The sequence below is a fragment of the Hylobates moloch genome, unplaced genomic scaffold (assembly GCF_009828535.3).
Source record: "Hylobates moloch isolate HMO894 unplaced genomic scaffold, HMol_V3 SCAFFOLD_3, whole genome shotgun sequence".
NCBI classification, from domain to species: Eukaryota; Metazoa; Chordata; class Mammalia; order Primates; family Hylobatidae; genus Hylobates; species Hylobates moloch.
Window position 1 is genome coordinate 73,384,522 of NW_026652278.1, and position 490,383 is coordinate 73,874,904.

At 52.6% G+C, this 490,383-nt stretch overlaps 1 protein-coding gene across 7 annotated transcripts; it reads left to right on the forward strand.

The window, feature by feature from the left end:
- The first annotated feature begins 234,092 nt into the window (after window positions 1-234,092).
- Window positions 234,093-480,258, forward strand: ZMIZ1 (zinc finger MIZ-type containing 1). 7 transcript variants are annotated; one of them, XM_032141309.2, is made up of 25 exons: window positions 234,093-234,440; window positions 283,969-284,078; window positions 304,783-304,878; window positions 327,167-327,247; window positions 366,819-366,927; window positions 373,777-373,890; window positions 381,660-381,765; window positions 442,723-442,867; window positions 453,734-453,848; window positions 454,915-455,132; window positions 456,112-456,310; window positions 457,341-457,613; window positions 460,323-460,505; window positions 461,470-461,547; window positions 462,264-462,438; window positions 462,911-463,052; window positions 464,590-464,800; window positions 465,962-466,067; window positions 467,763-467,923; window positions 468,927-468,994; window positions 469,297-469,365; window positions 469,864-470,108; window positions 471,193-471,359; window positions 474,705-474,965; window positions 476,397-480,258. In XM_032141309.2, exons 5-25 carry the CDS (start codon window positions 366,868-366,870, stop codon window positions 476,502-476,504), a joined length of 3,204 nt encoding a protein of 1,067 aa, XP_031997200.1. In that variant the 5' UTR covers window positions 234,093-234,440; window positions 283,969-284,078; window positions 304,783-304,878; window positions 327,167-327,247; window positions 366,819-366,867; the 3' UTR covers window positions 476,505-480,258. The 7 variants fall into 7 exon arrangements, with proteins under 7 accessions (XP_031997200.1, XP_031997162.1, XP_031997170.1 ...); XM_032141271.2 differs by having other exon boundaries at window positions 457,323-457,613; window positions 476,397-477,529; XM_032141279.2 differs by having other exon boundaries at window positions 327,170-327,247; window positions 457,323-457,613; window positions 476,397-477,529.
- The last annotated feature ends 10,125 nt before the right edge of the window (window positions 480,259-490,383 follow it).

Sequence of the window (490,383 nt, forward strand, 5' to 3'; positions counted from 1 at the left end):
GGGGGCCCAACCTGCACCAGGCCTATAAGGGGATCTGCCAGAAGAGGGAACAGCAGGACTGAGGCCTGAAGAATGAGTAGGAGATCACAAAGGGAAGGGATTGGGAGGCACTTCAGGCATCAGAAGCAGCAGGTTGAAAGGCCTGGAGGCTAGAGGGCACATGGGGGCAGTAAGAAATATTCAGGGAATTCCACAAGGCCAAAGCCAAGGGCCAGATGGAAGGTTGTGTTGAGATCAGGAGTCTGGACATTGCCCTGGAAACTGCAAGTGGGCAGTGTGCACACCAGGTCACAGAAGGAGTCACAGCCAGAATCAGACCTCACACACCTGTGTGCTTCGCAGCTGCTTCCCATCTTGTCTCCAGGACAGCTGCCATCCCCTCCTCCCCTCCCTATATCTGCATGCCATTCCCTTAAAGAGAAGTGGGATTCCTACACCCAGTGAATCTCAGTGGCCTGTGGCTTTTCTGTACAGTAGAATTAAGCAGCAGCGAAGCTATGTTGGATCTCGGCTGAACTTTTAAAAGAGCTTCCCCTCTTGGTGCACTTGCTCTGAGGAATGCCAACCACCACATATGAAGTCTAACTACCCCGAGACAGCCACACTGTGAGGAAGCCCAAGCTAGCAATGTAAAGAAGGCTCATGGAGAAAGTGATGCCAGACAGAGCTCCAGCTGTCCTAGACCAAGCACCAAACATGTAAGTGAAAGAGCCACTGCAGACATCCCAGCCCCGGCAAATCTCATAGCAGCCCCAGACACCTGGCTATAAACGATTTGCTGCAGCCATCTCCAGCTGAAGCCCCAGACATCATGGAGAAAAGACAAGGTATTCCTGCTGTGCCCTAGCAAAATTCCTGACCCAAAGGACCATGAGAATTTAAAAATGGTTGTGGTTTTATGCTTTAAATTTAGGACAGTTTGTTATGTAGCAGTGAATAACTGAAACACCAACCCAGTTATAATAGTGAGAATGTATTCAGCTACAAGTAAGAGAAAACTATTTGCAGCATAGAAACAAACAAATAGGGGGCATTTTTCTTGCACGTCAAAACCAGAAGAAGGTAGCTGGCAAAGGCTGCATGAAACCAAGGCCAGCATGTTTACATCTCCCTCAGCCTTGCCCTCAAGGTGACAAGATAGCTGCTGCAGCTCCAGATATCATGTTCTAACTCCAAGCAGGAAGGAGAGGAGGAAAGTTTTGCAACAGCCACTCTAAGCCCCCTTTATATTGCGAGAGCCAAAGCTTTCCCAGAATCATCACCAGCCGACGTAGGTCATCTTAGGTCTTTGTGAACTTAGGTTATATGGCCGGTCCCAGCTGCAAAGGAGACAGGCAGAGTGGGTAATGGGATGATCATAAGTGGCTTAGACCAGTTATGATCCATTTGCACTGCCACCCGAAACAAAATTGGGGTTCCCTTGAGCTAAAGAAACGGGAAAGAAATATTGGACAAGCAGCAGCTACCTTTGTCTTATCCATGAACTCTTCTTCTTTAACTGCTTTATTGAGGTTTAATTGGCTCCAATGAACTATATGTCATATTTTAAATGTAAAATTTGATAAACTTTGATGTAAGTTTAAGCCATGAAACCATCGCTGCCATCAAGAAAACAAACACATTCATCACCCCAAAGATTCTTCATTCCCTGTTTTCATTCCTCCCTCCTGCCCCTTGACCCTGTCCCCAGGAAACCAATGATGTGCTTTACATCACTGTAGATCAGTTCACATTTTCTACAGTTTCATATCAATGGAATCACACAGCATGTGCTTTTTTGTGTGCCTTCTTTTGCTTAGCATAATTTTTGGAGATTCACCCATGTCTTTGTATATATCAATCGTTCATTCCTTTTAATTGCAGAGTTGTATTTTATGGTATGGGTATACCATGACTTGTTTATTCATTTCCCTATTAATGGACATTTGCATTTTTTGGCTATTACAAATAAAGCTGCTATGAACATTATGTACAAGTCTTTGTATAGCCATGTTTCTTTCTTCTTGAGTAAATATCTACCAGTAGATTGGCTGGCTCGTATGATAGATATATGTTAAATTTTTTTTTAACTGTCAGACTGTTTTCCAAAGTGGTCGTTTCATTGTACATCCCTACCAGCTGTGTGTAAGAATTCCAGTTCCTCCACATCCTCACCAAAACTTGATGTGGTCATTACTCCCCAACTTCTTAATTCCCTTAAGGACTCTGGTCCAGGCAACCTTCTAATAAACCATCTGCGGCCCAGTAGTGAAAATCACTGAGGAAAGGAAAAAGAAATAGGTACATTTAAAAAACTTAACTTCCATATGGAAGGCACCTTCACATACATTATCTCATTTAACCCTAGCAACAACATGCAAGGATTATTCATTTTCTCCCACCTCAAAAATAAGGAAACCGTCTCAGAGAGACCAGTGTCACACTGCTATGCCATCTCTGGTCTGTACAAATACAAGGCCCTTGCTCATTCTCGTTTTCTTTTGGTGTTTGTTTGTTTTTTGAGACAGAGTCTCGCTCTGTTGCCCAGGCTGGAGTGCAATGGTGTGATCTCAGCTCACTGCAACCACTGCCTGCCGGGTTCAAGAGATTCTCCTGCCTCAGCTTCACGAGTAGCTGAGACTACAGGTGTGCGCCACCATGCCTGGCTAATTTTTGTATTTTTAGTAGAGATGGGGTTTCACCATGTAGGCCAGGATTGTCTCGATCTCCTGACCTTGTGATCCACCTGCCTTGGCCTCCCAAAGTGCTGGGATTACAGGCGTGAGCCACAGTGCCCAGTCTTCGTTCTCCTTTTCTTTCCGTGGCTTGGGCTCACTCTCTTTATCCCCAGAGATGACTTCCTTCTGGAAGACAAAAGGGAAATGGTTTTAGAATACAGCAGAGGATGGAGAACTGGGTTTGGGAGTAGGAGGCTCTCCCAAGATAGACATCAAAATCAGACCAGGGGAGGGTCAGGGACAACTTTTCAAAGCAGGTAAATCTTAAGCTAGTTTTTCAAAATGCAGGAAAAAATTGTGGAAAAGCAATTCCAAGAAGTAGAAACCACACAGAAAATCCACAGAGACATGGAGCATCGTAAGACGATGAGAGAACCTCAGGTGACTTGATGACTAGAGCAAAGGTGCTTGCAGGCAGGCCAGGAGGTGATGCTTGGAGAACCTGGAGATCATGGAGAAAGCCAAAGTGGTCCACCTTGCTCTTAAAAACAAAAGGAAGCCATTGAAGGTTTTAGGTAGTGGAGTGAAATGGCAGGCCTATGGTTCAGAACATTCCCAGGAAAGGATATTATGGAAGGGGCTCTCTTGGAGAAAGAAGACCATGGGGAGAGGGGAGGTTATTTCCAATTTCAAGGGGGTAAAAATGAAGTCCAGAACTAGGGTGCCCAAAAGGACATGTCAAGAGAGTGAGAATGGAGCTCTGGTCTGAGCTTCAGATAGAGTTTGGGGAGTCATCAGCATATGAGCTGTCACTTAAGACACGCATTTGTAGGTGAGGTCCTGGTATAGAATCAGACGTGTATTGAGTAAGCAGAAGAAGAGATGTGTTTTTTTAAAGGAAGTGGGAAGAAACAGAGAAATAGGAGGCACCATAGGAGAGCAGGTGTTACGGAAACAAGGCAGAGTGAATTTTAAGGAAAGAATAGTCAGCATCGGCAAATGTCACAGAAAGTCAGGAAAAGTAACTAGATGTGAGTGCCCATGACTTTGGCTGTGAGGAAGATCACAGATGACCTCAACTAGAGCAGTTTAATTGGAGTCATGAAGACAAAAGTAGATGCTGTGATTGAGGAGTAATTCTATGAAATTACTCTGGAAAACACTCAGGAAATACTCTAAGGTATGGACATCAGGAAAGCACTCCCAGGAAGCCTTGGAAAATAAAGCTACCAGTCATCTGCTAGAGGGGGCAACTTGGACTTGGAGGCCTTCAAGATAGAAGAGGCTGGAGAATGATTATGAGCTATTAGGAAAGATGAAGGGGAAACACTTGAAAAGAACAGGACACAGAGAGGATAAACATGGAGCAAGTTTCTGAGAGGCAGAGGGTGGGTTTGGAAAACAGAAAAACCACTAGCTAAACTAATCAAGAAAACAAGCACAAATATGCATAATTAGAAATGAGAATGGGGAAATTACCCCACATAGAGGAAATTAAAAGAATTGTAACAGATTACTGAGCTCAATGCTTTGAAAATAAATTTGAACACACGGACAAAATGGGTGATTTTCAAGAAAAAACATAAATGGTGAAAACTAGCCTCAGAAAAGATAGGAAATCTGAACAGTCCAATTACCAGAGAAGAAATTGAGAGTGTTGTCAAAAAGCCACTATCCATTAAAGCACCAGTTGTAGACAGCTTTACAGGTAAAAATCCATCGGAATTTCAAGAAGCAGATAACTCAATGCTATTTAAACTGCTCCTGAATATTGTAGAGAGAAGAGAACTTAAATCTAAGAATCCAGCAAAACAGTAAAAACAAAAGCCAAAAGGGTGAGACAAAAAACTATAGTATGACCTTTAAGACAATATAAATGCAAAAATTTTAAATAAAATATTAGCAAGCAGAACATACATTTTAAAAGGGTAATATGCTAATACCTTATGGGGTTTATTTAAATAATGCAAGGATGGTTTTTTTATGAAGGAATCAATATAACTCATGGTATTAAAATATCAATAAGAAAACCATACAATTCTCTATATATACTAAAAGATAAGTTGACAAAAATCCAACTTTGTTTCATGATTGAAGAACTTTTAACAAAATAGGATCATATGGATTGAAATATCACAACTCAAGCTAAAACCCAGGATCATTTCTAATGACAAATCACTAGAATCATTCCCATCAGTCAGGGACAAGTGAAGGGTGCCCAGTGTTGTCCCTTACATCATTGTGCAAGTCTTCTCCCTGCTGTATCTGTGTCATTTGCCATGTGATTTTGCAGTTTCTCTTCCTAAAGACAGAGTATTCCTCCAACCCCCCTAATGTTGAATTTGGCCATGTGGATTGTGGTGGAAAGCGGTATAAATGAGAGTGCCAATTTTGAGTATAAGATTTGAGAAGCATCCTCTGTTCCCACTTACCACTCTCACATTTCCATCCTTACCATGAAAAGTAGAGGCTAGAGTTTGCAAGATGGTCCGAGGGTGCTGAGGAATGCATGGAGCAGACCTGGACCCAACCTGCAGCTTGGAACCAAGCCCAGCCGAGGCCAACCTGCATCAGTCAACCCTCAGTCGACCTGCAGACACTTAAATGAGGATAAATGATTGCTTTGAACTCTGAACTTTGATGATTATTATGCAGCATTATTGCGGCAGTAATACCCATTGTAACAAATATTATTAAATGTTGTTTCCCACCTACTAACCAATGCAAGATGAGAAAACAAATGAGAAGTTTCAATATTGCAATGAGGATGCAAAATTATCATTTATTAATCATCTGATTGCATACTTCTAAAACACAGGAGGAAACCCCAGTTTTTAAAAACTGTTAAAACATTAAAAGAGTCCAGTAAGAATTAATTCATATAAAAATCACTAGCTTTCCTATATAAAACAATAACCAATTAGAAAATGAACGATCCCATTATCAGTAAAAATTTAAAAAGATAAAATACCTAGAAATATATTTAACACAAAATGTGCTTAATCGATAGGGAAAATTTTTTTCAAGCTCCACTGAAGGACATAAAATAAAACTTCAATAAATGGAAAAATATTCCCTGCTCTTGGATTGAAAGAGTCATATGGTAAAGATTCCAATTCTTTCTAAATTAATCTATATTAGTGTGATCCAAAAATACCAACAGGATTTTTAAACTAAACTTGTTGATCCTATATGTAACAAGAGCTGAGAAATTTCTGAAAAAAAAAAAAAGGAAACCAACTGTATTGGATAGTAAAACAGCATCATTTTACCAGCAAGAAAGCCACGCCTGTGAATAGACAGTTTAGAATGGACATTTGTCACATTTGTAGCCACCTAGTGTCTTTTGAATACTTCCTATGTTTGGAGTAGGAACAGAGCAGAGCTGAGGTCAGAGCGGAGGCCAGAATGCGTTTTGTCAGTCACCCTTGCAGCCAGCACACAGGTGTGTGACTTGTGCTCTGCCAACCAGGCTCCCCCATGTGAACCTCAGATCCAGGAAAGGGCAACAGGAGAAGCAGGACCTGCATATGATCTGAGTCTGATGAGGGAAGCAGTAGAGACATCAGGCTCTTGGTGGGGCATGCCATGGTATAGTTCCTGATGGCCATTGCCCAGAGCCAGCAGGGCCAGCTTCATACGTGTGCCCAGCAGTGGCAGCAGCAGTGGTGTCCTCCCCAGAGCAATCCCCAAGGGAGACTAATGCAGGCTTCTTGGCTGCACAGCCACCGTGTCTGATTCTCTGGCCTCCTGGAGACCCCGTGAGCCACCCAACAATCTAAAAAAATTCCTTTTCTGCTCCAACTGGCAGAGTAGCCTTCCTTGTTTGCAACTTCAAACCCTGACCGATACACTGACTAAATGAATAGACTATAAGATCCAGAAATAGATCATATACGTCTGGAGGAAATCTTAGTAAATATTTATCAAGCACCTACTATGTGCGGAGCACTATTCTGCATATTTGTAATTATCTCATTCAGCTTTACAGCAACCCTAATTTATTACTCTCAGTTTACAAATCTGGAAACCAAGGTACAGAAAGATTTCTGCAATTCACATATAATTAAGTTGATATTTTAGTTCATTAGGAGAAAGAAGCATCATTCAATAAATGATTTGAGGCTAGCTAGCCATCTGGGAAAATATGTGGGTCTCTACCTCACTCCTTACATGAAAATCAACTCCACAGAGATCAAATTGGAGATAAAAAAATAAACAATTAAAGAACTGAAAGGAAATGCAAGAGAATGTTTGGAAATAATTGGAGTAGACAAGGCTTTTCTAAGACACAAAATTCAAAAGCCATTAGAATATTGCTGATGTTGATTGTATCCACATGAAACATTGCACCCTGGCAAGGGAGAGGAGTGGAGACAAACCAGGAGGAAATAATCAGCACCTGGATGGCAATAGACCAATGTGTGTAAAGATCTTAGCAATCTCCCAGCGACTTGGGAGACTGATGGGGGAGGATCGCTGGAGGCCGGGAGATCAAGACCAGCCTGGACAACAAAGAGAGATCCACGCAAAAAAATTAAAAACTAGCTAGGTGTGGGCTGGGCCTGGTGGATCATGCCTGTAATCCCAGCACTTTGGGAGGCCGAGGCAGGCAGATCACGAGGTCAAGAGATCGAGACCATCCTGGCCAACAAGGTGAAACCCCATCTCTACTAAAACTACAAAAATTAGCTGGATGTGGTGTCATGTGCCTGTAGTCCCAGATACTCAGGAGGCTGAGGCAGAAGAATCTCTTTAACCCAGGAGGCGGAGGTTGCAGTGAGCTGAGATTGAGCCATTGCACTGTAGCCTGGCAACAGAGCGAGACTCCGTATAAAAAAAAAAAAAAAAAAAATTAGCTGGGTGTGGTGGAACATACCTGTAGTCCCAGCTACTCTGGAGGTTAAGGCAGGAGGATTGCTTGAGCTCAGAAGTTTGAGGCTGCAGTGAGCTACGATCATGCCACTGCACTCCAGCCTGGGCAACAGATAGAGACCCTTTCTCTTAAAAAGAAAACAAAAGAAAAGAAAAAATGTCTAAATCAACAAAAAAGAAAAATAACAATAATCCAATGTAAAGAAAGGAGAAAGACACTAACATTTCACAGGAAAAAATACATATAAATGACTTATAGTCTCTCATTCTTTTAACTATGAAGAGTAAAACAACAGTGTGATATAATGTTTCACCTCTGAATTTGATGAAGACTGGAATGCTCGATGGTGTGTATTGTTAAAGAAGTCACAGGGAAATAGTCATGCACACTATTAGGGAACAGCTACACAGGAACACAATTTTCCAATACATATTTTAAAACTCGCATATCTTTGACTTTGAAATTCTACTTCTAGAAATTTATTCTGTGTATACACTTTTGCATGGACAAAAATACGAGTGTGATTAAATGTCTGTGATATCACTATTTGTAACAGCAAAAGCCTGGAAACCCCTAAATGTTCTTCACTGGGAGACTGGTTAAACAGTTAAGGACATGCAATAATTAGAATGAGTGGAGTGGAGGAACCATCTCTGATATAAAATAGTTGTTGTTGTTTTTTTAATCTACGTATGGAACAATATCAGCCAAGCACTGCCCATTAGAGCTGTCTGCAATGATGAAAATGTTCTAGATCTTCACCGTCCAATACAGTAGGCACCACCCACAGGTGGCTGTTGGATGCTTGAAGGGTGGTAGTATGACTGAAGAACTAAATTTCTAATTTTAATTGTAGCCAAAATCAATTTAAATTTAAATAGCCACATGTGGGGCTGGGGACAGTGAGTCATGCCTGTAATCCCTGCACTTTGGGAGACTGAGGTGGGCGGATCATTTGAGGTCAGGCGTTCAATACCAGCCTGGCCAACGTGGTGAAACCCTGCCTCTACTAAAAATACAAAACTTAGCTGGGCCTGGTGGAGGGTGCCTGTAATCCCAGCTACTCTGAGGCAGAGGCAGGAGGTTGCAATAAGCCAAGATCGTGCCACTGCACTCCAGCCTGGGCAACAGAGCAAGACTCCAACTCAAAAAAATAAATTAATTAATAGCCACATGGGGTTATGGTGTTTGATCACTCGGGCTAGAAAGTACTCCTGTTTTTGCGTTTGTGCAAACAACATTTCTGAAAAAAATATAGAAGCTTGTAACAGCCATTCCCCTGCCAAGGAGACTGAAGTATCAGATGTCTCCAGGAAGAAGAAGAGTTATATGTTCACTTACACTTTTAATATTTTAATTGTTTACTGGGTGTGATGACATATTCAATATTAAACTAATTAATGAGAGTTCAAAAAAGAAAGAGAGGAAGTTCTTGAGTGAGCTTTGGGTTTTCCGCATGAAACAGGAGGCAGCGGCCTCTGAGGGTGAGCAGGGAGGGCTCAAGGCAGATCAGCCTCCTGCAGAGATGAGGTCTTTCGAGTCAGAGGCTGAGGGAAAAGGGGAGGGGCTGGGCAACCCCAAATGAAGGAGGCCTGGGGTGCAGGGAGCACACTGTTCAGGTGGAGGCCAGAATCTGGAGGGATGGAAGCCATACAGTTCAGTGTGATATTCACCAGCAGCCCGAGTATACAGACTAAGTCAAACAATTGGATTATCCCCAAAAGTCATAAGCTAGAATTAAGGAAGAAGGGATGGACTGGATTTGGAGATATGAAAAAGGCAGAATGAACAGGATCTGGTGGCCAGTGTGACGTGGGGACCGAGTGAGAGATCATCTTAGGATGGCTCTCGATTTCTGCCTGTGTGACTGAGTTGATACTGAGGCCACTCAGGAATTAAGGTTTATAAGAAGAGAAGGTTCAAGGGGAGAAGATCATAAGTTCAGTGTTGGCCATGTGGATTCAGCTGCAAATTTCTAGAAGCCTCCAGATATTTAGGTCTGGAGCTCAGCATGAAGGACTGGACTAGAGAGAGCCATTTGGGAGACAGCCAGAGATGGATGATAATTGAAGCCAAGAGAGCCGTGAGACATCGCCCAATGACTGGTGTGACAGGAACCTGTGAGAGTCAACACTAAGGCAAAGGGTGGGGAGAGAGGCCAGCAAGGGACCCCAAGAGTGAGCATGGAGGAAGGGCAGGGGGCAGAGCCAGGGGAGGAAGTGTCCAGAAACAGGAAACAACCTCTCAGGTTGTGTGCCACAGAAAGGTTGGGGAAGAGGGGCACCGAGAGACCCACTGCACTTGGCAATTAGGAGGTGACTCGGTGACCCCCATGAGAGCAATTTCGGAGAAGTACAAGAGGGAGCACATGGTTCCGGTAAGTTGAAGGGGGAATGGGAGGGAAGAGACGAGACTGTGAGAGCAGGCTCTTGTTATGCTGGACACTTGGCTATGACAGGAAGGAGAGAAAGGAAAAGTGTCTGGAAGGGAGGCCAAGTGGAGGGATATTTTTCACGTTTGTTTTGTTGCTTTCAGATGAGAGACTGGGGCAGGATTACAGACAGTGGTGAAGGGTCTCTAGAAAAATTAGTAACAGTTAATGAAGAGAGGTCCCTAAGGAGGCAGGGAAAGTTGGGATCCATGACGTTGGGGGAGGCTGAGACCTGCTCTGAGCCGGAGAGGAAGGGGGCTGACACACAGCCAACAGGGCAGGGAGGGAGGTGAGAAGTGGGTGGAGTGTTTTTGCTTGATGGCCTCAGCTTTCTCGGTGACATAGGACATGAGACCACAGGGATGAGGGGTGGGAAAAGGGTGGTCTTTATTAGAGTAGGGTGGGGTAGAGTCAAGTAGGGACAGCTGGCTTTGCCGAGGGCCCAGCTGACACTGGGGCCATGAGCAGATTTGGGTCCAGGTGTTCAGGCAAGATTCTGGCCATTGCTATCAGTTCACAGTAGCCTAGGGACAGCTGGGTTCATCCTGGCAGGAGGAGCTCCTCCAAGGGGGAGTGGAGCAGGGAGAGGAGTGGGGCTAATGGTGTGTGTTCAAGGCAGAAAGACACCTCAAGTCCACTCTCTACTGTGCAATTTTGAGCCAGTTACTCTATGCCTCTGGATACCATCTGCAAAATGGAATTGCCCACTTCATAGGTAAAGCACTTAGCCTAAAGCCTGGCACTCAGAATGTTCTCTTTAAAGGTTCACTATAGCACAATCAATAGTATGGGGTAAAGGCTGGGTTCAGTGGCTTATGCCTGTAATCCCAGCATTTTGGGAGCCCAAGGCAGGAGGATCGTTTGAGACCAGGAGTTCAAGACTAGCCTGGGCAACATGGCAAGACCCTGTCTCCAAAACAAAAAAAAAAAAAAAAAAAAGTATGGGGTAAAGATGTGGAGGGGACTAGGTGGAGGAGGTAACGTTCCATGGGGACTTGCTGAATCAGGCAGGAGAAAGCAATAGGCAGAGATCAGCAAACTCTGCCTGAGGCCCAAACAGTGCCTGCTTTTGTAAATAAAGTTTTATCAGACACGCTCATGCCCATTGTTCGTGTGATATCTATGGCTGCCTTTGTGTCAAAAGGGCAGAGTTGAGTAGTTGCAACAAAGAATGTGTGGCTTGCAAATTCTAAAGTAGTTACTGTCTGGCCCTTTAAGAAAAGGGTTGTGACCCTAGGCTAGGGGAAAGGAAGGATAGATGGAGAAAAATGAACACACAAATAGCAAGCAAAGCCAGAAGTTCAGGGTGAAAAGATCTGGAAACATGGAAGGTTGAAGTGGGAGACTGTAAGAGAGATTAAAAGTGGGAGTGGAGCCATGCAGAGAGCTGGCCATTGCTGGTGAGAAGGAGGGATGGCTATGGCAAGAGTGGGATGAAGGCTATTGGAAATAAGGAGATCTCTGATTTCCTAGGCTATCATGAGAAACTGATGGAATCACTAACTGGAATTACCCATGTGGATGTGGGTAAGATCAAGAACAGAGATGTTCAGTCACAGGCCATGGTGTCCAGGAAGTCACCAGAAAATACCTCCTCCAAAGTCATTTGTCCCTTATTTGCTGTCAAAACCTGTTTTGTTCAGTGACAGTGTGACCTATCCCTAGGATTGAATCATGATTTGTCTAGGCCAAGTAAGTCATCTTGTTTGGTTTTGGCTGATATTTACTTTCCCATCCTGCCTTGCAGCTAGAAAATGTCACATGATGCATTCTGGTCAATGAGACATCTCAGAAAGCCAGCTGGGGCTTCTGGGAAAGCTTTTGCTGTTCTGCTGAGAGACAGGATAGTTCCAGGTGCTGCCCCTTCCACTTTCTGCCTTGAGCACAGAGCTGATGCTTGGGGCCATGGCAGCCACTTTGTGACTATGAAGCAACAACTCTACGGGCTTGCAGGGCAGCATGCTGATGATGCTGGGACCGAGGGAAAGAGTCGGCTCCTCCATACCATTATTTTACCACTGCCTACCTCCAGGGGAAATGAGGAAATGACTTTATTGTGAAGAACAATTTGTTCTTTTATTCAAAAGCACTTTTACCTGAAAGAGGAAAGAAACAGAGTGAAGAGATAGCAGTTGAGGGCGGGATATGTCAGCCAGTAGGGTTGGGGAGCAGGCAGTGGGTTACTGTGAGCAGAGGGTGTATGCTCTGGGAGGAGGGTGGTTAAGAACAGACAGGAGGAGGCTTTGGGTGTTGGGCTGAGTTTAGGTACCTTTTGTAGGAAATTGGAAATGATCACTAAAATTTGTTTTAAATTGTAAAAATCGTAACCTAGATATAATCGATACTTGCGAAACATATCTTTTCTGAATGTCGATATTTACTTTTCTGCATTTTCTTTAAAAGAAAAAATGGCAATGGATTTTCATTATTGTAACGGTTTTTATCTTTTTCTAATTATAAAAGTGAGATATTGAGACAATTTAGAAAGCACAGATAAGTAAATAGGAGAAACGTTCTGGGTGTTTGATCGGAGAGCTGATATTTTGGAGAATGAAGTAGATAGAAGTAGAATGGGTTGACAGAGACTGGGGCAGGGAACAAGAAGACCCACTCTAAGTTGCCTTCCTGGGCCTCAGTTTTCCCATCTGTAAAATGAGCAGGTGGGAATACAACTAGCGAGGTAGCCATCCAGCCTGTCAGCACGGGAATGCCCAAGGTAAGCCACTCTCTATGATGTTAATGTACAGTCCTCTCTGCAGATGCCCGGGTTTGATGACAGCCGGGCTCACACAGGGTGGCTGTAGGATCCCTTATTTTACAGGATGAGTACTGGGTGTGTAGGGGATGAAGTGATGACCGTGGCCATTGTGCTGTCACGTCTGAGAGTCAGAACCTATCTCCAGTGCTCACTTCTACTGTTCCTAGCCAGGTCCTCTCTCCCCACTCTTGACCCTGCTCCCTTTCATTGCTCAGCAGCCTAACCCCCAAGCCCATGAAAGGCAGTGGACCCGAATGATAGCCAGGCCACAGGGCCAGGCACCACAGGAAACAAGACCAGGGCAGAGAATGAAAAGGTCCCTCAGCAGAGAGGGGTCTCTGCACACTGGCACCAGTGGTGGTGAGTTTATTACCACCTCATTTGGCTGCGTGTGTCTGATGACTGAAATGGCTGGCTTTCCCCACCAGGGCACCGCCAGGGACCAAAGAATACAAGAACTAGCTTGGAGTTTATGTGTCTAGTGTTAAAAATCAATAGCTTCCCTCTTTGGGAGGCACCCTCAGGGGCAAAATGGAACGAATCGCTTATTAGCTTCTGCCTGCACACTGGCAGATGATGAAGCAGCCAAGAAACTGGTCATACATCGTAATAAAGCACCCTTCACCTGCCGTCCATCCGTGGACCAGCCAGCACATACCCCTATCCCAGTGGCATTAACCCACACGGTGCTGGCGTCACTCACCCCTAATCACTGAGAGCAGGTCTGCAATGGTGGCTGCCTGGGGCTTTCCCAGAAGGGGAGAATTCAGAAATGCAAGCATGAGACTCCTGCCATCCTCTGAGGGTGGACAGTCGATTAAGGGCTCAGTCCAGCTGAGGGGGGACCATTGATTACCGTAAACAAGCTGCTGGAGATCGTCTACCACCATCCCCCTGCCCTGAGCACCCACTCCACACCACTCTGCTGCCCCATAAGACAATCCATTCTTATTCATAGAACCAAAGCTCAGTCTACACTGATAGGAATTTTTATTTATTATCATAAAGCCACTAAGCAGCTGTGTGAACTTCTGCAGGTGCATTCCCCTTTCTGGTCCCTAACGTCTCCCTCCATAAAGGAAAACTGGAGCTGGGATCTCAGGTGGAGACCATGCAGCCCAGGTGCAAGACTGTGGACAGCATGAACCAGACTCCACATTGGCCGTGGCAGGGGACATGTCTTCAGAATCTCAACTTGACAGACATACTTTTTTTCCAAGCATCTGAACACTTTCCATCTGGGAAGATCTCAAAGTATGTTAGGTGCAGGGTTTGAAATCCTTCCTACTGTCCAGGGAGTGAAGATTCCTTTCTCCAGTTTCCAGGACAGGAGAATGGGATTTAGAATTGGCCAGCAAGACACTCCCTCTCAGGAGTCTGAGCATGTAGGAGGTGACACAAAGACAGGGACATAGGTAGAGTTTTATCAAGGTGGCTGCAGCAGAGCTGTCCACAACCCAGAGACAATGTGGGGACCAGAGCCTGGTGGCTGGGCCGGGGGCAGCATTTCAAGCACACTTCCTGCAGCTTGAGGTGCCTGTGCTCCAGGCCGCCAGCGCTCCAGGCCGCCAGCTTGGGTCCCGTCTGTTTTCTAACCATCTAAGGGAGGCAGTGTGGCCTGAGGGTGGGGCTATAGCTTTGAAGCCTGATAGATTCAGGTATGAATTCTGTTTGTGCCACTTAAGGGCAAAGTGACCACTGGGTAAGTTACAAACCCTCATGACACACTCTTCTCTCCCCATAAAGTAGATCCAATGGTGACTGCTTTGTAAGCACTGTTGCTGGGCTCACACTGGATTGTGGGGTGAAGTTTCTAGCCTGGCACCCAGCAGGGTCTCCATAAGTGGAGGCTATGTTAATGATGAAGGAGGAGACTCTTTCACGAAGAGTTTCCAAGCAGCTGAACTCAGGGCAGATGCACCCAGCTGTAAAGAACCAACGCAGCTGTCCTGATGCACCACAGCTGCCATTGCCCTTGGGGAGGGCCCCACCGTGATGGGTGCTCTATGCCAGGAACTGACCTTCTAAGGAAGAACTGAGCCTTCTCTCCCTAATACTGCTTAAGTCAGAATCACCAAGTGTTTGATCTTATAAGAAGCTTAGACATGCAATGGGCTGCTGCCTGCACAAGAACAGAGGCCTGAGAGGAGTCAGGCATTGTCCACGGCCCTCGGCGAGTGAGCGGCAAGTAGGCAAGGGACCAACCCAGCTGACACTGATTCCCCCAGATGGAGCTCAGGGTCGGCTTCTGGTCCCAGGGTGTGCCAAGCTGGGGGAGCAGGCCTGCCAAGAGCCTGCTCCTCCGAGGTGTGTGCCAGCGCCAGGGCCAGATGCTCCATCCCAGGCCCTCTTCCACCAACAACGGCATCTGGTGTTCTCTGAGGCTGGCCCAGCTGCTACCCAGCAGGAGGCTCATTTTCCAACCCAGACCCTTCTTTCTGCTGCCACCCCCACCCCTGGGATCTCCTTGGGGTCACAGATTGTGGCCTTTCTTGGGTCCCTTTGGCCTCTGGCTACAGTGTCCACCCTTTCTGTCTCTGGTTCTGACTGTGATGTAATTGGGAGCTTGAAAAACCCTGATTGTTTGATAATTATAAGGCAGGGAAATTACAGAGCTTCAAAGGTTGCTCCCAATTGCTGTATTAATTGTCCCCTCGTTATCTCTCCATATAAAAGACCACTCGATAGAGACAAAAGCCAGCTAGCTTTTATTTCACAGCAGCCTGACAAGAGGATGAGGGGCTGCTGAGGGCTCCCATTTATTTCTTCCCAGACACAAACCTTTGCTGGGACCCGACCACCAGGGCCCCCACATGCCATACCCCTCACCCCAAGACAAGGACTAAGGCACAGCACCAGCCAGGCCCAGCTTCCCCAGACAGCAGCCCAGCCACAACCCTGCCCATCTCCTGACTCAGATTCACAGAGAGACAAAGCCTGCAGATTCTCATCTGCATGTTAGAAGTGCTTTTCTTTGAGTGCTGGCCTACATGTACATATGCAGGACACTGTGGGATAAGTGGCCAACATTTACTGAAGACTTTCCACATACCAGGTACCAACTACATGGACTGTTTTACATGCTTCTCTTTGCAACAATAGCTGTGCATGTTATGTTTATATCCATTTTGCAGGTGGGGCTCAGAGGGCTTAAGTAACCTGCCCAAGGTCACCAGCCCATGAAGTGCAAGGCCAGAAGCAAACCGTGGGCACCTGCAATGAGCTCCTCATCACTCCGCCCTACTACTCTCTGAGTATGTGTGCAGAGTGTGTGAATGTGAGTGTGTGAATGTGTTGGGGGTTGTGAACGCTAAAGATAAAATATAAGCAGTAGATACAACAGAAAAGAGGACTAAGCAAAAGATCTGAAATTAGCCAGGCATGGTGGCACGCGCCTGTAATCCCAGCTACTCCAGAGGCTGAGGCAGAAGAATCGCTTAGAACCGGGGAGGCAGAGGTTGCAGTGAGCCGAGATTATACCACTGTACTCCAGTCCAGCCTGGGCGACAGAACAAGACTGTAAAAAAAAAAAAAAAAAAAAAAAAGACGAATCAGGCTATTGTTAAATTGTATCTATACACATGATTTGTTTATTTTTAAAGAACATGGCTGTGCCTTGATTAAACCATAGAGGTAAATGAACTTATGTTTGAATGCTCAGTTGCTTTGAGCACATACTATGTGCCAGACCCTATGTTCTCTGCTGAGAGTGGCCTGGAGAGTGTCAACTGCAGGCTGGCAACCACGGGCTCCCTGCCCAGCAGGATCTCCCACCCAGCCGCAGACACAAGGAAGATGGAGCCACCTCTTCTCCTGCCATAATCTCCCCACATTTGAAGCCTCTGTCTCTGCTGGGAAGACCTAAGAAGGCTATGTCTACAGCTGCCTTAAAGCCATTAATTTTTAAAAGCCATTCCATGAGAGAACTCAAAAGTCACCTACCTGGCCAAGGTCTAGCCTTAATCGACAATTGATTATCTTTGAAACCAACAAGGCAATAAATCCTTAATTCATAATTTGGCTGTTGTTCTACAACTGTGGTCATATTTATTAATGAAAGAAGAGCCACGTGTGGAATCTTCTGTGGCCAGGCCTCATGGGGCCTATCTTTGACTTCACTACAGTCTCAGGAAAGAGATCCTGATCCCAGGTTACAGATTAGGAAATTGAGGCCCAAAAAGTGAATGTGATTTGCCCCAGACCACACAGCTCCTAAATGGCAAAACCAGAAGAGGAGTCAGGATTGCAAAGGCAAATAATCCAAAGGCAGCAAACACCAGTGCCTAGAGCCAGGTTCAGTCCAGCCACTCGGAACCATCACCAGGTCCTCTTGCCAGCCCCTGACCAGGGCACAGCCTTGGGAAATAAAGCCGAGGGTGATGGCTCACTGGCAGATATTCCAAACCTACAAGTGGACTGCAGTTGACAGCAGAGCCACAAGCAGCTGGTTTCCTGGAGCCTGCATCTTTTTCTCTCTCCCCAGGTCTGTTCCAAGGCAGCCTTTGAGGCTTAGCCTGTCTTGGCCAGTGGCCAAGGCTAATCAGGAGGTCTCAGGAGCATCAGAATGGGGAGGAAAGTAAGGGGCGGGCATCCAAGGCTTCAGTGGCAGACCCCTTTCTAAGTTTAGGGTAGGAAAATGGTTGCTCCTATTACTAGGCAACCTATTGTATTTTTACTTTGGTTTTCTGGAAACTAAAAGAGAAGAGCTACCCTCAGTTGTTAGAGTTATTCTGAGTACATATTTCATGATATAGTTTTGTGTTCCTATTCTCTCCTCACTCATGCTCCAGCTTAGTAGGTCGGAATTATTGTCTCCATTGTACAGATGAGGAAACTAAGGTTTAGAGAAGAGATATGACTTGACCTAATTATATCCAGCCTCAGTCTCTCTGGTGAGCAAGCCCCTTCACTAGACACCATGCACAATGCCCCTTCCTCAAGGCAACCGGCATGCCCTTCTAAAATCATGGGTCACACTGCCTAAGGCCCTCCACCGAATTTCCTTTCCACTTAGAACAAAGTCCAAACGTCTCAGCCTGGTCCCCAAGGCCCTCAGTGAGCTGCCTCCACCAACCTCTCCCTCTCCATCCTCTCCCACACCCTCTCCCTCCCCATGCTCCAGCCATACCGGCACTCTTTCTGACCCCTGAATCTACCAGTCTCTTCCTCAGCCCGGCCTCTCCCTGCTGCCTCCTCCTCTCGGAATGCTCTCCCTGTAGAGCTTTGCATGGCTGGCTTTTCTTCATCTTCCAAGTCTCAGCTTAAATGTCACCTCCTGAGGGAAGCTCCCTTGACCACCTCACCTAAACTGGTCCCCTGGTTGCTCCCAGTCCTATCACCCTGTTATATTTTCATCCTCACTTTGCTATCTCCTGGTCATTTCTTGTTATTTGTGTAATGTGATGTCCCTCCACTGGAGTGTAAGCTCTATGAGGGCAGATGGGTGAGACTTGTTCATCCGTTTGCCCAGCACCTGGTGGGAGATCAACAAAGTTTTGTTGAGTGAATGAATCAATAAAAGAGATAACTCAGCTGGGCACAGTGGCTCATGCCTGTAATCCCAGCACTTTGGGAGGCTGAGGCAGGTGGATCACTTGAGGCCAGGAGTTCAAGACCAGCCTGACCAACATGTGAAACCTGTCTCTACTAAAAACAAAAAAATTAGCTGGACACCACGGCAGGCACCTGTAATCCCAGCTACTCAGGAGGCTGAGGCAAACCCAGAAGGCAGAGATTGCAGTGAGCCTGAATCCATCTGGAACTCCACTGCACTCCAGCCTTGGCGACAGAGCAAAGTCCATCTCAAACAAACAAACAAACAAACAAAAAAGAATAACTCACTGGGACCCAAATAACTGGGTTATGGAACTCTCCACCCTTACACCAACGTGACTCTGAGTCAGAGAATATGCACCATCTAATTACACAAGGCATATGCCGGGGTCTATATCTCCAGGTTGGTAGCTTAGTCCACTCAGCTCTCATCCAAGCAGTGGGTGATGGAACAGGCTGGCACATTGGCTGGGAGACCAAGAACAGCTTGCTGCATTGTGCTTGGGCATGCTTTACTTTTAGGAGGCAGCACTAGCCAGTAATACTGGTCTGGCCCTGTACGGTGGACATTGGTGTAGCCAGGGGTCCCTAGTACTGGGTTTGTTAGCAGCTCTAGTGAGCAACAAAGACAGCTGCATCGAAAATGCATGAAGGAACCACACCCTTAGCAACTCCCAAAAATCACCGGGGAAGGGAAGTTTGCAAGGCTCTGAAATTCCTGAGACAGCAGATGGATTCGGAGCAGGCGAGCAGCAGGTGCTCATGCTAGTGTGAGAACCAGTGCCTGGTGACCGGGTCATTCAGGTCAGGCTTGACCCTGCCGCCCCCAGCCAGCCCTGGGGGAATGCTCCCTGGACACACAATGGGTGGGGTTGCCATGAGCTGTCAATGCTGAGATGGGAGCTCTGAAGCCCAAAGCAAGCCAAGCTGAGTTGCATGGGGCACCAGGGCGTGAGTGAGGAGCCCGGGCTGGGCCAGAGCCTGATGCCAGTTCCAGGTCCAGGGAAACAGCAAGTCAAGGTGAGAGCCAGTTCAGGAATCAGGGTCATGGACAAATCCAAATTCAGTCAGAAGTGGCCGAGGATACAAGGCCAGGTGATAGCTACCAGGTGGTTTGGGCATGTTCCCTGGTGGAGGAGGCCAGAGCTTCCTCAGAAGGCCCAGCCCCAGGGGCCATGGCCTCACCAGGCCTCCAATATGGGCATCTTGCAGGCCGATTGGGACAGCAGGCATGGGCGGAAGCCTGTTTGAACTTCCTCAGCCCTGTATCTGAAGAGGGAATTAAACCGTTCTGTTCTACTAGGGCGTTTCATTGACTTCTGGCAAAACATGATGTCCTGCTTCAAAGAGAAGGCAACACACTGGCTTAGGAGGCTCGTTGGACATCAAAGGGCTATTAGAGAACAGCATCCCGATGAGCTAATTGCAAATGCAGCCCAGGCAGATGGAGCACATTTGCCCAGGAACATATGGGCTCACACATCCAGGGAGAGGGTGCCGGGGACAAGATGTGTGCTGGGCTTTGGTGGACCCAACATGTTTGCAAAATAATTCAAGATGTTGCCTCAGCCTCGGCTCCACTGCCCTCCTCTCCCCTCCCCTTCTGCATTCCATCAAGCTGGGGGTGGAAGACGGAGAGCAGGATCCTGATGCTTCTGAAAAAGAAGAGCCCTGGAGATCAGGGACAAGGACTGGTCTCCCCTGCCCCAGACCACAAGTTTCATGAGAGCAGAAGTTATGCTTTGCTCCTTGCAGGACCCTCAGTGCTCAATATGTATTTGATGAATGAATGAGTGAATAGATGAATGAATATATCGTGGCTCTTTCTGACTTCAAAGCCTGCCACAGCTCCTTCCCACCATTGTAACCAGACACTCCTCCCAGAGCCGCAGGCACATATGAGTGGGAGAGAGGTTCTTCCTTATCCCCAGAGGCCGCTCCAGACTGTGTGCCCTGGACCAACAGCAGGAAGGGCGGGTACTAGTGGGCACCAGGATGGGCTGTCCCCAGCCTCACCCACCCATCATTCTCTGCCCTGAAACAGTTGCAGAAGCCTCCTCCAGCTCCAGGATTCCAACATGTGCCCTCTATTTTGCCACAGACCCCTCTACTCCCTATTGTGTGTCTTATCCTCCCTGCCTTGCTAATGACAAAACTCTGCTTGACCCCTTTAGGCATCTGGGTTTGTGGCCTAGATAATGCCGTGGGAGAGAGGAAACCAAGGTGCAGTGGGAGATGAGGCAGGCAGGTGAGTTCCATGTTCCAGCTGAACTAGCGGCTGGCCAGACCACATGGGCTCACTCCTCCCACTCCTCGGTGAAGACAAAGACTGGGTGTCTTCAGCCTTGTGCTACCAGGAGCACAGTCTTAGGGACAGCTCCCCGTGCATTTTACCATCATGTAAAATGCTAGCCATACCCATTGTTATGATTGCTGTCTGCGTTAAGGGCTTTCTGTCTACCAGGGGCTGCAGGGAACTTGGTTTGCAAACATTATTGCATTTAACCCTCACTGCTCCATGGATAAGCATCATTACAACAAGAAAGGTCAGGGTCAGAAGGGCGAAGCGGCCTGCCCAAGGTGCCTCAGACAGTAAATAGCACAGTCGAGATTGCCTGGGTGCAGCCTCTGCATCACCCCACAAAGGTGGGCTCACCAACAGTGTGTTCAGTTGAAGGGGGCTTGGTCTCAGCAGGAAACCAAGCCCTCTGACCATCTCCTTCCCTCAAGAATCTCCCCCAGATGGATCCACTGGAAAACAAATCCGTCCCTGGCCACTCCAGCCTCTGAATGCAGGGGATGGGGAGAAGTGAGTGTGTAAAGTTTGAATAAAATCCTCAGTCTGTGGGGCGGTTGGGAGTGCGGACTCTAGATGCAAGCACTCTCCCGGAGAGAAGCCTGGGAAAGATCCGCAACTACTGTGCCCCTCTGTGTTCTACCCTGTGAGGCAGGCATCATAAGAAAAGCAACAATCATAACTGCACTTTCCTCTTGAGGTTAGGACACAGGAGGAAAGTACTTTGAACAGTGCTGCACACAGTAAGAGCTTTGAACAGTGCTGCACACAGTAAGAGCTTTGCTCATAGAGTGGCTTTACTTTGCTCCCTCCCATTCACCCACAACTTGGCTTTTCAAGTCCTTTGAAACACAGTGGGGAGCAGGATGCTGCCTTCCCTGTCCTCTTCCCTGCTGGGGAGGGTTCAGCTCCCTGGCGCCTCTCTGCTCTGCTCCAAGAAGCCCAGCTGGCTGCACCAGTGGCCTCACAGCTGTGCCCCATCTTGTGACAAGGCCTGGCTCAGGGAGCGGGGCCAGCTTGGCCCTGTGGCCAGGGAGAAACTGGTTGGCTCCCAAGGAGTGCTCTGCTCTGAATGGGACCTGGCCAAATGGGGTAGTGCCCTCAGAATGCCCTCAGTCACCTAGCTGGCCTCTCAGGCAGGTGACCTGCATGCTGACCCCCAACCCCAGGCCCCTCCCACCCCACAGTACCCACCAAAGCCCGTGGAGGCTGTCAGTTAGCAAAGAGAGGGTGGAAAAGGGGTAGTGGGGGCCAGGAGCTCTTGGGTTCAAACAAAAGAGAAGGCCAGGGTTATAAGGGCTTTGAGTGACAGGCAGTCCAAGAACATCCCTGCACCCTTGGGGAAACTGAGACCCTGAGAAGGGAAGGATCCAAGTTAGCATAGCAGGTGAGCAGCAGCAAGGGTGAGTGTTCTTAGGAGGAAAGAAAATGGCTTCCATAGATCTTTGGGAAAGAGGACCAAGAAGTGTCCTCAGTGAGCCTCTAATCCTGGGTTTGCAAACTCAGGTGTTGACAAGGGTCAGGCAGGTAACTTTAGCAGGTGAAAAGCCAGGTAGGGACTTTGGTGGTCCAGGAGCACTTGGCCCATCTAAAGGAGATGCCCCTCCTCAGGTCCAGCCACTTCTTTCACAGTAGTTTGATTGAGGTGTAATTCACATGCCATAGAGCTCACTCATTTAGTGTCCAATTCAATGTTGCTTAGCACATTCACACAGTGGTATGACATTCACCACGATTCAATTTTAGAATTTTTTTTGTCACCCCAAAGGAAACCCCATGCCTATTAGCAGTCACTCTCCATCTCCTCACCACCCCTTCCTCTGCCTCTGGCCCTAAGCAATCACCAATCTATTTCTCTATAGATTTGCCTATTCTGGCCACTTCACATAAATGAAACTGTACAATACATGGTGACTGGCTTCTTTGACTTACTGTAATGTTTTCAAGGTCCATTCATGTAGTAGCATATATCAGAAATTCATTGCTTTTGTTACCAAATAATATTCCATTGTGTTGATATTCCACATTTTATACATTCATTCGCCATTTGATGGCTTTTGCATTGCTTCTACTTTTTTGGCTACGGCAAATAATGCTGCTATGCATAATGCTGCTGTGCATAAGGTTTTGTGTGGACATGTTTGCACTTCTCTTGCTTACATACCTAGGAATGGAATTGCTTGATCATATTTGAATTCTATATTGAATATTTTGAGGAATTCTGCTGCTTTCCAAACTGGCTGCACCATTTTACATTCTCATCAGCAATGAAGGAAGGCTTCAATCTCTATATCTTTGTCAACAAGGATGTCTGTCTGTCTTTGTTATTATAGCTATCCTAGTGGGTGTGAAATGCTCTTTGTGGTTTTGATTTGCATTTCCCTGATGATTAAAGATGTTGAGGATTTTTTCATGTTTTTATTGGCCGTGTGTGTATCTTCTTTGGAGAAACTTCCATTTAGATCCTTTGCCCATTTTTAACTGGGTTATCTTTTTATTATTGAGTTGTAAGACTTCTTTATATAGTCTAAAGAAAAGCTCCTTACCAAATATACGATTTGCAAATATTTTTTTCATTCTGTTTGTCTTCTTTTCACTGTCTTTTTTTTTTTTTTTCTGAGACGGAGTCTCGCTCTGTCGCCCAGGCTGGAGTGCAGTGGCGCAATCTCAGCTCACTGCAAGCTCCACCTTCCGGGTTCAAGCCATTCTCCTGCCTCAGCCTCCTGAGGAGCTGGGACTACAGGCGCCTGCCACCACGCCCAGCTAATTTTTTTTTTTTTTTTTTTTTGTATTTTTAGTAGAGACAGGGTTTCACTGTGTTAGCCAGGATTGTCTCAATCTCCTGACCTCGTGATCTGCCTGCCTCGGCCTCCCAAAGTGCTGGGATTACAGGCGTGAGCCACCGCTCCCGGCCTTTTCACTGTCTTGATGGTTATCATTTGCAGCATAAAATTTTGTAATTTTGTTAAACTTCCATTTGTTTTGTCACTTGTGCTTTTGGTGTCATATCTAAGAAACTTTGCCAAATATGAGATCATGAAGGTTTTACACCTATGTTTTCTCTAAGAGTTTGATAGTTCTAGCTCTTACATTTAGGTCTTTGATCAATTTTCAATAATTTTTTTTCTGAGACAGAGTTTTGCTTTTGTTGCCCAGGCTGGAGTGCAATGGCATGATCTCAGCCCACCACAACCTCTGCATCCTGGGTTCAAGAGATTCTCTTGCCTCAGCCTCCCAAGTAGCTGGGATTACAGGTATGCACCACCACACCCAGGTAATTTTGTATTTTTAGTATTTTCTCCATGTTGATCAGGCTGGTCTCAAACTCCCCACCTCAGGTGATTCACCCGCCTTGGCCCCCCAAAGTGCTGGGATTACAAGCGTGAGTCACTGTGCCCAGCCAATTTTGAATTAATGTTTATATGTGGTGGGAGGTGGAGGTACAAATTCATCCTTTTGCATGTGGTAATCAGTTGTCTCATCACCATTTGTTGAAATGACTACTCTTTCCCCATTTTGTTATCCTGGTCCCCTTGTTGAAAATGGCACCCATGACCATAAAGGTGAACATTTATTTCTGGACTCTTGGTCCTAATTCTATGCCAGTACTGCACTGTTTTGATTACTGTAGCTTTGTAGCAACTTTTGAAATCTGACTTTGTTCTCCTTCAAGATTGCTTTGGTTATTCTGAGTCTCTTGACTCTGAATTTTAGAATTCCGATGAATTGACTGATGAATTTTTAAATTAGCTTGTAAGTTTCCAGATTCAGCCACTTTTTGCCACATGAGAATATGAGACTATTTTTTTCCAAGTCTTCTGATTTTTAAAGAGAAGCCAACATTTTGGATTTTTTTTAAACATAAAATGTCCTGGTTTGAAAGCACTATTCGGGCCAAACAAAACAACCTTAGCAGGCCAAATCTCAGGGCCAGTAGTTTGCAACCCCAGCTCTAATCCAAAGCCCCAGGATTTACAAATGACAAACTAAGATCTAAAGAAGACAGGTTCATTTCCCAAGGAAGGTCACAGAGCAAATAAGTTGGGGAACTGGGCTAGGACCTGGAAGTCTGGTTGCAAGACAAGTGCTCCCAAGCTTCCCCTTCTCCAAGCAATGTTGAGCAGCATACACTAAACCCAGAGTGGAGACCCATCACGTGTGCCTAGTGAGGTTTAGAGCCTGAGCCCCTATCCATCCCTTCCAGCCCAGGGATGCTGGGCTCCCAAGATGCTGGTGGCTCCCTTGGTCTCAAGGCCGAGGCCCAAGTCTTAGCCTTGCCAGTGATCTCTAAATACACAGACTCCATCCTGTGTTTCACCAGCTCGTGGTCCAGAAACACAAGTTGTCCTCTCCAGTGATCTCCTGCCATCTAGGGAAGGAACTCTGAGTGGAAGAGTAAGTGGCCCTCTCCCTCCCGCCACCTCTTCTTGGGGCTTCCACAACCTCATTTTAGGAAGGAAGCAGAAAAATCAGTAGTGGCCCGGAAGCCTGCAGCCTCCACAAAGTAATTTGGAGCAGGTAGAGTAAGTGAAAAGAATTTATCAGATTGAGAACTAGGCGCGTCATGTGGCCAGAGCACTGGGGCTCAGGGACCACAGGCTGCAGCCCTGCTCTGCTCCTGCAATTAAGATGATAGCATCAAGACCGCAGTAATCCTCCAGATCATAAACTGTGTCACAAGGTGCCTCCTCAGCAGGGTGGATCCAGCAGGTAGCTGGTCATAATTTTTTTGAGGCTTCGTTTTTGACTTTTTTCTTTTTTTTTTTAGGACAGCAATGCCAGCTCTAATTTTACTGCAAGGTGGCAGATTTTCATTTCATACTCTCTGTAAAGATTGATTCACTGGAGTGTAAAAAAAGGAAAAAAGAAATATACACACACACACCACCTTGAGGTGTCTCACATTCTCCATTCCTGATCGGCTCTGAGAAATCGAATTTTACAACATAGTGATTTTCGCAAATTTTTCTTTAAATCGTCTTTTTTTTGAAGTCACTGGCATTAGGACTCATAGAATCCTAAAAAGGAATGGTGAAAGGAGCCCTGGAAGCTTGTTGCACCTAATCCCCCACCACCCCATGACTTGAGAGTTGAGGACTCTAAACGCCAGAGAACAAGGGACTTTCCTAATGTCCTATCGTGCGTGGCTGAGTGGGCTGAGAATGTAATTTTAACGGGCACACAGCATGTAAAATCTGCACGTCCCTTTAGATGTCATTGACTCCAGGGCATTTCATTTGATAACATGGGGCTGAGGCCCAAAGATGGGGCAAGACATAACCAGGTCCAAGGGGAGCAAGGTGGCAGCCCTCACTGTGACACAGGTCAGCAGATGTTGAGTCCACAGATTGCCTTGCTTGATTAGGGGGAGCCCACAGCCTTGGGAGAGTAGGGTGGGGAGAATGGGAAGAAGGGGAGGGCACTTTGGGGTGAGCAGGAAGGGCAGGCTGGGAAGCAGACAGACCAGAATATCCCATGGACCCTTCCTCTGCCCCCTTCCTTTGCCCTTTTCCCCAGACATACCCGCCAGGAAAAGGCCAGGATGTCTGTTCCACATCAGTGTGCACCCAGTCTCTACAGAGGAGGTGGCACATGTGAGCAGCTCTAGGGAACCCTGCATGTGGACACACAGAAGGTAGCAGGTGGCCCTGGGAGAGAAGAGATAGCCAAGAGGACCCGAGATTCCTGAAAGGTGTTGCCACAGCTCTGCCACACTTTATTCTGGAAATGGCAGAAAGATGTGGGCTCTATGACCACATAGTTGGGTACAACTTATTATCCAACAACCTATGACATTCCCAAGCTCTGCAGAATGTGGGTTCATGGTGACCCAGAAGAAAGTATCTCTGGAGTTCCCCAGGGTGCTGCTCTCTACCCTTTGCTATTGATAACTTTGATTACGTTCATAAATGGGCTTACAGGTCAATGTGAATCCATTCAGATGGACAGGAAAGCAAGTGGGAGGGATGACAGCTTCAGGATTCCAAACAGGGTGTCTACACACATTCATTAGGTGCCTACTATATGCAAGATCCTTCTGTCCTTCGGGACCACGAAGACCCTTTTCCCTGCAGAGAATGAAGAGAACATGCAGTGAGGCCACTGGGACAAGGCAGCCCCAGGTGCTGCAGCTGGAGCCCAAGTCATGACAGGGCGAGAGCAGCCTGATGGGAACCCAAGAGCACCATGCATCTGCCCAGGCCCCTCATGGGAGGGCCCAGTGCAGGGGGAAATGTACCGAGTGTGGGACTGACAGACTGCTGGCACTAAGCCAGTGACAGCGTCCCGTCCTGTGAGCACCCTGCTCTCTCAACAGAAGAGTGGAGCCAAAGCCAGGCAGCCACAGCCTAGGGAGTGAGAAGGAGCAGGTGGGCAGGCTGCCACCACCATCAGCTGCTGCCCCTCACTTTGAAGACGGAGCTAGAAAGCATGCAGGCCGCGTGACCCAATGAGACAAGGGCACCCAGGTGGTATCCCCATGGTGGCCAATCCTGGGAAGGGCGAGGGGCTCCCAGCTACACCCCCCAAAACTCCTCTTTAACCCTGTCAGTGCCCACCCTGTAGCATGCCAGTCCATCCCAACACCACCACTCACGCCAGCCTTCATCTCAGTCATCTTCCTCCAGGAAGCCTGCACGAACTCCAGCACTCTCCCCTCCCTGGCCGTGGGTAGCCCTGACTCATTTGGCACCGGTCTTTCCTGTGCTTAGTGGCCATGCCCAGAGGTCCTGTTCAAGCTTAGAGGGCCCTGCCCCATCTCTGGGCAGTATCCATCAGTCCCTTCCTTTAGCCCCTGAGTCAGCTCTTCTCCATCCACAGCCACCATATGGGGCAGCCTGGGCTCTCTGTGCCCAGATTGGGTGCCCTGTGATGTCTTTATTCCATAATAAACTGTATGCCAGGCCCTGAGTTAGGTGCCAGGGATGCCCCAGGGAAAAGGACGCAAGCCCCAACCTTAGAAACTGTCTGATAAGGACAGAAACCAGTAAATGAACAGGGACAATCCAGGGGCCATTCCCTGGGAAGGCAAATTCTGGGGCCTGTGTAACTGCCACATGGCAAAGGCACCTAACTTGCATGAAGGGCATCTGAGAAGGCTTCCTGGAGGAAGTGACATGTACACCAGGAATTAAAGGATTAGCGATAACTTGCCAGGTAAAGAGAGGGAGAGAGTGTGTTTTGCAAATATGCACCTATTTTTTGAATTCCTACTTTGCACCAGGTATTGGGGATCAGCAGCAAACAAGACAAACCCCACTGCGATGGAGTTCAAAGTTGGGTATAGACGCTGATGTGACATGAATAATTACAACATGAAATTACGACTGCCTAAAGAGGAAAGGTCCAGGACATTGAGAACATAAAAAAAGGACACATGGGCTGGAATGCAGATAGACAGGAGTCTCGGGGAAGGTGAATTGAGGCTGAAGTTTGAGGGAAAGAGAAGAGGTTTACCAGGCAAAGGTGCATACAAATGGAAGGAAGAGAATTTGGGGCAGAACAGTCTATGTCAATGCCCTGGGGCAGCAAGGAACTTAGTACTTTAATAGACCTGAAAAGAATGAATAAGACAGACTGTTTGGGGCACAGAGGCAATATTTCAGTTACCCTTCATCACTACGTGCAAGGATGTTAAAGGCAGAACATCCCTTAATAGAGTTTCCAGCAGAGGACTCACCAAGAACCCATGACAGCACCATAAGAGAAAGCCCAGTTACCCATCAACCTGAGAGAAGGGACAATGCCAGGTCCCAACTCCCTGCTGCGGGAGGCTGTACATCTTGCCCTGGATCCCCTCTCCCACTAGGCCTCCAGGTTATCACATTTCTTCCCTAACTGTCATCACAGGTAATGGCAGAACATTCTCCCCATTTTATGGATATGGAAATTGAGGCTCAGAGAGGTGCAGCCAGGCACCCAAGGTCATGTTTCCAGGAAGCAGGTATCCAGGTTCAAATCCAGACGACGTGACCCCAAGGGGGCCTCTTTGCTCTCCTCCCCCATGAACTCAACATGTACCCAGCACCACTTCCTCGCTTGTTGTAGGTGTGGGATTGGATGGCTCCGACCCAAGGCCCAGGCCCACAGCCTCTGGATCCCTGTCCAGTCCGGGGAGGTGTCCTGGCCCCTTGCCTCTCCAGCTGCACCCGGGAGCATGCTCACTGTGCCTTGGATTTTAATGTTAATTGCCCATAAAGTTTTTCATCTCAACAAATCACAGCTGTGACCTGGAGGGAAGGGGGCTGAGAAGAAAGGTTGTTAAAATGTGGAATTTGAAAATGGCCATCTACTTTAAAAACAATAGCATGTTTTTGCTACAGGCATCTCAAGGGCCTCTCATCTCCTCTGTCACCAGCCAGAGTGCGTGTTGCTTGTCAAGTGATTCCATCTTAATCGACAATTCAATTGGCCCAAATTACATTATGTATGTAAATTTCCATCTGCAAATCAGCCCGGCTTGGACATCACTCTCTCATCTGCGCACCGCTGCCCTGGTCTCCAGCTCCAAAGCCCACCCTCTGCAGGCCAAGGGAGAGGACCTGCAGGGACCAGGAGGTAGAGCCAAGGGCTAGACATCATGTGTCACAGAGTCACACTGTACCCAAGCAGCAGGGTGCTGGGGGATAAACCAGGCTCTGGGTCCAAGCTGGGTTTCAACCATCAATTTTCAAAGAGAACAAACTGAGGAAGCCCCTGCAGTGGAGCCTGGTCTATGATTTGAAGCACAGACAGTATCTGGTAACACTTAATGATGATGCTGTCTACTAGGGAGGTGGTTGTGTATAGCAGATTAGAAAGAGCATGGACACTGGAGCCAGACTCCCTGGGTTCAAATCCCACCTCTGCCACATATCTGCTGTGTGGCTTTGGGCAGATTGCTTAACCTCTCTCAGCCTCACTTCTCTTTTCTGTAAAATGGAGACAAGATGGCATCTTCCACATGGAGTAGTCATAAGGATTGGATGATTTGAGCTAGAACAGTGCCCAGCACCACGTAAGTGTTCACTGTCACCATCATCATCATTACTACTGCCACCATTTTGCCACACAGCATGCAAGAGCCCTTCCACTTGTTAAGTGCCATAGTGAATCTGCTCAACTTGATAGGGTGCAAGCTGGCAATGACCTGCTTTCTCCTCCCCACCAGGGTGGGGACAAGGGTGAGGCAAGGGAAGCACCCACCTTGGGCACATAATTTAAGAAAGCATCAAAAAATCTCAGTAATAAAAATAAATATTTTAATGCAATATTTTTCAAAAGCAAAATTTATGCAAAAAAACTCGCGATGCACAAAATATCAAAATGAAAACCCACTTGGCAGATGTGGTTCTTTTCCTGAGCTGAACAAACTCTTGACAGGTTCCATCCCTTTTCCCTATGACTCTTCTGTGATAAAAAGTCATCTGGTCACTCGAGTAAGCAAAACGAATCTTCTTTCAAAAATAAAAAATGTCCAGTCCAGGTAACAGCCCACTCTCACCCCACTTCCAGCCTGTTCCTGCCACCAGTTTGGCTGGGATGCCACTGCTTTGAGAAACAGGGGCAGCCCAGTTCTGCTCTCCTGACTTCTGCCCTCCTCCTGCAACGCATCCCTTTGGATTCTGACCCCTCACAGGGAGGCCCAGGGAGAGAGGGGATCCAGGACAGGACGTATAGCCTCCTGCAGCAGGGAGCTGGGAACTGGCACTGTCCCTTCTCTCAGGTTGTTGGATAACCAAGCTTTCTCTTGTGGCACTGTTATGGGTTCTTGGTGAGTCCTACACTGGACACTCTCATCTCAGTTCTGGCTGTTCACCTCCAGGTACTTCCGCAGTTCTGAGGCATCCGGGGGTCCTTTTGAGGCCGCATTGCCCCCTGCCCTGTTCTGTTGCGAGAGTTACACAGTCAGACTCTAAGACACAGGCCATCTCACCTGCACCCTTGCTGGCAGCCTCTGTGCCCCCCTCACTGTCCCCTCTGCTGCCTCAGCCCCTTCCAGCCCCGGCTGCTCTGCTTCAGACTTCCCAGGCATGGGGCAGACAATGGACATTGTGTTTGCCAAACCTAAAGACACCCTTGCCAAAACTTCCTTGCAAGCTTCTCCCACAAGGCAGGAGGTGAGAGGGGGACCAACGCCCAGCAGCCCCTGCTGCCCCAGAGGAAGCTTGTCTTGGCCTCTCTCTGATCCCTTTGTGGCAAAGAGCATTGAGCTAAGGGTCACAAAACCAGCAGCCACCACCTCCCTTAAAGCCCAGCCGAGCAAGTCTAGAGCCCCGTTTGGAATAGATGGTTCTTGGCCTCGCCTGCTTGGTTCTCAGCCTTGGGCAGTCAGCCAGAGCTGAGGCACAAACAGAGACGCCTGCATGCTCACCACAACCCGAAAGGCAACTCTCATTCTTCCAGGAACAGATGAGGCATCAGAGGACCCCAGAGACAAACCCCCACCGCCAGTGGTGTGGCAGTGCTGAGACACAGCCCCTCAGCCTCCTGCCTTCCCCCAGGCCAGGCTGATGTTGGTTAGAATAGACATGGCCCTAGTGCGAAGTGCAAGTGGTGGTGTGTGGGAGTTGACAACCTTCACAAAAAACACAGTCAAGACACATGCTTTTAGTAAGCACCTACTGCATGCCCAGGCCCCACTTGTTCCAACAGATGATGAAAGCCTGACCCCTGACCTCGGAGTGTGTGGAAACCAGCTGACAGATTGACCCACACACAGGCCACGAGGGGAGAGCAGTGTGAACAAGAGGCCCCTCCCTGACCTGTCCTGGATGAGGGAGAGCTGCCCAGAAACCTCCCCCAGAGAGCTCGTTCAGGACCTCAGTAAGTCCCCAGGCCTCCAGGCAGGGCCTCTTTTAGCAGCCGGGTTTTGATGAGGGGAGGGGGTCAATGAGATACAGGCTCCTCCTTAACCAAACACACTGTCTGTGCCATCCAGCAGCTTAGGGCCGGGCCAGGGCTCTGTGACCTTTGGCACATGTCTGGGTCTTTCTGGGCCACTGAGCCTCTACTGTCACATGTTTATCTGGAAAGAATGAAGAGAGTACCTCACATCACAGCACGGGGGGAGAATGAAATGACAGGGTGCATACCCAGGGTCAAGAACGGTATCTGGTGCACGTTCAAAAGCACCTTAATGGAGCAGAATCGGCCTCCTGCTGCAAGCCAGGGCCCTGCACCACCAGAGGATGGGGCCAAGGGACACTGAGCAGTCCTTCGGTGCCCCATCTGCGCTTCCCAGGAAAGAGAGGGAAAGTGGTCTCACGTGCTGACAGGTCAGACATTCACTCAAGAAACACCTGCCCAAGCATAAGTCCTTGAACCCAGTAGGTGCTCAGTAAATATGAAGCCACTAAGTCCCGCTGCATGGGAACAGGAGGAGCAGAGCTGGGCCAAAGGAGAGCGAATTCAAAAGTGGATAAAGGAGGACTTCCCAGAAGAGGTGCTGTCCAAGCCAGACCCTGAGGAGTGCATGGAATTAGCAGGACAATAAGACCAGGGGAAGAAGGAAGCGCCGACCCAGGGTGGGGGCACAGAAAGCTCACCCAGCCAGAGGCTCAATGCCTGGCTACCAGGGCAGCCATGGGTTCCCCAGCCACACAGGATCACAGGGCTCTGCTCCTCTTCTCTGCCCGCCCTCCCCATTTCACAGCGCACTCCTTGAGGGCAGGATTGGATCCAACCCAGGCACCAAGGTGGCCCCAGCACCCAGGCTCCCGCTGCCTCAAGACTGGTGCTCTGAAGCATTTATCTCAGTGCCCCTTGGTCTCTGGAGTCTGAGCTGCCAGGCTGTGTGCTATCTCTCCCTGGGGCTCTAACCCATTGCCTCATTCATTCAACACTATCCCGGAGCACCTTCCATGCACCAGGCACTTCTGCAGTGCTAGAGATACCAGGGCAGACAGGACAGTGTCCTGCCACATGGGGCTAGGAGTCTCCAGCAAGCTAATTGTGGTGACTCTGGGGCCTTGCCTGCTTTCCCAAACCCTTCCAGTGGGGAAGGGCCCCTCGGGCTTCAGCCTGGCAGTGGGGAGTTTTAAACTATAGAGAAGAAGAAAAGCTGATCTGCAATGGGAGTGCTGGGAGGAACAGAGATAGACTCAATCAGCTTTAAGTTCCCTTTCAGCCCTGCAATGCTCTGAATCCTCCACTCCTGAACACTTGGGAATTAAAGAGAGAGTTCCAACCTAACCAAAGCCCAAGAGACTCCAACTCTAAGGAGATGGGAGACCCTAAGCAAGTCCTTTTCTTTCTCTGCCAGCACAATGAGAGGCCTGGAAATTAGGGTTGTCAGGGCCCTCTCAGCAGACACCACCCAAGATCCTTGGCTTTCCCTGGGGGCGGGGGAACCCCACGATAACACCCACCTAACAGTGCCCACAGATAGTCCTGGGGCTGTGCTAGGAGTCCCTCCAGGCCCCATCGAGAACCAGGCAGGATCCTGGATGGGGAAAGAACAAGCCCTGGGCCTGGACCTCAGGGAGGAGGAGTGCACAGGGCCTCTGGGTCTGGCTGTGAGTAGCCACAGAGTTGATAATTCCAACCCAACCCTTTGCACCACGCCTGCAGGGGCCATCATTCTGGCCACCCTTCACCTGGCCTGTCTCGGATCATTCTGACCACCCTCTGCCCATCCTCTTTCAGATGCTACTCCTGCTTTGGCCACATCCCAAGAAATCACGCTTCAGGGGAAGCCTTCAACCACCTGCTAATGGGAGTGCCCCCAGCCCCCCCCCCCCCCCCCCCCCCCTACCTTCCTCTCTTAGCAGCTCTGGCTCTTCCAGAATCTCCTCTAGGGCCACTCCAGCCACTCTCTGTGCCCCAGTCCCTCCAGCTGCATAAAGTCCCCTTCTCTGCTCAAGTTAGGGGCATCTCCTGCTCTAACAGAGCCCTGCCTCCTGTGAGACGTTGCAGGAGATCTGCTGTAAGGCTGTCTGTCCCCTACTGACCACCTCGTTCCATGGGGAGCCCAGATTTCGCCTGGCTTAATTCTCAGGAAGAAAGCCCCTGAGGTACCTGAGCTTTAGTATCTACAGGGCACTGAGCATCCATCATCTCAACCAACCTGGCAAGTGGGCAGAACAGGCAAGCAAACAGATGAGTAAACTGAGGCACAGAGAGGGAAAGAGCTTTGGCCAAGCTCCCCCAGCAAGTGAGCAGTGCAGCTGACATTTGCTTCTGGTTCTCCAGAAATTCCAGGCAGGACTTTTTCCACAGTACTGCACAACCCTCAGTACAGCACTAAGCAGGGAGCAAGAAGAGTTGCCACCTCACCCAATGTCCCAAATATTTTGATTGGCTAACAGCATTTACTTTATTTATTTTTATGTTTTTAGACACAGAGTCTCGCTCTGTTGCTCAGGCAGGAGTGCAGTGCTGCAATCGTGGCTCACTGTAGCCTCAAACTCCTAGGCTCAAGCAATCCTTCCGCCTTAGCCTTCAGAGCAGCTGAGACTCCAGGTGAGTGCCAATGGTGTGCTTTTAATGTTGCATTTCAGTGCTGTTGGAGGGTCATGTGCTTTTCAGTTCTCCATGGGCCCCACACTCCCTATGGTCTCATGTCTTCCTCTTGTCCTCATTTCTGTTGTCTCCCTTGTTCCCGGAGGTAGCAGATTCTGTGACCCCACTGTGCCCTTGGGAGCTGGTCTGTGTGCTTAGCTCCTCTTCACTCCAGCACTGGCCACGTTTCCTTTCACCCCTGCCCTTGGGACACTTAGTACCTGTCCTTACCTGCAGCCCTGCATTCTTCCCCCTCTCCATGCTGCCCTTCCACAGGTGTGCCCCGCTCCACTTCCTTTGCCTAGAAAGTGCTTACTATTCATTCATCCAATGTACATGTTCCAAACAAGTTACCCCACATGCCAGGCACTACTCTAAATGATAGGGATTCAAGGGTAGCTAAGACAGGGGGCCTTCTCTAAAAAGACACTAGCACAAAAGCAGATAAACTCAGAACAACTTTGAAGTGCAGTGATGGAGACAAGCACAGAGGAATCCAGGTCTTGCTCAAATATCACCTACTCCAGCACAGCCTGGGCCCTGCCTGTGTGTTCCCATAACACCCTCAATGAGTCTCTAGTAAAGCTCTTATTATACTGCATTATAGATAGTTTTAAATTGGCATCAAAAGCAAACATACATTCCTTTCAATATTCCCGAGACTTAGATAGGTCCTGGTACCTGTCAGTAATGGGCGAATGAATAAATGAGTGAATGAATGTCATTATCAGCCCATTCCCTTGTGGATGTTTATATTTGCACATAGACTGGTGTATATCTGTGTTTCCATTAAGTTAACCCTCTTGGTGGGTACTTATTACCTGCCCACCCTGCGTAGGGCCTCCTGCCGTGTCCTTGGGCTGGTAGAGGAATGGACGTGGCTTCTGGCCCATGGCCAGCACAGGGCAGCCGGGCAGACAGGCTCATAAACACACAGCTGCGCCCAGCAGTGTGGGCTCCTGACCCTGTGTGGGTGTGAGCGTTTTCATTTGAATCATAGCATTTCACTCTTGCCCCTTGAATGATAATTGGAACCGTGCCTGGTGAATCCATCGGACCCAGTCCTCTCGGAGTCATTTCGATGATATGACAATCTGACCTGGAGCAGAAAAGAAATAAAGTGAAAAAAGGCAACATCTGTCTGTGGAGCTGGAAGTTTGAGAGTGGCCCGGGAAAGGAGTAAGGGCAGAAGAGAGAACACAGGCCTCGGCATCTGCTGGAGCCAAACGCTGCCTGGGACATGGAAAGGATGTGGAGGGTGACTGTGAAATTGAACTAAATTGAAAGAGAAGAGGTATCCACAGCAGGGTGACAAAGCCAGCAAAGAGGCAGTGCCTGGCAGTGGTCAGGCCAGCCTGCGCCCACACCTACTCCCTCTTCTCTCCTCCTGCTTTCTCCACTCTGACACCTCCCAGAGGTGCAGAGACTAAAGGTCTTGCTCCCCCGGCAGGCAGCACGTGGACGGGAAGTGGCATTTGGTGGTGTCCTGATCAGGGAGCGAACACCACCGCTTCCCCAAATTGGTTTTCCGACAGTAAATTATAATTGCTCTAAGTCTTCTAGAACTCAGGGACTGAGATTAATTATGGCTCTGTATCCTATGGCGCTCTGAACTTTAAGCACAGCATGGTGTGCAGGTTGTTAATAAGAAGGAGAATCTGGGAGGACTTTTCAGATGAGCAAACAAAAAGGGAAAACTGTTTGAATTGGATTCTGCATCTGTGAAGGGGGGCCCTTCAGGCTTAGGGGGGGATGCTTCTCATCTTTCCTATGTGGCCTGGGACTGCGTTTATGATGATCAGAAGCATAAAACGGCTTCCAGGGAGTGGGCGCCAGTGGCAGGCCTTCATCTACCCCACCCAGAATGGGTCCAACCACCATGATGGTGACCCTTTACAGGACTCACAAGTCTAGCAGTCATAAACTCAGACGTTAGCAAAGTTGAAAAGGCAAAGTAAGCAAGTGGGACTTGCAGGCCAGGGCTTCTGTAGAGAATGATGAGGCTGGGGATCTAGGAAGTCCATGCCTAAGTGTCAACCTCTACTCGGCTACAGCCAACCCCTGTGGGAACGTGGCCTGTTCTGTTGGGTCTTCAGGAGCAGAATTCCAATTTTTAATATAAAATCTCTTGATTTTCATGGTTGGAAGCTTATAATTTTTAACACACTCTTAAGGCCAAATATATCTATGCTGGAATTTGGTCCATGTGCCACCATTGTGAAATCTCTACATCAGAAACAGTTTCTTCCTGTAGGTGAGTGGTAGGAAGAAATTGTTTTCTCCCATCCTTCTGCCTCCTGGCTCCTTGTACATTGTGCGTTTATCTCTGCAACCCTTGCCACGGGCACCAATCTTTTCATCTGTCCCCCAGCTTGAAGCCACTGGATTGGCATGGACTATATAGCTCTGTACCCAAAGCAACTAAGAAAAGGTCCACTACAAATCAGGGGCTCAAATTATGTCTTTTGAATGAATAAACATCATGCACATTTATACCTCTCGTTCCCTGCTCGTTCTCTTCATTCTACATCAACTATCCTTGAGTCAAACTCTGACACATGGCTCCAGTCCAAGACAATGTCTCCCTGTTCTTTTTGCCATGTTTCCAGGTGTTGAAGCTGGAGTCAGGCCAAAGAAGATTAGAAGTAGATGGCATGTAGAGTTCATGGTAGTCACTGTTCAGACAGGGAACTGAATCCTGGAAGGAAGAAACAATTGGCATAAGGTGAGACCATGAGCCGATAGCCGAGCCATGTCTGGAGCTAGGACCGTGTGAGGTCGAAGCCCTTTAGCTCCACCCTGGGCCCAGACTCGCTCTGCCTTTCTCCCTCTCTCTGAGAGCATCACCCAGGCTCTCGGGGGCACATCCTCCCACCAGCCCCCATCCTGGGGATAGGGTTACAGCAGTACAAGTTCCTCAAATCCCAAGGCTTGAGAGTCACCATCACCTCATCATGCACTCAGCTCAAGGTGTACTGAGACAGCCATTCATTTAATAGAAAACAGGAATTACCATTTAGAAATTAAAATGAATTTATTTTATTAAAATATGTTCTGGCACTGGGATCCATTACTGCTCTGTCTCTACTGCTGGCCCTGATTGTAGGGTTGGCAGGGGACACCCTGAGAACATGCTGACCCTTACAACCCAGTGCCTGACTAAGGCATGATCATGACCTCACCCCTTCCCAGGGCCACTACCTGCTGTGGCCGTGGCATTCAGGTACAAGAAGGAGATTGGAGGAAACAGTACATTTGTGCTAGGGGTTGGCTGGCCTCCTCTCCTCCCTCCTTTTTCCAGCCAGAAGCTCAGAGAAGGAACCATCAAGTGGGAAATTGAGGCAAGAGCGTGTAGAAGTCAAGAATGTGGGCTTTGGAGTAAGACATGGATTTGTGCGTTTCTCTCTGCAACCCTTGCCACGGGCACCAATCTTTTCCTCTGTCCCCCAGTCAAGCTCCAGTGTTTGTCCATGTGTGACCTTGTACCAGCCCTTCTTTTTTTTTTTTTTTTTTTTTTTTTTTTGAGAGTCTTGCTCTGTCCCCCAGGCTGGAGGGCAGCGGCGCAATCTTAGCTCACTGCAAGCTCCACCTCCCAGGTTCTCGCCATTCTCCTGCCTCAGCCTCCCAAGTAGCTGGGATTACAGGCACCCGCCACCATCTGGCTAATTTTTTGTATTTTTAGTAAAGACGGGGTTTCACCATGTTAGCCAAGATGGTCTGGATCTCCTGACCTCATAATCTGCCCGCCTCGGCCTCCCAAACTGCTGGGATTACAGGGATGAGCCACCACGCCTGGCCTGTACCAGCCTTTCTATCTCTCTGCTTCAGTTTCCATCTCTACAAAATGGGGAGATGGGAGGAGAATACACACCACCATATTTCCAGGTAGGAGCACTCTAAACGCCCTGCACACTTTAGATTGTTTAATCCTCATAATAACCTTATGAGACAGGCACTCTTATTATAGGCTCTCTTTACAGATAGAGAAACCAAGGCACAGAGAGGTGAATTGACTTATACAAAGTAACACAGCCAGTAAATACTGACAGGGATTCAGACACAGCTACACATAACTCTAAAGCCCGTGTTCATTTTTTTAATTAAAAAAAAAATAAAGAACCACAAACATGCTTCAAAACTCACAAAAGTTCCTTAGTCTGAAAGAAAGAAACCAGAAAGTATCAAAGATATACAGAGAAAATCCTCTTTCTCAACATCAGCCTATACTTGCAACCAATCTCCTCTCTCAATAACTATTGTTCTCTCTTATTTCAACTTCCAGAGTTTCTTTAGGGGTATGGAAGTAAATATAAGTACAAATTCTTACCCTGCTTTTTTATATAAAAAGTCAGATATTATATACATTTTTCTGCATCTTGGTTTTTTTAAATTTTAGACACACATTGAAGTTACAAAAATAGTACAGAGCATTCCCATGTACCTTCGAAAATTTCCCCAATGACAGCATATTATATAATCATAGTACAATGAGCAGCACCAGGAAATTGACAATGGTACAATTAACTACAGACTTTGTTTGGATTTTACTTGCACTAACTTTGGGGGAATTTTGTGAATAGCTCTATGAAGTTCTATCACATGTACAGAATCATGTAGCTACTACCTAAATCAGGATTCAGAACTATTCCATCACCACAATGAAAATCCCATGTACCACTTCTTAATATATTGTCACATCCTATGTCAACCCTAACCCCTGGCCATCATGGGTCTGTTCTCCATCGCCACAACTTTGTCACTTCAGGAATGCAATATACAGGGAATCATGCAATATGTAACTTTAGGACTGGCTTTGTTCACTTAGCATAACACCCTTTAGATACATATCGCATATATCAATACTTCATTCCTTTTTATTGCTGAGTGGTGTTGCATTGTATAAATATAGCACAGTTTGTTTATCTATTTTCTGTTGGGAGGCCTTTGGGTTGTCTCCACTTTTAGCTGTTAAAAATAAAGGTGCTACGAACATTTGTGTACAGATTTTTCTATGGCCTTAAGTTTTTCTTTACTTTGAAGTGACCCAGGAGTGGAATAGCTGAGTCATATGGTCCTAGATGTTTAACTTTAAACGAAACTACCAAATTGTGTTCCAGAGTGGCCATCCCATTTTCCACTCCCACGAGAAAAGCATGGCAGCTCCTGTTGCTCTGCATCCCCCCCGGCACGGGGTATTGTCAGGATTTTTTTTTTAACTCACTCTGTGATGGTTAATATTGAGTGTTAATTTGACTGGATTGAAGGATGCAAAGTATTGTTCCTGAGTGTGTCTGTGAAGGTGTTGCCAAAGATTAATATTTGAGTCAGTGGACTGGGAGAGGCAGACCCACTCTCAATCTGAATGGGCACCGTCTAATCAGCTGCCAGCGCAGCCAGAATGAAGCAGGCAGAAAAAGTTGCAAAGAGCAGACTTGCTGAGTCTTCCGGCCCTCAACTTTCTCCCGTGCTGGATGCTTCCTGCCCTCAAACATCAGACTCCAAGTTCTTCAGATTTTGGACTCCTGGGCTTACACCAGTGGTTTGCCAGGTGCTTTCGGGCCTTTGGCCACAGACTGAAGGCTACACTGTCAGGTTTCCTACTTTTGAGGTTCTGGGACTCGAACTGGCTTCCTTGATCCTCAACTTGCAAATGGCATATTGTGGGACTTCAGCTTGTGATCGTGTGAGTCAATTCTGCTAATAAACTCCCCTTCATATATACAGCTATCCTGTTAGTTCTGTTCCTTTCAAGAACCCTAATACATGCAGTCATATCTCATCACGCACTACACTTTTTTAACTTAACAAAGCTTATTGGAGCTCTTTCTATATCAGACGAGAAAGCAACTCATTCTTTTTTTTCTGCAGCTGCATCAGAGTTCCTTGTATGAATACATGCCAATATTTCTGTAACTGATCCCCATTTGGTCAACATTTGGGTATTTTCAATAATTGCTGTTCAGATGTTTGATGCCTAATTCTCAACCATCACGTTCGACTGCTTTTGCAAATACCAAAGATGCTATGCATGGACATCTTGTCTCCCTTCAGCAAAGGATTTTATTAATGATTCATTTGACTGCAAGTGAAGGAAACCTAACTTGAACCAGCTTAGATTGAGACAGAAGTGATTAGATCATAGATTGTAGAGTTGGACAACAAAGCTATAGGAAAGATCAGAAGACTGAGAACTGGAGTCCCAAATGGCAATAGGCATCTCTCCACCTCCCTCATCTCTCCTCTCTTCGTGTGGGCCATTCTTCCTCAGTAAAGACTCACCCTCTCCCCAGGACAGCAAGCATGACATCTCCCAGCTCCCAAGTGTCATGTCTTACAGCTCAGTGCCCTGCAGAGGAGCTGCCTCTCTTTTCAAGTCCTAAGACAAAGGTGTCAGAGAAGGGTTCTGGCCCAGTTTGATGCTGGCCATCTTAAGTTTACGGTTAGGATTATGGTTAGGGTTCAAGTTAGGGTTACAGTTAGGGTTAGGGTTAAGAGTTCCTGAGATAACTGTCTGTGAAAATGGTGGAGGCAGGGGGAGTGGAGGGAGGTTAAGGGGATTTGGGAATGAACCCAAAGATGCAAAGAGTTCTCTCTTGAGCATATACCTCATCAGATTCATCCCCACATCACCCAGCACAATTAGCCACACTCAGCACACATTAGGCACTACAAGCATACAGCTAGTTCTGACCAGGATATGTGTCCATCAATCAGGCATTCTAGTAAATTGCCTCTTATTTCTTCGCATGCTGGGGGAACCCACCATTTCAAATAACCCTGTTAAATTCCTCTGTGAAGCAGGCTTTCTTTAGCTAAATGCTCACAGCAGGATTTGCTTAAAATGGGACATGCCTGTAGTCTCAGTTCCTGGGGGAAACCTTTGATTTGCCTGACAACCCACTGAGATAGGCAAGGATGCTACAAGGGCAAACGGTTAGTGGCTGTGAAAGCTTTCTGTGACCTATAAGTGGTATAGAAATCTGGGACCTCACCGTGACTATTATGATTATCCTTATTTCATCTCTTCTTTGAAGAGCTTTACACTGTAATTTTGGAAGTGGAATTGGAGACACCTCTCCAACAATTCAACCTCATACTACTCCACCAGGGCTCAGTCCTGGGTCTCAGAGCATCATTTCTCACTGGTCTATCACTTCTATTAAATGTAACATAAAGAGGTTTCCACAGCCAGAGGCCTTCTTGGATGGGAATAAAGGCAGGCACCAAGGCAGGGGCTTCTGAGGAATGGTTAACCATCACTAAACTACTCTCAGCATAGCCCTTTCTACCCCAAACCTAGTGCTTCCTGGAACACCTAACTCTATGAACAGCCCTGAGCTGGATGCTTGTTTCCCAGGAAGCTCACAGTTTGGGGGAGGCAGTACATCTAGCTGTCTGTGACTCCAGGCAGCAGAGGGACAGAGGATCCCCAGGGCAGGGGACTAGGAAGATGCTATGGAAAGGACCCCAGGTCTGACCTTGGCAGAAAGGTGATGAGCAATCTAATGATGCAGCCAACCCTGGCAATCTCAAGCCTTCCCCAGCTAACACCTGGTTTCTAGGCCTCTTGCAGCTGCACAAGGGTCCTCATCATTTTTCTCCAAAATTATTTTTCTTCTCTACATTTTTTCTCGCTTTCTTCAGATTCTCTCTCCTTAATTCCTGGTTCCTCTCCCTGCCTTCAAAGTCCACCTCTATCCCAACCACTCTCTCATACTCAAGTCTTCTGCAGAGACCCCTCCCCTCTGTCTTCACTTGCTCTGCTGGGCCACAATAAAATGTACTTAGCTCATAGAGCTTTTGTCATAAATCTGTCTCTCTGGAGGCTCAATCATTTTTATTGCTCTATTGTGAACATCCTGTCATTCTTCTCCATGTTTCAGACATCGGCAAGCTTGGAACTCACAGCATTTTTCCCGGATACTTCTCATTGGAGACCTGCCGATTGCTTTCTGCCTTTGCACTGTGAGGCCTCTCCAGACAATTATCTTAATCCCATCATGACTTTGGCAGTCACCCCAAACAAGCAGTTAGGGTCAAAATCCGTATTATTAACTGGGAGTCTCTTGGGACCTTAGCACTCCCATCCTTCCTTCCTCCTCATTCCCATTGCCAGCAGGTCTCCAGGAGCCCAAGAAACCATGGCTGAACAAAAAATGGTGTGGATGGCCACTCTGAAGCCCCTCACTTCAATAAGAGGCTGAGACTCTAATATGTCAGAGAAAATGCTGCACTGGAGTCAAGAGGCTTTACAATACTTATGGTACATAAAAACGTTGGAGAATAGGCAATAGTGATCAAAAGGAAATGAAACCTTTTGGGGGTGGGTTATACATGACAATTGTAAATACACATGGATTGTCTGAAGTCCATGAACTCAATGGAAAAAATGCAGGTCATTAGGGCCTTGAGGATGTGCCAACAAAAGGAGGAAAAGGAAAAGTGGGTCTGACTGTTTTTATTCTTGCCATCTCAGGACTGAAGTGGGCTGTGAACCCATTGGACACAAGGATTCCAATATAGGTTTGTCTATTCCTGTACCTCTCCCATTTCCCTGTTTTATAATAAACTATCAGATGAGAAAAACTACACGTAAATGCGGTTATTCAAATTTGGATGTGAACCAACTATGGTCTAATTAGTTCTACCTTAGAGAAACGTCCAGGGAAGAGTTTGGGAAAGGTTTGTGCTACGGACAAAGAAGGAAGTCAGAGAAAAGTATGTAAGAGTTCGTCAGGCCTAAATGAAATCTTTGCACTCCAGAGACCATGGTTTTACCCACTAACTTGGATTGAAATTAGCCTAGATTATAAGTCATGTGGTCACACATCCACAGTGTCCTGCCCATTCTACTGATTGGCATCACTGGCTAGGAGAACCTTGGTCCAGGATGCCAGTATCAGTGAGCTTAGTTGCAGAACTCTTGTATCAGTTTGATGCCTATTTGCCGACTTATTGCCAAAGAGGGTTGGACTCTCCTGGAGGGGGATTAGTTGGAGTAGAGCAGGGAGTAAATATGTACAATTCACTTATTCCTTCAAATAATTATTATGGAGAATCTACTATGTGCCACTCACTATTCTAGGAACGAAGGATATGAAAGTGAGCAAAACTAACACACATACAAAAAATCCCTGCTTTCGTGGTGTTTAGTTCCCAGGATATTTTCTTCTTTTTGTGTTTTTTGTTTTCTTTTTTTCTTTTTTTTTTTTATTTGAGATGGAGCCTCTCCCTGTCACCCAGGCTGGAGTGCCGTGGCACAATCTCGGCTCACTGCAGCCTCCGCCTCCCTCCTGGTTCAAGCAATTCTCCTGCCTCAGCTTCCCAAGTAGCTGGGACTACAGGTGCGCGCCACTGTGCCTGACTAATTTTTGTATTTTTAGTTGAGACAGGGTTTCACCATATTGGCCAGGTTGGTCTCAAACTCCTGACCTCGTGATCTACCTGCCTCGGCCTCCCAAAGTGCTGGGATTACAGGCATGAGCCACCGTGCCCGGCCAGTTCCCAGGATATTTTCTAAAATCAGATGACCCCCAAAGGTAAAATTGAAAGTTTGTTCTTCCTTATATCTGTTCCTCTCCCCTTGCACTCCTAGCTATAGAATCACTGATACAATACAACACCTAAGCCTTAAAATGTAATTCAAAGTAAAAGATAAATAGGTTTTAGCAAAAGTGGGGACACTGTTCAGTCAAATCCACTCACTATTTCTTTTTTTTTTTTTCTTTTGAGACGGAGTCTCACTCTGTTGCCCAGGGTGGAGTGCAGTGGCGCAATCTCAGCTCACTGCAACCTCCACCTCCCAGGTTAAAGCAATTCTCCCTGCCTCAGCCTCCCAAGTAGCTGGGACTACAGGCGCCTGCCACCACACGTGGCTAATTTTTTTAGTAGAGATGGGGTTTCACCATGTTGGCCAGCCTGGTCTTGAACTCCTAACCTCAGGTGATCCACCCTCCTTGGACTCCCAAAGTGCTGGGATTACAGGTGTGAGCCACCATGCCTGGCCCCACTCACTATTTCATAGTCAAGAACTAAACAGCAGTTTTTATGTTAGGTATAAACAAGATTAAATCAATTAGCACAATAACCATGCAAATATTTTCAGAAAAGAAAAGAACAAACCAAATTTTAAAAAATCCAGTCTGGAGAAAAATAAAATAAAATTCAAATAACAGAGAACATTTCCCCCATTATAATGAAGCCTAATAAAAAAGACAAATAAATGTATCAAAATAAGGGCCTAAAGACGAGATGATAAAGCAATAGAAAAACAACTACTACTTCCAGCCAAAATGAAAGCACAGGGACCAGATTTATCCTCCTACCTGAAATAACCAATAAAATAGATAAAATATATGAAACAATGGTTTTCAAGACATGGGACAGGTGACAAAGGACAGTCATTCGTAAAAGATGGGGAACAAATATGATGAGTCTTGCAATTGCCCCAGGATAGTACCTGGAGAGAGTTTCCAGACCTGGAAATAATTCCTGTCCTTACCAGTTGGAACTCACAAGTCTGACTTCTGAGTTAAATAGAGTACTTAAAAAGGATTCTGCTTTATTATTTGGGCAAAATTAGCTTAAGACTAAATGTTGCTCTGGTCATACCTAACAAAGCTTAGAAGCAAGACATGATAGGATTAAGTTTCAAAAACACTCAGCTGCATCACAGAACAAGGTTCAATAATATACATAGGAATACAAAACTATGTGGCACTCAATAAGATGAAGTTTAAAATGTCTAGAAACTGATCAAAAATTGTCAAAGAAGCCAGAAAAAGAAATCCATATTAAAGAGAAAATTTGATCAATCAGAACTGAACTAGAATGATACAGATAATAGAATTTGTATATAAGAACATGAAAGCAGTAATTATAACTGCATTCCATGTGTTCAAGAAACTGAAGTAAAAAGATATGGAGACTGGTGATATTTTTTAAAAAGACCAAAATCAGACTTCTAGAGATAAAAACTACAATGTCTAAGGTGAAAAGTACATTAGATGAGATAAACAGCAGATAAATCATCACAAGAAAAAGCTCCATAAACTTTAAAATATAGAAATAGAACTATTCAAACTTAAACATGAATAAATAATACTTAAAATGTATATAAAATATGACTAAGCCATGGGACCAACTCAAGCAACCTAGTAGGTGTGTAATTGGACTCTGATAAGGAATTAGAAGGGAGTATTTGAAGAGTCAATAATGGCCACAACATAGATACATTTGACAAAAACTATAATCACACAATTCAAGAAGTTCAACAAACTCCAAGCACAGAAAACATGAAGAAAAATACACTAAGCTGCATGATAATAAAATTGCTTAAAATCAGTGATAAAGAGAAATTCTAAAAGCAGCCAGATACGAGGCAAGAGTACATTATTTATAGAGAAATAAAGAAAATGACAAATTTCTTATATGAAACAATGTGAACCAAAAGAGATGGAGTAACAACTTTAAAGTACTGAAAAAAGGAACTGCCAATTTATGATTCTACACCTGCAAAATTATCCTTTGAAAGGAAGGCAAAGTAAAGACTTTTTCAGACAAACAAAAGCAGAAGGATTCATCACAATTTGATGTTTCTACAGGATATAGGGAGGAAAAAAAAACATTCAGGCAGAAGGAAAACAACACCACAAAGAAATTGTGATCTGCACAAAGAAATAAAGTGTACTAGAAATGATAAATAAATAACTAATATTTTTTCTAATAATAAAATACTTTCTTCTCATTATTTAAATCTATTTAGAAGACAATTGACTGTTTAAAACAGAACTAATCACAATGTATTACGTGATAAGTTATAGATGTGTACTACAAATCCTAAAAGCAAGAATAAAGAAAGACTGAAATAACTAAGTAGATAAAGAGGCATGGGTAATAAGGCAACAAGTGATAAAATAATAAAAATGTTCAATTAATTCAGAAGAAGGCAGATAAAAAGATTTTGAAAAAGAATAAAATAGGAGAAATCACTCATCAGATGCTGAGATGTGTTATCTCACTAAATTAAGATAGTGGGATGAGGAATTAAAAAATAGAGCCACGCATATACGTCCAGCTAATTTTTTTTTTTTTTTTTTTTTTTTTTTGAGATGGAGTCTCACTCTGTCGCCCAGGCTGGAGTCCAGTGGTGCGATCTCGGCTCACTGCAACCTCCGCCTCCCAGGTTCAAGCAGTTCTCCTGCCGCAGACTCCTGAGTAGCTGGGATTACAGGCACACATCACCATGCTCGGCTAATTTTTGTATTTTTAGTAGAGACGGGGTTTCACCATATTGGTCAGTCTGGTCTTGAACTCCGGACTTCATGATCTGCTTGCCTTGGCCCCCCAAAGTGCTGGGATTATAGGTGTGAGCCACCGCACCCAGCCTATGTCCAACTAATTTTTGACAAAACTGAAAGGGCAATGCAATAGGGGAGGAATAGCCTTTTGGACAAATGCAGCTGGAGCAACTGATATTTCTGGGCAAAATAAATAAATAAACTTTTAAAAATAAAACCGAACCTAAATCTCACATCCATTATAAAAATTAACTCAAAATAGAACACAGATTTACATATGAAATGTAAAACTGTAAACCTTTAGGGAAAAAAACACAGGAGGCAATCTTCAGCATGCAGAATTAAGTAATATGTTTTTAGACTTGACACCAAAAGCATGATCCATAGAAAATATTGATAAGTTGGATTTTACCAAAATTTCAAAACTTTTTATCTGTGAAAGACATTGTAATGACAATAAAAATACAAATTACACACTGGGAGAAAATATTTACAAATCGCACCCACAACAAAGAGCTTGTATCTAAAATATGTAAAGAACCCTCAAAGCCCAATATTTTTTAAAAATCTACTTAGAAAATAGACCCCCCCAAAAATGATCAGATATCTTATTGAAGAGGATACATGAATAGTTAATAGACACATGAAGAAATGTTTCACATCATTAGCCATTAGGGAAATGTAAATAAAAATCATGAGATATTACTACCTACCTACTAGAATGGCTATAATAAAAAATTAGTGATAACACTAAATGTTAGTGAGAATGTAGAGAAACTAAACAGTGCTTATATTGCTGATGGCAATGTAAAATGATACAGCCACCCTGGAAAAACAGTTTAGCCATTTCTTTCAAAACCAAATATGGGCTTACCATACAACACAGCAATTGCATTCTTGGGCAATTTCATCCCAGAGCGATGGCAACTTATCCCACAGAAACCAGTACACAAATGTTCATGGCAGCTTTATTTTTTTTATTTTCTTTTATTTTTTTTATTTTTTTATTTTTTTGAGACGGAGTCTCGCTCTTTCACCCAGGCTGGAGTGCAGTGGCGCGATCTCGGCTCACTGCAGGCTCCGCCCCCCAGGGTTCACGCCATTCTCCTGCCTCAGCCTCCCGCGTAGCTGGGACTACAGCTTTAATCATAATAGGTGAAACCTTTAAAACTCGAGTGTCATTCAGTAGGTGAGTGATCAACAAACTGTGGTACATCCATACCATGGAATATTACTCAGCAAATAAATAAATATAAAGAAATTTGTTAAAACTTTTAAGAGTAAGAAACTATGAATGCGAACAACAACTTGGATGAACTTCAGAAAAATTATATTGATGAAGAAAGCCAATCCCATGGGGATAGGTACTGTCTGACTCCATTTGTATGACATTTATAAAATATCATCATTGTAGAAATAGAGAACAGATTAATGGCTGTTGGGGGTTAAGGGTGAGGGGAAGGGCAGGGCATGGCTGTAGAGGAGTAACATAAGGGGAGCTCATGGTCATGATACAGTTATATGTTTTGATTGTGGCAGCAGTTACATGAAGCAACACATGTGATAAAATTGCATAGAGCTACACACACACACACACACACACACACACGAGTGCATGTATAAATGGTAAAATTTGAATGAATTCTAAATCATACCAAGGTCAATTTCCTGGTTTCAATATTATACTATTCAAGATTTTATATTGATATTCGAGATAGTAACATTGAGGGAGACTGAGTGGAGGATGCAGGGATCTCCTTGTAACTTCCTGTGAATCTGTTTATTTCAAAATAAAATTTAAAAGGAAAAAAAGAGGAAAGCAGAGGAAAGAACAGATGGCATGAATAGACGGTAAAGAGGAAGACAGCTGATTCAAACCCAACCACGTCAGTAATCACATTATGTGCAAAAGGTCTAAACTCTCCAGATAAAGAGAAATTGTCAGGCTCAATGAAAAAAAAGCAAGATCCAACTATATGCTACCTACAAGAAATCCACTTTACATATAAAGACATAAATAGGTTAAAAATAAAAGGATAAAAACAAACACTAATTGTAAGAAAGTTGAAGTGACTCTTAAAATCAGACAAAATAGATTTCAGAGCAAAGAATGCTACCAAAGAAAAGAGGATCCCGTCTTAATGATGAGTCAATTAATCAAAAGGACATAAAAATCCTAAACACTTATACACATAATAACAGAGCTTCAAATATGAAGCACAGACTGACAGACCTTCCAGAGAAATAAACAAATCTGCAATTATAGTCAGAAATTTTATACTGTCTCAATAGTTAGTAGAACAAGTACACGTAAAACTAAGAGAGAGAAGACACTGAAAATATTATCAACTAACTTGACCTAATGGCATTTAAAGAACACTCCACCAACAGCAGAATGCTCATTCTTTTCAAGTACATATAAAACACTTACCAATACAGACCCTATTCTGGACCAAAAAATGTCTCAATAAACTTTAAAGGATTTAAAGTATGTTTTATGGTTACAATGGAATTAAATAAGAAACAGGCTACAGAAATATCTAAAAATCCCCCAATATACTGAAATTAAATAATACATTTTGAAACGATCTATTGGTCTAAGAACAAAAGAAAATTAGTAAGATGAGAATAAAAACACAAACTTCCAGAAAATTGAAGAAACAACCCTTAAAATGACATTTCTAGAAAATAAAATATATATTATTATCTTTTATGAACATAAATGCAAAAATTTATAACAAAAATTTTAGCAAACTGAATCCAATAATATGCAAACGGGATAATGCATCACGATTAGTGAGGTTTATGCCAGGAATGCAAAGTTGGTTTAACATTTAAAAAGCAATCACCAGGTTAACAAACTGAAAAGAAAAAAGAAAAAAACAGTATCATCTCAATACAAACAGAAAAGATATTGACTAAGTGCAATATCCATACCTGATAAAAATCTATAGCAAATTATCAACAGGAGGGGACACCCTCAACCTGACAAAAAGCGTCAACAAAAAAACTTACTGCTAACACTATACTAAGTGGTGCAAGACTGAATGCTTCCCCTTAAAACCAGGAACAAGTTGAGATTTTCTGCTCTCATTGCTTTCTTTAAATATTGTCCTATAGGTTCTCGTCAATGCAATAAGGCAAAAAAAGAAAAGAAATAAAAGGCATCTAGATTGGAAAGGAAGAAGCAAAACTGTCATTAAGTGAAGATGACTTAACAGTCTATGTAGAAAATCTGGTAGAAAGAAAACCTACTAGAACGAATAAGTGAATTTGGTTACAAAATATAAGAGCAATGTTCAAAATTCAATATATTTCTATTTACTAACAACAAACAATAGAAAATAGAAGTTTAAAAATATTATTTGCAATAACAAAAAATATGAAATATTTAGAGAAAAAATCTGATGAATTGTGCAAAACATATATAAACTGAATGCTACAAACATTGCTGAGAGAAATTAAAGGAGACAAATAAACGCAGAAAGACACTTACCAAAGGAGATACATGAGGGGCTACTATGCACATGAAAAGATGCTCAGCACCATTAGAGAAACTCAAATTAAAACCACAATGAGATACGACTACACACCTATTCAAACATCCACAATGGAAAAGATTGACCATATCAAGTACTGGCAAGAATGTGAAGTAAAAAAATCTCAAACACTGCCAGTAGGAAGGTAAAATGGTACTTCCACTTTTAAAAACAGTTTGGAAGTTTCTTAGGAATGTTAAATATATATCCACTATATGACCTAGCTGTTCCACTCCTAGGTGTTTACCCAGGGGAAGTGAAATTTTATATCCATACAGATAATTATACATTAAAGTTTGCAGCAACTTTACTTGTAATAATCCAAAATTATAAACAATCCAAATGTCCACCAACAGGTGAATATATAATCAAATTGTGGTATATCCATATGATGGGATACTATTTAGCAATAAAGAGGGATGAGGCCAGGTGTGGTGGCTCACGCCTGTAATCCCAGCTCTTTAGGAGGCTGAGGCGGGTGAATCACCTGGGGTCGGGAGTTTGAGACCAGCCTGACCAATCTGGAGAAACTCATCTCCTAAAAATACAAAATAATTAGCTGGGCGTGGTGGCACATGCCTGTAATTCCAGCTACTCAGAAGGCTGAGGCAGGAGAATCACTTGAACCCAGGAGGTGGAGGTTGTGGTGAGCTGAGATAGCACCATTGCACTCCAGCCAACAAGAGCGAAACTCTGTCTCAAAAAAAAAAATGGGGGATGAATTATTGAAACACACAGTAACATGGATGAACCTCAAAATAATTATGCTCAGTGAAAGAAGCCAGACGCCCCTCCACCAACTATATGTATGTGATTCGGGAGTGGTGACAGGGGGAGAGAATAATTCCATTTCAATAAAACTCCAACCTATAGTAACAGAAATCAGATTCACAATTGCCTGAAGGGAGGGCTAGTGGAAGGCAGAAGCAAAAAAGGGGGATTATCAGGAAGCACAAGGAGACTTTGGGGAACACTGCCTATGTTAATTACATCAACTGATTTATTGTTTTTATGAGGTATTCATATGCCAAAGTTTATCAATTTGTCACTTTAAATCCATATAGCTGTTTGTATGTCAATTATATGTCTATAAAGCTATTTTTAAAAGCAAAGAGCAATAGGAAAAGGGAGCTCCAGAGCCAACAAAACAAAATGAGAGCCAACATAATATAATAATGTTAGTGAATCAATAAATAAGTCATAAAAAATTAAGAACAGAATAAACATAGATGAAAAATTAATTCCTTACGTCAAGGAAAGATTTGAAAATATTCCACCAAGTTGTACAACATCAGGGAGTCCCATTCATGTCATCTCAGCCCCTGATGTGAACAGAGCACACTGGGGTTACACAGCCCACAGCCCTCATGGCCCTATGCAACACCTCTGCTGCAGATGAGCACAGTGAAGGCACAGGAAAAACACAAGCACGTCAAAGAACATAGTGAGGTATTCACGGATTTGGTGGACAAAATTGACCTTCTGTTAAAATAACTGACCCTTTCATACTAGAAAGCATAATGGATGAAACAGAAATATAATAAAAGATAGAAATTTTAAATCCATGAGAAGAGAAATAATGGGATTTGCTGATTAAAAAAGCACACTGTTCCCAAGGGGCTTGGGACAGGGAGGCAGGGAGATGGTACAGAAAAATCAACATCAAGACATAACCTGGTAATACTGTTGAACTTTAAGAACAAGGAAATAACTCTTCAGGAGTCAAAGTAGAAAAGGAAGTGATCAGTAAACCAAGCTGGACTCAGAATCTTTGGTAACAATGAATAATTCCAGAAGACAGTGGAGGAATATATTCAAAATTCTGATGGAAAGAAAATGTATACCAATATTATTATACCCAGCCAAGATGTCATTCAAGAATAGAGGCCAATGAAAGATATCTCTAAATATGAAAAAATTGAAGGAATTATAGCACTCATGATCTCTTGTGGAAAAGCTATTAGTTGATGAAATTCAGCTAGTAGTGGTAGAAATTTAGTGGTAAAGACTCTGGTCCCCCCAGTGTGTGTTTCCTTCTTCAGTCACAGGAATTCTGATATTTTCCTGGGCTCATTCTCACCCACCTATAAGACCACCTTCCATAGCCTGCCTTGCAATTAGCTATGGTCAAGTAATGAAGTCTTAGCCAATGGTTTATAAGCAGACGTTATGTATGCCACTAGCAGGAAGTCTAATTAAAAGGAAGGAAGCTTTCATCCATCCTGTTCCCTACAAGGCAAATGGGATGGGCAGAGTTTTAGCACCATCCATCTTAAACCATGAGAACAAAGCCTGAACCAAATGTTGGTAGAGAAGTTAACTAAAAGGAACTAGACTGCCGGGTGATTTTGTGGATCTTCCAAACCTTCCCTAGACTGCTACCTCCAAACTTATTTTATGGGAAAAAGAAATAAGCTTTCATTTGGCCAAAGCCACCATTTGTTGTTGTTGTTAGACACGGTGGAATCAAACTCTGACCAATATATCAGTCAACTAACAGATACATCAAAACAAACTTTACGTGGGTCTAGTGAAGGAAGCTATGGATGAAAAGGACTAGTTTTAAGCAGAGTCTATTAAGTCTTTCCCTAAGATTTAAAAACAGACATAATTGTGCCTACAGAAGAGATAGAGATGTTATACAGTCTAAAATGTAAAAATAATAATGTAAGTAACAACATAAGCAATGAGAAGAGAGAGATGGGAGAATCTTAGAGGGAATCTGTTAGAAAATAATATCATCTTGTGCTGAAGAAATATTTATTTAAATAGAGCCATTCCTTCCATTTCACTTTAGTTTCTTTTTCTTCCTTTAAGTGAAAATAAAATTTAATTTTAAAACTTTTTATTAAGTAGCTCAGGTCATATAGCCCCACCTATATGTTCCTGTCTATATAGACTTCTATCAGGATATGCGTATGGGTTGATTCCTGGGGATCACATCTTGTGGGGATTATCTTTTTCTTAGTAGTCTTATTAATGTCTTGAATTCTTTATAATGAGCATGTGTTATGTTTTTTTTAACATCAATGGGTTTAAAGTGAATATTCTGCTTTATTCCTCTAATAAAATTACCCTGGGCATCCTTCAAAGTCACTAATTAATATTTCATAGCTGGGTGTACTTTTTATTTAAACATGCCCTTATACACGAACATTCAGATTTTTTAAACATCTTACCTCACTTTCTTATATCATGATTTCCTGATGTAAGATTTGCAAAATCTAGATTTCTAAAAACGGGCTTTCTGATTATAATTGTATATCAATTTTATCTATATAAAGCTGTTTTTAAACATATCCTTATACATGAACACTCAGGTTTTTTAAACACTTAAATGTTAATAGTGAAAAGATTTTGCCCTAATTACACATCTACCCAGCATGTATAAAAGTGCACACTTTCCCTCAATAGTAATGAATGCTACTGACACTTTTAGATTTTTGTCCATGTGGTTTAAAAACTGCTATTTTGTTGTTATTTTAATTTTAATTTCCTTGATTATTTGTTACAATGACCTTTTTTTTTTCTAAGTTATTGGTTATTTGAGGCTTTCCCTTGTCCATTTAGCGCCTAGGTTATTTGTCTTTTTCCTATCAATTTGTAAAAAGCTTCTTTTAGAGAAAGGCTATCAATTTTTTCTAATATATGTTATAAATCTCTGCTTCCAACATCTATCATATGTCTTTGGACTTTGTTTATGATATCTATTCCCAGCCATAAATGTTTAATTTGTATGTGGTGTATATTACTCCTTTCATAATAGTGAGGTCATTTTTCTAATGCTCAAAACAAAGAAGAAAAAAAAAGCAATGCCCCTGCTCCATTGCATTCCCCCCACCCCACCCTTAGTTGTTTTTTTGTTTTTTTGTTTTTTTTTTCTTGAGACAGGGTCTCACTCCATCACCCAGGCTGGAGTGCAGTGGCACCATCTTGGCTCGCTGCAACCTCCACCTCCTGAGTTCAAGCAATTCTCGTGCCTCAGCCTCCCAAGTAGCTAGGATTACAGTCATGTGCCACCATGCCTGGATAATTTTTTTGTATTTTTAGTAGAGACAGGGTTTCGCCATATTGGTCAAGCTGGTCTCGAACTGCTGGCCTCAAGTGGTCTGCCCACTTTGGCCTCCCAAAGTGCCAGGATTACAGGTATGAGCCACTGCACCTGGCCCCATCCTTAGCTTTTAATGTCCTCACTCCCCAGTGCTTAGTAAGCCCTTAGAGATGACCCCACACACAGCTGCGGTGAGGCTGTCCCATCCTCCTGGAGACACTGGATCCCTCTGAAGGGCAAACCGCTGATAGTTACTGTCTCCTACACATCAAGTTGCCTCTTGTCTCTGAGCTTTGCCCCAGCTATTCCCCACTGTTGGCCAAAGTCCACTTTAGCCTAAGGCTCTGTCCTCTAAGGAGGCTTCCCTGAATACTACCTACCTGCACACCGGGCTAGAGGACTTTCTTCTGGGATTCGTCATCTTCTGCCTGTTGGTGCCCAGCTAGTGTGCACCTGGAAGCCCCCTGATGCATTCATTGGTCACAGCCTGTGCCTTACCTGCTGTTATTTATTTTTAATATCACTCCTGACCAGAGCGCATCTCTACTACCCTCATTAGAATATTCTTTAGTTATCTGTCTCTAGTCACTGTGCCCTGGACCACCAGCTTCCTGAAGGCAGAGTTCTGTCTTGTTCTTCTCTGTGTGTCTAACTGCAGCACAGTGAGATGAAAGGATGGATGAAAGAGGAAAGTCCCCCGGAGGTTATGACACAGGTATGTCTGGATAGATTCAGTGAAGGGCAGAGCTGGGACAAGGTGGCTTCTGAAAATTAGTGACAAATATACTTGATGTCTTTAAAAATCCTTACTTTATCTTCCCAGCACCTCTATTTGCAAACACTTCACCACAAAAATAAACAAGACAAAAAACCAAAATAAGACACACACAGGTCATTGTTTCTCCTTTCTAGAATCATGTATGTTCTCAGCTATTCTTATTTTTCAAGTCACTCTCAATTTATCACATCTTTGGAGATCCTGAAGACCACCATGAAGGGACAATATAACCATTGCACAGAAGAGAAGACTAAGCCTGGGAGAGGCCCAAGAAGTGACCAGGACCCTGCGGTCTGGCATAATAAATCATAGGCTTGGGATCAGGAAACGACTCGAAGGCAGCTTCTTGTCCAACGCTGTGCCTTCAGACGGATAAGGTACCGGATCTCAAAAGACCATCCCATAATAGCTTCCCCATTTTCTGGTTTGATATTTCAAGTACCTTGGGATATGAGATGCCAGCAATCAGATATGCTCCAGTAATCAGAAGCAAATAGTTCTGCCTGGGAACTTTCAGCAGATTGCCAAATGCCTGCTAATCTGGCCACCTTAATATAAGTTGCCCTAAAATATTATTTTATGAATATACAGTACCCACCCAATAACAAATAGTATCTTTTTGTGAAATTAATTTCAATTTAGCTTTAACTAATACTAAATTGCTATGGAATTACATATTACATACACATTACTACAGAAAGAAGTTCATCGTGATTAATGTTATTACAGTGAACACCAAAGGAATTAATAATGATTTGCAGTTATTATAAAGTGGTACTGGTGTAGGAAAAAAGGTTAAGTCTAATTAAATTCTGGCAACCACTTTAGGGCTCTGCAGCAATGAGGATGCTGGGTTTTATGTTAATTAATTCTATATGAAAGGTTACTGAAGTGTTTTAATATTGTTCAAAGAGCCACATTTTTACTACCACTGTGTGTGGTTTGTTGTGGCTTTTTTTTTTTTCACAGTGACCTGCCAGCATGGGTAAGGTGTTAAATTCTTGGGAATTGATAGGTGTTGGGAAGCTGGGTGGTTTCTTATTCTAATGTCAGAGCCAGGCTTGGTGGTAAGGCCAGTGTTTCCCAGTTCCCTCCAATGGCCTGTGCTTGGAAAATGGATGACTTTTCTTTGGAAATGGATCTTGTGATTCCTGAGTTGCTTTCTGGATTAGACATGGCTCCACAATTATCCCTTCACATGGGTGGAGTGAGCAGCCTAGGCATCCCAGAAGGGGCCCACCTTGCCCAAAATAGGACCCAAGGAACACAGGACCTGATATTTCACTCCCTTGGGTAGCAGCCAGTGGGGCGGAGCTCAGGATTTGGAAGGATCTGAACATTCATGTTTCATGATGGCTCCGTAACTCATTTCCTTTGTAACTTGGAGCAAGTCATTTAAATTCTGAATCTGAATTTCCTCAGACTTCACAGTATTGTTTCCAGGATTAAGTCAGAAAATAGATAAGAAGGAGATGTGGGAAGCTCCACAAGCAAACAAATGAGTCCGGTAATTTTTGCCCCTCCCCTGGGTGATGTTCCACTCTTGACACGTCTCATTCCTACACCCAGTCTTACAAGCACCTCAAAGACAGGACAAGACTTGAAATTTCAGTATCGCTTCTATTTCATGCCACCCAGACACTTTTAATCTAATACTTTAGATAGTAATGTTCGGTGGAAGTTTTTTTATTTTTTTAATCAGATTTTTCCTATTACTCAATTGTTTAAGTTATCAAAGCACACAAGTTGGTATCTCTGGTTGTTTCATCTCTGCAAGCCAAGAGCATAGCTTAATGCTTGGCACACAGTAAAGGCTCAGTAAATTTTGATTGAAAGGAAGAATGGATGGATGGATGGATAAATGGACAAATGAATATATGGATGGATAGATAGATGAACAGATGGATAGATGGACATTGGATGTATGGATGAATGGATAGCTGAACAGATGGACAGATAGGCATTGAATGGATGGATGGATGGATGGATGGATGGATGGATGGATGGGCATCTGGCCCTGATTTTGCCTCTATGACCCAGTTCAGATGTAGCACTTATTATAACCCCATCAAGATCAAATCTGAATCCCAATCATAGCCTTGGTGATTATTCTGCCAGTCTTGTGGGCATTGGTGAGAGCAGGGGAGGCTTTGGCAAATCTGCCTTCAACATTTCCTCACACCCAAATGCCTCTTCATCACCCAGCTTCAACTTGCCACTTAACTGCTCATTTCTAATGTCATCAACCCTGGGAAGCCTTCCTGGACCACACACCCCAGGTCACAGTGGTCTTTCTCTCCTCTGAGCCCATAGAAATGGAATGTCTAGCCATGGGCTCTCAAACTTAGAAGGCATGAGAATCACCTGGAGGGTGATTCTTGGGCCCCACCCTCAGAGTTTTTGATTCCATAGGTATGGGAAGGGGCTTGAGATTTCCATTTTAACAAGTCCCCGTATGATGCTCTAGCTGCTGGTCTGGGGACTATACTTTTAGAACATAGAGCTTAGCTCACAGGTCCCTGCAGAACTTGTAGGAAGTAGTAACTTTTTTCTTAGAGGAAGGTTATTTACAGGAAGGACTTTGCTGAGCACTGATATGGCACCTCCTTTCCGCCTTGCAGCAATGCCCTGAAAAATGATAGCATTCCCCGCTTCAGTTTTCAGAAGAGGAAGCAGGCCCTCAGAGGGGGAACAGCTCAGTTAAGGTCACAAAGACCAGGTCTTCCCCCATTTATCCTGTGCTTATGGTCTCCTCAGAAAGGCAACTGCCACATGAAAACAGAGTGATTCTGCCAGGAGCAGTAGCTGATACAGTGAAACCCATGACCTGTGAACTCTGCACTGTCTCACAGTGGTGAGTGGGCAGTGGAAGGTGAGTGGATTAATTCAGGGTCAAGTGTGGAAAGGACCTGGGGAAAGAGAGTCTAACCCAGGTCACCCAACCAGCTACACCACCCCTTGGCAGGTCAATTAACCTCTCTGGGCCTCCGAGGTCATCTTGCCCAAAGCTGTCTCCCTTATTTCCACCTCTGACTTCTATGCACATGCAAGTCTGCTGTGGACAGCCATGGCCCGCCTACATGCCCGCCCACACGCTCGAGCAGCTGAGAGCCCTGTAGAGTGGGCTTTCCTGTGGGGTGTTATGCTCTCCATGCCACGCAGGACAGCAGGGAGGGGCACAGCCCACCTCTTTGGCCCCTTTCCATCCCTCAGCATCGGGGGCATTTAATTGTTCCTCCTGTGGCCTTTATAGGGCCAGGGAGGAAGTTAGCAGAAGCCTGAAATGCAGACAACTAGTTCCTGATTTAAAGGAAACCTATTGTGTGGGAGGTACTTAAAAAAAAAATCCCATGGCTTCTCCAGTGCACTCCACATTTCAGGGCTGTGTCATCAGCCCTGAATCCACTCTGACTCCATTAGCAGCCTGAGCACTGGTGCTGAGACACCTAGACTCTCTGGAACCTTGAGAGAGCATCCCTGGAGAGCTGACTCAGCCTTTTGTCCTCCAGGAGGTAGAGAAATTGGATTCCAAGGCTCAGAGGATGGCAGGTCTGCATCCAGAGGCAGAGAGAGATAAAGGACTGCTGCCCAAGGGGTGGGCAGCCCAGAGAGCCCTTCTAGAACAAAGGTGGACTCAGGAAAGGGATGGACAGAGGGAGGGAGGAGGAAGAATTGATTTATTGCCCACAGCTCTGTAGTAGGCACTGTGCCTGCCACATTATTAATCCTAACAACCAGTTTTCAAGGTAGATATTATTACCCCATGTTTTGTAGTTGTCATGACTGAGGCTCAGACCGTGCAGCGACCTAAGTAACTAGGTGGTCTGGGGCAAGCAATAGAGCATACGTTCAGATTCAGATGTGTCTAACCCATGCAGTGCCTCGGGACTGACCACCAGGAAGGAGCTATAAGGAAAGAAAGGCACCATGGTGAGCAGCCCTGAGCCATTGCCTGGTCTCACCGGGGTGGTACATGCCAGGTACCCAGCTGAGGCTTGCCAGACCCTGAGCCCAGGAACACCTGGTCCCTGCGAACAACATACGCAACAGAGTGGTGTTTGGGACAGTTTAGATGAGATATTTATTTATACGCATTTGTCTTTATGCAAATCTACAAGTCATATACTTAGAGTTGAGAAGGATTTGGAATTTAATGTCTTCTAGCTGGTGAGGGGCCATAATGACACAAAGAGGTGGTCTGTTCGTTCTTTCGCAAGTCCAGGGGCTCATTGTGGATGGAAGCGCTCACTCCACTGTTAGCAACACCTGGCTGTGAGCTCAAGACCCCATCATCTTTCACACGAGGAGGAAGGATGGAATCAGGGATCCCAGGAGCCACTTTTCACCTGCTACCTTCTGCAGATAGAGACTACATCTCTTCAGTCTCCTTCCTAAAATAATGAAAGCTCACGATATGGCTCCACATGCTGAGGGTGTGCTATACCGCAGCCAGTGTGCTATGCAGTGTACCTGCCACCATCTCATTTCATGCCTAGCGTGTCCTTCTGAGGCAAATATTATTCTTACAAACCAAGGCCAGCCAAAGACACACTGCTAGAAAGTGACGGAGATGGGCTTCAAAGACCTGTCTGCCCAAATCCAAACCCGCACCCTTGCCCTTGTATTCTCTGATCTCCCAAAGGACAACATTGCTGTCAACCTTCCCATTGTGCCTCTGCAGCCTGGCATCCAGTCCCTGCTCCCTGCCAGTCTATCTCCTTATATGCCACCACTACCCCCGGAGACAAGCACAAAGCAGGCCCTGGGCCTCCACCTGCTTACCTGCTGACAGCCCCACCCCATGGAATTAACCTCCTTTGGCCAGCGCATGGCCCTCCGGACTCCTGGTGGACTCTCAGCCCAGACTCCCTGATCCTGTACTTACGGAGCTCACAACCTACAGGGAGAGGCCGACACTAAACAGAGACATATCATCACAAACTGCCGCCTGTGCTACAAGAGCAGCTAGCAGGGAGGCCTGTTGTGACCCAAAGGTCAGGAAGGGCTGCTGTTTGTGCTGGCCTTTGAGGGTGAGGAGAGCTTCCCTAGGCAGAGGATGTGAAAGGGGGAAAGGGTGTCCCAGGTAGGGGACAGGCACACACAAAGGCCAGTGGTGGAAGACATCAAAGCTTTCAAAGGATAAAGGAAGCCAGGGTGGGTAGAGCTTGGAGTTCTGGGAGTGAGAAATGAGAAGAGGCTGCAGAGGTGAGCTGAGGATTTGGGGTTTCCTGAAACCGAAAGGAAGACACTGCCACCTTCCAGTAGGGGTGATGCAGTCGGGTTCATGCCTTTCAAAGGTCTCCATGGCTGCCGGGAGTGGAGGAGGAAGTGCTGCCTATCCACTACTGCACACAGCAAATCCACAAGGCAGCAAGGTTAGCCGAGGCTCAGAAGTGAGGACTCTGAGGCTCACGGGCATGGATGGGCCAGTCTTATCTTCAAACAAGCACAGATGCAAACAGGCCTGTCCTTTGAAAACTCCCTGCTCTCCAGGAAGCCTTGCTGACTCTCTCCAGCTCACCGGGCAGGCTCACCAGGCTGACTCTCAGCCTCCAGGCAGTTCCAGGTGTACACCTGTAGTCTCGTACTTGGTCCCATCTTCAACTAACCACAGCAAGCTGTGATATCTCTGCCACCTGACTGAGCATCTTGAAGCAAACATTCTCTTCCTTGGCTCCACGTCTCCCTCACTCCCATGCTGCTAAGAACAGAGCCTCACAGAGAGGGACCAGGCCAGAGCTGTCCTGCACTGTCTGCATTGTCAGTTCAGGAACCACTGGCCACAAGGGCGACTGGGCATTAGATACGTGGCTAGTGCAACTGAAGAACTGGCTTTTTAATGTTATTTTATTTCAATTAATTTAAATTTAAATAACTACAGGACTCAACACTCCATAAATAGAAAGGGGGGAAGGAAGGAAGTGGAAGGAAGTGGAAGGAAGGAAGTGGAAGGGAAGGGAAGGGAAGGGAAGGGAAGGATGTTGGCTGCAACTCCTACCCGACAACAGCAAGGACAGCTACAGGTTGGTGTCTGGCTGACATTTGAGCACAGCCCCAGGAGGGCCTAAGCCCAAGGAGTCGAGAGAACAGCAAGTGCTTAGAGGCTCAATGCTTAGAACCGCAGCCCCCAGGATGTCAGGCAGAATGGGCCCTTGGAGCCCAGCCCACCCTTCTTGTCCTGCAAATGAGAACTGAGCCCAGAGAAGGGCAGGACTGGGCCAGGGAGGCCCACAGGAGATGAGCCTCAGAGCACTGAGTCTCTGGGTCCTGCCTAGGTAAGTGGAGGAGGCCCCGTGTGAGACGGAGCTGAGAGAGGTGAGGAGCCCACAGTGCCAGATGTAGATGCTACATGCTCCTGCCCTGTCCCCACACCTCTCTCCCTCCCACCTTCCTCCGCCTCCATCTCCGCATTAGCAATATATTTCCAGGACACTCTAATGAAGTACATCTTGAGTCTCCTTTTCATGGCTAATGAGGAGACAACAAGAATTTGACTAATACCAGTACAATTACTGGAGCAGTGAAGCGAGGGCCTCTGATTAGACGTGATAATTTGCAAGGCTGGGCTCTTCACATTAAGTTTGCAAACAGTTTAAAAATCACTTCCTCTATTTATCCAGCTAATCCCTGTTTAATGACTCCAGACCTAAGGAAAGAAAGGGGAAATGTCTCTTTAAAAATTAATAAATAAATAAATTAAAACACTAACAACCCAAACCTTATTTGCAGAGACAAGAGAGGTGGCGGAAGTGCGGACGACTGTCATCTTTTCATGCAGACTCTGCCAGCATTGCACAGCTCGAAGGACTTTGCCATCCCTGAACCATGATCATTGCATTAGCTCCCGCCGCTGCCCCTGTCTGGCTGCTCCTTCTCCTAAGGGGGCTGCTTGTCCAGCACGGGGAGGCAAGATCAGCTCCCTGCCGATGGGGCTGATGGCCTAATTCGGGAACTGCCGGAGGTGGTCATTGGTCTCCCAATGCTGTTGAAAGAATGGACGCAGGTGAAATTCTATTGTAGCAGAGGATTCTTTATAATCTCAACACACAAAGTGTGGTCCCTGGGCTGGCAGTATGAGCATCGCCAGGGAGCTTGTCACGAATGCAGAAACTCAGGCCCCACCCAGACCTGCTAATGCGGAATCTGCATTTTCACAGGCTCCCTGGGTGATACGTCTGTGCGCTGAGGTTTGAGATGCACTCTGCTTTACATCCTATCATTTTCCTGTGTCCCGGGGTGACCTGCTGACACATAGTGGTGTTGATTTCCATACTATTGATTTCACAGATCCGTACTTGCTACAATGTATTCTTCAGAGCCTTGTAGCGGAGATTATGCAAAAGAAGAGAACGTTTGGGGAACTCTGGGTTAAACCGAATTAAAATTATTTGTTTATGGCAAGTTTTACAGCATCTTTATAATACCAATAAGCATTTTGATGTCTGTGAAGGGAAGTACAGTCTGAGAGGTTTTCCAAAACCTGAGGAGGTGTCCCTCTTGGTGTGTGGGGACCATCACAGACTACACGCAACCCACTGAGTACCAGTTTAGAAAGAGCTGCTATGGACAGTGGCCAGTTCCACCAGAGAAATGCAGCTCTCTGGCTGCATCGGTTTCCTCTACCACAAAGGTACATCCAGAAAAAAATGCTAAGGGCTCCAAGTGTCCGTCAAAAAAAAAAAAAATCCTCTCTCTCATTGCCTTCCTCCAGCACTCTTACCCTCAAGCAGAGAAACCTCCCCAAGAATCAAATATCTAGACCATCAAAAGAAAAAAGAAATGGATCTAAAGGTGGGAGGTTGGGGATATCACTCTCTTTCTCGTAATAATTAACGTTACAGGTAAGGACATACACACCATTTCTCTTCCACTTCTTGTCAAAGTAAACGAAATGGCCTAAGGGCGAAGAACTGCTAAGGGGTGGTATGTAAGGCTCAGGCTGTTACAGGAGCTATGTGCTTAGCATCAAATCTGCATGAGAGCCTAGAGGCAAGCGCATTTATTAGGCCCATTTTGCAGATGAAGACAACAAGCCCACCAAGGTTATACAGCTTATTCTAGTCAACCCAGCTAAGCAAGCAGTGCAACTAGATTCAAACACAGGCAGGCTGATTAGGCTCCACTCTGCTCCATGCAAGGTGTTGAGGGGATGAAATTAGATTTAAATCCTAATTAACAAACACAAGCACCCACATACTCAAATATATGACCCCAGTCCCTAAACGCACTGATGCCAAATCAAGTTTCCATATGTACACGAGTATACGTATGCATGTATATGACAACATAAAGTGAAATTTATTTTGCCTGCTGATATCATTTGGCTGTGTCCCCACCCAAATCTCATCTTTAATTGTAGTTCCCATAATCCATACTTGTTGTGGGAGGGACCTGGTGGGAGGTAATTGCATCATGAGGTCATGGAGAAGTTACCTCCATGCTGTTCTCATGACAGTGAGTGAGTTCTCACGAGATCTGATGGTTTTATAAGGGGCTTTTCCCCTTTTGCTTGGCACTTCTTCTTCCAGCCACCACGTGAAGAAGGACGTGCTTGCTTTCCTTTCCACCATGATTGTAAGTTTCCTGAGGCCTCCCCAGCCCTGCAGAACTGTAAGTCAATTAAATCTCTTTCCTTTATAAATTACCCACCCTTAGGTATGTCTTTATCAGCGGCATGAGAACAGACCAATACACCTGCAAAACTTGGAAATCACAGAATCAGGAAGAGTTCTTAACAATTACCAGCAAACAGCTCATTTCATCCTCACAATGCCCCTGAGAGTAAAACAACAGGAATTCTTACCTCTCACTTTACGGGAGGGAAAACCAAGGAAGGAAGTGATTTGTCCAAGATCTCATGCTCACCAAAGGTGGTCCGGCGTGGATGTCGTGTGGGTCTTAGGATCTCCTAGGGCCTGAGGCCTCATTCAGACCACTAGCAGAGGTGACTGGCCCTCCTCAGAAACTTCCCTGCCTTTATGGTCCAGGAGAACCTAAAGCCCACCCAGGATGGAGGGAACTTTAGAACCGTAACGCTGGAAAAATGCAAGAGTCACCAGTAAGAGACCATGGAGCAAAGGCTGTGGGTGTATGCGTTTGACCCTCAACTATCTCTCTCACATACACGCATAGCCCTTGTGTTTTACACAGCCCAGGGTGTTATCACAGCTGCTGACTGCCAGGATCCAGCACACAAGCCACCCTGCTCCGCCCTGCTGGCGGAGACCAGCCTTAGCCAACTATTACTACCAAAACAGGGGTCTGAGGCCCATGGGCAAGGGTTGAGCGGAGCCAAGAGGTGGTCATCTTGAAAGAAGGTAAGAGGAAGCTAATGATGGGAAGAGCACAAAGCAAGGATGTGGGGAAAGACCAGGTGCTGCCAGGTGTGGAGGTGCTGGGCAGGGCAAGCTGGGGCCTGGTAGGTGCTCACACTACTAGTGAGAGACCAGGAACCTCGCTCTGTTTGTCTGCAGGTGCACCATGTGACTGTGCCTTCTCTCTCCTCTGCCTCAGCGTGCCCATCTGCAAAACCAACCTGCTCAATCGTTTACTGATGATCTGTGAGAATGCCTGGCATGTGTGCCTGAAGCCCCTCTGCCCAGGCATTCAGGGAAGGGAAGGAGCACCTTGGGAAGCCCCCACTCACCCGTGGGAGAGCTCAAGTATCAGGCCTGGTGGGAAGGGATTCTTCCCCTTGGCAAGCTGCCCATGTGCTGCTGTGTGACCTAGATCGAGTCACTGCCCCTCTCTGGGTTTGGGAGCTTCATCTGGCTCCTGGAAACATAAGCCCAAGTGGCTGCATCTTCCCCAGGAGTGTGGCATATGAGGAGGAAGGATTTTAAGCCCAGATTGACCTGGGTTCAAATCCCCGACTTCATTGATTTCTCATTTCCTCAGTTTTCTACCCTGCAAAACGTGAATAGTAATACTGACCACATGGGTAGCAGGAAAGGCGCATATTAGACCATGGAAAGGAACTGGAATACAGCAGGGCCATCCAAAAGGAGGGAAGAACTTTGCACCTTTGGTTCCCACAAACAAATACAAAGAAAGCCCTGGCTGGGGAATCGGCATGGTATTTGTAGGTGCCTGGGTTTAAAAACTCAAATGCCAGAAATAACTGTGGCACAGCCCTTGCCAACAGAGAACCACAGAGATTGCTGCGTTGTCAGTGTGGAGGGATCTCCAGGTAATATTGTTCAATGGGAAAAAATAAAGTGCAGGGCAATGCATGTAGAAAGCTTCCTTTGGGGTAAGAAATAAAGAAGATCCAAATGTAGGTGTGTAGCTTCTCCTATCTGCCAATAGAAACTGGATGAATAAACAAAAAACAGGAGGGAAACATGTACTCACAGAGGCAGGGGGCATGGCTTGGAGGTAAGTACACCTTTTCATTCAGTAATCACTTTTGAGTCACATTCAAAATTAATCAAAAATAAAATGAAACAAAGCAAAGCTCAAACTGCCTTGCAGTAGTCAGGCAGTTTGGGGAACTGGAGTGAGCCAGTTGGCTTCTCTAATCCAGATGGACAGGCAGACAGACAGATAAACAGTTTAGAGGCCAAAGTCCCAAAGGGGCTGAGGAATGGGCCCACCAGGCAGCCAGAGCCACTCCCAACCCCACATCCCAGAAGGCAGCCCTGAACCCGCTCACCCAGACCCCTGCTGACGGAGCGCTCCACTCCCGGATTCTTCCTGGAATGAAGGCTTTCTCTAAGCTCATTGCAAAACATCCTGGCTGGAGCTGCAAACGGGACTCCAGAAGCACCCCCTGGAGACAGGCAACCCACTTCCTAAGGACACCTTGGCCTTGTGCAAGGCCTGCAGCAGGAGAGAGAACAGGCCAGGCTCTTGTTACTTCCAGCCAGCCTGGGCCCACAGCACATCTGGGTGCTGACTGGGTGCCACGCCTGGGCTAGGCGAGTCACTGGGTAAGGGCAATCAATGGTGGGTGTCAGGGAGTCTCCCCACACCTCGCTCCCTACCCACCCCTTTAGGCGCCCCCACTCAAGACCCTACTCTGAACAGCTTTGGGGGCTGTGCAGGGCATGTTGAGAGAGAGATGAGAAGGGAGCCCCCATGCTAAGGTCTCAGCAGCCCCCAGCCCACGTACCCAAGAATACAGGAAGCAGCAAGATGCACTGGTAGAGCCCAGGAGTGGTGGCAGGGCCCGAAGCTGCCACACAATAGTCACTTAGGCAGGTCCCTCCTCTCTGGATCTCACTTCCTCCATCTGTATTAGGGATTTTTTAGCACAGAACTCTATTTTCAAATGTCATCTTACTTAGAACTTGGCATGTAGGCAAAACCAGTGTTCACTCTTCTGGGGGAGGTGGGGTAGCAAGCCAAGCCTCACCCCAATGCCCACCCCTGGCCCCTACGCAGCCCCTGGACATTTCCTTGGACCCCTGGCTTTCCTCTAAATCCCCAGTTCTGCTTTTTGTTAGATTCCAAGTGCTCCCAAGGACCCCGGCTCTCACTTGTGCCCCACACACACCACACCCACCAACTCACTGCTTTGCCAGTGCCTTTCCAACCTTGGTCTTGCTGAGCTCCACACCTGAGTGCTCACTATCCACTGGACACTTCCCCTAGAAGGCTGCAGGCATCTCACACATGAGCTGCCCAAGCAGACAAACACTTCTCCCCTCACAAGGCAGCTCCTACCCTGGGGTTCCCATCTCTGGATGATGGGCCCCAGCCACTGTGGCATCCAAACCAGAAACTCTGCTCATCTCTTCCTCATAGCTGACCCCATCCAAATCTATGCTGTCATCAAATGCTTTCAAATCAGCCCTTCCTCTTCATCTCAGCTCTGTTGCTCTGGTTGGGGCTCACCATCATCACCACCATCTCCATCATCATCACCACCATCTTACCATTACATAGCCATCATCATCCCCACCACCACCATCATCATCATAACCATTCTCACCACCATCCCACCATCATTAAAACTATCACCATCACCATCATCATCACCACCATCATTATAATCATCACCACCATCTTACCATCACAACATAACCATCATCATCCCCCCCACCACCATCACCATCATCATTATAGCCATCCTCACCACCATCCCACCGTCATTATAACTATCATCATCACCATCATCATCACCACCATCACCATCACCACCACCATCTTACTATCACATAACCATCATCATTTCCACCACCACCATCAATATCATCATCATAACTATTTTCACCATCATCCCACCATCATAACTATCATCATCACCTTCACCATTATAATCAAGATCACCACCCTAATTATAATTATCACCACCACCATATCACCATCACATAACTGTCATCATCACCATCACTGCCATCATCACCACTATTACCACTGTCATTTCCACCACAAACATCAACATCATTATCACAATCATCTTTACCACCACCTCACTATCCTTATAACTACTATCGTCACCACCACTATTATTATCATCATTGCAATCATCATCACCACCACCGTTTTAGCATCACATATCCATTTTCATCATCACCATCTTCACCACCATCACTATCTTCATCCATATTATTATTATCCATGCCCCTTCCATCACTGTCTTCATCCATGTTATTATTATCCCTGCCTCTTCCTAGGTCTCCCATCTTCTGTACATGCCCTTGCTCATCAACCTTCTACCTGGCATAGTTGCTTTTCCTGAATCCCAGACACAGTCATGATCATTATGCTTTGTAACTTCCCTCTCCCCTCAGAGCAAAGGTTAAATACTTCAGCATTTGGCCATTTACAATTTGACTCCAACCTAGTGCTCTAACCTCATCTCCCACCAGGCTCCACCCTTATCCCAACAACACAGGTCTCAGCCCCACCGAACACCTTCATGAACATATCACATCTTTCCCCTGTCTCAGTACATGCTCTTCTCTCAGCCTGAAATTCCCATCCTCTTCTCTGACTTCTGAATCCTACTAATCCCTCAAGGCCAAGGTCCTCCAGGAAGAAAGGGTCAGTCTCCCCACCTGGGATCCCGAGCCTTTGCCCTAACCCCCACCCAAGTATCCAGTCACATGAACACTCCCAATAATCTCATGATTGCAATAACACCCCTCCCACCATTAGACAGAGAGCATGGTGGTCCATGAACAGCATTGCTCTTCTTGATACCAGCCTTGCCACTGTCCCATCCCAGGGCTGGTCTGGCACAGGGCAGGAGCCTAAAGAGAGTCTGATAAATTGTGATAGCTGGCAAGAACAGAGGCAGGGGAAATGAGGAAGGAATACTTTTTAACTGAGTAATACCAGCCTGTGTATCCTTCAACCAGAGCCCAGCCCACATCCAAATCAGCCATTCCCCTGTACCAAACTCAGAGGATAGAAGAAGCATAGTGCTCACTCTGTGAAAAAAAGAAGACCTATCTCTCCTGGTTCCTCCTCGAACACAGCCACTCTTACCTGGCCCTCCCAAGTTGTGCTGCAGGAGACAGCAGAGAAGTCACAGCACCCGGAAGCCTAAGCCACGGTGCTGCCTTCCAGCGCCTGAGCTCCCCACCTTTGGTGCCACGTTCAGACTATCCGGATGGTGGGTGAATCCGTTCACTCACTCACATTTACTGTGCCCCCACTAAGTGCCAGGCTCTGTACCAGGCAGAGGAATTCAGCAGAGGTTGACTTGAGCTCATTCTGCTTTTTGAGTTGGATTTGAGGCTGAAGATCAATGTCATCATTTTCTGCCTAGACCTCCCTTCCACTCTGCTCTAAGAATTCGCTGCACCCAGTACCTCCATGTTTCACTCCTCAGGAAAGGCATCCCTTCTTGATGAAACAGACCCTTGGAGCAGGCCACTGTCCTCAGCATTCTCAAGTCGGATGACCAGCATTTGCACCCCGGCTCTAGAAAACATCACCTTGCAGCATGACCTTGGGCAGGAGACATGCCCTCTGTGCTCCCTATTAAAGAAAGGTGGGATGTTCTTCCCCAAAAGCCAAAAGGGTAGCTTAGCTCCTACACTCCTACACCCAAGGGGTCCAGCTCCCTCCAGCCAGGACTACTACTGACTGCCACATCTTGGGGGGCCTACAGCCTGAACAGGGGTGGGCAAGAAAGAGCAACACATCCCTGTAGCCCTGCCTGCAGAGGTCTGACCAGCACTTGGGGAGGGAGGGGGCTCCAGCACAGAGGAGGAGGGGTGCTGTGACCTTCACCCACCCCACTCCCATTCCACTCTCATGATCTTAGCATGAAGTGCCAGCCAGCCCATCGCAACTTGATGTGGATGCTTCACTCAGCAGGGGCCTCCCCTTTATAAATAAAATAATTCTTCTCTCCAGAACTTCAGGGCCCAGACAGCAGCCAGGTAGCTGTCTTGAGACCTAAAGTCCAGCCGCTTCTAATCATGATACTGCCCTTCAGGGTCACTAAGGGTCCCAGTCTTTTTGGGGCCAAATATGAGGAAGAGACACCAAGTCAAGGGATTTGGGGACAGGTAGACAAAGGCCACCAGCACAGAAAACAGGAACTGGAAAGACAGGTAAATTGAACCTTAATCACAGCAAAATGGGAAAAGACCGGGACTGCCCTCATTTAAGGAGACGGAGCATGAAACCAGGCTGCCTGGAAATCTGAACTTAGTGTCAGCCTCATGGGGTCCTGATAGCACCTATTTGGCAGAGGAGAAACTGAGGCCTAGGAGGGGAGCTTGGTGAAGGCCCTTAGCTGGTGTAATCCAGGGAATGGCCCACTCCAGACAAACTCGGCTCTCAGGCCCACCTCTGAGAAGGCTCCACCAGGGCCAGAGCCTGCCTCTTCACTTCAAAGCATGAGGCTCCTCCTTGAGCCTCTTTGGAGGGCAGGATTAGGGCATGTCCATAACAGCAGGCCCAGGGACAGGGTAGGACTCTTTCCCCAGGAGGCAGGCCTAGAAGCCCAGCTCCCTGCTCTGAGCACACCCAGCAGGAGGGGTGGAAGGCCAGAGGCTACAGATGCCCCAAGTAGCTGCAGGGGCAAACTCTCAGACTGGGTCCCTATCCTATGCCCTCCCAGCCCCACTCTGACCCTGCTCCATCCCCTCCCCTCACTCGTCCCACCTCTGCTCACTCACTCTTCCATCCTCTTTTTTTTTTTTTTTTTTTTTTTTGAGACAAAGTCTCACCGTCACCCAGGCTGGAGTGCAGTGGCGCAATCTCGGCTCGCTGCAGCTTGTGCTTCCTGGGTTCAAGCAAGTCTCATGCCTCAGCCTCCTGAGTAGCTGGGATTACAGGTACGCACCACCATGCCTGGCTAATTTTTTGTATTTTTAGTAGAGACAGGGTTTCACCATGTTGGAAAGGCTAGTCTTGAACTCCTGACATCTAGTGATCAGCCCATCTCGGTCTCCCAACATGCTGGGATTACAGGCGTGAGCCACTGCATCCGGCCCATCTTTTCTTTTTTATCACTTCTTGATTTCCCCCAATTCTCCCTGTCCCCCTTCTCTCCCAGATTCTCCTCTGCTCTCTCAGTGTTTCTCACTCTGCTTCCCTCTCCCTGTTTCCCTGTGTGTCTAGCTGTCAGGCTCAATGCCCCTGTCTTTGTCTCTGTCTTCCTCTCTGAATCGTGCTTTCTCTGTATCTCTCTCTCTGCCTCCCTCTCTCTGTGCCTCTCTGTCTCTGTCTCTCTCATCTCTCTCATCCTACACCTCTGTCTCTGTCTGCATGGTGTGTGGTGTCAGGGCTCCCTCTCTGTGTACGTTGCTCAGGACTTTGTCTTTCCGTGTCTGTCTCTGTCTCTGTCTTAGCCCCCACATCGGGTGTGATGTGTTTGTGTGTGTCTATGTGTGTGTGTGTGTGTGTGTGTGTGTGTGTGTGTGTGTGTGTGTGTGTGTGTGTGTGTGTGTGTGTGTGTGTGTGTGTGTGTGTGTGTGTGCATGCATGTGTGTAGTTCGCCTTCCCCATCTTGCCCGTTTCTCCCTCCTACCTACAGTTCCTTCTCCCGTCTCTCAGCCCAGCCCACGCGCAGACCAGCCCTCCATGGTGCAGGAGGCCCGGACAGGCAGCCTGGGGAACGAGCTGCCCCACTTTGCCCTCCAGTGTGTGTTTTTGTTCACCCGCGGGTGTTTGTTTACCTCTCACTTGGTGTTGCCTATGCAGCTGAGAGCTCACTTTCATGCTTATTACCTCGTTTGCTCTTGACAGCGACTCTGTGAAGGAGCCAGAGTGGGGAAAGGCAGGAGCTATCACTTCTATCTGGATGCATGAAGAAAGAGAGGCTCAGAGAGCTCAAGAGACCATCTAAGGTCACACAGCTGTCAGGGCCATCTTCCCGACAGGAGCATCAGCAAGTATCGATTGGGGCATCTGTGCACTGTGTGTTCCAGCCTTACACAGTGCCTGGCACTGCTCAGCCACCCCCTTATGCGGCTACAATGAGCTGCCTGAACCCTGGACTTTTCTGGGCTTGCTCTGACCCAGATTTTTCCAGATCGGCCAAGCTGACTCCAGGAGGGGCAGCACCGCAGTCCTAGGCTGTGCCGGTAACCCAAGGCATGGTGATTCCTGGAAGTGAGTCTCTGGGGACCGTAGCCTGGCCCTGTGGAATGGCGAGCCGCAGGAGGTCCCAGGCGGTGCTAATGAGTGCCCCAAGCCCTCTGCACAAAGCAGCCCACAACGGAGTGCAACTGCAACGGGGATCCTTTGTCCTAGGCCTGGAGTGCAGCCAGCTGCCCTGCAGCCCGGGAGGGATCTGCACGGTCACTGGGGAGGTGGTGCTTCCAAGCACGGAGCTGCACCTGCTGGGTCGCTCCTCGGGCATCCCACAGCCACCTCCAACACCTCATGTCCCGCCCAAGCTCAGCATCTCCTTCTGCCACCCACTTCTGACCTGCTTTCCCTCCTGGATGCCTCTTGGGAAACAGAGACCACCACCACCCATCAGCACCCCTGCCAGCAACCTGGAGTCATCAGTGGCTTTCAAAAAACCTTCACCCCTAAGCCAGGTTCTGGACCAAGTGCCAGGAAAGCCACCTCCAATGGGCCTTACTTTCTGAGCATCTTGACATCAGTGAGCTTGCTCTCCTGCCTCTGTTCTCATGCTCACCAAGTGACCATCTAATTATAATTTGAACTTCCTTTTAGAATCGTCTCCCAGAAGAGAATCCGCTGAGTAGGGTGACGGGGCTATTCTACTCAACATAACTCTTGTCATTTTCTTTGTAAATGTACTGTTTGGTATTGTTTACTAAAAAATAAAATAGAGTATAATAAAATGTCCAAACTTGATGGAGAAATCTGAGGACATTCACTTAACAACAACAACAACAAAATACAATGATGGCCAAGAGAAAAACAAGTGTGTATGACTATATAGCCTTCAAACTCTGCGAAGGCTATGATGAAAGAAGGGGTATGTTCGTATTTGCAGCCTTAAGGCCCACGTGTGGACAGATTTAAATAGATGTATTACCTTTCTAAACAGCAGGTAGTGAGCTGCCTGTCACTGGAGGCATGTGAAACAAAACTGTGCAAATCTTGGCAGGAATGTTGCAGAGAGGTGTCATTCCTGAGCCTTCCCTCTTTTTTCCACTGTTAACACATTCACTCAATCACAAAGCTTAAATGACTCTTAAATATACCTGTCCCCTTCCCTCCACACAGCCACCACCCTGGGCCAACCCTGCATCCCCTCCTGCCTGTTGACAACAGCATTTCTGAGATGCACCCCAGCATCCAGCCTTGCTCCCTTCTCCTCACTGTTTCCTACACGCAAGCCAGAATGATGCTCAGGAAGCAGGAATAAATTCACTCTTCTCACCTAACACAAACCCTCACCAGGCTTCCACGGCCCCCGGGTAGAATCTCACCTCCACGGTGTGGCTACCAAGACCCATCTTCCCCCATCTTGACCCCCAGTCCAGGGTATCTTCACCACCCACACCCCCACACATGATGCCCAGCCGGGGGGGAATGCCTGCTACTGCCGCTTCTCCTTCCTCTGCTGCTCTCCTCCTCCTCCTTCTCCTCCTTCTTCTCCTTCTCCTTCTCCTTCTTTTTCTCCCTCCTCCTCTTCCTCTTTCTTCTCCTCCTCCTCTCCACTTTATCTCTCTCTGCCCACCCCTGCCCCAACTCTCTGGCCTTGCAGGCACCGCCCTTTTGGCCTGGGACACTATCTCCCTGCCGTGCTTGCCTGGCTGACTCTTATTTGTCCATCCCATTCAAGCTCCCACCTCCCTGTCAGAAAGCCCTCCCGGGCACCCCGTGCACATCCAGCCCAGGGAGGCTCCTGCCCACAGCCCATCTCATGCTGCATTATGCGTGGCTAGTGCCTTCCCCTGAACCAGAGGTCAGGGACTGTGACGGCTTCAACACAGCAGACCCCCTAGCCACGATGGATAGGATCAGGAAAGGCTGGTTGAAGGCAGAAAATAGGGAAGAAGGCTGCTTCATGCAGGAGGGGATACAAGCCGGGGTGCCGGCTGCCCTTGGGGTCCTGCCTGACCTAGCTTTCTAGGGCTCAGTTCTGGCCATGAGGAGGGAGAGGAGAGCGTAACAGACAAGGCTGGGGCCCCCCAGATACATTTCTGCTCTGTTATTTGCACTGCTGGCTTCCCAGAGAGCACAACCCCACCACGTGACAGAGGCCAGGCCAGGAGTGGAGCGAGCAGGGACCAGCAGCCGTGGGCCCCGCAGGCCTCAGTGCTCCTGTGGCTTTTCATGCTAGCTCAAGGCACAGTCCCCACACACCAAGCTGCTCCTCAGCATCAAGGCCTCCCTGCACCATTTGGAATTCACTGAAGCAGGAGCTGCATTGAGCACCCAATCTGGCTAACAACAGTGCAGAATTTTCAGGGTCTCACATGGATTCTCTATCTGGTTCCTGGGAACTGAGGACACAGAAATTGTTCTCCTTGCTCTCCTTGTGCTGTCAGAGGCAGCCATGCAGGACTGAGAGGAACGGAAAAGTGGGACAGGCAGGCCCCCAGACCATAGCTCCCCACCTGGGCCCCAGGCCCTGAGCCTTGCTGCGGGAGAAAAATAAAAGCCAGTCCTCCCTCCTCAGCCCCAGTGCACTCCACTACATCTACCTCCACTAGTTAATGCTTACAATGCGCCAGAACCCGTTTGAAGCATTTTATATACATCGTTTATTCAATCCGCACAGCAACCCTGAGTGGTGGGCACTAGTGTTGGCTTTGTTTGACAGAGGCGAAAGCTGAGGCATGGAGAGACTTGGAAACTGACCCAGAGTCCCATAGATATACATATAGGTCCAGGGTTCAAACACTGCTTCCGGAATATCCCCTGAGCACCATAGCCAGACATAAAGGCTGCAACCAATGTTGTCCTTCAAACTGGAGCAATGAGCTGCATTTGTGCCATAGCAGGGAACAGCTTTTTCTGCTGCTCCACTGTGGGATCATCACCTTCCCAGATGCTGGGAAACTGAGAAAAATATTTCAGACATGGGTGGTTGAAGTCAACAACAGCCCAGCCCAGTAGATGCCACGGAAACCTTTCGGGGGCCCTCGTTCTTTATGAGGAAGGATTAGAAGGAGACTGTCAGAGTGACAAGGGAAGAAGGCAGTGGGTCTGTGCCTAGTCTTAGCTCTGTCACTCAGGTTCACAGCCCACTGAGCCTCAGTTTCTTCCCTTGGAAAATGGAAGGATAAATCAGCCCCACAGTGGAAAAAGAGAGGATTGAGAGAGAAGGAGAAAGATTTTTTTTTAAGCATAAAAAGGACTTGGCCCAGGGCCTGACACACGTAGTAGGCCTTCAGTAATGCAGCTTAGGTCTGAATATAAAAGCTAAGCAAACATACCCCCCAAGGAGAGCTGGGGGCTTCAGAGCTGACAAGAGAAGCTGACAGGCCAGCCAGAGGGAAAGGGCAACTCGGGGACCATAGACAATGTGTACGCCTTGCAAGGGGAGGAGACAAGCCCTCGAGGGACAAAGGCCAGTGTGGCTGTGAGCCCACAGGTCCCCTCTTGGCTCTAAGCCACCTTCGAAGAGTCTTACGAGAGCCCATTCAGCCAGGCGGTTTTATCTTGTGGCAGCTGAGGGAAGGGGCTCCAGCTCCATTATCCTCCACCCCACTCTGGAGTCACAAAGAAAATACAATTTATCTGGATTGTAAATCAGGGGCTGGGGACCAGGGAAAGGAGCAGCCTGAATCACAATTCCCAAGGAACATTTTACAAAATCTGCAGAGAGAAAGTCATTTTCTGCCGCCATGGATGGCCAGCTTACAGAAGGAGGAGGCATCCAGAGCTGAAAGTGACTGTTGCAAATATAAAATGCCCCCCAATATTGAGCAAATGAGGAAACTGGGACCACAGAGTGGAGAAGGGCCTTGCCAGGGTCCCTCAGTGACATGGTGGCAGAGCTGGACCCAAGTCTGAGGCTCCAAGTTCAGTGCTGCTTCCTCTCACCTGTGCCAGGCAGAAATAAACTCAAGGGTGAGGACCCTACAGCATAGCTCAAGAAGCGAGACTGTGGACTGAGGGACTCCCAGTGCCCCCTTCCCTAAGCTAGGAGCCATGGGCCCAAGAAGAAGGGGAGGTATCCAGACAGTCCCCTGAGCCCCTGAGGAATCAAAGCCATCAACACCTTAAGATTTGCTGGGCTTTAGGAGACTGTGCTCAGTGGCAGAGAAATAAAGTGGACATCAAACCCCTGGTTCAAACCCTGCTTCCACCCCTACCATGAATAGGGATGAGCCTAGAGCTTACCAATCCAAGCCTCAGTTTCCACATCTGGTAAAGGGGGAGGAGGCTTTTTTGCCTTGGAAAGTTACTGGGAAGCTTCATGAGATAATTTGCACCAAAGTGCATCCATGCCTGGCACCTAGTGGATTCTCAGCCCATGCTTGGGGAATACAACAGATCCCCAGTCAATGGCTGTGAAATGCCAAGTAGAGACTGGAAAATTCTACTGAGTGCTTGAGCAGAGTGTGGTGTCTGGGCCTGGCATCTGCCAAGGCCTGACTGGGCTCTTTCTCCTGAAGGCCCACATGTGCCAGGGATGGATGTGACCACTCCAAGAAGAAAGAACAGGGCATTGGAGGGCAGTGAAACAGGAGGTAGGACACAGTCACCTGTCTAGCTCCACCACTCATCCAGTGTGCCCACCTGGGAGAGTTGCTTCCCCACTCTGGGATCACATTTCCCCTTTGCAAAATTAGATCTTTTTCTTTCATCCTTTTAAAGTGCCATTGATGCCCTCACATCACTGCTTCTTCCTGAGCCTCAGTTTCCTCCTCTGTGAGATGGGGATGGCATGGTCTTCCACTCGATGCAGTTCTGGTCCCAGCATGCTGTCGATTTGCTGGGGGACCATGGCACTGGCAGCATGTGTCTTATTAGAGGTCCCTTTCTTTCTAGATGCCATTCTTAAATATTTCCTCAAAGGTACAGGCAGATGTGAGTCAAGCAAGATGAGCCTGCAAAGGAACCGAGGCATCCTCAAGCCACTAGACCCCAGTCATTGAGAGACCATGGCTTTGCAGCCCTGCTCCCCGGGGGCTCCTGATTCCAGTGGGGCAGGCCGAGCACGACACGGTGTGACCAGTGCTGTGAGGACAGAGACGATGCATCATGGGGAGCACAAAGGGCGAGCAGACATTGCCTGTGAGTCCTGCCCGGGGGTCAGGAAGGCCCGCCCAAGACCCCACTGCCACCTCAAGGCCTTGGTGCCGGGCAGTCAATGCCAGCCCACACCTTTCCTGAATGCCAGACCTGTCCTCTCGCTCCCAGTGGGCATCTCCTTCCACCGGTGCATGGGCACCTCCAACCTGGCTCATTCTCTTACCATCTGATCCCAACCTGTCTCTCTACCTTCTCCACCTCAGTGGTGACTCTACCACCCACACATCCAGAAACTTGGCTTCCCCCTTGTCTTAAACCTCTCCTCACTGAACAGGCCCCTAATTGGGGTCCACCCATTTTCCTAAATTCTCTTTATCCCTCCTTCTTCATGCCCACCTAAACCCTCATTTAGGCCTCCTCATACACTGGCCTGTTTCCTCCCTAGACTGGGGATTCCTTGAGAGAGGGCACTTTCTCTCTCAGCAGCACATCCCAAAGCCCAGTATATTGGTGCCTGGTAGGTGCTGCTTAAATGTTTCTTAAATAGAATAGATTAGGAAGTCTTCATAATGGAGGAGACATCTGGAGGATGTCTGCAAGCCTGAGTAGAAGTTAATCCGGTGGACCCAGAGGAATGGAGTGTGGAAATGACACCCCTTCTTCATTCCACAGGGACAGAAACCAGTGGGTCAGAGCCTGGGAGGTGTGGCAGAATGAGAAAGTGGTGAGACCAGGGCAGGGCACGCTGGAGAGGCACTGGGGCCAGATCCTAAAGGGCCTTCAATGCCACACTAAAGAATGTGGTTTGAGGGAGGCTGACTTTATTTACTTTTCTTCCAGATTTGTCTTTTAGGCAAGCAACACTCTGACGGCACTTGAGGAAGACAAATCATGAGACCAGCCCAACACTTAGCTCCGAAAACCTTGCCCCGGCCTCTCATGAGATCAGATTTCCCTGCTTTGGGCCAAACTCTTTAAAGCACTTTGGCATCGGGTGAAAGATTGTCAAGGCCAAAGGGCTGGCAGGGGCATGTTGGACGGTGCCCAGGGTCATGCTGGTCCTCTGCTCAGCTCCTGCTCTTATGCTGTAACCTGGTGGCTCCTTTGGAGCAAGGATACGGAGCCGAGGTGGCCAACCTGGGTAAAGGGTGAGTTGGGGACCAAGGGGACCACCCTACAGAAGACATCTGTTGCTACAGCTGTGGGTTGGAGGCCACAGCAGTGGGAATGCTCTATTGTTGAGGATGTTTGAAACGTGCCCCTGCTGAAGCAGGCTTCACATGCTGGGACCCCACCTCCAGGATGTCATGGCAGCCCCCACCCATCCTGCTTCTTGGAGGATGGAACTCCTTCTGGATGCTCAGTAGCCAGGGATTCTCCATTGAATCACTTGGAATGGGAGCACATGCAAATTGTGACAAGACATCCGGGCCATGCTAGTGGCCTCAGCATCGCTTTTTCTCCTCCTTTCTCCTCCACTGCTGCAGCTGGACTTACCTGCAGCACACACACATAGCAGGGGCCTCCCCTGAGGTCTTGGGCCCACAGTTGCTGCACACTATATATAGTCTTTTATTTGAAAATTATTTAAGTTATTAATTAATGCATACTCCTACTCCTCCTTGAAGGTACAGTGACGGCACCATCTCTCCCAGGAATTCTCCCTGGATTCCCCCAGGCTGTGGGGTTGCCCCTTCTCTGTGCACTCTCCACCCCTGCTCCTGCTCCCCACTTCCCTCTATCAAAGCATCAGCCTCTGCTTTGAAAGAACAGAATGGCAGCACTGGCTGTGCCCTCACTAGACCGAGTTTCTTCAAAGTGTGCCTCATTCATGGGAGTGCCCTAAGCCTGGGACCAGCCAGGGGCTCAGTCATGTTCACAAGCCCAGCCGAAGGAGGGCGGGAAGGGTGGTCAGGAGAAGAGAAGCAAGCAGAGGGGTAGGGGGTGATTGCATCAACCAAGGCTTGCATGGAGAAGAGGGTCCAGGTTGGGGGTACTCACACTTGCTCACACATCAGAACACCCGGAGGTGCATCCAAGCTGAAAGAGCTGGGCCCACCACATGCTCCTGATTCAACAGGTCTGTGCTGGGGCCCAGGGACAGGCATCTCCAAAAGGTGCTGGGTGATGCTGATGCTGCTGGTCCTGGGACCACACCTTGAAACCCCATCTGGTCTGAATGATGGTGAAGCCAAGAGTAGGAAGAGGATGAAGAAACTAGATGAGAAGAGGGCTGGAGTCATGCTGTGCAGGGCATTCAATGGTGGCTCAGAGGAGTCACAGCCGCGAGGAGGGACAGTGTCCACAGGCTGGGAGACGGAGACACCGGCAGCCCCGGGTGTGAGCCCCCACCCTGCCCTGACTCTCTTCCCCACATCAGCCAGCTCCTTCCCAGGGCGCCGAAGTCCCCTCCTGTGTGAAAGGCACACAATCTCCGTGCCCAGCCCACCTCCTCAAGAGGCAGGTGTGCCTCGCAGGGAGAGTGGCCACGAGAGGGTTTTGCAGGCTGGAAGGCCCTCAGCAGATGTGTGAGAGTGATTATTATAATCTCCCCTCCCCCAGATGGCATGGTCCGGGTTGCCCCCTCCTCCGCCTGCCAGGCCCCTCTCAGCGGTCCCCGGGGACATGAAGGGCCCGGCTGCCTCCTGGGGGGCCCGAGCCCAACCTCAGCATGGGCCCAGCCTCTAGCCCACAGGGCCTCTCTTCAGGTGCAAGGACCCAAGTAGCCGTCAGCGGGCAGCTCCTCGGCGGGGCACCTCGGGCGGGCGGGAGGCAGTGGTGGGGGTGGCGCAGTGCAACCAGGGAACAAAGGCCGGCTGGGAGTTGGCAGGGCGCCATCAGGGTTCAATGCACAATGGCCCGGGGGGCTGGCGGCTTCGCTCCTGGCCGGCATTTGCATAATGTCTGGGGCAGGAACAGGTGCCCGGTCAATAGGCGATTGTGAGACTGTTCTGTCAAAAGAGAAGGGGCCTGTATTGAAGGCCAGGCTCGCCTATTGCAATGCAAATAGCATTCAAAGCAGACCAGCCCAGCCCGGACTCCCGGGAGCTCAAGCTTCATGAAAGCCACCGAGCCGGCCCGGCTGCTGCCTCTGCTGGTGCCCGCTTTGTCTGAGGCCAAAGGGTGGCATCAGCAGTGGGGGCTGGGAGCCATAGCAGGGAGTGAGCAGACTGGTCCACCCATCCAGGAGGGCTTCCTGGAAGAGGAGCTTTTGTTGTTGAACTTGGGCCAAAATATTAGAATGAAGCTCTGCGGCTTCTCTGAAGAGAGCCCCAGACTAAAGGGGTTACCCCAGCTGGGTGTGCCACAGCGAAATCTGCAAGGGCCTTGCCAAGTCGCTCCCCACTTCTCTTTGCATGGCTCCAAGCCCCAGGATTCTGGCTCCTTTCTCAGGGTACATAGTGAGTACTGCGTGCTCACAAAAGTCCAGTGCCGCTCTAGATGCTCCATGTGGATGAACTCATTCAATCCTCACAGCAACCCTGTGAAGTAGGGTGTATCTGTGTTCTCATTTAACAGATGAGGAAACAGAGGCACAGAGAGGTCAAAGGTTGCACAGCTAACATGAGGCAAAGCCAGGGAAAGAACCCAGGCAGGCTGGCTCCAGAAACCATACTCAGCCACCATGCCCGGGCTGCCAATGTGTTCTCTCGCTGCTTCACGAAAGAACTCAAGTCCAGAGGGCAGCAGCTCCTCCTAGCTGGACCAGAATCCAGCTTCCTGGCTTCCTGCCCTGCCTGGCTCCTACTTCGACAGCTGAGAGTACGTCAAAGAGGGAAAGTCTGACCTCCACTCAGGGATGGGCACATGGAGGTGGCACCGGGTGATAACACTGAGATTACATTTTTTTCCAACATTAAAGACAAGGAAACACCCTTTATCTCACAGAGCTATTCCAAATTGTAGGGACTTTTGCTTGGCAGGTTGTGTGGGTTCACTGGAAAAGCAAGGGCCTCCAAAGCTGGGTTCAGGTCCTTGCTCTTTCACTTACAAACCAGATGACCTCAGACAACTGACTTCTGTTCTCCAGCTCTCAGTTTCCTCATCTGTGAAATGGAGGGTTGTGATAATTTGCATTCCAGGGATGTGGGAAATACAGCTCCTTAAAGTGGTTCTCACTCAGTGGTATCTGTTCCCTTCCCCACACCAGACTCTCTTTGGAAGTGAGAGCCTCAAAAATATTCCACCCCACCCGGTTTCATGCTGAGATGAAGAAGCACAAGCATTTGTGTGGGTGTGAATTTATTAAGTCACTTGCTTGCATTCCATTGACTTTGCAAGATTCTTTTTTCTTTTTTTTTTAATTTCTTGAAAATTTTCAGGGAACTCCCCAGGGGAGGCCATTATCCACCACACAATGCTTGTGATGCCTGAATCGGATAAGAGGAAACTCCCCTCTGTACTGGGACAGGCTGAGGGACTCTCCAAGCTCTTCACCGGAAGCTGGAACCCTGGGCTCCTCTCACCCAAGCAGTCAGAAAACATCAGCGCTCACCCCCTCATCGGTGCACAAGAGCTGTCTTCTCCCAGCCACTCTGATAGATCAGCAGTGGCTGCCTGCAGGCTGTGCTGAGCAGGGTTCTGGAGTCACATCCCGGCACACCAGGAAAGAATGTCATGGTCCTCCACTGATGCCCGCTGGATGCAATGGAGGCAGTGACTTCCATTACACATTTGTCAGCCTCAATCTAGTGGTGGGGAAATCAAACCCAGAGAAGTGAAATGGTGTTCCCCAAATCACAGGGTGACAATCTCAAAGGTAGAAATAGCTATTATTTTTCAAAAAACAAAGTATTTCCTGAATGTTTTACAATGAACCTGTATTACTTTTGGAATTAAAAAAAGATAAGGTATTTTCAGTTAAAAAAGTTTTAAACACATCAAAATGACCGTACTATTACCATAAGGAAAAGGGAGGTAGAGGATGGTTGGGGCAAAGCTATGGTGTTCAAGGTGGGATTTATTCAGGGCAGGGATGGCTATGTTTTAAGCAGTGTCAATGCATGCACTTGTATAGTGCTTTACAATTTCCAAACTGCATCTCACCCCCTTATCCAGCTGGTCCTCCCCAAAGTGCTTTGGAGGCAGGAAACATAAGCATTATTTACTTCTACTTTGCACGTGAAAAAAAATAAGACTCAGAAAGTTGATGTGAGTTACCCAAGGTCACAGGGTAAATGAGTGGTTGAACTGAGCTGTGACCCCTGGTGACAGGCTCTGGGAAAAGTTAGGAGGAAGCCCGAGGGAGCTTACAGGGAGCCTCAAGACCTTCCATTCCATTCCATTCCTAGCCAGCAAGAGTCACAGCATTTGTGGAGGCAGCTGACCTAGAAGTCAATCCTGCCATAGCCTGTCTGCGGGGACCTGCTGGCGCTGGGAGTGTGGGCCACCCCCAGAGGTAGCCAGAGCATCCTCTGGTTCCCGGGCCCTCCCAACCCCCCTCTGCTGACCTCATCAGCTCCCTGCGACACAATGCACCCTTCTTCTCTTCGGCGCACCCCACCCCCAGCTCTTAATTAAACTAGCTGAAGGATACCCTTCACAACAGAAGCCTCAGCAGGGCCTTATTCCTGAGCTGACCATTGTCCTGCCTTGGCTACCAGGACCCACCCTCCAGGAGGCTCCCATGAAGCCCCAAGGCCCTGCATCTGATAGGTCTGACACCTGGACACAAACAGTGAAAACATCAGCAACCTAACAAGAAGAACCCAGAAATCATAAGCCGTGTATGGATTTTTTCATGAAAAATCAAATAAACCCATACTCATTGTGAGAAAAGGAAGCATGCTGTGGAAGAAAGATATGGAGTCCTAGCAAGAGTTTAACACCTGATTCTACCACTGACAAACCAGGTGGCCTTTGGTGAATTGCTGCCTGTGCGACTCTCAGTTTTCACAGTTATAAAATGGGAGTCATAGAAAAATGCACGTGAAGAAATGACAGGAAAATGCAAACCAAATGACCAGGAAATTGAGAAGGCTGGATGTAATTGGAGCCAAATGTATCACCCTTGGACCCCAGCAAGAGGAAACCTCCTTCTAACCCTTCCTGCTACAGCCTGTTAGAAGTCTGCCAGTGATCTTTGATATGTCCTTAGAAGAGGAAAACAGGTCATAAGGAAGTTTGCTGCTTCTATTCCAATGAATAAATTTCGGAGACGTATGCAGTGACCCCAGCTCTCTTGGTGAAGGAGCAGGCAGAGGTTTGCAGTGAGTTGGTGGGAGCTGGCTCTGATATAATCAAATCTTATGGTTGCATCCATTGTCCTAATTGGCCATATACTTGAAGTTAAAGGGACACAACGCTTGGCCACTGGAATCACAATTCTCACAGACCTGTAAGCACATATAGGGCAGTGTGACTAAAAGGCCCTACATCATAGGGCTATATTCAGAGCTCAGGCTCAGGAGACAAGCAGACCTGAGTTGAAATCCTGATATCCAAACTTTGAGAGCTTCAACCGTTACATAACTTTCCTGAGCCTCAGTTTCCCCCTATGTAATAACTTTCATCTACCTATTAGAATTATTGAAGATGAAATGAGCAAATGTCAGGAAAGGCAAGGTGGAAAATCAAGCACATTCATTGTTCCCAAACCACTCCCCACACTGCTTCCAGGAGTTCTTCCTAAAATGTAGCCTGACCATGTCCAGTCCCTACTTAAAATCCCAATGGCCTCTCATTGCAATGAAATCCAAACTCTTTAACACGATACTTCCCCTGTATTTCTCACCAACTACATTCTTACCAAGGCTCCCCCAAACTGTGCTCCAACTACACCCAGTCACAGGGTCCACACTTTCCTCTGGGCACCATCCCTACAGGTGCTCACCCTCCCGCCCTGTAAGCCCTTCCCCCATTCCTCATCTGCTCAGTTCCCAGCCTCTGGCCCCAGCTAAGAGAGCCAAGGAAGGCTTTGCCTTTTTGAAACGTTAATGATATTTTTTTGAATAGGCAGAACATTCACAATATTCAAAATCCAAAAGGTACAAAAAGGTATACAGTGAGGTGTCCCCTCCTCCCATGCCTCTCGGCCTCCCAGGTCTAGCTTTGCTCCCCAGAAGCAGCCATCGTTCACAGGTCTTCATCCTTCCAGAGGGAATCATATAGAAGCCTACACATGTGTATACATATATATTCATTTTCTCCACTTTTATACAAATAGTAGCATAATTTGAATTCCATCTCATTGCGTGCCTTGTCCTTTTCACTTAAAAATACATCTTAGAGCTCAATGCATGCATATTAGTGCATAGAGACACCTTCCATTACCTTTTTGTTTAATGACTGCCTAGTGTTCAATTGTGCAGATCCAGCATAAATTATTTAGCCAACCCCCTAGTGATATTTAAGCCATTCCCAATCTTTGGTGATACAGAGAATACTTCATGTAATAATCTTGCACCTGTACAGTAATCTTGTACATGTAGAAGTGAGATACATTTCTAGAGGCAGTATTTGCTGGGTAGAGAGGCTGGGGACACACGTAGTGCCAAGATATTGCCAGATCACCCTCCAGACAGGCTGGGTCCCATTGGTCCCCATAGTATTTACACCACTGCACACTTCATCCACCCTCCGGCAATATGTGTCTGTCCCACACACTTAGCAACATAATCTTGAGCAATCTGGGGTGGGGGGCAGCATCTCTGTGACATTTCCACGGACACTTCTGTCATCATGAGTGAGAGGGAGCCTTTTTTCACACATGATTAGTTTGAGAGGCATCTGAATTCCTTTTTTGTGAGCTATTTGTTCATATCCCTTGCCTGTATTCCTATTAGGTTGTTTATCTTTATTCTTAGTGATTTGTCGGGGCTCTTTATTTACCAGGGAAATCAATCTTTTGCTATGGCTCAAGTTGCAAATATTTTTGGTCGTTTGTGTAAGGCTTCCTAAAGAAAGTGATACTTGAAAGGAATTAGGTGCCTCTCCTCTGTTTCAGGCGACTGCTGAAAGAATTGATGGATAGGTGATTGGTTGATTGATTGATTGACTGATTGAAATGAATGAATGAATGAATGAGACTTGTCCTGCACAGCTTGTCAGTTAGCCAAATAGCCAAGTCAGAACTGAGCAAATTGAGCAAATTAATAGAACTGAAATCCCACCAGAGCTTAGTAGCCCAGGGACCTCCCAGAGCCTCCCTCTCCTTCTCCGCCCACCCCAGCCGCCTTCTCTGGACAGACCTTTCCAACAGCCAATGCTCCACCAGGACAGGAGAGCAGCTCCCGTTATGGAATTTCTCTCTCTTGTCGGCCTGTCAGAAACAGAGAATTTATTGCCTCATTCACTTCGAACAAAACCTGTTTCTGGAGACTTTTATGATGGAGGAGTAAGGAAAGGAGTGAAGTGAGGGAGGAAGTGGGGATGGAAGGGACGTGGCCCGGAATATGTAATCTCACAGAGAGAAGCACTTCGGCAAGAGGCCAGACGTGGGCTCCAGGCATCTCTGGTGTCTCTGGCAACCTTGCTCCCTGCTGGGCGGAGAGTCACTCACCAATGTTTGTGGGATAGAGATTGGGCTTTATCTTGCAGGAGATGAGGGCTTGGCCTCTCCCTAACAATCAAGCTCCTAGTGATCTAGACTGTCCCCTGGGTTCTGTCACACTGGTTTCCTCTCTGCTCAGCCAACAGCCAAACGTGGCTGCCTGAGAATCAGCACTAGCCACACACTTATTCTATGCCTGGCTCTGGGCTGTCACACCAAGTGTGTTAGTTCCAGCCAGTTTCCCGGTGCCCAGTGCAGTCAGGACAGTGAGTATCCCCATTTCATAGGGGATGACTGAGGAATGACACAAAAGACAAGCAACTTGCCCAAGATCACAGCCAGGCTTCAAACACAAGTAGTCTGATCCAAAACTCATCAGCTCAGCCACTGCACCCACTGCCCAGCAGACATCCAGCTGGGAGGAGGTTGTGGAGAGAAGAGCTAGGCCATGAGCACATGTGCCAGGACAAGCTCCCCGATCCAAGGCACTGGGAGAGGCCTCCCTGAAGGATGCTTAGGGATAGCTCTGGGAAGAGGCAGGGAGGGAGGTGAGCACAGAGCCTTCAAGACAGTAGGACAAGCAAGTCCAGCATAGGAAGCAGACATGGGCAGGTGTGGACAGGTATGGGCAGGCTTGGCATGAGCAGGTGAGGGCAGGTGTGGGCAGGCCAGCCATGGGCAGGTGAGGGTGGTGTGGGCAGGCCAGACATGGCAGGTGTGGGCAGGCACGGCAGGTGTAGGCAAGTGTGAGCAGGTGCGGGCAAGTGTGGGCAGGTGTGAGCAGGTGTGGGCAGGTCAAACATGTGAGGGCATGGGCAGGCATGGCAGGCATGGGCAGGTGCGGGCAGGCACGGCAGGTGTAGGCAAGTGTGAGCAGGTGTGGGCAAGTGTGGGCAGGTGTGAGCATGTGTGGGCAGGTCAAGCATGTGTGGGCATAGGCAGGCATGGCAGGCGTGGGCAGGTGTGAGCAGATGTGGGCAGGTGTGCGCAGGCCCAGCGCAGGCCCCACCTCCTCTCTCCCTTGAGTGATGCCCCATCCTCAAGGGTGGCCTCATTGACCCTCTCCATTAAGTCCCCACTTTCCTGCTTGTCCCTTCCTTGCATCTCCCATTCAGCATCTCTTGCTCCTTTCACTCATCACACCTCTCCTGCACCTTGTTGCATGCCAGGCATTGCACCAGCCACTGGGAATATGACCATTAATAAGGCCCATGAATAAATCGCAGCATCTTCTAAAGGAAAGAGCAGTTCTAAGTGCTGTAATAAAGTGTGTGTGAATGCAGAGAGGGAGCAATTAAAACTGTCTAGGAGAGGGAGGACAGGCGAGGTTCAAGAAGGCGCTTGTGAGATGCTGACACCCCAGCTGGGCCTGAAGAGCCGGCAGACAATGGCACAAGGGTGACTCCGGCATAACCCACTGCCCTCAGACAGAGCAGGCAGTGTCCCAGGAGCCCAGGACCTGACTGAGGAACACAGGTCGATTGGCCAGAGCACGAGGAGTCTGGAAGACCCAGGAAGGACTTGGGGCTCCTTCCTCACAAGTGGGAGCTTGTGATGGAGATGAGGGGTGTGACATGGTCAGGCAAGCATGCTAGAAAGACCGCCTTCTAACCCTGGACTCCCTAACTCACCCTACATTTCTTCAGAGCCCTTATTACCATCTGTATATTTGACTTCTTAGGTTGTATTGTATGAAATGACCATTCTTGTAGGTCAAAATGGGAGAATATTGGCAAGCCCATTCAGTTAAACTTACGGTGTTTTTTGTTTGTTTGTCTGTTTGTTTGTTTGTTTTGTTTTGTTTTGAGATGGAGTCTTGCTCTTTCACCCAGGCTGGAGTGCAGTGGCGCGATCTCAGCTCACTGAAACCTCCACCTCCCGGGTTCAAGCAATTCTCTGCCTCAGCCTTCCAAGTAGCTGGGTTTACAGGTGTCCGCCACCACGCCCGGCTAATTTTTGTATTTTTAGTAGAGACGGGGTTTCACCATCTTGGCCAAGCTGATCTTGAACTCCTGACCTCATGATCCACCAGCCTCAGCTTCCCAAAGTGCTGGGATTACAGGCATGAGCCACCACGCCTGGCCAAACCTATGGTTTTATTTGTGTATATTTTAGATTTATTTGTTATATGTACTTAGTTGTATCCTATATCCCTGGAGGCTAGAAGAGTGCCTGGCATAGAGTGCCTGCTCCCAGTAAGAATTTGCAGAGTAAGTACAGGAATGACCAAGGAGGGACTGGGGAGATGAAATTCCTGTTTAGTCTCCCCTCCTAAACATGGAAGCTCCCAGAGGACAGGGATCTTAAACTCAGCCAAAGACAGCAACAGACCTGCCTCCGTTCTTCTTACTTTCCTAGTGGCTCTGAAGTAACTGACTTTTGTAAGCTTTGGTTTCTTCACCAGTAAATAGGAGCAAGGGCAGATGCCCCCATTGTGTGTCATTAGGATCATATCAGAAGTCATGGAAAATGCTCCACATAGTACCAGACAGGCAGTAGGTACACCATCAATGCAATTTCCTTCTTTATATGCTAGACCCTATTTTGCCCTGTTCATACACAAAAACTCACAGCATCAAGACTTCTTTTTTAATGTGAACATTGACATACATTGAGTTTGACAAGAGAGAGACTCTACCCATGTCCAGTGAGGTGTGCTCGCATGAGAGCAGGGGACTCTGAGTACGCAGATGTGGGTCCCATCTGCCTCAGCCCCTCCCTGGATCTATAGCTCTCAGAAGGTCACTCAGCCTCTCTCCTGGACTTCTGCTCAGCAGAGAGCCGGAGGCGGGCCAGCCCATCTCTAGGTTCTTCCAGCTCACTTGCTTTGGGGAAGCATCCTTTGAAAAGTCCCTGGCCAGGTGCGGTGGCTCATGCCTATAATCCCAGCACTTTGGGAGGCCAAGGCAGGCAACTCGCTTGAGCCCAGGAGTTTGAGACCAGCCTGGGCAACATACTGAGACTCCGTCTCTACAAAAAATAAAAAGATTTGCTGGGTGTAGTGGTGTGCACCTGCAGTCCCAGCTACTAGAAAGGCTGAAGTAGGAGGATGGCTTGAACCCAGGAGTTCAAGGTTGCAGTGAACCATGATTGACCCACTGCACTCCTGCAACCTGGGTGACAGAGTAAGACTCTGTCTCTTTAAAAACAAAAGAAAAAGCTCTGTGCTCTCTAGAATCTCAGCTTCCATTTGATCCTAGGATTTGGGGGGCAATGTGCTCACTTGGAGGAAAAAGCAGGGCTGCGCCTGCACCCCAGCAAGCACCCCACCCCGCAGCCTTCCCAATCCACCATTGCCTAGTGGGTGGTCGGCAGGAGTAGTCTCCAGGAGTCTGAGTCCTGCTGGGCTGCCACAGAATCAGCTCATGGTGCATGCAGACAGAGCCGGCCTCCATCTCGGTGGCACCTCCACCCTTGTGTGCCCTGTAGGTCCCCGACATTGTGACTGGTTCTGATGCCATGTTTTGACACAGCCATGTGGATGTGGAGAGACTTTGACTCAGGCTAAAAACCAAACATTCTATTTTCAGCTCTTTTTTTATAGTTACCAAGGAAGGTGTTGAAACGACCACCACCAACTTCCTCTATCCATCACCTGTACAGCAGCAGTCACCAGGTCCCACTCTTAGGGTGGGAGTGGCAATGGTGTGAAAATCAAATGGGAAATGAAATTTTTTTAAAAAAGGAGGGAGGGTGCAGGGATGGCGGAGAGTCAAGGAGGGAGCAGGGACATCTGTCGGACACATTACCTGGACATAAAGATCAACAATTTTCATTTTGAGTTGGGTACTTGAATGCAGCCAAATCAAAATGTTCCCCCATCAAAACACCCACCTCTGTGCCTTCCGGGAGACTCACCCTCCAGATTGCAGGCAAGGCTGTCGACTAGTAACTCAGGCAGAAAGAAGAGAGGCTTCTTACTAATCCTAGGAGATGGTTATACTAGTATCACTCCCATTTTACAGATAGAAATTTGAGGCTCAGAGAGTAGCAGGAACCTGCTCAGGATGGCCCGCTGTGCTGGAGGTGGAGGAGATCCAAACCCAAGTTTTTGGATTCCTGGCCCAGGGCATTGCCAGCAGGGGCATCTTCTGGTGTCCCAGGGCACGGACAGCAGTGGCACGTGGGGAGAGCTGGGGAGCTGGCATCAGTGGAGACAAAGAATGCAGAGAGCCAGAGAGAGTGAAGGAGGCAGCCCCTTGATCTACTCAGAGGCAAATGTGCCCAGATCACCGCCTCCAACAAGCAGAGCCATTGGTGATGGTGGATAGCCCGCATCTGGCCAGGGGAGCATGCACTGCTGACCATAAAGGCAGCTGCAGAACCGGAAATCTACCCCAACCGCGCATGTTAAACGACCGGCCCATCCAGCTGTCCATTCGTCAAGGTAATCGTGCTCCTTCTGTCCATCAGACAGATTTATTAGGAGCAGCAGCAGGAGCCCATCGGAGCCCAGTCACAGCACACCCCACCCGCCCCCCCATCAATCCCAACACAGGGCGGGCGAGAGACAGAATATATGTAAGGTCATTTGGAGATGGAAAAAAATCATTCACAGCACTCCTGAAATAGCTGATCTCCGCTTTGCAGCAATTGCCACCTTCTTGGCCCTAAATCAAATTCTGCTATGAGAAGCAAACTCAATCTTCTCTCTCCCAAGTTTTGCTTTTTATGAGATTGGCAATAAATTGGGGTGTGGACAGAGAAAAGGCACCAAAGGTCACTGGAATCTGGACATGCCTGTGCAGCCCTGAGGGCACAGGAAGGCAAAGGCAATGAGAGGTGAGAAGAGCACCTGGGTGGGAACAGGGCTAGTGGTGACAGAAGTGTCAGGAGGGCCTGGCTCTCTCTAGGATGACAAGCACAGCGCTGAGTCAGTACTGAGTTTACACATAAACCCACCAGCAAACCAAACCGATTCCTGACTTCATGAATCTTTCATTCTAGTTAAAAAGAAGACACTCTTGCTGCCTTGCTATATGTAAACAATGAGAGCCCGCACACTCACGGTGGCTGTTTGTGATGATCGCAGCCTGGGGCACATTTAAACACTCCAGCGTGTCAGGAGAGCGCCTGAGACGAAGAGGCTTTTAAACTCCTCCCACAAAGGTTGCCGTTTCTCTAGGCTCCACCTTTCCAGCGTTTCTCTGTTCACCCAGTCGCAAGGCGTCTCAACCCAGGCACTAATGGCATTTGGGGCTAGATAATTCTTTGCAGTGGGGAGCTGTCCTGTGTAGGGTAGGATGTTTAGCAGTGGCCCTGGCCTCTATCCACTAAATGCTGGCAGCACCCACCAGTTGTGACAACGAAAAATGTCATGAGACATTGCCAAATGTCCTCTGAGGAGCAAAACTACCCCCACTGAGAACCACCTCTGCCAGGGGCTCAAACATCTGAGGGTGGCCCCTCTCTCTGCAACCCCAGGCCTCTCTGCTAAACTCCTACTCATCCCACAGGGCCATCCACCTGCCAGATATTGCCCCCTGGATGGCACCTCAAATGCAGTAAGCCCCTTCCATGGTCCCCCCAACACAACCCCCCCCCCCCCAGGGCACCTTCTCTGACCATGAAACTCGTCTTTGGCAATGGATTCTATCTCTGCCACTTCTTGCCTGGGCAACCCAAAACAAAATATATGCAGGTATCTCATCTGAAAAATAACAATAGCAGTAACAATCACCTCCTAGAGCTATAGCAGGAACAAAATCATATTATATAGAAAAAGGCATCTCTGAGATCATTTGTCTGTCATATGATGAGAGTTTAATAGATGTTTATATAAAAATCTTAAAATAATTAAGTAATCCACATAAAGGGGTGAAAGCATGGCCTTGAGACGTAAGCAAATGAAATACCGCGTTTCAGTACGAGAGACGTCACAGTCACTTGCTGACGTATAGATAATTCAGTAAAAGAATCAATGAATGGATGAGTGGGTGATCAGAAGCGGTCCCTGTTTCCAGGAAGTAGCGAAATTTGCCAGCAAGTGCCGAGCCCACGTGGCCCTCCTTGGCGTTTGTCCGCCATCCACCACAGGTGAGCTTGTGCATGGCAGGTGCTCAGTGAGGCCTTATTGGATAAACACCAACAGAGAATGCTAATTTTTCTCACATCTCTCTAAGAAGGGAGAAGGAGAAAAAGGAGGGAATGTATGTAGGAGTTAAGTGAGAACAGACTTCGAAAGGACCAGACTCCAGGAAATCCTCTATGTCTGCCTGACAGGGACATTGGAGTCGCCAGAGCTTCCGGGCACAGCAACACTGCTCTCCAGGGACAGTTGGATCTCCATGTTTTCCCACTGCCAAGGAACGAGATGGGTAGAATAGAAACTGGCCTATATAAAAACCAATTCTGAGATGTGTTCAGCTCCTTTTATGAAACAAGAATTGTGGTGTAACCAACATTGTCCAAAGTAGAAATCCGTAGCTGAGATTGGGACCCTGCAGAAAACAACACAGCCCTCCTTGAGGGCACAGCCCAGTAAGCACATTTACTATCATGTAATTTTCCTGGCTGTGTACTTGCTGGAATGGGGTTTAGCCACTGTGGTTTCAAGTCTCTCCCGATAGCCTTCCCTTTGCTGAGTAATTGTAGGCGAGTCTCTTCTCCTCTCTAGGCTATAGCGAGTTACCTTATCTTTAATATGAGTGGTTGGCCTAGATGATTTCAAAATCCTTCCCAGCAATAACATGCCATAGGTTGAATCATCAGCCTGAGGTTTAGTCCCAGGCAGTGGTGTGTGGGAGAGAGTATGCTCGTGTGTATGTGTGTGTGTGCGTGTGTGTGTGTGTGTGTGTGTGTGTATTTGCAGTGTCCTTTAAGTTGATTGATAATGTCGCATCTCAGATGCCAACAATAAATGCCGATGGTAGAGACTTCACTTCTAGCATCCACTGACTTCAAAACAGATAAGGACTCTGGGAAAAGCATGACTCCTCTAACATGCATAAATACGCCTGGCAAGCTTTGGAGCCCCCAAGGTCTTTTTTTTTTTTTCCTGGCAGGTATGCTAAACTTCTGCACATAATTGTGTGACAAATATTGCATACAGCTTTGCTTTACAAAAATCAGGTGTCTCATTTACCCAAGAAAGCTGCTGTGTCTCTAATAAACGAGGCCGCAAGACCAACACTTCTTTTCTGAATAATTATCTTCTGAAGGCTGCATGGACAGACAATGAGAAAATCAAATTAGTCTGAGACAGCAAAAAGGAAAGTGAAGCTAAATACACTCAAGTATGGCCACTAGAATTACAGGGAAGTCCTTCTGGGATGGTGGTCTCTTTGATGCTAGGTAAATAACAGGAAAATCTGAAAACGCATTGTTCTCCCCATCCTACTGTTTTTAGGTTTGCTGCTGCCTTATCACTACTGAGAGATTTATTAAATGTAAATCTTAAAAAAGGCTGACAAGACTTATATCTAAATATTCTCCTATTTCTGTCATTCTTGAGTTGTGTCTCTGTTCTACGCATTCCCACAGTAACCCATCTAAGAAAGAAAGAAAGAAATAAAATGCTGTCATTCCCTTTCTGAAGAATCCCCAGTGATCCTTAGCAGATTGAAGTCCAAATCCATGAGTGGGGCCGTCAAGGCTCTGCAGGGTCCCCGACTTGCCCCCTCTTTGCTGTCAATCTCCCTTGCACCTTTGCTCCCAGGATGTTGTCGTCTCATCTGAAGGCACACAGAAACTCTCAGCCACTCCCCCACCCCAAGCCTTTGTTCATGCTGGTTCCTTCAGCAGATTGGTCTTTCCGAGTCCTTTATTTGCCTAAGAAACTCCTACTCCTCTTTGAGACCTTGGTCAAATGTTGATTCCTCGGGAGAATTTTCCCAAATGTCCTCCTTCTCTTCATCAACAACTATTTGTTGTGGGTCCCCAGCCCCAGGTATTAATGGCATAGAAATCAGTGGTGAGGGAGACACACTGAGAGACTGGAAACCAGAAGATGTTACCAAGGAGGCACAAGTTCCCTGGGGAGCAGACCCTGAGCGCAGTGCATGGCACACAGAGGGCGTTCTTAAGCGTCGGTGGAATAAACGCTCCAGGGATGGATGAGTAATCCGCCTGGGACACTGGGAAGCCATGGGGCCCTCCCAGGAGCCATCAGAAGCAGCCACAGGTGGGGTCCTCTGGGATGCCACAAGGAATGCCACCCCAGCCCAGACAACTGGTCTGGCTGCTGACACTGCCAAGGCCCGGGGGAGGATGATGGGCCCTGAACTGAAGCTGAGCGGGTCAGGGGCTGGCCAAGTGGGTGGAGGCAGAAAGAGCCTGAAGGAGGCATGCTGAGCCTCACCTTTGGGAGACAAGAGGAGGCTCCCACACAGCCCCAGGAAGGGGGACCAGGAGGCCAGTCCGTATCTCCTAAATGACCAGCAAAAGATGGGTGGCTCGAAACACCCAGTGAGCAGTGGCTCTTTGGCCTGGTTTCCCTGCGGCAGCTCTGGGTGCTGCTTGCATGCAGAGAGCACTCAGCGTATACCAGGTGCACGGTCACGTGGGTTAGCAAGTAAATGAACAAACGCACAAATGAACCAGGCTGTCAGGATTGCAGCACTTGGCTTTTGGTGCCTCCCTCAGTTTCCTTTTAAAAGAAAAGTCTCCAAGGACAGTAAGATGAGGGACAGGTGAGATGGGGACACTAAGAGACACACCAGAGATCATCTTAGTTTTTCTCCCCTTAGGTTCATTAAGGAAAAAGACCCTCTCAGGGTCCTTTCTGACCCTCAGGAGTGGAGTCCCAGCTTAGAACCCCAAAGGTACTCCATAAAGGAGTGTTGCATGCTTGCAGGGGGCCTGCATTTCTGCGATTAAGAACATGACCTCTCCCACATCCCCCTCCAAGGTCACACTGTCTGCCTCACCGTGACCCCACTAGCAAGCCTCTGGTGTGTGCCTTGGTTCATGAAATGCTTCTTCTGCTGGGAAAATGCCATTTTTAGATAGACAGACATCAGCAAAATATAGCCATGACCTAAGCCCCCGCTCAGACTAGGGAGGCCCCACAAGCTCCATTTCCTAGCATTGGGGCATCTCATTCCCCTGTCCTATCCAAGCAGTTGGGGAAAGCTCTGCAGGGGAGTGTGCACACCAGTCAGGCAAAGGATGGATTCAGGCAGAGAAGAGGTGAGGCAGAGAAGAGAGTTCAGGAAGAGAAGAGGTGAGGGATTAGGACCAACCCAGACACCTGAAAGAGAGCAAATCTGGCCCTTCCCTCCTGATGGGCAAAGAGAGCCCCACAGTGGCCACAGGATCTGCAGGGAGTCCATGGCACAAGGAGAAGAGTTGGGAAAGAATAGAGAAGGCAGTGGGGGTAGACTGAGGATGACTGGGACCCAGGGCTGAGGAGGCCGACTGAATTCAACAGCCCCTGGGAGCCATGGAAGCTGCTGGAGCTGAGGAGGTGCATGGCACGAGCATCCAGTGGACTGCAAGGCAGAGCCCAGAGCAGAAAAGCAGCATGGAGTTCAGCTTGCACCCAAGGCTGGTGAACTCCGGCCTGCCTGGGTGAGTGCTGAGTGCTCCAGGGAGACATCCTATGGATGTGGGACTCCATTGCATCTTTGGGGAGAGATCAGGAAGAGCCCTGCCTGGTCACAGAAAAAATCTCGTCTACAATAAGCAAGCAAGCAATGCGGTGGGGAAGACATTTGCTTCGGATGCACACGGTCCAGACTGGATTCCTGGCATCACACCAGGCTCCCGACTGTGTGGAGGTAAGGGCAGGCTTGGGCCAAAGTCCCAGCATTGAGTCTAACAAAATGCCATGGCAGGGCCTTTATCAATGTTCGTGAAACAGAGAGCCTCCTGACCTCCCTGAGCCTTGGTCCCTTCTCTTGTAAAAACCACCCATGTCAGGATGATATTTGCAATGCACTTAGAACATGGTAGGAGCTCCACAAGTGGTTTTGTGACTACTTATCTTTCACGGATAAGGAAAGTGATCAGTAGAAAAACTGTGAGAGGGAATTAGCAACTGATCAAATGTCTAAAGCAGTTTTTAAATTTTTACATAACGTTACTTTCCAAAACTTGCCCATATCAGTAATGTCTTCTGGTGCATCCAGACCACCTGTGGTCAGTATTGAAATTGTCCTCGATAGAGGATTCAGCGGCGTTCCTGGAGTCACATGGCAGGTCAGAGGTGGACCAAACAACAGATGCCCTGCCTCCCAGTCCAAGACCTGCCCAAGACTTGACCATGTTGTCCCTGCTAAAGAGCACAGTGACCCAGTGCCTGGGGGGTGTCTTCTCTCAGGCCAGTCCTCCGGGGAGTAAGGGATCTGGGCAAGCAAGACTGGAGGCCTGACAAGAAGGTGTGTCCCAGGGGGACTTTGTGCAGAGCTCAAAAGGATGGACCAGCTTGGCGTTGGTTGAGGTTGCTTCCCATTTCTAAGACAGTACAGTGGCCTCTGGTGATGTAAGGACCCTGTGGGCAGTGATGCTGCATTCTCAGTAGCCTCTGGAGCCAGTCTGAAATCTGGAGTGGGAGTTGGGGGGCAGGTCAGGGTTGCACAGCTCAGCCAGACACATTGGGGTTGAGAGGCAGTTTCCAGGTTCAGCCAGCACCTGGAGTGATAAGAAGGGAAACTGAGGCAGGAACCCTGTCACACAGCTTGAGTCAATATAGCTGACCCCTGCTCTACAGATTCTGAGCCCAAACTGCCCAACAAGTTCCAAACCTGCCTGCTTGTGGGCAGAAGCTCCTGAGGCCTCCCCGCCCTGCTGGACCTGCCCAGACCCTGCATCTCCAGGAAAGGATGGCAGTGGCTGGGACAGGCCAGCACTTCAGAAAGCTTGCCTGCCAAAGGAGTCACAGCTCATGCCTCACAGGCTTCATGAAGACCCATGAGCTCACCAGGCTGGGGCTGGGATGGCTTGAAGTCAAATGCCATTGGTCTCTTTTGATAAAATTAGCAAACTGTAACCACTGGGGAAAACTGGGTAAAGGGACCACTCTGTGCTCTCTTTGCAAATTCCTGTGCATCTAAAATTATTTCAAAATGAAAAAATACAAAAACATGACATTGGTTTCAAAACTGACCTCCTCAGCTCCCGATGCCGCCGACCTGGCAATCCTTCAACAACCCTGCCCAGACCCAAGCAAAGCCCCTGATCCAGTGAGGACCTTTTGAAAAGAAACTGCCCCCAGACTTTGCTCCTCTCCCTCCTTCCACCGCCTCTGCTCTGAGTCAGATTTGCATTGCCTTTCACCTTGCATTTGACCCCTTCTTAGTTAGCCTCTGACCTCCACTGTTTCCCTCTACAGTCCACACCCTACCTCACCAGTGGAAGGCATCTCAACCTCAGCTCTGCTTCAAACCCTCCAGAGGGTCCCATTCCTTTTGGGATAAAATCCAGCTCCTCAGCAAGCTCTTCAAAGTCCACCCCAATGTGACCTCAATCCACACATCTGTCCAGTTTCATCTCATCACATGAGCCCCACCTCGATGGAACCACAGACTTAGGTACCAGCCCCAACAGACCACCAGACAGTCCTCAAAAATGCTACCCATTTGTCCAGCCTCTCCTCCTGTGCCGAAGCTATTCCATCCATCTGGTAGACCCTTCCCTAACCACCTCTGTTCATTAAAATTCACCTCTTCCTTCAGTACTTAGCTCAAATTTCTTCTCTACTTTGACCCTGCCCAGGGGAAGCATGCCTTCCCATGGCTCCCAGGTGAAGAACACTCTGACCTCCTTGTCCACTGGGGTGTGTGGCACACATTGGCTGGGCTCTCAACGTGGGGGTGCCCTGGGGATGAGGACCAGACTTGGTTCATCATTGGCCCATTAGAGACGCTGGATGGATATTTCTGGAATGCATTTGTTGTTGAGGGAAACTCATTCCTCAGTGAAGAGAATCAACATTTGGGTCCCAGAAGAACTGTGCAGTTGTTTTGAAAAGAAGGAGTGGAAACTACTGACCTTCAAAGCAAATTTGAGCTGAGGGTGTGTCTGAAACAAAACACACAAAGGGAGGTGGGGGCCAGGAGGGGACAGGAAGACCTTCCAGCTTTGGTGTCGCACCCAGGAGAACCTCTTCCCGGGCCAGGAGGAGGTGGAGCTCGGGTGGGGTGGGAGTGCCCCTCCTTCCCTCCCCTTGCGGTCCTGCGGGATGCTGCTGATGTTCCATCGCCTCCCTCTCGGGTGGGTGTGGGGCTGGCTTCCTCTGAGCAGGTTCCCCTGCAAAGGGAGCCCTGGGGTCCCTGGAAGAAGGCAGAATGTGAGTGAGGCTCGATCCAGCCAGACCAGCAAAATGGTGCCCGTGGCTGCGTGGCCGCATCTATCCTGTGGGAGAGGGAGGAGGGCTGGCGGGGCCAGGCCTGCTGTGCTCAGCAGGTATCTCGTCTGCTCTCTCCTCGGCCACGCCATGCAGCCTTGAGAGAGTCTGTTTGCAATTACCGCTTGTTTTGATTATTAGGTCAGAATATTCATCTCCAAGGGCTTATGATAAAAGGCCAGAGCAGGACGATATTTCTCGTTCCAGACTAAATCTCCCAGTCTTTGTGTGTGTGCATGTGTATTTTTCCCCTTTTCCTTGTTTAACCAATTTATTCAGTTTTTGACTCCAGAAGAGGGATGGCTGCAAGAGGCAACCCCAGAGGCCATGAAAGCAGTGATCCTGGACCACAGGAGGGGAAGGAGCCCCACCCAGTGAGAAAGCCAGCATGGGGCGGGCTTTTGACTCATCCGGAAGGCAGCTAGCTGCTGGAAACAGAGGCTGGTGTTGGGAGAGTCGTAGAAGCCCAGGCCTGGGAGGGACTCTGGATGTCAACCATCCAACCTCAGCACATATTTTGTTACCTCTGCAGCATCTCCACCAAGTAGTTAGGCAATCTCTGCTCCCATTCCTCCAGGGACGGGGAACTCACTACCTCCTCAGGCAACCAGGTTCACCGGGCATCAATTACAGAAAGGAGAATGCATCCTTTCTTGTAAGAGTGGTGAATCCTTGACCTCTAAGACTTCTCTAGGCAGAATACCCTGTTTCTTCAACACACTGAGTTGGATATGTACCCAAGCCTCATGATCATCCTGAGTAAATGCAACCCTCCCCACGGGGTCTGAACACCCAGAGAAGCAGGATTTCCACCTCCCTCCTTCCAAACAGCCTGCCTCTCTCTCCTCGGAGACGTTGCTGCTTTTTGTCAGATCCAGGTCTGGAGCTTCCAAAACTGAAGAAAACGTCCTCACAGGGTGCAGTGTGATGGCCGCCCCTTCCCCCTCTGGAGACCTCTTCATCTGTACTCACTGCCCAGGCTCCTGAAAATGAGTCCTTCAGGAGTCCTCAGGATGAAGAGGAAAGGGGGAAGAAAAGAGAAAGGGAAGTCACAGTGCTCTCAGCCCCAGAAGAGTGGTATGGCTTTCCTAGCCTCAAAGGCACGGCAGCCTGACTTCTAGAGGAGAGAAAGAGAGAGAGAGAGAGAGAGAGGAGACAGACAGACAGAAACAGAGAGACAAAGACAGATGGAAACAGACAGAGAGATCAGGGTCTTCTGTAGATTCCCTAAGCACTTGCGAAGATCGTTATCCACGTCGGTATCACAGCTACTTTGGGAAACAGACACCCATGTGATTTCTATGATGACCATTTTGCAACATTAAAGAAAAAGATGGAGCTGAAAAACACAGAGGCCACCAAGCTAATAAAGGTTGGCACCAGGAAATGAGGCAGAAAGGTTCTTTGGGGCAGAGCCTTGTTGGCAGGCTCATGGGCGGCCCACAGAGTGGCAAATTTGTTTTAGATGGCATGATAACATAAACAAAATTATTTCTTGTCCAAACCAGTTCTTTGGGATTGAAAGGGGATGCTAGCCACGTTCACTCAGGCCACGAGCACAGCCCAGGACCATCCTGGCTAACAGGGACATATGGCCCTGCTGCCACGGAGGCCTCCAGCTCCAGGTCCCCGAGCCAGTCTCTCCTGCTCTGCCATGCCCACCCCAGAGAGTGATCCAAAGGCACCACCCACCCAGAAGCAGCTCCGAGGACAGTGCAGAGACTTCCTTTCTGCTAGCGCCCACCTTCTTCCAGTATGCAGATTGCTCTGTCCAGTTGCCCCCCAGGCATCTCCTCCTGGATAGTCCATGGGCCCCATGAGTGAGCCTCCTCTAATACAGACCTGCAAGGTGCCAGTATCATGTGGGCATCTGCTGTGCCCCACAGTGTGTGTGAGGAGCCACAATAAAGGCCAGCTCTCAGCACAGACTTGCAGCCTAGAGCTCAGTCTGGTTCCTTGACCTCCCCGCAGCTCTGGCTGCATAGCTCTTCTCATGGTGTCTGCCAGACCCCTTGGAGAACTGGAGATGGAGATCCATCCCCATTCTCCTCTCCCCTTGCAGACTGATTTGGTGTTGGGCCTGCTCCTGACTTCTCTGAGTAGCCACTCCCTCCACCTCACCCTTCATTTGATCCAGGCCTCAGTTTCCACCCTGCCTTGGACTTGGTTTAATCATATTCGCCCATGTTCACCACAAGCTGAACACAGAACGATGTGTCCAAACAGAACCCCAACCCCTCCCAGAACTCATCCTCCATTTGGGATTCCTGATGTTGGTGAAAGGCACCACCAGGTATCTGCTCACTGGGTGAGTCCTGTTGGTTCCAGAACCGCAGCTTATGTCACTGCAATTTACTCGCCTGTCCTCCTGTTCCCCAGGAGAATGATCATACCCATATCTAGGGGTCACCCTTGCCATTCTTTGACACTGTCTCTTTCCCATGTGCTTTGCTTAGTGGGGGTGGCCCATGGGCCGTGTCAGCCATCGCTTGCTCAAGCCAAAGGCCGGATGAACAAATGACTATCACAAAGCCAGCAGGGGCCCAATCTGGAAACTTGGCTGCATTCAATTCCAGTTGTTCCAAAAGATTGGATTGATTTAATAGGAATGCTTCCTAACGCGTGAACAATTATTATTGTTTTAAATTAGCAAGAATAAAATTCTACCATCTTTCTCCCGGAAGCTACTTCCAGAGAGGCCAAGCTGTAAATTCACAGCACCCGTGAGGGGCTAGATAAACAGCCAACTGAGCGGCAAGGAAGCTCCGCAACCGAAAACATCTCCAATTCATAGTTTCCCTTACGGGAAGGGGAGGCTGCTGAAGAGCCGGGAGGAATTCTTTTTCCTTCTCATTTTAAAAGGGAATCTTCTCATTTGTTCCTGCCCTTCCTTCTGGCTTCATAAGAGACACCTGAGGTTGAGTGTGCTTGGCTGACAAAAAGGGACCCACAACATACGTTGAACTAAGTGAGGCAGCTAGTGGTTATCATCGCAAGAGCCCGCGGCACTGTGTCATTGTGTCATTGTATAGTTGTGTAGTGTGTGCCATCTCAGTCCCACCCTTCCCTTCCTTCATGACATCACTGCTGTGACTTTTTTCAAGCCACAAGACCAGGCTTCACTTCCCAGCCGATGAGGTGAGGCCCACTCCCAGCTCCACCCCATCCATTCTGTGATCCTGGCCAGCCCTGGCCCCTCTCTGGGCCTCAGTTTTCCCATCTGCCCCATGAGCCCTGGCTGTGAAGTTCTCAAATGATAGTGGCCCCTCTGTTTGTGAGACCATGTCATAGAGTCGCCCCCTAAATTCTTAGCGCTCACTGGAAGAAACAGACCACGTCCTGAGCAGCAGCCCCTGGCCAAGCTAGTAAAACACATCCCAGGACCCCAGGGCAGAAGAAGCAAGTGGGACCATCCATGTGATCCTGATGGGCGCTGGAGGTGTGGAGCATGCTGGAGTCAGGTCCTGCTGTGGCTCGGCATTTGGTCACTGCAGCAAATTCCATCCTCACCAAGCACCTTTGCCCACTCCGGGTGTGCCTGAGCTCCATCCATCATTTATTCATCTGTCAGATTGTATTGGCTCCTTTCCACATTCCAGCACCTGAGCCAGATACTGATGCAACAAGGATGAACAGGGCCCCGCTCTGGGTGTGAGGAGTAAGGGGGAGACACAGGAACATGAACAGGTCATGCGAATGCACTGTTACAAGTGGTAGCCAGAGGCAGCTTCAAGGTGCTGGCAGGTAGGAAGGGTTCCTAACTGAGTCTGGACAAAGAGATCTCAGGCATGGAGTCAGCTGACCTGAGGCTTAGGCGGAGGCTAGGAGCTCCCAGCTGGAGAAGGAGCACCAATTCTTGGCAGAAGGGCATGCACACACCCCTTCCCCCGGCTGCAGCTTCACTGGTCACTCCTGATCACATTTTTCCTCTGCAAACATTCCCAGCTCATGGACCCATCTCAGCGCCCTCACCTCCCCCACCATCCCAGCTCCCCTGCCCTGTCTTGCCCTTCCTCCCCAGTGGTCCTTTCTTGGGCTGGGGTAGTCGGGTTGCACATGTGTGTTTGAATATGCCGGCCAGCATTGCTTGTGGTCTCATAATTGAGTCTCCCCAGGAATGGAGAGATGTGGGAACTGAGCTCCTGGAGCTGATGGACCAGAGAGGGGTGGGGCAGGGAAAAGAAGGACGCTGAGAACCAGCCAACTGTTGTGCAGCCCCCAGGACTCTGGGAAACCAGCTGGGAACAAATCAAGGAAGAGTCCAGGCAAGGCCAGGGTGCCTAGGGCTGCTGAGTGTCCTGTTGGTGGGAGAGAGGTTGGGCCCCGCCAGCCCTTGGCCTCCTCCTCTCCCATTTACCCTGCCCTCAAGGCCAGGACCAAGGCCCACAAAGTCCTCACGCTGACCTGGCTGCCCCACCGTGGGGAGAAGTCCCCACTGCCCTGGACCAGTCCATGCTGCCTGAATCCTGCTGTCCTTGTCACCTGGCTCCAAGCTTACTGCAACAACAGCTGCTGCTGTCCTCACCCCTCCCCTAACCCTGTCAGGCACACCCTCTTCCATTTGCCCAGAAGGCCACAGAGGCCACATCATAATGTAGAACAGAATTTTCCTGAACACTGGGGAGTACTGGGAAGTGACGACAGCACAGGGCAGAATAGGACACAAAACGGATGGTTCTACGGGAGCGGGACACTGACGCCTGGCTCCTCTCTCAGGCGTGGCATGTGGCCCGGGCCTTGTCCCCACACCAAGGTGGTGCCTCTACCCCCTGTAGCCCCAACCCCTCCTTCTTCTTGAGCTTCTAGGTGAGAACCTCTAGCTTCTGCAGAGAGGGGAGAAGGCAGGGGGAAAGGAGGGAGGGGGAGAAAAGGGACCCTGGAAGCTCACACCCATGGATTTTATTTCACCAAATCTCCCCCCAGCAGCATGGGAGTACCTATGATCTCTACCTTACAGGTGAGGAGCTTGAGGCTCAAAGAGGAAGTGGTAGAGTCCGCTATCTCTCCAGCACTTCATTCCTGGGACACATATTATCCCAGGGCTTCTGGACTCCAAGCTGCCCCATCACGCCGCAGCCAAGGGGCAGAAGCCTGGGAGTGGGGGAACCTCTGAGATCTGGAACAGCAAGATCTGAGGTCCCGTGTCTCTACCCTTCCAGCTGGCTCCAGCAGGCCGTGACATCTCAGGGAGCTGCAGGCCATGGGCACAGTTAGCTCAGGGAGCTTAACAAATGTTTATAAAACCTTTCATACGCAGTTAATGATCCTTATTAGGACCTGGAAAAGCAGTCACTCCTGCCACGTCCCAGCTTTAAGGAGCGTTTTATTATTACACGCCGCTCCGCAAATTCACGAGAGAAGTCGTGGCCCATTTGTCAGCAGGGCCAACGCCCAGGGATGCTGACAAGAAGCCTCTGTCCTGGGATTGACTGGGCCAGATTTCCGGCTCCACTTGCCCTCCCTGCCACCCCCACATGCCCATCACCCTCAAGCTGCCAGTGCACCAGCTGCCTCCCCTGAAAAGTCCCACCTTGAGGCTGGTTGTGTCCCCAGAACCCGGTGCCTGGGGCCTGAGTCAGGCAAGGCCTGGGGCAAGGTACCTCCCTGTCCTGGGCAGGGAGGAGAAGCCTTACAAGAAATCCAGATGCCTAGGCCCCAGACCCAAGTCTAAATTATTGACCAGGTGCTCAGCTGGTCTGAAGACCTATATTTGGGAGCCGCAGTGCCTGAGACACAAGCCTCTGATGCCTGCATGCCAAGGCAGGCTCTGCCCACGACTGTGTGACTTTAGGCAAATCTCTCCAGTTTTCTTTGGTATCCCACCTGTAGAATGGGCAAATCATATCTACCTCCAAATGGTTTTTGTGAATATGATATCATTTTATGTGAGCAAAGGGTGTGTCGTGATGACACGGTCAAACCTGCCTCTGCTGTTGGAATGGTGGAATCCCAGCACTCGGAGCAGGAAACCACCGAGGTCTGGGTAAGAAGCAGGCAGTGGAACTAGACAGGGTAATTGTTGCACAACGTTGTGGCTGTATGAATTGCCACTCAATTGTACATTTAAAAATGGTTTACGTTATGTGAATTTTACCTGAAAACAAAAAGCCAAACCAATCAAGTTCCTTCCCACTTTAAAAATGACATGCCTACCAGGCTCTGAGCCTGGGTGTGGCTATTCCCTCTGCCCACTCACATTTTAGGGTTCATTGAAAATCATTTCCTCCAGGGCTCCCGCCAAGAGGTGTCCCTTAATGCGCTATGGTCCCCATCCCCGGGAGAGGGCAGCACCCTCACCAAACAATAGGCTGAGGGAGGGGGGTCCTATCTGCAGCTGTCCCTCATCTGGCACATAGTAAGTGCTCAATATTTGTTCATGGAATGGAAGATTTCACTTTAAATCAGCCCTAGTTTTAGGAACAAAAAGCAGGGCATCCCTGCCCCAGTTGCACAATTGGTAGAGGAACTGGGGGCCAGGCCTGTCCCACCCCTGGAAGACCCCCCTGCCTTCCTATTCCCTGTCAGCAGCTTCCCCTGGGTGGGAAGCACAGCCCAGACATTGAGCCTCTCCTTCCCAGCCATTAGCTAATCTGCCCCCGGCCAGCCAGCATGCCAGGGCCCCTGTCTGCCCTTCCTGTTTCCCCAGGACACTGCTGTTTACATGGTCAAGGGCTTATCACACACAGGCAGGCAAAGGCCCATACTAGGAAACCTTGTCCCCAGCATCTCCTGACACTCCAAGGTTTTGACTGCTTGAGACTTTCGCTTCTAGATGCTCCTGCTGGAAACCACTCACATGCAGGGCCTCAGTTTCCCCACCCCTAACATAAACAGATGAACAACCACTTATTGATTTAACACCACTGTGGAGTGACGTGGCTATGGGGTGGGCTTTGTATTCCAAATTCCTGGGTCTGAATTCCAGCTCTGGTCCTCACTGTGTGAAGCTGAGCCAGTGATTTCACTAAAACTGCCTCGTTTCCTCTTCATGAAATGGAAATGATTCCAGTACTCATTCTCCAGGTCTGTAGCACTTCGCTGTACCTAGCACTGTGCCCAGAGCATTTATAAGCACTTACAGCTGTGAGCTATGACTTTCAGAGGTCCTTCCCTTATCCTCACGACTCGGGTCCTTCACTTCTTCCCTTACAAAGTGGAGGAGAGGAGCAATTTTGTGCACTCACTGATGGGTGACTACAGCCCTTGGCCAACACTGGTCACCAGAACAGCCAGAATAGCCCTGGCTCTGGCATCTTTCAGCCTCTTTGAACTTGGATGCATCATGAAAACAAAAAAGGGAATTTACAGAGGAAGAAACAGAGATCTAGAGAAGACTGAAGCTTCCCTCACTTACCCAGTTATGCAGAAGTGGCCTGCAGGTGGAAAGAGAATCCACCCCTGGTGTAGGAGCAGGATCCAGGCTCTGCCTGTGTGGTCTTGGGCCAATCACTGCCCTCCCTTAGCCTCTGTCTCCCCAGCCATAAAATGGGCACATTAATCCCTACCCAGCCTAACCCCCAGAAGGCACACAGTGAACGTGAGAGAGGGGCTGTGAATGGCACCCTCAGGCAAGTGGGCAGGACAAGGCACCTACCAAGTACCAGGTATCAGCCTCACTCCAAAGACAGATGCCCAAAGTGATGTGGCTCCAGCTATGACCTCTCTGGGGACCCCAAGATGAATCACTTGATTGGCAGCTCCATTTGGCTGTCCATAAGGCATTTCAGAAACAGCCAGACCAAACCATAACTCTGCCTTTCCACCCAAACCTCCAACTCCTCCCCCGGTGAACACTACTCTCGCCGTTCACCCAGTGGCTCAAGGTCATGATCCTGTACATTATCCTCAAATGCTCTCTTGCCCTCCCTCCTACATCCATCCTTTCAGCAAGACCTATCAACTCTGCCCTGGAGACACACCCCAAAGCCACTTCTCTCTAAGCCCACTGCCCACAACCAGGGCCAAGCAGCAGCCACTGGATCTGGATTGTGCGAGAGGTGCCTAACTTCCTTTCCAACTGCAACTCTGGGGCCCCCACCTTCCATTACTTTGAAGAGTCATTGGATCTTATCACTTATCTGTTTTAAACCCTCTGAAGTATCCTTATCTGGCTGGAATAAAACATAAGCCCCCCTACCTGCCTTACAAAGCCACGCACAATCCAGCGGCTGGCTTGGCTCCACCCCTCCCTCTTCCCCCATTTAGGCATACAGCCCTCTTCCTTCCCTCCAGTGGGCCAAATTCTCTCCCTCCTGTGTCCTCTTCCCCTGGTCTCCATCATTCAGATCTCAAATTAAAGTGTACCCTCCTCAGAGAGGCCCAACTGCCCTACTAGGTTCTTTATCCGCAACTCAGTAAGGCATCAGACTCCTTCAGTGCTCTGCAGGGAGGTTGCTCCCATCTGCCATTGTGTGCCCACTTTGTTGCCTCTCTTGCTTCCCACAATACTGAGGGCAAGAAACTTATTCCTATGACTCCTTGCTGCATCCCAGCATAAGAAGAGCCTGGCACATAGAAGGTGCTCAGGAAATATTCGCTGACTGAATGAATGAGGGAATCAATGGGTGAATGCAATACAGCTTCAAAAAGCCTGCCTTGATACAAAGGTTTACCCAAAAGAGGCCTTTTAATCTGCAACTCCTCAGGAGCTAGGACGGGGTCTGACTCACATCTGGGTGCCCACCACAGAGCATAGGGCTTAGTACAGGGTTGGCACTTCGTAAAGGTCTGTCCATTATCTATGTAGGCAACTAACAAAGACCATGCCAGGCTTGGGAAATAGTGAGTAGGATGAGCTACCTGTGCTCTGGGAGCTTGCAACCCAAATGGAGAGACAAAAAGGATCACACAGCAAGCCAATGGCTTAATGGAGATAGATATAAAATGTGCAATGGGATCATAGAATAAGCAAAACACATCAAGTCATAAAGTGACATATACAGTGGAATACCATTTACATAAAAGTTTAAACCTGAACAACAACACTGTATGTTGTTTATGAACCAAAAATACATGGTTAAAAAATAAAAACATGCATAAGAAGAAAGGCACCATCTCTGCAGAAGGAGGAAGAGGATTAGAATTGTGGAGGCCACATATGGGGCCATAATCGATAGTATTTTATTTCTTGAAAAGAAAAATCTGAAATAGATATGGCACAATATTAGGATAAGATAGAGCTCAGTGGGTCATCCATAGTTGTTTGTTATGCTAGTAGTCTATGGGTTTGAAATACTCCAAGATCACCTTGTATTAATGCAATGTGACTACAGAAAAAGCACCCTATCTGTTGAATGAGTGCCTGAGGTGTGGGTGACTTAGTGGATGGATAGATGATGGTAAAAAGGACAGATGCATGCATGCCTGGGTGGATGGAAGGATGGATGGGTGGATAGATAGATGGATCCATAAAAGAATGGATGGATGAATGGCATATGGCTGGATGGGTGTTGGGTGGATGGATAGGTGAATGGATGGGTGGATTCACGAGTGGATGGATCAAATGGATGAGTGGTAGAAATGGTGCTAGCAATTCTCAAAGTTTACCCTACTCCTTCCACATTTGTTGAGTACTTAACCACATGTCAAGCTCTATGCTAGGCCCTGGCATAGTGCACCCAGGATTCGGACAAATCCCTTCCCCATAGGAGCTCAAAGCTGGGGCCAAGATTCAGGCCCAATGGGGAGACCATGTGAAGTGCTACAGTCACAGATGTGTATCCACAGTGAAATGAGGGACAAACTCCCATAGAGACTTCTCCATAGAGGAAGCAGAGGTTCTTCTGTGTTCTTGAGGGATGGCTTGTTCTTTGGGGAAGAAAGCAAGCCTGGTGTCCCAGACAGAGGGATACCTGAACTAGGAAGGGAGGAGTGGGGCCATGGAGAGTCTGGGGAAGGGCTACTAGCAAAGGAAGCACAGAGGAGGGAATGGAAAGATGAAGCCAGCAAGAGGAATTGAGGCCTGGATTGCCAAACTGGGAGGTGAGACTTCACTCTTAGGCCAGATAGGTTAAGTCTGACCAATTGTCAGAGTCATCTGATTGGACCATAAAGGGGTTAGGCCCAGGAATCTGAATGGATCCAAGTCTATGCTCACCCTCAGCCAGGCCCCCTACTCCACCCCCCTCTCATTACTGGCTCAGGATGGCTTGGCCCCTATGGGCAGGAGTCCCTTCCATGGTGCCTGCATGTGTTCACTCCATGCTGGGTTCAGCAGCCCCAAGTGCCTAAGTGTGGGTGCCAGGGCCTGGCAGGGTAAGGAGGTGGGAAGCCCATGTGTATGTCCGCACACTGACCCTGATGGCAGCACGTTTTATTGTTTTTATTTTATTTGTTTGTTTGTTTGTTTGTTTTTTATCTCACCAAACAATTCTCCAACAAGAATTTTATTACTCAGCACAGGCTCCCAGCTAACTAGGAGAGCATTTTTCTAATTACATTTCCCTTGAAATACACCCGGGTTTGAGTTAACACCTCTTCAGTCTGCCAAAACCTAAGTCATTTTAAAATTAGTTCTGGAGGTTTTGCAAAAAATCCCACCGGGATGCAGCATTCCTTTCCCACCAAGTTGTGTTCTGAAAACTCTCCCCAGACGCCAAGAGCTGCTTGCCTTGGAGACTACATGCAGAGGGCCCAGGGAATGGCCCACATCCTGGCCCCACAGGCTCTCCTCTTTCTCAGGTCTGTTGAACAGCCCTTGCAATGCTACAAGATCGATAGAATCATAAATGCATTTTGCCCTAAGCAGTCTTTCTGATACTCTTTAAAAACCATGTGGATGGGAGGGAAATGTGATCCATATGGTTTTGAATCATTAACACTTAAATCGTCAAAACAGAGAGTTTTTTTTCTAGGAGAAATTTCATATCCAAGGCACCGTTAGTGGCTCTTTAATAAACTGTTTAAAATTCTGTTGTTCCCCCTAAAACATGCAAGCACATGCCACATATGCAGCATACGTATGCATACCCCACTAACTCTGAGATGGCATCATTGGGAAACACAGCCCATTAAGCACATCTATCCCCAAGACAGGGATGGGCTAAAAGCCCTCTTGAGGCATCTTCTGAGCACTCGTGGTGAATGAAATCTACTCTGTTCAATTATTCAGGCTGAGGAGTTCCATAGAGCTTTGAGCTCATCTGGATAAGCCCCTTGATGGTACAGATGAGAAAGCTGAGGCCCAAAGAAGGTGCAGACTCTTGAAGGGTTGGTAGAAGTCACAGGAGAGTATTTCGGGGTGATGAAACCACATGGGCAAAGTGCCCACTGCCGTTACCTCAAGTGCCTAAATGGTACGGTGTGAGGTAGGGATCTGGGCAGGAGAGAGAGGCTAGTGACTGGTCAAAGAGCACATTCCAGGGCTCCCCATAGCCTGAGTAATTAAACTCCCTGCTTTAGCCTGCAGGGTTGTGGAGCGAGGACTATCATTTTCATGAAATGCAGATCAGATCCTAACTCTTGAAACAGTGACAGGGATGGCATGGAATAATAGGGTGATCAGTTAAAAGATCATTGCAGGACCTCTTAGGAGAAATAATGATTACATAGGCTTGAGGCAGAAAGGAGGAGCTAACCTGAAAGGTATTTTGGAGATAAAATTGATTGGACTAGGGGCCAAATAAGTGCAGCTAGTGATGGAGAAACAGCATCAGGATCGTATTCCTTTCCTATGGCTTCTGTTAAAAAATTACCACAAACATACCAGTTTAAAATATGTAAATTTATTCTCTTACAACTTTCAAGGTCAGAAGTCCAAAATGAGTCTTCCAAGCCTAAAATCAAGGTGTCAGCAGGGCTGGTTCTTTCTGGAGGCTCCAGAGGAGAAATGATTCCTTGTCCCTTCCAGCTTCTGGTGTCCATCAGCACTCCTGGGCTTGTGGCCACATCACCCCAACCTTTTGCTTCCACTGTTGCATCTCTTACTACTCACTCTAACCCTCCTGCCTCCCTCTTATAAGAACCTTGTGATGACATCAGGCTCTCCCAGATAATCTCCCCATCTCAAAATCCTAAACTGGATCACATCTGCAAAGTCCCAGGGATTCGGATGGCAATATCTGGGGCCTGCAGGCATTATTCTAGCTACAGCAAGAATGAAACCCATATTTCTGATTTTTGCAACCAAATGATGCTTTCACTCAAGGATGGAGGAGGTTGGCGGGAAAGATAATTAGCTTGATGTAGGAAACAGTAATTCCAATTAGAAGTCTGGGAGACATCCAGGAGGGGAGCCAGAGTAAGGACTGGTCCAAGAGGATCCAGAACACAGGAGGGAAGTGTAATTAGAGAGTGTGACTTTTAGGTCTTGGGTAACATCAACATAGCTGTAATCATAAGATAAAATGAAGCTTTATGTATTTCACATTTATTTCCCTGGCCAAAAAGGGCCAAGGCTAAAGAGAGAGAAGGAGGCATTGATCAAGACTGAGGCGCAAGAGAGTTGATCCAAGAAAGGGGAGTGGGAGAGTTGCCAGAGTGGGATTGGGGAGAAAGGGTACAACATCAGATACAGGATAGGGTCAAACGGGATAGGTCACTGGTGACCTCAAAGCCATTTGAGTAGAGTGGAAACAAGTGGCGGGATTTGCCAGGGTTTGCCACAAAATTTCTTGAAGTGCAGACAATGTGAGAGCTTTGTGTGCAGAGGGCAGGGATGGGCAGAGGCTGGTGCTGCAGAAGAGAGAGGGACTTACTGCTAGAGCCAGGTCTCAGAGGGGTCGGGACAACACAGGAGGAAGGGAAAGGGGGATATTGGTCCTTATCTTTTCCCAGGAGGAGAGAGAAGAGAAAAGGGAGCATCAATGATCAAGCGTTTGAAGATGGAAAGAAGAGAAGGTCACATAGATATAGTACAAAAACAGGAGACGAGCTCATCAGATGAGAATGGGACTGGGAACAGCTAGAGGTGATTGTCAGGCTGTGAGAGAGAAGAAAAGTCCCTGGAGTGGCTCCATGCAGAACCCATCTTCCCCTCCCACTACCTCCATGAACCCTCTGGCTGGTGGTCCCAGCTCTCACTCCTTTGTACTTTCCAAGGTATGAGGCTGAAAAAAATGGAGATTCCCTGCTGGCTGGAGCATGATCTCCTCTGCCTTCCTTCTTTGTTCTCCTGTGACAGGGCCCTTAGGTCGAAAAGAAGCAGATGATTAGACATGAGGTGAGCAGAGGAGGTGGGACCTAAGAGCAGTCACATGTGAACATGAACTTGAACTTGAATGAGAGCCCCTTCCCTCTGCCCTCACCCAGGAACCTCAACCTCAGCCTTCCTCACACTTGCCTTAACCAGATCTCAGTGCTCTGTGTGATCTTGCCCAACTCCCTCCCCATCTCTGGGCCTCCTGTTGAAATGAGAGACTTAGAGCAATGACTGCTAAGGGCCTTGCAGCCTCCTAAGCACAACCTTGGATGTGGAAGAGCTATCTGAGTTGCTGCAGGGAGCCCCAGCCTCTTTGGAGAAGGGCCCAGGACTCTGTCATTTCATAAACATGATGCAGGCCTGTTTGGTGCTGCATAGCTGTGGTTTTCTGTTTTCCCCAGCAGTAGCTACAAGGCCTGGGCTGCAGCTGAGACAGCCCAGCAGGGAGAGGAGGGCAGGAGAGAGAGTGCTTCTCTGTGCTGCCTCCTCTGCTTGGCTCAGAAAGTGTGCATAAGTGAGAAAAACATGCAGGCAAGTTAGGCAGACCCTTCCTCCACCTCCACCCACCCATCCCAAAGAAAGTGGTACTTTCTAGCTGCTTTTGTAAAATAAAAAACACATTCTCCTGGTTGCCTTTCCTCTGCTTTGGAGCACGCAACATGCATACCAACATGCAGCTCTAGTAAACTTAGCCTTGGGCAGGTTTAGAGGGAGGAAGAGCACCCCAGGGATGAGATGGGGGTGAATGTGGAAGCCCTCTGCAGAAGCACCAACAGACTGCCAGATGAGCCCATTATTTGTGTATACTTCAACCTGCCCAGACCCTCGCTGGGGCCTGGCACACAGTAGGCCCAGATAACCCTGTGTTTATTAAGCCACATAGGATGGAACCTGGAGAGAATACAAGGTCATCATTGGAGAGAAGAAATGGCCATGAAGGGTGTGGCAATATGACTGATGCCCCACTCAGAGCCCCTTGCCTGGACAGGTCTTGCAGGATGGGGCGGGCGGCCAACAGTACACACTACACCTTCTGAAGCCAAGGGGAGCCGTCTTGTCCAAGGATGCCTGAAATTTGCCCACCCCTCCAAAGGTCAGCCCCCTGCCCATGACTTATTGATGGTGGAGTGTAAGTTCCAGTGCTCTTGCTTCACAATGGGACAAATCTTCAGTGCAATTCCCCCACCTGAGCTCCCCGCGGGATGAGACGAAGGCTGCGCTTTGCACCTCTGCTTAGCTCTTTCCCCTCCCCTATCCTGCTTCTCTCACTGTCTCCGGAGAATTCCCCTCAGTGCACCACTTGTACAGGAATCCCTGCTTCAGCTCCTGTTTCTGGTGAATCTGACCTAAGACAGCAAGGAGAGCCTTCTAGGCAAGATGCAGCTTGGGAACAGCCTTTCCTACCTAAAGCTACAGGGGTTACCAAGCTGCTCCCCTGCAGCAGGGGAGAGCAGAGGCTGTTTTGCAGGGCCAGAGTTTATTGGTGCAGCTCTGCACACTCAGGAGGGCTAGTGTGCTGGACCACAGCAGTAGCAGACAAAACCAGAACACAGTCCAGCTCCTAGAAGCCTCAGAGGACACCCAAAGCTGCAAGACACCAAGCTCCATTCCAGCTCAAGCACTGCTGAGCAGTTTGGCCTGGTCGGTTGGGGACCAGCTCAGACAGGTGAGGCTTGCAGACAACCCAGGCCAGAGCATCACAAGGCGAGAAAACTGGGCTCCAGGACAAGGGCAGAAGGGCCCTGAGCCCCTCGTGGCCAAAGACCTTACCAATACCACAAAGCCCTTACCTGGGTGGCATCAGAGCTACAAAACAATACAAAAAAATTACAACGAAGGCAAGAGCAATTGTAACAGTAACTGTGATACATATAGCAGGTCAAATGCCAATTCTGGGTAAAGCCTGCTGCTAGCCTATGGCATACAATTGCTTTTATTTAATTCTTCCCCCTTAGTGCATAGGTATCATCTCCATTTTAGACAAAACGGCACACATGAGTAGCACATATGTGCTTCCATGCAATCAGGAAAGTGTATATGTCCACACGCAGTTGTTTCAATTGGCTGTTTAAAAATGAATACAAACCGGGCGTGGTGGCCCACGCCCATAATCCCAGCACTTTAGGAGGCTGAGGAGGGTGGAATACTTGAGCCCAGGAGGTCCAGACCAACCTAGCCAGCATGATGAAACCCTGTCTCTACTAAAAATACAAAATTAGCTGGGTGTAGTGGTGTGCACCTGTAATCTCAGCTACTCAGGAGGCTGAGGCAGGAGAATCACTTGAACCCAGGAGGTGGAGGTTGCAGTGAGCCAAGATTGCACTACTTCACTTCAGCCTGGGTGATGGAGTGAGACTCTGTCTCAAAAAAAAGAAAAAAAAAAAAAAAGAATGCAGACTGTGCATGTCCAAGGACCTGCTTATTAAGGATGCTGCCTTAGGTGACAGGCAAGAAAGCCCCACCGCCTTTCCAGGTCTGACTCTCCATGTCTGATTCAAATGCCTCGCCCTCCCCTGCCACCCCAGCAGCTGCTGCCCTGCAGCCCAGAGCAGGCAGAGTGAGCACCAGGATGTAACCACCCTCCTGCCAGGTCCATCAGATCTGCTCAGCTGCAGCCTCTCCCCTCTCTCAGGAGGGAGCTGAGCCGGATTCTAGAGCTGTACGAGGGAACAGCTGCATCAGAAACCAGGGCTGCTTGGCTATTTCCCAATTCCTATTTATGTTGGGAGAAACAAATTCCCCTGAGGCAGCGACCTCTGATGTGCTCCTGTGAGTACAACCTTGAGGATGTCAGGCTGCGGGTACTCAGATGTGTCTGAGAACACCAGACACCTTCAGATATTTCCAGAGCTGCCCACACCCTGTGTCTCCAGGCTGTGAGCTCAGCCCTCAACTCCTTATTCTGAAGGTCCCTTGAGAGATGCTGTTGGTCTCCTTGAAGCTTCTGGGACACCTGGCCTTAGCCCAAGGCTCCTGAGCTCAAAGCACCGAATTTGGGGTCCACAGACCAGGGTACATAGGGTCCTGGTCTCTATGGGAAGGAAGCTCCAAGTCTCTGCAGCTCTGGGGAACACCTGCACCAACCCCAAGGAAAAGTCTCAGTCTCCTCCTCAGTGCATGGGTCAGCATCACAGGTTAGGCTGTGTGACAAATAAGTCCCCACATTGCAGGGCCTTCCCAGGATGCTCTCTCCTCACTCAAATAAAGGCGTGCCCAGGCAGGCTGCCCTCCTTCATTGTGTGGCTTTGACCTCCAAGGCCACTGCAGAGCTGGGGAGAACAAGATGGAGGAGGTACACATCTCTTAGCTGCCTGGCCTCGGGGGCACATCCAGATTTTGTGGTTCTGAAACTTGCACAATTTGGGGGGCCCTTTCTTCTTTTTTTTTTTTTTTTAGACGGAGTCTCGCTCTGACGCCCAGGCTGGAGTGCAGTGGCACGATCTCGGCTCACTGCAAGCTCCGTCTCCCAGGTTCATGCCATTCTCCTGCCTCAGCCTCCCAAGTAGCTGGGACTACAGGTGCCTGCCACCACGCCCGGCTAATTTTTTGTATTATTAGTAGAGACGGGGCTTCACCGTGTTAGCCAGGATGGTCTCGATCTCCTGACCTCGTGATCCGCTCACCTCGGCCTCCCAGAGTGCTGAGATTACAGGCATGAGCCACCGCGCCTGGCCTGGGAGGCCCTTTCTATGAAAAGTTGGAGAAAATTCTAAATGTAAAATGCCCATAGCAGCTCACACACCACTGTACATAGAAATTATAAATACAAAATATCCATGGCCTCCCAAAGGGAGGGGCTAGGGGAAGTGGGCTCCCCGGAGCCCATGCCCCATTAGCTTCGGGGTAAAGGGCCCCTGCTGGGCCTGGAAGGGACGCATCCCCATTGCTCACAGTCCATTGGCCAGACCAGTCACCTGGGCCCAGTCTCAGCACAGGAGGCTGGGAAGTGTGAGGGAGCCCATGGCTCCTGTGAGCACTAACCACCTCCAGCACAGCACATTGTGCTCAGACAGCTGCGTGATGCAGGGCCACGGAGTGGAGGTGGACGCCCTATGCAAATGTGGAAGAGCAGCATGAGCCGTGCCTTGGCCAAAGCACCTCCCAAGGATAGCTTGACGAAGGGTGGGGCATGGCAGCTCTACCCAGCCCAGATGTCAGGAGAGTTGGCTCTAGTCCCAAAGCTGTTCTTTCTCAACAGTGAGGACCCCAGTGACTCATTCAACCCTCCTGCAGCTCACTGGCCCCATTGCCCATGTATGTAAACTGATCCTGCCCTTCCAAGGTGAAAACAAGATTGTCTACAAATGCTTTGCAGATGTAGCCCAGTGCTGTGCAGTAGTGAGCCACTTTGTGATTCTCTTTAACAAGGCAGTCTGTCATTCTTCCTTACGGTCACCCAAAATCCGGTAATACCATGTCCCAGATGCTCTGCCCATGGGCCTTAGGGCTGCCTCAGGTATGGAGGCAATGGTGAAAGCCCCAGGTTCCTCTTCTGCAGGCTATCTTTTCTTGCCCCATTTGCATCCCCAGCCCCCAGGAGACAGACAAGGACAAGCAGATCACTCTCAGATACTGCATGAACTTACCAGATCGTCTGGGAGGACTCTAGAATATTCACTCAAGTGCTCCCTATAGGTTAGCTTCTCTATCCATCGGTGCTGGAAATGCCTCCAACAGGCACTGGTGGGACAGTCAGAAAGTAGCTGCTCAGCTATTATTGGCTGCATCCCCACCCCATGCTGCCCTAATAGACTGTTTTTAAATAGTCACAGCCCCCAAACCTCTCACTCTAGAATGTCATACCACATCATATAAACAGATCAGAATCCATCCACATCTCACGCAAGTATCATTTACATCTAACTTCATAGGAGCTGGAGTGAGTTGAATTTAACAAGTTGACATGATGTTATGTTATGCACATATTCCATTAAACATTAATTTTGATTTTGCAGTCATTTTGTGGAGTTGATCATTTCATTCTCGGCTATCAAATATTCTTCAAAAGACTGTAATCCATAAGCCCTGGGCTTGAGGTGTCCATGGAAAAACCAGCCCCTGGACAATCCCCTTCCTGGTGTGAACAGCCAGGCTTTGCTGTCTTTTCAGAGGACGCAGCTGCCGTGGCGACCACCCGTCTGTGCCAGCCCCAGCACAGGATGCTCCTGCTTCTCAAGTTAGGGCTTAACCTCTTTCTTGCCCCACATGAGGAGCTGAGGGTCAAGTGAGGGGCCGGGGAACCATGGGAGATGCTAGATCCTGTGACCAGAGCAGAGAAGGCAGGAGGAAAGTTGTAGGCAGCAAAGGAACCACCCAGGAGCACAACGAGAACACTGCCTTGACCAAAGTCACAGGCTAGCAGTGGCATGGCCCTCAGTTCTCTGAGCCTCAAGTTCCCCATCTGCAAGTGAGCAGGCGAGGATGGGGAGGGGAGCCCTCTACAGTCTCCTCCTTACTCTACAGATCTAAAGAGCTTCGATGTTATAGTGGAATGTTTATTCTGGTATCTTCTGCTGCAGGACTAATAGGGTCAACACAAGTAAATGGGTATTTTTATCCTGGAAAAGGCATCATCATGTATGAGTTGCAGGTGTGCAAATGGATGGTGGGCATGGGTCTGTGCATTTGCTTGTGATGTGTGTGAATCCTGAAGCACAGGTGTACATGGACATTGTGTATCGTGCTGTGCCTATATTGTGTAAATATAGAAGTATTTGTTTGTGCCATATGTGCATTGTGCATGTGTATGTGTGTGAGTATGTATGTACACACACAGCGAGAGCCAGGTGAGAAGGGATGGCACTCGTGGATCCTGGCTGTTGCTGTTTACCTGCCGGGCCCTGCTTCCCCAGAACCCTTTATTTGCTTCTGGAAGGTGTTCCCATTGTAAGCCATCACACTGAGCTGCCATGCCAGGCACTCAGTGACTCTGTCATTAGGCACCAAACATGCATGAGTTATACCCTACAAATGTCTTTCCCTCCCTCTTCTTCTCTTGACTCCCACGTAAAACCTGTGAGGTGAGTATTATCTCTCCCATTTTGCAGATGAACCAACTGAGGCTCTGACAGAGACTGATATGTGAGAGCAGAAACTATGGGTGCAAGACCTTCCTGCTGCTCACAGGACAAGTTGAGTGGGTCCTTATGGACATGACTCTACTTTTGGACACAGCTTTCTCTGACTTCTTCCCTGGCCCATCGAGATCCAAGGTCAGGCAAGAGCCAAGGTCAGCCTGGGGTGCCAGGCAGGGCTGATGGGCAGCAGCTCCACTCTATAGCTGGTGGGGATGGCGTAGAGCCAACGCGTTGGGTAAGTCGGGCTGCCGAGTGCTGCAGACGTGTCGGGTCTCGCCTCAGCCCGCTGCTCCCTGGGATTAGCAGCTGCAGTCATGAAGCCAGGGAGCCATCTCCTCAGAGCAGCTGGGCAGGGCGGGACAGGGCGGGGGTGAGGGAGCCACTCATGGGTGGGAAGAGTTTCGAGTGGCCAGGTGCCAGGCCACCCGGGGTCATTGGTACCATCCCCGGGACCTGCCCAAGTTGGGGCACCACTGGTTGGCTGAGTCTGATACCACCAGCTGACCTGGCAGCACACCCATCACCTTGTTCCCTCCTCACAGCACTCCCATGCAGGGGCTTTTATGACTGCTTTGTGGATAAGAAAACTGAAGCCCATGGAAATGAAGTGACTAGTTCTAACATGCACCATGAGTTGGAATCAGCAGAAGACCCAAGCTCTAATTCCAACTACGTCCCAGCGGAGCCCTTAATAAGGTGGTTATTTGAGCATCTATGGTGTGCCAAGAACTGCACCAGGTACATTTCAGTAGGATCTCATTACAGACCCAACAACCCAATGAGGTAGAGAGCATCACTTCCATTTGGGAAAAAAAGGAAACAGCCTCAGGGAGGTTAATTTGCTTCCCCAAGGTCACAGAATTAGAAAGTGTCAGAGTTGAATCCAAACCCAGATATGACTGCCTCAGTGACCTTCCTAAAATACACATCTGACCAGGCGTGGCCTCTGCTTCCCACTGCTCCCTGGTGCCTCAAGGACCACAGGCTAAAACCCAAGAGCCTTCACCTGGCATTCAAGGCCCTCCTCACTCAGGCCCACCTTGCCCTTCCAGCCGATTCCCTCACACTGCTCCTTCTCCAGCCCCCACCCCCTGCGGACTTGAACATGCTACGTATTTGCAGAACTCTGGCCTGGCAGCACCTGGTCCATGTGCCAGGAATGCTCTTTACCCTCTTCTCTGCCCCTCAAATTCCCATGCCACACAGTGGAATCACAGAAAGTGTTCTAGAGAGGTGACACTTGAGTTAGAGTCAGTTAATCCTCTGGATTCATGAAACAACTTTCACATTCACTACAGCGTGATACTGCTGAGGAGATGCCGGTGTTTATTTGAATAGCTGGTCACCAGACTGAGAACACTTTCAGGGCAGGGATCATGAACTGTTTATCACTATATCCTAGCAACTGACACAAGGTCTGGCCCAGAGCAAGTACTCACCTAGATGATCATGGTGATGGATGGATGGATGGATGGACGGATGGATAGATGGCTTGATTGGAAGATAGATAAATTAATAGAGGGATGGATGAGCTTGGAAGAATGGAAGGAGAAGGAATGGATGAATTATTCATGTCAATAAGCACAAAACTATTCAGCACTGACAGAGTATATTGAATGCCCTCTCTACTCTAATCTCACCACATTCAGCCAGTGACTTGAGAAGTTTCTCCTGCTTGCATCCTCTACAACTTTTTGTTCTAGGTTGAAAAAGACCTGGCATGTCCCTCCAGACAAGGGACAGAAAATGTGTCAGATGGGGTGGGAAAAGGACCCCCACCCACAGTTGCTGAGCTCACATCCTGGAAACCCATGGCTGCACTCTAGGAAGAAGCAGGGCCTGCCCCATCCCCTGAGATGAGCTATGCAGGGAGGAGCCCACAGTTCCATCTTTCCATTAGCTAAGAACTCTTCCACGCCTGACCTCTCCCAGCCCCAAATTCTACTGCCCAAGATAATTGGAGCTGGGCCGGAGCCCAATGCTGCTTCAGCCCCAAAACCAAAACCACACTGGCTTGAGTAAGAGAGGCCTTCGGCTGAGCATCCAGGAGCGCCTGGGGCAAGAAACTTGACCAACATTTGGAGACAGCTGGAGGCAGCCGGGCCACCATCAGGGGGCAGGTTCTGAGAACCAGGGTTCTGAACATGGGGCAATGAGTATGAGTCCCTCTCCAGGAGCACACAGGCTCTTCCTGAGGAAGGGCAATGGTCCTGGCTTCTTGTTGGGTTCTGCCCCACCCCTCAGCTTCTCTACCCACCCTGCAGCCTCACATCTACAAGTGAGGCCCTGCCAAGTAAACAGCTGCAGCCCACGCTCCAAGGCTCCCCAAACCCCAGCACTACCCACAACAGCCAAAGCCACATCCCATCCGTCCCCCAGCATGGGCCCGAGGGAGGGGAAATGCTCATTAATCACAGGCAGACAGCTTCCGGGCAGCCTTGAAGACAGGCCGAGGAGACCGGAGCTGGGAGGAAGCTCCCCACAAGGTCTCAAGGGAGGTCAAGGCTCCCACTCTGACCCAACACAGAATTTATCATCAGCCAGTGGCTTGCCTTCCAGGGCCTGGGGGAGTCCTTGAGAGTCAGCCAGCCCTGGCTGTGGGCCTGGGCATCCGGAGAGAGGAGCTGATGTGTCCCTCTGCCATCACACCTGCAAACTGGGAGAAGAGCTCGGGCACTACCTGTATGCACCACCTAGAGTAAGTCTTCACACTGTGGGGAGCGTTCAGACTGATGCCTATGCCCTTGCCCTCCATCCCTAGACCCACAGAAGGGACAGTCAGCTGTGGTCTTTGGCCCAATCTGAGTCACTGGCAGATGGGTGTTATTGAGCTAGTGTGGTGTTTTTAAAAGTGATGCATTTGAATGTCCTTGGGTAGGATGTGCAGTCTTCAGCAAGACATACCCATCCCCACCCTCATTCCTATTCATGCCTTACCTGAAACCCACTCCTTCTTATACTTAAGTCACCTGCATGGTCTCTTGGGTCAGTCAGGATGGACTAGGTTTTGCTGCAGGAACAACCAGCCCTCAAATCTCAGCGGCTTAACAAAGCAAATGTCAATTTCTCATTCATGGTACAGGTCAGATCTAGGTTGGCAGGGTCTCTGTGACACGTGGGCTGCCAGAGGCTCCATCCCACTGCGTGCTTCCATAATCCTCAAGGCAGGGGAAGAAACATGGCAAGTAATACTCTGCCCCTGGAGCCTCCACTCGGCAGTAACCCTCTTTGATTCTGCTGCCCTTTCATTGGCCAGAGCAAATCACATGCCACATCCCTCAGAAGGGGCAGGGAATGGTGATCCCACCATGTGCCCAGAAGAAGAGAGAGCCAATTGGAATATTTGACCAGCCCTAATGACGACCACGCCCAGGGAGGCAACACCTTGCAGCCCCTGGTAGACTGAGTGAGGCTCAGCCCTGCAAACTGCAGACACACAGCGGCGGCCAGAGCAGTTTCAAACCCTCCCACGGACACTCCCTGAACACTGTGCCAGGCCCTGGGAGCAGACAGTGAGGAGCAGAGCCCACACCTCATGCTCTAGGAGGAAAACACATCACAACACACGACACCCTCAGCTGAGTTGTGTCCGAGGGGCTGTTAGATGATTAAGTCCTCTGGTGGGGCAGGGAAAGCCACCATCTCCGCCATGCTTTCCCCGACCCCCTCGGCAGAGCAGATAGCATTTAGGATGAGCTTGAAGGAAATATAGGTGTCTGTCAAGTGGGTGGGTTGGGGGATGGCGTTAGGAGAAGCTAGTCAGGGGTCTAGCGAAGAGGGGTCTGGGAAGGATGCGTGGTGTGGAGCGGCCCGTGTGGAGAAGGACAAGAGGAACAAGAAGGAGAGCTGGAAGGGAGGGCTGGGCTGAGCGAGAGGGAAGGGCCTAAGACGCCTGTGAAGGAGCCTGCTGCTGCTGGATTCTATCCGGGAGCAATCTTGTGAACTCCCCGAGGGAAAATTCCAGGCTTTAGAGAGAAAAGATGCCCCACTTCATGTGGTGAAAACTGGGTTCCAGAGAGCTTAGTAATTGCCCCAGTTAACACAGATGGATACTGGTAGAGCTGAGGTTTGAAGTGGAGTCTGTCTGATCTATGAGGACACCCACCAGAATTCAGGAACTGGATGCTTCATAGGTGCTTTATCTAATTTCCCCAAAACCACACACAGTATGCATCACTGTCCCTATTTCACACACGAGGACCCTGGCGACCAGAGAGGTCATCCAAGACCAAGTGGTTAACAAGCTGGAGGACCTTGGGCAAGGTCGGATTAAGGCCTGGGGTGCCTATCTCTCGTGTGAGTGGGCCTATGCAGCCCTAGGGGCCGGGGCTCTTGGAGAAGCCATGGCAGAGCGGAGAGGGCCAACAGCAATGGCGGGAGGGAGGGCTGACATCTGCCAGGAGCTGGGTTTCCAACCACCCTGCACAGACCAAGGCCTGCCTCCTGATCCTCACCCTGCCTATGGCCAGTGCCACCCGGTGCCAAAGGATATGGCCTCATCTTGGAGCAGCTGAGCCCTCTGTATCCCACAGGGATGCACCCCACTGTGACATCAGAAGCATTTAGGCCTTCAAAGCTGGAAACATGCCAGCTGACCCCTGACCTCACAGTGTGACCTTAGGTAAGTTCCTTATCCTCTCTGAGACCCATCAGGACACCTGGGGAAAAAGAGCCAAAGGTTTCCAGTGCCTCCTCTCCAAGGTCATGGCATTTCCTGGGTCAGCCAGCAGTGAGGGGCTGGGCTGAGCTGCCCATCCGGGAGACCCAGCAAGAGGCAACAGGAGGCAGCTGAGCAGGAGGTGGGCAGAGCACAGAGCACCTGGGGGACTGCAGCAGGCGTCAGGCCCCTCCATAGGCAAAGGGAAGGGGACAGACCAGTGCTTCTTAAAGCAAATCTCCACCAACTCTCTCCTAAGTACCAGGCATCTGCTGAGCCCTGGCAGCATCCCCACAAAACTGCGAGGAGGCAAATATCACAGACATCCGCTCTCCTGGTGAAGGAGCCGAGGCTCCCAGAGGATAGAAGTCATGTTCAAGTGGACATGCTAGGACTCGAATCCAGGTTTTCAAACTCCACAGTGCCACCACTTCCCCAGGGAGCAGGGGCAGGACCCCAAGGCCAGGCAGGAACCAGGAGGGGACTCAGGCATGAGGAACTGTCCAAACTCCTGCCTCTGGAATTAGAGAACAAGGCAGAGGCTTCGAATCTCAGAGCAGGTCCAAATCTCCATGTCCCAGCCAGGCCTGGGGCTCCTGAAATTCCTCATCCTGTCATCAGCTCAGGGCACAAGGGCTAGCCAGTGAGAAGAGGCTTCGCCCTAGCCAATGAGAAGAGGCTCATTCTCAAAGAGATCTTCTCTCCTCCCAGGAATCTCCACTCTTTGGACCACTGCGCACTCAGGGGGCACTCCCATGTCGCTTGCACACTGCCAGTGACAGAGGACTCACTCCGTCTGAATGCATTCCACTTGTAATCCTGGTTTTGAGAGAAACATAACCAGGGGTAGGGAGGATTATGCTTCATGGGGAAGTGTTGAGGTGGTCTCCAAAGCACCTGTCCTCTCCAGCCCTCTTCCCTCAGCTTCCAGATAACCAAGCACAATGCCCAGATTGGAAATCATTATCTACTAAAGATATATGCTCCAAGCAAGTGCTAGATCCCAGGGCTGGCTTGTGATTCCCATCTGCCTAACTGGAAAATCATCCACTCTTGAGCACTCTCACTTCCCCAGCATGGGCTGCTGTAGACTTCCACTCTCAGCTCCCTAAGAAGTTTGACTCAGCCTGTGACCTTGGGCCAATCGCTCCCATCCTCCAGGCCTCGGCATCCACATCTGTCAAATGGAGGAACAACCTCTAAAAGTGTTACCTTCCAACTGGCACAGATCCCTGGACTGTCATCTTCTCAATAGGTGGAGATAGACCAGGCCAGCTGGGCCCCTGGCTAAGGCAGGGATGGAAGCACAGATCCCAGGCCCATCCTGGTGCCCGTTTCATCAATGCCTGCTTTGTCTGGAGCTCACAGCAAGCAGGTGAGTTCATTTTCCATTAAGGACAATTATCTCTTCATTTGCATATGCTAAATGTGACATTTAAAGGAGCAGTTCTTCCCCACCCCAAACAGGATAAAAGTCCAATGACAGGCAGACAACCTGCGGTTTAGGGCAGAGGTGTAATTGGCTCTTATTAAGGGAAGATGCAGGGAGATACAGGTTTTGAAATGCAAATGACAGCATCACTTCTTCCACTGGGGCTGAACGAGGAATGACAGGGCCAGGCTGGGCACTCTTGCCTGCTCCATATCTGGGCAAAGAACAGGCCTCCTGAACCACAAAAAAGAGAGAGATAGAAGCTTAGACAGAGAGGGGAGGCACATTCTCTTGGGGATAATGGGACAGACCAGCATATCAGCCTCCCCAGCAGCCCTGTCCCCTGCCTTGGGCTGCCATCTTATGCCCACTGCCTCTCCTTGTCCTCTCTGAGTCAACCAGACTCCACTCCCTAAAATAGGGTCTCTTAGCATGTTCGACCCCAGCTCAGAAGCCCCCAGCCACAGTTTTAGCTGTAGCTACTGCCAAATTCCAGCCCCACCACAGAGCCAGAAGGCCCTAAGTACCCCACAGCACAGTAGGCCTTTGCTAGGCCCTGTGCCTGAGATGCTTCCCCTGCTCATCCACCTGACAAACTCACACTCTCACCTCTAACCAGCTCACACAGTGTCTCCTCTCTGAAACCTGCCCCAGTGGCCTCTTTATTCACAGGACTGGACTCCCTGCTGGGTCTGAGAGTCCGTGGAAGCAGGAAAAATTCTGACTCATCTCAATGCAAGTATCTGCTCAGAGCTGGTTCACCAAAGGAGCTCATAAGAATCAATGTGTGCATAAAAGGAAGTATGAGTGGACAGATGGATGGATGGAAAGATGGGAGAATGAATGGGTGGGTGGATGGATGGATGGATGGATGGATGGATGGATGGGAGGGTGGATGGATGGATGGATGGATGGATGAAGGGAGGATGAGTGGGTGGGTGGATGGATGGGTAGATGGATGGATGGGAAGATGGTGTAACCTCACTATAAGGCTCCACCCTGCACTTGCCTTGACAATTACGTACAGTACCTCCTATTCTACAGATGAGGAAAAACGAGACTGAGTGAGATAGGGACTCTATCCCCTACTCAAGCAGCAGCACCCAGAACACCGTTCCTGACTCCCCCACTGAAGCTAGATTGCTGTCACTTGGCACCAAAGCCCTCCACAATGATGGGAGCCTTCCACCTGGCCACCTTCATCACATGGTGGTCCTGGGTCCTGACATGGCACTGGTCTCCTAGGCCCCTTCAGATGCAGCCACTGAGTCTGAGGCTGATCTTAAGGATGCTGTTTCCTCTCTCACAGATCACTGACACCCACCTGAATACTCCGTAAGCAAAGAAAGTGAGGTCAGAGGCCTTTTTGCAGTCAGACACTGAAACCCAGGAGACGAAACACCTGTTCATAACCCTTCATTCCCCCAAACACCCAGAGCTGTCCCCTGCTTTAGGGAACCCAAGGGGAAGGAAGAAGCAGAGAGAGAACAAAGGGGACTCTGGACCCAGTCTGTTCCCCAAACAGTGACCCCAGCCCCCAGCCCTGCCTGCCTCTCTGGAATCACACCTCCTGCCATCTGCCACCTGTCTCCCTGCCGCCACAGCAGGTGCTTGGAGAGCAGAGAGAGCAGGGTTCACTCCCATTTTGTTATTCATGATCTTTGAGACCTTGGGTGAGTCTTTGAACCTGTCAGAGGCTCAGATTCCTCATTTGTGAGTGAGGATGACAGGCCTTTCTCACCTGCTTTCACATCCTATCCACAGGAAAGCTCTGAGCAGGAAGCAAGGGCCCAGCCATGCTTTGCTCCTTTCCTCTTTCCTCCCCTTGACCTCTAAGGAGAGAACTCAGAAGGCAAGAACCCCTGCATGAGTGTGCAAAGGGCAAGGACCAGGTCTGAGTCTCTCACTATCCGCCCCCCGCCCCATCCCCAGCACAGCCTTTACACAGAGAAGGAAGTCAGCAAAAATCATGGGGCACTTCCGCTCCCCAGACATCTGCCAGAGGCACATTCCATAAAAAGCAGGTGTTTAGGATTCTAAACTCTCAGCAGGACACATTAGGACAAATCCAGAGAGCAGAACAGGCATCCAAGAGAAAAATCTGGGCCTGATGGTGACCTACGAGCTCCCTTGCTGCCTAATAAGCCAGTGGAATCACTGAATAGAAGGGGCTTCTTATGGTTCCCTTGCTTGACCACACAGTAGAATCACCTAGGAGCTCCTACGAGTCCCAATGTCTGGTTGTTCCCCCATATCAATTAAATCACAACACCTCAGGGGAGGAGCTAGGCATCAGCATGTTTTAGGGTCCCCAGATGATTCCAATATGATGCAAACTTTTCGGCCACTGGGCTATAGGACAAGTTAGTGACTGTGGGCAGTCAGCCAAGTCTTGACCATGTTCAGAGTGCGCTCTTATCCCTCGCCCCATCTGGTCCTCATCTGTCCGCTCAGGGACCACATTATTACACCCACTGTACAGATGAGGAAAATGAAACCTAGGATGTTGCCATGTCTCCTAAGACAATCAGAGATGGAGCTGCAACTGTTGGGGAAGAGAGCCCAATCTCTGGACCCTCAAAGTTGGGCTCTTCCTACACTGACACAGCCACAGTAGGCCCTTGGAGATCATCACAAAGAGACCAGGACCCTAACTTCCCAGCCTTTCCTGGGAGGAGGCTCTGATGGTGGTGGGGAGAGCAGAGAAGGAGGGTGCCTGAGGAAGACAGGGAGTGGGGGCTGCAGGCTGGATATAGGCCAGCACGCTGGGCCAACTCGCGCCTGGTCCTCCATAGGCTCTGGCTCCAACCCAGAAACTTCTCCCCCTCCGACTTCATCCTGTGGTGTGTGAGGGTCTGTTCTAGGGTGGTGAGGCCCAGACATTACCTCTTTATCTGAGTCTTTCCTGACATCCTTCTGATAACAAAGAAGGTGGCTCAATAGGGAGGTTTACCAGGGATTTAAGATTCTTCCTCTAGGTCTGTGTTGGAAACACCAACGTCCACATAAAGCCCAAGGCACCATTAGTGGGGAAATCAGGGGGGCCCACAGCAGCTCTGGGGGCTGGCTTAGCTCCCACCATCCCTTGCAATCTTTGAAGACTGCCAGCAGCCATGTGTCCAGCCCCCAACCATCCATTTCAGGGGAATGAGAAAAGGCGAGGAGACCAGCCAAGTTACATAGCACAGGATGATACACTGCTTTGCAGTCACTCAGACTGGAATTCAAATCCCAGCTCTGCGGTGCCCTTTTGCTGCGTGACCTTGGATGAGTTGCTTTAACCCCTCCAAGCCTTGGAGCTCTCATAGATAAAATGGTGGTAATAACGATCCTCATCTCCAGATAGTTGTGGGACTGGGATTAAATAACATCCGTGCTGGCTGTGGGACCCTGGATATGTTATTTTGCTTTCCTATGCCTCAGCTAACCCATCTATAAAATGGGAACAATAACACATATTCATAGAGGCAGAGAGAATGAAATTGATGAAATGAGTCAATCTACATAAAGTGCTTAGAACAATGTCTGGCGTACCTCAAGGACTCCATCACTGCTCCCTGTTACAGCGTTCCTAGCATGAGGCCTGGCACACAGTTGTGCCTTCTGAAGCGCCTGCTTCCTCCCTCCCCTTCCAGGCACTTTTGGGATGTGGCCGAGTGCAGTCAGCTGCCTTCCTCTGATGCCTGGTGCTGGCTCTTGGCCAACTCCTTAAAAAATTGGAAGCAGTGCCTACTTTCTCTTCTCCCTTTTCATAAAGAGATCGCAGAACAGAGGCACTGACCTTGGGCAACCTTGCACCGCAATGTTTTCCAAAAGACAAAACACTACAAATCACTGTGGGAGAGCGCAGCACACCACCTGCACCCCACCTCCCTTCCACGTCCCAGCCCCACCTGTGCAGGGCTGCTCTTTTCCTCTCTGTTTTTCCAATTTGGAAGATGCCCCCAGGCAGAGGGAGCAGCTATACCTGTGCAGGGCACGAGGGCCTCAATGTTATGGGATAATGAAGAATCGTGGAGACTTTTTCCCCAAACTCAAACAGCACTTGTTAAGCACAGGCCTGTACCAGATCCCCGGCTGCCCACACTGGCCAGCATTTCCTCCCACCCTATTAAAGCCTTGAGGGGTATGGTTCCCAGCATTTCCAGAGGGGAAGCCGAGGGCCAGAGACCTCGACGACTTACAGCTGACCATGGAGAAGAGGAATAGTCAGAACTTGAACCTGCGACTCGGGACCCTGCATCTCTCATTCTTTTTGCATTAAGACTCACTCTTTGAATACCTGGTAGAACTCCCTGCAGAGGTGTCAGGCTCTTCGAGCTGGGCCAAAACCAGTGGAAGTCACTGAGAAGTTGATGTCATGTCACAGGAAGCACGATGTACACTTACCAGGGACTGACCAGGAAGTTTCTGGGGTACAGGGGAGTCTCCAAGACCTGGTAAAGAAAAGACCAAGGACCTTTCCACCTGGGAGCCTGGAGCACTGTGAAATTGGCTCATGCGACAAACATTCCTTGAGCACCTTCTCAGCTCCAGCCCAGGCTCTGGGATGCAGAATGGATGGGACAGGAAATGCCCTCTCATCTTGGAGCTTACATTCTATTTGGGGTAGTGGGGAGGACAACAAAACAACGTAGTGCTCTGAAGAAAGTAAAACAGGGTAATGGGATGGAGAGTGAATGCAGGAGGTGGTGGGGGGACAATATTAGACCTTGATTGAGCATGGTGAAAGGGAGCTAACCACACAGAGACCCAGGGGCAGAGAATTCCAGCAGCAGAAACACCCTGCAAAGGAAGGGAGATGGGAACTGGCAGGTAAAGTCGGGGAGGAGAAAGGAGGGCAGGGACACCAAGGCACAGTGGGGCCTGGAAGGAATGGGAGGACGGGAGGCCAAAGGTGGCCAGGGCCAGGTCGCAGAAGCCCTAGCTGCTGGCCACAGGATGCAGGGCCCCAGGGGAGTGCCATGATCTGATTTTGTTTGTAAACCTCCTCCCACAGGCAAGTGGAGAAGGGAGCTCCGAGCATAGGCAGGAATGTAGGAAGCCCAATTAGGAGGCCAGCCGGTCATCTGGTGGACCGAAGACAAGGATACAGACAGGAATGGCGACAGTGGAAGTAGTGTGACATGGAGACATTGTGGATCTAGAGAGTCAGTAGATTTGGTTGTTAGCAGGAGGCCAGGAGTGACACAGGACGATGGTGAGGACATTCACAGAGACTGACTCAGGGAGAAATCAAGTGTTGGGTTTAAGCCATGAGCACTTGCGTGGAATACCTACTGAGGGTCTGCCCAGCCATCTCCGGGAGTAAATGCCCTCCCTGGGTCTGGAAGATGTGGGGCCTAATGCCAGCTCCAGACAAGGACGAGGTAGGGGAGGAAGTCCCCTAGTTCTGAGACCTCTTGGAGCATGTAAGTGACAAGGATTCTCTGTGGGGCAGGGCCTGTGGTGCCTTTACACAGCTCCTTCCACTGAATTTATCCCAGCAAAAGAAACCGCGGGGCTAGGCAGGCAATGCCTTATGGCTGAGCCTGCTGCAGGGGAGCAGGGTTGGGGTGCTCCACAGTGAACCAGGACGGGTTCTCCTGGCTCCCCTTTGTCTGTGTCACCTCAGGCCAGTGGCTCCCCATCCCAGGTGACCAAACACTTAGCCCAGCCTCACACCACAGACAGCCCAGAAGTCGGTCCAGCTCCACCAAAGCACTTCCTGGAGTCAGAAGCATGGCTTTCTTCCAGCCCTGGACAGAAGGGAAAGAAAGGGCACCCAGGGCAGCCGACCACCCCCTCCCTCCCCTCCTGCAGCCAGAGAAGTTGGTGCTCCCTGCTCAGGACATCCTCCCAACCCCTAACCTCACCTGTAGAGAGACAAGCGGCACTTGGATTGCAGGAACACCATGGAAGCTGGAGAATGTCAGGGCCTGGTGGAATTTGAAGTCAGACAAGGAAGGCTTCAGATCCCACTCTGCTATCTACTGGGTGACCACAGGAAAGCCGCTTTTATATTGATTTATCTGAGAATCTTTTTCCTCATCCGTCAAGTAGGGATAGCAGCTACCTATCTCATAGGTGATTATGTAGAGTAAACACCCCGGCTCACTCCAACTTCTCCTTCAGGTCTCAGGCGTCACATCTCAGAGGTATTTTTCAGGCCCCCTGGGCCAGGCTGGGCTCCCTGCTAGGTCACCCACCCTGGAATGTATCACACTGTAAAGGGCGGGTCACCATCGTGTCCCCGGTACCAGGCACAGTGTCAGACAGTGACAATGCTCAGTAAACTGCTGAGTGAGTGAGAAGCTGCCTCCTCCATCCTCGCCAGTCTCCACCTCTCTAGAGAGGTGTTCTGCAGTGTCTGGTCACCCTGCAACCACCAGGCAAGGAACCAGGGCTGGGCTGCCGCTGAGCAAGAACGCCTGCTCTGGACCTAACCTGCAGCTGGTTATTTAGGGACTCATGTAATTCCACGGTTGGCTGGAGAGCTGGCCCCCAGGGTCAGAGCTGGGAGGATATTTGGGAAACCCTCCCATACCCCAAAAAGTGGATCCCCAGTCAGCCCCAAGGCCCAGAGGCAGCGCCGACCGGATGGAAGTCTGAGAACTGGATCCAGCCTGCCCACTATACAGATGGAAAGACTGCAGCTGAGGAGGGCGGGACTTCCCTGAGCTCACACGGCAGGTACCACAGCCAGGCTTCCTGTGCATACGTGCAGGGAAAATTAGAGCAGGAAGCTCTGGGGATCGGGCTCCTTGCAGCAACTTGCAGCCTGACAGGCTGCCCAGGCCAGAGAACCAGCCCCGAGGCCTCCTCCTGCCCCAGCTCCCGTGGGCAGGCGCCCTGCTGCCCTTCGGAAGCAGCCTGCGCCAAGCAGGCAGATGGCCGGCGGGCCCCCTCTCCGAGCCCTCGGGCCCAGATGGCCATCCCCGGCATTAGGTGGGGCATCACAGCAGCAACAACAGGAAGCCTGCCGCCCGCCAAGGCCCATTGGAGACGGAGGAGCAGGAGCTCCGGCCGTCTGGCCACCCTGCCCTGCCTCCCAGGGCCTGGCCATTGCTCTAGCTGAGCAACCCAGAAAGGCAGCATGCACAGAGCCAGGGGTCACTTGCAATGGTGCAGACCTCTCCTGGGGAATACCGTTGAAAGGTGGCTCCACTCGGTGGGGACACAGCCCAGAACAGATGACTCCTTCCTGGGACAGTGCCCCCCCGCCCCTTCACTGCCTGCTGGTCAGTGACCGAGGGAATTGAGCCTCACATGCTGCCAGAGACTTCAACCCTTTCAGCCCCTTGCATCTCCAAAGAACTCCCTGGGGGTCAAGAACAATTATAACAGTAATAATAATAGCTAATGTTCCTTAAGGACCTGCATACTATTTTAAGATCTTTACAGGTACAACCTCAATCCCTGAGGCAAGGCTATTATTATCTCCACTTTACCGATGAGAAAATAGAGGCTCTGAGAAGAAAAGTAAACTTGCCCAAGTCACACAGCTAGGAAATGGCAGGGCCAGGATTCAAACCCAGGCAGCCTGTCTCCAGAGCCCACCTTCCTAAGCACCACACATTTCTGGCTGGGCCCCCGCTGGTGAGTCCCACACAGCACAGTGCCGTGGGGCAGAGAGACACCCTACCTTGGGTTTCTGGGGGTGACTTGTCAGGTAATGAGCTGCCCATCACAGGCACTCACTTGCCTGGGCTGGTGCCTCCTGCAGTGGGCAAGGAGAAGCTCAGGTAAGCACTAAGAAGCAGATGGAAGGAGCTATGCCATTGAGGACAGGCGTGTGTGTCTCTGGGAGAAGGCATGGGAGACCTAGAAAGGCAAACACACACACAGCCTCACGCAAGGACACACTCACACGGTTGAACCCTTGATGCTCACATGTGAACACAGACACGAGTGAGCATGTGTGCACATGCACGTGGACACACAGACATACTCAGGCTGTTCTGGGGAGAAGTAGGACTCTACTGTGACAGCAGGACCAGCCTGAGAGCCCTTAACCTGCAGGAAGAGGTGCCCAATCTTGATGTTTGCCCCCAGAAAAGCATGCAGCAGCCCCTTCCCCTCTCTGAGACTCGATGTCCCCTCCTGTGCAAGGAAGGGGTTGTCTGAGGTCATCTCCAAGGTCTTGGGCTCTGTGCCGTCTGGCCAGTCACCTGCGACTCTGTTCCCAGAGCCTGGCAGGGAGCTGTGACTCAGCAGCAAGAAGCTGCGCAGGAGCCTGCCCGCAGCCCCCTCCCCTGCCGGCACACACAAAGGGCATCTTGTTACTGCAGCCCGCCAGCGGGAGGGCAGGAGAGGGCTGTGGAGGTGAGAGGCCAGGAAGGAGCCTGTGTCAGCAGCACTGGGGGCAGGGCAGGGAGGTGGCCCAGACAGGGCTGCTGGCCGGCCACAGGGGCCCCAAGCTGGTGGGCAGGGCCCTTGGGGCAGGCAACCGCAGGTGGGTGGCTGCAGGGAAAGGCTGGCCCTGGGGTCCTGCATGGAACCCTGTTTATTAAATTCCCTTTTCATTTGTAAGTTACAGTCTGAATGAGCTCTCCTGGCAGCAGCTACACCCCTGGAACTTCCCAGCAATGTGGGGCAAAACCCATAGCCCAGGGCTCCCACTCAGAGCCTGTGAGTCTCGACTCTGCGTGATCCAGATACGGGTGCCCTTTGGATGAGATTATGGCCAGGTCAGTTTTGCCCATCTGTAAAATGGGGTTGCTGAGCTGAGGAGAGCTCGCTGTAACATATTCCCTGGCAAGATAGAAGTCACCTGGCTGGGACGTCCCAGACACAGGTTAGGACATCCTGGTGTCACACTTGCTGCTCCTGCTGTGGGACCCTGGGCAAACCACTTGCCCTCTCTGGCCTCAGTTTCCCAGTTTATAAAATGGAGGTAGTGGGAGGTGAGAGGGAACTAGATAGAATATTCTTCCTGGAAATTGCTTGGGAATCATTTTTCCATGTGTCCTACATAGAAAAAGACATGAGACACTCACTCAGGTCCATGCAAGTGAGGGGGTCAATCTAGAGTATGTATGCACATGTGTACATGTGTGAACATGCGAGCAGACAAGCAGGTGTGTCCCCATTCGAGTGTGTCCAGCCCTCAGGCCATGCAGGCCCTTTCCTGAGTAGAACAGGGCCCAGGGCAAAGTATTTCCAAGGCTGGTTATTCTTGATGCTCAGGGACCCCCTAGACACTAGTGACTGATTTGAGAGGGCCAGGTAAGCTGTGGCCTTGCAGAGACCACTGCTCCAGACACTGTCTCCAAGAATTCAGCAGAACTTGCTGTCAGTTGTCTGTCCACCCTAGACTGTGGTACCGCCACTGGGCTGTATCACAAAGGACCCCATATACATCGCATCCACATGAGTGCTGCCCATCCCCGCCTGAGCTGCACCCACGCCACAGCACTCTGAACTTTCTTGTGTGAGTATCTCACCTTCCCAGTGCCCATCTGTCTCCAGCTCCGCCAGAGAAGGAGCTCTGCATTCTGTCAGGAAAACAGATGGGACAGGCTTTTACATACTGTGAAGTGCTGTGGGTGCTAGTTGTTCCACTGAATCCTTAAAATCCCACCCATCTCATGAGGTTCACATTCCCACTTAACAGATGAAGAAACTGAGGCCCAGGGGAGTGAGATAGAAGACCCAGGACCTGGATGGCTTCGTAAGGGGACATGAGCACCACATCTGTGGTCAGAAGTGGATTCAGAAGCCCAAGGAGATTCAGAAGCTTGAGAATGGATTCAGAAGCTTGAGGAGTACAGACAATGACCCCAGAATCCCGGGCTGAGCCCGGTGACCTCAGTGAGCACAGAAACACCCTGTTAGCTGTGGTCTTAGGGGCAGCCAAGGCCTGTCTATTCAGCGAGCAAGCCAGCCAGCTGTGCGCAGATTCGGACTTCCCACCTGCCCTCCTGCCCATGAGGGATCCCAGGAGGCCTAGCACACAGGGCTGAACTTCAGACAAAGACCAGCACTGGGGGCTCAGGCCTCAGGCATACCTCACCTGGCTCTTCTCCTGCCCTCCCTGCACCAGGGGCTGAGAGGACAGCAAAGCGCAGCATGGGTGGCACTTCCCCAGGGCAGGTGGACTGGCATAGGCCGGATGCCGAACTTCCTGGCAATATAACGTCCCACTGACGACCTGAAATGAGGAGTGGTTACATGGCCTCTGGGGGCCACATTTAATAAGAGCTGCTATTTGGGGGATCCTAACTTAGCATGAGGCACTTCAAATTTGTTATTTACTTAGCAAATACTCCCCAATTTGCCTTTGAAGTTCTGGGTCCTAGGCTGGGTACAAGGACATGATGGGGAATGAAGCAGACACAGCCCCTGCCCTCATGGAGTTCACAGTCTACTGGGGGGGCGCCATCTCTAAATAGAGACTCACATATAGATAAGAAACACAGAAGAGACCAGGATTCTACCAGTGTGGGAACCTGTCTGGAACTCAGAACCAAGGAGGGCTTCCTAGAGGAAGTAACACTGATCCCAGATCTTCTGAAGAATGAATAAGAGCTATCTAGGCAACCAGGAAGGGAAAAACATTCTAGGCAGAGAGAAGCTGAGGCAGGAGAGAGCAGTCCTGTTGACACCTGTAATTTTCATAATAACCTTAAGAGATGGAATAAGGAATCCCATTTTACAACTGAGGAAATTGAAACTCTAAGAGGCCAAATCACCCCAGACCCTACCCATCCAGTTGGGGTGCAGATCCAGACCCTGAACCATGCGCCATGCATTTCCAGCCTTCAAAGCCTGGCACCTGATGCTGAAGCTCAGGAGGAAAGGTCATGGAGGGAAGAGGTCGGGTCTGTCTCTGCCCGCAGCCCACATGCAGGAAAGTGAGCGGGGACTCCACATGTGTTCCCTTGCCCGGTGGTGAGCATCCCACACCCCTCCCAGAGAGGGTGAGGGACAGACATCTCCCCAAACAGCTTTGGAGCTGCTCACCTGTCCAGCGAGGACATGCCCCAGAGCCGCAACCCCTCACCTACCCCTACAGCCTGCAGGAAGTGTGGTTGCCTCAGCCTTCCCAGTCACCAGTATGTGAACTGTGGATCCTGCAAGGACCGCAGGGTCCTCGTGGAGCGAGGGCCCAAGGAGAGCAAGAGGCCTCCCCAGAAAACGCCTCCCAGGGGAAGCGGCCCTGGCGCTGAACCACGAGGACTTTGAATGAAGTGAAATGGAGCAGGGAAGGGAGCTCCAAGTATGGAGCTCAGAGAAGGAAAGGCATGGAAGCAGGGCGCGGCAGGGCTCACCAGGGGCACTGGGGGAATAGTGAGCCCTGCCCAGCAGCTGGAGTGTCCCTAATTCTCAGGCGCTACCAAAGCCCTAGCTCCAGAACTGCCCAAGGCCCATCATGGACCAGACCCAGGACTCAACACAGCCCAAAGGGCACAGTACGAAGACGTGACCTTCCTTTTGGCTCAGTGTGTGAAGTGCTGTGAGTGCTAGCTGTTCCACTGAATCCTCAAAATCCTACCCATCTCATCAGGTTCACATTCCCATTTAACAGATGAAGAAACCGAGGCCCAGGGGAGTGAGATAGAAGACCCAGGACCTGGATGGCACTCCACAAGGATGTGCTCACTCAGCTCTGGGACACGATGGGAAAGTGAGCGAACAGACACTATGTGCAGGCCATCCTCACAGACAGCCCGGTGTGCAGAGATGCACCCACACCCTGCCCCATCCCAGAGCTGGGTAATGGGGCCAGGAGCAGAGGGAAGGCATACCAGGGCCTGGGAGCTGGCCGGGGGAGGCAGGGAAGCCCTTGTGTTTGTTTCACCTTGCTAACTTTCAGTCCTGGGGTCCGGAGCCCTGGGAGCCAGGCCCACTCCTTGGCCAGAACTCTGTGCAGAGCAGGGTTACAAGATATTCAGACAGTTCCCTGGGAACTCGGGACCTTTGGTATCCCTATGTACTCTCCTAATGGCCTCAGCTCTGTTAAATATATTGATGTTCCTGGAATACAAATATCCATAATTTAATTTCCGTAAAAGCTTCTTTTGCTTAGAAAAGCGGCCCTCCAAAGTGCCCTAAGCTACCTTCACTTGCAACTTAGGGTGGGGGCTGTTGTAGCCTTTGGGGAGGATAGCACCGCAGCCTGGGTGGGGCAGGAGGGTGGGTCTCAGCAGGCTCTACTCCCTCATGTCCTCACTCAGCAGAGCTGAAGAAGCCCTTTGCCAGCCCTCAGGCATCCCTGGCCAGACCCACCTCCCACCCCAATCCCAGTTCCGTCTTGGGTCCTCACTTCTGCCTCACTGCCTCATACCCTTTGCTTCCTCCTTCAGAGGGACACTCTGATCAGAATTCACCCTGGCCCACTGCCTGTCAATCTCCCACAGCTCTCTTTTCTCTAGCTGACAGGCCAGTCTGGCTCCTACCTCCATGCCTAGCTCAGGTGCCTGAAATCCCACCCTGGGTCCATGCCCCAGGTCTCTACTTAGTCGGTAAGCCAGACGAGGCCTACCTGATATTAAATTTAATCCCAGAAGTCAACTCCAATTCGTTGGCATCAGTTTCCTGTGTTGAGAAGGATTCTGATGCTACATGGGGGCTCAATGGGAAAGGGTCATGATTGATGAATGATGTTAAGCACAGTATGGGAAGGAAGTGCCACTGGTTTGCTGTAACCAGCCAAGAATCTTTAGCCATTTTAGGCGATGCAAATGTGAGAAGTGTCAGCTCCCAGTCCCATGCCCTGCTCTGTGCTCAGCCTTGGGCTGGGCTCAGAGGAAAGTTAAGAGAAAGGAAAAGTCCTGCCCTTTGACTGACTGGGAAGTGGGGAACACCGGAAGCGCTGGATTGAGTTTCCTCATCTCTATGTGAGCGTAGGGCAAAATGGCCCTAAAGGTTCTGAGGTCCAGGGAGACAAAGTAAACTGCCAGGGTGCGGTGTGGCCTCTCAAACACACATGGAGCCTCACGAAGCCACTGAGTAACAACAGAGGCTCTGTGCGGCTGGCCCTGAGGTGCAGGGCAGCAGGCAGAGCTAAGGTCAGAGCGCGCGCACACAGGTCAGAAGGTCAAGATGCTCCCTGTGCTTGGTGAACGCAAGCTGGGCTTTGAAGTGGGGTGAGATCTCTAGAGATCTGGATCTCATTTGCTTCCCAATCCCACCCCTCATAGGATGGGAACCTTAGAGAGGCTTCTTTGACCACCTAGACTAAAAGAGGTCCTCATATAACCCGTTATTCTCCATCTCAGCATCCTGATCTGTTACCACAACGTGCAATTCCTTCTTTCACCTACTAGTTCAATTTGTTTTGTCTGTCTGTCCCAATAGTCTGGGAGCCTCAGGAGGGTAGGGATTAGGTCTGTCTTATTCACTGTCTTCATATCCTAACACAGTGCAGCAGTAGAATTGGTTCAAATCATGGTTGTTCAATTAATGAATAAACTGTAGTTGGCCGGGGTCACACACTCAAAACACCTGCAGTGTCAAGCAGACAAAGTCAACGAGTGAGGTGGACACGTGAGGGAACAAGTGCACAGAGTGGCCACGCAGCATATCCTCAGGCCATGCTCAGGGCAAGCCTCCCTGTGCTCCTGAAGTTGTGTTCATCTGACGTATATGCAAATCGTTTGCATATAACCACAAGGGAATACCTTTTCTGTCTCCAAAGAAATACATACTTCTGGCGGGGCACGGTGGCTCACGCCTGTTATCCCAGCACTTTGGGAGGCCGAAGCAGGCAGATCATCTGAGATCAGGAGTTTGACACCAGCCTGGCCAACATGCTGAAACCCCATTTCTACTAAAAATACAAAAATTAGCCAGGCGTGGTGGTGCACGTCTGTAATCCCAGCTACTCAGGAGGTTGAGGCAGGAGAATCACTTGAACCCGGGAGGCAGAGGTTGCAGTGAGCCAATCACACCACTGCACTCCAGCCTGGGCAAGAGTGAGACTCCAGTCTCCAAAAAAAAAAAGACAGAAAAAGAAAGAAAGAAATATATACTTCTCCATTTTGCTAGAACAAATGATATTCTCAGTCCTTTTAAATTTTCCTACTTTTGCTAGAGTTGGGTGTACAGAGAAATATTTCCCTACTACACAGAAAAGTAACAGGCCAAGTGAGATGACCAGTCAGCCTCAGCATCAGGCAGCCCAGTAGTTCTCAAAATGGGGCCCTAAACCAGCAGCAGCAGTATCACCTGGGAACTTGTCAGAAAGTCTCAGGCAAATTCTCAGGCCCACCCCAGACCCACTGAAGCAGAAACTCTGGGGTGGGGTCCACTAATTTGTATTTTAACAAGCCCTCCAAGGGATTTTCCCATATGCTCAAGTTTGAGAACCAGTGCAATAGGGAGCAGTGGAGACTGTGGTAAACTGGAGAACATACACCCGGCCTGTAGGGGCCTCTGCTGCTCAGCTCCAGCCCACAGTTGCCACATAAAAACGTGAGCCCAGTGTGGCCAAACTCCCCAATTATTTGAGGGAAATTGAAAATTCACACTTTCATATGAAATGCCTTCATTCCTAAATAGTTTTTTTTTTTTTTTAATCTCACGTAGGCCAAACAAAATTTGTCTACAAGCCTGGGCAACATAGTGAGACCCCATCTCTACAAAAAAAAAAAAAAAGAAAAATTAGCTGGGCATTGTGGCACGTGCCTATAGTCCCAATTGCTTGGAAGGCTGAGGTGGGAGGTTCGCTTGAGCCCAGGAGGTCAAGGTTGCAGTGAACTGAGATTGCATCACTGCACTCCATCAAGACTCTGTCTCAAAAAAAAAAAAAATTGTCCTCAAATGGAGACCAGCCCAGGTACAGCCAGAGTATGACCTGAGGGGTAGAGACTTCTCCCCACAAGGAAAGATCCAGAAAGATGCTGTGGCAGCTGTCCTTCCTAGACCAGCTTACCTCTAATGGCCAGCCCAGATCCCATGCTTCCCTGGGACTCAGAGACCCCTATGTACCGTGTAGGACTGCTTCTGAGTTTTCAAATCCCAGCCAAGGTCCACAGGACCCAGCACTTCCCTGGGTCATGGACCAACAGGCTTGGACAGGCAAAATTCTGGGCCTTGAGATCAGGGTTCAAGGCAGGCCTGGGGGTAGACAGAGAGTACACTGTCCTTTCCTGAGCCCCTATTCCATGACAAGTACATTCCATGACATGTACTCAGGGCTCACAGGCATTCTCCCTTTAACTTTTGCAACCTCTCCATGGGGTAAGGGTCACTATGCACATTTTAAAGTAGAGGAAAAAGGGGTTCAGAGAGGTTATGTGACTTTCCCCAGGTCACAAAGCTAGCAGATGAAGGAGCCAGGCTGTGACCCCACGTGCACCTGCCTCCCAACCTATGTAGATCCTAATCTTCCCAACTACCTGCCCCCCTGAAGGATGGGAAAGACTGGAAAGTGGCCAGGGTTGGCATGCTGTGGCCCTGGAGCCTGCCTCCCTGATCAGGGTCACAACCAAGGCTACAACTCCAGTGCCAGGAGACCAAGTCCAGCAAGCAAGCGCTGGCTGGGGGGGCTGCAGGTGTGAGCAGTCCTGGGGAAGGAGCAAACTCATGCCCTGCTTCAGCCTCAGCGGGGTCTGTCCCTGCATGCAAATCTCCAACCTGGAACCAGGAAGCTTTGGGAGCTGGGCCAGCCCATGGAGAGGGAGCAGGGCCAGAGCTGGGAAGGTTCTAGACCCAGCCAAGCAGCAGGGGCCTGAGTTGTAGCTTGAGTCACAGCCTTGCCTTGGTCACACTAACCTTTCCGAAGGCCCAGCCGTCAGCACTGGCCCTGGGGTGGACCCCTGTGAGGTTGTGTGGTTGCCAGGGAAGCCAGAAGAAATGACTTACTCCTGCCCCTGCCTCTAACGCCATGCATTCACAAGTCCCCAGAAGGTTTGGGCTGGCCTGGGCCCTTGCCCTCCCCACGGTGGGGGCTCACCCAGTCTGGGCGCGCTGGTCACACTCAGCTCTGGCCAGGCATGAGTCAGCACTGTCAGCCTGCGTGTGGCCACAGCTGGCTGGACGCTGAGGCCAGCCAGGCCAGGCCCTGGAGGTCTGCTGGGGCCCTGGGGCCTCACTAATGGGGAGAGGTGGCCCCAAATGACCCACAGGATCACACAAGAGAGAAGAAAAAGGACTAAATAGAGAAAGGCAAAGTACAAGGTAAGAATCTCAAAACTTAAAGTGGCAGACACAAATTCAGAGTCAGGAAAATTGGCCACACAACACACAGACACACACACACATGGGTCACAAGCACACATGTGTAACCCGCACTCCAGACAAACACCATATGCAGAAGACACACATGCCATATATACACATCCTCGCAGTGTTCCCGTGTCACGCGGAAAAAGCCACGCCTACACAACTCAGCAGACACACACTGGCATTCCCAGAGGATGAGCCCACACAGGCGCCGCAAGCCCGCCGCAGGTCCCGCATGCACTGCCTGTCTGTGGCGGATGGCTTCTGTCCAACCCAAGGGTCCGGCCCACAGCCCTCGGCTCACACGGCCATACAAGACTGGGGACATCATGTCACGCTCGCTTACTCTAAGGGCACTGAGGCTTGTGAGGGCTGTGGTCAAGGATAGGCCTGGGAACTGGGGTCCTGAGCACCCTAGCCCAGCCCAGTCCCGCCCCGCGGAGGGGCCCGACTGAGCTGGGCCGCGCGCCCCAGCAGCCCCAGCAGCCGCCGCCCACCTCGGCCAGCCTGGCTTCTGCGCCCCGCCAGGAGGTCGCGGAGCGGAGCGCGGCCAGGAAGTGAGCTGGGAGTGACAGCTCCCCCCACGCTGTTTGTTTATTCATGACTCATTCTCTCCACACACTGGCTCTTCTTTCTTTAGGGAGGAGGGGAGAAAGGAGCGGGAGGGCGGGCGGGCAGGGGAGAGGCAGGCTCCACAATAAACAATGAGGCAGCTGAGCCGGTGGGGCGGGAGGAGCCCGCGCGGGGCGCAGGGCCGGGGCTGGGGCCTGGGCGCGGTGTTTCCAGGCCGGCCGGCCCGAGGCTCGCGCTCCCTATCCCCGATCCCCGATCCCCGCTCCTCCCGGCCCCGCCCGGCCCGCCGCCACCTCCCGGCGACCGGGCAGTAGCAGCCGTAATTGGATCCTTGCCGCCTCCTCCCAGCTCCCCGCCCCCAATCGGGGAGCGGGATAAATGCCGGGTACCTTGGCAAAACAGTCGGATCCAAACCTATTATTTGACTAATGGGCTTCCCTCGTGCGGCTCCGCAACGCCCAGCAGACTCGCCCCTCCCCCCTGCCCCCTCCCCAGAGATGGCTCCCCTCCGCGGCGCGGCTCCGGATAACTGGAGGAAGCGCGGGTTCCGAGGCTTCAAGGGCCTCATTGTTCTGCCTGGAGGGGCACATTGAAAATGCTCCAGGATTTACTTCCTGCGAAAACAGCCTGGGAGGGAGGGGGCGATCCACGGTGGAAAGACATTATCCTCCTGGAAGCCGCCCAGATTACACAGGGAGAAAAAGGTTGTTTTGATTGTTGCTGGCTTTTTCTTTCTTCCTTCCTTTTTCTTTCTTTTTCCTTTTTTTCCCCTTCCCTCCTCTCTTTTGCTACCCTCCCCGGGCCAAAGATGAATCTTTACTGCTGTGGAGCAAGTTGGAAATGTGGGGCTGTTTTCTGCATAAATAAGGCTGGTGAATGGCAGAGCCAGATATAAAGTCTGATTCAGAGAAATTCAAAAGAATGCAGGGGCGATGAGGTGGGCAAATCCAAGAAACTCATTTCCCCAGCATGCCCCTCTGAGTCACGTCTTGCACCATGAGGGGAAAACACATCACGCCACAATATGTCACATGCCTGCCGCAAAGGAGCAGGCCTGGTGGGAGCCACACAGCTCCTTCCTCCCCAGCCTGGCTCTGCAAGTCCAGAACCACACAGAGCAAAGCGTCAGCCGGGAAGAGGCGAGGGTCTGTCCCACCAGGCTCCAGGTCAAAGCCTTCTCCTACCTAAGTGCGCTTGGGCAGGAATAGTACTATAGTAGCAGGTCACCCTTGCACAGCGCCCACTAGGTGCAGGGGCCTGTTCTGCGTGCTTTCCATATATTCCCTCATTTAGTCCTCACCACGACCCTGCAAAGCAGGTGATTTTACTCTCCTCTTTTCCAGGTTAGGAAGCTGAGCCCAGAAAGGTTAAGGAATTGCCGAAAGCCACACAGCTGGTGAGTAGGGAAGCCAGCCCAGCAGGCTGGCTGTGGGGTCCGCGAGCTTGGCCACTGCACTGACACTTCCCAGCTTCCTCAGACTTGTTATTGGAAAGTGGAGACAGTGACACCAGCCTCAATGGGAGCTCAGGAGGGTGCATTAGGAAAATCCAGGCAAACTGTTCAGGACAGCACTAACCATTAGCTCATGTTGATGGTGCCATTATTTTCAAATAAACTGGACCCATAAGGACAGTTCCTTCCTAACTCACAGGGTCGTCTTGAGGGTCAGGAGAGACTGATTCAAGAAGCCGTCCCCAGGGCAATGCCTGGCCCTCGGCAGGTGCCCATGGATATTGGTTTTCTTCTGCTTTCTCTGCTTCCTTTTCCCATCCCTTCTCACCCAACCTGAAGATTCTTGTCTTGAGATTTTCCCATGTACCACACAGCAGAGTAACCATACAGGCACCTCTCCCAAGATCCTCAGCCCCACTGCCGTGCCTGTCAAACTGGGTGGAACTCTACATGGGCCCAGAGCGCCAGCCTTACCTGGGCCTGCCCTGACCACTATGCGGCGACTTCAAAGTGGCTCCCCCAGCCCCTGCCCCCTCCACCTGCACAACTCCATTTGGCTCCATTCAGCTTGTTCTTTTGGCCACAGCCTCATGGCCCTGTAACATACTGTACAATTCACCTCTGACTGTATTTGTGACGTGTTCTGTCCCCCACCCCCTCCAGCTAGACTGTAAGACCCACAAGAGTGAGGATTGTCACTTTGTTCACTGATGCATCCCAAGCATAGGAAGCCCCAGTTAGTGTCTGCGGAACGAATGAGTTCCCGCTTGTTAATCACTCTTCCCTGTCCGTTGCCTCCTGTATTCACCAGAGAAATTCCCACTCATCCTACAGACCCCTGCCTCTTGGAAACCCTGCCCCACGCCACCCACCCCTGCATCCTTGCTGACAGCTCACAGTGCACCCTCCTTTAGTCATCTCCCTTGTCTCTGCGCTTTGCCTCACCAACCTTCCTTCCCAGACCTCCCCACTGGCCTTTCTGGGACCCCACTTCCTTTAAGAGCACCCCCTCTGTCCTCAGCCTTGTGATGGAGGCTTTGCCGCTGGTGACCCATCTCCTCTATCCTCTCTGGGGCGGCTGTTTCTGTTCCTACATCTCACTCCTTTGTGTGGTTCCCAAGATCCCCACATCCCTTTCACATCCCTAGGGGTGTTTCCAGACTGTGAGGCCATCAGCCCCTTTCTTTTCTTTTTTCTTTTTTTTTTTTTTGAGAGATGGGGTCTTGCCATGTTGCCCAGGCTGGTCTCAAACTCCTAGGCTCAAGTAATCTGCCCACCTCAGCCTCCCAAAGTGCTGGGTTTACCGACATGAGCAACTGCGCCCTGCCCTAGAATGGGATTTTTTTTCTCATTTAGAGTTCATGCCTCCTGATTCTACTACTTTCCCCTCTCTCCCAGCCTCTTGGATCGCACCTTCCTAGCCAGCATCTTTTGCTCCTGAACTACCCAGCCTCAGGTCGCTGCCTCTCCTTCCCTGTCCAAGGTCTGCCAGCAGCTGATGGCCTTCAGCATCCATGTGGGTGACCCGTCCAATACCTGGACTCCCCAGACCTCCAGCACCCTTCTCCAGGGACCCTCTAGCCTACTCAAGTCCAGCCCACAATCCCAGGCCACCACTCAAAACTGCTTTTCCTCTTCCATCTTAACCCCAACATATCCTCTTTCCCTCTGACCACATTCTCCAACTGCTCCAATGGTTTGGTCATCAGAATGACCCTCTCACCAGCACCCCTGATTTCTTAGTACCCCCATCCTTCCCTTCATCCGCCCAGCCAGACTTAACAGGGGCCAACCCAACCACACTCTTTACACGGCAAGCTTGGGCTGGCAAGGGCCCACAGCATGAAGATTTGGAGCCAGTGTCAACGTGGAGTCTCCAGTCTCAACTACACCCTGGACATGAACCCAAAGTCCTCTGCCTGCTTGCCGGCCTCCCATTTCCCTCATTGGTTCTTTGTCTCACTGACCTTCACCCTTCCCCCTCTGCCAACCTCAATTCCCAGAGACACTTGGCTTCGTCAAAATATGAAGGCCCTTTGGTGGGACCTGCTGCCCCTGCCCTGCCTCCAAACACAGCCCCAAACCCATCCTGAGTATCCTCTGTCCAGAATCAGAGGGTAAGGAAGGTCCATCTTCAGCCTGCCAGCCCACCCTTGCAGTGAGGTGCTGGGCAGGCCCGCTCTGGAACCTCGCCCATCTCTCCCTAGCTTACAGCATGTCCCTCTCTACCAAGACTTCCCGCTCCCACCAGGCCTCTGCACATGCTCACATCTCTCCCATCCCAAGGAGCTCTTCCCTAACCTCTGCCTCTCCCTGGCAGGCCACTTGCTGTGCTCTTCTTGTGGGATACTTTACTGCATTCAGTGCAGTCCCCTACATCCTCACACTTAACAGCTGTGTCCTCCCCAGGACCACGTGACATCACCATTTCTGCTAGCCTCCTACCTCTCTGACCATCCCTCCTCTCCTGCGGGTGCCCCTTCCTCCACCCACTCACTAGAGGCCAGGGATGGCAGGGAGAGATCCCTTCTTCCCTCTGTGGGTCTTCCTGGACCGTCTCACCACCCCTGTGGTTCCACCACTGCTGTGGGCGTGCCCTTTCCCGACCTACACGTCTGGCTCAGCCTCTCCTGCCCTCCAGACCCTGGGTTCCCAGCTGCCTCCTGGGGTTCTGTTGCCACCTTAATACCTCATAGGCACCTCAGACTCACCATGTCTCAACCTGAGATTGGCCTTGAATTTCCAAGTTGGCTCCACCCCCGGAATTCCTCAGGGCTTGGTTGCACCACTGCTTAGCCCCAGGACAAGGCCACCTTGACTCCTCCCTGTCATCCCACACACATCCCATCAGTCTCTGGGTCCCGACAACTTGACCTCCTAAATGTTTCTCAACCCGTCCCTCTCCCTGTCCCGCTACCACAGCCCAAGGTCAAGCTCTCATCATCTCCTGTCTGGGTTATTGCAACAGCCTCCCCTGCCTCATGCCTCTGCTCACTGAGTCAGCTGCCACACTGCTGCCAGGGTCACCACTTAAAATGCAAATCCAAACAAGCCCCTCTCCAGCTTTAAAACCTATAAGATGAAATCAAACTGCTAAGGGTGGCCCACCAGCAGACCCAGTGCCCCACTGAGCCTCCAGAATCCTCTCCCTCCACCCTGGGCTAGGGTGTGTGTTATCACAGCACAAGGCAATAATCACTTCACACAGCTTCATGCCTCCCTGGTTTTGTTCACACTGTTTCATCTGCTGACAGCACTCTGCCCCATTTTCAGTCTGCTTAATTCTCTCTTGTCTTTCAAGACTGATCTCAGGCGCCTCCTCTTCCAGAAAGCCTCCACTGACTACCCCTCCTCCTACCTGAGGTTGATGCTGTGCTAGGGGATAAGATCATTCTGTTCAAAGTACTTGTTTAGGCTAGTGCAGTGGCTCACGCCTGTAATCCCAGCGCTTTGGGAGACTGAGGCAGGTGGATCACCTGAGGTCAGGAATTCAAGACCAGCCTGACCAACATGGTGAAACCCCGTCTCTACTAAAAATACAAAAAATTGGCCTGTAATCCCAGCTACTCAGGAGGCTGAGGTAGGAGAATTGCTTGAACCCGGGAGGTGGAGGTTGCAGTGAGTCGAGATCCTGCCACTGCACTCCAGCCTCGGCAACAAGAGCAAAACTCCATCTCATAAAAAAAAAAAAAAAAAAAAAAAAAAAAAAGTGCTTGTTGAGGTGGGTGTCTTCTCCATAAAGTATAGGATTCTGTTTTGATATCCATACCCTCAGCACCCAGAACTGACTAGGTGCTCAGGAGAAATAGGTGGAGGTGAGAAAGATGCCTGGCACGCAGTGGATACCCAGCTCATGCCCAGCTATCCTCTCCAGCCCTGCTCCAAGCAGAGCCTAAGGGTGGCTCCTCCTTCCATACTTAGGAAATCTTGAAAGTATTGGCTGGGCACAGTGGCTCACGATTGTAATCCCAGCACTCTGGGAGGCTGAGCTGGGTATATCACCTGAGATCAGGAGTTCAAGACCAGCCTGGCCAACATGGTGAAACCCTGTCTCTACTAAAAATACAAAAATTACCCAGGCATGGTGGCACATGCCTGTAATCTCAGATACTCAGGAGGCTGAGGCAGGAGAATTGCTTGAACTCAGGAGGTGAAGGATGCAGTGAGCCAAAATCGGGCCACTGCACTCCAGCCTGGGCGACAGAGCAAGACTCCATCTCAAAAAAAAAAAAAAAGGTATTGTGTTGCCTTTTCTAGAGTGGCCACCCTTTCCAGTGGATGGGTGGCTGAACTGGGCACACCGTACAGCATTTAAAACGAGCAGTGTGCAATTTTTGGCCAAATCTAAGCCAGATCTTCCCCAGCAGCTCTGTCCCAGCTTTGCCTCGGTGTCTGTCACTGAAGCTCCCCTTCTTCCAGCTCTATCTCAGCTCTAGCACCTCCCCTCCAAGCTCTCCCTGACTCAGTTTAGTCCCCATATATAGAACCAAGCTGGAGCCAGGAAAAAATGCACTCACCAGGAAGCAAGAAGCACGGTTCTACTCCCGGTTCTGCCATTGACCCCCAGTGTGATGCATCCCACGTGGGGCCTCAGTTTCCCCCTTATACTTATAGAGTTATAAGTATCCCCCTTATTCTTATAGAGTTAAGAATAGAACCGGAGTACCCTTTGGGACTTTAAGATCTACATAGAGAATTCCTGGAGGCTATGAATGAGGGTGCAGCCTCGAGGTCACCAAGGCGCTCGTGAGATGATTGTGCCCCCATCCACAGGGACCCCATAGACACAGCCTCCTCTCTGCTCTCTATGCATTTTGCTTTTCACCTCCAGCCACAAGGCAACTGTGGTTGTTAAAAATAAAAACAGCCCAGAGCCGCCAGATCCAGCGATGACAACTCCTCTAAACCAAGGGAGGGGGTGCTGTTTTTGTTACAGTCACTGAGCTTGACTCTAATCCAGGAAAATCAAATCGAGACATGACTTGGCCCCTCCGAGCTGGTTTGACCCCAGAGATGTAGGTCAATCCTTGCTGTGGTGGCATCTGAGTATTTTATGCCAACATCACAGAGCAAGAGACAGGAGCACGGTTTATGCGTACTGGGACGATCAGTGAGATTCAGTGAAGGACATGAGGTACCTAGGCAGCACTGGGCTTCAGGCTGGCACCAGGGAAGGACAGGTGGGAGGCAACCCCCTCCTTGGTCAGCCCCAAGAGCATCAGCTATGCCCCGAGTCGGGGGACTCAGAACATTTGGAGAAAACTCCACAGAGGAGGCAAAATTTGAAAAAAGGGAGAGGAGCAACGACAGCATTGAGAAGGGGTAAGGCATGCCTTTGATCGTGTCACTCCTGCGAAAAGCCTTCCTTGGCTCCCTGCTGTCAAGTGGATGAAGTCCAGACTCCTCAGCTGGCAGGCAAAGGCCTTCCCATGCTGACCCCAGGGTGACCCCTTCCCTCCAGCATCCCCGGGCTCCCCATTCTGTCCCACCCTTCCTCACACACCCTGCGTGTCAGCCTGGGTGGCCACATATGCCAGGCTCTCTTGCTCTCCAGTGGCTTTGCACATGCCATCCACAGTGCATGAAACACCCTTCCCACCGCTCGCTGCCCCACGTTGACTTAGTCTTCATGGAAAATCCCTTCGTGCTCTTTCAGCCCCACCTCCAGCGTCCCTTCTCCACGGAACCTGCCTCAACTCACCCAGCTGGAGTCGAACCATTTGTCCTCCGCTTCTGCAGAGCAGCCCTTTATGTTCAGACAAACAAACAAATAAACAAAGCTGTGCTCCACCAGACAAAAATAATCCCTGTCCACTAAGAAACGTGTTGCTGCCTAGCTTTCGCAATTGCTGTCTCACTTGATTCTCACACTCTGTGCGGTAGGAAGGAAAAGAGTAGCATTGGCTACAGTTCATGATGAGGCACCTGAGGCCCAGAAACCTCGGGGCACTCAGTCATGGTCACTCAGTCACTTGCTAGCCTTGAAGAGATCGGCTCTAGATTCTTGACTCTAGAGGGGAGACACCCAGTTCTGACTTGGTTTGCCCATCTGTCTACCATACGTCCCTGTCTTCTCAAGGGAACCCCTCACTCCTTGAAGGGGGGGCACCTCGTCCCGATCACACAGTATCCCCTAGAGCACCAAGCTCAGTGCTCAGCACACAGCAGGTCTGATGGTTTCCCAACAAAGAAGTGGAGTCTGAGCAGTGCTGGGGGAGAGGATGTGCAGAAGGAAGGTTCCCGCCAACCAGGGTGGTGTGTCTGGGTCAAGAGGAAGAAAAGGTGATGGGCAGACTGGGGTAGGCAGGGCGAGGCCAGCCAGGCCATTCATGCTGATGCATGGGCAATGGGGAGCCACAGGAGGTTGTAGAGAGAGGCCTGCTTCAAAGGGACTCCAAGCCAGAGCCCCAAGAGAAGACCTGTGGCTATAAGAGGCCGGGCACGGTGGCTCACACTTGTAATCCCAGCACTTTGGGAGGCCGAGGCGGGCAGATCACGAGGTCAGGAGATCGAGACCACGGTGAAACCCCGTCTCTACTAAAAATACAAAAAAAAAATTAGCCGGGCGTGGTGGTGGGCGCCTGTAGTCCCAGCTACTCAGAGAGGCTGAGGCAGGAGAATGGCGTGAACCCGGGAGGCGGAGCTTGCAGTGAGCCGAGATCGCGCCACTGCACTCCAACCTGGGTGACAGAGCGAGACTCCATCTCAAAAAAAAAAAAGAGGGACTTCCCAACCCAGGCCAGAACGCCACACTTCCCCTAGCTCAGAGGTGGCTGCAGCTCTGCATGCAGACTTGGGAGGACAGCTTCCTCCCCAGGTGAGAGATCTCAGACACAGCTATTGTGAGGGTCTGGAGAGAGACAGGACAGAAGCAGCAGACCCCGGAGTAGCAGCCCGAATGCACCTCTCTCAGGGACTTCCCAGGGTTAGAAAAGGCCTGGTTCTCCAGGAGGCTGGGAACAGAAGAAGACAGAGTGGAGAGTGCCAGGAGTCCCCCAGCCCCAGGCCCTGCAGGAGGGTGGAGAGCTCTCTGCCGCCTCAGCCTAGCCCTGCTCCAGGGAGCGCTCCACACACCACCAGCAGACAGGTCTCCAGACAGTGCTGGTGTGTCGGCATTTCTGAAGATGCGGAGGAGAAGTCTGTGGATTTAATGGGATAGCAGTCTGCAAGGAGAGCCAACAGGATGGGATGGGGAAGGAGATGCCTCCAAAGGGCCGATGGGACAGCAGCCTGAGCACCCAGCCACAGCCATGCAGGGAGCTCTCAGCAGGTCGCATTCCTCACACGCTGCAGGGAGGTGGCGCATCAGGGCAGAGAGGGCTGCACTTGCCTGTCCCGGTCACTAGCACCACATATAGAGTGTGGCTCCCAAGAGGGGGCCCAGGCCCAGCCACAGCCAAGACACTTGCCAAGGGAACATGCTCCAGTTCCCACGTGGACCCACATGGACTCTCCACAGCCAGTGGCACAGTCTGTCCCCTGCCCAGGCTTCCCGGACCCCACACATTTGACCCCAGGGCCCCTTACCCCATCACCTCTCAGGCTTCCTAGATGTCTTCCTAGATCTCCACCTCTAGCCTTTACACAGATCATTTCCCCAACTTGGACCAGGTGGCCAGGTGAAATACTGGGTGCTCAGTTAGCTTTGGATTTTAGGTTAACAATGAGTGTTTAGCATAAGTATGTCCCATATAACATGGGAGATATTATAGTACAAATGTATTCATTCTTTATCCAGAATTCACTGGGGCATCCTGTATTTTTATTTTCCTAAATCTGGTAACCCCAATGTCAATGCCCCAATCCCTCAACACCGCCTCTAGTGACAGGCATTCTTCCTCACATCTAGAGGGTAGGCCCTGTTGGCTTTGCCTTCTGATGGCCTCTGTCTTCCATTCTGTTCCAGTTTCTCTGTTGCTGTATACTAAACTACTCTACAACTTAGTGACTTATGATGAAAACGATTTTATTCTATCTCGAGATTTGTGTTGATCAGGAATTCACACGGTTCAGCCGGGCAAATCTTCCAGTCCCTATGGCATGCATGGGAGCCACTCAAGTACTATTCAGCTGGTGGATGGGCCCTTCTGAAGGCCCTGTGTTGGCTTCACTCGCATGTCTGGCATCATGGTGGGGACGCCTGGAAGGCAGAGCTCCACTGACACCGTCCTCCAGAGCGCCTGTCATGTGGCAGCCTTGGGGTAACTGGATTCCATGGGGGCTCAAGGCTTCCACACATAGAGTGTTCCAAGGATCCCAAGCAACCTGTGTGCCTTCTTATGACTCAGCCTTGGAAGTCCCAAACATCACTTCTGCCACATTCTATTTACTGATCAAGCAGTTCAATGCAAGGGCCAAAAATTAAACTCTATTTCTTCATAGGAGGAGCAGCAATGACGTGCAGCCATCTCTGATCTATCACACGTCGCCTCCTCTCCAACCCCTCCACACCGCCCAGGCTCAGACACTTATCTCTGGCCTGTGCGCTTTCCAGCCTCCTTCTGAACTGTTTCCTCACCTCTGCCTTCTGATCCATCCTCCACTTCAACTACTGTAATACTCATTTTTCCTAAGATCCTGGATTGACTATGTTGCTTCCTGCTTGATCATTTTCAATGGATCCTTCCTAGACTCTAAGCTCCACAGAGACAGGGAACAAGACCTTTATTTTTTCACTGAGGTGTGCCCAGTACCTAGCACAGAGTCTAATATATAGTAAGTGCTGAGTAAATATTAGTGGAATAAATACCTGAAGGAATGAGCTGTGGGATAATGTCCAAACTCCATAGCCTGATAGTCACACGTTTTGGTAATATACCTCCTCATCTTGTCACCTTGCATGTAGCCCTGTCATACTTTTCAACATTCCTTAAACATGTTTCTTCCCTCAATGGCTTCTCATGGTCTGTTCTCTCAGCACACGCTGCTCGTCCTCTCTTACCTACCTTATGAACTCCTATGCATTCTTCATAGCCCTGCTCAAGTATCACTCTCTCTCTCTGAAGCACCAGTTCCCACAGCTTTTTTCCATATCAATCAATAATACATTTGTCTCAAATGTAAATTCCACCTGCGATCTAGCTCCCCAAACACGTAGTGTGGGTAAACGGCTTCCTGAGATCAGGGGCAGCCTGCTAAGTAAGTCAGGCACTTTAATAAACATTTATGGAGGACAATTAATGCCTCTCCCTTCTCTCAGCCTGAGCAGCATCCCCCAAGGACGTGTTACGGCCTCATTTTTTTTTTTCTTTTTTGAGACAGAGTCTGGCTCTGTCCCCCAGGCTGGAGTGCAGTGGCAGCATCTCGGCTCACTGCAAGCTCCGCCTCCCAGGTTCACGCCATTCTCCTGCCTCAGCCTCCCGCGTAGCTGGGACTACAGGTGCCCGCCACCACTCCCTGCTAATTTTTTTTTGTATTTTTAGTAGAGACAGGGTTTCACTATGTTGGCCAGGATGGTCTCGATCTCCTGACCTCGTGATCCGCCCACCTCGGCCTCCCAAAGTGCTAGGATTACAGGCTTGAGCCACCGCGCCCAGCCTATGACCTCATTTCTTATAGCAAAACTTTCCTGACCACCACTTCCCACAAATATGCACCATGCTTTATTGGGCCCTAATTTCCCATTGCAGTTAGCCCACACTCATTAGACACTGACTGTATACTGACAGACACCACTCATCCTTCTGATTATTCAGCTAAGATTCCCTGGGAACCTCCAGTAAGTAGGACCTGCACCAGGTACTAGAGACTTGGGGACTCTTGCCCTGCTGCCTGGAGTTCACAGTCTGCTGGGTAGACGGACAAATAAACAAGCAATGGCAATACAGATCCTGATGGTGCATAAGAGGGATGGCTCTCAGGAGGGACCCTCCATGCCATCATGGGTTGGGGAGGTTGCCAGGGAAATGCGGCCTAAATTTAGACAAAGGAAAGATAGAGGGAACATGGGCAAAGGTCTGGAGGGAAGAACTCAGTTCAGGAAACAATTAAAGATCATTTGGGCTGGAACATAGAAAGCAGGGATGGGGAAGGGGGGTTAAGGCAAGAGAGGAAATCAAAAGCCAGGTTGTTAAGGGCCTTCCACATTCAATAAGACATTGGGGCTTCCAGGCAGAGGCCCATAATGCTAATTAATAAGAGTAGCACCTGGGCGGGGCACGGTGGCTCATGCCTGTAATCCCAGCACTTTGGGAAGCCGAGGCAGGCAGATCACCTGAAGTCAGGAGTTGGAGACCAGCCTGGCCAACATGGTGCAACCCCATCTCTACTGAAAATACAAAAAGTATCCAGGCATGGTGGTGGGCACCTATAATCCCAGTTACTTGGGAGGCTGAGGCAGGAGAATCACTTCAACCCGGGAGGCGGAAGTTGCAGTGAGCCAAGATTGTGCCATTACACTCCAGCCTGGGCAACAAAGCAAGACTCTGCCTCAAATAAAAAATAAATAAGAGTAGCAGCTGACCTCTATTGCGCCGGTGCTGTGTGCCAGGTTGCTTACCTCCATTCAATCTTCCCCGGGTGCACTTTGAGATGGATATGGTGATGACCACACCCTGTTTCTATAAGAGGCAGCACTGACTCAAAGCTACCCTACACTTCACCTCAGGTGGCACACCTAGTAAGAAAGAGCTGAGTTTCAGCCCAGGCTGCCTGACACCAGATCCTGTATCCACAACTGCCCATTTACTGACAAGGGAGCTCAATGGATGGGGACACAGTCCCATTAGCACATTCATGGCCTTTCATCTGGGCAGGACATGGTGCCCTTATCGTGAGAGTCAGAAGGGCTCTGAGAAGCCCTGAGTTCTTGTGCCATGTTGGGTTACCCATCCCTAAAATCAGGAAGCTGGAGGACTTCAGTTGATGCCAGGATGGGGACGAGCTGCTCCAAGTCTTCCCTCCACTTCAGCCTGCAGCTCCCAGAGAGCCATGCCCAGGCCTGCCTTTCCCCTGCGCTCCCCCTAGGACACCGAGGATAGGGCCAGGGTCCCTGCAGGGCCTCAAGGGCACTAGGACTGATTCTGCTTCATGATGCCAAATTCAAGGAACCCAGCCTCCACTGTCATAGGGCTCCTCTTAGCAAGCAAGTGCCTCTCTCCCGAACAACTTCCCTCTGGAGTTCAGGAAGGAGAGAAGGGACAAAGCTACTCAGAGACACCACTGTGCTGGTGCCCAGAATGGCCACCAGGTGAGCCTGGTGATGGTGGCACACAACACACCCTGCTGTATTGGGACCAAGCCCAGGTTCCCTAGTCTGGCCTCTCCAAGAAAGAGTTCCAAAGGGGAGAGGGGCTGGCCCAGGTCACACAGCAGGTCAGTGGTGGGTTGGCCCCTGACCCAGCCAGCAGTCCCCTTTGTTATCAATCACTAGTGCTCTGCCTGAGATGCTGACTATGGTCATCTGGTCAGCTGGTCATCGTCCGAGGTGCTACCATTGCTACCACAGCCATTCAGAGAGAAAGAGCGAGCAGCCCGGTGTCTCAGTGTCTGCAAGGCACTCTGCAGAAGGCTCCAGGCTGCCCTTGATAAATGGGCATGGCTCAAAGCCTCTCAGCTGTCTGGGGACAGCCTCAGAATGGTGAAGGTGGAGGGAAGAAAGGCGTGCAGCCAGACGGGTCTGGGTTCAATTCCTACACTGCATTCCTAGCTGGGACCTGGAATTTCAGAATGGGAATTAAGAGAGGAACTTCCGAATTCTCGCTTATCTCAACCATCGTGATAATGGCCTGGTGGTTATGGAAGACGTTGTTCCTATGTCAGAGACACACATTGAAGTGTATGAAGGTGACATGTCATGAAGACTCAAGCTTACTCTTATCCCAGAGCTGCCCAAATGCTATTACATACATGGATCTCATGGGATCTCTATTAAAAGGCAGATTCTGATTCAATGGGACTGGGGTGGGGCCTGAGATTCTGCATTTCTAACGAATTCCTGGGTAAGCCCATGCTGCTGGTCCACAGACCACACTTGGAATAGAGAGGATTTAGGATTCTTCAGCAACAGCATCAGCAAAGAAAGATAAGGCAGCCAGGATGGAACTGGATTATGATGGAAGCTGGGTGGTGGGGTAAAAGGAATTCATTATGCCAGTCTCAAGACTTTTTTGGTACGTGGGAGCCGGAGGAAGGAATGGGGAGTGACTGCTAATGGGTACAAGATTTCTTTGGGAGATGATGAAAATGTTCTAAAATTAGATTATGGTGATGGTTGCACAATCTGTAAATATACATGGAACCATGGAATTGTACACTTTAAATGGATGAACTTTAAACAGTCAAGCTGTTTAAAAAAAAGAATCGTAACTTTTTCATGGGGTCTTATGAGAAAGAAATGAGCGTATGTAAAATGCCTAGTGCCCTGGGAGGTGTAATAAATGAAATTCCCTTCCCTTAGAAGTTTGCATTTTCATGGATTGAAATTCTTTGAAGCAGAACCCACATGTATCCAAAGCCAAAACTTAGCCAGTCTTTGGGGTTCACTGACAAAGGAAAGACGGGTTTCAGAGGGAGGCACTGGGAAAATCCTGGAGACCCGGTCTAACACATGGAGGAACAAGAGGAATGGCCCCCATCCTGCCTGGCTGCTCTGGGCCTTGTGCAATGGATGGTTAGGCTCCCACTCCCCAGGGCATGAGTGCTTCTGCCTTCCTGCCCTCGCCTCCATCCTAGTGATGGAAGCTGGATCCAGGGTTCTGATGACCCTGTTAGGCCTCCTATCCTAAGTGCTTCTCCCCTCAACTTTTCAAGCCCAGTACCAATGCCACCTCCTCCAAGCAGCCTTCCCCGACCTTCTATATCCCTGGATTCGCCTCTCCCTTAGAAAAAGGATCATTTTCTTCAGCCCAAACTATTAGGTCACACCGACTTCACACCCTGAAGGGCTCAATGGGTAGCCAGCACTTACAGAGCCCTTACAGGTGCCCTGCCAAGCCTCCACTATGGGGCATACATCAGAGAATCATTCATTCACTCGTGCATTCATTCAAAAATCACCTTCCAAGCTGTTTGATGGGATATTTCTCACCTATTATGGGCCAGTCACCTTGACATCTCACCCTGATCCAGAGAGAGGTGAGCCTGAAGTGCCTGCCACCTGGTGTCATGGGTGCCCAGGATGGACCCAGGGCTGGAAGCCAGGAAGCCTGGGTCTTCATCAGCTACATGACCACAAGCAATGGGCTTCACCTCTCTGGGCCTCAGTTTTTTCATCAACAGAACGGGGACAAGAAACCATACCTGCCACCCTCCCCACCGAGCTATTGGGAAGTAAGAGGAGCCCCGTCTGGGAAGCCCACCCAGCTTTTTAAAATGCTTTGCTTCCTATGAGATTGAGCAGCTGAAAGGCAGAGAAAAGAGTCCTGTGCTGGGGAACAAGGCAGCCCCTTTTTCTTCCCCCAGAGAACCTCAGTTTCCCCTTTTGTCATAAGAGGATGACAAGTCCTCCCTCCCAGGACTACTGGGAGGAGAATGGTCTGCTGGGACCTGCCAAGATCAGTGAAGTCAGAGCTGTCATCCAGGAGAGGAGAATAGGTGTGTGGGGGTTGAAGAGGGTGGGGGTTGGGGACAGCATGGGACATCCTGCATATGGTGTCTGGGAACAGCAATGGAGCCTGGGGTCCATGACTCCCTGAAGCAGTGTCACAGCCAGAAGGAGGTGGGCACCACTCATTCAGGAGCTGAGAGCATCGACTCTGGCACCGGACTGCCTTGGTTCCAAATCCCAACCTCACCACTTACTAGCTGGGGAACACGTAGCCTTCTTGTTCTTGGTTCCTCGTCTATAAAATTAGGATAATAATAATTGCTAGCTTATGGGTTGTTCAGAGGATTTATTCAGTTGATCTAAGTAAAGTGTTTAGAATAGGGCCAGCTCTTACAGAAGCTATGCCAGTGTTAGCTTTCACTATTCATTCATTCCGCAGGTACCTGCTAGGCAGGGTACTGGGAACACAGCCGAGAAAAAGGGCCAGTGGCCCTACCCTCAGAGAGCAGACAGTCCAGACAGATGAGACAGAGAGCTCACAAAGTCATTGACAATGGCACATTGTGATAGTGCCAGGGATTAGGCAAACAGGAGGTGGAGTGAGCTATTAAGGAGAAGGAGGGATGTATTATTTTATAGCAGTCAGGGAGGGCCTCTCTATGGAGGCCGAAGGACCGAAGGATGTAAAAGAGCCATTCATGAAAGGAGCGAAGTGGGAGGGGAGTGTCTAGGACATGAGAAGGGAGCCATGTCAGGGGCCGAGGGGCCAGGCTGCCCAGGAGCTCGTGTGAGCTGGACTGGCTGCCACTTGTCAGGCCCCTTCCGTCTCCACCTCATCCTCACTCACTTAGGGCTTTGCTCTCCAGACAACTCCAAACAAACAGGTCTGACCTTGGGCATTGTGACCCCTGATTGGCCCTGGGAAGACAAGGCCACGCAGGAGCCCTGGGCAATATGGGACAGACCCAACAGAAAAGGGCTGTGTCAAGAGGGGAGGTTGTAGGAAGGGGCAGGGCACACAGAGTGGCCAGCCAGGTCAGCAGCAGAGCGGTCACTCAAATCATCACTTCTTCCTTCCCGCTGCCTGCTTTCAGCCCCTCCTCCCCTCCTCCTTTCTCCATTACTCTTTCTTTCCCACTCAAGTGCTTAATCAGACTCAGAGGACAAATGTTTCAGTTATTTAGTTCTGTGAAACAAACCACTCCAAAAGCTTAGTGGCTCCTATCAACAATAGTCACTTACTTTGCTCACAAATCTGCATTGAAAGCAAGGCCTAGCAGGGAAACTCATTTCTGTTTCATGAAGCACCAGCCAAAGAAGTTTAACTGGAGTCTGGAGCATCCACTTCCAAGACAGCTCACTCAGATGGCTGGCAAGCGTGTGCTGCTGATGGGCGGAGCCTTGATTCCTCTCCAACCAGACCTCCACATGGGCCCCTCCATGGGCTACTTGAACTTCCTCACAGCATGGTGGCCGATGTCCAAGAGCAAGCACCCCAACAGACAGGAAGAAAGCTGCTGGTTTCTAAAGGCCTTAGTATTTGTTCTGTCATATTTTATAGTCCAAGAACTTTTAGAGCCAGACTCAAGGGTGGATCCCATCTCTCAACAGGAGGAGTATCAAGACATTTTGGTTTTAAAAGCGCTACAGCATATAGGATCAAGATATAAAAATCAATTATATTTCTTTTGTTTGTTTGTTTGTTTGTTTGTTTGAGACAGGCTGGAGTGCAGGGGCACGATCTTGGCTCACTGCAACCTTTGCCTCCCAGGCTCAAGCAATCCTCCCACCTCAGCCTCCCGAGTAGTTGGGACCACAGGTGCGTGCCACATGCCTGGCTAATTTTTGTATTTTCTGTAGAGATGGGGTTTTGCCATGTTTCCCAGGCTGGTCTCGAACTCCTGAGTTCAAGTGATCCACCCATCTCAGCCTCCCAAAGTGCTGGGATTACAGGCATGAGCCACGGCGCCTGGCTCACCAATTGTATTTTTATGCAATGAACAATCTGAAAATAAAATTAAGAAAAGAATTCATTCACAATGGCATCAAAAAGAATAAAGCATTTAGAAATAAATTTAACAAAAGAAATTATACACAGGAAACTATAAAATATTGCTAAAATTTAAACAAGATCTACATAAATGAAGATGTAAATAAATGTTTATGAATTGGAAGACTCAATACTATTAAGATGGCAATCTTTCCCAAATTGCCATCAAAATCTCTATCAAATATATATCAAAATCTCAGCAGGCTTTTTTGGTAGAAATTGACAAGCTCATCCTAAAATGTATATGATAATGAAAACAACCCAGATTAGCCAAAATTTTGAAAAGCAAGAACAAGTTGAAGGACCTACACTATCAGATTTCAGATTTTACTATAAAACTAAAGTAATCGTGACAGTGTCGTATTAGTGTAAAGATAGACATAGATCAATGCAACCCAATACAAAATCCAGAAATAAATGTACACATGTACAGTCAATTGAGTTTCAACAAAGTGCCAAGACAGTTCAATGAGGAAAAGATAGCCTTTTCAACAAATGATGCAGGGATAATTGGATATCAGTATGCAAAAAAATTTTAAAAAGAACTTAGATTCTCACTTCACACCATACACAAAATTACTTCAAAATATATTGTAGGTCTCAGCCAGGCGCAGTGGCTCACGCCTGTAATCCCATCACTTTATTCGGAAGGCTAAGGTAGATGCATCACTTTAAGTCAGGAGTTCGGGACAAACCTAGCCATTACGGTGAAACCCATCTCTACTAATAAAATACAAAAATTAGCCGGGCATGGTGGCGGGCACCTGACATCCCAGCTACTCAGGAGGCTGAGGCAGAAGAATCTCTTGAACCCGGCAGGTGGAAGTTGCAGTGAGTGGAGATTGTGCCACTGCACTCCAGCCTGGGCAAAAAAAAAAAAAAAAAAAAAAAAAAAAAAAAAAAAAAGATCATAGATCTAAATAAAAGAATAAAAACTATACAATGTCCAGAAAGAACACAGAATAAAATCTTTCTGACATTGGATAAAGCAAAGATTTATCAGATATGACACCAAAATAAGATCCAGAAGAGAAAAAGTTACTAAAATAAACATTAAAATTAAAACCTTTACACTTCAAAAGACTATTAAGAAAATGAAAAGACAAACCACAGAATGGGAGAAAAGGCTTACAAATTATGTATCTGATAAAGGACTTCTATTGAGCATATATGAAGAACATTAGCAACTCGGTGATAAACAAACAACCCTATTAAAACAAAAAGATTTGAATAAGCACTTCACCAAAGACACATGATGACTAACCTAATGGGTGCATGAAAAGAAACTAGCATCATTAGTCATTAGGGAAATGCAAATAAAAACCACAATGAGGCACCCATACATATCTAGTAAAATGGCTCCAATAAAAAGAGACAATAGCAAATATTGGAGAGGAAGTAGAGAAACTGAAATCTTTATACGTTGCTGGCGTGAATATAAAATGGTACAGCCACCTAAGAAAACAGTTAGGCAATTTCTTAAAAAGTTAAGCACACACTTTCTCATGACACCTGGGTATCTACACAAGAAAAGGAAAACACACATCCACATAAAGACTTACATGCAAAGTTCATAGTAGCACTAATTTTTTTTTATTGTTTTAGAGGCAGGGTCTCATTATGTTGCCCAGGCTGGTCTCCACCTCCTGGGCTAAAGCGATCCTCCTACCTCGGCCTCCCAAAGTGCTGGGATTACAGGCATGAACCACCATGCCCATAGTAGCATTATTGGAAGTTGTCAAAACTTAGAAATAATCCAAATGTCCATGAACTAGGTAAATAAAGTGTGGTGTGGCCATACATTCATAAACTACTTTGCAATAAAAAGGAATAAAATACTGATATATGAAACAGCATGGATGTACTTAAGAAACATTATGCTAAAGTAAAGAAGCCAGACACAAAAGATTATTTATTGCATGATTCCATTTATACAAAATGTTCTAGAAAAGACAAAACTATATAGAAAGTGGATGCTTAATTTTCCTGAGGTAGATGGTGGGAATGGGGACCGGCTGCAAGCAGGCCTGAGGGAACATTTGGAATTGTGGTGACGCTGCACAACTGTAAAGATTTACTAAAACTCATCAAGCAGAACACTCACAGTGGATGATTTTCATGCTACGTAAATTATACCTTGATAAAACTGTTTTCCTAAAAATGCTACAGCAAGGTGCAAGCATGTAGAAGGGGCAGTGGGAGACCCTGGGGGTAGGCCCCATGGAAGGACAGAGGGCTGGACCCGACTTCCAGGAGCACCGAGACCCCCCAGGCCACAGACAAACGTTAGCCCCAGAAAGTGTCTTAGTCAGGCCCTGGACCCTAAATCCCCCAGACCCCCAGGGCTGAGGACAATTCAGCAGCTGCTTTACCAGGCCCCAGGAGTCCGTCTTTCACCTCGGGCACCTGCCATCATTCACTCAGCTGTGCTGGGCTCAGTCTGCATCCCATCACCACCTGCGCTGTGCAGTCCAGGCTCCTTCCCCTCAGGGAACTCACAGGAAGTGCAGCGGGCCCCTAGACCAGTCATTTAACCTCCCTGGGCTTCAGTTTCCCCATATACTAATGAAGTGCCACTGACTGCCCCGCTTCTCTCACAGGGGAGGGGGAGGTAGGATCTGTGGGGGTGGATGAGATGGTGCCCAAAATGCTGGAGATCATGAAGCAAATGTGGTGGGAAACTCAACAATGATGCCATGGGGCATCCTGGGACATGGAAGAGAAGACTTCCAAGCCCAGCTCCAGCCCAAACTCTACATCCCCAAATCTCCCCTGCTCAGACTTGAGGGAGGAGAAACTCAGAGTCCCCCATCCAACCTCTATCATATTCAGGGGCCCTTCTAGCACAGCCTACAAGAGTTAGTGGCCCAAATTAGGCCTGGGGCCCTGCAGCACCAAGGGCCTCGCTCTTTCTAGGCAGCCCTTGCCTAGCCAAACAACTCTAAATCTTGAAAATGCATTTCCTGCCCTTCAGTGGGACAAGATATCCCTCATAACCTCCTCCAGCAACTAGGGTAAGCAGCACTGAGGGGTATCTGACTCCCTGGGCCCCAGCAACAGTCTGAACATTTTGATTCTGGGTTGGGACTGGTGCCCCAGCATGTGTATTTTGAAAAAGTTCCCCAGACATACACAGTGCACGACACGGAGATTGAGAAGAACTTGGTCTCCTAGTGTGGTCTCTGGACCAGCAGCAGCACCTGGGAACTGATTACAGACACAGATCATGGCCCCACCCCAGACCCACAATCTCTTCTAACCAGCCCTGCAAGTGCCTCTGAAGCTGATCAAAGTTTAAGAGCCAATGCTGAGGCTTCAGCCAACAACTGATTTGAGAAACAGATTTAACCTGACCATGGGATGGGAATCCTGAATGTCACCCACTAAGTCTCTCCGTTTCCCAAAGCAGTTCTTAGTTTGAAAACCACCAGTTGTGATGAGTCTTTTCAGTTTCCCTACAAGGAAAAAAAAATCGATTAAACAAAAAAACCTGACCTGAAGTTTTTCCTTCCTAAGAGAGGTGATAGTGGCCCATCAGTGCCCAGGGTGACAAGCCCAGTGCCAAAACATCAAGGCAGGCCAGGCAGGCCTCACGTTTCCCCCTACAACTGTCAGGCCCTGCACTGCAAGCCCAGGGCCAGCCCACCAAGGCAGTGGGAGGTGGCGGGTGGCCATTGTTTCTGTCCTGCCTCCAGCAGGCACAGCAGACCCGAGTAATGACACTGGGGCCTGACAGCCTCCAAGGAACCTTTTTGTCTCACAGCCATGGCCAATGCCCATAATTGATAGGGATTGCGGAGCTGCCACCCTCACCCTGGCTGGCAATTAGTGCTCCCATAGCTGGCTGTCAAGAACTCCTGACACGTGCAGGGAGCAAAGGCTTGTCAGGTTTCTGGCCCACGTGGCTCGTTACACCAGGGGCACAGGCTCCACACCCCCAACCCCCTTTGATCTCTGTGGGATGGAGAGGGCAGGTGAGCTGCATTGTCACTTCCATTCTTTTTTTAAGAAGGTGGACAGAGGCTGCTGGTGACAGCTTCCCTGTCCGTTTCCCCTCTAGAGTCTCTGAGTCCTGCATGGAGTGACCAATGGGAAGGGTTCTGGAGGGGCTCAGGTGGAGCCACAGACAGGAGTGGCAGTGAAGGGCAGATGGCCTGGGGGACTCAGGCTTCGGCCCCACCCAGCCTGGGGAGTGGGGGTAATCATTCCTGTGTAGCCTTTGGTAAGACCCTTCTCAGGAAACTGAGCAGGTAGACCAGATCTGAATTTTCCAAACTACGGGACACATCCCATTAGTGGAGCATAAAACCCATTTAGCAGATGAAGATCGCATTCTAAAACCTGGGTACAGGATAGGATAGAATATAGCAAAACAGAACAGAATCAAATTGAATAGAATCACATGCATTACATTTAGGTAAATAGTTTCCTAAAAATTTTGTCCCAATGATATATTTATAGCATGTACATGTGTACCAGAGTACAATGCAAAGTTTTTCTTATTGTGAGTAAAGTTTCAAAGCTGCCCCACTGGATGCACCCTTAGTTTCCAGAATGGGGGCTGAACACTCCATCTGTTCTAGGTTGCATGGACCCAAAGTTTATAGAAGAAGACCCTGGAGGAGGTGAGGAAAGGAGAAAGCCCACATGGCTTCAGGGAGCTTCTAGTCTCATTGGCATAAAAGGCAAAAGACAGGGCATGGTGACTCACGGCTGTAATCCCAGCACTTTGGGAGGTCAAGGCTGGAGGAATGCTTGAGCCCAGGCATTTGAGACCAGCCTAGGCAACATAGTGGGACCTAGCCTCTACAAAACAAACAAACAAACAAACAAAAAACATTAGCTGGGTGTGGTGGTGTACACTGCCCTCTTGCCCTCATCCTACCTGCCAATACTCCCACTCCCTGGCCAATATGTGATCTCACAGACTGGGCCGTCCCTTCCCCTTTCAGACAAGTATGGCTATTTTGGAAAATCCTTGTAGAGCAAAGTCAGGTTCAACACTGTCCAATAAAGGCTTTATATTTTTCTCTTTCCTATTAAATCATATTTTATTTAAAAGCATAAGGTCCCACAAATCACCACTAAAGCAGCCTGCCCCATGCTGGCTGGGCCTGTACCCACCAGCCTTCCCGCTGGAAGATGCAGATGGCCCCGCCCCCTCCCCCCTCCTGCTACACAGAGTGAGGATATATTGGAGCTTATGACTATTATATTGTATCTGTCTTAAAAGCCAGCCCCTCTTTGCAGACACAGACACTCCCCAGCTCACATTTATCAGTTTTATTCCTTTAATGATTCAAACTTGTGCTGTGATGTGCTACTCGGAACGGAGGATTTTATGGATTTAACAGTTTTATTAATTTAAGAGGTTTCCACTGAGCGCCAGAATGGCTCAGTGTGACAAAGAAGGTATCATAAATGAATTGATTTGTCACGTATCAGAATGCGATCCAGCAGTGATTTCATTATTGGAGTTATTTTCCTCCAATTATCTGCAAACTTAAAATGCTAAAGAGCACCCCCCTCCGCCCCCACCCCCAGCAGCAGCCGGCCTGGATCATTTGAGCAGGAAATAAATGCAAATCAATGGCCCAAATTTGCCGACATGTGTGGAGGCTGCCCACGCCTCCCTCCTCCCCTCCACATCACCACTCAGAGGAAACAAAGCCGTGGGTCGGGGGGTGTCTGCATGTGAGGCCTGCAGGCAGAGGCCATCTGCAACCCTGTGTGCTGTGTCCAGGGGACTGGATCTCATCCTCAGTGGGGTCCCAGGGCCTGGAGGAGCCTTGCCTCCCATTCTCTCGTCCAACCCACGGATGATCATGAGAAAGGTATTTGGCCACAGCCCCTCCTGGCCATCCAGGCTTTGGTACATGGGTAGGGTGCATGGTGAAATAAGTTTACGGAGCCTGACCGGAGGGTGTTCCAGCATCGGCTCCATCTGCACTTCACTCTGTGGCCAGGCAGTTCCAGAGCCTGATAAACTTTGCACAGTATCCCAAATGTGGCTGCACTCTCACTTCTGGGCTGCCGTGTGCTTAGAAGACACTGTCCCACCCCGAGCCCTCCCGTTTGCCCTTCACCACTCCATCCAGCTACTTCCTACCCTCCATTCCCTCCTCTACCCTTGAGTCCAGGCTGGGCTCCCACAGGCCCCTGAACTATTTGGCTGTGAGCCCTTCTCCAGTTTGCATTACTCTGGCCCACTGAGTCCTCTGTCTGCCCCAGAAACTTCCCTTGGACCTCAGTTCAAACGAGAGCATGAATGAACCCTAAGTTCCTGGCCAGGACTAACTCCCTGAATCTGCAAGGACCCTGAGACCCTCACTGGCTGCTGAATTTATTTGTTTGTGCATTCAGCAAACCACCACCAAATGTCAGGCACTCATCTGGGCCACAGACAGCAAGTGATGCAGCAGCCACTGCCCTGCCTGCCTTCAGGGAGCCCCTCCCCATCCAACAGGGAGATATGACATGGAACTCAAAGACAAAAGTGACCAGTGGCCTCACTGAAACACTTAAGCCCTGTAAGAACTCATACAGGGGCTGAGGGCTGTACTTCTTCCTCTATACCATCTGCCTGCCCTAGCTCTGTGCTCCACCCACCTCAGCCTCTCTCTGATCAATATGGGACCATCAGGGCTTCCCACGAGGCCTCAACAATAGGGTTCAAAGTGACAGGGGGCAGTGGGTAATGAAGCTAGAGTTCCCACAGGCAAACCAGCTCCCCTGACTTTCCTGGCAAAGAAGGCCCAAGGCCTATTCGAATCCACTATTTTAAGAGGAAGGGAATGGAGCAAGAATCGCTGTGTGTGACACACCTCTGAAGTGCCAGGAATGTGCCCAGGGCCCTTCTCCTTTCCTCCTGAGAAGATTTCACAGGTGAAGAAAGGAAGGCTCAGGAAGATAAAGCAACCCCACCGCCAAGGTCACATAGCCAAGTGAGCCCAGGCCTGTGTGACTCCAAAGCATCCAAAGACGCTGTCTCCCTGCCCCTCCATGCCACTACCCAGGTCACACTCCCTTTAGCAACCCTTAGCATCTGCCAGGTGAAATCCCAAGGCTGCAGGACAAGCAGACAGGGCAGCCACAGCGGGGTGCAGCCCCCGAGGGTGCACGAGGGGGCTGTAGACTAGACCAGCTCAGTCTCTCACCCACTGTGTCTTCCTCGTTCCAGTGAACTGAGGCTGCTGCCAGGCCACTGAGGGTTCAGGTACAAGTTAAAGAGAAAGTCCCTGGTAAACTGTAAAGTCTGTGTCCATAAGAGCCAGGATGATTATGGGAGCTCACAGGCCCTGGGGGCCAGAAGGAGCACTGGGGGCCATCAGAGTGCACCCCAGGAGTGCACTCACCTCCTTTCCCACAATTCAGCACGTCCTGACAACCAGGCCTCTCCACGTGGCTCCACACCTTTGTGAGGGTGGAGGGGAATTCCCACATCTGTTTATCAGGGGAGCTGCAATCCTCACAGCTGCATCATCTCTCCCAAAAGTCAAGAGGAAATCAGAAAGTGGCAGGCTCGGTAGGGGGCACGGATGCTAAAAGAGCACAACATGGGCATTCCTGAAGCATCACCGCCTAATCCAGCAGCCCTCAGGAGAGGAGCAGAGACCTCAGAGCAGGTCTGATTGTCCCAGCCTGTGGGAACAGGAGACCTGAAAGCTGGCCTGAGGGGCCCAAGAGCTGGCCAAGGGTGTGCTAGCCATACACAAGCCCTACAGAGAGGACTTAAGCTAGACCACCCTGGTTTCCTGGGAAGCAGCTGGAGGGCATCAGTCTAAAACCCCCTGGGCAGGAGAAGCTGAGGCTCCAAGGGAGCAGTGGGGCTACTCAGGCACTAGGCGATGCTCGTGCTGTGAGTAGGAGCTGGGTCTCCTGGATCCCCACATAGAGATCAAAAGTCTTGGGCTCTCAAGGCTGAGAGTTCTCCACCACCTCTACAGTGCCCCTCTTCCCTTACAAGAGTCCGAAGAGGCCAGCTGCCAGGGCCTCAGATGGCAGGGGGTATCTACTCCACAGGCAGCCCATTCTGTTTTCCTCCAGCTAATTAGAAGGTTCTTTATGCACCTACCTATGCATAGAAGCCCACTTACTCCTCACACACACATGCACACACAGGTGTGTACACACATACACACACACTTGAATGCCACGTTCCTGCACACCATGCCAGGGCCAGTGTGTGCTCAGATCAGATCACCCATGCAGACTCTCCTCTGCCTGCCTACCTGGGCTCTAGACTGACCGAGACTCCACCAGGCTGTGGGCACGGCCTGACAGATGAGCTGACACCGCCGAAACACGGGGGAAATGACTAGATCCAAGGTGAAGTGCAATTTCTCCCTTCTACCTCGAGTACTTCATTACCTCCCTCACCTCTGATGGCTAATAAAGGTATCTAATTCGTGTAGTACTAAAATAGCCTCCTAATGTGCACCAGGACTATCTCCTAAAATTAATGCTATGACAAGTAATGAGGGTCTCCATTAGCTGCTATCTACATGTGGAAATTCTGATTTTCCCAGAATGGGCTAATGTATCTGAAAGCCCCCCTTTGGAGAACCTGAGTTCCCAGTCGCTCAGGCTCACAATTCTGACCAGGGGCCACCAGTGACTCTGTGCTCCCCTTCCTTGGCACTCAGAACCAGTCACTTCTCCATGCATGGGCCCAGAGCAGGCTACTACCTGCACTTGCCCTGGAACTTTTAAGCCAATTGTTTGACAGCTGTGCCAGGCATTGTGCTGGGCACTGGTGCAGATACAAGGAATAATAACCCAGCCCAGTCCTTACTTTTGGGCCAGGCTGAGACAAGGGTTGGGCTGGACCAGGCCCCATGTTTGGCAGAACAGTTAAGGGTCTCAAGGTGTCCCTGAGCTAAACGAGACAAGGATGTACACAGGTATTCTTGGCGGGGCCCTTGTTGGGAGTCATGGTGCTCCCAAGGGGTTATAATCTGCTCATCACAGGGGAAATCCATGAATGCTTAGAGGAGGTGGCAGTTCACCATCATTCTTGTTCCACTTGGCATTGCATGAACAAGAGATGTAACTGGAATGAGAGTATGATATGGTATGAACCTCCACTTTTGCATTCTTTGATGGGACTACTAACTTCTGGGACTCTTCCTAAGATCCATGATTGCATCTGGTTCACTATTTTGGGGTCACAGCCAAGTCCTCCAGGCGAGACCTCGTTCCTCTCCACTGTGCGCAAACACAAAGTATTTGTCAAGTTCTGACTCGCACCAACACATACCAGGCTTCCAACCAGCAATGCCTGAAGGCCACTGGATGAGCAAGGGCCATTCAGGTGACTTGTCTGCCTTCCTAACAGACCATGAACTGTGTGAGGGCTGAGGCAAGCACCCACAGTGACAGCTACCTGGCCATGAGCTGTGTGGGCGCGCTCATCTCCGGCACCCACAATGATGGCTGGCACATGGCTCACCAAATACCTATGTAACTTCACCTCCTTTATCCTATTTGATCCTCCAACTGTCTTAGGAGGCAGAAGGGTTATTATTAAGATTCAAAAATCACAGATGGGGAGACTGAGGTCCCCAAAAGGAGAAACAGCTGCTCAACATCACATATTGGTAGCAACTGGCACCTAGAGAGCTGCAGCAGAAGCATCCTCATTGGTGCCAAGTCCACTCCTTCCTGGGTCCCTGGTACCCCGTGAGTCGAGGGCTGTGCTTGTGCCAAATTGCCACGTAGAGGAATTGGTTCATCTCACACCATTACACTGGACCAGTCTTGTTTTCTAGATACATGCTAAGCTTAGGTGTCCCAGCTCCAGGGGCATGGCATGGCCCCCACCCAGCCCTGCCTCATGGCTGCAGGGTGAGTCTCCCAAGTACAAATAGATGGTGTTAAAAACAGAGTGTGGACCCCTTCTTTTCGGCCATGAGTCCACTGAGTTCTCTGTGGGCCCCCTGAGAAAGAGAACCAGAGTCCCTTCTCTCCTCTGCACGATGCTGTCTTGCTCCCCAAGAGCCAGCCCCCACCAGCCATTTTCTGTCCAGTCTGTGCATGGTGGCTTGGTCAATACCTGTGCATTCCAAACCCATGCTATCGCCTGCATGCATGAGGCTCCCGAGCTCGGGGGCTTCCTCTCTGGAGCACCTCTGGGGCCGCTTATCTGGGCTCGGCAAATCCAGCCCTGCATGCCCCCTTCCTGTGTGGACGATCGCCTGCCCTTCCACCCTCCTGTGGTATTTCCCGAACATCCACATTGCACAATGGGAAGCATGGCCCCACAGCTCTGCTTCCTCTTGGAAATCCCACAGGCATGGGGGACCGAGGGTATGGGAGACATCTCCAGGAAGGTCCTCTGCTGCTGCTGTCCCAGAGTGCCTTTCCTGCAAGTCATGTGGCATGAACTCTCACTCATCCTTCAGCCTAGTTGTCTCTTCCTCCAGGAAGCCTTCCCTGATTACCACCACTGCCCCCTGTCAGTTTTCCAGTTCAAAAACATGCTCAGGGATTTGGACTTGAATACCACATGAGTCACTGAGCAACTGTAAGCAAGGAAGGAGAATTGTCTCAATTGTGCTGTAGAAAGGCCCCTTCAGGGAAGAAGTGGTCAGAGGGAAGAGCAACTGGGTAGAGAGAAGCAGCCAAGAGGTGATGTCAGTGTCCCCAGCAGGCAGGAGGTGGCGGTGGCTGGCGGTGGGGTGGGAGCAGTGGAGTGGGAAGGAAGTGGGCAGAACCAAGGGGTAGGAAGGAGGCAGGACTGCCCAGAAAAATTAGGGCACCCAAGAGGCAGGACTGCATGGTGGCTGGTAAAATTAGAGCACCTGAAAGACAAGAAGTGTCCAGCAGGTCCCCAGAATCTTGTCTGGGGGACTGGGTGGGTGGCATACCCAGGGAGAGGTGAGAGTTCCCTAAGATGGCTGTGGAAACTGAGTATAAATGGTACAGTCCTACTCAAACAGTATTTCCTTGGCATTTTGCTTTAAAGATTTCCATTGCACCTGTAATTCAGCACTTTGGGTGGCTGAGGCAGGAGGATCAGTTGAGTCCAGGAGTTCAAGACCAGCCTGAGCAACATAGCAAGACCTAATCTCTACAAAAAATCAAAAAAATTAGCTGGGTGTGGTGATGCATGCCTGTAGTCCCAGCTCCTTGGGAGGCTGAGGTGGGAGGATTGCTTGAGCCTGGGAGATTGAGGCTGCAGTGAGTTTGATAACACCACTGCACTCAGCCTGGGTGACAGAGAGAGACCCTGTCTCAAAAAAAGGGAAAAAAAAAAAAAAAGAAAGAAAGAAAGAAAAAAGATTTCTATTGCACACAGTTCAGCCAAGAATTCCCAGGTCATCTTCCAGAGACCCTGTGCCCACAGGTCCCTCTGTGACCTCCCTAGTCCTCCCTATCTCTCTGTCAAGGCTTTCCTCATCCTCCTCCAGAAAAGAGGTTGACTCTCCACCCTTCAGGAACCTCTTAGCTTTTTCTTCTCCACTGGCTCCTCTCAGCTGCACAATCAGTTGCCCTGCAGGGAGTGTCCTTGTGGCTGGGTAGTACAGTGGCTAAGAAAGGCCCTGGGGCCAAGCCACGGAGGCTTAACCCTGGCTTTGTGACTTACAAGCTGATGCCATGAGTGATTTGCTAACCTCTCTGAGCCTCAGTTTCCTCATCTTTGAGATGGGGATGTTAATAATATCAGCTACCCCACTGGTGGGGTTGAGGATCAAATGAGTCACTAAGAGGCCACAGGTAGCCACCTAGCCCAGTCCCTGGCCTACAGTAGGTGTTTGCGGAATAGTAGCAAGGATTGCTGTTATTTCTATGATGCCCGGGGTTCCCCCGCTTGCCTGGAGAAGGGGAGACAGCAAGTCAAGTCACTAAGTCCAGCCCACATTCAAGGGGAGGCGTGTCAAAGAATACACAGGCATATTTCAAAAGCTTTAAGTTTGGCATCTACGTGTGATGAAATGTGACTTAATGGTTATTAGCAATGGTGGAAACTGGGGGGGTGCAGTGGCTCACGCCTGTAATCCCAGCACTTTGGGAAGCCGAGGCGGGAGGATCACCTGAGGTCAGCAGTTTGAGATCAGCGTGGCCAACATGGTGAAACCTCGTCTCTACTAAAAGTACAAAAATTAGCCAGGCATGGTGGCAGGGGCCTGTAATCCCAGCTACTCAGGAGGCTGAGGCAGGAGAATTGTTTGAACCCAGGAGGCAGAAGCTGCAGTAAGCCGAGATCGTGCCATTGCACTCCAGCCTGGGCAACAGAGTGAGACTCCATCTCAAAAGCAATGGTGGCAGCCGAGAGTTGAGTTTGAGCTGCCTCATTCCAGTAGTATCTCGTGCTGATGCTGGGCCATGTGGATGAGCAGCGGCAGGGACCTCTGTTATTCCAGCAACCCTATGCCCTGCCCTTTGTGGGACCCAAAGCTGCCTCCTCCCAAGCCTGTGGGCTCAAGGGACTGCTGCCAGCCGCCCCCGCTGTCTGCTGCCATCCTGTGCCCCCACTCTGAGTCTGCAAGGCGGCCTTGCCCGCCAGCTGCCTGGTGACTGTGAAGAATGACAGGCTCCTCGTTCAAGGGTGCGCGCTGGCCCTTATCACAAGAGAGTGATGTCTGCGGCACTGAGCCGGGTGATGCTGTTTGCCCGTTCAGCACTCTGCAGAGGGCAGGGCGGCCGCAAGAGACAGAAATTGCACTTGACAAACTCTCCATGTGGCTGGGCAGCCAGACAGGAGCAGAATGAAATCAAAAGGGAGGAAAATTGGCCGGGCTTCCTAACCAGGTGCTGAGTGGATGCACCAGGCTTCAGGAGAGGGAATCAAAGAGGGAGAAAATTGGTGGCCTTGGTCATAAAGGGGATTGATTACCCAGGGACCTGTCACACCCACCAAGGTCAGCAGAGTGGCCTTGGCTGGCCCTGTTTCCTGGAAGATAGGGTGCCTTTGGCAACTTCAATTCACCCGGGTTCAACTAGCTAATAAGTGTACTGGGTCAGGAGGAGGGTGGTCAAGGTTTTCCAATTATGAGCCCTTGAAGAGAGGGCTTCAGGGCCTGAGAAGGTCTGAACATGACCCCTGTCCATGGGGGGTGGAGGGGGCGTAGAGAGGAACATGCCTTGGCTTTGCACTCAGATGGAACTGAGTTTAATGACTACCTCTGGTGGGTAAGTCCCTTCCCCTCGCTGACACTTTGTTTCCCATCTGTCAAATGGGAGTGTCAATACTTTGCTTTATTGAGAGCTTGCTTTGTGCCGGGCACTTTGTGACCTACTTTATGGTTATGAACTTATGTCATCAGAACAGTAATCCTAAGAAGCAGCTGGTATGATTATTATGATTGGCATTTTACAGAGGAGGAAATTCAGGCTCAGGAAATTCAATGTTCCTGGGTCCTATTGTAGGTTGAGCACCAGATCTATGCATGGGTGACCGGCTGGTAGGCAAACCTTTGGCCACTGTGCTGTCTGTCATCAAGCCAAGCGCATCCACTTAGGGTTTGTAAGGATTCATGGAGATGTGCTAATGACAGCAAACTAGGAGCCCAGTCTACGTGCTGAAACCAGAATAAGAACTTTCCATGCGTTGACTCATTTGTTCCTCACAATAAACCTATGCAGTTGGTACGACTGTAACCTGCACTTACAGGTGAGGAAATTCAGGCACAAAAAGGTCAAGTCTCTTGTCTAAATCACCAAATTTATATATGGCAGAGATGGGAATTGAGCCCAGGAGTCTGGCTCCAGAGTCCTGCACTTAACCTTATACAAAGGCATAGCAAGAGCCTGGCCTGGGGTCCAGCACACAGCACATAGTAGGGCTCTGGGAGGGGCAACCTCAGCTCTTTTCCACCTGGGGCAGCCCTTCTCCCTAAAAGAAAGCTAAATGCAGTGAACGTGGAGGAAGCCCACGTGCCCACTACAAGCCTGACTCTGGGAGATTTAGGGATGTTCCCCCACCGCCCCAGCCTGGGCTTCCAGCCTGGGCAGGGAATCAGGCTGAGTTGGAAATATCCCTAGCTCAGGGAAGACCAACATAGACTGGGAGAAGGGTTGCCTAATGTGCAGGGGCTTCTGGGAAAAGAACGGCAAAAGGGTAGGTAGGACGTGGGAGGTGGAGATGTGTCCTGAGAAAGGGAGAGGGCAGTCCTGACGAGCACCCTGCCTTGAAGAAGAGCTAACAGGTGTGAGGCTGCCAGACAGGTGGGCTATAGCAGCCCACAGCTGGCAGATGGAACGACTCTCAGACCTCCCACTCCCAAAAGTCTCATGATGCCTAGCTGGAGCCCGGGGGTCACAGGGTGCAGCCAGCAGGCAGGGAGTGTGCTCTCTAGATGCATAAGCTCAGGAGAGCAGCAGGAAGGAGCAGCCAGCTGCACTCCAGCCAATGCTCAGGCTCAGGCCATCCCTGCCCCCGGCCAGGCAGGAGCTCTGGCCTCGATTCTGAGGGGCTCCACCAGCTTTTGCTCCCATCCTCCAGCCACCTGGGACCCCACCCCTTAAATCACTACCCCAGATCATTAAACTAGGAGTCCGTAATGCTGACACTCCCTCAGAGAGCATTTATCTGGAAAGTCATTGCACCACGGATGGTAATTAACGATTAGCGAGGTTTATCCCTCTATTGGTTCTGGCCTGTGGGAGCCCGTCATAAGGATAGAGGCCAGTATGCTGTTCTCTCCCCATGATGGAGGTGGGCGGCTGCCACCGCCTGGTTCTTGAATGAGAGCTGTGCCCACAGCAGAGGTGAACCTCTGCAGCCCCTCATTCCTGGTGGCTCCCAAGCCACCTTCCCAGCAAAACCATCTAGGCTGGCTCCTAACACCTGCCCCCTTATCAGCTCTGTGCCTTTGAATGTGCTGTGCCTCTCCCAGGACACCCTCTCCTCATCTCCCACCCTGTCCATCCCTTCAGGGGCCCTGCCGGGACCACACCTCCACTGATGTTCGCCTGGATGCGGCCAGTCTCCGTGTGTCTCCCAGGACTGCATCTTGACCCCTCAGCCAGGCTGGATGCTCCCAGAGAATGCCTGTTTGCTCTTCACCCATCTCCATCACCTCTATCTTCCCAAACCCAGAACAGAGTATGAGCCCCATAGACCTCACAAATGAACCACGACACTCGAGTCCCACCCCAATCTCTACCCAACACTGCTGTGGGGGCGTTTCCACATGACGCTGAGGACCAGCTCCACACTCCTCAAAGGAGTTCCTGACCCAGACAGACTAAGAATCAGTGCCAGCCGCTAGGGAAATGGAGACCCAGACAGGAAGTTAGGAGCTTTCTTAGATCTGCATTTTGGGTGGACGAGCCAGGACTCGAACCAAGGTCTTCTGGCACCAAAGTCTGGCTCCCTAGAAAGTATGGTAGCCCACCTGAGGTCACCTGTGCCCCAGGGTGTGGGCCAGCCCTACCAACAACTCCCTTTGTTACTCCAGGCATGTCCCTGACCCTTGGGGCCTCAGGGCAGAGATGATGAGCAGAGCATAAATCCACTCAGCGTGGGCAAGCTCTGCTGGGATCACCATGACAAATCATTCATCCAGCCTAAAATCAGAAGGGACCTGGGGTGGGAGAGGCCCCTGGAGGCCGAGTGGGCCTGTTGTGCCTCCTTGGATACAGGCACCAACACGTGCACTGCCCTTTTCATCTGGTCTGCCTGGCTCCCTATAGGCAGTGCCTGCTCACCGTGCTCTCCAGGACAAGGCAAAAGCCAAGCCAGCTCCCCAGGCCCCTGGCCCCTGACAATGGCATTCACTCCCACAGACCCAGAGCTTCCACAACTGAGACAACTCCCAGGGTGCTGGCCAGTTGGGCCCATGAGTGTCCTTATTCACAGACAGTTGTTTAACCTCAGCAGCCTGGTACCCACCACCTGCTGTTAGAGCCTCCCCTGCTGACCTGGGGTCACCGAGGCCCATTAGGATGTTTAGTCCAGCCTTGTCCAAAGGCTTCCCCAAGACGCTCGGTGGATGCAAAGGGCCCAGGACTTGGGAAAGCTGTGCGGCAAAGCTGGTCTTAAAGATTGAGAGCCCATTGCACATTCCAGGCCCAGACAAGGCTTTCATAAGAAAACAAGACCAAATTTCTGAAGCATCCTATATATGCGTGTGAGAGTGTTTCCACATGTACTTTCTAAGCACAGAGAGAGACATGCGAGGAAACATCGCTTGCTCTGCAAAGTGAGAACGACAAAGAGTGGTGATGATCGATGTTTGCTTTATATGACTCTGCACTTTGCGTGTGTCTCAGTGAGTCTGCATTTTCTCTGAAATTAAATCAATTATTTTAATAAAAAAGAGTTGGGAGAAAAAGCTGTCGAACTTTAACCCAGCATTTCCCAAACTCACCTGATGATGAGTTGCTGTTCCGTGCAACGCCTGGAAATGTCAGAGATATGCATAGACTATAGTTTGGAGAAAGATAAACTTACCCAGCTTTTAATACATAAGACCATGGTGCCTTCTGATGCTGAGAGGCAGAAAGAGGAAGAGGCTGGCAGAATACAGACACTCCGTCAACATCAGACTGGAGCCCAGAGCTCCCTACAGCCCAGTCCTGACCCTGCTGCTCCGCCAGTTCCCTCTTTAAGTAGGAGGGACATTACTCCAGGGGTGGTGGAGTGGGTGTGGCAGTGACACAGAAGCACCTGGCAGAGAGGGTGACAGGGCCACAGAGGAGTCGGGCGGAGCCAGTATTGGGAAGACACAAGCTGCTCTAAGAGAAGAACTGAAAATCATGTGATCACACAGTACACCCCGACATCCTACAGCCACAGACCAAATCCCTGCTCCAGCCCTTCTGGCTTCTACCCAGCAAGTTGCCTAATCCTCCTGGGCATGGAGTGGAATAGGGGTTGGATGGAATGACCCCTAGAGTCTCTTCAGCCCAAGATTCCAGGGGCTTCACAATGATCAGCATGGGCATTATCCTGCAAATTATCACCTCCACCTTACAAGTGATGGAATCAAGACTCAGATAGGTTAATTGACTTCTTCAAGGTCAACAGAGAATAAAAACAGATTCCAAGACCCATGCTGTCATTGGCCTTGCCACTGGTCATCCTCTGCTTTGTGGCTTCAGGAACCGCTGTTTGTGTCTGAGCCACCCACAGTGTGAGACAGATGGTATTTCCAGTACAGGCTCCACCTACTAAGTGTACAATCTGGACCTGTTGAGTAACCACTCTGAGTCTGTTTACTCCTCTATAATTGGGAACATCATCGCATTGGTTATATGGCAATATCATTACATCAACTTAGCACAGGGCCCCACACACTTAAGTTTTTGCTGAATTAGAACTATTATAGTTACCATCATTCTGTAATTTATCCTATGGTTGAGAGAAAAAGTAGAGGCAGGGATTGAACTCAAGATCTACTGATCTATTCAAGATCTATTCAAGATCAGTAGATCTACCTTCTCCTGCGCAGGAGGAAATCTGCACAGACACATCCCAGCCCCTGTCTGGAACCTCAGTTTCCCCATCTATAATAAGAGAGGCTATACTGGGTGACTTCTGGGAGCCCCCAGATCTATAATCTGCATGGAATAAAGCTCCCATGAAATGCTTTTTTCCCACCATGGGCTGGAGATTTGCCTTCCAGCAACCCATAATCCTTCCTGGGAGATGGGCATGTAGGGGTGGTGAAAGGGAGGAGGGACAGGCAGGAACAAGAGCCAAGACAGAGTGGAGAGGAGATGACTTGGGCACTTTCTGTATGCCAGGCACTGGGATAGGAGCTTTACACAGACTAACTCATTCAGTCCCCAGAACAAACCTGTGGGGTTACTAGTTAACCATTTTACAGACAAAGATACTTACAACCAAAGAAACCAAGTAACGTGCCCAAGGTCACAGTGTTGATGAGGCAGGACTTGACCCCAGACCTCCCAGACCTTCGTGGCTTCAAAGACTGTGCCCTGAACCACTGGGTGATGCGAGCTCTGGGTCTCCCTGCAGAGACAGAGACACCCAGAGAGGGAGAGAGGTGGGGAGATGGAGCCGAGGGAGCAAAGCACAGGAAGAGAAGAGGCACCGTGCCAGGGCAGCCCAGGCACACTGTCTGGGAGGGGAGGGGAATCCCATCTGGAAACCGATTATTTGCCTCCACTGGGGGCCTGTTGAGTTTCAAGATCATTGTGCCCAGGGTAGAAAAGACAGGACCCCCTCTCTGTGGGGCGGCAGAGGGTCCCCTGGTCCCAGCATCACTAGGAAGGAGGTGCCTGCCGGCCTGAGAGAAAAGCGGGGCCTGAACTCTTTATTTAGTGGCCCGAGAGCCACAGCCCAGGAATGTGTGGTCACTGAGCCAGGGGCTGCTCCACCCACCACTGCCAGGGACTCTCCAGCACAGGTGCCCCCCCCCTGCCCCCGCCCAAAGGCCACTCACTGGGAGGCAGTGCGCTCCCAGATGTGGTGAGGAATGTTTGTCAGCTCTTGACACTAATATTATTTAAGGCCCAAAGTCTAATGTAAGGCTTCCTTTTAGCAAGATTGTCTCATTTAATAAAGCTCCCTGTCTCTGTTCCCCCCAAGGTAATCACGTTGATGATAACGCATTCCCTGCACTGTGATTTGATCTGGGAATAGAATTATCACCCAGCCTTGCTTTGCTGTCAAATGTTCCATTTGTATTTTTATTTTTTCCCCTAGAATAAGTAAACAGGAAGCCATCCAAGTGGAAGGCTCTGCTCACCTGGGGCCTTCCACTCTGGCCTCCTTACCAGTTCACTTCCTGTCTTCAGGAGCCACTTCCTCATTAATTCAATCAACAAACATTTCCTAAATGACTGTACCTTAGGCTGCCCCTACATTGCGGTGACCTGAGGCAAGTCACCCAATCTGTTTGAGTTTCTGTTTATCGCTGGGTGGAAAGGACATCGTAAGCACATAAGATTAACAGTCAATCAGACCCTGGTTCAAACCACCACTCTGGGCAGGGTGCGGTGGCTCATGCCTGTAATCCCAACACTTTGGGAGGCCAAGGTAGGTGGATCACCTGAGGTCAGGAGTTCGAGACCAGCTTGGCCAACATGGTGAAACCTCGTCTCTACTAAAAATACAAAAATTAGCTGGGTGTGGTGGCAGGCGCCTGTAATCCCAGCTACTTGGGAGGCTGAGGCAGGAGAATCATTTGAACCCACGAGGTGGAGGTTGCAGTGAGCCAAGATTGCACCATTGCATTCCAGCCTGGGGGACAAGAGTGACACTTCTCTAAAAAAAAAAAAAAAAAAAAAAAAAAAAAACACCCACTCTGCCTCTTACCAATTATGTGCCCCAGAACAAGTCACTTCACCTCTGAGGTTCGATGCTGTCATTCAAGACACCACCTACATCACAGGATTGTTGTGAGTAGGGTCAGGACGAGGATGAGCATGTGATGCCCCCCCGGTTCAAACATTAATGAGGGGTTCACCCGCACAACCCCTCTGCACTTGCACAGCTCTGAGAGGGAGGGCCTCCTGAAATTTTGTCCACTTTTAAGAAGGAGGATTAAATGAGATGATGTATGCCAAGTGCCTGGCACATGGTAAACGCTCAGTAGACTGTTGCTGTCACCATCATCATCATCACCGTCATCACTCTTACTCTTCATTAAGTGAGAAATGAAAGCCCTTTAAAATCTCTAAGAGGCTAGATTGGTATGTGCAGAGTGGATGTCAGACTGGAAATGCTCAACCCATGTGCTGTGTGGCCGTGGCTAGTCCCTTCACCTCTCCAGCCTAAGTGCCCAGCTGTGAAACAATGGTGTTCTTAAACCTAGTGACCCAGGTACATGTGAACATGTGGGAAAGCATGTCACTCACCCCACGCTGCCATCCATCCCTGGGTTAGTGGACCCAGCAAGGGCTAGGAGCCTGGTGGGCCCCAGGGAGTCCCTCAGTCTGCAGATACCACACACAAGGTCATGCCTGGTTAGCAATCGAGTCCAGCATGCAAAGAGGGGATACTGGAGGGCTCCAGAAGAACCAGCTCCAGGACTTGGCAGGGCTCAGCTGGGCTGACGACTTCTTCCTTCTTACACATCACTAGCAGATCCCTGAAAAAGGGCACAGGGTGCAGAGCCAGGGCAGCAGCATTTAAATTCTGCCTCCTCTGGGCATTTATTGTGGGACCTCAGGCACTCAGAGCCCAGGCTCCTTCTGTGTCGTATGGTGTATCCTGATAGTCCTGGAGGAGAAAAGTCACTCCAGAGGAGTAACTAATGAAGGGACTTTTTTAAAGGTATGAGCAGGGTTAAAGACTCCAGAAAGGGCTGGTGAAGCACCCCAAGGTTCCCAATATTGGGAGCCCCTACTACCCTGGGGCTAAAAACAGAAGGGGAAGGAACAGTTCTTAAAAGCCCTGTGGGGCCAGTGCTGACATGAAGGAGACAACAAACCGGCAGGGGCTGTGGCATTTGGTAGGGAACCACAGTCATTCCTATCCCACGTGGGGGATTGAACCAGTGAGTAAGTAAATGAATGAATCTGATTCCCAGCCTATTTATCCTATGGCTGACCACATTTTCCAAATGGCTGCTTCAATATCTCTCATCCCATACGCTCTTCTTCCAATAGGACTTTAACACTTCTTGAATCTGGGCGTAGTTGTGATGACAGCAGAAGTGACACTATGCAACTTCTGAGGTTGGGTCAAAATGTGATGCAGCTTCCACCTGGTTCTCTTTGGGATGCTCATTCTTGGAAGGCAGCCACCATGTGTGAGGAAGCCCAGGCAGCCACCGGGGAGAGGCTACATATAGGTGATCCAGGAGAATGCCACAGCTGAGGTTCCAGCTGACAGTCAGCATCAATTGTCACATATGTGACTTACAGAGCTTTCAGATGATCCCATCCCCCAGCCTCAGTCTTCCAGACTGAGGTCCCAGACACTGTGAAATGGAGACAAGCCATCCCTGCTATGCCCTTTCTGAATTCATGACCCTCAGAATCCATAACGCAACGAAATGGTGGTTGTTTTAGGCTATGATATAGTTAGTTATGCAGAAATAGTAACTGCAAAGAATTTCACTGACTGAACTCAGCCACAGCCCAGTGAACAAGTGAATTGTTTGCTTCAGTCCATAAGGGTCACCCTCCCTGGGCACACAACGGGGTGGAGAAGGGTGGAGAATGAATATGAGAGGGAAATGGAGAAAATCTACCACACAGAGGGAACATAGGTTGTGAGGGTTTTAGGACGCAGACTGGACAGGTGCTCCATCCATTCTGGCAGAATCTAAAGACCCATTCTTGGCCAGACAGGCACGGTGGCTCACGCCTGTAATCCCAGCACTTTGGGAGGCCGAGGCAGGCAGATCACCTGAGGTCAGGAGTTCAAGACCAGCCTGGCTAACATGGTGAAACCCCGTTTCTACTAAAAAATACAAAAAATTAGCCGGGCGTGGTGGCGCGAGCCTGTAATCTCAGCTATTCGGGAGGCTGAGGCAGGAGAATTGCTTGAACCTGGGAGGCGGAGATTGCGGTAAGCCGAGATCACACCATTGCACTCAAGCTTGAGTAATAAGAGCGAAACTCCGTCAAAAAAACAAAAAACAAAAAACCATTCTTAGTCCTACTTACCTGCACTATTGCCCCGGCTGCCTTTTGCATCTCCTGCCTTTCCCGTGCCTCACCTGACCCAGCCATGCCCGTGTTACCAAAGAACAGTGCACCCCTCCTACCTGCTCACTTCTGGCTTCTGAGCTCATGCTGCCTGCCAGGCCCCAAGGCACTCCAATCCAAGCTCCTCAGCCAGCAGAGGCTCCATACACCCTGGCCTGGCAGGTGTTAGAGAGTTCGGGGTTGGGGGACCAGATAGCTAGAGGGACTGACCTTCTGACTCTGCCCAATGCATGCACACCAGGAACCTTCCCTCCCCTTGCCTTCCTCCTGCCTGGGATTCCCTCCCCACCATGCATCCAATGCCATCTCCATCATGAAGCCTTCAAAGAATTGACCCACAGCCGCTACAGCCCTGTTCCTCCCCAAACTCTGTCCAAAGATACAGATGTGGTTGTAACTTTCCTGAAAATGACATCAGGAGAATTTGAGGGCAGCATTTGAGTAACAGAGATCATGTATACAAGATTTGTCTCCCCAGAAATATAGAAGGGCTTCTCTAACGAAATTTCACGCGTGCCTTCCTTTGGTAGTCCTGGGCAGATCCCATCACTACGTGCTGAGAAGTCATCACTAGCTCCAAGAAGCCTCCTGGACTCCCTATGGTCTTTCAGCATCTTATATATGCTTCCCGCCAGCCCAAACCTCCCCGTATCGTAACTAATCAGTTACTGAACCATGACTGCCACGGAGCAGGGCCCGTGTCTTCTATTTGCTCCTAAAACAAAACCCACATTTGGTATTTCCGTCACTGTTAACAAAATAGCTCTGCATTTTCTTATTTAATTCTCACAGCAACATGTGAGGAAGGTGCCATCATTAGCCTCACATCACACATGGCACAATTGAAGCTCAGGGAGGGAGCTGACTTGCCCAGGGTCACGGGGTGGTGAGGACCAGAGCGGGGACTCAGAGCCAGGTCTGGCTGCCTCGGAGGTCAGTGCCCTCGGGCACACACATTATGATTTCTCACCTGTGCAGCTCCAACACTGAGCATGAGGCTGAACAAGGAGCAGGCACTCGATAAATATTTGTGGAACTGCACAAAACCTTAACCAATTCTCATTGCATGACTGAAGCTCTGATACCGAATAGAAACCAAACCACCTCAGTGATTTCCAATTCAAACAGCACCACCCGCTCCGTGAATTCTGATGCACTGATGTCTTTTGTTTTTGGAGGGGTTTTGTTGCTTTCAGCAAGGAGAGTCGAGAGTCGGCGGCGAGGAAGTACACAGAGTTCCCCTAGGAAATTGTTTCTGCACAGCATTTCAGATGAGAGATGGAAAAACATTTCAGAACACAAAGACTTTGGTTATCACAACAGCAGTAAGAGAAAGGCAGGCAAGGACTCGGGCTCCCATTTAACAGATGACAAAAACGCAGGCCCCCAGAGTCAAGGGACGTGTGCGAGGTCACTCAGAGAGAAAAGGATCGATACCACCTGTGTTGATGCCCAAACTGGGAGAGAGGGTCTTGCAAGTCCCCTGCTACCACCACTTCCAAAGGCACTGGCTCTGAACACCGTGGTCCTGTAGGAAGGAAGGAGGGCACAGCTCTAGGAAAAACATGTGGCAGCCTCACTGGAGCAGAGAGCTCAGCTCTGAATCCTGGCAGACCAAAAATAAGCCTCTCCAAGGCTCCCCAAGCCTTACTGCCTCCAACCCACAGTCACCTCTTCTGACTTTCCCTTTCCCAATTTCTACATCCAAGAGGCAGATAATCAGAGCATGTGGACCGAATCTCCTCCTCAAACCATGCTTTACAGAGGAAAGGGAGGAAGCCCATATCCCTTCTAGGCAACTGGTGACTCTGGCTGGGCTGGGGCTTCTCAAAACACTGTGGCCCTCAAGAGGACCCACCTTGCTAGGAGGTGACTGGAAACCCCCCCACCCCCCACCCAATCTCTGCTGGAGAGTCCAGCCCCTACCTCTGGGATGGAAAGTGGTGTGATAGAAGGGGCCCAGCATCAGATTGAAAGGAAAAAGCTCTCTTGTCCTTTGACTTCTTGTGTGACCTTGGGGAGAACACATCTCTCTGAACCTCTGTTTCACCATTTGTCAAATGAGACTCCTATTACTCACTGTACCTGGCTCTTGGGGTAAATGTCTATCTCCAGAGATAAAATGATGAAGCTGAGCATCATATCTGCTTTAGTATTAACTCTCAGCTCCTCTTCCTGACTCAGGCTGTCCCAGGCCTGTCCTCAAGGCCTGGAGGTCAGCTACCCTGGCCTGAGCCAGCAAAAGACCAGTGGGCCAGCCTGGATGGCCAAGTGTGGTTGCCAATAGCAACTGGAATCAGCCCACATACAAGGGACAAGGTCAAGTCTTAGCTGAGAAGGGAGCTAAGCCAGTTTCTCAAGGGCAGCATTGAGCATCCACACAGAAGGGAGAGAAGGCAGGAGGTCAGGAAGCACAGAGGCAAGGCTGGACAAGATGCCAGCAGCAGGGTGGTGAGTCCAGCAGCTCAGGAGGAAGCCTGGGAACCAGACCCATTCAAGTCAGGGGATAACAACTCAGTGCACAGCCTGGCAGCACACAGCCTGCAGTATGTGGACCAGGCTGCCGGGGGTCTGTATGGCCACAACCTAGACAGGGGAAGACCCCTGTGTCCCAAAGGAGATCTAGTACCAGCACTCTTTAGCTTGTAGGTTGAGTCCTGGGTCAGCCCAGGAATAGCGTGCTCTGAAGTACTTTGCATAACTTGCCTTGTTCCCCCCAAAAGTGACTTAAAGCATATGTAAATCTATAAATAGGAGATGTATAAGGATATGTAAAGTACCACAATAAAACCTAAATTGGAAATGGATAGGAGTATAAGAAGCAAAAGAGAGGAAGGGCCAGAGATCTGGCTAAATCAAAAATGAATACCATAAAGCTGTAAATGTCGTTTCAAAGGGTCAAAGTTTTAGACTTGAACTCCCTGGCAGCAAGTGCAAAAGAGGAAATCTGATCAATCACAAAATGTCCATGATATAAAATTAGTAAACCAGTCCATAAGGCCTGATGCTGGGAAACTCATAGCTGTTTCTTGTCTGCTTTACAACATTTTTCCAACAGTCCTCATTATAAAATTCTAAGAGACACAAAGACAAGTCTCATGGAGATGTTTTGGGGGAGCAATATTGATACCATACCAACAGACATTTCCATAAAAGTAGTCCTATAAGGACCAAAATAACATGCTATTCAAGTCATCTTCTCCTGGCCTGGCTTAAGGCACAGTCAGATGAGCCTGGAATAGTTTCAGTAAGGAGCATTATTGCTCTAGTTAGTTGTTTCTTTATCAAAAGTTAATTTGGTCAACCTGTGTTTGCTGAGCACCAGCGCTATATGCGGTTTTGGAGAAGCAGACGCAAGCAAGACAGATACGGGCCCTGCCCTGCTGGGGCTTAAGGTCTTAGAGGGGGAAGCTGTAAGTAAACAGGCAGTTACAGACTGCAACGCAACCAGGATCCTCTCTGCACTCTGTGAAGACCAAGGAAGAGCCTGACATCGCACAACAGGGAAGGCTGCCTGGAGGAAGTAAGGTCTCAGATCAGCCTGAAGGGCCAGTGAAGTCGGCCAGGAAAGACCCAGCAGAAGGAGAAGCAGCAGTGGCTGGACCACCAGAAGTCAGGAAGCTGAAGAGCCCATTGCTGCCCAGAGCTGCCACTAGGACCACAGCTGGGCAGAAGCCCAGAGGACAGGCCTGGTTGGGTGGGCCCATCACCTGGCCACACTGTCAGGCAAAACTGAGAGTGTGGCCAAGCTGGATGCAAATACCCCAGCACCTCAGCTCCTGGAAGAGGGGTTGGTGGCCCTTCTCTCTTCTCAGGGGTTGGCCCTGCTGCCCCAGACTCAGGGATATGGGACACTCTTGGGTTGTTCACAGCCACAGCAGGCTCAGCTTGGAGAGGAGCAGCAGGTAGTCCTGTGGGCAAGCCACCCTGGGATATAAAAGATATGAAAACCGACCTGATTCTCTTAGAGCTGAAGGGCCCTGAGACAGCAGCCAACCCAACTTCCACATCCTAAAGATGGAGAAACTGAGACCCTGACAAGGAAATGGACTTATCCAAAGTCACATGGGCTAAGATTCCAGAAGTCTAGCAGCAGGAGAGACCAGAAGGAAGGAGGAGACTGGGCAAGTCAGCCAGGAATCCCAGCAGAGAATGTGGAGAAAAATCCCAGAAGAGGCTCAACAAGAGCAGAAATAGCCCCAAGCTCAGGGTCCATATCTGAGACCTTGGCCATGGGGCCACATCCCCTGGAGCTGCAGTGGGGATGATGCTGACCTGCCCCACAGGATTACTGGGAGGACTAGGGAACACTTACTGTAAAGTCCTGTGCACATGGAGATGGTACCAGGGTCCAGAAAGAAGGTGACTTTGGGGCAATAGTAATGGGCTACACTGATCACAGGACTGACTGTGCGCTGGGCAATTCTTAACAATAACCCTCAGAGTAGGTTTTTTCATCCCCATCTTACAGACAAGGAAATTGGGTTCAGTAACTTGCCCAAGAGCTCACATCTCTGAAGAGGTGACGGGGATCAAGATTTTATTTTTGTTGTTGTTGTTGTTGTTTGAGACAGTCTTGCTCTGTCACCCAGGCTGGAGTGCAGTGGCACAATCATAGCTCACTGCAGCCTCAACCTCCCAAACTCAAGCAATCCTCCCACCTCAGCCTCCCAAGTAGCTGGTACCACAGGCACTGCCACCACCATGCCTGGCTAATCTTTTTCTTTTGCTTTTTTTTGTTGTTGTTTTTTGAGATGGAGTTTTGCTCTTGTTGCCCAGGCTGGAGTACATCGGCACCCTCTCAGCTCACTGCAACCTCTGCCTCCCGGATTCAAGCAATTCTCCTGCCTCGGCCACCCGAGTAGCTGGGATTACAGGCATGCACCACCACGCCTGGCTAATTTTGTATTTTTAGTAGAGACGGGGTCTCAAGCTCCCGACCTCAGGTGATCTGCCCGCCTCGGCCTCCCAAAGTGCTGGGATTACAGGCGTGAGCCACTGTGCCCGGCCAATTTTTTTCTATTTTTTGTAGAGACAGGGTCTTGTGTTGCCCAGGCTGGTCTCGAACTCTTGGGCTCAAGGATCCTCCCGCCTCAGTTTCCCAAAGTACCGGGATTACAGGCATGAACCATCACACCCAGCCAATACTCCTAGTCATACACAAGAGGGCCTGAGGCAGACCCAGATTTACGGTGCTCATCTCTGAGAAGGCAGTGGGTGGAGGAAGTTCAGTACTCTAACCCCCAGGAGATGCAGGGCCCCCCAGTCTCATGCCCTTCCCTTTGTGCAATGCTTTGCACTAAGAGTATGAGCCCAGCCAGCTTCCTAGGAGTATGAGGAGATGTTGTGGGTGGGACCCCCGAGATGACTGCATGGCACTTCATAGCTGGCATAGCTGTCCTGGTTATCTATGGCTGCATAACAAATCAACTATATACCTAATGGCACAAAATAATTTTATTATGTGCCCAGATTCTGTGGGTCAGTGGTTCAGACAGAGCACAGCTGGAGAGATTTGTCTCTATTCCATGATTTCTGGGATTTCAGGAAAAACTAAAACAGCTGGGGATGTTAGATGGCTAAGCTCAGCTGAGACTGTTGACTGGAGCACTAGACATGGCCCATCCGTGTGGCTTGGGCTTCCTCACAACATGGCAGCTTCAGGACAGTGAATCTTCCTACTTCATTACATGGTGGCTCAGGGCTCCAAGAGTGAGTGTTCCAGCAAACAAAGTATAATTTGCAGGGGCATGGTCTTTACTCACTTAGGGTCTCTTCTGCCATACCCTATGCAAAGTGCTGGGATTACAGGCGTGAGCCACCATGCCCGGCCTGTGGCCATGTTTTAACACCACCACAATTGCCATGGGTTGCCAGGCAGCCTGGCAGAGGAACACTGCAGGGACCCATCCCCTCATGGCAGATTCAGACAGGCTGAAGGGCGTTATGGTCAGTCAATGAAGACCCAGGAGGCATTCAAGCCCACACAGACCTCTCTGTGTGCCAATGGCCTCTTGCACCCCTCCTTTGACTGTGACGTTCTCCCCTGGAGGGATCAAGAGGTCAAACCAGGCACTCAGAAAGGCAAGGGCCACAGTAGGGTGACCTTGAGTGAGCCACATGATGTCTGGGAGCTTTGCGTTCCTTGCCTGCATCATGGCAGATGTTTCCTCTCTCCCAGGGTTCTGGGGAAGAACAGAGGAGAGAACGCATATGAAACCCATTCACCCGGTAGGTTCCTGGCCAAAGCAGGTTTCCTTCCAAGGGGAATGGGGTGGGGCGGGGGTGCCACAGGCAGGGAGAAGATCTGAGGGCCTGACTCACTGGGTTCTCTCCCAGGGACTTAACCAGGGTGGCGTGTCTGCACTTGAAGCTGCAGCAGGCACCTCTCAGGCCTGTGGCTCCCAGCTCTAATTACAGATTTCTGGACATGTTTCCTGTTTGGGAGCTGGCAGTGTCCCCGCAGAGGATCCACAGATAATGAGCAGCTGGCTTCAGAGGCTCCATCCATGGGGCACTGACCCGGGAGCAGGCCCAAGCAGGCCCACCTCAGAGAGCAGAAGGCCCTCAAAGGTAATCTGGTCTCAATCCTTCCCCACACCACACTCACACAGGACCAACACCGTGACCACCATGACCAGTCTCTGCTTGCACAGTTCCAGTGATGGGCAGCTCACCACTTCACAGCCAGTCTACTAATCTCTAGACATCACTCAAGACAGCACTGGAAGCACTTCCCAAATCAGTTTGTTCTTTAACTTCTAGCTGTTGATCCCCAGGTCCACCAAGAACAATGAAACATGGAACAGAAGAAAGGCGCAGCCCCTGGGATCAAGAAGAACTGGCTTTGGTTCCAATCTTGGTTTTTACGCTTGCGGTCTTGGTCTCTTTGAGCCTCAATATTCTTCTCTGTAAAATAAGAGTAATGCTATCCAGTATGAAGGGCAGCTGGAAGAGTGGAAGGTCATAACACGTGTGAACACACCTGGCACACAATAGACACCAAATGCATGCAATTCCTTCCCCTTTCCCTCTTGGACACCTGCATTAGGTAGCTTTTTTAGGATTATAGATCAGAGATACACACTCAGATTCAAGCAAGTGACTGGCCTGAAGACCACAGGTACACTTGGAGGATAAAGGGGACAGAGGCCATCTCCTCTGCCACACAGTGGTGCCTCACGGCAAGCTGGAGGAGCCCGGGGTCCCGAGCCTTCCCCTTTCAACTCCCAAGTGCAGCTGAATGTCTGTTGAATGAAAAGAGGGTGGATGGCTGGCTGGACGGATAGACGGGTTGATGGATGGATGAATGGATAATGGAATCATTTAAATAGGTTTCTAAAACCTGCCAGGAAACACCCACCCCTTTTAATTCTAGCCAAACTGAATGTCATCTTTTTGTCGAGAAATAGAGTAAAGCAGTGATGTTTAAACTTTTCTAAGCATCAGAAGAGGACTTGTGAAACAGATTCCTGGGTCGTTCCTCCAGAGATGTTAATGTTCTAGGGTGGGGCCTGAGATGTTGCACTTCTAACCAGCTCCCAGCTGTGGCTGAAGGTGTTGCTCCATAGGCCACACTTTGACTGTTGTGGAAGAAAGCAGACAGTCGACTTACAACACCCTTTGGAAAACAAGCACAGGAGCAAGATGAAGTCACCTGGCCTGGGAAAGTTCAGCAGGAGGGAGAAAGAAAGTGCTCCTCCCAGCCCAGGGGTGGAAAGTGTGTTATGACACCAGCCCCTGCCTCCCACCTGTTCAAATCTTCTGCTTTCCATCTCCAGCCTGGGATCTCTCAGAAGCCCCTATGACACCACAATGGCTTCATGGCAGATAGGGCTCTGGTCCAGAAGATAACACCTCCCCACAGGAGTTCAGGCTGGATGGAAATCTAAATAAATAGGGCGGGATGTGCAGAGGGTAAGGCAGGCCACCCACTCACTACAGGCCTTCCAACAAGGGCTAGAAGGCCTAGAAAGAAGAGTGTAATCTTCTGGCTTCCCAGACACACACACTTGCGCACACACACACACATGCACACAGAGGAGGACTCAAACCTCTCCCCTAGACACCCAGAAGGTCTTCCTTGCTGTGGGTCCCATGGCTGATGGTAGTAGGGCCTCACTTCAATATTCAGGTCAGGCACTAACTGGCTGCATGGCCTTAAACACGTCCTTTCTGTTTTCTGGGTCTTATTTTCCCATCTGTAAAACAAGGTAGATGGACTAGGTCTTGCCTAGAGAAGGAACTGACATTACCTGAGCCACTGATATGTTTATTTATTAACTTTTCTCTCCAAAATATTTGACTGAGCAATTCCTATGAACCAGGACCTGACCTATAGCACTGCACAGGAGAGATGAAACAAAGATCATGCCTCGTGGAGCTGGCCCCATGCTTTGCACGAAATGCCTGATTCCTATGATCTCATTTAGCCTTTACTACAGTCACCCACAGAAGTTGGGTACCATCATCTTTGCTTTACAGATAAGAAAACTGAGGCATCAGCAGGGTGTGGTGGCTCACGCCTATAATCCCAGCAGTTTGGGAGGCCGAGGTGGGCAGATCACTTGAGGTCAGGAGTTCAAGACCAGCCTGGCCAACATGGTGAAACCCCATCTCTGCTAAAAATACAAAAATTATCCAGGCATGGTGGGGCATGCCTGTAATCCCAGCTACTCGGAGGGCCGAGGCGGGAGAATCACTTGAACCTGGGAGGCAAAGGTTACAGTGAGCCAAGATCGTACTACTGCACTCCAGCCTGGGCAACAGAGAAAGACTCTGTCTCAAAAACAAACAAACAAACAAACAAAAAACCGAGGCACAGATAAGAGGCAGGACTGGAGTTTACACTGTCCGTGGTTCCACAGACCATCACGTAACCCTGAGACCTCCACTCTTGACCAAGCGCATGTCCTCTAGCTCTGTGCTTGGGTGAAGGTCATCCCCTCCTCAGCACCTTTCCATCAGCCTCCAAAGTCCACACCCCACAAGGAAGCAGAAAGACTGGAGGCTGCAGGGAAGGTGGTTCACACTCCTCACCCAGATTTGGAGGTTCCAGGCTGGGCGGAGGCTTCTACTTCCTCCCCGCTGAGAGGGCAGCTCCGGGCCAGGCTGCTCCCTTGGCACGGGGTGCCCTGAATCACAGGTGCTCTAGGGGTGCTGCCAGGTTCTTTTCAGGGTCCCCATCCCCGTCCACCCTGCTCATCATTCACCCCGAGTGCCCATACATGATCTGAGAGGCAGAGGGAGCCCATCCCTTGGGTGCTAACGCAGCATGGCATCAAAAAATGAGACCGGTCCTGCATCTGTGCACTTACCCACAAGATTGCAATCCAGAAACTAGAAAGAGGCTATTTTAACTTCAACTTGCAAGGAAGCTTAGTGTCACTATGGAAAATAAACTTGATGTTGAGCTACACAGGGTGGGACTGGACACCACCGTGATCCTGTCAGTACCCGGGGCGTCAAGGTCTCAGCCAGCCTTGGCTCGATGCCTCGCTTTCCCACTTTGAAGATGTGCCCAATCACTTTCTACTGCCTGGAAAACTTCTCCTTTCCCTTCTGCCTCCCCGAAATGCTCATTTTTCATGGCTTCATTTACCTACTGCGTCCCCCAGGAAGTTGTTCTTAGCCCTGGCTGCCCCCAATCCAGCTCAAAGTTCCACCACTGGACAGCTGAGCTCTGGGAACCCGGTGCCCTGCCTAGGCTGTTTGCTGGCTTCCTCTGGCCTTCCTCAGGGTAAGGAAGATCACCGCACACCCAAGAGGTCCTGCAGGGGCTTCAAGCACCACCTGAGTCACTACTTTTCTTCGAGAGCCTGCAAAGCTAGAAGGCAGTATTTGCCTTTTACGCTGTCTGATGCAAGCATACTGTGGCATTTTCTAGAGGATTCAAGACCATGCTGCTCTCAAGAAGTCGAATGCAGAAAGAAGCACACAGGAGAACCCAGTTGCCTCCTCTGAAGTGAATCACCAGAGAAATTCACAAAAACCTAAAGTAATGTCACTCTTCTGCTCAAGTTTCTTTGTTTTAGGAAAATAGTTATTTTTTATGAAAAATATATATTCATGTGTAGTGTTTATTCTTGTTGCTCTTAAAGAATTAATAAATATTTTGTAGTTTCTCAGTTTTAATTTTTAATGTGGTAAATATCCAGAGATATTTAACAATATTTTGCCTAAACCAAAGCTCTTTCGGGTCGTCAACAACTTTTCAGAGTGTGATAGGGTCCTGAGACCAGGCTTGAGGACGGCTGGAGGAAGTGTCTCGCCCGCCACAGCTGATTGGATGAGGGGCGGGACCTGACCAGTGGGCAACCAATCCAGAGGCAGACGGTGGTGTGGGAATCGGCAGGGATTGAGCGGATGAACAGGGCTGTGCACGGTGAATTGGGCAGGCAGCCGAGGGAGAGGGCCTGTAAGGAGGCCTGGAGGGAAGCCAGGGAAGAGTTAGGGCCACAGAGCAGCCACGTCTATAAGGAGCAGGGGCTGAGGTCCAGGCCAGATACACAGGGAGAAATGAATGCAGGAGACGGCGTGCAACAGGAAGAAGCAGAGAAGCAGCGGAGACGGAGGTACTTGGGGATGATGCCAGGACTGCAGCTTCAGGGACTTGTGGCAGATGCACAGCGTGCCTCTCGCTCCCTGGAGCTCCACACTGCAGTCCCAGCTCTGTCTGCAACCCACTGCTTTGATTCACCCAGGTCCCCACAATGAGACTCTTTTCACTCAACCCTTCCTTACTTGAGGTCAGCTGAACACCTCTTTTCTGCCCAAACAAAATAGCCTTGAGCTCTGTCCTGGCTCTGGGATCCAGCGGTCCCCTCGCAGTCAACGTGGAGATGCTGAGTGCAGCTCATCACGAGGACTGACATCATCACATATGTAAGGGCCTGGCATGTGCCGGGCCCTCAACAGGTGTGGCTAATATTAGCATGCTTGCTCCTGCCTCGACTGCTAACTGTCATTATTAGCGGTGGTATTAATATCACAGCAGGAAATGGTCTCCAAGGTCACAGAGCTTAAGCTCTCAGTTTTACTGAGGGGTGAACAGCAAGGCCAGGAGCAGGTCAGAAGCAGAACTGGAACCAGAGCCCACTCTCCTGTCCTGTCCAACTGGTCCCAGTGACAGTGTAAGCTCCCTGGGGGGAGGGGCCATCCAGCAACTCCACATCCACACAACCGTCCATTCTTCTTCTCAGAAGTCATTTCTTTCAACACATCCCATGGGCTCTGTGCCAAGTGCTGTCTCTCCACAACAGGGTTTGGTCCAGAATTGGTTCAATCAATGTTTGTAGATCGATCCTTGGCCTCTCCCATCTGGCTAGACACAGGGAATCCAGGCCAGGCGTGGGGGTTGGAAAGGGTTCCATGAGCCTTCCCCATGAACACCAGTCACCAAAACATCTGTTACTCCCAGCAGCTCTCTTGTACCCACCACCTGTCCTGAGTTCTTCAGTGGTGAGCAAGGCCTCAATCTTCATCCCTTTATCAGGAGAGGAAACAAGGCCCAGAGAGGTATAGTGCCTGTCTCAGGACACACAGCCAGCAGTAGGAGAGCCAGGGATGGAAACACAGGTCAGTCAATGCAAGTTCCTGATTCCAGAGTGAGCTGGAGATATGTCAAGTATGCCTGACAGTAGGTAGCTGAGAGCAGGGTCTCAAGGGTGGACAGAGGGGAGGGTCAGAGAGGGGCATTCCTGGGGTGTGGGCATCACAGAATCCAAGCCCCTGAAATAGCCACTTCTTCTACTGTCTGATATTGAGCAGCTCCAGCTTCAAATACTTCACACTCAAATAGTGGGGCATCCATGCCAGAAAAATCCTGGCTGGCCTGCAAAGGAAGAAAGATGGGGCCACTGGCCTTGCAGAACCTCCTGTCCCAGACAGGGTAGAGTGTGGAGAAGAGGTGGCAGCCGCGCTCAGAGCTCCAAGAGAGCCCCCTGGGCAGGAGCTAGGTGGGCAAGCAGAAAGGTGGGGAGGCCCTGCCTACAGAAGCAGCAGCCTGAGTGAGCGCTGGGAGCCTGCAGAAGAGGAGATTGGAGCCCAGCAGTCTGGGCAGGGATGAGGCCAGGTCTCGCGTGTGGACCCTTTATACCCTCTCTTCCCACCCTGTACTTCTCAGTCCCAGCTGGAAGCATGATGTATCTCCCCAGCTAGATGCGAGGCTCCCTGAAGGCAGGCCTGGGGGGCTCACTGCTGAATTCAGAGCCTGGCCCAGAACAAGTGCTCAGTAACTATGTGGAATGAGTGACAACAGATACAGGCTAGGAGGGCCTGGGATAACTCTGAAAACAGAGTTTCTGTGCAACAACAGGCTTAGTCCTTGTTTCCTGATATATTTTGGCTGTTGCCACCAAGTGGGAAAGGGAGTGGCAGGGGAGGGGACCTGGAGTAGGGGAGTGACCTGACAGCAGAAGTGTCAGCAAGGCCTAGGAAGGGGTCAGGGCCCCATCCTGCAGGAGCAGCTCTGCCGGCAGCTGGGGCAGGCTCCCAGGTCCAGAGACGCCCCATGCTCCACTGCAGGGATGAGGCCACAAGGCTGGTCTTTGCCCCCTACTAGAGTCTGAGGCTCCAGCAGCTGATCTGGGCCAGCTCAGCAGACAGCTGGATCTGGGAATAGGCCTTCCTCACTAGGCTACAGGAAGGAGCGATGCTGCTGGGGCCTGATGTGCATGCAGGGAGAAGGCTGGGGTACCAGTGCTGCCCAAGGACAGCTCTTCTTACACCCATCCCTGGTCCAGCTCCCTTGTTGTCCTTAGCAAGTGGGGGACCAACTGAAGTCTCTGAAGTCTGCAAGGTGGGGCCATCAGCTGAGACCCACAATGACGTCTGTACTCCCCCAATCACAAACAGGCATGCACACACCCACAGGCACACACTCACACACACATGCCCAGCGTGGGCTCTATGCAGGCGGGGCCCTGCTGCAGGAAGGGTTGGTGCGGCCGCCAGGCAGCAGGCCCTGCACAAAGGCAGAGGGTTGTGGGGGCGGTGTTGGCGGCTCAGGAGTGGGGGAGGGCTGCGAGGGATGTGGCTCGGAGCCTAACAGGCCACCAGCAGCCGCGGCATCTGCTTTTTCTCACCTCTAAAGGGAATCGATTTGTCTCTGACTGATTTCCCTGACGTCTAGTTTTCTTCTCCGCCCGGCTGTCAGCCCAGCCACTGCACACAGGGAAGTGCGGGGGGAGCACCTTGACCGCCTGCCTACCAGCCTCTCTCCCACCTCACCACACCACCCCCACACACACACAATACACGCTGCACTCACACTCACATACCCGACAGAGAAACCCACACCCCACACCCGCACCACAGCCTCCCATCCAGACACCCACACTCCCACCTGACAGACAGACCTGCCATACACGGTACAGACGTATGTAGACAGATGCATATGCAAGCATGCATACACACACACAGTACAAACACACAGACCTGCCACACGCGATACAAACACACAGTTTTACTGTGTGTAACACAGGTATACACTGTCACACACACACCACAGTACACACACACACACACAAACACACACTCCCACCCCACGACAGACCTGCCACACACCACACAGTATAAACACACACACAGACCCATGCAGACACGTCACACACAGAAAGATGGACACACACACACAGACCCACACACAAAGCCTCCACACTGACATCCCCAAGTACCCCAGAGTCACCACCATAACCCAGACACACACTCACACACACACTACATTACCACTCTCAGATACCAAAAGGGACATTGGCATACACAAGCCTCACACTCCCAGATGGCCCCAACACTCACACACCCCACATATTCACACAGCCACACAGGCTGCATCTCTGCTCACACAGCTACACACACCACACACACACACTCACACTCCCTGATCTCCACCAGCACCCCCCTCGACACGAGCACCCGCAGTCATGCACACCCACACAGTCCCAGACCACATGGGCACTCCTTGCTGTCCCCGCCTGCCCCAGCAATCCCTACTTCATCGTGGAGCTGCTCCTGGCCCCCCGAGAGTAGTAACGGCCCCCTTGGTGGAGGGAGACATAGGTGTGGCCCAAAGAGGTGGGCAGGGGCTGGCTGGGGGGCACTGGGGACCCCAGGGTGCTGCTCATCTGGACAGGCTCGTTGCAGGGCAGCCTGGGTGAGGAGCTGGACCCTGGCGGGGCTGCAGTGATTTGGGACAGGGGTGGGGGTGTCAAGTGCTCAAGATTACCAGGATCTAACCAAGCTTTTCCAGCACAAGGGCAGGGCTTCCCAGCACCCCAAAGGACCTGGGCCAGTCAACAATAATGATGGCGGTGAGCAGAACAAGGATAATACAAACTCATCCTCTCTGTGTCCACAAAGCATGTTCCCATCTGTGACAGCTCTAGATTGGATCCCGGAAACATCCACTGGGGTTGGCATTATTCCCACCTCACAGATGAGGAAACCTAGATCTGAACCTGGAAAGGGACTTATCCAGGGTGCCCTGTGGGCAGTGAATTTAGACCTGGAATCCAGGTGTACCAGTTCCCTGGCCAGAACTCCAACCAACCAACCAACCAACCAACCAGAACTCCAGATAATGGTCCATCTGTCCTCAGAATCCTCCTAAGGCCATCCACACTGGCACCACCTACCTAGGGAACACTAAGAAAGCCCTCAGCATGAGCCCTGGCAAGGGGCAAGTGCATGTGTACGTGTACACGCAAGGTGTGTGAAGGTGTGCATGATTGTGAAGGCATGGGGCAGGTGTGGGCAGCAGGCCCAACAGGTGGGTGTTGGGAGATGGCGTGTCTATGTAGGTCACGTGTGACTGTGTAGGTGGGAGAGCTGTGTGTGTAGGGGTGTGCTGCCAAGGGGATCCAGATGCGGTTGTGGGTTTGTGTGCATGTGAGGGTGCCTGTAGGAGAGACCATGTGACGGTGTATGTATGTATCCATGGGAGAGGTGATGTGTGTGCCCCAAGATGAACACACTGGCGTGTGTGAGCATGGCAGTGCACACCCATCACAAGTGTGCCGACCACAGGGCATGATCCAGATTAGGGGGCGGCTCCCCCCACACACCTGTCTGTCTCTTGGTCACCTCCCCTCCCCTGTGGTTTATCTGGCCCAACAGCCTTACTCGCAGCCCAGGCAGCAGATAATTGATTAATAGAACTGGTGCTTGGCTCTTCAAGGTCTGGCTGGAGATAAGCAGAGACTCGAGTACCAGCGAGAGGGGGTGCTGAGGATTCGGGGATATGCTCGGAGCCCACAAACCACAGACGCCCCCATCCCCAGCCTTCGCCCACCTCCCCCTCGTGCCTGTGGTCCACACACCCACCACAGTAGCACATGCAGGGCAGGAGCCCACAGTAAGCCACAGAGTGCAAAGTGGGGCAGGCCCCACCTCCCACCCCGCCTGCCTCAGAAGCTGAGCTGAGCAATGAATGGCTGCTGAGCAAATAACCTCCCAGCTGGGAGTCCACTCACTCACCACTTCCTTCACACATCCATTCTTTCCAGCGCCTGACCTAGCACCTATCAGGTAGGGGGTGCAGGTGGCACCAGGAGCCCCAGAGCCCAGGCAGACACAATCCTACCTTGGGGCCATCACAGCCCTTGTGGCCTCTGAGGACCCTCCCAGGCCAGCAAGACACATGAGGAAACAATAACATCAACCCCAAGGCCCAGTCACATAAGGAGAAGCCATGAGCTCAGACCTGCAGTTCTTTCCACCAGGTCCCTGGCAGGGGTCAGAGGGGAGGGGTATTTGAGAATGAACATGCATGGCATGTCCAGGAGCACCAGATAGGAAGGCTGCCCCCACCCCACTGATTTCCTGTTATGTGCCAGACACTGTGTGGCAGAGCTGTGTAGGGGGCTTGTCCTGCTACCTGCCAGCAGCCCTGTGAGGTAAGCACTGCTACTCTCCAAGCTAAGTGCCTGAGAGAAATGAGGGTAGACAGATAAGGTTCCAGAAAGACCATTCCCTTAAGAGAAAGAGGCCATGACTGTCAGCAGAGAATGCCCAGCTTCTTCCAGGGCTCTTTCCAAGCTACAAGGAAACCCCCAGGGCCAGATGCTCGGGATGGTTAGGGCTTCCTGGAGGGAGGGCAAGAAGGACAGTGGGCACGTCTGTCCCTAGCTCAGGTGCAGGGGGCAAACTCATGGCCCCTTGCTGTTTGGGATGTGGGCATATACCTGCAGCTCCCAGAATGCCACCTCGGGAGCCGGGAACCTTCTGGGCTTGACAGTCATCCATCCCCTCAAGGAGCAGTGATGGCCAGATGGCCTCTGGGGCAGCTGCTGCCTCTACCCTGCCAGGCAGTCTTCTGGAACATTCCCACCATCATGGCCTGGCCCCAAAATGGGGCCCCAACAGTCTCCCTCAACATAGCCTACTTTAGACCCTTAATTTGGAGAACTATCAAAGGCCAGGGCCAGAGGGCCAGTGGGACCTTTTTTTTTTTTTTTTTTTTAATGGAGACACTTCAGGCAGAGACAGCAGGCAGCAGGCTGGCTTCTGGTCACCAGGCAGGTGCATAGCAGGACTGGGATTTGAACTCAGGCCTCCTGATGCTTAGCTCAACCTTACAGAGAGTATAGGGGCTAAAGCCATCTCATGTGAGACCTGATTCAATTTTCCATCCTTCTCTTTTTTCTTTCTTTCTTTTTTTGGGGGGAAACAGGGTCTCTCTCTGTCATCCAGGCTGGAGTGAGTACAGTGGTGCAATCATAGAACTCACTGCAGGCTCCAACTCCTGGGCTCAAGTGATCCTCCTGCCTCAGCCTCCCCAGTAGCAGGATGACAGGTACACGCCACTACACCAGAGTAATTTTTCTTTTTAATTTTTGTAGAGGCAGGGTCTTGCCATGTTGCCCAGGCTGGTCTTAAACTCCTAGCCTCAGACAATCCTCCTGCCTCAGCCTGCCAAAGTGCTGGGATTACAGGTGTGACCCACCGCACCCAGCCTCCTTTCCTCCTTCTTTCTTCTACTACTTCTCCTGCCCCTTGTTCTTCACCTTCTACTCTTCTCCCCCAAGCCCTGCCTAATCTCTTTCTTTTTCTCATTTTTCCTTTTCCACCTTCTTCTTCCTTCATCCTGCTTAAGTGAAAAAATAAAATGTCCTCCTCTGGTTGCAGATAGGAGCATCTGTCTGTGTGAGGGAGACCTCAGGGGCCTTATTCCCCGTTGTGGTGGGCAGCATAACAGCCCTACCAGAGATGTCCACACCCTGGTCCCTGGAGCCTGGGAATATGTTAGGGTACATGGAAAGGAAAATTAAGGCTGCAGATAGAGTTAAGTTTGCTAATCAGCTGACCTCGGGATGGGGAGAATATCCTGGATTATCTGGGTGGGCCTGAGGAAATCACAGGAGACAGGAAATGGAAGAGGGAGGCAGAAGAGAGAGAGACCTAGAGAGGGGCAGCATGAGAGGGACCCGGCCTGACGCTGCTGGCTTTGAGGATGGAGGGAAGGCCATGAGTCAAGGAACACAGGCAGCCTCTAAAAGCCAGAAAGACGAAACCTTGGACTCTCCCTTAGAGCCTCCAGGAGGATCGTGCCCTGCTGACACCCTGATTGTAACCCAGTGGGACCCACTTTGGAGTTCTGGCCTCGTAACTGTAAGATGATAAACTCCTGTTGCTTCACATCACAATTTCAGTGGCCATTTGTTACAGCAGCATAGGACATGAACACACCATTCCATGCCTCCCACGCACCCCCAGGTGCATTTCTCCAGGGATGGGGACTCCCTCCAATCTCAGCCAGCTCCCACTGCTACCAAATCCCTCCCTGTGGGATCCAAAATCGTCCTCCTTGGAGCTACTTTCCAAAGCGTCCGCTCTGTACCCCCGGGCCCCTCTCTGCTGGTGATCATGGGATCAATCCCTTCCATCCTTTTCTTCTCTTTGCCCAGCAATCCCCAGAATTCTTTGCTGATTGCTCTGCCAGAAACTCCCCTCAAAGAAATCTCACTTCCTGCTCCAAGCTTCTCTCAGAGTTCCAGGGGTCATCCATGCCCAGGCCAAAGTTCTCAGGAGCATAGACTCAGTCTACCTACCAAGGAGGCATTGAGTAGGATGGAGAGCATGGTTCCAGCTGGCTGTGTGGCCTTAGACAAAGCCATGCCCTCTCTGGACCTCTGATGCCCCATCTGTACAAGGGATAAAATCCTGTGAGTTTGGAGGAGGGCCTTGGGACAGAGTGGGTCTTGCCCTCCCTGATTCTTTTGCCAACACAACTCTCAAGCACCTGACTTCTCTCCGTGTTGCTTGTCATTAGCAGGAGAGGAAAGGAGAGGAGAGGAGAACAGAGAAGGAGAGGGAGAAGAAGGAGAAGGAGAAGGAAGAGAAGGAAGACATCCATCCCTACAGAAATTCTATTCAAGTGTTTTATTGTATGCTCTGGCTCGGGCAGCACCTTAGTTAATGGTGTGTCAGATGATGGTACAAATTTATAGCTGAAGGTTTACATCACAGACAGCTGGAATGAATGAAAATAAATTAATTTAAAGTGCTACCAAAGTGTTCCCCAAAGTATATGTGCTTATGAGCTCTGGGCTAATAATTTATAAATGCATGCCTTTTATAATCCCGGTCTTAAGTCTTGAAAGCAGCTAGTTAAAAAGCAGTCACATGACATAAATTATTTTTATTAATATCACAAGTGCATGATTAGGGTGGTGGGAATGGTGGTCACCACCAGTCCATGGTTTCAGCAGCCAAGCATCTCGTCCTTTCTCCCCATCCTCTGGCTCTGAGAGGAGGGGACCTCACAATCCCAGGGTCCCAGGTCCCTGGCACAGCTTCCAGGGCCTGAGCTGGTGCCCCCACATCCTAACCCTCCTTTCCTGGGTGTGGAATGAAATTCTCATCCAATATGGGTTTCCTCTTCTGACGGTTTCCTGCTGCTCAGATGCAGAGAGCAAATATCTTTGCATATGCATACAGACAATCAACACAGACATTCACACAAACTCAGAGAGAGAGAGACTTGCTGAGCCTCAGTTGCTTCACCTGTAAAATGGGCATGACAACATTGACCTCGTAGGCCCTTTGGGAGAATTGATTAAGGCTATAAGCACTCAATGAAATATATTGTTATTAGAGTATGTCTCTACCTACCTACTGTACAAGGAGATGGAAATGTACAAAGTGGTTTATGCAACCAGGAACCTTGTGGTTGGTTGGCCTGTTCAGATCTTTTGATAAAATGCAACGTGACTCTATCCTTCTGGAAGCCCATTCCAAACCCTTTTCTCTAACACAAATCCTAGAGGTGCCCTGGACCCCTAGCCCTGCCATTTTCTCAGTAGATCCGTCAGTGATTCTCTTGTAGGTACACCCTGTCCTGTGCTGCATTAAAGATTACTCAAATGCTTTGCAGCTCTTCTCACCAAAAGATGAGGTCTATTTCTCCACTCCTTGATTTCGGGCTGGCCTGTGATTCACTTTGACCTATAGAATACGGTGGCAGTGATGCTGTCACTTCCAAGACTGGATCTTAAGATACGTGTAGCTTGTTTTTGTTTTGTTTAGAGATAGAGTCTCACTCTGTCACCCAGGTTGGAGTGCAGTAGTACAATCATAGCTACTGCAGCCTCAAACTCCTGGGCTCAAGTAATCCTCCTACCTCAGCCTCCCTGGTAGGTAGGACTATAGGCTTGACCACCATGCCTGGCTAATTTTTAAAAAAATTTTTTATGTATCTGTAGAGATGGGGGTCTCACTATGTTATCCAGGCTGGTCTGGAACCCCCAGGCTCAAGCAATCTTCCCACCTTGGCCTCCCCAAACGCTGAGATTATAGGCATGAGCCACCAGTCCCAGCCTGTAGCTTGTTTTGGAGCATTTCAAATACCCTTCTTAGAATCCAGCTGTTTGGCTGTGAGGAGCCTAATCAAGGTAGAAAGGCCTCATGGAGGCAGCCCCAGCCAAGCTCCCAGCCAGAGTCCAGCATCAGCCCCTGCCATCTGAGTGGGCTGTGTTTATGCTCTGGTCAAACCCTAAGATGACAGCAGCCCCAGCATATACCACAAGAACCAGAAGAAGCGGCCAGCTGAACCCAGTCAACCAAGAATTGTGAGAGACAACATAGTAGTCCCCGCTGACCCACAGCTTGTGGTCAACCGTAGTCTGATAATATTAAATGGAAAAATTCCAGAAATAAACAGTTCATTAAGTTTTTAATTGCACACCATTCTGCATATCGAGATGAAATATTGTGCGGTCCCACTTCATCCTGCCCGGAAGATGAATCATCCCTTTATCCAGCACAACCAAGATGTCTACACTCCCCACTCCTTAGTCTCTTAGTAGCCTTCTTGGTTATCAGATCAGCTATCAGGGTATTACAGAGTTCCTGTTCAAGGTCGATAGAAACCTAATGCTACGTCAAAATGCCTACCATTGAGCTTGTCCAATCCGTGCCCCACAGGCTGTATGTGCTCCAGGATGCTTTGAATGCGGCTTAACACAACTTCATAAACTTTCTTAAAACATTATGAGACTTTGGCTGGGCATGGTGGCTCATACCTGTAATCCCAGCACTTTGGGAGGCCGAGGCGGGCAGATCACCTGATGTCGGGAGCTCGAGACCAGCCTGACCAACATGGAGAAACCCTGTCTCTACTAAAAATACAAAATTAGCCAGGCATGGCAGCACATGCCTGTAATCCCAGTTACTAAGGAGGCTGAGGCAGGAGAATCGCTTGGACCCAGGAGGCAGAGGTTAGAGTGAGCTGAGATCACACCATTGCACTCCAGCCTAGGCAACAAGAGTGAAACTCCATCTCAAAAAAAAAAAAAGGAAAGAAATACGAGACTTTTTTGCAATTTTTTGTCATCTCCTCAGCTATTGTTAGTGTATTTTATGTGTGGCCCAGGACAATTCTTCTTCCAGTGTTGCCCAGGGAAGCCAAAAGATTGGGCACCGCTGGTTTACATCATTCGCCTCCCCTCATCTCATCACATAGGCATCTTATCATCTCACATCATCACAAGAAGGGTGACACAGGACAATAAGGCATTTTGAGACAGAGATCACATTCACATAACTTTAATAAAAGTATATTATTATTATTGTTCTATTTTATTATTACTTAATATCATTAATCTCTTACTGTGCCTACTATTTTTTGTGCTATTTTGTTTTGAATTTTTTTTTTTTTTTTAAACACAGTCTTGCTCTGCCACCCAGGCTGGAGTTCAGTGGCTAGATCTTGGCTTGCTGCAAACTCCACCTCCTAGGTTCAAGTGATTCTCATGCCTCAGCCTCCCAGGTAGCTGGGACTACAGGCACCCACCACCACACCCTGCTAATTTTTGCATTTTTAGTAGAGACGGGGTTTCACCATGTTGCCCAGGCTGGTCTCGAACTCCTGGCCTCAAATGATCCTGTCTCGGCCTCCCAAAGTGCTAGGATTATAAGCGTGAGCCACTGCGACTGGGCAACTATGTCTAAGTTTTAAATTAAACTTTATCATAGGTGTGTATGTTTAAGAAAAAATATAGTGTACATAGGGTTTGGTACAATCCATGGTTTCAGGCATCCACTGGGGTTTTGGAACATATCCCCCAGGGATGAGGTGGGAGTACTGTAAATGTTTGTTGTCTGAAGGCCCTAGGTTTGAGGCCAGAATACCCCTCTGTGCAAGCTCTTTCCGTCAGCTCTTATACATGACCAAGTCTCTCGTCTGAAGTTCTGCCTGATCCCGTGTTCCTCAGCAGCTCCAGCCTTCACTCACTCCCCCACTGGCTCCCCTTCCACCACTCCTCCAAGAGGGTACTCTCCAAGGTCACCAGGGCCTGCCTGTGCCTGAGTCCTGTGGTTGATCTGATTTGCCTGCTTCCTGGGGTCCGCTGCCTCTCCTTTCAACACTTTCCCCACTGCTCCTCTCGGTCCTCACCTCCACTTTTCCGTGCCATTTCTTTCAGGCCGCTATGTACCCCTGTTCCTGCTCTTTCAATCCTGAGGCTCCTTAGGTCTCTGGCCCAAGCCCTGTGCCCTGCACCATTTCCACTCATTTCCAGGTAAGCTCATCCACTCCCTGTTAGACACCAACATCTCCCAAGTCCTTACGTTCAGCCCACATTTCCTCTCCAGGCCAAAATATTCAACTGCCTGCTAGACTTTGCATTTGATCATCTTGCAATCACTTCAGCTTCCATAGTTCCCACATGTACTCATCATCACCACACTCCCTGCCACTCCTCCCTCACTCCTCTTCCAAAGATTGGCACTGCCATCTATTCTGTTGCCTGAGTCCCAAATCTGGGATTCAGTCTCTTTTCTCTCTGCACCCCACCTAAAATCGGTCACCAGATCCCGGAAAGTCAGCCTCTAAACTGGTCTGAAATCTATTGTTCCTACTGCTGTCACCTGTTCCCAGGCTGCTGCCATCCCACGCTGGACCCCCACCCACACCTGTGCGCTCAGTCCTTTCTCCACTTGGAGGCAGAGACCCTAATTACATCACTTTCCAACTCAGAGTCCTTCCACAGATCCTGCTGCCTCTAGAACAAAAGCCACACTTGTTGATGTGACTTAGGTGCACTCCGCATCTGTCCTAGGACCACCTCTCAGCCCCAAATCTGACCACTCCCTAAAGTCACACCAGACTCGTTCCTCTAACCTGCTGCACCCTCACACATGGGTCTTCACACCTCTGCCTTTTTTGCCAGGACACCCTGCCCTCCTCCATGGTTCAGCAGACACCACCTCCTGCAGGCCTTGACTTCCCCAGGGAAGCCTTATCTGGCCCCCTACACCATCCTAGAGTGGCTGCCCTGCTGTCTACCCAACCACACCCTTGCCCTGCCCTGCTTTCCGTTCCCTCAGGACATGTCTCCCTTGATGTCAACTGCTTGGTGAGTTATTTGTCTTCTCAGCTGAATGGGCAGCTCTGGGTAATCAAGAACCATTTATCATGGCCTAGCATGGCATCTGGCATGAGTAGGCCCTCAATAAATATTTGTGAATTAATGAATGATAAACGTCATCACCTTGCCTCCTCCAATCCCCATGAAAGCCTGATTTGAACAGATTTCTACAGGAGTCTCTGCCTTCACCTCCCATTCACCTGCTCAGCCACTCAACACCCATTTGGGGAGCACCCATCCTGTGCCCAACCCTGGGGTGGGCACACAAATCACAAATGAATGGATTAACAATACTATTCAGAAATAAAAAAGACCCAACTACCAACACACACAGCCACAGGGGCAAATCTCAAAAGCAATAGGCCAAGTAAAAGATGCCAGACACAAAGTCTGCAGGCTGGATGAGTCCATTTATGTGACATTCTAGAAAAGGCAAAACTATAGGAACAGAAAACAGATCAGGGATCCCAAGGTGCATGTCACAAGAGGAAGAGTCAGGTGGCAGCTGAGTTGCATTGTTTTTGTCTTTAGAGACAGGCAGGGTCTCACTCTGTTGCTCAGGCTGGAGTGCAGTGGTGCAATCACAGCTCACTGCAGCCTCAACCTCCCAGGCTCAAGTGATCCTCCCACCTCAGCCTCTCAAATATTTGGGACTATAGCCATGCATCACCATGCTTGGCTAATTTTTAAATTTTTTGTAGAGAGAGGGTCTTGCCATGTTGCCTAGGCTAGTCTCAAACTCCTGAGCTCAAGGGTTCTTCCCCCTCACTTAGGCCTCCCAAAGTGCTGGGATTACAGGCATGAGCCACCAAACCTGGCCTCGAGTTGCCTTCTTAGAACTAACCACATCATTCACCATCACTTCTGACACATTCTACTCATGGGAAGCAAGTCACTACAGCCAACCTATATCAAAGAGGAGAGGAATTGAAGTCCACCTTTTGATGAGATGAGTGTCAAAGAATGCGGAGAACTGTTTTTTGTTTGTTTGTTGTGTGTGTTTATTTGTTTGTTTTTGAGATGGAGTGTTGCGCTTTGGCCCAGGCTGCAGTGCAGTGGCATGATCTCAGTCCACTGCAACCTCTGCCTCCCGGGTTCAAGTGATTCTCCTGCCTCAGCCTCCTGAGTAGCTGGCTAAAAATTAGCCCAGCTAATTTTTGTATTTTTAATAGAGATGAGGTTTTGCCATGTTGGCCAGGCTGGTCTCGAACTCCTGACATCGGGTGATTCACCCACCTCGGCCTCCCGAAGTGCTGGGATTACATGAGTGAGCCACCATGCCTGGCCTAGGGAACTGTTTTTAAACCGTCATGGTTTCCACTTGCCCGTCTGGCACCGTGGCCACAGACGCTAACACTCACAGTGTCTACAGGTAACAGAGCATCATGGACACCTGGTGGCCCGAAGGCAGCTCTTTTTTATTGTAAGAATATAATTATAATAATGTTAAAAGAGTATTTGGGAAGAAGAGAAAATCAGCCCTCATTGCCACTTATTCTCTGGGTGACTATAAGTCATTTAGCTTCTCTATGCCTCAGTTTTCCTGATCCATAAAACAGACATAATTCGAATTGCTAACACATAGTGTTATTGTGAGAATTAAATGAGATAATTATGTAAAATGCTTATGAAGGAATAAATAAGATAATCCATTAAAAGAGCTTGGGGCAGTGCGTGGTACATGAAAATAAATCAGTTACATGTTATTGACATTATAGTTATGATAATAATTATTAGCCACATCTTCTCCAGGATAATGTGTAACCTCTTAGACTACCACTCAAGGTCCTCTGCAAATCCATCCCTGCCTGTCCCTCTGGTTCACTCTAGCTCTCTCTGCTCCCACACCACAATTGCAGTGATGGGATCATACCTCACTGCAGGCTGGAACTCCTGGGCCCAAGTGATCCTCCTGCCTTAGCCTCTGGAGTAGCTGAGACTACAGGCACATGCCACCTCACCTGGCTAATTTTTTTTTTTTTTTTGAGACAAGGTCTTGCTTGTACCCACTGCCCAGGCTAGTCTTGAACACCTGGCCTCAAGTGCTCCTCCTACTTCAGCCTCCCAAAGGAAGGATTACAGGCTTCATCCACCATGCCCGGCCACCACCCCTGAAAGTGCTTGAGTGTGCCTTGAACATACAACCTTCCCCTAAGTAGACCCTTCTCCTAATATGCCCTCCTTCAGGCCTCTTCCTGGTGAACTTACATCATCATAAACATTGGACTGGGAGTAAAAAAAAATTGGTTGATAAGTTCTACTTTTTGCCATGCCATAGTAACCAGTGATCAGAAAAAAATAAAAATAAAAATAAACATAGAAGCACCTATTTTCACACAGAAGCACAGGCCAGTGATTCCTGAGAACAGGGACACAGATGAGATAAACTCTGATGGTCCAGTTATCTCACTGGAGGCACATTTGAGACCACTGGATGAAGAGAGAATCCAGGTGAAGCACAACAGTCTCACTGAGCTGATGAGACAGAGATTGGGGTCCAGGGAGCCTGAGGCTGCTAGAAGTTGTGGGCAGAGCACCAGAGAGGAAGGAGCTAGGCAAAGAAAGAGCTCCAGAAATCTGCATAGGGGTCCTCTTGAGCCTGTAGCCAAATTATAAGCTGTGCATGCCTAGGGTGAGAATCAATGAAGCCAGGCAAAGACCAACTATCAGAGGAAACTGACTACCAGGAAGTTGAAGGGCTACAGGAGCTCATACAAAACTGGGAGACTTGGAGTTCCAACCAATCAGGGTAAAGAAGGCTCATGGATCAACTTAATAAAGCTTGAAAATGAGCCTCAAAAAGAGCAACCCCATCCACAAGTAAACAGGTTACCTGCCTGTCAAAGCAATATCTTTAATACTGTAAAGGCAGGCAACAAAACCCAAATACTAGGCAATGTCCAGCGTCCAAACAAAACTACCGGATCTGCAAGAAAGCGGGAAAATGTGACCCACAGCCAGAAGAAAAAGAATTCAACAGAAACAGAACTATATGATAGAAATTATGGAATGGGCACATACATTAAAATAGTTATTACAATCATATTCAAGCATTAAAAAAATGAAGATCATGAAGAAATAAATAAAAACCATGTAAAAGAAACAAAACTTCTAGAGCAGAAAAACACAATATATGAAATGGAAATTTCACAGGAAGGAATGAATAGCAGATACAGTGCAGACAAAAGATGTATGAACCTGAAGATAACAGAAATCACAAGGAAAGTTAGAAAATGTTTTGAGCTGACTGAAAAAAATGAAAACACAACATGTTAATGTTTGTGAGATGCAGTTCAAAGAGTGATGGAAGGGAAATGTTTGGCTTGAATTGCTTATATTAGGCAAAATGGAAATTCTAAAACATTTGTGCAGAAAAGAGAACAGAGCAGACCTGAGACTACTGGCCTTAGAAAGGCCTTCTTATCAGGTTGGCCTTTGACTGGTGCTAAGGTTTGAGTCTCTCCCCTCCGAAACTCATGTTGAAATTTGATCCCCAATGTGGCCGTGGTGGGAGGTGGGGCCTAGTGGGAGGTGTCTGGGTCACAGGGGCGGATCTCTCATGAATAGTTAAGGCCCTCTCTCTCTCCAGATTACTTATAGCAAGAGCAGCTGGTCATAAAAGCAAGTTCAGCTTCCTAGACTCTCTCTTGCTTACTCCTCCGCCATGTGTTCTCTTTGCACACAGGACCACTCAGCTCACATTTCTGCTTCTCTGCCATGTTTTGACCCAGCATGTGGCCCTCATCAGAAGCCAGCCAGATGGGGCACTAGGCTGTTGAACTTCCCAGCCTGCAGAATAGTGAGCTAAAATAAATGTCTTTTCTTTATAAACTGCCCACTCTCAGGTATTTTTTCATAGCAACGCTAAACAGACTAATATAACTGGCATCTGGAAACCTGGATTTCAGGAGGTTCCCATCATTCCTTGATAAAAGTGCCTTGCTGCGTCTAGATGATTTACATAAACAATATGGTTTATGATGAACAATGTTTTCCTTCTGGGAGCCTAAAATGTTGACATGTGCCATGCAGAGGGTGCCTATGTGGTGAACCCCCAATACAGACGCTGGACATGGAGCCTCTAATGAGCATCCCTGGTAGACAGCATTTCACATGTGCTGTCACAACTCATTGCTGGAGGAATTCAGCACATCTTGTACGACTAGAGTACTCCATGAGCAGACTCGTGAAAGCTTATGTCTGCTTTTCTTCAAATTTTACCCCATGTGCCTTTTCCCTTTGCAATTTTGCTTTGTATCCTTGCTATAAGAAATCTTAGCAGACAGCTGATTCCTGTAAGTCCTACTAGAAAATCCTTGAACCTGAGGGTGGTCTTGGGGACTCCCAACACACCACTGATTCACCTACTGAAGTTTAACCAAAGACCAAATTAAAACCAAAGTAGAAGGAAGGGTATAATAAAGAGCAGAAACCAACAAAAAGGAAAATGGGCATGCATTTACAGAAACTCAATGGAAACCACAGCATATGCTTTTGAAAAGATTAATGGAAATCAGGGAACTTCTAGCTAGACTGATGAAAAAAGAAAACACAAATGACCAATATCAGGAATCAAAGTGGATTCATCACTACAGATCTTACAGATGTTAAAAGGATACCAAAATAATATTATAAACAACTTTAAGATCACAACTTTGGCACCTCAAATAAATGAGACAAATTCATTTAATAATAGAAATTATTGGCCGAGCACAGTGGCTCATGCCTATAATCCCAGCACTTTGGGAGGCCGAAGTGGGCAGATCACTTAAGGTCACAAATTCGAGGCCAACATGGTGACTCTACTAAAAATACAAAAATTAGCCGAGTGTGGTGGCACATGCCTGTAATCCCAGCTACTCAGGAGGTTGAGGCAGAAGAATTGCTTGAACCCGGGAGGCGGAGGTTGCAGTGAGCCAAGATTGCGCCATTGCACTCCAACCTGGGTGACAGAGCAAGACTCCATCTCTATCGCTTCCCGGACTTTTGGCTAAGATCAAGTGCAGAGCAAGACTCCGTCTCAAAAAACAAACAAACAAACAAACAAACAAATTATCAAGATTGGCATAAGAAAAACAAAACAAATCGTTCCATATTTATTACAGAAATGTAACTCACAAAACCTTCCCTAAAAGAAACTCCAAGCCCATATATATCTATAGTGAATTTTATCAAATATTTAAATAGAAAATAATACCAAACACAAATTCTTTCAAATCATAGAGGATGGAATACTTCCCAACTTGTTTCACAAGTTCAGCAGTACTGTGCTCACCAACACCAGACAAACACAACATAAGAAGACTACAAACCAACGAAAAATCTCAGCAGACTCTTTTAAAAAACAGACATCAACAAACTGATCCTAAAATCTATATGAAAATGAAAAGGACTTCCTAGAATACCCAAAACACTTTTTAAAAAATAACATATTTGGAGAACATATCTGAAGAATCAAGAAGCCTTGATTTCAAGATTCACTACACAGCTACAGTAATCAATAGAGTATGGTATTGGTATAAGGAAAGATATATGGATCAATGGAACAGAATAAAGTCCCCAAGTAGGGGGACTATGCAATTGATTTTTTACAAAAGTGATAAGGTTATTCAGTGGGCAAAGAATTATATTTGTATGAAAAGACATGAAAACAAAAAAATACCAGACTTCCAGTTTCTATTCCAGCATGTAAGGAGCTTGGGAATCATCGCTGTCATCTTCACAATAAGAAAACAGCTAAACAAACTGAAAACCAACGACTCTTCTTAGATTCATCAGAGAATTGAGGCCACGGGGCAAACTAATGCTTCCAAAACTGGAGAGATAGACAAGTGAAAACAGAGAATTATAACTTATCAGAGCAGAAACCCATCAGCAGAACCCTCTGTGGGAACTAGTACCAGATTACTTTTACACAGTACATCAGATCTAGCTCTCAACAACAATTTATAAGGCACACAAAAAGGAAAAAAATACAGAAAAGGCATAACAAGCACCAGACCTAGACACAAATACGACAGGGATATTGGAATTATGAGACCAGAACTTTAAAGCAAGTATGATTAATATGCTAAAGTCTGTAAGGGAAAAAGCAGACAACGTGTAACAACAGATGGGTGATATAAGCAGAGAGATACAAATTCTAATAAAGAATCAAAAAGAAATGCTAGGAATTAAAAACATTGTAACAGAAATTAAGAATGCCTTTGATAGGCTCATTAGCAGACTGGACACAGCAGAGGAAAGAATTCGTAAGTCTGAGGATATGACAATAGAACTTTCAAAATTAGAAAGCAAAGAGCAAAAAAGGCTGAAAGAAATTGAACAGAATATCCAAGCAGGACTACAAAAGGTATAATATGTGTATAATAGTAATGTCAAAAGAAGAAGAAAGAAAGGAACAGAAGAAATATTTGAAGCAATAATGACTGACAATTTCCCAAAATTAAGGTCAGATACCAAACCACAGATCCAGGAAGCACAGAGAACAGTGAGTAGGATAAATTCCAAAAAATCCATACCTAGGACTGTCATATTCAAACTGCAGAAAATCAAAGATAAAGAAAAATTTTGAAAGAAGCCAGAAGAAAAAAAAAATCCTTATCTATTGAAGAGCAAAGAAGGTAAGAATTACACCAGACTTCTCAGAAACCATTCACAAAAAAAAAGAGTGGATTGAAATATTTAAACTGCTGAGAGAGAAACAAAATAAACAAACCAAAAAACCCATCAACCTAGAATTCTATATGCTGCCAAATTATCTTTCAAAAGTAAATACTTTCTCAGACAAGCAAAATTTGAGTGAATTTGTTGCCAGTATACATGCCTTGCAGAAAATGTTAAAATATGTTCTTTAGAGAGAAGGAAAATGATACAGGTCAGACACTCAGATCTACATAAAGAAAGAGTACATAGAAGGATAAATGAAGGTTAAAAAAAGCAACTTTCTTTTTCTTTTTCTTAATTGATACAACAGATAACAGTTTGTTCAAAATAACAGCAACAATGTATTCAATGATTATAGTTTATGGGTTGGTAAAATGAAAGACAGCAATGTTACAAGGGAAGAGAGAGAGGGGAAGGAATACTTTGTTATTACAAGGTACATGCATTGCCCATGAAACAGTGTAGTGTTATTTGAAAATGGAGTTGGATTAGCTGTAAATGTATATTGCAAACTCCAGGGCAACCACTAAGAAAAGCAAAAAAAAAAAAAAAAAAAAAAAAAAAAAAAAAAAAAAAAAAAAAAAAAAAAGTATAATGATATGCTAAGAAAGAAGATAACATAGAATCATATAAAATGCCTGATTAAAACCACAAACAGCAGAAAAAGAGTGGAAAGCAAAACCAAGAATGAAAAACAAGGGCAATAACAGAAAACAGTAACAAATATGATAGAGAAAGCAAATGGGTATCTATATGGACCTCAATTCCACCTCATATCATTCATAAAAATGAACTCAAAATGGACCATATATCTGAACATAAAGGCTAAAACTATAAAACATCTAAAAGAAAACTGCAGAGAAAATATTTGCAGCCTTGTTGGCAGGCAAACTTTCCTTAAACAAGTCATGTCGAGCACTAACTAGACAAGCAAAAACTGATCAATCAGACTTTTACTCTTCAAAAGATACAATTAGGAAAATGAAAAGGCAAGACGCCAACTGGGAAAATATTTTGCAACACAGATATCTGACAAAGCACTTGTGTCAAGAATTCATATGAAGAATTCTTAGAACACAATAAGTAGACAAACAACCAGTAAAACTAGGCAAAAGATTCAAATAGGTGCTTTGCCAAAAAAGGCATATGCACATAACCAGATGATCAACATTTTCAACATTACTAGTTGTCATGGAATTGCAAAGTAAAGCAACAGTTGCATTACATACTCACTAGAATTGCTCAAGTTAAGACTGATGATACCAAGTGTTGACAAGATATGGAACAAATGGAATTCTTATACACTCCTGGTGGCTAAAATGGTGCAAACACTTTGGAAAATAATTTGGCAATTTCTTATGTAGTAAAACATATACGTACCCTAACAACCCAACAATACCACTTCCAGGCATTAGCTCAAGGTAAATGAAAACAAGTTCACATGAATGTTCATAGCAGCTTTATTCATAAAATCCCCAAACTGGAAATAACCTAAATTCTATCAATTGGTGAACAGATAAACAAATTGTGGAATGTCCATTCTCCAGAATACTACCCAGCAATGCAAAGGGCCGAACTACTCATGCAAGACACCACATGCATGGCACTACACAGAGAGTACATACTGCCTAATCACAATTTATAGGACATTCTAGAACATGCAAAACTAATCGATATTGATAAAATCAAATCAAATGTTGCCTGGGGCAGGGAGAGGGATTGATCAGGAAGGGGTATGAGGAGATTTTGAGGGGTGATGGAAATGTGTGATATCTTGGGTGTGGCAGTGTTTACACCACTCTATACATCTATTAAAATTCACTGAACTGTACAGTCAAAATGGGTGCATTTTGTAAATTATTTCTCAGTAACACTGATTTTTTTATGTAAAAAAAAAAAGGGGTGGTTGGAAGAATAAATTCAGTATTTTCTTTAACAACCAAAACTGCTTAAGTACTACTTGTGAGCCAGGGAAGAAGGTAGCAGCTTTCTCAGAGAACCCAGGAGAACTGGGTGCTAGCCTGGCGCTGCCCCTATCTCCCAGGCTGGCCTTGGACAAATCACTAAGAATACAGTCTAAGAATACAGTCGAAGGTGCAGGTCCAGGACCGAAAGCAGGGCTCTCTGTTGGGTGGGGGAGATATGTGAGTGACGGTTACAGCAGGCACCCTGAGGGGGCACCTGCAAGAGGGAACAATGGCCAGTAGCCTGGGAAGTCCAGAAAGCCTTCCCCAAGGAGGAGACTTGTGCTGGCACTGCAGAATGAACAGGAGAGCACTGGGATTTACAAATAAGTGGAGTATTTGGCCCCAGGGGAACAGCATGTGCCTAGGAACAAGGGCAAGAAGGGCCATGCACTGAAGCTCTCTGCTTGCAGAGCAGACACCTGCTTCTGGGGCCCCAGGGAAAGCATCTGGAGCAGATGCTCCCGGAGACCAGGATGCTGACCCCTACTTCCCACAGACCAGGTACCACCTCCTCCAGAAAGCCATCCATGACTGCATCTGAGACTGTCAGACCAGGAGAGGCTGCAAAGGGACACTGTATGAAAGACCAAAAGCAAGACATTTCATTTCATTCTTGGATGGATGAGGAGTCCATGAGAGAAAATGCTTCAGAGAGCATCTTGCATAGGGCCGAGCCTTCAGTAAATGTTGGTTTCCTTAACGATCAGAAGGAATGGGCTTCATTATCCCCATTTTATGCCGGGGAAAATGGAGGGGCTAAGAAAACCTAAGTGGTGGGCCTGAGGGGGCACGGCTTGTGAGTGGGGAGCTGAAGTGTCTCATTTCTCTACCCTTGCCCACATCCCAGGACCATATGACTTCACAACAGGAAAACCAAGGCCCAGAGAGGGCAAGTGACTGTCCAAGGTCACACAGTCACTGTCAGAACTCAGACTTGACCCCAGTCTCCTGATGCCAATGCTGACTCCTCCCAAGGAGCCTCAGCCTGGGGCGTCACTCTGAGGCCCAGACTCCAAGGGGTGAAGGAGCCCCCAGCAAGGCCTGGCTCTGCCTGCTGCCACCTTTGGGAGCAGGACACAGCTTTAGAAGGCCCAGGGCAGGCTCTGCAGCTGAGCAGGGGCTGTGGGAAGGGGGTCAGGAGGGCCAGGACTTCTCCACACTGAGCGGAGGGCCTGGAGCCAGGTGCAGCTGGCCCTAAGCTGAAGGAGGAGGGATGCCGGATGGGAAGTGGGCAGCTCAGACCAGGAGAAGGGCAGCTTGGTGTCTCCAAGGCCCCACATAGAGCCCTTCACGTTGCAGCTGTGCCACTCCCCCCATTGTGCATTCTGTTCCCCAAATGTGGTGGTCTTGCTGATCAAGATGATATAAAAAAGGAAAAACTACACATGCTTTGACATCAACAAATCAGGGTTCTTGTCCGTGATCCACCAGGTCCAGGAAAGATGTCTTTAGACAATCAGAAATTCTCTGAGCCTCAATTTCCTCCTCTGTGCATTGGAGCTAATAGTACTATTACTGGAGCATAATGCTATTCTCCCCATAAAAATCGGTCTTGACTTTCCTTTCTAGAAACGTAATTCTCACAACCCACTACTGTTAAGCTTTGATCCCCCAGCCTCATTCAGGAAGGCAGGAGGCTCCTCAGTACTCTGGAAGGAGAGGCAGGGCCTTCAATCTCTACTTTGTCTTGGAGACCCCTGAGGCTCTTGCGGTCTGAGATGTGTGACCCTGATGTCCTGTGGTGCCCTGCTTCGCCAGGCCAAAGTTAGAGCCGAGGGTAGGTAAGAAAATGCAAAGCCTGGTCAGCAGGGGACCCCAGTATTAAAATCTATAAAATTCCTCCAGCAAGGAACGCTCCCCTGAGGCGAGTGGGGCAAGTGGGTGCATGCAGCATAGCTCTGCGTCTGATGCACAGGGCTACTGGGAGGACAAAAAGAGAACCATGTGGGAGGCGCCTGCCCAATGCTGGCCCACAGAAGGGGCCTCCAATTGCCAGCACCCAAATCCTTTGGTCCCTGCAATCCCAGGAGGCAGGCACTGCAAGAAATGAAGAAGCCCAGAGAGGATCAGAGCCTTGGAGAAGGACACACAGCAAAGCAGGTGCCCAGGGCATGTGGCACAGCACTCCTCCCCCTGCCCCAGAGACTGCCATCACCCTATCACCCAGGGAAATAGTAAAGTTGGTAGGCCAGGTGCAGTGGCTCACCCCTGTGATCCCAGCACTTTGGGAGGTCGGGGTGGGCAGATCACTTGAGGTCAGGAGTTTGAGACCAGCCTGGTTAACATCATGGAACCCCATCTCTACTAAAAATAGCACACATACACACACACACACACACACACAAATTAGCCAGGCTGTGGTGATGCATGCCTGTAATCCCATATAATAGGGAGACTGAGGCAGGAGATTGCCTGAATCTGGAAGGCAGAGGGTGTGGCAAGCCGAGATCACGCCACTGCACCCTAGACTGTACAACAGAGCAAGACTTCATCTCAAAAAAAAAAAAAAAGAGTAAAGCTGGTGCATTCTCCGGGTGTCTGGCTGCCAGCCTTGTAGGTGACACAGGTCCTAATGAGAGTTACAATTAGATCTCACTGGAGATGTATTTCTATTACCAGGGCTGAGCACGTGAGCCATGCAGCAGCGTCCCTTCTTTTGTTCGAAAGACCCTGCCCTGGCCGGAAGTTGAGTAAGGAAGCCTGGGATGCCGCCCTGAGCCTTAGTTTACTTCTCTGGGAAATGGTTATGGTGGCTGCAGTGTGGTCTGTGAGACTCAACCCTTCCTCTTCCCTGCTGTTAAAAATCCTTTTGGAGAACAAGGTGGCCCCACCCTCTATATATCCATCCAACAAATTTGGAAAAGCGGGAAACAGTAGAGGTTCTTCTTCTTTCCTGGCCTCCTTGACCAGTATTGTGGGTTATTCCCAGGAAACTCACACATGCCACGGAGGACGTTCATCTTTAAGAAGACCTGTGCCATGTCAGAGCGACATGTGTCAGAGGAATTACTCACTTGACAAAGAAGGTGCTTTTGTCAGAGAAGGAGGTGGCCCTCGGAGTTCCCTGACATCATACATCAGAGCCCCCTCCCGTGTTCCTGCCCCAAGGGTCCCAAGGTAAGAGACAGACCTGGGAGGTGTGAGTCCTACACACAGCCCCAGTGCCCTGGTCTGAGGTAGAGGCTGGAGGGAGCTGGCTCAAGGGCTGGGGTTAGCGCTGGGGAGCTTGAAACAAGAGCGTGGGAGAGTCCAGTGGGTGGAGGGCAGTGGGAAATGAAACTGCAGTTCTCAGCAGGGCCTGCCACAACCAACACTCTCAGACAAGGGGCTACCCTGGGCATGGGGAGGAGGGCACCCCTCCCCTACACTGGGCTGCTGGAGGAGTCCAGGGGCCGGGGTCTCTGTCCTGGGCAGAAGCCTAGGCCAGGCCAGCTGAGAGAGTCTCCCTCCATGACTCTTGCTCCTGGTGGGAGGTCGGTCGCCTTATTTTTCTGAAAAGGAAGTCAAAGCCTCCTTTGTTGGCCTCCCAGCCTCCACCTCTCCCCTGCAGCTCCTCCTCCTCTCCCCTGAGCCCTCCTCCCCTCTGCTGCCTATAGAATCCTTTTAGAACATGGCCTCCCTCACGCTCTCCCTTGTTTACCCGCCTACAGTAGCTCTCCATTGCTTCAGCAGGTCTCCCAGACGTGACTCAAGACTGAAACCTTCATTAAGGATGCAGGAGCCCCAGTCCCCGGTCTCACAGCCTCCAGAGTCTACTGGCTCTTGGGGACTTCTCTGTGCTTATTTGATAGTTAAGCCATCTGATGCTCAGAGAGGCTAAGTGACTTGCTCAAGGTCACACAGCAGGAGGACTTGAAATTCAAATCCAGCCTACAGAACTCAAGCCCTGTCCACAGAAGGGCCAGCGGCCCAGGACAGATGCTTCAGGAAGCTGTGTTCCTTAGCTGGGTTGAGCCTGCCCTGTATGGGTAAGAAAAATGGTAGGGTGGGAGCTTTGAAGACAGTGCCATGCCACTGGCAAAGCCCAGACCACAAATCCATAGGCCTGGACCCTGGCAACCTTGGCCGAGCCTCAGCTATCTCCTGTGGAAAATGGAAAATAAAAGCCCTGACCTCCCAGGTTTCTGCAGGAGTGTGGCTGGATGGAGGGTGCACCAGCCCAGCCCTGAGCTGTGTGCACAGTAGGTTTTCCTTCCATGTTCCTGGCTTTTGCACAGGATCCAGAGGCCCAGGGTCGTGGGTGCAGCCTCCACCAACCCCAAATCCAGCAGGGACCCAGTTGCCACCCACACCCATGCCACACCCATGCCCACACCCACGGTGAGGATTTGCAGGCCCAGTAAACAACCCCTTGCCCTCCTCCCCAGAAGGAAACTTTTTTAAAGCGACAGAAACAAACATATCTGTGTGCTGTGTGTGTTGGTGACAGGAAAAGGAACATCACTTCAGAGAGGAAAAGGCCACCGGGGTTGGGGGCAGGGCCAGGCAGAAGCAGCCAGAGGAGAGAAACAGAAACGGAGATCTGATAAGGGCGCCCTGCTCATCTGGGCTGGAGACAAACTCTGCAAGGCTGGGGCCCTGGCACCGGGGTGGGGAGGGGGTGGCGGCTCAGCCCCTCCTCAGCCCCACCAACTGCTGAGCTGGGGGTGCGGGTCTGAAGTGGCCCGGGGTGGCTTGGCAAGGCTCCCCTCCTTTGGGGCAGGCCATTTCACTGGGTGTCTGCCCCCCACCGTGGATGGTGGGGAAGAGAATAAGGGCCTGGATTTGGGAACCAGCCAGAGGCTCTCAGTTTGGTGGTTTCCTTTCCCCAGCTTTGCTGCTGACTTACCCGTGGTCTTGAGCCAGTCTCTCCCCCTCTGGGCTTCAGTGCTGCCCAGATGAGGGTGTTGACCGTCTATGATGACACTGTCAGGACACAATGCTGAGCTGGGGAATCTGGAGGTTCAGGGTGGTGGGCTTGCTGTGCGGCTCTGAGCAAGTGGCTTCAGCTAGGGTGACCAGGGCATTCCCAGCTTAGCACTGAAAGTCCCGCATCCCAGGAAACCCTCCCCCCACCCCCCCTGCCCCATCCCTGGGCAAACTGTGCTGGTTGGCCTCCCTTCAGCCTCTGGGCCGAGACTTCCTGGATGAGCCTATAGAGGTCTTTGCCAGCTCATTGCATGGCCCCCTCCAGGACTGAGGGTTGGACCTGCCTTCCTGGATAGACTTCTAGCCTGACTGGTGGGACAGGACAGACACCTGTCCTGGTGAACCCAGGCTGCTTCTGGGACAGGCAGGCTGCATGAGCAGGTATTAGAAATCGGGACCAGAGTGGGAACAGATAGAGGTGCTGGGGCAGGGGAGAAGACTTGGAGAGAGTGGTCCCAAGGGCCTGGACCTGACGGGAGGGGTCTGATCAGCAGAGAAGAGCAGAGAACTACATTCCAGGGGAAGCCACAGATTGGGCAAAGGCTGGGAGGCCAGGTGGTGGGGCACGTGACGCCAAGCCCTGTGCTGAGCATCAGCTAGATGGCAGGCCCCAAATGGACCTCCAGGGCCTCTCAGTTGAATTTCTAAATCCACTGTCTCCACTCTCTGAATTCCCCTGGCCGTGTCCACGGCCAAACAATTTGCACCAAAACAAACACATAAAAAAGAAAAATCCAACAAACAAGTTTTTTTGTTTTTTGTTTTTTTTTCTAAATAAAGATAGACTTGGCTGGCTGGGCGCGGTGGCTCATGCCTGTAATCTCAGCACTTTGGAAGGCGAAGCAAGCAGATCACGAGGTCAGGAGTTCGAGATCAGCCTGGCCAACATGGTGGAACCCTGTTGTGTTTAGTCTCTACTAAAAACACAAGAAAATTAGCTGGGCGTGGTGGCAGATGCCTATAATCCCAGCTACTCGGGAGGCTGAGGCAGGAGAATTGCTTGAACCCAGGAGACGGAGGTTGCAGTGAGCCGAGATCGCACCACTGCACTCCAGCCTGGGCAACAGAGGTAGACTCCAGACTCCGTCTCAAAAAAACAAAAAAGATAGACTTTTCCCGGAAACTAAAAGCTCCCAAGATGGGGCTCTGAAAATGGATGGCTATGCTCCCTTGCCTCTCTGACTCTCTGTGCAGCCCAGCCAGCAGGGGCAGACCGCCCCAGACAGAGGGCCTGCTTCAAATACCTTCAAGGCCTACCCACACCAAGGGCGCAGATTGGCTTCTCCCAGCAGTGCCCACTTGCTCAACCTCAGCCCTTCAGCATTTCACCAACTCCCCTGGTGGCAGGGAGTCACCTGCCCATCCTAGTTGTATGTGCCCAAGAGGCCTTGCCCCCAAGCCTCCACATCCTAGCTAGAGCGCCCTAAACAAGTCACTTACCCTCTCTGAGCCGCAGTGACCTCATCTGCTAAAGAAAGATTTTGGGGATTTCTGCCCATCAGCAAGCGAGTCATCAGTTCTCCAGCAGATGCCAGCTGGGTGTCCCCTAATTCAATTCACTTCAAACACCATCCACCTGGAGATAGCATCAGATCCCACAGGGTGAGGACTCAGTCCCATAACTCAGCCCCACTTCTGATGCCCACCACAAACCCCAGGTTATTCTGCCCGTGCTTCTGACTGTTCGTCTATGAATTGGGGTTCCCACAACCCCCTGCTTGGGTCTGGTTAATTTGCCCGAGCGGCTCACAGAACTCTGGGAAAAATGTTTACTGGTTTATGACAAAAGATATTTTAAAGGATACAAATAAACATCCAGATGAAGAGAGGCACAGGGCAAGGTCCGGAAGGGGTGCTCCCATGCCCTCTCTTGGAGTGCCACCCTCCAAGTGCCTCCAAACGTTCAGCTGTCTGGAGGCTCCCAGAATCCAGATTTGTTGCGTTTTTATGGAGATGTCATTATGTAGGCATGATTGATTAAAACATTGGCCATTAGTGATCAACTCAACCTTCAGCCCTTCTCCCCACCCACCCCCAGATGGGGGGTGGGGCTGAAAGCCCCAACCCTCGAATCCTTGGTCTTTCTGGTGACCAGCCCACATCCTGAAGTGTCCTAGGAGCAGTCAGCCAGCAATCAACTCATTAGCATACAAAAAGACACTTATCACTTTGGAGATTCCAAGGATTTTAGGAGTCCTCTGCCAGGAAATGGGATGGGAGGGGGGGAAACAAATATGTATTTCACCATATCTCAAGGGTAATAAAACATGCCTTGGGCAGTCTGGAGACACGGTGAGCTCAGAGGGTGAGGCGCTTCCTGGAAGCCCAGTGAACACATTTGTGCCCCTCTTCTGGAAACTGCAAAACCCCCTGGCAGGTGAGAGGCAAATTCACTGAGTGCAGTGAAAGTCAGCTCCACTCCTGCACTGGGAGGAGGAGAGGGGCTGCAGAGAATGGGAGTAGGGGTGCTCAGAATAAAACTGTCCCTGTCACAGTGGCTGCTCAGCTGGTCTGTGGCCTCTGCTGGGGTCGGGGCTGGACCTGCCCTGCCTTCTCCCCACACATTTGCTAAGCATCTTCAGCCTCCTGCAACACAGGGTCACGTGGCGCGATTTCACCCACACACGTACATGCCGCCTGAGTTACAGACCCCCTGTACTCCATTTTCTCACTGACCCTATGGAAGGTCTTGGAGTTCCCATTATTTGAATCAATAAACTGAGACTAGGAGAGGCAAGGCAACTTCACCCACATCCCACCACGCAAAGCAATTCGAGCACTGAAACCAGGTCCAAGAGGTCTGGATTATTTTCACCTTCCAACGCGTGCAAAGGAACCCAAAGCAAAAGTCTCTGGCTAGAAAGGCATCTTAGGGAGCCACGAAGTTTCTGAACAGGGGAGTGGTGTGATTAGGTGGGCTGTGGAAAGCTGCACTGAGGGCCTTGAGCCTGAGGACAGCAAGACTGGCAAAAAGGCCATCGTAGAAGTACAGGCAACTGGGAGTGCGGAGGGGAGTGCGGGGTCAGTGCTGCTACGCCAGATCACCACGGGTCTCCCTGTCAGCCTGTGTGTGGCCTCAGAGGTGAGCAGAGGAGCAACAGAGGAGGAGTGGGTTGGAATGCGGAGCGGATCTAGACGGTACTCACAGCCTTCCACGCTGACTGCCAGCTTTCATTCTTCCAACACGCCCTGCAGCGGGCCCACCTCCCCAGACAGGAGCAGTGGGAAGCTCAGAGGCAGGCGTGACTCCCCCAGTGACAGGCAAGCCCCCAAGGCCGCCGCAGGACTGTGCCCGCTCCCCATCACACACCAGGATCCTGTGCCCACTTTTTTCTAGGCTGATTCCCCATGCCAGCTTGATGAACAATCTAATAAAGGGGGCAATCACATTATTCCTGAATGCATTTTAATAAAAATCAAATAAAAGCAATTATGTGAATTTCCAAGAGGATCACCTCTTCTCCTTTCCCTGAGGTAGGAAACGGAATGAATTCAGGAAATCATTAAAATCAGAAACCCGAGCCGTGTGCCACTGCTGCGCTGGCGGCTGCTACACAAAGGCAGCAGGGAAACCCAGTCCCTGGCGGCAGCACGGGTGCATTTCTTAGCTCTTTCAGTGGAAATTCCACCTATGGGTGAAGAAGGGTAATTAAGGGCCAGGAGAGGTGCTTTGAATGCAGGCTGCCTTTGCCCCTCCAGTGCAAACTTCCCAGCTTCAAAGGGGACTCAGACTCCCTGAGTGAGAGCTCTCCAACCTGGCTGCTGGGGGCCTGGCGGGGAGGGCAGGGGCAGGGCTTGGGAGAGGGTCTCCAAATGAGTGCAGCTCTCCCCTGTATGGGGGATGTGCACCTCAGCCTGACTGGAGGCCAGAAAGCTGGGTGTGAGTGCACAAGGACAGGGTCCCACTGAGAGTTGGTAGGTACCTGTTCCTCCCTCCAGCATCCCCAAATGGGACACAAGCCTTGTGATTTGCAAGGCCCTTCTGATGTCTCATTGTTTATTCTGTCCTCCATGTGACCCTGGGATTGGTGTGCTCATTTGGGGCTGAGGCTGTTGCAGCCAGAGGCAGCCAGGGACATGCCCAAGGCCACCCAGCTGGTGAGGCAATGTCAGGACTGGAATTTGGGTTCGAACTCCTGGGGCCACGAGGCAGGCCCAAATCCTGTGGGTCCAGGTGTTCTGGACACAACATGGCTTGGCCACACATTCTTGCTTACAAGAATAAGCACTGACCACCCCAACTGCCATTTCTTGATCCGAGACAATGCCTCCCTCTCCAAACATCATGAAGTATGTTCATCTTTTCTGTACAGGTTAGGGGCTAAGATTCAGCAGGATAAAGCCTCCTGCCCACAGCCCACAGCCCACAGCTAGAAGTGAGGAATCCTGGATTCTGCCCTGGGCTGTCAGTGTCCATAGCCAAAGATTCTAATGGCCATGCCATAATGCCATCCTCTTCCCAGAAAGAGGCCTTCACTCAGGGTCTTCCAGGTTGCATTTGGGTGCTGGGCAAGGAAAGACAGGGATCCTCCAGCCCCCATATTCATGCTGGCCGAAACTCCATGTCACCCTGCCACCTTAAGGGTGGGCCAATAGTGGCCCAGAAAGGAGCACCTCATCATGCCTCAGATCATCCTCCTCAGCCACCAGGGTCCTAATTCTCAGACTCGGGGGGCAGGGGGTGGGGAGGGCAAGAAGAGACAGGAAAGTGGGCAGCCTGGGAGGCAGAGGGCCAGCACTTGCCCTGGGCATCCTTAGGCAACTCCCATCACCTCTCTGGGCATGTGTCCATGTGTATGTGTGAATGTGTGCATGTGTGCATGCGTGTGTGTGGTATGTGTTTTGGGGGACGGGTGACCCGGTCCCCAGTTCAGACATGGGGTAGTGCTGTCCTACACTGTCCAGTCTAACTCAGGTCAGAGCTTCGCTTAATTCCTGCTGCCGCTAACAGCCGTGACGCCCTCCTACAGGATGCCCAGGGAAATGCCCCCCAAAAACTGTGGTTTCCAATAGAGGAAAGGAGGGTGCAGGAGAGGATTCTGGGTGGCCCCTGTCAATGCCAGTTTTCTCTTGAAGTAGGGGTTTCTGGCACTTATGATGGAGAATTGAGCACCGGACTGCTGGTCTCATTGTCCTGTCCCCTGTGTTGACTCAACAGGTGCCCCTCTCAGGCCTTAGGACCTCAAAGTCCTCCTCTGGGAAGTAGAGGCAGGGGTGCCTGGCCTTGGGGGCTCCCGTGCAGGGGGACCAGGATAGGAAGACACTGTGTGAGTGCTCAGTCATTCCTGTCCCCTAGGGGCCAGCTGCCCTGAGCACTGCTGTGCCCCGACCCCTCAGGTCTTGCACACAGCAGGCACTCCATAAATGTGCACTGTGTGATGTTCGGAGAGAACACAGGTCTGTCCAGGAGAGGGATTAAAAGCAGGAAAAGGCAGTGGCTCTGCATGCTTCGCAAGACCTATGGCCTTGGCACCCCATGTATGCACACGTGTGTGTAAACGTGTATGAACATGTGCACTCCTGCAACCACGTCCACCTTTGGGCACACCCACTGGCCTGATCATGTGCCTGAACAGCAGACAGGTAAACAGCAGGCACAAGCCCCAGGCAGTCTCCCCACAGACTTGCCTCCAAATCCCCAGTCCACACAGGCCTTGGAGCAAACTGGCTAGAACCCTGGAGGTCCAGGCCCACGGGGTTTCACAGGGATGCCCATCTGCTGTCACCTGCATGCAGACTCTATCTTGGTCACTCTGGAAGCTTCTCCTCCAGGTCTGACACCCAGCTGTGCCTGGGATCCGGGATCAAGGCTGTTCTTCCTGCCCTGGGATAAGGGCTGATAGAAGGATACCCAAAACTCTGCCGGGGAGAAGAGGACAGATCCAGCTCTGCTTGGGGAGAGGGGCAAGGGGTCACAGGGAAGGCATCTCCAGAACGAAACCTTGGAGTTGGACCTGGAAGAAGGAACTGGGTTCCCACAACAGTCTAGGGGAAGGGAATTCCAGGTGGAGAAATGGCTTATGCAAATGCATGGCAGCATGACATGTTCAGAGAATGCCCAGCTGCCAGAAGGCCCCCACCCTCCTTCTACTGGCTGCACCAGGAAGAAATGTCCTGTTTCAGAGCACTCACTGGAATGAGGGGGCCAAACAGAGCACTCATAGCACTGAAGGGAAGAGGCACATGGGGTGCAAGTGGCTCCTCCAAGTTCTCTCTCTATCCCTTTAAATAATGCACTTCCCCTGGGAATGAATAATTGGGAATGCAGAATAGAATGCAACATCTCAAAAGTGCAGTTAGCAGCTGGATGTGGTGGCTCACACTTGTAATGCCAGCACTTTGGGAGGCTGAGACAGGAGCACTGTTTGAGGCCAGGAGTTTGAGGCCAGCCTGGGCAACATAGCAAGACCCTGTCTCTGCATAAAAATTTTAAAAAAATTAGCTGGGCATGGTGGCATGCACCTGCAGTCCCAGCTATTCGGGAGGCTGAGGTGGGAGGATTGCTTGAGCCAGGAGATCAAGGCTCCACTGAGCCAGGATCACATCACTGCACTCCGGTGTAGGTGACAGAGTGAGATCCCATCTCTTAAAAAATAAAAAAGTGCAGTGAGTGAAGGGATCTCCACACAGGTGCTAAAACCTTCTGTTAAAAAGAGGCAGGGAGAGGCTGGGTGTGGTGGCTCATGCCTGTAATCCCAGCACTTTGGGAAGCAAGGTGGGTGGATCACCTGAGGTCAGGAGTTTGAGACCAGCCTGGCCAACATGGTGAACCCTCATCGCTACTAAAAATACAAAAAATTAGCCTGGTGTGGTGGTGCACACCTGTAATCCCACCTACACAGGAGGCTAAGGCAGGAGAATCGCTTGAACTCAGGAGGCAGAGGTTTCAGTGAACTGAGATCCCGCCACTGTACTCCACCTGGGCAACAGAACGAGATTCCTTAAAAAACAAACAAACAAACAAATAAACAAAAACAGCAGGGAGTAATGACAATTAGGATAGTGGCTCCTTCTAGGAAGTAAGGGGCTGGGAAGGTCGGAGCTTCACAAGTGTCCCTAATACTCTAGTTCTTCAGCAGAGTAGTCATGAGCATTCATTGTAATGTTTCATGGCTTACAAATAGTCTTTTATATGTATAAAATATAATGTAATAAAAAACTTCAATTGTGTTTATGTCCAAGTTTATGGAGCTGTTCGAGGCCCAGTTGGCTGAGATGCTGCAGGGCGATGACCTGAGCTTGGCATCCTCATAGGTGCTGCACCCCTGCTCTGGGGCAGTGTCAGGGCCTGGACTCTTGTCCGAGCTCCACTGCATCCATAGAAGAGTCCAGTCATTTCTGGAACAAGATGCAGCATACAGGAAGATAGAAGATGCACGTCCAGCCAATTCCCTCTCTGTGTGGGATTGGGCATGTCCTTCCCCTGCCTGGGTCTCAGTGTCACCCCCTACAGGGAGGGGACTTTGGCCACCTGTGTCCTGGATTTGGTCAGACTTCACCACTCACCAGATAGTTACACAGGACTCTTTCCCCACCTATAAAGTGGGACTCATAAGAGCATTGCTGAGGACTGCATGAGGCAATGTATGTTAAGGCACAGTCCCTGGCATGTCATGAGTACGCCATAGATGTTGGTTTCAAAAAAATCACCAGAACAAAGACCCACCATGGAAACAGGGTGGGGTTGGAGGTTGGAAGGTGTGTGCTCCCAGCCTGGCTCCACCTCTCAGGGGCCAGAAGCCTCCAGAGACCTTTCAACCCTGGGCCTCACTCTGCTCTTGTGCAAAATGGGAACAGCAGAGCCCTCTTTGGAGAGGAGAGGGTCAGTCCGGAAGAGAGAGGATGAGTCTGGGGAAGGAGAGTGTGTTGCCCACAGCAGGTCAGTAACCAGGGCTATAATCCCCCAAGCCCCTCCCAAGGGTGAAACCCCAGTCTGCCACATGGAGGGATATGCCCCAGGCCTCACCAAGGCAGCCCCTAATCTCAGGCCAGACCCAGCGCCTGCTCCTGCTCAGAGTCAGGGGCCCGGGCTGGAGAGCTGGATCAAAGGCGGAGAAAATTAGCATGACAGTGAACCCAAGAAGGGAGGCCAGGATTAATTCACTCTCCTCTCCCTGCTGTCCCTTCTGCAGCCCAGGGAGCCTGCCAGGGTTGCAGGAAGGGTCACCTTTTACCCCAATCCCCTACCACACACCTGAGGCCCAGTTCTTACAGAAGATGGCAGGGCAGGGACCTTGCCGTGAGAAGCGGATCCGCTGTGCACACATTCCAGAGCCGTAGTCTTGAAGGGATAGGAATGAAGGCACCTGGGCAGGAGGGACATCTGCAGAGGCTGGAGCCTGGACATGGGTCCAGGGGGTGCAGTGTGAGTCCACAGACCCCACCATGTCGTGTCAGGCACACTGGAGCCCGTGTGAACGTGTGGGTGTGTATCCGTCATTCTGGGAATGGGACTTGTTGGTGCTTGGTTGTCAGTCTGAGGCCCGAAGCCCACATGTGCCCTATGTGTGCGTCTGCGGCAGGGTGGGTGTGTTGCCTGCGGATGCATTTGTGGCTCTGAATTGATGGTTGTGTGTGCAAAAGTGTGAGCCTTGTGCCTATGAGACGTTGGGCAGCCATGGTGTTGAGTGTGTGGACACGTAGGCACCTGTATGGGCAGAGGGATGTCAATTGTGGTTCTGCAGCTACCTGAGAACCTTGAGATGAGCAGAAAAGTGTGAGAGGGACAACTCACAATGGTCTTAATTTCCCATACAGAAAGGGTGAGAAGGTGGTTCAGAGGCCCATCCCTTGGGCTCGGCTTCCTGGCTCCATGGGCTATTCCCATCCCTTAGACTTCGCCTTCCCTGCCGTGGAACCCTGTGGAACACCTGGCTTACCCTCTCTGTGCCTCGGTTTCCTTATGTGAAATGAGAGAACTCACAGTGTGGCTGTGAGGACTGAACTAGTTAGTATGAGGGAAGAGCATTTAAAACAGCCCTTGGAACATGAAGAGTGCTCTCCAAGGGACACGGCTGGGCTCAACTGGGTTGGCCAGAGGAACAGGGTCTAACCCAGAACTGTCCTTGCAGAAGCCCAGGAGGAAGACTGTTTTGAGGCAGCAGAGGCAGGCAGCCTTGGGAAAATGGAGTATGTGGTGCTGGAAGAATCCCAGCCAGGGCCAGCTTAGCAGACCTGGATTCACCGGCCAAGCACACAGGGCTCCTCGCACCACCCCACTTCTCTCCCAGCTTCCCACTCTCCCTCCCCCAGTACCTTTCCCCCACCTCCTGCCCCAGGAGCGTCAGGCCCATCCCCACACAGCCCTGTCTCATCCTTTAATCAGCATGCAAGGTCCACCCTTTATGCCCATTCTGAACTGGGGAAATTGAGGCTTGAAGAAATGGAGGGATGGGACTGGCACAACTGGATTCAGGAACCCAGGACTTTGGAATCTTAGAGTAGCTTGCAGAGAAGCAAAATGCCAGTATGGCCCCGAGGGCAGCACAGTTGACTCTCAGCTCTCCTGGGCCTGCACTGGCTCTCAAAGCCCCTGAAAATGTCCTCCATTTCCTACTGAATCACAGACTGGGCAACCAACATGCCCCTCCCCAAGTCCCCAGTCTCTGCTCCATCCCACCCACCAGAACCAGTGAAAATGTCTAGTCTGACACCTAGGTGAACCCCTAATATACCTCTCCCATGTCTACAACTTTGGTGCTCCTGTTCGTCCTGCCTTGTCCATCCTCATTTGGTGGCAAGCGCGACCTGTCCGGGAAGCCTCCTCTGATTGCCTTATCGATTGGTCACCTTCTAGTCCCCTGGCCTCCAGGTACCTGGGGACACTCCTTTCTTCAGCACTAACCACTTACCTGTTAGGATGTCCTAATGCGCAGACCAGGGTCTTCCTTGTATCACTCCACCCCCACCCTGCAGGTCAGGGCAAGGATGCCCAAAGGCTGCAGTGAACCATGGGCACGTACACTCACACCCCTCCAGAAGCCATACTATTCAATAGCTAAGGCTTTGAGGTGGATTTTCTTGGATTCAAATCTCAGCTCTCTCACTTACTAGCTGTGTGACCTTGGGCTTGTTATTTAACCCCTCTGTGCCTCAGATTGCTCATCTTTTAATGGGAATAATGGTTCCAATGCCACAAGGTTGTGAGAATGAACAAGCTAACATATGTAAGCTCTTACCTTATGTATGGTATTGCTGTATAAGTGTTTGTCATTGTTATCAATATTGTTATGTTATTATTACCGGGAGACTACAGAGAAGTATTGCACACAATCTCTGTCCCCAAGAGGATGGGAGTCCAGACAGGAGCAGGAAATGGGGTTGACATTTCTAATCCTACCAATTGCTCAGAACCACATTGGAAGTAGTTATCACCATCCCCACTTTACAGATAAGGAAACTGAGGCTCCCAAAGATGGTGTGAGCTCCCCGAGGGCTCACAGCTCTGAGTCGCAGGGTTGGGATTGAGGGCCAGGTCATGCGGCTCCAAAGTCCACGCTCTTTCAACAGGCCCGCGTTGCCTCTCAGTCTGGCAGGGAGATAAGCCGTGTACACAAATAGCTGCAATCCCAGGTAGAAAGTGATAAGTGCCAAACAGGGGCGATAAAGGCTCTGGGAGGGGAGGAGACTGCCCACTGCGGGAGGGGCTAGGGTGGGGGCCAGGACAGGCTTCGCAGAGTAGGCAGCATCTCTGCGCAAGCGAAGACATGGGTCGCTGAATCCACAGTATCTAGCACAGTGTCTGACATTGTCATAGGGGCCCAGGAAATATTTGTGAAAGAAAGAGAGGAAGGAAGGGAGGTGAAGAGGGAGAGAGAAAGGCAGAATGGGAGGGTGGCTATGCTCTGACCCCACTTGGCCCAGGAACTTGCTCCTCTCACAGGAAGACAGAGTCAAGAGCTGCCACCAATTAGAGAAGGGCTTCGTGGGGTCCCCATTGTCCTGTGACACCCCAGAGAAGTAGTTCAGGACTTTCAGGCCAGAGTTCCTGACAATCAGATGTTTTGCTCAATACCAGAAAGAACTTCCCAATGAGTAAAGCTGGACAAGACTTCTCTGCGGGGCAGGGGCAATGGTGTGTTGGAGCCTGTTCGTATGGCTCACAAGGGCCGATTGTTAAATTTTCAGGAACTGCGCGAGCTGGTTGATGGAACCAACCAGCTGTGCCAGCTGGCTCTGGTCGGCAGCTTGAAACTGGCCATGGTGGGGGTATTTACACCGTGGACATCGGCAAATACTACAAACCAGGTTCTCCCCACTTTGGGGAGCCAGCTGTTAAACATTTACCAGCACACCACTGGCAGAGGTCTGCTATGTGAGGGAGCAAGCAGCCTGTCGCTGGAAGAGTACAAGCAAAGACAGTCTCCTCCTGGCAGGAATGAGGCTAAGGGGTTCTTTCTTAGTGAAGGGGCTCAGAGCAAATGATCTCAGAAGCCCTGTTCTGGCTCTAAGAGTCTAGGAAAAGTCGGGTTTAAGAAAAAAGAACTAAATCAGGGAAATTATTCATGCCGGGAAATCATGAACCACTAGACCCAGAGACCGGGAGTAGGGAAGAGACCTGAGAAAATGTGTGAGGGGCCACATGCTTAGATTTCCCAGGTGGAAAACTCGGTCCAAGGTGACACGGAGAGTCGGGGCAATGCTAGGACTAGAACTTATGTCTCTGGCTGCCCATCTCATGGTTCCTTCCAGGACATATGGGCCGGGCGACTAGGAAGAGGGGGATCTTTCTGCACGACGTCTGGTGTCTGTCTCAGAATATAAGCTCTGCAGCAGTGTGGACCAAATCTGTTTTGTTCACTGTTGGAGATCTGGCATATAGCAAGTATTTAATAAATATCCCTTAAAGGAATCGATGTGTCTGAGATCCTGTCTCCTCGCAGCATTTGTTCGGGTAGAGATGATGGGGGCTGGGAACGTCATCCTCTGACACCGTCACTGCCTGAGTCCCCACTGCGGCTTAGTGACATGGAATCAAGAGACCAGGGTTCAAATCCAAACTCTGTTACCTCCTTTGACCTTGGCCAAACCACTAAGCCTCCTGAACTCTTAGTTTATCCTTCTATAAAGTTGGTTAGCAATCCCTGCCTGCCTCTTGAGGCTGCTGTGGCACTTGCGTGAGACGTCAAGTGCTTTTTACAAACTAAAGAGCTGTGTCCACAGGAGGAAGGGGGTGCCAGGAGAGCTGGCTCTGGTGGCAGTGCCAACCCAAGGGTCCCTGGTGGACACTGGACAGTGACCAGGATGCTGCTCTCTTAGAACTGCTGCTTGGGGTAATCTGGGTCAAACCGGCCAATAGCCTGGGGAGAGGAGGTCTGAGTACCAGACAGCTCACGAAAGGGGCAGGGAGCAGAGGATGAAATGAAGATGGTAAGAGACTTGGAGAAGTCCTTTTTCCTCCTAAGACCAAAGGCAGAAGGCAAACTAGCAACTTAAAAAACTGTTTTTGTCTCTGTAGAGCTGTTCATCATGTTCCCCTTTCCCCTACTAGGCCTTCACTATTGCAAGAGGCCTTAATGTGTGAGCTGAGGACTGGCACCTGCCAAGTCAGGTGGGGGTGGGGTGGAAAATCCTCATATGTCCTAGAATCAGACCAGTGTTTCAAATGATTTTGGAAGAGGGATTTGTGTCGCTCTCCCAGACAAGCATCCCAAGTCCCCTCCTGGTAGGGTGGGGGGACAGGCTGGTGGCGAGGGAGGCCCAGCACACCCCAGGCTGTGAGTGGATGAAGAAGGAAAGCAGGGGGTGGGGGTGCTCCTCCAACCCTCCCCCAAGTGCCATCTGATTTTTGCAAAGAGGGTGAAGGCAGCAGGAGGCTCAGAGCCAGGGCCAGGGAGGCAGGTGGAGAGGGTGTCCGTGGAGGGGCTGCACCGCCAGCCTGGGCCCCCAGTGGAAAGCAAAATAGAAAGGCCCTGTGTCAGCAGCCAGGACCCTGGGCGGCCGGGCTCTCAGCTCCATTCTGTTCAGCGGGATTCTGGTTGGCACCAGCTGCAGTCAGGAACAATGCCTGGATTTCTTTCTTTCTTTCTTTCTTTTCCCTCCATTTTAATAGAGGGGGGAGAAGGACCAGAGCCACTCATTGAACAGCTCAGAATTGTGGAGGCGTCTGGGACCATGTGTCCTTGAAAACAGCACAGTCGCAGGGGCCGCACAGCTGGCTGCAAGGTGCAAGAAGGCATGTCACACTGGGAGCTCCAGGTCCCAGCCCTGCTGCTGTCTCATACTTGCTTGCTGTGTGACCTTAGGCAGGTCCATGCCCCACTCTGGCTTCCCTACAGCCCCACCAGAGCTTGCCTTCCACACCCCACTCAATGCCAACTCTTCTTCCCCTGAACTCTTAGAATGGCATTTGGTGGCCGGGTGCGGTGGCTCATGCCTGTAATCCCAGCACTTTGGGGGGCCGAGGCAGGCCGATAATGAGGTCAGGAGATTGAGACCATCCTGGCTAACACAGTGAAACCCCATCTCTACTAAAAATACAAAAAATTAGCCAGGCATGGTGGCGTAGTCCCAGCTACTCGGGAGGCTGAGGCAGGAAAATGGCGTGAACCCGGGAGGCAGAGCTTGCAATGAGCCGAGATCTCGCCACTGCACTCCAGCCTGGGCGACAGAGCAAGACTCCGTCTCAAAAAAAAAAAAAAGAATGGCATTTGGTGTGGGCAGTCCTTCCTGAGAGCCTGTGAGCCCCCAGAGGGCTGATTCTGGTCATCCTTCATCCTGTGGGCCTCTATACCTCCCCTGTTCTTGACGGCCTGTCAGCCCCCAAGGCCCTGCACTGGGTGATGGGATGTAGCAGTGAGCCATCCTATGACCTGCAGCCTTGACAGAAGAGGGCCACGTAACACATAACCTCCCTAGCCTGTGAGGTGTCATACTAGGAAATGAAACTCCCTGTGCCTCAGTTTCCTCATCTGTAAAACGAGAATACTAATAGCTCAGAGGATGGGAGGAGTTCATGTGTATGAGCTACTCAATGCCTGGAACATAGCAGGAACTTCACAAGTAATTCCTATGGTTATGCTGATGTTGGAGGCTGGGACAGCAGCATATGGGGGTTAAGACAAGGAAGATGGCACATCTGGTGGAGGTATCCGGATAGGCTTCCAAGCAGGTGGTTGTAGATGTGGCCTTGGTGACTGGGAGGGTTGTGTCCCAGGAGGTAGGAAGAGCATGAGCAACGGCACAGAGGTAAGAGTATGTACGTAATGCTGGCAATTCTGGAAGTCACCCTGCATGGCCACAGGAGGAGGTGAGGGCAAGGAAGCATGAGCCTTGAGGCTGGAGGACTGCATAGCCAGAAGGAGGGGAGATGCTGAGGATCTGAGACCTTCCCCCACCCCTCTCGGGGTGCAGGAGCTATCAGGAAGGAGGTGGGAGGCATGGTCCTCCTCAGGTCGCTTGTCCCAGACTTCCTCATCAGTGCCACATGTACTTGCTCCTCTGGAGGGGCACTGACACAGGTGAGGGGACACTGGATGAGGAGACCTGGCTCCTGCACCCCCTCTTGTCCCCCCACTGAGTTGCTGGGACTACAGGCATGTGCCACCATGCCTGGCTGAGACCTGGCTCTTGTTCCAGCTCTGGTGGTTCCCAGTGGTACAGTCTTGGGAAAGCCATCACCTCCTTTTGGGGCTCAGCTTAGTCACCCACAAAAGGGCTGTTGTGAGGCTCAGAGGGTGAGAGGTGCCCCATGAAGGGAGGCATTAGGGTCATTACCTATTCACAGTCCTAGACAGTCACAGTTCTGAGCAGCTCCCTCCAGGTATTTTCTTGTCCCTACTCCACTAAATGGCCCCCTCTGAAAGCCCTCCCTAAAGCAGGGCCTCCCTCAAACTCTAAAGTGAACTGTAGCTCAGTCCAAGGGCTAAAGGCTCAGACCTACAAAATCTTAGGACAATCAGAGGCAAAGGTGCTGCTGGATATCCCACACTCTCTCACTTGGCAGATGGGGAACAGGCACAGGGAGAGTTTGTGATGTGCTCAGGCCACACAGCAAGTTAGGCAATGGCAGGCTGGGCACATAGGTGTCCCGGCTCCTGAGGCAGGCTCCCAGCCTATTCTCTTGTGACTCCCATCTGAAGACGGGGGTGGTGGTTGAACTGGGTCTCGAACCATAGGGCAGAACTCCATGGGAGAAAGTGAGAAGACGGCTGGCTTGAGGGAAGGACGTTGGAGAGTCAAGCCTTGGAGAATGGGAAGGTGTGGGCTCAGAGAATGGAGGGGCCATCTGATTGGAAATGAGGGGGAGGCAGAGCAGGGGAGCCTAATTCACTGAAGGACATAGATCTTCCCTGCTTGACCCAACCACCCACCTCTTAGAGGCACAGGGCTCAGAGCTGGGCAGGGCCCAAATGCTTCCTGTATCCACCAAGGGGTGAACTTTAAATGTAATCTCCATTACCTCACTGCCATGGGAGGCGCCCTGGTCATTCCCTGGCAAGTGGGTGAGAGTCTTTACTCCACCCCAAAGTACCTGGTAGGTTACCTTATCTGCACCATAACCTGGCAGTGAGATGAAGGCATGTCCCTATTCTCAACCTAGAGGCCCAGCCCGACCTGGAGCCCAATCTCGGCTCCACCCACTTAGCAGCTCTGAGATCTTTATTGTTTTGTTTAGTTTTTATGAGACAGGGTCATGCTCTGTTGCCCAGTGTGGAGTGCAGTGGCACAATCATGGCTCACTGCAGCCTCAGCCTCCCAGGATCAAGTGATCCTCCGACCTCAGCCTCCCAAATAGCTGGGACTACAGGTATGTGCCACCATGCCTGGCTAATTTTTGTATTTTTTGTAGAGACAATGTCTTGCTATGTTGCCCAGGCTGGTCTCGAACTCCTGAGCTCAAGTGATCTGCCCTGCCTTGGCCTCCTAAAGTGCTGGGATTACAAGCATGAGCCACCGTGCTCAGCCAGCTATGAGATCTTGAGCAGTTCACTTAACCTCTCTGAGCCTCTTCCCTTAGCAGGGAATGACACCTGGCTTGTGGAGAGAATACAATGAATGTTTCCAAAGTGCTTGGCACACAGTAAGTACTCAATAAAAGATTTTCTTCCCACCTCTCTAGTCTCAATTTTAGATGTTCCCTGGCTCCCTTAAGTTCCAGAAGTGAGAGGTGGAGAGTGGGGACAGAGAAGGCAGCTCCTGGAGAGGTAGGAATCCCCACTGTGTACTCGCCCCCATCCCAGCCCAGCCTAGGAGGCCATACTCGCCACACCATACACAAGTCTTTTGCTTCCCTCAGGGACCTCAAGCCTCCCACCCCCACCATCCTGCTGGCCCCCAGACTTTCTGCCTCCTGAAACCTGGGCCCAGGTGCCAGCAATGGTCCTTTCCCCAATCTGCTGGTGGCTCCCACAGGACAGGGAAATTAACAGCACTTGAGTGTGCTCTGCATGTTGGTACAACCTGGCTGCCCCACACTGCCGGCGCCCTCCTAGTGGAGCCAGGTGACCTCTGGGCCTGCAGGGGCTGAGCAGGATGCATCTTCCAGCTCTGGGCCACTAGGAAGTGATGGCACTGTCCTCTCTGTCTCACCAGCAGATCTCCAGGCCCAGTGAGGCTGAGGCTTTTGGGGTGAGGTTGTTGGACACACAGTTCCCAGTGAGTCCTGATGGCACCATGGACCTTACAGGGGCTCAGAGGGGTAAAGCAGCTTGCTTGGGGCTACACAGAGTCTATGGATGAAGACACAGAGCCATGGCTGAGGGGACAACAGGGAACTCTGTTAATGGGGGCCCGAGTTTCCATCCTGACCAATCTTGGGCAAGTCATTCACAGTTGAGTTTCCTCTGAAAGGGGGATGGTAGCGGCACCTAACCTAAGACAATGTGACAATTCAATCAGCGAACTGAATTCTCAATACCTAGGAGGCCCCACCACAGTACTCAACACACATAGCTTCTTCCAAGACCCCAGAGGTATCCAATCTACCCCATTACCTCCCTGGAAGATGAACAAAGAGAGCAAGGGCCTCAGAGACCCAAGGACTGGAGCCTAGGGAAGACCCAGGGCCCTGGTGGGCTTTCTGACTTGCTGCCATGCTTGCACAGAAGGGGAGGGTTGAAATGATCCCTGGTTCCATGCTACCAAGTTGAGCCTACTTGGATCCTCTGCCCTCTGCAGCCACTTCCTGGGTTTCAGATGTAAATACTGGTGGGAGAGTAGGGGGCTGGGATGTGGGGGAGGGGGTGGAGCTTCTGGACAGGAGACTTTGAACATGAGTGGTCACCTCCGAGGTCACCTGCATCCCCCAATTCCTGGAGGTGGGCAGGCCCTGGGTACTTATCAAGGAATCTGGACAGAAAAGTTGAGAGGGCTGGGCGTCCAGACCTAGCTGGTCATTAAGGCAACAAGAACTGGTCTAATTGTTGGCTGGGCTGGTTTATCACATCCCAAGTCCTTAAATACCCAGAAACTCTCTTTTGGGATTTTGGACCTGGGTATGGGATGGCTGCTGCCACTGCTGCAATGCTGTGGATTGCTGGAAGTGGGACAGCTGTGGCTCTAGCCACCATTCTGCAAGCTTAATTCCTACCTTCGGAGGTTTCTCAGGTGGCCCTGGTGTAACTACCTGTGAACTTAGGCCACCCACAGGCTGAGGAGGGGCTCACTCCCACAGGAATGTGCTGGGACCATGACTCCCTGGTGTCCCTAGAGGTCTGGAAGTGCTTTCATACCACCCACCCTCTCTAGGGATGCTCAGCTGCCACCTACAGGGAGGGCGGGGGTGGACGAGCAGCAGTGATCACAGTCCGTGTCCATGTGACAGGTAGGAAGACTGAGGCCCCAAAGGAGTGCCTTTTCTTGCACCCAATGGCAGAGGGAGGCGGAATTTCCCCTGGGGAAAATAAAATAACGCCCCCCCCTCCGCCGCCTGCGCCCCCACACACCCCGTCCCCCACGCCCAGGTGGACCTAAGCAGCAGTTTTCTGAGCTTTCAGGAATTCCAGACTGAGTTCACTGGCTGTGAGACTAGCGGAGCCTTGAGAATGAATTCAAAGCTGGCAAATTCATTTTGCCTCCTCTCCCTCGGTGGTGGAAGGAGTGATCTCTCCGGCTCTGAAGGAGTTCAAGCCGAGGTCAGCGAAGCCCTCAGAAGGATGTTCCAAAATGGGGATGGGGGGGATAGTGCTCCGGGCTGCTTCCCCGGTTGGCCCAAGGTCCGCGCTGATCACCGCCCAAGAGGCCCAGGAGACCCGCAAGTCTGTGCTGCACGTCCGCACTCTCTTGCGGGCCTCGTCAATCAGGAGGCGGCTCCGGCCGGGCCTGAACATCTTCGGCCCGCCCCAGGCCCCGGGGGAGACCCCCGCCTGGGCCGCCTCCGGGTGCCCGCCCCCGGCGGTGTCATTGTTCTCTGACGTCACGCCTCAGCCCCGCCCCTCTCCCCCCACCCTTCCTCCCCCACCTCCGGCTCCCCGTGCCCGCGACCCTGAAGCCTCCGAAGCCCCGGCCGTGCAAGGCTCCCCCCCGCAGCCCGGCCGAGGCTGCGCCCCCTTGCGCTCTCCCCAACTTGCCTTTGTTATTCCAGCTCCCTTCCTCGCCTCGCCTCCGACACGGTGGCAGCCTGCAAAACGTGGAGCGCGGAGTCACTGCCACACCTGGAATCCGAAGCGGGCTCCGCGGGCTCCCGGCCGAAGCCGCCCCCGCCTGCCGGGGAGGGGAGGGCGTGCGTGCGCGCGCGTGTGTGTGTCCAAAGAGGGCTGCGTGGGCGCCAATTATGATTGGGACTGGGGGTGCCGAAAATCAGGGGTGGGGGGCCTTGAGGAAGGGGTATGGAAGAGGAAGTGGGAGAGGAGGGCGTGTGTCTGTGTGTGTATGTTAACGTGAGGATTTAGTGCCCAGGGGAACGGTTCGTGTTTTGTTTTTTGATTGTATGTGGGGTTGTATACAGCGATGTAAGTGTGCAACTGCGTGTCTCTGAGCGTGCCTGCTGTGGCCGTGTAAGCGGGCATCTTTGTGAGGGAAAGTAAGCGAGTGTGTGGGGGCGCGTTTGTGGTTTGGGGGGGAGCGTGTTTGCAATGCTGAGGGAGCGAACGTGTGTGCCGTTCGTGTAGGAGTTTCCGTGAGAGTGGCAGTGGACGTGAGCCAAAGTGGGCGCGTACTTGGATGCTCTCGGGGGTGGGTCGGCTAGGGGAACTCCCGCGAGTGGGTGCACCCAACTGCGCCTCGTGAGTACCTTAGCTCTCCACTATCTCTGGCAGTGCCCAGTCCGGGGCAGAGGGCCGGGCCCCAGCCTAGCAGCTCCCACGCAACCCGCGCGCACAGCGCCCCGGGCGCCCCGCGCCGGGCCTAGGGGAATCCACGCGTCTCTGGACTGTGCTAGGTGCCGCGGATCAACTGTGCGCACCACACCCCCGCTCCCCCACAGCTGTCGGGGGGCCGCGCTCTAGTCTCCCTCAAAGTCACCGTTGGTGATGGTGGTCCTCTTCCCACCCCAACCACCAGTCCCCGGGCTGTAGGAACAATTCCAAAGTCAACCCCAGGGGAAGGCTTTGGAGATCCAGTTGGCAACTCGCTTACCCCAGTTCGGGTACCGGACAGCGCCCGGGGCCACGAGTGCACTCCAGGCGGGGGCGTGCCAGCGCGGAGCAGGGGCTCTCGGGGGAGCGGTGTGATTTTGGCTTCCTCCCCAAGGTGGTCCCTACCTAGGCTCAGCATTTCTCCCCATCTCCAAACTTACTGGGGCTGGGGCCTGCAGGGGGGCTGGGGGCTGCAGGGGGCGTCAGGGAGTAGCGGAGGGAGTAGGGCAAGGGGAGAGGTGAGTGGACTGGTGGCGTAGCGGGTAACCAGGAGCCAGGAGAAGAAAAGCTGGGAGAGGGCCGAGACCGAGGAGCGAGGAAGAAAGAGAGGAAGAGAAGGGAAAGGAAAGGCGAGGAACAGAACGAGGAGAGGCGAAAAGGAAAGGGGAAAGAGAGCGCAGAGCGCAGGGCGCGAGCCAAGCCGAGCCGAGCAGAGTCGATTCGAGCGCCGGCAGCGGCGGCGGCGCGGCGCTCCGCTCCGGCCTGACTCCGCACCGGCTTTTGCGGGCGGCCGGCGGCGCGGGGCCCTTTGGAAATAGAATAGCCAATGTAATCTGACACTTCAACTTGCTCGGCTCCGGGCGAGTTGATTCACTTACTCACCCCCTAACGCCGAGTTCCTTTTCACTGTCTGTGGACATTAAAAAAGCGAGCGGCGGCGGCGGGCGCCGGGGAGAGCGGGCGGCCGGGCGGCAGGCGGGCGAGCAGCGATCGGGCGGCCGAGCGAGCGAGCAACGCCGGCGCAGCGCGGTGACCCCAGCCCCAGCCGGCGCGGAGCAGGAGCCGGAGCCGAGCGGATCTCGGCGCCCTCGCTGCGCTCCTCCCGGCCCGAGCCTGCCCTAGCCGGCGGTGGCGGCGGCGCGTCCTCCAGCGGCGGCAGCGGCGCTCGCAGCGCCCGGTAAGTTTGGGGCCAGAGCCAGGCGCCCGCTGGCTCCGGGGCTACCTCCCGCCCCCCGGGGACTCTCGGGGTGCAAGCGTGGGGTATTGGGTGCTGCGGCTTTTCACTTAAAGTGTCCCCCGGAGCGGGGCGACCGGCCGGCGGCGCGGGCTCCGCTCCGCTCCCCTTGGCCGCCGGGGGCGGAGGCCCAGCGGCCGGCGAGCTCCCGGCTGCGCGGAGCCGGCTTGGGCTGCGCACGGGGGCCGGGTTTGTCAGGGTGTGCGGGGCGTAAGTGTGGTCGTGCGCGCGCGGACCCGGTGCCCGCCTCCTGCCGGCGCGCCTCCAGCCCTAGCTCCCTACACCCGGGGGCCGGGCAGGACCGGGAATCGGAGGAGGGAGAGAAGGACCGCCTCGGTCTCCTTCGCCTCCTCTGGGGAGATGCGAAGTTGTGCGCCTGTGTGTGTACAGTAGCCGCTGGGGAAAGCGCTGGATTTCAGGGTGGCAAGGGGTGGTGGTGTTAACTTGTGCGTCTGAATTTCGAGGGAAAACATACACTTTTGTAAATGGGAGGTGGGGGCGCGGTTAAGTTGTTTGTGTGGGAATTGCCCAGGGAAAGGCGGCGCGCGGTACAAACGAGGAACGCGGAGGGGTGTGTGTAGGGGTTTCTCCCAGGGCTTCGTAAGCCAGAGGGGCGCTCAGGCCAGTGCCTGGACGGGGCTGCCCCGGCCAGGAGGGGAGCCCAGGGGGAAGATGTGCGTGTGTGCGCGCGCGCGTTGCAAATACGAAAGTAATTTCCCTGTGTTCTTTCTTCCTCTCCGTCTCCGGCGGCGGTGGCCCCGGGGGAGTGGGAGGCCAGCCGGGGCGGAGGTTGGGGGGCCGGGGCTGGAGCCGGGGTCGGGGGGGAGGCGGGTTCTGGAAGCTTGCTTCACATTCCTGGCGTCTGGGCTGGGGAAAAAACAGTGGGGAGCGCGGCCTCGGCGTCTAGGGCGCGGGCAGCGGGCGTGCGTCGCCCCCTCGCCGGGGACATCTGTCCAGGAAGCCGGCCGGGCGGGGAGAGGGCGCGGTGCGGAGGGCAGGCTCCCCGCCCTGGAGCGGTGGGGGTGCGGGCGAGGGGCGGCCGCCTTCCTGGCCATTGTGCGCCAGCAGATTTTCACGGGAGACTGCCCCGGAGCCGCCAGAGAAGGCCGGGAGCCGGCCTCAGCCCCGGGTTTAAAAGACACTCCAGGAATGTAAACAACCCGGGCAGGAGGGCGGGCGGACGGGAGCGCGCCAGGGCAGCCGGCCCGGGCCCCCCACCCCTCCCCGGGGACAGCCGGTCGGCACTGCCGCCCTGCCCTACCCCTCTACCTGCAGCAAACTTTTTCCTCCTCTGCCTTCCCTTCCCACCTCGCCCCTCCAGCAGCTCACAGAGCGAGGGCCGCTCCCGGGTGGGCCAAGGGTGCTTGGTACCCTTGCCTGACCGGGGAGGCCTGGCGGCTGGGTCCCTGCTTCGGTGCCCGGAGCCCCGGCTGCGCCTGCCCAGGAGCCGTCAGCTTCCTGGGCAGGCAGTGCCCGAGTAACTGGGGCTCTGAGCCTGCCCGCCTGCCTCCCTCCCTCCCTCCCTCCCGCTGCTCCTTCCCCCGCGCGCTCTCCCCCTTCTCCTCTCCCCTGACTGCTTTTCCAATGCCCTGACATGAGGGAGGAAGATTTAACTTGGCAGCCCAAACAAATGTTCTCTCAGAGGTCCTCCAAGAAGCTGACGGCTGGGCTGGCGGGGTGAGGGCACGGCTCGGCCAGCCTTTCCCTCCTCTCTGCTCTGCCACGGACATTCGGAGCCCTCTGGGTGGACAGCCCAGGGCATGGGAGAGTAGGGCCCAGCCCCAGAGATTTAAAAGGGCAGTGGGCGGCCGCCTGTGGAAGCCCCTGGCTCCGCGCCGGGTGCAGAGCCGCTCCGAGCTGCCTCCTGGTGCCAAGGGTTTTCTGAAGGATTTTCTTGAGCAACAGTTTGTCTCCCTGCTGCAACCTGGGAACCGGGCCTGGTAGACCAGAGGGTTAACCAGTGCCGACTCCTCCTCCCTGGTGGGTGTGAGGACAGGCTGGTTACACAGGGCAGGGCAGGAGGCCAGAGGCTGTTCCCAGAGGTGCCTGGGTTTGCTTATTACTGTTTTTGAAGGTACAGATAAAGAGGCAGGCGCTGGCGCTGGAGAGCCGGGCAGCTTGGCGCTGGTGAATTCCAGCCTGCGTTCGCTGGCGCTTGTAAGGTCCCGGGAGTGTGAAGCTGCTGTTGAGCTATCGGGGAAGTTGAGAGAGCAAGCTCTTAGACTTCTCAGCTCCGGTTGCTTTGTGAGGGGGTCCAGAGTGGGGGAAATTCCTGGCCCCTCACTTGCTGGCTCCTGGCTCCTGGCCCCAGTGCAGGGGCCGGGTGGGTTTGTGAATACCCCGAGCCTTGGGCTGACCTTTCCTTCTTCAAGTCGAGGATGTTGAAACACCAGCATCAAACAAAAGACACATTGAAAGCCCTATCTGCTACAGAGCACGTGTGACTTGGGGGCCCAGGGAATGCATTTGGAGGGAGATGGTGTTTTCTTCTGAGCTTTATGATTTCGGTTGGGTTTTGTTTTCCCCCAAAGGACAGAAGCGTTTCCTTGTCCCAAATCACGAGGTTATGAAACGCTGTTTTCACATGTAAATCTCAAAACTTTAGACTTCTGAGAGTTGGTGGCAGTGACTGGGGGTGGGGTGGGTGGGGGGAGGAGAAGAGAGCAGTAGGGAGTGGATTCAAGAGGTGGATTTGGCATTTTGGGTAGGGCTTACTGAGAAGAGTTGGGAATAAGAAACTGCTGGACTTATGAATAAATAGCCTTGTCTATGCAGAAAAGGGTTGCTGGCTTCTTTGTGGGGACAAAATGTCCCTTTTCCCTCCTAAGGAAAGGGGGGAGGAGGGTTCTTGTTCCTCTCACAGCCAGGGGCAAAATGAAGAAAGGTCCAGAGACTGCGGGGTTTGGCGACAGAACCACAGTTTCTCCCTCACGCGCGCACGCACACACACTTACTTCCCTAGCCACAATAACACACGCTGTCTCCATCCCCGGCCCCTATAGATATGTCTCCAACATAGAATAGGTGTCCATGCTTGACTCATTCCAGAAAATTGCAGGGGCAAGGACCCAACTGAGAAGAGCTGCAGACTTCACTTTTTTTCCTGTTTCTTCCTGATGGGGGGAGGGGTGAAGAGATTTAGGAAGGAAGGCACTTTGAGGCCTGCTGCATCCTGAGAGTTTCATCACAAGAATACCTGCGTATAAAGCCACTGACCCTGAGGGTCCAACGAGTGGCCATGACCCTGGCCTCGGGGTGAGGCATTGTTGGAAGAAATTCGGGCACCAACCAGTTAATTTCCAGAAGCTTCTATGGGCACTTGGTCATGGGACCAGGAAGCAGGGCCTGCTGGTTCGTGGCTGGGTCCCCTACATTTTCATTCATAACTTTGTTCCCCAGGGCCCTGGCCCAACCCCTGTCACTGCTGCCTGGTCTTTATGAGGCTTCTTAGGTTTTGTGTGGACAACAAAGGCCGGGCTGCCACAATTAGCCAGGACACCGCTGCAGCTTTGCCTGGTGACAGCTCTGACCTCTTAGCAGGATATAGTGCCCTCTGCCCATCCCCTTTGGGGGAGTGCTCTTTGTCCTTAAGAGTTCCTCAGGATGGGGAGGCAGCAATCCACCTGGCTGTAAGCTCCAGGGGATTCTGAGGTTGGGCCCTGCCTTTAAAGAGGATGAAGGGAGGAGGCTGAGAAAAGCAGTCCTAGGCATAGGCTCTGGGGAGAGGCCAGACCCCATCATGATTGAGAGGGTCTCCCTACTACCGGAGGAGATGGGCGAGAGGACCAAGGTGTCTGGAGGCTGTTGCTTGCTATCTGTGTTGGGCCAGTAACTCTCCTGTGCTGGACCTCAGTTTCCTGACCTGTAAAATGGGTCTAAGGGCAGAACTCCTCCGATCCCACTTGGTTGCTGGGAGAATGAGGCAGATGTGGGCATGAGTCCCCTAGGCATGTGTCCCTTGAAGGCCTGGGAGGCTCTGGGTACAGAATGGGTAGAACACAAAGGGGTTAGATTGAAGGTGCTAGAAGCATTTTCCTGAAGCTGCTCTCATCCAGACCTACTTCCCTGGCAGCTGATTGTCCAGCCTTGGCTTGCATGCCCCCCACAGGACAGGGTACTCATTACCTCCTGGAAGCCTCTGCCTTCAGTGGGCAGTTGTGAGTCTTAACATGTTCTGCTACATGCCTTCTGCAAATCCACACCTCCTGACCCCACTCTGGGCTTGAGATGCTGGGGGCCCTCCAGACCATAGACTCGTTCTTTCCTGAATGATCGTGGGTTCAAGACCGGTGCCTAGGCAGGCCCCTAGGTAGGGGGACACGTTCAAATGGCTGCTTCTAGCCCTTGTTGGGAATGACTTGTTGTGGGGGGTGCGGAAGGGGGAAGGGTCTGCCTGGGGGGGCTCACTGTCATCTGCCTTTGTGTGCCAGGTTTGCCTCTGGGCACTTTCCTTGGAGCGGGGTATGAGAAGGAAGGGGGTGCATGATGAGGGCTGGGGTTGGGTCAGGGGCCCGGCATGGGTGCCACAGGTGTTGATTGTGAGTGTTCACCCTGTGGATAAAGACTGTCCTGGGAGAGACCAGAACTGTGGAAGACAGTTCATGTTCCTCAGGAGCCCACAGTCCAGTGCCGGCAGGAAGATCAGTCCAAATAAATAATTAACCACTACCAGCTGGCTGCCTGCCATGGGCGCATGATGACAGTAATAACCACAGCCCCTCTCCTTTGTATGGTACTTGGTGGATTTAGAAGCCTTTTCCATCTTTGTTTAACCCCAATAACAACAGTGTAAGCTAGTTGCTATTTGGCATTATCCCCATTTAACAGAGCAGAAAACCAAGGTTCAGAGCGGTCAGACAACTGGTGGCGAAGTTAGGACTGAACCTCAGGCCTTACCGATACCAACCCCTGCGCTGCCTCCTTTCCAGTCCACTGAGTGAGCGCTCCAGCCAGGCTTGGACATGGTGCAGAGTCAGGATAGGCTCCAAAACTGGGTGCTGGGGGAATGAGGTGAAGGAGGAGCCGTTCTCAGGAAGGGTCACAGATGGGCCTCACCTGTCTTCCCCCTCCCATATGGCAGCACATGGTCCATGCCCCCAGCAGCTGTGGTCCCTTTCTTTTGGCACAGTGTCTTACAGCCAGAGCTTGCTTTGAGACACAAATCCTGCCTTGACTGCCCAGGGCACACAGGTCTACACATGGGGCTTCATGCCCTTCTCTGGCTCTGGAGTAGGAGGCAGAGGTGTTTCCAGCCCCCCGGGTCCCCATGAAGCCCAGTGCTCTTCCTTGGGTTCCTATGGTTTCTGTAGTCCCTCTTCGGGCTGAGTCAATCCCTAGGCTATGTGGGGCACCCACTCTGTGTGAGACCTTGGGTTCCTTCTGCCCCTTGTAGCCTCCACCCTTGGGCCTGGTTTTCTGTAGCTCAGCTGAGTGCCACCCTAGGACAAGGCTGTAGCTGGTGGGGTTCAGGCCAGGGAGCAGCCGGGCAGGCTGAGCTGGCACCTCCCCAGGAAGCCTGGCTCTGCGTGGCACACCTGTGCAGGTAATGACTGTGGCTTGGGAGGGCCCTAGGCCCTGCCTGTCAGGCCCAGCTGCCGGAGTTACTGCAAGATTGTGCTGGGGGAGGCTGGGGTGTCTGAGCTAATTAGATTTCTTAGATTTCAATGCTCCCCTAATCCTGTTAGCCCGGCTGTAATTGTAACCACTTGAAGGTTTCAGCTGTGGCAGGCTGTTGAGGACAGACGGTGGGGGGACTGTGCTCTGCCTCAGCTCCAGCCCCACCCCTAGACAGTCAGCTGGGGGCCTGGGGACTGCCTTCTTAGGTCTTGAGGATGGGAGCCTGAGTGGTGGTAGGTGTCATGTTTTTCTATAGAATCTGAGCATTGCAGACTGTCAGAGTGGACATAGCCCTTTGAGATCACCCAGCTCAAACCCTTCACTGTTCAGATGGGGAAACTGAGGCCCACAGAGGGACAGAGACTGGCTCAGGACCTCGATGGCTGGTGGCAGTGGAGCATCAAAGACTAGTGGTCTGACTTTGGGATATTTGTCCCTAGGCACTTCAGGGAAAGTCCGGAATTTCCACGGGCTAGTGAACCCTCCAGAGACTTCTGCCTCTAGAGATAGGGCTTGGGGGGCCTCATTTGTCCCCAAGCCTGTTCCCCAGTTGGCAGTTACCTGTCTTATACTCCCCCAGCCCTGTGTGTGTGCACACCTGCACACATGCACACATGCACACTCATGCACACCTGCACACACATGCACACCTGCACACACATGCACACACTGGCCCTGCTGGCCAGGGCTCCTGCCAGGACTCCAGCTGCCTGGCCCAGGGCCCTGAGACCTGAGAGCTCTTTCCCTCCTCCCCCACCACTCTTATCCAGATACTTGCCCTCTTGGAGCCTCCGATTCAATGCAGATCAGGAAATGGCCAAGCTGTTCCGATGGGGGAGTGTGTTAAAATACATACACTGTACTTTCCCCAGCTCTTTCTTCAAAAGTTCTGTTTTGGTGTCTGGCTTAAATGGAGATCTGTCCTCTCTCCCCGCACCCCATTCTCACTTCCCAATCCCCAGGGGATGGCTGGCAGGGAGGATGGGGACTGTGTGCCCCGGAGCTTCCCACTTAGGTCCTGTGCTGCCCTCCTCTTAGCTCGGGAGCTTCGGGGAAAGATCTGGAAAGCCCCTTCCACTCGGAACCTCTCTGACTCTGGGGTTTGAATTCCTAAGCTTGTAGCATAAAATTAGTGGGAACTGATTGGGTTACCTGGTCTGGCCTTTCCTTTCTTAGCCCAGGAAACTGAACCATGGAAAGAAACACTTGGTCTCATCCAAGGTCAGCAGCGAATGGCTGACCGATCTGGGCCTGGAACCCCTTCTCTGCCAGCCCATTAGCTCATGAAACATGTATTGAGTGTGTGCTGTTGCCCTGGCACAGCCCCCCTTAGCCACTCTTGAGCTCATTAATAAATGCTCTTCGGCTCTGATGAGAGGCCCAGCTGAACCTTGGGGGTGGGGTTCACTTCTGAGTGCTCAGGGTGAGGACGAAGGATGGGGAGTTTCCAGTGGCATTCCCAGACTCCCAGATCCTCTGCAGCCAGGGGAGTGTGGAACACTCCTGGTTTGGCATTAGAGCCCCCGCCCAGCAGCATGTGTCTTTACAGGGTGGTTACATTGTGAATTTGAGAGAAGTAAAACAGGGCCGGGCACAGTGGCTCATGCCTGTAATCTCAGCATTTTGGGAGGCCGAGGCGGGTGGATCATGAGGTCAGGAGTTTGACACCAGCCTGGTCAAAGTAGTGAAACCCCATCTCTGCTAAAGACACAAAAATTATCTGGGCATGATAGTGGCGCATGCTTGCAGTCCCAGCTACTCGAGAGGTTGAGGCACGAGAATCGCTTGAACCTGTGAGGCGGAGGTTGCAGTGAGCCAAGATTGCACCACTGCACTCCAGCCTGGATGACAGAGCAAGACTCTGTCTTTAAAAAATAAATAAATAAAACAAAACAGAAACCATGTAGGGAGGGTACAAGGTTTCTCATCTGCCAGGACCTGTTTAAGCCAAGAAGATGGTGGCTTCCCATACCTCCCCCGCTCCCCTCCACCCAGCCCTCCAGGAGCTGACCTTTGTCCTTTGCAGAGCAAATGACCCACTGACTTGGTCCTGCCTTCACTTCCTCTGTGTATGGGGAAGCAGGGAGGTGGCCTTCTCACCCCGCCCTAGGAGTCACCTGCTGAGAGTCACCTTTGTCAGCCTAGGTGAGGGCACACTAGGAAGAGCCAGCTAGGCTCAGGACAAGGGAGGAGATGCCAGGTGCCTGGACCTTGTCCTGTCCACAGAGGTCCCACCCAAACTCCCACCCCTACTCCCTGGTGGACCTTGACCGCTGCTGGGAAGCACAGTGCCCAGCTCTAACCATTCAGCGACCTAGCCAAGGATCAGCAGGGCACAGAGACCTCTGGGAACAGTCCTGAGACCCTTTCCTTGTGTGTGCAAGTGGGATGCGCCCTTATAGGGTCTCTGTCCAACCTTCTTATTTTCCACATGGGGAATCCCAAAGCCCAGAGAGGTGGTGGGATTGGCTGGGGGTCATACAGTGTCTCACTGAGAGTGGGGGTTTCTGTGGTCTGGGTGGGGAGGGGTGGGGTTTTCCATCAAAAAATGGTGTTACATCGAAAAATGCTTTGGTGTTCCTGCTGTTGTTTACATCCTTAAAACAACTTGCCAAAGGTCTGCCATAAATATAATAGCCAGCATTTATTTGGCAACTAATGTGTTTCATGCTTTTCCCAGATTGCCTAGGTTCAGCCCTCAGCTCTGCTGTTTATGAGCTCTGTAGCTTTGGGCAAGTAATGTTTAACTTCTCTGACTTTGGTCTCCCCATCTGTAAAACAGGCTTACTAGTGGTGTAGTAATAACTAACGTACTACCTCACCCATAGGTTGAGAAGATGGAGTGCGCGAAGTTCCTGGCACATAGTAAGTGCTCAAGAAAAGGGAGCCCTAGTCATGGCCACCACCAGCGTTCCCCTTGCCTTCCCTCTGATTTACAGATGAGACGGTGAAGTCGATTGCCCAGGTCATGTGGTGCCTGGAGCCCAACCAAAGTGGCCTGCTGGCACCTAGGCTTCCTGATCTCCAACTCCCTGCCGTCTTCCACACTCTTGTGTAGCACAAAGGGCTGGCCCATCATCTCTGAGAGGCCCGCAGTCATAACCCAAGCACGTTGTAATTCAACCTGCTAGGGCAGCTTGTTCTCCTTGGAAAGGTGTTCGAGAGGGAGGTGTTGCATCTGGGCTTCTGTCTGAGAAGCTTATTTTTTTCAATGTGTAAACTGAGGCTGATAATAACAATACCTACTTTTTGGACTCTTCCCGTGTGAAGGGAAGGAGGCCATAGAGGAACTGGGCTTGTCAGTTGTACCCTATTATGTAGAATCACTGTGAATGGTAACTGACTGGAGCTTCTGGCCAGTCACTCACCCCTCCGAGCCTCAGTTTCCTCATCTGAAGACCATGAGTTGAAACAACATAATCTCTTCCTGAAGTGGCTTCTCAGGACCACCAGTCCCCAAAAGCAAAAGGGAGGGCAGCAGAGCACCCCCACCCCCCAGAAATTGTCAAACCTATTTGCCTGGAGGAGATGGCTTGGAGTAAATAGTTTGCCTCACCTAGCCTTTCCCCAGACTACAGACACCACCTACCCCCGACTTTTTTTTTTTGGAGTGCAGTGGTGCAATCTCAGCTCACTGCAACCTCTGCCTCCTGGGCTCAGGTGATTTTCCCACCTCAGCCTCCCAAGTAGCTGGGACTACAGGCATGCACACCCATGCCCAGCTAAATTTTTTTTTGTTTGTTTGTTTGTTTTTTGCATATGGTGTTTCACCATATTGCCCAGGCTGATCTTGAACTGCTGGGCTCAAGCAATCCACCTGCATCTGCCTCCCATAGTGCTGGGATTACAAGCATGAGCACCATGCCTAGCCCCACCCTTTTTTTAATGCAAAATAACTATGGAAAAGACCAATAGACCATTTTGGGAAATGCCCGCGTAAACAGTCCCTTTCAGCTCAGGCATTGCAGCTCCATCCAGCGGATGGTTTACCTGCTGAAGAACCACCTTTCCAGGGGAGCCTTTCACAGAGGAGAGGAGGGGACAGTGTCTGCACAGGCAGAAGTCTTCCCCTCAGCGTGCTTTCTTGGCCTTTCCACCTCTTTTTAACCCACCCTCCAGCCTACCACTTTTGCCGGCCTCCTTGTCTTTTCTTTTTTTGTTACCAGACCACAAATCTGTTTGTGGTTGGGCAGTCCCGAAAGCAAGGCCAACTGGGCAGAGGGGTGGGGCCCCTGCCATGTCCCTAGAGATAGGCCCCAGAGTTTTGCTGGCTATCAGAGCCAGAAGGGGTTTGTTTCACCCATGGGGGCTGTGGGCCCCCAGCACCTGTGGTCAAGCCTTTGAAAATGTGCACTTTCCTGGAGAGGTGGTCTGAAGCCTTATTTTAGATCCTTATGTCAATGTGGACACCCGGAAGCAGTGTCGGAACTATAGCCTTAGTCCAAGGGTCTGTAGTCCCTGGCCCTTGAATGGAGTGGAACTGTCATGCTGCCTTTCTCCCCCCTTCCATTCCAACTCAGTTGTGTGACTCTTGAAGATGGAATACGTTTATGTTCACACCCCCTGCTTCTAATCCAGCTTGACATGTTCCTGGCAAGGAAACTGTGACCAAGGGATGTGAAGGGACTTGACCAAGGCCACAGGGCCTGGCACTGGGGCCAGGGGATCCAGGGGATGTTGAGTGAGTGGCAGGCAGGCGTGGCCTTCTGCAGCAGCTGACTTCACTGTGAAGCCATCCCATCTTGTCCTCTGTGAGATCTACTGGTGGTATTGGGATTCAGTGTCCCAGAAAGAGCTGGCACTGGGGTGAAGGAAGTCCCCACCCAGTCCCTCTTCTAGGAAGGCTGGGCAGGACTGGTTTAGGAGTTGCCTCCTCTGGGTCAGGAGGTCAGCTTCTGCTCTGCAGGCTGCATTGTGTCGGTCCCGCCCAGATTCATGGTTCCTCTTCAGGGGCTGTGGGGACCACTGGCACTTATATTGAGGGGCACACGGTGTCTTCAGAATGCCTGGCTGGTGTAAGCTGGTTAGGAGCCCTTAGCTGGGGTTGTTGTGCTGTTGGTGGGGAGAGGCAGCCTGGGGCCTCCGGAGAGCCGCCGGCCCGCCACACTGTAATTGTGCATGAGTCACTCTGCCTCCCTGCTTGCAGTCCTCATGTCCCCGCCTTCCTGGGATGCTGAGAAGAGGGCTTTGTAGTGGTTGGGAGTGAGTAAGGGGATTCCTTGGCTCTCCACCTCTCTGCCCTGTGTGCCCAGCATACCTGAGCTCCACAACCTCCCTGCGCCTCAGATCCTGGGAGAAGAGCAGAAAGCTCAGGTGTGACTTTTTTTTTTTTTTGAGACCGAGTCTTGCTTTGTCGCCCATGCTGGAGTTCAGTGGCACGATCTCGGCTCACTGAAGCCTCTTCCTCCCACTTTCAAGCGATTCTCTTGCCTCAGCCTCTTGAGTAGCTGGGAATATAGGCGCCTGCACCACCACGCCCAGCTGATTTTTGTATTTTTAGTAGAGACGGGGTTTTGCCATGTTGGCCAGGCTGGTCTCGAACTCCTGACCTCAGGTGATCCACCCGCCTCAGCCTCCCGAAGTGCTGGGATTATAGACGTGAGTCACTGCGCCGGGCCTCAGGTGTGATTTCTTGTTTGGTGTTTGACGATGGGGCTGTGAAGCTGTGAGTTTGACGTCAGTTTATCTCCTGCAAAAGGATGGCCTTCTCATTCCTCCCACCCGGCCTGGGTTGACGTCTGCATTTCTGCTTGTGCTTCATCTGCAGGACTGACCCCTTTAGGCAGAAGGAGTGGGTCTGCGCTGGGGGTTGGAATCCTCATGGGCCTCAGAAGTCTTGGGGCCTTCTGCCTTGTGGATGGCCTCCCTCCTAGCCAGCTCCCCAGAGTGGTCTGGGCAGCTCTGCTCCACCCGAAGGCTCTGGATGCTCCTATTTCTGGTATTCTTGGCACCTTTGATTCCCAAGACCATTAGGGACCTTGGCACCCATCTCATCTGATGCCTGTCATACGGATGACTTATGCCCCATGTACAGTATCCCCATAGAGCATCTTCCCATGTGGGCTTGCATGCCTCCACGGACAGGCTGCTCCCTGCCTCCCCAGCAGCTCCCTCTGTCTAGAAAGTTCCACATCATATGGAGCCCAGAAGGATACCTCTCCCCTAGTTTTCTTCTCAGGACCTTGCAGAATGTGGTGAATTTGGTTCTCAGGAAGTCTCTTCCATTCTCTACCTCAGAGACTGTATCCTCAGAGACGTCTCTCTAGGCTGAGTCTAAGGCTGGAGAAAGCAGAGTGGGCTTCCTGGGGAGGTGGCCTTCTTATATCCCCTGGGCCTTATTATCTCTGCCTCTGGTAAGAGTCTGGGCAGCTTGGAGACCTGAGACCTGACCTGAAAATAGCCTAGCCCAGGTTGTAAGACATGGCAGTAGGCTGGGGAGGCCACAACAGTGGCTCACTGGGGCCCTGGGGGAAGAAAGTGGTCTGGCTTCTGCTTTTCAAGCAGGGTCAGACATTCCAGGAGGCTGAGAAGGCTGTCTGTCTTCCTAGCCTCTCACAGCGTGCTCGCCTGCCACTGCAGCCAGAGCCCCCTCACTGGAGGTAGCCAGGGGCTGTGAGTAGTGCTTCCTCCCTTGTCGACCAGCACCCAGCTCCTTGCTGAGCTCCTCCCTGCCTGGCCCTGCCCCCTGCCACTTAGGCGCATCTTGCCTAAGTGTCTGCAGGCCCCGGAGACCTGGGCTGTGTGCAAGGAGCGCTGGATTTAGAGGGAGAACTTCTAGCCTCCTCCTGCCAGTATCACTGGGGGCTGTCACACGAGTCCGAGGGGAAGGCCAGCACCTTGCATGCTGTCCAGTGTCACTGCATCGGGGAGTGTAATGTTTCATTACCATGTGCAGTGATGGTAATGGCAGCACAGAAAGGCCTCGGAGACCATCCAGGCCAACCTTCTCATTTAGATGCTGAGTCGAACCCCAGAGGGGACAAGGTCACACGACAAGTCTCTGGCAGAGCTGGAGCTAAAATCCAGGTGTCCCCACCATCTAGCCAGTGCCCAGCCCCGCCTGTTACTCCACAGAAACCCTTTGCTGGAGTAAGGCACAGGAGAGGTGCCTACCAGAAACGCTGGGCCTGGGGGCAGGCGTGCGGTCCCTATGGTCTTGGTAAGACAGCTGGCTCCTCCAGCCTGGGGGCCGCTGCCCTATAGCAGGACACTTTCTCTCCCTTCCTGGCTCATATGGGGCTGCCTTGCATTCCGCCTTGGGTGGCAACAGGGTCCTCAGGAGCCCACCTGAGACCCCACGCCCAGCTTTTTGGCTCATCAGGCTGATTTGGTGGCCTAGACCATGGCTGGAATTTATGGTCTGAGGTGCAGCCTGGCGTGATCCCTTCCAGGCCCCTAAAGACCCAAAGATGCCCAAACTATCAGAGCAGGAGGGTCCTGGGCAGCCAGTCTACTTAATCCCCTTCTCATCCCATTTCCCAGATTAGAGCCCTGAGGCCAGAGGGGGAAGGAATCCAGCTGCAGAGCTGCAGGCAGGATCCCATGTCCTCCCAGCCTCACTGGCCTGTCTCCCCCTACTTCCACCGTTTGCGCCCGAGGCTGTCATTGGCCTGCCCAGGCTTTGTGTGGAGTGAAGGACGATGGGAGACAATGGGCAGAGTAGCAACTGCTACTTTTCCCTCAGGGCTCCTCTAGGCCTCTGCCAGGCCCTGCGTCCCTTCCAGTTCTGGGGAGCCCATGCTCTGGGAGGGTCCTGCTGGTGGGGCCTCATGCCAGCCTGAGAACAAGGCTGCCTGGCTGGGCTTGAGTCCCCAGCACTCTGGCCCTGGGGAGGGCAGAGTCTGGGGTCCTTTTGTGCCTCCCCTCGCCCAGCTATGCAAAGAAGGTGGATTCACGTATTCCTTTGTCAAGTTTATCTAGCACCTACTATGTGCCAGGCACTTTTCCAGGCCCTGGGGATACACTGCTGAACTTGACAGGGGCCCTGCTTACATTCTAGTAGGCGAGACAGTCAGCAGGTCAACAACTTAATGCATGATGTCATGCTGAGTTATAATCAGTGCTTTGAAGAAAAATAAACCAGGATAAGGTGATACAGGGACATGAGTGGGTGATGGGGCTTCTTTAGATGGGGTGGTCAGGGAAGGCTTCTCTGAAGAGGCTGCATTCGAGCAGATACCTCAGGGAGACAGGGAAGTGAACTCCATGAACATTTGGGAGAAGAGCTCTCCAGGCAGTGGGAACAGCATGTGCAAAGGCCCTGTGGCAGATGCTTGTTTGGCGTGGTCTGGGAAAAGCAGGGAGGCCACTGTGGCTAGATGGAGTGAGGGAAGGAGAGAGTGGGGAGGAAGTCAACAGAGTGATCAGGGACCAGGTGATAAGGGACAGAGAGCCTTATCAAGCACAGGAAGGGCTTCTGACTTCATGCTCAGTGATTTGGAAGCCACTGAAGGATTTTAAGTAAAGGACTGAGGCTATCAGATGTGTCCTCTAAGATCTCTGGCTGATGAGCCAAGAATAGACTGAAGGGACAAGGGTGGCCACAAGGAGACCATCTGGGCAGCATTTACGGGAACCCAGGAAAGGATGCTGGTGGCTTGGACCAGAGTATTCAGTGGAGGTAGTGAAACAAGGTCGGATCCTGAATGTGTTTTAAAGATTGACTGAGGCTGTGGCCAGGAGCCCATTGGGAATGCCTGTCCACCTCTGTGAAACAGGCTGAGCTAGAGAACTGGCTCAAGTTGCTGTGTCCTGGGAGTCTGAGCCCTTCTCCTTTTGTGCTTGTCACCTCCTGCGCCTCAGCCGCTCTGTCATAAGGTGCCCATTTAACAATTGGAAAAATAGAGGCATAGTGGGTCTTCCTGATACCCTCGTCTACCCTTGGAATTCTGATATTCTGCATTTGGTCTCTCTCCTCCCCTCTGGCTGATGCCCTGGCATTCATCCCCTGCATGTTCATACACTCCACTCTATGCACCATAGGTTCCCAGCATGTTAGTCATCTTCTATCCCGAGGCCTTTGCATATGCCAATTCCTCCACCTCCACTCTTCAGTCAGGTGAACTCCTACCCATCCTTAAGAGCCCAGCTCAAAAACTGCCATCTTTGAACTCTCTCCCCTGACACTCTCAGACACTGAGGATTTCTTCTCCACTGAAAATTCTACTCCTCTCCCTCCCACACTCTATTGCAAGGGATCAACTGCGTGGTGCTGGGTCTGTGCCTTTCTTCACACCTCCTCTTTCTGTTCTGTGTCCTCACAGCCTGGCCCAGGGCCAGCACAGAGGAGGGAACAAAAACATTTCAGTGTATTCCTGGAGCAGTAGTTGGTTACTATGGAAACAAGGAAGTGTTGCAACTTCCTGAACTTGAGGTTGGGGTCAAAGAGGGCAGCTCTATCTTGGCCACACGGGATCAACCCAAGATGGCCATCCTGAGGTTCTTATTAATTCAAAGTCACTTTGGACAGGCTCTTTCCCATCCCTGAGCCTCAGCTTACCCCATCAATAAGATGCAGGTGTTGGGACTGCTTGGCTCTCTGCTCTAACATTCTGTATCCTTGTGCCTCCAATCCTGCCGTATGAACACAGGCAGGTCCTTTGCCCTCTTTGAGCCTCAATTTCCCTATTTTGTTGACCTCTCTCCAAGAACATAGCTGCCTGAGTCAGGCAACTCCAGAATCCTAGGGTCAGCGGCTGGGCTGGCCGTTGATGATTGAACTGGGATTCTTGTGACTTGCAGAGGCACAAAGAGGGAAGTCCTGCTTTCTAGGGTGGCGGGGTGGGGGTGGGGCAATGAGGCAGCAGGAGGGTGGGTTGGTAGGGATAATCCAGGCCGGCTCACTCTGGCCTGAACCTGCACGGGCCCCCGGGTCTCCTTTCTTCACCTTGAAGGTGGCAGGAGCTAGTGCTTGCCAGGGGCCCTTGGCTCTGCCAGACACTGCCCTCTCTGCATTCTGATGCCGTGCCATGTAGATCCCAGCCTGTGCTCTGAGGGCCACAGGTCCTGGGGTGGCCCCAGAGGCTGCCTGCTGTCTGTGATGGCAGGGCTGAGTGGGTGGGCAGCATGTTCTCATTGTGTCTCTTCTCTCTCCACTTCATTGCTCAGAAGCCAAGGGTTAGCCAAGCACAAAACCACAGCCTGGCTGCTGGCACCCTCCTCTGCAACCCTGCAGCACCTGGGCAGGCTGGTTCTGGGGGCTCAGCACCAGTCACCAGGGCTCGGATGTAGCCTCCTCAAGCTGGGGGTGGGGGTCAAGGGGCCAACATGCCCAGCGTGGCGCCAGGCCCGCGGTTGAGTTCCCACCTGCCATTTATACGTGCCATTGGGCAGAGTGGGCAGAGGCGTCAGCCCACATAACGCCCCACCCTGACTCCTGCCTGGCACTCAGGTGCCGTCTGGCCTGCACCAGACCCAGAAAGAGTGACCTGGGATGACAGGCCCTCCATGGCTCTCTGGGCCTGCCTGCTCATCTGAAAAATGGGCAGAGGGTGCCCGCCTCCCAGGGCCACCAGGAGGGGAGGCAGAGGAAGGCAGCTTGTGATCTCCAGAGCCCAATAAACACACTTGTTAGGATTACCAGCAGCAGGCAACAGGCTTCAGCCCAAGAGATGCCCCTGAGAACCTCTTTTTCAGGAAACAAAAGCCCAAACCTTTTCAGAATGAGACTCTTACTCTGGGAATGAGAAGTGCCTCTCCCTCTGTTTCTGAGCTGTGCCCAGTGGCCAGGGACCTGAGTAGCCATCACAATGTGCCTTTCCCGCCTACCACTCCTCCCTGGCTTTCTAGGGTTGGAGTTGGATGAAACCCCTGGGGCGGCACCGGGCACTGGAAGGGCCCTGGTAAGGGAAAGGATACCCACTGCCCATCTCTGCCACCCGTCACCTTCCTGACCCTGACAAGCCCTTGTCTCTCTGCCCTCTGTGCATTGAGGCCCCTTCTAGCTGGGACTTTCCTCTGGAGCCTACTGGAGGATTTTTGCCTCCAGGATAGGTGAGGCTCCCTACTCCAGACCCCCAGGATGTAATGTGGGTCTCACTTTGACTCACAAAATTCTCACTTCTGTTAAAAAAGGGCCTTGCCATGGTTGACGGGGATTTGCGCTTCACCGTGTGGACAGTGACAGAATGCGTCTCCCCGCCCCTCCTTACCTGGCACACTGTGTCATTACCTCCTCCCAGGGACCTCCTAGGCATTCTCCTCTGGACTCCCTCAGCCCTCAGCCTTCTCCTCCTCCCGGTACCAGCTAGGTCAGACAAGACCTGGAACAGAGAAGGTGCCCAGTAAAGCCTGATGAGTTTTTGAATGATCGAGTGAAAGCCCTCAGGTATCCAGATAGTTCAGCTGGCCAGAAAGCCCATTTTTCTCAGATTTTACTCAGTTATGTTTGCTTGTTCAGCATATAGAATCCTTTTTATTTTTATTACTTCATTTTATTTTGTAGAAACTGGGTCTCAGTCTGTCACCCAGGCTGGATTACAGTGGTGTGATCATGGCTTACTGCAGTCTCGAACTCCTGGACTCAAGCGATCCTCCCACCTCTGCCTCCTGAGTAGCTGGGACTATCGGCACGAGCCATCACCCCGGCTAATTAAAAATTTTGTTTTTGTAAAGACAAGGTCTTGCTTTGTTACCTAGGCTGGTAGGATCTTTTGTTATTTATTTTTTATTTTTTTATTTTTATTTTTTTTTAAAGATAATCTTTTTGGAAGCTCTGTGGCCAGGACTGATTCTCTATACCTTTGGCCAATCTCTTCCTTTTAAAACCAGGGTTTCCTGACTTGCATTTTTGCATTTCTTTTATTTACCTGGTCTGTGCAACTATATTTTTCTCTTTTGGATTCCATATAGCAAATAATTCTGCCTCTTCTTTTATTTGAATTTCTCATGCCAAAAAGGCAGGGAGGGTTAGTAAACACTGCTTTGGTTGTTCTTTGTTTTGTTAAGTGTTTTTAACTTCTTAGTGTGTTAGATTAGATTTTATCTGCCTTTCCTACCTGCCTTAACCCCAGGCCTCTAACCCTCCACCTTCCCATTGCTTGTTCACTAGCATTGTGTCTCGTAGGACAGCTGTGTGTGGTAGCGCATGTTGCGCACTGCACAACTTGGGGGTGGTACTCACATTTTAGTCCCCTCACATTATACATGTATTAGATGATTTTTTGGCAGGTGGTGGTAAAGTATTGGAGGAAGGGGAGCCTGGTTCTAATTCTCATAAAGCCACCTTGGATTAGGAGTAGGCCGACATTGTCCCATGGTCCTGGCTGAAATTGGGAAGTCACTTTGACTCCTCCCCAAGGCTGTACCCCATGACATTGGGTGTCCATGTCCCCAGTGCCCTGCCCAGAGCATGGCTTATGGGAGTATGTAGTCAGGGAACTGATGTCTTTGGACTCCACCTTCTGGATGTTTCTCTAGCCACCTCTCCTGTCTATGTCCCCAGGCAGCAACCTTCTCCCCCAGGTGTCTACCTCCAGCTTCCCCTTTTCCATCGCCCCTTCACTTGGCTACCAGTGTGAACCTGAATAAAAGGCACCCCCGATCTATCACCTCTTCCACTCTACTTAAAACTTCTTCATGCCTCTCTACTATCTACAGTCTGAAATTCAGTGCCCTTCATTCTCTGGCCCCAGATGAACTTTCACTTGTGTGTGCTTTGCACATTGTGTTCCTCTCTGCTCTGTCTGCCTGGAGAACTCCTAGGCATCCTGCAAACTCTGCCCAAGCCTCAGCTTGCCCTCATGCACCAGCTAGGTCAAGCGGATCGGTCCTCCCCTTGCCCCAGTTCCCCACACAGTTTCCTGACCAGTGTTGCAGCCCTTGTGTGGCAGGATCGCAGCTACCTTTAGAATACCACAGCCACCGCCAGGCTCTGACTCCCTGTCACCCAGCAGCACTAGCTTGGATCTAGCAAACATTCCAATGCGCTCCCTGCAAGTTGAATAATACATGATGTACCCTTTCCCAGAGCTGGTTGGTTTTGTGGTGTGGACCATGTGCATGGTCTGACCCCTGGTCCCTTCTTTTGCCCTTTCCCCTGCCAGCCAGAGCCAGAGAGATGGCTGGGCCATGCCAAGCTCCCAGGAGCGCTTCGTGGGTCAGGTTGTTTTGTCCAAAGCTACCAGGTCTGAGGATACCTGTGAGCTTGCTGTGCCTGCATTGCTGCTGCCCAGGCTTGGCTTCCTGGGAGAATTGGCTCGGCAACAGCAGCCTGGGCCAGGCCACAAGGCTTCTTGGGCAAAACTCCCTGGGCAGGGCCAGGGGCTGGGGCCTCATATGCACTGCCTGTGCACCAGGCGAGTCTGTGGGCAAGTGAGCTCCAGCTTGCCATGGTGCTGGGGGAGGGGCCACCCTTCTGCTGGGTAAACACGGGTGTTTAGGCCTGCCTAGGCACGGCCCTGGGTTCTGTTGGTTAAAGGTGCAGGACAGCATTTTGTCGAACTGGGAGTTGCCAGTGAGAGGGTGACAGAGAGGGACACATGGGAACCTTCATCAACCTTCCCTGGGACTCGGCCCCTGCAGGCTTTAAGCAGAGGCTGCAGGAGGCTTAGGGGTCCCTGGGCCAGGACTACTGTTCCCCCTCTGAGATCTTTTCTCTGCTGCAATGCTGGCTGCTTTCTGGGACCTGGGGAAGGTGGGTGGGCTGTGAGCAGGTGCGTTTCCTAAGCCAGGTCTGAGACCAGAGCTTCCGTTTAGCAGTCCCCACTGCAAATGCATTTCAGTCCTTGCTCCCCCAGGCAAAGCTCACATCCTTGGGAACATCCTTCCTGCACCAGGCATGGTACTTTGGGGTCTGGAGACTGTCGCAGCACCCCTCTGAAGTGGGTGGTATTATCCCATTTTGCAGAGGAGGAAGCTGGAGTTCAGAGTGCTGAACTTGTTCAGCCTCCACAGCTGCTCAGGGAATCAGGTCTTCTACTCCCTACGCGAGGCCACAGCTTGATTTTTCTTTTCTGGTCCGTGGCTGTTTGTACAAACGAGTATCCTGTGGACATGGTTGTCTGCCCCTGCCCCTCTGACAGGACAGCCCTGAGCAGGTACCTGGGCTGGTGCCACACTTGGGGAGGTGGACAGGTAGCCTCAGAGCCCGAAGCAACTGGTGGGGTTCATTCCCACGGAGGAGAGGTTCTCCGTGGTCCATGGCCGAAGCCTCCGCATGTCAGATCGTTCTCCCCACCCAGATGGAGCCAAGTGGGCCCCACATCAGTGAAGGAAAAAGTTGCCCTTGGCTCTTGTGCAAACACAAATTGTGGAAGAGTGACATCGACAACACGGGGTGCTCCCCATCCATCCGGCTCACTTTCCTTCTATGAGATGAACTCAGCTCAGGGTGTTTTGTGCCTCCTCCGGTTTGCTCTCGTTTGGTTTTGGTCTGGTACAGTTGAAGTCTGCCTCCTTCCAACAGAAGCACTGAACCCCTCTCCCTGCGCCCTGAAAACCTGGAGGGGCTCTGGGACTGCTGTGTTGGATCAGAGGAGTCAGATAGAAATTGGGGGTTCTGGGTGCAAGGGGCACTTGAGGTGCCTGCTGCATGCTCCCTGAGGGCAAAATCCCAGGGAGGATGTGTGAGTTCCGAGGGCCGCCGAGATCACCACCTCCATGGGCATGAGCAAGACCCTGTTGGCCGCACCTGGGACAGCCTTCCTGGGCAGGGCCAGTCCTACCCCTTCCTTTGTCCCTCTCCCACTCCCCCGACCACCACCCCCTACCCCTCAGGCCACTTGCTCCCTTTTTACCCAGGCACATGTCCATGTGTGCCCTTACAAGCTCCTGGCTTTCGGAAGGGAGGGGACAGGTTGTAAAGAGACGGGATGCGCCGGAGTGTAATTTTATTTCTGTGGCTCTCCTTTCAAGCTGTCACGGTAAATCTATTTTACTTGTCACTTTGTAAATCATTATGCAGGATTAAGCCTTTTACCAGCTTTTAAGGCTTCTGCAGCCAGGGACAACCCCACCTCTCCCTCATCCTGCCTTCTTCCCCTCACCTCCCTACTGAATGACCCTGCTGCTGTGTCTTAAGTCTCAGTTAGAATGTAAGTGGGGACCCAGGAGACAGCTTGCTGTCATTGAGTTTAGCTGCCCCATTTTACAGGTGAGAAAACAGTCCCGGGAGAGGGAGGGACTCCCAGGTGCAGTGCCTGGGGTGCTCAGTGTTTTCTGGTGCCCCTGAGCAGTGGGGAGGGAAGTTGCTGAAAGCAACCGAGCCTGGGCATGGGACTTGGAGGGTTTTTTTTCTCATCCCCCATGGGGACCTGAAGGCCCCCTGTGGCTGTGGCAAGATTGCTCAAGACCCACAAAGAGACCCTGTTTGGAAGAGGAGATGTACTTGGAGGGAGAGAAGGACCTTCTGCCCCCTCCCACGGTGTGGGGCAGGTGGGGTAGGGGACTGGTGACAGGAAGCTGGAGGTGGGAATGTGGTCACAGTCGCCCTACTGGCATGTGGGATCCCGTTTATTTATTTCTCCAGAAATCTGTGTCCTTCTCCAGAGAAGGCTTTGAGGTGCAAGAACAATGAAGCCATGTGCTGAGATGTTGAGAGTTGCAGATAGTGGCCGGGACTACTAGGCCAAGAGCCAGCAGTGTACAGCGGCGCGTTTCCCTTCACGGGTCCATCTGGAGCAGCCTGCTCACGAAACCAGAGTGAAAAGACGCTCACCCACAAGGCTGATGTGCATTGTGGGAGCTGAGGCTTGGGGGGTGCCCACTTTGAGGAGCCAGGGCTGTATGTGCCCAGGGCCAGACTGCCCAGCTGGGCCATGCCAGGTTTGACAGCCTTAAGTATCGCTGCCTTTTCCATCGGGATACACTGGCCTCGTCGCCAGGTCAAGGGCTTCCTCCCTATTGCTGGGGTTCCAGGGCTGTCCTCTGTCTTTCTGTGCCAATAGAGGGCCCCGCCTTGGGGGGCCCACACTCACCTGTCCTGCTTCCACCACTCCCCACCTAGACCTCTGCTGTCTTGAGCCCAGATGAATTAATCTCTTGCAGCAATTTCAGTCTACCAAGAGACCTTCTCCAGCATCTTCTAGGGGAGGGTCCTGTGCTTGGGGAAGCTGGACTGGGTGACATTCATTTCTACAGCCCTCTTTGCTTTCCCTGTTCAAGCCACCATGATGTGCAATGGCAGCTGCCTTTTTTTTTTAACTTAAAATTTTAAAATTTTGTGAGTACATAAGTAGGTATATGTATTTATGTGGGCAACTGCCTATTTATTGGCCTATTTCTAGACTTGAGCTGTTCTGCAAAGCCAGAGCCTTGTCTCTTATCCCCTAGCACGGTGGCCGTAATGGCACAGGCTAAGGCAATATTTCTCCATTAGAAGGATGGCCAAACAAAAGTCCTCAGACCCTGACCTCAAGGAGTTTCACAGTCTGCATTGGAAACAACCTTGGCTACTCAGCAGAATAGCTACAATGAGTACTGAAAGCTTCAGAGAAATCGGCTAATAAGTTCCAAGGAGTGAGATGAGAATGAGCTAGAGTGGTCGGTGGGGAGGGGCCTCCTGGAGGAGGGGGCATTTAAGGGCTGCACTGAGGATGGAGAGGCTTTAGCTAGAACAAGGCGAGGAGTGGGAGGAAAAGTACTTCTGGGTGGTGGAACCGGCATGACCAAAGGAAGGGAGGTGTGCCTGTGGGGGTGCTGGGGTCTCAGCCAGCATGACCAGCACCCATGGACTTTAGGGGAAGAACAGAGGCCAAGTTTCTAGGGATGGCTGGGACCCCAGAAGGAAGCCAGGGTTAGGATGGGACACTTATCCTAGAAGTGGGGAGGGGGAGGTGTGTGACGGACAGGGTGAGGACAGAGCAGTGTTTTAGGAGATTTAGTGACAGGGAGCCACCTGGGTTGGAGGAGACCTGAGCCTATTAATTAGGCAGGTGAGTGGAGTCCCTCAGGTGCACTTCAGGACCAACCAGGCTCCCTGTGCTGGGTGGGATGGGGCAGGGCTTAGGGGCTGGTGCTGTTCCCACCAGCCCCGCTCCATGCTGAGTGGGAGAGGAGGTGGCAGCAGCAGCTGGGGCTTCTGAAGGTCTGGGTGCAGGCTTGGTCCGGCTACTCCTGTGCCTCTGTCCTCAACCTGCAAAATGGGGAGATTCTACAACTCCACCCAGCCTGTCTGCCTGCTGCTGTGAGGAGTGCCAGAGGCACAGGGAGGGGAAGTTCTTTGTGAACTGACATTGCCTGTTCTCATCCCTTCTGCAAAACTGGTGGCTGCCATGGCATGGCCATTTTGTGGCTGCTGGCCTCCCTCTATTCTCCAGATTGGAAGCGACCCTAGGACCTGGGTTTCATTACCAACAAGCCTTATGTGATCTTGGGTCAGTCACCTCCCTCTTCCAGGCCTTGGCGTCCTCCTCCATAAATGGATCCGTGCTGATAACTTAAGCCTCGCTGCATACAGCATGGCTGGTGTTCTGTGCTAGGAGACCCAGGCTTGGGCTGCGGCTAGGGGTGTCCTCCTGTGGGCAGAGCCCCATACCTGTTGTCACAGTAGCAACGCAACACCTCCTTATAAGCCTTGGAACCTCAGCCAAGAGGTTTCTGTGTGCGCTTCTTGGTCTCTGGTGACTTCTAGGCCCATTTGACATTTCCTTGCACTTCCTGCCCACTCCTGGAGGCCCCTGATTAGTCTACTTGGTTACAAACCCATATCAGATCCCTGATATCTCCCAGCAAGCCTTGCACAAGGCATGTGCCTTTAAGTGATGCTCGTGGCTCTTTGAAATCTGGACACCAGCTGGCAGAGGGGTGGTCAGGTAGCTCGCTTTTCTATAAGATGGGTTTATTTTGTTTTTTTTTGGAACAGATTTTGATTTTCTGATAAAAGAGCCCTTGAGATAGTGAGGAGACAGTACCGGAAACAGCACCCCCAAAGCTGTTTGAATACGATGCAGGCAGTTGAGGGGCTGAGCTACCAGCCAGTAGGAGAGAGGGTCCTGGGGGTTCAAAGAGCAGTAGGGGAAACTGAGGTGCAGAGAGCACCCAGCAAGAGAATGAATGGGTGGCAGGTCCAAGCTTCAGATAATTATTATTCTTTCTACCACCCCCCCGCTACCCCCACCACACACACACACATTCAGGGGATGCTTTAGGTTCTCTGCACTGTGCCATGCAGTTTATGTGCATTATCTCATTTACTGTTCTGAAGAACCCTATGAGGGAAGGACTGCTGTACCCCAGTTTTAATTAATTAATTTATTTATTTATTTGTTTTGAGACAGAGTCTCACTCTGTTGCCCAGGCTGGAGTGCAGTAGCGTGATCTCAGCTCACTGCAATCCCGCCTCCTGGGTTCAAGCGATTCTCCTGCCTCAGCCTCCCGAGTAACTGGGATTACAGGCGCCCGCCACCACGCCTGGCTAATTTTTGTATTTTTAGTAGAGATGGGGTTTCACCATGTTGGCCAGGCTGGTCTTGAACGCCTGACCTCAAGTGATCCACCCACCTTGGCCTCCCAAAGTGCTAGGATGAGAGGTGTGAGCCACCACGCCTGGCCTGTATCCCAGTTTTACACACAAGCGTACGTAATGTGCTCAGAGTGATGAGGGCCACGGAGCCAGAAGGCGTTTTAGGCAGGATTTGAATGCAGGCCTGCGAGTTCAGATCCTGGTTCCCGCTACCCTATGCGCACCCTCCCATGCCCTTGCGTGCCTCTTCAGGGCCTCTCTCTGGGTCATCCCCGCCGCAAGCACTCTGCAGACAGACAGTCTTCCTCTTTCTAGGAGGTGTGGGTGCAGAGGACTTTCTGTATTGGGGAGATAAAAGAGCCCGTTTGGGATGATTTTTATCAGCTTGAGTAAGTCGGTTTGACTTACAGGAAGAAGCCAATTTGCATTTTGGGAAAGAGCTGAGTGTAAAGGCCGCAGTGAGCACTGGGTGGATTTATAAATAAACAGTCGACCGAGGGCATTGTATGTCCCCAGCTGTACAATGCTGGGTTCATATTGACACCACAGACCTGTTCCGCACGTCACAGCTGCCCTTTGGACAGAAAGGGCCTAATTGAGTAAGAGAGCGCTGCTGCTGGAAATGCCAAGGAACCCATCCTCCGACCTGGCTTCCTCGGCACAAGCGAGCCGGGTGAGTCCGGCTGCAGCCGGGCCTGTTTACCGAGGCTGCTGGCATTGCATGCCAGGTGCAGAGCCCACGGGCGACTCAGAAGGCCGCGAACGCTGGGGCCAAGGCGGCCTCTGCTCTCCCTGCAAACCGGAGGGAGCTGGAGCCAGAGCCAGGTCCTAGGAAACTGGGGTCATTGCACAGAGGCTACCAGACAGTCTGCAGAGCTCAACGGCCTGGGTTCAAACCTTCTCGCACACTGCCACTATCAGTTACTTTGGCTTTCTAGAGCCAGATTCCTTGGCCGTGAAATGGGTACTGCTTACTTCTCAGGTTATTTTGAGAATGAAGTGAGATGAAGTCAACAGTAGATGTATCTGTCCGTTGTCCCTGCCCTGCTGTGGGATGAGAGAGTGATTTTGGACAAGACCAAGGCCTCGCTGGGCATCACTGTCTTCTTCAGAAAGCAATGGGGCTGGGGCCAGCTGTGCAGTGGCTCACGCCTCTAATCCCTGCACTTTGGGAGGCCAAGGTGAGTGGATCGCTTGAGCTCAGGAGTTTGAGACTAGCCTGGGCAACACAGTGAAACCCTGTGTTTACCAAAAATACAAAAACTAGCTGAGCATGGTGGTGTGCACCTTTAGTCGCAGCTACTGGGGAGGCTCAGATGAGAAGATTGCTTGAGCCCAGGAGGTCAAGGCTGTAGTGAGCCATGATTGCGCCACTGCAATCCAGCCTGGGTGACAGAGCAAGACCCTGCCCCTCCTGAAAAAAAAAAAGATAGAGAGAGAGAGAGAGAGAGAAAGCAAGCAAGCAGTGGGGCTGGATGCTGATCAGAGGCCTGGGACCCTTGGGCCAGAGGGAGCTGTCCCTGCCCAGCTGGCTACAGGAGCTCTGACTCTCAGACCAGCCTAGATTCATATCCTGTGTCTTCCACTTGTGGGACCTTGGGCATTTGACTTCCTCTCAGGACCTCAATTTTCATGGGTAGAAAGTGGGAACAATTAAGGTTGTTGGAAAGACAAAATATGCTCAGGTACACTTAGTGCTCAGCATAGGGCTGGCCACATGGTGAATGCTCATAAATCAATCATGTCTGTAACATACATTTCAAGGGAAAGACATCTGTTTTGAGGGCAGAACACTATCTATTAAGTCAAATATTTTCCTGATTTAATTTCAATAGTACTGTTATAAAAAACAATAACCATGATACCGATAGTTAGAAGACCGCCCATTCCAGGCCCATTTCTTTACCCCTTTGCTTTTTGGCAGTAACCCTTGTGCAGAGCCAACCCCATTCTCCTGACCTAACCAGTTCTCACCTGGCCGTGCAGCCTTTCCGGGTGTCAGGCAGGTCTCTCCGGTTAGGTAAGGGAGGCCTCATCCTTCTTACCTGACTGCTCTGAGTGCGGACCTATGCTGCTTCCCGTCTTCTCCAGGTGCCTGATCTATTACCTTGGGCCTGGAATGCACCTAACAAAGGCTACCATGAGGAGGCCCCTCGGTACCTGTTCATCTGGACACATCGTGCAGACCCCCTGCACCCCGTGTGGCTCCTGGTCAATCTTCAGGGTGCAATCAATCTCTTCCTCAGAGGCCAGATTTCATTGTTCTAAGCCTTTCTCAGATCCACATCTTGGGGCTGCTGGGGTCCCTGCATCTGTGTCCTGGTGGTCAGTTTGAAGCACCAGCAGACAGCAGTGCTAAAGGTGCCTTGTGTGTACTATGTGTGGCCATCTAGGGATGTCTCCTCTGTTGCTGAACCTGCAGATCCCCGTGAGGCAGGCGGGGCCACAGGCCTCTCCCCTCTGTTTTATAGGGGAGGTAATTGAGCAGAACTTAGGACAGTTACATGCTTTGCTTCAGTTGCGGGGCTGGGATTTGGACCTGGCTCCTGGCCTGACTCAGGTCCTCAGCTTCCACCAGCCTTGCTGCCTCTGAAGGTTGCTGGAGAAAGGAAGCTGAATGTAGAGGGTGGGTCTGGAGGAGAGGGGGAGGAGATGAGCCCAGAAGGACAAATGTTTGCACAAGGAGTTAGAAATGAGATGGCTAGGCTGGGCATGGTGGCTCACTCCTGTAATCCCAGCACTTTGGGAGGCTGAGACAGGCGGAACACGAGGTCAGGAGATTGAGACCATCCTGGCTAACACAGTGAAACCCTGTCTCTACTAAAAAATACAAAAAAAATTTAGCCAGGTGTGGTGGGCGCCTGTGGTCCCAGCTACTAGGGAGGCTGAGGCAGGGGAATGACGTGAACCCGGGAGGCGGAGCTTGCAGTGAGCCGAGATCGTGCCACTGCACTCCAGCCTGGGCGACAGAGTGAGACTCCATCTCAAAAAAAAAAAAAAGAAAAGAAAAGAAAAGAAAAAAGAAGCGAGATGGCTTCAAAGAACCTCCAGCAGGTGGAGGTGAGGGGTGGGAAGGGCTCTGAAAACACTGGCCGTTTTCTTGAGCACTTCTTGACCCAAAACCCTGCCTTGAGGGGTTGATAGAGACTGGCTCCTTTAGTCAAGCTTGCTTTCAGACCTGGACGTGGGGGCCTGTTGGGTGCCAGCACCCTCCTAGGCTCTGGGAATAGGACAATGGCCAGAACAGATAAGATCCCTGTCTGCTGGGAGCCACAGAGAGAAACCAGGTAAACAAGCCAATCACAATCAAGGACACCTTTATAAATTATGATAAGAGCCAAGAAAGAAAGAAACAGGGTGCTGAATAGAAAACCACCCAGAGGTGAGTGTGGGGGCTTTGGGACAAGAAGGCCTTTCTGAGGAGGGCCGTGAGATGATGGGGTGGGAAAAGAGCACACAGGCAGAGGAAACAGCGTGTGCGGAGGCCAGAGACAGAGAGGGGTCCTATGTGGCTTGGGGACGACGGGCAGGGGCAGAGCAGCTGAAACACGGTAGGCACCATGCATATCTTCCAGCTCCACTTGCCCCCGGGTCGCCAGCAGTGCTGCCAGCCTGCTGTGGGCATGGGATCAGGTGTGGACATGCCTGTATCTGCTGGGGGGTCCCACATGGTGCTGGCTCCCCGCCTCAGCCAAGGGGCACATGACACATGACATCACTGGCTATTTCTGCCTCCCACCGGCCGCCTCCATCTTTGCAGCATGAAGGGAGGCCTGGCCCAAGCCCTTAACTGGTCCCCTGGCTTGGCTGTCTGCCACTGAATATCATCTGCTATTTTAGTGACCATCCTGCTGTCACAGAGGGCAGAGGAGGCTGAGGGGTGCAAGGGCTATCACCAGGGGTCCCCGGACAAGCCCAGGTTCTTCCGCCTAGGGTCAGCCCTGGCCCTGCAACCTTTGTTTATTTACTTTGGGCCTTGCTCAAAACTGGTAGCGAGCTGCCTGGAATGCAATGTGACGAACTCGAGATAATAATAAAATCAATTGGACTGTTTCCCCAGTAATTCTAGAGACTGATGCATCATTAATGTTGGTAATACAGTGCCTGTCAGATCACAAACTTCTCAATAAATGTGCAGCTGGCAAGCTCTGATAGAAATTGGAGGCAAGCAGAGAATGAGATTTGGGGCCTTTGATATATGGGGTGTCAGTGGTGCAGTGAAGTTTTTATCAATTTCTGTCACTTTGGGCTTTTGTGCTCACAACATATGTGGTCTTCATGGCACCTCTCTGTGGGCTGCTTGGATGCTAACTGCACCCCCCACCCAACAGCGTGAGGAAGAGGAGTTCCTGGAGGGGCCTCAGCAGCACTGGTGCCCTTCCATGCGGCTGCATTACCAGGGGCTTCTCAGGCAGACGTGGATGGGCAAAGCCTTTGGACATGACTCTGGGGATCACTCAGGCACTCTCCAAGCACCGATTGAGCCCCTGTTGGATTCAAGATGCCATTGGGCCCTCGGAGGCCTTTGGGGGCTCTGGAGGACTTGATGGAAGCCTGGGGCTTGGGGTTGTGGGGAATGGTCAAATGATCATTCCTACCTAAGGGTCAGGAGAAAATGGAAGGAGTGTGTGAGCTAGCCTGGAAGTGTCTGCCAGGTAGACTAGGAGAAGGGCCTATCAGACTGGGGAGCTCTGTGGGCCCAGGCCCTGAAGCATGACGAATCCTGGAGTTTATGCGGGAGTGAGGAGTTTGGCCAGGCCAGGCCCCAGCGGCACTGGAGAGAAGGCAGAAGCTGCCTGGAGGCAGTGTAGTGTGGTGGTTAGCACAAGCACTCTGGAGCCAGACAGGCAGGCTCCGAATCCTAGCTCCCACACTTAGCAGCTGGGCAACCTCAGGGAAGTGACTCAACTGCTCTGTGCCTCAGTTTCCTCACCTGTAAAATGAAGGTGGTGATAGTTGACCACCTACCTCGAAGGACTCTAGCGAGCATAAATGAATGAATACTTGTATGAGTGTCCGGTCCATTGCAAGCACCTGATAAGTAATTGGCATTACTTTTGCATAATGAGCTCAGTGAACCCACCAGTCACCTGAGAGCCATACAGTGAGATTCAGAGAGTTGAAGTGGGGCATCCGCACTCAAACAGCCGTCCAGAAACAGAACTGAGATTTGAGTGCAGGTGATCTCAAAACCTGAATCTCTAAGCTGCTGCTGAGGCTGGGGTTGAGCAGGGTGGGCCTTGGGTGCCCATGTGGAGGAGGTGGCATGCGGCTGGGGGCCCAGCACCCTACCGAGGACGGGCCTGTGAGGTCACCGTCATTAGCAAGGAGATTGGGTGGGCAGTGAGTGAGCTCAGGCTTCATTTGTCAGTAGCCTGCTGGAGCTGGAGAACTTCTGAGACTGGGGACTTGACTGTGGTACAGACGTCTGCATTGGCCCCTGGAGGCTGGAAGTGGCTTTGAGTAGCAGAGGAGCCAAATGGGAACCATGTTGGCGGCAGATTCCAGAAGTGAGTCAGAATTTCAATGTTCCCAGCTCACCTGCTTGGGAGCAGGTCCTGAGACCCAGCAAGGCCTGCGCCCCCTCCTCGACACCCACCCACCCTAGAGCACCACGGTCTCTGGAAACCAGAGCGGAGCATCCCTAGGCTGTGGGGGTGACTTGGGCTTGGGCACATTCTGATGCAGATATCACTGTGGTGCACCGGCTGGGGACCCACCGTGAGGCCCCAGGAGTTGGTGTGCTGGTGCTGGATACCAGCACTCCTTGAGAGTGCCCTGGGCACAGGGACCCCATGCTCCCATGAGCAGGGTTGCTCCTGGCCCTTCCCCAGGCTGCCTTTGAAAAGGTCCTTCCCCCTCCCTATGGCTCCACAGAACACCAGGATGTACTCCTGGCTGGTTCTGCATCTGTGTTTGCCTTTAAAAGGGGTTGCAAGGCCCCCCAGGGCCTCAGGAAAGAAGAAGCAATCTTGTTAGACTGGGGTGTGGAAGACAGAGGGGCCTGTGCTGCACTGGGAACAGGGAGTGGTGGCCTCTGGGCCCAGGTCTGCCCCCGTCCCCTCCTGGCTCCCTCCAAACCTCCCTGAGCCTCCATGCCCCGCTTGGGACGTCCCAGTGTGGAGCCCAAGTCCCTGCACTTGTTGGGTGGTGGAGGATGGCTGGTCCTGCGTTTCCTAGGTGATGTGCCTGGGAAACATCTCTCCATAAACCCCCTGTGACTTGGGCTTGGAGGAAGTGTCCCTTCCTGCCAGAGGAGTGGGGGCTGGGTGAAGCACTGAGAGGAGCTACAGGTGCATTTGAAAAAGGAGGTGGGTCTTCTTTTTACCACCTGGAGGTCCTGGTTATGGGGGCAGGTAGGAGCACGGTGCTGACATGGTCCTAACCGGTGTGGGTCCCATCACTACTGCTTGTATGACCCAAACAAGTCTCCAGCCACTCTGAATGTCACTTATCACCACAGTGCAGGTCTTCATGCCCACCTGACTTGGAGTATAATGGACCACACACCCTGATGCTCAGAGCACATCTCTTGTTGAATGCCAGGCCCTGGATGACTGGTCCTGGCCCAACCCCAGGAGTTTAGAGCCTCACTAGGGAACAAGACTGGGCAGGTACTACCTGTAGCATGAGGGGCTGGTGGCTGTGAACAAGAGTCCTGCTGAGCGGAGCCCCACGGGGACAGGTTCAGGTCAGCCTACTAGGGGAGGGCATTCAAGGAGGGCCTCCCAGAGGAGGTGGCCTTTGTGCTTCAGCCCAAAGGATGAGTTGAGGAATGCTCAGCAGAAAGAGGCAGGTGAGGGCTGGGCATGGTGGCTTATGCCTGTAATCCCAGCACTTTGGGAGGTCAAGGTGGGAGGATTGCTAGAGCCCAGGAATTCAAGAACATCCTGGGCAACATAGACACCATCTCTGAAATAAAAAAAAAACAGGGCAGGTGAGGTTATCAGGCCTGGGTGGGTGGGAGGCAAACCCCGGGAGCTCAGTGGTGGCCTGATCACATCCCAGAGGGCCTTGAATGCCGAATGGAGTTTATCCTTGACTAAGGGTCAACAAGGAAAGATTTTGGGGTGAAGAGTGCTGTCCTCAGATCTGATTTGCAGACCAGTAGCTGCAGTGGCTGCTTGGAGGATGTTCTCACAGGGGTCCCATGAGCCCTGCTGCATTCCAGGAGAGAGGGCATGAGGCTCATCGCTGGCAGGGGCCTGGGTATGGGCCAAACAGTGCTGCAGATATCATGTGGTTGGTGGGGGGTAAGGATGGTGGTCATCGGGGGCAGTGGGTGCTGTGGTATCTGAAGGGAGTGATTTCCAAGTGCCGTCGGGGTGCCCTTGGCCCTCAGGGCTTTTGCACACAGCACCCTTGGGTGCCTGCTAAACGTGCAAATGCTGTTCTCACCCCAGCACAGCTGGGCCAGGTGCATTTAGAAACCTGGCTGAAAACTGCAGGTCTGATGAGGAGCACAAAGGCCGGGTCCCTAGAGAACAGGAGCCTTTGAAGGAAGAGGGTGGAGCTGATTGCAGACTGCAGAATCTTGAAGGGGTCCACAGAGGGGCTGCAGGGTGTGGACTTGACCGCAGCAAGGAGAGAGGAGGACCAAGCTCTCCCCGTTGATGAATAATTCAGCATACAGTTGAAGCTCTTTGCAGTAGGTGTGAGGAAGGCAAGATCTTGGCACCGGGGACGCTACTGATTGTCTAATGGAAGGGGGTTCTCAGCACAGGCAAAGGGCTGAGCTCACTGTGCTGGTGAAGGGGGCAACTGAGTAAGTCCTCTAGGATAAGTGGGAAGTTCCCAGTCGGGAAGTGAGGGAAAAACATCTGAGGCAGAGGGAACAGCATATGCAAAGGCTCAGAGTGCTGGGGGGATGCTGTCAGAGGGACACAGCTCTTGAAGCCAGGCCAGCGGGGATGGACTTTGTTCCTGTTTAGGGGCAGCAAGTCAGCCAGGCTTTCTTCTCTCAAGTCAGAGAAGAAAGGCCAGGGCTACTGGATCCTGGAATGTGTGAGGCCCTCGGCCCAGTGGACGTCTGGTGGCCTTCATGTATCTTATTGGCACGGCCACGTTCACAGGAGCCATGGGGTCAGGGGAGGGCCTACTTGTGCAGAGGGAGGGGTAGTCTCTAGGTAGGCAACTGGCACCTGCCCCTCTGGTGGTAAAGTCCATCTGGGTGAACCAGGGCAGGGAGGGAGGGAGGGAGGCAGGTGGCCAGGTGACGGCTGTCCTGGCAGGTGCGCTCCATCATCTGCCATGAAGACAGCCGTGGGGCCTCAGGGGCTGGAGCTGTTTCTCACACTGTCCCCCACCACAAACACACACACTGAGACTGCACCGTTGTCCCTCCCCTCTCTGAGGATGTGATGTGAGGAGCAGCTGTCAATTACCGTCAGCTGCCACAATGCAGGGAGGCAGCTGAGGACCAGAGAGAGTAAGAGTGGCCAGCTCCAGGTCACACGGCAAGTGGGACCTCCGACCGGCTCCCAGCCTCCCCATGGCACCAGGGACCTCACGTGGGTCAGGATCTCTCCACCTTCTCTGTAACTCTGGCTCCTGCCCTCTAGGAGGAAAAGCTGTCTCCTAGCAATAAGCTCTTCCCATCTGGAGTCACCAGCTTGTTCAGCTTTTGCTCACCTCCCTCCACCTACAAACAACCCAAGGGAACAAACCCAGAAAGCCAGGTCCCAGCCTGTTGGACCAGGCCTCGCCCAGTTGGAGCCGAAGGCGTGCAGTGGTGAACGCAGCCTGTAGCCCCTCTCACAGGGAGGCAGAAATCCCGGCTCTGGAAGTGTATAAACACGGTTATTTTTAGCCCTCAGAGGGCTGTGGGCGCAGCAGCGTGACCTGAATCTGGCTCAGCCCCCTCCTCCTGCCCCACCCGGGAGAGAAGGCCTCCTTTGCCCTGCCCTCTGCTCCATCAGCCTTAGGGCTGGGCCAGTGAATTCCAGGACCCAGAGAAAGAAAGAACTGGGTGTGTGGGGGGGGGGTCTCAGCAAGGCTGCCCAGGGCCAGGAGCTGAGGGGGGACAGGATGTGGTTTTCAGAGAGGCAGCATTTCAAGTTGCAACAGAAATATTGGAGCCACCCAATTTCATGACTTTTCCATGGGTTCTTACTCCCTAATCCTGGTCCCTTCCCTAGTCTGGCTGGAGGTGAGTCCCAGGCACCCCCTGGGAAGAAGCAGTGCTGGCCTAGCACCAGGAGGCCTTGCTGCTGCTTTGCTGCCATAGGCTACCAGGCCCACATAGCACCTCTCCACAGCTCAGTACCCTCATCTGAGAAGTGGGATCATTCCCAGCCTTGCTGGCAGGGGGCTGAGGGGGTGATGGTGAGCTGACGAAATCGTAACTGTTCACTCACTTGTTCATTCAACCAACACTTATTAAATGTTAGTTTTGTGCCAGCCAGTGATCTAAACATTGGATAGAAAGCAGGAAACCAGCTTGAGGAGGTGCTGACCCTCCTGGGGCTAACATCATTGAGCAGGGCTGAGGGGCACAGAAGGACAGTAATCAGCTCGTAGTACGTGCAGTACAGTAGTAATGTCGAGCGATGTGTTACGGAGCGGCTGGGGTGGGGGAGGCGGCATGTATTTTAGAAGAGGGCAGTCTGCTCCCAGACCCCTTGAGAAACTGTAAAACAGCCAGCCACTGTAGGTGGAGGAGGTGGTGAGCGGGAACAGCAGGTGCAAAGGCCCAGGGGTAGGAATATGCTTGGTGCCTGAGAACTGAGGACACGGGGAAACCGTGAGGGGGAGCAGGCAGGGCCAGCTGCACGGGGCTCGAGGGCCGTGGGGATGCCTGGGGTGGGGGGCTGTAAACAGGAAAAGCTTTACAGCTGTAAGGAAGAGCAGGAAGGAAGTGAGAGTGGGAGGCCAAGGAGGGGCTGTTGCCCCCACCCAGGCAAAGGAGCTGTCGAGGAGTGGGCAGATCCGCACACGGGGAGGGTGAGCGGTGGAAATGGCAGATGGCTTGGCTGAGGGGGAGCGTCAGAAACCAGGATGGTTTTTTGACTCTTGGATTTGATGCCTGGGTGGGTGGGGGTGGAGAGGGCATTTGATCCAAAAGGAGGGCGGAGGGAGAACAGGATCTGGGGGAGGGAGGGCAAGGGGTGATGCCAACCTGGACACAGGTTTTCGGTGTCTGTTGACATCGGAGTGGAGAGGGGAGCCCCGGGGGAGCAGCTGCATGGGGCACACCAGGCCCCAGGCTGGCAAGTCCTCCTCCCTGGGGCTCTTTGCCAGCCCGGAGCCAGGCTGTGTGGGCGAGTGCTTCCCTGGGGGCCTGGCCTGGGGTTTTGTCCCAGTGCATCATGGATGAGGGCCTTCTGGTCCCCCTGGCTTGGAGGTGGGTGTGGGTGGGGGTGCAGAGTGGTCCACGGCTCTGCCCAAAAGGCTGGACCTGGACAAGTTGGAAGGTGGTCTGTCGTTCAAGCACCATTTGCCATTGGCTGGACGCGAGCCCTGGTATCACTACCAACCTTGTTCCCAGCTGGGCAGACTTCTTACTGTGAACTAGCAGCTGCCACTCCTGTGCCTGGACTGGGATGGGAAGGACAGCAGGAGTAGCAACAAGCTCTGGGATTTTTCACAGCAGACCTGGTTCACTTTCATCTGGTCACCAGACAATGTAGTGATCCCTCCCCTCTCTGGGCCTCAGAATCCCACCTGAGACCCCAGGATGGAGTAGAAGGTCTTCAGGGTCTCCGTGTGAGATGCAGCCTTTTGATGACGGAGATTTGGTATTGAGAGGGTCATGGCGTGAGTAAAGGCCTGGAGGCTGGTCTAGGGAGTCACCTTGCAGGACCTTGGGGAGCGGATGAGTATAGAGTCCACGTGCATAGAAGCCATGTGCAGGGTGGTCACTGGAGGTGAGGCGGGAACACCAGGCTGCCTAGTTGGGTCAGAGGGACCAGATTACCATATAAGCCATTGTGCTCTCAGGATAATCTCCTGGCTTGTTAAAGCCTCAGTTTTTTCATCTGCAAAATGGGTACAATAGATGTTACTGAGCTTGCAGGGGTGAATACCCCCCCGAGGTACAGAGATGGGCCAACTCAGTGCCTGGTCGTAGGATGTCTTTGATTTCCAGAGGTTGCCTTCTCTCCCTGTCTTTCTCCAGTTTGTAGCCAGAATCCAAATTTCAGGGGAGGGCTCTTTTGCTGTTGGGACTTCCTGTGAGAGCCACAGCCCCGGGCCAGGGAGCCCTGCCAAACCCAACTCTGGAGGCCGTGAACCTCACTGTAGCCTTGGGGACTGGCCCGCTGGCCACGGTGCTCTGAGCATCAGCCTTAGGTACTGCTAGTAGGAGGCGCACTGGGGTTTTAACCAGAGGCAGTAATGAGCTTTCTGAAATCATGCCAGCTTCATGTTTTGTTTCTCAAAGAAACGATGGGCCTTGATTTCCTGTCAGCGTTGATGTGGTTGCTGTTGTTGTTGGGTTGTTGTTGTTGGGGGGGGGTGTGTGTGTGTGTGCATGTGTATGTGTGTGTGCATGTGTGTGTGTGCGTGTGTGTGTCTTAACTGCCATGGGTTTTAAAGCCATGGTGGAAAGTGAGGAAAATAGCAGATGCTAGATCCAATTGCCACCAAACTGTCTTGAAATGCTATAAATATTTTCTGAAAAGACTAGCTTCCCAAGCCCAATGTGTTAGTTGTCTCCTCCCTGAGAAACTGATTCCTGAAAATTTAGACAAATAACCTCTTAAATCACAGCTGTTAACCTCAGGTGTAAAAACTGCTACCGCATCAGCCACAGGTCAAAGCGACTCTGCTCTGCCTAAGTGCCTCCGTGTGGCATAAAGAAGGCGGTGGCAGAGAAGAGAGACCTTGTGCTTAGGCAAGAGACTAGGGTCGGAAGCCAGGCTTGGCCACTCACTGCCGTGTGACCTGGGGCCAGTGGGCCCACCTCTCTGAGCCTCTTCTGTGTAACAGACCTGTTACAGGCTGCCTTGATCCTGAGAGTGCCACTGAACTGAGCTTCTTTTTGCTCCTCAAAGGTAAACAAAAGTGACCGTTGGCATTCGGGAGTTCACGTTGGCATTCAGGAGTTCACGTTAATCAGGACTGAGAAAACCCCTCCGCCCCTATTCCCTCTAGCCCTCTGGCTGTGCCAAGGACAGCCCCCAGTGACTGGATACTTGCTGGGGTCCCTTTTCAGCAGAGAGCACCTGCAGCACCCGGAGCCTCCAGCAGGCAGGCAGCAAAACAGTGCCATTGTTTGTTCTCTTGTTATTTGTTTTTGTGTTTAACTTCTATCCTTGGTGAGTGAGGCTAATTTTGTATTTAAGGTAGTATTATAAAGTTCTTTTAAAAATAAACGTATTTATGCAAAAGTTGTGAATTGATTATTAAGCTAATAGCAGTTTCGATGGCAGAAGGAAATGACAAACATCAGGAAGATGGGGGGAAATGTGACGGGCTCTGCAAACTGTCCGGGTTGCCCTTCTCCTAAGTGCTCACCAACTTCTGTGCCCTTGTAGAAGGAATGGGTGGGGAGGGGTTGCTGGAGGGACGTTCTGGTAAATTGTCTTCCGATTGCACGATACCCAGAGGTGACCACCACACTCCCTAACACGGTGGGGCTACGGAAGGCCCCATCCGGGCCAAGGGAAACCACTCTCGTGGAGAGTCTTGGCCAAGAAGCTGGGATTCTGTAGCAAAACCAAATCCCCCCACCCCCAGGCCCTCTGTTGCCTCTCCATTGAAGTTCCCAAACTGAGGGTCTAAGCTTGACACCATCCGGCAGCTCTCTCCTAGGCCAGAGACCAAGACCGGGCCTTAGCTCTCCCGGGCATGGCTGAACCCAGCAGAATGTAGTAGTTGCTCCACTAACAGGGACAACAAGTGCTGTAGGTTTTGTCTTATGCTCTGCCTGAGAGTGATAGCCTGGAGTGCTATACAGAATAGCAATTCTGAGGCTGCAAGGAGCTCTGTAAGAGAGCGTGGGGACCAATTGGTAGTGCCTGCCATGGGTGTGGGAAGGAAGCCTGGGGGCACACAGGCCTGTATTTGTGACTCACGTGCTCCCCCAAGCCTGTGGCTAGATCCTGCTCCCACTGCATCGCCAGCACCCAGCCTGGCGATCAGTGGGTGATTGAGCCCAGAAGCTCCTATAGGAACTTAGCAGATGCTCCTTGGCTGGTCTTTGCCCATTGTGCAAGGGGACATCCCCCAATCACATTGCAGGCCCTGGAGGGTCAACACTCAGCTCTTGAGTTTAGGAAGCTCTTGTGCATTCCATACCCGCTCCCTGCTAGGGCTGGATGTGGGGTAGGTACCCAGGAAGTGTGTTGATGAGACCCAAGAATGATCAACAAATGGGACTGGAGAGGTGGTTTGGCCTGGCTTGGCAGCAGCCCATGTAACACTACCTCAATACAGGCATCGTGCAGGTGGCCGAGTGCCCCAGATTTTCTAGGACAGCCCTGGTTTCAGATCCTTCATCTATTGTTCTTGAGTGCCCCTGCCTGAACAGGCATTTGGGCTCCGCTTTGGAAGTCCTGACTGCTGTGGATAGAGCCCTCATGATCATGCTCTTTGATCACTTTCAGAGCACTCACTCTTCCATTGCCTTTGCATCTGGCCAGGGGATGGGGCAGCCCCATTTGCTCACTTTTTTCAGGTGAGGAAATTGAAGGCCAGAGTGAGCAAGTGACTGGCTTGAGGCCACACAGCCAGTTAATGCAGACATCTGGCCTGAACCTGTGATACCCATCTTCTGGCCACTTCACTGTCCACTTACAAAGCCCAGAACTTTCTGCATCCTGCTATTTAAGCCTCATTCATTCGGTCAGCTTTTGTAGCCTAGCGGGTTAGACCTCAGGAGTCAAACAGCATGCTTTCCATTTGAACTACTTCTGGCCATGTGACTTTTGGTGAGTTCCTTTCTCTCTCTGTGCCTCAGTTTCTTCATTGATAAAAGGGATGTAAACACCACATGGGGCTGTTGTGAGGATTACAGGGTTAACAGTGTCTGGCTCAGGGTGAGGGTTCTGGGGGGCCCGCCAGTGGTGTTCACAGAGGTGGACTGATCATAGTTGCTCACAGTCTGGTGAATGTGAGGTGAGAGGCAGATGTGTTCACCATGAAAGAGCGTTCAAGTGGATGGGTGAGGTCAGAGGTGCACTGGGCACCACAGGGCAGTGGGAGGAGGGACCATCTCCATTGTTCCCACACTACTCCGAGGCATTCAGAAAGGTTCCTCCATCCATGGACACTACTTGGAGCAGGGCTTGCAGGGGGCAGGGAGGGCACTGGCCTGACCCTGGCAGATAGCAGCCTCCAAAACTTCTCTGGACAGAGGATGGCACTCATGCCTACTGCCTCACTACCTCCAGCAGCTGGAGCTTCTGGGCTCTGCTGTAGGATGGGGGTGGGGTTGAGAAGAGGTGAAAAGACCCAGTTGCTTTGTCCCAGGGGCAGGCACAGAGTCCTGCCTGAGAGCCCTGGCATGGGGTAATTGTCTATTGTTCATCGTCTGGTAAGCCAGCTCCCCACCTTCTTTCTGCCTGCCTGCCTTTCTGTCCTTCCTCTCAGCATCTGTCTATGCAGTATAAAGAGCCCCTCCCAACACAGTCACCAGCAATCTGCTTCCAGGCTAGTGTTGACACCCCAGCCCGCCCGGAGACCCATTTATTCTGCCACTGGGGCACAGGGCCCAGTTTTAATCATCCTCGCTCCACTGTGAGATACAGATGGTTGTATTATTAATAGTCATAATTAATCAGCATCCACAGAGGAGCTTTTCCCTAGGCAGCAGATCCTCAGGACGGGCAGCCCTGGGAGGTCCCATTCCAGTCCCCCTTTACAGATAGGGGAAGTGAGGCTGGGAGAAGGGGTGGCAAGATTCATCCGAGGTGGAGCTGGGTATGGACCCCAGCTCAGATCTCAGATCTGATAACCACCTGCAGTGTTACTGTCTGGGAATGGACTGTTCACCCCACCCACCCATACCAAGGTCCTAGGGTGCCAATTGCTGGGAGAAGCTTTCAGCACTGGGGATGGGAGGGCGGGGCTCAGGCTGGTGGTGCACTTTGAGATCTCAGGCTGAGAGTGAAGGAAGAAAAGTGGGATGGGGAAGAAAGGCCTGAGGGAGGCAGGACATAGTGGGCTAGCAGGACAGGGGGCCTGATTGGGGTAAGGGTGGGGAGGTGGCCTTGGGTAGAAGGAAAGCCAAATACCAACCATCTCCCCCTAATACACACAGATCGTGGGTCAGGGCCTGAGGTTGGCTGCTTCTCTGTTCTAAGCTCTGCATCCCAGGGACAGTGATTTAAATGCTTGCAGCAGGCAGCATCCTGATTTATGGGGCTGTTTTGGACGGGCCTAACTACATCAGCACAGAGGCAGTGAGGGGCTTCTTGCACAATTCTGCAAGCCCACCTTGCTGCCAGCCCACCTGCTCCCCTGCCTGGCTCCTGGGGCTGACCACCACTAAGGCCCCTGTGCATGCATGTGCACATGCATGCACCCAGACCCACGCCTGGGTGGGCGCACCCAGACCCACGCCTGGGTGGGCACACCCAGGCCCACGTGCTGTGTGTGCACCTGAGGCTGTCCACATCCCTGCCCACAGCCCATAAACTGTGTTAGCCCAGCATGCAGGTGTGTGCTGCTCTGGGCATGTGTGCAGATGAACACAAGTGTGCCCAGGTGCACACATGTGTGTGTCTGCCTGCACTCTGCAGGCATCCATGTGCCTATGTCCTCTGGGCTGCCTCTCTCTGTGTTGATCTATTCATGGCTCTGGGTGGTGGATGTCTGTTCGCTGTCCTGTTTGTGTCCCAGTGTGGATGTGCATTGGTGAGGGGTGTACACACGTCTGTGCAAGTGTGCCTGTGTGCATGTGTCTGTGTGCACACGTGTGGGCATGCAACTGCCACCTCATCCTGTCTTTTTCACTATGGGTGTTGTCCACACTCACATCCTTGTGTGCAACACACACCCGGTGCCCAGCATGGCTGGGCTGCCCCCGCCTGGTCATTAGGCTCATGGATAAGACTCTCTGTCATTGTAAATGAGTATAGAGTGCCCCAGCCCAGGAGTCCTGAAGGAACTGGGGAGGTAGCCTCATCTGTCCTCAGCATCTCCACCCCACCTCCATATGGATGGTGCTGGAGAGGGGAGGCTGGGAGGGCGGGATGTGGTGTCCACTCCCAGGCCCCCACACTGGGTTCCTGATCCACCCTTTGTTTCTCCCCACCATGCCCATGCACTCGCCCATATTCTGTGCCAGACTTTGAAGACAGCCCCGGGTCATGGGAGAAGCCCAGTCAAGAGTCAGGCAGCCGGGTGCACAAACCCAGGCTCTGTTGCCAGCATGTGGCCCTAGACAACCCCTCTGCCTCTCCCATCATCAGTGTTTTCCCACCTGCAAAATGGTCTTAGCAACAGCCACCTCATGGGGTTATTGTGAGGACAAAAGGGGTGCAGAAACTGCTAGAGAAATCAAGTTCCTTCCCCCAGCAGACCTCAGTCTCCCCATCTGTAAGATGGAAATAATGACCCTCACCAGTGGTCTCATGGAGGGTTTTGAAGGTCAGATGAGAAAAAGGTTCAGTGAAGGCTGCAGGGTGGCACCCATAGGACTTGTTCCAGCTCAGAGCAAAGGAGATTAAGGGTGCTCGGCACTTGGTGGCATGCAGGGCCTGGGCCAGATGCCTGCATCCAAACCCCCATGCTGCCACCCTCTGGCCTTGGGATGTGGGAAGGTTACTTCGTCCTCATCTGCATCTCTGTTATCCTTAGATTTCTCATCTTTCCAGCAGGCATGTTCATAGTATAGTATCTATCTCCTGGCATGGTGGGAGAATTCAGGAGAAATGTGTGTGGAGCTTAGCACAGAGCTTGGCACAAAGCAGCTGCTCAAATCAGCGGTATTTGTTATTCTTGTTTTCGGCCTTATTGCCATACCGGTCGCCACTCGGTCTGGAAGGACAGGTGAATGCATGGCGGATGATGCATTAATACCACACTGGGGTACCTATTAATAAGGTTTAATCTGTGTTTCCAGACTTGATGTCCATCCGTCCCACCGAAGAAGAGTTCAAGCTTTTCTTCCAGGGAACTGAGAGGGCCATGCCGAAACTGGCAGCCTCAGCCTGCAAGAGGTGCCCTGGGGAAGGAGGTAGTTGGTACTCATCTTGGCCGACTACAAAGGATCTGGCTTCTGGGACTCTGAATGCTGTGCCCCCGGCAGCCACCCAGCCCCACAATGGGAAGCCAGTGGTTACATTTACCGCTGTCTCTTTTGAGCCATATGGTGGCTGCACCACAGCTGGCTCAGAGGCTCTGAAAGAAGGCCCACAGGGGAACATGAGGTCTTACCTGAGCCAGGTGAGGACTGAGGCCCCCACTGCCAGCACTGCAGTCTGGGGCTTCCAGTTTCACCATAGTTCCTCTAAGCTGCCTGGAAGAAGGGCCTGAACTCATGAACTTCATGACCAATGGACCTGAAGTCTGGAAACATAGATGATACCTCATTAACAGGTATCCCAGTGTGATATCAATACATCATCTGCCATGCACTCACCTGTGCTTCCAGATGGGGTGGCCACTGGCAGCGAGGGGCTATTTGCACAGTTATGCAGATGGCTGCCAGCCCACTTGCTCCCCTTGCCCAGCTCCTGGGCTGACCACCACCAGGGCCCCTGTGCATAGAGCCCATGAGCAGTCCCCATCACCTGTGGGCTTCCCAGTCTGTGCCCAACTTAATGATAGCTGTTAGGGTCCAGTAGAGGCTGCAATGTCCCCATCCTAGCAGGGGCTTCACTGAAGAAACGAGGCCCTGGCACCCAGGCCAGGGCAGGGAGGAGACAGTTGGTAGACACAGCCAGGGCTACAGGGGCTCGGGGCTCATGGGGCCCAGGTGGGCAGGCAAGGGAGGAGGCAGGTCAGGCTGGAGCCAGTCCTTGAAGGACAAAGAGGATTTAGCTCACTGGAAGGGTTGGCATTCCAGAAGGACAGAAGTGTGTGGGCAAAAGTTTGGAGTCATTCCCGGGGAGAGGTGTACCCTCTCCCATAAGATGTTTGGCCTGCCCTGGCCCAAAGAGCAGAGTCTTTGCTCTCGATGGCTAGTGGCTGTGGTGGGGTGAAGCACATGGCCAGGGAATGTGGGTGACGGGGGAGGCGCACCCTCAGGCCTGAGCCAAGGGAGACCAAGTGGGCCCACACAGGCCAGAGCCTGAGACCTTGGCACCGGCTACTCGGAGATCTTGACTCGAGAGTTAATGATTCATTTGTGGCCAATTTTCTGCTGGCTTTGCCTGGAAATTCCCAAACTTGCCCCTTCCCTCACCTTAGGGAGCTCTAAGAATACAGTCTCACTTACACTTGGCTGAGAACGTCTCACCCACTATCCAGGGAATGGTTTTTAAAATTACAGCAGGTGTGATGTAGGTTAGCCATTAGGAAAAGCTGATTGGGGGGTACAGGCTGGGGGCTGGGGTGGTTTGTTTGAGTGTTTGGAACAAATGTGAATAGAATTCAGTCTAGTGTAAAGTGTTGCGACAGTTACAAATGGGAAGCTACAGCTTGACCCAGAGTAGGACTTGGCTGGGCTGAAAAAGTAATGGCATAGGCAAAGGCCCTGGGGCATGAACATCCAGGGAACGCTGAGTGATTGTGGTGTGGCTGGAGTGTAGAGGCTGTGAGAGACTTCTAGAAGTGTGGACACAACTCCCAAGTGAAGAACTCTCAGGACTTGAAAATTTGGCAGTGGGACGTGCTGGCAGTGGGGAGTCAGGGCTGGTACCTGAGTAGGGGACAGGTGTGTTTGATTTGGGTTGTAGGATCGCTTGCCCATCCCTGTCTTGATTCTGCTGGTCAGCAGACCTTCTTGACAGCCTGCTCTGTGCCAGGTCAGACCCACGTTCTGCATGGGTCCTGCACCTGTGTGGAGGCTGAACTAAAGGGAGGGGGTTACATGTAGCAATTCAGGTGTGAGCACAGGTGTGTGCGGGAGCAGGGGAATGGCTGATGACTTCAGATCCACTGGGCTCCATCACCGTAAGTCCTTGGGTGAGCGTAGCAGAGGTGTTGGGGTAGGCTTCAGGAACCCCGTGTTCCTGGCAGGCTCTGTGGACACGCCGCCTGGAAACCACTTCTGCCCTGTAATATCAGCACAGCTGAAGGAGCCTGGAATGTGTATCTGTCCCTGTACAGAGGAGGGGAGCAGACAAGGCCCAGAGAGGGGAAGGTTAATGGCAGAGCCCAGGCAGAACTCAGGGCCCAGTCTCCCAATCCTGGCTGATTGCACATAGATCCCACCACCCACCCACTCCTGCAGATCTAAGGACATTTCCCCCAAACCAGGCAAAATAGAGCTGCCTGATTGTCCAGGTCAAAACGTCTGGGTGTTTGGGGGAGGGAGGGTTCCTTTGTATCTTTCACAACTTAGCAAATTTAATTTCTTCTGATTATTTCTTGACGGTCCCAGGCGTTGGTGGTAAACAACCACTCTCCCCAGAATGTTTCCCTGTGACAGCAGCTTTCTCTGGCAAGGGTGCTATCAACACTTGGCAGGGCCTCCTCCTGGCTCCTGGCTCCCAGCTCCTGAGATCCTGAGCTCCTGAGCTCCTGGGCTCTTGAGCAAGGCAGCAAGTGAGGGCTTCTCAACAGCTTTCAGCATGCAGAGCTTGCCCTGTGTACCAGGGCAAGGACAGGCCTAGCCTCTTTGTTCCCCGCGGCAGCCCGGCCTGGCTTCAGAGCCTCAAGTGGCCTCTGGTTGTGGATGGTCCCTGTGCGGTGAGGCTGGGTGGTATCAGGTGTCTGCTGGCTCCCACAGCTCTGGTGCTCAGGTCCTTGGCATGGCTCAGTGGCAGGAGGGAGCCTGTCTCCTGAGCAGCTCTGCCAGACCTGTCTGTGGCCGAGAGACCGGCAGCATCCTGGGCCTGCGGCCTCCATGGTCTGCGTCACACTGGCTTAGGTGTCCTGAGTCAGAGCCAGGAAATGGATCTGCCATGTGGGGGTGGAGGTGCTGCTGCCCGGGCAGTTGGGGTGAACCCCAACCTCCTGCCCATCCACACCTGGAGGGTCCTGGCCTTGTGCTTCCTTCCCCTGGCCTGGCCTGAATGTGACCAGTGCCTGGAGGAGAGGCTGAAGTTCCAGCCTGCTCCACACTCCACTTCCTGTGCCCAGGCCCCTGTTGTTGGCAGGGTGGGTGCTGAGACACAGGCACCATGCTATGCTGTGCTTTTGCCTGAGTTATTCTATTCCCTTTTTCTAGAATGCCCTTTCCAACTCGTTGTCTGGGTGATTTTCTGCTCCCCCTCCAAGAATTTACACACAAATGACTTTTCTGGTGAAGGCTTCCCTGGCACCCCCACTCTGGCCAAGGCTGCCCCCCTTTCCTCTGAGCCCCCTCTCCATTGATGGCTCCTATCACAGTGTAGTATATTCACGTTTGGAGCCTGTTCGCCTGCGCAGGTGCCTTGAGGCTTTTTTCTTTGTGGGTCCTACAGGCCTGATGTGTAGTATCAGCTCAATAAAAGCAGGCTGGATTTAATTAAGGGGGTTCCTGAAGGCGGTGCTGGAGTCTCCCTTTGTTAATGGTGTGGTGAAGAGGAGGTGGGAGTTTGCAAATGGAGAGAGGCTGACTTGCCTGCCCAACCCCTACCCTTGATCCCCTCTGAGGGCAGTGCTGCCCCCCTGACTGCTGGGGACTGGGGTGGCCCCCTCCATTTCCATCCAGCGGCAGCCTTCCCTGCCCGGCAGGAGCTGGCTCCCCAGGTTGCCGGAGTGATCACTCTCCAGAAAACACCCCAGTGGAAACTGCATGAATGATTGATAAGAGCTGAGAGCTGTTTAATTTTTTCCCCCTGTTTAATGGCTATCAATAATTTAATACGCTCTCTGTATGTTTTTAAGAAATAGCACCCATTTCGCCGTCTCCGGTTTAGCGGGCTAAATGATTTAAGTGTTGGAAATGTGCTCTGAGGATGGAGGTTGAGTGAGTCGGAGAAATCTGGAGGCTGGGGGTGGGGGAAGGCGGGTTCAGAGCCAGCCACAGCATCTTGGCCTGGGGGTGTGTGTGTGTGTGTGTGTGTGTGTGCATGCACGTGCATGTGTGTGTGTGTGTGTGTGTGTGTGAAGGTGGGAGGGAGAAGGGAGGGAGGGAAGGGGCGGGTAAAAGCCAGCTCCTCTCTGCTAAGAGCAAGATAATTGCTTTTCCGGGGCCTCACTGAGCAGCAGCTGAACAGCTGTCAGCACCCCCCCTCCACAAATGCTAAGCTTTTTTTCTGGATGGCTCTGGGGGGCCCAGGGGGGCTAGGAAGGAGCTGCCGCCAGTATCACCATGGGCTGAGGATCTCCCTTCCCCCTGACATCTTTGCCCCCTCTTAAAGCTTCTAAATCACTTCTATTTTAACGACGCAGTGAGGCTGCTGCCCGGGTGGTGTCTTCCAGATGGGGTGTGGGTGGTGGAGTGGAGTGAGGGACTCAGAAGGACCTGGAGGGTCATCTGTCAGTGCTCCCCCAAACTTTCCAGATGCAGAGCATCACCTGGGAGGACTTGCTAAAAATTTAAATTTCTGGGCTGTGTTCCAGACCCATAGACTTCCATTCCCAGGGGAGAGGCCTGGGAAGCTGTGGGTTTAACAATCAGCCCAGGTGATTCTTAGCAGAGGAGTTTGGGAACTATAGAGTCCAGCTCTGTTCTGGTGCTTACAGCACCCACAGCACCACGTGGCAGCTCCCTTCTGCTTGCATGCCTCTGGGAATGAGGTACTCACCACCTCCCAAGGTAGCAGACCCACTTGTGGAAGGCATACTCTAGTCCAGAGTTGCTTCTGATGTTAGGCTGTGACCTACCCAGGTGCCCCTGTGGGCTTGGAGTTCTCTCTGCTACAGGACAGACCATGTTTCCTGGGATCTGATGTCTTTCCCTCTCCCAACCTCGCCACTTTCTGGCTTGTTTGGGCCTCTCTGCTGGGTAAGGAGCTTCCTCTCTTAGCAAAGGGTCCTGGAGGTAGAATGCAGGAAGGTGACAGGTGCTGTGGCCTGTCTGTAGTGTGTGAGGTGGCTGCATCATCCTGTTGCTGGTAAGCATCATCGCTGGTACAGTGGAGACCCTGAAGAAGGCAGAAGGATGCTGGGCCTCAGCACCGCCTTGGCCTGTCGGGGATTCCATTCCTCCCACGAGAGAGAAAACTGGCTCATCAGAGATTGTTGTGTCAGCCATAGCTCTTAGATGACCCTGGGGGGAACTGAGGGCTGAGGGGTTTCCCCAGATACCACATATCTATTTAGGACAGAGATGGAGCTGCAAATGTGGGGGCAAGATGCTCTTAGAGGGGTGGCCAGGCCAAGGCCCTGGCTTTAGGGATCAGCTGAGGCCCCAGCCAGTCACTCACCTGAGGTTGGATAGGGGAGGGCTTCCGCCTTCTCAGTCACTCGGGGCCGATGGACAATTCATGGAGTCAATACATGGAAGGATTTTGGTGGAGCCGATGCCCACTCTGTCTGGCATTACAACTCTTCCTTCTGTCTGCCTAACAGTTTCCATTGTTTTGCCAGAGGGTGTAGCATTATACTACTGCCATGGGTCTTGCAATTTTGTTTTAATAGATAAGTAAGAGGGAAGGAGTGGTGCACATTTACTGGGCATCATGGCCTACTGTGAAATGGGGAGTATAATCCCCCCATAAGCCCTGCACTCTGTAGCCCCTTACTGCACCCCCGGATTCAGCCCCACCCTCCATCTCTGTGGGAGAAGGCTGGGCCCCCAGGAGAGTATTGCCCTGTTGGGTGCTGGCAGCTGACCCATCTTGAGATCCCAGTCCCCCATCCTCCCCTGAAGCCTGCTCTGGCCATCACAGTATGGTTGGGGTGTCTCGACCCTGGGGGAAGAGGAATAGGGGTGCCACCCAACCCTGATAGAGCTTCTGCTTGGAGAACTCTGAGAGCTGGGGAGGCAGAAGAGAGACTTATACACCCTGGGGAAGACCCAGCCCCAGAGAGAGAACTGTGTGAATATGGACACCCAGGCAAGGCCTGAGGAGGTCAGGGAGGGCCTCCAGGAGAAGGTGCCACCTGACTGCAGGCTTGAGCATGGTAGGAAGGGGAAGGGCATCCTGGGGTGGAGGTGTGATGTAGCCTGTGGGGGTGCACAGAAGAGTGAGGTAGAGCCTGCAGGGCTGGGGATGGGCTACCAAGGCCGGCTGGCCAGGGCAGGGCTGACCTGATTCACTTGAGCGGAGAGCCACGGAAAGATTTGTCTTTAGTTCCATTGAAGTGTTACACCCATGCAGAAAACTGTGTATCTCCTACATTTGTAGTTTGACAAATTATCCTGAAGGGCACATGCTTCTGTAGCCGCCAGGCAGATCAAGAAACAGAAACTTGCAGACCCGCTAGAGCCCCCTGTGCCTTCTACTCACTGCCCCCTCAAGGATACCGACCGTCCTGACTTCCAGCCTGCTGTGAGTTATCTCCTGCTGCCCAGCAAACCACCTGAAAACTTGGTGGCTTAAAGCAGCCACCATTTATGAAACCTCACAGTTCTGTGGTTTGGCTGGACTTCTCCTCTTGATTCCCTTGGGCTCATGTGACTCCAGTCACCTTTGAGGGTCGGCTGGACTGGAAGGTCCAGATGGCCTCAGTCACACGGGCAGTGGCTGCTGGCTGTTGCCAGGGGAGTTCCCCACCCTCCACTAAGACAGACACCTCCCTCCGTGGCCTGCAGCCTCCCAAGAGAGGCAAGGCCAGAAATGGCAGGACCTCTTGAGGAGGCCTAGTCTCTATAACTCACAAAATGTCACTCACACCGAATCCTATTGATCTAAACAACTCTCAAGGCCAGCTCTCAGCAGGTGGAGAACAGACTCCGCCTCTTGGTAGGAGGAACTCCAGAGGACCCCTGCCGTATTTCGTCTATTACAGGCGTAGAGTCTTTTTGCCCTTCTTGACCTTTATATAAATGGATCTCCTAAGTGTATTCTCTATCGTGCCTCGCTTTTTGAGTCAACACTGTGTTTGCAAGATTTACCCGTGGTGTTGTTGGATGAAGTTGCAGATCACTCAGTCCCAAGCCTGTGCAGCAGTTTGTTGTGTGGAAACACCAGTTGACCCATTCTATGGTTGGTGGCCATTTGGGAAGTTTTCATTTTCTGGCTGTTATGAATTGCCTTGCTACAAGCATTCTAGCACATGTCTTCTGGTGAACATATGCACATTTTTCTGTGGACATGGAGTTGCTGGGTCATGGGAGAGGTCACAGGGTAAGAGACCCTTCCAAACTGTTCTTCCAAGTGGTGAGACTAGTGTCTAGTGTGTGCCCCACCAGCAGAAGGGGACTTTACAAAGACCCAGCTGAAGATGGGCTGGAGGTGCATCTTGTGGACACTGGAAGGGGCTTCCTGTGATGTCCCCTCTGCCCGCCCTGAGCCTCAGGCCCCCAGGTCGGGGGAAGTAGAGCCATGAGGCTGATCCCTCTTTTCTGAGCATGAGCTTTCCTGCTGCACTTTTTCTACCCCAGAGGCCTCCCGTTGCCTTCTCCTTTTCCCAGAAGCTGCCTTTCATGGTTGACCTGACCCTCAACAGTCAGGGAGGCCAGGGGTCTGCAGATGCCGGAGCTGGGGGGGAGACAGCCACACAGCCTCCATCCTTGAGGAGATTTGGACTTCACTCCAGCCTTGCCTTTCGCCATTGGAGGAACACTTTCCCTCTCAGGGCCTCCATTTCCTCATTTGTAAAATGACAAGGAAAAGTATCAACCTCACCAAGTCCCTTCCTTCTCATCAATCTGACCCCATATTCTAGAATCGAACAGAAGAAGGGATGGGGGAGGCCTCCTGACTTCAGTCTGCCCACGTTGTTCTGTTTGTTCACTGCACACCTTCACGGCACCATTCATCCATCAAGGAGTCTCTGTGGTCCTTGTTAACCAGTTCAGAGGACAGAGAGAAACTAGACTTCACTCCCAATGTCCAGGAGCTGGGCCTGGAGCGGGAGAGTGTCCTGTGGGAAGCGGGAGGAGGCAAGGTTGGCAGGTGCACAGCCCACTGGAGACAAACGAGCAAGGAGGGGCTGGTGAGAGAGGGCTCCACGGAAGCACTTGAGCAGAGTCTCGAAGGCCAGGGGCCCTTGAAAGACAGAGAAGTGGGGAGAAGAGCTCTGAGCGGGGCACCCAGCATGTGCCAAGGCTGGAGCCAGGGGCTCTGGGAGGCTGGGCTGACTGGAGCCCAGTGGTGGGCGGGCAGGTTTGGCTGCTGCTGTGGTCTGGCTTTCAAGGCTGCGGGGTTGCTCAGCCGGTGCCGGGGCTTCGAATGTGACGTTCAGGAGCTGCGACCTTTATTTGGCAGTGGCAGGGCAGTATCCAGTGTCTAGAGTAGCTCCACGTTGGTGGGCCAGTTCCATCTTCCAGGAGATGGCAGCCAGGACGTAGAGGTCCATGACGTGGGTGAGGAGCTGCCCGCAGGGTCAGAGCTTGGAGCTCACTGCCCCCTTTCTTGTCTCCCACAGGACTCACGGCAGCTGTGTTCTGATTTTGTACTACTGCTGGGGCTGCCGCCTTCTCCTCCAGACGCTCTCAGCAGACTTGAGTCCTGGTCCTTCGGCAGAGGCCTGAGCAGGTAAGTGGGATGGGCTGGCCCTCTGGTGCTGTGCACCTGCTGACATAGGGCAGACGGGGAGTGCGGGCCGCCCAGAGTGCATGGTGCTGTTTCAGGGGCCCAGAGGGCTGGGGAGGGGATGGGGCTTCTTTCTCAGTCTTTATTTGTTCCTTGGCCTTTTCCTCTCAAAGAAAGCCACACAGTGGAGGGTGGTGAGTGTACTGATCTGGGACCTGGACATTGGATTTTATTCTGCTGCCAACTCCCAGTATCACCTTGGGTAGCCCTTTCCTTCTAGAGGGCCTCAGCTTTCTACTGTAGTCCATGGAAATAACAGTAATGATATCCTCTAACCCGACAAGCACTTAACTGTATTCTGGGTACTGTGCAAAGTACTATAGAGTTATTACTTCTTTCAGCATCACAGCAGCCTTATGAGGGCATTGCTGTAATCACCAGCGTTGTACATGTGAGAAAACTGAACCTCACTCACTCAGGAAGTAACTTGCCCCAGGCGGCACACCTGGCTGAGCCTAGGGTCCAAGTCCAGGTCTGTGTGGCTCCAGTGCGCTAGCCACTGCCCGCTGGCCTACTCTGCCTCTGGCCTTGCTCCTAGCTTCTTCTTGGGGGTGGGGATCAGGGCAATTATGGGTGTCTTCGGAAGTGCCAGATCCTGTCCCAACTCAAGAAAAAGGGAGAAGGGCTTTTACCAGGTGACAGGCTCCTGGTGGGTCAGGGGTCATGACCCATTTGTGATGTGATGTGGCAGGGACCAGGCCTGGCCTCCAGGTGCCTCTGAGGTGGCAGCCAGGGCTCCCTCTAGAGGAGGGGTGTGTAGGCTGGATAAGGCTTTCTTTCCCTCCGCCCCTCAAATTCGTTTTCCTAAGCTTATATTAAACACTTACTGTGTGCCAATTCCTGGATTAGGTACCAACTGCAGTGCAAGGGAAAGGGGCCTGTCCCACTCTGTGCTCCGTGGAGAAACAGAAAGATCCCAGTGACGTGGCAAGCCCCATAACAGTGGCGTGGAGAGGGTTCAGAGGCTGGGGGGAGAATTCTGGGGAGGTGACCACAAGTAAGTTACAGTGTGGGGAGACAGAAGCAATAGATGGAGCAGAACCTGGCAGGATATGCATGCACACAGACATGAATGGCGGTGAGTGCATAGATAATACAGACGTGCAAATGTGCACTTCCTCACAAACGTGTACACAGACGTCGCTTCTGCATGCCACATGAATGCACACAGATAACACTTGCGTGCACTTGCACGCTCACATACACATTCACAAACTCGTGTTGGAACTATACACATACACAGGCACAAACTCTCACAAGCACACAGCATTCTGACACACACGGGGCTGCATATCCATGCACACACAATGCAGAGTGTGTCCAGCAAGAAGAGGCAGTTCAGAGGTCGATGGCTCTGCATCGGCAAAAGCTTCCAGCAGCTCCTGGGAGCTCAGCCGAGGCTGAGCTAGAGCTCTGTTTGTGTGTATGTTGGGGAGGGTATTGGGGGCTTGAGCTATGTGACTGACCATATGACTTGACCATGGACAAGCCCTTGCCTTCTCCGGGCCTCATTCCCCATCTGGAAACAGGAATCGTCCTAGTCCGCCTCCTATACGGTGGCCACAAGGATGAGAGGCTGCTGTGTAGATTGCCGAGAGCAATTTTGGGCACTCTGCAGGGCTTCAACAAATTGAAGCTAGTAGTCTCATGAGAAGAAAACAGGTTACGGGTAGAGTGGGGATGTGGGGGCTGTTCCTCTCCAGGCTTCTCATCCCCTGGGGCCTGGGTACTCTCTGAATCATGGGCACAACAGTCCACCCTGCCTGCCTCCCCCAAGGTGGTGGGGTCTGTGTCATCCCTGCGTCCGCTCTCCCACCTGCACTTACCTGTTGACTCCTGAGGAATTGGGGGCCTGCAGTGCCCAGCTTTGGTACAACAACCACATTTGACTCCCTGCCAGGAGACTGGCACATTGCCTCCATGAGTGCTCTAAATCCCCTTGAGAAGCCTGAGAAGAAGGCCTTACCGAGCAATTTCCAGATGAGGAAACTGAGGCACAATAAATGCAGGTGAGGTTCTTAAGGACACCTGCTCATAAGTGTTGGAGCTGGGCTTCGGATCTAGGTCATCAGATGTGAACATTTGTGCTCTTTTCTCCCATGATCTCCTTTCAGGGATAGGTCATTTATTACCCACTTTGCAGGTAAGGAAACTGAGGCTCAGAGAGGACAGGCCACTCAGCCAGGAAGTAGCACAGCCAGAATCGGGTGCTTATTAACTACATTGCACCCACCTCAATTCAACACTTCCTTTTCCTTTCCCTCCCTCCTTCCCAGAGAGCCCCTCCAGGTTAGAGGGGGGTTCCCAAGGAGGCTTCTGGGATTATCTGGGCTTTAGTTCTGACCTAGTATTCCCAAGCATACCTGCCATTTTCTTGCAAATAGAAAGATAGGCTATTCTCTGGGGTCTGCTTTCTAGCATGACCTAGTAACTTCCTCTCCACGACTCCTTTGTAAAGTATCCTTAGGATTGTCCTTTGGAAACTTGGCCAGCAGAAAGCTCTGGGGTACCCAAGAGGCCTGGAGGAGTCCTCGGCCTTTGGAGAGGTAGCCACTGCTTGCATATCCACTGGGAGGCTCTGTGACCTGCTAAAGGATCTGGGTGTGGGACCACAGCACAGGGAGCCAAGGTTCTGCTTGGCATGGGTGGTAGGTGCCACTATGGAAGGAAATTGGAAAGGATCCCTGGGAGGTGACATTTACGCTGGGCCTTGGAAAGAGGAGAAATTTGCTAGGTTGATGTCAAAGGCCAAGGAAGACCCAGCAGAAGGCTCAGCTCCACCAAAGTCCCAGAAAAGTGAGAGTTTATTCATGGCCCTTCGCACCTGCATCTGCACCCAACAATACCCATCAGAGTCTCCTAGAGTTAGGGCCAGCTAAATAATTTAGCTGTGGTCCAATGCTAAATGGAAATGCAGAGCCCTTTGTTCATGAATTATAAAGGATTTCAAGATGATGACAGCAGAGTAGGGTCCTTCTAAGCTTGTGGCCCTGTGTGATGGCCAGTGAAGCCAACCCTGCTTGAGTAAGTGTAGCAATTGTGGGATTTAGCGCCAAGAACTGAGTTCAAGTGCAGGCGCCACCAGTTACTTACCAGCCCCACGACCTTGGACAAGTCCTCCTCATCTGCATAAGCCTCATCTGCCAATGAGCGATGGTACCCTCCTTCCGGCAGAGGAGGATCAGTGGTGCCAGCATCTAGCTTATCCCAAGCAGTCCAGGACAGAAACTTTGGCCAGGGTGGAGTGGCAACCCTTTCCATCAGGTAGTGATGGTCAAGGCTCTCCTGACCCACCCCATTTACCTTCCAGCACTGCCCCTGCCTACCTTGGTGGCCTGGTTTTTTTGTGCTTTTCCAAATCCACCTGGCTGGGCAGTGGAGGGTATGGGGAGTCTACTCTGTTTTATTTGCAGAGCCTTCTGTCTGGATTGTTCCTTGCCCACCCACCCATCTCTCCTTGGCAGACTCACTCCTGCAGGTTAGATGTCATGGAGATTTCTTTGACCCCCAGCTCCTCCCTTCCAACCTTTGCTGTCTGATACCTTCAGTAGCTGCAATGACCTCTTGCACTGTAGAGTTCCCTACAGTGTGCAAAGTCCTTTCACACCCATCACACCCTGGAGAGCTTTGAAAGGCCCTATTCCCATTTGCTAGATAGGAAAACAGAGGCTCAGAGGTACAACCACCCTAAGTTCCTGGGCTGAGGTCAGACCCACATCGGGCGGGGGTGTAGACAGTGGCAGCAGAGAGTGGTACCTAGGCTCCACCCTTGGCCGCCTCATCTTGCAGCATTTGGGAAAACTGGCTTTTCCCTTCTGGTAGAAAGCTCGAGCCCCTGGCCCAGGAGAGGTGTGTGGGTTGCTGAAGAGGGCCTGGTAGAGCGCAGAGGTCCAGCCAGTTAGAGTAGACAAGTGCCCAGCCCTGCTTTTCCCCACAAGTGATGTGGTCCAGTTCATGTGGCTCGGTGGACTAGAGCCAGGTATACATGGCTCCAAAGTCTGGGGCAGAGGTGAGAAGGCCCTAGCTGGCCTGGGCTGCAACCGCAGGCAAAGGCTGGCCACAGATGAGAGGGGTATCGCGTCAGGGGCATGACAAACTGTTCTATATGGCTGGCTGGCACTTCACGAAAGACACTCAAAACACTCTTGGTGGATGAGTGTGGAGGATGCTGACAGATTGCAGCTGTAGACTGGGCTGAGGCGTGGAGGTTTTCCAGCTCTGTTACCCCTTTCTCTGTGGCTTCTGATTAGTGACTTCATCTCTCTGTGCCCCATTTCCTCATCTGTAAAATGGGGACAATATCCATCTGGTTGTGAGGGATTCAACGAAGTAAGCCATGGGCACTGTCACAGCCATGCCTGGAGCGTGGTTAGTGCTTTCTGGCACTTTATAGCATGAACAGTGGAGGTGGCAGCAGCGGGAGTCAGTAGGGGGTGGACTCCAGGGCTGTGGCCACACAGGAGGGTTTCCCTCCACGGAGCGGCGTGGTTGTGTGGTCTTTTAAGAAAAGGTGGAGAGGGAGATCAGGGATTGGTGTTGGACTGGATTTGGATTTCATATGAGGCAATCCCAAACAGCTGTTGCTCAGAGCTCTGTGGGCAGCCACCTGGGGCAAAGGCTGCACTCTCCTCACCAGCCCCTCCAGCCCCTGGTGTGTGGCTTTAGGCGGCCAGCATGCACACCCTAAGTTGTCAGTCAGCAGACTTCCAGGGTTACATAGGCGGTTTGGGGCTGGCCGTGAAGACCTTGAATGCCAAGCCCAACTCACAGCAGGCCTGGCCAGGGCCCAGCCTGTGGCCACACGGAGCTGGGATTCCAGGGTCCGCATATGGCATGCCTGTCAATCTTCAGCACCAGCTGAGAATGCACACCTCTCCTCCCACTGCGTGGAATCTGTGGCCTGCAGCCCAGGCCCTCCACCCCAGCCTCTGCAGCCTGCTATGACTCCAGAACCCCTACCCCAGCCTGGATCTGGGAATCGTTTGCAGCTCACTGCTTATTCCTGCCCAAGGTAGGATGCCCCTCTAGGTCAGGAGGGTGGGACTACTGTCCTGGTGGGCCCTCTGAGCAGGACTTGTGTTTAAGCCTCAGTCCCATTAAGAACTGCTGTGTGACCTTGGACAAGTTGCTGCCCCTCTCTGAGCAGCTGTTTATTGGTCTGTAAAACCAGAGGATTGGGGTAGGTCAGGGATTACAGACTGCAGTCTTCAAGGGTGTCAACAACCCATTGAAGTTGGGGCTATCCTGTTGTACAAATGAGAAAACTCAAAGCACAGAGAGGTTAAGAAACTTAGCCAAGGTCACACAGCTTATAGTGGAGCTAGGACTCAGCCCAGTTTTATCTGACACCATAATATGTGTTTTCCCTACCACAACAAACTGCCTGTCATAGATACTTGCTTGTTTGCTGGGTGATCCGTTTTGTCCATCAGCCAGCTTGGGGTTGAACACTTCCTTGTGCTCCTGCGCCGTGCTAGGCCCTGGTATCCAATAGTGAATCTTCAGTTGAGCTGGGAGAGCACAGCTCCAGGTCCGGAGGTCTGAGTAGAGGTCACAGTCTCCAGTGCAGAGTTGCTAGGTAGGTGCAGCTCTTTCCTCATGCTGCAGGAGGCAGCCAGAGAAGACTTCCTGGTGTAGGGGGAAGGTGAGTGGGGTTCCTATACAGAGTGGAAGAGTAGGGTCTTCCTGGGGTCTCTGCACAACTTGGTGGCATGGGTCAGGGCAGTCCAGCTGGGGAGGAAGATTCATTCAGCCACAGCTGAAGCAGCCCCTGAGGGCCTTGAATGCTAGGCCACAGAGTTTGGCCATGAACCTGCAGGGAGTGGGGAGCTAAAAGAGACTGCAGGGCAGTGGCAGCTCCTTTGTGAGAGCTAGGAGGGCCGGCCTCAGCCTGCAAGCTAGGGCAAGGGTGAGGTGTGGCCCAGTCTAAGACTTAGTTCACCCAGGAACTGTGGCAGCAAGAAGAGCAGGGTTGGAGGCTTGTCCACTGGCCGGACCTTCATGCTCCACCACGGCCTCTTCAGTAACCCAGGCACCCCTGCTGGACCAGGTGCTGGGGCTTTCTACCAAAAGGGGAAAGCCAGTCTTCTCAAATGCTGCAAGATAAAGTGACCGACGGTGGAGCCAGGTGCCACAATCTGCACACCTCCCCCAACCCCACCTTCCGTGGGCCTGACCTCAGCTCAGAGCTTGGGGCGGGCATTGCTCAGTGACATAGTGGGATCAGAGAGGCTCAGAGACCAGCCCAGGGGCACACAGCATTCCTCATGGTGGGTACAGAGGCTGGAGCAGGTAGGCAGCATCTTTCCCAAGAGAGGTGGGTCTGGGTCTCCCTCTGGCTGTCCCAGAGTCCTGGACATGCCTCCTGGATGGTGTCTGCTCACTCTGGTAGGAATGTGAGGTTGTAAAGAGTTTCCTGGGTGTTACTAACTGAGGGCGCTTCTCCCTCCCACTGACGTTTGCTCCCCTGGCTCTTTTTGAGCTCTGGAGTTTGTCTCTGGTTCATGAGCCACACACCCAGGCCACACACTGGGGCGGAGGACAGCCTTGCCCGTGCCCTGTGTTCCTAGGTCTGAAGCCTCAGCGACCTTGTAGCAAGTAATAGACAGTGGGTGGGGCCACAAGCATGACATCTTTATTGGAATAAAAACAAACCCACAGCCTCTCTCTCATGTTGGGAGGAGTGGTCTTTAGAAATCATTTTACCCGCCCCATTCATGGCACAGACGAGGAAACTGAGGCCCAGAGATAGGAGGGCATGCCCCAAGGTAGCCAACATGGCGCTCCAGGCTATCAGCTGAGTGCAGGGCCACCCTAAACTGTGTAGGCTACATGGGGGGTGCAGAGGCTGGCAGGGGCAGGGACCAGCAGCAGCAGCGATAGGAGCCTTCTATCTGCAGAAAGGCAGGACCGACCCTGAGGGGCCAAGGAAGCTCTGGGGACCTGTGGAGAGCCACCCAGAACTGGGACTGAGAGCTGCGCTGGAACCCACAGACCTGGCTCCGTGGAGCCGCATTTGTGTTCTGCCTCCTGCTGTGAGAGGTTCGCCACCAGGAGCGAGGGCTTATCCTGTCATCCATTTACCCAGAGAGCCCCAGTGAGGCCGGGATTTGCAGGCCCAATGCTCAGGGCTAGGGGCAACGCCTCGGAGTCAGGGCCTAGTGTGAGGCTTATAAGGGGCAAGGGAGTGAGGAAATAAAGTGGACTCAGGAAACCAGGGGCTGCCCTTTCCCTCATCAGCCCCCTCTGCCAAGGCTCAGCAGAGTGTCCAGCCGGCTCAACCATCTGGGAGGCTGCTGACCACAGGCAGCATGGCATTAGCTAGGGCCAGGGTCTAGGGGCTCTGAAGGCCTCAGGGGTCAGGGAGAACTTCCTGGAGGAGGTGAGTGCCAGCTGAGCCCCAAAGAATGACCAGACTGTGAACCAAACTGAAAGCATTCCACGCAAAGGGAACAGCTGGGCCAAGACCCTGTGGCAGCCACACTGGGGCAGATAATGGGGGCTTTGTGGAGGCTGGGATTGCGCAGGGAAAGAAATGAGGCTGGAGATGCCCCTGGGGGGTTGGAGACAGCAGAAGGAAGATGGTTATATTTTGCTTCTAACTTGCTAAATGCCCCTGAGTAGATCACTGCCCCACTTTTGTGCCTCAGTTTCCCTTTTATCTCCTCTGAGCTTCAGGCACCTGGGGAGCCACAGCAGGGAAGTGCCTCAGTGGAAGTGTCCACTTTGAGGCTTTGAGCTGGTGCCGGGGATCTGAGCTGAGGGAAGTATGGGCTTCCCCAGCACCTCGGGGGCAGTTGGCCCAGAAGGCTGCTGCTGGACCCAAGGCTTCTCCCCGGGTGGAGGAGAGCTGACCTAAGATTTCTGGGGTTTGCCAGGCTGGACCAGCCTGGGATGATGAGGGATTAGGTCCCCGGGGCAGCCCCCACTACAGACTAAGGATCTGGGTCCTAGGATAAAATGAGAGATGCGCCTCCCTTCTCTTTTCTGTGACCAACTCCCTCCTTCCTCCTTCTACCTCCTTCTCTCCTGCTGGGGACAGGGAGGGGACAGTATTTATTCCTTCCCAAGGCTGCAGCTGGCTGATACCCTGATGCAGAGGAAATGCCATGCCAGTGCCAGGTATGCTGCCGGCGCCCTGGGTGCCTGGTGCCCTTTCCAGGTGTGGCCCCTCCCCGTAGCCCTGGGCTCGGCCGGTCTATGTTTGCAGAGCCTCCACTGACCTGCAGCGGCCTCTCTGTCATGCCTCTCCTATCAGCAGAGCACCAGCCATGGGCTCCTTGGACTACAAGTCCCCGGGATTGCGCAAATCCCCCCAGCAGTTTGCACAGCAGCCAGCTCGGGCTCTGTCAGATGGCCCAGGTTCCTGCTCGGGAAGTCCATTCTTTTCTGGAATAATAAAGCAGCCACCCCACAGCAGGGGGTGGCAAGCTTCTCTAATCCTCACAACCCCTGACTCATGTCACCCTCATAATATCGAGTGGGCTGGGGCGGGGGGTGGGGGGTGGCGTTTTCCAGAGGGGGAACTGGAGTCAGAGAAGAGAAGGCATGAGACTTGACCAGGGTCACACGGCCCAGCCAGGACTCCGACCAGGCCCCTGCTCAGCCTTTTTAGACTGAGCCAGCGTTTCCTGTTCAGGGCCATGCGGGAGGTGAGTCGGGAGCAGGCCCTTTGCAGGAGCTGCTGGGGGCCAGCAGGAGAGGCCACCAGTCTCTGTCTTCCCTCTTTGGCTCCAGCTGCTTTAATTGGCTGGGGCTGCCAGTGGCGCTGACATTTACCTGGTGGGAAGGAGGGCCTCCTCCCTCTTGAATTGAGATGCTAAAAATAACCGGGCCCAGCTTGCCAGGGCCACTGCTCAGCCAGCGCCTGCCTGCCCCCTCAGCGACCTTTTCCTGGGTGCTGGAAGCTAATTGCTTTGCAAGCATGCAGTTCCTTGCGCTGAGAACTTCCTAGGGATTGGGGCAGGACGCATTGCATGCTCAGCTTCTGAGTCTAAAGAGGGGTCTCTGCAAGACCTCCCTCCCCTCCAGGTAGCAGGGTGATGGGCTCCTGCCTCAGGTCTCCCTCCCCCTTTTCTCCCTGGGTGCAGTACCTGTCCAGGTTGACTACTCCACCCCTGGGCGCTTGGGTGCCTTCTTTGAGCTGCCAGAGTTTTCCCTGTTCTAAGAGAGGGGGCTCTGCCCCTCCTTGGAGTTTTCTAGTACTCACCTCTCCCTGCACCATACCCGACCCAGACATATGCAGTGTGGCCCCGTGCCCTCATGCTGTTGTTCATTTTGTCATGCCAGCAACCAAGAGGAGCCCAGGCTTCGGAGCTGTGTGACCATAGCACATTTCCAAGCCTCTCTTTGCTCATCTCGGAAATGGGCGTGAATCTGACCTTGCAGTGTTGTTGCAGAATGAACCGCAGTGGGCAAAACATGCCTGATCAAGAGTGGAGCCCCTGGGGCCAGGAGGAGGTGTGTGTACATCATGGGGCGTTCCTTTCTCTTGCTGTGTAAATAGACCCTGGAACTCAAATAAATTAGATTGATTGGACCAGAAGGGGAAGGTCTTGAAGACGCAGGCTAAGGATTAGGGACTCAGTCTCCCTGGAAACAAGGTATGCTTGCCCATCCCCAGGGCACCTCCAGAGTGGCCTGTGTGTTTGTCCAGTTCTTGCCCTGGGTCAGTGTGACCATAATCATTTTGACATTGGCCTGCATCTCCCGGGCTTTGGGATCATTCCAGTGGAGAAAGAAGTGGTTTTCAGTGCTCTATGGTTGGCAGGTGTGAGAGCCTGGGCGTGCTTAACCCGTCCACACCTCAATTTCCTCATCTGAAAATGGGGATGGTAATACTTCCTTCCCCGTTAAGTATTGTAAGGATTAGATTAGCAACATATGCACAGTACTTAGAAAGTCTGGTGCAGGGTAACACTTGGTATGTGTTAGCTGCTACTCATAGTAGTAAGAATAGTTTAGCAGTTGGGAGTAATAACAGCAGCCACCTGCCATTTGTTTAATGATTTTTATCAGATGCTGTGCCGGATGCTAAGCACTTTACATACATTATTTAATGTCACTCTCCCCCACCTCCCAGCAACCATACACAAGGTACTGTTATAAGCTCCACGTGCCAGATGAGGAAACTGAGACACAGAGAGTAGTTGAACTGAAAACCAGAGTTCAGCATCAGCCCCGCTAGGGTGGCCGTCCAGATTGCCTGGGACCGTCCTGGTTTTAGCATGGAAAATTCTGTGTCCCAGAAACCTGTCACTTGTGGGCAAACCAGGATGGTTGACCACCCAAGGCCTGCCTGAGTCCACTGGCCCCACTCTGAAGCCCACAGGATCCTCTTCTTGGCTCAGGGGCTTGCTGGTGCAGTTGCTCGGCCCCTTCCCACACCTCATAGGTCCCTCCCCCAGCCAGATTGTGCCTGCCCATCCCCCAGGGCCTGGCTCTAGTCTCCTCTCTGGCTTCCTCCCTTCCCTCCCCTCTGCCAGCAGGAGGGGCATGACTCATGCCTGATGGGCTCTTTGCTTAAGGCTGTGACTGCCGTTGTCTGGTGGACTCTGAGCTGCCCCTCACCAGGCCTCAGTCTCCCCATTTGCACTGAGGGCTTTAGTGGCTTTGCTCCCAGCTTTCTGGAGACGTTCAGAAAACCTCTTCCTTGAAAGAGGGAGGGCAGAGCGAGCCCCTGCCCCCAGCCCTGGCCTGAGCAGTTGGGAGGGATTGCACTGGCCCTTCCGGTGCATTGATGGAGTGCACTGCTGACAAAGGAGAAAGGTCAGCAGGGGGACAGAGTGGAGTTGGTGGCGGCCTGCTAGCCTGCAGTGCCCTCCCCCAAGTCAGGGCTTCCTGGGGGAGGGGCGCAGTGCTCCCTGGGCTCTGGGTCAATTCATACTGATGCAGGCAGCTGCTGGTTCAGCGAAGCTGGGCATCCAAGCCCCCAGAGGGCTGTGGGGAGGTGCCTGAGTCATCCTTGACACCTCACTTTCCCTGACCCCCACATCCAACAGTTGATTAGGCCCCCTTAACCATCTCTGGATCTGTGACCCTCTCAGCATCCCACCCCTGCTGGGGACCATCTTCCTGCTTCTGAATCCCTGAGCCCTTACCAGCCGTCCCTGGCTTCTCTCATCACCCTGCATAAAGTCAGAATTTTGAGGCTGACGTTAAGGCCCTTACTGAGCTCAGAAAGGCTGCCCAGAGCTGCCCAGGCCTTCCCTAATATCAGCCTGCTTGTAACCTCCACCCTCCAACCCCAAGGTCATGTGAAAGGTCTGGGGACACCCTGAGTGCCAGGCCCAGCGCTGTCCAGCTGGAATGTTGGAATCAACATTCCAACCCTACCCGGTATACAGGGCTGAGCCTGCAGCAGAGCTGCAGCCAGGTGCCAAATGGATGCAGTGCCCCTGCCGTGCCCTTCTCAGACTCCCCCTTGAGCTGCCGCCATGCGGTTGCCCAGTGGATCTCATGCCCCAGCTCCCAGAGGGCAGGAGTTATCTGTCTCCCCAGCACACGTGCAGACTAAGGTCCGATGATGGCAGGAAAGAGCCATGGTTGGTGCATAGGCGCTGGGTTCATAATATGAGGGTCTGATTCCGGCTCCATCACTGACTAACCGTGTGACCTTGGGCAGTCACTTAACCTCTCGGTGCTTCAATGACATCATTTCTGAAATGTGGGTAATAATATTCCCTCCTTCACAGCATAGTGGGATTCAATGAAGTGACACTTATAAAGTGTTTGCAGGGTCCCAGAACATTTTAAGGATCAGTAAAGTGAGCTTCCATCAGTCATCATCAGGCAGGTATCTATGAAATGAGCACCGTCTTCCAAATGGGGCCCTCCCAGTTCTTTGAAGGGTCCTTGCATTTTTGCCCGGATTGTTCCCTCTTTGTCTTCCTCCTGCCCTAGCATCCCGCTGCACCCCCGCCTGACATCTCCTGAGACTCCAGGAAGCCAGCCTGCCCTAGCCTTGCATTCTTGCCTAATCCACCCCGTTGCCATGGAATGCCTTCAGGCTATGGCCAGGAGTTCTTCCCATGTCCCCCACAGCTCTGCACAGGTACGTGGACCACAGTGGGTGCCTAATAAGAATTTGTTGGGTTGAACTGATATTCACCAAGCAAAGTCACCTCCAGGAACAATGCAGCAATGACCAGCCAGGCCTCTGGGCCCATCCACAGCCCGTTGAGGACATTTCTGAGACCAGTCCTGAGCTGCTCTGTGCAGGAGAACAGCATGTGCCCACTCTGGCCTCCTTGGTGGCAGGGGCTTAGGGATAGGTGGGGGTCGCACTGGGGCTCAGCAGCCACACTGGAAGGTTTTTCAGGGGGTTCATCTCCCTCTTCTCTGAGCTGTCGTGCCTGTTTTGTTTGCCTCGGTCCCTTCCCCACCCCCACAGTTCTCTGTTAAATTGTGTTATTATATTTAAACAAATCAATTCCATTGCAGAGTTTTTCCTGTCCTAATGATGAGTTTGCAGCACAAATGCCATTGATTTCTCACAGCCCTGAAAACCAGTTGATGAATAGCACCAGGCTTGTCTTTGGAGAGGCACTTAGAGCAGCTCTGCATGGCCCCCTCTGCTTCTCCCCTGTGGTGTCCCCCTCATTCAGGACCCCACCTCCACCCCACACTCTGCTGCCCCCTGAGTTGGGGCTGAAGTCATGTGATAAAGGGAGACCCTCTGTGCCGGCCAGGGCTGGAATGTCATCGCAAGGGCCCAGCCCCTGTTCTGGTGGAACAATCATAGTGGAGATTTGTATTGATTTTGGCCAAAGGCAGGAGCGCAACTTACAGAGCAGAGAAGTGGTGCGGTGTGATCTTTGTCTTCCCTTACAAGTTCAGAGCGCGTTCCTGAGAATGGTGGCAGATAGCAGCTCAGACACCATTTCTAGACCTTGCCAGGGCTGCTGAAAGACCTTTGAGCACTGCTGTTTTAAAGGGAGGCTCCGGAGGTTTGAGAGCTGTCTGCACTGGGGAGTGCAAAACTTCCCTTTGTGAAATCCTTCAGAACCTGCAGTGTTCAAAGTCACGGTTAAACCACTACCCTGGGCTTTGACTTTCAGATCACTGCCACATGCACGGGCTTCTCTGAGCTTTCTAATGACCCCGGGGCTTGGGTGGGCAGGTAATATTGTTCCCATTTAGAGACCGGCAGACTGAGTCAGGGTAGTCACTGGAGAGAGGGGAGGGCTGCTTGTCCACTCCAAATCCTGAGTGCAGCAGCGGCTCCCATGTCTCCTCCTACAAGGGTAATACATGGCAGGGAAGCTACTCTGATCACCAGCCTTTTCGGCCGGGCTTTCTGTCTGTCTGAGCCCAGGTCCTCGTGCAGGTGTCTCCACTCAGCTGCTGCCTGCAGCATACCACACAAGCCTGTGTATTGGGCTGGAGTGAGGCAGGAGGGAGCAGCGAGGACTGTGGCATTCTGGAGAGTGCCTGCCCCACCTAAATTCCTAAAAGTTTGGACAACCCATGCCCGTAAAAGGATACTACATGGGATGAGACTGGGGGCCAAATTTGCTGCCTCTCCCCTGTTCTAATTCAAGCCTTTGTTTTGGAGACTAGAATGTGTGGCCCAGAATTGGAAATGGCTCTTCAAGGTCACAACACAAAGCAGTGGTGAGCTGGGGTTTGGATCTGGGAGAAGGCGATGAGGCCCTACAGGCAGTGTTCTCTCCCCTCCCTCAGGCTTGGCGAGGCAGTTGGGTGGGGGCAGGGCCAGGGACTATGTTCTAGGGAAGACGGGCCCCTCACCTCGGACACCCAGGGGTGGCTCAGCAGGCCCCACTTCCCTTTTTTCTCCCTTCCTCCTTCCCTCCCATGCAGACAGACCTCCTGTCCCTGTAATCAGGTTAGCCTCCTGCTCCGATGAGCTGGACCAGCTGCCTCTTAATGGCCTGTCGACCTGGCCCCCTCGCTGGCTCTGGGGTGGGGAAGGGGAAGCTAAGAAAAGAACTGTCGGTGGAAAGAGGCTGTCCACTCCCTTGATTCAGACCTTTCCACGGCTTCTAGGATCAAGTCCAAACCCTTAGAATGGCATCCAAGACTCTGCTTGCTTCTCCAGCGCCCACCCCGTGGTACACTCTTTTCCTGCAGTCACATGATGCTGTTTCCTACCTCCCTGCCTTTTCACATGCAGTTCCTTTGGCTACGTCCCACCTTCTCAGAAAACTCCTGTGCATCCTTCAAAACCCAATTTGTGCCTCTTCCTCAGGACTGCTTCCTCTGGGCTCCTGCCTGTGTACTCTCACAGCATTGGGTGCTCTGCTGATCTGGAACTTATTCCCACTGTGTTGGCCTTCATTATTCCTGGATCTGGTTTCTCCGGAGTTCCGGGAGGAAAGGAAGAATATTCCCTTCCCTCTGCACCTCAGGGGTACAGCACAGACAAGTGCTCAGTGGAAGTATAGGGCCAGCAAAGAAGAGAGAAGTAGGGGCCAGGGAAGAGAAAGAGACAGACAAGAGTATAAAAACAGCTGCTCCCAGCCCCTCACACCGCCCTAGCCTGCTTCCTGCCAGGGAGGCCATTGCTAGCAAAGCATGCCTGGCCTGAAATAGACTCATGGGGGCCTTGGTAGTACATTTTCATAGCTCAACACTAAGCACCTCCCTCCCCATTATTCCTTGGGCACTGAAGCTCCCTCTCCTCCCAGGGCCTTGCTTCTGCAGCCAAGACCCCTCCTCCAGCAGTGCCCAGACCTCGCCCCTCTGTTTCTGTTAACTTTGTTTTATAAATAAATCATATAAATAGGCTCCTCTGATTCCTCGGAGCATGCAGTGCTTAAGGACTGGGGCACTGCCGCAGGCATAATTGTACTACCGAATCCATCAGCTGCCTAATTACGATTCATTTTGCATTTATTTCTGCTAATTAAAAAGAGAGAAACTCCTAACAACTTTTACGTAAATACTATATTTGTTCTATGTAAAGATGGGATGCTAATTTGCTGGCGATTAGCTGATTATCGGATTTTATAGCTGTCACACAGGATGGCCCTGTCTCCCATTTGTACCCCGGACACCACTTGAGGCCCCTGACCAGATATGGGAGGAAGGGGTCAAGGGAGGCCCACCTGGGGGGTTTGAGGGCCTGTCTGAAGCCCGGGGTCACCAGGAGCACCAGACGCCACTGGGGCTCAGGGCGGGGTAGGGGGAAGGTGCTGCAGTCTGATTGGTGGAGCTGGGAGGAAACTGTGGCTCACTCACTGCTTCTGTCTAGATGGAGAAACTGAGGCCCAGAGAGGCCTAGCACTTCCCAGCAAAACAGTGACCAGGGACGGAGTCAAGACTGCTATTCTAGCCTGGACTCCAGTGCCCATCCCACTGCAGTATGCTATTGTCAGGAGGAATTTGCAGGGAGGTGGCTCTATCTGCTGCTGAAGAACTACGAGGACCAGACTCCAACTCATGTGGAGGAAAGGAGCACTTAGCCCATGGCCCAGACTGAACCCTCTGTGTACCCTTCTGAAAACCTCCACCTCCTTCTACTTCCCTGGGCAGCCCTGGGCTCTGCCCCACGGCACCCTGACCGCACTTAGCAAGGCTTTCTCCCAGCCTGGATGGAGACTTCCCCAGGACTGGCCTTGTACCCTGTGGGATCTCCGGACACATGTGAGGGTCTGAATTTCAAATTTTAACATTATGTATGTATGTTCATGTAACTAAGGAAAAAAATATAATTAATACATCAAACCCATGATTTCACAGATCATAGTGCTTTTGATGAGGCTAAGTTAAAAAAAAAAGTAATTGATTTAAAGTGATATAAATAATTAAATAGTTTTGGTTTTTGTTTTTTTTTTGAGATGGAGTTTCGCTCTTGTTGCCCAGGCTGGTGCTGTCTTGGCTCACTGCAACCTCCGCCTCCCGGGTTCAAGTGATTCTCCTGTCTCAGCCTCCCGAGTAGCTGGGATTACAGGCATGCACCACCACGCCCAGCTAATTTTGTATTTTTAATAGAGAAGTGGTTTCACTAGGTTGGTCAGGCTGGTCTCGAACTCCTGACCTCAGGTGATCTGCCCGCCTCGGCCTCCCAAAGTGCTAGGATTACAGGCATGATCCACTGTGCCCGGGTCAATACATTTTTAAGTACATAAAGAATTAAGATGGAACATGGACACGGCTTACAGTACCTAATAAGGTGGATTATTTGATAACTTGAGGAGGGTCTGAGAAGACCAGGTCAGGAGGCCAGGCAGTTGAGGTCAGGGTCAGCAGTGACCTGGGGCAGGGTGGGCCAGGTCTGCAGCCACCACTGCCCCATCCCATGACTGGGCAGATGGTGCCCTCAGATTGTGTCCTTCTCTCCCTAGCCCTGCAGTTGGTCAGAATTAGCCCACAAGAGAGCAGTCATTTGTCCTCCTAAAGGTAGTTTCACTGGGACTCTGTTGGGGGAGGCTAGGAGGTTGGACACTACCCCATTTCCCACCAAGCCACCAGTTGCGAGTGTGTCACTTCACATGGACATGCAGCGCACGTGTTTCCCCTGGCATTGATAGGTGAGACACTGACTGGCCCCTGCTCTCTTTCTTCCTGTCCAATCTGAAAATGCTCAGTTCTCGAGTTAAAGGGATAACAGCTTTGACAAGGCCAGGTGTTGTCTGGGTGGCCAGAGAGCTAAGGGTCAGGGTCAGCGTGGCCCATGGGCCCACTGGAGATCCTCAAGGCTTTGGGTTCCAAGGGCCCGGGTTCCAGGCCTGGCTGCTGCTTCCTGAAGCTTCAGTCTCCTCCTCTATAAGATGGGGACAGTTGTGCCGAAAGGGTTCTGAGAGTCATGTGCAAAGTGTCCCTCAAAGGAAGACTCAGTACAGCCGGCAGTGAGCCCAGTTCCAGGGGCCCCCTCGGCCACCCACCCACCCGCCGCCGCTGTGTCTGTGCCGCCAGAGATCTCCCGCTCATCAGCCCCTTTATCGCCCTGTACACAATCAGGGGAAGCCTGGAAGGCCACTGGGGCTGAGGGCAGAGGGAAAACAAAGAGAGAAAACAAAGGCACTGCTCCTAGGGGGCCAGAAGGCACCTGCCTCCTCCCCCAGGCCTGGCCTTGGCCACCCTAGCCCTCCAGGATCAAGGATAGTCTCAGAACTCATATAGGATCACCACTCTCAGGGGACCCTCAGGAAGTCAGTCCTCTCCAGGCCACCTTTTCTTATCCATAAAATGAGAGAATTGGACAACAGGCCATGTGCCCTTTGGCAAACCTTCCCCCTCTCCCCACCCTCCAGGGTCTCCTTGGGGCAGACCCAGTCCGTCTCTAGGAACCCCCAGCCCGTCCCAGGAAGTCAAGACAGTGCCCACTTCTGCCTGTGGGGAGGACCCCAGCCCTGCCTTGGGCAGGGTGAGGTAAGCAGGAGGCCCCTGTTTCCTGCCGAGATCTTGGGGCATACTGGGTACTCAGTGCGTCTGTGTGGAATGAATGAATTATTTCGTCAGAAGGGGGCCTACTCAGAGACAGCCCTAGGTTGCTGCTGCTGTTGAAGCCTCTCGGGGAAGGAGACCCTTCTGGTCACTTGAGGGAGGTGGAGAGAAGTGGTGAAGGGCTGGCAATGGCATCCCTGCCAGGCTGTCTGGGTTCACATCTTGGTTATGTGACCTTGGACTGGTTTCTTAACCTTCTGTTTCCTCATCTGTAAAAAATGGCTACAGTACCAACCTCATAGGTTGTGGTAAGATTAAGTGGATTAATTTACATAAAGTGCTTAGAACAGTACAGCTAAAGGTTAAATATCACTATCCATTTCATCACTCTTATTATGATTAGAGGAAGGCTTACAGGGAAGCACATGAAGATTAGGCATCCTGGCCTCTCCTGGGCACAGCCCTGGTGAAGGCCGGTAATTGCTGGGAGCTATAGAGTGTTCTAGGTGGGAGGGGCAGCAGTTTGCAAACAGGAACATTTCTATGTAAGCATTTCTGGTAAACTGTTAAACAGGGGCCTCATGAGAAAGGGGCATGGATTCCTAAGAATCTAGGAATTTGTTGTGATTTTTTTCTGATTCTAAATATATATTTGTAATTTTAAATAATTTTTAAAACAGGGCCTCCAAAATTGTATAAGCCTCAGGCCCTGCAGCCTGAGCCATTCCTGATTGTTTCTGTTACTGTGATTGTATTTCTGTGGCCCAGCCCTGTGCTGCCCACCTCGGTGGCCCTGACAGGATGGCCCAGCCTTGGGGTCCCAGGGACCTGTCTTCTCGCCCTACGGACAGCAGTGTTCTGTGCAGGCTGGCCTCTGAGCTGTGGTCTACACTTCACACCCCAGATGGAGGGAGCTCCGAGGGAGCAGACAAAGGAAAATGGGTACCTCAGGGAAGGTCTCTGAAGGAGTCTTCCCTGCATGTGCAGGACACACAGCCCTGTGCCCAGAGGCTTAGTGGCCAGCCCTGCTGCTCCCACTCACCCCGGACCAGGTGTGGCAGGCCAGGCCCCTTTCCCTTCCCACTCCCCCTCGGTGTGTGCCCTGGTGGGCAGGCAGGGGCGGGTGGAGCCGTGGGAAGCAGGCTGGTGAGTTGGAGCAGTCACCCCTACAGTGGTCGTTGAGTGGCTGGCTGTGCGCCAAGCTTCAGGTTCCTGCCGGGTGCAGACCCAGAATGGTCCTTGCTCTCTGGGAGCTCTCCCGGTAACTGGGACCACAAGATTTGCACCTGGAAGGGCAAGGGGTGAGCAGGGGAAGGCTGTACTAGACCCATCTCTCTCCGAGAGGAGGCAGGAGAGCCCAGAGGTCGTGAGGGCTGGACCCTGGGGGAGGACCTCCGAGAGGACGGGCCCTCGGCTGGGGGGGTGCTCCCAGGGTGGGCACTGTGGGCCCTGGCGCCTCTGCCAGCAGAAGGGCCTCTCAGCCCGGGCTCTGACAGGGACATTTATAACTCACAGCTGTGCGGTCCTGGGCCCAACTGACTGTGGTAAACCGATCTGGCTTCAGGAAGTCCCGTCCCGAGGCCACTCCCCATCCCGACCCCCACACTCTCCTTCACCTCCTGACACCCACATCCTGTTCTCAACGGGAGGGGCAGGCGGCGGGCACTGGGCTAGGGGCCCAGCCAGGGTCTCCAACCTGTGGGCAGAGTGGGAAAGGACAGAGAGCAGCAGTGAGGCCCCAGTGCTGCCGGGTGCCCACCATTGCCAGCCTCCTCTCAAAGCACACACAGGGAGGCAGAGGCCCAGAGGCAGTGCGAGGCCCCCAGGAGCCCACAGGGTCAGAGCGCCAAGAGCACAGGTTGTAGGGCCCAGGGGAATGTTCTGTGCCTCCAGATTTACCTAGAGAGGGGATTCGCCTTCTGGCCCCTGTGGACCCACTCCAGCCAAAAGGAGCCTGACGGGAGGGGCAGAGTGAACCAGAGGCCTCAGAGAATGCTGGGAAAGACGCCATTTTGGGCCCTGGGCCTTGGGCTGGCCCTCCTTTGGGACACCCCGTCCCCAAGATGCCTCGTGCCTATCCCACCTAGATCCTCCCAGCCTAGTTCAAGTGTGGGGCCAAAAATGGTCTTGCCCAGTGCTAGAAAGAGAGGCAGTACTAAAGGCTGCAGCACACCATGGCTCTGACCCCTTACATCCCTTGACCTGATACAGTGACTAGTTCTTGGGCCCCATCAGCCAGCCCGCCCCTCCTCCATGCCTCTCCCTCTCCTTCTGCACAACGTAAGGGTTGATAGACAGTAGGGAGTTTGCCAAAGCTTGGCCCAGGTTACTCTGGTAGTCTACAGCAAGATTCTAGAATTAGATAGTACCCAAAAGAACATATATTTTTGTTTTACTACTTACATTTATTAAAGTGTATCAGAAATATATAACTAGCCTATCAAATCAATTATTTCAAGGGCATGATTGCTTTGGACAAAGCCAGATTTATTGAAGCTTAAAAAAAAAGTGAGTGAAAGGTGAACATTAAATTAAGTCATCACACAGGTAGATCTCAGCTCAGACCAAGAATCCTAAAGAGCGTGGAGGAAGAGCTGAAGTTTGGGGGGCACAATCTAACTCATCACCAGGGCTCTTTTCTGCTTTAAACTCTGCATCTGGGCCTCCTCTCCCGGTTATAAGCAAAACAGCCGGCCCTGAACCTTGTAGGAGGGGCGAGGGAGTGAGCTGGTTTTCCCGAGGTGCGTACACACATAAAATGGCTCCAAGTGTTGGTCAGGGATCTGGTGAGCAATTCATAATGAGGAAAGAATTCAGGCAGGGGTCACAGAGTGGCTTTGGAAGTGGCTGCCGGCCGGCCGTGTGAGATAATTCCCCGAAGCCAGGCACGGCGCAGAGAGGAGGCCACGGCAAGGGCTTTGTACACCCGGCTAAAAATACCCCCGACAGCTTCTCCCTGTCACCCTGCCTGGGGGCCGTACAGGAAGGTGATGCTGTTCTGCTTTTCTTACTAAGAAGAGAAAGACAACACAAAGTCCCCAGTCCCGGAAGAAACAAAACTTATATTTATATATTTTTCAAAATCCCACTAGGAGGAATTGGCTTGCTGGTTGGAGTGCGGCTGGGCGGGGAAGACACAGCCAGCTCTGATAAATCAGGCATCCCAGGGTGTGCTTAAGTGACCCAAGAGGCCGCTGAGATTAGCTTGGCGGCAGGGACAGAGGTGGGAGGGGAGTGGATGGCTGTCTGCAGGCCGGCCTGCTCTCACACACGTCCCATCTCTCCCCCGTGTACCCAGGAGGAAGAGGAGGAGGCCCGTTGGCGTCGGACCAATGCTGCAAGGGGTGTGAGGAGAGGAGCTGCTGTTTTTCACTGAGCTGCCATACCCCGAAAGGTAACACCAGCCCCTGATGCCCAGGCCATACCATCACCTTTGCCTAAGCCTGGGCAGGGGCAAGCCCTAGCAGCCCAGAAATGCTGTGGCTGGACCAGAGCTGAGGGTTTTCAGCTGCTTCTCCCAGCCTTTCCTGGGCCTGGCTGCAGGACCTCTCTATAACTCCTTGTGTGGTGCTCATACTGCCAGAAAAGGCTTCTGGGTGTCAGTTTGTCTGTCTCCAAAATGGGGCACTGGGCTCAGGTCCTACACTTACCTCAGTTCTCAAGGATTCTGTGAGTCAGTTGTGTCTGATTTGATTGAGCCATCTTAGCAGCCTGGCTCAGTTGGAACTCTAGGGCTGTAGCCAGGGGTCCCAACCCTTGTGGATGTGGGATTCTAAGGCTACAAGGTCCACAGAGCCATGTGGGGCTTGAGAAAAGAGGATTTTCCAAAGCAGACCTGGCTGGAGATGTGCTTCACCGGGGATGTGGTTGTGGTCTCCTTCGTGGCAGCATTCAAAATTCCAAAGTTCTCCCTGTCAGCTCTGGGCAAGAATTATTATCTGCATTTTCATACCACGAGAACAAGGCACAGGGAAGTTAGTGGTGCCTGCCAGGGATCACACAGTGAGCTCTGGCCACGCCACAGCAGCTTGGCTTCATCCTATTTGCCATACCAGCTTCTATGCTTTTAGTTTGACCATACTGCACTCATCCTCTCAAGAGAAGTTCTGCTTTTGAGGCCAAGCAACCACTAGTCTGTATTGTGTGCCTGTGAGACCCATCCATCCATCCATCCGTCATCCATCCACTTACCTGTCCATCTCTCCATCCATCCCTCTTTCTTTTTGTCCTTTCACACTCATCCACCCATTCATCCCTCCACCACCTATCCATCCTTCCATCCACCTGCTTACCCACCCATTCCCCCCATCCGCCCATCTATTTACTCTTTAATTCACTCATCAAATATTCATGGACTCTCACACCAGGCCAGGCCTGCATTAAGGGCTGGGGTTTTTGTTTTTGTTTTTGTTTTTTTGAGGCAGGGTCTCATTCTGTCACCCAGGTTGGAGTGCAGTGCACGAACATGATTCACTGCAGCCTCAACCTCCCAGGCTCAAGTGATTCTCCCACCTCAGCCTCCCACGTAGCTGGGACTACAGGCATGCACAGCCACGCCCAGCTGATTTTTAAATTTTTGTGGAGACGGGGTCTCACTTCGTTGCCCAGGGGTGCCTCACAGAGCCAATTTAGTCCTGCCCTGAGAGGGTGTGGTGTGCAATGGAGTCCGACTCAGATCCCAGAGCCAGACTGAGTTCCATAAGGCAGTGCTCAAAGCCTATGTGGTGACCATGACGACACAGGGGAGGAGGGTGGGGGGATGTGGCTGATTCTGCAGGCAGACATTCGGGGAGGAGGAGGCGGCGTTGCTCATGCATTCATTCCCCAGGTGTTGACCGAGAAAGTCTGTCAGGAACTCTTTAAGTTTTGGAGATATAACAGGGAATAAAACAGACAAAACTCCTGCTCTTATGGCGCTTGTACTCTCATGAGGAGGCGTGGATGATAAATACCTAAAAAGTGAATGGATCAGGTGATGCTAAGTTTTAAGAAGGCGAATTTAGCCAGGTAGGAGCACAGAGTCTACAGTGTAGAGTACTCTTTCACAAGTCAAGGAAAGTTTTTTTTTTTTTGAGACAGGGTCTCACTCTGTCACTGTAACCTCGACCTCCCGAGCTGAAGTGATTCTCCCACCTCAGCCTCCTGAGTAGCTGGGACTACAGGCACACAGCACCATGTCTGGCTAACTTGTGTACTTTTAGTATAGATGGGGTTTTGCCATGTTGCCCAGGCTGGTCTTGAACTCCTGGACTTAAGTGATCCACCTCCCTCAGCCTCCCAAAGTTCTGGGATTACAGGTGTGAGCCACTCTGCCTGGCCCAAGAAAGGCTTCTGTTATGTTGGTCGTTTAAAAGATACCTGAATGCAGCCAGGGAGTCTGCAGGGGTGTACTTGACCTGTTCAAAGAAATGCAAGTAATCCAGTGTGGCTGGGAGGATGTCAGGATAGGAGGCGAAGTCAGAGAGATCATGGAGGACCCACTCCTGTACGCAGACAAGCGTGGAGCAGAGAGATAGCTGGGAAGCTGTTGCCCACATCCAGGTAGAGGTGATGGGAACAGGGACGAAGGGGTAGTGGAGGAAGAGGTGGGAAGCCATCAAAGGCTGAATATATTTCAGAGACCCAGCAGGCAGGCTCACTAGTGGATTAGAGGTGGAGGATTTAAAAAGACAGGGACAGTCAAGGAAGGCCCTTGGGTTTGGGACAGAAGCCAGTGGTAGAAGGGAGGTGGTTATTTGCTCAGCCAGGGACAATGGCCGGGGAGGGCTGCATGAAGCTGAGGAGTTCTGTTTCAGACACATTGAGTTTGAGATGCCTTTGAGACGTTCAAGTGGAAAGACTGAGTGGGCAGCTGGATATATGAGTCTGGAAGGCAGAGAGAGGTCCCGGACTAGAGATATAAATTTGGGAGTTGTCGTGGATTGATGGTGTTGCAAGTCGTGAGGCAGATGAGATCACTCGAGAGTGTGCGGCGCTTGAGAGGGTCAGGAGCCTGAGTGTGAGTCACGGGACACCCAGCCCTTTGGGGGAGTGAGAGTGGGGAAGGGGTCTGCGGAGGAGCTGGAGAAGGTGCAGCCAGGGAGGGGAACAGAAAGCAGGCTCTGAGTGGACAAGCAAGACTCTGCTGGGCAGTGCGTGGAAAGGACTCTGTATGCTGCAGTGGGAACAGCCTACACAAAGGCTGAGAGGCCTCAATAAACCAGCCATATTTGGAGAGGGCTGATGGAGAGGGAGGAGGGACCACACCGCCTTCCTGCCCACACTTTGGCCACACAGGGGCTAGGGGCTGTGGGCTAGCGCATGCCTGGGCCCTCCCTGTCACGCTGGCCGGCACTCCCTGACCCTGGCTGAGCGTCTTGCCCTGATGTCTGTCCACTTTCGCACTTTCTTCAGCTAGCACTACGGACCTCCCTCCTGCTTTCCGGGGCTCCTCCCCCTTGTCCAAAAACGCAGGGCTCCAGGTGGCAGGTCACGTGCTGCCCATGGGGGAGAGGCAGCTCCCTATTGAGCACCTGAGCATGGTGTGGATCCTTTATCCTAAAAGACGTGAACCTTCCCAGGCCACGAATGAGTGTCAGAGCGCCTGCTCCCAGTTAGGGGAGCTCTCTGTCTTTGGTGGGCAGTCATATACGTGCATGTCACTGTTGTGTCACGTCTCTGTCTCTCTCTTAGCCTCTACTGCAAACATCAGCAGTGCCCCCTCTAGGCCAGGCCCCGGGCTGGGTAGGATCCCAAGGAACAGGTGTGCTCCTGACCTTCCAGGAGCTCCCCACCGCTCCATCTCTCCCTTGGCACCTGAATGTACCTTTTTGGTGCTCACGAGCCTGAGCCTGACTTAGAATTCCAGCTTTGCCACCCACCAGAAGTATGTCTTGGGGCGCTGCAGCTGCCCTGTACTGCAGTTCACAGGATAGGGCACCCTGAGCCTCTGGAAACAGACCCAGGAGCTTCTGAGCTATCTCTCTGCTCTGGCTGAGGTTTGACCCCGGGCCCACTCACCCCTCCCTCCACAGCAGAGTTGTGGGTCTTGTCAGGTGCTCTCCTCCTTCAGCATGCAGCTCTAGTCCCACCTTCTCCAGGAAGCCTCCCTTGACCACTCTGAGGTCAACCAGTGTTTTCTAAGCACCTGTGTTGTGCCAAATGCAGGGCTCGAGTCAGGGTGTGCAGAGATGACAGTGGAGGGTTTCTACGCTGAGAACTGGCAGTCCAGATGGGGTGGTGGGGGGCCAGGTAAAGAACCCACACCTTCCAGCATAACAGTGAGCACTGCAGGTGCCCAGCAGAGAGAACGGCCTTGGCTTGGTCAGGAACGGCTGCACACAGTATAGCTGCCTGAACAAGGCCAGAGGCTGGGCAGGTGTGCAAGGTGTGATAGGAGCTGGGGGGTGGGAGTGGAGAGAAGAGTGTGTCCAGGCGAAGGAGCCGCGGGAGCACAGTCCAGCCCGTCTGCAGAGTGAGTGTGGTCTGACGTGGCCAGGACGTGAGAGGAGACTCGGGAGACTTTTCCAGGCTGAGAGTTGAATGGAGCCAGGCAGGGACTTGTGGACCTCCTCTCCCTCGGGAAAGTCAGGGGGAGATGCCCCTCCAACTCTGCATCAGGGACTAGGGCAGCAGCAGCAGCTGCTCTGATGATGCATGGCTCCGTGGCAGGGCAGTGGCAGGCTTCGGGTAATCTCATTAGTGTGCCCGGCAGAGGGGACGAGTAATCCCGTGCCTTTAGACTCACTTTTCTTTAAGCCTGTCCCTACCCATTCTCTCCCTAAATCCTTGTACTGCTTTGGTGACGTCAGGCGGGACTGGACTGGACTTACCTCCATTGAACTGATGGGTAAAACAGGGTTAGAGAGGAAAATTCTTGCATGATGCCATAGCTCACAAGGGGCAGGAATTGCATCCATCCGACTCCAGAACCCGTGCTCTTATAATCCTCTACTATCTCCCAGACTGTCTTAGACTATCCAAGCTTATAGACTGCCTCTCCACTGGCCTCATTTTGCAGGTGAGGAAACCGAGGCCCAGAGAAGGTAAGACACTTGCCTAGGGCCACGCAGCAAGTCAAGGACAGAACCGGCACCAGAAGCTCACCTGGCCTGTTTGTGTCCCCACCCCACCCCACAGGCAGGCACGGGGATCCCCCTGGTCCCTGCCCACTTCTGCCTGGAGCACCCACTGTGCTTGGTCTTCCTGCAGTCTTTGGCACCGGCTCCCGTAGAAGGCACCAAGTTCCTCATCAGAAGGCTCCATTGTGCCTATTGTTTAAATATAGATTACTAATGAAATGCCTTTTCATTGCCTTCCCAGTGAATAGTTTCCGTGTAAAGTTAATTTGCAGTGTTATGTAAATTCTGTTTAACTTCAATCAAGTTTCTAATTATGTTTTTACCGCAGTAATTCCCATTTGATTTGTCATCTCCTGTTAGGTATTCAATGTTCGGTGGGCGGGCTTGCTTTCCGTCTGCCCCTCGGTTTTCCAAGGCCCTGACCTCCTCTCTGCCGTGTGTCTGTCTCTGTGGCTCCTGGCTTCTTCATCCCCTTCGGCTTCTTGGTGGCTCATTTCCCACCTCCTCACCATCCCTCCATCTATCTCCTGCCCTCCTCCTTCCTTCTTTCTTCCTCTTGCCCAGCTGCACCTTCTTCCCCTTGTTTTCTTCTTCTCTGTCTCCCCTCCTCCCTCCTTCCTGCCCTCTTTCCCCCTCCCCGTCTGTATCTTCCTTCTCTGTATCTTCTTTCTGTATCTTCCTTCCTTCTCTCTATTCCGCTCATGCCTTGCCTCTCACTCTTCCTCCCTTTCTGTGTCTTTCTCCACTGCCAAGACTCTCTCCTGCCTCCTCTGCTCACCTTTCCATCCCAGTGCTCTTCCTCTCCTGAGGTCGTCTCTCTCTCCTCCTCTGTAGTAGAGCCTTTCCCGAAGCTGCATTCCGGAGTGCCCGTGACAGAGCCTTCGAGGTGTGCTGGGCTGGGGGCTGGGGCCACCAGAGGAGCCCTGTGCAGCCCTGAGATGGTGGGGTGGGGGATTGGTGAAGAACACAGAGTCTAGGGTTGGGGTCTCCGGGTTCAAATCCCACCCCACCCCTTGTTAACTTTGTGACCTTCAGGTTAGTTCACATTGATTTCTGTGCTCCATCTGTAAATGGGGTGATAATTTTACCTACCTCCACAGTAAAGCCCTTCCCGAGGCTGCATTCTGCAGCCCTGAGACAGTGGGGTGGGGGATTGGTGAAGAACACAGAGTCATGGAGTTACTGTGAGAAGTCAGTGAGATAACCTATGTGAAGGGCTTTAGTGGAGGGAGGGGCTTGGCCAGAATTAGCCTTTTTTCTTTCTTAAGAGACAAGGTCTTGCTCTGTCACCCAGGGCGGAGTGCAGTGGCTCACTGCAGCCTTGACCTCCCAGGCTCAACTGACCCTCCCACCTCAGCCTTCTGAATACCTGGGCCTGTCGATGCATTCCACCATGACTGGCTAATTTTTAAAATTTTTATTAGCGACAAGGTCTCACTATGTTGCCCAGGCTGGTCTCAAACTCCTGGGCTCAAGCAATCCTCCCACCCCAGCCTCTCAATGTGCTGGGATTATAGGTGTGAGCCGCCACACCCAGCCCAGGAATTAGCTTTTATTTGGGAACTCTTGGCCATGCCTTTCATTTTTTGCGGCCTTCCTGAGATGCATCTGCAGTGAGTTTCTGGAGTCCTGGGGCTCAGGTCTGAGGCCAGGGAAGGGTGGGAGCTGGCTGCAGACTCCCATAGAGCTGGCATTTCCCGCTCCCCACTCTCCACCCCTCAGTTTCTCCCCTAGAGCAGGGTCTCAGCTCTGCCTGTCAAGAGACGTGGCCTCCTTCTGTCTTAGTGGGCCCATCTCAGGCTGTGAGGACAAGTCTGCCACCCTGGGGTAGTAGCGGAGACATAGATCCCCAGTGCTGGAAAAGTCCTCAAGACTCTGGCCCACAGACCTTTCCCAAGCAACAGACCAAAAGCAGAGCCGCTCCTGCTGAGTTGGACTAGACACCCCCTTCTTCTACCCTCCCTCACCCCCTAGACGCCCCAAAGGCTATAATATACCATGGACTCCAGCTACAAAACCACTGGTCCAGGTGCAGCATGTTGGCAGCTCTGCCATTGATCACAGGGACTTCTCTCTGAGCCTCGGCTCCCCTCCTGTGTGGCTCCAACATTGGACTTTGGGATTCTCCCTGGGTTTGGGGATTGTCCCTGTAGTCAGGGAACGGCTGGGTGGCCACAGTTTCCCAGCAGACATCTGCCCTCTGGGTGGGGAGCGCGGAAGGAAAACACCAGACACAGGCAGGGCTGGGGCTGGGCGGGTGCTCTGCCCCCTCCCTCTGCTCCCGCTTCCTCCCCCACTCTGCTGGGCTTCCCACCCAGCAAGCCCCTGGCACATCCAGGAAGCAGAAAACAAGTGCTTGGGGAGGACATTCTTCTGGGTGAAGAAGGGCAGCCGGTCACTTGTCCTTCAGAGACACAGAAGCCTGGGCCACATGACCACCTGACCCGCAAGTGCCTGTGCGTGTGTGTAGTATACGTGTGTGTGTGTGTGTGTGTGTGTGTGTGTGTGTGTGTGTGTGTGTGGTGTGTGTGTGTGTGTGTGTGTGTGTGTGTGTGTGTGTGTGTGTGTGTATCCCTGTCCCTGGTCAAGGAAACCTTAGCCATCACGTGGCTGGTTTCTCTTGCTATTTGTCCAAGTAAGCAGTTCAGGCCAGCTGCAGCCAGGAGGCCATGACACAGAGCCAGGGAGAAGAGCCACATTGGTGTGGGTGGTGGCAGCGTGGATCGCCATGGGCATCAGGGAGCCCCTTGCTGGATCCTAGAGCTCTTGGGCCTCAGAATTTGGTATGGGGAGGCCTGGGCTGGGGAATGGCCTTGCTCTGATTCTCTGCCCTCCCTGGACCACTGACCTCCCTGCCCCAACCCACCTGTCAAGAAAAGGCACAGAGCTTGATAACAGAGAACGCTCCCAGCCCTAAATGGAGAGGGTGGGCACCTTCTGACCAGGGGGAGCCCAGAAAGACAGAGTCCTCACCAGAGAAAGGGGCACACATGGGCACAACCACTGTGTGTATGGCCCCTGGAGTGTGCTTTAGAGCCCTGGCCTCCGTGGCAGGAGTGTGGAAGCCAGGCCTCCCGTGTGCATCCATCAGGCCACTGAATTATTAGCACCTACTGTGTGCCAGGACCTGGGCTAGGCAGGGATAGGGGTTGTCAGAACACAGACCTTCTGGAAACTTCGTCAAACCCTCACCTCTGTGATATATTTTCTTCCCATTGGATGGAGTTACTGTGAGAAGTAACTTTCATTGCAAAACCCCTGTGATCTTGTCATGAGCTGGCCATTTCCCACCCCACTGCCATTCCAGGAGGATGCAACCCCTACATTGTTGCAGGGCTCAGGAAGAGCAGTGAGAGGCACCGCCGAGCCTCTCATGGACCAAGCAGGTGTTTCTAGCCAGGGAGAGTGTCCCCTTCCTCTAGGGAGGTGTGAACCAGACCCTGGGCTTCCAGAGCAAATGTGTGCATGTGGGCAGAACACAGAGGCCCTGGGCTCGGACACCTGGGGGCCTTCTCCTAGCCCACATGGGGAGCAGAGCACCAGGGGAAGTGGCAGCTGCAGAGTGGGGCCTCCCCAGGCCTTCATTGAGGTTTGTCAGCCTGAATACTGTGTCTTGCATAGATGACACCATCCCTGGGGGCCTGGAGGAGAGGAGGGCTGTGGTGGCTTTTTGGGGCCATGCTTCTGAGAGCCCACCTGCATTCATGTGTCTGTTTGTCCCCCTCCTCCCTGCTTCTTCCCTCTTTCCTTCCTTTGACAAACATTTCCTGGCAGCCAAGTCTGTACGGGGCCCGCACTCCACAAAAGATACATCCCTCACCCTGCATGATCACGGCCGAACTGGAATCCAGCAACATTCCAGGGCCAGGCCCAGGTGAGGCCTAGGAGAGAGCTGGCTCTTGGCTAAGGGGCAGGGCATGGCTGACCCCACAGGCTCTCCTGGGTTCTCAGGAAGCTTAGGCGTATTTCCCCAGGATAGGCCAACGGCAGAGCCCACCAGGTGCCTGAGACAAGGGGGTGTAGAGAGCCGGCATCAAGGCCACACAGAGCATCATCAGACCTTGTCTCTGTTGTGATGAGATCTAGGGTATTCAATCTGGAAGAGTCCCACAGGCTCGTGTGCTCAGGCTGTTCTAGGAAACGCCTATCCAGAAAAGGGGTGGAGCTGGGTGGCCAGGGCTGAGGGTGACGCAGGTCCGCCTCATGCCACCTACAACTGAATGTGGATTCTGGGCAGGGGTTTTTATAAAGCTGCTGGGTCAGCATCCCAGAATGCTGCCTAGGCCTGTATGTCCCCAGCCTCAGCTTGCGTATCTCTGGGGTCATGAGGCTTACTACTGCCATCCTGTAGCTCCTCCTGGGACATGGGGTCCTGGCCTCCCACCAGGCTGACGCTGACTTCTGTCTTCCACCCTGCTTGTCTTACGGCCACAGACTTTAGGCCCTTGACAGTTTCCGACTGAGTCCCTCCCAGGCTTTCCTCCCTGCAGGCAGAGCATCAAGCTGGGTTTGTACATGGCCCCGCCAGCGCCTGTTTGATTGGGGTAATCTGGACAAGTCATCAGTGTCCTGTGAAGGCAGCCAGGGTGTGGCTTAAGTCAGTTCCTGCCTAAGCTGGGCTGACCCACCTTCTCACCACTCAGGAGCTCCCGGAGCCAGGAGGGACTGCTGTGAGTTTGCCTTCATGAGGAGGCCCTTGGGCTGCCTTTGGTACAGGCAGGAGACCTGGATCCCTGCTCTGTCCCTGTCTCTGTCCCTTTCCCTGTCCCTGGGGTAATCTCGAGCAAGGCCGGGCCCCAGGCAGGCCCACACCCCCTCCCATCTCTGTTCCTCCCCAGCACTAAGCCGAGAGGCTTTTGTCCCTGGTGGGCCCTCGGCCAGCTGGAAGTCCTCCTTGCTCTCTGGCCTATTTGCTTTCTGAGTCCCTATGCCCTGGGAGAGCATGAATGGGCAGGAGAGGGGACTGGAGAGGGCCGAGGGCCTCTGTTCAGATCTCTGCCCCCATTGGGTAGGGCTGCCAACCTCTGCACTCCCACCATACCCCCAACCTGTGGACAGGCGAGCCTCCAGTTCCTGAGGCCACAGGGAATGGGCTGGATTCACCTGGAGGCCATGGGTAGCCTTGCAGCCCCTGGGCCAAGCTCCCCTCCCATCCAGACTCCTCCAGACACTTCAAGGGTTCAGGCATGCCAAGCCAGGGTGGGGTGAAGAAGGGGTCTTTCTCTAGGCGCTGTGCCTCTGGTTGACATCACGTTGTCCTCATGTGGGGCTGCATGGCCCCGTGGGGTGGCACACCTTCTGCAAGAGCTCGACCTCCAGGAAGTTCTGCATTCGAAGCCTGAACTTGGCCTTGCTTCACTCTTCCTCTCATCCTGGTCTCTTGGGCATGACTTCTCCCAGGGGACACTGCTGTTTGCTGAGTTGGAAAGGCAGGGATTCAATCAGGGGCCCCCGATCAGCTGTGTCTGAAGCGTGCCCTCCTGGGAAGAAAACCCAGCAGCACTTTTGTCGAGGCCTCACACTGGAAAATGAACGGTGGGAGGCCTAGAGGTAAGGGGCCAAAGGCCACTAAGCAGGCCAGCGGGGCCTGCCCACTCCAGCCCCCAGAAAACATTGGTGCGTCTGAGGAGGCTTCCTCAGCCCTCCCTCTCCCCTGGGCTGGGTGGGGCCAGTGGGACAGGAAGCCAGGGCGGGCCTGGAGGATGGGGCTCAGGGTGGCCTGGGCCTGAGCCAGGGATGAGGCGAAACCCAACCCTGGCCTGGCCCCGGGCCGCAGCCGTGCAGGTCACTAGGCCTCGGCGAGTGGCCACCCGCCCACCCAACAGGAAGCCCTGCCCAGACACCACCTTTGCCCCACCCCGTATTCTCTACGGCTGGCACTTCTCCTATTTCCCATGGGAGCCACTGCCAGGAATCGTGCCCTCTTGAGAAAGGAAGCCTGACCTCGGGCCGCCCTGCCTCTGGCCTGCGCTGACCCCCTCCCTGGGCCTCCCCGTGGTGGTAGCTCTGGGCCCACACCTATCTTCACCCCCCACACATGCTAATGACTTATCTCTTCTCAGACACAGCCTGTGACCCTTGGGGACCTAGCAGGAGAAACCTCACAGTGGGGCTAGGCCTGGGAGCCAGGAGGCTGGGGCTCTTGGTCTGGGATCCTCCACCAACCTGCTGGCACACCTGGGCAAGTCACTCAGCCACTCTGGGTCTCATCTGTAGAAAAACAGGGAGAGGCAGATGCTCTGCCCAGCAATGAGCATCTCATGGGATAAAGGGTTTGGGGTAGGTTGAATGTGTGCCCTGTGAAGGCAGCCAGGCTTGGAGGGTGATAACACAAAACCTCCTCATCCACCCCTGTCTGCCTGGAAAGGAGCCCCTTCTTCTCTCATCTCCCAGGAGCCGGGTGACGGAGCATGCCTCCAAGTCTCAGCTCTGCTCAGGGAGCTGCTCCAGAAGCAAGGATGGGGCTGTGCTGAGGGGCAGCCTCTCCCACCACCCTCCCAACCCTGTCCTCTTCCTCCCTCCTGGTGGGTGCTCTCTGACCCATGACCCACCTCCCCAAGCAAGCCCAAGCCCACCTCAGTATCAGCAGGGGTAGCAGCTTAGGGGATCAACTGTGTCTTAAAGGGGGCCAAGCAGAGGGGTCAGGGCACCACGCGGAAAGACCAGAGTCGTTGTGACATTGGATGGGTTAAGACAGATCCGGGGCCACCTCGAGCTCCTGGGCGAGCTGAAAGCTTGTCAGCAGCAGGGAAGACCAGGCACCACCCCTGCCATGGGGTGGCCACAGCTCAGACTCTGGTGGCCTTGGACACATTGCTGCTCTGAGCTTCAGTGTCTGTATCTGGCAAGTGGACCTTTTGGAGCCAGTGTCTTAGGGTGCGGTGAGAAGTCCTTAAGATTTGGGGACACAGTGCTGGGCCCCCTGCGGCCCTTCGCTTTGAATCAGCCTTTTCCCTGCGAAGGAAACGTTACAGGTCAGGATTAGGACTAGATTTCGTAGGCAGTGGGGAGCCACTTAAAGTTCTTAGAGGAGTAGTGAGTTCATGGGGAGAGGAACTGGCAGCAGAGAAGCTTGGCACAGTCATCCAGTGTTGGGGCCCTGATTCAAGAGGGGTCACGGGGCAAAGAAAGTTGGCCCAGGTGGGTGTCAGCACCAGCTGGGCTTGGGAGGCCTCAGTTTTCCTCCTGTAGCTGGGTACCTGTCCGCAAGGCTGGAGAGGCGCTGCTCGAAGCCAGCACTGAGGCTGGCACCACCACTCCTCCTTCTTCCTCTGGTGCCCCTGAATCCCACCGGCGTGGGGTTGTCTGGGTTTCCCTCTCAGGCCTGGGTGGGCCCCACTGCTCCTCCCTCCCTCCATGGCTTTCTAGCTCTGAATGGGAGTGGACTCCGGAGGCTGCAGTGGGCTGTGGGATGTGAGCCAGGGTGGGGGCATTGGCGGTGGGTGGAGTCACGGGCTGGGTGGCCATGAGTCAGGAATTGCTGGGCCTGTGTGTCATCTGGCTGCGTGCTGTGCTGGCTCCTCCCGCCTGTCTGCCTCATCTCACCCGTCGCCATCTGGGCCCCCTGGGCTGCTCCACCAGGTGATGGTGCTCTGCTCTGTTTATAAGAGATCAAAACATAGGATGGAGTAGTCAGGGGACCTGGCTCTAGGGCCCAGGCTCCCCCAACACCAAAGGTGACCTTGGGCAGGTCACCTTCCTCTGTGAGCCAATTTCCCCCATTGAAGAGTGGATATTAGGCTGGCCAAGGGATTTCAGCCACGGCCCCAGATGAGATCTGAGGCAGCTTTGAAAGATAGCCCAGCCCAGTACAGTGGCTCACACCTGTAATCCCAGCACTTTGGGAGGCTGAGGCAAGAGGATCACTTGAGCTCAGGAGTTTGAGACCAGCCTGGGCAACATGGCAAAACCCTGTCTCCACAAAAAATATAAGAAATTAGCTGGGTGTGGTGGTGGGCGCTTGCAGTCCCAGCTACTTGGAGGGTTGAGGTGGGAGGATCGCTTGAGCCCAGGAGGTCGAAGCTACAGTAATCAGAGATTACACCACTGCACTCCAGACTGGGTGACAAAGTGAGACTCTGTCTCGAAGAAAGAAAAGAAAGAAAAAAGATAACCCACCCCAAACAAGTTCAATCACATCTCCGGGGTGGGGCCTGCGGCCAGGCTTGAAAGCTCTAGTCTGGATGGCCTCCGACGGGCTGCTTACTCCACCCTCCTTGGATCCCCAGGCAGCACTGTGGGCTGGTCCATAGGTTCTGGAGCCCAGAGCCTGTGCTGAGTACAGCTCTACCACTTTCTAATACTGGGCAAGTAAATTCGTGCCTCTGAGCCTCTGTTTCCTCATCTGTGGGATGGGGCTAATATCACCCACCTTATAGAATCTGTACCAGCGTCAGCCACCATGTTCTTTGATCTAAGCCGGTTATGCATCACTGCTGCCTTCACTGCCCATTCATTCTTCCAGAAAATATTCGGGGGTTCCTAGACCTGCCAGCCTGGTACTGGGTGCTGTGGCAACAGGAAGAGGAAACCCACCATGGGGGTCCAGCCTTTTAGGCCTTTCCAGGCCCCCAGAGGATGGGTTCTGTCTGTTGATGGGCAGGTGAAGGGTGACTCCCCTGAAAATCTCACCGTGTCGCTGGACTGAGGGAACTCCTCTTTCCAAAAGAATGAGACCCCAGATTCAAGGGAGAAGAAGGGGCATCCTAGAACTTCCCTGACAGCCTCAGCTGGGAAGCCCCTGGGGAGGCCCTGAATGCCTTCTGGGGTGGGCCCTGGGCCATGCTCTGGGCAGATGCTGGCTCAAACAGGGCTGGTAGTAGAACAGAATAAGGACCCTCCTTGTAGTCCATCACTGGGCTGGACTGTGTCCTCCATCCCATGGTCCTCCTAGTAGCCCAGGGCACTGGCAGGCATTGTTCCTCCTGCTTGGCAGATAGAGAGACAGAGACTTCAAGGGATGGAGGAGGCACTTGCCCGGTCAAGGGCTGGATTTGAACCTCACTTCTGTATAAACAAAATCCCAGTGGGGAAAGTCGAGCTTCCCTGGGAATCTGCGCTGGTGGGACTAAAACGGATCAGCAAACCTGTCATCCCCATTCTTCCCTGGCCTTCCAGCAGGTCCCCTGCAGACCACCACTGGCTGTCCTTGCGGCAGAGAGCTGATGTTCCTGTAGATAGCAAGTGCTCCTGTTGGCTGGGCTCTGAAAGCCAGAGGTTGAACCATGCACTTGTCACCCATTAAACCTTCTCCCTCCTCATGACCCACTGAAGAAACTGAGGCAGAGAGAGGTGCAGGGACTTGGCTAAGGCCATGTGGCTTGTGAGCCGGCCAGGATTTCATCCAGGCCTGGGTGAGGTTAGAGCCCATGCCCAGACCCGCCACCGCCCGCTAGCAAGAACAGGACTTTCCTTTGTCCGGCATTTCACTTCAGACTGGCCTGGCCCACGTGTGGCCAGAATCCCAAAGGGATGCCTGTTTGGGAAGCGAGACCACCAGGGGGCTGGCGCCTGGCCCAGGAAGGGGGTCATTGAGAACACTCGGTGCTCAGTGGTTTGTGTGTGCCACCGACAGTGCCCGTGCCCTTCAGCCCCGCGACCTTCCTGTGCCAATCATGGGTATGATGTCAGTTCATCTAATCCTTGAGCTGCTGTTAGCCCCAGATGAGGAAACAGACTGGAGGGATAAGTGACTTTCTTGTGGGCCAGGATTGGACCCCCTGGGTCCTCAGTTGGACGTCCAACACCAGAATGGACCTGGGTTCCATTCCGGTCCACAAACCCCTTTTGGGTTTGTGTCCCCTTCTCTGTAGGGTGGCAGGCTTGCACTCAGAGCTTCCCAAGGACCTCCAAGGACTCTCCTGAGAGCCTCTGCCAGGCCCATTTAATGCTGCAGGGCATTTAGGATTGGGGGTCTCCCAGAGGTGGGATGGGGTGCCCTCTGGGGCAGCCCTCAGAAGCATAGGGCCAGGTGGTTGGCACCAAGCAGAGGGGCAGAGGCAAGAGGCAAAACTTCTAAGAGAGGCCACCAGCAGGAAATTCCACTTAGATCCCTGGCATTGGGAGTGGCAAGGGCCCAGGTGGGTGCCAGGGGACCCAGCTGGGTGCCCCTCTAAGCAAGACCTCGGTCCCTGGAAAAGGCATGGCTGTGCCCACCCTATGGGGCCTGATGAGTGGTGGGTGTGGAAGGGAGTACCTGGCACTGATTTTGCACCTGGAGGATGCTTGACACCTTGGGCTGCTCTTGTGGAAGAGGAGGTGAGGACCCTTTCCTGGGAGCAGGTGGTTCTATGAAGCCCAGCTGTGGGGGGCTATGAAGCCCAGCTGTGGGGGGCTATGAAGCCTCTCCTGAGTCGGTCTCGGACTCATCTTCCCAGATCCCTGGGTCTTTATCTCTGTGATAGGGGGTTCAGTGCCCCCATCCCAGGCAGGACCCCAAGTCTACACTGGGCAGCAACCCTGAGCCAGTGATAATAATGACTTATGGCCCCTGTTTACGGAGCGTTTCCTGTGCACGTGCATATATGGGCCTAATCTTGTTATGTCCTTCAACAACTCTGTGAGAGTAGTGACTCTTAGTATCCCCCATTTTACAGATGAGGAAACTGACCCAAGTTCCTAGCCCAGCATCACGCAGCTAAGTAAGTGTCAGAGCTGAGGCCTCTCTGATGCATCGGAACCCAGAGAGGCCACCATTCTATGCTGTGCCCTCATCCCTTGATTAAAGCAGAAATTGTTCATTTGGTGACTTGGGGAGAAGGGAGCCCCATCTCTCTTCCTCGGGTTTGAGTGGGCCACTTGTCAGAGCTCAAGGCCTCTTTGATTGCTTGGAGGTGTTGGCTGGGGCAGTCGGGACCGCTTTCCCCCTTCCTTTCCAAGTTCAGGGTCTGATGCAAACTCAAAGGAAAGGGAAGCCAGTCCGTGACTGGGCCTGAGTCATTTGTTTCTGAATCCTAGTTTGAATCCTAGTTCCCGTTTTTATCATAGTGTGATCTTGGCTGGGCCCTTCCCTCTCTCTGGTCTCAGTTTGTCTCTTTGTTCAAGTCTAGCACCAAGGGGCTAGGTTGGCAGGGGCTGGAGGCCAGACAAGCCACGCGTGTGCACCACCAGCCAGGGCACGGCTGAGGCAGGATGGGCAGAAGTCATTCCTGGGGCCTGGGCGATGCTGCATGAGCTCTTCCTCCAAGAGGAGGTGTCCCTCCAGCTTGGCCCTGAGAGCACAGTAGATCAGGACTGGACAGGGAGCAAGGCCTTGGAGAGGCCCCCAGGGATGTGTGCATGTGCCTCTGCCCCTCGAATGTAGCTGCGCCCTGCTCACTGATGCCCTCTGCAGCTCTCTCTTCGGCCCAAAGCTCTTCTCCTCCAAAGCCTCTTGGCCTTTGCCCAGGGAGAGGTACCCTCCTGCCTGAAAGACTGCCCAAGGGACGGTGGCCCTGACCCCCATTTTGCTTCCAGGCCAAACTGGGCAGGCCCGCCAGCACTCTGTGCACACGGCCCTAGTTATCTGAGGATTACCCGTCTCCTGTGTCTTCCGCACTGGCGTCACAGAGTGTGTGAGCACCCTGGGGAAGCGCAAAGGCTGGGCAAGTGCTGGCCTTTGGTGCCGTCCCCACCCCTCCCACCCCCACTCTTTACCTCTTCTCCTTCTTTTCCTTCTCTGCCGGATAGCAGGCATTGTCATCGGTTGTTTTTAAATAAAGAAATGAATGAATGAAATGAACAACTTCTAGAAGTCACTTTATAGCCCCGTTTTTAAAATGAGGAAACCAAGTCACAGGGATGTCAGGTGGGTGGGGAGGGTAGTTCAGAGACCCCCCCCCCCACTGCTTTTCCCCAGTTCTCACTCTTTGGGTCCCCACGGTGCCAGGTTGGGGACCCCAGGTTTGCATGGCATGTCCTCTGGCCACAGGAACTTCCCCCACACAGAGGTGTCCTGAGGGCCCAGCATCAGGTGCCAGCCACTACTTCCCACGATCTCAGCTTGCCAGGCCTGCACTTCTCTCACCTGGTGTTCCTGCCTTCCCAGCAGGTCAGCCCAGAGCTGCCTGTCCTCCCTTCCCTGGCCACTTTCGAGCCTTCCCCATGGGAGAGAGGAAGGTGAGGGAGCCGAGGGGCATGTGGCAAGGAGCGGAAAGCAGGCCCAGCAGGCAGGCTGGGCTTCCAGGGCTGGGCGTGGGAAGACAGTGCCTACTGTCTGCTGGAGGGCATCCCGGAGCCTCCTCATAGGAGGTGAAGATCAACAAGATGATTGAACCAAGCGTACCTTGGGACTCTCGGCCAGCCCTGCCCAGGACTTCCCGCAGACCCCAAACTACCAGCTTCCTAGATCCTCATTCATTTCTGTTCCTTGAGACCAACTGCAGTTACTGCTCTTCGGTGAAAAGATTGAGAGGATATGCAGTTCTCCCAGAGCACCAAGTCCCTGGGTTCAGCTCTGCTGTGCCTAGAATGAAGACTACCAGGTCCCTGCCCTTATGGGCCTCGAGGCTGAAGAGATAAACAGGCACCTAATTTTAATTATGCAAGCGAAAAGAAACACCAGCATGTCTGGAAGTTCAGGGAGGGTACCTATCCCTTGGAGGTGGCTCTCAGAGAAGGCAGCATGGAGGAGGTGGCTCTATGAGCATTGAAGGATGGATAGGGTTCCAAAAGACAGTGACGAGACATAGAGCTGCACAAGGTGGCATGTAGGGGACTGCGGCTCCTGTTCTGCCACTGTGTGATGCGTGGCCTTTGCTCTCTGCTGAGCAATTTTTTCCTCTGTAAAGTGGGACCTTACAGCTCCCTGGTGACAGGATTGTGCTGAGGATGGAGTGGTGGAGTGGGGCAGTGAGAGCTACCAGGGTTATTGAGGAAGGAGCCTGGCAGGTGGGAGAATGTACCACGTTTGAGCAGGTTGAATGGTTCTCTCTGCCGGCATAAGGGGTGTGTGTGTGTGTGTGTGTGTGTGTGTGGTCAGTTGGCAGCAAGTGTGAACAGCTGATGCCTAATGACAGGAGCTCTGAAGTGGCATTGGTGCCACAGAACCCTGGGGCAGTGTGACCCTCTCCCCTTGTTGTCCATGGGGAGGTCCTTGCTTCAGCCAATGTCCAGCTCAATGTCCAGAGCACCCTGGAGCCTCCCCTGGTGGGTGCATGGCTGGAGGGGTGATTTAGGGCTGCTTCATCCTTCTGGCCTGTGGGCCTTGGCCTGCACCCTGGCCCAGCCTGGGTCTGGCTCTTCCCTGTGTCTGGATCCCCACCCCCAGCTTGGTGAGGTCAGGGAACAGGTATGTCAGGAATGCAGGAGGCGGGGCAGCCAGCCCCATTTGGATAACCATGGGGTAAATATTTGCCTTGCTCCTGGAGGCAGTACTGGCCCGCCAGGGGAGGACAGGGGCCTGTCCCTGGGGTCATGTAAGGGGATGTGTGTGGCAGCGGGGTTCTCCAAGTTAGGGAATCAACTGTCACCCCAAGAGTCTGCTTGTTGCCTGACCAGCAGCTGTTTGGCGCATCTGTAAAATGAGGGTAGAACAGCTCAGGTGCCTGAGGGTCAGTGTAGCGGAAGCTGGTTCCGCCGGCTTGGCCAGGGGAGCGGCGGGTTGGACCAGATGTGGGTGGACACCCTTGTGACCTCCGTTCTGATCCCCACTTGGCCACTTATGACCTTGAGCAATTACCCTGATTTGGATGGGCACCGTGGGCTGAGCTCTTAACTCCTTGGTATCTGCATCTGCACACCCCATATCTTGTTAAGGCCTCACAGCTATCAGGGCCAAGGCACGTGTGTGGTCAGCAGCAAGCATGAGGAGCTGAGGCCTGGTGATGGAAGCCCTGAACTCCAGGTTGAGGGTGCCCTGGTGTAACCCCTGCCCAGCACAGCACCCAGGGCCATCTGCCCCCTCCCCCAGTGCAGCCTGGAGCCTTCTCTGGTGAGAGCCAATGGAGGGCGGTCGGCCCCTGCTTAGAGAGGAGCTGGGGGCTTAGGGAAGCCTAGTGACTTGCTCAAGGTCACCCAGCAAGTGTTCAAACCCAATTCTACCCACTCTTGCCCTAACCCTTGAGGCCGGGGCCAGCCCCAAGTGTGGATTCCCAAGCCTTAGCAGCTGTAGAGAGCAATTGGCTACTTAGCCGCAGCCTGGAGCCACCCCTGGTCCTAAATACCCCACATTTCGGGCACCTCTGCCCTCCAGGCATCCTGGATTGACCGGCCCTGCATCTCTTTGGGTCAGACTCAGCCCTGGGTCAATGTGACTGAGTGCCTCCACCCCAGCCCATACCCAGGTCCTCCCAGGGATCCCTGGAGGTGGGGCTGGGAAGGTAGATATGATTGGGGGGAACCCCTCTTAGTCCCAGGACAGTCCCTACCCCCAAGTGACATCTGCCTTGTCTGAGACTCAGCCTTGTCACTTTCCAGCTGAACACCTCTGGCAGCCCCATCCTTCTCAGTGTCATGTTCTGCAAAGCAGGGGTGGGTCCTGGCCTCTCCTCCCCCGGGGGGGTTCAGATGCACTGTGAGAGTGAGGGGTGTTTCAGGCTGCTGTCGGCACGCTGCCCTTTCTGGCCTCGCAGTGAGAAGCTGCCCTGTGGTCAGGGTCTCACACACCACAGAAGTGAGAGTGCTGTGCTGAGGGTGCCTGGGAGAGCTATCTGGGCATTGGGGTCCCTGCCTCGTGGGGAGATTGGGTGGGCCTCCACTGGCCTTGAGGCTCAGGCTGCACTCACTCCATGGCACCAAGGCCTTTCCACAAAAGAGCGCTCCCCTCCAGCCCCTTGTGGTTTATCCTTGCGGTCTGACCAGGCTGGGAGCAAACGGGGCTACACTTTGTCTCCTACCCTCTCTTCTCCCTGAACTCCCCAGGAGGCCAAGCCCACGCAGGCTGTGGGCCTCAGCTAAAGCACCAGCAGAGCTAGGGTGGGTGTGCACAGCATGGCACAGGCTTCTGGTTCCTGAGCCCCCCTTTCCCAGCATGAGGGGTGCCTGACGCCGTCTGGCCCTGAGCAGGGCTGCTGAGCAGCTCCCAGGGCTGGGCAGGGTTCAGGCTCTCCGGCTGGTTGCCGCATAGCGGGCAGACTGTGAGTGGGAATGGGCTGCTTACTCACATCCCAGCTGTGTTCCTGTGAGCTCCTTATTAGCTATGCGACCTCAGGAGGTTATAGAACCTCTTGGCCTCGTGTGGAAATGAGGGATGTCAGTGTCTACCTCACAGCGTTTCACTGAGTGCTAAAGGAAATATCCAGGGCACAATCCACAATATGGACTCAATACAGGGCGCCATCCTACTCCCTCTCTCTTTCCTAGCGGGGTTGTCCAACGCAGGCTCACTGTCCCCCAACCAGGGCCTGAGTTCAAATTCTAGCACCCCCACTTATGGCTGTGTGACCCTGGTTGGGTCCCTTCCCCACTCTGATCTCAGTTTGCCAGTTTGCCCCTTTGCACAAGCCCAACACCAAGGGGCTGGGATGGCTGGGGCAGTGAGGTACGTGCGTGCACCGTAAGCTGAGCACCCCTGAGACGCTGATGGCCTGATGCCATTTCTCGGGGCCTGGCCGATGCTCACTGGGCAGCGAGGCCTTTTCGGCTCTGGCTTCCGTCTCAGCTGCCAAGATAATTATTTTCTCTCTGTCAGCGGCTCTGCTGGCCAGCTTGCCTTTGGGAAAGGCCTAGCTGTGGGCGGTGGGTAGGCAGGAGGCCGACTCCAGTTCTGCCCCAGTCACTGACTCACTGCGTGACCCCAGATGAGGGCAAACGCTGCCTGTCTCTGGGCCTCAGTTTCCTCCTCAGTGAAAGGGAAGTATTGGGGTCAGTGGACCCCAAAACTGTTTGTATTTCCAAGGTAAGCAGAATTTGGGGGCTGCCAGAGCCAGAAGGTCAGGATGTAGAGCCACTTCCTCTCCCCATGGCTGGGGTGGGGACAGTGGGCCTGGCCCCAGCATCTTGGGGTGTAGGGTTCCAGCACTCATGGAGCCCAGCACCGGCCCCCACAGGGTCATCCATGCATCAGCTGACATGTGTGGAGAGCCGCTGGTGTCTGGCCCTCGCATGCAGTGCCTTATACAGTCTGCACAGCTCTCTGAGGGAGGCCTTCTTGTTATTTCTCTATCCCCTACCACAGTTGAGGAAACTGAGGTAGAGGGAGGCTTAAGAAATGTGTCCAAGTCACACACTTGGTATGAGGGCGAAGCCAAGATTTGAAGCAGATCCTTGTGATTACTGAGCCTGCCTCTGGATCACCAGACCTCTTTGCCTCTTATCGAGGCCCTGGGCACCATTTCTCCCTGGGAGCCCCTGCCTGTGCACAGTGAGGTGGAGTCCAGGCTGAGGCCCTTACCCCGCCCCTTGGCGTGTATGGAGGCCTATGCTTCACGTGATGTGGGCACCACCTCTCCCGCTGTGAGCCACCATCTTTGTTCTGAGAGGAGCTCGGCCCTGCAGTCAGGTTTCCTGGTTTTTAGAGGTGGGCACTCCGGTGCAGAGAGGCACATGATTGTTCACGGCCACGCATTGGGGCACCTTCACAGCCATAGCTTGAATTCAGGGTTCTGCACATCCCAGCCTCCAGCTGAGACCCCAGAGAAGCCCACCAGCCAGGCCTCTGGCTGTCATCCTCCCTCCTGCCCTCGGGGCTCTGTGGGCAGTGGGGGACATGTTGGTGGGCCGTTGAGGAGGTGGGCCAGCCGAGCCCCACCCAACAAGGATGGTCGTGTGCCCACACTCCCAGTGCACCAGCAGGCCCTGCACTTCTGCCTGCTGCCATCTCTGCCCCGAGCACCACCGTCTCTGGCCTGGACCCTGGAGCAGCGTCCCCACTGCTCTTCTGCCTCCTCCTATCCCTCCAAGCCCTTCTCCCTTCACAGCCATGGGGCTTCCTGAACTAGATAGAACTAGGGTCACGTCCCTCAGCTGCCCAGATGCTGCTGTGGCTCCTGCCCACCCTCTCTCTTACTGTCCCTGGCCCCTGGTCTCCACTCACAGCACCCCTCCCTTGCTCAGTGCATCTGCTACACCACGGACCCCAAATCCTCTACTGTGCCAGGCACTTTTCTCTATCTTGGAGTCTTCGCATATGCTATTCCCTCTGCCTGGAATGCTGTTTGCCGCATCTTGGCCTGCCTCTCCCTGGCTTGTCGCTCAACTTCACTTCTCCAGAGAGGCCACTTGGGACCTTGAGTCTCTGCTGTGTGGCTCCTGGACTCATTGTTTGTTTCTGGCAAGCACTGCTTTTACTTTTTACTTTTGTATTATTTGATTCTTTGCTCTCGTCTGAGTCTCCGCAAGGGTAGGGGTCACTATCACATCGGCATGCTTGCTAAATGTTTGTTGAATGAATGAGTGAATGTCAAGTGCCTTTGTCATCACGTCTCCTTGGATTCTCCCAGCGACCTTGAGACATACTTTGACCCCACTTTCACACATGAGGAAACTGAACCCCAGAGAGTCTGAGAGCATATCCGTAATCACATAACCAGTAACTGGCAGGTGTGGGGAGTCAGGGGCCTGTTTATGCCAGGGCACCCCATCATGTCCCTTCAGAGTCCTCCTCTGTCAGATGGGGATGATACGGTGGCACTGGGCAGTGGCCTCATGGTCAGTGCCCGGGCCTCTGCTGCGAGTAGACTCGCTAACCTCCCACTTTCATTGCAGCAGGATGGAGCTGGAGTGAGGTGGAGGGGCTGCGAGCTGCTGACCGGCGTGTGAGACACTGGTGGTTTGCAGATCACTGAGGTAGGTATGCCACGGGGCTGGCGGGAGGTGGCTGGGTCGGACGTAGGCGAGTCCTCATGAGGGCAGGTGCTAGCCACCAAATGGGCCATCCCTCTACCTGGCACCCAGGGACCTCTTGGCCTGACCTTTCTCTAGAGTGGCTGCTAGGGGTGGGGGCTGGAGGTCTGCCCGGGGAGAGGGGCAGGTCTGGCTACCTGGTCTTGGCACAGCAGCCCTTTCTGCACCACTCTAAACCCTGTGGAGTATGGGCAGCCCCACCAAAGGAGGCCCGGGTGAGCAGGAGCATGTCGGCTGAAATGGGTGCAGGGCTACCCACCCCTTCTGCCCACTCTCACAAACACACCAAGGTGGATACACTGGGCTCTGGGGTCAGACCACCTGAATTCAAATCCTGACTGGCACGCATGGTTACTCTCTGCCTCTGTTTACCCATCTCTCAAATGGGAATGAGATGGCGGCACCTGCTCCACTCTCGCAGTGAGGAGACTGCACACCTGGCACACAGCAAGGACTGGGGACATGTCAGCCCTTTTCCTCAAGGGTGCTGGGACCCACCTTTCTCTCCACACACCTCAGTTTCCACCACCCTGCTCCCCCTGAGGACCCACCAGTGCCAGGATGGATACGAACTGGACCCCCCGCCTGATAAGGGGGGCAGGGCACCTTGGGGAGCAACTGAGAGCAGCTGGGGCCAGCAGGTCCTGAGGTCGAGCCCAGCTCTGTCCCGTGCCCCAGCATTTCTCATCATGGGGTGGTATTTCAGGGTTGATCTCACTTGGCCCTGTGCCCGAGGGTGACCTGTGTAATCCCTGTTTACTTGGCAACTCTCAACCTAGAGATGAGAGGCTTCACAAAAATCCTTACTTGGGCCAGAGCCCTTTGTCCCAAGGCATCGTGGCGCTGGGGCAGCCCGGGAGAGGGGAGTCTTCGCCCTGGTGTGGAGCTGTCTTCTAACATCCCCTGCTGCCCTCAGCGTCCCTCCTGGAGCTTAGCACTTCCAGGGGCCTAGGGCAGGGCCAGGTGAGCCTCAGTCAAGCTCCGACATTGGAGAGCCAGGCTCCGTCTCCCTTCCCGCTGCAGGAAATCCCAGCTGTCTGCTGATCGGCTGCATGACCTTGGGCCAGTCCCTTTCCTTGTGTGAGAGCCAGCTTTCTCATCTGAAAATGAGGCTGATTATACTGACATTGCTGACAGGGCTGCTGTGAGGATGCTTAGAAGCCATGAATATTTTTAAATGTTATAGTCTCGTGAGCATCTGCTGTGTGTGTGCCAGGCACTATGCTCCTTTAATACTTCTTTCTCCCCACAAGAATCCCACGGGGAAGTTTGTCTAATTCATTCTCCAGAGGCTTGGCATGGTTAGGAAACCCACAGAGCCGTCAGTGCTGGAATGGGGATTTGAACTGAGGTCCATCAGGATTAACCAGTGCACAAGGCCTTAGAGGCCAGGGCCGGGGCCCCAGGACAAGCATGGGAGCTGCTTGGGGAAAGCCCCTCCATTTCTGCCCTGCAGCCTTTGCCCAGCCCGCCAAGTCTGCTGCTCTCTGGAGCCAGAGGGTGGCCCCCAGGCTAGTGGCCTGCCCCTCCCAATGGGGCCTGCCTGCAACTCGATAAGGCTAGGGGAACCCTCTGCTAATTGTCTGGTAACCTTTGAAATTCTCCTTCACGGTGGGTTCTCTTTTCGGATGTTTTTCAAGGTAATTCATTCCTTTTCCAGAAATTGCCAGTGGCGGAGCATTAGGCAGCTGGTAATTAATCATAGGAGCAGCTTCGAGTTGATTCTTTGAAAAAGAAAAAAAAAAATGAGGAAGAGAAAGCCTTGGTGGAAAAAGAAAAGAAAAGAAAACCACTCCAAGGCGAGGGTGGTAATCAATACCTTGGTGTCCTAGAAACGGCTGGGGGTGGGGACGGCGAACATGCGGCCTTCTCTCCTTCTTCCCAGGGCTGGCCCACTGTCAGCACCAACAGCGGCAGCGTGGGGGCTCCGCTCTTGACCATTGGCTCCCTGTATGGCTTTGAGAAGTTGCTGCCTTTCCCTGGACTCAGCTTTGCCACCTGTAAAATGGGTGAAGGACAGCTGTTAAACTAAAAAGAACATTGAATGAACCATTGTTCACTACCACGTCTTAGTCCCTGGCACAGAGCAGTGGCCCCATTGATATTCTGTTAATTGAATGAGTGAGTGATTGAGTGAGTGATTCTCATGGGTCCTAGCTAGCTGTCTTGAGTGAAGGAGGTGGTACTGGCTATAGGATATTGTGACTGTAGCTCTGTTATAATTCGGAGTGACAGTCAGAGTGATGGGCCAGTTCTGTCACTTTCCATGCTAATGATGAAAGGATAGTCTTGCTTGGTGAACTCCGGCCAGGAGACCTCGGGCCCCATGCTATCTCTTCAGCATCTTCCAGTTCAACTTTCCAAGAGTCTGAGCTATCTGGAGATTTTATGTTAAAAAGCTGCCTCCTGCAGAGGTGGTGAGTTCCTCGTCACTAAACTGTGTACAAGCTGGGGTTGCGGCTGTGTGGGCCACTTGGACAGGGGATTTTGGGGCTTGGAGCATCCCTGAGTCTGGGAGAGAGCATGAGACTCTCCAGGATGGTTACTGGGGAGGCTGCACTGATGGGGAGGAAGCCTGTTCCCTCCGGAGCCCCTTCCCAAAGGTCCCAGGGGAGGACTGGACGAGGATACAGGCGCCGAGGCATCATTGCCAGCTCCCCGCTGACTGGCCCCATTGCATGGACATAGGGGCACTGAGCAGGGTTGAGGGAAAGAGCCACACTCCTTACATCAGGGGGTGTCTAACAGGCTGTGGGTTGGGTAGGGGGGTGGGGAGGTATAGAAAGCCCTTGTCTGGGAGGTGGGGGCCTCAGACCTAGGTCTGATATGCTGGTCTGTCTGGTGTAACCTCAGCAGCTCCCTTTCCCTTTCTGGGATTTGGGCCACGATCCTTCAGGAGAGGGTAGCAGATGAGGAGTGTGTTCTCCAAGCCTTCCTCCCCTGCCCGGGTGAGCTCAGTTTGGGAGCCAGAGCTGGGCCTGACAAAGCCGGTTTCCTCTTAGCAGCTTCTCTCATTCTGGCCCTAATGTGGGACCGGGGTTCCTTGCCCAGAGACCCAGGATGACAGTGCACCCTAGCCTAAGTAGTGGCTCTGGGAGGCTCAGAGCTTCCAGAGGGAGGGAGGGAGGAGGGTGTGGGGCTGTGTGCTTGTGTGTAAGTGCATGTGTACTAGTGTGCGCCTGTGTATGGGTGTGATTGTTCAGCAGGACATGTGAGGCTGTATGAATATTCATGAGTATTCAAGGAAAGGGGAGACTCCTCCCTCCCGTGTGTGTCAGGATCTCCATGTGCACACTGGCTCCACATTCAGCTGGCCTGGGGGACCCTGACCACAGTGGAGCTGACTAAGGGGCAGTGTGGGGGCCAAGCATTCAGGCCCAAGAGTTCCAACCTGCCCTCCCACAGCTGGAGGTCTTGACAGCTCCCCGTGGTCACTGGAGGGCATGGATTTGGCGGCCATGCCTCCTGCCACAGACTTACACCCTGAGCCTCTGGCCTGAAGTCTCTGGGTGGGCCCAACCAGCTCCCCCTAGGCGGGCCTGGTCTGCTAGGGGGATCCTCTGTGAGCAGCCAAGCCTCACTTGGCACTAGTCATTTCTTTACTTCTTCCAGCCTTGGCCTCCAAGCCCCAGCTCAGCTGTGTGTGTGTGTGTGTGTGTGTCTGGGCTCTCCCTGCAGGGTGAGGCAGTGGGTCCATCTCTGCGTGTCTCTGTCCCATCTCCCCATGGCAGTCTGTCCTCATCTCTCCCTGCAGCTCTCTCCTGCCCAGTTTCCCTGTCTTCTTACATCCCAGAGGCTGCCTCCTCTGCCACACGCCTCCCTGTCCCTGCAGTGTATCCCACAGTCCCTGCACCTACTCACCTCTGCTCTCCTTCTCAGGGCCACTCCTTACCAGGCCTCCCAGCAGCATGGCTACACCATGCCACCATGTCACTGCTTCTTGTCATCCTCAGGGCTCTGCACAACAGAGGCCTCCCTACCTGCTGCCTTTGCCTAAATCTGGCTCCAGCCAACATGCCACTCCCTTCCACCCTGCTCTTTGGCGGGTCTGAGACAGCCCCACATTCCCAGCTGCTGGAGGCTGCACTCCGTGTGTGGCCAGGTGGTGGGGGCAGGTGCCATCCCTTCCCATGGCCCTGCCGTGCCGGCCACCTCCTGGCTCAGGAGTGCAGGCTGCTAGCCCACCCTGCAGCTGCCCTGTACCGTCCTGGGCATGTGGGTTGCTGGCCACCAGCTGGAGCAGGAAAATGAGAGGCGGCCTGTGCCCACTAACAAGGGATGGTTGGAAACCTGGCATCTCCCTCCAGCATTAATGAAATTCCTGCTATAATTAGAAGTGAGGTGTACAGGAGCTGGCTGCCTGGTGGGAGCATTTGTATCCTCATGAATAAATAAATTGTCCTCTCCTGAAGGGAGAGGAAGCTGGAAGGTGTAGGCCCAGAGGGTCTCAGTGGCCTGTGAGGTGCAGAGGCCCCACCACTCACCTGGACGCCCTCAGGAAGCTCCCTCGGTCCCCGGCCCTGGTCAGCCAGTCTTCCTGGAAGTGCCTGCTGCGTGCCCAGCCGACTCAGCCTGGCATTCGAAATCGCCGCCATCTGGCCCCAGCCTCCTTTCACAGCCACATCACATGCTAGCCTTCTGCCAGCACCCTGGGCTGCAGCTCCACCGCGCCGCCCCCCGCCCCTGTTCTTCATCACACCTTCCCACTCTGTGCTCCAGCCTGAGTTTCTATGGGCTGCCTCATGACTCTATCCTCAGAAGCCTTCCTCAGGCCACACCTGTGCCTCCTAGAAGCCCCAGTAGCCTTCCCTGGACAGGCCTCCTAAATCCAGAGCCTTCCTTCGACACTCTTCATGCCGTTTAAAGTGCGCATCAGACTGCCCACCAGGCTGTTTTTCATTTTTCATTGATTACATATTGGGATGGTAATGTATTAGATTCACAGGGCAGATATTTTACATTCTTCATCATACTAAGTCTTTGAAATCCGGTCATTGCAGTCTCCACTGTTAGCTCTATTGCATGGTGCATGCTTGGAGAGCCCTGTTTCATCTTGCAGGTGAAGAAACTGAGGCCTGAGGAAGGAAATCCTGCAGGTGAGTTTGCAGAGCACAGGCTGTCTCTGTAGGCAAGGCCACTGCTGTCCTGCAGGACAAAATAAGGAACCGAGGCACAGGGCATTTGTCCTAAAGATATATCGAGGCAGGCAGGACCATGGCTAGAACCCAGGTGACTGAACCTGAAATGAATAGAGGAAAGGCGATGTGAGCGATTTCATTCCCCCCGCCCCACCCACAGTAGATTTCTGTGCTTGAGGCTGCCCTGTACTTCATGCCCAAACAGCCCCAGACCAAGCAGCTGTCACAGGCTGGGCCACATATTGGCCAGTCCTGCCCTTCATCCCTCCCAGCTTCCTGACAGTGAGCATACACCCTAGACAGAGCTAGGAGGGTGAGAGCCCTCGCTCCTCCCAGGAAAGGTCACCCCTGCCCTCCAGCCCCTCCCACATCAGCCAGCAGAGTCTGAATCTCAGAGGTGCACAAAGGTTGTGTCCTGCTAACCAGCCCAGCTCTCCAGCGAGTGGAGGATGCCTGCGGCAGGGATGGCTCCAAGGCTAGGAGGGAGAAGAGGGGATTTACTCCCCAGAGCCTGGCCCTGCCCCTGCTGGCCTAGAGAGTTCTCCCAAAGTGGGGTGTTTCTTAGGAGTCAGGCTGGCAGCAGAACAGCCCCTCCAGAGCCCTCCGCCCTCTGGAGCCGATTTTCCTGTTTGTTACCTGCAGGCACCCTCCGGCTGCACTTGGCTGTACGCTCCATTTACGATCTACCTCTTGTTTGGCTCTGCTCAGGCAGTGTGGCAGGGAGTCATGGAAGGTTCAGGTGCTCGTCTCCCTCCGCTGCAGACAGGGCTGGTGCCACTACCCAAAGCGGAGCTCCCCTGGGGGCCTACCTCCTCCCACCAGCAAGGGCTGCAGAGTTTGAGTGTACTGAGCCAAGAGCCCCCCTTTCTTTCCCCAGCCCATTCCCTCCTTCATCTGCACACAGGCACCCCATGGCCTTTTCTTGTCTCTGCTCCTCCAAGCCAGCCATCTGCTCTTTCCCCACTAGACCGTATACTCCTTGGAAGCTCAGGGCAGGCTGTGAACCATGTCCCCAGCACAGTCCCTGGCCACTTCTGTGTTGAAGGGCAGCTGAAAGCCACAGGCACCCAGCTGGTGCACCCTGAGCTTCCTCTGGGCATAGCAACAAGGTGATGTCTAGCATCCCAGTTGCTAATGTGCTTGTGGGCCGTGTTAAGAAGGATTCGGAGGCTGTGTGCAGACTCCACGAGAAATAATGCTGTGCATCGTGTGGCGCATGGTCGTGCTCTCAGCCCTGCTCCCTGGGTATCAGGTCTGCTTGATTGATGTCTCAGCTCTGGACTGTGGCCAGTGCAGGAGGAGGGAAGAGGCAGGGACCTCAGTGTGACCCCCACAGGTGACCGTCCACCCTGGCTGCTGGGTGAGCTGGGCCCCAGAGAACCTTCTAGAGCCCCCAGGGTGTTGACTGGTTAACGGAGAGCAGGAAATTTATGGTCGCTGAGCCTTTGGAAGCTTTTTGCTCACATCTGCCTCCCCCATTAAGTGCTTCTCACCCTTCTTCAGCTCCAGTTTGGGAAACAGCAAGCACATCTTGCCTCACGGCTGTTCTGGGACCCTCCACCGCTCCCGAGGCATCTTTAGGGACCTCTGTTGGAGCCTAGGGGAACACGTCTGCTTCATAACCTCTGTGGATTGCTCCCGTGGTGCCACTTCCATCTGGCCCACCCTCAGTTTGCCCTTGTCACCACCTGGTGCCCAGGTGCCCTTGTCACCACCTGGGGTTCCAGCCCCCTATGCTTCGTTGCCTCTGCCCCCAGCAATTCCCTCTCAGGTAGGAGTTCCCAGCTGCCTCCTGCCCGGCAGCTCCAGCATGGTCAAGGATTTAGCCAGGAGGACTTTGATGCACTAGAACCTATAAATAATCTGGAGCATTTTTATCTGTATATGGAAGAAATGCAACAGATTTCCTTGCATCCTGTAGCCAGCTTAGCCTGTCCACAGCCACAGCTCCAGAAAGGCTGATAAAGATCATCTCATCCCTAGTATTGACTCCCCCAGGTGCTGCCCAGACACCTCCATTGCTGGAGAAGTCACCACACAGTTTTGCTCACGTAAATTCAGTGTGATAGAGGATAAAGTGTGGCGTGTGGTCAAAAGTGTGTGGGTTTCAGGGACAGACGGTTCTGGGTTTAAATCTCTGTTCTGCCACCTATCAGCCAGGTGAGTCTGGACAAGTTTCTTTCATCTTCGACTCACCTGTTTCCTCATCTGTAAAGGGGTGCAGTGCACCCACCTGGCAGGATAAAATGCAGCAATAGCTACACAGCACCAGTCCTCTCTGTTAGCAGCAGACTGGTGCCCTTAGGGAGATACCTCCCACCCCTCAAACAGGAGCATCTGCTTGAAGTGGGCATTTGTTAGCTCTGGACCCAGACACTTCCCTCTCCAGAGACAGTGGACCCCCAGGTCCTCTCTTGAGCTTTCAAGTGGGAACTTCCAGGAGGATACTTTGAGATGGAGGCGCAGTGCTTCCCAGGCATGCTAGCACTCCCAGGCCACCTGGGACACCTGTTTAAATGCAGATCACCAGGCCCCTCTCCTGGAGTCTGATTCTGTAGATCTGGAGTTGGGCCTAGGCCTCCAATTTTTAAACAGATGCCCCCAGAAAATACCTGCGATCTGGCCTATCTGGGACACACTGGTGCCTGCAAAGGGGAGCTGGCCTAGAGACTTGAGCCAGTTCCTCTCTTGTGGCTCAGTTTTCACACTGATAAACCAGGGATTTAGATGACCTGGCAGGGATCTTCCTGCCCTTAAAACCTCATGAAAATCAGACAGACATTCCCTGATGTCCCCTCTACCAGGCTCCCTGGGGCAGATCTGTGGGTTTCCGCCCCATTCCTTCTAGCCACAGAGCATTTGGCTCAGCAGCCTTCTGCCAGCCTCAGAGCCCTAGGGATAGATAGAGAAGCTGTTCCCTGGGTGTCACATGCCATTTATTGGCCATTCCCTTGCCTTCCAGGAGGCCCTAACTCTGCAGGCATTAGCGGAGTCCACTCAGATCTGAGATCTTTTCTGTAAGCTGAGCTGGATCACTAACTGGTACCTACTGGGAGGTAGGTCAGGGGCCAGAGTGGGTGGGGGCAGTCCTGCAGCTCCTCTGAGGCATCTGGGAGCCTTATTAGTTAACACACATGAAAGCCTGCAGCATTGGAACTGCAGAATGACCCGACAGAGCCCTCTCTGTCTTGTTACAGATGAGGAGACTGAGGCCCGAAGTGGAACGTGCTTGCTAGGAGGATGTGAGCTCTGGGAGCTCCATGTGGCTCACAGTCTGGTCTCTGGGCCAACTCATGTGGCCCACCATGCCTCTCCTTGTGTGGTCCATCTAGGACGGGCAGCCCCACCAGGCTTAAGCCCTCAACTTAAGCTACTGAGTCCCTAGGAAAAGACAGTGCCATCTCAGGACAGGTCCGAGGGGCTGCCTGCTCCTGAACACTGGTCCCTTCTTGGACCCGCACTGTCAGCCTAAATCAACAACCCCCTCCCAGCCCATGGGTCCTGCCACCCCAGCCAGGGCAGCCCCCGTGGAAGCTTTCCAGGAATATCCACACACAGCGCGGTGAGCTCCAGAAATGGAAAGGCTCTCACACTCCCTGCTCCCTCTGGTTTTCCACTTACTGCTGCTCAGGGGAGTTAATAAGCAGAGGTGAAAAAGCTGGCCCTGTCCTAATGAGATCTCGTGTAAGGCAGCTGGGTCTGGGCTAATGCCAGAGAAGGAATTCTTCACTGCCGGGCCTTCACCCCACCGGGGATGAGGCCATGGCCTAGAACTTAGGGACTGGCCTGGGCTGTCGCTCAGAGGATGCCAGGGGCCAGAGCTTTGTCTCCTTCCTGAGCTGGGAGTCCCATTGGGTCCTTAGTTCACATGTGGTGCCTGGTACAGCACCCACCTTCAGGCCTCTGCACAAGTCAGCCCCTCTCCACTGCACTCTCCATCTGTACTCAGTAAGGCAGCAGTATTTAGTAAGCACCTACTATTTGTGTGGGTCTGTGCTCGGCTCTTCAGGAGACAAAGAAACAGACCTGTGCCAGCCCCAGGGGAGCTCACAGTCTAGGCCACTGTAGGCCACACGCAGGAAGAGAATTTTTGATGCACCGTGTCCACAGGGCAAGGGATGTGTTGAGATCAAAAGAGGAGTCCTTGGGGAGTGAGGGGCTATGGAAGGCTTCCTGGAGGAGGATGACTGTAATGGATTGACACTCAGAGCATTTCAAGAATTTCAGGTGGGGCTAGGGCTGGGGCAGGTGATAGTGTTTGTACCAGAGCATCACTGGGCACACACCTGGCCCTGTCCTGTGACAGGAAGGCCCAGCAAGGACGGAGCCATGCTATTGAGGCAGTCACAGGCTCAGACCTGGTACATCGTAGGCCATATCCCTATGAAGTGAATGACCAGCACAGAGCACTGCTTTTTAAGTGTAGGAATGTAGTAGGCACTCAATAAATGCTGACCAAATGGAGGGTACATCGCATACACTCAAGTATCCACAGAGCAACCAAGACCTCAGGTCAGGAAGCAGCAGGGACGAGGAGATACGGTGTGAGGCTCCTCTGGGGCAGGGGCAGGGCTCAGAGTAGCTCAGCCTCATTCGCTGGAACCCAGAGTAGTGGGTGCCTGCTGGGGGCATCCTTCAGAGCCACATGTCACCCTCCTAAGGGCACACTGTGACACCTGACCAAGCAGGAACATGGCGGGTGAGAACGCCTAGGGCCCAGCTGGGAGCCTCCCTGGGGCACATCTGTACCCAGTGTTTGGTGCATGCCCTAGACAGACCCACCCTCCCTAGAGCCTCTGGGACAGGAGGAAAATGAGCGCCTGTGGCATGTCTGTCACTGAAGGGCAGAGAACAGGCCAGCTACAAAGCCCTTAGATGGTCATGGTTATGATAATAGTAATAATGACAACAGTATCAGCAGCCAGGGCATCATTTATTTGATCCCAGTGACACCCTATAAGGTAGGGACCAGTATCATCTCCATTTTATGGATGAGGAAACTGAGGCAGAGGGAAGTCAGGAAAATAGACAAAGTCTCCAGGTGCAGAACTAGATAGGAACTTGGGTCCTTTGACCCTAAACTCCAGACTGGCCTTCGGTTGGCCTCTCACTCAACCTAAGGAGCATCCCATCCAACCCTCACTCCTGTCATATGGAGCATGAGGGCCACCGTTGCATCTTTTGACACAAAAGAGGAGGAGGACACAAACTCTCCAAAAAATCATTTTAAGTCTTCCATTACCAAACTTTACACAGGTCCTTCTTGTACCTTCCCAGCTCCATGGGAAAGATGAACAACCAGTGGCTGGATAATGGGCCCTTCCCCTGAATTGGTCCTTTGTAACGGAAGTAAATTTTCTGCCAGCCTTTGGTGCCCGGCAGTTTGATAATAGAGGTGTTTAAATGGTAATGACTGTGGGGCCAGCCAGGAGAGGAGGCAGTGAGTCAGATGGGGGATTCAACAGGAATTAAAGGCACTTAATCGCAGTACAATATGATTTTTCCAAATCTGCTGGCTCTGCACCAAGAATGAGCTGACCCTGGACACCCTGGGGCCTGGGCTGCTCAGGGCCTGCTTGGCTGTATCAGGGAGGGCTCTGGGCTGAGGAACTCCCGGGAGGTGGCACTGGCCTAGGGCAAGCTTGTCCAACCCGCGACCCATAGGCCACACGTGGCCCAGGACGACTTTGAATGTGGCCCAACACAAATTCGTAAACTTTCTTAAAACATGATGAGATTTTTTTGCGAACTTTTTTTTTTTTTTTTTTAGCTCATCAGCTGTTGTGAGTGTATTTTATGTGTGACCCAAGACAATTCTTCCAGTGTGGCCCAGGGAAGCCAAAAGATTGGATGTCCCTGGCCTAGAGGCTCTGAGAGCAGATTAGGACCAAAGAGTCCAAGGGCAGCCTAGTGTCCCTGTTGCTAGGAAGCCCCTTAGGCCACAGAGGACAGTGGACAGTGGGGCAGGGAGCCGGGGGGGGGGGGAGGGGGGTGGCTTCTCTAGGAGTGTAATGAAGAATTTTGAGAATATACCTTGATCAACAGACAGAGAGCAAGGGACCTGCCTAAGACTACCCAGCCAGGATTTAAGACCGAATCTTTGCTGTTAATCACTAAGTTATCCTGTAGAGTGTGTGTTATGTGTTGGGGGAATCTTAATGGTAGTTGTGTTAATTAGCACTTACCGCAGTTATTTTATATGTATTATCTAATTTAATCCTCATAGAAATCTGTTTCAAGTATGAGTAAACTGAAGAACAGAGACACTAAGTAATATGCTCGTGATCACACAGCCACTGGGAGGTAGGATTAGAATTTGAACCTGGCTCCAGCCTGGGCGACAGAGCGAGACTCCGTCTCAAAAAAAAAAAAAAAAAAAAAAAGAATTTGAACCTGGCTCCATCTAACTTTCAAGCCTGAACCCTCAGCCAGACCCAGGCACAGAGCATCTACCCCAAGGGACCAAGACCCCTGCCAACCAGAAAGATCAGGGAAGCTTCTTGGAGGGCATGTCAGAATTTGTTTCCGATGGAGCTGGTCTGTAAAATTCAGGTTCCCTGACCTCCCAAGGGCTCTTGCCCATCCTCAGATTGCATCATGGGGCCCACTTGCTGGGTTCTTGGAGGGCGAGGTGCATCGTGAGTGCATTCCTCAGATTCCACTGGGATTGCTGAAGCGGCCAGCACAGGTTGCACCCACCAGCTGTGGGGCAGGCCTGCCCATATTAGATTGCAGCTTGGAGCCCTTCTCAGCATCACCCAGGACAGTTCTCTCAGCCAGGGTGGGGTCAGCGTCAGGGACACCGGGGACACACAGCTCCCACTGGGAGGGGCACGGAAGGGCCGTGACCAACTGGACAGAAGAGAGTTAGTGAAGACAAAGGCACGCCAATCCCTGGACTCCCAGTTGTTGGCTCCAGAGGGATGAGTCGGAGAAGTGGCAGGTGGTGAGGCCCTGCCAGTAGATTGCACCTCCATTTGATGGGCAGTGGGGAGCCGGTGAAGGTTTTGATCTGTAGAATGACTGTGTGCCATTTCTCACTGAGCTTTCATAGAAACCTAGCATGTCAGAGGACAGAGACCAAACACGGTCAGGAGAGTGGCTCTGCTCCCCTGGGTGCTGGCAGGGAAGGGATGCTCATGTTGGGAATCCCTTTGTAGCTGAGATGTCCTTTTGCAAGTCTGGTCTTTAAAATCCAAGCCCAGTTGGTGTGGGGCATAGAAGAGCTCAAAGTGTTAATTTAGAAATGCGGCTGAGGTTGGGGGAGGAGTGCGCAGAAAACACGTGGCACACACAAGATGCAGGCTCAGTGTAAAACTCTGGATGCCAGAGGCTGGGGGATCCGAGGGTCCAACAGTCCCACTCCTTTTGGATGGGAGAAACTGAGGACATAAGGGGCTTTGCCCGAAGAGGCCCAGGCCATTGCAGAGGAGGGCGCAGCATCCCCAGGTGACACCTGCCCTCCAGCGGGGCTTTCCTCCTTCCACTGTGTGTCTTTGACCTTCCTCCCAGGCCTCTCTCTGAGCGTCAGCTGAGGCTGAGGGTTGGAGCCAGCTAGGAAAGAGAAGAGCCAATGTGTACCTTCCAGGTCACCTCACCAGGCTTTGCAGGTACAGAGCAAGGGGGTTCGCAAGGAGCCAGTGGGGACTCAGTGGCCTGTCTCAGACATTGATGTCATAGCACCCAGATAGGGAGGGAGACCGCTGGTGGCAGCAAGCCTTACCCTAATGCACAACCCAAAAGAAACCCAGAGCAGTCCGCCCAGGGTGGGGCAGCTGCCCCAAGGTGTCCTCTGTCCACCTGTTTCTGTCCCGCCGCCCTCACACTTCTCAGCGGCCACAGCTGCCCATCTGCCTCTTCCTCCAGCTCTGCCTCCTTCTGTGTGTGGGCCTCCTCTCATGATAAACCCTGCACTTCCCAGTGCTCCTTGCTCACCCATTTTTGTCTGTCTGGCACCGTGTCTCTCACTTGGGTTTGTCCTGCCCCGATCAGCTGGGTTGTACAACCCCAGAGGGCACCCTTCCCGCAGGAGGCCTCCTCTCTATCTCTGGGCTGGTCTGGGCTCTACCTTGGTGCTTGCTTGCTTCTGAGGACTTCTCTAGTCTGTGCGCTCTGTGTGTGTGTGTGTCTGTCTGTGTGTGTGTGTGTGTGTGTGTGCATGTGTACAGACCTGCATGTGTGTGTCCCTCCCCCTGGCCACCACACCCCTCACACCACTCATCTCTGCCCATCCTTGGGCTGGGCTCAGGTTCCTCCCCACTCCCCATGGGCCAGCCAGCAGGAAGGCAACCTGCAGCCAGAGTGTGGAGCCCACTCCTTGCAGGCAGCCCCGGCATTCCTGGCTGCAGCAGACCCTCCGGGCTTAGCCCACAGCACTCCTGGGAGCCGGTGTGAGCCTGGCCATCATCCAGCCTGGAGAGTGGCTCCTGTTTGAGAGCAGGAATGTCCTGGATGGGAAAAGGCAGAGAGGGGAGAGTTTGTGAATAAAACAAACAAACAAGGGATTATTTTCCCTGAAAATGTGCCCTTTGTCTAATGCTGGAGCTCAGGGAGTCCCAGAAAGTGAGAAACGGGGCATAGGGAGGGCACTGTGCATCCTGGGCTGGGGCTGGAGGACACAATGGAGGGAGGGGATGGGGCAGCCACACAGACCACACGTGTTCTGGAGGCCCAACGGGCCAGGATGACATTCCAGGGCCATTTCAACTCTCTCTCGAAATGTCATTAATATATGGCTAGTGGGGAGAGCTCCCAGCCTCTCCCAAACCCACTGTGTGAGCGGAATCCCCTCCAGCCACCACCGCTTAGTCATTTAGCAGACGTTTATTTAGCACCTATGATGGACCAGCGCTCTTCTGAGTATTTGGGATGCCTCTGAGCAAGAGACTGGGTGTCTGCGTCATGGAGTTGACAGTCTGGCAGGGGAGGAGAGAGGCATAGATCTTAGAGCTCCGAGGTCTTCCTGACAGTCCAACCCAGTCACCCTCCCGATCATACTGCTGGAATCCTGAGGCTCAGGGAGGTAGGGAGTCAGCCCTCCATCCTCCTGGTGCCAAGGCACAGCCCATTGGCATAACATTCGGTGCACACTGGCTGAATGAACACCCCTCTTGCAAGCATTGCTCAGTTTACCGGGAATTTCCCAGAAGCACCTGGGGATAGGAGGGGCTGGCAAGGACCTGCTTGATAGCAAGGCTTTTGGAGGTTGCAGGACCTGGACTGTGAGAGGTGTGCAGTGGAGGTGAGCTGCCATCACTGTCATCAGTGGGGAACGGGACAGTCCCCCTTTGCCAGGGGACCCCGTTAGGAATTTGCCAATCTGGGTTGAGGTCAGTCTTTCTTCACTAATAATCTGATGGCATTGGGAAGTCTCTTTTCTCTGTGGGCCTCAGTTTCCCCATCTACCCAGTAAGAAGGTAGGACTGGCTGATGTGAGCGCCAGGAGGCCAGGGATTGGAGTTTGTGGCAATGTGTCTCCGGTGCATCTGCTGCTGACAAAACCGTATAAACTGTACCGTGCACTGGGAATGAGGCCCCTCAGGGATCCCACAAGAGGCCCCCTGGGTCCTGGGACCCCACCCGGCCTGTCTCGGTTCCCAGCTGCAGCAGGGCCCGGGCTTGCTCTCCCCAGACAGCCGGGCCAGTGAAGCGTGGGCCTGCTCACAGCGCCTGGCAGGGACCTGTAAATTGAAAACATGATGTTTCCTGTTGGGGCTGGACTCAGTGTGGCCTTGGAAAGCTGGCCTCGCTCTCAGGAAGCCCTGCTCCCCACAGCACTGCCACAAAAACAGTGGAAAAGTGAAGTCTTTTCAAGTCTGTGTTTCCACTGTAAACAGGGGATAAAAGCTGGCCTCGCCTCCCGGAGCTGTTCAGGCCAGGCCCCTGGGCCCTGTCTTTGGAGGCACCTCAGTTGCCCCTCTGCCCCAGGCAGCACCCCTCTAACTGGAGAAGCCGCCCTGTGCCCCCAGTTGACAAAGGCTTACGGGTTTAGTTCAAGCACGCCCAGACCCATTAGTCCTCATATCCACCCTGCGAGGTGAGAAGGGCAGGGGGAGATCAGCAGAGCACAGAGAGGCATACGACTTGCCGAAACACACACCACCAAAGGAAGGCAGACCCAGACCCTGCCTCCTGCCCAGGATGTCCTCACAGGGCCTGCAGTCCCTGAGGAGGCTCTTGTGTGTGGCCCTGGGTGCCTAAGCACAGCTGCTGCCTAACCCAACATGAGCTTGACTTTGTCCTGTAAATGGAGAATCTCACACATTTAGTGGAAGTGACTTATTTTAAACTTTAATAATGTCCTTTTTTTCCTTATTGTAAAGTATATGCATGCTTGCCACAGACAGTCTGGAAGTCAGAAAAGTGAAGGAAGAAAAATAAAACTGCCCTGTAATCCTCCCACTCAGGGGTCATCCTGGTCATCATTCTAGTGTGTTTCTCTCTGGTCACCTTATAATTTTCTTTTCTTCTCTTTTGGACTTAAGTCATGAGGAGGCTTCAGGGCCATTCAATGCTGCTATTAGACATGATCCTTAATGGCCACATGGAGGGGCCTTAGGAGGGGCCGGGGCAGTATCCTCATCACAAGCAGCTTGCTGCTGGCTTGGGCTGGGTGTGATGGGGTGCTGCTGGGGACTCTGGGGAGATGCCCCCTACCCTGCAGCATAATTCATGGTGAGGGCAGCTTGGCCTGGACCCTCATGCTAGAAAGTCTTCCAGTGGCTCTGATTAACTGTGTGACTCTGGCCCACCTGTCCCATCTCCCCATCTGTGAACTGGGCAAATGGGCCCCATTCAAGTGCTCATGGCCGCCCTTCAGCCTGCTACCAAGTCACTGCTTGCTGACAACCTGCAGGTGTGGCCACGCAGTCCCTTACTCAGTTGGTCGTGAACAGGGTGCCTACTGTGTGTTGGTGAGTGATGCCTACCAGAGGCGCCATTCTCTCCACCATCGCCCCTCCTATGTTCCTGCCCCTTTTAACCTGCAAGCCCATCCAGCTCCCCTCCTCCCTGACCCCTCACCAGTTGGAGCTGGAGCCCAGCTGGGTGGGGGTGAAGGGGGTCCCAGGAGGAGCCATCTTCAGCCCCTTCTGCCCTGGTGACGTCCTTGGTGGCCCTGAGACAGCTTAATGGAAGATAGATTAAGGCTGTCTCCTCTTGTTGGGTTCATGTCTTCACTTTTCAAGCCCTGCTCTGAGTTCACGGCGGCATCCCTGCCCCACCCCTCCCCCACCCGCACTTCCTTCCCTCCTGCTGTAATCTGTCAGCCCAGCCAGAGAGAGGGCCACTGGTCTCCAAGGTGATTGAATTATTGTGGGGGAGACAGGCCAGGGTTTTCTGCGTGAGTGCTTTTGGCTTCCTGCCCTTGGAGAGGGGCTGGGGGAGGTGTATGGTGGCAACCATGGGCCATGGATCTCGCAGACAGCCCTGTTCTCCCAAGCCAGGGCCACATGGAGCCCTGCCCCCGCCCAGCTCAGCGCTGCTCTGCTCCCGCCCAGGTTCCACCTCCAGAGGAGTGGGCCCATCTCACCAGACCCTGGAGGAAGGAGAGGAGTCGGGCAGCTGTGACTGCTGACTCACACATGAAAATTTCTTAAACATCTGCTATCTCTGTGCTACAGGCCAGGGACCCAGGATGGAGAAGAAGAGGGATGCTAGCACATAAAACACTTACTGTATGTGCCAGCCCTCCAAGGGTAACTCCAAGAGTTACTGTTACTGGTAGCAACAGGTAAAAGTTACTGGCCTCAGTTTTATAGCTGAGAAGGGTGCCTGATATGAATTCCTTCTCCCACTCACCTGTGGACTCCTAGAGGACAGGGGCTCTGTCTGGATCCCTGGGGACTGCAGAAGGCCAGCCACTCAGATAGGACCTAGTTAGTGCCTGGTGAACTCAGTTCTACTACAGTAAGACCAGAGAGGTGAGGTAACTAGTATGAGGTCACACAGCCAGAAACAGAATCCCATTTTGCCTGGCTCTGCACCCCCACTTGGTCTCTGGGGCACTACGCCTCTTCCAGGCTGAGTGTTGGCAAAGAGGCCTGCCATCTAGCTAGCACTGCCCAGCTACATGCCCACTGTGGTGAGCTGAGAGAGAGCTGAGTGGCTGCAGGTCTCAGCCTCTTCCCACTGGTGTGCTTCAGTCTGCTGGTCAGGCCCCACGCACTGTCTCCCTGCAGTCTGCTTCTTCCCTGGGAAGGAGGGGCCAAGAGGGGAAAGCCCCTCTCTCTGTCCTGCTCTGCACTCCAGCTCATGGAAATGAAAAACACATTGGCTTCATTATCCCTGGATTGAATGAGCAGGGTTGCCATGGCAACAGCCATCTCAGGCCCGCAAGGGGGCAGAGGAGGGGCTGGCAAGGCTGAGGCAGGTGGGGACCAGGCAGTGGGTGAGCAGGCACTCCAGGCAGGCAGGCCGCAGGGACAACTGCCACGCGTGCCACCACCCTCTCTCGGAGGCCAGTGTCAGATCAGCATCCTGGGGCAGGCTGGGCCATGGCAGGCAGGCACCATCTTCCACTGACCTGCCCCTCATCCACTCGTTCTGTCTCCTGTCCACCTGTCCCCTTCCTGCAGGGTGCCGAGGGTGGAGACGGGCTGGTGCCCCACAGCACCATGAAGATGAAGGAGACAGGTGGAGAGAACAAGGGAAGAGGGAGCGGAAGGGAGCCAGGAGGGAGCATGGCCTGCTCCTGATCAGGGACAGCCCTCTGGGGGGCCTCTCGAGAGGCATGGAGTGAGGAAATGCCCCGAGGTGCCAGGCTGTGCACACCCAAGCACGCCCGTGACCAGGGCCATCCTAGTGACCCTGTCCCCCAGCATCACCCTCCTTAAAGAGGCTGGGTCCCCCAGTGTCTACTAGGACAGTATGAGTGATCGTGGCTATGGGGGTGACCACAGAGGGTCCTGGCCCAGTGTAGCCTGGGCCATCCCATGACCCTGACCCTGACCAGAGCTAGCTTCCCTGATACCAAAATGAACCCTCCTTTTTCCAGGGCCTAAGTGCCACCTGCCTCCTCTGTCCCATGGGCTGTCACCCCAGGGCTTGCATCTGAGGGTGACATCCCCCAGTAGGCCCTGCCGCCCCTTTGCAGTCTGGCCCAAAGGAAGTGGGCTGCACCCCTTCCTCCTCTGAGTTCCCCAGAGGCGTGGGAGCCTGAGCTGCCCCTCTGGAGTGGCCCCAAGCAAACACCACCACCTTCCTCTGAGCAGGCAGCCTCAGCCAGTCTCTCCATGTGACCCAGACGATGGGGCAGCTGACAGGGGCCCCTGCTCAGGGGGGATCAAGTGCCCACAAGAGACTTTCCTTTCAGACAGGGCCAGTCAGAGAAGCCCAGTGCTGACCCCAACTCCAGTTGCAACTTTGACTTCAGCCCCAGCTCAAGCCTGGTGTTTGGGGCCAGCACACCTGCACACGTTTCCAGCTGCTCTCCCATCCCCAGCTTCTGCTCCAGTTAGAATGCCCTCCCGCCATGGCCTGTGCCTCCCCAAATCCAGCCTCCTCCCACTGCTTTTTTCTGATGGGGAAACAGAGGCTGAGTGAAGGGAGGTGACTCATCAAGGCCACGAGGGAGTCAGGACAGCGTGGCTGTGTGTGGGATGTTCCTTTCCCAGGAGGCAGAGCCGTGGGTTCCCACTGAGACGTACGAGAGTCAGTGTGGCCCTGCATCCTGAGTCTCCCTGCTAGAGCAGGCTCAGGCAGGAGCAGGGAGCACCCGGGTTTCAGCCTCCTGATGGCCCTTCCCAGTGGGAAGGGGCCTGGGAGGAGGCTCAGGGGCTGACTTAGGTCGCCATTCTCTTCTCCAAGCCTTAGTAAATGGGGACGGTCCTGTGGCCCTGCCTACAAACGGGCTGCTTGCTTCTGAGGAGGCTGGAGTGAGCAGCTGGGCAGATGCAGTTGTGGTGTCACTGGTGCCGTTTGTAGCCTTGTCCTCCCGCCAAGTGGCGGTGGATTCTGAGGGGGAGACAGCACAGGCAGGAGCGACCCCAGCACCTCCTTGGGGCAGAGGCAACCCAGGGGCTTGAGCAGCCACCTGCCTGCCCACCAGCTGCAACCAGACCCCAGAGGCACATTCTCAAGGTTCCTAGGCCCTCTCAGGGAGCCGGGGTGAAGCCCAGGCATCATTGTGCTTGTAGCTCCCCAAACCCCAAACCGTGGGCAGTGCTCACCTTACTGTCCTCTAGGGCCTGGCTGTCCGGGTCACACCCCTTTATGACCCTCTCTGGGCCTCATCCTGCCTCAGGCCAGCCCTGGGACCTTCAGCCCATCCCTCCCTGCTCTTCTCTCTCATCCTTCCTCTACCCACAGCCCACAGTCCCCATGGCATTTGTCCCCATCATTGACCTCCCCTGACTTGGCGGCTGCGTGTCCCGGCCCGCCTCCCAGCCACCACCACCACAGCCACCGCCCGGCTCCCCACCAGCAGCTGAGGGCGGCTGCTGGACAAGGCTGTCATTTTCCCTGCTGGGGATTACAGGTTTGGGGCTGCGGGAGTCTGAACTGGAGGAGGAGGAGGAGCCAGGACTCACCCAGTGCCAAGCTGGAGAGAGACGAGAGACACCTCACAGGAAGGATGGGCTGGTGCCTGGCTCTGTTTGGGCTGGGATGGGGAATTCAGTCACCTGACATTACCAGAACTGTGTGTATATATGTGCGCATGCGTGGGTGCATGCGTGGGCACACCTCTCCTGAGGGGCAAGGGCTATCTCCTACTCATGCAATTTAATCCACTCAAGCTCATTTTTCAGATGAAAAAGACAAAACTCAGAAAGGGCAGGGGACTGGCCTAGGTCACACAGCAGTTTAGAGGAGAGCCAAGTCTGGGCTGCCTCCAGCTGCTGCCTGATGCACCCACCTCCTTCTTGCCCACCTCCAGGAGAAGGTGGGGGCCAGGAGTACCGACTGGGTGATTGCAGACCTCCAAGAGGGCCTGCTTCTCGAGAGAGCTCTGTGGGTGAGGTATGGGCTGCGTTTGGGGGGAGAGTGTGAGCTGGACTTAGAGTGCAGCAGCATTGGTTCTGGGTGTGCAGGAGCTAGGAATGTCTCCCAGGGGTCCACACCTATGAACACTGGGATGGGATTAAATACCAGCAAGGTGACCCCAGTGGACCCAAACCCCTCTGGGAGAAAGTGGGTAAGTGTATGTATGCCAGGGACAGGGCCTGAGAGCCCTAAGAGGCTTGAGGATTTGAAGAGGCCCAGGGTTGGAGAGAACACAGCGGAGTGGTTCCGAGCATAGCCTCTAGAATCAGACTGCCTGCCTTCTGAGGCCGAGCCCAGTCACTTGACTTCTCTGGGCCTTGTCTCCAGGGTCTCCATGGCGATTAAATGAAATAAATCTTGAACACTTAGTGCTGTCCGTGGTGTGTGCATGGTACGTATTCATTAGATGTGCACTCTTTTCCTTCTCCTCGGGTCTGTAGGTGTTTCAAGGCCCTGCCCTTCACCATCTGAGCAGTGAGGGCTGGAGTAGGGCAGTTAGTATGGTGGGTCAGCCAGGCAGGTCCTGGAACTGTACTTGATGAGGCTCCCCCTGGACTGGGTCACTAAGGAGCCAGCATTTCTGATAAGCAGTACCAAGTCCACCTAGGTTGGCACCCACTCCCAGGGGTGGACTGGCCAGACTGCCGGCAGCCAGAGGGACCTGTCAGAGCCAACCCTTGGCCCCTTTCAGGCCCCATGGAGCAGGGAGCATGAGGGAGCCGAGGCTGGGGGGAGGCCTGCCTGTTCTTGGGAATTCACGACGTGTCTGCCTGTCGCAAGTACCTTGATAAGGAAGATTTGTGGGTGAGATTTGCAATTCTGTTTTCTTGGAGGGTTATAAATCAGCTGCATGCACACCCGGGACGCAGCACAGGCCTGAGGCTCGTGCATGCACACACATACACACGCACACACCCATGTGCGCAGAGACACAGTCCAGGTCCTGCTTGATATTTCCCAGTTCTCTAGGTTGATGAGCTCTATGAAGGGAAAAACTTGGGCCCCCAAACTGCTGTCTGCCCTAACAGGGTCCCAGAACCATCCAGAATGAAGGATGCAAGGCTGGGAGATAGGGTATCCCCATGGTTGGAGAAAGAGTGTGTTATATGGGTTACGAGTGTGAGCTCTGAAGTCTGCCTGGTTGGGTTCAAACATTGGCACTGTGAGTTACTAGCAATGCCCTTGGCTGTGTTGCTTTCAAAGCTGTGTCTCAGTTTTCCCATCTGTGCAATGGAGCTAATTATAGCGTGTACTATGTAGGATGGTTGAAAGAATAAAACAGATCAATATTTGCAGAGTGCTTCAAGCAGGGCAGAGCACATAGTAAGAGTTCAGGAAGGCACGGCTGTTATCCTATCATCATCATCATCAGTTAAGGGTTGGGTTTTGGGGTCAGACCAGGGCTGGAATCCCAGCTGTGCCCCTTATTAGCTCTGTGAACTTGGACATACTCATGACACTGTCTTAGCCTCCAGTGCCTTCTCAATAAAAGGGACTATTCCTGTCTACTTCATAGGGTTGTTTAAAGGAGATGAAGGGTGCAATATCAGACCCTTAGGAAACGTCGGCCAGCGTTGCCTCTGCCTTGAGGTGGAATACTGGACAGGTGGCTCTGCTCCGTGGCCTGTCTTCCTGTGGGAGGACAGTGTGCAGAATGTTTAGAAGAAAAGGGGAGGTTCTGGGGAGGGGAGCAGAGGGGAGGATTCCAGGAACCTCTGTCTTCCTTCCACCATCAGGGACAGAAAGCGCTGGCCAGAGTGGCTCTCCCTGCCCCTGCCTCTCCTTCCACCCACCCCTCTCCCGATGTGCACACGCAGCATTGTGAGCTGTGAGCATGAGAACAGGCCTTGGAGTCTGGCAGGTGTGACTCACGGCTCTGCCATGCACTTACTGGGTGGCCTTGGGCAGGTCACTTAACCCCTCAATTCCCTCTATCGAGGGATAATTGTGCCTGCCCCACCTGGCAGCTGGAGAACAAATTAAATGAGATAATGTGTGTGGAGCACTTAGCACAGCTCCCAGAGGCGCCCTGATAAGTGCACTGCAAATGCAACCGCCAGCCCCCTCTCTGCCTCCTCTCCTCCCTCTGATCCTCACTCACCTCTCTCTGCCTTCCCACACCTGATCCATGGACTGTGTCTTTCCAGGCCAAACCTTTCAATCTTTCTCTCTAGGAAGATGGGCTCTGTGTCTAGGAGATGCCAATGGAGCCATGTGAGCGAGTGTGGATGGAAGGAGAGATGAGTTTAGAAATCCCAGCCTGCTCTTCTGATCCAGTTCCCCTGTGCCAGCCGCACAAGGGCCAAAGTGTGCTCTGCACGAAGCCTGGCCTTTGCTGATCCATTGCTGCCGGTCCCCGAGCCTTTACTGCCTCCTCAGGGTCCTCAGCTGCTGTCAGATGAAGGCTTGCTTCCAAGCTGTTCCTGGATTTTTACCTGCTCAGCCATAAAGCCCTGCAAAGTGATGAATCTGGGGATGAGTAGCTGCTTGCACAAGTGCAGGCAGGAGAGACGGGAACCAGTGCCCATATTTTTGCAGAGCCAACGTTTTTGTACCTCTCCTACCCACCTCACTGCCCAGGCGAGCAGGATGGTGAAGGCTTGGCTGTGGATAATTGTCGGGAGCATCCCAGGCCAAGCCTTGGTCTCCCATCAGAACTTTGGAGGCTGGACTCCTCTGTTGCCAGGGAAACCGGTGTGTTCCCAGGAAAGGAAACCACAGCACTTTAGCTGTTAAGACGCCCCCCTCCCCCCGAAATGAGTTCCCTCCAAAACGGATTCGCCCCAAAATTGTTGAGTCGGCAGCATCCTGCCTTCTCCCTGAGCCTGCTGAAATGATAGAAAATGCAATCTGCCCCTGACCTTGTGCTTTTCACCTCTTTTTAAAACATTCCACTGTAGCACAAGGACATGTTTTGTTTTTTCTTATTTATCCTCCTCCCATGCCAGCTGGGGCTCCAAGTCCTTCTCTCCAATTGTTGACTGGAGCCAGAAGGGAAAGGACTTCTACATCTTTTTTTTTTTTTCCTTGTTCAGCTGTCAGCAGAAATAAAACAAGCAGGTTTATATTTGGAAAGCAAAGGGTCTCAGCCACCAGATCGCTATGTCCGGGGTAGGTCAGCCTTTGTATCTTCTCCTCCCTCAACAACGGCTTGAAATTTGATCCACAGATTTGCAGAGTTGAGGGTGAAGGGAGGGTTTTTGAAGTAGGCCTGTCTTTACTCACTTTGACTTTTAAATGCCATTGGAGGATTGTGGATGAATCTTCAGTGGCTGACAACACTGGACCTTGGAAGAGATGGTTTTAGAAAAGAATACCCTGGAATAACCCCAGAGCAGTCAAGGTTTGGGCAGCATCTGGAGTGTGTCTGTCAATTCCTGTCCATCGTCTGCTCCCTGTACAGGGAGGTTGGAACTCTCACCTGGGTCAGGAGGTTTTGAGGCTATCTAAGGAGTAGCGAGGAGTCCCAGCCAGGCCCGATGACCCCAAGCGTTACTGTTAGGAGGCAAAACCAAACAGGAAAGAAGGAAGAGAGAAATGTGGCCAGTGTTCACTTTCGGGTCCCTGGATGTTTTTGAGGACACTGTAGAGGAGGGAAAGGGTGTGAAGAGACTGGGATCCAAATACCAGACACACACCCGCCACCCACGCCCTTTGGGCCTGGGTCTTCCCATCTGAACAACTGCCTGGCCCTGGATCCTGTCCAAGCCCTTCCATGGTCTGTCCCATGGTCTATGCTCTCGGGGTCACTTTGGGTGATCTGAGCAGTTAATTTTTTACCTCGAAGTGACTCTCTGTTCCGTAAGTAATTTTAAACAAATTCTCTTCCTGTCCTTGCACTTCCATGGGGGAAAAACATGACCCACCTGGGTTTTTCACCAGCCGCCACAGACTGGCGTGTCCCAGGCTGTGTGCCTGCTAGAAGCCCTGGGCAGGAAGGGGCTTGGTGGGGCCTCCAGTGTTTTTTAGCCCCATTTGGGATTTCCAGCGGGTCTTTCTTGTTGATTCCCGAAACCCTGTCAGATCTTGCTATTAGCATGAGGCTCTCAGAGTATAGAGTAAACTAATGAATTACAGCATGATTACACAGCACATAATTAACTTTGTAATTAATATGCAACTGCCACTTAAGCTAAAACACTGCTTATAGAGACGTACAGCAATGGTAAATCACAGGTCAGAAATAGCACTTTGGAATTTTCAAAAGAATGAGCGTGAGCAGGGAATCACTTAAGGCAGCAGGGTGAGTTAATTAAAAAGCAGATGAATGGTGAGAGTCCTGCTTCATTTCAATACCGTCTCCCTTAAGAAGGACCCCCGTGCCACCCGCCAGCCTGACTGGTCAAAGGGGCACTGAGCATGTGGTTTTATTTCCAAAATAAGACAGGCGTTCCCTGCCCACTGTCTTAACCATCTGCCCAGCCACACTGCCCCTACTGGAGGCCATGCCCCCTTGGCCCTTGGCACCTGGCTCCACCTCTCCTCCTCCAGGAAGCCTGTGGGATGATCCCCAGCCTGGCCTCTGCAGTCTAGCCCTCTGGTAGGCACTCCCAGCAGGTAGGTTAGTACTGCTTGTCTGCCTTCACCTGGATTTTAGGCTTCTGGAAATCAGTGATGTCATCTTACTCTTTTTGTTTAATCCTTTCTTCCCCAGCCTCCTGCAAGAGTGTTAAAGCTAGAAGATGCCTTAGGAATCATCTCACTCCGTCCCCACTTCATCAAGGCCATAGAGTCCAGGGTCTGAGCGCTGTAGTCACACCACAATATGGCCTGGGCCGAGCAGAAATTCCCTCTCCCATGCCTGGCTCTAGCCTGGTGGACGCTGCCAGTATAGCTGCGTGATTAGGCTGGAACCTTTGAAATGAGATAAACCCAAGTTCCAGTCCCAGCAACCTCACTGCCCAGCTGTGTGACCTTGGGCTAGTTGTGTAATGTCTCTGGGCCTCAGTTTCCTCTTCTGTGAAGTCTGAGCTGTGGTGTCCACTTTGCTGGGTTGGAGTGAGAATTCGATGGGATGATGTATGCGAAGGGGCCTGGTGCAGCGAGTGGGCTCCCAGAAAGCTCAGCACCCCAGCCATCCTCAGAGGTTTGGGGTGCAGGGAGAAAATGAGTGACATCTTGATCAGCCCCTTCCTTCTGGGGCTGAGGAAATGGGCACAGAGAGGTCAGCCATGTGTCCACAGTGCAGTACGCGTGCTGGCATGCTTGGGACCCCCAGACCAGGATCCTCCTGAGGAGACACCTTGTGTCCTGTGTCCCTCCCAGGCTGAGCACAGGCGGTACAGAGCTGACCCAGGGCAGTGCCTGGAGAATGAATGAACCCAAGGGCCTCCCCCCGGGCAGCCGGAACCCGCGCAGTCTGCCACTTAGCTTCCCTGTTCCCCAGCCCCAGAATAGTGTGGAGATAGCTTGGTTTTGTGGATAGCTACTGGGCTTTGAAATCTGATAGATCTGGGTTTGGATCTCAGCTTTGCCATCTTCTGATCTTAGGCAAGTTCCTTAGTTATTTTCAGCCTTAGTTTTCCCATCTTTAGATGGTGCCACTCATTCATTCTACCTTCGGCTATATTGTTATAAAGATAATTCACATAAAATACCAAATATGCTGCCTGAAGTACATAATGAAGGACATACCTATTGTTCTTGTTACTATTCAGAATTATGAATGGAGATGGCAGCGTGACTGCAGGAGGACCACCCACCTCTAGGGCCTCAGGTAGAGAGTCCTCCCTGCTACCTGGGCCACCTGGGCCTGCACACACCCTGGCTTCTGTGCCTCTGGCTGCAGTCATTGCTTGGGTGGGACAGGGGAGGGTCATCTTCGCCTCAGGCAGCTCATGTGACCTTCCTACTCTGGCCTTTGCCCTTCCAGGAAGTGTTCTGGGCCGCTCTTCCCACCCCAGAGCCAGTCTTGCTGGGGGAGGGAGCCCAGGGGGTCTTCAGGCAGGCTCATGGCTGGTTGGGTATATCCGAGGTGGCCATGGCTTTCATGAAGCTGGACATGATACTGGATTCAGAATCCAGGATTCAGATCTTTCTGTGGCTTCTCTTCGCACAGACACCTTTGTTTCTGGTCCCACCTTTGTGGCCAGAGCCCAGCTTGGAGCTAGGAATCTTCCTCCTGTCCCCCACCCCCCTAGTATCCCCTACCCCAGTCTTTTGCCTGGCCAGCTGGCCCTCCTTGCCTCTTCTGTGCCTCTCCTCCAGCCTCTCCACCCTTGGGCCACTCCCTTTAGGTCGGCATTTCTCAAAGCAAGTCCTGGGGAAAACTAGTTCTGTGGGATTTTAAAATGTGTTTAGTGAAAAAAGCATTTTTGCCATCCAGTAACATTGGGAAAAGCCAAATTTCGTAAGGCCCTTCCCGTGCGAGCGTGCTTTCGTGATCTCCCAGAGGAGGACAGAAGATGCAGCTTTCCCCAACTCATCTAACCGGGAATGCTTCGCTCAGGAGCACCTCCTGGGACCTGGTTTCCAAGAAACAGATCTGGGCAGAGCCATCTGGGGTGTCCCAGCCACCAGAGCACAGCTTTTCTCTGATCTCCTGTCTTTATTAGAGATGGTGCCCAGGCAGACTTCATCTGGGCATCCAGGCCACTGCTGGAGGAGCTCACTTGTCTGAAAGCTCCTACCCTAATTCATCCTTCCCTCTGGAACATTTGTGACTGTCCTTTGCCACTAGAATAGAGTCCCTCCAGCTCCTCAACCTGACATTCTGGCCAATGGCATGGGACCCCTGCCTCCCTCTCAGCTGCTGCCACCCACGACTTCTGAGGCGCCCTGTTGAGCTCATGGTGTAGTTCCCAGAGGGCCTGTGGAGTGGTGCTGCTTAACTCTCTCATGCAGGCACCCAGCTCTCTGGCTCCAGCTTCCTCCTGCCTCTGATGGAGCCGATAAGACCCACCAGGGCACTCTAGAGAGTGAATGTTCACCTGCTCAGGGCGAGGCTAAGTTTCCTAGTCACTAACCCAGTGAATCAGCACAGCAGCCTATGAAGTTGTACAATTATGGTTACTGTTGTTATTATTTATGGATGAGGGACCTGAGGTATACTGAGGCTAGCATTGTGCCCCAGGGCACAGAAGCCAGCAAGTGTCAGAGCCAGGATGTAAGCCCAGGCAGCCTGGTGCCCTTAACCACTAAGCTATACTGCCCATCTAAGATGGGGTGAAACATGGGTCAACTCGTGAGGTTATAACACCAAAGTGCTTTGTAAACTGTAGAGTGCTGTGCACATTAGACTTTCAAGTCACCAGGCAGCTTTGGAGCACCTAGCGTGATTTTTGTCTCTGTTGGCTTTCAGCAGGCAGCCAGGAAGCGTGTTTTTGGATTGCCTGTGGGGTGTCCAGCCTGTGCTTGGAGGGTTTCAGGAATGAGGGCCCTCTACTCTTGGGCCGAGGTGGCTCAGTCCCCTGAGTAGCCTCACACCCAGAGACTCCTCTAAATGAAGATCGGGCTAGACCCAGCTGACACATGCCCCTCCCGTGCCATGGGCTTTCTGGAGAGGAGAGCTTGATGGATTGCTGTGCCAGCCTCAGCCCAGCTCCCACCCCCGGGTCTAGGGATACTAGAAATCTCCACAGGGAGCTGTGGGGGCTGCCCAGGGCCTCTGCAGGGAGAACCATAGCTGCTTCCTAGTAAGAGCCAAGCCTCTGTTCCCATCACACTTGGCATGGGCACCCTGTCCTACCCCACCCCCACCCCCAAGGCGGCTTGGAGCTCCCCAGGGCAGGCCCGTTTGAGCTGTCTGTGGGCTGACCGCAGGCCTGGCCTGGGCAGGCATCAGCAGGGGTGGACTGGATGTGGTTGGGGCAGTTGGGGCTCCTGAGGCCTGGGTGTGGGCCCTGGCCCTGCCTCAGATCCACAGTGGGGCCTTCAAGGCTCTGCTCTAAGCTCCCTGCCCCAGACCTCCGTTTCGTTGTCTGTAAATGTTAGGATAGGCCTGTGCAGATCCCAGATCACTTCCAGATCTAAGCCATGAGGACTTTTCATTGTTTTTCCATCTACCACTTTTAGCTCAAATAAATGTCTGCCTTCTGATTCCTCTGTTTCCTCAATTTTTTGGTTTTTTTAGAAATTAAAAAACATATATATACTAACAGTGAAGAGCAGCTAACTAAAGGAGTACACGCATTGGCTCAGGAGGAGCAGCCGCTGCCCTGGGTCATTCACACCTCCCTGTGTGGCTAGGTAGAAATCACCTACCCACTCAGAGCCTCAACTTTCTCATCTGCAAACTGGAATAATACTTGTTTGCAGGCTACTGTGAGACTGTGATAAAAGGTTGCTTGAAATTGGCCCACCCATCCATAGAGGCTCTTAGCTTGAAAAGAACCTGGCTATGACTCTCAGTTTAGGGTAAAGAGCACAAAGTCAGGAAACGGGAAGTTTGCATGTGGATCTGCTTGGTGGCCTCAAGCTAAGCCCTCCCCTCTCTGGCCTCTGTTCACTGCCTTTTCAAAAATAGACCACCTAGAAGACTTCATCTCATGTATTGTGTACCAGGTGGTTAACAGTGGCTGTGCAGAAGTGTGTGTGGAGGACTGGCTGGGCATGCCTGGACTCACTGAGAAGAGTGCAGTGATTGATTAGCCATGCCTGCTATGGGTGCAGGAGGTGAAGGGTGGTATAGATGCCACCTCCACCTCTTGCATACCAGAGCATTACCATCCCTATGCCAGCTGGCCCTTAAGGGCTGATCTAGTTCTGTCTGACTCTTCCTGGGGGATGACATTGATCCTGCCCCTATTTGGAGCTCCTGCAGAATGCCAGGTGGGATTTGGAGCCTTGGGGAGCTGGGGGTAGGGAGGGGACAATGGAGAATACCTCCATTCCTGGAGCCAGGGTGTAGGAACATCTGCTAGGGATTTACAGCCTTCTAGAGGGCACCAGCTGGTGGTCAGGGGGTCCTTCCTCTGTCTACAGTCACATCCTTCCCTATATCCTCCAAGGGCCTTTGGGTAACTGTTCTCACACCTCTCTTCCCCACTTCATGGCATCTGAGCCTTTGGAGTCACAGACAAGAGCCTTGAGTCAGAGCCAGGACAGGGGCACTGCATGAGCACTGCTATCCTGGGAGAGGCTTGTGGCCTGGGCCCAGCACTGGACGGGCCTGTGACTCCCTATCTTCACCATCCTCAGCACTCCACAGCAGTGCTAGTCACCTTCCTCTCACTCAGGGAAGTTGGGGATGGGGAAGGCAGTATCTAGTTGAGGGAGGTCTGCCACATTCCCATGGAAAACATGATACAGAGAAACATGGGCTTTGTAATCAGACCTGGATTCAAATCCTGGCACTTGTCAGTAGTGTGACCCTAAGCAAGTCATTGGACCTCTCGGAGGCTCAGTTTCTTCATCTGTAGTAGCCTCTGTTTCTTCATCTGTAGTACTGTAATAATAATTGGAACAGCATGGTAGAGTTTTGAGGCTTAACTGATATGACATAGAGAACCTAGTGTTTAGCACATACAGGTTTGATAGTTGTTCAGTACCTCTTTCCACTCTGAGGAAACAAAGTGTAGGGGCGTGGCCTCCTTGGGAATGAGAGAAAGCCCAAGGAGGCTTCTCCAGAGCTGAATCCAACCCTCCTTTGCCTCTTGGGAAGAGAAGCTGTCAGAGAAAGTTCACTGTGAGGTCAGGGATTTGGAGTATGGCCAGAGGATGGCAGGAGGGTTTGGCCTCAAGGGCATAGCCTAAGCCCTCTAAAGTGTCATGTGCCCAGAAAGACAAGGCACACCAAATGCAGCTAGAATCCCAGCCCTGTGTGGGTTGGGTCAGTGGGCTGGCCCCTTTGTCAGGGTCACATCGCTGAGTGTTTCCCCAGGAAACTGTCACTTCTGAATTAACTTCTGTGTCCCAGGGAAGGTTGTTAGGCATAGCTGTGTGGGGCTGACTCTCATGAAGCCCCCACTCTGAAATGCCAAGGTTACATTATGTTATCCCACTAGCCAGCATTGACGATGGGTGTTCCCGTGAACAAGGATGGGTGTTGGGAGATTGGATCATGGAGAGAAGTGGGTCCACCCTTCCGGAAGCTTTGAGTGCCAAGCCAAAGCATCTGAACTCTGTGGCCAGGCAGTGTGGAGCCGTGTCAAGTCTTGGCACAGGAGCACTGCCCTGGTTGAGGAAGGAGGGGCTGAATTCTGAAGAGTTGTGGTCCGAATGCAGAATTTCACTTTTTGAAACACTGTCCCCTAAGTATTCATTTGCTCAGCTCCTCAACACAGTGGGGCAGGGAGGAGATGGACTTTCCTGCTTGACAGATGAGGATGCAGGCTCAGGAAGGTGAAATAGCCTCCCACAACCTCACAGCCAGGAGGTCTGGCTCTCAGGACCACTGCCTACCCAGGGGCCCCACCCTATGCAATGACTCAAGCTGGCCTGAGGGCCTGCTCCAGTTGTCCTGCTAAGAGCTGGAAGCAGCTGGCCCCGTGCAGCTGCCCGGAGCTGCCTCTTCCATCCCTCTCCCCATCTCGTCTCCTGTCTCTCTGCCCTTCTTTCTGACTTCCCTGAGATAGGGCACAAAGTTACTCTCCTACTGTCCTTGCTTCACCACCACCCTCTTCCTCGACATCCAGCCTGTGTGCCTGGTGCAGGCTACCGAGGATTGGGAATGCACGAGCCGCCTGCGACATGACCACAGGCAGCTTCCACACCTCTCTGAGCTTGTACTCATTACTTTTAAGGTGAGGAAGTCATCAGTCTACATGAGTGCTTGCCTAACCTTGGTCACTTTCATCCCATTCATATTGTGTTTAAAACAATTCTTTAATTCACTTAGGTCTACTATTGCTACCTAATTTAACTGCATCCTAAATAATAATATTCATGAACTTATCAGTCCAAAAACTTGACTATGAGAATGTAAAAGGTTTGTCCATGGACCTTCTAAAGTCATCCTTGACCCACCAGCAGTACATGTATCTCTCTTTGGGAACCCTCAACGGGGTAACCAGTGTCTCTCTGAGTCCTAGGATCTTCCGATTAGGGCTCGGTGATGGGTTTTTCACCTCTCACCACCCTGGGTCCCATGTACACCCAGCAATGGGCGTGCGTCCACCTGCCTGTTCACCCATCTAATGAGTACCTGCTGAGTACCGAGCCCTGGGCTAGACTAAGGGATCTGTAACTGGAAGACATTCCAGCTGATGGAGAGACAGATGCAAATGCCGCTAAGATGGGGGTGTGTGACAGGGACATGGAAGGGATAGGGATGGAAACCAAGAAAGAGCACGAGGCTGGGCGCGGTGGCTCACGCTTGTAATCCCAGCACTTTGGGAGGCCGAGGCAGGCGGATCACGAGGTCAGGAGATCGAGACCACGGTGAAACCCTGTCTCTACTAAAAATATAAAAAAAAAATCAGCCAGGCGTGGTGGCGGGCGCCTGTAGTCCCAGCTACTCAGAGAGGCTGAGGCAGGAGAATGGCGTGAACCCGGGAGGCGGAGCTTGCAGTGAGCCGAGATCGCGCCACTGCACTCCAGCCTGGGCGGCAGAGCGAGACTCCGCCTCAAAAAAAAAAAATAAAAAAAATAAAGAAAGAGCACGAAAGAGTGACAGTTGAGCCATACCCTGATGGATGGGAGGTGTCCACGCATTGCGGGCAGAGGGACAGTCACAGGCAAAGACATGGAGGTGCGATCTTGAGAGCACCGTCCAGGAGGCAGGGAGCAGCCCCACGTTGGAGACAAGGGGTGTGACTGAGAGTGGTGAGGGCTGGGGGCGAGGCCAAAAAGGATCCCGACTGATGCTGGCATGTGCAGGTTGGCAGGTCATTGCTGAGCCCAGGGCTCATGATGTTTGTCCCTCTGGGAGTCTAAGGCTGATGAAGGGGCTATCTGGGATGTCCTCTGGACCCCTAGGCTTTCCCTCCTGGCTGTGTCTTGGAACGCAGCCTCTGCTCTCAGGCTGTAGGCAGAGCCGCCCACTCCTGCCACTGGCACCGCTTGCCCCAGGGGACCTAAGCTGCAGATGTGCATGGTGATTGAATCATTTCTGCACACCACTGCTCACACAGCTCCCTGGGGACCCCCACTTGCCCGTGCAAGCTGTCATGAGATGTGTGTGCTCAAGTGCATCTGTGTTGGCATCCAGCATGTGCACATACCTGCTGTGAAGTATGCAAGGGGGCACGTGTGTATGTGCCTACGCACACACACGTATGCTGTGCAGACGCCTCTCTCTGGGTGCGTGTGCATCATGTGGACTGATGAACTAGTGAGGCCTCAAAGGTGGGAAATAAAACACTTGTGTTGGGACAGCTGACTGTTCGGTTGGCTGCCACCCTTGGGAGCTAGCTGCCTGTGGAGCTCCACATTTCTATGGGGCAGCTAGGAGCACCTCATCCCCATGTCCAGTGAGGAGCCCGCTGAGGGCCATTGCCTCCCCCAGCCGTTGAGACAGTTGAGATGCGTCTCTCCTTGCTGCCTTGGCATCCCAGAGATATCCAGGGCTCTACTTGGACCTGTGAGAGGGGCTCCAGCCCAGCTCTGCTCACGATGCCCTCCGTGTCCTCTTCCTCTCCCTACCTCCGCCTCCCACCCTGCCACATGAGGGCATGAGGAGGGTGTTCCCAGGCCTTTTCAGCTCTCAACGTTCTATCCTCCGAGCAGCCCTCTATGCATAATCGCCGCTAACTTTTCTTGAACTAGTCTTCTGCACCAGGCGCCGCCAAGAATAGACACCCTCGCTCTGTTGGGTGGTGAGAAGTGTAAATGGAAGCTTGGTCCTGAAAGACGTCCCACAGGAGTTGGGAAGACCGAGCTGACCCCATGTCACCATCCAAAAACTTCCATTTGCCCAACTAAGCCCAGCCAAGCGTAAGGTGCAAGCACAGAGCTGTGAAAGGGGCAGCGTCGTGGCCTTGGGCTGCCCTGGAGGAACAGCTCCCGGGGCTGCCAGGCCTTCAGCCGCCCCACAGCCCTGCCTTGGGACAGGCTTTGCAGCTTCAAAAGCAGGCATTCTCCTCTTGTGGGGATGGAGTTTTCTGAACAGCCGGAGCTCCTCACAGGGAATCCTAAGAGGCTGGTATTTGACAGGCTGCCAAAGGCTGGCCAGCCGGATCCTGTGCTTTGCAGACAGCAAAACGGAGGTCCAGCTCTCTGCCCTATTCACTCAGCAGAGCAGGGTCCTGATCCCCCATGCTGATTAGCTTTGCATGGCTCCTGGCTGCTCCACCAGGAGACATGGCTGGGGTCCTGAGCCAGGATGGGGATAGCCTGCTTGGTCCCACCCCCCATTCAGGGGCAGTAGAAAGGGCTGAGGCCACGGGTGCACCGGGGGCCAGGCCGACAGTGATCTGTTGGGCGGGAGCCCGGCCTCTCCGGCTCCAGAGCTGCAGCCACGGAGGATTTGTAGCGACTTGTAAAGGCTTAAAGGAGTCCAGGCGCCCAGAGGCGGAGGCAGCGGCCCAGCCGAGTGGCGCTCCTGTGGCGAAGGGCGACCTCTGCTGGCCACCAGGTGCGTGTCACCTCCCAAAGGTGGCCGGTGTGCAGGGAGCCCAGTGATGCAAGTGAGTGGATTTGGGCAGGTTGGGTGGAACAAGAAGGTCATCTCTTGGGGCCCAGTCACAGCCGGAGGTGGGGACTACCAGGAGGCTCTGACTGCCAGTCGTGGGGAGTGCAAAGAACAACACATTAACAGCTGGAAAGGTACAGGGTTTGAATCTCAGCCCAGCAGCTTTCCGGCTGTGTCACCTTGGGCAATTTTCTTCACCTCTCTGAGCCTTTTAAGGATGAAGAAAATTAGCACTGCATAGGGCCTGGCCTGGTGCCTGAACATAGCAGGTGTAGAGCAAATGGAAGATCCCAGCCTGCCCCTCAACAAGCTGCCTTTTGCATGCCTCCCTCAGCACACCCTTCCTCTCTTTATGCCTGAGATCCTTTGCTCTCTAGGCCTTTGACCCTTTTACTCCAGAGACTGGAGCCTCCATCTCCTCCATTCCTGGGGTTAGTAACCGCAGTTCTCCATCATTGACCTCAACAGTTTAAAAATGTCACCTCACCTGTAGGTGCCTCCATAATCCACTAGCCATTTGTTCTTTTATTGATTAAGAAACACAGGACACACCGCTGTCCCTGTTGTCTGTGATGTCCCTCCTGCCATCCATCTACCCACCCTTGGGTCTCACAGGTGTCGCAAGCCCAGACACTCACCCCTCGGTTCCTGTGAGCTGCAGCCCTGCCTGGGAGCAAAGCTCCCTGGGACCTGGACCCAGCCTGGTGCCCCTTGGCCTTGAACAAACCACTGATGGGCCCCAGGCTCCTCAGAATAAAACCAGCTGAGGCAGAGGGGGTAGATAGGGGACCTGAAAGCACCTTTGGCCCTTAATATTCCAGGAACCTTTCCGTCCAGAAGCCAGGTCAGTCCAGGCACCGGCCTCCAGGCAAGACTGCCTGTGACCCTGCATGGGGCCAGCCCGAAGGTGGACAGTCCCATCTCCCAGTTTGCTGTTTCCTTCTTAAAGCAGGACCTGGGCCCCCACTACGACTAAACAGAAAAGAACGGCCTCTGAGCCCCATGGTCGCCAGCTGGGTGGATCTAAGCTCCTGTGCCTGCCTGGGGCTTCCAGGCATTGTCATTCAACAAGCATTTATCAAGGCCCACCAGGCTCTGCCCCCGGACACAATGTCAGTAGAAAGTTCCTCCTGAGAGGTAGACCCTTATGAGGTCACTGAGTTGCCGCTCTGCAGCATCCTGTTCTGCAGATGGGGAAACCAAGGCCAGGAAACCAGAGAAGCCCACTCGAAGTCCATCCTGGCTGGGGACACCTGGGTGCTCACTGGAGTGAGGGAGAGGACAGAGCCTGGAAGCACACCTGGAACCTCCACAGTGCTCAGGTCTGGCCCCCCAGGTCACTTCGGTTTGTCAACAGCGCCCCCTGCTGGCTGCCTGGGCCACCAGTGGCCCTTTGTCCTGGTGGGCAGTGGCCTGCCGACAGCGGGATGAAGGCCTGCCAGGCATGAGGTTTCTTTGTACTTCTCTTCTATCTCCTCCAGCTAGGAGCTGAGCCAACCCAGGCCTTTGTGGGATGGGTCTCCCTGTCCTGGCTGGCTGTGAAAGTTGAATTCTCTATTGGAACCCTGGCTACCAGTGTTCACCCATGCCCCCATGTGGGACCCAGGCCTTCACCGCCGCATGGGTATCATATGGTGCCTGGGAGACCACCAGGGTACTTTGGCTCTGATGGGGCCTGGCACCAGGAACTGAGATGGCCTTGCTGAAGGTGGCACTGTCTTGCTCCTGCTCTGGGCTCTCTGTGTCCTTGTCTTCCCCACCATGGTTTGTCCCTGGCCCCAGGAGCCTTTGTCATGTGGATGCTGGCTGAGGGTCTGTGTGGGTAAACTCAGGAGGACAAATACAGCTCCCACTTGGGTGACCTACAGAAGTAGCAAGTGGAGCTGCCCTGATCACGCCCCTGCCAACCCAGACCATACACACACACGCACGCACACACACACACACACCCGTACCCTGTTCCCTCCCCAGGACTTGTTCAAGAGTGAAAATGTAAAGGAAAAGCCAGGATTCTAGAGCTGGCTCCTATCCAACAAGCTGTAACCTCCAAGCCTCAGTTTCTTCATCTGTAAAATGGGGATGTAACTACATTCTCTTGTCTGTGCTGTGCCTGGACCAGTACCTGACTCATAGGAGGAGCTCAGCACATGGTCATCTAGTAGGTAAATGTGGGCTTGGACCAAGAGTTCCTTGAACACAAGAAAATGATTTCATTTTAGTCTCTGCATGCCCAATCCATCTAGCCTAGGACCCTGCACAGTGTCGTTATTAAAAAGCATTTTGACCAGGTACGGTGGCTCACACCTGTAATCCCAGCACTTTGGGAGGCTGAGGTGGGTGGATCACGAGGTCAAGAGACCGAGACCATCCTGGCTAACATGGTGAAACCCCATCTCTTCTAAAAATACAAAAAACTAGCTGGACGTGGTGGTGGGCGCCTGTAGTCCCAGCTACTCCAGAGGCTGAGGCAGGAGAATGGCGTGAACCCAGGAGGCGGAGCTTGCAGTGAGTGGAGATCACACCACTGCACTCCAGCCTGGGCGACAGACTCTGTCTCAAAAACAAACAAACAAACAAACAAAAAAGCATTTCTTGGGAGAGCAGAAGCATGTACAGATGAGCAAGTGGAGACTAAAGATGTTTGAATGGATGAGTAGACAGGCGAACAGGCGGGCATTTGTTTTTATTATTGTTACTTATTTATTTTTAAAATTTTCTTTTTGGATGCTCCCTCACCCCCCTCCCCCTTCCCCAGGCAGGTATTTCGATAGATAAATGATGGGTGGAGAAATTGGGCGTCAGGGTGTGACATGTGTGATGGGTGGTGGGTGGGATGAATGGAGGGATGGTTGGCAGGGTGAGGGTGGAAGAAATAAATATGGGTACAACCCCCACTTTCCCCTTCCTGCTGTAGAGCTCCAGAAAGCACTTATCAAAAATACAGATTCCCAGATGACCCAGCAACTCCACTTCTGAGCATATGTTCTCTAGACTAATTCACACACGTGTGATGTGCCGATATGAATGGTTATTCCTGCAGCACTGCAATGATAAAAATTTGGAGCCGGGCGCAGTGGCTCACGCCTGTAATCCCAGCACTTTGGGAGGCCGAGGTGGGTGGATCGCCTGAGGCTCGAGACCAGCCTGGCCAGTATGGTGAAACCCCATCTCTATTAAAAATATAAAAATTAGCCAGGCGTGGTGGCAGGTGCCTGTAATCCTAGCTACTCGGGAAGCTAAGGCAGGAGAATCACTTGAACCTGGGAGGTGGAGGCTGCAGTGAGCCAAGATCACACCATTGCACTCCAGCCTGGGCAACAGAGTGAGACTCAGTCTCAAAAAAAACAAAAAATTGGAAAAAGCTTCAGGGTCCCTCGTTTCAGGCTGGAGTGTGAGCCCCCTAAGCAGAGGGGCCTTGTCTGAGGGTTCAAGCCTTAGAACAGCACCTGGCAGGGGGTCGATGGGCAGATGTTAGTTGGATAATGCTTCATCATACCTAGGAATACTGTGCGGCCGTTAAAAAATGAAAAGGTGGCCAGGCGCGGTGGCTCACACCCGTAATCTCAGCACTTTGGTAGGCCGAGGCAGGGGAATCACGAGATCAGGAGATCAAAACCATCCTGGCTAACACAGTGAAACCCCACCTCTACTAAAAATACAAAAAATTAGCCAGGCATAGTGGCAGCACCTGTGGCCCCAGCTACTCGGGATGCTGAGGCAGGAGAATCGCTTGAACCCGGGAGGCGGAGGTTACAGTGAGCCAAGATTGCGCCACTGCACTCCAACCTGGGTGACAGAGTGAAACTCCATCTCAAAAAAAAAAAAAAGAAAAATTCTTTGTGTCTTGATGTGGAATAAACTTTGAGATGTATCATTAAGAAGGGGGGAAAAGAAAGCAACGTCCAAATAATGTGTACAGAATGTTACTATTTTATGTTTTTAAAAATGTGGCAAGAAGTAGTGCGTGTAGATATTTGCTTCTAGATGAGACTCTCCAGAAGGGGGACTGATGGCACTGGTTCTCCTAGAAAGGGCACCAGGGGACTGGGGACGGGGCCTGGACCCAGGACTGGATACCTTTGTGGACTTTCTGATTTTTGAACCATGCAAATTAATTACCTTTTCAGACACACATGGAGCAATAATAATTGCAGCAAGAGCTACACATCCTTTAAAGCGATTGGAGGAGGAACAGGACTTTCTTCCAAAGGATGGGGCCAGGCAATGGTGTTGGTTCCCTCAACAAGCGTGTGTAGAAGGCAGACAGGCAGGCAGACACAACCTACACTTCCACCAGCTGCGAGGACTTGGCACATCTGGGGCCTCGGTTTCCTCATCTGTAAAATGGAGATGATCCTAGCCTTACAGAGTGTGTGTGAAAAGGAAAGGAGAGAATGCAGGTGTCCAGCACGTGAGAAGTCCTGGGTGACATGGCCAGAGATGAGGGGTCTTTAGTGGAGGGTGTGGCAGAGTAGCAGAGAAGGCTTAGGGCCCAGGTCTCCTGTCCAGCACCCTGGGTCTGACCCAAGTGTCTGCAGCCTGAACTGTCCACTGGGGGCAGGAGGGCAAATCGAGCTGGCAGCGGGCAGACTTCTGCCTTGGCCCAAGGACCTGGACCCCTAACAGTGGGTGGACTAGGGCTGTACAGTCCTTCCTCTCTCTACCTAGATCCCTGCCTTTGCTGTGTGGCCTCCCTGGAGCAGCCTGGGGACTCCCGGGGCTTGGGCCTTTTTCAAGCCGAAGGAGCTTCCTCCGCTTAGCTCTGTCATCCAGAGGGAAGTCCCATTCATGCTAATTGGCCCTGAGCACTCCCTTCTCCCGCACTTCAGGAAGGGTGAGCCTAGTGCCAAGCCATCCCTGCACCTGCACTGTCAGCCTTGCACAGTGGAAACTGCGGGCTGGCAGTCAGGAACCCTGGTTCCTGGTGTGGGCTCAGACACCGCTTGATGTGCCACCCTGGCTTTTCCCTTTCTGTCTCTCAGCCTCAGTTTCTTTATCTAGAAAATGGGTGTGGTGCTCATTCTTATCCTCCTTTTCCAGGAGGGCAAAGTGAAAAAAAAACAGAGTTGTGAGTGGTTTGTAAATTATGAACAACTCAAAGCCTGAGGGACTGGGGGAGGGCAGGTGCCACCTGAGATCTCCACTCAGAGCACATGTGCATGTGCACTGAAGGTCGTCATATGGGAAGGTCCCCCTGCATGCACATGTATGAACACACACACACACATACACATGCACACACACGTGGGCCAAGCCCTGAACCAGGAATCCAAGGGGAATTGCCACCCCCTCCACCACCCAAAACACACATGCACGTACAGAAATGTGTGCACCTGGCTGGGTGTGGTGGCTCACACCTGTAGTCCCAGCACTTTGGGAGGCTGATGTGGGCAGATCACCTGAGGTCAGGAGTTCGAGACCAGCCTGGCCAACATGATGAAACTCCGTCTCCACCAAAAATACAAAAATTAGCCAGGTGTGGTGGCGGACACCTGTAATCCCAGCTACTCAGGAGGCTGAGGCAGGAGAATCGCTTGAACTTGGGAGGCAGAGGTTGCAGTGAGCCGAGATCGTGCCACTGTACTCCAGCCTAGGTGACAAGAGCAAAACTCTCTCTCAAAAAAAAAGAAATATGTGCACCTGCATGTGCAGTTCCTTATCCCCTGGTGGGCATGCCTGCCCAGTGCTCACATGTGCCACACATGGAAAGCACCTGGAAGCATTTCCTGCCCTCAGCCCAGTGGGGTACCCCAGGTGCAGCCCCACAGGGCCCAGCAAAGGACTCTGGAACCTGCCAGTGTTGTGGCCAGAGGGCAGTTGGGAGGCTGCTCAAGGTTGGCAGGCCTGGCGTGATCCAGTGACACCCTCTCCTTTCTCTTCGCAGGCTGGACAACGTTCATGGCTCTCGGGTAGAACCTAGTGAAACGGCCAGAATGAATTCTATGGACAGGCACATCCAGCAGACCAATGACCGACTGCAGTGCATCAAGCAGGTGGGTGTGGGGCAAGGCACACTCCGAGGGCAGGGCAGATGGGGCGGGCAGAGCAGCAGGCCTGTGCTGCAGCAGCAGGGCATCTGGCGGGTGCTGGCTGGAGACGATGGCAGAGCCTCCTGACCACCTACCTATTGAGGCCATTATTGGCATGCTGGCACTGACCAGCCTAATGCTGGAATCACATGCCTGGGTTTCAGTGCCAATGCTGCCCTGTCCCTTTCCACACCCTTCCCAGCTGTGTGACGTTGGGCGAGTGTTGTGGCCTCTCCGGGCTCTGTTTATGTGTAAGGATGCAGTGATGCACCTGGCACTTCCATCTCTCTCCCACCACCTCCCTCCCTAGAACTAAGCTCCCTATCCCTTTGTTCTCAAAAAAAAAAAAAAAAAAAAAACAGGGGGGGGGTGAGAGCTCACGCCCGTAAACCCCCAAAACTCAGAGGGGGAGGGAGGAAAATTTTTTGTGGCGCCCCGGGGGAAAAAAAAAAAACCCCTCCCCAAAAAAAAAAAAAAAAAAAAACAAGGAAGGAGGGAGGGAGGGAGAGAGGGAAGGATGGAGGGAGGGAGGGAGAGAGGGAAAGATGGAGGGAGGGAGGGAGAGAAGGAAGGAAGGAAGGAAGGAAGGAAGGAAGGAAGGAAGGAAGGAAGGAAGGAAGGGAGAAAGAAAACAAAGCTGAGAAAATTTAAAAATATTTACTAATTTATTTAAAAATAAGAACCCATTATAGGCTGGACCCAGTGATTCACACCTGTAATCCCAGCACTTTGGGAGGCCAAGGGAGAAGGATCACTTGAAGCCAAGAATTTGAAACCAGCCTGGGCAACATAGGGAGACCCCATCTCTATTTTTTAAAAAAGAAAGAAAAAAGCCACAAGACAAGAGGTCCTAGGAAATCATATCATTTTACAGGAAAGGAAACAAGTACAGAGAGGGGAAGGGGGTATCCTGAGTCCACTCAGCACCTCTGGTGCTGGGAAGACCTAATTCCAGAGAGTGCCGTGGTCCCCACCCTGCTGAAGCTCACACCAAGCCCAAGAGGCAAGCTGCCCGGGAGTTCCTCTATTTGGACTGCCGGGAGGTGGGGAACCTTTCACAGGGGCGCCCCCAAGCGGTGGCCAGGAGTGACACACCCACCTGCTGGGCCCAGCTCCTACAGCCCAGGCTGGCAGCTTCCCTGCACAGACCCACAAACGTTATTCACTCCAGGAAGGACCAGGTACAGCGAGAGGGGCACGGGCTTTGGTGTCAGACGCCTTGGACCCAAGTCCTCATTCCTTTATGGACCCACGGTGGGATCTCAAGCTAGACCTCCATTTCTCTGAGCCTCAGTTTCCCCATGTGTCAAATGGGGCCTGCCTCATAGGATGCTATGAGGATGTTGCAGGTGATGCACGTAGCCCAGCCCTGGTGTGTAGTGGGTGATCAGCTAATGGCAGTGGCGGCCATTGTCCTCAGTATGTCAGTGACAGGGAAGGGAGTGCTGGGGCTCGGGCCCCTGGCCTGGGCCACCTTAGCAGGAAGCTCAGGCAACCAGCATGGGCTGCTGGCCCCCGGGCTTCAGCCAGGCAGAGCTCACAGCCCCCTACCCACCCAGCCTTCCCTCCCTGAGGGCCAGGACCCAGACAGAGCCTCCCCAAGGTGCCTGCCCAGTGGAACTGAGGCTGTTCCTCGAGAACGAGGGTTGTGTGTCCTCCTATTAGCATCGAGCAGAGCAGACTTGAAGTCCGGGCAGGGTCTGCAGAGAGGAAATTGAAGAAGGCTTGTTACAGATTTAACCCAGCCCGAATGGCTCTCCCAAACGGCAATTACGCGCCTCTGCTCACTGTGGTAGAATAGAAACCAGATGCCAGACTCCCTCCTCCCCCACACTCCCTCCTCCCACTCAGGGTTCTGCAGGGCTCTTTCCTAGCTTTACCTTTCATTCCGTTTCTTCCACCCTTGGCTCAGCTGGCAGTGGCCCCGCCCTCCAGTGGGATGCTCATGCCTCCTGTGCATGGGACCCTCTGCGTGGCAGGCACACCACTCCTGCCGAGACCTGCTCTCAGCCTCTTTCCTCTTGGCACCTAACTCCGTATCACCAGGGGTCAGGGTGCACCTGACTTCTTTGGCCCTCCCTGGGTCCATCTTGGGCAGATGCCCACCAGAAGCCCCTCACAGCATGGCACACAGCTCAGTCACCATTCCGTTGCTTACAAACTATGCAGCCTTAAGTTGCTGCTTCACTTCCCTTCATCTATAAAATGGGCATCATAATTAATGCACACTCAACCAGCACATGCCAGAGCCCGCACCACTCTCCCTCACCTGCCCCGGCATACACATGCGTGCACACGCACAGAGGGCTCTGCTTTTGAGCCAGGCAGTGGCGCATTTGTGAGTGTGCCCAGATGCCTCCTGGGCCATCCGGAGCTCCCTGCATGCTCCATGCCCCTCCTCCCACACCTCCGGTCAGACACAGCTCAGTGCTGACATCTGTCTGCTCCACAGCTGCCCTAGAAGTCAGCCTTGGCTGGCTGGGGACTGTTGATTCTCAGGCATCCTGAAACCTAATCAGAAGAGAAAGGCAAGCGTGTCTGCACGAGCTGAGATGACGGATGTGTTGGCTGTGCAGACTTCGGGCTGGTAGGGGCTGTGGTTCCCTCACCTCTCCACACAGCCTTCCCTTCCTGCCTTCACCTTGGTTGTAGCCTTTGCTGGCGTTCACCAACCCCCACCCTCTGCACCCTGCTGCCCATGTCCCCTCACAGCCTCTATCTCAGCTGCCATTGCCCCTTCTCAGCCTCTTGGTACTGGGAGAACCAGTGCTCTCTCTTTGCAACATGCCCTTCTCAGAGATCACTGGCACATCCAAGCTCCACGTGGAGAGCCCTGCAAATCAGCTCATTCCTGCTCAGCAGCTGCCCTGAACCCCAGGGGCCCTTCTGAGCATCTGTACCCCATCCCTGAGCTTGAACACTTCCTGGGCACCCAGCTGTCTCACCTACTCTCCTCTGTCTCTCTGGAGCTATGGGCCCAGTAGGAATACATCAGGTCTCCCACCAGGTTGAGCTCCTTGGGGGCAAAGGACATGCCATATTCATCTCAAAATCACAGAGTCTAGCATAGCATTCAGCTCAGAGTGGGGCCCAACTATTTTGGGTGGGCTGAGGAGAGGGGTGGACTGATAGATGGATACATAAGAGAATGAATAGATGGACATATGGGCAGATAGTTAGATGGGTGGGTGGGTGGACGTGTATAGATGATGAATGGATAAATGGATGAATGAACAGATAGGTGGGTGGCTGGATAAATTAACTTCTGGATGAATGGGTAGATAGGTAGATGAATGAAGGGATGGATGAGTGGTGGATAAAGTGGTGAATGGATGAATGGGTGGGTTGGCAAGCAGACAGATGGATGAATTGATTCATTTAGGATGGATGGATGGATGGATGGATGGATGGATGGATGGATGGATGGAGGATGGATACACGCATAGATGGATGAATGGATGAATCATTTGATTCACAGATGGACTGGTGGACAGATGGATTGATAAGATGAATTCATCATTTCAAGGCATTGGTGTGCCCTGTTCCTGCCCCAGCCGACTCAATGGCATTGGATATAGCCCAACTCTTCTGACGAATTATAGAGATGGGCAGGCTTTCTGGTGGGGGACAGAGTAACAGTGTCCAGTAACAGCCACAGTTAGGGAGACCTCTGCCTATGATTCAAATGTGTGCTCCCATCCCCAGCCCATCAACAGCTGGCCAAGCTCACCCTTGCCCTGCCCTGGCCCCTCCCTCCACCTCCCACTGGGGCTCATTCTGCAGTGGCCACGTTGCTGGCCCACACAGCAGGCTTACCATCCTTTGGACAGTTAACTGCTCCCCAATCATTTCCCATGGGGTTCAGCCTTGTGCCAGCCTTTGGGGTTCCAGAGGTGAACAGGAGGCTGTTTCTCCCCTCAGGAGGCTCACAAGAGAAACAGGGAAGCATGGAGGGGCCCTGGCATCAATAGCAGTGGCAGTCTTCCCTGGGCTCCTGCTCTGTAATGAGTTCCTTGTCGTTTCTCAACTTTGCAGCAGCCCTGAATGCCATCACTACCCCGTTTCACAGATGAGGGGTCTGATGTGCAGCAACGTCTCCTGGGCTGCATGGCTCAGCAACTGAGATGGGGTTTGGACCATGTCTGTCCTGCTTATTTCACTAGATCACTTTGTCTCTCTGTGCACTTCAGTCACCTCATGGTTGAAATAGGTGACAAGGGCACAGAGAAGGGAGGGGGCTTGGCCAAGGCCAAAGAGCTGCACGGTAGCCAGCAGTGTATTCCCAGCACCTTGGGAGACCGTGGTAGGAAGACTGCTTGAGCTCAGGAGTTTAAGACCAGCCTGAGCAACATAGCAAGACGTCGTCTCTGTTAAAAAATAACAACAACAACAACAAAAAGTAGCCAGGCATGGTGGTGCACACCAGTAATCCAAGCTACTTGGGAAGCTGAAGTGGGAGAATCACTTGAGCCCAGGAGATTGAAGCTGCAGTGAGCTATGATCGCACCACTACACTCCAGCCTGGGTGACAGAATGAGACCCTGTCAAAAAAAAAAAAAAGCCAGCAAAGGGGACACTTGATGTTTTCTTCAGCAATGAAGTGTACCCACAGCCTACAGGCCACACAAGCTGTCTGGGGTGAGCTCTGAAGGCTGGTGAGATACTGAAGGCTGGGCACTCAGGTGCCAGAAGCAGACTGGGCCTCTGAGACGGACCTCAGAGGCTACCCCTGCACCCAGAGCCCCAGAGTGGGGTGCTGTGACCAGCTAGGGGCAGGCAGCTCTGAGGCAGCATGCAGTGGCTCCTGACCCTGCTAATTTGGTGTGACATCACTGAAATAAACAGAACAACTCGGTTAGCAGGGGTGGCTAGTGGGCAGGAATCAGCTGATTTGCATGGCTTTCCACGTGCAGCCTAGATACCACCTGTGGCCTCTGAGGGGCATGCTTTAGAGAAAGGGCACAGGAGGCAGAGGTGAGGACCCCCCGCTGCCCTCTCAAAGGGCTTGTTTCTCTATGTTGAAATTACTCCTGTCTCACACAATTCAAATGCAGGGAGCACTGCCTTTGCAGAAGGAGCCAGGCCTGAGAGCGACCACGTGCAGCTGTGCTTCCAGGAGAGCCTTTGGGAGACAGAGTCAGGGCCAAGGGCAGCCCCACGTGGGAGCGCCCCATGCGTCAGGCACTTTGCCAGGGGCTGTATAAGCCTCATCTTGTTTAAGCCTCACTGCGGCCCCGTGACGGAGGGCTTTGTTGCTGCTTGCCTGCCCTCTTTCTCTCCTACATCTCTTTCTCTCCCTTTACTTCCATGGCAGGAGGACATTCTCCTTCATTTCACTTTCCTCCACCCATTTTTAAATATCTTGCCTTGCATGAACCACATTGTAGCAACAGTCACGGAACCTTAAGCGAAAGAAATAAAACCCCACCACCAAGTCATGTTCTGTCATATCCCCATTTTACAGATGAGGCTACTGAGGCTCAGAGAGCTGAGGGGACCATCCTACGTCAGTGGTTGAAAGGGGGTGAAGGCAGAGTGTGGACTCCCATAGCTCCCCTGCCAATTCTGGGCCCTGTGGCTCCTAAGCCCCTCCCTGCCCTGGCTCTGGGGCAGGCTCATGCTGCAGGTCAAATGGAGGGACTGCCCTGGGTGGCTCCTGTTCTATTGTTTCTCCCAGCACCAAGGCAGTGGGACCTCAGGAGGTGCCATCATCTCTGCAGTGGTTCACACTCCTGCGCTGTGGACACCCTCCAGGGGTCCTTCAGGAGGAGACAGTCAGTTACAGCCAAATTGGGCCAGAGCCCCATCCCAGAATCTCACCTTTGCCCCTAATCTGCTCCTTGCCCCTAGCCACATCTTTTGTCTCCTGGACTCAGTACCCAACTCAGAGGGCCTGGGGAGACGGATAAGAGTGAAGGGGGGCATGGGAACCACCCCTTTGCTTTGCACCTCACCCACCCCACCAGCCCTGCAGCCTGGGCCTGAAGCAGAACCAGGAGGCCCAGCACCCTGGCACCAGAATTCAGTCTCCATCGACTCAGACCCTGCCTGGCAGGGCCCTGAGCTCAGGCTGACTTCCCCAACCATTCCAGCAGCCTCTGAGCAGATCCAGACAGGGCCCAGTAAGTCACACATAGCAGCCCCTAGTGTGAGGACAGTCCAGGCACGTGTGCTTCCTCCACCCTCCCAGCTGGCTGTGGCCTCCCCCAACCCATCACCTTATGTGGCTAGGACAGAGCAGGCTCCAAAGCCAGAGCTGGTGGGAGCCCAGTCCTGGGCTTTGATGGCGGCGGCTGGGCAGTCGGGGGTAGTCAGGAAGGAATCTCCAGGGCCAGCCTGTCCTGGATCAGGGAGGGAGAACTCCCAGAACCCTGCAGGGATCACCTTCTGCCACCCCCACCAGCATCCAGAAAGCACTCTGCTATTAGTCATCAGCCTTCTCTAGACCTTGGTTTTCCTGTCTTTGCAATGGGGCTACTAATCCACTGGGGTGGGGATGGGGGTGGAGGTGGAGGTGGGGGTGGGGTGGAGGTGGTGGGGGTGGAGTGGAGGTGGGGGTGGGGGTGGAGGTGGTGGAGGTCGGGGAGGTGGGGTGTAGTGGAGGTGGGGGTGGGGGGGCGGTGGGAGCAGGCATGCCAAGCACAGGCGGTGAAATCGAGCATGAGGAAACTCACTGATCCCAGCTACCCCTTTACCCCTTTCCATGAACCTCCTCCCCGGTGAGGCTGGGGTCTTCCCACCCCAGACCCCCACACGCTGCCTGTGCTACCCTCATTCTTGGAGCCTCAGCCGCCTCCTTTTCCTTTCCCACAGCACTTACAGAATCCTGCCAACTTCCACAATGCCGCCACGGAGCTGCTGGACTGGTGTGGAGACCCACGGGCCTTCCAGCGGCCCTTCGAGCAGAGCCTGATGGGCTGTTTGACGGTGAGTCTGCACCCTGTCTGCCTGCATTCCTGCCCAGGAAGGTCAGCCGAGTGCTAGCATGCCTGTCCAGGTTTCAGAGAGGTTGTCAGACATTGGGAGGTGACACCAGTGAGAGAGCTGGGTAAGACACTGGTGCTGGGGTGATGGCCCTATTTGGTGTGTCCCCCACGTGTACACCCCAGGGGACCTGGAGTTGATGAGGAGGCACAGTCCCTAGGGATTGTGTGGGTTCCCACACTTGATGAAAAAGACACAGGGCTCACTTTGCAGGTCACTGTTCCATCATAAGCACAGTAGAGAAACTCTCAAAGGGTTTTCAGCCATTTTTTATCCAGTCGTTCATTCATTCATTCACTTAGCAAACATGTATGGAGCTTCTTTTGTTGTCATCCATCCATTCAGGTAAGCATTGATTGAGCCCCTCTTATATCCATCCATCTAGCCAAATGAGCATTGATCTCTCATCGATCATATATGATCCCTCTGCTAAGTCCGGGGAAACTGAAGATGAATAAGGCTTCACCGAGCCTGGTGTCCTCTGTAGTGGAGGAGCCAGATGTGTAAAGAAGTGACTGAGAAAATCATGTCCACAGTGAAGGCAGCACAGAGAAGGGAATCCTGAACTGGCTGGGTGGCGGGGCAGGGCGTGGAAAACTGAGGAAAGGAGCCACCCTCCACGTGCAGGAGTCTGCCAAGCAGCAGAGGGGAGCAGGAGTGCTCGGGCACGAGCAGCAGAGGGGGCAGGAGTGCTCGGGCACGAGCAGCAGAGGGGGCAGGAGTGCTCGGGCACAAGCAGCAGAGGGGGCAGGAGTGCTCAGGGCACACGGAACAGCATCTGCAAAAGGCCACACGCCCGACAGAACCCAGAGAACAGGAACGGTCAAGGCTGTAAGCTGGGCAGAGGCCAGGTCCAGTTTGTGGTGTGATCGGCCAGGCTAAGGAGCTTGCCAGCCAACAGGGCCCCATGGAAGTCACTCGAAGCTTGGGAATGTCCCCAGCCATGTGGCCTGTGTCCATAAGTGTGATGACCAGGGAGGGCAGCTGCTCAGAAGGCCCTGAGTCCTCTTTGAAAGGAATGTGGGTAAACAGATGGCAGGTGAGCCCGCCTATCCCAAGGCTGGGAGAGGAGGGACCAGGAGGATGTCGGGCCAGGCGGGAACAGTGGGCATGGCCCACGGGCACCAGGCTTCCTGAAAAGCTGGAAGGAGACAAAAGGCCCACATGGCCTTGGCCTGGAGAGGAAGAAATAGCGGCAACACGGCTATGGTGACAAAGCATCTGTTCTGTGCATGGCGGGGAGCCGGCCCACAGAATACACCATCCCACCAAATCCCCTCAGTGAGCCTGGCCTGCAACCCTCCCCCACATTTTACAGATGAGGAAACTGAGACTTGTAACTGACTTCCCAAGGGCGCACAGCCTTAGAGGTGGGCCTGGGATTCCAGCCGAGGCCTGCCTGTCTCCAGAGGGGATGCCCTTGGCCATTAGGGATGCCAGACAGGGATGCAGCCAGGACCCTCCTGGGGCTGCTCTGCTTGTCAGAAGCCAGCACCATCTGGCTCCCTCAGGCCACCGGGCCAAATTGAGCAGCCACCTGCACTGCCCAGTCTTCCTCATCCTTCAGCCCGTGGACTCCCCTCTCCCTCCCCCCAGCCCCCTAATCCTCTTTGTGGGGATCTGGTTCTAGGCTAAGCCCTGTGGGCAGGGACAGATGTTGCCAGAGGCCCCCTCACTTCCACCCCAGCGGAGGATGGAGGAGGTGGGGACCTTGCATGACATGTGGCCAGCCAGGCTGCCACAGTCTCCAGCACATTGCCCCAAACCTGACCCTGTCTATCTAGGATGTGGGGACTCGAGACTGAATCAGAGAGTGGCCCTCGCCGGCCTGGATGAACCAGGAACTGGCTCTGCCTCAGTCCTCTTGTCCATGCATTCATTCATGAATATTCACTGGGCTCTTGTTGGGGGCCAGGACCTGTGCTGGGCCCCGGAGGGACCGTTGTCAAGGGGCTGGCCTGCCAGGGGGAGCCTGACATTTAACCCACAAAGGAGCAAACAGGGACACATGCCAGAGCTCTGGGAGAAGGGGCAAGGGCACAGGGCAGGAAATGTCTCCTGAGGAGTTGACCTCCTTGGGAGGATGAGAAAGCAGGGTGCTCCAGGCAGAGGGAACTGCTAATGCAAAGGCCCTGAGGCTTGCTGTGTTCATGAACAGAAAGAAGGCTCAGGTGGCTGGAGCCCAGGGAAGGGAGAAGCATGTGAGATGAGGCAGAGGAACAAGCTAATGCAGGGCCCACAGGCCAAGCGAGAAGAGTCTGGGCATTATTTGGAGGGCAGTGGGGAGCCCTTGAAGGGTTGTCAGCAGAAGAGTGACGGGCTATGATTTGTATGGGGGCAGGAGCTCTGAAGGGAGCATCTTTGGAGGGCAGGATGGAGGGATCATGGAGGGCTTCCTGGAGGAGGGAGCCCAGGGAGGGCCTCATGGGATCTGGCCGGACAGAGAGGAATCCATGGGAGGGGAGGCTGTGTAGACAGTGCCCACTCTCCTGGGCCTCTGCTCCCTGCTTCCAGTGTAAGGCATGCACCTGGTGGAATGGCCCCCACTCCTGCAGCCTGGCCACAGCTGCAGAGACCTGAGTCTAGCTTCCCTTAGAGCTCAGTAGAGCCAGCAGCTTGAAGGGGCTTGGTGGGGGGTAGTGGGGATTGCCACAAACGACACTTCAGTGCTCAGGGTATTTTCCCTAGGCATTGTCTCTTTGGATCCTTATAAAGACCCTTTGAGGTAGGCAGGGAGTCACCACTCCCATTTTACAAACAAGGCCACTGGGAGGGGGATCAGCTTACCCTAGTCCCAGGCTGGTTCCACAGACTCCCTGGGAGCCTCTGGGCACTGTTGCCAGTGCCCCATTCCCCAGGCATCCTCAGCCCCAGCCCTGCCCCATGGAGAAGAACAGGATGCGGGAGGTAGATCCCAGGGGACCTAGGTGGGGCAAGACAGCTGTCCCCTCCCCACACACAAGCACACACACCCTCCCTATCCAGGTGTCAGCCCGAGTCCTCCAGGTTGCCGCAATCCCCTGGGTGACCTCTGGAAGCAAACTCCAAATTCCTCTGGATCCGGCTTACTTTGAGGATATAAATTAAAAATCACTTAGCCCCGAGCAGCAAATGGACACATTTCTGTCATACTCGCTTCTAAGCAGCTCAGGCACAATTAAAGTGACCCCAGACCTGGCCCTGCCCTCCCGTCTGCTTCACATCTTGAGACTTAAGGATGCGGAAGCACAGGACCCCCAGGCCCTGCCCCAGGGGCCCGCACAAGCCCCGGGCCACCACTTCCTCATCAGAAGCAGGCCCTTCCTCCTCCAGTAGTCGGGCAGAGCAGCCCCTCTGGGCGCCCTCTCCCTCCCGTGAGCTTAGGGAACGGCAGAAGGCAGCGGAGACAGTGGGAGAGCAGGTCCAGGAGGAAAACAGGTTTCACATCAGCAGGCCTCTCCTTCATCTCCCCAACGAGGACGCCCTGCAGCTTCAGAGGAGGTCACAGTCAGAAAGACCTTTCGGGTCCCGCCCCCTGCCAGGAGTGGAGACCCCTTCTCCAGCATTCCCCAGACAGCCTGTCCTCCTGCTTTGTGGCCAGCAGGCTGGACGCTTTTCAAGACAACTCAGTTGCTTTGTGGGACTAATGTAATTCACCACGTGACCTTAAGCGAGTCACCCGTCTTCTTCTTTTTTTTTTTTTTTTAATTTTTTTTAAATTTTAGAGACAGTGTCTTGCTCTGTCGTCCAGGCTGGAATGCAGTGGCACAATCATTGCTCACTGCAGCCTTGACCTCCTGGGCTTAAGCGATCCTCCTGCCTCAGCCTCCTGGGTAACTGGGACTACAGGCGCCTGCCACCATGCCAGGCCAATTTTTAAAATTTTTTTCTTAAAGGTGGGGCCTTGCTGTGTTGTCCAGGATGGTCTCAAACTCCTGGGTTCAAATGATCCTCCCACCTCAGCCTCCTAAGTAGTTAGGTACCACAGGCCTACACCATCACACTAGACTAAAAAATTTTTTGCACAGATGGGGCTAGGCATGGTGGCTCATGCCTATAATCCCAAGCACACCTGAGGTCAGGAGTTCAAGCCCAGCCTAGCCAACATGGTGAAACCCTGTCTCTACTAAAAGTACAAAAGAAAATTAGCTGGTTGTGGTGGTGCACGCCCGTAATCCCAGCTACTCGGGTAGCTGAGGTAGGAGAATTCCTTGAACTCAGGAGGTGGAGTTTGCACTGAGTTGAAATCGTGCCACTGCACTCCAGCCTGGGCAACAGAGTGGGACTCTGTCTCAAAAAAAAAAAAAAAAAGAAAAAAAAATTTGTGTACAGATGAGATCTTGCTATGTTTGCCAGGCTGGTCTTGAACTCTTGGGTGTAACTGGTCTTGAACTCTTGGGTGTAAGCTGTCCTGCCTCAGCCTCCCAAAGTGCTGGGATTACAGGTGTGAGCCACCATACCCAGCCAAGTTCTCTGTCTTGTGTCTGGACTTTAGTTTGCCTGTCTGTGGCGTGAGGCTGGGTTCCCTGACCTATGAGGTCCCCTGGCTCCAGGGGCTAGGTGTCTGGCAGCCAGGATGACAGGGCAGCCTCAGGAGTGCTTCCCCCCTGCCACCCCCACCCCACCACCGTGGGTCAAGCAGCAGTGCCTGGACAGCCAACAGAGGGTCACAGCGCCCCAGCCACTCACACTGGCCTTTATGGGGAGGGGTCCTTGCACCCCATAGGACCTTCACAGAGAGCATCATGACCACTGGGGTTAGAACGGGCCTGTCTGAAAAACAAGCTGCACAGCTGAGCTCACGCTCCCACCACTGCCAGTCAGACCTTGCCTCACAGGACTTTCTGGGGGTCCTCAGGCTGGGCCAGAGAAACCCAGGGGATAGGAATGCATGAGGCACTCTGGGGTTACAGGATTTGATTCAGCTCACTCTGCCATACCTGTGCTCTGTGGCCTTGAGCAAGGTCCTGCCCTCTCTGGGCCTTGACTTCCTCATCAGTGAAAGGAGGCTATTGGAGCCAGTGACCCTTCTGAATGCTGGGGCACAGGGGACTTGGTGACAAGCAGAGACTCCCTGCTCCTCCACCCACCCGGTTGGCCCTTGCAGCCGCCATACAGCACCAAGCCCCTCTAGCTCAAGTTAGCTAGTATTTTTTTCCTTTTTAACTAGAGCAACAGGATTAGCCAGTATTGGCCAAACATGGGGACTTTTGCCTTCCTGCCCTGAACCCAGGGCCTGAGAGTCCTCAGTGCAGGTTGGAAGTTATGGTGTTAACTCTTTGTGGACTGAGAAAGAAGTCTTAGCACGGAACGAGCCCAGAGTTTTCAGCTAGACTGCCTGGATCACATCCTGTCTCTGTCACTGACCAGCTTTGAGGTGTTGTTCAACCTCTTTCCTCATCTGTAAATCAGAGATAATAATAATAATACCTACCTCGTGGGGCTGCTGGAAGAATTTGCACTTTGTTGCATACAAAGCACCTATGTACGTGGGAGCCAGCATTTTCATTGCAGCACTTGTAAGCATCAGTGTTTCCCATTGACAGCAGCCTCACTACTGCACCAGTCAAAACAGGCCGTTCCGTGCTCATAGGCATCCACCTGAGGTTCTACAAAGAGGGAGGGCACCAGAGTCCACATATGAGCTGCAGTGGTCCCTCCAGCCAAGAACCTTCCTCCTCACTCTCTGGAGGAGAGTCTGCCTGCAGACTTGAAATATTCAACAGGCCATAAAGAGTTAGGGACCTTGGTTTTTCTATGTAGACAGTGAGACTTATGGTGAGGATGTCCCAGAGACTGGGACATGTAGAGGGGCAAACAGAGCCCGTGGGAAAGAGGCCTAAGGAGTGTGGAAGACTTCTGTGCCAGGGGCCTCTGTTTGCGGCAGAGACACTGAGCAAACATCCTAACCTAACAACATCCTTTTTCCTCCCAACCTGGCTCAAACATTAGCCCTGCACAGAGGGGTGCAGGGAGGGCCACAGTCCCATTCCAAGAGTCACTGGTGATCCTGGGAAGGGAAATTCATTGGCTCCTCCCTGATTTAGCACGGGACATTCTCTGAGTCTCCAGTGTTGTTTTAAATTGGCCTAGGTAAGTGGTGTTCCCACCCCTTTTAGCCCCAGAGCCCCTTTCACAAATCCCTGAGATTTAAGGCAGGCGTGGGGAATGATTCTGTTGGATCTAGGGGCCAGGCCAAACCCCATGGCAGTCTGAGGCCCCTCCAGGCACCTCTGGAGCAGGTGGTTCCTGGGGGCTTGGCAGCGGAGTCCCCCCTTTTTCAGAAGTACCAGCCTACCGCATCTGGGTGCTCTCCCTACTCAGCCATAGCCACCCCAGCTGCTTTCTAAATGACTCCATTTTCCAAGGTCCTTCCTTCTTAATAAAGAAAACTAATTTTGCTGCTGTTAATGAGGAAGGCGGGTGTGAGGGAGCAGATCTGGGAGTTGTGGGACAGCTGGGAATGGGTGGGGACAGAGTGAAGCCAGAGAGGCACGAGCTTGCAAAGCCATCCAAGGGTCCCCTGGAGTGCCCCGTCCCACACTGCCCCCCAGGGGACCGATGGCCCTCCCAGTCTGCCGCCTCTCACCCTGCCAGTTCCTACTTCTGAGATTTATAAGGAGATGGGTGGGACCTTCAGGCTCCAAACACACCATTGCTGTTATGGAAGCCCCCCATCTGCTGGGGCTTGAGGCTAGAGATAGACCCCAGGCTGATCGTGGGAGTCCTGTAGTTTCTAGCTAAGGTTGAGGGGACTGCAGGGTGCTTGGCATGGAGCAGCATTACAATGCCTGCCCCATCCCGGAACCCTTAGTCGATTAAGCAGCTCTGACCTGAAGCCCTATGGGAAGCAGGTTGTTCTAAATCACTGCTTTTTTTTTTGAAAAGGAGTCTTGCTGTTCTGCCCAGGCTGGAGTGCAGTGGTGCGATCTAGGCCCACTGCAACTTCCCCATCCCAGGTTCAAGCGATTCTCCTGCCTCAGCCTCCAGAATTGCTGGGATTATAGGCGCCCGCCACCACACCTGGCTAATTTTTGTATTTTTAGGAGAGACGGGGTTTCACCATGTTGCCCAAGCTGGTCTCGAACTCTTGACCTCAAGTGATCCACCCACCTCAGCCTCCCAAAGTGCTGGGATTATAGGTGTGAGCCACCGCACCTGGCCTAAATCACTGCTTTAGATGAGGCGCATGCTGACTCGGAGGGGCAGGGCTGGGCCTAAGAGTCTGCATTTGTAACAGGCTCCCCTGTGAAGGTGATAGCCCTGGAGTAGGAGGGGCAGTGAGCCCTCCCCAGCAGTGGGTGCAGGAGCTCAGTGAGGGGTGGGGGAGTTCCTGAGGGCCCAGGGCATGGAAGGGAGATGGAAGAGCCACACAGATGGAGCAGAGACCCTTAGGGCCCACCCTAAGGATGGTGGTACAGGATCCCCAGCCGACTTCTAGAATGTGGTCGAATCTGAGCCCTTGGAAGCGGCGGGGCCTATGGGTTTGGTGTCGGGCCCATCGTCAGCCTGGGAAACCCGTAAGGACGGGGCCAGGATCCCAGGGCCTGGCATGGAAGAGGTGTTCATCAGTATTTGCTGAGCGACTGAAGAAGGCACGATGGACCCCCGGCTCTGCCTGATGGTGGGGGACTGCCTTAGCTTGCCCACCTCACCCACTTCACCTGCAAAACGGGCATATCCATTGGCTCTGGGCTCCATGACTCACCTGCCCTCCTCCCCTCTTCTGTCAGGTGGTCAGTCGGGTGGCAGCCCAGCAAGGCTTTGACCTGGACCTCGGCTACAGACTGCTGGCTGTGTGTGCTGCAAACCGAGACAAGTTCACCCCGAAGTCTGCCGGTAGGTGTCCGTGGGGGACTCCGCGATGTCATCGGGAGGTGGGGAGGGGAACTGACTATAAACCAGGCCTGTTTGCTGCCCCTGCCTTCTGGTGCCTCCATTTGTCTAGGTGTAGTGTGAATCCCTGAGGAAGAGCAACTCATCCACCAGGCTCTGGGACCCACAGTTGGGGCTGTCCCTGTGCCTCTCCCAGGGAGTATACTTGCCTCAGGGGTACTGCAGGGCCAGAGAGGCTCCCGAGGCACACCAAACCCAGCAGTAGGCACTGTGCTACAGGCAGGACCAGCATCAGCTCACTCCATCACCACAGTGACCCCTTGGCATAAGCACTGTGAGCTCCCCATTTTACAGATGAGGAAACTGAGGCTCACGAACACTGAGGAGATTTCCCAAGGCCACACAGCTAGAAGGCAGCAGAGCAGGTATTTAAGCCTAGGCCTATACTTCAGAGTCAGCATTCTTAACCTTTATACTCCACTACATTCATTCATTCCCCAAAAATTGTTTAAAACGAAACACAAAATTCGAAACAAAATGAATCAGTACACTCAGGGTTCCGTATTGCAACTTTGTCATCACCTGCGGTCTCCTGACCCTGCAGTAAGCAGGGGCCATGGAGAGTGCCAAGCAGCATTCTGTCTGGGAGGGCTTTGAGCACTTTAAAGATACAGTTTTATTTTACATTTCTCACTATCCTCATAACCTTGCTTAGGCCACAGGCACCCTGCTAGCTTTAAGCCAGACAGACCTGTCACTTGCTAAGTGTGTGGTCTCTGAGCCTCAGCTGATCTTTCTGGGAAGGCAGGAATGATAAGGAGACCCCTGACTTCAGGGGTCATTGTAAGTGCTAGAAATACATAAAGTGCCTAGCACCGTGTCTGGATATTGTTAATATTCCTTATGGAGTCAGGACAAGCAGTTGAAAAAGAAAAAAAGAAGCAGTTATTTCCTTTGTATAACAATAAAACGGACGTTTTCACTGAATTCATCAGTCAGTTCTGTGGAGTGTATATAGACACAGCCTTCATGAAAACATTGTAAGGACATCTCACAATGTGTTTCCATAAATCTGCTCAATTTATAATCTCTTGCGTGCGAGTCTGCGCCTCTTACCATGTATGTTTCCAGTCTGCACACATGGATGGCGCTGCACACATAGATGTATGGTGGCCTCATTAGCCAGTAGCTGCTCTGAGACCCTGGACATGTCCGCCTGCATTGGGATATTGCTATCGTATTGAACTGCTTGCCAGAAAATGGTCTTGGAATCTCACAAGGGACATCTATTCCTGATGGAGTGTGCAGTTTTAATAATGACTTAAGTCAATACAATGTTGACGGTAGAAATGACTTATCAAAGACACGTACCTTTTAAGTGCCCGTTCTGTGCAGGCACCCGGCAAGGGCTGAATTTACAAGGGCAACTAAACAGAAAGGATCCTGCCTAAAGAAACTTACAGTCCAGAGCAGGGGCCACCAAGTTTTTTTCCATCAAGGGCCAGACAGGGGCTTTTGGGGGCTCTGTGAAAGCTGCCATAGATAGTACATAGAGGAGTGGGGTTGGCTGGTTCCACAAAAACTTTATTGATGAAAACAAGTGCTGTGTGCAGTGGCTCACACCTGTAATCCCAGCACTTTGGGAGGCTCAGGCAGGTGGATCACTTGAGTTCAGTAGTTCGAGACCAGCCTGGGTAACATGGCGAAACCCCGTATCTACAAAAAAATACAAAAATTAGCCAGGCATGCACCACCATGTCCCAGCTGTTTGGGAGGCTGGGATGGGAGGATCACTTGAGCCTGGGAGGTGGAGGTTGCAGTGAGTCAAGATCGAGCCACTGCATTCCAGCCTGGGTGATAGAGTAAGACCCTGTCTCAAAACAACAACAACAACCAAGAAACAACAACAAAAAAACCTAGTGATTAACTATACTTCTTGACCCCTAGTCTAGAGGGAGAGGAAAACATTGATCAAATAGAGGGGTGTGTGTGTGTGTGTGTGTGTGTGTGTGTGTGTGTGTGTGTGTGTCTGTGTAAGCTCAAGCTGTGATAAGTGCCTTGAAGGAAAAGTGAAGGATGGCAAGGGGGTGTTGTTGAGGGCAGACCACTCTGGGGTTGTAGCAGTCTCCCCTGAGACCCGAAGGTTGAGTATGTGAAGAAAAAGAGAGAGTGTCTTTGCAGTTAAGGGGACAGCCTGTGCAAAGGTGTTGAGGTAGAAGGGGAGCATGCACAGCTTTTTGTCAGAACTAAGAGAAAGGCAGTGATTCTGGAGCCCAGAGGCAGGGGGTACATGGCAAAGGCGAGGCTGGAGAGGTAAGCAGCAGCAGAAACGTTCAGGGCCTGTCTTGGAGGTCACAGTCTTTGTCCTGAGAGTAATGGGGACATGGCTAAATGCTCATTTTGTGACGACAGCTCGAGCTATAAAAGAACAGATTGCACAGGGGGTGGGAGGAGGTGGAGGCCCCCCTGGATGTAGGTGGCCAGTTGACAGATCACTGGGGATGTCAGGGTGAGGATGATGGTGGCTGGATCAGGAAGACAAGAGTGGAATGGAGACAGAGGGATATTTAAGAGGCAAAACTATGCCATAGAGGGAGAAGGAGACCTGGAGAATGGGCTGTCCCAGGAGCCCAGTGCCTCCCCAGAGGAGCAGGAGAGACTCAGGTCTCTGTGCAGCCCCTCGACAAAGGGTCACTGAAACCCCTGCCCTGCTGGCACGTGCTAGGTGTTCTCGTATGTTTTGTGGTGGTGCCGAGCTTTGTGAGACACAGAATACTATCTACATTTATGGATGAAGAAATGGAAGCTCAGAGAGGTCCTATGACTTCCCTAAGGTCATCCAACTCATAAGTGATAGGCTGGAACCTGAACTAGCCTCCTGGCTGCAGGTCCAGGGCTCTGCCTGCCCCATCACAGCAGGCCTGGGCAGCCCTCCATTTCCTTTGGAGAGAGCCCTTCATGCTGCTCAGGGGTCTCCAGCAAGGCCTCTGAGTGGCATTCCCAGCATCACTTCTTCGCTTGAAACAGGGATTTGTTCTTTCCTCCATCTGCACCCCTGCTTGAACACAGCCTTTGTAATTTAGAAAGCCCTTTCCCATGCATTGTGTCTGTGAACTCACGTGACACTCTGACACTACACAGGCTCCCAGGAGATGAATTCTCAGTGTACCCATTCTGCAGCTGAGAACACTGAGGCACAGCTGTGCCTGTGGCTTGGCCATCCTCAAATTTCCTTATTAGGAGTCAAACCCTTGTCAGTGCCCACAGCCATGTCAAGGCCACCCATCCAGATATATGGGCTCTCGGGATCCCAGCCACCCCCTGCTTGCCCCATCTTCTGGAAAGGAAATAGGGCCAATTGAGGGGGCAGCCTCTACCTGGTGGTTTTATTTGAGGGGTGAAGGGCCTGCCAGGAGCAGGCTGGGCCATAAGAGGGGTGGAGGCCGTGGGGAGCAGAGCTGGGACCCCAAGTCCCACACATGGCACCGGCGCCAGGCCTCCTCTTGGCCACCTCTCCGGGCTGTGGCCTCGTCTGTGAAGAGAGCTGATTTGCCCACCTCATGGGCTGCCTGTGAGGATGCAGTGGGACCCCCAAATCATGGGAGTGAGGAAAGGGCCCAGCTAATACCTGACTCACACTGGGGGCCAAGTAAGTATGACCCTCCAGCCTTCCTCCTCCGCTTCCATGTGTCTGTCTCTTAGCCGATGTGGTTCCCAGCCTCTCTAAGGCCCTTTCTGTGGCAGCGAGCCTGTTTCCCACTGTCCTGTCTCCCCTCGGCTCTGTGGGTGTGGGTGACCTGCAGTGACCCTGCCCCTGGGCACAGCCCCGGTGTGCCTGTGTGGGGATGGCCACTCCCACCTGCCCAGCCCACTCCCAGGGAGGCCTCTGCAGTTCCAGAACTCGCTCCAGCCCCCAAGCCCCTTCAGCCAGTCTGGGCCACCTGTCCGCCCTCCTGCCTTTCCACACCTGTCTGACGTGCCTATGCAGTTCTGCCCTCCCAGGGCTCCCCGCTCCTTTCTTTCTTTGGTCTCGGGTGTCTGTAGGTCTGTCTTTGTGCAGCAGCCCCTGTCCATCTCTAGCTTCCCATGGCTTTCTCTGCCTTCCTGGGTTTCTCTGGGTCTCAGACTTTCTCCTTCTGTACGTCTGTGTGTATGGTGTGTGTGTGGCTGTGTATGTTTGTGTTGGGGAGAGTATGTGGCTTTGTATGTGGGTGTGTGCCTGTGTACATGTGCATGTCTCTGTGTGTGTCTGCATGGCTGTGTACATGTGTGTATCTGTGCATGCTGGGTGTGGCTGTGTACATGTACATGGCTGTGTCCATGGTGTAGGTATGTCTATGACGTATATGTACCTGTGTGCGTCTCTGTGTCTGCATGGTTGTGTACATGTATGTATCTGCATGGTGTTTGTGCATGGCTGTGTATATGTACATGCCTATCTGTGTCTGCATGCATGTTATCTGTGCGTGGGTGCATGCCTGTGTGTGTCGCCCTGGCGCTGCATCCCCCTCTGTCTCCCTTGTTAGGAGGCCAGGCCAGCCAAGGAGGGCCAGGATGAGATCATGCAGTGAGTGAGCTTGGAGCGGGGCTTTGTCAGGAGAGCTGGCGGTGAGCCGGCCGTGGTGCAGGAGCACGTGTGTGCATGTGCGTGCATGCATGCGTGTGTGTGTGTGTGTGCATGCGTGTGTCCTGGGAGAGTGCGCAGGAGGCAAGCACAGGCAGTCACTGCAGCAGCCGCCAGGCAGGCGGCTCCACGCGGCCCTGGACGCCCAGCCCCCAGCTCTTTGTTCTGGCGCAGCCTTTAGCCTGGGAGCGGAGCGCGCTCACAGGAGCACGTGCGCGGGTGGGATCCTCCTCCTCACCAGGCCCCCTCCCTCCTCAGTACAGAAGGTCACCTGCCTGGCCCGGCATCCTGACGCTCCCTTGATTCTCCCCAGGCCGGGCCTTAGCATTGCCCCACCCCCACCTTCCATGCCAGCCCGAGGGGACTTTGGCGGGCAGCGCTGAAATGTCAGCCTCCTCAGCACCGAGCAGTCCCACGCCTGCTGGCAACGTGGGCACCAAGCACCAGGCAGTCGCCATGTCGAGGTCCCCAAGAGCTTTCTGCCTGTCTCAGCTCCTGTCCATGCTTGAAGAAAGCCATATGGCCTCAGCTGACCCGTGAGCAGCCAGTCACTGTTGAAATAATCGAATAGGGAATGCCGGAGCCCAGGGCCCAGAGAAGGGGAGGACCCACCCCAAGTCCTAGCGAGGCAGGGCCAGAGTCCAGAAGAGAGCCCGAATGCCTGCTGCCTTCTCGCGCCCTTCCTGTCTGCCTGAGGCTGGCCTCACAGCTGTGGGCTCCCACCCTCATGCTGTTGGCAGAGTCAAAACGCAGAGAGAGCAGCAGGTCCAGGAGGCCTTGGAGCTTCCGCAGGATGTCCTGAGACAGGTCGTCAGAACTCAGGAGAGTGGTGAGAACTGGAAGAACTGCCACCACTGAGGAAGAGGCCAGCTTCCCTTAGGGATGAGTGGCTGGTGGCTGTCAATCAGAACACACAGACTGGCTGCTCATGGGCCAGATGTGGCCCACAGACACCTGAGGTTGGACCACTCAGTGTTTTTTTTAATGCATACAAGTTGCCAGCATTCACTGTTAAGGAAATTTGTACAACAGAGTCAAATGCCTGGCTTCCTTTGAGTGAGAATCTTGGACCCGCGTCCTCACAGCTGACTGGGACTGACTGGGTGGTGGTGGCTAACCTCTGGGACAGGCGCTGTGCCCTCCCCATCCCTCTCTATTGTCTCACACCCATGGCCTTCCCGACTGTTGGAAATCAGCCCTGTGGACATGAGTGTTTCTGACCTCTGTTCCAAGGACACCCTCCCATCGCAAGGCAGCAGCCCGAGTCCTGGGTCCCACGCAGAGTGGATCGCTTACGTTTTGTCCACAAACATCTCCTCAGCCTGGTTTCCCTGATGTTTTGACAGTCCCCAGAGGAACTGACAGCCATGGGAAATGTCAGCAGATCACAGGAGGGGGGCTGAGACATGCCCTGGGCCCCTGGCCAGCCTGGGAGGTAAAGAATCAGGAATGCAAAGGGGTTCCTGTCTCACCCTCCCTGTCTGTGGCCTGTGGTCCATGGAGAGAGTGCTTGGGAGAGGCTGGGTACTTCACTGGAGCTCTCGATCCCAGGGAGCTTCTATAACAACTTGTGCAGCAGCCCCGGGGCTCAGAGAAAGACCCTGACCCCAAGGGCCCTGGAGAGTGCCCCAGCCTTCAGATTGTTGGGAGAGGCACAGGCGTCAGAGGCCAGCCAAGTTATTTCTACCTCTTCTGCTCAGGACACCTTAAGCCAGGTCATAAACCACTGTTTCAACTTCTGTCTTTGAAAGCAAGCCCTCTTGCTCTCACCTGGGTGAATGGTGGACTCTCAGACCCCGTGGTGGTGGGGACATTCCTGGTCTCTTTTGGTGGCTTGACTCCGATCTCCCCCTCACGCCTCCCTTGTGGCTGCTCTCCACCCCTTTCTGCCTCTGCCCACCCCAGAACATGCAGCCGCCTTCCCGTTACTGGGAGGACAAATGGCCTTATTCAGGGACACCCTGCCAGAGCTGTCTCTCTAAGACAAAGCTGTGCACAGCTCTGCGTAAAAAACAGCTCGCGGCCGCCCAGTGAGCAGGCAGGATTGGTGGGTGCAAATTGCAGGGGATTTGTTACCAGCTGCCGGTGCCCCAGAGACAGCAGGCAGGTGGGCCCTTGCCCTTGAAATGCCAGCTGCCTGGCAGGCTGGGGCACCTTTTCAAGGCTGGGACAGACTTCCTCCTGGACACGGCCCCCCACCCCCACATCCAAGCTCAGCAAAGCTGGGATGTTGGGGAAGGATTCGGCTTCCTTCCTCCTGCTGGGCTGTCTCCACCACCCCGGTCAGGTGCCCCTAGAAAGAGCTCTGGATTTCATCACCCGGCCTCTCGGAACTGACTCATGGTCAGATCTGTTTAGTGGACGAAACCTGTTCACACGCTCACCTCCCTCTGTTTCAGTGCCGTAGGAAAGGCAACTGGCACTCTTATCAGCATGCCCATTAATAGAGGAGGAAACTGAGGCTCTGAGAGAAGACACAGACCCAGGTCACATGGCTTCTGGTGCTGGAAGCAGGACTGATTTCCAGGACGGTCAGATCTGGAGCACAGGGAACCACCTCCCTCTGAATGACCCTGGGTGAACTGGTGGGTGGCCTGGCCTGGGCCAGGGGCCCTGGCCTCTGTCCCTTCCCCCACCTCCCTGAGGGATGAGGCCTGAGATCCGGTGGCCTCACTGTGCTCTTGGAGAAAAGCGATGGTTTATGGACACAGTGTTCCCAGGCCAAGGAATTGGGGGGGAGGGGCAGCTGTGATGGTCCCTGGGGTTCCAGGAATGAGCAGTGGGGAGGGACTCTGCCATGCCCAGAATGAGAAAGGGCAGATGTGGAAACAACTTCCAGGCTATTTCTACAGCCATTAAAACGAGGTCTCCAAAGAATGATGACTATGTGGGAATGCTTACGTGTAATATTAACTTTCTAGAAGGATAACAAAGTGCTAGACTTAGTACGATCCCAGCCAGGTGCAAAAACAAAACGTACATGTATTTAGGCACAGACACCGGAAGAGAATATACCAAAATGTCAACTTACAAGTAATGGCTCTATCTGGATGGGGCCAGAGGGTGATTCTTTTCTTTGTTTCCCACATTTTCTTCTTTCTGTTTTTAAGCAGAAGCAGCAGCAGTCACGGGTTTCTTCAGAGTTTGGTTGGAGTTGGCAGGGGCAGAGTGAGAAGGAGAGCCGGCAGCTCCTGGCTGGCTCGCAGTTTTCCTAGCGCAGCCCTCTCTGGTTCCCCGAGAGCTCCAGGGGACAGACCTCTCATCTGGGGGATTAGCTCATCACTGGCCCCCCTGCCCACAGAGCGGGGGTGTACACAAGGACACCCTGGGCCGAGCCAGTGGGTACCTGCTTTCCAGGCCTGTCCAAAATGAGAGGGGAGCCTGGAGGATGGGACCCTAAGAAGGGCCTGCTTCTGTCACCAGGGCCCTCAGCAGCCCACCCCCTATGCCACCCCACGGCCACCTGATTGGGACAGGGGATCTGCACAGTGGGTAGGAGTAGGGATTAACGAGGTCTGTAGTAGGGGAAGGCCAGGCTGCTGCAGGCATTGCAACTAGATGATGTGTGTCTGAGTGTGGGTTCCCACAGGCAGAGCCTGCGGTGAGGATTCCAGTGCAAGTTGTTCCTTCAGGAGGATCCCAGAAAGCACTGATCGAGAAGTGGAGGAAATGAGATGGGGAAGGGAAGGAAGTCAGTGAAAAGAGTGGTTAGGAAGCACGTAACCTGCTGTGGACACCTGGGGCTCAGTCCTGCTGGGAGTGCTGGCAGCTAGAATGTGCCCCTTACCCACCTGAGAGGCGAGGAGGAGGAGGCATTTCTCCACCATCTCTCCACCATTATTGGGCAAGTTCAGCTTGAGGTCAGGGAGCAGGTGGATGAACCCTTGGCACTCGAGTTAGCAGAAAATGCCCAGGCAGAGTCCCGGTGGATGCAGTAAGCAGAGGCTGTGTAGAAGAGGCACCCACAGTGCCTGCAACAAGATGCTTTCCAGACTCAGTCACTGGCATCACACCCTCATCATCTCTGCTGCATTTCAGTACTGCTTGTATTAAGATTGAGTTCTTAATATTTCTTAAAGAAATTTTATATTGCTTCCTTAAATGGCAGATCAGTCTCCCTTACCACATTCAGAAACTGCCAAAATAAAGACAATAGAAACCATACCTTGTCTCCTAGTTTAGCTACAGGTGACTGCTCAATGATGGAGGGTGAGCCAGTTCTCTGCTAGTTAAAAAGGGAGGTGATGGCCGGGTGCAGTGGCTCACCCCTGTAATCCTAGCACTTTGGGAGGCTCAGGTGGGAGGATGACTTGAGCCCAGGAGTTTGAGACTAGCCTGGGCATCATAGTGAGACACCTCTACAAAAAAAATTTTTTAATTAAAAAAAAAGGGGAGGTGAAGGGTGAAGGAGTTTAGGAAAGGCTTAAAGACCAGTGAGCACCAAACTACTGAGGCTGTCTTGTTAGAAACAACAGCATCCCAAAGATGGAAAGATAGCTGAGGTTGCAGTGGTTCTCCCACTGGGACCTGTGACTACCTAAGCAACCTGGGGGGCCATATCACCTAGACCACACTTGAGGGTGCCCTAGTTAAGAAGTGCAGCTCTGAAGGAGGCTCCGGGGCCTGGGGTAGGCTGTGCCCTGCCCAGCAGCCATCTCATCCTCAGTCTGTCCATCTACACCATTTCTCTGCCTTCACGGCTGCAGGAAGAATGATGAGGCAGTGGGTGTGAGAGTGCCTCTTAAAATAAAAAATACTAAACTGGAATTTTAAGGGTGAGGGATGATAAGCTTCTTGTGCCAGGCCCACCCCATGCTAAGCACAGGGTCTACAAACACATACACATGCAATACACACAGTCCCTTCTCTGCTGGTTTGAGATAAGTGAATGCTCCCATTCTGTGGGTGGGAGATGGCAGTAACCATGCAGGCCACACAGCCCTTCACCTTCCCTTCCATGTCCAACCCTATGACTCCTCCAGATGAGCTTGTTCCCGTTTTAAGGGAAAAGTGGAGGCTCTGAGGGGTGGGGAGGTGGTCTCGGCAAGGGCAGAAGTGGGACCAGAGCTCTGGCCAGGCCATCCCTGCATCTCTGCAGGTCACCAGGGACTCAGTGGTGCTCCCGAGGAGCTGGAACAGCTTCTCTGGAGATGCAGGGCCACAGGTATCACCATGCCTGCCTTCCCGAGCCTTCCTGCATCTGCCTCTAGCCACCCTACCCACAGGTGCACCCAGGACAGAGGTCCTGCCAAAACAACCCCCATCAGCACTGCCCCAGGTTGCCCTGAGGATGCCATGGCTGCCCAAGGAGTTAATAAAGCCATTGGCAGCAATTAATTCTGTAGAGGAAAGAGCCAGGTAAGAGGATTAAGGAAGCCAGAGCTTTGGTTTTAAGATGGAGCTTAGCATTCTCGCCCCCAGAGGAGAGATTTCAGGGGATTCGAGGGTGTGAGAGTGAAATGGAGCAGGGCCTCGGCAGAAGGCAGGCAGGCTGGTTGTGGAACGTTTTAACCAAGTGTTGCAAGTCACAGCCTTGTAAATACCTTGTAAATACCAAAGTATGTACCTTCAGGGTTAGACAGACAGATAGGCATTAATGATGGTATGGTTATCATCAGTTTTGCCTCTTTAGACATGCAGAGCCAGGACAGGTCGGGGAAGGGCATCTGGAATAGGAAAAGATCTGATTCCTAGCCCCTTTCAGTCATGATGCAACCGACATTAAGTTCTGCATTTTCTCTGTAACAGGCACTGCCTTGAGTATCCATGAACTCACTTATCCCACATGGTGATCCCAGGTACTCATATCTACCCCATTTTACAGATGAGGAAACTGAGATTTAGATAAATTAAATAATTTGACGAGGGCTTTCTAGCCAAAAAGAGCCAGAATTGTGATTCAAACACAAATATTCAACCCCAAAGCCACCAGCTGCCCCTGCTCTCCAGGAACAGGTTAAAATGAAGTCCTGAGAAAGACACAGTAATGATTTGAGAGCTGCCAAAGATCACCTGAACTGCTTGCAAGTGGAGGCCTTAAGTGTTTGACAATGATTTGTCCTTGCTGGTAGGTTAAACACTCTCCCATCTTTGGGCTCATTCAACACTCAGGGTCCCATGGATGATGAATAGCAGAGAGCCTGGGTCAGCCCCAATTTCAAATATTTTTTCCAGAAGCCATTCAGCTGTTTCATAGAGAAGGGTGGTCATTAAAAAGCATGGATTCTGGAGCAGCCTGTCTGGGTGTGAATCCCACCCAGCCCCCTAATCACCAGTTCTGAGACCTTGGAAGAGTCAGTTAACTCCTTTGTGCCATGGTTCTCTTGTTTGACAAAAGGGGATTATAATAATGCCTACATCATAGGCTTTAAGTGAGTTAAGGTCTATACAGTGCTTGGAACAGGGCCAGGTGTATAGGACATGCTGTGTATGTGTGAGAAATTTTATTCCAGCGTGTTGGCATTCATGCTCTCTGAAATGCCTCTCATACCTGGAGGTAGCACAAAACCTAGTGTTATAAAAATATGGAACCCTTAAGTGTAGGTAGGGCCAAGGTAAATGCCAGTCACGCCACCTCCAAGGGTGTGGAGATGAGTGAGACCCTGTTAACTAAGGTGGGGTAAATGGGGTCTCCAAGACAGCAGAGGTTTAAATGGGGTTAAGAATGCATCCCCCCTTTCCTCAAAAAAGAATCTGAGCCACTGTGCAGGAGGCAGGCAGCCCTGCAGAAGGGGAAAGTAGAGAGCTGGCAGAGGGAGGCTGGACAGGGCCCACAGCACCCTGTCCGTGCCCTGGGCAAGGGATGTTTGAAGGCCTCTGTCTCACCATTCCCGTCCTGTCTGTGCCCTGGGTGAGGGAAACCTCGAGGGCTTCTGTCTCGCCAAGTCTTCCCAGCAGCCCAGCTCAAAATTATTCAAAGATTGGTAGGAGGAAGAGAAAGTAACATTTAAAGTACCATTTATTGAGCTACTGCTTCATGCCATGCATTGCTTCTGGGTATTTTATGATCCTCATGAGACTCCAACCCATTCTATAGATTAGGAAACTGACGCTCAAAGAGATTTATTCACTTGTCCAACCCTTTGTATAGCAAGGCAAGGGATGAGTGAAGACATAGCTCTGAGTGGATGGATGTGTGGGCCCTTGAGTCTGAAGAGAAGAAGGAAGAATCAAGAGATTGGGGGAGGAGGGGTGTGGACCTGGGCCTGCCCCAACTCCAAATATGGTGCTCCTTCTCCTCCTCCGTGGTTGTGCCTTCTTCTCTTCCTCCTTCCCTGGGATCAGACTCATTGTGAATGTGCCTCTTGCCTGTTCCCAGGGCCCATCTGGCACACACGGGCAGGGAGGAAGGCTCAGGCCAACAGACCCCTGCCTTCTTGCCCCTGTGAGCTGCCCAGGTCAGCATGCATGGCAGAGCAAGGGCTCGGAGGTGGGGGTTCAGGCCCTGGAAATGGGTTTCTGCCTGCAGGCCCCTAGCCCTTCCTTGCCTCCACCATTTCAGTGGTCCCTGAGTCAGGGCCAACTAGCTTCTGGTATGGGGCTAGTCTCAGGCTATGTAGAGCCCAGTGCTGGAAACCAGAATTGGGGGTAGCCTAGGGCAGGGACCCGAGCTTGGGCTTCAAGATCAGGCTGACGTGGGCCTGGTTTAGCTCTGCAACTTCCATGCTATATGTATCCCCGGCCTCATCTCCCAGCCTCTCATGAAATGATAGGTACCAAGTATGTAGCATAAACTGTCATCTCATGAGGGCTCTGCATGTAATAGTTCTGATTATTTTGAAGTCCTGCTTTACAGTCCAGGCTCTGAGACCTACTTGCTATGTGACTGTATGCAAATCACTCTCTCCTCTGAGCTTGGGGTCCCACAGATCTGGAATCCATCTCTCCTGGCTGGAGCAGCAGCAATTCTGTTTCCATGGTAACCCAGCTGTCTCTCCAGGGACCATCTGGATCTCCTCACCCTGACAAGGTGCGGCCCAGGCAACCAGGTGTTTGTGTTTTGCAGTGGAAGCTCTGCAGGGTGGTAATTCCCCTCACTAGGGACAGGGCAGTGGCCAGGCAGATGGCTGGAGGGAAGCAGAGCCTCCTTGCCGGCTGCCTGGGCTGTTCTGGGCCCAGAGAGACACAGAACCCAGAGCTCGGGAAGTCTGGCCATGGCTTTCCTTGAAGAGTTATTAACAGATGCTTCATTATATTCCTAGGAAACCTTCCTGGCTTGTTGAGGCTGGCCAGGTGAGAAACACTGCCTGGGGCTGGACTCCTGTAGGGAATTCCAGAGGACCCAGTCTCACCTGTTTGGGATGAAGAGACACTATTGTCTCTGCAGGAAACAGGAATTACTGGGGGGAAACATTAGCAGTCTGCCTTTCAAACAGGCACATAATTATAATGACGGCAGAAACTCAGTGCACAGGATAAGCTAAATTCACCCCTTCAACGTAAGCTCATGGGTAGCTATTATGTGCAGACTCTGTGATCCGTACTTAGGGAACCCTGTACTCCCAAGGGAGCTCACAGACCCAGACTGGCAGGGACATGCTTAGGAAAAGATGGTGCCAACAGACCACAACACAGAACCATGTTGTGGGGTGGGGAAGCAGAGAGGCAGGACCAGCCACTTCCAGCAGGAAGTTTCCAACCTGGACTGGGTTGGGACAGTGAGGGGATAGTCATCTGCCATCAGTTTACATAGGTGAGCCCCTTGACTTAAAACAGCCCGCAACGGGGATCCCCTGTGCTTCTTTTCCAGATGAGGAAACTGGGGCTCAGAGAGGTTAAGTCCCTTGCCCAGGGTCACACAGCTAGGGAGGGACTGAGCCAGGATCAGAACTGGCTCGTTGCACCCTGTGTGGGGACGCTGCCCTCCTCCGTGGGTTGCCCTGGGAGGCTCCGGCTGAGCAAAACAGTTCTCTGCCTCTGTCCTTTTGGCTCTTTCTCTCTCTCCCCGCCCCCCTTTCTCCTTCCTCTCTTTCAATCTCCCCGTCTCCTTTCTCCTCCTCTCCCTCTGTCCCCCATTTCCTTTGTCTCTCCCCTTTCCCCTTGGGACCACTGCTCCATGCACCACAGGTCCTGCTGCTGGGCTCTGCCGGGGTCATCTGCAGCGTCTGCTCTAGGTGGCCGGCTGTCTGCTCACAGGCTGCTGCCCTGCTCCAGCCCTGGGCCACGCCCCCAGAAATGCCTGCTGTTGTTTAGCTCTGCCCCCTCCTGAGGACCCTCAGCCAAGGAAGTGACATCATTGCATACATTCCCATTTCCTCCAGGCTCCGTGTGGTCTTGAGCCCACTCTCAGATGTGTGCCCCAGATGTTTAGAATCACTTCCTCCCAATTAAGCGTCTGCCGGGAGGCGAGGGGCCCGCCTGTGTGCAGGGCCCATGTCTGTTCAAAAGGGTCTCAGAAGAGAGAAAATGGGAACTCCTCCCTGCACAGACGGCGGGAAAGTGGTTCGCTGTTGAGCTCCCTGGGGAAGCTGGGAAGCCAGCGCTCTGAAGCACGCTGGATGCGGTGGAGGTGGTGCCTGTGCTTGATTGTCTGCCCGTGTGGAAGCTCGACGATGCTCAGGTGTCCCAGTGGTCTCCAGGGAGAGATTTGAGTGTCATACCCTGGAGACAGGGCCTCTGTGCCTGGTTCTCCTCCCTCTCCAAATGGAAAGAGAACTGTGGGAGGAGAAAAAAGAGAAGAAAGACACCGCGCCTCTAAAGAAGGAGGGCACAGGTGCCAAGGTGGCCCCATAGGTCAAGGCCCAGGGTGTGGACCCCTCCTCCGAGGGCACTCATGCCCTGCTTGGGCTAGGCTAGGTTTTAGGGTTCCGGTCCTGTGCCTCCTCCTGGGGTTCCTTTGCTCTGTGTCAGAGTCACACGTCCACACAGCTAGGCAGATGACACAAAGGTGGCATCTCACTGAAGATACAGAAGTGATCGGGGGCACCAGAGTGCCTAGCCCCACCAAGGGGACAGCTGCTACACAGGGGCCACCTGAGGCGACACACACCCAGAACTGCCAGCACTTGTGATTCCGCAAGAAGCTTGGGGTTCTTTGTTTTTGTTATTGTTTTTGTTTTTATTTTGAAATGGAGTTTCACTCTTGTCGTCCAGGCTGGAGTGCAGTGGTGCGATCTCAGCTCGCTGCAACCTCTGCCTCCCAGGTTCAAGCGATTCTCTTGCTTCAGCCTCCCCGACAGCTGGGACTGCAGGCAACCACCACCATGGCTAATGTTTGTATTTTTAGTAGAGATGGGGTTTCACTGTGTTGACCAGGCTGGTCTTGAACTCCTGAACTCAGGTGATCTGCCCGCCTCAGCCTCCCAAAGTGCTGGGATTACAGGTGTGAGCCACCATGCCTGGCCTAGGAAGCCTGGTGGGGTTTTTTTTTGGTTTGTTTTTTGGTTTTTTGTTTTTTTGTTTTGAGACGGAGTCTCACTCTGTCACCCATGCTGGAGTGCAGTGGCACGATCTTGGCTCACTGCAACCTCCGCCTCCCGTGTTCAAGTAATTCTCCTATCTCCGCCTCCCAAGTAGCTGGAATTACAAGCACACATCACCACGCCTGGCTAAAATACAATTTTTAGTGGAGATGGGGTTTCACAAAGTTGACCAGGCTGGTCTCAAACTCCTGACCTCAGGTGATCCACCTGCCTCAGTCTCCCAAAGTGCTGGGATTATAGGCGTGAGCCACCATGCCCGGTCATGCCTGGTGTTTTTAATGCTATTCACCACTCCTGTGCAGCTAGTCCAGTGAGGCTGAGGCTGGCTGTTGGGTGGCCAGTGGAGGCATTGGGCTGAAATCATTTGAGGAACAATGGACCCATGACTGATGAGAGGAGGGTCAGTTTTTGGAGAATCTAGTGGAGGTTGGCCACCTTGAGTTTGCCTCCTGCTCTCCTGCTTTAGAGCTGTGTGACTTTAAGGAACTGACTTAACCTCTCTGATCCTCAGCTATTGCATCAGGAAATGGGGCTAACTGTAACCCTTGCCTGGTGCTGTTTGCGTTGAGGATTAAATGGGAGGATATAAGGGAAAACTGTGCCCTGCATGTAGTGAAAACTCAGTGTCTTATTTGCTACATCCCAATGTAGCAAATAAGACTGAGACAGAATAGGTGAGTGGGTGGTACCCCTGCACCCCTCAAAAAATCACTTATGGGAGGAAGATGGCTGGTATGGGAAGGAGAATACTGTGTGTTGGACAGGAAAGGGGAAGCAGGAGGACAGTGTATTTTTGGAGGTCACAAGGTACATAATAATTCATAGGTATACATAATAAGTATTGGTAGTTGTGTTACATTATCATTACTGTTCCTCTCTGACATGAATGTCAGAGTGTAGAGGGCTTTGAGGATCAACTAGCCCAAGCCCCAGTTTAATCTGAGAAGAGACTGGCACAGGGTGGGGGAAGCAATCTTCCCGGCATCCCTCATCGTACCAGGGGTGAGGCTGGCATTACTCCTGCTATTATTGCCACCATCCCTTTATGTGAAACCCTAACATCCTACTACTACTGCCAATCAATTAAGGAGTTACCATGTTTTAGACGCTGGGCAAAATACTGCATGCACATCCTCTCCTTTCAGCTTTACGAAAATATTAAGGTGTAGGTGCGGAAGGAATGTGAGCTAAACCCCCTCCTGCTTCTTCTGACTTGGTGTCCCTGTGCAAGGTGTGCCACTTTGAGCCTCCATTTCCTCATCTGTGGAATGGGAACAGCACCACCTGCTCCTGGGGTTCCAAGCATCCAAGGGGCTAAGTGATAGGAAGTACTGATGCCCAGTACTGGTTCCATGAATGCCTGGGGAATCTGGAGGCTGCCTCTTGGTTCCTGGCTTCCAGCCACTCCCCCGACACCAAGGCCTCTGTCAGTACTGGTTGTTCCTCAGTGCAATTAGGTAATTAGGCCAAATTCAATTACACACCACACTCCCAGGTTTGTCTGGGGCCCAAGGGGGGGTGTGGGCTCCCCTTGTTGAGGGGGAGCAGCAGAAGCACTGGCTTGGTTCCCAGGGCTGGGCCTTCCCACTGTGCCTCCCAGAATACTGCCTGCTTCCTAAATCGCAGCTGGGGAGACTGAGGCAGGGAACAGGCAGCATTGCTTGGCCCCTGCCTTAGTCTGTTCGGGCTGCTATAGCAAAATGCCTTGGACTAGGTAACTTATAAACAATAGCAATTGATCACTCCCCGTTGCGGAGGCAAGATCAGGCTCTGGCAGATTTGATGTCCAGTGAGGGCACGCTCCCCGTAGATGGCACCTTCTGGCTGTGTCCTCACATGGCACAAGGTGCAAAGAGCACCCTCAAGCCTCTTTCATAAGGCACTGGTCCCATTCATGAAGGTGTATTCCTGATGACCTAATCCTCTCCCAAAGGCCCCAGCTCTTCGTACCATCTCAATGGATTCGATTTCAACACGTTAACTTAGAGAGGCACAAACACTCAGACCACAGCAACCCCAAACCGTAGCATCCCGAAGGCTAAGATCACCAGGCCTGATTTTTTTCCCCTCCTGGAGAGCTTCACCCCAGACTGCTGGCCCGAAGCTCACCTTCCCTTTCAAATTCATCAGCAGGGGCCTAGCTCCTCATCCCCTGGAAAAGCCAAAAGATTGGTAGGGAGCTGGGGGGGGGGCGCTCAGCTTCCCTCTGCCACCCCTGGATTTGCAGCAGTTTCCCCTCCAAGCTGCAGGCTGGCACCCAGCTGCTGCCCAACACTTTGATCGGCATATGGATCTTTTGGGAGAGCAGGGGCTCCAGTGAAGTTGGGCAAACCAGAGTGTATATATGTCTTTACGGGTCTTGCCAGGGGAGTCAGGCGAAAGCAACCCAGGCTGAGGGCAGCAAGATGGCCCTCCTGGAGACCAGGCATGACACTTCTAGGGACCACATCATCTGAGGCCTTGAATGCCAATCTAAGAAGCTTGAATTTGATCTTGACACCCCTGGGGAGCGAAGGAACGTTTTAGACAAGGGATGATGTGGTCAGATTTGCCTTAGCAGGTAGAGGAGGGACCTGGGTGCTAGAGGCAGAGAACATAGTTTGGAGGCTGGTGCAGTTGCCAGGACACCAGTCTGCTGGGGTGGAAGTGTGCCGTGTGGAGGGAAAGAAGCAGAGGTGACTCCCCAGCAATGCCTCATGCCCACGCCCTTCCCTGGGCCTCGGAAGCTCAGGTGGTGACATGGCTGTTTTATGCTTGACTCTTGACTTACCAGTTCTGAGGATGGTACACAGCACCTTTCCCAGGAAAAAGGTCTTAACTTTGGATTTCATTCTGAAATGAAAGTGGTTTTATGGAATTTTTCTTGTTAAGTACAAAGATAATACATACTATGTGTAGGACAATCAAGGAATACAGAAAATTATAAAGAAAGTAAAGCTGACATCCCACCACTGTGGAATAACTTGGTGAATATCCATTAGTCATGCAAGAATATCCATTAGTCATTAACATACTTAATAGATAAACGTACTTAACAGATAAACCGCAAATAAATACAGGAGAATGGAACCATAGAGGGCCTGCCACCTTGGAACCAGCGTCTTTGCCTTGACAAAATGATGTGTGTTGTAGACCTCTTGCCTGGCCCACCTGTCAGCCTACTCTGGCCTTTACAGGAGTCAGTTCAATAATGACATTTCTTCTTGGAGCCTACCCAGTCAGACTTGGGGAGGCCAGTGCCCCCGGCAGCAGAGAGAGGTATGGCATCTACACTAGATGTCTTCACTGGGGGAGAGGGGATTAGGGTCCAGAGAGGGACAGTGACCTGCACCTGGTCACACAGCAAGCTCCCAAGCCCCTTTCTGGGTAGCATCTGTCTCAACTGGGGACTTGGCCTCCTGGGCCAAGGAGCACGCAGTTCTGTGAGCTCAGCTCTGCAGGCCCTGATTTCAACATCAGGCCTCCCACTCCTTGCCCTGCCCTGGTGACCACCTTTGGATTTCCCCCAGACATTCCTATGCAGCCTGTCAGCTCATGTCCAGAGTCCCTAGAGGTGGGAGACACCTGGGACCACACTGGGGAATGAAGGAAACCGCCAGCTCCCCTCGTCTGCCACCGACCAGGAACGAGGGGCTGGAAGGGAGCAGGCACCCAGAGAACCTCCTCTCACACAGGGTGGTGAAAGGAAGGCAGGAAGGCTGTACTGGGTGATGAAGGACTCCTGGCAAACTTTCATGGGCTTGGGAGTTTCCTAAAACTGCGCAATTGCTGCTGCCCAGAGCACACGAAGGTGCTGGGGCTTGCTTCTCAACCACCTCCTCTCCTTTTACCTCTCCTAGCGCCCCACAGCAGGCCTCAGAAGCCATAAGCCCACCAGTACAGGGTCTCTTCTGCAATTCTCCATCCTCAGCTCATATGCCTCAAGTGACAGGCTGCTCCCTGCTACTCCCTGGCAGCCCTGACTATCAGAAATTCCTTCCTTCTTTGAGGCCAAATCAGGTTCACCCACCCATCTTCAGGATGCATGTGACTCCCACAGTAGGTGAGAGAAAGAGCCGACAAGTCCAGGTCTAGCCCCGACCTCCCTGTGAGCAGGAGGTACCGAGTAGGATGGACCCATCCCATCAGAATCCCACACTGTGCTGGGAAAAAGAGGCAACTGATGGGCAAGAGTCCTTTCGAAGAGCATATCTGCCTAGCACTTTGCAGTTTGCAGGGCATGCCCTGGACGCTACAGTTGGCAGGAATACAGTACCAAGATAGACAGCTTGGGGCCGTGGAACAAGCCAGGAGTCTGGGGTTCTAGTCCTGGCTCTACAACTAATTTGCCATGTGACTGGAGGCAGTCCCTGCCTCATCTTTGAACCTCAGTTTCCTCATTTGAAGAGGGAAACAAGGGCCACTTTACTCTGATGTCGATTGAGCTGCCTTGATTCCAAATGGATAAGTAGAGGCTCTGTCAAGAAGGGGGCTGAAAGGAATAGGCCACACATGGTTTCCAGGCACGATGGGTCCGATGGTGGCTGGGACACCTGGTATAGCAGCCCTGCCTGGTCCTGCAGCCTGGGCCAGAGTGTGTGAGTGGCCCCAAGTCTTTTCCCAAAGTGAGCCTCAATTTCTTCCTCTGCAAAGTGGAAGCTTTGTGCTCAGCTGCCTTGTGAGCCTTTGTCTGGGAAACATCAGGAACGGAATTTGGCTGCTCCAGCCCAGACAGGGAGGTGTGCTGCACAGCCAGGCAGGCAGACAGACAGTCCAGCAGGAAGGCAAATTGCATTTCCAACTGCAGGGAGCTTATGTCAGTCCAACCCTGGGGCCATCCGGAAGCCCCCATCAAAGCTGTGTCCTGGGAGAAGCAATGAAACCCTAGGACTGCTGAGGCAAGGACATTCGAGCTGCCTTTGCCGTCTCTTCCCTTCAAAGGCGACTCCAGAAATCAATGTTGGAAGAGATTCATTAGAGACCTGGGTGGCGCGCTCCCCACCACCTCCGGCAGCCCCTTTGTTAACCAGCCTGAGTTTCCTGTCTGAACAGGCTGCCTGCCCCTGAGAAACAACCCAGGTTCTAGGAAGCAGGTCGGAGACCTAGGCTCCGGGCAGGGCAGCAGGGCCACCACACACCCTTAGAGGCTGTGATTGTTCATTGTGCATTCAATCATTTCTTGGTTCACTCATTCATTCAGGCAGCTGGTCCTTGTTTCATTCATACAGCTAATATTTATCAAGCATCTGCCTGGCATATTTTAGATACTGTCAATATAACACATCCAAAACAGACAAAAGTCCCAGTTGACATGGAGCTTGCCTTTTAGTGAGGGAGACAGCATTAAACAAGGTAAATAATTGAAATACACCAGCCAACAATGCCAAGGAGAAAGCCACGTCAGGAGACTCACAGGCATGTCAGCGCGGGCTGAGTTGTGGTCAGTGTGGTGGCGGGGGCTTCCCTGTCAAGGGGTCCCCCGAGGGAAAGCCTGCAGGAGGCAGCCATGTGGGGATGGAGCCGGGGCCACCTGGAGAAGAGCATTCCTGGCAGAACCCCTGGAGGTGCATCGGGTGCATTCACAGCTAGAAGGGCAGTGAGGCTGGACCAGAGTAAGCCGAGGGGGACTGGAGGGAAATGAGGTCAGAGAGATGACGGAGGCTGGAGGCTGGGTCACGCGGGGGCTCAGCCACAGGGACTTGCATTTTATACCAACGGAGCCAGAGCAACATGAGGAAGGGTTTTAAGCAGAAGAATGCTTTGTGACTTGGGTTTTAAAGGATCCTCCGTTTTAGTTTGCTAAGGCTGTCATAACAAAGTGCCACACAGCCGGTGGCTTACACAATAGCGATTCACTGTCTCACAGTTCTGGAGACCTAAAAGCCCAGAGGAAGGTGTCAGTAGGGCCAAGGTCCCTCAGAAGGCTCTAGGGAAGGATCTTCTCCAGGGTTCTCTCCTCGCTTCTGGTAGTTTCTTGGCTTGTGGCAGCATAACTTCAGTCTTCACGTGGCATTGTCCCTGTGTGTCTCTGTGTCTAAACTTCTTTTTATAAGGACACTAGTTCTGATGGATTAGGGCCCACCCTAATGACCTCATCTTAATGTGGTCATCTGCAAAGGCCCTACTTCCTTCCAAATAAAGTCACATTCACAGGTTCTGGGGGTTAGGAGTTCAACATTTTTTGTGGGGACACAGTTCACTCCCTAACACCATGGCTTCTCAATTGGTCTTTCCTAGGACCTGGTGTTAGGTGGCCTCGCCCTTGTTTTACAAAGGAGGAGGTCGAGGCTCTGAAAGCCTAACAGCTCGTCAGGGCCACCAGCTGGTCAGAACTTGTTTCCCGAGCCTCAGCCTCCAAATCCAGGCTCCTCCCTTCCCTCCGCAGCGGCTCAGTTAGCCAGGAGAGCATGGCCAGTTCCTTCCTGTCTCCGCCCCAGCCCTGGGGGCAGCCCCAGGCCCTACCAGCTCCCCCCTCGCCCCCTCCCCTCTTGGCAGCCTGGGGCTGAGCAGGTAGCTGAGCAGCCTCCTCTGAATGATCATTTTGTGTCTGGTTCATGTGCCCCCTCCCCTCAGAATCCTCTCTTCTCCTCCAGCCTGACAGGATGCTTTCCTGGAACCCCAGTAACCTTGCCCTTGTAGAACTTCTCGGAGGTACTGAGTGGAGGTGTGGGGTACGGGCTGGTATTGTTTTCAAAATGAAACCATTATAGGATTTGGGTGGAAGCCAAATGCAGACTTCTGGGAATGCAGCCTGGGTCCAGGATGAGTGGCCCTGCTGGAGGATACGCCCAGGAAGGGGAGCGGGGTGCAGTGGCAGGAGGCTAAGAGGCATGGAGGCCTCGCTGTGCATCGTGTCTCTGTCCCCCACTCAGGTGGAGCCCCAGCAAACTCGAAATGTCACATGAATGCTTACAAATCCATAGATGCTAAACTCTAAAAAGAAACACAATGGGGCCGGGCGCGGTGGCTCACGCTTGTAATCCCAGCACTTTGGGAGGCCGAGGCGGGCGGATCACGAGGTCAGGAGATCGAGACCACGGTGAAACCCCGTCTCTACCAAAAATACAAAAAATTAGCCGGGCGTGGTGGCGGGCGCCTGTAGTCCCAGCTACTCGGAGAGGCTGAGGCAGGAGAATGGCGTGAGCCCGGGAGGCGGAGGTTGCAGTGAGCCGAGATCGCGCCACTGCACTCCAGCCTGGGCGACAGAGCAAGACTCCGTCTCAAAAAAAAAAAAAAAAAAAAAGAAACACAATGAAGCAAGAAATATTTCAGTATTTGTAATATGGTATGAGGGAAAGAATACAAAACAGAGTTGGGGGCATGAGCTCTCATCACAGCTCTAATTGACTGTGTGACCTGGAGGTCACCTTCCTTCTCTGGATCCTAGAGTCCCACCTTGGGAATATGTGATGGTTATCAGTGCATACTTTTGAACTGGATTGCCAAGTCATTTAAACCCTTGGGCAAGTTGTCTAAACCTCCCTGCGCCTCTGTTTTAGTTTCTGTACAGTGAAAATAGCCCCTGTCAGAAAGGTCTGGTGGTGAGGATTGTTAATACTTGGAAAATGCCTGGAAGTGTGCCTGCCAACCAGCAAGCTCTCAGTAACCATGAGCTGCATATTACACCAGGAGAGCAGAGGCCAGGATCCTGCTTGGGCCCTTAGCTCTGTGACCCCGTGTGTGGACACAGGAAGGGTTCTGAGGTCTGGTGGGGATGCCTGCATTGGCCAGGAGCTCAACCCCAACTGTCCCTTTCATCTTAAAGACTAAGTGAAGACTTGAGGAGGTTGACCAGGACGAGGGAGGAAAGGGAGTGGGGACAAAGAGAACAGTGTCATAAAGACACATGAGAGTTTGTGCCCTGACCCCTCGGAGGTTGGCAGAAGCCCCAGGAAGGGGTCTCTGGAGGCAGAGCCCCTGAGTTGTCTCATGCCCAGGGCTGCTGTTTGAGCCTTCCTTGGGCAACTGACCTGGCTGTGTGACAGCTGCTCCATGCCAGGTCCCCGGTATGTGTGCATCCATTTGTTGAATGCCCACTCTGTGCCCTGCAGTCCCACGTGTCCTGAGAAGGACCAGGGATGTAAAGGTGGATGGCCCAGGCAGCTCCCCGGGCCTGAGCTCATACCTGTCGTTCTCACGTGGACACGTGGCTGGGGCCTCCTTGTCCATCTCACCCTCCCTCTGAGTGCCTACGCCCGCATGGGTGACATCTCCGAGTCATAGGATCCTTGCTCAGCCCTGCTGAATCAGCAGACCCTGCCTGAAGAAGAGCTCTGTGGCTCAGAACCCAGCACCCAGCAGAGCCGTCCCTGGCTTCATTGTTCTCCCTCTAAGCGGTCAGGGGGAGCCTGGCTTTTGTATGCTGGTCTTTCCTTGCTAGTGGCCTCTCAGCCCCCAGGCCTCGCCCTATACAAAGACTTATACAGGAGGTGACCCAGCCCAGAACCACTTTGACCCCTGGGTGACCTACATCCTAGGTGGCTTGACTCTTTTTACTGGGTAATGCTGGGACAGGATCCAGGAGGCCCATCCCTCTGTGGGTAAACAGGGGAGCCCTGGAGAAGGACCCTGTCTGTGCCCCCAGCTTGACTGGAAGGGTCCCCACCCGCCCCCACCCCAACCCCACCCAGTTGGTCTTGCAGAGGCAGGCTCCCCATGGCAGGCTCCTCCAGCTGGGTAAAGCATCCTCCCTCCCCTTGCTCTCCCGAGCAAGCCACCACCGCCTTCCCGACTGCAGCGCCGTGATTTATCGGCGGCTCCTCCTCGCCAGGGCCCACGGCAGGAGGAGTTCAAACACCCGCGAGAAAAGCCACCCGCTATTGATCCCCGCGTCAGGCCTCCCGAGCGCAGGCAGGCATTCATCAAGGAGCCGCAGCTCAGGGGCTGCAGATCGCCCTTTCTTCTTCCTTTCTTCTCTCTCCCAAGTCATTCCCCCGGGGCTATGCCCCCCTTGCCGAGGTCACTCAGAGAGCTCACCGAGTGCCTGTGAGATGAGGTGGAGAGCGCCTTTGTCTGTGGCCTCTTTGCTGTAGATCCTTATCAAGGGGGTGGAGCGGGCTGCTTTGGGCCCCAGGCTTTTGAGCAAATCTTTGGAAGTTGGAGAAGTGGAGTTGGAACTCGGAACAAGTGGAGAAAGCCCTCTGAAGCAGAGACTGGTTGGAGTGCCCGTATTTCTGTAGACCCGAGGCGTGTAACTAGAAAGAGTTTGCAGACCAAGTGGGCCAGAGAGAGCCTTGAAATTAGCATCTGAAAACCCCAGCTTTGGCCTGGAGGCCTCCCGTGCAGTCTGGTGAATGGATGCTTGAAAACAATTTGTTTTCCTAATTACGTAAATCTAGTGAAGAGTATTTATTTATTTATTTATTTATTTATTTATTAGTTTTTTTTTTTTGCTAACCTGGGGAAAGTCTAAAACCTCTGGTCTCCAGCCCGAGGAGCGTATATTAATTCTCTTCTCCAGCCCCACCCTATGACTTCCCAGAGTGGGTCCCTGGGAGAACAGGGAGATGGGGTAGGGAGACTGGCAGGTTGTCTTTATTAAAGTTTCCTGGGCAATGCCACCAGGTCTGTGTCCCTCTGGTATAAACCTCTGCTCAATTCCAGTCCAAATTCTGGCTCAACCTACCAAAGTGGTTTTGCTGAACTCAGCTTCTGGGGCTGGCAACATGGTACCAACACATATAGGATATTTCAAAAATGAATTTGGAAGTCCCAAACATGCAGGTCTTTGGTGGCTCAGAAAGCACTAAGGATCAGATTAGAATAGTGAACTGTCATTGCACAGAATCGGGAAGGGGGTGTGTTCTGGTTATTTCAGATAGTGGCTCTTTGGATTCTGGATAACGGAGGTCCAAGCGCTGACATTATTAAAAACCAGATTAACAGTAGAAACCAGATCTTAGGTACATCCATCTCAGTGTTCTCTTGGAACACGTGAGCCATATTGTCCCACCCCATCTGTTTTCTGGGTGTCATTTGCTGAGCAGTGGGCTTTAGAGTAGGTCAGTCATCTGGAGGATCTGCAGGATCTTCACTAGACCCCTGCCTGCGGTGCTGCTTGGGAGGGCAGGGCCCCAGTGAATGTCTCAGTGAGTAAATGACTGTCCCCAAAGAAGCCATAATAACCCACGAGGAGATGAGATGGAGGTGAGAATAAGCAGAGCCTGGAATTTGTGCAAAGCTGAAGGGAAGTCCTTCCCCTGGCTGCCCTGGGGTTGGTCTGCCAGTAAGGGGATGCCAAGTAATTTCTCTTGCAGGAAGCTAGTTCATGTCCAAAAGGCTCAAGTTATGAAGTACGAATTAATCCATTTAACCAGCTCCTCAGAGGGAAAGCCCATGACAACTGCATTTCCAAATGCCATCCTGAAAGAGATATTTCAAGTGGCAGTGGGTGGGATTAGAGCCTGCTAACGATTTATGTCAAACAAGGAGCAAGAACATAATTTCTAGATAAGTGATTTGTCCCAGCCACTTCCAGGGCCGGCAGGAAGGTTTAGGGGCCAGCCAGAGGCTGGGGCTGAGAAGAGGGGATGGAGTCAGGAGATGCCACCTCAAAGGCCAGTGAACCTGGTCAGCTCCCAGTGTTGGCCAGAGCAGCAGGGCACGGCAGTCCAATACAGAGGAGATTTTAAAGACAGTCATGGCTGCCCTTCTCTGGGGATGAATGATGGGGCCTCACTTACCTTCCTAAGTGTTTGGGGCAGTTAGGTCACCACACAAGCAACTTTCACAGGCAGGTGGGTGGGGCTGGGGGAGGGAGCTATAAAATACAGTTTCTCCCGAGGGGGTAATGATGACAGGGAGTGCCCACGAAAGAGGGAGGGCGAAGATCTCTGGAGGTGGGACAGCAGGTGGGCTCCCAGGGGTGTCTAAGGGGCAGAGGGGTGGGGGGTGAGCAAGCGCTCAAAGCCCGGAGCCCTTGCGACAGACTGGCTGGAAGGAAGAGGCCTCGGCCACCACAGGATGCAATGTCAGGAAGGCAGCAGCTCCCGGGGCGGGGCAGGGCCGCGCGCTGCCGCCCCCGGCTTCCCTCCTGCCGCCAGCTCCTGGTCACAGGAACTCCCCGAAGTCGGGGAGCGGGAGCGTACGTGCGCATGTTCACCCTGTCCTGGGGCCCTCGCTTGGGGGAATCCCGGGGGTCCCAGGGCACCCAGGGTCAGGGAAGTAAGATGCCGGGCCGCCTACCTTCTCCACCCCGTAGCCCGTTCCGAAAACCCTTTAAACCGAGATTTAATCTGGATGCCCAGCCCCGCCCTCCCCTCCCCTCCCCTCCCCCCGGCCGAGGCCCCCTCCAGTTCAGCTCCCCCCTCCACCCCCTCCCCGCCGTGGACCCTCATTAGCATGCCCACTTGGGAGGATTCGCTGGGGGGCGGGAGACACCCGAAGTCATCCACCGCCAGCGCCTTCCCGGCGGCCTCCTCGGGCGACAGCGCTCCGGGAGCCCCACTCGCACAAGTGTTGCTTCCAATTAATTGCCTAGGCGGGGGAAGGAAAGAGGCCTGGTCGCCGCCCCCGCCCGGAGGCTGGAGCGCTGCTCGTCGGGTCGTGCGTTCGCTCGGCAGCGGCGTGCACCAGCACCACCCCTGCGTGCAAGTTTGAAATGTGAGCTGCCTCCGATTCATACTCGCTCGCGCTCCCTCGCAGCGAAGTGGCTGGGCTGACGGTCTGCGCGCGCGAGTGAGTGCGGGCGGCGGGCTGGGGGGCGGGGGTGCGGACGGCGAGGCTCGCGGGGCGGGGAGGGCGCGCGCGAGCCGGGGCTCCCTGGAGACGCCAAGGCAGGTCTGCTCGCCTTTCATCTTCCTCCCGCGCTCCTCCTCCTCCTCCCTCCCCTCCCCCCGCCGCGGCTGGCCTGGCCCCCCCGGAGCCCCCAGCCCCACGCGGGCACACGCAGGGTGGGTGGTCACGCCCGCAGGGTCCGCGAGCGCGGCGCAGAGCGCCGGCCGTGGGAAGTTTCTCCGGCGCGCCCCGTGCGCCCCCGCCCCCCGCGCGCCCCCGGCCCATCCCCGTCCCTGGAGGGCTGTCGCTTGCGCCCGGGCGCGCGGCTGGCTGCCTCCTCGGCGGCGGCGGCGGCGGCCCCATTAGCGGAGCCTCCGCCTGTGATTGGCTTCGCCCGGGAAGCTGGAGACGGGCGATGAATTATTGATGTGTGCGGTGCGGTAGCCGGACGGCGGCGGCGGTGGCGGGCAGCAGCGAGCGGGAGCGCGGGAGCCGGAGCGCCCTCGGAGCGGGCAGCGCGGAGCGAGCGGGCGCCGGACCCGCCCGGGCCCCCGCGCCGCCACCGCCGCCGGGGCGCGGAGCGGGAATGCAGGCGGCGCCCGCTGCCTGCGCGCAGCCTTTGTTCGGCGCTGGCTGAATCCTACCCGGAGTCGCTCGCCGCGGCCGCCGCCGGCCGGGCCCCCAGCCCCCGAGGGCGCCAGGGCGGGATCGCGACCGGTGCAACTTCTAGGTAAGTGCAGGGCCGGAGGGGTCGGCGCCTGGGCGCCCACGGGCCGGGCCCTGGGCTCCCTCCGGGCGCGGGGGTGAGTGTGCGTGCCTGTGTGTGACAGAGGAGGGCCGGTGCATTGTGGGTAGCGCCGTGTGCAGCATGGTGTCAGCCCCAGGCTTGGCCGCGAGAGTGGCACCGGCGTGCACCGGGCCTGTTTTGTGTGCCCACAGACGGGGCCTTCATTTCTCTTTGGGGCCAGGGGGCAGAGTGCGCCCCCACCCAGGTCCCTGAAGGTGAAGTGTTGGCTCTCCAGCAGACATTTTACGAGGCTCTGTGCTCAGTCGGCTCACGCTGCAAAAATAAGAATTGGCCAGGATGCCTTCGGAGGCAGCGCCTGAGGGTCCTCGACTTCAAGCTGCTCCTTTGTCAGAATGCAGCCCTGATGCCTCCAGCGCCTAGAGACCCCACGGGCACTGGTGATGCCACCATTGCGGCAGGGTGCCCTTCGCAAAGGTGGTGGGTGCAGAATAGACCTCTGACAAGTGTTTGTTGGCAAGCTGGCTAGAGGAGAGAGGTGGATTTGCACCAGAGGGCAGGAAGCAGCCTTTCAGGAGATGCCTGGTTGTGAGGACCTTGTACAAGACCTTGGAGAGAGAGCCCCTTGATAGGGGCTAAGAGGCGGCTGCCTGGGGTCCTGAGCATGTGGTTTTGGTATTGGTGTCTCAGAAGCCAAGCCATGGTGCGGTGGGCACCAGATAGGTACCAGTTCCTGGGTCCAGAAGCCCTCTGGGGGGAAACTAGGAGAGGTCAGCTGGCACTTCTTTAGATGGGTTTCAGGAGACTGTCATTCCTACAGTGGGGACCCAGTCCCTTCGCCCTTGACCATCAGGCCAGACTGCCAGATGAGTGCTGAGCAGGGCTGATGGCTCTTCCAGCAGGAAGGCTTTGTGTGGCAGGTGGCATGGCGTTGGTGCCAGTGTGCTTCTCATTGGCCCATCTTTGAGAGTGGCCACAGAAATTGGGCTGAGGAGAGAAATCAGGCTGAGAGTCAGAAATCTGGCTGAGGAGTGAGTTGGGGTGAAAAGGCCATGCCATCCTGAAATCAGGGTGACCCCAGATGTTACGTGGAGGCGCCGGCTCCCCCAGTTATGGGGCTCTGGGTCTGAAGCTTATCTCCCATCTGCTATGGAGGAAAGGCCCTGTCCCAGGGGTTGGGCGGAAGGGTGACTCTTGGGGTCCATGTGGCTCCTAACAAGCCTTTCCCCTTTTTTGTGTATAAGCCAGGCAGTGACTACCCTCCAGCTAGCTGGATTCAAGTCCCCTTCTGAGCTATTTTTACCCTGAACTTCCTTAGTGAGAAACCACCAAACGGCGATGCTTTGGTGAGAATCTAGGTCTTTACCGGAAGCGCAGCCTGCACAGAGTTTACACCTCGCTTCATAAGGCTGCCTCCACTGCCCTGCACAGCCCTCCCCTGGCTCAGAGCCCCTGCGCCTCTCTCATGCCTCTTGATTCTCATCACAGCCTGTGCACTCAGGGACTTGTGAGCCCCAGTTTCAGATGGGAAAACTGATGTGCCCGAGATCATCCAGTTGGGGATGTAGGAGGCCAGGCTTGGCTCCAATAAGAGCAAGACCTTGACTGCCAGTGGACTCCCTGAAGGCAGGGACCACGTGTTTCTCATCACCGTATGCCCCAGTGCCAACTGTGGTGCCTGGCGGATGGTGGGTGCCCAGTGGTTGCTGGATGATGATGGCACGAGTGGAAGGCTGGTTGGGTGTATTTTCCCCATTGGAGTTGGGGTGGGGGGGGCAGAGGAATTGAAAGAGCACTTCCAGATCTCAGTCTGCATTGGTTGAGCACCCAGTCCATGCAGTCCCTGGGAACTCTGAGATGAGTCCCTAGTCTGGAGTCAGGCAGCTAGAGGGAGAAAGGTGCTTCCACAGAGGTTCTGCGGAAGTCCTGCCCGGGGCTTCCTGAATGTTGCCCCAGGGAGTAAGGAGTGATTGAGCTGGGTCTAAGATGACGCCATTCAGTACAGTAGCCACTGGCCACATGTGGCTGTTTGTGAATTTCAATTAATTAAAGGGATGAGTTCAGCTTATCCTTGGCACTAACCACACTTCAAGCACTCAGTAGCCACCAAAGGCTGGTAGCTGCCCTGTTGGGCAGCTCAGACTCTAGAACATGTCCACCACAACAGGAAGCTCCATGGACGACAGACAGTGCTGGCCAGGAGGATACACTTAAGACAGAGGGGCAGTGAGGACACTAGCTCAGAGCCCACGAGTGTAACAGTGCAGGTGAGTCTATTAGATAAAGAGACCTCCTGTTTCCCTAGCATTTGTTTTGTGGCAGCCTGCTGCGGGGAAGGAGTAGACCAGCCAGGCGTTCCCATTTAACACCGGAGAAAACTGAGGTTCACTTTTGCCCAAGGTCATCCAGCAAGAGGGAGGCATGAGTCCCAGGTCGCCAACCCCTCGACCAGCACTCTGTCATCCAGCAGAGGTCAGCCAGGGGGCACGAGTGGGCAGCGGTCCCAGGAGCAGCCTCAGACCTCCCTGAGGGACAGTCTTGGTGCCGGTAGGCGTCAGTCCCTGTGAAGTCATCCATCGATCGGGCGGGAGCGCCAGCTCAGCCTCGGGTCCTCAGGAACAGAGAGTTCTGTGCTGGCAGAGCTGGAAGGAGCGGGCGCGAGGCTCTCTGGGCAAGGGAGGTGTTTACCTTGAGCGATGCGGCATGGGTCCCTCGGGAGAGGCTGGCTCCTCCATGGGGAAGGAACTCCTCAGTGGGGCCTGTGGCTGGGATCCTTAGCACCACCTCAGAGAGAGGGGTACAGGCCGGAGCCCAGCAGGGAGAAGGATTTCGGGACCTTTGACTGGTACAGAGTGCACCTCACCCTTGCTCTTGCCCCGCCATGCCGTGTCATGGAGCATCTGCTGGGCCTCACTCGCCCTCCTTCCCTAAGCCTTGGCTGCAGGAGGAAACTCTCCCAGGGCCTGGCAGAGCAGCAGCTGCCTCATGAGGGAGGCTGCTCAGGGAAAAACAAGGCTCCCACCCTCGAAGCACTTCCAGCTTCCCAGGGAGCTCCCTGGCCAGACACCACAGGCAGGGAAGGAAGGCCAGCCCACTGGCCAGAGGGCCGAAGGGACTTCCTGCCTCAAGGTCACATGGCAGGAGAGGCCGTGGATAGAGCCAATGCCCTCTCCCAGCCCACTGCAAATCCCATTCTCCCAGTGGGAACGTGTGGTTTATGATTTCATTGTGCCTGCTGCCTGGTTTCCTGCTCCAGCCCTGAGGTGAGGGTTAGCTTCCTGTGGCCTTGTCCCTGGGTCCTGAGGTGCCCACTCCCCCAGCAGCAGGCCTCGCTGCCGCCTCCAGCTCCCATGGCCCTGACCTGACTGAAGTGGGAGGTCTGAAAATGCGGTAGCTTTCTGCAGGGACCCCCACACACCGGAAAGAGGGTTCTTCAAGGCCCATCAGGGCAGCTTGAGGGATGTGAGGACCTTTGGTGACACTCTCAGGTTTCCAGTCCTCTAGAGGGAGAAAATGGTCAGGGGCGGGGCACTGATGAGGCCTTTCCGGGGAGCCCTTCCAGGACCCATAGTGAGTCCCTCGAGGGAAGCTCACAGTGTCCTTGTTCCCCAGGATCTGATGGGCTGTGTGCCCTTCCAAACGGATGCACAGAGCTGGGAGCTACCCCCATCACCCAGAGTACTGGGCGTGAGGACCCCTGGGTGGGCCAGCCAGGCAGTCTGCTGCCCCCCTGCCTGGCCGGGCTCAGGAAGTATGACCCGTTTCCTCCCTCTCCGTAGCCCCAGCCGTGGCCCTGACTTCTCTTTAGAGCCACCCTGGGGCTTCTCAAGCCGCCGAGACCCTGCTGGTTTCCCCAAACTGCTCCCACCCCCCCGTAGGGTGAGGCCAGGCCTTAGAAGTGCCTGGCCTGGGGCAGTGGTGCTGCTTTGTGCGTATTGGGTGAATGGAGAACAGGGGATTTAGCCAGGACACTCGCATTTTCTGAGACTGAGGCTCCCAAACCACCCTGGAGAGTTGTTGGGTCTGAGGGGAGGCCCGGCCCCTGTGATTTGGCTTGTAAAGCTCCCCAGATAATTCTGATGCTATTGGTAGAATCATGGCTCCCAACACTAGCCCTGAAGTGATTGTATCTGTAGTCTGGTGCCAAATTAGTGTGTGACCTTTGGCAAGTCACTTCCCCTCTGGGGGCCTGAGTGTCTCGTCTCTGCCTCATCTTTATCTCATCTCTAAAAGGTAGACTCCACTCCAGGGCCTCAATACCAGCCCTGTGCCAGAGAGGTGGGGAGAGAGGAAAGTGAGAAAGAAGCTTGGGCCATGTCTTTGGGTGCCACCACCCACACCTGGGGGTGCAGTGGGAAATATTAGGGTGCAGCACGGCAAGAGAGAATTAAATGAACAGAGGCCTATGCTCTACACCCCAAGGGCTGTAGAAGGAAGAGGGGAAAATGGTAACTGAAACACTTCCCAGGTAGAACTTGATTTTGGAAATGGGCAGAATGAGAAAGGACTGTTGGGTGGGAGGACTAGTAGCTGCGAAGGCTTGGAAACCAGGAGAGGTATGACGCTTGATGAGAAAGGAGGATGTCCCTCCAGATGACATGGGGGAGGTTAGCGGGAGCTCGAGGAGAGGTTGAGTGAGGCTGCTGCAACACCTTCAGGGCAGTGGGGAGCGATCAAAGGCTTTGGAGCCTCAGAGGCACTGGGACTCCTCCTGCTTCTAGGAGCAGGGCTGCTGCGGAGTAGCAGGCAGGAATCGGGCATAGAAGTTGGGAGCAGTGCGAGGTCGGTGTCCTGCTGTGGGAATGTCCCTGCCCCTGCTGACGCAATGGAAAGCCTCGTCTTGTTTCAGGGTTCCTGTTTTGTGGTTGCCCATGGTGGGGGGCGAGGGCAGCCAGCTCTGCCTTCTGAGGAGCTCCGGGAACTGGATGGAGCTTGTCCAGACCTCCCCACAGCAGCCCTCTGCTCTCCTGGAAAAGAGAGGCAGTCCTGTTTGTGGAGTCTCTCCCTAGTCCCTCAGGTGATTCTAGCCAGGCCCAGGAGGCTTTAAATCAATGTGTACATTTCCCTGGGGCTGGGACTGGAGTGGATGGGTGCCAGCGGGTAGCCTCTGGGCTTGCAGAGTTGGTCTCCCACCCTCCCAGGGCTCCAGTGTTGAATCCCTGCTCCCTGGGTCAGAGCCTGAGGCACTAGTGATTTACCAGCTCCCTGTCTGCCTCCCAAGAGCTTATGATCTGACGGGCAGCTTCACTGTGCGCAGAAGATTTAGCAAGGTCTGGTTCAACCCCTGTGTGTGGGAGGCAGGACTGTGAAAAAATGGGGGGCATGTTTCAGAGAGGAAGGAGAAAGGAAGCCCAAGGAGCCCTTTTTCCTGCCTCTCACTTCTGCTGCTTCCAGGCCCAGCTCTAATGCCATGGCCCAGGAAGCTTTCCCTGGTTCCCCACACCTAGCGCCCAGGGCCTCTGTCTCCTTGAGGTCCTTAGCTCCTGTGCACATCCAGGATCCAGCGCTGTGCATCAGTAGCTTCCTGTCATCCCTTGCCCACCTGGGTGTCAGCCCACTACACTGACTTGAAGGACAGGCGGTTCTTGACTTGCATCCACGCTGGGTGCTGTGTCAATGTCTGTCAGATGGCCCAGAGCATAAGGACATGGCAGCCCTGGTCACCCAGGCAGGAATTGAAAGGCTCGAGGTCTTGGCCCAGCTCTGGCTCCCCAAGTTGTCTGTGTGATGTGAGGGGTGCCTGCCTTTCTTGGGGTCCCTGCTTGTAAGGAGCAGCGTGGGATTGACTGTGCTGTCCAGTATAGCAGCCACACATACATTTGAATGTACATTAGTAAAATTAAATTAAGTTTTCAGTTCCTCAGTCACAATAGTCACATTTCACCGGCTAGTGGCTACCAGATTGGACAGTGCAGTGGTGGAATGTTCCCATCATGGTAGAAAGATCTGTTGGCAGTGCTGTGCCTGAAGTGGTCACTCTGTGGCCCGAGGGCCTACCCTGTTGGCAGCTCTGGTGACTGCTCCTCTCCCTTCCCCCCCTGATGCACGAGGGACCTCCCTGCCCAACTACCCGGGGCTCTTAAAATGGGGCCACCCGGTGTCCTTCCCAAGACAGTGTCAGAGAGTAATTATGAAACCCACATCTGTCATTTACCAGGTGACTTTGGGTAAGTCACTAAGGTTCTCTGAGCCTCTGTTTCCTGATCAGTGCAGTAGAGCTACCTGTCCCTGCCTGGCAGGGTTGCAGTGGGGAGTAAATGAGATGGGGCTAAAAGGCGCTTAGGTTGGTGTCTGGCCCATAGTAACTTCTCAGTAGCTGGCAGCTTTCATCACTGTCAGGTGGATTCATCCCCTCGCAGCATGGGCTTAGTTCCCAAACTGGCTGGGCATTAGGTTCCCCTCAAGTTCCTGAGCCTGAGACTGGGTTCTCTCCACCAGCTCCACCACCAGCCTCCTTCTGTCTGAGCCTCAGTTTTCTCATCTGTACAGTACTCCTGCCTGTCCTCGCCCTGTGTTGCAGCTGGAGACCTTGCTGTGCCCTGTGGAGGGTGGTGCCATCTGGGGGCTTATCCCTGCCTCCGGCATGGCCACTGTAACAGGAGAGCCTGAGAAGGTCAGGGGACAGAGGGGTACAAGTGTGCTTGCCACTTGTCTGTCCCAGAGAGAAGCTGCAGGGCTGTCCCTCCCGCAGCCATCGGGGAGGTCCTAGTGTGTGTCAGCTCTGGAGGAAGTGAACGTGGCCGGCACCCACATGCCCACTTTCATTTCCCTCTTGGGGAATGAGCGGTGAGAATCTGCACCCTGGACTTCTGAAGCCCGCCAGTGATTTGCACAAGGACTTCTTCCTTGAGGTCCACCCATAGTTTGCCAGGGTCTGTGAGCCCCTGCATTTCTGGGCAGAGGGTCTGTGAGTCGAGCCATGTTGAGGTGGCCCTTGAGGTCCAGCCATCCTAGTGAGAGTGGGCTCAGAATAAGGACTGTGAGTCCAGCTTTGGCTTCCAGGTGCCCAAAGGGTGCCTGGAGAACCCCTTGCTGAGAGGAAATTCTGGGAGCTGGGGAAGGATCCCAGGAGCCAGCACACGGCTTCCTGTCAAACCCTAGGCCCTGACACCCGCGGTGTCTTTGATGTCGGGATGGGTACTGGGAGACAGAACAGCCTTCAGGCCGGAAGACCATCCTGGGGAAAAGACCACGCGCACGAAGAAGGCACAGGAAGCTTGGGGGCCAAAAGGGGAGGGGCTTGCTGGGGACTTGTGGCCATCAGAGAGATCGAGGAGGTGAAGACTGGGCACTGCACTGAAGTGGGGGTTTCCAGGTGGGGATGGGATGGCCCTCCTGTGGCTCCCCACTGTTAGGAGCAAGAGGCCCTCACCCCACAAAGGTCCCCTCCTGAGCTTGCTCCCTACATCTGTCCCCCTCCTCTCCTGTCTTCTCCACACACTGGGACCTCTCACCCTGTCTAAGCCTCAGTTTCCTCATCTGTAGAACCAGAGACTAGTACTCATTCCCTAGGGCTGTGGGAGGATTAAAGAGCTCATTCCAGCCAGCACTTTGAGCACAGTTCTGGGATCTCATCGCCCCTGAGTAAACATGAGCTACCCTTCCTGCTCTGCGTGGTTCTCCTCATGTTTGTGGGAGGCGTGTTCCTCTGGGTCACTTGTCCTCCTGCTTCCCAGCTTCAGGGCCTCTTAATTGTCCATTGCAACCCAGCCTATCCAGACACTCCCCCAACCCCTCACCCCATGCATCTGTTGGGGGTACCTTTTCTCCAGCACGAGCCCTGAACTAGTAGAACATGCAGAATGCCCATCTTCTCCAAGAGCCTGAGACATCTTGGAGCAAATAGTCCCCCTGCCTCCAGCCAGGGCCCTAGGGCTCTTGGCCAGAAGCTCAGGGCTCACTCAGTGTTTGCTGAGCAAAGGCTTGTGTCTTCCCTGCAGAGAGTGGGGACAGCTTGTGTAACTCTCAGGTATGTCTTCATTTGATTTGCCAGCAACAGGCTCAGAAAGTTACTGGGCAGTCCTGGGATGCCCTGGAAAAAGGACAGAAGCCATTGTCCCAGGGGGTCAGGGCAGCAGCACCCAAAACAGAGAAACGCCCCATCCCCACCTTACTAGAACCATGGCAGCCTCAACCACTGGGTCCTTAGTGGCTTCTCGGAGGTCACTCGGGCAGTGGGAGGGACAGGGGAGGGAGTAAGGGCCGAGCACTTGGCTTCCACTGTAAGCTCAGGCTCTGGCTTCTTCTGTCCAGGCCAACTTTGGCCCTTGAAATGGAGGCAGGTCCTCCACCCTCCCTGAACCCTGCTTTTCCTTCGACTGCTGCTGCCCAAGAGCACCCGTAGACAGCAGGTGGGCCTCAGGAGGCAGGCTCCTACAGGCCCCTGTACCCACCCAGCCAATGTATCCACCCGGCCTAGAATTAAGCCTTCCCAGCATCAGGCCTACCAGGGGCCCATAATCCTCTCAGAGCTTTACGTGGTGGTGTACCTGCTCGGAGAAACACATTTAGTGACCTGGATAAGATCTTTCTCCTCAGGTGACAGCCTTTGGGATGGAGATTTCTCCCCTGGGGTTTCTTCCCAGGTGTGACTTTCCTGGTCATCTCCTCCTCTCTCCCAGGAGTGTGTAGTCCACCACACCCTCACCATGGTACCCCCTGGGCTCTTACCTAAATAGAAACCAGCCTCTGAAATGACCTGGCCGAGACTCACTTCCCTGGACATCTCCCCAGTCTTGGGCACCTGCTACTTGAAGCCTTGCTTTCACCCCACCCAAGTGATCTTGTGCTTGAGATGTCCTTCTGCCACCCAGCAGCATACTCAGTTACCACTTCTGCAAAACGGGGACACCCTCACCCACAGGCCTGTTATAGCTACAGGAGTCACCGTGTAGGCTGCCCACTGAGTGTGTGAGTGTGTGCAGGCATCTGCTGGGGACCCTGGATGCACGCCTCTCTGCCCGTGCCCTTACTAACAGATGCACCTTTGACCATTACCAGGCACACTGCACTGTCACTACAGCACTTAGTGCAGCCCTTGGTATGTGCAGGAATGTCGCATTTCTTCAAGTTCATGACTATGACTATAGCTCGCTCAAGTTTGTATGGTGAGCATCCAGATAGGCAACATATACCTGTAATATATTTTGGAATGAGTGAATGAACAAAAGAAGAGCTGGGTTCTCTCTGGTCCAGGCACTGTGGGGAAGGTGAAAAAAGACACATCCCCTGCCCTCTGGGAGCTTCAAGTCCCAGAATTAAGATGACAGGGCTGGAAGGCAGTGGGTGTGCAGGGCCGGACATGCATCTGGGTGAGAAGTAGGGCTAAGCCTGTTGCAGAGATTATGTGTTGATGAAGAGAAATATAAGATAGAACATTTGCAAATGTTGCCTGGGTTTTGCATCTTTGTGCATATATCAGATAAACATGCAGTTGAACATGCATGTGTCCACGAGGACGTGTGGGGGTCGTTTGCAAGTTGAATGGCTGTTGGATATAGGGTAGTGTACTTGTGAGTTTGTGCAGGCTTACAAACACACTGGGTGTTGGGAGCGTGTCTGTGACATGGGGGCACATGGGGAACTGGGTGTGTAAATGTGTTGACACATTCCAATCCTTTTGGGGCATACAGGTACCTGCACTGTCCCTCCCTGCCGTGCTGGGCTGTCTTGGATTGTCTTGGGCATTTCTAGAGTGCTTCAGAGTCCAGAAAAGCCTTCCACGTATGCAGTGGCTCCTCCCCACCCAGCAAGGGGTGGGAACTGAGGGTCAGGGAGTGTGGGGGGCTGGCGGGTAGAGGTGCGGCCTGAACTCTGGCCTTCTACCTTCCAACTCCAAGGCTTCAGTGTCCACCAGGGGACTGGCAAGGTCCTGTATCCACTTCCCTGGCAGTGCCCTGGGGAATTTGGGATCCAGACACAGGAGGCTCACTTAGATCCAGGAGTTTGTGAGAGGCCCCTGAGGAAAGGAAGGATGACTATGACTCCAAAGATATCCATCCACTCAGTGTCCATCATGCCCTGTGTGGGTGCACAGGCCTGCACACATGGCCCCACACGCAGGCACACACACACATACACTCATGCACACGCTGACACGCACACTCACACACACACTCATGCACACACTCACTCATAGGCACCCCACCCTTGGGGTTTTCCTCTCCGTTCAGAAAACTTAATTGTAGCTTAAATTTTCATTTTCAGCCAACTTTGTTTTTAATGTTGAGTAGCTATCACTTGTTTGTATATACTTCAGAAACAAAATCCCTGGGGGAGAAGGAGGCTATTTTCTTAAGCTGAATCCTAGAACTCCAATTAGGAGTGATTGTTCCACTTCTAAGGTTTTCCAGCCGCTTCCTAGCAAGCCCTGCTGAGCCCCTAATTAGGCAGCCTGGGGCGCCCCTGTTCAGGGCCCAGCACATCTCAGGGTGGCCTGTTTGAGGGCCAGTCTCAGGGAAGTTCAGAGCCAGAACCCCAAGTGGACCTGCAGGGTACTGGGGATGGTCCTCTCTGTTCAGGGAGTGGACTGAGGTCATTGCCCGCCATCCCAGGGCCCTGGCTGCCTTTGGGGACATCAGTGCAGGGCACAGAAGCAGCGTCAGGGTGCCCTGGGTTTAGGGAAGCCCCATAAGCCGGGCTGGACGGCCCTTGGCCCAGGCAGGGTCCCGTGGGGAGGCTGCCAAGTGCTGCTCTTGCTCTAACTGGGGATCCACTCATGATGGGGCCTGGCCCGCTGGTCTCTATTCACTGCTAAGCAAACTAAAGCTCACAAAAGTACCACAGGAATTAGAGCCAGGGCCACCCCTCAGGCAGGTCTGGGTGACCAAGTCGTGCCTTGCAGTCAGCGTGATATTCCATGCCATGGGTCCCTTTTGGGTGGGGGATGGCCTTCCTGGGGTGACGCAAAACTGAGAAATTTGAAGGGCAGTTTAGACGGGTGGGGGCGTTGGTGGGTGAGGGTGCCAGGCAATGCAGGGAGAGCCGACCGAGTGAGGGACCTCGGCCTTGTTGGCTTTCAAAACCAAACACCTGATACCTTTCACTGCAGTCGTGATTTTCAGCACATTGCCGGATGGCCCCCATCCACTCCACTCTTGCTAGGGAAGAAGGGCGTGTGGTTGAAGAAACAAACCTCTTGCAGCCTCAAGGTCTGTCTGAGCTGCCCACGACAGCTGGTGCCTACTCGCGCCCCGCAGGGCTGTGGGCCTCCAGCCTGGGCTGGCTGGGTCCTCTGGTGCCGCAGATGCCTGTGGCCGCCCTGGGAGACGTTGCCCTCCACCCAGCCCAAGCGGATTCCCTGTGGCCTTGGGGAGATTCGGGTTTCTGCCTGCCAGGTGGGCAGCTCCCCTCATTCCCCACAGCAGCCACTGAGCTCACGACACTGCCCTGCTCCTGCCACCTGAGCCCCCAGGTGCCATCTGCCACCCTGTTTCCAGGCGGCAGGTAGGCAGCCTCAGGGCAGGGGAGAGGAGAAGGCAGGCAAATCCCAGATGGGGAAGGCCGGGCTCTAGCCCTGAGGGGCAGGCAGTGCCTGGCCTGCCACCTGGCACCTGGGTTGCCCCCACCCTTCTTCGGGAATGGGTGTGAGCAGGTCTGCTGAAGCGTGGTATGAGTAGGTAAGGGGGTCCCCCTAGCATATCTCTAGCTTAGTTTCTCTGCAGGTGTGAGGAGTGGAGTCCGTCTGGGCAACTCTGTGTGTATCTGCATTCCTAACCATCTCTGTCTTGAGCCCGGGCATTCCCCAGCATCCCTGCCCGCTCCCCTCTTATTCCTCTGTGCCTCTCCAAGTGTACCTTCCATGTCTCTCGGGGTCTCTGTGTTCCTGCCTGTCTCTGTCTCTGCATTCTGAGCTCATGAGGGTGCCTTTGCTGTAAGAGCCACCTCCCCCCCCCCCACCCCCCACATTGAGTTATTCTACTTAATTTCATTTTCCCGGGGCTCCAACTCACAGAAATAAACCCTCCCTCCCCACCCCTGCACTTTTTCGATTTAACAAGCCTGCTGGAAAACAATAGTGATTTCCGCATCGATCATAAACAGAAGTGATTACCATACAATTACAGCCTGAACCATCAGCCTGGATGCAATCACAGAGCCGCATTGTAAATCGGAAGACAATTGCCTGCAGAATTACCCCCAAATTGGTTTAAGTGGCAACAAAGGAGTGTTGGCATTTTGGTATTTTGGAAAGGGATGGGGGGAATGCGGGTGTCCTAGTGGTAGAGAGTCCCCACTGGGAGCCCCCTAGGGCCCCTTCCTTGGCATTGAGGAGGCTCTTGCTGAGGAGAGCTGCCTGCCACCTTCCTCTACCCCATGATTTTCCCTTCAATTACTGCTCCCTGCCCATCTTGGCACAGCTTGTCATAAACTCATTTATACTAATGTGTGAGTGGCTAAGTGTGCCTTCGAACTTGGCCGGCAGAGAGGGGTGAATCTGATGGAGGGAATTCTGGGGGGCCTCCTCAGCTCCCCAGTATCCCCCTTTCTCCACTCTGATCTCACCTGTGGCTCTTCCATGTCACCCCACCCCTCTATGCTCCTGGCCTGGCACCCACCCCACAATAGCCTTCCCCACCATCTCCCAGCTCTCGGTGGACTCTGGCCAGCATCTCCCACATCCCATCCAGGGCAGCCCCCTCCCTCCTGCAGCTGCAGTGCGTGCCCTGCATCCTTCCCAGCCATCCAGGCCAGCTAGAGGCCACAGTCCAAGCCAGGTGGGCTAGGGCGGCCACTCCAGGGAGGGAGCCTGCTGGTGCCCCTGCAGCACATACTGAGGGGATCACAGGTGGGTCTGCTCCTTTCCAGCCTGTGGTTTCACAAGAAGTGCCCTGCCAGCAGGACCCCTCTGAGTGTCTGAAGACTGGACCCTTAAGCTCCAGCTGTTTCCACAGGGGGCATGTCTTGCTCTGGGAGGTGATTTCTCTCCAGGGTCAGGCTGCTCTGAAGTTACCAGGAAAGCCTGCCCACCCACTGACACAGTCAGATCCCCTCACAGGCGTCCATATCCAGGTCATAAGTGCTTTGGCATGCCCCATCTGATCCTCGCAGAAAGGTTTGTGCATGCTTGTGATTTTGCTCTAGTTTTTCCATTAAGAAAATAAAAAAGAGGTGGGGATACCTGAGGGGTGACATGGCTTGCTCCAGGTGACACAGCCCATCAGTGAAGAGTGGAGTCTTCAGGCTTCTATGTGAGTGCTTGTTCCTAGATGCTGTCTACAGCCTCCCCAGACCCACGTGAGACAGACTGGGGTCTCACCTTGTCGCTGACCTGCCTTGAGACCTCAGACAACACCAATAATTAAAGCAAGCCCGAGTGAGCACATGCTCCATCCTCACCTGTTTATTCACATGTCAGCTCCGCTCATCCCACTGCAGCCCTGTAAGAGGATGGGCTGGTCCCTAGTGAGGGGACTGAGGACCAGTGTGGGGACCGGGCTCCCCCAGAGCCTTCAGATTCCTGGTGACAACAGCTGGTCTGCCCCCTGTCTGCCAGCCTCTGAGCCTCTGCTAATGCACCCTGGAAGGCAGGAGAAGCCGGATGACCCTGAGCTCTTTTGCACCTGGTGCCACTGAGGGCCTCAGTTGTGCTGTCCTGGTTGCTCTGCAAAAGCCTTAGGACTAGAGTTGGTGTATCTGGAACCAGAAACTCTGTTGGCTGCCCCAGCTCTACCCTGAGTCAGGGGACCATCGGTGTTGCCCTGGGCTTGGCCTGCGGGGCTGGGGCGGGTCAGGCTATGGGGTGACCCTGTGCCTGGCATTGGGAGGTGCTAACATTGGGAGGTGACTGATGTGGAAGAGAAGCCAGGCCTCACAGACCATGGTGATGTTCAGGGAAGAAGCTGCTGGTCTTTGCCTGCCAGGCAGACCTGCCCTCCCCAGGCCCCATCCTGGAGCCTTTGCTCTTGCTGTCCATCTCGTGGGGAGCCAGGTGTCCAGTGGAAAGACGGGGTTCCAAGCCACAGAGACCTGGACTCAGGTTCTATCCCTGCCACTTTATGGTTTGCACTGTCTTTAACTCTGAGCTGTGTTATGAGACCACAAAGGTGATTGCTGTTGAGTCTAGGGCTCTTCAGACAATAGCCCTACATCCTTGGCCTCAGAACCCAGAGGGAAGGGACCTCGCTTTTGTTGAGCATTTGTCATGTGCCAGGCTTTGTCCTGGGCATTTTAAGAATGGCCTGCTTACTCTTCACAACAACCCCAAGAAGGTAGCCAGAAACTGGATTTGCAGAGCCCAGCGTGGGAGCCAGTATCCCCATGTGCTAATTGGAGCTTAAATTTAATGAAATGAAGTTAAATGGGCCGGGCACGGTGGCTCATGCCTGAAATCCCAGCACTTTGGGAGGCTGAGACAGGAGGGTTGCCTGAGCCCAAGAGTTCGAGATCAGCTTGGGCAACATGGCGAGGACTCATCTCTACTAAGAATCAAAAAAAATTAGCCAGGGGTGGTGATGCACGCCTGTAGTCCCAGCTACTCAGGAAGCTGTAGTCCCAGCTACTGAGACAGTGGGATAGCTTGAGCCCAGGAGGTCGAGGCTGCAGTGAACCATGTTTGCAGCACTGCACTCCAGCCTGGGTGGATAGAGCCAAATCCTGTCTTAAAAAAAAAAAAAAAGAAAAAGAAAAAAAGAAAATAGTTAAATGGAATTTAAACTCAACTCCTCAGTTGCACTGGCCACACATCAAGTGTGCAGTAGCACATGTGGCCCCTGCCTCCTGTTACGGGCAGCACAAATCAACATTTCCAGTACTGCAGAAATTCTGTTGGCCAGCACTGTACTGTGTTATCCCATTTCATAGGTGTGAAGTTGAGGATGGTTGGTGATTGTCATGCGTAGGGTCTCAGTTGGATGAGGCAAAGTGGGACATAAACCTGTGCCCATCAGTGCAACATAGCTTTCAGCACCAACATTCTAGGCTCTCCAAGCCCAGCCCAGATAGCTCCCCTTTCATGAGCCTTCCATGAGTCTAAAGGCCATGGACTGTTTTCTCTGCACCCTGGTGCTGAGCCCAAGGCCTGCCCCAGGTCGGGCACTTTGGGGTGAGTATTTGGAGTGGGTGATGGAAGGAATGACTGACTGAACGTGGTCTGCTGAAACTGGGGCGAACTCACTCCCCTCCTGATAGAGCTAATGTGGGGAGGGCAGAGCCAGCTGCTGAGGAGTGATGGATGGCCCCTCTCCCAAGATAAATGTGGCAGTCAAGGTAATCGGATTGTGTGTGACGGTCTAATTTGTAGGCAAGGGGAGGAAGCGCCCAGCCATGCCTCGCCCCAGCCACCCGTATTAGTTTAATCAAATGCCCAGTATCTAAATGACTGGGCCCAAGTGATGGATGATGTGAGCTTTGTTAAATGCTGTTGCCCTGTCGAGCCAAACTTCCCAAGGCCCTGCCCAGCTCCTGGACTCTTTAATTTGTTTTTTCTTGCTTGGTTATCTCTGCGTGGGGCAGGGAAGGGGGGCTAGAGCTCTTCTGTCTGTCTTAAAGCCTCTGGTTTTTCATGGAGGAGAAGAGAGAGGAGGCCAGACCTAGGGGAGGAGTGGGAGGGAGTCACCTTCTGCCTCTTCTGAGAAGCCTTCCTGGATCGCTGCACAGTCTTGAGGAGTCCGACTCCCCAGAACCCTTCAACAGGGCTTCATCGTGCACTGTGTGGCTTCTTCCCTTCCATGCGGACTCACCCTCACCCTGTGCTTCTCATTCCATTAATGGGGTATTCTGGGATGCAGGACATCCTTCCGTAGGAAAATTTATCAAGTTTCCCTAATGCTTAGTGCATGTTTATGTTTCTTGAGTATTTTCCCCAAACCCCAGATCATGAAGATATTCTCTATCACCTTTTTTTTTTTTTTTTTTTTTTTTGAGGCAGTGTCTCGCTCAGTTGCCCAGGCTGGAGGGCAGTGATGCAATCTCAGCTCACTGCAATTTCTGCCTCCCAGGTTCAAGTGATTCTCCTGCCTCAGCCTCCCCAGTAGCTGGGATTACAGGCTCACACCACACCCTGCTAATTTTGTATTTTTAGTAGAGACAGGGTTTCGCCATGTTGGCCAAGCTGGTCTCAAAGTCCTGACCTCAAGTGATCTGCCTGCTTTGGCCTCCAAAAGTGCTGGGATTACAGGTGTAAGCCACCGTGCCCAGCCTTTCCTCTGTCACCTTCTAGACAGTATGTTGTTTTGCTCCCCCTCTCTCCACTCCCCTCGACTTTTTGTTGGTCTGTGGTGTGAGGTAAGGGTCACGTTTCTGGTCTGGTCATTCTGAGCTCTGAGCGTCTGCTGTGTGCCCCAGACTAGGCTGGGTCCTAGGAAGAGACAAAAGATGAAAGAGGCACAGGTGTGACAGTGAGTTTGAGTTCAAAACAGCATGCATATTCTGCCAGGTTTTGTGTACCTGCAGTGCCCTGCCTTCCATCAGTGTTTTGTCACCTGTGTGCCAGGCATTGTTCTAGGCACTGGGGATGTGCTGGCGAATGTAGCACATGGGAACCCTAGCCCTGGTAGAGCTTTTGTTCCAGCGTGGAGGGAGGGGAATCAGGACTTTAAAAGCAGGTGGTGATAGGTGCTCTGAAGAACTATGAGGCAGGGGAGGAAAAATAGAGGGAGTCGGTGGTGGAGAGGTATGACAGTTCATAAACGGGGAGGTCAGGGAAACTCTGGCTGCATGAGGATGAGGAGGTGAGTGAATCACGTGGCTGTCCAGGACGAGAACCTTCCAGGCAGAGGTGGCAAAGTCTCTGGTAGGTGCCAAGGATAGAATAACCCTGGAAGGAAAAAAAGCCACCAGTAGTGGTTCCCCTTTGGAAGGAACGGCAACAGGGAGGCGTCAAGGAGACTGTTTTTCAATGCACGCCTTTTATTCGACTTCTGTATATTTCTAATCACGTGCCCATATTACTTCTTCAAAATAGCATTTCAAAGTTAAGAAATGGAATGGTGAGGTGGAATCATCGGATGTAATGGGAAAACTGGGTTTGGAGGCTGGGGAAACGTTAGCTTTATAAGGAGAATGGATTTGTGTAGTACTTATGTAAATGAAAAGTAATTGTATTAATTAAAACTAAATAGATCCCACTCTGCTGTTTTCACTGGTTGTCCTTGAGCAGGTTTTCTTAACCTCTCTGAACACTAGTTTCCTCCTATCAAATCAGGGTAGCTGTCTCCACAGGATTGTCAGGAAAATGAACAGAGAAAGGAGACGTGTCTCGTTTCTGCCTAGCCTGCAGTTGACCTTCCTGAGGACACGTCCCTGCATGACCTGGCTCTCTTCAGGGCAGAGAGAGACTGTATCCCTGTCTTCAGATTGTCCAGGGGTTCGAGACCCCAGGAAGGCCCAGACTGTGCACTCCGGCTCCCCCAGGGGTAGTTGGGTGTGCTCCAGACCCCCAGGCTGAGCGTCATGAAAGACCCCGTGGCCCCGCCGGGTGGTCGGGTTTCTGACCCAGCCGGCCCCTCAGAGGCCCGTCCAGTTCGCGCTTGTCCAACTGGTGCGCACTCAGCTCAGGCCAGCTGGTCACCCAGCTCCAATGCCCCTCCCTACCCGGTGTTTCCTTCCCTCTCCCTACGTGCCGTGTTAATTTTTCATGGCCTCCATCAGAGGCAGAAGGCAGAGAGCTGTTTTCTGCAGGGAGAGAGCAGGCGCTGGAGGGGGAGGAGGGAGAGAGCTGCGTGCTGATTAAACACTGCAGAGGCCTAAACAAATGACGGCTCCCTCCCCCAGCTGCTCTGGAAGAGAAACAGGGAGCCTGGCCTGAACTGTAGATAGCCCAGGCTGCTGTCTGTCCCTCGCCTACCTGGGGCTGCTTCCTAGAGCCAGCAGTGAGGCAGAGCCTGCAGGACCTAATTCAGTTCTTACAGCCACTCTTTGAAGCAGGCTCCAAGGCAGAAGGCTGAGGGACACCAGCAAGTGGTGTTGCTGAGAAATGCCGGGCAGGGGACAACAGTGCCCTCTCAGAGTAAAGGCTTTAATTAGACCACACATGCAAAGTGCTCAGAACAGTGCCTGGTCTGAATCAAGTTCTCCATCCATAGCCACTGTCAAGGTTACCTTGTTACACGCCTTTAGAGCACCGAGGTGAGATAGGTTTGTGCATGCAGGCAAAGAAACCGAGGTGCACACGCCTGCCAAGATCACATAGTTCATAACTAGTAGATAAAGCCAGGGCTCCATGTGTCTGACTCCCTTGTAAGACTCCTTTCTCCTGTCTCATAGGCCAGGGAGAGAGAGTTCAGGGTCAAATCTCCAGAGCTTTGAATGCAAAGGTCAGGGGAGGTCCACAGCAGTATCAGCGAACGTTTGCCAAGCACATGCTTCTGCTGGCCCTAAGAACTTGCTTATGTCCTGAACCCAAAAGGGGAGAGAAAAGAATGGTTCTCCCCATCTTGTTCATGGAGTAACCGAGCACGTGCATCTTGCAGGCACTGAGCTCATCCCCTGGTCTCGAGCAGTGGTTCTCAAAGTGGGGTCCCCAGGTCAGCAGCATCAGCAGCACCTGAGAACTGGCTAGAAATGTATTCGTTGGCTCCACCCCAGACCCACTGAATCAGAAACTCCACTGCGGGTGGAGCCCAACATGCTTGTGTTTTAACAAGCCTTCCAGATTATTCTAATGCATGGGCAAGATTGAGAACCCCTGGCCTGGAGATCCGGGCTGCAGTGAATCATTCAGCCCTGCTCTGGGACCGCACCATCCAGACATCACCCCAGGTGTGTTACACTGAGTAACAGGTGCAGCCAGGAAGCACCAGATGTAAATGGCATTCTTATAAACCATTCTGATTTTCATTGCAACAAGGCAACTGGATATTTAAAGAAACCTCACAGAGAACCATTTCATCAGGTAAAGGATCTTCTACAAAAAGAGAAATTTTCTCATTTCCTCCCTCCCCTCAGTGTTCTATAAATTCAGTCCCTATCTCAGGTTGTCTTGAACGGCGTGTGCTTGTGCACGACTAAAACTGGTAGCTGGCATGCTAAAAGAGTGACATGTATTCTCCAGAATGCACAGGGACCTCTGCAGCTAGGAAGGAGGGCCCAGAGCAATGAACGGAGACCAGTCCGGTGTTTGGGCAGCCAGTGGGCATCCACTGGGCAATCTGCTGGGGACTTGGAGAGGTTTAGTAACAGCCAGGCATATGTGATTTCCAGGGCTGTCAAGCCTCCATACTCTGGGTTTCTCGGAAAAGGAGTGGAACGACCGATTAGGAAGTCAAGATGTGTAGAAACATGAAATGTGCCAGCCGTCAGCTGCTTCTGCTGGATGAAAGGATAAGAGGGAAAACCCTACAACAGGTTTTGGGTTGAGAGCCCATCTGAAGGTTGTCATCTCCCATAGCACAGGGTCAGAAGGGAGCGCATTAAGTACCACTGCATGCGCCGGCGCAGTGGCGCAGTGACAGAGATGGTGCCATGCGCTCCTGAGCTTACAACACGTGTTTCCAGAGTGGTCACAGCTGGTGTGGAGCCTGGCCTCGTGGCTTTGGTCTTTGCTGGGTTTAGACTTCAGGTGCACTAGCTCAGAGTTAGAGGAAGGAATCGCCTTCTGAGTTTCTTGCATCAGGAACCTGAGAGTCTTGGCAATTAACCAAGTCAGGCACCGTAAGCAGGGAAGGGTGGGGTGGAGTTGGGGGTGCAAATGGTTGGAGGCGAGATGGTAGAGTCTGGTCAGCAGAATCACCTAGCAAAGCGCAGCCCACCCCAGTCCCTCTCCTGCCCCTTGTTACCGTGGCACACGTCTCCTGAGTCACTCTTCAGGTCTGGGAAGCTTTGTGGGTGTTTTCTTTGTAAGAAACAGTGATGCCCTAGGCTCACCACCTCCCCAAGGCTTAGTGTCAGCACTGGGCCCCCAGGACAGAGCCCGTACTCTGGTTTCATGAGCCCAGGCTGGGTGGAATGAAGCCACTTGAGGGGTCCTGGGGGTTGTCACTGGCAGAAAAAACCAAGGGCTTGGAATTGGACACTAAGGGTTGAGGTCAAATCAAATCGAGGGAGTACACGACAAGGTCTCTTGGTGCTCAAACTCATGGTCTCTTGCCATCTGTGAAGTCCGGAGAGCCATGATGTGTAGACCCCAGGGTCTTTTTGACCCTAGGAAGGGCCCAGCCTCACTCCAACCACTTCTTCTTATGCTGGGTGGGAGAGGACACAGTTAAACTGCCTGCACCCAGCTGGGAAGGGTAAGGAGGGGACCTCCTCAGAAAAGTAAATTATGCAGGGAAGAAATTGATTCCCATAACCCCTCCTTACCCTTCCATCTCCCTGAGAGCCAGCAACGGGCAGTGATGTTTAGCCCTGAGGAAAAATTACATGCGGAATGGAAAGCACACGCTCAGGGTGGCTCCTGCTGGAATGAGAGCTGGAGTGCAGGCTCCATGGTTCCTGGGCATGCGGGTGTGGCTCAGTTCTCACCTTGCAGATGGAGTGGGAGTGTTGACCCGGGCCACCCTGGGGACTGCCTCCTCACCTCCCTGCGTGGGCTGACCTTGTCACCTAGCCTCTTGAGCTTGCCTCTGTCCTGCCCAGAGGTCCTTGGAGCAAAATGGAGGTCGAGAGGCATTTGGCACTCACACCTCACCATGGACACTGGTGCATTCTTGGGTACCTCTTGGCCTCAATCTATTGCTGGGGGAGGGAGGACTGAGGCCCATTGCTGGGGCCCTGAATGCAGGGACTGTAACCACCCACCCCCTCCTCAGGGCACCTCTCCCCTCTCCAGCATGCTTGCTTTGCTATTAGTGCTACCTAATTTGCTACTGAGGTGGTCTAGAGCTCCTCCGCCATTGCCCTGCCGCCAGCAAATTTTTATCCCTAGGGTAAGATGACAGAGGCCAGCCTTGGCCCTGGCCTGCCACATACTCAGGTGTGCACAGAGGCAGAGTATCTAGTTTCTCCAAGATAGGGGCTGTGACCTGGGACTACCCCACCTCTGGGGGGCTTGTGAGGGTCTGAGGAACGAGGAAGTGTGAGCCAGCCCCTCATAAGGGCACAGTACATGGTGACAGCTCCTGTGAGCTGTTCTCAGCTAAAAGTGCATGGTAGGACTAAGGGGGCACTTTGCAGAAGCGTTTATTGGGGTACCCCCAAAAAGAAAGGGGCATTCCCTTTCTGTGGACAATACCCTCTTGAGCTTGTTTTGGGGTGTCTTTGATGGCCCCTGAGTTAGAGATGATAGTGTGAGGTGGCAGGGAATTTTCTGGGCTGGGGTTTTAGTCTGGCGTCTTATCCTGGGTCCATGCATCCTGCCCAGCCTCCACTGGGTGAGGCATGGCCAAACCGGTTTGGGAAACAGCGCTGACAAAACTAGCCCTGACGGCTCTGAGGTTCCCTGGAGTTCAGTTCCCAGGGTGAGTTCACACGCCTCGAGGCTCCCAGTTCCCAGCTTCTGCCAACCCAGGCAGCCCTTGGGGAGAGGGGGCGGGCGTGTGTGAGGAGTGTTCCTAGAGGGAGGGACAGGCTGTAAGCCCCCTCTCAGGCCAGACTGGACCACAGGACCTGAGAAGTCAGGACCTGCCCAGCACAGGGAAGCAGGTAGGGCAGGGTGAGCTGGGCCGGGAGCCTGCGTGCACATCCCAGGCCACCTGCACCACCCAACTAGCCAGTCCTCCCTATGCACAGGGCTTCAGCGTGTGTGGGGACCGGGGGTGGGGGTGGCGGAGATGGATAGGGTCATTCACAGCCCAAGCACCAGCAGACAACTCCTCCTTTTTTTTTTTTTTTTTTTTTTTGCCTTTCTTACCCACAAGTGATGGTGATAGAGGTGCAGGGAGCAGAACATGGGAATGATCTAGAAAACTCAGGAGAAGCTGAAACTCAGTTCACCTTGCTACTGATGGTGCTGAGCTGAAACTCAGTTCACCTTGCTACTGATACCATCAGTCTGCAGGAGAGTGAGATTTTCCCCCAAGGAAAACTTCTCTGATTTAGGTTCCAGGGGTCAGCTGTCAGGGTCACCAGAGTCCAACTCACAATGCCCCAGAAGTGATGTTTTCTATAACCAAGGAGAAGGCCCAGCCCCTCAGCAGCCCCAGCAGCTGAGACCACAGTGTGCTCCCCACCCATCCACTCTCCTAGGACCCTGTCACCCCCAGAGTCCTGCACACATTGGCTGTTTGACCTCAGCGAATCCACTCTACTCTCTGGGCTTCGGCCTTGATCAACGGAGCAGCCCAACAGGGTGAGCTCTCTGGAGCCCCTTCCATCTGTAATCCCTGCTAGCGGCGTGGAGAGGCAGTCCACCCCAAGTGTGCAGACAGAGCTCACCCCATAGCACCTGCAGGATTGAGAAGAAGTCATGCTCTGGCAAGGTCGAGACTGGCCTGCACCCTGAGAAACGTGACCCCGTTTGGAGGCCAGGGCTGATTCAGGGGGCCACAGACTTCAGAGAGCAGTGCCCACCCCCTGTCTTTTACATGTGGCCCAGAGAGGGGAGGAAGTTGCCCACAGTCACACAGGAGGTTCAAGAAGCTGGGGTTGGCACCAAGTCTTAGGAGTGGGAGGCGCAGGGCTGTCTCCTGGGGATATGCCTGCTCTCAGATGTGATGTCACAGAATTATGGGCATGAAAGTGGGGCCTTCGTGTACCAGCAGTGGGCGGGGCCATCGTCCTGTGAGGTGACTGTTTGAATCACCCCTTCTTGGGCCTGGATTTCCCCTTTGTAAAATACAGGTAGTGTAATCCTTGACAGGGTCCTAATTGGGTCTTGGGAGGTTTGAATGAAGCAGGAAGAACCACACAGCTGGGAGAACCAAAAGGTTGTCTGTGTGCTCCCACGGCCCCGTTAGATCCCCGTCATCCACAGCAGGGTGAGTCGGGCCAGAAGGGGTGCCCCATCTTACAGAAGCACACACGTGGCCCTGAGGCTGCACTGATGGTGCGGTGGTCTCGGTAGAGCCAACCCTGGCCTCCTGGGGCCCAGCAGTCACTGCCCCCGGTCCGAGGACTGTGAGTCTCTGTGGTCATGTGCTTCCTGTGCTATTTCCTCCTGGGAGGAGATGACCCAAGAGAGCTGGCAGGGAGGAGGCCCCTTTTCCTATTTCTGGGGCACCCAGCAGTGGTGGGTCTACAGGCAGGAAGTCCGGCCCCAGAGCCCCAGCCTCCAGCCAGGCAGAGTAACAATTCTGTGGCTAGTTCTGTTCTCAGGGCTCATGAGTCAGACCACTCATTCCTGCTTTGAGCAAAGCAGCCAGAGTAGGAATCCCAGTTCCTGCCCACCTCCTACCTCCTTCTGGACACAGTGGGATGGGGCTGAGGAGGGGCTTGCGCTATGCCTACCGCCCAGGCCTCCTATTGTGGAGAGGACAGCTGCAAAGTCCCCCCAGCCCCTGTACTCACACGCTCCGGAGGAGGAAGGGGTCTGCCTAGACCAGCCTCCTGGCACTGCTGGGCCGGAGAGCAGAGTCAGAAGCGAGTGGCTGTAAGAGTGGCTCTGTGAGGGCCTAGGGTGTCTGGATGTGGGCACAGTTGGGTGCTAGGGGAGCACCCAGTCCAGTAGGGGAGGGGACACTGTCTGCCCCAGGGAGCACCCAGTGTGAAGGGGTGGTGGGAGGCTGGACACTCCTGAGCATCTGTATGATCTTCTTGGAGATGGGTGAAAGAAATTGTATTTTATTTGAGCAATTTTCTACGGTACTTAGGTGGAGAAATGGGGCACCCTCTCCATCCCAAGGGAACATGTATACTACAACAACAGTGCTAACAGTTTATTCCCATGTAATGCTTTCTACATGCCTGGTATTGTACCAACATTCTATGTGTAGTAACTTATTTAATCCTCTTGGTAATTTAGGTGGTATGTGCTACTTATTATCCCCATTTTGCAGAAGGGAAAACCAAAGCACAGAGAGCTAAAGTAACTTACCCAGGATCACACAGCTGCTATGTGGCTGAGCTGGGATTTGAACCCAGGCGGCCTGGCTCCAGAGCTTGTGTTCTTGGTCACTCTGCCTCCTGGAGGCAGGAGACAGCATATTACTGCTTTTGGTTTCCAGGTGGGACTCTGGTGTGAGATGAGCCGTCTCTCACTTGTGTTGACAAAGGGGCCCTTCCTTCACCTCATGGTTCCTCACATCAAGCCAGTGAGCAGGAGAGGTTCCTCTTAGTGTCTGTCCATTTTAGAGATTCGATGAGGAGTCCAGGCCTATGTTGACTCAAACCCCTGTGTCTGCTGCACTCTCCCGCCCCTCCCAAGCCCTCACCACCCCTTCTTTTCTGTACATGGCTGTAGAACTCAGGGTCCCAGGGATATTCAGGAGACCCTACTGCCTTGAACTCCCAGGCTTCCCTGGTCCCAGGAACCTGTGTTTGGGAGCTGAAAGAGGAGGATCAGAGGGTAGGGGAGCACAGCCTGGGCCCAGGAGCAGAAGGAGCAGCACCATCTCCAGGGAGGCCTGGGTGAGATGCTGGGAACATCTCACTAACATGAACAGCAGTGCCAGCCCCTGAGCAGAGGATGACCAGGGCTGTGGCTGGCCCCCATGCTGTATGAACTGTTGCTGCTGTGAACTGCTTACCTCCTGTTCCCCGTGACTGGGGTTGGCTGTGCATGTCATGAAACAGGTGTCATGTGACTCAGTTGTAGATTTTATTTGAGGACAGCAGCAGTCTCTGGACACATTCCTGATGAGATTCCTTTCAGAACCCTGTTTCTGAAGCTGGTTTCCTGCCCCCAGGAATGGGGAGCTGCTGGTGGGTTTAAAGGCCGCCGAATGCCTGGTCACAGATACTGCTCCGATTGTCCGGGTCTCAGTGTCTGTCCTTCCTTCCCAGTCGTCTCAGCATATTGGGTTATTTCTAGCTGTGATTCATATCAGTGTGTTAGTCATCTGTTGGCTGCATACCATGTGCTAAACGCCGTGCTGGGTGCCAGGGTTGTAGAACTGAAGCCCCCGAATCCATTCATGGCCCCAGGGGCTCATACTGTTGCTACGGAGCAGCACAGCATTCCCCTGGGTAGCCTGGCCCACGATTCGTGTCTGCATCCATCAAGCAACTGCCATCTACCAGGCCCTGTGCAGCCTCTGGGGATACAGATTGGAAAGAGGTGATCAGAATGCATGGATGGCAGAAGTCCTCTGACCGCCTTGCAGAGGGCAGGTTGGCAGGAGGCAGGTTTGGAGATGGAGATGAATGACAGGATGCTGTTGTCATAATTCAGAGGAGAACCGGCAGGGCTGCAGAAGGTGATTGGATTGGAGCAGGCAAGGAGCAAAGGGAACAGACTGCAAAGATCATCAGGATATGGTGACCAGCGGGTGGGACACGGAGGGGCCCGTCTTCCTGAGGCAGTTTGAGGTGCTCCCTGGGATTCTAGTGGATGTGGGAGCAGGAACCTGCGACATGTCAGAGGGGAAAGAGTGTGAGGACCAGTGTGGGGGCCTGGCTCTCCTGTCCCTGACTCAACAGGCAAGCCCCTGCAGCTCCCATGCCCAGCCTCCCCCGCTGTGGAGTGGCACCACTCTCACTGCTGCTGCCACTTCAGAGGGTCTTGTGTGGCATTTTGTAAGCTCATGGGATGGAAGCATCTGAAAATGTATCATTCATATTTTTATTGGAATCATGAATCCCACTTGCCACCTGCCAGGGCAGTGTTTGAGGATGAGAGGGCCCTGCTTCAAGATGCTGCCACCACTGCTTCGCAGGCCTCTTCCTGGGCCCCTCTGAGTGCTGCCGCATCCCTGGGGGTCCCCTGGGTCTCAGAAGCACCCCTCCCAACACCTCCGCACAACACACAGACAGACACACACACACACACACACACACACACACACACAGACACACACACACTTCCTCTGTTCTCCAGCAGCCTTTTAGCTGCTAAGATGCTCTTTGATACTTAGGCCTTTGTTTCATTTTGCATGTGGCTTCCCCAGGCTGCAATGTGTTCGATGACTCTCCCGCCCAGCCGTACATCCAGGCTTCTGTTCCCTCCTCCAGATGGCCTTTCATCCCTCCCAGCCTCCCCCTGCACCCCACTGCTGCTGTCATCCATTCCTGACTGCCAGATCTTACCGGGAGCAAGCATCCCAGGCCTCTCACTGTCCGCACCTCCCCTTGCCTGGCTCCATCAGGAGCGCCTCTTTCCCTATGGCTGCTGTGGCTGCCTCTGCTTTCTTGCTCCTTTTCAAGCCAAGTGCAGCCTGGCGAGGAGGAAGCCTTTCCCAGGTGCCCAAGTGAGCGTACCTGCTCCCCGTGACACCCGACCCGATCAATGCTAACAAAGGCTGGTCACTTGGCCTGTCTGGACAGTACATGTAGCTCCACCCTCCTCACCTGGCACTCAGGCAATTCCTGAACTAGGGCTGCACTCCTCTGCCTCTCACCTCCTCATTTGGTCAGCCAGTCCTGGGCCTCTGTGCTACTGGGAGCTACAGGTACAGGGGCAAATACAGGGCCTGTCACTGCCCCTGGGGAGGGCATGCCTGAGCAAGCCAGGACCAGCTGCCCCAGCATCCCCACTCAGGCCTGCCTCACCCGACATCTGGTTTCATTTTTTCCCCCTAAAGGACAGACAATATGGGGGCTGCTGGCTACAGGGGAGTCGCTGGAAAGGTCTTGGGGAAGCAGATGTTGGGAAGCTGGCTCTTCCTCAATGCCCTCCTGCCTGGTCCCCTCCTGATCCTCAGAGCCAGTGCTTGTTCACTCCCATTTCTGTTTCAGATGAGTGACCACAGGGTGACTGGCTAGTGTTGGTGCTGCCTTCACCATAGCATCCTTGGGTGCAGCTGGTGCAGGGCCCTTGGACATATCTACTGGGTCCCATTTATAGAAGATACCACTCCTGGTCGCACACAGCACTATTTTATATGCCACTAAGAAGGAAGAATGTGCTGCCGATCACACTATGGCACGGCGCCACTGGAGGACGCATGCTGCTTGTCAGTGATCTCAGTTAAGTCACGGCTGGTGTGGAGTGGGAACCCTCGTGTCCCCGTGGCTTCCTGGAGAAGCTACAAAGACTAGCGCAGGCAACAGGAGCATGAGGTCAACTGTCCCTTCTGCTGAGGTCAACTCTCCCTCCTGCTGGCCCCTCAGGGCTGCTGCTTCCCTGAGGATGTGGCAGTGACTATCTGGATCTTATCTACTAAAAGCCAGGGCTCTAGAGGGGGTCAAGGGGGAGGCTGGGCCTGGGTCTTGGGCTGTTCTGGATCCTGGGGAACTGTCCCCGCTACCCCCACAAAAGATGGCCACTATTGAGGGTCTGCCGTGGGAGTCCCATGGGGTGTCCTAGGGAAAGAAGAAGTAATGCCTTCCCTCCAGGGCCACCGGCACCTTGCCACCAGCTGAAGCAGAGGCACAGCTGCCTCCAAATGGGGAATTGATTTTTGCTTCCTGTGTCTCAGAGCAGGACACTCGATGTCCTCATTCTACCCCTAGGCGGCTCGGAAGGAGGCAGGGGGAAGGGGCCCTGTGCAACATGTGTGCTAAATGAGCACACAGACCTGCTCATCTGCTCAGGGCCCCCGCCATCTCCATGAACTTCTGGAGCTTTGTGCCTGCCCAGGCCCTTTGTCTCGCCCTCTGCTGTGTGATCAGAAGCAGAGATGCAAGGTCCCAGGACCATCCTGCTGGTCTCTTCTCTACTGACTGAGGCAGAAACGCCGATCGTGGTATAATGAGCACATGCAGAGATTTGTGTGCCTGGCTCCCCTGTGCTTCATGGAGGTAACACAGTCCCATCTGTATGGCTACCCTAGGAGATGAGGAAACTGAGGTGCAGGAAGGTTAAGTCACTTGCTCAAGGGTGTCACACAGTAACAGACAACTGGGATCAGGTCTTGTGGGTTGGTTTCAGGCTATGCCTCAGCAGCCTTCCCAGTGTTCTAGGATGCAGAGGTGGGTATGGGGTTGCAGGGTTGGTGAGGGTCCTTGGCCCTCTGCCCATCCTGCACACTTACTGGCTTCTACTTGGATATCACTGGGGTTGGTTGGCAACACTAATTTACACCCCATATCCAATGAAGCAGGGAGCTCCTGCTAAACGCATTTTATAGATGGGAAACTGGAGGAAGCACCATTAGAGATGAGCCTTAAAGAAGTGCAAGTTCTGTAAGGAAAGAGGCATGAAATTGCAGGGTGTCTTGTGGGGCTGGCACATAGAGAGGTGGGCCTGGAGCCTGCTGGGCAGAGGGGGCTTACAAATAAGAGACCACCTCCTGTCTGGAAGGCTCTTTCTTGCCTGCTACAAGCAGAGCACACACGGCGCTGAGAGGTTCTTCGTGCTAACTACATGCCAGACGCTTTTAAACACTTTGTAGGAGTTAGTGTCATTCAATAGCACAATAAGGCTGGGCTCAGTGGCTCATGCCTGTAATCCCAGTACTTTGGGAGGCCGAGGTGGGTGGATCACTTGAGGCCGGGAGTTCGAAACTAGCCTGGCCAACATGGCAAAACTCCATCTCTACCAAAAATATGTATACACACACACACAAAATTAGCCAGGTGTGATGGTGCACAACTGTAGTCCCAGCTACTCGGGATGCTGAGGCACAAGAATCGCTTGAACCCAGGAGGCAGATGTTGCAGTGAGCCAAGATCGCTCCACTGCACTCCAGCCTGGATGACAGAACAAGACTGTCTCAAAAAAAAGGGAAAAAAAGTAGCACAATAACCCTAAAGAGTAAACATTAACATTTGGCAGATAAACTGAAGCCCAGAGAGGTTGTGTCATTTGCCTAAGTTCACGTAGCTGTGAAGGGAATGAGGTTTTGAGTCGAATCCAGACTTTCAGAGTCCCTTACCCTGAACCACAGGGTGGTAGCTGCCTGCTGAGGTCAGGAGAGATGAGCGCCAAGGCTTCCTCCCAGCCTGCGGAGGTTTGCACGTCATCTTAAGTGGTTTGGACTCAGCAGTGGGGGCCGTGTGCGGTTTCAGCAGGGGTGCTAGCCTCGCCTGCTTCACCGCAGTACCGCCAGCACACAGAAGGTGCTCAGCAGCCGGTTGTTGAATGAACGGTTGGGTGAGTGATAGAACACCTTGGTGCTACTATAGGTTAGAATGGATCGAGGTGAGGGAGTCTGGTCACAAGGATGCAGTTTGCAGAGGTGAGGGGAGCTCAGTGGGTTCACTTCAGACGGGTTAGGTGGTGCGTGCTTATACGTTTTACACTGAGACGTTTGAGGAGTGCTTGGAAACCTGGATTAAGGCTCAGCATTGGCAGTTGGAGTCTTGGGGTGATTCCCTGCTGCTGTCCCAGCCCCAGCTATGGTCACTATGAGGTGAGGTGGAAGGCCCCAAGGTCCTCGGCACCAGCCCCTGGACAGGCTGGAGAGGATGACAGGGGATGGGGCTTGGTGAGGAGCCTGAGAGCCCAGTTTCTGGGGTGCCTGTACCCAGCTCAGCACCTGATTGATAAGAACCTGCTGCCTTGCATGATGGGGAAGAGGGGATTTGTTTAGGGGTCAGAAGCACTGCATTTGCAGGTGGTTGTGCCTCTATTTCTCCTCCCCCAAAGAAGGCTGTTACCCATCAGAGATCTTGCTGGAGGAGAGGGGGCAGTGGGTACTGCCATAGCTGTTCTGTCAGCATGGCTGACAGGGGGTAGTCCCATGGGCCTCTGTGGCCAGCTCCTCAGGCTCCTTCCTGACCCTAACCCCCTTTCTATGGCTGAATCTCTGCTCCCAAAAGCCCCTCCTGCTTCTTGGTTTCTTTTTTATTTCTTTCTTTCTTTTTTGGAGGGGAATGGAGTCTTGCTCTGTTGCCCAGGCTGGAGGGCAGTGATGCGATCTCAGATCACTGCAGCCTCCACCTCCCGAGTTCAAGCAATTCTTTTGCTCAGCCTCCCGAGTAGCTGAGGTTAGAGGCGCCAGCTACCACGCCTGGCTAATTTTTGTATTTTTAGTAGAGACAGCGTTTCATTGTATTGGCCAGGTTAGTCTCGAACTCTTGACCTCAAGTGATCTGCCCACCTCAGCCTCCCAAAGTGCTGTGATTACAGGTGTGAGCCATCACGCCCAGCCCCTGCTTCTTGGTTTCTGACAGGCAGAAGGCCTCCCCATGTTGACACCCCAGATTGGAAGGGGCCCAAAAAGTTTGCACGGTGGAGCTAAAATTCCTCTCCACGCCCCTTGGCAGGCTTTGGAGTATCTCACTGCCAATTGCTTAGCCCCTTGGAGGGTGGCCGTGGGTCTAATGGCATTCATTGACAGCTGTGCAAGTGATGTGTACATGGGCCTCCTGCTGTGGGAACACCAGGCAGGAGGCCAATCGTCACCCGTCTGTGGGAGAGAGGCAGTCACATGTACTGGCCAAGGCTGTCCTGGGCCCAAGCGAACTGCATTTTATGAAAGGGGAAAGGGACATTGGGTCCTAGCTGTCATTTTAATTTGAAAATTGGGGACCTCTGTGTGAAAAGGGGCCTTTGGGGCCAGCTCTCTTACCACTGATAAGTAGGGCCCACAGGACAAGGGACAGGTTGGCCATGTTGGTTGCCCAGGCAGTAGAAGGCAGTCTTGACCCTGCCTGCAGCACAGAGGGGCTCAGGTCAGGACTGACACTGCCCTCCCATTGCCTGGTATGCTCTGCGCACACCACACCAGGTCCTCCCGTCTCTCCCACTCACCCTGGGACTGTTTTCGCCATCCTAGCAAGTGCACATACCAAAGGCACGCAGGTCAAAGAGGCATGCAGGCCAGCCCCGCCTAATTAGAGCAGACAAACTTCCCAGTCCAGACGTGTGAGTGACGGCCAAGATCCAGGCGCACCCAGACACCCGCCCAGCTGGTGTCACTCTGTCTGTCCTTGCGTAATCCCCTGCCTGCCTCTGTCTGTCCCTGTCAGCCCTCCTGGTTCTCTCGACAGTGCCCAGACTCTCTTTTTGGCTGCGAATTCCCGGGTGTTGTCATTAACCCACGTTTGCCTCAGAACAACTTGTGTTCGTTTGCACCATAAGGAGAAGACGCACAACATCCACCGCCCTGCGTGGGGCTGCCAGCGTGGCCTCTGTGCTCACCAGCCTCAGGGGTGAGGGGTGGTGACTCCCCATCCCCCCACCACCTCTTGGTTGTAGAAAGTGGCCTTTGTGGCTGGCTGATCCACATATCACGCCTGTTTGCAGCATGCCAGACTGTACAACAAGGCCCTGTCACGCAGCCAGCCTGCCTTTATTCCCTTTATGGAAACCACTCCACTAGGGGCAGGAGGACAAGGGCTGTCCTTGGCTGAGCAGGGGGTGGCCCGTGACATTGGAGGAAAGCCCTGATTCCCCTGTGGTGCCTCCGCCCCCTGCATTGCAGGCCAGCCCCCAGGAGGAGCGAGGGCTGGGAGGGGTGGGGCAGGCAGCAGGCGGCACCATCTGTGGCCGTCCTTTGTGCTGGCAGTGGAGTGATCCCTCCGTCACTGCGATCCAGCGGGCCTCGTGCTTGGCATGCAAATGAGTTTCCAGATGCCCAGTGCCCCCGCACAAGAGGCGGTACCTAGGGGCCTGGGAGAAGGATGGAGTGGGCTGGAGGCTCGTTTTTGTCTGTCCTGGCCTCCCTGAATAGGCTGCCTCTCCAGCTGCAGCAGATGTGTGCTGGACACCCACATAGGGGTGTTTGTTGGTTTCTGGGCAGACACACATGCCAGAGAAGAGTGTCTCTTCTCTCATACTGTCCTCCTTTTGAGGGTGGTGGCAAGGTGACCCCACGGAGGGGGGCAGGATACATCTTTTAAGACTTAGCTCATCCACCAAGCCCCCTCCTGGAGAGAGAAACAGGGACGCTCTTGGGAACCACAGCCCCTGCTTGCCTTCTTGGTTGGGCATCTTTGTGTACCACACAAGCCGAGCAGATGGAGCAAGCAGCCCTGGTGACTTCTTGGGGCTTTGGGCTGATGGGAACCGTGTCCAGGATCTGGGCAGCTTGGGATGGCAGCCTGCCCAGCCACTCCCAGTCATTGTGCATATGGGTGTCTTCCACCAGTGCCGGCCGAATGTGGTGGTGTACAAGAGGCCTGAGGGGTTCCTTATTGAGTCAGAGGGGCTGGGGAGCCGCGAACACCTAGGATTTTGCCTTCTGAAGGCTTTCACCTCCTCCCCACCTTCTGGTCCAGCCTCAGGCTCTACCACCAGGGCATGGGGCCAGGGGCAGGAGCACTGTCTCTGTCCCTGCCGTCTCTGGCTGTGGTTACTGTGAGTAGCTTTGCTTGACTGGGCCCCCGTCTACTCATCTGTAGAATGAGGATAATAATAGCTAATGATGTCCTAGATGGTCAAGAAAAAAAAGGATGCAGAAGCACGTTGTGCAGCATCCAGATGGGAGACCCTTGAAATGTGGAGTCGGCTTTGCACCCGGCCGAGTGGCTGAGCAGTTATGATTCAAAATATGCCTGGCCACTCTTGCCCATCGACTACTTCCATAACGCTCAGGTCACTCCCAGCAGGAGTAGGACATCAGCTGAGGTGTGGCCACCGTTTGTCCAGCATTCCACAGACCCAGGAGGCCCCCGTCTGTCCCTCCCTGCAGCCTGGGAGGAAGGCAGGGCACGAGGCATTACTCCTTTTTACCTCTAAGCAAACTGAGGCCCAGAGAGTCTGTGGGCGCCTGGAGTCAAACAGCAAGATGGTGACTGAGCGCAGCCAGTTCCCCCAGCCCTCAGCTTCCTCATGTACTTCAGGAGGACAGGCCAGCTGAGACAGGCTGGACAGCCCAGGCTGAGGCACGCTGGCCTGGGGGGCGCTTTTGGCTCCTGTGGCCACATGGGGACAGTGAACAGTGAAAGAAAATGGCAGTTTTCCCCAGTCCCCAGTTCATGTGGGGCTCTCTCATCCTGGATGTGGATGGCTGCTCCGTGCTCCTGCCTTGGGCACCCCTGGCTGCCTCCAGCTTGGCCCCCGACCACCCTGGCCACCCTCTTCTCTGGACATCCTTTGTCTTTCTAGGCATTTGTGCCCAGCAGAGCAGGGACCAACCGTGGGTGTGACCAGAAGGTGTGTGCTAGGGGGCCAGTTTCTGGGCAGGAGTTTCAGGGACAGCCCTGCAGACACTCCTAGGTTGTCAGCAGATTCCAAGATTTTGTTCAAACCTTGTAATGTTTGAGCCCACCCATGGGGAGAAGCCACGCTTTGCCTCTGATCGAAGTGTGAGGAGGTGAGCTTCCCTCCCTGAGGGATCTGGGGTGGCAGGCAGCTGCTAAGCTAGCCCTGACTCAAGGTCTGTTAGGCCCCCTCACTCCTCCAGTTTCCACTTGGCACCATCTCTGCCACCCTTCCTTCCCATCATCCTGACTCTCCCCCTCTTTGCTGCCTCGGACGACTACTTCCCGCACGCGGGCCATTCTGACCGCCTCTTCATGACAGAAGCTTTTGTATCCTCCTTCAAGGGTGTCAGTCCCATCTTACAGTTGAGAATACTGAGGCCTCCCAAGAAGGCTGAGTAAGTCTTCTGGTGTCACACGAATCCGGGAGCAAAACCCGCATGGATAGCACCCAGTCTGGGGAGGGTTGGGGAGGGGTCTTGGTGTGGCAGGGTGTGATGAACAAGCACCCACTGACCATCCTGTCCTTCCTGCAGCCCTGTTGTCCTCCTGGTGCGAAGAGCTCGGCCGCCTGCTGCTGCTCCGACATCAGAAGAGCCGCCAGAGCGATCCCCCTGGGAAACTCCCCATGCAGCCCCCCCTCAGCTCCATGAGCTCCATGAAACCCACTCTGTCACACAGGTAAGTGGGTGGGTGCCATGGGGGCAGGCGCTGAGCAGACACCCCTCTGGTCTCAGATCTCCTTGGACATGTCCCTGGGGTGGGGGCCTCTGCGCAACCATGAGGATGTTGCATTTTCTAAGGTGCAGTTGTTTTTTCACATCTTCATGAGTGAGCCCTGTTTCTCCCTCTCAAACAGTTTGAAAGCACTGAGTTTGTCACTTTGGTGGAGGCTGTTTTTCTTCAGGTTCTAGGCTTCTGGCAGAACGTTAGAAATTCTGAGCTCAGCACCTTCCCTCTTTCTTGACCAGGGTATTGGGCAAACCCAGAGAAACCAGGGGCTGACAGGGATCTCAGGAAGGCCACGGGGCTGGTGGTTCCAGCCAAGAAGGGGACAGAGCCAGCCCAGGCCGGCCACCCTGGAGCGAAGTAAGACTGGGCTGGGTCCACCAGAAACCCAGGGTCACAGGCAGGCATGGGCTTGCTGGAGGCCGACAGCACCAAGAAATTGTCCAGTCCACCTGCGCCAGCCTCAGAAGGAGCACGTGGCCAGGACTGTCAATTCCCCCAGTTAATTATCTTTGGAGTCCCTTGCTGAGCTGGGGATGCTCTCTCTGAGCGCTCTGCAGGCTGACCCTGCAACAACAGGGCCTGTCATGCTGTCTGCTCTCCCCTGTGTGTGTCCCCGCTAATGATCAGGAGGGGCATTTGCAGTCAGAGCTCGGCTCTCATTATCCAGCCTGACTGAGGGACCCGCAGCCCAGAGCATACTGCAGGCAGACCTGGGTCGCACCATCGAGGCGCTGCTGGGAGCTCCGGTGTCAGCCACGCTTTATAAATCGAATTAGAGGCTTGTTGACTTTCTGAGCTGGGAAGGACCTTAGTGCTCATCATGTCCAGTGCCCTCCCTGGGCCTGATTGCCCCTGACATGTGGTTGCCTGCCTTGGTCATAAGCCCTTTGTACCATCGCAAGCCTGCCACCACCCGAGGGCACTGCCTCCTCAGACCCTGGGTCTGGCTGCTGAGCAGCTCCAAGCCTCTCTTCTGTAGCAGTGTTCCTTAGTGCATTTACACAGGGTAATTTTTCTTTATTATTATTTTTTTATTTTTATTTTTTTATTTTTTTAGACAAGATCTGGTTCTGTCACCAAGGCTGTAGTGCAGTGGCGCAATCTCGGCTTACTGCAACCTCCGCCCCCGGGCTCAAGTGATCCTCCCACCTCAGCCTTCCAAGTAGCTGGGACCACAGGCATTCACCACCACCCATGGCTAATTTTTTGTATTTTTGTAGAGATGACATTGCCCAGGCTGGTCTCGAACTCCTAAGCTCAAGCAATCTGCCTGCCTCAGCTTCCCAAAGTGCTGGGATTATAGGCATGAGCCACCATGCCAGCCTATTATTATTTTTAAAAGACAGGGTCTCACCCTGTTGGACAAGCTGGAATGCAGTGGTACTATCATAGCTCACTGCAGCCTCAACCTCTTTGGCTCAAGCGATTCTCCCACCTCAGTATCCTGAGTAGCTGGAAGCATAGCCATGCACCACTACACTTGGCTATTTCTTTATAGTTTTGTGGAGATAGGGTCTCGCTATGTTGCCCAGGCTGGTTTCGAACTCCTGGGCTCAAACAGTCCTACCACCTTGACCTCCCAACGTGCTGGGATTACAGGCATGCACCACTGTACCTTTCTGACACAGGGTTAATTTTTCATGGTGCAGGACTTTGCAGGGCATTTGGCATCTTGGTCCCTACCCGCTCTCTTTTTTTTTTTTTTTTTTAATGCCCACACTTGGTTAATCCCACCCACCCCGTTCTTCTGATGACTGCCCTCTTCCCCTAAGCATTATCACAATAAAAGTACCCTCCCACATTTGAGGGGAGTCTCACCTTTGGTTAAGGACCGCTGCTCTAAAAAGACAAAACCTGCCTCCACCTCCCTCTGTGTACCCTTTGCTAAAAACCACAGTTTGTCTTCATCTGAACCAAGCCACTGAGTACAGGCTGCAGCTGCATTTCACTTAAGCAGCATACCTTGCAGTTGCTCTCGGGAAGCTTTACCTTATTAATTCTAGCCCAGCCATCCATCCCTCCAGAATCATCCTCCTCTCATCATCCCATGTGTCATGACCTTCCCAAGCTTCTCTCCTCCAAGTTATTTTAGTAAAGTTGTTGCTGATGGTGGGCCAGAGTCCTGCAGCTCCCCACTAGGGACCAGCCTCAGACCTGCTTGACCGTGATTGTTCAGGTCACAGAGTGCCACAAATCTGGATCTCGGCCAGCCCTTTGCCAGCTGAGTTGAGCTAAGGCATGAGATTGTTCAGTCCCGAGGTTAAACAGAGATGAGGTATTTCTGTGCTTGAGGAGCAGCCTCGAGCTAGTTGGGGAAATAAGACTTATTGGGGCCACATTGGAATCTGGCAGAGCAGGGCAGGGCTAGGGTTCACTGACAGGCAGACTGGGCTTTGGGATTCAGATGGAGGAAGACGGACAGGGCTGACTGTCAGGAGGCTGCCCAGAGGATGGGAGTCTTGAACTTGAAGGACTTGGGCTGGGAGGGGTAGGAGCATTCTATGAATTCAAGCTGGCTTTCCCAAGAAATGTTATGGGCCGAAGAGCTACTCGCCGGCACCCAGTGCCCTGCTGCCTCCACCACCATGGCCTCAGCAATCTGTAAGTCCAGCAGAATGACCTAGAATGCAAAGCCAGTGGTCTGAGAGCTTGAAGACCAGGCTGGCACTTACTCTTTGGGCCATAAGTGGTCTGTCGGAGAAAGGAAAGCCATGTGGGCTGGAAGACTCGCTGAGTACTGGTGGCTAACCAGTCGGTTCCGTGGAGCGAGGCTTCCTCGTGGGAGCACAGGGAGGTGGAGGGCCTGCTAGACAATATCCCACACTTTGAATGGTAGAACTGGAAGGAAAACTGGGGCCAGAGTAGGAAAGTGACTTGCCCCAGAACACACAGCCAGTAAAGGGCAGAGGAAGATATTGAACAGCGCACAGGGCTCTGCTGTTTAGCTGGTCCTTCAGGGTCAACGAGGTGGTATCTAGTTGTTAACCCGATTTGGAGGGTCTTTTTGGAAGAGGGTCATCTGTTCTGATCCACAGCTCACCTTTTTCCCATTTTATAGCCCGTGTTCCTTCTCCAAGCCCCAGGCTATTCTGAGGACACGTTGTGGTTGAGCAATTGAAAGTTACAGTCTTTCCTTGCAACCTTTATGAATTTCACAAAGGATAAATCCCTCATTTCCAGGGAAACTGCAACGGGATCCATCACCTCGTAAGTCCTCAATGCAATTTCCCAAACAAGACGGAAAGAAAATGGAAAAGAAAGCTGAGCGCTTTCACAATTAGCAAACTGTTTTAGTCCGTCATCCTCCATAACTTTATTGAATGGCTTGGAGGCAGGAAGCTCTTTTTGCCTTTTCATTAAGGAGACATTGAGCTGGAGGTGAGCTTGGGTGAGCTGGGACAGTTCAGATTTGATGCCCGCAGGTATCTGGCTGTTTGAAGGCTCTGGGTCCTTGCCTGAAGGCTCTGAGGACAAACAAATGGGAGAGGATGAGGGAGCCTGGACACTTACAGCCCCGCCCTGCCCCGAGGGATGGCAGACGCCTAGAGGGTCCCTGGTGACTGTCATATTTGGAGAGCTCGGGTGTCACAATCATGTCTGCTGCAGGCTGCAGAGCTTTAGCACTGCGGCATGAGGCTGTGAGTCAGGCCCTGAGTTCTTCCACACAAATGCTGTGCCTCCCAGCAAGACCCTTGACCTCTTGGCCTTGTGGTTCCCTGCTGATGGGGGACATGGTGCCGCATGAGCAGGATGTCAGGAAAGGGTCAGGCTGCCATAGCCCTGCAGCTATTTCTAGGGGTAAGGGTGGTGACGAGGAATACTAATTATCCTCAGTTTGTGGACGTCTGTAGGCTCACTCCCTGTTTTGTCCTCATCACTGGCTGCAGTGGGGCTGCCGTCTATATTCACAGATACCCAGGATACTATACAAGAGAAGGCAGCCAGAGAGGCCTGGCAAGGTCCAGGACCAGTGCCTGGGCAAGTAGGACACCTTCCAAGTCCCTGCAGTGACCTGGACTTGAAGCCAGTGAAGTCTTTCTACCTCCTGCTTCCAGATTTTTAATGAGTGGTTAAAAAAGCCATTTGTGATTAGCACATTGTCCTTATGCAGATCAGTGTTGCAAAGGTAATTAAAGGCCTAATAAATCTTGTTTATGCTGTTAATTTGATTACAGTCAAAACTCACTAGGGCTGGGGAAGCCTCCAAGATTGAGAGGTGCCATCCTCCTTCTTATAGGTGTGGGATTTGTGAACCCCAATGGAGAGGCTTCTGGGCGGGAGGATCCCTGGCATCCCCTGAGTATAGCAGGTGGGGGAACAGGCCCTGGAGCCGGGCTGCTGGGCCTTGAGTTTCAGCTGGGCCATATTCTAGCTGGGTAACTGGCCGGTTACTTACCCTCCTTGTGCCTAGGTTTCCTCATCTGTAGAAGGGGAGTAACAAAGTGGCAGGAGTGGTGTGCTTGTTGCCAAGCCTGGCACACTGGGAGCCCATGGACCAGTCATTATTCCCCTGATCCTCAGCCAGGTGCCATCAAATTCTTAGGTGCTTATTCATGGCCAAACAAGAAAGAAGGGGGCAATCAAAACCAGCCACATCACACCATCTCCACAGCTGTCATTTTTAGCTCGTTTTTGCATAGCTTCACCAAAGCTCAGTTTATGTTAGGCCTTTCTTGCCCCCAAGAACATTTTAAAAACAAAAAAAACAAGGAAAGGGGAGAATTGAAAGACCCATAAATCCCTGCACCATCAGTTCCAGATGGCCAAGATGCAAGGAATTTTTTCCCTTCCTCCTTCCTACTGAAAAATTTTTAACACCCTCTAATATGCAGTTAGCTGCACAAGTTCCTCTCTAAGTTTCACCGCAGGGAGGGAAGGAAGTAGGCCCCAGTAATCGTGATGATGGAGAACACTGTTAATGGTTCCCCTAAATTAAAGAGGGTGGGAGCTTCAGCTCCTCACTGGCTTGGCATTTCATTAGCAGTAACACTACAGCCTTGCACGGAGACGGGACCAATATGGCTGGATCAGGGAAATTAATTAGGGTCTGACAATACCCTTAATGGGAATTGGTTATTTCTCCCAAATAAAGCAGCTATTACAAGTGCAAGGGAAGAAATAACTCAGCCCTCCCGCCGCGTTCCTTCATGAATGTGTGTGTAGATGCTGCCATAGCGGGTGCACAGGAGCCAGGAATCATCACTGCCTTATCCCAGGCCTTGCTCATTTTCTCACATTCAGCAAAACCTCGATCAGTGCCCGTGGAGCTGGCACAGACATGTAAACTGTCTACTGTGACTGCGGTGCAGAGAGCTCTATAAAATACGTGAAAAAAGTGCTGAGGGAATAGAGGAAAGTGTCCTTGGTTCTGCTTAGGAGAGTCCTTAAAGGGAGTATGCAGGCTGGGCTTTGAAGTATGGATAGAAGTTTGCTGGCTGGTGAAGGGAAGGCAGAAGAAAAATGAAGAAAGTCTCAGAGGCTTGAGAAACATTTTTTCTAGTTGACAGGTAGGAATGAAAACGGCTTCCTCCCATTGGTAGCATATTTGAAAAATTCCTAGGCCACTTTGATTGTATCCTGAAGTAAACAGGGGTAGCTATACTATGGCTGGTTGGAGGACTGGAGAGAAAGGTGTAAGTACAGTTGAGCAGGGTCTTTCTACCAGGTTCTGTGCTAAACTTTACTTTTTTCTCACGTTTCCTAGGAAAGTGTTAGTCCCACTTTACAGATGAGAAAGTTGAAGCTGATGGAAAGTAACATGTCCAAGGCCACAGAACGCTTCAGTGGCAGAGCCAGGTTTTGACCCCAAAGACTGTAACTCCAGAGCCCACATAGGGAACCTCTCTCCTGTTGGGCTTCCCTCGGTCGGTTGAATATTAACCTCAAAAGGGGGTCCCTGAATCTTTGCCAACACGGCCAGTCCAAGCTAAAGCAGATGATTTAGTGTATAAAGAAATTCTTTCCTGGAAGACTATTTGGGTTTTCTCTGCAGCTGGCCTTTGAGGCCCATCTTTACATCTCCACTGTCCCTTCATGCTAGGCGACTTCCCCAAGAACCCCCAGGAAGATGCAGCCCTTCTTGGAATTCTTGTGGCTTCTAGGTGGCCTCTGCAGTGTGCTCCCTTGCCTCGTGGCCATCTCCGGACAGGAAGCGTTGCCTTGCTGGATCCTAAATTCCTAAGACAGTGGTGAGCCTGATACGGTCTGGTGACCCGGCGGCCTCGCCCTTGACTGGCTGTGCTACCTCTGTGAGCCCCAGCTTCTAAGATGGACATCTATTGGGCCCACTTAATGGGGCACTGAATGAGTTCTTAGGTGAAGGGCACTTCGCAAAATTCCTTGCATCTAGGAGTCACTCAGTAAATCAGAACAACAGTAACAGCGGCAGCCAGCAGTTTCAGGGTGTCCAAGGTGTGCGGGACTCTGGGCCTCATACATATTAGGCACTTACACTTAACCCTCACGGCAGGCTTCGAAGGGAGGGGCTGAATCAACCCCATTTCACAGATGAGGTTGCTGAGGCATACAGAGAGTGAGCAGTGGTTTCATCGCTTCCCTCTGTGTCCTCCTCTCACTTCCTGGGCCCCAGTGGCCATGTGGCCACAGACACACTGTGTAGGTGGTCGGTCATCAGGCTTAACGAAATGGACATATTCATTTTCAGCATCCCTCCAAGGGTGAGTCCAGAGAGGTGGTTTCTCCCTGGCACATTTTTTTGTTTAGCAAAGGCTTCCTGAGCCCTATTGGTGTGTGAAGACATCATGCTTGGCTCAGGGAGCCCAAGAAATCAGTGACAGCTCCTGAGGCAGAAGGGAGAAGGCAGAGGGTTCTCACTCTTGCCAGGAATTCAAAGAGCCGGTGGAGTTCAGTACCTTGTGCAAGGGCTTCCCGGAGGAGGTGGCCTTTGGAAGAGCCTGGAAAGGATGAATGGCATTTTCAAGGTGGGATGGAACTTGCCAGCCTGAGAAGAGGCACAGAGGCCCCTGTATTAGGGAGCACTTGGCAAATTGAACCGTTGCTGCTGACATTGCAGATGGCTTCTGGCCTTGGTGCTTCTGTGGGTGGAGCAGGGTTGTTGGGGCAGTTTTGGCTGGACAGGACTGTGGCTGGGAGCAGCTTGTGGTGTGATACCGGGCAGGCCATGCTGGATTAGGGTTGTACAGAGTGGGGCAGAATTATTAAAAAATGCCAGGCACCTGTGACCAGGCGAAGCACGTCTGCAGGTTAAACTGTGCTCGTCGGAGAGAAGGGCTCTCAGGCACCCTCCAGACCCTCCTCCCATCCCAGCCAGGCCCTGCCTTTCTGGTAGCAGCCCAGGGGTCTGGTTGGTCCTTCATCCTTGGGCACAGGGACCAGGCATTCCCCCGGTGGTGGTATCTTGAGTCTAGGCAGTGGCGTCACATCAGCAGGGCTGCTGGGGGGGGGCCTGCGGGGGTGAGAGCCTTCTCTGCGACAGCAGGAGCCCGTCTCCCCCAGAATGAGATGAGTCACGGTCCTGTCGGTGCGGCTGCCACTTCTGCTTCTGCAGCAGGTGCGTGTGGAGGCAAGCTAGTCCTGAGACCGCCCCACACGCTGTGCCTGTCTCTTCCCCAGTGCACGGGCAGCATGCCAGCAGGGCCTCGCGTGTGTGTACGGACCTGTCCTCCATACGCCTGTGTGCATCTTTGCTCTGGGGCGGCAAACCTTCCAGCCAGGCAGTGGGATGCCCGGTTTGGGAACGTTGGTTAGCTTTGCTTCTCACCAAGTTTGGGGCAGAGGGGACAAAACAGGAAGGAGCTGGTTTCCGCCCACAAGGCTCACCCACGGAGCTGCGGGGCAGTTGGGAGCTTGTTCATGGGCCTGTGTAGCGTCCCGGGCTGAGGTGATGAGGCAGCAGTTGCCCACTCCCTGGCCACAGGCAGGGCCCTGTCGGCCCCTGGGGCCTCCCATGGGGGTTCACTTCCTGAGCCTGGCCAGGCATGTTCTCAAAGGACAGGAACCTCGGTCTGAAGGCCATCAGCCTGGAGGGTTGGTGGGAACTTGTGGGGCAGAAGTTCTGGGGAGAGAAGCCACTCAGGCTTGGGTTTTGTTCAGTTGTAGGGGACCCTCTGGTCATCCAGCACACCTAGGAAATGGGCCTTGAGGATAGCAGGTGTCCAGGGGATCTCCTCTTTGTTTTGTAAAAGCGTGACCTGTAGAGCCTGCCTGTGAGACTCCGGTGTGCCAGTCTGGAACCAGGTGGTGCACCGGGTCCCCAGTGACTTCCCTGGGAGACAGAGTCTGTTCCAGCCCAGCCTTCCTGAGGAGCAGGCTCATGGCTACTTTCCTGTGTTTCTCTGCACTGCCCACTCCCTCTGGGCTCCCAGTCTGCAATCCGCCACCTGGAGAGCAGAGTCTGTCACCATCTGTCACCTTTGGCCCAAGCATCTGGATCTCCAACAAGCCACTACCCATCATCGTGCCTGGCCAACTGAGTGCCCTGAGTATAGCTCCTCTACTCCAAATGCGAGTCCTGCAGTTTCCCCAGAAATCACGAGCAGCGCTCAGTTGGGAAAGCCCTTTGACTGCATTCTCCTCTTTGAGCCACACCAGATTTAGGCTGCTGAAACTACGTTCAAACCTATTTGACCGAGATCCACGATAAATACACATACAACACCTTGACCCAAGGTGCACATGTATTTGTGTATAAAACCAAGACAGAAGCTCAAGGACTAATATTCATCTTTATTGTGTGCTCACACTCCATCACTTTCTAGTTGATTCTTTTTTCTCCCCTGCTGATTGGATGTCATCACCTGCTCAGATTCTGTGACCCACAGTTGGAAAACACGGAGTAGAGTGGAGGTATCATCTGATGCCCATTTTACAGATGAGAAATTTGAATGCAGAAACTTGCACCAGGGTCCTAAGCACAAAAGTCTCTGCCGTCACAGAGCTGTTCTAGAGGCAGACAGACAATAATCAAATAAATATATAATTAGGACAGTGGTGGAGTCCTATGAAAAAAATTCTAATGCCAGGGTGAGGGGGCAGACAGTGTTGGGTAGGAGCTGCTCTTTTATATGAGGAGGGCGGGGGAGGCCCCTCCAGCGACCCCAGACAGGAAGAAAGCAAGGGGCTGGCCAGGCTGAGAATCTAGGGGAGAGGGTATCCCGGCAGGGGAGGGGCAAGTATGAGCAGACAGTGGTGTGGTCCTGCCCTCCAGGCTGGTCGCCTCTGTGGGAGCCCGTCGGACTTGACCAGCATTGCCAAGAGCTCAGCTGGGCAAGGCACAGATCACAAGACTTGGCTGCCCTGATCTCCGCTGCCTGCGGGTCATGCAGCCCTCCGCCTCCCTCTGGGAAATCCTCACCTCTGGGCTGGGCTCCTTGCATCCCCAGAGGTGCCTCCCCAGCACCTCCAACCCCATTTGTCCTGGCTGCTAGGGTTAGACTGGCCACTCAGCTAGGGTACAAGTCTCCCAGGTGTGACTGAGAACCTTTGCCATTTGCTGTCTCCTGTGACTAAGACAGACACAAGCCAGACAGAGGCATGAGGCTCTTTCCTGTTGCCCGGCCCTTCACCCAATTTCCTTCCCCCAACACACATACACACACACACACACCCTGTGTGCTCTGGGTAGAGGCAGTGCCACAGCTGTGGGCGCTTTGCTTTTCTGCTCCTCCTGGTTCCACATCTAGAATTTTGTGACTTGGTGAGGGGGTGGTGCCAAAGAGCCAGTGCCGGCTCTCGTGGGAGAGGCAGCTTCATCCCCGGCCTCCTGGGGGCTGGCACCCTGGCAGGTCTTCATGCCCTGCCCCTTTGCTGGGATTTGCTGGCCTCACTCTTGTGCACCCCAGCGGTCGGTAGGAAGCATCACTGGACACTCACTGTAGGCCTAAGCACAAGAGGTGGGGCTGAAGGCTAACTCCTTGCTTCTGATATGTGAGAGCTCCTTGGGGAGATGTCCACAAAAACGTGGTGGGTACTGCTGGACCTGGTGAGGGGAGCAGGGGAAATATGGTCCTGGTTGGTAGAGAGGAGGCAGTGTTTAGGGGCAGGGGCAGCTCCACAAGAGGACGGAGCCAAAGCGGGGTGAGGGAATAGTGGGGTCCACCAGAGGAGTAAGTCATTCTTAAGTGTGAGTTTGGACTCTGCCTTATAAACACTGGCAGCCACCAAAGGTCTTTGATTGTGCCAGGCATCTTAGGTGTTTGAGGGAGATTAGCTCGGGGGAAATGTACACGAGAGATCGGGGTGGGGGCAGGAGAGAGTGTGCAGCAGGTAGGCCTGTACTCACATTGCTGGGGGTTGGGAAGGAAGGGTGCCAGAAGAAAGCCTGCATTCCCATGGCCTAGGCAGCCAGGCTGCTGTGAAGGGCTGGAAGGTAGAGGGAAGAGCTGACACCCTCAGACACGGACCCTTCCAGCCTGCACTGAGAAGGGACCGAGCAGTTCCAAGGGTAAGGTGGTTTGGGGGAGCCCAAGCTCTTCCTAAAGGGCGACGTGGAGTCAGAGCCTGGGTGAAGGAGGAACTCAGATTGGGCCTCAGGTCACACCACTTCATCAGTTGCATGACCTGTGGACTCGGGGATACAGGGAGACACACAGCCGTGGAAGTAGCTCTCTGCAGTGATCAGGGGAAAGGTGGCCACTTCTGAACAGCCCGTCACCATGGAGGGCACACTGTTGTGCACGGGGCACTGAGACAGGCCTGGGGGATCCAGTACCGACTCAGATGGGGGTTACCTCGGACTGACTGGGAGCTGCAGTCACTTGGTGGGGTGATGGGCATGGCCTGTCTTGAGTCTGTGCCTGCCAGGCCCTGAAGATCTCCCTCTGTCTCCCTCTGCAGTGATGGGTCGTTCCCCTATGACTCTGTCCCTTGGCAGCAGAACACCAACCAGCCTCCCGGCTCCCTCTCCGTGGTCACCACGGTTTGGGGAGTAACCAACACATCCCAGAGCCAGGTAAGAGCCTATACTGCCCTCAGCCACAGCTCCTTCTAGGCGGGAGTGTCCCTTGACCCCTGGAGCCATACCAGCCCTCTTTGCCCTCCCAGGCCCTGCCCTGCTGGGAAGACCAGCTTCCAGGGCACACCCAGCTGTGGACACATCTCCACCCCTGGCAGGCTCTGTACCCGCCTCAGGAGGGCAGCCTCTATGGACTGTCCCCATCCTAAGGCCTTTCTGGAGGAATGGCATTCATCTGATAGACAGCAAGGGATTCTTCCCTAGCCCATTTGCTCTGGTAAACAGGAGAACTTCCTCTGTGTTATTGGCTCAGGACTCCAAGGTCTAAGGTCTCTGACCCTGGATGTACAGCCTAAGTTGGATTTCATCAAAATATTGTGCCTTGGACTTCTGACAACTCCCTACTCCCCATTGCCCTAGTCAAACCCGCCTCCCTCTCATTCCTTCCTCTTTCTTCCACTCCTCCTCTGCCCAGTCAGGGGGTCTCCCACTTATCTGACCTCTGCCAGCCTTGGCTGTGGCTACATGGAAGGCTCAGGGCTACTTGTCACCCTGGAGGGAGCCACTGGGCTGACCGGTTGTCGCCTGCTCCTACTGCGCTCCAGAGCTAGCAGGGTGGGTTCCTCTTGGCCCTCACAGAGCAGCAGCCAGGGCCCTTGGGGCCCCTGTGTGACGAGACGCTGGCATCCAGGCTCGTTTGTGGGGCAGTAGGCTGCATGGCCAGGGCTCTCCCCACGGGCACCTGATACAAGAGCAGCCTCTCCTCCCTTCGTCGGGCTGCCCAGCCCCTGGAGACCGCTTGAGCTTGCTTTGTGGGGCTTGGTCATGCCCTCAGCTTGTTCCGTCACAAGGCTGACGTTCTCATCCTCCACGCCACCTGCCGCCCAGGCCCGCCCCTTATCACCGGTACACGGAATAGTCCATCCACCCTCCATTTTTCTCCTCCTCCCTGTTGTCCTGCCTCCACTTTGTTCTTTCTCTCTTTGCCCTCTTCATTTATCCCTCTTCCTCTCCACACTACCTGGGGTAGCACCTTAGGTGACAACTGCTTCTCTGCCCACAGGTCCTTGGGAACCCTATGGCCAATGCCAACAACCCCATGAATCCAGGCGGCAACCCCATGGCGTCGGGCATGACCACCAGCAACCCCGGCCTCAACTCCCCGCAGTTTGCGGGGCAGCAGCAGCAGTTCTCAGCCAAGGCTGGCCCTGCTCAGCCCTACATCCAGCAGAGCATGTATGGCCGGCCCAACTACCCCGGCAGCGGGGGCTTTGGGGCCAGGTGAGCAGGGCTGACCTGTGGCAGAAGCCATGGACGCTGCCCATCTCCCTCCTTCCAGCGGGGAGGGACTCACTTAAATGCCAGCTCCACGCTTTCTGCCCTGAGAAGTTATCCTCTGTTGTTACATGAGTTGAAGGGGCTGTCATCCCTGGCTCCCAGGGCTGGCCTGCAGATAAGGCGCTGCAGCAGCTGGGCTGTGTTCTGACAGTCGTCAGGCTTATAGAAATAGAGGGGTGACATTCTTACTCCTCAAAACCTCAAAACAACCCTTCTCTGAATTGTGTCTTTAATAAATAGGAAGATATTGAGAAAATCTGGATTGGGAAAGTCGAAGAGCAGGTATAGATGGGGTCCAGTTGCCCAAAGACAGTGAAGCAGTCTGGGAAAATCTGCTCTGCCTTGCTGATTGGTGAAAGCAGAACTATGCAGAGACTGCGAGTCCCTTGGCTCGGAAGAAAAGGGCAGGGACTCCCAGGATACGGAGCTCTGGGGAGGGGTGTGAGGCGAGCAGAGGTACCCATTCTCCTCTTTCCACCCCGCCCTGCCTAAGACCCCCACCTTGGCCTCAGCCCTCACCAGCCCTGGCTGGGTTTCTGGCCTGGGGTTGACACAGCAGTATGACCTGGTGGTTAAACACAGGGGTCAGAAACACCTGCAGCCGCAGCCGCAGCTCCGCCATCAATGCTGCAGGGCCTTGGGCAAGTTGCTCAGGTTCTCTGAGACTCAGTGTCCTTCAGAAGATGGGCTCACCAGGGCCCCGACAGCATGCAGTGAGGGTGCAGGCACCTCCGAGGGCTCCAGGAGCACAGCAGCCTGGTTGTTGCCAAGTGGCACAAATGAATGGCTGCCAATCCCAAGAGGCCCCATCCCCTCTAGGTTCTGGGTACAGCTCCATCCTCTCCCTTCCAGCCCACAGCCTGCCCTCGGTTCCCCTCAGATGCAGGCAGTACCTAACTCTTCCACCCTTCTCTCCCTGCAGTTACCCTGGGGGTCCTAATGCCCCTGCAGGCATGGGCATCCCTCCGCACACCAGGCCGCCTGCTGACTTCACTCAACCCGCGGCAGCTGCCGCAGCAGCGGCAGTGGCAGCAGCGGCAGCCACAGCTACGGCCACAGCCACGGCCACTGTGGCAGCCCTGCAGGAGACACAGAACAAGGATATAAACCAATATGGACCGGTAAGGGTTCCCACTAATCCTGGTCCAGCCTTGCCTAGCCAGCTAGGCAAACAGCCCTGGGAAACCAGAGTTGGGGTGTCGGTGCTTATGGGGCCATGTGTGCTGGGGGAGCTGACTGCATTAGGGTGCATTTGGGCTTTCATGGAAGCATGTGGAGGTCTGCGTGTTTAGAATGGGGCATGTCTAGAATGGGGCGTGTCAGTGTGCTTGGGTTTGGTGGGGTGTCTGGGTGCTGGTGTTTGTTCTGTGTGTGTTGGTGGCTCGTGTACAACTGCATATGGGGAAAAGGTTCTACATGGCTCTCTGGGCCCCCAACTCACCAAAGAGTGGGCTCAATGTCTAAAAATAGTCTTGCGACTGGTCTGTCTCCTGGATTGCCCCTGAGACCAGTGCCCTCCTAGTCACCCTATCCGTGGGTCTGCGCAGGCCCCAGTGCTGCTCCCTGACCTTCTGATGGATGGATTGGGGGATGAGGAGAGGGGGAGCCCCCATAGGAATGCAGAACAGGAGGCGAGGTGGTGGGAACTGCAGGGCAGAGGGGCAGAAGTGGAAGCTGGGCTGAGGCCAACTTTGTGGATGGAGGGTGTGCCTCCAATGGCCCAGGACCAAGGGCAGGGCCAGGGCTTCCAGGAAAAGGGCTGCAGTCTCACTCGGGCTCCTGCCTCCACCCTCATCTACCTCCACCCTCCCATGCCCCTCCCTGTCCCTGCACACTTTCTTGGTTTTCTGCCTGCCTCCCTCCCTGGAAATGCTGCCTGTGCATTGGAGTGACCACCCCACCCCACGCCACCCCATCCCCTAACACCCCTGAGCTGCATCTCTCCTGTGCGGCTGCAGAGGGCAGCAGTGAGCCTGGGTGGATCCTGCTCCCCTGGGGCCTGGTTGGTCACCAGTCACTGCCGCACAGGACGGTGCCCCCTCCCCACTCCTCCACCTCCCCAACCCTTCCCTCCCTGCACTTTCAATGCATGTGGCATTTTATTCTTTTTTTTTTTTTCTTCTCCCGTTGAAGGTCTGTTCCTCTTTCCAGATGGGTCCCACCCAGGCGTATAACAGCCAATTCATGAACCAACCCGGGCCACGGGGGCCTGCCTCCATGGGGGGCAGCATGAACCCCGCGAGCATGGCGGCTGGCATGACGCCCTCGGGGATGAGCGGCCCTCCCATGGGCATGAACCAGCCCCGGCCGCCCGGCATCAGCCCCTTTGGCACGCACGGGCAGCGGATGCCCCAGCAGACCTACCCGGGCCCCCGGCCCCAGTCCCTTCCTATTCAGAACATAAAGAGGCCATACCCTGGAGAGGTGAGTGCAGCAGTGGGAGGCTGGGAGGTGGGAGCTGGGACACCTGGGCTTGAAGACATGGGCCGTGGGTATGGCTTTGGAAGGGGTGTGGCTTGGACTCCAGCACACTTGGACAAAGAGGCAGGGGCTTAGGGGTCAGGTGCTGCTGGGTTTGAGACCTGGTTCTGCTGTTTCCCAACTGAAAGACCTCAAGCCAGTTGCCCTGCCTCCTAGGGCTGCTTGAGGGACTTGAGGAGATGTCCGTGAAGTGCTTGGCCCTGGGCTGGCATGTGCCACCACTCAGCAAGCAGCAGTTCCTCTTACTGTAGTGACTCTTGTCTTGGCTCAGCCACTAACTGGGTGACCTGGGTTTAGTTCCTCCTGCCCACATGAGAGCTTCCCCACCTCCTCTCCAAGAAAGAGAGCTGAGACAAAATGCCTCCAGTCTATAAGGGCCGACCCGTCGGGGAAGTGACTGGAAGGCAGAGAGCGTGTTTCCAGTCTATAAGGACTGACCCGTTGGGGAAGTGACTGGAAGGCAGGCAGCATGTTTCTTAGCTCTTGTTTCCATCCACACTTGGTCACTGTATAGGAAGTGGCACTGCCTCTTGGGCTGCACAGCCAGCTCAGCCAAGGTGTTGGGGAAGATTTAGGGAAGTAAAACTCACACCTCCTGCCCTCTGGGAAGTGAGGTGTTAGCAGGAAAGAAAAGTTTTGAGCAGAGACTCACCAGGGAATGAAGCATAGCAGACTGCACAGAACTCAATATGAGTCAGAGAAGGCAGGCTTCCTGGAGGGGGTGTCACAAGTGAATCCTCAGAAAACGATGCTGGCAGCAGCTGGCCCATCTGGGTACTCAGGTAAGGATTTAGTTTACCTGCAGAAGACGTAGGGACGTGGCTCCGCAGATGCCCCACGTGAAGCCTGCCCTGGTTGCTCCCCACGACCAAGCCCCTTTTTGAGCAGGGTGTGCCCAGCTCTCTGCCTGCCTCCCTCCCAGCTTGCATGCCCACTCTCAGAGCAGTTTTCTCCTCCTAGCTCCTCTCAGCACTGTGGCCTTCACCTTCGGCTCACAGCAGCTTTAGATCCCAAAGACCTTAAGTTCCTTGAAGATCTGCACATTTCCCCTCAGTATCCACCTTAGGATGGGCTGAGAGGCTTGGCAACAAGTGGAGGTATCCTGAGTTCAGGAGGGGAGAGAGAGAGAGAGAGAGGTCAGGGGCTTCCTCATGCATCCAAGAGGCTGGATCAAGCCCCAACCCTCCACCTGGTGGACACTAGTTCAGGGAGGGGCCAGAGAAGGACCATTGGCTTCTGGGTCCTGAGTTTGGCGGAGCCTCAAGCTATTGGCACCTCTCCTGGCACCTAGGCCTCATGCAGTTTCTAGGCCTTTTCTCAGCCACCCTGTGCTCAAAATCCCAGTGTCCCACTGGCTGTGCTGGGGGTGCATCTGTTAGCCCACGCCAAAGGAGGTAATCTTGGACGAGGCTTCAGCGGAATTCCTGGTCGTTGGTGTCACCCCTGCACCTGCACCTGTGCCATGCTTATGGCTCTTGCCTGCCTGAAGAGAGCACACCAAAGGCTCTCCATATTTTTACTAAATTAATCATCCTTTTCATAGAATGCTGCTGCTACCCAGCTACAGCACTGGGTGATCACAGCCTATGCAGCCTGGTCCTGTCTGGGAAGACTGGCCTTCCTTCCCCTTGCCATGGCTTGCTCATACAGTATTTGAATTGTTGGAACCTTAGGACAGGGGTTGGGTCATCTGGTCCCACAGAGGACTCTCTTCTCTAGCTTGGTGGGCAGGTAGGCACCAGCTACGTCTTCTACACCTCCTGTGGTGGGTGCCTCTCTGTCACCCAGAGCAGCCACCATGTTGCAACAACGTGAGTTGTAGATTCTTCCACACTGACACTCTCTGACATTTATCCCCAAGTCCATCATTCGTTTGTTGAGCAAGTATTAAGGGCATTTTGCCAGGCACTGGGGCACAGCCACCTACAGGACCTCTGGGCAAGAGAGACACTCAGATGGGGAAGAAGAAACCACTGACTCACAGGATGTCATGTGGCCGTGAGGGTCACCTGATTTTCCAGACAGGGAAGGTGGCTGGAGGGTGGTGCTCTCTCCTCTTCTCTAAATTGTCTCTCCCGGGAGAAGTTGTCTTGTTCCTTCACCAACCTGGCTCTCCCACCTCCTGCACAGGTGGCAGGTTGTCGATGGTCCAGAACTGAACACTAGGTGTGTGTTCTGCTCTGAGGGGAGTACGAGGACAATGCCACCCAGGTTCAGCCTCGGAATGCAGGGGCACAGGGGGCTCCTATCTGGAAGTGCATCCTGTTGACTGTGTTCCTCTGTCACATTGGGGCACACATTGGGGAGCACAGCCCTAACCCAGGCGCCAGGAGAGACGCAAAGGGGGAGTTAGAATCAGACCCCTCATAATGGTGTGAGCAAGAGGCTCTGAAAGTGTCCCTGGAGTTCAGGGGGCACATGTGCTCCAGGAAGAACGGCCTCAAGGGGAGGTGGCCTGTGATCTGGACAGGCAGAACAAAATGCCCCTGGATGTCAGGACGAGAAGGGGCCCAAAGCATCATCTGGTTTTGTGGGTGGGAAACAACAGGGGCAAATGAGGAGAGGTGGGCCCCATCCCGGTGTTCAGGTGACCTGGCATGTGACGTTGGCAACATTGAACGTGTTTCCCGTCTCCTTTCTCTCCCACCACAGCCCAACTATGGAAACCAGCAATATGGACCAAACAGCCAGTTCCCCACCCAGCCGGGCCAGTACCCAGCCCCCAACCCCCCGAGGCCACTCACCTCCCCCAACTACCCAGGACAGAGGATGCCCAGTCAGCCGAGCTCCGGGCAGTACCCGCCCCCCACGGTCAACATGGGGCAGTATTACAAGGTGAGTCCCAGCCTCGCCACCACCCACGGGGCCCCTTCCCTGCTAACCACCTCACACCCCTAACTCCACCGGGATCACTCTGACCCTGCGTGTGTTTGCCCCAAGGACAGCGAGGGGTGGATGATTTCTGAACGTCCCCATGTGTTCAGGGTGAACTTCGGTGGCCAGAATATCAGAGTGGCTTTTCTCAGTTCCTATTCTCACTGGTCTCAGATGATGGTTTTTTTTTCTCCTTTTCTTATTCACGGCACTCACAAAATAATAAAGGAAATATATTTTATTAAAAAAACACACACCCCCTGTATATATTAACATTTCATTCTGAACTTTGTCTCTCTATGTGCAGGTGGGCACTAATATGTTATAAAATTGTTATTACAGCTATAACTTTGAATCTGTACCTTTTACTTAACATGACATAATAAGGATGATACTTACTGCTACTAAAGCCCCTGGGGTTTTTACTTTTAATGGCTGCCTAATATTCTGCTGAGATCACCATATCATATTTTATTATTCCTTCTGTTAGGTATTTGGGTTGCTTCTGATTTTTCAGTTTAGAAATAATACTATGATGAGTATCTTCAGGCATATAGCCTTTCCTTTCCTTAGGATTATTTTCTCGGGAGTAAAGAAGACACTTTACTATTTCACATTTATTTGCCAAAAATCATGCTAATTTATTATGGCCATCCACCGAACAGGTTTACCATTTTTGCTCCAACTTCAGCATACTAGGTGTTGCTATTTTTGTAACTTCTGTTAAATTAATAGCTAGTGACAGAGAGAGGCAAAACACCGTCCCTGAGGTGTAGCTGTCCCGCCCTGCTCACTCCATAGCCCAGCAGTGGATGGGCCCCTGTAGCATCCCCGTGCTCCTGGCAGATTTTACTGTCCGGAGGGAGAGCGGGCTTCTGATGGCTTTTCTGCCCCCCACTCAGTGTTGTTTATCTTGTTTTAATAGCCAGAACAGTTTAATGGACAAAATAACACGTTCTCCGGAAGCAGCTACAGTAACTACAGCCAAGGGAATGTCAACAGGGTATGTTCCAATTTAATTTACAAATTCTAAGCCACAGGCAGTTGTTGCCTCTAAAGGTTCTCACTGTTCCTGCTCCAGCCTCTCTGGACGTTCAGAGGGGCCTATGGGTGGGGTGCACTCCCTGGTCCCCTGTCCTGGGGACAGAGATGCTCAGGACTGAGAATCCACGGCTCCAGGTGGGGTGAGCCCCAGGGTAAAGTGTCAGCCTGGCTAGTCTTGAAAACAAGGAGTGGGAGAGGGGCTCCTGGGGAATACCTGGGCCCCAGATTCTGCAGGCCCCGACTCCACCTGGGGACCCTGATGGAGTAGGCATAGAGGGTGTGTCCTTGAGTCGTGATGTGGGATGCCCACCTGCTCGGGTGACAGGAGGCCTGGGCTTCATTCCCGCTGTCCTGTCCTCCAAGGGTTGTGCTGAGCAAGTCCCCAGCCCTGAGCCTCTGTGTCCCCATTTGTCACATGGATGAGCAAGGGTCTCCACATGCACCTGACACAGGAGCTCAGTGGTGAGACCCAGATGAAGGGTGGGGAGGCCCTTCCCAGGGCTGTCTTCTGAGCACGACAGAGATCTGTGAGAGAGAAGGGTTTCCCTGTGGGAGGCTGTCCTCCCAAGGGGCATGGCCCCAGGCCCCTGGGATGAGTGTGGTGTATGTCCGTAGCCATGGCCCCTTCTGTCTCCATAATCCCATTACCTACATGTGTCTTCTCTTTCCCTCCAGCCTCCCAGGCCGGTTCCTGTGGCAAATTACCCCCACTCGCCTGTTCCAGGGAACCCCACACCCCCCATGACCCCTGGGAGCAGCATCCCTCCATACCTGTCCCCCAGCCAAGACGTCAAACCACCCTTCCCACCTGACATCAAGCCAAATATGAGCGCTCTGCCGCCACCCCCAGGTGAGGGCCCTCCCTCGCTCTGTTGGGCAACTCCACTTGGGCCCCCAGTGGGCTGGGAGCAGGGGGCTTAGCAGTCAGGCTGCCTGGGGAGTGGGCATGCAGAAAGGGCAGAGACTTGAGAGCAGGTGAGATACCCAGGGGCACATTCAAGGTGGGGTGGGCTGCTCACAGACAGCCCTTGTCACTGCTGCCTGCGCGCCTGGAGGCTGGGAGGAAAATCTATACCCAGCCGTGGAAGGAGGCAAGGAGGCCGGGGGGAAGAAGAGGGGTTGAGTAGCTGGGGTGGGGCCGTGTAGAATCGAAGAAGCCATGACTCACTGGTGTGCCCTTGGACTGGCTATGTCTCTGGCCCTGTTTACACACCCCTGCCTTCCTCTGAGCGTGCAGACCAGGGTGAGCAAGTCCCACCCACAGCCCCGGAACCCATGGTGGCTGGGGCTTGTGGCTCACCCACCTCCTCTCCTCGCCCCAGCCAACCACAATGACGAGCTGCGGCTCACATTCCCCGTGCGGGATGGCGTGGTGCTGGAGCCCTTCCGCCTGGAGCACAACCTGGCTGTCAGCAACCATGTGTTCCACCTGCGGCCCACGGTCCACCAGACGCTGATGTGGAGGTGCGTGTCAGGGCAGGGGCGCCAGCCCAGGCGGGATGAAGGAGGTCCCCTGGGATGGCTTCCTTGGGCCCGAGTGGGGCCCTGGGCAGGTGGTAGCAGCATCTTCTGACACCTTCACGTGTTCAGCATCATTGACTGGGCCCTGTCCTGCGGTTGTCATGGGAAGTCTGCAGGTGCATAGGTAGATGAGCAGTCAAGGTGTCATGGCCCAAGGGCAGGGAGCAGCTGTCACTCACCCCAGAGGAAAAGGTGGCTGGCTCAGACCTAGGCTGGGAAGCTGTGTATCCCATCTGAGACCATGAGCTGACAAGAGGGAATGCAGTCAAGAATTCAAGTGTGACTCATGTGGCCAGAGCCAGGAATGCAGAGATGAGGCTGGTGCAGGGGCCAGGCTTGGGTCAGGCAGGCCCCATCTATTGCAAGGGGCTGACCATTGGGCAGGGCTGTTGCTCAGACACTTAGGCACGTGCTGGAGCGCAAGGTCCGAAGGTTCCCTGCTGAGCCAGGCCCATGCTCAGCACCTTCCACATGTGACCTACTTTGATCTTGGAAATGGGCAACACTTTCCCTTTTGACAGAGGAGGAAGCTGAGGCCAGAGAAGTGAATTGGCTTGTGTGAGTTCTCACAGCTAGCCAGGGGTGGAGCTGAGACTTGGGCCCAGGTCTGCAGGATGCCAGAACCAACCCTGGGGGTCTCCACCCTTCAGTCCTTCATCCTCAGTCAAGACTCACACTGTCTCACTGTGCTTGTGACTCAGACCCCCTTGACTGCCCAGTGAGCATCTCCAGGGCAAGAGCTGAGTCTGTGCCTGGCATGTGCACACACACCCCTGCTGTTTTCTTGACCATGCTGAGCAGGCTGGGTGAGGTGGCCACAGATAGCTGGTGTGGGCATTGAGAACACAGGAGCTGCAACGCTCAGGCAGGAGGACAGAGGCCCCTGGCACGGGACAAACCACTGTGCTGCCTGCCTGCACCCTGCTCACCCATGCTCCTTACTTGGGAGTGTCCTGGCCTGGGAGGCCTCCTCCTCCTGGCTTGGTTGTCACGCATACGTGGTCACTGCTGGTTCCCGACACTCCTCAGTGCTGTGTCCTGGGGGGCCTCCTTGGGGAGTGCTCAGAACCAGAAATGGCCGTGGCCTGGGAGGACAGCTCCCAGCAGGTCTAGAGATGGGCTTGGCTGGCCTCACAGCAGGTCTTGTCAAATGAGTGCCTGTTCCTTTGCCCCTCTATCTCTGTCCTGGGATCCAGGAGTTGATCCCTACAGCGAGGACAGTCCAGGGAGATGGGAGCTAGAGCTGTGGGGTGTGACGGGAATGATTGGTGTGCGGGGGTCTTGAGGGCAGTTTGGGTGTAGAGGGAGTATCCAGAATGGGAGAGAACTCAGGCTGGGGGAACCATTGGGGTCAGGGATGGGGTCCTGAGGGTCTCGGAGGTTGTGGTGTGTTTAGAGGTATGTGACCTGGCTTGGGGTCACAGAGGCCATGGACAGCTCCCTGGCAGAGCTGCCCTGAGCACCCCCATTCCCCACGTAGGTCTGACCTGGAGCTGCAGTTCAAGTGCTACCACCACGAGGACCGGCAGATGAACACCAACTGGCCCGCCTCGGTGCAGGTCAGCGTGAACGCCACGCCCCTCACCATTGAGCGCGGCGACAACAAGACCTCCCACAAGCCCCTGCACCTGAAGCACGTGTGCCAGCCGGGCCGCAACACCATCCAGATCACCGTCACGGCCTGCTGCTGCGTGAGTGTGGTGGGCCAGGGGCAGCGGTGACACGGGCAGGCCCTGTTTCACGGCGTGGAAGTGTGGAATACCCTGCCCCCCTCTGGTCCTCAGCCTTGTCCCTGGGTCACCACCCCCTGTGCCCACAGCCACCAAAGATACAGTGTCCCCTTACCTGTGCCCAGGGCCTGTTCAATAACCTTCAAACTGTTGGGCCTTCAAAGCCACTGTGCCCTGGCTTCAGACGTGGCTTCTTCCCCTGGCCACTTGGCCTCCGTCTATTCTCCACACATGCTTCCGATTCACCCCTCCTGGCCCCTCCTCCCTACCCTTCATTCATTGGTGCAGTTCTGTGTTCCTCAAAGCCATGTCCTGCTTGCCTTATTCACTAGCAGTTGTCATTGTCAGCACCTTTTCCCCCAGACCCAACTCCCCCAAACCTGGAGTTAACACATTCCCTTCTTTCCCAACCCTTTTGTCTTAGAGTCACGTATGGGGGTCCTTCCAACCTGTGACTTGTTACCTAGGACCAGCTCTCAGCCACCCTCATGTCCCCTAAAGATCAGGGCCCAACACACAGGGCTTGCTCAGGCCCCAGTGGAAGTAAATTGCCTGCCCCACTCCACTGGCCTCTCTGTGGAGGCATGGAGAAGGAAACACTCTGATCCACCCTTGTGAGCTTAGGGGCATGGAGGCTACACAGAGATAGGGGTCATAGACCTGGGCAGCACATCCCATTCTGGCTGGGGAATGTGATGTGCTATGTGAGGCTGCACAACTGTCAGAGTGAGGCGGCTGATGGGTGGATGTTTGGGATGTGCAGTTCTGGAAGGCTTCCTGGAGGAGTGAATCGAGGGATGAGCACCCTGGCAGGAAGGGCTAAGGACACATGATGGGAAGGCAGTGGTAGGGGAGGTTAGGAAGCAAAGTGGGACCCAGGCCTAAAGCCTTGTGTCCTATAACCTCATCCAGGGAGTATTTTAGTGTCAAAGTCCACCTTGTCGATCTGCAGCAGAGGCAGCCTTTCCGGAGTAGTGCTCAGGCTCACAAGTCCCAGGACACACCCTGGGGGAGCCTCCTAGGCCGGCTGTGGGATCTTGGGTGCAGTCTAGGGCTGCTGAGGCTGCAGGCAGGGCGGGGTATGGGGACAGTGCACAGGAACTGAGTGCTCTCTCCCCGCAGTCCCACCTCTTCGTGCTGCAGCTGGTACACCGGCCCTCCGTCCGCTCTGTGCTGCAAGGACTCCTCAAGAAGCGCCTCCTGCCCGCAGAGCACTGTATCACGAAAAGTGAGTCAGGGTGGGGACGGGGGTGAGGGCCAGACTCCATCCCCGCCTGAGTTTGGGACTGAGAAGCAGTCACCATTCACCTGGAACTGACCTTTGCCTCCGTGCATGTCACCACCGGGCCTGGAGTGTCCCTGAGCACGCCCCATCCTGAGGCTCATGCCCTCCTCCTGGGGCTATTCTCATGAGCAGAGAAGCTGGGTGCCATAAGGGCTGGTGGGAGTTCTGGGACCTGCCTTGTGTGGAAGAGCTGGCAGTCCAGCTTGGGAGCCAGAACAGGCATACCTGCAATAGCAGCACAGGACATGAGGCAGATTAAAACAAAATGTCAGGAAGCAGGCTTCCTGGAGGAGGTGATGACCTAGGCCAGGCCTTTAAAAGATGAGAGGATTTAGAGAAGAGGAGATCTTCATCAGGCAGAAGGCATGGAGGGTGGATTCCAGATTGGCCTCCCTACTTCAACAGCTCATGCTTTTTGTTTTGTTTTGTTTTGTTTTGTTTTTTGAGAGGGAATGTCGCTCTGTTACCCAGGCTGGAGTGCAGTGGCATGATCTCGGCTCACTGCAAGCTCCGCCTCCCAGGTTCACGCCATTCTCCTGCCTCAGCCTCCCGAGTAGCTGGGACTACAGGCGCCCACCACCATGCCCGGCTAATTGTTTGTGTTTTAGTAGAGACAGGGTTTCACCATGTTAGCTAGGATGGTCTCAATCTCCTGACGTCATGATCCACCCACCTCGGCTTCCCAAAGTGCTGGGATTACAGGCGCGAGCCACCGCACCCAGCCACGCCCAGCTAATTTTTTTATATTTTTAGTAGAAACAGGGTTTCACCCTGTTAGCCAGGATGGTCTCTGTCTCCTGACCTCGCGATCCGCCCACCTCGGCCTCCCAAAGTGCTGGAATTACAGGCGTGAGCCACCACACCTGGCCAGCTCATGCTTAAACTCAGGAGAGGACTGGGCACCATGGCTCATGCCTGTAATTCTAGCACTTTGGGAGGCCGAGGTGGGAGTCCAGGAATTCAAGACTAGCCTGGCCACATAGTGAGAGCCTGTCTAATTAAAAATTAGCCAGGCATGGTGGCTTGTGCCTGTGGTCCCAGCTGCTCAGAAGGCTGAGGTGGGAGAATTCATTTGAGCTGGGGAGGTCGAGGCTGCAGTGAGCCATGATCAAGCCACCACACTCCAGCCTGGGTGACACAGCCAGACACTGCCAAAAAAAAAAAAATTGGGATGGAGGGACTTGGCTTGGAGTCCCCTTTGAAGGAGACTCCGGGTGTGGACTCAGGGGCCCTGTGCAAGAGGTACAGGGCCACTCTTCACATTGCTGCCCTGAGCCCTGGGATTCCAGCAGGCAGCTGTCCGTTTCCATTTCCACATGTGCAGAGTGAAGTGCAGGAGTGCCTGAGGGGGCTTTTCACTGACCCAGTAAATCAGAGGAGTGCCATAATGACTTTCCATGAGCTTTGCAGACATCCCCCTTCCTCACGAAGGCAGAGCCTGCTCTGCAGAGATAGGGGAACTGCCACAGCCACCTCCTCGGGCACACACACACCACACGTGTCCCACATGGAGACAGCAGCCTGGGCACCCAGCCCTATGACTGCCACACTATGGGCCCTCTCAGTGTTTGGTGTGGGCTGGGAGGAGGACCAGGACTGCCTTGCCATCCTCACCTGTCTGTGCCTCCTGCCCCGCAGTCAAGCGGAATTTCAGCAGCGTGGCTGCCTCCTCGGGCAACACGACCCTCAACGGGGAGGATGGGGTGGAGCAGACGGCCATCAAGGTGTCTCTGAAGTGCCCCATCACATTCCGGCGCATCCAGCTGCCTGCTCGAGGACACGATTGCAAGCATGTCCAGGTGAGCGGCCCCAGAAAGCACAGCTTCAGCAAGCCACCTAGACTCTGGCTGGGATGGTGAGGGGTAGGCAGACGGGCAACAGGGCCTGTCCAAACACTGTCCTGAAGGACGTCATGGAGATCAGCAGCTGGCATCACTCATTAATTTCAGCCATCATTTATCTTTGAGCATCTTTTCTGTGTGCTTAAGGCCAAAGGGGCTACAGAAATGGGTTTGGACAGCCCCTGCCCTGGCAGATGGCAGATGCCAGCTGGAAGTCCCACACACATGGCAGGGCTGATTGGGGGCCCAAGAGCAGGGACACCACTGTCCAGTTCATGCCTCCGTCCAGGGCCTTGCATCTGGCCAGTGTTCAGGAAGTAGCCCTGGCGTGAGTGGCAGTCCCAGTCTGAGCAGGCAGTGACAGAGCAATGAGTGAACATGGGCAGCCCAGCCTGGAAGAACAAGGAGCCGTCCTCTGGAACCTGGGTGTGGTGGGCATGCAGAAGGGGCCCAGGGCTGTCACCTGCAGCTGGTCCTGAGGGTGCAGTGGGACAGGAGCTTCCCCTCCTCCCTCCCAAAGAATGCTGTGGGCAAGAGGATGCTCTGGTCACTTTATCTGTCTGATACGGATCGATGAACTTGATCAGACTTGTCTTCGGTGCCTGGGCTGGGCTGAAGGGGCTACCCCTGGCCTCTTTGAAAGGGGCTATTACAGGGCAAAAAACAGTGAGAGTCAGCTGGGGTGGGGACCAGGAAGGCTTTAGGCACAGGGTCATTTGGGGCATGGGAGGTGGTGTGAGGGATGCTGGGGTGGACTGCATAAGGGATGCATAAGGACTCTGCGTGGTAGAAAGGTAGCATTGCTTTCACTCCACCCAGCCCCAGCCCTGGGTTTCTCCCACAGCCTATCTTTCTCTCTGGTGGGGTAGTTATTCCAAGGGTCTTTGAGGCACATCTAGGCAGTTTCTGACAGTCCTGGTCTCACCTGTGTCTGTCTGTCTGTCTGTCTGTCTGTCTGCAGTGCTTTGATCTGGAGTCATACCTGCAGCTGAATTGCGAGAGAGGGACCTGGAGGTGTCCTGTGTGCAAGTGAGTGATGCCCACCCCGGTGGGGGCTTCCCCCATCCCCCAACCACAGAGGGGAGGGGCCAGCTACCCCCAACCTCCACCTGCCCTAAAAGCAAACCAGAACCCAAACATGGCCAGAGGGGCTCAGGTTATGGGGGCTCCAGGTGGTCCCTTGGTATCACGCGGTCAGAGTCCCCCTCTCTTGTGCCTCCAGTAGTAACCAGAAGCAAGGGTGGGACCCCACTGACACTGAGGTGGATGGGCTGTGCCCCCACCTCCTTGGGTCCTGGAGCAGAGGCCAAGCTCCCCGTCTCCTTTTCCAGTAAAACCGCTCTGCTGGAGGGCCTGGAGGTGGATCAGTACATGTGGGGAATCCTGAATGCCATCCAACAGTAAGTGGGGCCCCAGCAAGGGGCAGGGGGTGGGAGGGGACGAGGCCTGGATTAGAGCAAGGTGAGCAGGTGGATAGCCCTGACACAGCCCTCCCCTCCCAGGCCAGCAGACCGTGACCCACATCCCCCACCTCTCTGTCCCTTACCCTTGGGGGCCACTGGATCTGGGGACAAATGAACTTCCCAGAAAGCATGAAAGCCAGCCACAGCAGGAGGCTGACAGTGCCCCGCCCCGACCCTCCACCTGCCGCTCCCCACGAGGGAGCCCTTGAGGCCAGCTGCCCTGTGCCCAGCCACTTGCTTTTCTAGCCTCAGTCTCCCCATATGTCAAACATATATAGAGAAATCCCTGCCAGGCTTCCGCCTTGTCCATAGTGTGGTGAGAGTGGGGGCAGGGGCCTCAACAAGGTCACCTTGGTGTCTGTCCAAGTTGGAGGTGCTTTTATGCCCAAAGCCAGGCACCCCAGAGCCTCAGCTCTGCCACCCTTCCTCCCCCAGCTCCGAGTTTGAAGAGGTCACCATCGATCCCACGTGCAGCTGGCGACCAGTGCCCATCAAGTCGGACTTACACATCAAGGACGACCCTGATGGCATCCCCTCCAAGCGGTTCAAGACCATGAGTCCCAGCCAGATGATCATGCCTAATGTCATGGAGATGATTGCAGCCCTGGGCCCCGGCCCATCCCCCTACCCCCTCCCACCTCCCCCGGGGGGCACCAACTCCAACGACTACAGCAGCCAAGGTGGGTGATGCCAGGCAGGGAGGAAGGGAGAAGGAGGGCAGCCCCAAATCCCTGCAGGGGCACAGAGTTTCTGTGCTGATGGTGGCAGGGGTCAGGGGTGTGGTTGAAGAGAGAGAAGTAACACATCCCCCAATAAACAATTCCCAGTTTGCTAGACTTGAGGGTACATGGGCCTAGCCCAGGGGCTTCAGAGCCTGCCCTGGTGGGAGATATGACTGCTGCCTCTTCCCAGCCAATCTCCTCTGGGGCTGCTGGCAGCACACACCCACCCCGAGTTCTTGGCCTTACGCCCTCCCCTGTTTTTTCCGTGATATCTACATTTCCCTGCAACTTTCCCGCCCTCCTAGGGACAGAGTCCAGGTTCCTGGAGCCTCGGCCTTTGACCACCAAGGTCACCCACTGGCCCTTATGCTCCCGGCTGCCCAGACCAAGTTTTACCCCTACTGCCACTGATTCCTGGAAAATACCCCCCACTGGGTGGTAGCTGCCCCTGGGATCCCTGATCTTAGGTCCCCATGAGAGGCCCAGTGAGGTTAGGCCACCTAGCCAAACTCCCACAGTGTGCCAAGGGCCAAGCCTGCCAGCCTGCTGATCCTCTGTCCCTTGCCATCTCCACATGGTGGAGGGCACAGTGACCAGGGAGGCGGAACAGCTGGCTTCTGCGGGTGTCATCCTGAGTCTGCTGCAGCTTTCTTTGTGGGCTTGGCAGAACATGCACCCACTCTGGACCTGGGGCTTGCTGTGTATGAAAAGGGCCCCCATTGGGGAGTAGCTCAGCAGGTCTGCTATAGGCTCAGGCCGTGTCCCCCACTCCCCACAGGAGCCTGGCCTGCCCCCTTTCTCCCACTCTGCCCCCTCCTCCATAGCAGTAAGGGCAGCACATCCCCTGGGGTACCACAGACCATGGGACAGGGCTGCATGGCTGCTCTATCTTACAGCCCAGAAGCCTCAGGCTGCCATGACCGACTGCAGCCTCGCAAGAGGAAAAGGAGTTGGCTTGTATTTTTACACACTCTCTGTTCCCTGGGGGTGGCCACTATCCCTCTGGATGACCCCCTCCCCTCCCCATCTCATCCCTTCCTAGGCAACAACTACCAAGGCCATGGCAATTTTGACTTCCCCCACGGGAACCCTGGAGGGACATCCATGAATGACTTCATGCACGGGCCCCCCCAGCTCTCCCACCCCCCGGACATGCCCAACAACATGGCCGCCCTCGAGAAACCCCTCAGCCACCCCATGCAGGAAACTGTGAGTACCTCCTCCTCACCCCATCCTCTTCCCCAGCCTTTGGGGTTTTGATGCCTTGGGATCTGGATACCCTGTTCCCTCCCAGGCAAGGCAGAGGATGAAGAATTGGGTGTGTGGGCTCAGAAGGGAATAGGAGGAGTCTGACTGAGGCTAGGTCGTGGCCTGTCAGTGTCCTTAGACTTGGCCGTTTTACCTAGGATTTCGGATTCTCTGGAGATGGGGGAAGCTTCATGCTCTTCCCCAAACACTCACCACCCCATGCATACACACACACACGTGCATGCACTCGCCACTACCCAGCACACGCCATCAGCCCTCTCCTTCTCCCACTTGCACACTCTTACACTCACCTAACACGGTTCCAGCCACCTCGACTTTTGTCCCAAACCCAGGCACTTATTCTCCAAGGATCTGAATTCAGGGTATTACCACCTCCAACAAAAGAAATGCTAGGAAGTCTGATTATCTGAAGAGCATTCACTTCTCGTTCTGTTTCACACTTATTGACATATGCCCTGTGTGGCTGAGGATGTCCCTGGTGGGGTAAAGTGTCCTGTGCTGTCCACAGGCCCTCCCTTCCTGTGGCCCCAGTGGGAGTGGCAGGAGGCCCTTCTGTCCCCTGGAGTCCTCATCCAGTGAGTGCCACATGGTTCCACTCATTTTAACAAGTGTTTTCTGAGCTGTGCTCTGCGCAGGCCATCTGACAGGTGTAAGCAAGACAGACAGGCCTTGTGCTAATGGAGCAAAACTCCTGGCAGTGCGTGGGTACAGGAAGAACAGTTGGGGTTTGGAGAAACTGAAGCCTCCAGTGGCTGAAGTGGTGTGTCTGAGGTCTCAGTCATTCTGGGCTCTCATCTTGGGGAGGAGGGGCCATCGCCGAGCACGTGGCTGTGGGTCCTGGGCCACACCAGCCAGGGAGAGGGCCCGGGGTCCTGCCAGTGTCTGGCAGTGGGCTTGGGTGGCCTGCACAGGAAGGAGCCTCTGGATTATACTGCCTTCCACACACCTGACATGGAATTGCCTCAGGACTCTAGGTGAGGGAGCAGCAACTTTCCCTCAGGACCCCAGGAGTCCAAATCGGAAATAGATGCTTTGTAGAGCTTTGGCCAAGTTTTTCAAAGTTACTCTCTGCCCCATGGGGCTTGTGATTTCTGGGGGCTTCTTTCCTGGGCCCTGAGGGCATCCCACACCCAGAAGACACCAAAATCACACCCCCCGACACACACACATCCTGCGCCCTCACAGTTCCTAACACTGGAATATGGAGTGGGAATGCCGTCTATTTCCCCTTGACAACCAAGCTTTCTCCTGCCTTCTGTGAGCCCCGCTGCCTACATTCTGTGTGGCGGGATCTGAGCCTGTGAGTTGACCTCAGAGCTCCTTAAGATGCTCTCTAGATGGTCCTGTCCTCCATTTCTGAGCTTTCACTAGAGGGCAAGCAGACCTGGAAGTGCAGATGTGCCAGGCCGGTGGAGCTGGGCAGTCACAGGTAAACTTCTACCACACCTGCCCAGGTGGAGGCAGCCACACCCCCAGCTGAACCCAAGGCTGGGAGGCACTGCCATGCCCACAGAGACTGGCCAGAGCGCTCCAACCAGATGCCGCTGCCCCCACAGACTGCCCATACTTGGTGGCAGGTTGACAGGTGTGTCAGCAGTGCTCCAACAGCATCTGCCCCTCCACGCCGGAGACATTCCAGCCAGATACGAAGACGAGGGGCACAGTTGCCTCTGAAGATCCAGGGACTGTCTGTCTTGAGCTGGGCTGCACAGCTGGAGTGTGGAGCCCCTCCCCGCTCTCCCAGGGTGGGCACTGAGGGCGTCAACAGGAGTGGGAGCCCCAAGCTGGCCTCTCACTGACCATGGGTGGTGGCCCATTCCTCCAGCCTCTTGTATGTGTCTCATAAACGGGTCTCCCAAGGTCTCCAGCACCACGGTTGCGAGGTCATCTCATTCTTGGGGCTTGGACTGGAAGGGCACTGTGCTCCCTAAGGCCACATGGGGTTGGGGCCCTGCACCCTGAGAAGGGGCCACCTGGACCGTGGGCAGAGACCGACCCATAGCAAGGCCTGGGAAGCAGTTTTAGGAGAAACAGGAAGAGGAAGTTGGGGATGGGCAAAGACCGAGGATGGTGTGGCTGCAAATTCTAAATGCACACAGGAAGAACATGTCAGTGTGTTCTGTGTGGCCGCCCCAGGATGGGGCAGGGTGAGGGGACGAAAAGACCAAGGAAGCATGTGCCGGGCTGCTGTTCCAGTGGAGCACCTGGAGCATCCGTGAGCCCCCCTCACTGGCAGAGCGAAAGTGGGGCTGGGGGCTGTCAGGGATGCTTGCAGTGGGATCAGGGCTTGGTCTGCGAGGATTCCCCGGCCTTTCACTTTGAAGGAGGGTCTGCTTGGGACAGCAAACAGGCTAGCAGGGGAATGCTCACATCTCACCCACCCGCCCACAGACAGCCCAGTTTTCAGTGCACGTGCCCACAGGAGGGTGCGAGTCCTCTAGTTCATCTGTTAGAGAGGCACCGCCAGCCTCACCCTCAGCAAGACACCTACCATTGGTGAACCGTCACTCAGTCTCCTTGTCCTTGGAGTCCCGGAGGTGCCTGCCTCCCTCACAACCCTGTGTTTTTGAGGGCTGGTGCTGACCAAGTGGGATGTCTAGGAAAGGGTCTGGCAGGGTGGGAAGATGCCCCTGGCTGGCCAGGTGCCCACCCAGCCCTGCTTCTCTGACAGCCAAATTCCACGCGGGCTGCAGGGCTTGTTCCAAGGCCCCAGCTGCTCCACACTTCGGGCTGGCAGAAGGCGAAGGGCACTTCGTGCCCAGCATCACCCCTGCCCAGGGCCCACTTGGGAGGTGCAGACCCAGTCCTGAGCCGCACGCCCCCCCAATGCTGTCTGTCTGTGTCTGCTCTCTGCCGCCCAGCTTGGGGTCTGCACCACGCTGCGGCAGCTGCCCTCCTGCCTCCCGCTCCCCGGAACATGCCCATTCTGCTTTTCCATCCTGCCCTTGCTGTTGTTCGTTGTCTGGGCGGGGAGGTGGAGGGGCCTGGGGGAGCCCAGGCCCAGCTCCCCGTGTCTGTGCTTGTGTCGAAGCCCTCCCCACCTCCTGGGGCTCCACGTGGCCCGAGAGGTCCCCGCCATCCCCCTGCAGCCTCCCCGATGGGCGGTTTTGGGGGAGAAATTTTTCTTTGTTTCTCTGCCCAGAAACAACGTTCAGCCTCGTACCGGGTGGCCACGTTTCGGGGGTTGTGACTTCCCTGGTTGTGTTGGGTTTCATTTTCTCCAGGCATCGTTGCCGTGCCTCCTCACCTCACCTCTCTTCTCTCCCGCTCTCTCCTCCTCCACAGATGCCACACGCTGGCAGCTCTGACCAGCCCCACCCCTCCATACAACAAGGTTTGCACGTACCACACCCCAGCAGCCAGTCAGGGCCTCCATTACATCACAGTGGGGCTCCTCCTCCTCCTCCTTCCCAGCCTCCCCGGCAGCCGCCACAGGCCGCTCCCAGCAGCCATCCACACAGCGACCTGACCTTTAACCCCTCCTCAGCCTTAGAGGGTCAGGCCGGAGCGCAGGGAGCGTCCGACATGCCGGAGCCTTCGCTGGATGTAAGTTGGGGTCGCCACTCGCCTTGGCCTGGGGCTAGGCCTGGCGCCGGGACCTGCCCGAAAGAAGGGGTGGGTGTGAGGGCTCGAGGCCCCGAGGGGAGGAGGTGGGTGGGCGGTGGGAGGGCTTCAGCCAGACCTGGCTCCAGACCAGGAAGCCCCATGATGGGGAAGTGTCACCACTGAGGGTCCCCACCCTTCTGGCTCCTGTCCCCCAGTCCCTTGGCCATAGCCCTGAACCCCAGCCCTGACCCACCTTCTGACCCAAGCCCTGCAGGGTCCCTCGCGCAGCATAGGAGGGTCCCTGCCTTCCCCTGATGGTGAGCTTGCGGTGTCTGTGTCTGCCTCTGGCCCGGGCAGGGAGGGCTGGAGGGAGAGGCCGTCTGTCTGCCTCGCTGGTGTGTGTCTGTCTCCGGTTTTCTTGTCCGCGTGTTGTCCATGCCCTGCTTCCGCTTGCTCCATCGCTCACTCCGAGAGGCCCCCATGTGGGTGACAGAAGGTGGGGGCAGAGAGGCAGCCTTGGGTCACAGCCAGGGGCTGCAGGCCAGCATGGACAGCAGAGGTGCCAGGGCTCCTACCCTGAGGTCTGGAAGATGGTGGGGGTCACCCTGGATGATGGGGCTGGGCTGCTGGACGGGGCTGGTGGGATGGGACCAAGCACCGGCCCCGCCCATGCCTACCACAGAGCTGGTGCCAGACTCCGGGAGGAGGCTGTTCTTCACCCCCAGCCCTGCTCTGTCAGCCTCTGCCCCAGCACCATCAGAGGAGCTCTGTGCTAGCTAGGACTCACTCACTGTGCAGCCATCTCAGGTCCTTGCCCAGTGTTCCCCCTCAGACCAGGCCAGTGGGGCTGCTTTTAGATGCATAAGGCTCCCCATGTGACAGACTCCAAGGATATCTCAGTAGAGGGTAGGGACAGTCTGCAGCCCCTCCGGGGCCACAGGGAAGGATGGCTGCCAGCCAGCCACAGGCTCACCAAGGAGTGACGAGCCCTTGAGAGAGGGATGGTGGGTAGGGGGGTGCAGGAACCACTTGCCTTCCCGCCTTCCCACCAGCCCACCTCCTTGTGCTTACACGTGAAGCATGTGATTTCAGCTGGGAGGCCCAAGTGACCTGCCATGGGGCCTTCCCAGCTTAGGGCTGAAGTCCATGCCTGAAAAGGGTCAGCCCTGCTCAGGCCTTAGCTGGTGGGCTGCGGGTCCCGATCCCGAGGCTTGAAATGAGCATGGGGGTGCCCCACACTCGGTGCAGTGGCCGGGGTGTGTGTGGGGATACCTGGCAGGCCCAGGCCCAAGGCTGTTCTCTTCCCCTTTTTTTGGCTAGGGTCCTGAGAGGCAGGCGGAGGGGGACGGGCCAGGGCGCCCCTGCATTCCTCACCCGGGGCGTGCCTCTCAGGCACACTTCATCTGAACTTCGTTACTCCTTCTTTTCCAGCTCCTTCCCGAACTCACAAATCCTGACGAGCTCCTGTCTTATCTGGACCCCCCCGACCTGCCGAGCAATAGTAACGATGACCTCCTGTCTCTATTTGAGAACAACTGAGGGCCACCCGGTCGGGGCCATCCCTTCACACTCTGCGTCCTACCCCACCTACCCAACACACTTTTCCACCTGGGAGCCTGTGCCCTCAGACCGCCCCGCACCAGAGCCACGGGCTGTGGGGCGGGGAGCCCTCCCCCGCTGCAGCCCTCTCAGAACAGAGGGGTAGGGAGGGTGCGCCGGGAAGGCTGTGTGGGTCTGGAGCCCACGTCCCGCCTGCACACCCTGGACTTGGGCCCATGCCCAGCGCAGGCCTGAAGACCACCCTCCCGAGAGGAACCAGCCCGGTAAGAGGGCACACGCCGATGCGGCTTCCCGGTCCCTCCGCGTGTGCCGATTCCAGATGACCTTCCAGTGTCCCCAAGGTTCTTCCATCTTCTAGACTGTAACCCTGCCTCCCTGCTTTCTGGTCCAGAGCCTCCCTCCAGTGACTGTGGAGCCTGAGAAGGCCCCCGGGCCCCAGCATGGGCCCCGAGCCTTGGAGGAGCACTGGCAGTTGGTGGCAGTGAGACCAGCCCGCCCACCACCACCCACCACAGAAAAGCACAAACCTCTAGGAAAGACAACGTCTCTCGGGGGCCAGGGGTCATCGGTTTGACCCCTGACCTGTAAGCCAAGATACCCCGTAAACACACTCTCAGAAAGCAGAGAAAAAGGACAAGATTCTGTGTTTGAGAGGGGGTCTGCCATTCCTGCTTGGGGACTGGTGGGAAAGAGGGCCAGGACATCTTCTGAGCCAGGACGTCTCTGAGGCTCCACCTCCAAGCTCAGACAGGGCCCAGGCTTGGGGAACAGAGAGAGCAGGTGTGCACCCAACCAAAGTGATTGTGCCCTTGGTTGGGGGGGCGCGGGCATACAACCTATCAGAATCAAACAGGAGCGGCAACTTCTAACTTTGCTCCAAGCCACTCTCTTTTTAAACAGCAACAATTTAAAGCTATGAAGTCACCTGGAGAAAAAGAACGTTGCGCTTGGACAGCAAGCAAACCATTTCTCTCCGTCTGTTCTGTTTTTCTCCTAGTCCCTCTTCTGCCACCTCTCCAAGACTTCCTTGGGACACCCACTTCCCTCTGTGTCCTAGTTCTCTTTGTCCAATCAGATGGCAAGGGCCGTGCGTGGAAAGGCCGGGGAGGTGCAGAAACCGGAGCCCAGGGCAATGGTGTCTGTCCAGCCCCTCCCTCTGTCCCTGTGCTCCAAGCTGCCCCCGGCTGCAGCCCAGGCCATGGCCATGTGCACCAGTATGTACCTGCAGGCATGGGGGGGAGGGGGGCGTGTGCCCCAGACACTGCCCTTGGCTGCCAGCCTCCCCTGCCTGCACTCCTCCACCATCACAATCTCACCCCACACTCCTGCTCACTCAAGCAAAAGCAGCCTCTGGCCTTCCCTCCACCGCTTTGCTCCATCTGGCTTACCATTCTCCAGGGCCTCCTGGGGAGCCTGTCCTGTGTTCACTTTGTTTCAGGCTGGTCTGTGCCCCGTGAGCCACATGGCCTAGGGTAGTGCCAGGTTGTCCCGTCACTGGGGTCCCGTCTGTAAATTCTTTACGCCCTTCCTAGCTGCTGCCTGGGGCCCTTTCCTGCTCTCCCGTCCGCTGTGGGTGGTCCCCAGCACTCCTCTGTGGGTTTTACCGGAAAGGTGGCCCCAGCTGTTGACTTCCAGTCACTGTCCCAGACGGCACAAGGTTTTCTGTAGGAAAGCTGCCATTGCCCCAGCCCCTTTTTTTCCTTTGTCCCGTTGTCGTCGAGGTTTTTTCAAATAGCGTGTTGTTCAGTATGCAAATCAATTATTTTAAGAATCGCTTTTGTAAATATCTTTGTGAATATTTTAGTATCGTCTTTGATAATATTCAGCATTTTCATGACCTGGTTATAGCCTTTGCTGGTGTTTTTAAAATACCTAGACTCAATGACAAAGACCGAGTCTTCTTTTTTTTTTAAACAAAAACAAACAAAGCAACCAGGGCTATTTGTACAGTTGAAGGGGCGAACAGAATGGGCGGCTGTGCTGGGAGTTGGAAGACCGGGCAGCCGGCTATTTAGAGCCATCCCTCAGTCAGCTGGCAGGGACAAGCCAACGCCAGGTAGCATATGGCCACCCTTGCCCAGTGTCTGTGGCCTGGCAAGTGGCCACGCCCTGTGTCAGACCATCTGGAAATTAAGCTCCAGACAGACTTACAGATGCCTTCCTTAGGAGTTCTTGCTTCTTGCCTTGATACTTTGCCCCAGAAAGGCCTGGGATTCATTCTGGTTCTTATCAGGGTGTGTCCACACTCTGCTCACAGGTGGATCCACAGCTTTCCAGTGCAGAGAGTCGAGATGCTCCCTGCAGCCCAGGCCCCGGGCACCTCCTGCAACTATCCCTGGGCTCAGCACCTGAGGCGGATTTCCTGGGTCCCCTCTCCAGCAAGCCTCCACCAGCAAGCTCGGCCCAGAGCTTCCCTTCCGGCCGGCTCTGAACCATGCGTGGTGCCTACAGCCTGCAGTCTGGAGACAAGCTCTTCCGGAGTGCTCTGGGAGCCAGGCCAGGGTGTGAGGGAGGTGCAGAGGCACCTGGGGCGGGAGCAAGCCCCAGGTTGTGACAGGTGCAGGTAGACAACGCCCATAAGCAGAGATGGTCCTGAACTCTGGAGAGATCCTTCCCTGATCCTTTCGGACGACTACTCGGAGCCATAAGTAACCTCAGCAAAAACGAGGCCTCTGCAAGCCACTTTTCCATGCCAAGCATCCACCTGGCCCATAGGCATGTTTCTGCCGCCACTCTGCAAGATGGACAGGGAGCCAGCAGGCAGGCGGAAAGGGCCAAGTACAGGCAATCACCCCCATCTTCTTGGTTTGAAGCTTTATCCATGTATCATGTTCCCTGTAGCCATTTTATTTTTTAAGAAACTGCTAATACTTTCTCCCTAATGGAAGCCCTGACCCCCCAGAGAGCTACAGGTCTGCTCCCGACGGGCCTTGGGCCTGACCCGTCCACACAGGGCCATGTCAACAGCAGCGACTCAAGGGACGTGTGTACATATGTAAATGAGAAATAGAGACGTGTCAACAGATGCATTCATTTCTCTTGGAATGTGTATTGTTTTTATTTTGCGAAACAAAACAAAAAAAGCTTGGAACTCCATCACATGGAAAAACTAGATCCTGTTGGTTATAGCATTTGTGAGTTCTCCACGTCTGTCTCTCTCGCTCATGTAATATACTCTGACCCTGAGTGGAAAGGGGTTTTTGTTCTGTTTTTATTTTACCTACATGTACTATTTAGCTTCAGTGTACTAGTCCTGCCACCTGTGTATTTTTAGGGTGCTATGGAAATAATGAAAAGAAACGGGGATTTCAGAAGAAAATTGTAACCAAATTCATACTTTGTATAATTTTTGATATCATGATCACAGGTGATTCACACGTACACACATAAACACACCCACCAGTGCAGCCTGAAGTAACTCCCACAGAAACCATCATCGTCTTTGTACATCGTATGTACAATGCAATCATTTCATACTTTAAACTGGTCAAAAAACTAATTGTGATTTCTAGTCTTGCAAAGCTGTATGTAGTTAGATGATGTGACAACCTCTAATATTTATCTAATAAATATGTATTCAGATGAAACCTGTATATTAGGTGTTCATGTGGTTATTTTGTATTTAAAGATCAAATTATTTGACTATTGCTAGACATTTCTATACTCTGTTGTAACACTGAGGTATCTCATTTGCCCATGTTAATTTTTTTCTAAATAAATTGACAAAAATGAAGGTTTGGCGAATTAGCTATTTTGTGGATGTTAAGGAGTGGTTTGGGTGTTTTTGCTTTTGTTTTAAACCACACCCCCCACCCTGTTACCCTCTGCACACACAAAAAAGAAAGGCAGGTGGTTTGGGTATTGAGTTGGAAGAACCCCTGTCCGTGGGGGTCCCTGGAACCAGTCCCTGATGGGGCAAGTGCAGTGTGTGGCTGGATGGTTGGGGGAGTTGGGGTGGCTGAATGGGGCCAGGTGGCTGCAGGGTGCTAGGGGCCCCTGTGGCATGTGACTCAGAGTGTCCAACAGTGTCCCATCTTTGATGGTCTCTTGTGGATTATGCTGGGTTTAAGTAGCAGGAACCTATTCGTATTAAGCCACAGAGGGTGCTGTTCAGAGCACACAGGAGTGTGGCTTCAATGGAGAGTGAGTGTTCACTGCAGCCATGCTCCCTGCTGGTATCTCAGCATCCCTGGCCTCCACCTCTCGGTACACCTGCCCCTCCCCTCCTAGGGAAGCTTGGGTTTTCCCTCCTCCGTGAGCATGCTTTACATGGGGTGCTGTCTCACGATGGCCCCTGCCCAGGCCATGGTTCTAACCATCCTTCCAGCCTCGGCACCAACACAAGCTGACAGCACTTCATGTGTCTCCAATTGAAGTTTTAGGAACATGCATCTGACAGCGGTGTGGGGGAGGCTGCAGGGTGCTGCCTGTAGGGGACTTGGTGCCTAGAAGCCCCCTGCTCCTGGCGCCTCTCCAAAGTGGCTGGAGTTTCTCCTTTTGGAGGGAGGTGGAAGGTGAGGAGGAGAAAAGATTTACATTAAATAATGGAACACCCACCGGCCACCTTCTGCCATCATCGCCAGGACAGGCTGACTCTTTCTCTGAACAGACACCCCTCCAAGAGGAGGGTGGTTAGTTAGCTTGAGGGAGAGCTTCCCGAAGGAGACATGCCCAGCTCTCTGTGCCTTAGAGTAAGTAGTGTGGTGGAGCTGGACCAGCACTTTAATAAAACAAATGAGAATACAGTAGAAAATATCAGGAGTGTGCCCTACAAAGTAAAGGGTAGCATTGTATCAAGAAAGTTTTGTTGCATGTGTGTGTGTGTGTGTGTGTGTGTGTGTGTGTGTGTGTGTGTGTGTGTCTGCTGAGTCATGATGTTATTATTTGTGGGTTGTGGTTGAAAACAAAAAGTTTGAATGCCATTGACTTAAAGGCAGGAAGTGGGCAGGGGAGCAGGGAGAGGGAGGAAGGGCAATGTGCTCCCCTAACTTCATGATAATAAGCAAACCTTCCTGGCATTTCAGCTGGAGACTCTGAACCTGGGATACAGGCCTGTGGCTGCCCCACAAGGCTGCATGGAGACTGGCAGGCCCCATCTCAGCTAACTCCTCCCCAGATGGGTGACTTCCTTCTGTGAGCCTAACCCTGGGACCAGAAACATCCACCTAAAAAGCCCAGCGGGGGGCCTGGCTTGGGACAGTTCAGAGCTCAGCCTTCCAGCATGTGGGGCCACACACTGTGGATCATCTTACGTCTCTTCTTCCTCTAGCCCACTGCAAAAAGTCTCCACCCTGAATCCACTGACTGTCTACTGTCTTCATGTAAGGCCATGGGGTGCTATTGGGGAAAGTCACTCAGCCCCACCGGTTGATGCCAGGACACATTGGGGTCTCCAGCCTCACTGAGTGCTAAGGGCACCCAATGTTTAATGGCCCCCCATTTCCCTTGTCCTCTGCTCCAGCCTCCTGCTAACCACGCCAACCTCACTCTAAGCAGGCTACCCTACCCTCACCCAGCTCCCCACTGTCCCTGCTGCTACCCACAAACCTATCTCCATCCACCCTGGCCATATCTTTTTCCACCCAGGCCCAGAGGATGTGGTGTCCCTTCCCCAGTTGGGGCCACCCCTCCCCCAGCCCCTGACACCATCACCCCCTTCTCTTCTACAAGGAGTCTCATTCTATCAGCCCGCTAATCCTCCCCATACCTCTGCCTCCCGCCTCCCCGGGTTTAGTGGCCCAGGCTCTGGCATCGCAAGGTTCGGCTTGGTCTGGGCTCCACCCCTTGATGGCCAGTCTCTGCTCCTTCCCACGCAGGCTTCTCAGCCACAAAGCTGCCGGTGCTCACTCTTTTTCTCTGTCACCCTTCATATGCCTGGTTCATGCCCCACCAGTTCTCTGACACTTCTCCTGCAAGCTCACCGATGACCACTTGGTTGCTGATCCACGCTGCTTTCTGAGACTGGACCTCACAGCTGCACTTGACAGTTGCCGTTTCTTCCTTGAAGCTCTCTTCTCTTGGTGCTATGGTTTGAATGCTTGTCCCCACCCCCACAACTCATGGTGAAACTTAATCCCCGGTGTAACAGTACTAAGAGGTAGGCCCTTGGGTCATAAGGGCTCTGCCTTCATGAATGGATTGATGGATTAATGAGTCGGTGGATTCATGGGTTATCATGGGAGTAGGTCTGTTATAAAAGCCAACTTGGCACACTCTTGCCCTCCTCACCACATGATGCCTTCTGCCATGCTACGATGCACCATGAGGCCCTCAGCAGATGCAGCCACCCAATCTTGAACTTCCCAGCCTCCAGAAGCATGAGCTAAATAAACCGCTTTTCTTTATAAATTACTCAGTCTCTAGTATTCTGTTAGAGCAACAGAAAAGAGAGGAAGACACTTGAATCCATGACAATTTCCTCTTTCATCTGTTTAGTTCTCCTGACATCCCTCTGGTTGTGCCTTCCTTGTCTTCTCCACAGGTTCCTATGGTAACTAGGTACTTGTGGTGCTTCATCAGGATCTTCTTCACCGACTGGCCCACCCATCCTGCCACTGCTATGGGTGTTGGCTGCCAACAGCCTAGAACGTGCCCCTTTATCAGAGAATTTCCCTCAGCACACAGAAACCTCCATGCCTGACAGGTTACCTGCTCCCTATCCCCACACATGCACCCCTACCAGGCAGCCCACAGCCAAAATTGACTGACACAAGTAATAAAAGACCTCTTTGCTGGGGCATGATCAGTGCTCTCAAATCCTCCCTGTGGGTCAGGTCAGGGCTAGATTTTACCTGAGGCCACATGCTAACTCCACTCTCTCCCCTTCCTTGTTCTGCCTGCCTCCCTCATAGGCTTCTCCCAAGATCACTCCCTCAATAAATCATGGAACCTGCATGCCTGTCCTAGGCTCTGCTCCTAACCAGATGGAAGACAGTGGGTGCTGGGAGTGGGTCTGGGAGGCAGGCTCTGAGGTTAGGATGCTGGAGAGGTACCACTGACCAGATGACAATGAGGACCCACCACTAGTGACAGGAATTGGGTAGCAGTGTGCACCTGTGGTGAATGGGGATGGGACACAGGTGAAGGAGCTACACAGCTGCAGCAATGTATCTGGCATCTGACAGATATGGGCAAAGAATAACTATTAAGACTATGGACTTGCTAAATGTGGCTATTGCTAAATGTCACCAATGCATTGAAGAAAGGAAATTACAGTTACAGATATCTTTTTTTTTTTTTTTTTTTTTTTGAGACGGAGTCTTGCTCTGTCACCCAGGCTGGAGTGCAGTGGCGCAATCTCGGCTCACTGCAAGCTCTGCCTCCCGGGTTCACGCCATTCTCCTGCCTCAGCCTCTCCTAGTAGTTGGGACCACAGGCGCCCGCTACCATGCCCGGCTAATTTTTTTGTGTATTTTTAGTAGAGACGGGGTTTCACCGTGGTCTCGATCTCCTGACCTCGTGATCCGCCCGCCTCGGCCTCCCAAAGTGCTGGGATTACAAGCGTGAGCCACAGTTACAGATATCTTAATTGACAATTTAGAGTGTGAGCATCAGAGGAAACCTCTTGGCAGGAAGCATTGGAAAGCGCCTACCTTCTGCAGCCAGAGGGCAGATGCAGTGACAATCAGGCAGAGGACTAATTGGAAAAGCAGCAGAACTTGAGTAAAGGCTGAATTCTCCATCAAGGGAGGTCTCCTATACCCAAGTCAGGCCCCTGGTAGGGAAGGAGACATCAAGACTTGGGATGAGGACTGTCACACCAATGCCTCTCTCAAAAAATGTTTATTATGACTAGCTGACAGAGAAGGGAAATTCTTGAGTTTGGGTCACAGATGGGTTGACTTGGCCTGTGGGTATAAGCCAAAAATGGACTGAGCCTGCACTACAGTGCCACCCAAGGGTGGCCCTGAAAGATAGTGGTGAGAGAAAATCCTTCCAATAGGCAGAGATTTTGCCAAAGCACCTGGTCATCTCATGGCAAGAGAAGAGACCTGAAATAAGGATATACTCGTACTCATGGGCAGTGGTGAATGGCTTAGCTCTTTATTGGTCAGGGGCCTGGGAAAAACAAGACTGGACTATCAGAGACAAAAAGGACTGGGAAAGATGCCTGTGGATCTCTGAGAGTGGCAAAAAGTACAAAGATAACGTATCACATTTCAATACACACCAAAGGGCATCCATTGCAGAAGCAACAGCAAACAACCAAGTGAGCAGGGTGACTCGGCCAGTCGACATCAGCCAGTCTCTGTCCTCACTCGTCATCCTCCAACCAGTCCTTGCACCATATGGGCTCAGAACAGAGTGCCATGGTGACAATGACGAAGTTATATATAACCCTAACAGCCTTAGCTTCCTCTCCCCAAGGCTGATCTAGCTACTGTCACTGCTGAATGCCCAACCTGTCATCAACAGAGACCCAAGCTGAGCCCCTGATACAATAACATTCCAGGATGAGACCAACTAGCCACTTGGTGACAAGTTGATTACGTAGGACCCCTTCCCTCATGGGAAGGACAGTGATTTGCCCAGACAGGAGGGATGTGTATTCTAGGTATGAATTCACTTCTCCTTCCAATGGAGCCTTAGGCCATTGACACTATGGCTCACTAAGAGTCTGATTCACTGACGTGGGCCCTCAGTTGACATCACTGCAGACTAAGAGAGCTGAGTCACCATGAGTGCTGCATGGCAGTGGGCACACGACTGTGAGATCCACTGGTCCTTACACATTTCGCACCATCTAGAATCTGCCAGTCTATAGAGGATAGAGTTGCCTCTTAAAGACACAGCTGAGGTACCAACCGGGAGGCAATACCTCATCAGTGTGAAGGATATGGGGTGCTATCCTTCAGGTTGTCCTATACATCCTAAATCAATGACCCCCCATTCCCAACAATAGGCAGATGAAATGAACTTAATGTGAGAAGTGACTGGATCTGAACAGTGCAAGGGGTGGGCTGTAGTAGACTCTGTGGCACCCTGCCCAAATCCCTTCTGTGGGGCAATGCACCCCTCCCCTGGCTGCCATGAGTGTTGGCTCTTCACAGCTTACAGCCCACAGCCCCCTTTCTCTGAAGAATTGCCCCAGAGGTGACCAGAGCTGTCTCACCTGGGAAGTTCCACCCTCTGGATGTGGCCCACAAAAAAATGGCTAATCTAGAGTACAAAGTGCCTGCCCTCTTGCCTTAAGGATCTGGCTTATGCTCCAAAGTCTTTGCTCCATGATCCAGCCAAGGGTAGCCTTTCCCCAAGCCCCTCTCATTGTTCATCTCTTCCCCCTCCTTACTCTGCTTCTCTCACTCTTACAGATTGTTTCTGGATAGCAGTACCTTTAGTGAATAAATCAGCTTCACCTGGCTGCAAAAAAGTATTTGCTCAACAAAACAGAACCAAAAGCTGCTGCTGAGTGCTAATAATGCAAGGGCACAAGTATGGGCAGGTAGCTGAGAGAAGCAGAGAGTGTGACAACTAGAGAGCACTGATTGTGACCAAGGGGCATCTGCTTCTCTGGGTGTTTGTTGCCAGGTGAGAATGCAGACCCAGCTGTTGCTAGACCTTCTGATTTTCCAAGAGAATCTAGAAATGCAGGTTTTAAAAAAAAGTTGCAAATAAGCAAACAAAAATGTGTACAGACATCTATGGCCTAAATAAAGTCCAGGTGTGAGCTGCATCTGCCTCAATGGTCCCCAGTCCCTGACCTCTGACCCAGGGCCAAATGCTGGTTTAAGTGGCAGGACTGAAATGCAGCCCAGCCCCATGAGACTCTGGAGCTTAACCACCAAGTTCTACACCTCTAGATTAGCTGGAGAGACCAGTCCCTGCCCAAAGCAGAGGTACCCATGGTCTGCAGATCCCAAGACCGGACCCATCTGCCACCATCCCCAGCCCTGAACATACTGTCTTTGGCCACCATAACACACTACCCTGTTCTCACGCCCATATCTTTGCCAATGTCTGCCCCTCCTCCTGGAATGCCACTCTAGACTTTTGGGAATGCCTGCGCACCCTTATCCTCCTTCCCTGGAAACTGCCACCTGCCGCTGCAGAAGGGCAGATATGTTTGACCCACATGACCAAACTCCCCTTGACCTCAGCCCATTAGACCAGGAGGGACACGTGTCGCGAAGGACTAGCTGGCCAGTGACCAATCATGTTACCCCTGCCTCAGTCAAGAATCTGACCTGAGGCACAAAGATTGCAGGTGCCACTGTGGCCCTGGCTGGATCTAAGGCCTGACCTGCCTTCTGAACTCTTCCCCTGCTCTCAGCAGATCTCTGTTACTAGGCTCAGTCTTTGCCTTTGACTTTTTCCCTCCCCTCCAGGCTGCATGATTTCCCTTTTTCTTTTTATTACTTTGCTTATATCAAAAGTTAAGTCGTCTGTCAACCTTGTCATGAGAACAAAAGAAGCTTTCTAGCTTTTAACTAAAAGGATGTCAGTTAACAACGGAAATATATGTCAAACAGAAACAGGGTCTCAGCTTTGTGGTCTTGAGAACCCTCTCTTCCTATTACCACTGCTTATTATCCAGGACCTGGCATCTTCCCTTTGTCACCCAGGGCCCGGTGTCTTCCCCTTACCACCCAGGACCTAATAGTCTTCCCTGGAGCTAGCGTCTTCCCTGAGAGGCAAGACAGACCAGCTCAGCCAGAGCGCTGGTAACATCACGGAGACGGCAGGCCCCATCTTTGGCAGCTCCCCAGACTCTCTGTGGTTTGGTTTTGTAGCCTGACACTCGAGGTGGCTCACAACTTCCTTCTGGAGTGAACATTTAACATCTTGCCTGCCCATCACCCCTCCCTTCTTCAGGGAACCGTACTCGCTTCCTTTTGAGCATCACTCTGCCCCTCTTACTGCCCCTCTCTGATATGTGAGACAGGCCATGCTGCTGTAATAAACACTGAACTATCAGTGGCTCAAGACAATGCCCATGTCACAGCCCAATGTGGGTGCCCCTGGTTGGACGCTCTCTATGTGGTCATTCACTAACCCAGGCCCTTCTCATCTGGTAGCTCTGCTCTCCTTAAAATGTTCTGCATTCAGCTGGCAGATGAGGAAAACCAAAGGAGTATCCCATAGAGAGTAAGTTTATGGGCCAGGCCCACAATTATTGGCTAGTGTTCAATCTCATGACTGTGATTGACCTACAATTTCAGTAAGCTACACCTAACTACAAAGGTAGCAGGGAGGGTCTTCAGAGAGAAGGCAAAGATCCAGGGAAAGGCACTCCAGCTATGTGCCTAGACAGGAGATAAGAGTCCTAAGGAAGGGTTCTGTTTGGTCCAGCTGGGTTCTGTGTCCATTCCCTGGCCTGGTCATTTTGAACTGGAAGGCAGAGTTGTATCAGCTCCCATGGATTCAAATAAACATTTAGACAGTGTATCAGTTAGGTTTTGCCACAGAACAAACAGCTATTTATTATTAATGGCCTAAAACAACCATTCATTTTTGCCTCTGAGACTGTGGGTTGAGTGAGAAGTTCTGTCGACTGGGCCAGGCTCGTATGATCTCAGTTGGGCTCACTCACGTGTCTGCGGCCAGCAGGCAGGCTAGTTTAGAATGGCCTCACTTGCATATTTGGTAGCTGGCCTGCAGTTAACTGGAGTGACACGGCAACCAAGCCATCTGTCTCTCATCACCCATCAGGCTCCCTGGGCTTGTTCAAATGGTCGGCTCAGGATTGTACTGCATCACTTCGGCCTCATTTCATTGGTCAAAACAAGTCCCAAGACGAGCCGAGATTCAAGGCCTGGGAAAACAGACTTCTCCTCTTGATAGGGACAGCTACAACATCACATTGCAAGGAGCCGTGAATAACAGAAAGAAAATTGCAGGGTAGACAATTGCGACCTACCACAGCCAGTCTCTGCCATATCATCCCCTGGTAGCCAACGCAGCCCTGCCTTCCAGTCCACAGTGACTGGTCTGCGGATCCAGGCACCGATCAGAATCCTTCCCTAGCAGTTTCCATCCTGGTGCTAGCATATCCCAGTCACACCTGTGTCTTCCTCAGTTACATGAGCCAGTGAATCCCCTTTCAAAGAGACCCACATTTGACTTGGGTCTCTACTAGGCACTGCTTAAGCCTCTGGAGAAACATCTGACAAATGCAACCCCTTACTGTTTGGTTGACCCACGACTAAGGTGCACTTGATGCACTGATGGACGCAGGATAGATTCACGAAAGGGCCATGAGAGAGATATGGACACCAACAGGGCTAGTGGCAACTGGCCCTTCTCCCAGCCGGGCCATGCTACTCCAAGGAGAGGCGTGAGTTGCCTGGTGTCCACCTGGGGACTCAGAGGCTCCAGGGTCAAACTAAGTATGGTGAGGGACTGGAACCACATCACCCATCCCAGGGATGATGGTGATGGGGACCCAGAATCCTGAGCATTTTGGGGGCCCCTGCCCCCTTAGAATGCATGCTCAGAAGATTCCACTGTGGCTGGACAGAGTGAGACCACCAGTTAATTGTCAGTCAGGGAGGTTTGGGTGCCAGCAACAGAAGCCTATTTTGATCACCTTAAGGGAAGGAGAAAGGGTATTTGTTGGTAGGATGTAAGTGAGTGGAAAGGTGGAGGGAAGAATGGAAAATAAGCTCAGAACAGACAGGAGCCTGCCCTAGACAGGCTTGTCAGCAGGAACTGGTGGCCTTATCTGGCACTGATATAGGCAAGAATGAACTAATTCCACCTTTTCCCCCCGTCTAGGTGTCACCTCCTGCCAGGGAGCATCCGGTTGGTCAAGCTGAGGTCATAGACACACTGCCCCCACCGCACAGACCTTTTCTTCACTAGTGGTAAGAGAAAAGGGTCTGCTGGAAGGTGCCTCGGGGCCCCTTTAGTTTATTCCAGGGATTAGCAAACTACAATTTTGGGGTCCAAATCCAGCCAGGCTCCTGTTCTTATGCCCCTGATCTAAGAATAGATTTTATATTTTTAAGTGATTACATTTTAAATGATTGTATAAGTACCTACATCACAGCCTCAATTTTGTCTCTTGGTCCACAAAACCTAAAGTATTAACTATCTGGCCCTTTAAGAAAAGGTGTATAGACCCCTGGCTTATACAGTAGGGCTCAGTCACCTGGGTACATTGATCCAGGAAGACAGGAAGGGCAGCCAGACATGGTGAAGACCATGTGAGTCTGTGTGTGTATATCTGTGTGTGTCTCCGAGTGCATATCTGTGTGTCTGTGTGTATGTTTCTGTATGTGTGTCTGTGTCTCTATGTGTGTCTGTGTGTGTCAGCAGGGCTCCCTTGTTTCTGTATCTGCGTGTGTATGTGTCTCTGTGTGTGTCTGTGAGTCTCTGTGGGTGTATCTTTATGTGTCTGTGTGTGTGTTTGTATTTGTATGTCTGTGTGTATCTGTTTCTTTGTCCGTGTCTCTGCACGTATCTCTGTGTGTGTCTGCTTCTCTGTGTGTGTGTCTGTGTATGTGTGTCTGTGTCTCCATGTGTCTGTGTGTGTCTATGTGTGTGTCTGTGTGACCGTGTGTGTGTCTGTGTATATATGTGTGTGTCTGTGTTTTCTGTGTGTGTCTGTGTGTCTGTCTCTCTGTGTGTCTGTGTCTGTTTCTGTGTGTCTTTGTGTCCATGTGTTTGTGTGTCTGTGCGTGTCTCTCTGTGTGTCTGTGTGTTTCTGTATCTGTGTGTCTGTGTCTATGTGTGTGTCTGTGTGTGTCAGCAGGGCTCCCTGTGTGTGTCTCTGTGTGTATGTCTCTATGCATGTCTGTGTGTGTGTCTCTATGTGTGTGTCTGTGTGTCTGTGTGTGTGTATATGTGTGTGTCTGTGTTTTCTGTGTGTGTCTGTGTGTCTGTGTTTCTGTATCTGTGTGGTGTTTCTGTGTGTGTC

Bases quoted from the DNA above. Each gene is read 5' to 3' on its own strand.
- ZMIZ1 (XM_032141271.2), top strand. From the start codon at position 366,868: ATGAATTCTATGGACAGGCACATCCAGCAGACCAATGACCGACTGCAG. The intron at 466,068-467,762 runs GTGAGTCAGGGT...CCTGCCCCGCAG, and splicing joins AGAGCACTGTATCACGAAAA to TCAAGCGGAATTTCAGCAGC. The intron at 467,924-468,926 runs GTGAGCGGCCCC...GTCTGTCTGCAG, and splicing joins ACGATTGCAAGCATGTCCAG to TGCTTTGATCTGGAGTCATA.